This window comes from Geotrypetes seraphini, chromosome 8 (assembly GCF_902459505.1).
Source record: "Geotrypetes seraphini chromosome 8, aGeoSer1.1, whole genome shotgun sequence".
In the NCBI taxonomy this organism is placed as follows: Eukaryota; Metazoa; Chordata; class Amphibia; order Gymnophiona; family Dermophiidae; genus Geotrypetes; species Geotrypetes seraphini.
In genome coordinates, this window is record NC_047091.1 from 14,601,496 (window position 1) to 15,178,211 (window position 576,716).

General features: G+C 42.9%; 6 protein-coding genes, 1 long non-coding RNA gene and 1 other non-coding gene across 22 annotated transcripts; 5 read left to right on the top strand and 3 right to left on the bottom strand.

Moving 5' to 3' along the window:
- Positions 1–2,233: 2,233 nt before the first annotated feature.
- RPA2 (replication protein A2) lies at positions 2,234–43,028 on the bottom strand. The gene is made up of 9 exons (XM_033957067.1): positions 42,872–43,028; positions 38,141–38,241; positions 25,288–25,389; positions 22,591–22,704; positions 20,419–20,493; positions 17,087–17,203; positions 14,656–14,781; positions 10,020–10,114; positions 2,234–4,625 (listed from the first exon to the last, which is right to left on the bottom strand). Exons 1-9 carry the CDS (start codon positions 42,885–42,887, stop codon positions 4,541–4,543), a joined length of 831 nt encoding a protein of 276 aa, XP_033812958.1. The 5' UTR covers positions 42,888–43,028; the 3' UTR covers positions 2,234–4,540.
- Positions 43,029–49,355: 6,327 nt separating this feature from the next.
- Positions 49,356–82,091, top strand: SMPDL3B (sphingomyelin phosphodiesterase acid like 3B). The gene is made up of 8 exons (XM_033956619.1): positions 49,356–49,508; positions 55,398–55,611; positions 58,668–58,765; positions 60,714–60,857; positions 62,426–62,598; positions 70,288–70,468; positions 72,352–72,485; positions 80,353–82,091. Exons 1-8 carry the CDS (start codon positions 49,448–49,450, stop codon positions 80,734–80,736), a joined length of 1,389 nt encoding a protein of 462 aa, XP_033812510.1. The 5' UTR covers positions 49,356–49,447; the 3' UTR covers positions 80,737–82,091.
- LOC117365791 lies at positions 55,210–89,719 on the bottom strand. Its single transcript, XR_004540455.1, has 3 exons — positions 89,550–89,719; positions 72,412–72,473; positions 55,210–55,626 (listed from the first exon to the last, which is right to left on the bottom strand). It is a non-coding gene; the product is annotated as an uncharacterized LOC117365791 (long non-coding RNA).
- Positions 89,720–90,046: 327 nt separating this feature from the next.
- Positions 90,047–103,833, top strand: XKR8 (XK related 8). Its single transcript, XM_033957000.1, has 3 exons — positions 90,047–91,152; positions 98,461–98,657; positions 101,454–103,833. Exons 1-3 carry the CDS (start codon positions 90,290–90,292, stop codon positions 102,179–102,181), a joined length of 1,788 nt encoding a protein of 595 aa, XP_033812891.1. The 5' UTR covers positions 90,047–90,289; the 3' UTR covers positions 102,182–103,833.
- Positions 103,834–141,404: 37,571 nt separating this feature from the next.
- EYA3 (EYA transcriptional coactivator and phosphatase 3) lies at positions 141,405–384,539 on the bottom strand. Of its 15 annotated transcripts, none has more exons than XR_004540320.1 (19): positions 377,016–377,238; positions 304,526–304,628; positions 285,600–285,643; positions 267,473–267,552; positions 258,785–258,851; positions 246,375–246,517; positions 238,493–238,630; positions 235,418–235,503; positions 226,625–226,808; positions 212,094–212,236; positions 202,116–202,199; positions 198,440–198,529; positions 186,369–186,427; positions 179,061–179,221; positions 178,370–178,484; positions 167,219–167,340; positions 165,853–165,953; positions 162,892–163,147; positions 141,405–143,232 (listed from the first exon to the last, which is right to left on the bottom strand). XR_004540320.1 is itself a non-coding variant. In XM_033954461.1 (19 exons), the coding sequence occupies exons 3-19, from the start codon at positions 304,556–304,558 to the stop codon at positions 163,067–163,069; spliced, it is 1,731 nt and encodes a 576-aa protein (XP_033810352.1). In that variant the 5' UTR covers positions 304,559–304,628; positions 326,647–326,762; positions 384,435–384,452; the 3' UTR covers positions 161,905–163,066. The 15 variants fall into 15 exon arrangements, 14 of the variants coding, with proteins under 14 accessions (XP_033810352.1, XP_033810353.1, XP_033810351.1 ...); XM_033954461.1 differs by lacking the exons at positions 141,405–143,232; positions 377,016–377,238 and adding exons at positions 326,647–326,762; positions 384,435–384,452 and having other exon boundaries at positions 161,905–163,147; XM_033954462.1 differs by lacking the exon at positions 141,405–143,232 and adding an exon at positions 326,647–326,762 and having other exon boundaries at positions 161,905–163,147; positions 304,526–304,625.
- A 106-nt stretch (positions 384,540–384,645) lies between these two features.
- On the top strand, positions 384,646–428,437 carry STX12 (syntaxin 12). Its single transcript, XM_033957242.1, has 9 exons — positions 384,646–384,874; positions 388,934–389,003; positions 394,619–394,718; positions 396,893–397,030; positions 403,703–403,746; positions 411,317–411,419; positions 416,672–416,744; positions 424,609–424,691; positions 427,769–428,437. The coding sequence occupies exons 1-9, from the start codon at positions 384,775–384,777 to the stop codon at positions 427,859–427,861; spliced, it is 804 nt and encodes a 267-aa protein (XP_033813133.1). The 5' UTR covers positions 384,646–384,774; the 3' UTR covers positions 427,862–428,437.
- Positions 428,438–455,341: 26,904 nt separating this feature from the next.
- Positions 455,342–494,935, top strand: PPP1R8 (protein phosphatase 1 regulatory subunit 8). Its single transcript, XM_033953664.1, has 7 exons — positions 455,342–455,477; positions 469,376–469,436; positions 472,271–472,424; positions 473,225–473,445; positions 479,243–479,387; positions 489,545–489,609; positions 494,297–494,935. The coding sequence occupies exons 1-7, from the start codon at positions 455,428–455,430 to the stop codon at positions 494,648–494,650; spliced, it is 1,050 nt and encodes a 349-aa protein (XP_033809555.1). The 5' UTR covers positions 455,342–455,427; the 3' UTR covers positions 494,651–494,935.
- Positions 471,381–471,550, top strand: LOC117366243. Its single transcript, XR_004540520.1, has one exon.
- Positions 494,936–576,716: the final 81,781 nt, after the last annotated feature.

Here is a 576,716-nt window from a genome sequence, read left to right on the forward strand (position 1 = left end):
TTAAATCCACATAGCAATATACGATATGCTAAATGGCTCCATTAGTGACAAGTCCCTGAAACAAAGGACTTCCTCAGGTGTTAATAGACAGATGAGGACATAAAGTATACACCAATAAGTAGATTTTTAAAAATTATGCGAGACGATCAATTTTTGTAAAGTTGCGGTGTCAAGTCTTTTCAGACAATCATAGAGGAGCTTTTTGGAATTAATGATTCATAAAGGTTGCCAAGTGAAGCTCATTTTCTAAATGACAACTATATCTTAAGTTCCTTTTTCTCTTTTTTTTTTTTTTTTTTTGTAATTTGTGGTTTTTAGAGCCAGAGCTTCCTGTGTGAATTTATGTACAAAATTAACCCATCTGAAGACATTACCCCGAGATAAATTATATACACACTATTGAGAATGTTTTCTTGTCTGGATGACTCAGATGATATCAGGGCAGTAGCATCTCCAGCTGATCCTGTCCAGTCGCATAGTAATAGGGGGGCGGTCCGCCCCAGGCACCATCATGGTGGAGGCGCTGGCACCACTCCTCCTCTCCACACACCACCCCCCCCCCCGCCTCTTACCACTCCCTCCTTCCCTTCCCCCATACTTCTAGTTGTAACAACTTCAATGTGCTCCTCGTGACCGCATCAGCTCCCACTGACATCACTTCCGGGTGCCGTGCAAAGGAAGTGACATCAGACGGAGAGGACGTGGTCGCGTTGAAGTAATGTGACATTTTTTATATTATCTTGGCACAGTTGGATTACTGTAATTCCATTTATGTAGGATTAAGCAAAGGAAACCAGAAACGGCTGCAATTGATTCAAAATGCTGCAGCCAGACTGATTTTTGGAAAGAAATCACTTCACCTCTGCTGAGGGAACTACATTGGCTTCCATTTCAAATGAGAGTTCAATTTAAATGCGCCTGAATAGTCTTTAAATTTTTACATGGACTATTTGTTCCTCTGATGCCTTTATCTCTAAACACCATGAGATCTTTGGGTACAAGAACAACTCATATGAATAAGCTCTCTTTTCCATCATTAAAAGGAATCAAGTCCATTAGTAAAATTTCACTGTACTTTCCATTCTTACTAACTGCGATACGGAATGGACGACCTCCTCAGATTACGTAGATCGTGTTTATCACTACAGATCTTTTGCAAAAACCTTAAAAACTGCTTTTTAGGCAATAGCTCCAATGAATGTTAATGGACGCTTGGAATGCTCTCCCGGAGGAGGTTATGACGGAGACTACTGTTCTGGGTTTCAAACGCAAGTTGGATGCACACCTTCTTGCAAATCATATCGGGGGATATGGGAAACCCTGGTCTCCATAGGGGAACACCTAACTGGGCCTCCGCGCGTGCGGGTCGCCGGACTAGATGGACCTAGGTCTGATCCGGTGAAGGCTTTTCTTATGTTCTTATGGATCTTTCTTTGTGATCTAATCACATAAACCGAATCGAGCTCCTATATTTTTAGATGATTCGGTAGAATTAATCCAGGTACCTCTCCTCCCTTGTTAACAAAACAAAACAAAAAAAAAACCCCAAAACTGTTGTAACTTCACTGGAAATGTCCAGTTAGCTCTTTTGTAATCCGCCTTGAACTAACTGCAAGGTATAGGCGGAATAGAAGTCCCTAATGTAATGTAATATAAGACTAAGGGCTCCTTTTACTAAGGTGCGCAAGCGGTCTTAGCACGCGCTACAATGCCGCGCATGCTAAACGCTAACGCCTCCATAGAGCGTCACATTAGTTGTCATGTACCTTTTCTTTTTAGTTGATTTCCTTACGCATCCAGGATGGGAGGGAAGGGGGAAAGCATTATTATTTATTGAAATTATATAGGTGTTTCTACTTTTATTGGTGAAAGGGAGGGGGGGAGGGGGAGAAAATGATTGTTTTCAAAATGTTTGTATATTTAAAGTGCTTTTCCTGATTCGGTTATGTTTAAATTCTTTGTAATGCACTGTTAATATTTGAAAAATAATAAAGATGAAAAAAATAAAAGTATTTTTCATTTAGCGCGCGCTAAAAACGCTAGCGCACCTTAGTAAAAGGAGATTAGATTAGGCATAAATCCAACCACAGCCTTCTTCCCAATGCACTGCTTTTTAAACACATACATATGTACAATAATGCCCAAAATCCCAATCTCATCCTCGTGACCCAGCATCTGAATTTGACCAAAAGAAAAGAGACTACCGCTCCATCTCAAAAGAAAACCTGAAGTATTCATATTAAAATTAACTTTTATTACACATATCAGAATAGGCATATTTACAACTTAGGAGAAGACAGTACTACAAACAAGTTAAGAATAACTTTTTTGTTCCTTTAAACTGCTTTACCAAAAAATATTTGTTTGCACCCTTATTCCTCATCTCTTCTAGAAAAGCAAAGACCAGCACATGGAGAAGGGGGGCAAATTTCAAGTAGAGTCAAGTAGAGGCCAACTGAATTTCAGTTTTGGCGTTGAAATAAACATGAATTTCGGGCCCAATCCTTGTTTCAGTTTCATCTGAAAATGCTGGCTTTTTCCCTCCCTCAATAGTAAATACATAGGGCTAGATTCACGAACCTACCGTGCCCGATCCAGGCAGGTTCGATGAATTAGCCAAAGTCCAATATGCAGATGGGGACGATAGGAGGAACGCCCCCCATCTGCCGGCACGGATCGCTGGTCTGCGATCCCAACGCATGTGCAGACTATCTGTAGATGGTCTGTGCATGCGTCTAGACCGGTCCAGCTGCGACTTTTTTATTTTTTAACTTTCTATTTTTTTTTACAGACATTTTGCACAGACCCTTGGATAAGCATAAAGATTGTTTAATTTTCCTGTTAGACAGTAGTAGCAAGATTTCTTTTCAAGCTAGTTCTAACTTCTTGTAATGGAGGTTCCCGGCATCCCATTGGTAATAATTATTGTATATGCAAAATAAAACCTGCTCAAAACTTGCGGCCTGACATGGAAGAGCACCCTGGAAGCACGCACTTTTTTTTTACTTTTTAGCCCAGCGAGCCCGTAGTTTTAACCCACTTTAAACCCACGGGTTAAAACCACGGCATCGCACCATCTCTGATTTTTTTTTTTAAAGGGAGAAAAAAAAAATCATCAAAAGAACTATGAAACCCTCCTAAGGAGAATCCCCCTAAGGAACACCCCATAAACATTGGTTCGTTCTAATCTTTCTGGGGAAAGGTAAGGAGTGGTATGTTTATGAAGCCACATCCCTCCAAACAATCCCAAAGATTTTACACTATAACTAAACTTGGCACTTTGCATACTCTGTGAGGGTTTTTTTGTTGTTGTCATTTTAAGATCCTTTCTAAGGGAACCAGTGGTTCCTCAGTCTTCCATCTGCTAGCCGAACAGCATAAACCCACATAACAGGGCTGATCTGGAAGGACTAAGAGGATGTTAAGGTTAAACTGTGCCTCAAGACATCCCATCCGTAGACAGAACAGATACTACAGGCGATAGTCTCACCACAGATGCAGTGAGGCTGTAGTAAAGCTGTTCACGGACTCACTGCCACAGAAAACCTCGCTGAAAAAAGTGACTTAATTTCCGGCATGAACGTTCAGACTCCCAGCTAAGCCCTCCTTATCATTTGGTCTGTTCTTTGCTCAAAATATATTCTCGATTGATAACCGGATTAAATTTGCTTTGCTCTTCCACGTAGGAAGGGTTTACACCTTAAAACCTCTGGCGAACACAGCCTTTCCCTTCCATCTGGCAGTGAGAGCAACAAGGAGACCCCTACAGCCAAGTGTGTTCCTCAGGGACTCACCGATGAGCGATGTACAATAAATACCTTTCTTTGCCGTTATGGAAGAATCAGCTTTTTTTTCCCAGCTGGGGAATGGCAGTAGTTTACCGATATGATTTGCTATACTATTACTTTTAGGGTTCATAGTCGAAAATGCGCAGGACCATCGAACGCCGACAATACGGAGCAGACAATTGCACGCAGGACATCAGCGCACCGGACTGATAATTTAATTTTAAAGTGCTCCGAGTGGGGGTTTGGGGAGGGATCCCTCGCAGTTAAATTAGTACTGTTTGCGCTGCCGTTGGGTAGGGGTGTTGGGGGGGGAACCCATTATAGAAGGAAGAGGCATTTTTCCCTTTTTTTAGGGAAAAATGTCAATTTCCTCTGTAATGTGGGGGGGGGTTTCCTCTCCACCGGCAATAATACTAACTTAAGTGGGGGGTTCCCCCCCCACACACCCCCTCGAGCACTTTAAAAATAAATTTAAGTCTGGCGCACTGATGTCCCTGCACGCGATTGTCTGCTCCGTATTGTCGGCGCTCGATTGTCTCGCGCGCTTCTGTCCCGTCACCACTTTTAGAACCATGAAGGAAAAATAGTCCTCGTCGGTCAGTGCTTAAAAAAATAAATTTGCTTTCGTGAGAAAATATGTGGTTTCGGGTGCAGTTCCATCCTGGATCCGGACCCAAGGGTATTTGAAGGCAACTTTAATAGCATCGCTAATTGTGTCTTGAACAGTTCAGAGTCGCAGGGCAGCTTCCGATTTAGTCAGCATCAGTGGATTTGAAGTGGTCCTCATCCACTGTGGAGTAGATGTGTCCTTCATTGCTAAGGAACTCCACCGCTTGCCTGCGAGAGAGAAAACTCATTAGGAATGGTTTGTGCTATATTCCGGGTCCATTGTTGCAAGGATTAGGTGCCTTAGACACAGGGCTGTGGAGCCAGTACACCAAGCCTTTGACTCGGGCTCCTCTATTTTTCTACTGTCAAGGTTTCAAGGTTTCATGAAAATTTGATTTAATCGCTTATCTAATTTCTAAGCAAGTTTACAATATATATAAAAAAAAAGAGCATGAACATAATAAAAATGCCATTAACAATTACAAAAAGAAAGCAATTACAAAGAAGCATCAACTAATAATTGGCATATTAAAAAGGGATAAATGAGACAGACAGATGGGAGACAAAAGGAAATAGGGTTAGAAATACAATTTGGATAGGAACGAAAGACAAATAAGGAAAAAAAACAAAAGGAAAGGGCTCGTTGCTGCTTAATTCCTTAAGGGAATTTAAAAAGGATACTGTAAAATTTAAATCAAATGTTAAAAGCTTCTTTAAATAAATGACTCTTGGGTATGCTTTTGAAACGTTTGAGATTAGCTTTTTCTCTAAGAAGAGCTGGTAGGGTATTCCAAAGTTGAGGGGCTACGACTGAGAAAATGTCATGCCTTTTGGTTCCTATTATATGAAGGGAAGGGACAGTCAGCAATTTACGATTAGATGATCTAAGACTGCGGGGTGGGTCATATGGCATAAGATATTTATCAATAAATTACATTACATTACATTACATTACAGATTTCTATTCCGCTTGTGCCTTGCGGTTCTAAGCGGATTACAAATTAGGAGACTGTATAATTTCAGGAATATTACAGTACATAGAATCAGGAATATATCAAGTTACAATTGATTAGTCTGGAAGTATCCAGGAGAAATTAAGAGTACATAGTAGATAGATAGTAGGTTGTTGAAGTATCCAGGAGAAATTAAGAGTACATAGTAGATAGATAGTAGGTTGTTGAAGTGGGTTGTACCATGTTTAGGTATAGTTATGGTGGTGGTGTTCTTGTGTGTATTTTCTAGTGCTATGATGAGGTTAAGATGATGGAAAGTATTTTTTGAAGAGATGAGTTTTGATTTCTTTTCGGAATTCTTTTATGTCTATTGAATTGATCAGTAGATTGGAAATGGTGGTGTCAATTTTTGCTGCCTGTGTAGCTAAAAGGCTGTCGTATAGTTTCTTGCGTCGTATACCTTTGAGAGGAGGGTAAGCGAATAGTTTTTGAGTTCTCCTTAATCTGTGAGAGAGATTACGGTGTATTCTTTTGTTTAGGTAGCTGGGTGCTGTACCGTGTGTTACTTTGTATAGTATACAGTAGAATTTGAACTGGGATCTTGCTTTTATTGGTAGCCAGTGTGAGTCAAGGTAAGCATTGGTGATGTGGTCAAATTTGCTGAGGGAGTATATGAGTCTGAGGGCCGTGTTTTGAACCGTTTGTAGTTGTTTTATCATGTAGTTTGGGCATGATAGGTATAGGCTGTTGCAGTAATCTACTATGCTGAGTACTAGGGATTGTACTACTATCTTGTATTGATCTTTGATGAGGAATTTTCTTATTTTTCTTAGATTACGCATTGTGAAAAATGCTCTTTGGATGACTTTGTGGATTTGGGTCTGCATTGTGCAATTTCTGTCTAGTTGAATTCCTAGGATCTTGAGTGTGCTTTGCATTGGGTACTTGATTGTGTTTAATTCCAGTTCTGTGCATGATGGGTTTTTTTCCTTCTCTAATAGTAGGAATTTAGTTTTTTCCGAGTTCAGTTTCAGTTTATGACTTGACATCCATTTTTCTACCATTTCCATTATTATGTTCAGGTGGTTTGTGGATAGGGGGTCTTGTATGTTGAAGGGGATGAGGATTGTTATATCATCCGCATAGCTGAATGATATTGTGTTTAGGGCGTCTAGGGTATTGCCGAGTGATGCTATGAAGAGGTTGAATAATATAGGAGATAATGGTGATCCTTGTGGTACTCCGCAAGGGTTTGACCATGGGTCGGATAGATGCTCTTTTGACTTGACTCTGTATGTTCGAGTTTTGAGGAAGCCTTGGAACCAATTGTGAACGTTACCAGAGATTCCAATTGCATCTAATGTCTGGAGTAGTGTGGGGTGGTCAACTAGGTCAAATGCAGCAGAGAGATCTAGTTGAATGAGAAGTAGTTTGTTTCCTTTGCTAAGGTGTTGTCGGGCTGTGTCTAATAGTGATATCAGTAGAGTTTCTGTGCTATGGTTAGATCTGAATCCAGATTAGGGCAGTTTAGAACAAATTGTTTTAAATGTTATGAGAGAGATTTTGTAAGAAATTCTTTTATTAATTGGCAGCCAATGGGCATTTCGAAGTAGGGGGGGGTAACATAGTCGTATTTTCTAGATTTTGTTATTAATTTTATTGCGGCATTTTGAATTATTTGTAAATGTTTTAATTCTTTCTGGGGTACTCCTGTAAATAAGCTATTACAGTAATCTAATTTCGCAATGATTAATGAATGTACCAGAACGTTAATGGATTTTGGTTCTAAGAATTTAGAGATTGAGTGAATCAGTTGCAGCTTGAAAAAACATGATTTAATTACAGAACTTATATGGTTATGGAAGGTTAGTTTTTTTTATCAAATACAACCCCTAAGATTTTAAGAGAGTCAGCATGGTCCAGGGAGGAGGTATCAAGAAGAACTGGAAAGTTTAGTGCTATTCCCTTTTTCCAACTCCTACTATATATATATATATATATATATATATATATATATATATATATATATATATATATATATATATATATATATATACAGTGATACCTTGGTTTAAGAGCATAATTCGTTCCAGAAGCATGCTCTTAAACCAAAACACTCGTATATCAAAGCAACTTTTCCCATAGAAGATAATGGAAACTTGAACAATTCGTTCCACCAAACCCCTACCTCCACCCCCCCCCCCCGAGGCTACCGGCGTTGCTCCATCACCCCCTCCCCCCGCTCTAACCGGCATCGCAGCCCCCCGAACCGGCATCGCAACCACCCCCCTCCCCCCACGTGAACTACAAAGCACTCCCGTGCTGAAAGCGGCATCCGCACGTCCTTCCTCCCAAGCACGGTCCTTACCCCTTCTGCTCGTTGTAAGGGTGAATGCGAGCTCCCGCCTCTTGCCTGGGCTGGGCCTTGAGCATCTGCGCATGTTCAAGGCCTTCTGGCTCTTGTTCTCTCGGATATCTCGTTCTCGTCCGAGAGAACGAGAGCCAGAAGGCCTTGAGCATGCGCAGATGCTCAAGGCCCAGCCCAGGCAAGAGGCGGGAGCTCGCATTCACCCTTACAACGAGCAGAAGGGGTAAGGACCGTGCTTGGGAGGAAGGGCGTGCGGATGCCGCTTTCAGCACGGGGGTGCTTTGTCGTTCTCGCCGGGGGGGGGGGTTGCGATGCCGGTTCGGGGGGGTGCGATGCCGGTTAGAGCGGGGGGGGGGGGGAGGTGCTCGTACACCAGAACATGCACAGTTTGCGAGGCAAAAGTTTGCTGACTGTTTTGCTCGTCTTGCAAAACACTCGCAAACCGGGTTACTCGCAAACCGAGGTTCCACTGTATATATAGTAAATCTAAGAGATATCTGATTAATTACAGAAGCATAGAATATTTCTTTATGTACAAAATTAGGATTAAAAAAACAAACACAAAGAACCTGAATGAAAAAATGCTGTCAAATAAAAATATACCAAGTTTTTATTTTGGATCTGGTGTCAGAACATTTTTTACCGACTCCTCAGCCCTGCATAGGTAAGGCATTTCCAAACTGTTCAGTACCAGATGAGGCCATAGTAACCACCCAAAGAACAAAAGCAAAAATAAGCAAGCCGGTGGTGGCTCCAGGGCAAGTGTTGTATACTGCCCGGTGGAAGACCTGGATTTGATCATCAGGCCAGATGCTTGTTCCTGCAACGGGCGGTCCAAGTTAGGAGAGAAATATCTATGTCAGAGGGGGAATCCTCCATCCCAGATGGTTATGAATGTTGGTTCAAGACACCAATTCTGACTGAGCTAGAGCAGGAAGATTATTAAATCCAAGAATGCAGGGCAACTATGCGGATACAAGAGCAATGCCATTCTGTATTTATTTATTCAATTTTCTATACTGTTCTCCCAAGGGAGCTCAAAACAATTTACATGAATTCATTCAGGTACTCAACTATTTTTCCCTGTCTGTCCCAACGGACTCACAATCCATCTAATGTACCTGGGGCAATAGGGGGATTAAGTGACTTGCCCAGGGTCAAAAGAGCAGGGGGATTAAGTGACTTGCCCAGGGTCACAAAGAGCAGCGTGGGTTTGAACCCACAACCTGCGCCACTCTAGAAATCAAAATGTAGCAGAAGTGAGCCAAGTATAGGCCAATCAAGCCATTGTGACATCACTGATGAGGTTGGCTCTTCGGCATTGGTGGAATGAGGCATTATGATGTCACAATACCAGCTCTGGTTATCAGAGGCTGAAACTCTTCACACTATATTTATTCAGTTTCTGTACTGTTCTCCCAAGGGAGCTCAGAACAGTTTACATGAATTTATTCAGGTACTCAAGCATTTTTCCCTGTGTCCTGGTGGGCTCACAATCCATCTAATATGCCTGGGGCAATGGGGGGATTAAGTGACTTGTCCAGGGTCACAAGAGCAGGGGGATTAAGTGATTTGTCCACAAAAATACCTCCCTTCTATTCAATTTTCAAATTCTTAATTAGAAACCGTGATGAAGTTTTCTCATATCAGACTTATTTCCATTAATCACACATTTAAAGTTCTTTATAGAGGAGAGGCCTCAGATCCCCGTGCGTTGCCAGTGCAAGGGATCCAACGCACGGGGATCTGAGGCCTCTCCTCTATAAAGAACTTTAAATGTGTGATTAGTGGAGATAAGTCTGATATGAGAAAACTTCATCACGGTTTCTAATTAAGAATTTGAAAACTGAATAGAAGGGAGGTGTTTTTGTGGATTTATGATTGATCTCTCTTTGTCCTATATACATTGTTTTGGATTAAGTGATTTGCCCAGTCACAGAGAGCAGCGTGGGTTTGAACCCACAACCTCAGGGTGCTGAGGCTGTAGCTTTAACCACTGCACCACGTGCTCCCGGTGTTAAGATGTGGAATGCTTTGGCGGGTCAATTGTGACTGTGTGTTGGTCAGCTCCAAGTAGCAGCTAAAAACCCAGTAGTTTGCATTTTTGTGACTTCTTAGTCATTATTTGAACAGAAGAGATTATTTACTTATGAAGATTTTAAGTTTTTAGTTTGTTTTTAACTAATGTGAACCGTTTAGTTCTTTAAAAACAGAACAGAAAACTTTTAATCAATTAAATAAACAAACTACAAGACCAAGGGCTCTTGTCCTTTTGCAAACCCTTGCTCCCACAGCACTCACTTGATGGTGTTTAGGTTCAATCCGTGCAGCTTCTTCTTCAGCTCATCAAAACTCATGCCCTCGCTGCCACAGTAGCTTCTGATCAAATTCAATACCTACAAAAGAGCAGGAAACCTCAGAAGCTGCACTAGTATCAAAGGTCTTATTAATTAAACTCTCGGGCCTGGATTCTCTAACTGGCACCCTTGCAGGCGGCTGCCCGTCACATGTCAATCAGGCAACGGTGCCGGTTACAGAATCATGCTTCCGGCAAAGGTAGGCGCTGGAAATGTAGGCCAGGGTACAAATCTCGCCTACAATGGTATTAAATGCCTTAAAGCGCCTACAGAGGTGCAATTTCAATGCTGATTTTTTTTTTTTTTAGGTGCCTTGAAAATCGGTGAAAAACATCCTTTAAATGACATTTTTCACTGAGTTTAGGCGTCTAAAAAAAACTGGCGCCGTTTTGAGAATCCGGGCCTTAGGACCCAATATTCAGTGCTTCAGAATAGGGTAGGAGAGGCTCCAAATAGTACTTGAGTGGTCCTAGATAGGGGTCAGCCCAGAATATCAAGACACACTTCAGTCAGCAGTGGCCAGCATTAAAAGCAAGACACCGACTGCCACCAGCTGAATTTTACTCCTCTTAATCTACTAGCTGAAAAGATTGAGTTAAAACATTTGCAGGAATCTAATCTAATCTAATCTAAACCTTAAGTTGATATACCGCATCATCTCCATGAGAATGGAGCTCGACACGGTTTACAAGAACTTAAAATAGTGGGTAGAGAAGAAGAAAAAGGATGACACGAACTTATGTGTAGAAGGGGGGAGAGAAAGGGGGGAAGGATAGAGCTACAATTTGCTGAAAAGCCAGGTTTTCAGTTGTTTGCGGAATAACTGAAGGGAGCTCAGGTTCCGCAGCGGGGTGGTGAGGTCGTTCCAAAGACCTGTGATTTTGAAGAGAAGGGATTTTCCCAGTTTGCCTGAATAGTGGATGCCGCGTGGAGAGGGGAAGGCTAGTTTAAGCCTTTGGGCAGTTCTGGAGGAGTCGGGACTGGAGGAGTTGAAAGACAGTGGGAGAAGAGGAGGCAGGATTCCGTGAATGATCTTGAAAGCCAGGCAGGAACATTTGAAATGGATTCTGGAGATTATTGGGAGCCAGTGAAGTTTGGCAAGGAGTGGAAAAGCGTAAGACGACAAACATTCAGCACAGCTCAGAAGAAAACTCCCGACAATAATCCATAGTATTAACAAACACTCTTCCAAGAAAAGGAAAAAAAAAATTGTACGTTATAATGGGGGTTTTCCCCTGAAATCAGGATTTAGCATATCCCAGCATGAGATATTTCTTCTCAGCATCACCACCCAAATCCATAATGTAAGCAGCATGGCAATGAACCACTAGCCATTTCTTTCCTGCTTCATTCACGAACTTAAGAGTCATCGAGCAGTGCGGTTCCTGAGGAAGGGGGTTCACCCCCGAAACGGAGTCCGTTGGACATTTACTTCATTTACTGCTTATGGATCACCATTTCCATTACACACGGAGAAGCTAAGTTCTTACAGCCTGTGTATTTTTGAGCTTGGTTGGATTTGGACACTAACTTTCCAGTTTGGCCCCCAGCTTAGGGGTAAGAGATGAATTCCTTCTTTATTTTGATAATGTGTGTTTTTTTCATTTGAGTTTTTTCACACATTGCACATTTTGCACTAGTTAAGCACCACAAATATTATCCGGAGCAAGCCTGGGGATGTTTCGCAGTTAACACCTTCCTGGGTGTAAATCCGCGACAGCTTTTCCCTGGAGTTTCCAGAGGTTGCTGTGTGACTGAGGGCTTGTCCGGTTAATACTCTTAAATTAAATTATAGAATTATTTTCATTCTTTGCTCAGTTTGGAGTTGGACTTCATCTCTTTTCCTTAATCTTTGTAGACTTCTTGGGGTGAGGGAGGTTCTTTCATTTGTTAATGAACCACTAGCAGCATGGTCTATGGAGGTGTTCTGCTCAGAAAATTTGCATAATATAAGATATAGCACAAAGCACAAATTAGCGAGGAAAAACTGCTGTTTTTACAGAGGTTTAATCAAAATGCATAGGTGTTCCGGATGGGAACAGTGCTAGAGTGGCTGACATGTTTCACAACTGTGGCAGTAGAGCAGAGTAGATCTATTGATTCGATCTTTTAGCCCATCCTCCCAAAGGAGCTCAGAAAAGGTTAGAAATCATTTTCCCTATCTGTCCCGGCGGGCAGTGGAGGATTAAGGCTGGGATTCACTAACCTGCCCTATCGGGCCCGATCCGGGCAGGTCCGATGAATTCAGGAACGAAAAATATGCAGATGGGGGCGATTGGAGGAACGCACCCATCTGCCTGCATGGATCGCTTTATAGCGATCCCCGCACATGCGCAGACCATCTGTAGATGGTCTGCACATGCCCGTCTGAGACGCAACCTTTTTTTTTTTTTTTTTTTTAAACTTGAAAACTTTTGTTAGTTTTTAGCCCTGCAAGTCCGTGGTTTTAAACCGCTTTAAATCCGCGGGTTAAAACCACAGGCTCGTTGGGCGGGGAAGGGCAGGAGAGCTTCAGGGTAGGGCAGGAGAACGGCGATGCGGCAAGAGAGCTTCAGGGTAGGGCAGGAGAACGGCGATGCGGCAGGAGAGCTTCAGGGTAGGGCAGGAGAACGGCGATGCGGCAGGAGAGCTTTAGGGTAGGGCAGGAGAACGGCGATACAGCAAGAGAGCTTCAGGGTAGGACAGGAGAACAGCGATGCGGCAGGAGAGCTTCAGGGTAGGGCAGGAGAACAGCGATGCGGCAGGAGAGCTTCAGGGAAGGGCAGGAGAACAGCGATGCGGCAGGAGAGCTTCAGGGAAGGGCAGGAGAACAGCGATGCGGCAGGAGAGCTTCAGGGTAGGGCAGGAGAACGGCGATGCGGCAGGAGAGCTTCAGGGAAGGGCAGGAGAACAGCGATGCGGCAGGAGAGCTTCAGGGAAGGGCAGGAGAACAGCGATGCGGCAGGAGAGCTTCAGGGAAGGGCAGGAGTACGGCGATGCGGCAAGAGAGCTTCAGGGTAGGGCAGGAGTACGGCAATGCGGCAAGAGAGCTTCAGGGTAGGGCAGGAGAACAGCGATGTGGCAGGAGAGCTTCAGGGAAGGGCAGGAGAACGGCAATGCGGCAAGAGAGCTTCAGGGTAGGGCAGGAGAACAGCGATATGGCATGAGAGCTTCAGGGAAGGGCAGGAGAACGGCGATATGGCATGAGAGCTTCAGGGAAGGGCAGGAGAACGGCGATGCGGCAGGAGAGATTGCAGGGCAGAGAGCAGGGCTTCCAGTCTCTCCTTCAGGTGATCGGCCAGCCCAGTCGGATCGGAAATTTGGTGTTGTGAATCGCGTCCCAGCCTACTTTGCATGCGTTTCACCTCATTTGCATGAATGAATTTGAAGCGAATCGCAGGAGAGGTAAGTGAATCAGGATGGAAATTTGATAGTAAAAGGGTCACAAACCGATCGGTACACGATCAGTTTGCTTTGTGAATCTAGCCCTAAGTGACTTGCTCAGGGAGCAGCGTGGCATATGAACCCACAACCCCAGGGTGCTGAGACTGTAGCTCTAATCACTATAAATATATATAGCTTAACAAAAATTTGAGGGGTCAAAACAGAAAATACTATCACGAAAGACCTACTCCTGGTTCTCTAGTTTGCACACAGAACCCTGCATACCAAATTGCAGTGGTTGTCAATTATTTACAAAGAGTGATTTATCAGTCTATGGCAGGGATGTCAAAGTCCCTCCTCGAGGGCCGCAATCCAGTTGGGTTTTCAGGATTTCCCCAATGAATATGCATGAGATCTATTAGCATACGATGAAAGCAGTGCATGCAAATAGATCTCGTGCATATTCATTGGGGAAATCCTGAAAACCCGACTGGATTGCGGCCCTCGAGGAGGGACTTTGACACCCCTGGTCTATGGGAACCTCATACCAACAATCAAGGAGTTCACCTGGATATATCCACAGTTATTCTGCACCTTACAGCAGGGTTTACCCACAAACGTCAGATATCGTCACCCTTTGTTAAAATAATTTTTCAAGTTCAAAAGTGCTGTGCGCAAAAATAATATAGAGAAATCAAAAATGCTGAAATACAAAATCGCTTAAACCCGTAAATCCTTATAAGAGAAAGTTTCCACCATGATTCAAAAAAATAATAAATGTAGACAGAAACTTATCTTTATGATGTCCGCAACTGTTCAAAAGTTTCCTTAAGAGGGGGTGCCTCAGCTTGATTGCTGGTAGGAGGTTCCCATAGGCTGATAAATCTCCCTTTGTAAATAATTGACAACCACTAGAAAAAAGTGCAATTTGGCATGCAGGGTTGTGTGCAAATGAGAGAACCAGGAGTAGCTCTAATCACTATGCCACACGATCCTCCACTAGATAGCACCATATGCAACCACCAGACCCAGCAGTCACTATTGAAAAATCTGCTCAATCACGATTCCCATACGGAATTCCAAGTACACAACAAACCAAATATCATCCAGTAAAGAGTGTAGACGCCTGCAGAGCTGGGACATAAGAAAGAAATATATGTCCCAGCTCTGCAGGCATCTACACTCTTTGTTGGGCAATCATGATTCCCACACATTACCTGGCTCTGGTGTGGCGTCAGCCCATTCATCTGCATGTCACTGTTCCCAGAATAGCCACCTCCTACCTCTCCCATCCCAGAACGGGCAGGAACACTCTGAGCAAGGGGTGCACCTCCTGCTGAAAACTGAACACATACGGTTACATTCCAAAGCTGGCACTGAAAATTGCTGTAAAACATCTGAAATCCATTAACTGGACCCTTCCACTGCACAGAAGCAACGCACTATCCTACTACATACAAATACTAAAGGTTTGGTACTTTTCTGTGAGAAGCACTCTCCACCCTACGTAGCACAAAAACATCGGTAAGGTAAAGTCTGAAGGTACATATGTATTGTGGAAAGACATTATAGTTGTATACCTCAAGATGAACTTGAAATGTTTGATTAGTCAAAGCTTAGTCCCCAAAGAGGGGTGGGGTTCTTTTTGCACTATACCAAGACATTAGGATTAAAAACGCAAGATAAAAATGCTAGACATATTCAATCACAACAAAAAATGCTGTGGAGAGTTGGTGTTCCTGATATGGACTTTATTGTGAAATCAACTTGATAATCCACATAAAAACACATAGGACCCGATCCCTTGGGGACTTGGACCCAACGCGGTCCGTGTTTCAACAAAAATGTCTTCCTCAGGGGTCCCTGTTAGTCCTAAGATGAAAACTTGTGGAGTATGTAATCAGTCCTAATGAACAGGTTCCGCAGTAACTCCATGTAAGGACCCCTGAGGAAGACATTTTTGTTGAAACACGGACCGTGTTGAGTCCAAGTCCCCAAGGGATCGGGTCCTACATGTTTTTATGTGGATTATCAAGTTGATTTCACAATAAAATATCAGGAACATCAACTCTCCACAGCATTTTATGTCGTTGTTGGACTTTTATTCTGTGGAGACATTAGGGTCAATTTCTTGTTTTGTTTTGAGAACTATCCAATCATCACTCAAGGCAGGAAACTCAATCACTCATACATAAGAGACAGCCCAATATCTATAAACTTATGCTTTGCATTGTCATCACGTCATCTATGAGTTAAGGGGGCCAGTAGACTCAAAAGGGGGTCAATGGTATGGGCAGACTTGATGGGCTGTAGCCCTTATCTGCCGTCATCTTTCTATGTTTCTAATATTAACCTATAACTTGTGTGTAAATACAAAGTCATTTTTTTTTAATGGGGAAAAGATACACCACAGAGGGCTTATGCACCCTGATCATGGTAAAGTATACCACAGGACAATGTTATCATAATGTGTGGATGAAGATGACCATGAAGGACTAATACTTATGCTTGCACTGAAAAAATCCACCTTTGTTGTAAATGATCAAGCAGCAAGTTTAAACATCCGCACATATTAAAACACCCCAACAGAAGAAGAGGTAGTTAGTTCTTGATCAGATAAAATGGTGGTAGATTATAAGGGCTTCAAGCAGGGGTGCGAAACTACGGTCCTCGAGGACCAACTCCAGTTAGGTTTTCAAGATTTCCACATATGCATTAGATGCAAGGTAATGGCGGAATAGAAATCACTAATGTAATGTAATTGTATTCATATTCATTGCAGAAACCTTGAAAACCCAACCAAGCTGTGGTCCTCGAGGGCCGTGGTTGCCCACCCCTGGCTTAGTGTATTTTTTTTTTTAATTTTTAAATTTAATTCTTCTAAAACCAAAGGTTGATAAGACAATATCAAAAAGCTGCACATTATGTTTACAAGGAAAATGTGCCCATGGCCAAGGAAGTGTTGAAAACATGGGTCTGCAGGATCACGGTGGTTTTATAATGCACATTCTTCAAGTGCCTATATCCTACAAATCTAAAATGGAAAGTTTCCCTCAAAATTCTGCTGGTTGAACCAATTTCTGGCCCCAGCTCTTGGACCCTTGTCTTAGTCTGAGCAGCGAAAGGGGGGCCCTTACACCGTCACTGCATCAGATGTTTGGGAAAGAAGGGAATGAAATGAGGATGTTTGCTTTCTCTAGAAAACAGCTGTTAAGCTTTATATGACATCCTGTGACAAGTGCAAGAACCCACTATGTTCTAGGAGTGTATAGCATGACCGTCTGTAGTCTCGGTGTACATGTTGTTCCATAAAAGAACGAGCTATACAATGGAAATATGTACTATACTCCTTAATGGGTATACACGTTACACTTTATGAAAATCCATGGACTTCTGTGTATACATGTAAACCCAAAAAAGAGTGGGGAAGGGACACAGTCAACCAACTGGTTTACATTTTCACATGTGGGGTTGTGTGTTTCCTTTGTGTTGTGGGATATATTCTTTTGTGTATGCATATCATGCCCTGCAAATATTCTTCCCTATATATTTATTGAGTGCAGCACAAGACCCTGTTGCACTATGGATGCACATGTCATGCCCCAATCTGCTACCTTCTCTCAAGGCATGTGTATATTCTATACGTACCGAGCCCTGTGTCATGTTGAGGGCCATATGGCAGTGCACAACTTCCAGCATGTGAGAGATGAATTCGTTCATGTCTTCTACAGGTACCACCTTAAATGCAACCAAGCTCCTCTTATTCTTCAAGGGAAAACAAGCAGAAAACATCAGGTTCCAGGAAGCACACTATTTGAAGCAACCGTTTCTCAGAAACTAGACTCAGCTTTCAATACAGATGTGAATATCACAAAGACTGTGTAATGCGCGTTTAATAAATTCTTCTATGTAGCTTAAACGAAATGTTTGATCTAAGCAGTTCATATAAAAATCACATCCATAAGGCAACCCCCCCATAAAGCTTATTAAAAATATATACTGAACACTTAAAAGATCCTTTAAAATTATTCAGTCATCAAATCTGTCCATCCTCTGATTAGTATTCACTGAAAAAAGATGGCAATTTCCAGAGATATTATAAAGATACACAATTTTAAGGCTTAATATTTCAGTATAAATTACGAGCCCTGTGCAACTATTTCAAATTACGAGTCCTCAAACAACTATTTCAAAAAGCTTAGCAGCTGCATGTTACAGAGAAATAATGTGGACAAAGAATGATGCCTTTACTAGCATCCAGTACTTTCATCAGTACAGGCAAAAATTAAAGTACAGATCTGAAAATTTTCAGAGATCTAAGAAGTGGTCCCACATATTCAGAAACATAGTTTGTCTGCTTAGCAATCTATAACCTTTCTTAGGTCAGGTCGAGAAGCACTGCTATCTATTCTAACTAATATTACATTTACATTTCTAGACAGCAAAACCTTATGGATCAATGCGGTTCACAAAAAGATAAAAACTGGACATTTCCAGTGATCTACAAAACTTGTCATAAAATCGTATTAGTGCGTTAGAGATTTTGTAAATAATATTGATTTTAGTAGTTTTCTAAAATGTAAATAGGAACAAGACTTTGTGAATAAAGCATGCAAATATAAAATAAACTCTCTCCAATTTGTTACCCAGAGAACTGAAATAGCAACAAGATTATAACTTATTCTAGAGGGAACAGAAACACTTCTAAAATATTTTGTTTAGCAGATTTATAGTTTGAGAGGTTAGCAGCAATTCTACTTGCACAGGAGGAGTGGCGTAGAGGGGGGGGGGTGGACCGCCACGGGCGCCGGCACCTTTCCACCCCCCCATGCTACGCTCACACACTCCCTTCTCCATCTTTGTCAGTGCAACTACTCTGGCCTGGCTCCCTCTGAAATCACTTCCGGTTCGCGGGGCCAGGTAGTGATGTCAGAGGGAAATCCAACGTTAGTGCGAGCAGCAGACTAAGACTGCTTATGCTGGTGAACATTTAAAGAGATATGGGGGTGGGAAGGAAGGGCACGAGTGTGGTGTGGGGGTGCGGAAGGAGGGGAGCAGAGAGGGTTGGCACAGAAGAAACAAGAGGGGGCAGAGGAGGGCATGGGGGGCACCACCACCCCAGGTGCCTCCTACCCTCACAACGCCAATGTACAGGGAGGCGATACTTGGAATGGGCAGACTTGGTAGGCTATAGCCCTTTTCTGCCGCTTTTTTCTATGTTTCTATGTTTCTAGGAGGCTTTTCTTTCAGACTGGAACCAAATCTTAGATTGAGGTATCGCTCCTAACTTTTTGGGGCTACTTTATAATAAATACATCTTCATGAGCAGGAGTATTGCATCTTAGGCTGTACCATTTTATTGTTTATAAAAAGAGATTAGGTTCTTACCTTGTTAATATCTTTTCTAGTAAATAGGTGTGTCATTATGGACTGTAGGGTTTCCTCTCTATGCTTACAAGCTGTGCAAAAGAAATTCACTCCATCTTTCCAACTCCTCCTCCTTTACCAGAGGGCTATGCTGCCCCCTTCAGTTTGTACCAAAGCGGGCGATAACCCTATATAGAAACACTTGAGAAAGAGGGACACAAGGAGACTCCCCGAAATACAGTGATCTTGAGGAAGGGCTCTCTGCATGACGGTGTCTGCAGTTCTGAGATTCTTTTCGCTGACATAATGGCCATGAGGAAAGCCATCATGATTGTAAGATCCATCAAGGATGCTTCCTTAAGCGGCTTGTATGGAGCCTGACTGAGACAGTGCAGAATCCCCTTTAAGTGACTCTTGGGCTATGCGGCTTCCATGCTCCTATGTTTAGGTAGCCGCTGTTCTGGGGCCCTAGAGACCTAAGGGGAGGCTGAGCCAGAAGCTCCCCCCTCCCCATCACAAGCTGCGTGGCACATGGCACTAGGGCACACTTCCAGCATCCATGCAGTGCATATTTGGCATGAATTAGGGATAAAAGAGCCTGAGGACTCCAACCCTGCAAGTTTTGAGGCAAAACAAGGAATTTTAACGGTTCTGGAGAACTTTGAAAAAAATTGAGAAATCCAAGATGGCCACTGTGGAAGCATTTTGGCGCCAAACTATGGCTCAAAAAATGGCTTAACTGAAAAAAAACCCAACTTTATACAAAAGGATTTTAGAGGTGATGAACCCTAAAGGAAGGAGCAGAAACCTTTAAAAACATATTTTTCAGACCACCCCCCCTCAAGTTTTCCCATAGGCTGCAACAGTCTTACTCACTGTGCACTGTGATGTGGATGTGCTGCAGCCTGCCTCAGCTCTAAAAGTAGCTGGTTGTGGGAGAAGAAATCACTGCCTCAATGGAACTGTCCACCAAATACTGAAATCTTCGTGCTGCCAGTCGGACCAAAGTCTGACTGATCCTCAACCCCCGTGGACCCACATATGAAAAACTGAGGAGGCAAAATTCAGCTGGAACCCTGAAGAGCCCCGCTGAGCTCCTGTGAATGCCTTACAGCCTGCCCTCAAGCCCCTGCAACCTAGCAAGTGAGCAAATCTTCAATGAGACCAAATCCAGAACTCCACACAAGTTTCCGCAGGCTGGCTAACAGGTACCAACCACAGAGGGATTGGCCTGTAAGCGCCAGACCCCAGTCTGCTTCTGCTCCATGCAGGCAGAGCTTTCCCGCAATCTGGGAAGCTCTGAACACAGAAAGTCACCAAAAACTGCAAAAAAACCAAACCAAAACAAGCCACACACACACGCAAAAGAAATAAATAGAGCAGATCAGAAAGGCTCTTTCCAGCTCATATGCAGAAGGAAAAACTGATGGGGGCAGCAGAGCCTCCTGGTGAAGGGAGTTGAAAAGTTGGAGAGGACGACTCTTGCACAGCTTGTAAGCATAGGGAGAATATCTTACAGTCCAGAATGACACATCTATTGCACTGTCTTGTACTGTGCACTATAACTTTGTATCAGTACTGATGCAAATGTGCATCTATTCTAAAGCTCTTACCTGAAAAGATCGCAGGTGGCCAACCACTTTCACATAAATTCCTGGAGGGATCACAATATTCTCATTGCCTGCTTCCTGGAAAGAAATTCTCATAAGTTTCCAAGTTTATTTAAAATTTGATATACCGCCTTATCAATAGTTTCAAGATGATTATCAATAGTTTCAAGGCTTAACTTGACTTGCAGGACAGAAAATGCCAAAGGAGTAGGTCACTTAAAGCAGCATCAGCGGCTTGGAGTGGGATATGTGACCTGACTAGTTAAAAATGATACATACACCCATTCCCAGGTCTGATTTAATCTGAATATTAAAAAATAAAAAAAAATAGGGGAAAGGAAATTATACCTGTTTTCCAGAATGGGTTTTATCATAATTGGCCTTAAATCCTTAACTCGGAAAATCACACCCCAATTCTGGAGACCATATTTTCAAAAAGATATAAAATGGTTCATGATTGTTAAGTCTATCCCCATATGCTTTAGGCAAAGATCATACTAAGTATACTTTAGAAGAAAGGCAGGAGAGGGGAGATAAGATAGAGACATTTAAATACTTTCATGGAATAAATGCAAGGAGGCAAGACTCCATTGAAAGAAAGGTCTGGAACGAGAAGGGCATAGAATGAAGGTGAAAAGGAATAGGAGAAATTTATGGAAACAAAAGGCAGGCAGACATGTGGGGCAGCCTCCCAACAGAGGCGTGGGAGAGGAACAGAGGATCTCTAAGGGAAGGGTCATACAGTCAATATAGTTGGCCCTCGGTATCTGTGGATTCAGCCAACCGTGGCTCTCTCTCTCTCTCAGTCTTCCACACCTGGTGCACTTTTGCAGCCAGTCTCCAGACCAGCAGCAACAGTCATACTCAACAGCAGCCTGGAGCCTGCGCCGGTCCTTTTTCTCCGACCTAGCCCGTCCAGAAGTTGTCAAGGCAGGCCAAGTCAGAGGGAAAGGCTCGGTGCAGGCAGCCATCGAGTACTGCGGATGCTTGAAATTGTTGCCAGTATAGCGATCAGGTTTCTAACAGAATTTTAAACTACCATCTTTTTAGATAAGAGACATATGCGATAAGCTACACTTCATTGAAAACAAGACCCCCCCCCGGGGCAGGCTTTATGGCCGAAACACATGTGTAACAAACAAACCGAAACTGCAGATGTATACAACGATGTAGGCAAAATTTATTGTGACAACCAAAGTATATTTAAAAACCTTTTTACCAAACAGGGGACCCAACACGGTCCGTGTTTCGGACAACCTTCATCAGGGGTCCATGGTAGAAAAGGGAAGAAAAATATGTCACAAAAAAATTTTTCAGTAGAAAAAGCAGAACATATGTATCGCCGAGAGTCACTGAGTATACATATGTTCTGCTTTTTCTACTGTAATTTTTTCTACTAAAAAATTTTTTTGTGACATATTTTTCTTCCCTTTTCTACCATGGACCCCTGATGAAGGTTGTCCGAAACACGGACCGTGTTGGGTCCCCTGTTTGGTAAAAAAGTTTTTAAATATACTTTGGTTGTCACAATAAATTTTGCCTACATCGTTGTACACATCTGCAGTTTCGGTTTGTTTGTTCCTGGTTGGTTTTTCACTGCAGATAAGGTTGGACCTCCCTTTTCCCTTCGAAACACATGTGTGTCTTAACAGTGAATAAACAGACTGAGCACCACAGGTTGCCTCTTTGATCTTCTTTTGTTCTACCTTGAGGAGATAGAATCTCCTGTATTCGAGTATCGTTAGTGCTGAATATCGCACTTAAAAATGCAAAACAGATAGCTGGCCGCATATACCCAGATATGCAATGCTGGTGCCTGGACATGGCCCGGCGCTGACCATCTGGGAATAATGCTGGTGGTGGCTAAAAAACCCAAAACTCTCACTACTGCCGACTAAATATCTGCCCCCTGGTTTTAAACGAGTGCTTCCATTGTTTTGGCACCTCTTCCATTTTGACGGACAGCTATGAAAAGCTTTACGAGACCAAGGTGAACTTTTCTCTTGCTTCAAAATGTTTAAAGTTTAGTGTCCCATCTAAAACACGCCGCTATTTGATAAGAGACAGATCGCTGTGGGAACAACAAAAGGAAAGATTCATTTCTACTCTCTCACTTCTTACAATTCATGTATCGAGGTTAATTACCTTAAGGCCAAAACCTAAGCCTGTACTTACGTCGGTATCTACCCACTGCCTGACATCCATGGGGGCTGCTGTCATATCATCCACTTTATAGAGAATGTTTGTTGGAGCTTTTTCTGTATGTCGGATTATTCCTATCACAACCACCTGTATTTAAAAGAAAAAAAAAAAGGATTCTTTAGCTGTAACAGGAAAAAAAAAATCTGCTGCTAGAAATACCAGCCTGGAAGCAATGTTAAATCTGAGATATGTAGAAATTTGCGTAAAGACTTTTTGTTGTGCTGGGCTAAAGTTATGGAATTCGCCAGTAGGACAGTTAAGAAAATGTGCCAAAATTGTTCATTAGACAACCGAGTCTCCAACCTATTGACAACAACCCCAGACTACAAGATGTTCAGAAAGGAAATAAAAACTCTACTCTTCAAGAAATCCCTTAATAAAGCTTAACCCCCCTCTTACCATCCCCTCCCTAACCCCAGATCCTACTTTTCCCTCTCTTGGAAACCTTCTCTGATCTAACGTTGTAACCCTTCTTCCATAACTCTTTTTGCAATCCGCTTTGAACCGAAAGGTAATGGCGGAATAGAAATCTGTAATGTAATGTAATTACTGCTTTTTTTTTTTTTTAATAGGGTGTGACGCACCTGGATCGAAGATGTATTGGGAATTTAAATACTGATGTTTTGTCTGTCTCTTTGTATTGTTTTAAGCATTATGTATGTTTGATTTTATGGAAACCGCCTAGGGTTAGACGGTATAGAAATTTTAAAAATAAATAAATGAAAGCATGCAAAGCAGTATAAACTTCTCACACACCGGCTCATAACACAACAGATAAAGCACAGACAACTGCACAGCAAACTACCTTCACATAGATTCCTTACCCCTTTCCGCCATGTAGGCTTAAGCTGTGAAATATTCCATTTTCCCTGTACCCTCAGTATTTGTGCTCTCCGAGCAAACTTCCACAGATGATTCTACGAGTGATGTAGGCTCTTAACAGTTTTCAGCTGTGCATCATTTTGCTCAGCTGAAAACAACCATGCCAACACGCTCCTCCGACCACCAATTCGCAATCCAAGCCCCCCCGCGGGCGCTTGGATGAGGGAGGAGGAAGAGGGGACGCCAAACGAAAAGAGGGAGGCAAGCCATAGGGGGCGCGGAGGGAAAACCACCCCCGAAACCCCCCAGGTGCACGTGGGACCCCCAATTGTCTGCCCAAAGAAAGAAATTAAATTGGGGACAAAAAACCCCTGGGGGTCCCCAGGGACTCCCTGCCCAAGCAGGGGTCCCTGCTGAAACCTGCCCCTGTGTTTGCAATACAGGGGGAAGGTCACCTGAGGTTGCAGACAAAATGGAGGGGCCAGACAGAGAAAATGGCGAAGTTCCCGCCAAAAATGCTCCCTCCATGGCCTGTAGCTAGAGAATGACAAAGGGACAAATTTTTCTCCGTCCCCACAGGAACTCATTTTCCTGTCCCTGCCTCATTCCCGCAAGCTCCGTCCTCATCTGCACACGCTTCAAACACTTTAAAATCATAAGTGTTCAAGGCTTGTGCGGAAAAGGCAGAACTTACAGGAATAGGGCAGGGACAAAAATCGCAGGGACGGGGAAATTCGAAAAATTTGTCTCCGTGTCATTTTCTATGGGCTAGATGGACCATTGGTCTGACCCAATGGGAAATTCTTATGTTCTTAAGTATAGGACAGTCAAGCCATTGTGACATCACTGATGAAGCTGGTTCTTAGGCATTGGTGGAATGAGGCATTATGACATCACAATCTCAACTCTGGAATGTTGCTACTATATTGGGTTTCTGCCAGGTACTGTGACTTGGACTGGCCACTGCTGGAACCAGGAGAATGACATGGGGACAAATTTTTCCCAACCCCCGTGAGACCTCATTTTCCCGTCTCCACAAGTTCTTTTCCTGTCCCTAACCCCTTCCTGAAAACTCCATCCTCATCTGTACAAGCCTCAAACACTTTAAAATCATAAGTGTTTGAGGCTTGTGTGGTAAAAGCAAAGCTTATAGGAACGGGACAGGGACAGCAAGAAAACTTGCGAGGAAGGGGAATTGAGTTCCTGCAGGGACAGGGAAAATCTGTCCCCGTGTCATTCTCTAGTCTATACATAAATTGACAGTATAAAGATCAGTGCACAGTGAAACCACCGTTATGTCCACTAACATTTGTGCCCGCCAGTGCCCCTTTAACCCTTTCAGGACTAAGGGACATATTTGTCCCATAACTTTAAAATCCTATAAATTTTGATTGGGATAGTCTACAGTTCTAAATTTGATATGTACGGATTCCATATGATACTGCCTTTATGTAAACAAACTGGTTCCGACATTCATTCATTAGCGTCGTTGCCAGATTGACGAGAAGATTCACTTGCCACACTGTCCATAAGCCAGAAGTTTGATTTTTTTTAAAAAAAAATAATGATATTTCACAAAAAAAAATCCTTTTTTTGGCATCTGCAAGCCCTTTTTACCATAAAAATGTCGTCAAAACCACAAAAATTGGCCTACGATCCTTATGGTCCTGAAAGGGTTAAAGCTGTCAATAACAAACTTGGATGCCTGGCACTTCATTCAAGCTTTCATCTTGGCTGTAAGACCAGAACATAGAGCACTCAAGTAAAAACTTCGGTGTGGCACGACCCCCAACATCTGCCCCCAAATCACCTGCAAACCAAATTTGTCTGCCACAATATGGTACTCACTTGCGAAAGCTCAACTTCTCCAACGGCAAACACTTCACCGGACTGAGAGGCTGAGAGCAACTGAGAAACAGTGCAAGGAACAATCTGCTGTGACCTGGAGCGCTGTATAATCAAAAGAAAAAAAATTAAATTAAATTCTCCCTTCTTGAGATTTATATCACTGGGCTAGATAGATATCAAAACTGCATATCCAAAGAATCTATACTTAGTAAACTAAATTTTTACATGTACTACAAACATCCTTCAGAGAAGCCAAACAGGCATTACTGGCCGAGTTAGGTAATAAAATGTCTAAATGTTATGAGTTAACCAAGACAAATAACTAGATCTACAAGGATTGTTTTAGATGTATAATATAAGAGATATTTTCTCTAGGTCTGGGGTCGGCAAGCTGCAGCTCTTCTTGCATGTGGCTCTCCAGGTTCTGACTCTTTAATCTCCCTTCCAACTCCACGATCCACCCTCCCCCTGGGCCTACCGAGGTACCTGGTGGTCCAGCAGTGGATCTTTGTGGCAGAAGCACAGCCCTCTCTCACTCCTCACAGCTGCCTTCTAAAATAGCTGCCGTGACCTTGCAGCTGGTCGCGACATTTCCTGCAGTACCATGAGCTGTCACGGGGTGGGGATCATGGGGTTGGGACGGAGATTAAAGGGTCAGGGCCTGGGGAGGGAACATTGACTATGGGTTGGGGGAGGGGAGGGAGGGATGAGAGGTGCAGACTGAGACCTGCAAGGGGTAGGAAAGAAGGTACACCTTGCAGCTCTTTGTAAAACTTAGGTCAAACAGTTTGGATCAATTTGCTCTTTGCTGTAAAAAGGTTGCCGACCCCTGTCCTAGGCATAACAAAACATTACAGAAGCCAAGTAATCAAATGCCCTAGGAGCCAGTACATTCAGCATCTGTTGGGATTCTTCAGGCCTGATCATCACAGGGATAAGGAGGGAGGCGGGATGTTAAGGTGCGACCTGAAAATTTCAAGGTATAGGGTGCATTAAATTTGGATTCCTGCCAGCTAGAAGAGACGCTAGAAAGGCGAACCGAGGGACTACGAAAAATTCTCAACATATGTAAAAACTAAGAAGAATAAATCAAATTTAATTCTTAAAAAAATTTTGACTAGCTCAAAGTTTTCTAAATATTTTACGCTTCTGTTCGAGAACCCTCTGACCTTCAGGATTTTTTGGTCTTTTTCTTTCTGAAGGCCACACCTACAAGAAGTGGTTAAATATGGAGCTCAGGCCAGTCAAATTGTACGTGCTAGTTAGACTGAAATACTCCAAGGATGTACAGAGCTACAACAAAGTGCATTAATTTTCAGTCTAAAAGTTGTTTCCTGACTACTGTGCTTTGCTGGCTCAGATTCATGCAGCAACAACGGTGTTTTTGGATCTGTGGATCCCATATCAGTGTGACCCCTGATGCTTATGTTCGCCAAAACACAGCACTGTTTTGGGTCCATGTTACTGTACGTCCCAGATTGAAATAAACAAGACTTTTCTTCATACTGCTGGCTCTTACGGAGTGCTCACTGTCCATTCCCACTATCTTCTTTACTCTTTGTGGCATCTGTGGGTTTTCGTCCTGTTGGACTTTTGATTGCGCCAAAGAGTTTACATGCATCTTACATAGACAGATCTTTAGTCTTGAAATTTAAATCCTCTAAACAGCAGCAAAACCGGAAGGCCGATCTTAGGCCTTCCTTTTCTAACCCTCAGTGATCTACCATTCTTTTTGGCATTCCAGCAGGCGTGGCTTCACTGCTTATCACTTTTGTCCTCATGTGCTTTGCCCGCCCTACCTTCCTTATGTTGCTCGAGCTAAGTTAAATAATCCTCCCTCTCCACCTTTCCCTTACAATAATTTGTTATTGATTTATTCTCGTTTCTGCTCCACTTTCCTTCTGATTAAATCAACTTTCTGAATTGTGAACCACTGAGATGTTTTTATGATTATTATTTGTGGTATATCAAATAAAGATGAAATGTGAACAACTTTATTTTCTATTGAGACACACAAGATCTGATACTAACTGTGCCGCGGTCCAGTTGCTTCCTCAGCACTGAAGGGGTTAATCCAGCAGTTCACCGCCATCACGGTTCATTATGAATTTAAATTGCGGTTTGTTTCAAAACCTTATCAACCATGGACCCCTGAGGAAGGCGTGCTTATCGAAACACAGACCGTGTCGGGTCCCTTGGTTTGTAAAAAGGTGGTATTACTGACCGCGTTTAATATTTGATATAATAAACACAGCCTGCATCTTGTACATATTGTCTGCAGTTTTCCCTTGTCTTGTGTTTGTTGTTCCTGTACTGCGGTCTTCGTTGGATTTTCCTTTGGTTTTTACTAATTGTGCCTCACCACAACGCAACCAAATAAAATTTGATCTGACTTTCTCAACCCATACTGGCAAGGGTGCTCACTCACTCAAAGGTACCACTGCACACCTATGGTAAGTGCCCACTTGTTCAAAATGCTGGTTGGAGGTCAGAGAAGCAAAATAAACTGTGCCTCTTAGCCATGCTTGGTTGGGGCTTTTTTTCCTATTCTATATATTTCAATCTGTTTATTATAGAATTAGAAATCAAACCATACAACAACTCAAAGTATTTACAGACAAAACTATGAAGTAATATGGTATAACGACTCCCCCTTTCCCTCCCACCAGCAACACATAGCAATGCTTGGTTTTACACAAAGAATTAAACCATTAATTCTGTCCAGGAAGAGGCTGACATCTTCTGTTTGCAGCTGGAATCACTATTGCTTCCAAATGGACACATATATATATATCCCTGTCAGATGTTGCTGATTAGTATGCAAAGATTTGACAAATATTAGATGTACAGACTATACCCTAAAACACCTCTAAGTAACAGGCTATTGTTAAAGAGTAGTAACAATAGTAATCTTTACAACAAGACCAAGGATCTTTTTTTTTAATGTTCGTCTGTCTTTTTTAATAAAAAGGCTTTAGGGTCCTAGTACGCACCTTCAGTATGGGGTCCCCCTTTAAGTTGGGTACTTGAGCTCTCTGCCACTCAAAAACGTTTTGCCCACCATAAGTTGGCGCTAGAGTCGATTCTGGTCAGGATTGGCTGGAACTGACGTAGAACGCCGTTAAAAACAGACTAGCTTTCAATGATTTCTTCTTTGCACTTTAAGCCTTAGTTACCTCGGCGAATATATGCCGTTGTGCAGATAAAGACAGGTAATCAATGAAGCACAGTTACTTACCGTAACAGGTGTTATCCAGGGACAGCAGGCAGATATTCTTTACGCATGGGTGACGTCACCGACGGAGCCCACGGTACGGACCTTTTTACTAGAAAGTTCTAGTTGGCCGCACCGCGCGTGCGCGAGTGCCTTCCCGCCCGACGGAGGAGAGCGTGGTCCCCAGTTAGTATAAGCCAGCTAAGAAGCCAACCCGGGGAGGAGGGTGGGACGTAAGAATATCTGCCTGCTGTCCCTGGATAACACCTGTTACGGTAAGTAACTGTGCTTTATCCCAGGACAAGCAGGCAGCATATTCTTTACGCATGGGTGACCTCCAAGCTAACAAGGAGGGAGGAGGGATGGTTGGCCATTAGGAAAATAAATTCTGAAGTACAGATTGGCCGAAGTGCCCATCCCGTCTGGAGAAAACATCCAGACAGTAGTGAGTAGTGAATGTGTGAACTGAGGACCAGGTGGCCGCCTTGCAGATTTCCTCAATGGGTGTGGAACGGAGGAAAGCAACAGAAGCGGCCATAGCTCTTACCCTGTGGGCCGTGACAGCGCCGTCTAGTGACAGACCGGCCCGAGCGTAACAGAACGCGATGCAAGCTGCAAGCCAGTTGGATAGCGTCCGTTTAGAGACCGGTCGACCCAAACGATTTGGGTCGAAGGTCAGGAAGAGCTGAGGGGACAAGCGGTGAGCCCTTGTACGATCAAGATAGTAAGCCAGGGCACGCTTGCAGTCAAGGCTGTGCAATGCCTGTTCTCCGGGATGTGAATGAGGTTTCGGAAAGAAAACAGGCAACACAATGGACTGGTTGAGGAGAAAAGCTGAGACCACCTTTGGAAGGAACTTTGGATGGGTGCGCAGAACCACCTTGTCATGGTGAAAAATAGTGAACGGTGGATCGGCAACCAGTGCATGAAGCTCACTAACCCTCCTGGCGGAGGTGATGGCAATGAGGAAAAGAACCTTCCATGTCAGAAATTTGAGCGAAGTTGTGGCAAGCGGCTCAAAGGGAGGTTTCATGAGGGCAGATAAAACCACATTCAGGTCCCAGACGACCGGGGGAGGCTTCAGAGGTGGTTTGATGTTGAAGAGGCCCCTCATGAATCGGGAAACCAGAGGGTGAGCCGTGAGAGGTTTTCCTAGGACAGGCTCATGAAATGCCGTGATGGCACTGAGATGGACTCTGATTGAGGTAGACTTGAGGCCTGCGTTGGACAGGGAGAGTAAGTAGTCCAGAACAGTTTCCACCGCTAAGGAGGTGGGAATGTGATGATGACGGAGGCACCAAGAGGAGAACCTGGTCCACTTCTGATGGTAACATTGGAGGGTGGCCGGTTTCCTGGAGGCGTCCAAAATGAGACGGACAGGCTGAGACAGATTTCCTGAAGAGGTCAGCCCGAGAGAAACCAAGCTGTCAGGTGGAGCGAAGACAGATTGGGATGTAGTAGAGACTGATGTTGCTGTGTAAGTAGAGTAGGAAACACAGGTAGAGGAAAGGGCTCTCTGGAACTGAGCTGAAGTAGAAGGGAGAACCAGTGTTGACGAGGCCACCGGGGGGCTATGAGGATCATGGTGGCTCTGTCCCTGCGGAGTTTGGATAAAGTCCGCAACATCAGAGGTAGAGGAGGAAAGGCATAGAGGAACCGATCCGTCCAGTCGAGAAGGAATGCATCCGGGGCCAGACGATGAGGAGAGAAGAGTCTGGAGCAGAACTGGGGCAGCTGATGGTTGTGAGGAGCTGCGAATAGATCCACCTGCGGAGTGCCCCAGCGAGCAAAGATGGAGTGGAGTGTGGGAGGATCCAAAGCCCACTCGTGAGGTTGAAGGATGCGGCTGAGATTGTCGGCCAGGGAGTTCTGTTCGCCCTGGATGTAGACAGCCTTGAGAAAGAGACTGCGGGCCGTGGCCCAGGTCCAAATGCGAAGAGCCTCCTGACAAAGGAGGCGAGATCCGGTGCCGCCCTGTTTGTTGATGTAGTACATGGCAACTTGGTTGTCCGTGCACAGGAGCAGAACCTGAGGGCAAAGGAGGTGCTGGAAGGCCTTGAGAGCATAGAACATGGCTCGTAGTTCCAGGAAATTGATGTGATGACGACGCTCCTGCGGGGTCCAAAGACCTTGGGTGCGTAGGTCTCCCAGGTGAGCTCCCCATGCATAAGGGGAGGCATCCGTGGTGATGGTCATGGAATGCGGGGGCAGATGAAAAAGAAGGCCCCTGGAAAGATTTGAGGAGTTCAACCACCATTGTAGAGATTGCTGAAGAGACGATGTCACAGAGATGGGATGAGAAAGAAGATTCGAGGTCTGCGACCATTGGTTGGCCAGAGTCCATTGAGGTGTCCTGAGGTGGAGTCGTGCCAGGGGAAGCACATGCACTGTCGAGGCCATGTGGCCTAGGAGGACCATCATCTGTCTGGCAGAAATGGAGTGATGAAGGAGCACCTGACGACACAGGCGGAGCAGGTTCCGCTGACGGTCGGAGGGGAGAAACGCCCTCATTAGTGTGGTGTCGAGAACTGCTCCAATGAACTGAAGGCGTTGTGTGGGAAGCAGATGCGACTTGGGGTAGTTGATCTCGAACCCCAGGAGGTGGAGGAGAGAGATGGTCTGATGAGTAGCTCGTAGCACAAGCGGAGACGTAGGTGCTTTCACCAACCAATCGTCCAAGTAGGGAAATACCTGGAGGTTGTGAGACCTGAGGAAGGCCGCCGCTACAATGAGGCATTTGGTGAACACCCTGGGTGATGAAGCGAGGCCAAAAGGTAGCACTTTGTACTGATAATGGCGATGGTGCACCTGGAATCTTAGGTAGCGACGTGAAGCTGGGTTGATTGGTATGTGAGTGTAGGCCTCTTTGAGGTCCAGGGAACATAGCCAGTCGTTCTGAGAGAGATGAGGGTAAAGCGTGGCAAGGGAGAGCATTCTGAACTTCTCCTTGACAAGACATTTGTTGAGGTCCCTGAGATCGAGAATGGGACGTAGGTCTCCTGTCTTTTTTGGAACCAGAAAGTAACGGGAGTAGAATCCCCGGCCCCTTTGTTCCAGAGGTACTTCTTCGATGGCATTGAGGAGAAGGAGGGATTGGACCTCCCTCAGGAGGAGGGGGGTTTGAGTCGAAAGAGAAGCAGACTCTACGGGAGGATTGTCTGGTGGAAGAGTCTGGAAGTTGAGAGAGTAGCCGTGGCGGATGATGTTGAGGACCCACTGGTCCGATGTGATGACCTCCCAACGGCTGAGAAAAATGTGGAGCCTGCCTCCGATTGGTTGAGGGAGAGGCAAGGAAGGTGGAAGACTGGCTAAGCCCTGGAGAGAGGAGTCAAAAGGGCTGAGAAGGTTTGGCAGGAGGAAGAGGCTTGGCAGGTTGATTAGACTGTGCACGAGCCTGGTTGTGGTGTTGTTGGCGAGCCCGCCTAGGTTGCTGTGAAGGCGGGTTAAGCGGCCTAGCGGAGAACCTGCGCTGGTAAGAAGACTGTGGTTTGTAAGGCCGAGCAGGAGGGGTCTTCTTCTTCGGTTTGATGAGAGTATCCCATCTGGTCTCATGGGCGGAGAGTTTTTGTGTGGTGGTATCCAGAGACTCTCCGAACAATTCGTCTCCCATACATGGGGCGTTGGCTAGTCGGTCCTGATGGTTGACATCCAGATCAGAGACCCTGAGCCAGGCCAGGCGGCGCATGGCCACAGCGATGGCAGATGCACGAGAGGTAAGCTCAAAGGAGTCATAGATGGAGCGTACCATAAATTTTCTAAGTTGAAGCAGGCTGGAGATGTGCTGCTGGAATAGTGGGACCTTGTGCTCCGGCATGTACTTCTGCATGGCTGAGAGTTGCATTACCAGATGTTTCAGGTAGAATGAAAAGTGGAAAGAGTAATTGTTTGCCCTGTTGGCCAGCATGGCATTCTGGTAGAGCCGCTTGCCAAACTTGTCCATAGTTTTGCCCTCCCTGCCAGGAGGGGTAGAGGCATATACACTGGAGCCTTGAGTCTTTTTTAAAGTGGACTCAACCAGGAGAGATTCATGGGGCAGCTGGGGTTTATCAAATCCCGGGATTGGAATAACCCTGTAAAGGCTATCCAGTTTACGGGGTGCCCCAGGGACAGTCAATGGATTTTCCCAATTTTTATAAAAAGTTTCCCGTAGGATGTCATGCACGGGTAACTTGAGAAACTCCTTAGGTGGTTGATCGAAATCTAATGCCTCCAGGAAAGCTTGAGATTTCTTGGAATCAGATTCCAGAGGCAAAGATAAGGCCCCCGATAACTCCCTGAGGAATTTCGAAAAAGAAGATTGCTCAGGTTTAGATGTGGTATCGGGGGCCGAGGGCTCTTCGTCCGACGACGATGCATCCTCCTCGGTACCGAGGGGAGATTCCTCCCAGAGGTCCGGGTCTCTGACATCGGTGTGTGCGTGCCGAGAGACTGGAGTGGAAGGCTTGGTATGATGAGCTTTAGACCGAGACTTGCCTGAGCGTACCGAGACGGTACCGGGGGATGAAGACCTGTGTCTGTCTCGGTCCCGGGAAGAACGGTGCCGGTCAGGTTCGCGGGAAGACCGGTGTTCCGCTCGGTCCCGAGGAGGATCGGCTGTCGTCAGAGCGACGGCCTCGGCATGGGCATGGATATGCGGAGCCGAGAGAATGGGCATGGAGGGGTCCATAGGTACCGATGGTGTGGATACCGGTTGGACGGTGTGGGGCTCGGGCCGGTCTGGTACCGAAAGCAGCGGTGCCAGGATAGAGGGCAAGAGCTGTTTAAGTTGCGTTTGGAGTTGTTCCTGCAACTTATCCTGGAGGATGGCCGCAATGCGGTCATCCAGGGGTGGCACCGGAACCACTTTTTTCTGCTTTGGTTCCATGGGTGCCGCTCTACGCTCCGGCGATGAGGAGGCCGATGACGAGGCACTCACCGATATCGGAGCGGAGCGTTTTTTAGTTCGGCGTGGAGCCGAAAGAGCCGGTGTCGCCACCGAGGTGGGAGGGCGCTCAAGGGTGGAAGGCTTCTTAGCCGGCTTACCTGGCGCCGGCGGCGCCGATGTGATGTCAGGCGGTGTCGAGGTGGTCGGTGCCGACTTTGATGGTGCCGCAGTTGAAGAAGTCGAGTCCATAGTCGGGCCGGTGCCGAACAGGAGACTTTGCTGGATTTGGCGATTCTTCAAAGTGCGTTTTTTAAGAGTGGCACAGCGGGTGCACGAGTCCGCCCGATGCTCCGGTCCCAAACACTGTAAACACCAATTGTGTGGGTCAGTGAGGGAGATCGGGCGTGCACACCGCTGGCACTTCTTAAACCCGGGCTGCGGGGGCATGAATGGGAACACGGCCTCCGCAAAATCAAACCCCGAGGCCTGGATCGTGACAACAGGCCCCGCCGGGGCAAAGACAAAAAATGAAACAAAAAGAAATAATTTTTTTTTTTTTTGGAAATGAAATAAAAAAGCAACCCGAAGGTAAATAAACGAAAAAAGAACGCGAGCGGGAAGGCAAAAAGAGGTTTTCAATCGGAGTTGAAAAACGCACGTCTTCTTCGCTCCGCGGAAACGAAGAAACTGGGGACCACGCTCTCCTCCGTCGGGCGGGAAGGCACTCGCGCACGCGCGGTGCGGCCAACTAGAACTTTCTAGTAAAAAGGTCCGTACCGTGGGCTCCGTCGGTGACGTCACCCATGCGTAAAGAATATGCTGCCTGCTTGTCCTGGGATAAATAATTTAACTATTTAATAATTTAACATTTTGTACTAGAGAATATTTAACTTTTTGTATTATGAACAATGTGGACAGGGGTGGCCGTGTCGAGCCGTCGTAGTTTGTTTAAAGAGAAGTATAAAACGAAAAAAATATATTTCCTTAAAAACAATAATTTATGCATGAACAGTTAATGGGGTTTTGAATTTTAAATTTAGTTAACTGTTGTATGTTCTTTCCTTTATATTTGCAGTAGTTTTCATCCATAAGCCTTAACTTCCTGAAGAAGCCCTAATTAATGAATTTAGGGCGAAACGGAGATCCTCCGTCGGCATTACCGTCTCCGGGTGGATGTGGCTGGGCAGAGTATTGCTTTAAATAAAGATTTGCTGATAAGGAAAACTGAACTAATATAGGGCAACTAATATATTGAACATTTGTGCAATCAATAGTTTAAGGAAACTCTAAAAAAATTTTGTTAAGAACAATTTTCTCTTTGAGACTAATGGGACCGATGATAGTCTGCATGTTGGTTACTCTTCGTGATTAGCTCTAAAAGGTTAGCCGCAGACACTTGAGATCCTTGGTCTTGTTGTAAAGACTACTATGGTTACTACTCTTTAACAATAGCCTGTTACTTAGAGGTGTTTTTGTGTGTGTCACATCTATTTTTGAAGGGATTTGGAGACTGTAGCCTAAGCCCGATCAGGAAAAAGATTAAAAACATCTCTCTTCCCCAGTAGACTCAACCCATCCCAGGCCTCTTCAACCACAGACCGTCATCCCTTAAACTAACCTGGCAATATTTAACTCGCTTATCAATAACACTATACCACAAATGTAACCCCATCTTGCTGTAAGCCGCGATGATTCCCTGTTGAAAATTGCGGGATATAAGAAGTTGTATTGTTCTCTTTTACACAATGCTGTAACTGTTCACATACTACAGCAAATGATCAGGTTAGTACAATTTTATTTGTAAAAACCGCTTTTGCCTTATTTGTTAATAATAATTATTTATTTTCATATACCACCTAACCAGCAGTTCATAACGGTTTACACAATTAGGTACTCAGCAAACAACATAACAACATCATATATAATAAAATCAAAGTAACTAATACAAGCGTTAAAACTAATGAATAAGGATAACATAATATCGACTAAAATAAGTACAGATAAAAAGTACATTATAACTACATGATAATATGAAAATCAATAATGTATATTATATTGTTTAAATAAATGGGTTTTAAGATCTTTTCGAAATTGATAGTAAGTAAGAAATAGAGAAACAAGAATATTCAAACATGAATTCAACGACATGCATTTGCTGAAGGAAAATAAAACCATATAAAACACACACTTCCCACTTATCTCAAAGTACAAATACTGTTCTATATATAGGAACCGGCCTCAGTAATGGAGCCTACGCGTAGTCGTAGTCACTGACTGAGATGTTCAGCGTAGTTTGTTTTTGCTCCTTTTCCTCCAATCATTGGCCAAATTCCTATTTATTTCTTACTTATTCAATTTCAATAATTTTTAAAACAATTTTTTCTAATAACTTATTAAACTATCTCTTATCCGTTCATCTTCAAACGTTTTTTTTCCTTTATTAACTTTTTTTTAAATCTTAATATTATTTTACCACACTTTCCTTTTTAAACGTATTTGCACTCTTTCAACTCTAAAAAGACTACTATATCAAAACTTTGTCTTACGGATGGAGCGATCAAAAACGTTTGAAGATGAACGGATAAGAGATAGTTTAATAAGTTATTAGAAAAAATTGTTTTAAAAATTATTAAAATTGAATAAGTAAGAAATAAATAGGAATTTGGCCAATGATTGGAGGAAAAGGAGCAAAAACAAACTACGCTGAACATCTCAGTCAGTGACTACGACTACGCGTAGGCTCCATTACTGAGGCCGGTTCCTATATATAGAACAGTATTTGTACTTTGAGATAAGTGGGAAGTGTGTGTTTTATATAATTTTGTGAAGTTCCCACTAGGGTAATTTAATTTAGTGGGAAAATAAAACCAACCAGATCTACGGATATTTTTCTTAAAAATAAAAAAAAAAACTAAAATGAGAAACAAGGTAAGCCGGTGCTAAGCCCAATAAAACTTTAAAACAAACGCATCCAAATTTAAACAACACTCTAGCCTCCAACGGTAGCCAGTGAAGCTTTTGATAATTCTATCAAGGCTTGGGTGCTTCAACCAAGTCTTGCTCTTTGCTGTTTGTTCTTTCCAGCTAAAGAAACAGTATGAAAGAAGATACTTTTGAAACAAGAGATTTGTACCAAATACCTATTAAAAGCTCTAATAAAATTAGCATTTATCACTGATCTGTAAGAAAAACTATTCAAGAGAACATTATTCATATTTTAACCTTGCTCCTTTAACAGATCTGTCCTATCACTGTAAGAAACAAAACATTTGATTCACATTTTGGATCCATTTGAGGACTTGAGAAGATTTATGTTAAATTATCTTAATTGCTTGTTTAATTCTCCTGTGATAATTTAATCTTTCTTATCATGAATCCTCTTTCTGTACAAGTTTTATCTTGATTGTATAAATTGAAAACTTATCAAGAAAGAAAGAAAAAAAAGAAACAAAACAGGAAGGATGCGCGGGCAAGGTGTGATTTTTTTTTTTTTTTTTTCATGTACCCCACATACTTCCTGTGCTTCCCAGCATAGTACACAAGTTAGACATGGGCAAAACCATTGTGGCTGCTGATAAATCCAAATTCTGGAACCGATGCCTAAAGTTAGACGCCGATTTCGGAAACGCCCATCTAGATAGACGCCTATCTAAACCGATTAACAAGCTCAATTAAGCTTTTTAATCAGCAATAATTGAAACTTAGGCGCCCAGCAAGAAAGAGCGATTCCGCAACAAGGCGCCTCTAAACATTTAGGCGGCCTTCAAAAAATAATAGGCGCTGTAATATTTTGGAAATATCTGATAAAGAATTAGTGACCCCCCCCCAGCCACTTTACTTTTGACAGTAGCTCTCGCACCAGATAAAAACTGGTTGCTGAGACTTTTCTTTAAAAATAAACAAAAATAATTTTTAGGTTGTAAAATTCAGATGTTCCCGGATTTGGCTAAGGATACGCAGAGAAGGAGACGAGAATTCTTGTTAAGGAAACCTGGTGTTATATCCCTGGGGGCGACTTTTTACTTGCGACATCCATTGTAAATGTGTAATTAATTACCGTTCACATAAATTTGTTTTCTTTGAGCCATCTCAACTGACAACCTTTCTCTCAACTTCAAGTCTGGAGAAAGTAGAGTGCTCGGCTTAAGAAAGGGTGCTTTAATCTCATTCAACTGGTTATTGCTTTTGTAGGCAGTCAGCCGGCATCCGCACCTTTTCTCCTCGCCAGTGCCTCTCCTGCCTGGGCATCCCCCACTGGCGGCTTAGGGCCTCATCTGGAGGACCTTTGTGAAAGCGAAGATGTTGACATGCGCGCGACGTTCGCACATTTCCGGGTGCCCTCCAGCCGCGGCCTGAGGTTTACTGTGCCGCCAAGTTAAAATATTTGCGGGACACTGCCCTACGCTGTGCACCTTAGCACGCACATGGGTCAAAAAGAGGGTACACACACCTAACAACTGTGTGCACAAAATGTTTGCCGGCTTTCTTTTTGGTAAACATAGGTTACCGTACACATTGCCCTTAGTCACAAGGAGCTGCAGTGGGACTCGAACTCACAACCTCAGGGTTAATGCAACCTCAGAGCTAATACTCTGGTACCTTGTACAAACCCAAGCGCTCAAGGTTAGTGAGCATATACTTTGCAGAAAATAAAAAAAAAGAATTCACAAAAGGGGAAGAAGGGAACTGGGATTTTTGTTCATGTACGTGGCGCATTGAATAGGAGTTGTAGAAAAAAAACCAAACATTAAAAAATGACTTTAAAAAGTACATACAGATCCTCCTCCTTGAGTAGCTGCAGGGGACCCGAACCCTCCTGGAGACTGCATGTAGCCACCTCCCGTGCCAGCACCTCCATAGCCACCTTCAAAGCCACCTAGAAACACAAACGTTAGAACTCAGAGTAGAGTACAGGATTGCAGGCCAAGGAAGAGAAAATTTTTTAAAAAAAAATCTTTATTCAGTAAGTATAACACAAAATACAATCATTTTATACTTTAACATTACTTATTATATCATCAAATTATCGCTCTCATCAAATAACCCCCCTCCCTTATACCCAACAATTAATCATAATCAAACGAAATCATAAAATATTCCCACCCCCCAACTCACCCTGGACGTGTATGAACAAAAGGGAATTAATATTTATTCTATGCATTAATTTCAATCTTTACAGTATCTTGTTAATGGCTCCCAAATAACCTTGAATTTCTTAAAATTCCTTTGCTGCACGGCAATTATCCTTTCCATTTTGAAAAATGTTACACAAAGAGTTCCACCAAAAGCTATAACTCAATCTATCCCAATATTTCCAATTATTCATAATCTGTTGAATGGCAACCCCTGTCAACCAAGGAAGAGAAAACTGATGGATTGTTACAGGAAAGAACAAGCCCAGCCTTCAGGCCATTCCCCAAAAAAGGCACTGCTGAACAAAGAGTATATTAGAGGGTTTAAAAAAAAAAAAAAATTATTCAGTTTCCTGAATTCGATATGCAGATCAAAATGTTCACTACTTCATTGCTCTCAGCTATGACATAATTTTGGGGTGGGTGCGTGTTGCCTCTTGGATCACCAGAAAGGTTAAGAACATAAGATGAGTCATGCCGAGTCAATTTAAGGTTTTTGAAGCCCGTCATCCCACCTATCCCCGGATCCGGATGGAATCCATCCAAGGGTTCTGAAGGAATTAAAGGAGGAGATAGCGGAACTACATAAGCAAATTTGCAATCTATGCCTGAAAACAGGCTTGATCCCATCTTTAAAAAGGGATCAAGAAGGCTTTTCATTTATCGCCTGGAGTAGGTTGTTTATTCCTGCGGAAGGCGGGCTTGGTGGCCAAGAAAATTATCTTGACCGAGTGGGTGTCGGCTGACCCTCCTGCGTATTGGGCCTGGCGTAATCGGCTGCATGCATTGATGTTACTAGAGAGAGGTCAGGTGCGTACTTCCTTTCGTCAATCCAAGATTTTTCTGCGGGTCTGGAGACCCTATATTTATTCTCTGTCTCCTAGAATTCGGAGTTCGATTCTTAACACTTTGAGGCTTTGATCTGCTGGAGCGGTGGGCGTTGTTGCTCTGGGGTGCCCCTCCTTGGCCAAAGACCTCCTATTCCTTTATTTCTCTTTCTTATAATTTAGTTAGGGGATGGGGAGGGGAGAGGTCTGGCATTTCCTCTCAGGGCTCATAAGAGTTCAGGGCTCTGTTTGCAGGGTATCTTTGTATATATTGTCTATGCCTTTCCATAGGTCAGCGCTTGCAGTTCTCTGCTATCAGCTGTACATATTCTTGCTTCTCTGTCCCCCCCTCTTCTTTTTTTTTTTTTTTTCTCCTTCTTTTCTTCTCTTCTTCTGGAGGGGTGTTGGGTTGGGTGGAGGGGGGACTGGGGTGGGAGGGGGGCGGGAAGGGGAGAGTTTGGAGAGTTGATATCTATTTGCTGCATCGCCAGTGCCTTTCTTGTGTTTCCTTGCTCTGATTCTGCTGATGTTAGACGCATATCTGTCTTTGGCTAAGCGATGATGGACAATTTCTTGACATTTGCTCCGGCTCTCCCTGCTTTCTTTGATCTGTACATGTTTCTGATACTTCTGTATGTTTGCAAATTCAATAAACAGTTTGTACATAAAAAGGGATCAAGAGGTGACCCGGGAAACTACAGACCGGTGAGTCTGACCTCGGTTCCGGGGAAAATGGCGGAAGCACTGATAAAAGAAAACATCGATGAACATTTTGAAAGAAACGAACTTCTGATAACAAGCCAACATGGTTTCTGCAAGGGGAGATCGTGCCTAACGAACTTATTGCACTTCTTCGAAGGAATTAACAAACGGATGGACAAAGGAGACCCCATAGACATCATATATCTAGATTTCCAAGGTGCCCCATGAACGCCTACTCCGGAAACTGAAGAACCATGGGGTGGAAGGAGAAGTACATAGATGGATCAGAAACTGGTTGGCGGGTAGGAAACAGAGGGTAGGAGTGAAGGGCCACTACTCGGACTGGAGGAGGGTCACGAGTGGGGTCCCGCAGGGCTCGGTGCTCGGGCCGCTGCCATTTAATATATTCATAAATGATCTAGAAACAGGGACAAAGTGCGAAATAATAAAATTTGCAGATGACACCAAACTATTTAGTGGAGCTCAGACTAAAGAGGACTGCGAAGAATTGCAAGGGGACTTGAACAAACTAGGGGAATGGGCGATGAGATGGCAGATGAAGTACAACGTTGAGAAATGTAAAGTATTACATGTAGGAAACAGAAACCCGAGGTACAACTATACGATGGGAGGGATGTTATTAAATGAGAGTACCCAAGAAAGGGACTTGGGGGTTATGGTGGACATGACAATGAAGCCGACAGCACAGTGCGCAGCGGCCGCTAAGAAGGCAAACAGAATGCTAGGCATAATCAAGAAGGGTATTACAACCAGAACGAAAGAAGTTATCCTGCCATTGTATCGGGCGATGGTGCATCCGCATCTGGAGTACTGCGTCCAATATTGGTCGCCGTACCTTAAGAAGGACATGGCGTTACTCGAGAGGGTTCAGAGGAGAGCGACGCGTCTGATAAAAGGGATGGAAAACCTTTCATACACTGAGAGACTGGAGAAACTGGGTCTCTTTTCCCTGGAGAAAAGGAGACTTAGAGGGGATATGATAGAGACTTACAAGATCATGAAGGGCATAGAGAGAGTAGAGAGGGACAAATTCTTCAAACTTTCGAATAATAAAAGAATAGGAGGGCATTCAGACAAGTTGAAAGGGGACAGATTCAAAACGAATGCTAGGAAGTTCTTCTTTACCCAACGTGTGGTGGACACCTGAAATGCGCTTCCAGAGAGCGTAATAGGGCAGAGTACGGTACTGGGGTTCAAGAAAGGATTGGACAATTTCCTGCTAGAAAAGGGGATAGAGGGGTATAGATAGAGGATTACTGCACAGGTCCTGGATCTGTTGGGCCGCCGCGTGAGCCCTTCATTTCCTTGTATTCCCCCTTTCCCCACCAATTACAATTGTGCTGAATGATGTGGGCTCTATAACCAGTAAAAAAAACATCTCTAGGTTGACATTTCCATGTCTATTTTTGGAAATTACCAACATACACATTTATTCTATGAGTATTTTTTTAGGATTTATTGCCTTTTTGAAGAAAGGTGATATATAGCAATAAGACTCAGCACACAGGTATTAGATAATTTACAGCAGTAAAAAATATTCAAAGTATGCTACTTACAATGTTGATACAATGCAAACATTTATTTACAAAGGTTTTGATATACCACATGGGCCATTGCTGGTTTCAAGTGGCATACTAGGGGCAGGGCGGTGAGGGCAGTACATCCTAGTTGCAAAACATACCCCAGGGGAGCTCTGGTTTTGCTCTGCACCATACCTTTCCCACCTCAGCTTACAATCTTTGGGCCGCCAGAAGCATCAGTGAGCTAAGCCAAGCTTTCCATGTGCTGCAGCATCCTGCCTCTGCAGGGATAGGAAGTTGAAGCAGAGGGAAAACATCTTGGGCAACTGAAGGCAGCATGTTCAGTAGATGCTGCAAGCAGCCCCAAGATGCAGCCTGAAGGGAGGGGAAGAGAGAGATGGAGGGGTACTGAATCTGGGGGATTTGGAAGAAAAGTCCATAGTCTGCTACTGAGCCAGACACAGGAGAAACGACCGCTTGCCCTGGTTCGGTAGCATGGAATGTTGCTACTCTTTAGGATTCTGGACAGTGGTGTAGTGAGGGGCGGTGGCGCCCTCCTCTCCCCCCACCGCTTCTTCCTGCTTCCCCCCACTCCACAGTCACATTCTCCCTTCCCTCCATGTATCTCTGTAAAACTTTGCCATCACGAGTGGCTTCTGCAGCATGCCGCTCATGCCAGCATTGGTTTTTCCTCTGATGTCACTTTCTGGCCCCACGACCTGGAAGTGATTCAGAGGGGAACCAGGCCAGCGCGAGCAACAGGCAGGCAGAAGTTGCTCCTGCTGACAAAAATCTACAGAGGTACGGCATGAGAGGGGGGGGGGGGGGTAAGGATTGGCACAAGTGTTGCATGGTGTAGCGGGGCAGAGAGGTGCTGGTGCCCGGGGCTGTCCACATCCCCCCCTCCCTTTTACTACACCACTGATTCTGGAATCTTGTTTACTTTTTGAGATTCTGGAATGTTGCTACAATTTGGGATTCCATAGCCTTGCTTACTCCTTGAGTTTCTAGGATGCTGCTACTACAGTACTTGGGCTTCTGCCAGGTACTTGTGACCTGGATTGGCTACTGTTGGAATCAGGATGGACTATGGACCAGTGGTCTGACCCGTATGGCTATTCTTATGTTTTGATCCTCCCCCCAAGCTGGACGAACCACATGTTGTTAGCTTGCCAGTAACTGAATATGCTCTCCTGTTGGGAGTACGAGGTCCAGCGAACAGATATGGCAGGTGCCTCCATTCCTAAGCCCCTTCCCCTTCCTCCAGATCCACTCAGTCTGCAGCCCTCGTCCCTCTTTCTCACCGTGACTGTTCCACATGGCAGCTACAGGCTCGAGCGCCCAGGATCCCCAGAAAGAGAGAGAGAGAGCTCGCGCGCGCTTCCAACTCGCGCGAAAAGCGACCCAATCCGTAAGCTCTTCCCGCGAAAGACGGCTTCCCCTGCACCCGCCAATCGGTAGCCTCTATGCTGCCATGACGTGAGGGACGGCGCCCAATCCCGCGGCTCGATACACACACACAGCTCGGTTGTTTACATTTTTTTTGCCAGAACTCAAAAAGGCCGACCGCGGCTTCTGCGGGGCTTAGGGAGGGAGGCGGACATCTTTGTTACTGGCAGGGACAGCTGTTTCCTGCGCTCGGACCGGAACTACTCAGGGTCAAATAGTAGATCCAGTCCTTGGTTTACCCCATTGCATGCATGCACTTGTAGTAACATAAGAACATAAACGTTGCCATACGGCAGGGGTGTCCAATGTCGGTCCTCGAGGGCCGCAATCCAGTCGGGTTTTCAGGATTTCCCCAATGAATATGCATGAGATCTATTTGCATGCACTGCTTTCAATGCATATTCATTGGGGAAATCCTGAAAACCCGACTGAATTGCGGCCCTCGAGGACCGACATTGGACACTCCTGCCATACGGGGACAGACCGAAGATCCATCAACTTGATTGGCATCAAGCCTAATGTGACCATTTATTTTTTTCATCAAAAGGGGACATCTATTAACTGTCAGTCCCGCCCCAGCCCCACCCCAATCCCACCCTAGCCCAGCCCCCCCCATCTCGTTCCCAATTTCTTCCATTAATTTTTCATGTACACATATCTTATTAATTCATAATGGTAACCATAAAATTTTAAAAAACTACAAAGCACACTATATGCAGAGAAAATGTTAATTATCATTTATATTTGGGGGGGGGGGGGGTTTCAAAGATGTCAAGGCAGATGACTTTAAAATATGCAATGTCACCTCAGTAACTATAGAAAAATAGACAAATATAGTGCAAAATATAGACAGCAGATATAAATTCTCAAAACGGACACATTTTGATCACTAAATTGAAAATAAAATCATTTTTCTTACCTTTGCTGTCTTGTGATTTTGTGAGTCTCTGGTTGCATTCCCTTCTGACTGTATATCCTTTCTTTCATTTCTTTCTTTCTGCACTCAGGCCCAACAATTGTCCCTTTCTATTCCCTTTCTCCCTCCTTCCTATGTCCTTAGTGCCCCCGGTGCCTCTTTCCCATGTCCTTAGTGCCCTCAGTGCCTCCTTCCTATGTCCTTAGTGCCCCTTCCTATGTCCTTTGTGCCCCCAGTGCCTCCTTCCCATGTCCTTAGTGCCCCCAGTGCCTCTTTCCTATGTCCTTAGTGCCTCTGGTGCCTCCTTCCCATATCCTTAGTGCCCTCAATGCCTCCTTCCTATGTCCTTAGTACCCTCAGTGCCTCCTTCCTATGTCTTTAATGCCCCCAGTGCCTCCTTCCTATGTCCCTCTCACTGCCTTCCAGACTTTGTTCCACCCCCACCCCGGAAGCCAGCTTGCCTGCCTATCTACCTCCTTCTCTCCCTGCCGTGCAAAAAAAGGAAAAAAAAAAGCCTCCCTCCTTCCTTTCCCCTGGTCCGCTGCTGTCTTACCTCCCTGCTGCTGTTAATCGCCGACAAGAAGTCTTCTTTCTGATGTCAATTCTGACGTCGGAGAGGACGTTCTGGGCCAGCCAATTGCTGCCTGGCTGGCCCAGAACGTCCTCTATGAAAATTAATTCATTTTTCTTTTCTATGTATACCTAGAATGAAAAACAAGAGAACAGAAAGCAAGACTGTGGTTGCTATATTAGTCCACTTGAAGATACAAAAAATAAAGGTTATTAAATAAAACCCTACCTTGAGGAAGAAGGTGCTACCTTCTGAAAACTAGCTAATGAATGTATTAAGATAGTCCAATAGTTTTTATTTACTAAACCCTATTTTTATATAAATTAAAAAAAAAGGGAGGGAGGGAGGCATAACCTTGTGGTTAGAGCTGCTGCCCCAGTCCCAGCATGCTCCTTGTGACTCTGGGCTAATCAATTAAGGGCAAATTCTGTAAAGAAGTGCCCAAAAGTTAGACGCCTACATAGGCACTGTTCAGCGCGATTTATGTAAAATTGGGTGCTGTTTAATGAATCACGCAGAACAGAACCTATTTTGGAGATGCCCAAGACATAGGCCAACTCTAGGCACAACTAAAAGTTAGGCGCCTAGCTGAGCACTTAAGCATGCTTAAGAGCAGCGATTCTGCAACAAGGCGCCTAGCATGTAGCCACGCCCACACCTAACGTGCATAGCGCCTATTTTTTTTGAAGGCCGCCTAAATTCTTAGAGGCGCCTTGTTACAGAATCGTGCTTTCTTGATAGGCGCCTATGCTTCAATCAGTGCTGACTAAAAAGCTTAATTGAGCTTTTAATTCAATTTAGATAGGCACCTATCTAATTGGGCACCTCTGAAATAGGTGCCTAACTTTAGGCGCTGGCTACAGAATTTGGGCTTTAACTCTCCATTGCTCCAGATACTACAGTTACTGTGTGAGCCCACCAGAACAGATAGGGGAAAATACGTTTCAGTGTTTTGTAAACCAGTGGCATACCAAGGGGGGGGGAGGTCTGCCCCGGGTGCATGCCCCAAGGAGGGTGCACAGCCAGTCACCCTCCCTATTCTGCCGCTGCTGCTTTCCTTAACCAGCAGCAGCAGTAAACAGTAAACAGGGGTGTCCGGTGGTTGTTCAGCTTCTGGGCGGCTCCCCTGCTCAAAGCCATGGGCGTCAGCTCCTCGTGCAATCCGCGGCTGCATTGGAAGCGTTCCCTCTGACATCACGACATCAGAGAGAAGGCTTCCGACGCAGCCGCAGATTGCATGAGGTGTAGATGCTCATGGCTTTGAGCAGGGGAACTGGCCAGAATACTGGGCAGGGAAGAGAAATATTGCTGCACAGAGAAGGGGGGCCTAGAAATTTTGCTGCTGCACAGGGAAGGGGGGAGGGTAGAAATACTGCACAGGCAAGGGGGGGAGAAATGCTGCACAGGCAAGGGGGAGAGAAATGCTGCTGCTGTACAGGAAAGGGGGGGAGAAATGCTGCTGCTGCAACACCCAATTGGGGAGAGAGAGGGAAGGAGGGAGAAAGAAGACAAGGGAGAGGAACCAGAGATGCCAAATCCATGGGAGGGAGGGAAAGTAAAAAAGGAAAGGAGATACCAGACCATGGAGGGGGAGGAAGAGATGCCATGGCATGGGGGAGGGAAGGGAAGGAGATAGAGATACCAGACCATGGTGTGGAGTGGGAAGGAAGGAAGGAAGGAAAGGAGAAGAGAAAGAGAGAGATGCCAAAGCATAGGGGAGGGGGTGGAGACAGAAAAATGGAGAGGGGGTGAAGCTGAAATGAATCATGTGCAAAGGAGAGAAGGAACACAGGATATACAGTTTATTTAAGGGACATAGAAAGAGGAAAGATGCCATATGGAAGAGAGAGAGGGTGGACAGTAGATGGAAGGGGCAGAGAGAGTGTGGGCAGTAGATGGAAGGGGTAGAGAGAGAGGGCAGAAGCTGGGTGGAAGGGGCAAAGAGAGGGCAGATGTTGCATGGAAGGGAGAGAGGACAAACGCTGTATAGAAATAAGAGAGCAAAGAGAAGATGATTAAAGCAGAAACGACAAAAGGTAGAAAGATTTTTTTGTTACTTTACTTAGAATCAAGTAGTATTGTAACTGTATTGATAAAAGTTTATAAACAAGAAATGGAAATAGGGCAATTTTTTGGACTAAACCCCTTTCCTCAGGTCAGGACAGGATACCATAACAGCAGTATACTGTACCGTTATGAAGAAAGATTTGTCCTCTGAAAGCTAATTGAAAAATGGATTAGTCCAATAAAATGGTATTTTCTTATTTCTCATTATTTGTTTTATTTTTATTTGTTAATTTGTAAAGTGGTGATTGTTATGTATCAGTTTTTTAAAATTTACATCTACTGTCTTTATATTTTGCACTCTGTTTTTGTGGTGTTGTGGTGTTGCATTGTATGCAGAGTCTGGTTTCTTGGTGGTTCAGTTTAACTTTTGTCTACATATTTCTATTTTTACTTTGTGATTTTTCAATATTGGGCGAGGGTGTATCTCTGTTCTGTGTGTATGAAAAGGACATAGTTTTCAGTTTGCATTGACTGTGCAGGATCAATTGGCTGTGTGGGATCTGGCTTGTTTAGTTTTACAATGTATGTGTTGGTATTCTAGTGCTCACTGCAGTGTTTAAGATGCTGCCTTTTCCTAGGTACACTCTTGTGCAATATGTGGATTGTTACTAAAAATCATATTTTTCATATAGATGAGGGGGGGTGTCAAAAAATGATGGGCCCCTGGTGTCACATATACTAGGTACGCCACTGTTGTAAACCGCTTTGGGTGACTCTCTTTATGAAACGACAGTAAATGAATAACATCAACAATGGACCACAAGGCAGAGTTTAGATTTTGGACAGCAGGTGGCAACAGTATTCCACAAATAATATTGGTGCCACTCGAGTAGTATAAAATCAAATCATTGTAACTTGCTGAATGGTCAGATTTTATGCAAATAAAAGGGCTGGCATTAGAGTGGGGCAAAAGCTATGCCAGCACATACATTTGGGCAATGGCGTAATAAAGGGGAGGCAGGAGGGGCAGTGAGGACGCGGCACCCCTCTCCTCTACGCCTCCTCCCCTGCTCCTCTCCTTGCCTTCCCCCATACCTTTTTTTTACTTCCCCGGTGCGAGGTTGCTGCCCTTGTTGGCATTGGCGCTCTCTCTGATGTCACTTCCAGGACCCGCGCCTAGGAAGTGACATCAAAGGGCGAGCTGACGCTGACATGGACATGCTGCTCACGCTGGAGAAGTTAAAAAGGTATGGGGAACAGGAAGGGAGGGGATGACAATGAGGGAGGAGCGCCACTGCCCCGGGCGTCTCTCACCCTTGCTACGCCACTGCATATGGGGATTGAGATTCAAATCGATTTAGCCAGCCAGAAATGGCTCCTGTCTGGTTAAATTGCTTATTCAGGGCTATCCACTGATATCCAGTGCACTTAACAGTCTTTGTCTCCACCACTTCTACCGGGAGACTGTTCCACGCATCCTTAGTCCTAGCCACAAAGGTGTTGTGTAAGTTGCACATATAAGTGTCAGCCCTGTCCATATTCTGCCCATATAAATATCCCCTTACATAGGGTTACGGATTTCCACGGACATGTCCTCCTTTTTGAGGACATGTCTGGGGGTCCAGACGGCTTTTCAAAACCCGGCATTTTGGGTTTTGAAAAGCTTTCTGTAAACATTGTGTCAGGAGGGGGCATCAGCACATGCATGAATGCATAGATGCCGTCTGGGAGTGGGGGGCAGAACTGGGCGGGCCTGTGGGCATGGCCATAAGTTCGGATTTTCCTTCGGGAAAATCTGGTAACCCTACCCTTGCATTTACGTACTATGACAGTGGTTCCCAAATCTGGTCCTGAAGGCACCCCGAGCAGTCAGGTTTTGCTCCTTAGGATCTTGCCAGGTACTTGTAAATTAGGTTGGCCACTGTTGGAAACAGAATACTGTACTTGATGGACTTTCGGTCTGTCCCAGTCTGGCAGCTCTTATGTTCTTATGTTCTAAAGCAGTTTATCACAAACTGTGTGCCTCCTGAGATTTTAGGTGGGCCGTGACACACTGGTGACGAGAGTCGTCCACACCGGCTTACTGCCTACAGGACGTGCTTCTCGTGGCAAGAGGCGCGTCCTGCAGGAAGTCAGCCGACGCAGATGACTCTCCTCCTGGTCAGTGTCTCTACTCCTCTCCTGAACCTCCTGGATCCCTCCACCAAAGCAGTTTGTGGCCAGATGGGCTTCCGCGCAGGCGCGGATGGTGACATAATGATGTCACGCATGCACATGACATCATCGTGTCAATGTCCGCACACTTCCGGGTGCCTTCTGGCTGGAGCACTGGATTTAGTGTGCTGCTGGCCGGAAAGTTTGCAAAACACTGTTCTAAAGGATGGTACTGGAAATGGAATATATAGTGGGAAAGTGAAACTACTTGATACCAGTTCAGGCTACTAGTGACATTGAGCTGGAAAATGTTTGAAGTATCTGTATGTAAAACACTTGAGTGTGGTTGTATAACTGCAAAAAAAAAAAAAAAAAAAAAAAAAAAAAAGGCTGTATCCAAGTCCGAATCCCTTTCCCTTCTGCACCTCTGCATTTATGTAGAATTACAAATCCCATCAGGAGACTTACAAATGCAGGATCGACTCAGGGCATTCCTGCTGGGAGTTTGACATTTTTAGCATTATAAAGCACATGCTTTATTTTCCTGTCTTTAATTCACAGCCAAACTGGCATGTGCAAAGCAGAGCTTGAATCTCCCAGGGGTGGGACTCACCCTGGAAGGTAGGTCTTAACAGTAATAGCATGTCTACACAAGGGCTGGCAGCACTGGCTCAGTCAGCAAATCACTTGACAGCCCTCTGTCTTCCCCTCCCTTCCCCAGAAGTGGTGAGTGCTGCTGACTCTTGATTTCTACAGCAATTAGACAAGACCAATTTCTTCAGCATGGAGTTAGTTCTGTCTCTGCTCCTCTTACTGCTCAGCAGAACCTCGGGAGCTCTTCCAGGTAACAAGATCTTTTAAATTTGGGGACTCACTCTTCAGGCCATATGCTATAAAGGTTTCATGTCGGGTACATTCCAGACTCTTTTGCCATTCTGAAACCACTGCAGTCGTCTTGTTGGCAGCATACCTCTTCAGAGCTACATAAAAATAGTTGTGGAGAGGTGTCAGCTACAGGCTGCAGATGGGGTTTGTGACTGGGATAGTGGCAGCATTGACAACATTAAAAAAAATAGCAGGAAGGGTGAGAGAAAGAAAAGTGAGCCAAGGTGGCTGCTGAAAAACCTGAGTGTGTGAGTTTAGAGCCTAGTTGTGAGTGAGTGTGAGTTTGGAGACTAGTTGTGTGACTAGTGTGAGTTTAGACTAGTTGTGTGACTACCATATGGCTCCAGAAAAAAAAAAAAGAGGATGGATTGAGATATCAAGGTTTTACTTCCACTGAAAGCAATGGTAGTAAGGAACACAGATAGAAACATTTGGGGTTTACTTCCATTGAAAGCATAGGAAGTAAAACCCAGATGTCTCAATCTTTCCTTCTTTTTCTGGAATCTCAACTTCTTAATAAATCTTGGAGCACAACTAATAAACTTTCCTCTGATAATGCTTATGTGGCTCAACCAACACAGGATACACTTATTCAGCGCTTGCTCTCATAGCCACCTTCCTCACATAAACAATTAAAAATGCATAAATTATAGTGAAAAGTGCTCAGCCCCGGTTCATAGTCAGATGCGCGCAAGACATAAGCGCGCGGACAAATGGGCAAAGACAAGTGACCTGCGCTGAATTGTCGTTGTGCGCAGTTGTCATTGCGCTCAATTGTCATGCGCTCACTTGTCTTGGCGCATTTGTCCACGCGCATTTGACTTGCCACCCTCGGACCCACAACCTAAGTGGTATTAAGCAGAGGTTGGACAAGGGGCCATCAGAGCTGCTTATCGGCCCCTGACCGCTCCTTCTGTTCTTAATAATGGCAATGAAGTTAAAAGCAGTTTCACTTAGCTGTACACTCGAGCGGGTGTTCCTTCTATGTAGGGTTACCAGATGTCCTCCTTTTGAGGACATGTCCGGGGGTCCAGATGGCTTTTCAAAACCTGGCACTTTGTCCGGGTTTTGAAAAGCTTTCCTTCGGGGAGGAGGGCGTCTGTGCATGCGCGGATATGATGCAATGACTTCACGCACACAAACATGTGCGCATGATGTCATTGTGTCGCATCTGTACATGCGTGGATGGCCTGCCCGAGAGTAGGCAGCGGGGGGCAAGGCTGGGGTGGGCTTGGGGACATGACGGGGCAGAACCGGGGCATAATGGGGCAGGCATGGGTGGGATGGGGCGGGCATGGAGGCGGGTCTAGGGGGGGGGTCCGGATTTTCCATGACATCACTTCCTAGGCACAGGTCCCGAAAGTGACATCCGAGAGAGCGCCGATGCCAACGCGGGCAGCAACCTCATGCCAGGGGCGCGCATAGCATGGAGAGGAGCAGGGGTGGGTAGGCCAAGAGGAAGAGGGATGCCACTCCCATAGGAAGACCGTGCCTGGGGAGGACTGCATCTCCCCCTCCTTACTACACCACTGTATGAAATTGATCTGAATGCATTTCCTCCTTGGTATGTAAATCTCTCATGTGCATATTCATTATAGATATCCCGAAACCCCCAACTGGCTTGAGGTGGCTTAGAGTGGATTGAGAACCATTGCTCTAAAACTGTAAAAGAAGGAAGTAAGGCATGAACAAGTAGAAAAAGCTGAAACATTGTTATTGGTAAGGGAAATATCCAGACGAGAGCAAAGTGTAATCTGAGAGTGCCACGGGAGAGGTCTGTAAAAGAAGTTTTGCTGAACTTCATCAGTTTCTTTGAAGAAAGAGGCGTGGTAGCTTTGTTCGTCCACTTTTAAAGGTAATATATAGAAATAAAACAAACAGATTAAAGGGGGATACCTTTTTTATTGGACAAACTTGGTACATTTTTTTTTTATTAGCTTTCAGAGGTATCCCTTCTTCTTCAGATCAGAAATAAGCAATTATTCACAAATATCAGAATATATAAGAGAAACATAAATGCATAAGATCTTTCTATCGCATGTGCTGCTTTGTCACCCTCTTCATCCATCCCTCTCTTCCTGTCTCACCCACCTAGTTTCCCCTGTTTCTCAACTTACACACCCCTTTCCTTTTCCTACGAGACTGCTATTGGAATGCTTAAATGTCTCACTTCTATATTCTAACATTTGCTTTGAAACCTTTGAAAGCTAATGAAAAAAATGTACTAAGTTTGTCCAGTACAAAAGATATCATTCTTTTACCTTTATCTTTTTGTTAAGTTTTATTTCTATGTATTATCTTTGAAGAACGAAGAACGTTTAGATATTAGAAATAAAATTAATGGAGTTCACCTAAACTTTGCCCTTAATGACACATGCAGTGAGTACTTCATGCACTGGAGCAACTGGAAGCAGGAGATAAAGGTTTGCAAATACGTGGCATTGCTGAAAAGTCTGTTCCAGAAAGTACCATAATACAATAATGGCAGAGTCTTATCGGTAAGGTGAAAGTAGTGGGGCAGTCCAGTCCAGGTTTCAGTTGGTTCATAAGTTTTGAAAACATATTTGCAAATGTTTTGGAGATGGACATGTAGCATAAGGCAGTATTGCCCAAGCTGGTCCTGAAATGCCCCCTTGCCAGTCAGATTTTCAGGATATTCAAAGAGAATATGCATGAAAGAGATTTGCATACATTAGAGGCAGTGTATGTAAATCAATTAGAGAATGACACGGTGACAAAATTCATCACCGTTCCCGTCCCCGCGGATAACCGCGGGAAATAATCCCATGTCATTTTCTAGTGTCTATTTCAACCTCGGTCCTTCTACACCAGCATTCTTCAAAGCAAAGCTTGCGGGTCAGTGGTTGTGGCCGTTCATACTCTGATTCTTATGTGAGCCAAGGATAATGAAGCCATTGTGACATCACTGATGTGATTGGCTCTTAGGCACTGGTGGAATGAGGCATTATGACATCACAATATCTGGATACCAGAGACTATCATTCTGTAGTGTCTGTTTCAACCTCAGTCCTTCTACATCAGCATTCTTCAAAGCAAAGCTTGTGGGTCAGTGGTTGTGGCCATTCATACTCTGATTCTTCCCTCTCTCCTTAAAGAATGACATGAAGATGGTTTCACGCGGTTATCCGCGGGGACGGGAACGGTGATGAATTTTGTCACCACGTCATTCTCTAAAATCAATCTCACGCACATTCATTGTGATTACCCTAAAATCCTGATTGGCAAGAGGATACTTCAGGAACGACTTGGGACAGTGGCTTAGTGAGGGTGAGAGGCGCCCAGGGCAGTGGCGTCCCTCCTGTGCTCCTTCCACAATCCCAACTGCCACACGCGCGCGTCCCCCCTCCCCCCCCTGCTCTTGCTTGCTGCATGTGTCCCCCTTCCCTTGTACCTCTAGTTGAAGTTGATGCTCACAGCGGTCAACAACGTGCTCCTCGCAACCCCGTCAGCTCTTCCTCCGAAGTCACTACCTAAGCGTGTTGCCTGGAAGTGACATCAGTGGAAGAGCTGATGGGGTCACAAAAAGCACGTTGCTGACCCCGTGAAAAAACAATTTCAATTTGAGGTATGGGGGAAGGGAAGGGGGCATGCGCAAGGAGGGGAGGAATGGGAAGAGGCAGGGCGGAGAGGAGGAGGGGTGCCGGTGCCCCCACCAACATGGTACCAAGGACAGACCTCCTCTCCCCCCTTACTATGCCACTGACCTGGGAAACACCGACATAAGATTTCAATCTTTCTAGCTAAGATAGCAAATTCAGGTACACACATTCTGTTATAGTAAAAGGAGCTGGACACTCAGGGAACACGTGCAAATATGGTATAATGTGAATATAAAGGCATGGGACAAGCAGGACATACAGAAGTTTTAGACACTAAGGCTGGGATTCACTAACCTGCCCAATCGGGGTCTGACCTGGGCAGGTCCGATGAATTCAGGAATGAAAAATATGCAGATGGGGGCGATCAGAAATATGTTTTCGACTGGTCCCCAGCAGTCGCTTCTTCAGGTAATCGGCCAGCCCAGTCGGATGGGAAATTTGGTGGTGTGAATCATGTCCCAGCCTACTTTGCATGCGTTTCACCTCATTTGCATGCACGGATTCAAAGCGGATCGCAGGAGAGGTAAGTGAATCAGGCCGGATGAAAATCTGATAGTAAAGGGGTTGCAAACCGATCGGTTTGCTTCGTAAATCTAGCCCTAACTTGGAGCATTTCTGCAATTGCATCCTTGTAGTTGGAGTGAAAGGAACAATCCTCCCACTCTGCCCCCTGCTGGTCCAACTAAATACTTTTTTTTTTTGTGCTATGGTTCAGTCAGTGGTCAGCAAAACCTACCTGAATGAGGATCTGATGAAACAGAAAAACATATGCTAAACAAGTGTAATAAATTCCAAGCTGCTGTTTGCAGGAATAGGTTTGCTCCATCTTCTGCTCTCTGCGGAAAAGCACAGGGACTGCTAGAGCCCACTTTCCACAGACTCATTAGATTGCTATTTCTGAGTGTTTGCATGTCTATTTATCTCCTTTTAATAGCTTTATTATTTGCTGTCCTATTAACTCTAAGGACCCAATATTTAACTAGCTTATCCCTCATTTTTTTATTCTTATGTAGATAAAATTGAGAGTAAGGTTAAATGGTCAGTATTCACAATGGAGAGGGTAAATAATGGGGTTCCCCAGGGGTTTGTACTGGGACTGCTGGTTTGTTTGTTTTTACATATTTATCAATGATCTAAAGATTGGGATAATTAGTAAGATAATTAAATTTGCTGATAACACAAAGTTGTTAAATTGTAAGAGGATTGTGAAAAATTGCAAGAGGGGGTGAGACTGACAGACTAGGCATCAAAATGGCAGCTGATGTTTAATGTGAGCAAGTGTAAAATGAAGCATGTAGGAATGAGGAACCCAAACTATCGCTATATGATGCAGGGTTCCATGTTAGGAGTCACTGCCCAGGAAAAGGATCTAGGTGTCATTGTTGAGGATACGTTGAAGCCCTCAGCTCAGTGTGTGGCAGTGGCTAAAGCAAATAGAATGTTAGGAATGATCAAGAAAGGAATGGAAAACAAAGATGAAAATGTTCCAATGCCTTTGTATCACTGTATGTTGTGGCCGCATCTCAAAAAAGACATAGCAGAATTAGAAAAGGTACTGAGAGGGGCAGGCATCAAAAACAATAAAAGGGATGGGACAACTTCCCTAGGAGGAAAAGCTGAAGTGGCTAGGGCTCTTCAGTTTGGAGAAGAGATGGCTCAAGGGAGATATGATAGAGGTTTATACACATCTCCCTCCATATTTGCGGGTTCAGTACTCGCATCTTTGGTTGTTTGCGGTTTTCATCTGGGTGAGCCACCCCCGCCTCCCCTCTCTATTTACTCACCTCTCTATTTACTCACCTTTTGAAGCAGGGCAGGAGCGATCTTCCTATGCTCCTGCCCTGTGCAAAACTAGGAACAAAAATGGCTGCCTGAGTTCACACTCAGTAATGATACATTGATATAATGACATTTTATGCACAAAATCTTGCAGTATTTTATTAAATGATCCTTCAATATATGCACTCACTGCAGCAACAGTCCTGAGGCTAGATGCCATGCCTTTTCCAAATCCAGCCACCAGGTATCACCCTGATTGATGACCATGACTGCCCTCCACCCCCATCACATCATCCTCAGCCAACTTAGGAAGCAGATGACTGACAACCTCTGGCTCATTTGTGAAAGTCATTCACATTTCCATGACAAATTCTGCATCCCAAGTTTGAAATAAACAAGGAAGAACGTCAAAGTCAAATCCCCAAACCATTTCTCTTCTGTTTTTTCAGGTCACTTCTGGCACTTGACAGATCTTCACTTGGACCCTAATTACACAGTTTCGTCCGACCCTCTGCAAGTGTGTCCCTCTGCTGGTTCCCAACCTGTGCTAAATGCAGGGAAGTGGGGGGACTACCTCTGTGACTCTCCCTGGATCCTCATTAATTCCTCTGTGTATGCTATGAAGAATATCCTGCCAGACCCAGACTTTATCCTTTGGACTGGGTAAGAACTCTTGCTCTGCTTAAAGACAAAAAAAGAAAAATCCATAAAAACACCTCATTATTTGTATGAATTCAGAAACAAAGCATGCTCCTCTCTGCCTCTGGTTATAGCCTTCCCTGAATTAGTAAGGTGAATAGATAAGATACTACAAATATGTTATCAACAGTGCATCCATTGCTTTCAGTGGAAGTAAAACCCAGATATCTCAATCTGTCCTATTTTTTTCTGGTATAAAAAATGTTCTTGCTCTTTGAGTATTTTGTGAGTTGGATGACAACAGCGGCCCTGGGGGACCCTTGATTAAGCACCACAGTGCGAAACATGTCGGGTCATCCTCTCCCGGGTCATACTTGTTAAACTAAGTGCTTGGAAAAATATAAAGCATTATAACATATCTAAAAGAGATATTTATTGAAAATATTTATTGAAAGTGTATATAAATAATAAGATGAGTAAAAGTTATACTGTAAGAAAATTATTAAGTGGCCAATGATGAAGAGCTATATAATTCTTCCTACTATAAGATTCTAATTAGCGGTGGAGGCCATGAGATAAATTTTTAAAAAAGTTAAAAAATATAAATATATCTGGAACGTTTTTTTATAGTAGTATTAGCAGTTCTGGAACCATTTGAAATTGACATCAATATTTTGGAGCTCTTTTTTTCTGGAGCATAATGGTAACCCTAATTATGGAATATTGACTTGTAATTGAATGCATTGGGTTTTTAAAAATCTTTTATTTTTAGCTGGGTTTTGATGTATACATACGGTAGTAACAAAGAAAAAACAGGGGAAACAAAACCACAAAGTCAAAGCCACAGACCAAAAGTGGAATTGTCCCAATCATAATGGTGAACAACAAAAAAGTGTCTTTCAACTGATCTGATAAATCCAAATGCCTTTATTCATCCAAAATTCATATAATGACTCAGCGACCCGACATGCGCATGTTTCGGCCTACTTGGCCTGCCTCAGGAGTCTTATGAGTCTTCTGGTATATAAAAAGATGATGCACAAACTCACTGAATGCTGCTTGGGAAGGACATGTAGTGATGCTGAACACTGCGACCTAGGTCCTTCCCAAGCAGCATTCAGTGAGTTTGTGCATCATCTTTTTATATACCAGAAGACTCATAAGACTCCTGAGGCAGGCTGAGTAGGCCGAAACATGCGCATGTCGGGTCGCTGAGTCATTATATGAATTTTGGATGAATAAAGGCATTTGGATTTATCAGATGAGTTGAGAGACACTTTTTTGTTGTGCACCATTCTGATTGGGACAATTCTACTTTTGTTCTGTGTACATACGGTAGTAATACTTTTCATTATGTTTGTTAATGGGTGAATATATAAGAGCTGTACCAATATGATAATGTTATACGAGAATACATCTTCTGTTCTCATTGAAAAAGTTGATTAAAAACTAAAAAAGAAATGAAGAAGAAGAAAAGGACCTTAACTTTGCTAATATTATGCGTTATTAAAAACAAATGCTAATCCAAAATATGCCGAGACCAGTAAAATGGTTTTTTTGCTTTGCGGGGGTCAAATTGTGGAACTCACTTGTCTGTCAATTACGAAAATGTTATGACAAGGGAAATTTCAGAAAACTACTAAAGACAGTTATGTTGTTACTGCATTTTTCTAGAAATTGATTTTCGTGCTTGTTCTGCTGGGCTTTTTACATGATTTTCTGAGGATTATATGTTCATGTTTGTTTGATTTTATTTGTTTTATTGAATTATGTGTGTATTAGGTTTAAATGGTATACAAATTTTTAAATAAAATAAATATGTCTAAAATGTTCGAATGATTCGGGAGTGAACTGGCTTCCTACCCAGTGGGCTTTTCTTGTAGTGCCTAACACTTCCGCAATGCTGATCTGGATTACATGAGCCAATATTTGTCTTTTAATTAAGGACTGCATGTTCTTCCTCTGCAGCACTCCCTTCTTCAGTCTTGTACAAGGTTTTTACTATTTTTGGCCAAAACCCGCCAAACCCAGTTTTTATTTTTTTTTCCAATCAAAACTTGATGCCTGGTTTTGGTCAAACTCGAACCGAAAACTAAGATTTGGTTGTGTGAATGTGAACCAATGAGGTTCACTGGGGATTATCAGAGATTGTAATTGGTAGCCCTCTGGTAAACCCACAGGAGATTATTCCCAGGAACTGCAAGCACAGGCTGACACATGGGAAAACCATTTTAACAAATATTTCTCAACAAGCCTGGCATGTGTAGGTTTCCAAGTCAATGCAGATGTACTCAAAAGAGCCTGGGAATTCTTTAGAATCACCCAAATAGTATCTAAGCCAGAATATATATAATAATTTAAATAACAAAAGATCATATTTTACCTTTAAACAAAATAGCCTCTGCATACATGGTCCTCAGCTGGAACCAATATGTTTTTATGTCTGACTGTACAGCACTTTTGGAGTGACAACTAATTCTTAAGGAGTTTACAAATTTAAATTCTTGCTAAACTTTTGTATCCAAAGCATTTATTTGGAGCACTCTGTTTAGTATATAAACTACTATGCAAGATCATAACTGCATTACTTGTAATTGTGTGGCTGTCATGAACTCTTGCAGCAATTTTGCAAGATTGCCACTGGATGTCATGGCAACTATTTTGAGAGTAGAACCAGCATGGGCAGGAGCGACTGGGGATCACCCTGACTAGATCCTTTGACTACCATGGATTGTACGATAGGCCCAAAGGGACACCTACAGTTAGGCAGAGGGGAAAGGCAGCTCCTGATTGGAGGGAAACGAGAGGGAGGGAGACAAACAGGACAAAGCACACATTTTTGGCTTCCACTGAAAACACATGGTCAAGTTTGGCCGCAACCAAAACCAGGCAGAAAAAGGATTTGGGGCCAGTTTCAGCACTGTAACCAAAACCAAATCTGAAATTTGGTCGGTCTCTACTTCTTTTCACATGCACTCTCAGTAAACCAAAAAGTTCGAGCTCATTGTTCATGGATTCCTAACTAGGGACACCTTTTTTGACCAAGTCAATAATCTTCTATTTCATTTGTTCTTCTTTAGTGATGACACTCCACATGTGGCTGATGAGAAGCTTGGAGAAGATGCAGTGCTAAGTATTATAGAAAAGCTGACAACACTAATTAAGGAGGTCTTTCCAGGTAAGGATCAAACTGATAAAGGCTCTAGTGCAATATGTCTAGATGTTTAGAAATCCTAAATATAGGTGTTTATTTTCCAGCTAACTAGGAGTTCTTTATTATTTTAAAATTAAGAAAAACAAATTAAAAAAGACTAAGTTTTTGCTAGCCACCTCTACCAACTACACCTTGGACACCCTAACTCTGAGAGGAAATACCTTTCCCATCACCCCTTAGAATCCTGGGAGTTCACCTTGATAGACAGCTATCTATGACCACTCAGGTGGACCAAGTTGTATGCAAAGGCTTCATTACGCTTTGGAAACTTGCACCTTTCCGATTACTAGTCCAATCGCTAGTGTTAAGCCTCCTGGACTACTGCCACATTTCATACCTAGCAGGACAATGCAGGCATTTCCGGAAACTGAGTATCATCCAAAACACGGCAGTGAGACTAATCTTTAACCTGAAAAAATTTGACCACATAACTGTATTCTACCAAAAACTACATTGGCTTCCTGTCAAGGGAAGAGTTCTCTTCAAATCTGGATGCCTTATCTACAAAGCCCTACAAGGCCTATTACCTAACTACCTAAGTGCTCAATTCTTGTTCTCGTCGCCAAGCCGCTCCACATGTTCCCGATCATTTTTTACCTACCCTTCAGTCAAAGGCTGTATTCAGAAAAGATTCATTAACTGACTCTTATCATACCAAGCCGCTTCTAGGGATCCTGAACTGGGCCAAATGGTTAGAATATCAACATCATATATGCATTTTAGAAAGCTATTAAAAATCCATCTGTTTTCAAAATTCTTGTAATCCCTTCAAAGCAGCATGCTGATGTGAAACTATTGTTAACTCGTTGATGCCAATATTCTATCTATTGTAGCTCACTGACAATGGTCAGCCCATCTCTTTTGTAAACCACATAGAACCGAAAGGCTTTTGTGGTCTATAAATAAAAATTTATCTTATGTTATGTTAACCCCCATCTTTTGCTAGCAAACAATAACAGTAACACCACAGGAATGAGAACAGTAACATAATCTTAAAACAATATTATATAGTAATAGTTTTATTTTTAAGGTAATGTTAAAAACATCCATAAGACAAACAAATCCCCAATTCTCTACAAGAAATTTAAAAAAAAATTTTTAAGATCAGCCCAAGCATGTGCTAACACACATGGAGCAGAGTTTTCAAAAGGATGTCCAAGTCAGAACATCCCAAACGGACATGCATCTCACATGTGTTTTTGAACAAGGTACAACATTTGATAACCTGAAATGTCCAAACTTTGAACAGGAGAAAACAAGAAGACATGGATGTCTGTACAGCGGCATTCTTAGAAAACACCACACAGACATCCAAGTAGAACAGGGGTTCAGGTGAGTGGTTAGCACCACCAGGGGTCCTGGGTTAAAATCCCACTTTTAACTCTTTGTTTCTGTAATTATGAGCCCTGCAAGAACAGAAAAATACTTACTGTACCTGATCAGCCCGGAAGCCCCATTGGCACAAGTCCATGTACCATGACTGGAGGAATGTACCTTAACACCTTTCAAAGGGCACCTGCCTATCCAAGTGCTCTGCTTTTGAAAATTGCCTTCAAGTTACATATGTACAAAGTACCCATATACATTTAGACCTGCAATTTCTGTGGGCAGGCATTCAATTAGGGGAAAAACAATGGATGTCTTTTTGAAAATCAAATCTACCATGCTCTTTTTCCTCTCTTAACCAAAACAACTCCCTCCCACCATCACCTTCCTACCCTAGATGCATCTTTCAACTCCAGTTTAAAGTATGTGTTTTGTGAAAGGCTGTGCATAATTTTAGCGGCTCTGAAAGAGACAATTTTCAATCAATACCATCTACACAGAAAAATCCTTGTACATACATACCCAGGTAATTCCCTTAAAAATTACCCTCAGAATGTCATAGTGTTTACTTTTTCTTGTCATACAGATACTAAAGTTTACTCTGCTTTGGGAAACCATGACTTTCATCCCAAGAATCAGATCCCTGCAGCAAATAACAGTATCTACAGAAAAATTGCACAACTCTGGGATCCCTGGCTTAATGTGGAATCCATCGCACCGTTTGAAAGAGGTATTTTATTTCAAGTACTTGACTTCTAAGATCAGCAACATTTAGTGGGGAAGCTATCAACATGGGTTACCATGAAGACAGGCTATTTTACTCTATATTATGCTATTTTAGTATAGGTTCTTATTGCATAAAGTGGGACCTGTGCGAAAAGAATGTGACTTGTAGTAAAATAACCTGTCTTAACAGTAGTCCACATTGATAACTTCCCCCCTTAGTATTTAGAATTATATGAAATGATATGTATATGAGTGTTGTTAGCCTGTAAGACGGAGCTGTGAACGTCCTTTAAGGGGACAGCGCGGTAAAGAGGAAACTAGCACAAGAGAAAATATTTCTGTAGTTCCACTCTTATTGAAGAGATATGTGAAGCGATAAAAGAAAGCTGACACCTGCAGTGCTCTAATGAACTGTGGCGAAGAAAGGCCAGTATCCCTGGGAGGGGGATAATATGGGACAGTAGTTGGACTAAGGAAAAGAGGTTTTTTTTGTTGATTTTGTTTTGTTAAGGAAGACAGTCCAGTCCCAGAACTAAAGCCCGTGTGAGCTTCATGGACTTAAGAATAAGAAATTGCCTAACTGATATCGGGGAGATATAATTCCTCAAATTTTTTTTTTTGTTGAACTTTTCTTTTGGGGCATCAATAAACCTGGTGTAGTTTTCCTAGAAATCCGTTGTCCGGGTTTTCCTTTGACCAGCCACATAAAAGGCGCACAATAAAATCTTACCTGCGGTCCGAGCCAGGTTTCCCACTTGCTCGGGGCTGGGCACGGCCACAATATATACTGCATTCAATAAACAAGCCCAATTCTATCTTAGGTTGATGTGTACGGTTCCCTCCCCACTTTTTCTCCATTATATACTTACCATGAGGTTGTTTGTCTTGTTTTTTTGGGATTGTGAAGTGTGGGTGGGACATGGATGTGTCTTTCAACACAAACACAACTTATTGAATACTTTATGTATGCCCTTGTTGTATTTAGGTGCACTCAGTTATATCAGCTCTAAGACTGGTATAACTGCAGATGCCTAAATGTAAGGTGTGCCAATGCCAGACCATGCTAGTATTCTACAATGGAATTTGGGTTCCTAGATGCCATTATAGAGTTTGTGCTCCCTAGAAAGCATCAGGGTGCTTACACTCAGGGACCCGCTTATAGAATTTCTACTTACTTAGGTTTGCTGCCAACTCTCATACCAAATGAAACTTTAATCATTATCATATCTAGCGCTAAGAAAAGTATAATGATGTCAGCCAGTCATGCAATCAGGAAGTTCCAGGACACATCACAATGCTGAGTGCCTTATTCTGGATACATAGGAGCAGAATGGGGCCATAGCTGACCAATCTTTTGCCTAAGACAGTATGAGGGCAGAGCTGGAGATTGGCTTGTTTGATTCCTCCAACCAAAATGATGTTCTCCTGCCCTTGTCTAAGTGAACTTTCAGCCCTGTGCTCATCTCCCCCTAGGGTGACTCAACTTTCTGGGGAACTTAAAGGGTATGTGGGATCCTTTTATTTATTGCACTGTCTAGGGGCAGATATACATGTTACTGTTTGCTTCTCCAGGTGCATTCTACAGTGAGCACCTTGTGAATAAGACACAAGGGGGCCGCGTAATTGTTTTGAACACAAACCTGTACTATAAGAACAATAATCAGACCACAAACATGGAGGACCCTGGGGGCCAATTCAAATGGTTGGAAGATGAGCTGGCCTCTGCTGCCACTAAAGGAGAAAAGGTAAACAGCATGCCTTATACCTTCTCACTTATCTTGTCACCTTTTCACAAAAAAGTCTTTCCCCCCTCCTTTTGCTATTGACATTCCCAACAGTTCATCCCCATCTCTCTGGCAGATGGCTCAGGGCATTCTTGATGGCCAAACGCTGGTGAGGAACATTTACCATGGTGCACTTAGGAAGTAGCCACACATTCTTTCTCTAAATTAAAAAAGTCTATGTTTATTAAATTCCACCTTTCATCAACAAACATAAGTTAAAAAGAAAGTACAACTCTGGGGATAGACAAGAGCTCGAAGATGGTGGCGGTAAGGTGACGGCATTTCCTGTGGAGTGCAGTTGACAAATCTCATTGTTATCTGATTCCCGTTATGCCACATGCCAAACGAAAGGGGAATGTTCGTGCCGACCCCTCGGCGGCTTGGACTTCTTCTCCCATTCAGCACTCTATTAAGGAGTTCGCCGCTGCTGTGGGATCCCCTAGAATACCCGGAGAGTTGGTTGCTGCTCTGTTGGTGGAAGGAGAAACCGCAGAGCTGGACCTTGAAATCTTTTCTCCTCTGGGAGCCGTTCCACCACCGTGCCCTGCTCTCGCCGCAACTATGCGGGAGGAACCCTGCGAAGATGTTCATGCAGGGGAGACCCCGTCCCGAGGGGCAGAAGCTGCGAGATGTGTGAGAGAGCACATGTGGGAGTTGGAGGAGTTGGAGGACAGCACATGGAGTTAGAGAAGAAGTCAGCTAGAGAAACCACCAGTGATAACATTAGAGAGCATATGGGAAGCTCTCCAAAAGTTAACCAATATAGTTGCCCAAGTTTTCAAATGACACTTCTCTACTAGTACGGTTACAGTGGATGCATTAGGTAAAAGACTGGACAGCACAAAAAAAAATTTTCAGCTGACTTAAAAACATCTTAAAGAAAGTGTGGAAAGCCTTCAGGACGTAACTACAGGGATCATTAAAGATGACTCTTCTTAATAGGAAGATAGAACAGCTAGAAATGTATAACCACAGACTCAATATTCGTCTGTTGAATTTTCCTAAATCGCTGGTAGTGACTCCTCTGGACTTATTTAAAAAAATAATTGAAGTTTTGAAATTTTCCTCAGACATTATACCTCCAATTAACAAAATATATTATTTGCCTGTAAAGAAGGAAGTGGGTGTAAGTCCAGAATTGGAGCAAACTTTAAATGTAACAGATTTGCTTGAAGTGAGTTTATCGGAATCTTTTGAAAGAGCTACTCTACTGGTATCTTTAGTGTTTGTACAAGATATTAATGCAATATTCAGAATGTATTTCCGTAACTCACAAGTACTATTTTATGGAAATAGAGTTTGGATGTTCCCAGATGTGACTCATCAAACGCAAGAACGAAGGAAATTATTCCTAGCAATGAGAACTGAGTCATTGACTTTAGGTGCCTCATTTCTCTTAGCTTACCCATGCAAATGTTTGATTAAATACTTAGGAGTTAAATATGTTTGGTTTTTTTTACCTGAGCAATTGAGAACATTTTTGGATTTGAAAAAATTGGTGACTTGATTTTATTAACAGTTTTTTTTTCTGGTAGGAACTGCTGTTAAGATAAAAGGAGATCAAACCATTAGGCTTTTCTTTATTGTTTCTTGATATAAATTTAAGTTCTCCTCTTATTACTTGAACTCCTCCCTTACAGTTGTGGTCTAAGGAAGACAGTATATATTGTATTTAACTAATAATTTGCCTATTAATTGCCTCTTTCTGTATTTCTTGTACAAGAGTATTCTTGTGAATTATGATAAATTGCAATAAATATATAAAAAACCCCAAAAAACAAAGTACAACTCTAACAGCGTTGTCATCTTACTACCCCATAAAATACCTTTTTATTTAAAATCAACTACAATTACGTTTGAGTTTCTTTTTTTAAAGGCATACCATACCATTTAACTTGTCATTTAAGTTCCAAAAGCCTTCACAAACAAATAACCATTCTATAAGTCCAATCACTGAAAATGTGTGTCTCCGTTCCTCATAACAAATCTTATTCAGAGACGAAATAGGAAAAAATGTAGCAATTTCTAATCTCAATGACTTTGGTGATTCATACACATTTTAAAAAGAATCCTCAGTTCTACTGGTAACCAGTGTTAACTATTTCAATAATGGAGAACTGGACAGAAAATGTGATATGCCACAAATAAATCTTACAGCAACACTTTGTATTATCTGTAATGACTTCATAGCAGTTCCATTAATCCCAAGATATAAAGAACTACAATATTCCAAGCGACTTAAAATCATAGCCTGGATCAGCATATTTGCTGAAAAAGGTCAACTTAGGGCCTAACTAGATACCCATATTCTGTACCTGTTTTAACAATTGGAATTTGATATCCACTTAATTCTACTTTTTCTAGCAAGTTGAAGATCATATTTTTAGGCACAACCATCACTTCAGTTTTTACAATATTTAATGTTAGTCTGTTATCAGTCATCCATTAAGAGACAGTCAAAAGAGCAGATCTCAAATGCTCAATTACACCATCAAATGCTGAATTAAATGGGGAAAAAAGGAGACATTAGGTTCTTACTAGAGAGCTGCACGGGAACGGGGAAGACGGGAATCCCGCGGGACCCGCGGGCATCCCGCGGGTTCCCCCTTTGGGTCACGGGGATCCCGTGGGGACGCCCCCTAGGGTCGCGGGGATCCCGTGGGGACGCCTCCGAGGGTCGCGGGGATCCTGCGGGGCTGGATGTACTCAGTCGCGCGGCTCTTCTCCCTACCTTCTCTGCTTGCAGCACAGAGCCGAACGGAAGTCTTCCCGACGTCAGCGCTGACGTCGGAGGGGAGGGAGGGCTTAAACAAAGCCCTCCCTCCTTCCGACGTCAGCGCTGACGTCGGGAAGACTTCCGTTTGGCTCTGTGCTGCAGGCAATGCAGGTAAGGAGGAGAGTAGCCTCGCGGTTCGAGTGGCTACCAAGGGAGGGGGCGGTCCGCCCCGCCACACCCCGCCCCGGTTGCAGCACAGCCGGCCAGGTCCCCTTACTTTTGTGGCACTTCCCCGACCGACCGACAACAGCCCCGGTCCGACAATCCTCCCTGCCCTGTAGCCGCGAATCTAAATTATCTTCTTACAGCAGCTGTAATAAGGTAATTTAGATTCGCAGTTAAGGGCAGGGAGGTTTGTCGGACCGGGGCTGTTGTCAGTCGGTCGGGGAAGTGCCACAAAAGTAAGGGGACCTGGCCGGCTGTGCTGCACCCGGGGCGGTAGAGAAGGAGTGGGGAGAAGGACGCTGAAAGGCCATGGGGAAGACGGGAAGGGGGGGGGAAGGACTCTGAAAGCACTTGAAGACAGAGGAGGGAGAAGGACGCTGAAAGCACATGGGGAATACAAAGGGGTGGAGAAGGACGCTGAAAGGCCATGGGAAGGGCGGGGGGGGGAGGACTCTGAAAGCACTTGTGGAAGACAGAGGGGGGAGAAGGATGCTGAAAGCACATGGGGAAGATGGGGGGGGGTGGAGAAGGACGCTGAAAGGCCATGGGGAAGACAGAGGGGGGAGAAGGACGCTGACAGGACATGGGGAAGATGGGGGGAGAAGGACGCTGAAAGGAAATGGGGAAGAGAGAGTAGGGAGAAGACGCTGGCAGGGAAGAAGACAGATGCCAGACTATGGGGGGAGCGGAGAGAAGAAGATGGGTGCCAGACCAATTTGGAAGGGGGAAGAAAGGGAGAGGCACAGTAACAGAGCAAATGGAAGATGCAGAAGGAAGAGAGACAGTGGATGGAAGGAATTGAATGAGAACATGAGGAAAGCAGAAACCAGGCAACAAAGGTAGGAAAAGAATTATATTTCTTTTTTTTTATTTTGCTTCAGGATAAAGTAGTATATTAGTTGTGTTGATAAAAATTTATAAACATTAGAGGCTCTGGTAGAAACCCATTTGCAAAGTATGTATTCTTCCCAATTAATATTTTCAAATTAATAAAGTCTTTTTGCTTATTTGTAAATGGGTTTCTACCAGAGCCTTTAATTCAGTAGCATAATTAAATGAAATAACTATTTCTGAAGTTTATAGGGACGGGCGGGGATGGAGGAGATTCCTCGCGGGGACGGGTGGGGACGGAGGGAATCCTCACGGGGACGGGTGGGGACGGGTGGGAATCCTCACGGGGACGGGTGGGACTTTGGCGGGGACGGGTGGGGACGGGTGGGATTTCTGTCCCCGCGCAACTCTCTAGTTCTTACCTGCTAATTTTCTTTCTTTTAGTCCCTCCAGACCGGCAAAGAATGGATGGTTTATGTTCCTCTGCCAACAGGTGGAGACTGAGACACATTGACTTTTGGCAGTAGTACATGTGGGCTGTGCAGTCCCATCTGCAGACAAGCAGAAACTAACTAAAAACTTAAGAACTTATAACCAGAAAACATACCAACTCCATTCACACATGGGTTTGCTGAACATAAGCATGAAGGACCCTATAGACATCCAATTGGTGCAACTGTCTCTGCTCCAAAGACCCCTCCCAACTATGTATGACTGGAAGGACAATGGACTGGTTGACATGAAAAGGCAAAACCTCCTTCGGAAGAAAGGAGAGAACCGGACGCAGCACGACCCACTCCCTAGAGAACTCCAGGGAGGCTTACACGAAAAGGTCTGCAGTTCGGAAACGTGTCTTAATAATAGCCATCAGGAACGTGTCTTAGTAATAGCCATCAGGAACACTGCCTTAAGACTAAGGTCCTTCAATATGCAGGGGTTGAAAGGCTTAAAAGGAGGACCAGATTGAGATCCCAGGATGGAACCAAAGGATGAACTGGAGACAGGAGCAATTTTGCCACTCTCAAGAACCGAATACATCCAGAGAAGAGGCCAACCGCTGAACCTGAAACAGAGGTGCAGGTGAAAAGAAGACATAGCTACAATTTGAACCCTGAGAGAGGACCAGGCAAGGACCCACTCTAGGCCATCCTGCAAAAACTCCAAGATGTGAAGCAAAGATGAACGAAGAGGAACCACACCATGCGCAGAACACCACTCTTCTAAAAGACGCCAAATGTGCACATAAGCCTGAGAGGTGAAAAGTCCCCGAGAACCCAAGAGGGTAGAGATCACCTTATCTGAATATCCTTTCTTACTTAAGTGTTCCCTTTTGAGAGCCAAAAAGGACCTAGATCGAACATGGGAATGAGTCCCCGAGTCCGAACATTGGGTGAAAGGGGCAGAGGAAGAGGATCTGCCATAAGAAGGTGAACCAGATCTGCGTACCACAGGTGCCTGGGCCTGGAGCTACCTGGATCACGCAGCCTATGTGCTGGGCTATGCAAAGAAGAACTCTGCCCCACCAGAGGCCACAGAGGAAAGACATACTGCAGGCTGTCCGTTGGCCAAGTCAGCACCAGAGCATCCAGCCCCTCAGCCTGGAAATTCCTGCATCGACTAAAAAACCTCAGCATTTTGGCGTTGACACTCATAACCATTAGGTCCATGATCGGCCAGCCCCCTGACAATCAACTCGAAGGCTCCAGCCCGAGACATCACCTGACAACTGAGGAAGTTCGCCTGGATATTGTCCATTCCCGCTATGTGGGAAGCCAAGATGTCTAGAAGATGAGCCTCTGTCCATTCCATGAGAAGAGCTGCCTCCTGTGCTATCATATGACTCTTGGTTCTCCCCTGGCGATTGATGTAAGCTACCACCATGGCATTGTCCGAGAACCAACTTGCCCTCCAACTGGAAAGCTACCAATGCCAACTGAATGGCTCTGGTCTCCAGAATATTTATGACCAGGACGCCTCCACTGGCAACCTGCTGCCCTGAGCTGAGTGACCGAGACACTGAGCTCCCCAACTGAGGACATGGACGTAAGAAGCACTGTCCACTGGGGCTGAGCTAGACTCACCCCTGAACCAGATTGGAAGACTGTAGCCACCAGAGCCGGCTGCGATGCACTAATCCCTGAAGAATATTTATTGACCAGGATGCCTCCACTGGCAACCAGCTGCCCTGAGCTGAGTGATCAAGACATTGAGCTCCCCAACTGAGGACACTGGCGTCAGTAAAAAGCACTGTACACCGGGGCTGAACTAGACTCACCCCCCTGAACCAGATTGGAAGACTGTAGCCACCAGTGCAGGCTGTGAAGTAGTAACCCCCGAACAGGGACGAGAGAGTCCATAACATTTAAAAAATATATATTTTGGGTTTTTTTTTATATTTCTATAGCAAAAATCTGTAAAGGACAACAGAGTCTGTGCCTGAAGTATGAGAAGGCATACAGCTGAGGCTCCTCTAAAAAAAAGAAATTTGGGGAGTGGGGGAAATGGGGGGAGGGACTCGACCCTTTGAGTGTGACACCCCTGAGGTTGGATGGACCCCCAAAATGGTCCCCCAAGCTCTGTCTGGACAATAAAAAAGGGACAATAAAAAGGCCACTAATCAGATCCAACAGGCCCTAACTGTCAAAAGGAAAGACTGCACAGGCTTACCACCTCCACCTGCTGGAGACTGAGAACAGACTGATTGTAGGTGGGACTGCACAGCCCACTTGTACTACTGCCAAAAGTCAATGTGTTTCAGTCTCCACCTGCTGGCAGAGGAACCTAAACCATCCATTCTGTGCTGGTCTGGAGGGACGCTTTAATATGATCTTTAAAATAAAACACTACTCTCCCTCCTTTTCTTCCTATCCTGTCTTTCCTGAACAGATACAGCCTGGTATAACTATATCCCAGTCATACTTGATCATGTTATGTAATATTTGTTGAATTGCACATGTATTTTAAATACAACTTCTAGTAAAACAATAATGCATATGTTACTTGGCTTAGCTACAGCGACACCCAGTGCTCACAGCATTAGTACACAAAATAGATTGCTTAGCGCTAACTGGATAATCCCTTATATGTGTCATATGCAGTGATTTGATGAGATTTATGTCTGATAGCAGAGTCACACTATGCATCAGCAGAAAGCAACACTGCTCAAGCTGAAGGAAGTGTGGCTTTTAAAGTCCCTGTTTTCAATCATCTTGTCATCTCTCACAGATCTCTCACCTCAACGACTTAGCTATCCTGGTTCTTTTGATGCTGTCTGTCCCCAACTGGGAAATATACATCAAACAACTAAAACAAGGGCATCTAAACCTCATTTATGAGCTGTAAAACTTCAACAGAAGGTTTATTTATGTAATTAATTAATTTTTAATTGTCTTTGGTCATTTGAAACATACAAAACACAACTACACAACTATACAACCAGGCAAGAAAACAGACAAAATAAAGTCATCTATGTGGTTCCTTCACGGAGACTTTAAAGAAACCCAACCCCATCCCCCTCCAAAGGTTTATTTAAATAAATGTATTGCTTACGTTTTTAGCATTCTAACTACATTTTGGAAATAATTTTTGATTATGATGGTAGTACGTACTCTTCATAAATCATCCATATTTTTATGTTTCTATGATCAAGTACAAATATTTAATAACTTGTTAGTTTATAAAATATCTATGTGAAATCATGTATAGGTAGAATAACACATTTCAGCTTGTGGAGTTAACAAAATGCATTTATGAATTCAATAAGTAATGTACGCCCTCTAAACTTTAACCTGTACATTACAGTACATCTTGCCATTATATCCGGTAATGTAATACCTGTTATATGGCATTGCTTATGTATACTTCCCTTGTCTTCACAGGTGTATATTGTTGGCCACATCCCACCAGGTATGTTTGAGAAGAAACGAGGTACACCTTGGTTTCAAGAGCACTTTAATAAGAGATACCTGGACATCATACAGAAGCATCATGGTATCATAGCTGCACAGTTCTTCGGGCATCACCACACTGACACTTTCAGAATGATCTACAATACAGCAGGTATCGCCATCGTTTCAACATCTTTAATAGATTTAATTTTAGTTGTCAGAGAAGTCCTTCATTCAATTTGCCAGTGTTTCTTATTGTTCATTCAACAGATCTTGTTGGTTTCTTCAGCACTTCATTACAAAAGTTCCCATATTAGATCTTCTACTTTCTCTCTCAAAGATCCCCAGGAAGAGTTTACATTTTTGGTATGGACTAAATGTACAGGACCCGGCTTTTAAAAATGATTGGGGATGTAAAACTCAAGACAAATGACCCCCTTCCTGGTCAAAGTGAAGGAAATTGATTTCAGACCTAGTTGACCCCTGTTTCTAATCTGCCTAGGTCCCAGTCCAGGCGGTGCTACAGACTTGCCCACTGGTGGGTGCATGAGGGAGATGTCATTGGAATGGGGGCTTGGAAAGGGGGCTGCAATCTGTGTGTGTGTGTTGGGGGGGTATCCTGTAAGGAGGAAGTTTCCATTTTGGTTTCTGCTACAAAGGAGCAGCCAATTTCTGTTGCAGCTTCAGTTTTGGCAGAAACAAAAGATCCTGGTTCTAATCGAATTATCCCCGTATCCCCTCACTCTATAACTTAGCACCTATATTTAAGCCCCATTTGCACAGTTATTATAGAACACTAACACATGGGTGCACAAGTGTACAAGTATATGTTCAGTGTTATTCTATACTCTCTGAATTTTCAAACTTGCTGGACGTTCTATGAATAAACAGAAGAACAACACCTTGCCTCAGAAGTACAGAAAAAACAAAACCAAAAAAAGGCAAGGAGAGGTGTCCTTTCAGCCAAACAAGTCTTTATTCAAAATGTTCCAACAAGGATCCTGGTTTCGTAAAAACAAAAACAAAAAACCCGCTGGAAGTATTGAGTTTACAAACTCTGTGTGGTATGTGGTTTTATTCTTTATCCACACACCATGGAGTTTGTAAGCTCAATACTTCCAGTGTTTTGTTTTCCTTACCGCCGGTATACCAGCAGGGCAGGATTAATTTGTTGAGGGCCCTTAGGCACCCAAGTACACTGGGCCCCCTGCCCTGCCCCACCCCACCCCACCATGCGCCCAGGCAGAAACAGAAAGCTGCGTCAGAGGGAAGCTTTGGGCAAGCAGCACCGCTTGCACAATTACAGTTCCTGTTGCCTTTCTTACCCGCGTTGCTTGCTTGTCTTACTTTCTGTCGATGGGGGGGGGGAGGGGGCCGCGTTGCTGATCGTGGTGGGGGCCTTGTTGCCGATCGATGCTGGAAGGGCCCATCGCCGTTTGAAGAAAACAATGTTGATGCCCTCCTTCATCGGGCCCCCCTGACCATTTCGGGCCCTAAGCATGTGCCTACGTGGCCTATTGGTTAATCCTGCCCTGTATACCAATGTCTCCTGAGGAAGGCGTTGTTTCACATGCCGAAACAGGATCCTTGTTGGGATGTTTTGAATAAAGACTTGTTCGGCTGAAAGGACACCTCCCCTTGCCTTTCTTTTGTTGTTTTGGAAGTTCTACGAACCAGTTTTTGGGAGGTATTGAAAGATTGTTTAGATACTACTAGCCATAGCTTACATATCATCATCAGCACTTTAGAAAGACATTATGCACTGTTATTGCCTACAATTGACAAATTGGAACTGAAGGTTATAGATTTGGTGGTTTTGAAAGACGCATGTCAAAAGCATGAAGTACCATATATAAAAGTCTTAATTTGCATCTTGTTTGTATATATTTAAGCCTTTTCAGATCACAATTCCTTCTACTGAGGGGTTTTATATTGTGAAATCCACCTTGATCAGACTGCATCTGGAAAGACAGTATATAATTCAACTTATCATGCTCTTTCCATTAACACAGTTTAAGGGAAGACTTGAAGTATAACTTGTCTCTTTTGCTAAAGGAAGCCCTATCAGTGCCCTATTCATAGCACCAGGAGTAACACCATGGAAAACTACGTTACCTGGGGTGCAGAATGGAGCCAATAATCCAGGAATACGAGTGTTTGACTATGACAGAAATACCCTGCAAGTGAAGGTATGAAAAGAGTAGTTTATAAATCTTATAAGAAAGTTTGAGATCCATCAAAATTGCACATACAAGTGCTATCAGTTTGAGAAATGATAAGAAATGCAGTCCAATTGGTCCCCATTGAAAACTGGATCCTTTAACAAGTTTTGCTGACATTTACTAGACCCACAAGGATTATCCACAGATGTTTTTGTAAAAAGAGATTAGGTCATATTCTTTTAGTTTCAAACTGTTATGCCAATAGTGTGAGGACTGCTATCACATAGAGAATGACACGGGGAGAAAATTTGTCCCTGTTGAAAAAGCTCACTGCTAGAGCCCTTCACATGCTGACTCAAAAGAATGACATGGAAGTGCAATGTATTCCACAGGCAGACAATATTTTATTTGAACAGAATATAAAAAAATTAAAACAGCAAGAGCTTGCTAATAAAATATATTGTCTCAATGGAACTACATTGGAGAGATATCACAGAAAGGTGGGTGCCAGGCAAAAAATATCTAGCTGTGAAAAAGTATATCTCTAGCTTGTTAAGTGGTTGTGCATAAATTTTTATAACTTCTCCTCATGATTACACCTTTCCCTCCTGTGCCAATCAAGGCCCATCCTGTCATATTGCAAAGATGCTCCTATTTGCCTAGTCTTATATCCTGGTTACCATAGCTGCACTGATCCATAAATGGCCAGTCTTTACCTAATTCTCACGTTCCTTATTTGGCAAGTTGCTGACAAAATAGTCACTTGTTTTTCTGTGTGCTGTGGTATCAGGTTGAATCTTAGCTTGATGTTAATGAGCACATTCCTGTGGACTGACACCTGTATTTTGTATTCAGCCTTGTTTTTCTGTACCAATTAGTGATCCCATCTGCGGCTTTCACATATTCTTGATCACATAGTCCAAGTTCAGTATTTTTCTATCAACGTCTGAGCATCCAGAGGGACCTTGAAACTTATGCAGGCCTGTATTTTTCTATAGCAAAACCTTGGATCCAGCAGGACCCCTTAGCCTACCTTTAGTATATGAGACTTTAAGCAGGCTTAAAATCCAAGCTGAAATACAGAACAAAGCTGCATATAATGTCTTGACATCAGTAGTTCATAAGAGTTCCATTGCATGGGGGACAGCGGGCCCTTGGGGAACAGGGGGAGCCCTTCCTCATCATCTCTGCCCTGTCCCCGCGAGCTTGGTCCCTGTCCCGAGCTTGGTCCCGTCTCCGCCCCATCCCTGCAAACCATCTGATCCCATCCAAACAAGCCTCAGATAATTTTATTAAAGTATAAAAAGAAATAATATTCTGTACAATTGTCATTTTATAAATCAAAGTTCTGGCTGCCACACTAGAGGAAGAGATCTTCAGCTGTCAGGGCTTTGTTTATAAATGTTTATCAACACAACTACAATACAACTTTATCCTAAAAGAAATGAAATAGAAATTGTTGTCTGGTATCTGCTTTCCTCATCTTCTCATTATTCTATTCCTTCCTTCCATCCACAGTCTGTCTTCTGTCTGCCTCTTCCATACGGCATCTGCTCTGTTTGTATGCCTCTACCAGAAACTGTCCGCCTCTCCCTCCACCATCACTCCCAATTGGTTTGGCACAAATCTTCTTCCCTCTGCTCCCCCCATAGTCTGACATCTCTGTCTTCTTCCATTCCCTCCCCAGGTGGTTTTTTAGCATCTCTCTCCTCCTTTCCTCCCCTCAGATCTAGTATGTCTCCCCAATCCAGCATGTGCCCTTTTTTCTTTATCCCCTCCTTCAATCCAGTATGTGCTCCCCTCTCTCCTCCCCACTTCCCTTCAGCATCTGTTCCACTATCTCCCCTCCCCACTTTCCTTCAGTGTCTTCTCCCCTCTCTTTCCTACCCACTAACATGCAGTGTCTGCTCCTCCATCCCCTCCCTCTCTACTTCCTTTCAGCGTGTTCCCCTCTTTCCTCCCCATTTCCCTTCAGCATCTGCTCCTCTCTCCCCTCCCCCTCTTTTTCCATTTCCCTTCAGCACCCTTCACGTGGTTCAGCAGCCCACTCCCTCCTGATCGCCACAATCCAAGCATCTCCCTCCTTCCCCTTACCTTTGCTGGTGATTTTCATTGTTCTGTTTCCAAACGGCCTGACCCTTTTCTCAAGTCGCGTGTGGCTGTTCTGAAATTTCCTCTCTGACGCAACTTCCTGGATTAGTCCAGAGGAAACCTGGCTGCCAATTGAAACCTGGCTGCCAATTGAAGTTCAGGGTTGATACAATTGTGCATCCTGTACTATTTATCCATGGCTGAATCATATTATGACCACCGCTTACCTCTGACATCAGGGACGCACAGCCAATGAATAAATGTGTTGTGCGCAGTAGTGCTGCCCGATTCACGATTCGAATCAGTTCACCGATTCACTTCGGGTGAACCGATTCAAATCAATTTAAATTTTAAAAAAAATCCCGATTCGGACCCTCTCCCCTCGCTCCCTACAGCAGGAGCGGCAACGCTGCTCTTGCTGGCTGGCTGCTGCCGCACCTGTTTTAGAGGGCGAGAAGGGAGGGTCAGTCGGGAAGTGCTGTGTCCGGCTTCCCTCCTGGCCTCCCCGGACTGCCCCCCCGAAAGACTGCACACCCTCTCGGGAAGGCCTCCGTGTTCCCCCTGGCCTCCCCGAACTGTTTATCTTACAGCTTCAGCCTGCAGCCGAAGATCGCAGTTACAGCATCTTTGCACTGCAGTGCTTTGAGCTGTTTCCTCTGCTGCGATCCTGCCTCAGAGGAGGGGCGGGACCGCAGCAGAGGATGTGAATATATTAGTCAATATGTCAATTGCTCAATATGTGAATACATTAGTCCCTACCCCATTCCTTTGTATCATTAGGTCGACCCCCCTTCCTGGCATAATCATCATCCCATCCACCCTCTTCAGTAGGCAGAAGTCAGTGAGCAGTAGTTCTCACATGCTGTTTCCTCTTCTATCAACTTGTCCCTCAGGTAGAACCAGTGGGTCTCACAAAGCTATGTTGTCCCATATGGTTCCAGATGGCACAGGACCAATTAACATGCCCATGGCATGTATTTCTGATATTCTACAGACAGGGAAACCTTTCTCAAAAAACTTTTTAAAAGACATGGTTTTCTGCAAAACACCTATAAATAAGAGACCTAAAGATGCTAGTTAGGATTCTAGATGCTGCTGTTGGTATATCTTATGATGGAGATTTGGCTTGGCTAGCTTATTGTTTCAAAATTCTCACATGATGACATTCTTATACAATAAGAAATATGGTGCATCACCTATTAATTGATATGCTTGTGATGATAATAGTTTGTGGCAATATGCACAATGGTTGTTGTATATCATCAGTTGTTCACTCAGTTCTTGGGATACACCTAGCCAATCAACCTTAGCACATATGACAGAAATGAACTTTACTCTAAAGTAGGGTATGATAATCGCTCAAATTTATTGCTAGTGAAAATTTACTTGTATTGTGCAAAGAGAGCTTCCTTCTGAACTTGATACATAATCTACACACAGGCAACATATCTGAGGTGCACTTGGAAGTTCTTTTTAATTGTTAGTATCATCTACAGCAATTGGTGCTTGAGAATAAATTCATGTAAACCATTCTGAGCTTCCTGGGGAGAACGGTAAAAACAATTAAATAAATAAATAACTTCTGCCATTCTATCTCTTGGTACTTGATGATCTTCTGTCTGTCCATACAGTAATATAGAATAGTCATTTGCTAGCAAAGATTTTCTTGTGGGTTTTTTTTCCTCCTTCACCACATAAGCAGCTGGTATGAGAAAGCCCCATGTAACCCGAACTTCTTCATTCCTTGAAATTCACTCAGGGTCAGGAACCCTGTATCTTTTTTACACTGGAATGTTGTAGTGCTTACAATTGATAGTGGATGGAGAATGTTACCTAGCAATGAAATAGGAGATGCTCTCCAGTTTGTGCTAAAGAATTTGCATTTGTCAGTTTTCTGGGGGATGAGTTGTGTTTGACATTGATGGTGTTATTGCATGGTGATGATTATTTGTGTGCATGAAACAGTGGAAGGTTGAGGGAAACCCATCATGATTCTTCCACATTACTATGCTCACCCATTATGATAGTGGGTTGCATGAATGAAATGATAAGAGGATATGATGATATAAAACTATGTATATGTATGGTTTGTGCAAGTGAGATGACATATGCCCATTGAGAGTGATGGTTTATAGAAGTATGATGGTATGTCTAAGTCAGGGATTATCAACCCAATCCTTGGCACACATCTAGCCAATTATGGTTTCAAGATATCCACAATGAATATGATAGATGCAGTTATAAGCAATGTTGGAATTGAATGTAATCGTATACAAACCTTGGGTGCAACTAGAACAAATTGACCCTATGATCAGTCATTGTGGGTTCCACCCTGGATACTGGTAGAACCTTGGAGTAGCACAGAGCATTCAGCACACTGGCCGGTTTTGTAAAAAGGGGGAGAGGGTAAATTTGCATGTACAACCTTCATTCTATCTAAATAGCTCTCATGCGGTTTCAACTCAATGAGGAGGTGGAGCTCAACTAAGATGGCGGCTTGAAGGCTGTAGGGAGATGCCGACGCGATCTATATTGAAAAAATTTGCCTACCTATAGAGTGAAAAGGAAATCTAAAGCCCAGGTATTCCCGGATGAATCTACATCTCAGACCGGGCTGATGGACTCCTTTGTGCAGCAAGTCCCTTGAACATAAGCAGCCGGAGGAAGCCTTGGCAGGAGGGAACGTGCTGGCTGAGGCACAGGAGCCCTCCCTCGAGGGTGTGAGCTTATCTCCGGAGGAGCAGAGTCCTCCGGCTCGTCCTGCGGCGGTGGGATCAGCTGTAGTAGTAGGAGCTGCCGATGCAAGGCCTGAATCGGGACGCTCCCATGCTGACCCAGCAGGGCGGGGGATCCAGGAGGAGAGTTTTTTGCCAGCATTGTAGCTGGAGGGGAGACTGGAATGAATACAAATTCTTGAGAAAATCTTTACTGCAAGTACAGGTACTGTTTCCTCTGCAGAAGGTCTCAGCACTGGGTTTTTGCCCCTACAGAAGCCTGAAGTCTTTAATATGGAGTCAATTTGGGAGGTTATATCTAATCTTCAGATCTCTCTGGGAAACCAGATACAGCAACTTTCTCAATGTTGTACTACTGTACTTTCAGAAAATTTGGAATTAAAAAATAAAGTTTCACGTTTGGAAAATAAATCAGAGGACTTTTGACACCAGATTAAAAACTTTGGAAATACAAGCATTAACCTGGATTAAGGATAGCATAAGTCTCCATTTCAAGCAAGAAATGGTGGAAAATTCAATAAGAAGCTGCAATTTGCAGATTATCAATTTTCCAAAAGTGTTTTCTATATCTGCAATAGTTATGTTTAAATGCTATTTAAATGAAGTTATGAAAGCACCCGAGTCTTCTTATCCACCTCTTTCTAAACTATATTACCTACCTAAAAGAGTTAGGTCTCAAAATCCCAATCAGCAGAATTTATCTGCTGATAGTTTAGATTTATCTAATTTCCTGGAGGGGTCGGATACTGAGACTCAAGTTCCTGCTACTTGATTGGTACAATTTGCTATTGACTCTGATAGGGAATGGATGCTTAAGTTGTTTTTTTTAATACAAAGATGTTCCCTTTCTACCAAATAAAATAAGAATGATTCCAGACGTATCTCGTCCTACCCAGAAGAGAAGAAAGCAGTTTATTATTTTAAGTCCTCAGGCTGTGAAGTTAGGGGCAACCTTTGTCCTGAGATACTCATGTAAGTGTATTTTGGTATATAAAGAGAACAGATGTTTTCTATGAGTCGCAGCAATTATCTACATTTATTTCATCTAAGGATGATAAGTAATTAACCTTTGATTACAGTCTTTTAATTCGCTCAGAGAGGAAAAGTTTGAGGGCACTCAAGCCACATTTATAAGTTTTCCTGTTATTTCTTTAATGGTAAAATTTCAGCTAATTTTCAGCTCCGTTTCTATAGATTGAGGACTAACTATACTTTGTAATATAATATTTACCTGTGATATATGTAATGTAATGTAATTTATTTCTTATATATCGCTAAATCCGTTAAGTTCGAAGCGGTTTACAGAGAAATATACATTAAAGGATATAATACAAATAAGATAAATAAAGAATAGGTACTTGGAATTCCCTTACTGTCCCGAAGGCTCACAATCTAACTAAAGTACCTAGAAGACAGTTACTGAGCAGTAGGAGTAAAAATAAAGACAGAGATAATAAACAAGATATGAAACATCCTAACAAGAGTACACTGATCTCTATAAGGTCATAATTCTATTTAAAGCAAAGTGTACAACTCAGTAATAATTGAGTAAACTAAATAAAAATTAAATTTTTTGAATTAAAACTAAATATGGAAAAATTTAAAAGAAAATATATAGAACATAAGGACATAAGAAACGCCCTCACCGGATCAGACCGAGGTCCATCTAGTCCGGCGATCCGCACACACGGCGGCCCATTTAGGTACTCCTTTTTGGAGACCCGGATTTACCGTATCCCTCAATATGATATGCAAGAAGGTGTGCATCCAACTTGCGTTTGAATCCCAGAACAGTAGTCTCCTCCACAACCTCCTCCGGGAGTGCATTCCAAGCACCCACCACGCGCTGTGTGAAAGATAATTTCCTGACATTTGTCTTAAACCTACTGCCACTCAGTTTCAGTCTATATGTCCTCTTGTCCATGTCACATCAGAATATTTCAGTAATGCTTCTTTTTGGTCATAATAAATGTGTAAAGAATGAATAACAAGGGAATATGAGTGGAAGACAAAACCGTTGAGCAATGGAATTCTGAAGAAAATTTAAAATAAAGATATAAAACAGATAAATAAAAAACAGTAAAATACAGATATGGTAAACATGATGATATAAGAGTCAAGAGGGACTCAGAATCACTTCAGTCAGACCAACAAAATCACTGTCCCAAGCACTTCAGCCGTTATATCCGATCAGCCGCTGTTTTCATCCAATGTACACCAACCACAGGATATCTCCTCCGATGAAAAAGAAAATATCTTTCGGTTTCCAGGTCGACGACCAGTGCCCTGGACAGTTCAGCTTTCACACAGATCTTGCCGACCTCAATTCTCCGCTCCTAGGTCCGGCAGTGCTCCTCTCTGCCAGCCCTCGCAACTGCCGATACCGCCTCTCACCACACCACTCCTATGGTTGGCGAGGAATCGGACATGGTGAAATTTCAGATAAACATAATGGCTCATCGGACCTCCCATCCTCACGGTGTCACTCTGTCAGGAGAAAAACGTGAAGCTGCATCCTCGCCGACTTCAGTGTTTATGCATATATATATATATATATATATATAGCTTCATTTTTCCTTGCATTGTATTTTTTCTTGTGTTTTTTTGACTGATGGAATGTCAAAAATTATAAAATAAATAGCTCTCATGCATATTCATCACTGAAATCCCGAAAACCTGACTGGCTAGGTGTGCCTGAGGGCTAGGTTGAGAATCCCTGTGCTAAGTGGTAGGTGTATGTACTGATGGTCTGAATGTAATAATATGTGGTGGCACAATGGTATGAATACACTCTGTGTGTAAAGGAGACTGAACTGAATTTTCTTGCTCAGTTCAGTTATGTTTGTAACAGTGAATGGAAAAGCCTGTCTGGATGTTAGAACATAGTCTACTGTGCTGCTGCATGGGCACATGGGTGAGATCTTTGGTACAGCATTTCTTTTATAAAGCATTTAGATTTAAAAATGGTGTGTGCCACACTAGGAAAGCATTATCTGGTCTAGGGTTTGCTCTGTCTATTACTATACTATGATTTCAATAAACAGCCAACTCTTGTTTTTCTGCTTCAGGATATGGTCACCTACTATTTGAATCTAACCTATTCTAACAAGGATGCCCCACGATGGGAAAAGGAATATCGGCTGACAGAAGCTTTTAAGGTCCCTGATGGCTCCACCAAATCCATGCAGATGGTTCTGGATAAAATAGCTACTGACAAGTGCTACCTGCAAAAGTACTATGAGTACAACTCTGTCAGCTATGACCTGGTGGACTGTGACAAAAACTGCAGAGCTGACCATGTCTGTGCCATCAGGGAAGTTGACTTTACAACATACGAATCTTGTATCATACAAGAAAGTTCCTCTGTCAGTCTTGCTATGCAGATGCCTTTCAGGCTTTCTGTTGACATGCTTCTTTACATCTCTATAGCCTATGTTATCTTCTTTCTATAGACCTCCTGCAAACTAGAAAGATAAAGCAGATGTCCCCTGAAACTAAATACACTAGTAGCATAAGGATAAGGAAGAGGATATATAGGATGTGAGGATAATGAAGACCAGATATAGACAAGGGTAGGTGCTTTTAATGCCAAATTCTTAAGAGATGCTGGAACACTACAGATATTCCTATTTTAAAATCTGGGTCTACTGATACAACACTATCTTGTGCAGTGTGGCCAGTGGCCACCTTACAGCAGAAGCAATTCCTGAAGGAAATTCAGCCCAGGGCCTTCATGTGCTATTTAATAGGTCCTGCAGCACCCCATCCCTTGCAAGGGCTTCTATGGAGGTAAGAAGCCTATGCAGGGGGGAAGAGGGGAAGCTGATTCTGAAGTAGGGGGCAGATAGGGATTTAGCAGGGGCAATTGCAGAAGGTAATGAACTGACCACTGCTATCCCATTGTCCTCAAGGCTGTCTTGGGCCCTCTCCTTTTCTCCATATATACCCGCTCTCTCGGTGCACTGATCTCTCATGGATTTCAATATCATCTGTATGTTGATGACTCCCAGATCTACCTCTTGACACCAGATATCTCTACAGGAATCCAGGCTCAAGTCTCAGCCTGCCTGTCCAACATTGCCACCTGGATGTCTCACCGCCATCTAAAACTGAATATGACTAAGACCGAGTACCTAACCTTTCCACCTAAGCCCCCCTCCCCCTCCCCCCATTCTCTATTTCTATAGACAAACACTCTCCTCCTCCCTGTCTCGTCAGCTCACAACCTTGGGGTCATCTTTGACTTCTCTATCTCCTTCTCTGCTCAGATCCAACAAACTGCTAAAGACTGTGACTTCTTCTTCTATATTACCAAAATTTGACCTCTCCTTTCCAAACACACTACCAAAACCCTTATCCACACTCTCATCACCTCTTGCTTAGACTACTGCAACTTGCTTCTCGCAGGTCTTCCACTGAACCATCTCTCTCCAATCCATTCAAAATTTTGCTGCACGACATATATTCTACCAGAGCCGCCATACTCATATTACCCCTCTCTTCAAGTCACTTTAGTGGCTCCCGATCCATTTCCGTATACAGTTCAAACTCTTCTTACTGACTTCAAGTGCATTCACTCTGCAGCTCCCCAATATCTCTCCTCACTTATCTCCCCCCTACATACCCCCTCTGTTCATCAGGTAAGTCCCTCCTTATCCGTACCATTCTCTTCCTCCTCTGAAAACTCCAGACTCCGTCCCTTCTATCTAGATGCACCATATGTCTGGAACAGACTGCCTGAGTCAGTACGTCAAGCTCTGTCTCTAGCAGCATTCAAACCCAAGCTAAAAGCCCATTTTTTTGAGACTGCTTTCAACTCCCACTCATCATAAGATAACTATGTCCATCCTATCATTCTCTCTGCAAAAAACTCCCCAACCCCTATATGTTCTGTCTGTCAAAACTAGATTGTAAGCTCTTTTGAGCAGGGACAGTCTATCACATGTTAAATGTACAGTGCTGCGTATGCCTTTCAGCAATATAGAAATAAATAGTGGTAGTAGTGAAGGACATGCCATGCATAAATGGAGTATTTTAACTTCAGACCTATTAAAAATGAATTAATCTTTATCATATCAAGGTCATTTTCAACTGATTACATCCCAAGACCACGATCCACCTTCTTCTTCCCAAATTACAGTCTTATCAGCTCACCAGCAGGCTTAACCTCTGGGCTTAACCAATGAATAACTACTTTTCTGCATTTCCCAAAGGGAAGGCAGAAAAGCGATTTGTGGACAAATCAAGCATTTTACTTGGTTATGCATCATATCACTTTCTCAGTGGTCAGTTACAGATGTGAAAGCTGGACACTACAGAAAGAAGATTGACTCGTTTGAACTTTGGTGCTGGAGAAGGATTTTAGGCGTGCCGTGGACTGCCAGAAGAACTAACAAATCGTTTCTGGAAGAGATCAAACCAGCTATGTCACTCAAAGCCCAAATGATGAAGTTACACCTGTCTTATTTTGGTCACACCATCAGAGGAGAGAGAGATCACTGGAGGACATCATTTTTGGTAAGATCGAAGGAACGAGGGCGACCTACAATCAGATAGCTGGACATGTTGAAAACAACCATGGGGGTGACCTTGGAGGACCTTTCCAGACTAACACAAAACCGATTTCTTTTTAGATCTGCAATTCATCAGGTTGCTAGGACTCAAACACGAGTCGATGGCACCTAACAACATGCATCATATCAACATCCATGGTGCAACTCTAGTAGCAAAAAATATTTAAACTGTTACAATATTTTCTCTCACTGAGAGTAACATTGCCGTCAAACTTATTCACAATGGAAAAAAATATGATCACGTAACTCCTTTCTTGATCGATTCACATTGGCTTCCCATTAGCCATCGCATTACCTTTAAAATTTTGCTCCTAGTATTTAAAACTCTATCCACTAGTGAACCGCAATTTATAAATAGAATGCTCATTCCGTATAACACATCCCGTTCTCTTCGATCTATGGCCCAAGGGCTTCTGGCAGTCCCTTCCTTAAAAGTTATTGGCACTAGACGTCATGACATGTTTTCAATAGTGGCCCCCCAAGTCTGGAATTCCCTACCTCAATATATGAGATGAAAAAGACATTAACCGTTTTTAAAATAACTTAAAAACCTTTCTTTTTAAAGATGCTTTTAACCTCTAAATGGAATATATACAGTGCAGTAGACTCCTTACTAAAAAATGAAAAAACAAAAGAAAGAAAAATTGTTACCCCTCCTTATGTTTTTTCCCTCTATGGCTCTTTTCTTTCTCCAAAAGTATAAATTTTTTAACTTTACCCCTTACTCCCCTCGTTTTCAGTTTTGTCGGTATGTCTGTTTGTCAAACCCACTTTAACTAAATTTTTAAATTGTATGTTGATTAGTATGTTTATTTTATATTTTACTGTAATTCGCTTAGTAAATTATGAATAAGCGATTCATCAAATTTATAATAAAACTTGGAAAACTTGGTAACAACATTTGAACAGATAAAAGAATATGTTTGCCTGTCAAAATGCAAAACAAGGGATAGAGATGATAAAATTTAAAAAAAACTAACAGATGCAGCTTTTCAGAACTACTAAGACTAATTTCTTATGCAGTATATAGTGCTACATATGAAAGTGACATTCCTTACATTTTACTTTTAATACAGTATGTGAGATATGTAGGGGCTGGGCTTCCAAGATGGTATTTTTAAACATTCATGCCTGATTTAAACTACTAACCTTTGCAATTGCTCCTTAATAGCTTTATTTAAAAAAAAAAAAAATCTTTATTGATTTTCAAACTTTGACAGTGCAACAATTAATTGAACATAAACACTGCATAAAACGCACTATTAAATACACAATACATAAAACAATCATTTTCTCCCCCCTTTCCAATTATTAATACAAGAAGACATATTATGTTATTACAATATTATAATTAAGTAATTTTAATAATCAAAATACATTTCCCTACCCCCCTCCGGATGTGTAAGGAAATCTGATAAAGAGAGATACATGACAATTGTTACGATGTCACAAATGCAGTCAATGGGCTCCACACCCTATTAAAAGCATTACTAAACCCTAAACATTCCGCATTCATTCTCTCATACTTATAAGTGGTACAAACTTTTGCCCACCAAAATGTGTAATTCAGTCTGTCGTAGCTCTTCCAATTATGTGTAATCATTTGAATAGCTATTCCCGTCATGATCAAAAAGACAGCTTTTATATTTATCCAAAGAAGGCTTAACGTGTAAAAGCGTACCACAAATTATGGCTTCATAGGTTAAGGGAATTGCTGATTCAAGAATATAATTGATTTGTCCCCAAATTGACTTCCAGAAATTAAGTATCAAAGGACAATAATATAACAGATGATCCAAAGTCCCTATATCACTATGACAATGCCAGCATCTATTAGACTTAGAACTGTCCAAAAATTCCTATGTAATAAAAATAACCAAGTTTGTCTCATAGATGCTGATGCCTCCAAGTCCAAATTTGTGGCCAATGAGATACAGAAATATACTGTTTTATCTCGATGCTCAACTGTCTCTAAGACTATTTTTTGGCTTCTTATTTAAACTAAACTAAACTAAATCTTAGGTTTGTATACCGCGCCATCTCCGCAAGCGCAGAGCTCGGCACGGTTTACAGAAGTTAAGAGGAAAGGAACTACAATGAAGGGATAAAGGAGAGGGACTAAGAAGATAGAGAGGGACCGGTTGCTAGAGAACGGGAGGTAATTAGATTTTTGAGAAGAGCCAAGTTTTCAAGTGTTTGCGGAAGGATTGGAAGGAGCTTGAGTTTCTGAGCGGGGGTGTGAGGTTGTTCCAGAGTTCTGTGGTTCTAAAGAGGAGGGATGTTCCAAGTTTTCCTGCGCGGGATATACCTTTTATAGAGGGGAAAGACAGTTTCAGTTTTTGTGAGGGTCTAGTGGGGTGTGAGTTTGAGGAGTTCCAAAAGAGTGGGATAACGGGAGGGAGGACGCCATGTAGGATCTTGAAGACTAAGCAGGCACATTTATAGAGGACTCTGGAGTATACTGGGAGCCAGTGAAGCTTGGAAATTCAGAAATTAATTTATACCCCTGGGCGGCCTTATGTCCTATTAAATTTGTCTGGTAGCAAAGGATCTGTAAGCTATAATAAGTTTTTAAGTTTTTCCATTCAGGGAACTCTGAATAGCCTGCTTCAACTGCAACCACCTATAATGTTGAGACTTTAAAATACCAAATGATTGTTGCAGCTGTGAAAAATCAAGCAGTTTCCCATTAGATATAACATCATCCAATGTCCGAATACCTGCTGAATCCAATTCTTCCAGGAGATCCCAGCACCGCCTATTTGAATCTTGGAGTTTAACCATAAGGACTGAAAAGTAGATTTCATTATAGGAATATCTGTTAATTTATCAATAAATTTAATTGTTTTCCATGTGTCCAATATTATAATGTTGTCCTTAGCATATCTAGGTATTCTGATACTTAATACATGAGATAGTCGCATAGGGGACATAATTTTCCATTCTAGGTACAGCCAATCTGGGAGATGCTCCATGAGCTTGGGGAGGATCCAATATATTCCCTGGCGCATTATATAGGCCTGATGGTACCTATAAAAGTTGGGGAAATTTACCCCGCCCTCTGCAAGCGGCTTTTGTAATGATACTAAAGCAATTCTAGCATTTTTACCCAGCCAAATAAATTTAGTAAGAATACTATTCAGTTTCTTATAGAAGGACCCTTGAAAATAAACCGGTAATATACCCATTTGGTAACAAACTACAAGCAAAACCATCATTTTTACTGTCTGAACTCTCCCCCACCAAGATATATGTAATGGGTTCCAATGCTCACACATTTCTGAGACCATAAACAATAAGGATTTTTCATTTACTTGCATCATCTCTTCCAACGTCTTCTGAATCCAAATACCTAAATATTTTATACCTCCTTCCTTCCAAAGGAAAGGGAACATGTCAAATAATCCTTTGGAACAGTGAACGTTTAAAGGAAGAACCTCAGATTTACTCTAATTGATCTTATATCCTGAAAATTTTCCAAATCTATCAATCAAATCAATGTGGAATGGTTGTCTCCGGATTCCTCAAATGAAGCAAAATATCATCCGCATAAGCAGAGACTTTATATTCCCAACCTGCATAAGGAATACCCTGAATCTCCTCTGCCTTTTGAATAGCTAATAACAAGGGTTCCAGAACAATGTCAAAGGAGATAAAGGACATCCTTGCCTAACCCCCCTCTCCAGACGAAAACGCTCTGAAAAAGTATTAATATATAATCTGGCATAAGGGGAGCTATATAAGGTTTGAATCATTTGTATAAATCCAGAACCAATACCAAACCTGATACATTGCCTGATACATGAAGGTCCATTCTGCATCCAAGGATACAGAAAAGGCCGGATCATCCAAATCTTTTGATAAATTTAACATATGTAAAGACAATCTTGTGTTGTTAGAAGAATGCCTCTGAGCAATGAACCCTGTTTGGTGCATTCCAATAATATAGGGGAGAGCCTTGGCTAAACGTAAAGCCAATAACAGCCAAAAGTTTTCCATCTACATTTATCAATGAAATAGGCCTGTAATTTGAAACCAACATAGGATAAAGATTTTGCCATAGTACCTGTAATGCAACCTTTAGTTAGTTGATCCTGATACAAATTTAACAAATGAGGTAATAGGGTCTTTTGGAATGATTTGTAAAACTCCACAGTGAAACCATCACTACCTGGAGTGGATCCAACTCTAAGGAACTTCAATGCTGTTTGTAACTCATTCAATTATATAGGCACCTCAAGATTTCCTTTTATATGCTCAGGAATTTTCAGCCCCCTAATTAATTTTAGAAATTCTAAACCCTCTATTTCTTTATTTGAATAAGGCTCAGAAAAATTTAAAACTTTATAGAAATTCAAAAATTGTTTTACAATACTTCCAATTTGAGAGTGAGTTTTTTCTTTCCATCTTTAATCGCAACAATTTTTACTTTCCTTTTTTTCGCTTTAAGATAATTAGCTAATAATCTTCCCGCTTTATTCAAGTTTCCATAATATAGTGCTTGTTGAGAAAACAAATCTTTCCTAGCCATCTGCGAAGAAATCTCACTATATTTAGCTTTTAAGAGGGCCTGTAAAGTAATATGTTCCCACTTACAGCCAATTTTGCCTCTAATTCTTTAATAACTAATATTGTGCCGAATATGAAATGATCTGACCTCTAATGGTAGCTTTAAAAGCATCCAATAATATTTCTAATGGCGGATCTTTCATTTTAATGCTCGAGAATTTTCGTTTTGCTCCCATGTTCATAAATCATTCTCACGAATAGATTATATTTTTGTTTCGGATCAATTAGTACAGCACGTAACAAAAGCGGCCATAGATCCAAACATTTTATCAGATCATGGTGGTGTTTGGATTGAATTTAGGTTTGATGATATTGATTCAAGTAGACCTGTCTGGAGATTCAATAATATATTGCTTGCGGATTCAAAATTTCTTGAAGAAATTCAATTAAAGATGGAGGAATTTTTCAAATCAATGTCTCAGAGGAAATCTCCTTAATAGCTTTTTTTTATAAAAATCTATTAAAATTTTTGAAAAAACATCTTATATACAGTGGTACCTTGGATTAGGAGCATAATCCGTTCCAGGAGCATGCTCGTAATCCAAAATGCTCGTTTATCAAAGCGAGTTTCATAATGGTGATACGGCACCCACCGCCGCGATTGGGCACCCCCCGCTGCTTCTTACCGTCATCTTGATGCTTTTTTGGAGTGTGTTTCTGTTTCTCTCTATGCTTATTTTTCTCTCTATTTTGTTTACTTTAATTAATATTTTAATTCTATCTTTAAATTATTTATTCATTACTTGTTGGAATATTTCATTTCTATCTCTATCTCTACCTCTGTCTTTTTATTTTTATTTTTCATACTGTTTCTTCAGGTACTTTAGTTAGATTGTGAGCCTTTGGGACAGTTAGGGAATTTCCAAGTACCTATCTTATTTATTTGGTTTTTATTTATTGTATCTTTAATGCATCATTTTTGTAAACCGCTTAGAAACCTCACGGTTATTAGCAGTATATAAGAATTAAATTAAATTAAATTAATCTGGGCACCGGCACAGGCATGTCCTGTGCTTGGTGCCGGTGCCCGAAGATCGGCCTCCTCTTCTGATGGGCCTTGAGCATGTTGTGACATCAGAGAGGCTTCCGATGCAGGAGTGGATAGCGCAAGGAGCCGCCAACCCGCGGCTTTGAACGAACGAGCCGGCTGCTGCTCCAAAAGGAAGAGAATGATGCCTCCAGATCGCGGGCCGCAAATAAAACCTGGAGAGCCACATGCGGCGCGTGTTTGAGACCGCTGATATAGATGACAGGTCTTAAATAGCAAGATTCAACTGCATGAGTATCTATCATGTTAATTTTTATATTTAAAATTTACTTTTACACAATTGAATCTTTTAGGGCTCCTTTTATGAAGCCGCGTTAGCGGCTTTATCGCACGCACCTTTTTAGCGCGCGCTAACCCCCGCGCTAGCTGAAAAACGACCGCCTGCTCAAGAGGAGGCGGTAGCGGCTAGTGCAGCCAGAAAATTTGCGCGCGTTAAACCGCTAACACAGCTTCATAAAAGGAGCTCTTAGGGTTTCAAAAAAAAAAAATGTGAAAAGCACTATTTCATTTTTTGATGTGCACTGGAGAATGACATGGAGACAAATTTGTCCCCTGTCCCCGCGGGAACTCATTTTCCTGCCCCATTCCTGCAAGCTCTGTCCTCATCTGCACAAGCCTCAAACACTTTAAAATCATAAGGCTTGTGCGGTTAAGGTAGAGTTTACAGGAATGGAGCACGGACAGCGACAATGAAAAAACTTAGGGGGACCGGATGGGGGACTTGAGTTCCTGCGGGGACAGGGGAAAATTTTCCCATGTAGCATCCTGTAATGTGCACCCTCTGTCCACAGGCGCTGTCCAGGCAATGGTGCTGAACAGCAGTGCACCCTCCCTAAGGCCATAGGAGCCAGCATTTTTTTAAATTATTAGGGGTGCTCAAGCCTCTCCCTGGATACAATCAAGGAGTTTGTTCAAATAGGCACCCATAGAGCTGTGGCTAAACACAAAACAATACAAGTGAATGTACACAATTAATTCAGCACAAAAAAAGACCTTTCAGATCGTGTCTATCACCTGCCAGAACCCATTAAAACGCTTTAATAAACCCCGGATATTATAATAAAAATGTTGTTACTTTAAAAGTAAACGCAGGTTGGAGGGTCCAAGTTGAGGGTCGGGCAGTCCAGCGGTCTAATCCTCTTCGGGGTTGAGCCTCTTCTTTTCCGCGCAACAGGGCTCTCTATTCGCCTACCGCCGGAGACCATCTTCGGTGCCACCCATTTCCTCCGGCAGTCGCCGGTCACTGCCCCCCGGTCAATCCCCCTTCCCTTCCCTCCCTCCCTCAGCCCGCCCCGCGCTCACACAGAGCCGCGCAGACTCGCGCCAGGTGCAAAGTTTGTCTTCGTTAACAGCAGAGCGTCGCTTCCCGCCTTCGGCTCTCGCGCTGCTGAGGGCAACAGTCCGCTCTCCCGGGGGAGGATGTGATGACGGCGGCGGGCGGGTTCAGGCGAAGTTTTCTTGAAAGGCGTGGGGTCTTGTTTTCAGGGTTTGGTTAGGTTTTTTGTTGGTTTTTTTTTTGTTTGTTTGTGAGGAGTTGTTGGTCGGTTGGTTTTTTTTTTTCCGTAGCGGCGCGGAAGGAGATCCTGCCCCCTTCGGCGCCTCGTTTCTGGCGTTTGAATTCTGTAGCGTGGTGAGGTGATGGGGCGCCCCGTCATCCTGCGCGTAGGAGGAGGATTCGGGGCCTGGTACTGCCGGTAGACTTGGTGGTGGTGCTGCCGCCGCTGCTACCGGGTCCGGTGCCGTCGGAGAAGGTGCTGGGTTGGGCTCGAGCTGGTTCCAGCCTCTGGAGAAGAAGCGGCGGAGGAGGACACGAGGATGAGGTACCGCGTCCTGAACCTGGTGTTCGCGTTTCTAGGCGCTGGCGCCTTCCTGGTGGACCTGGGGACGGATCTGTGGACGGCCGCCGAGCACCTCCGGGCCGGACGCTATCAGTGGTGCGGGCAGGTGATGGGCCTGCTCGTGTTCTCTTCGGCCGCTGTGCAGATCTTTAGTTGGGCCTGGTACAAGGCAGACAGGGCGCAGCAGCAAGTGCACGGGTGGTTGCAACTGCTGCCGCCGACGCCGTTGCCGACACCGCCGCCGCCGACACCGCCGCCGCCGCCGCCGCCGCAAGAGCTGCAGTTCGGGGCGCTGCAAGTGGGGGCGCTGCAGTTGTTGCAGAGCGCCGAGTTGCACGAGTTGGAGTTGGCGTTGCCGTTGCCGTTGCCGTTGCCGGCGACGTTAGGAGTGGCTGAGTTGGCCAAGCCGCAGCAGAGGTTGTTGACTGGGCCGGCGCAGGAGAAGGCGGGGTTCGTTAGGCCGGAGGAGGCGCGGCAGCTGTTGCAGGTCTGCGAACAGGGCGCGCAAAGGCCGGGCCCGGGGCAGTGGCCGCCGCAACCCCCGCAGTGGGTCCGGCAGCCCCCGTGGCAGCCGCCGCAGCCCCCGTGGCAGCCCCCGTGGCAGCCGCCGTGGCAGCCGCCGTGGCAGCCCCCGCAGCTGTTGAGGCAGCCCCCGTGGCAGCCGTTGCCGCAGCCGTTGCCGCAGCCGGAGCCGTTGGTAGGCTTGGGAGATTTCTGGCAGGGGCTTCCGGCGACCGCGCAGCAGAACTTCACACCGGATGATTTCATTTCCTTCCCGCTGCTCTCTAGTGACCGCTGCCTGGCACTAATGCACCTCTTTCAACTGGGCTATCTTCTCAGGTAACACGTAGCCCCGGTTTTCTACACCATTCATCATCTGGCAGCGCTTGTACCTGGGCAGCTGTTGGAACTGCCTCGCCGCCCGGCCAGACACTAACTACCAGGCGGCCTGCGGGTGTGACGTCAGAATGGCCCGCAGTGACGGACGCTGACGTCACGCCGCCGGTTCCGGACTGGGGGGGGGGGGGGCGTTAGGTGCAGCTCGGGGATCCAAGGTTGACCGAGTCCGTAGCACCCCGAGGAACCTCCTGTGAGTTCGCGCCGCGGAATGGTCGCGTCATTTCTTGGGGCTCCTACAGGAAGGAAGGCATTTTTGCCCCTCGAGGTGTTAGGCTTGGGGGAACAATACACAGTGGCAGCAGAGAAATGATTGCCTAGCCAAGCCCACAGAAGGATGCTAGAAGAGAGACCTGCCTTTTCTCTTTAACCCTTTAATTGGCAGATGTTGAACAAGAGCAACAGTGCCAAGTAAGGGGCATTTGGAGATGCAGATCTCCCATAAGAGCCATAGAAAACACCTGTTGCTTCTGAGCAACAATGCCAAATAAAGGGTTAAGCAATGACAGTAAATTTGTCAACGGTTTTTAAAATTGCTTCTAAATTTAAAACACTTTGTTTTTATATTAAGGACTGTTCTGTAACTATTTGTCAGACTAGGCCTGAGAAAAGGGAAAAATACTGGTGCAAGCTTAGCACTGGCATTCCTGAAAAGAGTGTGTCTTAAGAGTTTGTTTTAGCTTATGCTTTTCATTTGCAACTCTGAGTTTGTCTTATTCAATTGTAGAGGATCCTTTTACTAAGCTGCGCTAATGGATTTTGCATGTTTTAAATGCTAAGAAGCTCATAGGTATAAAATAGGCTTCTTAGCTTTAGCACAGAAATAGTCATGGTCTCATTACTAAACTATTTACACTCTCTTTTTAGTCAAGGCACCAGTGCTATGATTTTGCAGCTGGATCTAAGCTGCACAGGCCTTTGACCTGGTCATACCATACTATTGGATAGTCTAGAATCCATTGGTATTACAGGAAATGTCTATAATTGGTTCCAGGGATTTCTAGGCAAATGATCTTATCGGGTATTCAAGGATGATAATTTATCTTACAGCTGCAACAACATCTGTGGAGTACCTCAGGGTTCCCCCTGTCTCCCACTGTTTAAAATTTATTTCACTTCATTGGGCAATCTACTACAAAGTCTAAAGCTCAACTTTTATATTTACGCAGATGACATCACTGTTGCGATTCCACTAACTTGTTTGTTGTCCGATTTTATTAATTTTTTAACTAACATCTTAAATCAAATTGAGCTTTGGATGATTGCTTTTAAATTAAAATTAAATACTGAAAAAAACAAATTTTTTCTTGCAATTCCCAATGAAAGGATAAAAGAAGATTTGATTCAAGTGAGCGGACGAGAATACAAAATTGAACAATCTATAAAAATACTAGGTGTAAATCTTGATAAACAGTTGACCCTGGAAAAACACAATGATCAATTATTTAAGAAATGTATTTCAGTTTTATGGAAGCTTCGTACCATTAAGAAATTTTTTGACAAACCTTCTTTTCGTCTATTGGTACAAACATCCATTCTGAGTATTTTGGATTATTGTAACATTATATATCTAGGGACTTAAAAAAATACTCAAAAAACTAAGACTAATTCAGAACACTGCGGTCCGTCTTATTTTTGGTCTAAAAAAATGGGAACACATTACCCCTTACTATCAAAAACTTCACTGGTTGCCAGTGGTGTCCAGAGTTCTGTTCAAGTTCTGCATTAGTTACAAAGCAGTTTTTGGGATGCTACCTGATTACCTTGCCTCCCAGTTTTCCATGAATAGTTCTAATAGGAGCACTCGTAAAATTAGTCAGAGATCGCTGTTCAGGCAGTGGGCCTGATGGGCCGCTGCGAGAGCGGACCGCTGGGCGAGATGGACCTCTGGTCTGCCTCAGCGGAGGCAACTTCTTATGTTCTTAATTAACCTTTTTTTAAATTATGTCAATACAAAAAGTTTTTTGACAGAATTTTATCATTCCAGGCCGCTAAACTAAATACATGACTTGGAAGATTAATACTTGAGGCCACTTCCTATTTTGACTTTAGAAAATCACTAAAAACATGCCTGTTTGACATGTTTTCCTCTTAGTCATGTTACTGTCAAATCTATCATGAATATTTAACAGCTTTTTACATACCAATTGAGCTATTGTCTTAACTTTTACTGATTTTACCTGATGTAATCCTTATTGATTGTTTTTTACTCTGTATTTAGATATACTGTTTATTCTGAATTTTAATTATTGGTTGTATGTATTCTTTATTGTGAACCGCTTCAAACTTTTTGTTATAACGGTATACAAGAAATAAATTATTATTATTATTATTATTAGTGTGTGCGCTAATCCTTAGTGCACCTTAGTAAAAGGACCCACAAAGGGGAAGGGGTAAAACGCGGACCTCACGGACCTGATGGACCTCGCGTATCTAAAACCGCACGTCCTTAAAAATCTGAGGTCCATGTCCGTGCCACTCGTAGTTTCTGTCTCTTACAGACCTCTATGACATTTTAGCTCTGACGGATCCATCTCAGCTTAGGGAGGGAAAAGTATTAGGATCCGTCAGCACTAAAATCTCATTGAGGTCTGTCAGAGCCAGAGACTAGTGCTGGAGTGGCAGAGCAGAAGTCTTCTTATGTATAGGTTTAAATCTGCCAGATCTTATTATTGTTTAAAGTAAGGGTACACTCTAGCCTGGATCGCAAATTGGAGGTCTCTTTTAGGAGATCCAGAAAACCCGGTGCATAACAGGGCTGTTTAACTGTTTTGCGCTCTGTTTATCCTTTAAGCCCGACATAGAATTTGGCTCTGACAGACCTCTATGACATTTTAGCGCTGACGGATCCTAATACTTTTCCCTCCATATGCTGAGACGGATCCGTCAGCGCTAAAATGTCATAGAGGTCTGTAAGAGACAGAAACTACAAGCGGCACAGAAACGGACCTCAAATTTTTAAGGACGTGCGGTTTTAGATCCGCGAGGTCTGCGTTTTACCCCTTCCTCCCACAAAGATACTTTACACTAGCTTCAACCTACCTTCTGCTTGAGGCAAAGGAGGAAGAAATGACTTGGGTACATCAATGCAATTTGGCGATTCCCTGATTATCAGCCTGCTACTCTAAGCACTTAGGTTACTTCTCCAGTGACCAGCAGAGCACATATTGTCCTTGGCCAGTTTTGTAACATGAGGCCTAGAAAAATTGTGGGCTTTTTGCTAATGTTTAAATGCACTCCGCATGGCTGCCGTCAGTTCTCACGAGTCATGTGAGAACTGATGGCAGCCATTCGGAGTGCAGTGCCGGACCAGGCAAAAAGTGCATGCCTGTGTCATAAACCACTCTGCCACTGCTGAAAAGAGCTGGTGAGTGAAGTGCTTTCATCCTCGGAAGTTCCTAGCCACCTGTATCCAGCGTTCTTCCTTCGGCAAACGGGCAAGTTACGAAGATGGGGCGCCTGGCAGCAACATGCCTCCGTCCTTGCAGGCACATGCATCGATGGCCGAGTCAGCGTGGGGAGCAACAGTGAGGCTTGGGAGCTCCGGTGGCATGAGTGTGTCGGAAGCGTGAGTCAGGTGCACCGCATTATTACGCTCAGTGAAGTGCTTCCATTCTCGGGAGTTCCCAGCCACCTATGCCCAGCGTTTTTGTTTTTTCATCGGCAGAGTTGCGGCAGCGATCTGGATCAGTAAGTACGGAAAAGCGTAGGGGCCGAGATGGGGAGGAAGGATGAGTTGGGCATAGATCTGCAACTCTGGGAATGGGATAAGGCTGAAGCTGTTGCACATGGGGGCCGCCTTTCCTTATTTCGTAGTGACTGGGTAAACGGAAGGCTGGCTTGGAGCTGGCTGGCTGGCTACCTTAGGGCTGGGGGCTGGCTGCCACTAGACGTGCCTACCATTAGACTTTCCCTGTACCCCTGTCCTGGCTTACCTCTAGATCACCAGATGGGTGTGTCTTATGGTCAGATGCATCTTATGGAGCAAAAAATACGGTAATAGTAGTTGAGCAGGTAGAAAGGGTTGGGAGAAAATAAGTTTTGTATCAGAAAATATATAACATTCTACTTTCTTGGGGTGGAAAAAGTGCATCTTATGAAGCGAAAAATATGGTATTAGGTCATTCTCATCTAATGCCTTAAGTCAGGCAGTGTGCGTTTGACTTCCCTCACACTTATCTTAAACTCTTCTGCAAAGATCCAGGCAGACATCTTGTTTTAAAAACATTTCTAGGAAAAATGTGCCTAGTAATTGGATTCCTGGTCCTTTGGGACAGTCTTTTGAAAATAAATACAAATGAAACACTGATTTTTAAAAAGGGTTCCAGGGATGGTCCAGATCGGCCACTGTGGAAGCAGGATACTGGGCTAGATGGGCCATTTCTCTGATCCAATATGGTTATTCTTATGTTTGTTTCAAATATTTTTCAGTTTTAAGCAGTTGCAAAAGATTTGTAAACAGAGATAACAATGAACATGCTTGCATATAATAAAGTACAAAATAGAAAAATATGAAATAGACAAAGTCTTAAAAATGATTATTGGGTTAAAATTGAGCCAGTGGCGGTCAGAGTTTTTATAAATGCTGAGTACAGCTAGCTAATTTAGATACCAACAGTTGGTGCCAGGCATTATCTATGTACTGGCACTGATTATCATTGTCAAGTTGTATGTATGACTAATATTAAGTGCCACACCTACAAAGATAGGATTGTGATTCAGCTGACCTAGTTAACCAGTGTACTGGCACTGAATATTGTGAGGTGTCTCGATAATTTTTGGCTCTGCCCAGACTCTATCCCTGGCCTCCCTTGACAGTGCCTGAACAGTGAAACAGCGGTCAGTGGATATTCATTGGTGTTACCCAATTAAGTGCTACTGAATATCTCTTCCTGACTCGGGGCTAGATTCTCAAAACTAAAATCTGCCTTTAACGTGCTCGCTAAACCAGTTCCAGCCAGTTTAGCATGCATGTATTTTTGCAGCTGATTATTAAAACTGCTTTATTGTGGTCTTTTTTGAGTTTTCTGGCAGTCTCCGATACTGCTATGCAAATGTAATACAATGAGGTCATTACTATTAAAATGAACAGTCCAAACAATTCTCTATAATCGCTGAGTGATTCTCTAACCTCATTGTGCCACATTTGCAACCAAAATTTACTGACAGGTCTGAGTTGTCGTTGCCTTACTTTCTGATCAGTGCCTGAGCACTGATTGGTTCAGGCATTGACAGAAAAGTAAGACTTGCCAGCTCAGACTCTGCAAATTAAAATAACCCCCCCCCAAAATTGAAGATCGGCAAGAGATGCCCATTTTCCTGCCGCTCGCACAATCACCCACACTGCTAACTTCCTCCCCCCCCACACACACACACACAGCAGCGGGAGAGATGCCCACTCCCTCCACGAAGCAACGACCCCTGACAAACCTCCCCCAGCAGCAGGAGAGATGCCCACTCCTGTCGCCAAGCAGCTCTGCCCTGACATCCACCGTGCCTCCAACGACCCTCTGTTCCCTCCCCTTTACCTTATTTACAATGGCTGGCTGGAGAGATGCCTACTCCATTTGGCCAAATCGACAAGAGAGGCACTGGAGATGTCACATCCAACCTGTGGACACTAAGCATTTATTTACAGTTTGTATGAAAGTTCCATAACAAGTAAAGTTCCAAAAACAAACAACGAGGTCCCGACTAGGATCCGAGTTTCGCCTTCTCGGGGGACATTTTCGTACTTGCAAAGCTCTGTAAACTGTGCGTGTGAACGCGTCGGCGTCTCTCCATCTAAGTTTAAAGTATGGACTTAGCTCAGTAGTGCAGCTCCAACTTTGACTCGTCGAGTCAATGTTGGAGCTGCACTATTGAGCTAAGTTCATACTTTAAACTTGAAAAATGCATAAAAAGTTAAATAAGACACAATGAGCTCTAAATAAGTACTAAAAATTGACAAATAATTTACTTTAAAAAGTTTGAAACATGTGATATGGGATACTAATTAGGATTGTAGCCGTCAGGTGTTAAGCTACACCCAAGGCAATCTGAAGATTCTTGTTCTGAACAGTAATTTTTTGCACCAGCGTAGATTAAACAGATGACATGAATTAATATGCTGTGGTGGTATTGTATATAAGAATTGAAAAATCACGTGGGAACTGTTGCAGAATGTAACTCAACACTTTAAAAGCAAGAACTATCACTTTGAAATAAATCCTTTTCATCACGGACCAATGTAAATCTAAGATAGGTGAAAGATGTTCTTGAACCAGGACAAAAAGAAAATCCAACAAATCTGCAGTAAAAATGCGGTGAATAAAGGACAAAGAAAGGTACTGCAGTCGGATGTACATAATGCAGGCAAAGTTTATTTTAAACAAAAACATTGTTGCGTACAATTAGCCCACTTTATACAAAATATACGTCTTCTTCAGGGTTCCCATAAAATAGTGGTGACAAAGGACATTCAACAAATATGCCTGATCTGTAAGATGTATTAGCATTTCTGTCTGTAAAGTAGGCTTACACATCTACAATAAACAGTTTTGGGGGAATTCAACTTATTCAAAACTACAACTTAGTTAACCCTGCCATATGATCCCTACCTCGAGAAACAAATTGGATATCATCTGCATACATACAGTATATGCAACTAGTGTCAAGAAAAAATGTTAAACAGAGACAGCAGTATCTCCCGAGGCGGCTTTGCTTGCAGTTCCTGCTCTTTACAATCACAAACATATGTCAGTTCACTGTTTTAACTAAATACAGAAAAGAAAAACAGGCAATTACTTGTCTGCAGTGCTATGTACCACTGCTTTAATCTTTGCTTTCCCACAGGCTATGTTGGGAAAAGATCAACAACTTACATGTAAGCACAACCAGAAATTTCTCCTTTTCTACTGTCATTCTAGCCTTGGAACTGTCACACACTAGCTAAGTGCAAGTTCCTTTTTCTGGTCTCTGATTGCTAACCCAGTTGCCTAGAGATAACTCCAGTTCAAATAATTAAAGAAATAAACTATGATTATATGGATGGTAAAAGTAACTTCTTCATCTTTATAATTTTACATAAAGAAATATTTATTGATGGGCACTGAATCAGAAAGAATCTTCCTCCTTTGCCTTGTGGATAGGAATGATTTTTTTGTGGGAAACCTATAATTACCAAATTCCAGATGATTTCAGTACATATCATGAAAAACCAAATGGAGTGGTTTCAGTTAACAGCTCATGTTTTTGGTTTTTTTTTCATAGGTGTGTGCATGCACTGGAAGTAGGGATCAAGGTCTGTAGAAAAAATTCACAGAGCCAAAAGTATACAGAATATGCCTTTTTTCTGTTGCAAGATATCAGCATGCTGCGGCTCTTTGAGACCTTCGTGGAGAACACCCCACAGCTTACGCTAATGCTCTATATCATTCTGTGCACCAACAAAGCAGAAGTATACCAGTGTGAGTACCATTTATTTTCTTTTGAGAGCCATCATATAGCAAAACAGTAATCGGGTTCAGATCCTTCTCTTGGAGCCTTATTTGAAGGCTTTTATCTTGCTTTGTTAACTACTTTAGATTTAAGGAGAATGATTTTTCAAAGGAATTTGCTTGGGTAACAATGCAAATACTTCAAAGAAATGCTCTAGGGTTGACAGTTGCCTTCTCTCTAGGGAGCAAAAGTACATATAGGTCCAGATTCACTAAACTTAACGATCATGTAACAATTGTCGCAAAACCGGTTTGACTGATTTTGCAATCTTTCGTGTTCCCTGACCCGATTCACAAATCTGCTGTCCGATGTGCTCATGGTGAGGGGAAATGCCATGCCAAAGAAGGCAGCAATCGATTCACAAAGCAGAAGAGATCCCGACTGAGTTTGCCAATCTGAAAAAGAGCAACTGCTTAGGACCAGTCACTCACTATCTGTGGCCGACTCTTCTGCCCTGAAACCTCCCTGAACATCATGGCAGAAGGGATGCCCACTCCCTTCTGCCACCAGGTGCACCCTTTCCCCCATGCACGAATATGGCAGGAGGGATGCTCACTACTTCCTGCCATCGCCCCCCCCCCCATGTGAACTGATATGGAAGACGGGATGCCCACTCCCCCCTGCCATCGGGCCCTCCCCCTGCCGTCGGGTCATCACGTCGCCTTCCCCCTTCCTGTACCTTTAAGTTGGGAGAAGGAGGGGTGCTCAATCCCTTCTGCTCCGCCGGCCACTGTCAGCAATGCGAGCCTTAGGCTCCTCCCCGGTGCATCATGTGATGCACAGGGAGGGGCCTAAGGCCCTGATTGTCTCAGGTACTTCAGGCTCCTCCCTTGAGAGGGGCCTGAGGCGTCTGAGCCAATCAGAGACTTCCTTACGGAGAAGCCCTTAAGAGGGCAGGGAGTAGGTCCAGGCTTGGGTGGTTCTTGCCTGAGAAACTTATAGCTGCCATATCTTCTTCCCACAGCTGTCACAACAATGGCAGCTGTTCTTGGGTTGTTGCAATGGCAACAACCTAGGCCAGATATGGCAGATCTGAATAGACCTTGGTCATGCATCTATTATACATGACTGGGCATGAAGATCTCACTTTAGGAATCTTAAAATCCAGGCTAACTGAAAAGACTTCAGATCTATATTACAATCTTGCTCAGCACCTAAGGATCTCATTGCTCTCCCACTTTTATAAGAATTAAGGCCCTGATTCTCCAAAGTGCCATCCCGATTTTAGGCAGCTGTAGGCGTCCTACAGCTGTCTAATCAGCCAATCGGGATGCACGTTTAAAAAAAAAAAAAAATGCTCCCCAGGCAGGCCTGAAGGCACCTCCGGGAGCCTAGGGAGATCCGCAAGATGCCTAAGCTCGTCTAAGGGCCTTAGGCGAACCTAGGCAGCCCTGCGCGTCTCCCTAGTAGAGGAGAAGCTTAAAATGTAGGCCAGCAAAATGCTGGTCTACATTGTAAGTAGACGCGGCCGCTATACTTATCGCGGCAAGGGATCTCTCTGCCGCTATAAGTATAGCGGGCCGCGGCCTGTCCGATCGCTGGCAGGAGGGTGCCCAATCCCTCCTGCCCGAAGACGCACCCCCCAACACTACCGACCGCCCCCCACCCTCCTGCCAACGATCGATATTGTCGGGGGGGGGGAGATCGGTAATGTCGCGGGGGGGCGGTCGGTAGTGTCGGGGGGGGCATCTTCTGGCAGGAGGGTTTGGGCACCCTCTTGCCAGCGATCGGTCATAAGATAACGCTACATGGTTTTCCAATAAACAATTTATTTGATCCCAGATTGAATTCCAAAAGGCTAAGATATGGAGACAGTAAAACAAAAGATAATCCAAAGTCCCTACATCCAGATTACAATGCCAGCATCTATTAGACACCTATGTGTCTTTATAAAATAGCATCTAAGTAGGTGTCTGCTTACCCTCCTATGCTAGACACCCTGTAATAAAATTACACTTCTCCCTCCCTATTTGCGGTTTCAGTGATCATGATTTCGACTGTTTGTGATTTTTTTGCATGCCCCCCCCCCCCCCCCCCCAAGAGAATCATTCAGAGGCAGTCTGCATCGACCTGAACCGGCCCCGGGACTTGGATCAAGGCGAGGAGGTGATCGGAGGAACAGGGGGCGATTGGAAGAGGAGGTGGCGAGCAGCTGCGCCAGGAGCACAGCCCTCAGCCGTGGACGCAGCTTTGATGGCAGCTTCATGCACAGACCTTACCTGATGGTCTTGCAGTGACACGGGGCAGGAGCGATCTTCCTACACTCCTGTCCCGTGCAGAGCCGTGTTGTGCACCTTTGCTTTGAGCTCCTGTGGTCTCACAAGACTACAATGTGAGTTCCCATTGTAGTCTCATGAGATCACAGGAACTCACAGCATGGGTGCACAGCACGGCTCTGCACAGGGCAGGAGTGTAGGAAGATCGCGCCTTCCCTGCATCACCGCTAGACCACCAGGTAAGGTCCAGGGGGTGGGTCAGAGTCGGCCCAAAAGTTATTTGCAAATTTTTCTTATTCGCGGGCTGGCTCTGCCCCTAACCCCCACAAATGCGGAGGGAGGAGTGAACTCTCTTCTTTTCAGTCACATACAAAGGCTAATAGTCTGTTGAAATAACCAGGATCTGTTTCCTTTTCAATACAGAGCAAGTGGTATCTGTTTTAATGGTCAGAGTGACAAAGTTCCAAAGATAACCAAACAAGGTCTGTGAAATGTTTTGTAGCTGTTTCTCATGATGAATTGACTGCTTTCTGTTTTGTTCCTCTCTAGATATCAGCATCTCTGTCTCCTTTCTCTCTATTGCCTGGGCTGTGCTGGATTACCATCAATCCCTACGTTTCTTTCTGAAGGACAAACAAAAGCTGAGGCTGGGTGCCTCCTTTCTGTATTTCCTGTGGAATCTGCTCCTGATCTGCCCCAGGATCTTAGCCATTGCATTCTTTGCTACTACATTCCAGTATTATATCCTGTTGCACTTCTTCCTGGTCAGTACTGGCCTCTTCATTTGGACTGAGCTTCAGAAGACAGATTTCATGAAGCATCCTTTATTCGAACATTTCTATCGGACAGTAATAGCTATTATTTTGTATTTCTGCTGGTTCAACATTTCAGAAGGCAGAACATTATACCGGAGTTTAATTTATCATACATTTATCACCACAGACAGTCTGATCCTTCTGCTGTCCTGGTGGTTTTACAGAGATCCTTTTACCACAGATACATTTGCGCTACCTACTATTCTGGCAGCAGTATTCTGTCTTATAGCTGGAATTATGATGAGAGGTTTCTACTATCTAAGGTTCCATCCAAAGGCCCAGAGAAAAGAGGAGTTTTATGATGAAGTTGACTATATGAGGAAAACAGAAGATATTGACTTCAGACATTTAGATACCGGGAAACAGCTTCATCTCCTGAACCCCAGAATGCACCAGTTATCCCAGAATATGTTTTCTGTCTCTTCCATGAACTTGAATAGCAGCTGGCAGACTTATTCCTAAAAGTGCAGACCTTCCCAGACTGGCAGCTAGCATTAATTCGGAACAAAGAATCTCAATTTGGGATATTTGTTCCTTATAATGTTTCTTGAAAATTTATCAGTATTTACTTAAATCAGTATTTTGACTTGCCAAATATTACTTATGAGGAGCTTGAACTTGTTAAGAGTATAGCACTTTCACCCTGAATATATTGGCTTTGCAGGACAAAAAATAATTTAAAAAATTAAGTTATTAGAAAAAAAATTTCTATAAATGAATGTAAAAGGTCACTTAGTGCAGCTACTGCCTTCAAGAAGGATCCTCTTTACCTGTATCATCTCTGCTAGATGTTTGTCTCATATGCGCTTAAAATTCTTCAGCGACACAAATTTCATCCCTTCCTTAGATAACTTGTTCAGCTGGTTTACAGATGTCTTCCTAATGCTTTTAACTTAAATTTCTTCTCCCTGGTGCTGTGGACTGTTACTTGTTTCATGAGCAGAGATTAGGAAACAGAAAAGGTCCCAGCACAATTCTCTGTTGTCCCTCTGGTTAAATGTAATTTTTATTCTATTTAGTGGTCGTGGTGTGGAGTGGTCTGTTTGCATTGTGTAGATAGGGCAGGCCTACTCAGTTCTGAACCTTGAGGTCCACAGGCAGACCAAGTTTTCAGGATATTCACAATGAATATGAGTATGCATGAGAGATTTGCATGCCATCCTTGGTATTTCTCTCCTACAGATTTATTGTGGATGTCCTGAAAACCTGGTCTATTTGTGACCTCAAGGACCGGAATTGAGTAACCCTGATATTGAGTTGGCTCCCTTTCCATTCTGCCTTTTCTTCTTTTTCATTCTCTCAACATCAAGAATGTCTGGCAGCCTCTTGGGCTACTAATAGGAGGATTTTTGTTAAATTTAAAACAAAATTGTTTTTCCCTTGTTTCACTTTCCAGAGGCTGATATTTAATTAGGATTACCTCATTAAAGTTACTTGAAGAAAACTGAAACAGAGAATGGTATGGCTGCTAGTTAGAATCACTGAGTATGATGGGCTTTTTTTCTTGTTCATCTTTTGAAAATGGCCATCTGTAAAACAGTAAGAATGAATAGGACAAATGGTGTTAAACTAGGGTGGTTGTTTTGGCATCTGCTCATATGAACACATTAGCACTTACGAAGCCACTTTGACATGCTTTACTGCTACCATTTGACACTTAAAATGGCTCATGGTCTTCTGTCATCTCAATTTCTTTATGTAATGCTTCACTATTATGAATATAGCACCTTAACCTTCCACTCTGTTTTATGCAGGTATGCTTGTGACTTTGTTCTTGTTTCTTCTGTTCCCATTAGTGACTGCTCCATTCTGTCTGTTATTAGTTAGAGTGGAAGGATTGAAACCAGGTCATTAGTTTCTGTTTATCAGCACAGGAACTTTCTGGGGACTGAAGACCATGCATGAATAATTTCCAAGTTGCTTGGACCAGGTTCCCCCCAGAGCCAGCTGCTAGGTAGTGGTGATGTAAAGAAATTACAAGTTTGTTGTATGAAACACTACACTGTCAAGTCATTCCTTACTACAATAGTATTTGTTATTCCAGGACAAGCAGCCAGCATATTCTCAACAGTGGGTGACGTCACCGATTGAGCCCCGCAGCGGACAGCCTCGAAAGCAGACTTGCTTGAAGATCTTTGAAAGAGCTTCCGAGTACTGCACTGCACATGCGCGAGTGCCTTCCTGCCCGAGTTAGGGTGCGTGTCTCCTATGAGGAACTCAGTTCAACGTTTTCCGTGGAGCCGAGAAGTCCTCTTCTTTTCAGCTCTGCAGCCTTCGTTGCTTTCTCTCACCGCGGCTTTTTTATTATTTTATATTTAAGTCGCTGTGCTCGCGTTTTCTATTCTTCAAAAAAAAAAAAAAAGTTTTATCCGATTTTTTTCGTTTTACATTCAGGTCAGCAGCCTTTGGGCTTGGGCCCGGCCACTCACCTCGTTCGGTACGTCGGACTTTATTTTTTTTATGTCCTGGCTTCTTACCGGGTTCAAAAGGTGTAGACAGTGCAACAAGACCATTTCCATCACTGATCCCTATAGTCGGTGTATGGTTTGTTTGGGTCCTGAACATTGCCCCGACACTTGTCTGCACTGTGCTACCCTTCAACTTCGGGCCTTTCGTCGACGTTGTGCCAATTTTCTTCAACATTTTGGCACTATGGACCAACCGCCTGAGAAGGCCTCGACAGATAAGTCTCCTGTCTCTCCTTCAGGTACCTTTTCTAAGAAGCCCCCAGAGTCTCAGGCAGCTCAGGCTGTATCTACGGTCCTGCCAGCCTCCTCGAGACCTCCAGCTAAGCGCGTCTCCAAGCATCAGGAATACTCATCCTTGAGGTCGCCCTCCTTGGAGCGCACTGCTGCACCTTCGAGACCTGATTCTTTTGTCTCGGTTCTTATGTTCGAGGACATGTTGAAAGCCATTTCGACCACTCAAATTTCCTCGGTCATGGCTCAACTCCTTCCGTCCTCAACCCTGCTTCCTTCGAGCCAGCCTGAGCAGCAGTCTGGGACTCCTGTTGAAGCACCTCGAGGCAAGCCTTGGTAGCCTCGCAGGTTCTCATCCAGTGACTCTTCACCTACTCCTCAGATAGTGTCTCCTCAGCCTCGACCGAAGCATCGCTCGAGGCATTAGAGGCATCTAGCTTCAAAGCTTCTTAAAGAGACATCTCTGCCACAGAAACCTTCGCCTTCTTTGGATACTGAGACTTCTATACCTCGTTTATCCAATGCTACCGAGACTTCTTCAAAATCTAAGCATAAGTCTCGCAAAGCTAGTACACATGCTGCTTCTCCTCGAAGTCCATCAAGGTCACCTCCAAGGGAGTCTTCTCCTCCTGCCTCGACCCACTCTGTGCCTAAAACCCCGGGGACCTCACCATCAAGGAGTTTGAAGAGCAAACACTCACCAACTCCGCCTCACGCAGGTAGTGCAGCTTCCTCAATTACTGTGCGCCTGGACTTTGAACCTTTGTCCCAATATTCTAGAAAGGCTTCTCCGTCCTACTCTGTTGTTCCTCGGTTTCACACTCCTCCGGATGTTGCCTCATCCTCGAAGTCTGCTTCTTTTGCCAGATTCGTCTTCGACATGGGACAAGCTCTTCAACTGGATCTTCATTCTGAATTCAAGTATACACCTGAATACTTGGCCGACATGGAGTTGCCTCATCCACCCAAGGAGACCTTGAGGCTCCCTATGACTCCAGTGTTGAAGCAAACTTTCTTCAGGAATATGGAAACTCCTTATTCCATTACAGCCATTCCATCCAAGTTGGAATCCAGGTATCGCACAGTACCTTGCAAAGGCTTTGAGAAGTCTCAATTATCCCACCAGTCCTTAGTTGTAGAATCTTCTCTAAAGAAAACTCATCCATCTAAGCTGTACGCTGCGGTTCCTCCAGGCAGGGAGGGCCGTACCATGGACAAGTTTGGCCGCAGGTTATATCAGAATTCCATGATGGCTAACAGAATTCTTAATTACAACTACACTTTTGCTGCTTATTTCAACTATTTCCTCAAGTTGATGCCTAAGTTCTACCCGGCTCTTGAGGAGCAGAGTCTTCCTGAATTTAAACAGATCATCAGAACTCTGTCTCAACTTTGACTCTTCATGCTGCAAGCTACATACGATGCCTTTGTGCTTACTTCTAGAGTCTCTGCCTTTGCTGTAGCCATGCGACGTCTAGCCTGGCTCCATATTGTTGATATGGATCCCAATCTGCAGGACCGTCTAGCCAACTTACCTTGCCAGGGGAATGAACTCTTTGATGATTCTATTGAAGTTGCTACAAAGCGCCTCTCTGAACATGAGCACTCCTTTGCTTCCTTGATTCAGCCGAAGCCTAAGACTCCTTCTGCTCAGCCATACAAGCAACCACCACGTCGTTATCCTCAAAAAACGACGCCAGCTTTCTCTAGGCCTCCGCCTAGAAGGCCTCCACAACAGCAGCGTCAGCAGAAAGCACAGACCCCTACTGCGACTAAACCAGCTCAGTCTTTTTTACATCCCCAGTCTGAGCATGTCAACCTCCCTGCATCCAAATTCTTTTCTGCCCATCGGAGGCCGTCTTCACCATTTTTATCACCAGTGGGATATGATCACCTCAGATCTCTGGGTTCTCAACATTCTTCGAAAGGGATACTCACTTCACTTTCTTCAGGTGCCTCCAGATCGCCCTCCAAGAGAATGTCCTTCCAATTTGTCACAACTTCCCCTTCAAGAAGCTCAAGCTCTTCTTCGCCTTCGAGCTGTCGAGGAGGTCCCTCTAAACCAACGGGACATGGGCTTTTATTCCCGTTATTTTCTAGTTCCAAAGAAGACGGGGGATTTGCGACCCATTCTGGACCTCAGACCCTCAACAAATTTCTAGTCAAAGAGAAGTTTCAGATGCTATCTTTACCAACATTATATTCCCTGATGGATCAGGGAGATTGGCTATGCTCTGGATCTCAGAGGCTTACACTCATATCCCGATTCATCTAGCCTCTCGCAGATATCTTCGATTCAAGTTGGGGAATCTTCATCTACAACACAGAGTTCTTCCTTTTGGACTTGCCTCATCCCCCAGTCTTCACGAAATATCTGGTGGTGGTGGCTGCAGCCCTCCGTGCCCAGGGTCTTCAAGTTTTTCCATACCTGGATGACTAGCTTATCAAGGCCCCCTCTCAACAAGGGGTTATTGCAGCGACCCAACAGACTATTCTGTTCCTCTAAAGTCTGGGGTTCGAAGTCAACTTTCCAAAATCCCAGCTGACCCCATCTTAGTCTCTTCAATTCATTGGGGCCACTCTAGACACTGTCCAGCTCAGAGCGTTTTTACCTCCACCACGTCGTGATACCCTCATTCGCCTTTGCCATCAAGTGTCTCATCTCACATCAATTTCAGCAAGACAAATGATGGTTCTGCTCGGTCACATGGCTTCTACAGTTTACGTGACTCCTTTTGCCAGACTTCACCTTCGCATACCTCAGTGGACCCTGGCATCTCAGTGGCAACAAGCTACTGACCCGCTTTTTCAACAAATTACAGTAACTCCTTTGTTGACGCAGTCTCTCCACTGGTGGATGCTCTCTTCTAATCTTTCCAGAGTTTACTGTTCCACAATCTCCCTCATCACAAGGTTCTCACAACAGACTCATCAACCTATGCATGGGGAGCCCATCTCGACGGACTCTGTACTCAAGGTCATTGGACTCCTGCGGACCGTCTTTGTCACATCAATCTGTTGGAATTCAGAGCGATTTTCAGTGCTCTCAAAGCTTTTCAACACCTTCTTCACGACAACGTAGTCCTTGTCCGGACGAACAACCAAGTTGCCATGTACTACGTCAACAAACAGGGAGGGATGGGATCTCACTCACTTTGTCAAGAAGCTCTGGAATTGGGCAATCCATCAGAACATCTTTCTCAGAGCAGCATATATTCAAGGTCAGCACAACTGTCTGGTGGACAAATTGAGTCGTCTTCTGCAACCACACGAATGGACACTCAATTCCTCACCTCTACGTCAGGTATTTGCTTGTTGGTGGACTCCTCAAATAGACCTCTTTGCCTCTCCCCTCAACAACAAACTGCCTCAATTCTGCTCCTGAATATATTCTTCCCAGCGTCTCGAGGCAGATGCTTTCCTTCTGAATTGGACGGGTCAATTTCTCTATGCCTTCCCTCCATTCCCTCTGATTCTCAAGACTCTTGTCAAACTCAAGACAGAACATGCCACCATGATTCTGATAGCTCCTCGGTGGCCCAGACAACCGTGGTACTCCCTTCTACTTCAATTCAGCACCAGGGAGCCTCTGCTTCTACCAGTTTTTCCCTCTCTGCTTACTCAGAGTCAAGGGTCCTTGCTACATCCCAACCTGTAGTCTCTACACTTAAAAGCTTGGAACCTTTCAACCTAACTGACTCTCTACAGTTTTCTCAATCTATATAGGACATTTTGGTAGCTTCCAGAAAGCCGTCCACTAGGCAGTGTTATGGCCAGAAATGGACTAGATTTTCTGCTTGGTGTTCCACTCACCATATGGAGCCAATGTCTACCTCCTTGGCTGCTGTTTTGGATTATTTACTTCACTTATCACAGTCTGGACTCCAGTCTACATCTATCCAAGTCCATCTTAGTGCGATTGCTGCTTTTCATCAACCTCTTGAAGGGAAACCTCTGTCTGCACACCCTGTAGTTTCCTGCTTTATGAAAGGACTTTTTAATGTTCATCCACCGCTCAAACCACCTCCAGTGGTCTGGGATCTCAATGTTATCCTGGCTCAATTGATGAAGCCTCCATTTGAACCAATTGATAAGGCTCATCTCAAATACCTTACTTGGAAAGTAGTTTTCCTGATTGCCCTCACGTCTGCTCGAAGAGTCAGTGAGTTGCAAGCTTTGGTTGCGGATCCACCTTTCACAGTTTTCCACCATGACAAAGTGGTACTCCTTACTCATCCCAAATTCTTGCCTAAAGTTGTGACAGAATTTCACATCAATCAAGCTATTGTTCTTCCAGTATTTTTTCCAAAGCCTCATTCTCATCTTGGAGAAGTAGCTCTCCATACTTTGGACTGCAAACGTGCCTTGGCTTTCTACTTGCAACACACTCAACTTCACCGAACAGCCCCTCAACTTTTCATCTCCTTCGATCCAAATAAGTTGGGGCATTCTGTCTCGAAGCGAACCATCTCCAACTGGATGGCTGCTTGCAACACTTTCTGCTATGCTCAGGCTGGTCTCCCTCTGCAGGGTCGGGTCACGGGCCACAAAAGTTTGAGCAATGGCAGCGTCTGTAGCTTTCCTCAGATCAACTCCTATTGAGGAAATCTGCAAGGCTGCCACTTTGTCCTCAGTTCATACTTTCACATCTCATTACTGTCTGGATACGTTATCCAGAAGGTATGGCCATTTTGGCCAATCTGTTTTGCAACATCTCTTTTCTTAACTTGCCAACTCTCCCTCCATCCCATATGCTTAGTTTGGAGGTCACCCACTGTTGAGAATATGCTGCCTGCTTGTCCTGGGATAAAGCACAGTTACTTACCGTAACAGTTGTTATCCAGGGACAGCAGGCAGATATTCTCACAACCCACCCTCCTCCCCTGGTTGGCTTCTTAGCTAGGTATCTGAACTGAGTTCCTCACAGGAGATGCGCGCCCTAACTCGGGCGGGAAGGCACTTGCGCATGCGCAGTGCAGCATTCGGAAGCTCTTTCAAATATCTTCAAGCAAGTCTGCTTTCGAGGCTGTCCGCTGCAGGGCTCCGTCGGTGACGTCACCCACTGTTGAGAATATCTGCCTGCTGTCCCTGGATAACAACTGTTACGGTAAGTAACTGTGCTTTTTGACAGCCAACCTTACTGAAAGCAATACCTCATACCCTCCCCCATTATGTACTTCTTTCTTGCATTTCTGCACCCAAATCCATAGTTTATTGTTGTAGTGTTGTGGTGCTACTGCTGACTAATACTTGCCAAATTCCTGACCCCTCTTCAAGATTGCTTTGATTTCTCCTCCTGTTGCAAGTAAGTTTATTTTTATCTAAAATGTATGCAGATTAAAAAACTTTTAGACATTCTACTTAGGCCTGCTAAAAGTAGGTATAAAAGCCAGCATCCACTTAAACACACCTCAGGCAAATTCTGTAAATCTGCGTGCAACTTTTTGGAACACCCCTGATCGATTTGTGGACTTTAGTGAATCAAGCCCATGGTCAGATACACACAATACAGCAAGAAGTATGTGCAAATTTTTAAGACTGCCAGTTGACATCAATAATTGGTTTTTAGCACCTAATTAGTGATTTTTTGAGCTCATTAGTCAAACGTGGGCCCTTACTGAATAGTTAGCACACGCTAACAGCCTATTGTAGAACATGTTAAAATGTTCTGTTGCATTTTGCCTACTTGTGTACACTAACCTGAACATTACCAGTTTTTTATAAATATTTTTTGGGACGGAGCTTGTCATGAAGAGAGGGTGTTTCCTCCCCCTCCCAATTACCCACATAATGCAGCATTAATGCAGGAGCATTTAGCACTTATTAAATAGATAAGTACTCCCTTGTTAATGTAAATGGGACCAGTTGCACACAGCCTGCAATGAAAACAAATGGTATAGTCCTAAAAAATGCTGCATTCGATCTGGGTGTAGCCACTGCAAGGTCCTATGTTTTACTGCATCTTAGTAAAACAACTCCTTAGCTAAGCACGTATAACTTAACATTTGTGTGGACATATCAGTTTCTATGCAATATTCAGTGTGCTACCTCAACAGTTCCATTCTCCTTGTGGTGAAATACTGACCACCACATCTCCAGGTGTGCCTTTTCTTTTTCATTATTAATGTGCTAATTTAAAGATGTGCATTAAGGGATCTGAGTCCTCACTTCAGTTATGTTATGAGAAGAAATAGGTTGAATCTGCATCTCCCCAGCACAGAGGAAGCATCTTAAAATCCTGGAAAACAATACACAGGTGTAGGATCACTGTTTTAGATAAATCAAGTTTCCAAGTTTTTCTCAATTCATTTGTATGTACTGCTTCTATTGTATGCAAATAGATCTTGTGCACATTCATCATAGAAACCTTGAAAACCTGACTGGGTTTTGGCCCATCCCTTGCTTTAGATTGTGTTTAGCCAACTCAGGTGAAATTTACAGTGTATTGCAAATGCAAGCAATGTCTTGAAACAGCATAATACTTCCTTGGCCACCAAAGGATTGCAAAGCAGGGTTCAATGCTGTCAAACAGCAATACTTCCTTTTCTAAATATTTTATAAGTATTTTTTAAACAAAATAATTCATATTCTTTTCAGTGTAGAGAAAATGTAACTATTGAGATGCTTTTTTTAATGTTATCTTGATAGAAATTATAATTTAGGAACTCACCATGTCAGAGGGTCTTTGTATTTTCTGATGTTTCCAAAAAAGACCCATTTAAGGTATAAGCAGTATTTGGCTTTACACCAGGAAACTGAGACCTTGCCAGTTTTTATATTTATATTTCCTTATAAATGTTTTAGTTTCATGTCAGAATGATGATTGTTTTCCTTGAACCCTTCCCAGTTATGTTTAAAGCCAATTTTAGGACCTTAGAATGCCTTTTCCCCCAAGCATGTAGATTATAGGGTCCTTTTTTACATGTGTTCTAATTGGAAGCAGGTGTAATTTTTTGTTTAAGTTATGAATGAGAGATTTTTTTTCTTGTTTGGTGGACTATCAAACATTTTCTTTGTCAAGTTAATACTTAATATTTATGATTAAGTGCAATAAAAAAGAAACTCACCATACTTGTCTGTCATTTTTGGAGCCTTCTGGGGTGTCACAAGGAATATATATCCAAGAATAAGAACAAAGGTGAACCCTACCACTTGAGGAAGCATGCTGGTCTAATTTCTGTATTTTTCAGGGGAGAACACTTTGAAAGAAGCAGTACTAACAGCTCACCGAGACCAGCAACAGTATTGGGAGCCACTCTCCAGCAGGACACCTGATCACAGTTACACCCCTCCCCCGATCCAGCAGGGGAGAACACTTTGAAAGAAGTGGTGCTAACGGCTCACTGAGACCAGCAGCAGTATCGGGAGCCCCTCTCCAGCAGAGCACCTGGTCACAGTTCAACCGCATGTAGATCTTCATATTAATATTGAAGAGTGTCAGCTCAGGAGTGGCGTGTGAGCACCGCTCCGCCTCTTCCACCCCAGCAAGGGAAAAAAAAAAATTGCTTTCAAGCAGCGGGCTGACATCTTTTGTCAGCCCGCTCAGGAAAGGAGGGCGATCACCACTCCGCCTCTCCCACGACCTAACAGGGAGAAAAAGATTTAATCTCCTCTCCCTGCTGGTAATGGGGAGGAGGTCGAGCTGGCTCGACCGACCTGCATGCCGGTCCGATGTAGTCCCTCCGTGGCAGCGTGGGCTGGCTCCCGCCTTCATCTGCCCTCAGCACGCCGTTGTTGCAGTTTGAATTCACCGGAGCTGGTCCTATGCTGGTTTGGGAGGGGGTGAAGCAGTACTCCCACACTCCTCTCCGCTAGTGGCTGGACATGAACACAAGGAGCCGAAAGCCAGAACTCTCCCATCCACCATGAAAAGAAACAGGACCCAATTCTTCAACTCTTAACCGCCACCATAGAACCATTCAGGCATCAGGCAATGGCTCCCTCAGCTGCCAGATCGGAGCAACTGTCAAACTGGAAATCGGTAGGTGAGCTCAAAAGAAGCAAACACCAACGAGACTGGAAGACCCAAATGAAAACAGCAGAGACAGAACAAAAAAACAACAAAAAATAAATTTAAAAGAAAAATCAACAAAGGCAAAATAAAACAAAAATAAAAGCAGGACAAGGGAGACAGCACAGAAGATGACCTAACTGGCTGCCATCTTGTTGGAATATTCATTTCTTCATTTCTATCTCTATCTCTACCTCTGTCTTTATATTTTTATCTTTACTTTTCATAAATTTTCTCTTCAGGTACTTTAGTTAGATTGTGAGCCTTTGGGATAGTTAGGGAATTTCCAAGTACCTATCTTATTTATTGTATCTTTTAATGTATAATTTTTGTAAACCGCTTAGAAACCTCACGGTTATTAGCGGTATATAAGAATTAAATTAAATTAAATATAATACCCTAAGAAAGCCTGGGATAGGCACATGGTATTTCTTATAGAGAAGAGATAATGGTTACTGCAGATGGGCAGACTGGATGGGCCATTTGGTCTTTATCTACCATCATGCTTCTATGTAAGATCATATAGGACCAAGGAAGAGGGAAAGAGATTTAAGAGAATTTCTGGAGGTCCATTAAAGGATATATTTAATAGATCCCCTGGAGAGGGGAAAGGTGAAAACTGTAGATCAATAAGCCTTCTTTTGGTGGTAGCAAAAAGTTATGGAGACACTGCTGAAGAAAAGGATAGTACTTTTTTATAGTAGTAGGTTGTAACAGGAGCCAAAACAACATGGTTTTACCAAAGGCAGATCATGCCAAATAAATCTGACTTCCTGAGTGACTGGAGAGCTAGAAAACCATTCTGAGCTCTCCTGGGAGAACGGTATAGAAAACAATAAATAAAAGGTCATACACTGGATGTGATGTACTTGGATTTCAACAAATTTCTTGATATGTTTCCTCACAAGTGGCTTGTAAACAAACTTGATTAGCCTGGGCGTGGGTCCCAAGGTAGTCAACTGGATAAAAAATTTGATTGACAGCATTCATTCAAAGACAGAAAGGTGGAGAGCTTCAAGATTAATCCAGGAGCTAATTTTGTTCAGTGCCTTTCTTAGTGATATATCTGAGGGATTAGAAGAAAAAATATTTTGCAGCTAACATGAAGATCTGCAACTTGGTGGCCACTCCAAATGGAGTAGGCAAAATGAGAAGTCATTTACAAACAGATTTGGTCTGATGCATGGCAGTTACCCTTTAATCTGAATTGCAGAGTTATCCATTTGAAATGGATAAGGGATCCTCCTTCACCGGTTCTACATGTGTACCATTGGGCAGCAAGGGGAGCTAGCCCAAGAGTAAGTGGACTCCATTTCCCAGAAGGCACTGAGCCTCTGCAGCTTAGTGCTGAGACACATTGGGAGAGTGATGCAATCCTGCTGAAGCAAAGGGGCAGGGCTTAGCCATGAAGAAGGCTAAATGCTCTAGCAGGGAGTTAATCAGAAGAGGTCCCAGGGAAGAGACATCCACAGAGAAACCTTTCCTATTTGTGGGCTGGAAGAAAATGGAAAGTGAGACTGCCAAGGTGACCCCTGACAAGGTTTTCAGAGAGAAAGTGGCAGGGTAAGAATTGAAACCTGCTATATGGATTGAAGACTTGGATGTTAAAGATGTTGGCTAACATAATTGAATATATTGTGGAACTCAGTGTTGGGATTGCGTAAAGTCCTGTGATAAAATGAAGACTGAAATGTGGAACTGAATTAATGTTCTAATAATTAAGCAATTGTTTTGCCTTCCCTGAGCCTGTGAGGAAATAACAGGCTCAGGTCTGGAGAAGAATAAAAGTTTTGTTGCACCTTTTTAAAGTGTTTGTGTGAATGGCTGGGTGTATGTGCACAGAGTTCCAGGAAATCCGGACCGGACTTTATCACAGGCATGAAACCCCAAAGGAACTTTATGTGATAAAGAGGAGAGAGGCTAATGAGCACAAATCAGGAGGGAAGCCTTGGGGTGACTGTGTCTAAGGATCTCAAGGTGGCAAAACAAGGCCAAGCAAAAGCCAGAAGGATGCTAGGCTGCATAGCAAGAGGCATAATAAATGAGGATGTCATAATGTGAGAGTGGCCTAGTGATTAGAGTAGCTGCCTCAGCACCCTGAGGTTGTGAGTTCAATTCCCACTGTAGCTCCTTGTTACTCTGCAGTTCACCCGCTCAAACTCAGGGGCGGAAAATTTCATGGCAACACCAGAAAGTATTTCTTCACAGAGAGAGTGGTTGATCATTGGAACAAGCTTCCAGTGCAGGTGATCAAGGCAGACAGCGTGCCAGACTTTAAGAATAAATGGGATACCTATGTGGGATCCCTACGAGGGTCAAGATAAGGAAATTGGGTCATTAGGGCATAGACAGGGGGTGGGTAAGCAGAGTGGGCAGACTTGATGGGCTGTAGCCCTTTTCTGCCGTCATCTTCTATGTTTCTATGTTCATTGCCCCATGTACAAAATAAGTACTTGTCTAAAATATGTAAACCACTTTGAATCTAATCTAATCTTCAGTTTATATACCAGGGTCATCTCCCAAGAGAGCTTGATTCAGTTCACAAATGATTAAGATCAGAGTGACATAGAATATGAACCTAAAAAACCCCAAACTTATTAATGCATCATTTCCAAGAAAACACTGATAGTTAAGTTTGAATTATAAAATTGAAAAAAACCCTAAAAGAATAAAATATACTATTACTGTGACACTTCAATACGTAAGCCTTTAAGGTATTGTGCGAACAGCCAAGTTTTTCAATCTTTCCAGAATTGTAGCTGACCTATCAATCTAACAGAATCGGGAAGTCTATTCCAAGTTTCTACCAGTTTAAACGGCCATATACAGACACATATCGTGCAAGTCTGCCCAGTACTGGCCTTAGTTCTTCAATATTTACTATTATTTTCTGATTCTAGATCCTCTATGTTCATCCCACGCTTTTTTGAACTCTGTCACCGTTTTCCTCGCCACCACCTCTATTGGGAGCACATTCCAGGCATCCACCACCCTAAGCTTCCCTGCAGATTTGAGTCCTCTAAAAGAGGGAAACAATAATTTATATGTCATCATAATCCTCAAGTAACAGGATCTAGTAGTATTCCAACATAAAGGAATCAAACGGTCAAATATTCCATAAAGGAACTTGAAGACGACAAATATGCACTTAAACTGTATCCTGAAACGAACTGGAAACCAGTGAAGCTTTCTCAATAAAGGGGAAACATGATCATACTTTCTCTTTCCAAAGATAAGTTTAGCTGCCATGTTTTGTATCAACTGCAGCCAATCTAGACTACCCTGTTTAATAATGCCCAAGTAACCACACATACAAAAAGTTTCATCCCCTTTACCCTTTAATGTCCCAATACAGGGCCTTGTTGAGACTTCACAGAATCTTGTGTTCTGTTTTGGAGGTCATATTGTGCTAAGAAGGACATAAAGAGAGTGGCTTTGGTACAGAGGAAAATTACCAAGATGGCAAGAGGTCTCCATCAGAAGACATATGAGAAGAAACTGGAGGTCTTAAACATATGTATCCTAAAGGAGAGAGACAGAGGAGATATAATACAGACATGAAATCTACAGGGAGGCAGAGTGAAAAGCAACATTCACATCATGAAACCGCAAAAGAGTATCACTTTTAAAAGATTTTGAACTTCTCCCTTTTTGCAGTGGAGAAGAGTTCCCTCTTAAGTTTTTCCTTCTGCAAGTGAACTCAGAAGATGTGTTTAGATCTGCTCTGCTTCTTTTTGAGTGTTTTTGCTGTCAGTCTTCAGCCTTTTTGCTGCATGGCTTCGGTGCTCAGAGGTCCCCCCCAGTGGTGTGACTATTTCCCATCTATGAATCCATCGCTGCTCCCTTCTCTTATTAACAATTCTGCAACGTTTCCACCCCGGGGCAGAGAGGGTGCCTCCAACACTGTGTACCTCAGGTCGGTGACTTCGTATAATAGAGCTTGCCAATATGCAGTGAGGGGAGCTATCAGATCACCCCTCCGAAGCTTACTCAGGTGTTCCACGATGTGGGTCTTAACACTTCTTGTGGTGTGCCCAAAGTAGAATAAATCGCAAGGGCATTTGATTAGATACACAACCCCCGCTGTGTTACAATCCATATCTGCTCAACAATAGTGAAGGTACTGTAAGTGAGGGAGGAGGAAGCAGTAATGGATTCAAAGGTGGGAAACAGTCACACCGCTGGGGTTAAACAGGGAAGTTGAGTGGTGGGTTTTCCTTAACGTTCATAAAATATTTCAACCACCTCAGTCTTTCATTGGATCCAGCAAATGGGGAGTGATGTCACGTCTGGTCTGAGACCTTTAAACACTGCCAGCATTTTATGTCAGTTGTCTGTAGTGCTGCCCGATTCAGGGAAAAAAAAGTTCGATTTGATTCATCCTAAAAGCTCAAGACCTTGCCGACTATTTTTGCAAAAAAATTAGCGATATCCAGAAAAAATTTGACCATACTTTATCCTGAGATCCTACTGATATTCTAAATGACTGCCACTTACCTCTGGCTAAATGTTCCACTTTTAACCTTCCTTCATTAGCTGATATTGAACGTCTTTTTCAAAGAGTCAGTTTAAAAGGTTCCCGATCAGAGATCCATCCTCTACCCATCTTAAAAAAATGTTTTTCCTGTTTCAGTCCTTTTATATATACTTATCCTAAAGAGCCTTATCTCTGGATCGTTACCACGGTCATGGAAAACTGCCACAATTTTTCCAATAATAAAGGATCATAAATCTAGCCTCGATGATGCCCCATTGCTAATATTCTGTTTTTAGCTAAACTAACAGAAAGAATAGTATTTGATCAATTATCAGACATTGTCAAATCAACCAATGCTTTACATCCAAACCAGACAGGGTTTAGGAAAAACCACAACACAGAGTATTCACTGATTGGTCTGACCACAAATATACTTTTGTACAATCTATAAATAAGTATCCCAAGTGGTAGTAAATTATAAATGGAAACAAACTAGCATACCACTATAACCATGAAGTGCATCACACTCTTCTACCATGGTCTCAGAACTGGAGCCTACGCATGGTATTTATATCACAAACTCGAGTGATCAGTGTAGCAATTATGCTCAAATATAGTGTAGCACAAATATACTTTACCACCCAGACCAGCATAACTCTGTCATCCTCTTCTCCTTAGATCTGTCAGCAGCATTTGACATTATCGATCATGCCTTCTTGATAGACTAAAATCCATAGGTGTCTGTGATCAAATACTAGAATGGTTCAGCTCTTTCCTTTCTAACCGATCATCCATAGTTAATTTTAATAACACTGTATCAAAGTCTTACACTCTTAATTATGGTATTCCTCAAGGATCCATCCTATCTCCATTGTTCAATATTTTTTTGTCACCCCTATTAAGTCTATGTCAATCTATAGGCTTCACTACCTTTACATATGCCAATGACATTCAACTTTCACACCCCCTAAATCCAGAAAATAAAGAGGAAATACTCGAGATTAATAAAAGACTTGAGATGATCAAAGACTGACTTAATTCCAACATGCTAGCTCTAAATATACAGAAAACAAAAGCTTTACTTTTTCCATGGAAAAAGGGAATAAGCTTGAGTGTTCCTTTCACCCTAGATAACATTCATCTGGATTTAGTAACATCTTTAAAAATACTGGGTGTCATTATTGATGATAAATTTTCTTATCATGAACACATAAGCAATACTGTCAAATTTTGCTTTTATAGGTTACGTATGATTCGCTCGATCTCTAAGTTTCGAGCCAAAATCACCAAATATATTAATTCACTCTTTAATTATTGCTTAGCTTGATTACTGTAATTCTTTATTAATAAATATCACACAAAAAGAAAAGAAGCGCTTTCAGATAATACAGAATACAGCCATTAAACTCATTCATAACGGGAAAATATATGATCATGTCATTCCTTTTCTGATTAAATCACACTGACTCCCAATTAACCACCGTATCACCTTCAAAATGTTGCTCTTAGTATTTAAAACTCCACTAATGAACCACAATTTATTAATAAATTGCTTATCCCTTATAGTACAGCGTGTTCTCTCCGGTCCACTAACCAAAAGCTCATAGTAGTCCCCTCTTTGAAAGTTATCGGAACTCGACGACATGATGTTTTCAGTGATGGCTCCGCAACTTTGGAATACTTTGCCTCAGCATATAAGAGAGGAAAATGATCTCAGCCGTTTTAAAAATAACTTAAAGAGTTTCCTTTTTAAAGATGCTTTTAATCTTTAAATTATGTTCAAATTTTATACTAATTATCCTTCAGGCTTCTACTTTCCCTCCCTAATGGATTTTTCCATCTATGGTTCTTTTCTGTACTCTAAAGCATTGAATTGTAGTTCTATCCCGCAATTCCTTGTGTATTGATTAGTCCGTAAGTCTGTCGGTCTAACCCATTTTTAAATTTTAAATGGTATGTCTAAATATATGTTTATATTTTTATTGTAACTCGCTTAGTAAATCTGAATAAGCGATTCATCAAATTAAAATAAAACTTGAAACTTCAATTCGATTCGATTTTCCTGCCCAATAGGGTGTTTTTTTAAAACATCCTGGTGGGTTTATTTCATAGCCTCTTCACCCCCTTTACCCTCTCCTACCCACACTGGCGCTATGATGTAAACAAAATAAACAAACAAAAAATATTTTTCCTCTCTCTGTTAAATCCTAGTTCACGTTTGCAGTCTAACACCAGCTCTGGCAGGATACACATTTCAAATCTGACATCTGTAATCACAAAACAGAAAATAAAATGATTTTTTCTACCTTTTGTTGTCTGGTCAATATTCAAATCTTGTTGGTTCCAGGCTTTGGTTGTCTTCTGAAAACTTACTTGCCAGGGTCTCCTTTCTTCTTTCTCCGTGCTAACCATCAATCTTCTATCTCTGTCCTTCCCTTCCGTTTCACTTCCCTCCCCTGGAGGTCTGGCATCTTTCCTTTTTTTCATCTCCATCCACAGATCCACCTTTTCTCATCTACCTTTTCATCCAGCATCTCTCCCTCCTTCCCCACCACCCCAGGGTCCACCATCTCTCCCTTTCTGTTCCTTTCATCCCTAAATCCCATTGTCCACCATCTCTCTCCCTCTCCTCTGTTTTTAGACCCATTATTTCTTCCCCCCCAAAGTCTGGCATATGCACATCTCTTTGAACCCCCCTTCCCTCCCTCCCTCCGTGTACTTCTACACCAGGGCCCCCTCCCCTGAAGGTCTGTCACCCCCCGAAGGCCTGCACCCCCCCGAAGGCCTACACCCCACCTCTGAAGGCCTGCCTGTGTCCCCCCTGAAGGACTGCCCCCCCCCCCCCCCCGGAAGGCCTGCATGTTCCCCTTGGCCTCCCGGCATCAATTTACCTAATTTCAGCAGCCTGCATAGGATCGCTGGTGCTAGCGATCTTTGCAAATTGCCATAGGTCTTCAGAGCTGTTTCCTCTGCCACGATTCTGCTTCTGACGTCAGAGGAGGGGCGGGACCATGGCAGAGAGAAGACAGCTCCGATGATCTATGGCAGCTTGCAGATTGCTAGCACCAGCGATCCTATGCAGGCTGCTGAAATTAGGTAAATTGATGCCGGGAGGCCAGCGGGGAAGCCGGACACCAGCACTTCCCGACTGACCCTCCCCACTCGCCCTCTAAAGCAGGAGCGGCAGTGGCCGGCCAGCAAGAGGCAGCGCTGCCGCTCCTGCATTAGGGGGGAGGAGGGGAGGGTCAGTCACCGAATCGGGAAGCCAATTTTTTGTTATAAATCAATTTGAATCGATTCACCCGAAGTGGATTGATGAATCAATTTGAATCGTGAATTGGGCAGCACTAGTTGTCTGCAAGTTTGGAAAGAGTTTCAGGGACAGGTACCATTCTGGAACCCCAAAAGTCTTTTTCTTCAAAGTCTTGTATTGTCATATTAGAGACAGTAACTAGTGTAACATGTTTTTCATTTATTTTACAGATCCTCTGAACGTGGACAGCCGCTTAAGCTATACGGGCTTTCTGAGGCAGCAATTTGCAAAACGCGTTAGAACCTAGAGTGCAACCACAGATAAGTGCTGTTTAACTTAGATATAATCAATATTACTGCACATCAAGCTTAACGTAATGAAAAAAGTTTGAACGTGGAGTGGTGCGTCTGAGGATCAAGTTAGCATTCTGATGACTGATTTCTAAAGAGGAACGAGTTAAAAAGAATGCTGTTTAACTTATACATATTTACCACTTGTGCAAGTTTATTTCAGCATTAAGTGCATATTTAAAATATCACTCTTTAGAAGAACAGCATTACAGTGCAATGATTAAGCGCCTGAGATTTCAGACGTGCTAACATCTGGGCTTGCCCTGAAGTCTGGTCTGAGAACAACGCCCTCTGAGCATTGTTTCACAAGTCTGGTTTACGTATTTGAAAGCATTGTCAGTCCTTTTCTCTGTTTTGAAATAAAAAGGAGAAATGTAAGCCTTTAAAAAAAAAAAAAAGGAAAACAGCAGTAATAAAACCCAAAACAAACAAAAAAAAATTATGTACCTACTGCATACTCAATGTATATTTTAATTGCCACAATGAGTGACCTAGTGGTTAGGAGCAGCTGCCTCAACATCCTGAGATTGTGAGTTCAATTCCCACTGCAGCTCCTTGTGACTTTGGGCAAGTCACTTAACACTTTATTGCCCTAGGTACAAAATAAGTAATGGTCTAAAATATGTGAACTCCTTTGATTGTAACCACACAGAAAAAGCGGTATATAAAGCACCCCCCTCCCCCGCCCTACTTTGCTAAAATATGAAGAAAAAAGACCTTAGAAACTACTGTTGCTGCTAAACAAAAGGTTTTAAGTGGTCAAGCACTCATTTATTTATTTAGGAACATTTATAAAGCACTTATCAAACCTAAGTGGTGTATCAAGGAATATTCATAATACAATATAACATCATAGTGTAATAAGGACATAATGACTCTATAACATTAGTATTTTACGTAGGTAGTCTCTATACTTGCTCAAACACCTGCTGAAACAAAAAATGTTTTCAAACCTTACTTAAATTCCTTTACATCATGTGATATTCTCAGGGTAATAAGGTAATGTATTCCAGAGCTTTGCTCTAGTCTTACAGCTCAAAAAGAAGGCACATCAAACTTAGCTTGATTCATTGATCTCAAGTCTCTCGAAGTCTGATGCAATCTTAATCTAGCAGAGATGTTATTACTCAATGCCTTAAATACCAAAAACATAATCTTAAAATCAATTCCCAGGTTAAAAAAACCCTCCATATCCAAAAGGCAAAAACATAAAACTGAACAAAATCATCAGGCTGTAACAAATCTACAAGAAGCAATGCAAAATAACATTTAAATATTGTAACAGAACCTAAGAGCTGCCATACTGGGATCCTGTATCCTCTCTTAGATGGTCTAAAAAGAATAGAATGGTTGAGTGAACATAAATTGGTTTTAAATATGTCAAAAACAGTAGCATGTTGTATTTCAGGAGATAAGCCACCGCCACAATTAAATCTCTCCTTACATAATCATAGTATTAAGTTAGTAAATAGTTTTAAATATTTGGGGATCATAATCAATTATCACTTGAAATCTCATCCGTAGTTGCCAAAAGTTTTGGGGCATTAAGACAGCTCAGAACAATTTGAGATTTTTTGGATGAGAAATCATTACATATGTTAATTCATGCTTTTGTACTAAGTTAGATTATGGCAATTTAGTATATGCAGACAACTGAAGCGCCTACAAACTACAAAATGCTGTGATTCGGCTGCTAGGCCATGTATATATTTGTGATCACGTGACACCTTTCTATCTGAAATTCCATTGGTTGCCAATGGAATTTAGGATCAAATTTAAGATCTTGATGTTAGCACATAGAGCATTATTTGAGCTACAACCATTATATCTTTCTAACTTGGTGTTATTTTATGCACTGTGTAATCTATTACAATTTTTGAATGACAATAGGGTAGCTGTTCCCCATATTTTGAAGGCCTATCTTGCCTCAACTAGAGATTGTGCATTTTTCTATTTAGTTCCATTACTATGGAACAGTTTGCCAAAGGATCTGAGGAAAGAAGAATCTTATATAAATTTTAAAAGACATTTAAAAGCACACTTTTTTCAATTGGCTTTTTTAAATTGAAGAAATGGGTTCAGGACTGCAGTCTGTACTTATTCATTTATTTATTTTTAATAAAATTTTTAGTCTGTATTAATTAGTTAATTTTTATTATTGATATTTTGATTGTTATGGAATATTATGTATTTTTTTAAATTTCTTTTCTCCTGTTCTTTCCTTTTTTATTTTGAATGGAATTCTTTTCAAAATTGTTTTGTATTACATATTGCAAACTGCTTGGATCCTTTTTGGCTACATATGCGGTATATAAATGGCCTCTTTTACAAAGCCACACTAGCGGCTGCGCTGCGCTAATGGCCCCGAAGCACATAGAGATTTAAAGGGCTTCGGAGCTGTTGCTGTGCGGCTTTGTAAAAGAGGCCGAAAGTTTTTAATAAGCATAAACATAAAACAAAGTTTATGCTGCTTATCCCAGGAATAAGCAGTGGATTTCCTCAAGCCATCTCAATAGCCTATGGACTTCTCTTTTAGGAAATTATCCAAGCCTTTTTAAAACCCTGCTAAGCTGATTTCACCACATTCTCCGGCAACGAATTCCAGAGTTTAAATACACGTAGTGTGAAGAAATATTTTCTCTTGTTTGTTTTAAATCTATTACTTAGAAGCTTCATTGCAAGCCCCCTAGTCCTAGTATTTTTGGAAAAAGTGAACAAACAATTCACATCTACCCTTTCCATTCCACCCAGTTAGGTTTTCAAGGTTTCCATGATGAATGTGCTGAAGAGCCCTAGCTACTTTAGCCTTTCCTCATAGGGAAGTTGTCCCAAACCTTTTATCATTTTTGTTGCCCTTCTCTGTATCTTTTTGAGATACAGCGACCAGAACTGCACACAGTATTCAAGTTGCAGACATACCAAAGAGCAATACAAGGGTATTATAACATTTTCATCTTTTGTTTTCCATTCAAGCTCCATGGCATAATGTCCAATTCATTTCCCCAAGACCCAACAAGGGCCACTGTTTCTCTTCATACTGTGTCAGGTGAATGGAGATTCCACAATCAAGATACCATTTCATGTTATTTCAAGCATTTCTTAACACAAAGCCACGGGAAAACACTGACATTTTCTTGTCATCAATAGTGCAAACTACTAACAATAATGCTCTCAAAATAAAAACAAATATTTAGAAAAACCCAATTTTTATAAAACCCACAAAATGATACAGGAAACAAAACAAAAATTTTGGCCAGCATACCCTTACGGAGTATGCTCTTTAGCTCCCCCCCTTCAAATAGATTCATATAAACACCAATCCAAGGTAAATTCAAATAAATAAAGATGGCCAAGCTGCGCCCACTACTGTACAGGCCCCAGTCACCCATGATTAAATTGTGGTTGTCAAGTCTCCACCAGGCCAACCATATAGGCAGCCAAACATGATGGGGAGAATACATGGTTATAACCAAGACTCCAAGTATTGCTGACAGTATTCAGCTTACCGGTCAAGATATCTTCTCCTTCCCCCAAGCTGCACAGCACCCCAACTTGCAGTAAGTAACAATACAAATATCTAACAGACTCTAGAGTTGCTGAGCTCACTTAGATACGGAGTCGGATGACAGCGGCAGCCTTGGGAGACCCTTGATAAAACACTGTCGTGTGAAACATGTCGGGTCAGACTCCCCTGGTGTTGGCTGAGATAAGTACAATTTACTTTTAAATCGTACACTATGACACTGAGAAGGTTTAGTGTTAAGGAAATATTTATTTCTTAAATTACTGAGATAAAAATAAAAAATAAGCAAAGTAGTAGTGAATAACCAAAAAGTGACAGCCAATGATGAAGCACCACAATATGCTTCCCGCTATATAGAAAACATTACATGCGGTGGAGTGGTGGGGCTGAGGTGTCCTTTTGGAATGCAATATAAATCACTTCAACCCATAGTGATCCAGACAACTTTTGAATACTTATTGATAACATCTTTTGGGCTGGACAGAATATCTATTTTACATATATTGCCAATTTCAAAGTCCATTCTCTTCAGGCATATAATTCATTTATAAATTTATTACCTGAAAAAGAAATCTCATTGTATTAAAGGAACAATTACAGAGATGATTTTATTAGCTGGATGAATGTAATAGAAATTGTGTTCTATTAATATTTTGTAAATGTTATCATTAAAATTTGTTTTTAATCATTTCACCAATTACCTAGGATTTTTGGGGTTATGAGGAATTTTAAAAAAAGTGTAAGTTTAAGTAGCTTGCTGAATGATGGAGGTGGGCTGGGAACCCAAAACTACTCGGTATCCTAACATCAAGGAGGACGCATGTGTTTCCTGGAGACAGCCTCCCAAAAGATGTCATATGTATGGCACTGAAGATAAGAAAAGTACATTTTAATTGGCTAATTGGAAGCAGGGTGGGATCACAAAGGGTCAGGAGAAGTGACTTACAGATGAGTTTGAAGAGAAGAAGAATCAAGCCGGGAGAGGGAGAGGTTGTTGTAACTTGTAATGACTGAAGGGAGAAGTCATAGCACATGGATAAACCCTAATTAAACAAGTTATTTTTCCTCCACTCCCTTGATTGTGTTCAAGGGTGACTCTGCAGCTTCACATCTATTTATAATTATGGGCGTAAATACATGCTTCTTTGTTATTAAGAGCAATATTGGAAGTAGACCATCCAGATACTGTGTTCAGAGCAGATCCTAAGCTGCTTGTCACTGTGACCATAACCCAATGAGAAATCTTCTTTTTAGTGTTAAATGCTGACACAAATTAGCAATGGCATTTCTGTAAGGCTGGAACTGCCTTTGGACAGAAGCTTCATTTATCCAGCCTGTAAAAGGAGCAGAACAAGGGTTAAGGGAAGGAGGTTTATGGCTTTGATATACCACCTTTCTTAGGTACAGCCAAAGCACTTTACATATATTCAGGCACTTTCTCTGCCCCTAGTGAGCTCACAATCTAACTTTTATACTTGCAGCAATTAACTCAGACAGGGCTACAAGAAGCCACAGTGGGAATGAAACCCATTTTCCTAGGTTCTCACCTGTAGCCAGTGGCATAACGAGGGTGGTACTTAGTTGAATCAAAGTCCATTGTAATCAATAAAGCACTGAAGGTTACGAAAATCACCAATACTCTTAAACTGTTATTATACTCCATTCCTATGTCCAACCATGGTCCAACCCAGCGAGGTTTCAGGGCTAGCGCCCCTTCATCAGGAACTGGACAGAGCAGAAAAACCTCCCAAGGGTCTGGGTATAAGCGGGCTGTCAAGGCAAAAGGGAAGGAGACGCAAGCGCCTCTTTTGTTTCAAAAGAGGCACGTCTCCTGCTCCTCCCCTTTTGCCTTGCCATGTCAGATGGTATCCCCACCAACAAAAGCTAAGTGAAAGTTGATAATGCTTTGAAGGTCAAATAAAAGGTGAAAGTTTAAAAATGAATGATGATTACATTTTCACTATTAGGAAGAATTTATTGAATTTTAATATTGAATCTGGAGTGATGAAGTGAGTGACGAAGTGACTTACAAGATCATGAAGGGCATAGAGAAAGTGGAGAGGGCCAGATTCTTCAAACTTTCAATAAATACAAGAACGAGATGGCATTCGGAAAAATTAAGAGGGGACAGATTCAGAACCAATGCTAGGAAGTTCTTCTTCACCCAAAGAATGGTGGACATCTGGAATGTGCTTCCGGAGGGTGTAATAGGACAGTGTACGGTATTGGGGTTCAAGAAGGGATTAGATAACTTCCTGAAGGAAAAGGGAATAGAAGGATATAGATAGAGGATTACTATATACAGGTCCTGGACCTGATGGGCCGCCACGTGAGCGGACTGCTGGGCACGATGGACCTCTGGTCTGACCCAGCAGAGGCACTGCTTATGTTCTTATGTTTACCCAATGGTAAAGTTATTCCTGGGCTTAACTACCGTGGTCTATAAAATCTTTATTAAAATAGATAAAAGTATTTGGTAAACATCAGACATTCTTTTGAAACACTATATTGTGTGGTTGAATATTGAGGCTGTTTAAATATTGATCCATTAAATATTAATATTGTAATGGAAAGATTTGATCGGGTAGAATGGACCTTTATGTATCAAGCAATGGATTGGTTTGGTATGGGTTCTGGATTTATTCAAATGATCAAAGCGTTGTATAGCTCCCCTTCTGCTAGATTATATATAAATAATACATTTTCAGAAGTTTTTCATCTGGAGAGGGGAGTTAGACAGGGCTGTCCTTTATCTCCTCTGCTGTTTGATATTGTACTGGAACCCTTGTTATTGGCTATTCAACAAATAGAGGAGATTCAAGGTATTCCTCATATAGGTCGGGAATACAAAGTATCTGCATATGCAGATGATATTTTACTTCATTTGAGGAATCCTGAAAATACCATTCCACATTTGCTGGTTTTGATTGAAAAATTTGGAAAATTCTCAGGATACAGAATAAATTGGAGTAAATCGGAAATTCTTCCGCTCAATGTACATTGTCAAAAAGGCCTATTTGATCCAATCCCTTTTCTATGGAAAGAAGAGGGTATAAAATATTTAGGAATTTGGACTTATAAAACATTAGAAGAGATGATGAGAGTAAATGAAAAATCATTATTACAGAAGGTTACAGAAATGTGTGAGCAATGGAACACATTACATTTGTCTTGGTGGGGGAGAATCCAAACTGTTAAAATGATGATATTGCCTGTGGTTTGTTACCAAATGGGAATGCTGCCAATTTATTTTCAAGGGTCTTTTTATAAGAAATTGAATAGTATCCTTATAAAGTTTGTTTGGATGGGCAAAACTCCTAGAATCGCCTTAGTGTCTTTTACAAAAACCGATTGTGGAGGGAGGGGTTAATTTCTCAAATTTTTATAGGTATCATCAGGCCTATATTCTGCATCAGGCTATGTATTGGATCCTACCCGAGCTCATGGAACATCTTCCGGACTGGTTGTTTTTGGAATGGAAAATTATGTCCCCAATGCGGTTGTCTCATGTATTGGATATAAAGCTTCCTAGTTATGTTAAAAAAAATACTATTATTTTGGATACTTGGAAGACTTTAAGATATATAAATAAGTTAACAGAAATTCCTATAGAACAGTCTTTATGTCAGTCCTTATGGCTGAACTCCAAGATACAAATAGGCGGATCTAAAATTGCTTGGAAAGAATGGATGCAGACGGGTATAAGAACATTAGAAGATGTAATATCAAATGGTAAATTTATTGAATTTTCAAGGTTACAACAATCTTTTGGTATTTCTAAATTTCAGTTTTAGAATTGGGTGCAATTAAGGCAGGCCATTCAGAAAGGGTTCCCTGAATGGCGAATTTTTAAAAATTATTATACCTTGCAGTTCCTTTGTTTTCAGGCAGATATGATGGGTCATCAGGCCGCCAGGTAGTATAAATTGATATCTGATGTCCAGCTCCTCGAGAGAGGCACCCATGCTTCAGTAGAATATATGCTAGCCTCAATCAATGATGAGCTCCGTCCTCACCCACTGGGCATCCTGTTACTATACCATCCACCTATCCCTTGGTCCAATTCCTCTAACCTTGTCTTCGAGACCATAACTAATGCCTTTCTCAAATTCCAAAGATTACTAATCATCGGAGACGTTAATCTCCACCTTGACGACTCCACCAACAAGGACACGATAGAATTCAATGACTTCCTCATCTCCCTAGGTTTCTCCCCCCCCACATCCGCTCCTACCCATGAAAAAGGGCACACCCTAGACCTCATCCAGTTCCTCGACCTCACCGCTTATAAAACGTCTGCCGAAGACACCCGTTGGGAACACATCCCGTGGTCAGACCATCTCCTAGGGGCCTTCTGCCTCCCCATCTTCATGTCTCATCTCAGATCCCCACCCCGATCCCCCAATTCTATTACCTTCCGAAAAAAAATTTCGAGCGATCTGTTCTGGACCAAATTCCTCAACCTCCTCCCCTCCATTCCCAAGCTTGCAGACTCTGAAAACAATTGGCACAACTGGATCGCCCTTTCCAAGTCCACCTACCACTCCCTCGCCCCCCAAACCACTAAATCCATCACCTATCCCCATAAAGCCCCTTGGTACCTTCCACTCCATAGAGACCTGAAACAAAAATGTCGAGCCTTAGAGCGAAAATGGAAAAAATCCAAATCCTCATCTGACAGACAGGCCTGGAGAATCAATATCAAACTCTACAACTCAATATTAAAAAAAGCAAGGAAGAACTTCTATGGAGACAAGATCTCCAAATCCAAAAACCAGAATGGCACATTGTTCAACATTTGGCGCTCCCTAACCACTAAAAATGACTCCACCCTTCTTCCCTCATCTCCTTCAGCCGAGGTCCTAGCAAAATTCTTCAATGATAAGATCTCTACCTTAAGGCGCTCCTTCCCGCCCGCAATCTCCTACAATTCTCTGGTGCCCCCCGAACCCAACCCCACCCTAGCTGCTCTCAATCCCATCCCTGCCGACAGATCCTGGACTGTCTTCGAGCTCATATCTGATTCTCAGACCCTTAAACTCTGCCTCAAGTTAAAATCATGCAACTGCATCCTGGACCCATTTCTCTCCTACCTATTTGAGAAAATCCCTGCACAGGTCATCACATCTCTTACCAAACTCATAAATTCTGCCCTATTATCAGGCCTATTCTCCACTGAAATGGGACACATCGCATTGATCCCTTTACTGAAAAAAGCTGACCTAGACCCCTCCATACCATCCAACTACCGTCCAATAGCAAATATCCCTCTTCTCACCAAACTGCTCGAGTCTATCATATCTACCCAGCTCTCTTCCTACTTAGAAAGATTCTCCATCCTCTTACCTTACCAATATGGCTTCAGACCCAACTTCTGCACTGAATCCCTATTGGCCTCTCTAATCTCTAATGTTCAGCAACTGCATTCTCATAACAAGTTTGCTGTCCTTCTACAATTCGACCTCTCCGCAGCTTTTGACATTGTCCACCACGACATTCTAATTTTCCAACTCTCCGAGATAGGCATTAGCTCCATAGTTCTTGTTTGGTTCTCCAAATTCTTGCGCTCCCGCTCTTACATGGTTAACATGAGCGGCACCTCATCCTCCCCCTGGACCCCGACTTGTGGTGTCCCACAAGGCTCACCCCTCTCCCCAATCCTCTTTAACATTTACATGTCCTCCCTGAAACTACTCCAACTATCCCCCCTTGAAACTCTTTACACTTACGTTGATGACATCCTCGTCCTCCTTGAGACCGACTCGAACCTCACTAACCTCTCCACGAACATATCCTCATGCATAAAGAACCTCCAATCCTGGGCATTCACAATGCATATGAAACTAAACGAGTCCAAAACAAAACTCCTTTGGCTCGGCCCAAAATTAGACCATCTACCTTCCTCCATCCCATTGTCCTCCGGCCCCCCATTACAGCTCGAGTTCTCAAGCAAAGTTCTGGGTGTCACCTTAGACTCTTCTCTATCCTTCAACGAACATCTCCAATCCCTGGTGAAGAAATGCTTCTTCAGCCTTCACATGCTAAGGAAAGTCAGACCCTATTTTCACCAAAAACACTTCGCAGTCCTAGTACAATCCATCATCCTCTCCAGATTGGATTATTGCAATTCTATCTACCTCAGCCTAACCAAGAAAAGCCTCCACAGACTTCAGCGGATTCAGAACGCCGCAGCTAAGCTTGTTTTCGCGAAAAGCAAATTTGATCACGTCTCACCACTCCTGTCTAAGCTCCATTGGCTCCCAGTAATCCCCAGGATCCACTTCAAATGTGCGTGTCTGGCCTACAAGATCCTACATGGCATCCTTCCTGCCGTTATCCCTCTATCCTGGAACTCCCCAACACCTACTTCCTCCAGATCCTCCCAAATTTTTAAACTATCCTTCCCTTCCATAAAAGGTATTTCCCATGTAGGCAAACTTGGGACATCCCTCCCCTTTAGAATCACTGAGATCTGGAATAACCTCACCTCCCCTCTCCGAACCTCAAGCTCCCTCCAACTCTTCCGCAAACACCTAAAAACCTGGCTATTCTCAAAACTGTAACACTTCCCCCCCTCTTAGGCTTCTCACCTTCCCCCTTTACACCTAACTCTTTAATCTCTCCACTGTAGTTCCTCTCTCATCTTTCTTCCTGTAAACCGTGCCGAGCTCCGCATTCGTGGAGATGGTGCGGTATATAAACCCAAGGTTTAGTTTAGTTTAGGTTGATCGGAGGAATGCCCCCTCCGACCGCACGGATCGCTAGTGTGCGATCCTGACGCATGCGCAGATCATCTGCTTTCCCTGTAGATCAGTGGTCTCAAACTTGTGGCCCGGGGGCCACATGCGGCCCACCAGGTACTATTTTGCGGCCTGCGGTCTGTACTAGTGATACCCGCTCCTTGCAGGGTCCTCCGGCTTCCCCCTGGCCTCCCGCTCTTACTTTCAGATAATTACTGCAGCCTGCAGGGAGGATTGCTGGTGCTGTAGCGATCCTTGCAGACTGCCGTCATCCTCAGCAGCATGTTCCCTCTGCTGCGATCCTACCCCTGACATCAGAGGAGGGGCGGCACCGCGACAGAGGGAACATACTGTGGAGCCGATTGCAGCCTGCTGCAGCATTGGCGATCCTCTCTGCAGGCTGCAATAATTAGCTGAAACTAAGACCGGGAGGCCAGGGGGGAAGCTGAAGGATGCTGCAAAGAAGGGTGGAACATGCAGGCCTTTTGGGGGGGGGGGGGAGATTTATAAACTATAAAGAGTTTTACCTCAAGCAAAATTGTCATTTCTTTAATAAAACATTAACTATTTTTTCTGCGGCCCTCCAAGTACCTACAAATCCAAAATGTGGCCCTGCAAAGGGTTTGAGTTTGAGAATACTGCTGTAGATGGTCTGTGCATGCGTTCGGTGTTCGTTCTTGCTGTGTTGTTGGGTTTGTTTTTGTTTACTGGTCCTGAGTCTCCTGCTCTGGAAGGGCGATCCCCGGAGTTTAAAAGCAGGCAATTTTTGACTCTCCTGCTCTCAGCCACCCTTCCCCTCAGTACAGCTCTGCTTTAAAACCACAAGCTTGCACTGCGGGGAAGGGCGGCAGAGAACAGGAGAGTTGGGGCGGCAAGAGCTGGGCTCAGCTGGAAGGGGCAGAGAGCAGAGTGGCTCCATTCTCAGCTGTGAATTACCAAAAGGCCTAGAAACACTGAAGAAGTTAGGGAGAAAGAAGCGGCAGAGAGCAGGAGAGGCAGAGAGAGTAGAAGAGTCAGGGTAGACAGTACTCTGAGTGGAGCCTCAAAGACAGAATCAGGGCAGAGAGCAGATTTTTACAGAAGCAACTGGTCCTCGCCAGTCGCTTGTTCTTGATCGGCCAGCCAGTTGGTGTGTGAGGAAAAAAAGAGTAGTGAATTGTGTCCTTCCTGCTTTGCATGCCAATTCCCTCATTCGCATGCACGGATCAGTAGCGGATTGTACACAGGTTAGTGAATTGAGTCACAAACCGATCGGTACATGATCGGTTTGCTTAGTGAATCTAGCCCGTTGCTTTCTTAGCTACTGCTGCACACTGAGCAGAGGCTTTCAACATATCATCAACAATGACCCCTAGATCCTTTTCCTGGGCGGCAACTCCCAAGGTGGAAACTTGCATCACATAGCTGTAGCTCAGTTCCTTTTTCCAACATGCATCACTTTGCACTTGTTCATATTAAATGTAATCAAGGGCTGCACAGTTTCATAAGTCCTTATGCAAGTTACTGATTTTTAAAGAAATTATAATATACTATGGGCTCCTTTTAGGAAACCATGCAATTCCCTCCATGAATGCACATCTAATATTTGCTTATTTAAAATGGGTTTCATTGTTTTTCCTAAATCAGTATAGTTTGCCCATCTGATTCAGAACCCCTTTCTGAAGGACTGAACCATTTACATAATTCACCAGTCTTGAAGACATATGCATCTAAAAACATGTGTGTACCATATTTTGAGTATGGGTGTGTATCTATACCTATATTTATGTACATAGTGTTGCAAAATTAGGATCCCCCTTTAATTTTACCCTATAACAAATAAAGGAATGGCCATACAATATTGATGCTTGGCTTACAAATAGCCCATCCAGTCTACTCATCTGCTATCTCCTCCTCTCCCATGCTTGTTTGAATTGTCTGTTTCCACCACTTCTACCAGACTACATCATGCATCTACCATCCTCTCTGTAAAAAAAGTACAGTACTTCCTTAGATTACACCCAGTGGTGTACCGCGGGGGGGTGGGGGGGGAAGGGCGGTCTGCCCCAGGTGCACAACCCAAGCGGGTGCACAGCTGGCCACAGACTGGGGAATAGACTGCCATCGGTGAAAGGCTTCCACTGCCGTCATCGGGAACAAGCCGGCCGAGATCTCCCTTCTTTTCTTCTCTGCAGGGCCGACCAACTCTCGCCGCCCGACGTCAATTCTGACGTTGGCGAGGATGTTCTGGGCCAGCCAATCGCTGCCTGGCTGGCCCAGAACATCCTCTCCGACTTTAAAATTGACGTCGGGCAGCAAAGAGTTGGTCGGCCCCGTGGGGAAGAGAAGCAGGGCGAACTCGGAGCCGGCCTGTTCCCAATGGTGGCAGTGGCAGCCTATTCCCCAGTGGCAGTGGCAGCATTTTCCCAATGGCGATGGCATAGGGGAGGGAGAAAGAAAGAAATGGGGGGGGGAACAGGGAGCCAGAAAGAAAGGGGGCAGGGTGAAAGAAAGAAAAAGAAAAAAATGGGGCATGGAGGGAGAGAGAGAGAAAGACAGACAGAGCGAAAGAAAGAGGGCATGGAGAGAGAAAGAAAGAAATGGGGCACAGAGAGAGAAAGACATACAGAAAGAAAGGGGGCATGTAGCGAGATAGAAGGGGCAGGGTGAAAGAAAAAAATGGGGCATGGAAAGAGAGAAAGACAGAAAGAAAGGGGACATGGAGAGAGAAAGAAAGAAATGGGGCACGAAGAGATAGAGAGAAAGACAGACATACAGAAAGAAAGGGGGCATGTAGAGAGAAAGAAAGAAGGGGGCATGGTGAAAGAAAGAAAAAGTTGGAGGGAATATGGTCTGGAGGAGAGGAAGCATACAAGAGGCTGAAAGAAGGGAAGAAATATTGGATGCACAGTCATAAGAACATAAGAATTGCCCTTGTCGGGTCAGACCGGAGGTCCATCGTGCCCAGCAGTCCGCTCACACGTCGGCCCCTCAGGTCCAGGACCTGATAGTGCTCATACCCTAAAACTGTCATACGCTTTTCGCTTATGTCCTGTAGAGTAACCTTCTATCTATACCCTGTAATCCCCTTCGCTTCCAGGAAGTCTTCCAGTCCCATTTTGAAACCCAGTATTGTACTCTGTCCTATTACCTCATTTGGAAGCGTGTTCCAGGTGTCCACCACCCTCTGAGTGAAGAAAAACTTCCTTGCATTCGTTTTGAATCTGCCCCCTCTCAGTTTTTCTGAATGACCTCTTGTTTTTGTTGTCCCTGCTAGTCTGAAGAATCTGCCCCTCTCCACCTTCTCTATGCCTTTCATGATTTTATACGTCTGTATCATGTCTCCTCTCATTCTCCGCTTTTCCAGGGTAAAGAGCCCCAGTTTGTCTAACCTTTCGGAATATGAAAGGTTCTCCATTCCTTTTATCATCTTAGTTGCTCTCCTCTGGACCCTCTCAAGCATCGCCATGTCTTTCTTAAGGTACGGTGACCAGTATTGGACACAGTATTCCAGATGTGGTCACACCATTGCTCGATACAATGGCTGGATAACTTCCTTCATTCTGGTAGTGATATCTTTTTTGATAATGCCCAGCATTCTGTTTGCTTTCTTTGAGTCCGCTGCACATTGCGCCGCTGGCTTCATTGTTGTATCCACCAATACCCCCAGGTTTTTTTCTAGGGTGCCTTTCCCCAGCACCCTTCCTCCCATCGTATAGCTGTACATGGGGGTTCCCTTTCCCCATGTGCAAGACCTTACATTTCTCCACATTGAAGCTCATCTGCCATCTTTTTGCCCATTCACACAGTTCAGGTTGCTCTGTAATTCTTTGCATTCCTCAACAGTTTCGACTCTGTTGGAGAGTTTTGTATCGTCCGCAAACTTGATAACTTCACACTTCGTGCCCATTTCCAGATCGTTAATGAATATATTGAACAGCAGCGGTCCCAGCACAGACCCCTGTGGGACACCACTCGTGACCCCTTTCCAGTCAGAGTGGTGACCTTTTACTACTACTCTCTGCTTCCTATCCGCCAGTCAATTTTGGATCCATCTGTGGACATCCCCTTCCACCCCGTGGTTCCACAGTTTCTTCAGCGGGTGCTCATGGGGTACCTTGTCAAAGGCTTTTTGGAAATCCAGATATACTATGTCAATGGGGTTACCTTGGTCCAAATGTTTGCTTATGCCCTCAAAGAAATGCAGTAGATTCGTTTGGCATGATCGTCCTTTACAGAAACTGTGCTGGCTTGTTCTCATCAGTTTGTTTTTTTCTATATGCTCATTGATACCTTCCCTGATCAGTGATTCGACCATCTTCCCCGGAACTGAGGTAAAGCTCACCGTTCTATAGTTCCCCGGGTCGCCTCTCGATCCTTTTTTGAAGATTGGTGTAACATTTGCTATCCTCCAGTCTTCCGGGATTATCCCTGTTCTCAAGGATAGGTGGCAAATATGCCTGAGTAACTCCGCTATTTCGTCTCTGAGCTCTTTCAGTATTCTCGGGTGGATCCCATCTGGGCCAGGAAATTTGTCAATTTTTAATCTATCTGCCTGAGAACGTCTTCGAGGCTTACCTCCATGCAAGATAATATTCCCTCTTGATTCCCCTTGAAGACTTTTTCAGGTTCCGGCACGTTGGATGTGTCTTCTTTTGTAAAAACCGATGCGAAGAACTTGTTTAGTCTATCAGCCACCTCTTTTTCCTCCTTCACCACTCCTTTCCTGTCTCCCTCATCCAGAGGTCCCACCTCCTCCCTCGCTGGCTGTTTCCCTTTTACATATTTAAAAAAATGGTTTAAAATTTCTTGCTTCCTTGGCTAGTCTCTCCTCGTATTCCTTCTTGGCTTTTCTGACCACTCGGTGACATTCATTCTGATGCTTCCTGTGCTCTTTCCAATTTCCTTCACTTCCGAAATTATGTTTTCTTGTCTCCTATCACTGTCTTTACTTCATTGTTTATCCATGCTGGGTCTTTAGTCTTGATTCTTTTTGCATCCTTTCCTAAATCTGGGTACATATAGGTTTTGTGCCTCGCTTACCGTGTCCTTAAGTAGGGACCAGGCTTGCTCCACAGACCGAGCTTTCTTGGAGCTGTTTCTGAGCTTCTTCTTCACCATTTGTCTCATGGCATCATAGTTCCCTTTCTTGAAGTTAAACGCTGTTCCCTTTGTTCTCTTCCCCTTTGGTAATCCTACTTCCACTTGGAACAGAATCATGTTGTGGTCACTGTTTCCTAGCGGTCCCATTACTTCCACTCCCTTTGCAGGTCCTTTTAGCCCGTTGAGGATCAGATCCAGGATCGCTGTCCCTCTCGTTGGAGAATAAAGTGTAACCAGAGACTGATGAAATTACCAAACAAAGGTAGGAAAAATGATTTTATTTTCAATTTAGTGATCAAAATGTGTCAGTTTTGAGAATTTATGTATGCTGTCTATATTTTGCACTATGGCCCCCTTTTACTAAACCGCAATAGCGGTTTTTATCGCAGGGAGTCTATGAGCGTAGAGAGCAGTGTGGGGCATTCAGTGCAGCTCCCTGCGCTAAAACTGCTATCACAGTTTAGTAAAAAGGGAGGGGGTATATTTGTCTACTTTTGTACAGTTGTTATTGAGGTGACATTGCATAAAGTCATCTGCCTTGACTTCTTTGAAAACCCACGGAATATAAATGATAATTAACATTTTCTCTGCGTACAGTGTGCTTTGTGTTTTTAAAATTTTATTGTTGGTAGATCATTTTGACTTGGCCACGAAGGTAAGGGGGAGGGAGAGAGGGGAGCTGCTGAAAGACATCTAGTAATCCTTGCAAGCTTGACTGTGCAGGGAATTATTTTTGTAAAATCATGTTTTGTTATGTGACTGGCATTATTTAGACTTTAATTTCTATGAATGAATAGAATGAAAATGATATAAAATGACTTGCTTGTTTTTATGTGCGTGCGCTGAAGGAAAGTGGAGAGAGAGTGGGCTGAGGATGCTGAAGGGAAATGGGGAAGAGAGAGTGGGGAGAAGACGCTGATTTATAAATTGACAATTGTACAGAATATTGTTTCTTTTTATACTTTAATATAATAAGTTCAATATAAAACAATTCAAGGCTTGTGTGGATGGAATCAGGTGGTTTGCGGGGATGGGGACCGAGCTTACGGTGATTAGTCCAATAAAATGGTATTTTCTTATTTCTCATTATTTGTTTTATTTTTATTTGTTAATTTGTAAAGTGATTGTTATGTATCAGTTTTTTAAAATTTACATCTACTGTCTTTATATTTCGCACAGTATTAGAGGACATGTATTACTGTTTTTGTGGTGTTGTGTTGCATTGTATGCAGAGTCTGGTTTCTTGGCAAAAGTCTGTCTTCATACGCCTTATGACAAACACCACCGACCATTTTAGAAGCCTTCTCTGGACAGACTCCATCCTATATATATCTTTTTAAAGGTACGGTCTCCAGAATTGTACACAGTATTCTAGATGAGGTGATAATAAGGGACAAAATCAGGAATAAGAATGTTGACCTATCTGTGCAGTTTCTGATAGGTTGGAGGTCAATCGTGTCAAATGAAATAAAGCCATCACAATCTACTAATATGCATAGTAGTACTGCCTGATTCAGGAAAAAAAATTTTCGATTCAGCCTATTGATTTTTTGATTTGATTTTCCTGTCCAATTGGGTGTTCTTTTTCAAACATCTTGGTGGGTTTATTTTATAGCCTCTTCACCAATCCTACCCCCTTTGCTCTCTCCTTCTGATAACTCATTTGCCAGGGTCTCCTGTTCATGTCATTTTCTTCTTGCTTCGTGCTATCTATCTTCCATCTCTGTCCTCCCTTTCTGTTTCCCTTACCTCCCCCGGAGCTCTGGCTTCCTTTCTTTTTTTTGTCTCTATCCCCGCAGCTGCAGCAATGGACCCTACCATCCCCAGATCCAGGATCTCTCCTTTTCAACTACCCTTTCATCCAGCATCTCTCCCTCCTTCCCCACCACCTTAGGATCCACCATCTCTCCATTTCTCTTCCCAACTACTCTCCTATCCAGTATCTCTAATCCCCCTCCACACCATCCCTTATCTCCATCTCTTCCGCTCCTGTTTTTAGACCCATTATTTCTTTCCCTCCCCCCCTTAGTCTGGCATATGCATATCTCTTTGGCCCCCCTCCCCCGAAGGTTGACATATTTTCCCCTTCTCTCTAGTGTCTTCTGGCTTCCCCCTGGCCTCACCTTCAAAGCTAATTACAGCAGCCTGCAGAGGATTGCCGGTGCGGTAGCAATCCTAGCAGGCTCCCGTCGGCCTCCACAGCACATTTCCTCTGCTGTGGTCCTGCCCCTCTTCTGACGTCGAACCAATTCAAATCGGTAGTGCATAGAGGTGTGTTAGCTCTAGTAAAGCAAATCTGCTTAAAGGAAAGGTTATTAATCAGAAAAGCATCTTATAAAGCTGGAAATACTGGTGTTTATTGTGTGACCACACCCATCAGCAAGCAGCCTCTACCTTTATCCATTGCATGAAAATTGTTTACCATGATGCCGAGACTAATGCATCCAAGGTGATAAAAGATACAAGATAAAACTTTATTACTACAACAAGTAATTATACCAGGTTATCTCAGTTACAAAATATTTTACACTGTCATAAGATCAGATTTCATAAATAATTTCATATAGACCATCTCCTATTAAAGAGTTTCCCCCTCGCTCTTGTTTCTTTCAGAGCAGTGGTTGAAGCTCCACAGTTTTTTTTCCTTCCCTCTGAGGTTGTCAAGAATCTCAGTTAGCAGTGGAAGCAGCTGGACACAGTTCTGTAATTAAATTCACTTATAAATCAGATACAGCCGTGTCACTCACAGTCACACCTACTTTCTGATTGCATTGTATGAGATTCTCAAATGTTTTGAGGTATTGAGATGATAATGCTTAAGAAAAAGAATTGTAACATATGTAAAATACAGAGGAAGAAACCCCACCCCAAAAGCCTAGACAATATATTACAGAGCGCAGGTAGTACCACTGCTCTGAGGAAACTAGAACAGAGCCCAGACTAGTGCTTAGAAATAGGGTTGTAATCCCTCATGAGCAATTATCTAAAGAAAACTTAAAATCAACATTCTTGCAGTACATATAGGGAACAGGAATGATAGCACTTGACAGCCAAAGTCTACATGATCTGATCCTGAAACAATTAAGCATTTCAAAAGTTGAAGCGTGGAGGAATAAGGCACTGTCTTCTTACATTCTGCTGTCAGGTTGGTTAAGAACAAGAAACCAGGTGTTTCACAGTGACAGTAAATCCCATTACAAATCAAGATTTATAAATTTCAAACATGGAGGGATCTTGATAAAGAGAAGGATCTTTGGAGAAACCAACAACTCATGTGAGGGATTATATCCCAGAGAAGGAATGGGTGAAAGACAAGAATCACATTTCTGCCAGCGGCCAATTGAACTTCTCCAAGGCCAGCTAATATTCAAGTTATAGCTGTTTAATATGACCACCGAATTCTATATATGGTGCCTACAGTTATGCACATACAGTAATTAAATGATAGGCTTAATTGGCACCAATAATTGGCGTTCATTTTGTTAGGCGCCTAAGTTTGTAGGCGCAGAGCACACAGTGGCACATACCTTGTCTAAAGTCTGTAGCTCAACGTGGGTGAGGTTAGGGGTGGATCGCATAACTTAGGTGCAGGCATTTAGGCCCAGAAAACCCTGGCATAAATAGGGTATGCCTAAGCTAGAATGCCTAGTGATACATAGCCAACAAAATGCACACAGATATTCCCAAGATATATATATCAAACTATCTTAAAAAAAATCCTAGGGTTATAAATTGTAGTTTCTTAAATTATTGGCTCAAATTATTTAATTGCACTTTTACAGCCCTAGTTCATCATTAGCGGCTTACTTTGGCCAAATTGTTTCTCAGCAGGATAAGGGGAAATCCTTGATAAAGCCATGGTGTGGCGTAACATGTTGGATTAATTACCCCTGGCCAATGGACAAAGCCGTTTAAGATAAGTTAACAAAGATTGCACTTTAAAGAAATAATGCTTGTAGAGCTATATTAAAATAAGAGAAGCTAATGACGAACTAGGGGTATAAATCTTCGTGCAATGAGATCATTTGAGCACTAAGTGGCAATGCTGAAGCTTGTGAAGTGTAAAAATATATTTGAGCCAATAATTTAAGAAACTGCAATTTATAACCAGGGGATTTTTTTTGAAGACAGTGATGCATAGCAGCACTTAGATGGCACTAAGCATGATTCTATACATGGTGCATAACTTAGTACCACATTAGTCGGTGCCTGGTTTTTTAGGCCTTCCCATTGAGAGTACTAATTTACATACTGCAATCTTATTACTTTTATTACATCTTATTACATTAAACTGCTTAACATATAGTGGCTATATGTGTAAGAAATTTTTTGTATGGACTTTCAGAATGCAGTTGGGCACTGAATCCTTCCAGCTGCTAAAGTCTTCATCAGTCCAACTTTTATTGAAAATATCTATAAATTAGTTTCTTCATCCTTTTAGACTTTTTAAAATATTTTTTGGTGTATAAAGATTTTAGTTGTGCGACTATTCGTATAAAAATCCATTTAAATTACTTAGCTTTAGATTTTGTTTTTTTCAAATCTCATCAAAACCACCTCTCGCGACATGCATGTTTCAAAAGTTGGACTGATGAAGACTTTAGCAGCTGGCAGGATTCAGTGCCCAACTGCATTCTGAAGGTCCATACAAAAAATTTCTTACACATGTAGCCTCTATCTGTTAAGCAATTTACATGTAGCTGTATGACAAATATAATAAGATTGCAGTATGCAAATTAGCACTCTCTATGGGAAGGTATATGATTTAGTACTAATTAAGTGGCATAGAATTACAGCATTGTTTTTTTTTTTAAGCAGCATAAATAGAATTGGGCTCCAATGACCAAATACCTCTATGTCATAGCAAACAGCCTAAACCAGACATTTACCTCACTGATTTCCCATATGAGCTAACTAGACCATGACTGGCTCAGTGAGGGCCTCTCAACACGGAGTTCTACAGCCATCCTATTTTATTCCTGGTATGGCAGTTTTCCTGTTTCATTTAGATTTTCAATTCAGTTGGGGGGAGGGGAAGAGTAGCGTTATAAGCTTTATTTGCAACTATGCATTATTGTTCCCCTATTTAGATATTCTTTACAACCTGGCCCTGCCATTGAAGTAAGTCTGAAATTAATGGCCATAAGCTGCAGCCCCTTTAGATGGGCAGCTAATGTAGACCATAAATCTGGCATGAAGTGATGCTGCTGAGTGATGGTGGATGTTCTTTGTTCCCAGAGACTGAATGCCTCTGTATAGTGTCCCTTTTCATTTGGCAATTTGTAAGAAGGATCCTAGCATAGGGCTGTTCAAAATGTATCAGACCTTAATTTTTCTTGTGTAAACAAATAAAGCTAGGGAGATGTGGTTTGGTGCACGTATGTAGGCGACCCTAATGCGCATGCTTGAATTTTTTCCCACCTACAGAAGCTGTCATTTGCCAGCAGACCGCCGATGAGTGAGGAAGTGTAAGTGAGCGTCATCCGATTTTCATTTGTCAAAATGACAGAAAAAGTTGAACAACGCTACTGCATTAAATTTTGTGTAAAGCTTGGCGATTCCCAAGTGGAAACGATCTGCAAGATTCAACAGGACGAAGCGATGGGCACCACACAGATAAAGGAGTGGTACAACCGCTTCAAAGATGGCCGCACATTAGTGGAGAGTGAAGCATGTTCTGGCAGGCCCTCAACATGAAGTGATGCTGCTGTGTGATGGTGGATGTTCTCTGTTCCCAGAGACTGAATAATGTCTCCATAGTGTCCCTTTCCATTGGGCAATTTTTAAAGAATTCCTAGCATAGGAATCAAATTCAGGTCTTTGGCACGGTAATATGCACTGATTACCGAGCCTCTGGGTCATCTCATAATGCTCTGTTTGTAAAGAAATTGCTATATATTGTAAGATACTACTTCCTCTTCTACTGCTCTCCAAAAGGTCCTAAACAATTGCAATATTCCTAAGGCAACCTCAACAGGTAAACTACAGTAGTTCTTATGTATGTTTGCTATAAATATCCCAGAAGCTACAATGGCCTGAGATATCAACCATTCTGAATGGGGCTCTTCTAGGTTCAACTGAAGAGCTTAAAAGCAGTAATCTTCAAACCTACCCTACTAACCTCATTGGTGACAAGACAGAGGCAGTTGTGATCTACGGAATGTTGTCTGACAAACAATGGATCTGACTGCAATGTAGAAATTGGGATGATCTACACAAGTCAATCCTGAATGAATATTCCATATAGGTGCCGACTAGTGCAGCACTAAGTATGAGTCTATAAAAGTTAGGTTTACAGTTTAGAATCACACTTAGTGTCATTAGGTGTCCTAACTTTAGGTGCACCATATTTATGCCAGGGTTTTCTTTGCCTAAATACTGGTGCCTAATTCAAAAAGAGGCGCTGAATTCAAAAGCACACCCACAATCCCATGCCCACTTTTAGAAAGGTGCTTTGGACTAGATGTGAATTGCATTTTTCGAGTTAGGCACCTTTCAATTAAGTCCAATCAACAGCAATTATGAGGTGTTAAGTGCCAATTATCAGCACCAATTAAGTTAGGTGCGCCAATGTAGGTGTCTAACTAGGGTTGCCAGATGTCCGTGAAATTTCTGAATGTCTTCTTTAGAAGACTTTATGGATGCCCATATGGATTTTCAAACTCTTGTAGTTTGTCCAAGTTTCCCGAGCTCAGGGCCACTTCTAGAGGGCCTCAGCATGCATAGCTTGGGAAAGGAGGTGAGGGAGCAGGGCTAGGGGCAAAATGGGGCTTGGCCACATGTCCTTTTCTTGAAGAAGAAATCTGGTAACCTTATGCCTAACATTAAGTGGACTATATAGAATTTACCAGTGACTCCAGTGCCATTCAAAAGACAAAAAACCCTCAAACAGAATTCTGGGCTCTAGTTATGCCCACTGGAAATTTGTCAGAAAAGGTTGCATCTGATCATAAAAGAAAGGGCCCCTATGTGGAAAAATGCAAACAAACATATGCCTTTCCTTCTTTGCAGAGCAGATATGTTATCCAAAAGGGTGATAATCTCCTTGCATTCTCCAAGATGTCCATTATATTGCAGATATTCAATAAAAGCCCTAGCACATTTCATAATTATTTACACTTTCAAACCCTGTGAGTGAAACATGCGATGAATAGCATTTAAATATTCACATATCACTTTCCAGTGTAAATATTGAAGAATTAAGACCAGTACTGGGCAGACTTGCACGGTCTGTGTCTGTATATGGCCGTTTGGTTGAGAATGGGCTGGGGAGGGCTTCGATGGCTGGGATGGTTTAGATGGCCTGGAGTGAGCTTTGGCAGAGACTTCAGTACATGGAACCTAAGCACCAGAGCTTTGGATTCTTGCCCAGAAATAGCTAAGAAGAAGAAAAAAAAAATTAAATTGAATCAGTAATTTAAAGAGTGGGTAAGGTTGGGCAGACTGGATGGACCATTCGGGTCTTTATCTGCTGTCATTTACTATGTTTGTTACTATATTTTAAAGATTCTCTGGAGAAGGCTGTATAACCCACTTCTGGGATTCAAACAACCACCCATTTCATCATTGGATTTTTGCCTTCACAGTGATTGTTCTGAACAGTTTCCCCCCAATTTTTTAAATTCTTGTTTCGCTTACTGTTATCAGAGTAGAGGTCTGATTGTTAACAACATTCTTCTCATTCAAAAGATGGCGCTGACCACTTCAGTGACGCTAATAAAAGAATTAGCATCACTAAAATGGACGGCACCATCTTTTGAATGAAAAATTTTCTCTCTTTTAGTCTTTCCAGACCGGCACAGAAACAGATGGGTTTACGCTCCTCTGCCAGCAGGTGGTGACTGAGATACAAACTTTTGGCTATGGTACCAGTGGGCTGTGAAGTCCCTATTACAATCAGTCTTAACGAATAGCAAACAAATCTCAGCACAGACTGTACAAGATTATCATTCCACCTGCTAGAGACTAAGAAAAGACTGATTATAATAGGGACTGCACAGCTCACTTGTACTGTAGCCAAAAGTTAGTATCTTAGTCTCCACCTGAAGGGGAGGCCATGGTTAGCCCGGATGGCATGGTTGCCGAGGAGCTGCGCACGGTCAAAATGGCACAATACCTGTCCAAAAAGAGTCAAGTTCATCAGGTATGGCATGCAGGAGGAGGATGTGAACTTCTCGGTCGAGTTGAAAATAGAGGTCTGCACGGGAACAGGGATCGCGGGAATCCCGCGGGTTCCTCCCCTGGCTCACGGGACTCCCACGGGGACGCCCCCCTGGCCCACGGAACTCCCACAGGGATGCCCCCCTGGCCCACGGGACTCCCACGGGGACGCCCCCTGGCCCAAGGGACTCCCACAGGGATGAAAACAGGCCTACCTAAATTCTTGCGATGCAGGCATGCAGCTTACAAGTTCGGCGTCGCGGCAGAAACAGCCATGCTGAGCAGTGAGCTCAGCACGTACACAGCTGAAAGCCTTGCTTGCTGATTGGTCTGGCGGCACGGAGGGGCGGGGCCGCCGGACCAATCAGCAAGCAAGGCTTTCAGCTTTGTACGTGCTGAGTTCACTGCTCAGCACAGCTATTTCCCGCCGTGACGCCGGGCTTGTATTTAAGCTGCATGCCTGCATCGCCAGAATTTAGGCCCATCCGCAGCATACGTCATCTAAAGTACAGGTATGTAAAACAAGAGGAGCGAGAACATGGTAAACAGAAGCAGGTATTTTACCTGTAAATCAGGCAAATTCTTATTGGAAATCAATAAAATCCAAAACCATGCAGAGGAGCTGTCGTTAATGTACAGCGGCGTACGGATCCAATGAGTGAACTGAACATCAAATGTCATACGTGAGCTTCATGAATAATTAAGGATCTTCACAACACCTTTCCTTTTCCCGCACTTCAGTTATCGTAAAAAAAAACAGCAATTGTTCTTGATGTTTTATTTCCCTGAAAGTGCTGAAAAGTGGAAATGACAAAAATGAATGCTCTAGAGCAGGGCTGCCCAAGTCTGGTCCCGTGCTCTATGGCTGCAAGGCTCCTTACTCTGGGGCACCAGACCTCCCTCATACAAAGGCCGGGAATGCAGAATTGATTCCATTCTCGGTAGGGGATGCCGATCTCTGCTCTTCTTCTTTTCTGCCCCCTCTGTCATCCCATCCATCATCCACCCTTCTTTCTCCCCCTTCCATCCAGCATCTGCCCATCTTTCCCCCCTTTCAGCCCAGCATCTGCTTCATTTCTCTTTCTCCCCTTCTATTCAGCGTCTGCTCCATCTTTCTCTTTCCTCCCTTCCATTTCTATCCTCCCCCTCTCCATTCAATGTCTTCCTCCCCTCTCCTTTTCTTTACATCCATCATCTGTCTTTTTCTCTCTCCCCAGGCATTCCAGCTTGTCTTATCTTTCCCCTTTCATCCAGTGTGTCTGATCCCTCCCCCTTTCTATCTACAGTCTGTCTCCTCTCACCTCCTACATCCAGTATCTACCCCCTCCCACCTGAAACCTCAGCCGCCGCCAGACTGATGCAAAGCCTTCTCTCCGATGTCAGCTCTGACTTCAGGGGAAGACTTCTGGGTCGGCTACATATGGCGTGCTGCAGGCTGCCTCCAACCCCTGTTGTTATCTGGACTCAAATGAAGTGGTGGAAGGGAGTCCATTTTTGGACACAGAAGTCATGAACTGGGGAGAGAGGAAGGGAGGGAAAGATATGCTGAGGTGGGGGAGGAAATAGAAAGGGAGAATTGGGTGTGGGTGTGTCAATGAGCGGGAAAGAGAGATGGTTGTGTACACACGGCAAATGGAAGAAAGAGGAGAATTTTTGGTCGTAGGGAGGGAGGTACAGAATATGATAGGGAAGAAAAAGATGAGAGTGAGAAATGTGGCAAGGGAACAATGGGACAGATTGAAAGGGATGCAAGAGGGAGGAATGTTAGACAGTGGTGAAGGGAATGGAGGGAGAGATGTGGCATGGTGCTGGAGAGGGGTGATAGAAGGAGAAATGTTGGGCATGGGGCTGGTGGGCAGGCACGAAAGATGAAAGAGATAAATGCTGGACCATGGTAGGGGGAACCAATGGACAGCAACAGAAGAAGGGAAAGTGGAAAAAAGAAACTGGGACCAACTTTATGGAAAAATAAGTCTCCAGACAACAAAGGTAAAAAACAGAATTTATTGACTAAAATATGTTAGTTTTGGGAAATGTATATGGCAGATGTCTTTGTTTTGTGTTCAAAAGAAAAGGAAATGCATTTCTGGTTTTATTTCTACAGTGTTGAAGTACTTGCTGACCCTTGCTGTGACTGGTGGGGATCCCCAAGCACCGCCAGCAGAGGACCTCCTCGAGATGGCCAGAACTCCCCTCCACCAAGCGCAGCAGTCGCTGGCAGCATCCATGAGCCACTGAGGTGCCAGCATCTGTGACTCAGGGACGCTACTGCTGCCTGCCAAGCTTGGCAAAAGGGACCCCCGGCCAACTGCAAAGGAAGTCCTCAGCTGACAGCTTGTGGGTTCTCATCAGCTGAGTATATTTTATATTTACATTAGAGGTTCTGGTAGAAACCCATTTACAAAGTATGTATTCTTCCCAATTAATATTTCCAAATTAATAAAGTCTCTTTGCTTATTTGTAAATGGGTCTCTACCAGAGCCTTTAATTCAGTAGCATAATTAAATACAATAACTATTTCAGAAGTTTATGGGGAAGGGTGGGGATGGAGGGGATTCCTCACGGGGTGGGGATGGAGGGGATTCCTCGCGGGGATGGGTGGGGACGGAGGGGATTCCTCACGGGGATGGGTGGGATTCCTCACGGGGACGGGTGGGGATGGGTGGAATTTTGGTGGGGACGGGTGGGATTTCTGTCCTCGCGCAACTCTAGTTGAAAAGCAGAGACACTGGATCTGGGGCTTCCGGTGTGTTGGCAAGGATCGGATGATACCTGGTGAAATTTGGCGGCCTAGCAGTGAAGTCATCTCAATCTGGACTTTAATCCGACTGTTCTGATTTTTATTTTCATTTTTTTCCAGTTTATATTTTATTGTTAATTTTATTCATTGATTTGCCCCTTGTTTTGTTTTATTTTTAACATTTAAATTTCTCCAAAATTCTATTGCTCAACAGTTCCCCCTTTCTGCAGCTATTCCTATCTCTCTTCTTTTCTACCTTTCAAAGTCCTTAGATCAATGTAGTCTTGTTAGAATGTTTATTTTCTTATTTTTTCTTCCATTTCTATTTCTTACTTTTATTACTCAAATAATTGTTATTTTTCCAGGTACTTCAGTTAGATTGTGAGCCTTCGGGACATTAAGGGAATTTCAAAGTACCTATTATTTATTTATCTTATTTTTATTGTATCATTTAATGTTTATTTCTCTGTTAACCTTTATTACTTATTATTTCAATGCACCCTATTGTCTATTTTCTGTAAACTGCTTAGAATCCTAATCGGAGTTTAGCGGTATATAAGAAATAAATTACATTACATTACATTACATAAACCTATTTGTTTCTGTGCCAGTCTGGAGGGACACTAAAGAAGAATGTTGTTAACAACTGAACCTCTACTCTAATGCAGGAAGTGAAAACTGGCCGTGTCGACAGTGGTCCAGTGAAGTAATTGAAGCAAGTGCAAATTGTTTAAATTTAAATATAATTATAATTGGACTCTTGAAAAAGCATCATATTGCAGACACGCAACCAGATTGCTGGAGCTAATCCCATCAGAGTTCTAAATAACTATGTAGATTATTTGGCAGATACGTATTAGATTTGAAAGGTTTATAAACCTTTTCTTGCATGGCACAAATGTATTGCTGTAAAAAAACAAAACAAACCTTGCACATAATTCAAAGAACTGAAGAAAAATTGCTATCTTGAAACTAAGCTGATATCTCAAAAGAGGTCAGAGTGCCCCAAGATAATATTACACATTCTCCTTTCTGTTACAATTACTGCACTATGTTTGGGTTTTACATAAATAAATATGAAAGTCAGAAGCTATTTCTAGCTGTCACCTTCTGCTCTTCTGTAGCCATCTCTTTCTTACGCTATGCTGGATAGTTAGAACCACCAAGCATACCACAAAAGTAGCTTTGCTTATAAAACCTCAATTGACAGCCAAACAATTTTTATTTCCATTTATCATCTTTATGTGCATAGTTTCGCTCCTCTTCTATAACTGTCTTCTTTCCAGTGTAGAATGCAGGTCTCTGAGCTTGCTCCAATGTTGCTCACCATTAAGCCACTATTTGACCTATCTACCTTATTCTTCCCAAGGGCAGCATTTGGCAGTATTTCCAAAAGGAAAAGGTTTGAAGACAGACGGGAACAAATTCCAGTAGAACACTAATGATTAGGCCAGAGGCTAAATTTAACCATTTTAAATCATGAACCAATATGATAGTTGGCTTACAGAGAAATATAGCAGATTATTTTAAATATTTAACTCACTGAAAATAGAAAAAAATAGAATTCAGTGCCTTAGATCTAATGATTATCTTCATCTTTAGTCAGCATTTCTCAAAGTCAATAGGTCACAGGTGTCAAACACAAGGCCCGTGGGGCGAATCTGGCCCGCCTGGCCATTTTATGTGGCCCGCGGCAGTGCTCCCAAATTATCCTTTCTCACAGCCCAGCATGTTTTCCCTGATGAGGACCAGCCAGCACGGCTTCAGCAAAGGAAGATCTTGCTTGATAAACTTGCTGCACTCTTCGAGGGAGTTAACAGGCAGATAGACAAAGGTGATCCGGTCGACATTGTATATCTGGATTTTCAGAAGGTGTTTGACAAGGTCCTGCATGAATGACTACGAAAAATTGCGAGCCATGAGATTGAGGGTGAAATACTCACGTGGATCAAAAACTGGTTGATTGGATAGAAAACAGAGAGTGGGGGGTAAATGGACAATACTTGGACTGGAAAAGCGTCACTAGTGGAGTGCTGCAGGGTTCGGTGCTTGGGCCCGTGCTCTTCAACATATTTATTAACAACCTGGAAATTGGAACGACGAACGAGGTGATTAAATTTGCAGACGATACGAAGTTATTCATAGTAGTAAAGACGCAGGAGGATTGCGATGACCTGTAACAGGACATAAACACACTCGAGAAATGGGCCGCGACATGGCAAATGAAGTTTAACGTGGATAAGTGTAAGGTGATGCATGTTGGTAACAAAAATCTTGTACATGAATACAGGATGTCTGGTGCAGTACTCGGAGAGACCCCCCAGGAAAGAGACTTGGGAGTTCTGGTCGACAATTTGATGAAGCCGTCCATGCAATGTGCGGCGGCAGCGAAAAGTACGAACAGAATGTTTGGAATGATTAAGAAGGGGATCACGAACAGATCGGAGAAGGTTATCATGCCGCTGTACTGGGCCATGGTGCGACCAGCACTGGTCGTCGTACTTGAAGAAGACATGGTACTACTTGAAAGAGTCCAGAGAAGAGCGACTAAAATGGTTAAGGGGCGGGAGGAGTTGACGTACAGCGAGAGATTAGAGATACTGGGCCTCTTCTCCCTTAAAAAGAGGAGGCTGAGGGGGGACATGATTGAAACGTTCAAGATAATGAAGGGAATAGACTTAGTAAATAAAGACAGGTTGTTCACCCTCTCCAAGGTAGGGAGAATGAGAGGGCACTCCCTAAAGTTAAAAGGGGATAGATTCCGTACAAACATAAGGAAGTTCTTTTTCACCCAGAGTGGTGGAAAACTGGAATGTTCTTCTGGAGGCTGTAATAGGGGAAAACAACCTCCAGGGATTCAAGACAGTTAGACAAGACAAGTTCCTGCTAGACCAGAACGTACGCAGGTAAGGCTAGACTCAGTTAGGACTCTGATATTTTACCTAAGGGCTGCTGTGGGAGCGGCCTGCTGGGCATGATGAACCACTGGTCTGGCCCAGCAGTGGCATTCTTATGTTTCTCCTGCGCTGGTCCCATGTCGCCATCACGCTGAAAAATCTGCCAGCCTCGGCAGCGATTCAGCAATGTTGTCTGTGGCTCCCCTTCCTGCTTTCTGTCTGCTGTGGTCAACCCAGGCGGAAACAAGAAGTTGCATCTCATTGGAGATGAGTCGTGGACAATGTTGCTGAATCACTGTTGAGGCCGGCAGATTTTTCAGCTTGACGGTGACATTGGACCGGCATGGGAGAGAACACATGCTGGGCTGGGCTGTGAGGAGAGAGGGACTGGCACAGGAGGGAAGACAGAGAGAGAGAGAGAGAAATATGAAGGGAGAAAGGTTGGACCTGGGGTGGTGTGGAGGAAGAGGGAAAGAGATACTTGAAGGGACAACTGTTGGGAAGAGAAAGGGAGAAATGGTGGATCTGGGGGAAGCAGGCAGACAGGGGGAGAGATGGGATGGGGGGCAGTTGGGAAAGAAGTTGGATCTTGGGATTGAAGGGAGGGAGAAATTGTTAGGCCTGGTGGTGGAAGGGAGAGAGAGATGCAGCATCTTTTTTTTTTCTTTTCCATCTCATTGTTCAGCATCAAGGGGGGAGGGAAGAACAACAGAAAAAAGAGAGGGAACAAAATATTGGACCAAGGTGAGAGAGAGGAGAAATGTGGTAATGGGGAGTAGACAGAAGGAAATAGGGAGGCTGGGAAAGGAGTGATATGGGAAATAGGAGAGCTAGGGACTGAGAGGAGATGGAGAATTGAGAGGTAGCTGAAAATTTAAAATGAAGGGTGAGAAAGAGGGCAAGATTTGAGTGGACAGTGGCAAAAAAGAAAAGAAAAAGTTAAAGCTGAATGAGAAAAATCAATACATTGGAGACAGGCATAAGGAGGGAATAGAACAAGAGAGAAAAGGAGAAAAAAATAGACAGCAGACACTGGAAAGAAAATTAGTAGAAGATAAGACAAAAAAAAACAGAAAGAGAAATTGGGACCAATATGATGGAAAAACAAAATGACCAGACAACAAAAGGTAGAAAAAATAATTTTATTTTCTATTTTGTGATTACAATATGTCAGATTTGAAATGTGTATCCTGTCAGAGCTGGTGTTAAGACAGCAAACGTGAACTAGGACCTAAAAGAGAGAGGAAAATGTCTTTTAAAATTTATATTGTTTATACCACAGAGCTGGCATGGGGTTGGAAAGGTTGTATCTTTGTATTTCTACTAAGACTAAGGGCCTCTTCTATCAAACTGCGCTAGCAGTTTTTAGCACAGAGAGCTGCGCTGCTCCCGATGCTCAAAGGAACTCTGAGCATCGGGAGCAGCATGGGCCATTCAGTGCGGCTCTCTGCGCTAAAAACAGTTTGATAGAAGAGGTCCTAAGTATCTTAATAAAAAATTTGGTCCGCGACTTAGCCTGTGTTTTAGATTTTGGCCCCTTATGTGATTTGAGTTTGACACCCCTGGACTAGGTGCTTCCATGAGATGAAATAATGCATGAGATGAAATAATGCTGATGCACATTAGCAAACATTAAGTTTGTTGTTGATACCCATTGGAAGATTAGGTTTATACCTTTGATAATCTTTTTTCTGTTGGTCCCTGTAGGATTCCATAAGTTAGGTGTTCAATTCGAGAGTTGCAGAAATCCAACAGTTTTCTGAGCACATGCTCCACCCCATTAGCCTGAGAGCTAGCAAACATATCCAGTTAAGTCCCAAAGCCAAGCCACAAACCTGAACAAATCCATGACAAGGGTGTACAGGGGAAGATCCCCAGCAACATAAACAAGCCCTGAACTGGTCTGCTCTGCAAAATATGAACAAGTAATAAACAGGCACAAAGGCAACTCAGAAAATACACTTAATTACATTACATTGATGTCTTCTATCCCGCCAATACCTTATTCTAGGTGGTTTACAACAAGAAATTAGCCTGTGTAGAACTAACCTGCTGTGTGCAACGAGCATGCCAAAAAAAAGGCCTTCTGTAATGCACATACTCATAGAAAACTCCCCACAGGATCTGCCAACTGGCTGGAAAGCATTCAAGCCTGAAAGGAGAATAATCAAGGCAGAAAGAAGCAGGCTATTCCAAACTACTGAGTATACACAGAGGGGGCAGATCATATGGAATCTTCCAAGGATTAAAAGAAAGAAGATTATCAAAGGTATAAACCTAATCTTCCATTCTGTTACGTCCCTTCCGGATTCCATACGTTAAGTGATGTACCAAAGCAATGATAGCATCTAGGGAGGGACAGGAGAACCTGCCCTCAATACTGAGGACCCAACAGCATTAGAATGAGCCACCACATCCACCTGGGAAAACCGGGTAAAAGTATGAAGAGAAGACCAAGTAACTGCCCTGCAAATTTCATCTGGATGAATTGCACGAAACTCCGCCCACGATGCAGCAACAGTTGAGTGAGCCTTAAGAGAACTGGCGGCTGCATGCCACAGGCGAAGTATCACAGATATGGCCATTCAAATGCATAGAGCGAGCGAAGTCTTGGATGCCGATCAACCCCGGCGAGGCGCAGCAGTCAGGACAAATAGGCGATCAGACAGCTGGAAATCAGTAGTCCTCTCCAAACAGTGGAGCAAGACTCTCCCGACATCCAACTTGTGCAAGATCTGGTCCTTCTGTTCCGTGCCTGTGGAAGGAAACGCCAACTAACTTCCTGGTTGACATAGAAGGCAGAAACCACCTGGAGCAAGAAGGAAGGTACAGTACAGAAAACTACACCCACGTCTGTAATATGGAGAGTGTTCCCTGCATGAAAAAGCTGGAAGCTCTGAAATACGCCGTGCTGAGACAATGGTGCCCAGAAAGACAGTCTTGACTGTCAGATCCAGAAGAGAAACATCCTTCAGTGGTTTGAAAGGGGTCTCTCCAAGGCCCTGCAGAACGATGTTAACGAGCGGAGATCCGCAGGGGTCGGTGCTGGGACCGCTCCTGTTCAATATATTTATTAACGAACTGGAGGCAGGAACAAAATGTGAGGTTATTAAATTTGCGGATGACACCAAACTATACAGCAGGGTTGAAAACACGAGGACTGCGAAGATCTCCAAAAGGATCTTACAGTGCTGGAGGAGTGGGCCAAAAAGTGACAAATGAGCTTCAACATAGGGAAATGCAAGGTCATGCATGTAGGGAAAAAGAACCCGATGTTCACTTACAAAATGGGGGGATCACCGCTAGGGGTGAGTAACCTTGAAAGAGACCTGGGAGTGATGGTAGACACATCATTGAAGGTGTCGGCGCAGTGCGCCACAGCCTCAAGGAAGGCGAACAAAATGTTGGGAATCATTAAGAAGGGTATCACGACCAGGACGAAGGAAGTCATCCTGCCACTGTATCGTGCAATGGTGCGCCCGCACCTGGAGTACTGTGTCCAGTACTGGTCGCCGTACCTCAAGAAGGACATGGCGGTACTTGAGAGAGTCCAGAGAAGAGTGACTAAACTAATAAAGGGTATGGAGGACCTCTCATATACTGAAAGACTGAAAAAGCTGGGGCTTTTCTCCCTGGAAAAGCGGAGACTTAGAGACATGATAGAAACCTTCAAGATCATGAAGGGCATAGAAAGAGTAGACAGGGACAGATTTTTCAAATTATAGGGAACCACAAGCACAAGGGGGCACTCAGAGAAATTGAAAGGGGGAAGGTTTAGAACAAACGCCAGGAAGTTCTTTTTCACCCAGAGGGTGGTGGATACATGGAATGCGCTACCGGAGGACGTGATAAGCAGGAGCACGCTACAAGGCTTCAAAGAAGGTTTGGATAGGTACCTGGAAGACAAAGGGATTGAGGGGTACAGATAGGAGTAAAGGTAGGTTATAGGGATAGGATTAGAGGATTAGAAGCAGTTACAAAATTAGACAGGGACACTGTTCAGGCAATTAGGCCTGATGGGCCTCCGCGGGAGCGGACCGCTGGGCAAGATGGACCTCTGGTCTGCCTCAGCGGAGGCAACTTCTTATGTTCTTATGTCAAGTTTCTATGAAGGGAAAGGAAGATGCAAGGGAGGTCCACGAATGAAGTGTCCCTCTCATAAACCCAGACCCAGCTAAATGAGAAGTAAGCAAACTAGCACCTCTGCACGCTCTAAAACATAAAGGGCCTGCAACCTGAACTTTAAGGGAGGCCACTTCTAAACCTTTTACCAGGCCCGTCTGAAGGAAAACCAGGACTACTGAAATGGGAGCCCTCTCAGGCTCCACATAATCCTGAGCACACCACTGTCGGAAAGCCTTCCAGGCTTTGGCATAAGACACCATAGTAGAGGGTTTCATCGAGCGCAAAAGAGTCGAGATAACTACATTGGAAAAAAAGCATTTCATCTGAGCTGAGCACTCAAGAGCCATGCCGCAAGACCAAAGTGCTGTGGGTTCTCCATGGGCACCGGCCCCTGACTGAGAAGATATCAATGAAAAGGAAGCCAGAGTTTCTCATCCCACTGAAGATTGATGAGATCTGCATACCATGGGTGATGAAGCCAATCTGAGGACCCGACCGACCAGAGGCCATGGAGGGAACACATACATGAGCTGGCCAGGGTCAAACCAAGGCAACCGGCCTTAGCTTCCTTACCGTTAGTCAACTGTAAAAGTGCCTGATCTTCAAGATCTCTACCGAAGCCAACAAGTCTACCTGGGGCTGACACCAGTGCTGTACGATCAGACAGAACGCCTTCTGCAAGAGGGACCATGTTTCTGGGTCCAGGATCTGTCGGCTGAGGAAGTCTGCCTGAACACTGTCGACTCTGGCCACATGGCCACCAAGAGAGACAGAAGATGTGCTTCTACCCAGCAGTACAGCATGCCACCCTCCTGGTCCAAGGGACAGATTCTTATCCCAGGACAAGCAGGCAGCATATTCTCACATGTGGGTGACGTCATCCACGGAGCCCGGATGCAAACTTGCTTGTAGAACTTCAGAAAATTTGTGACTGCCGCACCGCGCATGCGCGAGTGCCTTCCCGCCCCTAAGAACTCAAATGAGATAATAAAAGATGCCAGTACATAATCCACACCATCCAGTACCAGCGGAGGACAGGCATGCACCTCCACAGAGAATGCACTGCGAAGCCCAGAATGACAGGCACAAGCAATGAAGGAAGTGGCTGTTGCCGCTTTGATACCCAAAGATGCCACTAGAAAAAAAATATTTTCAACATAATATCCACCCTGCGATTCTAAGAGTGCTTAAACCTCACTCCCCAATCACTAGGGAAGGCTGCATGCTGGATAACCTAAGCCACAGAGGAATCTACCTCAGATTGTTCAAAAATCTGCTGAAAATCAGGATTCAGGGGATAAAGCTTAGACATAGTATTAGAAGGTCAGAAAGAACTTTCTGAGGTATCACATTATTCTGAAATCAGACCAAAGAGTTGTGGACCGGATGGAAGAAAGTACATGAGAACAGTCCATGACCGAAGGCTGAGAAGTGGACGGTGGAGAATCCAAATGGAGCTCTTTCAGAACATCAGCAATAAAAAGAACGGACAGAACCCTGCTTAAAAATCTGTGACAGAAAGGTCACCACCCAAATCTGGATGCTCCTGGCAGCCGATGTGACCAGTCCTAGCAAAGGTATCAGCAGGATCCAATATAGAAGTAGATCAATGGATGCTGGCCATCTGCATGGCAATTACTGCAATCGAGGTCTGCCACAGCCAGACGAGAGGGCTCCCAAATAGGAAGCTCTGCCACAAGCATAACAGACCAAGAAAGACCCGCCATGCCTACCGGCTGCTTCAAAAGAATAGGTTCTTTCAGAGAACCCATATAAAATCCAGTGAAAAGGACCACCCTGCAACCAAGGCAGGGCTCTGATGCACATTTGCTGTGCCAAAAGAGTTCCCAGACTTGGAACACAGGCGTTTTGCGCCAGACTCCAGGTTGGCCTCTGGGCGAGATTGTTTATGAAGACATGGACCCAGGCCAGCTTCCCAGCCCAAGAGAAGTTGGAGGAGGTGAAGTCTGAAGCTCCCGCCCCCTCCTCCAGCTTGCTATGGCACATGGAACATGGTCGCTCATCTGGCGCCAATCCAGCTAAATCAATGTCCACATTCAACAGATTAGGGGCTGGGGAGTCCATCCCAAATGATTTTTAATCAAATCGAGGGGTTTTGAGCAGAAATAAAAAACTTAGAAAAAAAGATTGTTTAAAACCCAAGATGGTTGATATCAGGAAATTCGTGCCAAAAACAAAACAAACCTGAAAATTAAAAAAATAGAGATTTTGGGTCTGGGGAGGTGGGAGACCTGGACACTATCCTTGGAAACTGTGAAAAACGAATTTTTAAACAATCCACAAGCTGAAGTTCCCATAGGAAATAATGGAGGGTACTCACAGTTCTGCAGTGCTTTGCCTGTCAGCAATTTTAAACAGCAGAGTGGAGGAAAAGGGATTTTTCTGCCTCAGAAACTTCTCTAAATGACCAGAGTGGAAGATCTTTGGACTGCCAGCCAACCAGACATCGACTATGACCTCTGCCCCTACGGATCCTCGCCACATGTTCAGGGACGGGAAAAGCAGCCTGCACCTTGAATCCTGGGTGGGTTTCACTCCATACACATAAAGCCTGTGCTTGAAACCTGTGACAAGGTCAGTGGGCCACCAAACTCCCAGGGGAATGGACCTCGATATTAGGAATAGTGGCACACAGCAGGCTGGTTTACAGATCCACCAGAGTTTCTTTGTGAAGCAGCAGTCCGGCAACATGGGACTGCGTCCTTTTCTCCAAGAGGGGACCACCAGGAATGGGCCTCAAGGCACTGAAACCGCAGAGAAAACAAACAAAGTGAAAAAATAAGAAAAAGAAGCAGAGCAACTGCAAAAACTTTTGTACGGATTGCTTGAAGAAATTGTAACTGGATATGCTTGCTAGCTCTCAGGCTAAGGAAGTGGAGCTTGTGCTCAGAAACGTGTTGGATTTCTGCAACTCCCGGATTGCAGGTTGAGATTGAACACCAAGCGTATGGAATTCGGAAGGGACATAACAGAATCATTAGAATGTTTAAGGATAGGGCTACATTAGCACATATAAAACCCATCCAAACATGCCAGGTCATCCCTATTTTGACTGTTCATTAGAAATCTTTTTCAGAAATGAATCTGTACCTTTACAAGCGTGGAAGCTGTATGAACATATGATTGCTGCCTCTAGGTTTAGGATTCTAAAAAAAAACCCCAAAACAACAAAAACCTCCAAGGAGACAATGACAGTGACTGATGGTTCAAATTTGTGAGGCATCACTATTTGTGGTCCATGGTCAAGAAACACAAGCATGGGAAGGAAGGAATTTATGTGCATGAATAATCTTAGATTCCTAAAATATAGGATGGGATAGGCCTGCTTACCTGCAAGTAGCAATGGAACAATCCTAGAGGAAGATATAATTTTCAAATAAAACACACTTCTTTATATTATGAAAGTACAGGGACAAAGCAAATTCAGCAAAAGCTGGGTATACTGCTCATTCTATTAAAAAAAAAAAAAATTAAAAAAAATCAACTAACGCTCAACTGATTGATGTCCTGTGAGGGACGGCACAGCTTCAGAATCACAACCCATTCTTCCCAGTGCAATGGAAGGAGGTTAAGTTATTCAATTAGTAACTGGAACAGATTTAAACTGGGAGCCACTAAAGCACAGGTGGCAAAGTCAGTCCTCAAGGGCTGCAATCCAGTTGGGTTTTCAGGATTTCCCCAATGAATATGCATGAGATCTATTAGCATACAATGAAAACAGTGCATGCAAATAGATGTCATGTATATTCATTGGGGAAATCCTGAAAACCCGACTAGATTGCGGCCCTCGAGGACCGACCAACACTTCTGCTAAAGCAACAGAAATCTTTCTTATTTAACCAGAATGACTTATGAGTCTTGGTTATTATCAAAATCATGGACAGCATTACTACTTCTTTGCAGATGATACCAAAATCTGCAATAGAGGAGACACCCCTGATGTGTGAACATGAGGAAGGACCTAATGAAGCTTGAAGAATGGTCTGAAATTTGGCAGCTAAGAAATGCAGGGTTATGCATTTGGGCTGCAAAAACCCAAGGGAATGGTACAGTATAGGGGGTGAGGAACTTTTGTGCACAAAGGAGGAGTGGGACTTGGGTGTGATAGCTTAAGGTGGCCAAACAGGTTGAAAAGACAACAGTGAAAGCTAGAAAGATGCTAAAGTGCAAAGGGAGAGGTATGGTCAGTAGGAAAAAGAGGTATTGATGCCCCTGTATAATACTCTGGTGAGACCTTATTTAAAATATTGTGTACAATTCATCTTCAAAAAGATATAAACAAAATGGAGTCAGTCCAGAGGAAGGCTACTAAAATGGTTGGTGGCCTTCGTCATAAGGCATATGGGGACAGACTTAAAGATATCAATATGTATACTTTGGAGGAAATGTGGGAGAGGGGAGATATGATAGAGAAGTTTAAATACCTAGTTGGCATAAATGAGTATGAGGCAAGTCTCATTTGAAAGGAAGCTCCAGAATGAGATGAAGTTAAGAGGTGATAGGCTCAGGAGTAATCTAAGGGAATAATTTTTTTTACAGTAAGGGTGGTAATTGTATGATAAGAGGTGGTGGAGACACGTGGGCTCTCTTAGGGAGAGGAGGAGATAGTGAATGGGCAGGCTTGATGGGCCATTTGGTCTTTATCTGCCATCATGTTTCTATTCAGCTAATAAAGGAAGAGTACTAGCTGAACTGTTCCAAATATTAACCTGGGTGGCTTGTCTTCTATTTAACATTTCCCCATGACCTTGTATCTTTTAAAATGATTAGGTTTACCATTCATGAAAGCCTCTTTTCCTCAAGTCTATTCAGGTGTTTCTGATTTACAGGCGCCAAAGTGATGCCTACTTTTGATTAGAGAGCTGCACGGGAACGGGGGCGACAGGAATCCCGCGGGTTCCCCCTTCGGGTCGTGGGAATCCCATGGGGACGCCACCTAGGGTCACGGGGATCCCGTGGGGACGCCCCTCGTGGTCTTGGGGATCCCGCGGGGTTGGAAGCAGCTCAAGCCAAGAGGCTCGTCTTCTTTTCCTGCACTACAGCACACACACAGCGGACCGGAAGTGTTCCCCATTATCAGAGCCGACATGCTGCACGTGATTGACACAAAGCCTTCCCTCCAATGTCTGCAGGCTCGCAGTGCTTCTCAATGGGCTGCTGTGGAATTGAAACTAAGTCAAACTCCAGGAGGCAAGAGCCCAGCTGAACTCACAGTTCCTCTCTCTAACAATCGATGCTGGCCTAGCTTCAGATCCCAAATACATTACCTTCTTAGGGTAAGTGCCTACCTTTTCCCTGGATTATTCAGAGTCCTTACAGTGCTATCGTGTTATTTCAAGACTGGGTCAAAAGAGACGCTGTTTCACTGAACTTTCACAGTCAGAGTCTTGACCTACCCAGTAAACTTTGTTTTTTCAGAGCTTTTTTTTCTTGCCCATGTCTAGCTGAAAAGCTTGAAATTTTAAACTTTAATTGCACTGCCAGTGTATTTGGTAGTTTTAAGGTTCTATGTGTGCAGTTTTTACCTTATATGTTTAGCTAACAAAACATTTTGGCTCACAGGAGAGAGAGTGACTTCCAATAAATGTGCACATTTTCTTTGGTACAGAAGCTCCTAATTTATTAATGCTGCCTCCAACCCCTGCTGTTATCTGGAGGGACGCAAACGTGGGAGGTTGTGTGTTTTTGGACAAAGAAGGCATGAACTTGGGAGAGAGGATGGATGAAGAGAGGAAGATGCTGAGGTGGGGGAGGTAATAGAATGGGAGAATTGGGTGTGAGTGTGTCAGTGAGAGGGAAAGAGAGATGGTCATGTACATGGGGAATGGAAGAAAGGAGAATTTTTGATCATAGGTGGGGAGTGAGGTACAGATGATAGGGAAGAGAAAGATGAGAGGGAGAAATGTTGTGGTGGAAAGGGAACAGTGGGACAGATTGAAAGGGATGCAAGAGGGAGGAATGTTGAATATAGTGGTGAAGGGAATGGAAGGAGAGATGCGGCTTGGTGCTGGAGAGGGGTGATAGAAAGAGAAATGTTGGGCATGGGGCTGGTGGGCAGAGGCAAAAGATGCTGCACATGGTCTGGGGGATGAGACATGAGAGAGGGATAAATGCTGGACCATGGTAGGAGGAACCAATGGACAACAGAAGAATTTACAGAAGACGGGAAAGCAGAAAAAAAAAAACAACCCCCAACTGGGACCAACCTGATGGAAAAAATAAAAGTCTCTAAACAACAAAAGTAAAAGACGGAATTTATTGACTAAAATATGTTAACTTTGGGTAATGTATATAGTAGATGTTTTTGTATCGTGTTCAAAAGAAAAGGAAGTGCATTTCTGGTTTTATTTCTCCAGTGCTGAAGTACTTGCTGACCCTATGGCTGGTGGGGATCCCCAAGCACCGCCAGAGGAGGACCTCCTCTATAGACAGCCAGAACTCCCCTCCACCAAGCGCAGTAGTCACTGGTAACATACATAAGCCACTGAGGTGCCAGCATCTGTGACTCAAGGACGCTACTGCTGCCTGCCAAGCTTGGCAAAAGGGATCCCCAGCCAACAGCAGAGGAAGTCCTCATCTGACAGCTTGGGGGTCCTCATCAGCTGAGTATTTATATTTTATATTTACATTAGAAGCTTTGGTAGAAACCCATTTACAAAATATGTATTCTTCCCAATTAATATTTCTAAATTAATAGTGTCTTTGCTTATTTGTAAATGGGTCTCTACCAGAACCTTTAATTCAGTAGCATAATTAAATGAAATAACTACTTCTGAAGTTTATGGGGACGGGAAGGGATGGATTTGGTTCCAGAGGGGACGGGTGGGGATGGGTTTGACTCCTGGCGGGGACGGGCTTGATTTCTGTCCCCGCGCAACTCTCTACTTTTGATTCCAATGATAATCAGTACAACAAAAATCCCTCATCATTTGATCTTTATCGGTGGGAATCTGTAATGGAGTGCTTTTTAGTTTGGTCTTTAATTATGACTTTTTGCACAGATGGACTCAAGTCTGGCTTTGCTTAAAGTCATTTAATAACTTATTCTCTTCCTCTTGAAGCTTAATTTTGTCTTCATTAATTTTGAGTTATGAATGTGCTTCCTATTCATTATTTCTTTTTTATAGGTATAGTACAGTACTTAACAATAATCAAGTACAAGCAAAATGATGTAACTCGATACAAAAACTTCACACAAATGTTATTTGTGATACCTGTATAATAAAAAGAAATAATGAATAAATACTGTATATCTACTTTTGGACCACCCTGTATGTATAATTTTTGTGCTTACATGCTGAACGCATCTATTTATGCAACCTCTAATACAACATGTAGCCTTATAAGATCTTTCAGAAAAGAATGTGGCCACTACTGGATTTATGTCTTACTAAATAAATCTTTGCAGTTGATAAATCTTTTTTTTGCATTGCAACCGATTTGATTGGTTCACAAGTTTTTGGAGGATAAACACCAAACACTAATGCATGTTCTTGTATTTTATGAGATTACTGTAATTCTCTTTCCAGTATTCTTAGTTTGAATTCCACTGAAAGAGTAAAGCGCATTGAAAATACTGCAGTCCAGCTGATGCTCGTAGAATGGATCATTTGACACTTAATTTGTAAATACTTGTTATCAATATTATATAATTTTAAGTTTAAGATTTTGAGGCCAGCTCATCAAGCTTGATACACAGACACTCCTAGATATCTGGCTGATTGGATCACTCCATACACATCATCTTGATTACTGTGCTCATCACAAATTGTTCTGTTGACTACTCCACCTCTATCAAGAATCCATTTTGATGCAATTCGGCAGTTCCTTTTTGCTACCTTACTTCTTCCCTTTTGGTCTTATGGTAGAAATGTCATATTCTAAGGATTTAAAATCCAGTTCTTCATTAAAACTTTTGATTTGCATAGGTGGATAAGTGGCCACAGGTTGGCCTACTCTTTTTTTCCTTTCAGTGGTTGTCTATACATTTATTGTACATTGTTATTTGTGTACTGTATGTTTGAATATTATATATGTATTGTTCTGTAAAATGATTTGATGTATTTGTTTAAAGGTTTTTAATCAAATTGCAATAAACAAAACCCACTAAGCTGTTATGTGGTTATTATTATTATTATTTTTTTAGCTTAAAGGTGTAAAAGCACTAGCTAGCTACAGAGGAAAATGTTACTCTACATTCATTTTGGTCAAATCAGTGAAATATGGAGAATTAAAAAGAAGAAACCAGCTCTTCAGGTTGGACTCCAAGTGTCATAAAAAAGGTACTAAGGTGAACACTCCCACCAAGTCAAAGATTCACTGCTTGGTTCCAGTACATAGGTAAGTCACTTCTGTCAGTTCCCTATATCTTGTTTTTAGGGCATGCTAGGACTGTTCATCTAAACAGCATTCCCAACTTTGCTGAAACCAGGAGTGAAAGCAGAAGCACTCATTGGACTGAGTTATGGCTCAGTACTTACCCCCCAACCACACAAGTAATATGGATGAAACCAGAAGCCCCTTTCCCTGCAGGAGAAAAAGAGGGGGGGGGAAGACTCCTCGTCCTTCTAATCTTGTGTTTAAATCAACTTTTATCTCTTCATTTTTAGAAATGATTACCAAAAAAACCCCACGAACATCTGTGTAAAACAATGATGAAAAGTGCCAGTAGGTACGTTCATAGGCAGAGGTATTTTAAAATTTTTATGAAAATTGACAGCCGGTTTTTGGCTTGATAGGAAGGGAGAATATTTATCTCTTCCATTAACACCAGACCCCTTTTTTTTCTCTAGAAAAATGAAGTATTTACATTTCCTTGAAAAAAAAAAAAAAAAAATCAAACCTCTGAAAGTTAAGTAAGAAAAGGCTTAGGAACATATTTACACAGACCAGTTTGCTGATTGTATTATTATAGTCCCCAGAAAGATCTGCCTAACAATAACTTCAAGTTAAATGAACTGTTCTTTCCTGATGTGTACCACAAGGTAGAACGTCATCCAGTCCCAAGAATTCCCTCATTTGGAAAAAAAAAAAAATTAAAACATTGTTTCATAGAATCCAATGATTGTTTATGTTCATAAAAATGCTTCAGTACCTTTTAAGTACTCAGTCCTTGTATAAAATGACACTAACTCCCCAAGATAGTAAGCAGATCATATTTCTTCATGGTGGAAACTGGCACTCCAAGAGCTCTGAGGAGTATGTGTATATAAGTCCTCCCTTTAAATCACACAGAGGCTTGGAGAAAACTACTAATTCTTCTCTGCTTGTCACAAAAAATCTAGTTCCAATGCTTGGTGGAGTGACACAAGGTCTCCATGATTGGTGATTCTCCAGAAGGGCATATTGTGCTGAAAGGGAAAAAAAAGTACTGAGGTGAAGCACCAATCAACCCTGCTTCATACTTCATAGCATATATGAGGGGCGTTCAATAATTTATCTACTTGAGTAGGAAAGAAAGCAGCAAGCATGTTGAAACAAGTCTGTGCATGTTGAGACATGTCTCAAGGTTACTCATGCACAGTTGTGGCTCAGTGCGAATCTAACATTCCAAGAGACAAGATGTCAGGAGTCCTCGTGCAAATCAAGTAAGATTTAGAGCACCGTTCAGTGATAAAATTTCTTATAAAAGAACGGAAAAAGCCAAAGGAGATCATGAACACAGGACTGCAATTTATGGCAAGTCTGCCCCATCATCCTATAAAGTAAAATTTTGCAGCAAGCAGTTTAAGTGGGGTAGATACTAGATAGTCCACTGACGATGACCTTCACACTGGGTGGCCTGTGGAAACAACTTCCACAGAGATGTGAAAGAAAGTTGAAGATTTAATTTTGTCAGACAGATGAATATAGCTGAAGAAATAAGCATCTTGGCAGGTACAGTTTGGGAAATAATTCATGAAAAGTTGGGCATGTCCAAAGTTAGTGCAAGATGGATTCCAAGAATGCTGATGCCATGTCAGACCGTCAGGAGAATTTGAAGATGCTCCGTGAAGACAAAGTGAATTTTTTTCATTGTTTGGTGACTAGAGATGAGTCTTAGGTCTATCATGGAGTCAATGCAGTGGAAGCACAAGTCATCCCCCCCCTTAAAAAAAAAAAAGTTCAAGATAGAAAAATCTGCAGGCAAAGTAATGGAAATATCTTCAGGGAAGATGAAGGACTTTTGCTTCTGGAGTTCATGCCACACAAGACAACTGTAACCGGGAAGAGTCATGCCAACACAATGATCGCTTTTGCAGGAGTCAATCAAGGAGAAAAGATGAGGAAAACTCACAGCAGGCATGCTGCTTCTTCACAAACATGTGCAGGTGCACATGTCAACAATTACAAGTTGCCATCCGAGAAGGTGGGTTTCAGCAGCTGAACCATCCACCCTCAGATTATTTCCTGTTCCGAGTTTTGAAGAAATGTTTCCGTGGACAGCAGTTTTCAAGTGATGAAGATGTCAAGGAAGCCATGATGTCCTGGTTTGGAGGTCAAACAGAAGAATTCTTTTAAAAGGGGATAAAAATCATTGCAGGAAAAATGGAAGTATATGGAACTATCAGGAAACTATGTTGAAAAATAAAACAAAAATTTTTTGAAAACCCATTTCTTTCCTATTGAGGTAGATAAATTACTGAACGCTTGTGCTGTTCCAAATTTTACTTTGTTGCATCTAAAAAGAATAGCTTTAAAAAATACTGTGAGGGTCAGAAATCATTAGCATCTGATAGATGGCAAATGGTATGTACACAATGAACTTGTGATCTCACTGTTATTTCTGGTAGACATGTGTCTGCATCACTATTCTGCTGGCTTAAAATTTGGAATGGTCATTATTTGGAGAATAAAAACACCAGTACAATGTACATGCCCCTCATTTAGCACTACAAGTCGCAGAAATATTGTCATCCACACACTGTTTGTTATTGCACATCCCTGCAGTAAGAGAACAAACTAAGTATGAACATGCCCTGTTATTTGGTGTTGGGGATCTTCTAGGGGAGGAAGATGTGATAACTTTATATAACCTGACTTGATGACTCCTCTTTTTTCTCAGTTCAACATACAAACCACAAAAGATGTGGAATATAATATAACATGAAAACACATTAGATCTCTGGTTTTTACATTTAGGGCACTGGTTCTCAACCGTCTTCTGGAGGCACATGTAGCTAGTCAGGTTTTCTGGATTATCACAATGAATATCTATAAGATAAATTTGCATATTTTAGAGACTCATTACATACAAATCTATCTCATGCATATCCACTGTGGTAGTCTTGAAAATCTGACTAGCTAGATGTGCTACCAGGACAGGGTTGAGAAGTGCTAATCTAGGGAGGAAAAAGATGGAAAAGCAAGCAAACCTTCATTATTTTCTAAAGAATGACGATGGGGAAATGGGTGCAATTTTGATGTTTCAATGCTCCAGCTGTTCATAGGTATCATTACTTATAAGGACAAGCTTTATTTTATTGAAATATTTCTGCTCCACTTCCATTTAAGATCTAACTTAGAGGCCAACTGAATTTCAGTTTTGTTTTTGGCTTCAAACTGGCCCAAAATTCAAATATGGTTTTCTTTTGTTTTCAACTGATGCTGAATATGGAACTGTGCTGTGGAGCCTGCAGCCCCCACTCCTCCCCCCAACCCCATACATAGGTCTCTTCCTCCAGGTCTCCAGTATTGTTGGTGGTCTAGTAGCTAATCAGGGCAGAAGCAATCCCCAGTTATTCCTATCAAATGGCTGCTGGAACCTCCCACAGCAATCCAGGTGTCAAAAGCCATTTTTTAAGTGGAGTTGGCTTGGGCAGGCGCAACTGAGGATTACTCCTGCACCAACTAGCCACTAGACAATCAATAATACAGTAGGGTAGGGGGGATTTCTTTCTGTCTAGGGAAGGGAGGAGGAAGGAGTGGGATAGAGGGTCAAGTCGATTTTGGTTTTAGCCAAAACCAAATGGTAAATTTCAGCCACAGATTTAGTTTTGGGAATCTTCTAATCTGACTTTAATATACTACTTTCTGCCAAACCTTTCTCTGGCTCCCTAATATGCATGAGGTTTACCTGTTTGGCTGCAATTTCTTCATCTTGTCCATCTCCAATCACTACATAAGTAACTTTCTTCCCAAATCTGGCTACAATCCTCTCAAAGCAGCTCTCTTTACCTGCAAAGCACGGAAGACAAAGTGAAGCACTGTAACATTTTCCTAACTTCTCAATGCAGTCACTGAAGCATTCAGATTCTGTCCTGACCACGAGTTCTCAAGTTTCAAAGATAAAAACGTAAAAACATTCTAAGTGGTATCATTTAGGTAATGGCTTTCAATAAGTACACAAGAATTTTGGGCAAAAGATGGCGCCGGCGTCCTCGGCCCGCAATTTAACTGCCACTCATCTACCTTTTAGTCCCCGCCCCCCCCCCCCCGGAGCCCATTGGTCAAACTCGGGAATAAACTCGGCACCATCTTTTGCTCATTAAACTTTTGGAGTCGGATGACGGCGGCGACCTCGGTAAGTTGTTATATTACACCGATTTTGAATGGAGTGATCTTTATGTAGGGAGGGGGCTGGCCACAATTGTATGTTACGGCTCCGTTTCCATATTTTACAGGGAGACCCTTGAGAAAGCACGATTTATGTGCGAAACATGTCGGGTCTGGCTCCCCTGGTTTGGCTGAGATAAGTATCATCTAACATTATGGACTAGTATCTATCAAGGAAATTGAATGATAAAATATTATAATTAATTAGATAAAAATTTTTTTATAAGAAGTATACAACGAACAATTTCTTAATATAACCAGAAAAGACAGCCAATGATGAAGCACCACACGATGCTTCCCGCGATTTAACGAAAAATTTGTTTGCGGTGGAGTGGTGGGGCTGAGGCGTCCTTTCTAACATTATATCTGATAATATTATAATATAATATCCAGACCGCCTACAAAGATTGGGGATTTATTGACATTCATTGGGCTGGATGAAACTTAGTATAATAAGTGGCCACTATTGTAGTTGCTTTTAAAAACAGGCATTTGTCCCCATTTATATGATTAAGATGGTGCAGTTTTATACCACTACTATGGAATTACATTCAAGTGAAAGTTTTATGCTGTTTTAATCAATGACCAAGAAATTTCATTTTAAAAGAAATCTTAGGTGAGCTATATATTTTTCAGATAGGTACTTAATCTAATCTCTACAAGTAAATAATTACATGTGTAGGCAATAATTTGGAATTTTGGCATCAACAATAAACAAGACTATCAGGATTAAAAAAAAAAAAAAAAGATGTAAAATTACATATTGATAAAAATAGTTTAAATGTACATAACTAATGCCTAGGAAATATCTACCAACAATACCAATATTCAAGCCATATCAGGCATCTGCTCCAACCAGAAAGAGTTTAAATAATGCTCCACAATACCTATTTTTGTGGCACTGTAAATATTCTCAATAGGAAACACTTCTCCTAAGCCGTAGAGCAGAACTTTAGCCAGGGCAGGTACCAGCTGTGTCGTCGTGATTAGAATATTCACACAGTTCTTCCTGCAGAGGAGAAATTAAGAGGTTCCTGAGAAAGCAGAAGTCATCACTATCACCAAAAAATATATCCTATAGAATTAGTCTACTGTGCTCTGTTTTATGCTAATGATGTTCCAGTATTGGTCGCCACACCTCAAGAAGGACATAGCAATGCTTGAGAGGGTCCAGAGAAGAGCGACAAAAATGATAAAAGGTATAGAAAACCTTTCATACGCTGACAGGTTGGAGAGGTTGGGGCTCTTCTCCCTGGAAAAGCGGAGACTCAGAGGAGACATGATAGAGACCTTCAAGATCATGAAAGGCATAGATAAGGTAGAAAGGGACAAATTCTTCAGGCTATTGGGAACCACAAGTACAAGGGGGCACTCGGAGAAACTGAAAGGAGACAGGTTTAAAACCAATGCTAGGAAGTTCTTTTTCACTCAGAGAGTGGTGGACACCTGGAATGCGCTTCCGGAGGTTGTGATAGGACAGAGTACACTATTGGGTTTCAAGGAAGGATTGGATAGATTGAGGGATACAGATAGAGGTAGAGATAAGCTATAGAAAAGGTATAGATAGATAGGGGGATTGAGGGATACAGATAGAGGTAGAGGCAGGTTATAGAAAGAGTATCGATAGAAAAAAAAAAAAAAGAGAGGGATTAAAGGGCTTAGACAAGGACAACCTTACAGGTCATGGACCTGATGGGCTGCCGCGGGTGCGGACTGCTGGGCACGATGGACCTTTGGTCTGACCTAGCGGAGGCAACTTCTTATGTTCTTAATATAGAGACTGCTTTTTAGGCTATATTCACCTTTTCCAAAGCCCTTTACTTAAAGCTCCACATCTTCTACAGGCACATGCAGTTGCACGATTATGTAAAAGCCCTTTTTGGTCTGTAAAAAGCAAAGGTACTTGCCTGTAAGCAGGTCTTCTCCATGGACAGCAGGCAATGTATCTACAGATCTCCAGGTACAGATGCTTAATAGCCTGTGTATTGCCCATGCATGCATTGATGTCTTCCCGCCGGTCTTGAGAGCACAGGACCAGCAGGACAATATACAACTTAAAGAATAGAATACAACTGCTAGGGGAGATGGGAGGTTATGTGAGATTACTGGACAAATAGGCCAAGATAATCTCATATGTGGGAATCTCTAGCTACCAGGCTCACTGAAAACAAAAACAGTTGGATGAGTTAGAAGAACAATTAACCTGAAAACATATATCACTATAAGAAGGTGCAACCTGGAACAGAAGAAAATGGGCCTAATGGGGGTGGAATTGGATTCTAGACCCCGAACAAACTTTGCAGAACTGCTTAACCAAACTGACTGTCACATTGGGTATCTTGTTCCAGACTGTAGTGAGATATGAATGTGTGGAAGAAGCCCACACGTTGCAGTTTTACATCTCTCTTCAACGGAGGCTGATTTCAAGTGGGCTTCTGACATTACACATGGCTCTAACACTATTTTATTTATTATTTAAAAACTTCTAGCCCACATAAATCCCAAGCAGTTTACAAAATCACATACACAAGATACAGATAATCATCATAAAACAATAATACAACAGTAATATGTTACTCATACATTTTTTTCAAAAGAAATACTTTACCCCTCAAAATAGCCCCCCAAAAACCCAACACTACGAGCTGTAACATGGCCCTGGAGACAGACCAGCCTGAGCATAAGAAAAAGAGATGCAATCTTCAAGTCTATTAATGTAGAAATAGTGCATTTGCCGATGGCAGACTCCATCCTGTTGGGATCAAAGAAAACAAAAGACTGAGTAGACTGTGTATGGGGCTTAGTCCACTCAATGCTTGCTTATAGTCCAGTCCAGTTTATTTGACATAACGAAATGTGTGCAGTGTGCTTTTGCCAGGATGGGTATGAGGTTTGGCAAAAAAATGTTGGTAGGACAATTGACTGATTTAGATGGAAATCCATCATTATCTTAGGAAGGAACTTAAGAGTGTGCGGAGAGCTACTCTGTTGTGATGGAACTTAGTGAAAAGTGGATTCACCACTAAGTTAGACAAGTTCCTGCGGAACTGAAATGTACGCAGGTAGGGCTGGTCTCAGTTAGGGCACTGGTCTTTGACCTAGGGGCTACCGCGGGAGCGGACTGCCGGGCATGATGGACCACTGGTCTGACCCAGCAACGGCAATTCTTATGTTCTTATGTAGTTCATTGACCCTACAAACTAAGTAACTGCCAGCAACAAGATGACTTTCCAGGTACTTCAATGCACAAAAATCCAGTAGCTCAAAAGCTCTCAGAGTGAACAACTAAAGGCTGTCCAGAGATGATGGATTTAACCTCTACACGAGAATAAGAACTAATTGCACTCAGGTGAAGCCTTACTGTATTGGCCTTCAGATCAGACTCAAGACAGATGCAGAAGGTATTCAAGCTCTGTGTAGGGCCTGAAAACAGCTATAGGGCCTTGCCCTATACCATACAGCAAACCTCCTCCATGAAAAAGAATAACACTTCTTAGTGGAATCTTTCCTGGAAGCCAGAATCTTGGAGACACCCTCTGAAAGATGCAAGGAAGTAAATTCTAGGCTCTTAACATTCAGGTTGTGAGTGTTAGAGTCTGGAGGTTGGGATGTTGAAGAGACCCCTTGTCTTGAGTGATGAGTCAAAAAACAGTCTGTAGTTCTTCAGATGAAAGTTCCAGAAGAGGAGGGAACCAGATCTATTTGGGCCAATATGGCACAATCAGAGAAACATAGAAGAATGAAGGCAGACTAAGACCATATGGCCTGGTCCTGCTTGAGTTTCAACAAAGTCTTCCTATAAGATATGTGAGCATATGCATACAGAAGATCTGTTCTCCAATCCAGGAGAAAGGCTTCTGATGCTAGTCTATGTGGCCCTGAGAATCATTCTGCTCTGGATGGCCCAGTCCCACATCCTGACAGCCTCCTGACACTGAGAATATGATCCCGTTCTCCCTTGCTTGTTGATGTAGTACATCACAACCTGGCTGTATGTCCGAATTTTCTTAATTTTGACTACTAGCCAATCTCTGAAAGCCTTTAGAGCTTTACAGATTGCCCAGAGCTCCACAAAGCTGATATGATAATCCTCCTTCGCTGACTTTGACTGTAACCTCTTCGTTGATTGTCCAGCGCTTCTTGCTGTAAACCGCCTCGAACTTCTATGGCTTTGGCGGTATATAAGAATAAAATTATTATTATTATTTCTCCTAGGATGACCAGGACCCTCAAGTGTGAAGCAAATCTAAATGAGCTCCCCACCCCAGGTTGGAAGTATACGTGAAGCTGAGGAATTTAGAACAAGAGGCCCATGGTCCTCTCGTTGTCCACCAGAGAAGGGATTTGGATGATATCTGCTAGGTTCCTGAAGGCCTGTGACCACTAGGAAGCTAGGATCCACTGGGCTTGTCTCATATGTAGCTGTGCCAATGGAATAACATGCACTGTGGAAGCCATGTGGCCCATCAACCTCAACATCTGTCGAGCTGTAACTTGTTGGCAAGAGTGAACTTAAATGGCAAGGGCGACTGTGTCTGCCCATGTCACAGGAAGAAAAGCTCACACCTGTACCATGTCTAGCAGAGCTCCTATGAATTTCAATTGTTGGACTGGGAACAGATGAGACTTGGGGTAGTTTAAAATGAACGTTAGTAGCTCTGACTCCCAAATAGGTCTCTGCACTGAGCAATTTTCTTTGATGTGCTGTCCACCATTCAATCATCCAGGTAAGGAAAAGAAAAGTTACTTACCGTAACAGGTGTTATCAGGGGACAGCAGGCAGATAGTCTCACTGATGGGTGCCGTCACCGACCGAGCCCCGGTATGGACCACTTTAAAAGTGTATCACCACTTTAAGTCTTTTAAAAAGTTTGCGATAGCCCGCACCGTGCATGCGCGAGCGCCTTTCCGTCCCAACGTAGGTATGTGGTCCCTCAGTTAAGATAAGCCAGCTAAGAAGCCAACCTGGGGAGGTAGGTAGGTTGTGAGAATATCTGCCTGCTGTCCCTGGATAACATCTGTTACGGTAAGTAACTGTGCTTTATCCCAGGACAATCAGGCAGCATATTCTCACTGATGGGTGACCTCCAAGCTAACAAGAATGGGATGGTGGGAGTGTTGGCCTTTAGGAGAATAAATTTTGAAATACAGATTGGCCGAAGTGCCCATCACATCTGGAGAAGGACTCCAGACAATAGTGAGAAGTGAATGTATGAACTGAGGACCAGATGGCAGCTTTACAGATTTCCTCAATAGGAGTAGATCTAAGGAAAGCAACAGAAGCTGCCATAGCTCTAATTTTGTGGGCTGTGACACGACTCTCCAGTGCCAGTCAAGACTGAGCATAACAGAACGAGATACAGGCAGCCAGCCAGCCTATATCTCTTAGAGTGGAATGGAGTCTACTTTTAAAGAAGTCTTCAGGGGCTAGTGCTTACACATCTGTACCCCCTGGGAGGGAGGGTAAAGCCATGGATCAGTTTGGCAAACGCCTTTATCAAAATGCCATGTTGGCCAACCGTTCTGGCAACTATAATTTTCATTTTACCTCAAGTACATGATTAAGTAGATTGCTCTTTTCCAGAAATACATTCTGGTGCGTAAACTTCCTGCTTTCAGCTGAGAAAATATATGGTACGTTCTACTTACGACACATTTGAACTTACCTCCCGTGCTGCAGCCATCTCCGTAGCCATGAGACGCTTGGTTTCGCGTCTGAACTGGATGTGAACCATCAAGACAGGTTTGCCAATGCTCCGTGTCTTGGGGATGAGCTTTTTGATGCCTCCACTGACATGGCTACATAGAAGTTGTCTACTCATAAGACCAGATGGGACACACTGATCAAACCTAAAAAGAAACCTCCACCTTCTTGTCCTTTCAGACCAGCTTCTTCTTACCAGAGACGGTTTGCTGCTAAACCTGCAGCTCCTGCTCAGTCACAACCCAGAAGGCAGAAACAGCAACCCCGTCAACAGAAACCACAGGCTGCTCCACATAGCCATTGTCAGCATCTTACAATCTTTGCCTCAGCCCATTGGAGGCCGTCTCCAACTTTTCATTGTTCGCTGGGAGCTCATAACATCAGACCTCTGGGTCTTAACCATCATTCGTCAGAGTTACACACTCCATTTTCACATTCTGCCTCCAGATCATCCTCCAAGAGAGTCTGCTTTGGACCCTGCACAGTCCTCTCTTCTTCTCCAGGAGGTTCAATCCCGTCTCCTGTTGAATGCCATCGTGGAAGTTCCTCTTTCTCAGCAGGATCAGGGATTCTACTCCCGTTACTTCTTAGTTCCAAAGAAGACAGGAGGACTGCCACCCATTCTGGATCTCAGAGCTCTCAACAAATTTCTAGTCAAGGAGAAATTTTGCATGCTCTCCCTCACCCTGCTTTATCCTCTCCTCAATCAGAACAACTGGCTATGCTCCTTGGATCTCAAGGAAGACTACACACATATTCCAATTCATCCGGCTTCCAGGAAATACCTCCATTTTCAGATAAATCAACATCACTATCAATACAAGGTCATTCCCTTCAGCCTGGCATATTCTTCCAGAGTCTTCACGAAGTGCCTGATTGTAGTGGCTGCATCTCTCCGATCACACGGCCTCCACATCTTTCCTTACCTGGACGACTGGTTGATCAAGGCTGTTTCACCTCAGGAAGTGGTCCAAGCAACATCTCAGACCATTTATTTTCTTCAGGTTCTAGGATTTGAAGTCAACTTCCCCAAATCACATCTCATTTCGACTCAACATCTTCAGTCCATTGGAGATATCCTAGACACCACTCTCATGAGAGCGTTTCTCCCTCCGGATCACCCTGTGAATGATAAAGGTCTCTGCTCCATGAGGGTTGATGGTCCTGATGCTGACATGGGAGCAGACTCCGACGATTCGGACCTGGCTCCAAATATCTTTTGTTTTTGAGCCTCTCTGGATTTCTGTGTTCTTTCCTATATAAGCAAACAAAGACGACAGTTTAAATCAGGGGTGTCCAACCTTTTGGCTTCCTTGGGCCGCACTGGCTGAAAATTTTTTTTCTGGAGCCGCACAAACACTAACAATAACCAATGAGTCAAAAAAAGGTTGAGCAGGTTCCAAATTTGCAATCACTAATATAGAAGATATATGTATCTAATAATAAACCTTCATTAAAGGGACACTGTGGAGAGGAATCCTAAAAAGCAGTAATACTTACCCTGACTGAATGATCCTCCACGTGCACCGCTGACAGTGGGAGAAGCCACAGGCTTCCACATCTCCACTCTGATGAGCAGGGATGCGCGCTCCTGGTTCTCCCATTCACTTCTATTACAACTACGGTGAGCCTCTTCAGAGGTGAGCCTCATCAGAATGGGGATGCTGAATCAGCTGTCAGGAGCACATATGGAGGTTCGTTTAATCAGGGTAAATATTACTGCTTTTTTGGGTTTCCCACTTGGAGCTTAGGCTCCCTCAAAATGAACATTTCCCCTGTTGTAGCTAGTAGGGATACCCAAGCCTCACCAACTGACAGCCTCCTCTCTTCCTCCTCCAACTTCCCAAGTTTTGCAGCTGGCAGCAATATTGCAGAGCTGCTGCCTTCCCTCCTCCATGTCCCCCCATTGGCTTTCATTCATGCATGAAAGCATGGGCAGCTTGAGGATATTGCCACTGACTGCAAAGCTTGGCGATTTTTAGTTGCCAGACTGAAGGAAGATCTCTTCAGTTGGCAGGGCTTGGGAATCCCCACTAGCTCAAGTATTTATAAATTGCACTCAGGCAGGGAGAAACTTTGGTACCCACCCACTAATTTTAGGCTCATCCCTCCCCCAAATCAACTGAATATAAAAATAATTGTGATGCACATATCCCAAAGCTAACATATTCCAGTTAATAAATTCAAATTAAAGCATTTTTTCTACCTTGTTGATTGGATGTTTTGTTTTTCCATCATCTTGGTCCCAGTTTCTCTTTCTGTTTTTTCTCTATCTTCAACTAATTCTCTCTCCAGTGTCTGCTGTCCATTTTTTTCTCCTCTTCTCTCGTTCCATTTCCTTTTTTTGCCTGTCTCCAACATATTGATTTTTCCCTTTCAGCTTTCTTAACTTTTTCTTTTCTGCCTCTGTCTACTCAAATCTTGCCTTCTTTCTCACCCTAATTTTTAAATGTTCAGCTATCTCTCAATTCTCCATCTTCTCTGTCTCTAACTCTCCCATTTTACATCTCACTCCTTTCCTAGCCTCCTATTCCCTTCTATCTACTCTTCATTACCACATTTCTACCACTGTACTCACTGCTCTCTCACTCATCTTGTCATCTCCATTTTGACCTCATCCATATGGCTCACCATTTTCAAAATCCCCTTCCCTCTCTCCATTGGTCAGACTATAACGCCGGCCCTTTCTTTCCATCACCTAGCATCATCTTACTTCCCTCCTGCCCTCTCATGGTTCCATCTCTCCTCCTCTATCTCCATGGTCCAACAATTTGCTCCCTCTCTTTTCTGTTTTTCTTCTTCCCTCCCCCCTTGATGCTGAACAATGAAATGGAGGAAATAAAGAGAGAGACGCTGCATCTCTCTGCCTTCCATCCACAGGCCTAACATTTCTTCCTCCCTCCCATCCCCAGATCCAACTTCTCTCCCTTTCTCTTCACAACTGTCCCCCATCCCATCTCTCCCCCTGCCTGCCTGCCTCCCTTCTCCAGGCCCACCATTTCTTTCTTTCTCTTCCCAACAGTTCTCCCTTCAAGTATCTCTTTCCCTCTTCCTCCGCACTACCCCAGGTCTAACTTTTCTCCCTTCAGACCATTGCCTACCATCTCTCTCTGTCCTCTGTTTCTGGTCCCATAAGCTCTCCCCCCACGCCCAATCTAGCACTTCTTTTAATACCCTCCCACCCAAAAAAAAACCCATCTCTGAACAAATCCCACTTGCTTTAATCATTTTATCCTCACTCTCTTCTTTCTAGACAGCACCTTTCCTCTCTCTATCTTCCATGCAGCATCAGCCCCTTCCATCCACTGTCTGCCCTCTCTCTCTGCTCCTTCCATTTCTCTGTCTGCTCTCTTCCCGTTCCATATATCTTCCCTCTTTCTATGCTCCTTCCATAAACTGTCTATCCTGTGCCCCTTCTTTCCTTTGTATATGATACAGTTCAGCTTCACCCCCTCTCCATTTTTCTGTCTCCACCCCTCCCCCATGCCCTGGTACCTCTTCTGTGGCACCTCTTCTCCCTCTGGTCTGGCATTTGTCTCCTTAGTTTCCCATGCCCTAGCATCTCTCATCTCCTTCCAATTCCCCCTTCCCCTCCATTATCTGGCATCCCCTCTCATTCCTTTCTCTCCTTCCTTCATTTCCCCTGGCCTGGCATCTGTCTCCTTCCCTCCCCTCCCATGCCCTGACATCTCTTCCTCCCATGGACTTGACATCTCTCATTCCTCTCCCTTTTCCTTCTCCATCCTTCCCTCTCCCCAATTGAGTGCAGCAGCAGCATTTCTTTTCCCCCTTCCCTGTGCAGAAGCAGCATTTCTCCCCCCCTCACACACCCATCAGCAACGCAGCATTCCTCCTCCCTCACACACCCATCAGCAGCGCAGCATTCACCCCCAAATTACCCCTCAGGGCCAAGTGAAACATTTGCTTAATACTGCTGATCCCTTATCCATTCTCCAGCAGGGTCATGCAGAGCACTGGGTTGTTGGCCTTGTCCATGAAGTAGCTTGTATGTTCCACCTGGCCATGTGCAGCAAGGGTTGGCACTTGTGCACGCCGGGGAAGGGCTCGATGGGTGCATGTGCCACCTGCAGCTGCCCCAGCCCGGCTCACCCTTGGCAGGGTCATCAGCTCCTCCTCAGTGGCTTCATTGATGTTCGGTCACTATGGGCTCCCCAGGATCAGGCTGAAGTTACAGGCGGCACTGAACTTGTGGCTCTTGGAGCAAAAGCTTTGCCTGCAGCGTTTGCTCAAAACCGCGGGCAGCATCTTCCATGCGCCTCCTGCGGCTGATCTGGAAGCGTTCCCTCTGATGTCGCAACATCAGTGGGAACACTTCCGGGTCAGCCGAAAGAGGCACATAGGATCCGCTGCTCGCGGCTTTAAGCAAACGCGACAGCAAGACGGAGGAGGGAGCCGGCAGAGGAAAACATTGCATCGTGAGCGGAGCCGCATAGAATTCTTCACGCGGTCTGCGGGTTGGACACCCCTGGTTTAAATGGTTGTGATCTGGCCCCAAATATTGAATATACAGTGGTACCTTGGATTACGAGCATAATCCGTTCCAGGAGCATGCTTGCAATCCAAAATGCTCGTATATCAAAGCAAGTTTCCCCATAGGAAGTAAGGAAAACTTGCTTTGATATGTTCCCACCCCAAACCTTCCCCTCCCCCACGAGAACCGGCATTGCTCCCCCCGAAGGCCCCCCCTGCGAACGGGCACCCTCCCCCCCGCGATCCGGCACCCCCCGCCGCCACCTGAGATCCCCCAACCCACCCGAACCCTCCCGTTGAACTCTCAGGCCTTGAGCATGCGCACATGTTCAAGGCCCGGCACAAGAAGAAGATTTTCGGCCACAGGACATGCTGATACCAGCGATGCTGATGCGGAGGGAAGTAAGAAGAGGTTTTGGGTGGGTTGGGGGATCTCAGGTGGCGGCGGGGGGTGCCGGATCTCAGGGGGGGGGCGCTTGTACAGCGAGGCAAGCTCGGTTTACGAGGCACCAAATTTGCGAATGTTTTGCTCGTCTTGCAAAACACTCGCAAACCGGTGCACTTTTAAACCGAGGTACCACTGTAACAGGAATGCGTGGTCAGAACCAGAAATGGTCCAACAGCATCAGGTGCTGTTGACATGGAAGGATAAACGGCTGTGGCTAAATCAAATGACTCAATGGTGAAGAAAGGGGCCCTCACCTTAAAAATGAAGAGGGGGCAGCTCCCAACCAATGCTCAAGCCTAAGAGGGCTATGAGCTGCAAAAAACAAATGAAACTTAAAACTTGGGCAAAAGTCTAAAAATGACAGGGGAAAGAGTTAAGAGTTCCCGAAAGAAAAATATGAAGAAAAAGCAGGTTGGGAGGGCACCACACAATGAAAAATACTTCAGTGAAAATCGGTGCCGAGGAGCCATGAATGATGACATATGTCTCTTACCATGGATAAAAATATATGCAAGGGGAGACTATCCCACTCCACCGCAGCTTTTGCCTAGGATGCGCAGCAGTATCAGACTAAGGTTGGATACCTCCAAGCCACCTCTTTTCTTCTTTGCATAATATTTTATTTTTTGGGATTGAGAAAGAATTTGATATTTTATTTGTTATTATAGTCTATGAGGTAATCTGTTCTTAGTTCCCTACTAAGACTGGGAGTGGGCCAGGTTATAATGGGAAATGCATTACTGTATTTTTACAGATATTTTTTCTTTTTTTTTTGGGGGGGGTGCTGTTTTGTACTGTTATACTGTTTGTATTACTAGGCCTATCAACAAGTTAAGTCTGGTCTCTCTCACATAAAGTAAGAGTTAAATTGACATTGCGCTATACAAAGTCCAAGAGCAGGTTCTTTTAAGTACCAGAGATGTGCACAATTCCATGCACTGGGCCATCCTACTCCTTGCTTGTTAAAACAAAAACAGAAAGGGAACTATTGATGTGTATTAAATAAAATAAGTACATTGTCTAAGGATAGACATATTTCCATATGGCTCATACCACTAGTCCTTGCTAGTGACGCCAGGTAACATAGATGGACAAGCTGCAAACAAGCATATTTCTTTTTATAAACCATAGTGCCTAATAAACTGTAAGCATTAAGTCCAGTTCAACAGTGCTTATGCTGGTGGGAAACTGAATCAAGACCAAAGGAACAGAAAATTAAAATGAGACAAAAAGCCTTATTAGGAACATTTTAAGGAAAAATATAAAGAACTTTGTTTAGTGGATGGATATGAGAAGATAGAACTGAAATTTTAAATACCACTTTTCTCACAAAAGGCAGTTAATCAAGTTGATTAAAAACATTAAATACGGGATTTTAAGGTGTATGCCTCTTACCTGCACTGGATAAGCAGCAAAGACTTTAATGCCGTTCCTAGCCAAGAATCTGTTAAAGCTTCAATATCAGCTCGTAAACTCTGTAGAGTTTCTCGCCTCTGGGGACTGAGTAGTCCTGAGAAGGAAAACCAGACAAGGTCAGTTACAATACATGAAGCATTCTCTCATACAGGCCATTAAAAAAAATATTTATAGTCACAGTACAAGATCGTCAAAATAGAGTACAAGTAGCTGTATTTCTTCTGGATAAAATTGGAATGTTAGTAGGTTGTGATGCCTTTTATTGGACCAATATAAAAAGATGCACAGTACTAAGTGAGCTTTAAAGACCACATACAGTAGAGGTGTCACCTCTCCCATTGACACTTCTTTCAACTATGGGTAATCCATTTTTCTCTTTGCTCCACCAGGTACCTAGATAGACTATAAGCCCTTCTTTGGGACAGAGACTTACCTGCTGTATCTGAATGTCACCAAATGCCCCCCCCCCCTAAATTCTTCAGTAGATTTCAGTCTCTCTTCTTGTTGCAGATGTGTGAGCAGGTTTGGGTAACAGTAATGTGGACTAAAGAGTGATCCAGACTTTTTCTATCCATATCAATATCACAAGTATCTCTGGATGGTTCCTCTAAGCCCAGCAGAAGCCCCTTTGCTGCCCCCATTACTGCTACCATCATCTCCAAGAACTTACCGCCTACATTGCTCTTGTATTTATCATAGATCTCTCTTACTTTCCGGTAGCGGAAAGCCAGTTTCCTCATCCAGTCCACTCCTCCCTGAACACCTGTCATGGAGCCATGACTACTATTTCCTCCGGATCCATTGAAACCATCAGTTGCAAAACTGTAGTTACTGAAAGAAAAAAAAGTTTCCCACTTATCAACCTTAAACAACCTAAGAGGTAGATAAAGGATGAGGAAAGTTAAAACTATGACATACTACACAGTACAAGTAAGAACATAACAACTTGCAGCGGAAGGACTGATCTAGTGGCTGACATGACAGTACTGCAAATATTTAGGTGGAAAACTGTATAGACTCGGAGAGATATTAGCAATAAGAATCTACCAGTCCATTTTTTAAAACTAGTGAAAATGTTACATTCCATTTGGAATGAATCCAGGTGAAAGTGCCAGTATATGCAATCAAATACACAAAAAATACTTTGTATTTGCATATACACTAGTAAAAAAATAAAAAAGTCAAAAATCGGGCAAAAAGTGCTTGTATATGGAGAACTTAGGTCTTACCTGCTAATTTGTACTTTCCTTTAGCCCTCCAGACTGGCACAGATGGGTTCTGCACACTGATAGAACAAAATTTGCAAATCTTTAAGTCCACCCCCTGGAAGGAACAGGTGGAACACTTCAGTTTTTCCATTTACATTGCAGGAGAGAAAAAAAACCAAACCACCAGCTGAATATGATTTCCCTGCTGACACCCAAATCACACAGAGGGAGAATGAAAAATTAGGTTCTTACCTTGATAATCTTCTGTTAATCCTTTCAAGAGTCTGCAGGTATCGTGATCAATCTGTTCCCACGAACTGGACTTGCAGAAGTGTGAATACCGTATTCACACTTCATAGATAGGCTGTGGCCTATACATTGATTTTGCAAACCAGCCGGTAGGTGCGGCTTGCTTAAATGGGGCGGCCTATCTTACAATTGTCATTTCCCCCCCCCCCGTACCTCTTTAAATCCCCCTTAAATATCTCCCTCCTCCAATCTCACGGTCAGTGGTGCTGGGCAGGAGCGATCATTTTGGCATCCAGCCTGGCCCTGTGCCGCTTTCTGAATGGCTGCCGTCAGTTCTTGCAACCCCCATATACATTACACAATTCTGTTCTGCTCTGTAACTTAAAAACAAGAATTAGAACGACAATGAACAGGTATTTGTATAAAACAACCTTAGAGAACCAACCTGCTGAGTGCAACTAGTATTAACAATAAGGGAACCAGAGACTGAAGAATAAACTTACATGGAGACATTAGGTCCTTACCTACTAATTTTCTTTTTTTTTAGTCCCTCCAGATGGGCACAGAAATAGATGGGTTTACACTCCTTTGCCAACAGGAGATGACTAAGACACTAACTTTTCGCTACAGTATAAGTGGGCTATGCAGTCCCTCTTACAATCAGTCTTTACAAATAGCCAAGCAGAAATCAACCAGGCTGAACAAAAACATACAACTCCACACTCACATGGAGAAGGCAAAAGAACAAACACTGTTGGATACCAACTGCCAAAGAAGCACATACTGAATAGGACGCATGTGAGCCCAAGCCTACCAGACCACTTCCAAGGAGGCTGCCGTGGACCTCAAGTCCTTCAGAAATTCTTGCACCGGCGAACATCAGCAATCCATCAGAGTGTGAATCTGCACACCCTGGCCTCTGGAAGAAGAACTCTCCCCAAGCTGTTGTCAAAAAGAACGTTGAGATACTTCAAGCGCTGAGACGGAATCAACCGGCTTTGGGACAGGACTGTAAAAACTCCACAATCCAAGCCATGACCTGGGAATTCTCCTGCAACTTCTTTGCTCAAAGCAGCCAATCGTCCTGATACGGATGTACCAGAATGCCCTTCTTATGCAATGTTACTGCCACCAGAACCAGACTTTTGGTGAAGGTGCTTGGCACCGCAGCTAGATCAAATGGAAGCATTAAAAACTGATAATGCTTTCCGAAAAACGGCAAAAAAAAAAAAAAAAAAAAAAGCAATTTGGGGTCTGGGGAGGTGGGGGACCTGAACCCTACCCACATAGACTGTGAAAAATGAAGTTTAAATTGATTTACAAGTCACCCTGAAGTTCCCTTAGGAAATAATGGAAGTACCTTTGTCAGCGTTTTTTTGTTTTTTTAAGTTATTTTTATGCAATTTTCAAATTTCAATCAAGCGAAATACATACAACTTGAATAGATCAATATAACATAATAATGAAATCATAAAATCAGGAAAAAACCCCTAATTGTTGGATATTTAGTCCACAATATTAGAGGAGATCAACAAGAAATAATTCAAATAAAGTAATACAAAATACTAAGAAGCGGCATAACTCTGTGTTACCTACTGCTGGTATAGCAAGCTAAATATTATTGGCCACAATTGCTCTTCCTTCTCTCAATTCAATAAATTCCAACAGCTGTTTGGGTTCAAAAAATAAGTAACTCTTATTTTGATAATTAATAAAACATTTCACAGGAAATTTAAGCTGAAATATTCCACCAAAAGTTAGGACTCTTGGCCTTAATGCCAAGAACTCCTTCCTCTGCTTCTGGGACTTTTGAGCCATATCAGGAAATAAACAAATTTTGGCCCCAAAAAACTGGTCATTCAAATGACGGAAATATAAATGCATAACATAATCACAATCATTTTCCAAAGCTAAAGTAACTAGGAGAGTTCTTCTCTCAGTTACCACCTCCAGTGAACTCTCTTGGAAGGTTGTCAAATCTAATTCCCCCTTTTTATCTCCTTGATTTTCAATAGGAGTAGAAGCCTCCACAGTACTTTTTAACTGCAAGTAATTAACTCTTACAATTGGAGGTAAATTATCCGGTGGGATACACAATATTTCCCTAAAATATTTCCTAACCATCTCCATGGGAAAGATGACTGGAGATTTAGGAAAATTCAAAAGTCTCAAATTATTCTTCCTCAGCTGATTTTCAAAACTCTCCCTTTGTCAGTGTTTTTAAAACTGCTCAGTGGAGAAAAAGGACTTTCTACCTCAGAAACAGCTCCAAATTCACTAGAATTGAAGATCTTTGGACTGCCAGCCGGCCAGAGATCGACTACGCCCCCACGGATCCTCTGCCACGCGGTTGGGGGCGGGAAAGGCAGCCTGCGTCTTGAAACCCGGGTGGATTTCTGTCCAGACACACTCAGCCTGTGCTAGAAACCAGTAACTGTGGGGTCACCTGCCAGCAATTCCAGGAGAGGGACCCCGGGTACTTCTAGTAGGTGGCACACAGCAGGCTGGCTTCACAGATACACCAGAGTTTCTCTGTGAAACTGCAGTTTGGCTCCGCAGGACTGCTTCCTTTTCTCTGACAGTGGACCTCCGGGGACGGGTCTCAAGGCACTGAAGCCACCAAGAAATGAAGTTTAAGCAAACTTTAAGCAAAAAAAAAAAAAAGAAACATAAGCAGAGTAACAGCAAAAGACTTCTGCTCAGACTGCTTGCAGAAATTGAAACTGATTCTACCACTAGGGGGAGTGCAGCATGTGTTCTGAAAAGATTTAGATTTTTGCAGCACCCAGACTGAGGGTTGAGATTGAACACCTAGCGTTTGGTTAGCTGTTTCAACAGAGAAGAGGCTAAGCCTGACATGGCAAGTGGTGCAAGGATGCTCTAAAAGCACTAAATCTGCGCAATCCTGGCAAGAATCCACATGAGGAGAGCCCAAGGACTCCATCCCAGCAGTTTTCCAGACAAAATTTGCAGTTTTGGTGAAGCAGTAAACTTTAGAAAAAAAAGATTGCTAAAAATCCAAGATGGCAGCCGTCAAAACATTTGTGCCAAAATCGTGATATTTTTCACACTTCCCAAACTCCAAAAATGGCAATTTTAGGATTTTTCAGGAGGGGGAACACAGGAGAACATTCAGAAACACTCAAAACCCCACTTTTCCAACCTACCCTGATTTCTCTCACAGGCTGTCAAGCCTGTGTACTCTCACTGTGACCTGACAGAAGATCTGTGTTGCAGCTTGCTTTCAGCTCCCTGACAGTAGCTGGATAAGAAAATTCACTGCCACAATGCTGGGAATGCTTCTGCAAATCTGATCTTCGGACTGCCAGTCAGACTCCTATGCCTGATTACACCTCCACCCCTGAGGAACCACGGATACACACCTGGATGGGCAGGGACACAAAGATGCAGCTGGCACCCTGTGAGACACCGCTGAATCTCCTAAGGGCGCCTAACAGCCTGCGCTCAACCCCTGATTAACAATAGGTGAGACCATGTCAGGGATTGCCCTGAGCTCTAGAGAAAACTATGCAGGCTGGCTAACAGGCTAACAGGTACCCAGTGGGATTGGCCTGTCAGCTACAGACCGAAGTCTGTGAATTCTCAAGCAGCCAGAGCTTTGAAATCGCTCCAAGCACCAAAATTCCAGAAAAAGGGACAAAATTACATCGAATAAAAATAATAAAATAGGGAGAGCAAAACAAACACTCCTGCAGGCACAAGGAAAGAACTATAGGTGGAGCTAGAGAGCCCAGTGAAGTACAGCAGAGGCAGAGTGAACAGAGTGAAAAATTCAGAGTGACTATGGGGAAATAACCCATCTGTTTAGAATGTCTCACATATTGCACTGGAAACAGTATTAGCAAATTCTGAAAAAAGCAATATCAACAGAAACTCAAAACAATTTTGAGAAAGGATCTGAGAGAACAGGAATCAGGTCTTTCCACATATTTTTCATTCCCAAAACCACTACCACCATTTGGTGGTTTTCTAACAAAAATGTCAAATGAACTTGCCCATCTCGTTTGCACCAAAGCAAAAGCAGGAAAGATAGTCTCACTGGTAGTTTTCATAAAAAAGGAGACTTTCTCATGGTCCTATGACCAGCCAACAGTGGAAAGGAAAAAATAGTCTCTAGCTCTAGCTCCATCTAAGAGCCAGATATAATAAATAATAATAACTTTATTTTTATATATCGCAATACCACAAACAGTTCAGAGTGGTTTACAGAAGAAGAGACTGTATACAGACAGCGATGTTACATAAAACTTTTGAAATTACATTAGCATGGTAAGATTAATCAAATTTGTCTGGAAGAGGAATAAAAGTACATCCAGGTAGAGATGGAGTCAGAGAAATTTATCAAAGAGGTAAGTTCTGATTGACTTCCTAAAAGTTTGATAGGAGTGCGTTTAAAAAAAAGTTAGTTAAACATTTATTCCATTTGTCTGGTTGGAATTAGAGAATGACATGGGGAAAAAAATTTATCACCATTCCCACCCGTCCCCGTGAGCTCATCCTCGTCCCTGCCCCATCCCTGTGAGCTCAGTCCATGTCCCTGCCCTTGCGAGCTCAGTCCCTGTCCTGCAAACTGTCAGATCCCACCCGCATAAGCCTCGAATAGTTATGATTTATATTGAACTTATTTTATTAAAATATAAAAAGAGACTATTCTGTACAATTGTCATTTTATAAACACAAATAATACAGAGCAAGGATCAACAAAACCCCTGTCTCCCCTCCCTTTCACAAATATCTCCTCTACTATTGTAAAAACTGAAGAAACCAAATTACTACTGAATGCTACATTAAAAAAATCAAGCTAACAGAATACTTCAGTCACACATGGCAGGAATAGTGTTACAGGAGTGCAACTAGGGCAACTGCCCCCTGGTTATAGAGAGAGACCTAAGCCAGCTGGAAGCTAAAGAAGCACAGCTTGGGCTTTGCGGTTCCCAGTTATGTCTAATATCAGCTCTAGCAGGATACATATTTCAAATCTGAAATATTCTAATCACAAAATATAAAATACATTTTTTTTTAAACCTTTTGTTGTCTGGTAATTTTATTCTTCAAATCACATTGGTCTCAGGCTTTGGTTTTGGGTTCCTTCTGTCTTCATCGTAGCATGGCTGGCTCCTGAAGGTAAAATAGGCCCAAGAGGATCTGGGGAGAAGACGCCGAGTCAGACAAGGGCACAATTTTTTTACCAGAGGAGCAAGACAGGAGATGAAAGGTCTTGTTCCCATTCCCGCGGTAGACTAGTTGCAAATATCTCCCATAACTGCGGTGACCACGGTTTACCGCAGTAAACGGTCCCCATATCATTCTCTACATGGAATGATAATGTTCTATCAAGGAATCTCTTGTAGATACAGCCCTTTAGGGATGGAAACGCGAAAAAGTAAGCGCTACATGTACAAGTTGTGCCTGGAAATTTGAAGTGATGAGACAGATAGATTGGGGATGAACCTGTTATGGTTTTGAAGCAAAGGCAGGCGAACTTGAAGATAACCCTTGCTTCTATAGGCAGCCAGTGTAGTTTTATGTAGTACAAGCTTACATGGTCCGATTTCTTGAGGTCATAAATGAGACGGACTGCAGCATTCTGAATGATTCTCAGTCGTTTGATGGTTTTCTTAAAAGATCCCAAGTATATGATATTGCAGTAGTCTAAGGTACTTAAGATCAAAGATTGGTTCCCACCTCCAATTTATGTTACTTCCTACCTATACACCCCCTTCCTTAAATCAAAGTTCAACCTAAGGCTGTTTACAAAGTAATCAAACACACAAAAAGCCACAATTACAAAAATTACATCAATAATATGAGACTTCTTAATTATGTTTGTTTTTTAAAGTTTTCATTTCTAACTTGTGTTTCTCTCTATGCCCTTCTTGGGGATCTGGGTCCCATGTACCTCAAAAGGAAGCACTGGAGAACTCAAATAATTCTGAGAATTCAATTTAAATGTAGCCACCAAAGCTGTTCTCAGATGCGTACAAATATTTAGAACATTTGGCCATAAGAGGTTCAGGACCCTATAGCCTGGAGAAGAAGAGATGAAACTACTAGAGAAAGAGGGTAGGAGCTGAAAGTATGAGAGGGTGCTAACAGGAGTGTGGAAAGTGATAAACAGGAACAAAAAGGAGTTGAAGGAGAAGGGGTGGGAACACAGTACGTGAAGGACAGTAAAGGAGAAAGTAAAAGGAAGAAAGTGTCGAGAGGGAATATGTTTATTTATTGAAATGCTTATATACCGCCCTTTGTAGGAACAACAGAGTAGTTTACATTAAATATAGGTTGAAAAGAACTACAATCATGATAGGATACCAGGAAAAAAAATATGTAGCCCGGGTTGAAGTTATTTATCACTGGACACCTGATAAGTCATATGAGAATATTTGCTTCTGGGTAATTCCACTTGTTTTGGTGTGGCTGTCAAATATGTTTATGGTTACTAAGCATTTACTTTACCACTTTATATATATCTAGATATACTTCACTGTCACAAAACATACCTCAAGTCCTGCCCATTGTCATCAGAGGCTACATCTTCTATATGAACTTGGTCACATTCCTAGTACAGAAGGGAAACAGTAGTATCCTTAATGAACAGTAGTATCCTTGCTTTTTCCAAGATACACACGTTTTATAGATTAAAAAAAAAAAATCTGCAAGTCTGCATGGGTATCTTTTTACACAATTTGCACACACAGTGCGTGTGAGCTTATGTCAAAAAAGAAAGCAAAATTTGAGGATAAACAAAGTTCTATGGCATACCATGGTGCAGATTTATTCAAGGTTCCAACTATATTTAATGTACTGCCAATCACTGCTATCTAAGTGGTTTACATAATTTAAGCATAAAATAATCAAAAAGTAAAGGCAAATACATTTAACAGCTTTAATAGAAGTGTCAGCAATTGAACATATCACTTTTCCACAATCCCCATGCAAGATGATGCATTTGTTGTACTGTTCAACTAGCTTCTGTATTCCTGCAGAGAAGAAGTTTTGGCTGCGAAGCACCACTTCCTTTGCTTCATCATGCTTTGCTTTTGCTCTCCGGGTCACAGTGATGCACCGGAAATAATTCTCTCCAAAATACTTGGATTGTCTTCATACTGTCTCAGGAACTGGGATGCGATCATTGGCATAAGAGCACAGCTGATGTTAGCATTAAACTAGATGCTTACAGTAATCTTTTAGGTGCTTTTAATTAGCCGAAAGTGTGTTGACTTGAGTCTCAAGAAACATGTTTACAGAAGGATCCATTCCCATTAATTCTGCCTAGATTAAGTGCTCTCTGTATAATGTCAAGGAACATCATCTTTATGAGATTTCCTCCCTTGGAACATAATGAGGTCATAACAGACTAGTCAATTTAATGTGGCAATGCACTCTGAAGTCAATCCTTTGCATTAATGTCTTTTTTTTAATTGAATCATCAAAAACATCTTTTATATACAATCTGAGCATTAACTGTCCAGGAGAAAACTACCACCTTGTTGTATAACCCAGTTCAGGTACACAACAATCAGTAATCAACATTCAAAATCATTTCACAATTTCTGCAGTTGAATCCTCCCAGATAAAGATTTTATTCTTATTTCTTTATTAATTTTCAATTTAAATCAAGTTAAACACTTGTACAGAAAGCAATAGTCATAATATCAAAATAATATCAGATAAAGATTTTAAAGACTCTCTAAGAGGAATCTGCTATTTAATTTTGTCTTCTTACTCCTTACATTTTCTATCAAATGCGGTTCATTCTCCCAAAAGCAAAAGTCTAATTCTACATATATAAATCTCCTATTTCTCTTCCACGCATTCACTTTCCAGTGTAACTATTTCTATGTCATCTGCTTCCCTCCCAATAACATTTATCCTTTCATTTAATCCCAATTAGTAGACTAGGCATATGAACCATTTCCCCACACAATGAAATTTACTCCACATCACTCTGAATGACAAACTGTTCGTTAAACTTCCAACCGAGATGTACCTCTTTTTCCATAATCTAGCATGTCTCAATAATTATTTACTTCATTCAGTTTTAAGTTTGTCCCTATAATCACCATTAGGCTATGTACCTTAAAGGATCGTTCACTAATAAAACAATAAGTCAGAAAAAAAACACCAAACACAGGAAGAAAAAAAGAATCTCAGAAACCTGCTCTGAAGCAAATTCAATAGCAAAATTAGAGACTGACATATTGCAGATCTCCATCATTGATCCTTAAAAAAAAAGCAAACCCTGAAGCATAGCTCTCTTTCAACTGAAAAACTGGATACTGCTGGATCCATCATTGCGACTTCTTACTGGGGGCTGATTAAGGCAAAACTGGCTATTGACAGCTCCCAATCTCTCAAGTCTACTGTTCATCTGCTCAGAAAATATATCTGCACCTTTTAGTTCCTCTTATGTGAGCTGCTGATAATGTCTGAAGATGCTGTTTGGCCGGTGACTTTCCTGTTCTGTCTTTGTTTTGGTATGTAAATCATGAAGATATGGGTGAACCATGAAGCCTTTTCTGTACAAAGCAATTGCCACCACAATTTGAGAATATCTACAGAGCTGTAACTAGTCTAGATGAAAGACCTGAAACTGATAATGCTGACAGAGGATGGTAAACTTTAAAATACCTTTGGTGTAATCCCCAAATGGGGATGTGCAAATCCACTTCCTTGGGATCAATATTAGTGAGGAAATCTCTTGCTTGCACTGGAGATAACTGAGCTACTACTACTATTTCTATAACGCTACCACACTCGGGATCTCCATCCTCAAAAGAGGAATGTGCAGAGCAAGTCCTGAATTGATCAAAAGGTACTTTCTTTGGTATAACAAAATAAAATGAATATCGGACTTGATCTCTCCTTTGCATTGGTATAGGAGCAAACACACCTAGAACCAATTCTTTGCTGGAGCTTGACCTGGAGAAACTACAAAGGCATCTACAAGGAGGTAGGAAAATTCTAATTCATACCCTTTCCCTCACAACATCATGAATCCACTAAGGAAACATAGATAGCAGTCCACCTATACACTTCATAGCTTTCAATGTTAGCCTCTAGAGCAGTGGTCTTTGATAATTTTTAAGAGGGGGCTGTAGGAGAGCTGACAAACATCTTCCTGTTTGGGGTCATGATGCCAATAAAACTTTGACATTCATTCCTACCAGAACACCTGGCTTTGGTCACAAAATGTAGAACACAGGCAAATTCTTTGCAAATACAGGACCACAAGCTAAATGCCCTAATATACATAGCTGAAACCCATGATGCCAGACTCTGCATGCATTACACCACCAGAGAAAGAGAGAGAAATGCATTTCTTCCTGAACAGTATAGACACAATACTGTCAAAATACTGTGTCAAAATATAGACACAGATGTAAATACTCAAAACTGACATATTTCAATCACTTAATTGAAAATAAAATCATTTTTCCTACTTTTGTTGCCTGGTGATTTTATTTTTCTAATCATCTTTCCCAGTCTCTGGTTACACTTCCTTCTGTCTGTTTCTAAGACCTTTTTACCCATTTGCTGTTTTTCTCCGTCAACTTTCTTCCATTCTTCTACTTCCTTCTGTCTACTTTTCCAAGTCTTCCCCTCCTCTCCGTCCACATGCACCATCTCCTCCTTCCCTTCTCCTCTTCTCTATCCATGTGCACCATCTCTCCATCCATGTGCACCATCCCCTCCCTCTCTTTGTCCTTCCCCTCCATCTATGTTCACCATCTCCCCCCTCTCTCTACTCTTCCACTCCTCTCCATCCATGTGTACCATCTCCTCCCTCTCTCTCCTTCCCTTCCCCTTTTCCTATGGTCTGGTATATTTCCCCTCCTTCCCCCTGCTGTGGTCTGGTATCTCTCTCTCCTCCTTCCTTTCCCTCCTCCCCCCTACTGTAGTCGGCACGTCTCTCCTCCTTCCCTGGCATCTCTCTCCTTCCTTCTCTCCCCCTAACTCCCTCCTTCTCTTCACCCCTTCCTGTGGGGTCTGCTCTCTCTCTCTCCTCTACTGGCAGTATGGCATATTTCTCTCTCCTCCATTCCTTCTCTGCCTATCTCTGTCCTTCCCTTCTCCCTCCTATGATCTGGATCACTGTCCTCCCCTTCCATTCTCTCTTCCCACAGAGGTCTGGCATCTTTTTACCCTTTCTTCCCCATCTCCACAGTCCAGCATCTCTTTACTACCTTCTCCCTCCCTTCCCTACCACACTGGCAGAATCCAGCACTTTTCACTTATTGTTTCCAGCGATACACTCTTTGGGACATGGGCAGTGTGAGGGAAGTAAACATACTGCCTTCTGTGATCCTGGAAGCTTTCCCTTTGCTACAGCTTCCTGTTCTAGGCCTGTCCTCTAGCAGTTTCTGAGGTCTCATCTCTTTGAGACCTTTGAGAATCTTTTTTATATATTTTTCAAAATATAACTTACCTCTAAAGAACAGTTTGCTGATATATATCTTTGAGGCTGTATCCATAGACCAATTATGCAACCACAGGAGTCTCCTGACAGAAACAGGAGACCACCACAGATGTGGCCAAGGTTCCGATACGATTCTACAAGGCACTGGCAGCATAGGCCATTCTAGATTCTGGATGGGATTTTTCCTTCAAATCTTTAACCTCTTTTGTGTCCCCTGTCCACTAAATCCAGCACAAACCTGTCCTGAGCGATCAAATCAAGGAGGGCCCTCTCTCTGTATCATGCAGCACTTTCCAGCAGCTTGTTCCAATAGTCCTCTGTAGGGATGCTTGGGAGGTAACAAGGCTGTTTGACATGATCTCCCTGATCAAAGCATCATATTAAGGACCAAGGGAATGTATTCTGCTTTTCTAAATGTACTGCATCATAATTATTGTCAAAAATAGCTCCCTAAAACAAAGGTGTTGGACCCACTATCCAAATTCATTGATCATTTTATGAAAACATTGATCACTTTGGTCTGCTCATATCCGAGACACTGCCCAGTTTTTGTGAAAAATTCTGCAGGTTTTTTTTAACAATTTCTACCATAGATATATTGGTCGCCTTAGATTTTTAGGGGTAATACGAATCAAAAATTAAAGGCAATTGTTAAATTACATGATAACCGGAACAGAGCTATTGAAATGCAATGTATGTACTCATACATTTCCTGTTGGATAGTTTGTCTACGTACAGTGCAGTGCTCGGCCTTTAGTTGTATGGTAGCAACGAGGTCAGAAACATGGATGCTCCATTGAAAGTTTGCACCAATGAAAACAATATAGTGTCTGAAGATCTAAAGGCGAAAAAACAGTGTGACAAGGCAGTGGCTGCTGCCAGAAGGATTCTGGGCTGTATAAAGAGAGGCGTAGTCAGTAGGAGGAAGAAGGTGTTGATGCCCCTGTACAGGTCATTGGTAAGGCCCCACTTGGAGTATTGTGTTCAGTTTTGGACCGTATTTGGCGAAAGACGTAAGAAGACTTGAGGCAGTCCAGAGGAGGGCGATGAAAATGATAGGAGGCTTGCGCCAGAAGACGTATGAGGCGAGACTGGAAGCCCTGAATATGTATACTCTAGAGGAAAGGAGGAGATATGATTCAGACGTTCAAATACTTGAAGGGTATTAACGTAGAACAAAATCTTTTCCAGAGAAAGGAAAATGGTAAAACCAGAGGACATAATTTGAGGTTGAGGGGTGGTAGATTCAGGGGCAATGTTAGGAAATTCTACTTTACGGAGAGGGTAGTGGATGCCTGGAATGCACTCCCGAGAGAGGTGGTGGAGAGTAAAACTGTGACTGAGTTCAAAGAAGCGTGGGATGAACACAGAAGATTTAGAATCAGAAAATAATATTAAATATTGAACTAGGCCAGTACTGGGCAGACTTGCACGGTCTGTGTATGGCCATTTGGTGGAGGATGGGCTGGGGAGGGCTTCAATGGCTGGGAGGGTGTAGATGGGCTGGAGTAAGTCTTAACAGAGATTTTGGCAGTTGGAACCCAAGCACAGTCCCGGGTAAAGCTTTGGATTCTTGCCCAGAAATAGCTAAGAAGAAAAAAATTTAAAAAAAAAAAAAAAATTTAAATTGAATCAGGTTGGGCAGACTAGATGGACCATTCGGGTCTTTATCTGCCGTCATCTACTATGTTACTATGTAGTATGCTTTCTTTGGGCAGAAGGCGTGAAGCCTGTGGAAATTCATTACCGGATATTGACTCAGTATGGACATAGCACTGTGAATCAACGAAAGGTGTACGAGTGGATAAAAAAGTTTAAAGTGAGAAGAACAGGTGCAACCAATGAAGGTTGTTGTGGTCACTCATTAACATTGCATACCCAAGAGCACACTGACAGGGCGACTACCTTGATTAGAAAAGACCGAGGGATAACGGTGTCTCCATTGGCTGCAAATTTGAATATCAGCTATGGATCTGCATTTGCCATAATGCATGATGACTTGGGATACAGGAAAGTCTGCACACGATGAGTTCACAAACAGATTACTGATCTGCACAAGCAATAGCGTATGGAGGTTGTGACCAAGTTCCTGAGATGGAAAAAAAAAACTGTATAGAAATTTTAAAAATAAATAATTAAAATAAATTGAAGATCTGAGTGTTCTGGAGCAAATTGCCACTGGCGATGAGACATAGGTGCTTCATTGCAACCTGGACAGCAAAAGGCAAAGCATAATGAAGTAAAAAAAAAGCAGTGCTCGCCTGGCATCGGGAGCAGTCGAAAAATAACTTCTCTGCAAGAATACAGAAGCTAGTTGAACAATACAACAAATGTGTCATCTTGCACAAGGACTATGTGGAAAAGTCATATGTTCAATTGCTGACACTTCAATTAAAGCCGTTAAATATATTTTGCCTTTACTTTCTGATCACTATCTGCAGCTGTGAAGATGTTTGGATAATTGACATAACCCTATTTTTATTCTTATTTGGGTTTTTTTTTTTTTGTGAGGTAGATCAGATTGGTGGTGTGAATAAATTATTTTATGTTTAATTATGTTTAGGCCTAACGAAAAAAAGTCTTCGCAGACTCCAGCTTATCCAGAACACTGCGGCTAAGCTGATTTTTGCTAAACGCAAATATCACCACGTCTCCCCTCTATTTACCAATCTTCACTGGCTCCCAGTACTTTCCAGAATTCATTTCAAATGCTCCTGCCTGGCTTTCAAGATCATTCACGGCATCCTTCCGCCCCTAATCCCTCTATCCTTCCTTGCCCCGACACCAACTACCACCAGATCTGCCCACAGACATAAACTATCCTTCCCCTCTCTACACGGCATCCTCCACGCAGGTAAACTGGGTAGATCCCTCCTCTCCAAAATCACCGGCCTCTGGAACGACCTCACTGTCCCGCTGCGGAACCTGGACTCCCTCCAACTATTCTGAAAACAACTGAAAACCTGGCTTTTCTCTAGCATATAATAATCTCTTCTCCTGATTACATCCCCTCTTTTTATGCTTTGTAAACTCTTTCTCTTCTCTCTTCCCATATTTTTTAAACTTTGTAAACCGTGTCGAGCTCCACTTCAGTGGAGAAGATGCGGTATATAAACCTAAGGCTTAGTTTAGTTTAATGGAGAATTATTTTTTCAAACCCATGGTATGTCCATGGAGATTGCCATTGCATCTAGTATAGCTAATCCTTAAGTTTCTCAGTTTAAGGGTCCTCTTTTGCATTTTTCATCTTAGTTTTCTCATATCCGGGCTGCAGCTTTGGATATACCGACAATGTTTTTATGATTTGGACATCAACTATGTTAGAACTTCATTTGTTTTTAGATTGGTTTAATTCTCGATTTAAAGTTCACTATGCCTAAAGTCAAACACAGCATACCATTTTTGGACACAGTAACAAAAAACTGTTGATACCCTGTTTATCGAAAACCTGTGAAATGTAACAATTATCTAACTTACATGAGTCACTACCCCTGATGAGTCTGTGATAGGTTACCAGTGAGTCAGCTTTTACAGATTTAGTGCATCTGCTCCACCATGGAACAGTTCAAAGAACAAAATACTCTTCTGACGACCAGATCTGCAGCCATTGGTTTTCTCAAGCCATGGATATGGCTGTCAGAGCATTGTTTGCTAACCATGATTTATTGTTACAGGACAGCTCTCAGGATAATAAGTATGCATTTGTTGGGCTCATAGTGTTTGATGTCACTGGCATGTACTACAATTGCATTCCATTTATTGACCTAGATTTTGCATTTGCATTCCAATATTAGAGATTTTATTGTGTATTCTACTACATTTCCATTTTTTTTTTTTTTAATGCAGTGTGGTCATTGCAATTTCTGTGCATTATTCTTGATATGCTTTGCATGGACTCGTAGGTGCTACAGAAGGGTCTAGGACGATTCATTGTAGCTGATTCGGCACGGCTGTTTTATCGCTGAATCGACCGTAATGAATCATCCACAGCAGCAAAGCAGTTATGTCCCCCCACCCCACATACCTCTTGAAAAGTTCACCACTGCGAGCAGCATATTCTACCTCCTGCTCGTGCCAGCTCGGCTCCCCTCTGTCGTCATGTCCTGGTCCACAACAAGGAAGTGACATCAGAAGGGAGCCAAGGCCAGCTGGACAGAAGGTGGAAAATGCTGCACAAGCTGACAAACTTTTCAAGAGGTATGAGGGAGTGGGGACAGAGAGGAGAAGAGGAAACATCCTTGCGCGAGGGGAGGCACTGATGGTTGGGGGGGAAGAAGCAGCACGAGTTGCTGCAGTAGTCGTGGAGAGGATGATTCATCACGGCTGTGATGAAATGGCTGTGATAAATTGTCCTATTCTGCTACAGAATGTGTTCCCACATTTCACGTGAGATGCGGTTTGTGTTATTTAATAATAATAATAACGGTTTATATACCGCGGTTTACAATGATTATAAAAAAATGTAACAGTTAATATCTATTGTTTAGCAGTTCTACAGATCTAGTATTGAGAGAGAGATTGTGTGAATCAGTTTCCTATGTACTTTAGGAATAGATATTTATTTGGTCCTGTGCAAGAGTTTATACGGGACGTATTACTAGAAAAATTAAGACCTGTCTCACTGAGCGTTGCAGTTGGATACTATGTTCCCTCTAAGCATAGCACTTGAGCAATCATGCATACATTCTAGGAGTGTTGCTCATAGATTTTAAATGGCCATTCACAAAAATACTTGCAAATCTAGAAAATTGTTGGTTTTCAGAACTTGTTGCTCACATGAAAAAAAAAAAAAATTGCATGCACTCAGCCAATCCTTAAAGGAAGAACTGGTCATATATACTCAAGTACTTACAATGCGCCCTCAGTATCTCACTTCAATTAGATGGACCAAAATATTACCTGTGTCAGATAGATTATCACCAAGTCTTGTCTTGTTTCACCATTTGGGGGTGAATGGTCACTAAAACTGACTATGTGTGAACAATTCTATATTTCTGAATTATAAGCATTTAGCCCCTTGTATTTATTTATTTATTAAAAAATTTATATAGCGCATTCAACTATGCGGTTTCCATATCACATACATAAAAATCTTGTTTCCCTCCGATTATCACAAATAACAGACATGCCAAAACAACATCATTAATCGTCCCTGTTATAATAGGGATAGAGCACAAATTCAATCAATTCAGAAGTACAAACTAAGCTTTAAATCATATATTGATGTTAGAAAAATTCTAAAAGGCAATCAAATGAAATATATCTTTGCATAAAAAGGCATTGGCAAATAATTGAGTTTTCAGCATTTTCTTAAAATTCATCTTCCCCATACAAAACCGCAGGATACCAGGCAAGGCATTCCATAGTTGTACGCCAGCCACAGATATCATTGATGCTCCGATCCTAGAATGCATAGTTGACATTCTACCCTCCAAACTTAGTTTCTTATGTTCATCCCATTTACATCTCTAAGCTCATATACTAAATACCATTATTTAGTAAGTGGACTCTGTCTCTGCTATTTTCAAAGTGTTGACTGTCAACATGGCTGATGTTTAGTTTTGATTTGTGGGTTCCTGCATTTATACCAAATTCTGTCTTTTTGGTAAGCCCTTCACAATACATTTTGTGGTGGTCATTTCAACGGTTAAAGGTTCCTGACGCAATTGACAAAACAGGAAGCCTCACTGGACCAATGCCAATACTGAGCTGTTTCAGCATCTATACTAAGCTGATAATTTTTTAGTGGTAACATTTCTTTCTTGAACTTATTTTGTTGTGATGTTCACTTGGCATAAACTTTTTGGATTGCACAATTTTTGTTTACACAGGACATTTCAAAGAAAAGGGGCTGGTAATATAGCCTTCGAGTCTCATATAGAGTGGAACAGTAGTGCTCTTGAGCAGTTTGCTGTGCTGTCATCTGAACTGGTTTGACCAATGGTCTTCCATTTAAATATTAATTTTAATCCAAAGAGATAGTTGATGTGAATTTATTTAGTGTGTCCCTCCGTTTTGTGATTTAGAGAGTTATTCTTGGCATTGTGTTTAGTTCTCTCCTTTTAGGAAATTTTATGTGTGACCTCATTGTTCTGCAAAAGGATCCTTTGATGCGGATACCAATGCAGCATTAACTGCATGCATTCGATAAGACGGACAATTTTGAATCTTGAGAGCCTCTACTGGTACTCAATTTAAAGGTAGAGAGTTACTTCCATGATACTAATCCATCATCAGCACCCAGGGCAACTTCAGGTCCACAGAGTTCAATACCACAGATAACGATGGACCTGGATTGGGATTCAAGTGCTTCAATATAAGCTATTAAGGCCACGAAGACTCCTAGCTGCCTTCTGCTGGCAGATGGAACAGTTAAAAGATTTGCCTAGGCCACAGACAAGACAAATATATATGTTGCAGATTGAAGTATTCAACATGTGGCTTCAAAATGTGCGCTAACGGGACAACAAGTCTTCATTCTGTGATGAAAAAGGGATAACTTTCATTGCCACTCAATGTATCATTATCTGTGAAGGCCATGACAGAAAAAATTAAGAAAATCTTTTCACTGAATTTTTGAGTTAACTATGCATGTCTAATGGAAAATATGCTGAAAGCAAGCTTCAACCCCTATAAAACACACAATTTAAACTTGTAAAAAATTACTGGACCCATGGACAACACACACGCAACCTCTATAGACTGCACAAAAATTAAAACTGGGGTGACCCGATGCAATAATATAGATGTGGGGAGTCCTGTATAAGTTTGGTAAACATCCCTAGAAAGCTCCATCAGCTCTTGGATGATGTCACCCACTTGAGAAGAGAGCACCATAGCTTTGTGTACACCATCTGAAGAAATGTAGCCTGTTCCCTGCGCATAATTCTGAATGCAGCAGTCAGACTGATTTTCAACTTGAGGAAGTTTGACCACATTACTGATTCTTATTGTCGACTGCATTGGCTTCCAGTTGAGGCGCGGGTTAAGTTTAAGCTCAGCTGCATTTGCTTTAAGGCACTAAGAGACTCAATTCCTGAGTATCTCATGGAATCTTTTATTATTACAAGTTCTAAATATCTTAGAAAATCGCATCCATTGTTTTCATTCCCCTCAGTTAACGGATGTAAATACAAGAAATTTCAGGAAGCCTCATGGGATTTAATTCATATATTTACATTTCCAATTTCATACCAACAATTTTGTCGTGCTTTAAAAATGTATCTTTTTAGGGAATCTTTTGGATCCTTATTCATTTGTATTATTAATGTTTGTGAACCGCATGGAACTTAATGGTATTTGCGGTATACAAGTGAGTTTTATGTTATACACTTAGTCTATCTGACCTTTCAGTTTCTGTATGGATGCCTTAACTCAAGGGCAGACAATTCTGGTCCTTGAGAGCCACAGGTAGGTCAGGTTTTCAGGATATTTGCAATAAATATGCATGAGATAGATTTACATCTCAAGGAGGCAGTGCATGCAAATCCATCTCATACATATTCACTGAGGATATCCTGAAAACCTGACCTGCCTGTGGCTCTTGAGGACCAGAATTGCCTAACTCATGAGTCAACACTCACTGCTTAATGCCACCAAGGTTTCATCAGAGTGGCAGCAGACTACCAGTGGAAAATGGTTCATAAGCTATGGGTTACCGACCTAGAATATAAGTGATAGCTGTGGTTTGATTTATCAACTTAAGCCAGATCTTGGTTAAGGCTGCAGCAGGAAATCAAAATGGCTGGATTTTTCCCATATTGTCACTAAGGGAAAAAACTTAGTATGCTTGACTTTTACAATGAGTACCAATACATCCAAAGGAAGATACAGGACTGGATGACAGCTTTTATGTCTCCCCAACCCAACTGCTATTTTATACTGTTCCTTCCAAACTTTTTTTATCCTGTTCCCTTTCCAAAGATCAGCCAGCGGGAAGAAGAGGACACAAAACATGATTTCACTTTGTCTAGTCCCATTCCAACTAGCAGGGAAGATAAGAAAAACATTGTACCAAAAGTACCCATGTGGCTTATGTCTTTCAGTTGCCTACTTCTGCAACAGACGCTGTTATCTACCATTTTCTTTTATGCATTCACCTTTAGCACAAAAAAAATGAAGTATAGCATGAGTGATATTTAAGCTTTGTACCTCTAAATCATTGAAAAAGAAATGTGTGTCTGCCACTTCAAAAATCATCTCTTCCATTGCCAAACCAGAGCCCACTACAACTGTTGGATCCTAAAACAAACAAACAAAAAAAATAAATACACATATTACATACACACACATCAGATCAGAGTTGTATACCAGCAGAGGATTAACAGATAAACATCTATTTTTCACAACCAATGACCTAATATATATATTTACATAAAATATTTATAATCTGCTCATTCATAGCTCTGAGCAGGGAACAATAATATATATATAACTATTCTTTAAGCCCATTACATTAACGGGTGCTAGAATATGTGTGTGTCTGTCTTTCTTTTTCTCTCCTTGGCCGCTTTCTGTCTGTCTTTCCTTGGCTGTCCACCACCACCCCTTCCCTGCTCCCTCTGTGAAGCAGGAGCCCTTCTCCCTTCTTTTTAAGTCTCCCCCTGTCCAGCAGTACCCCTTCACTGCTCCCCCTGTCCAGCAGTAGGTCTTCTCCCTTCCTTTTACCTCCCCCCTGTCTAACAGCACCTCTTCCGTGCTCCCCCTGTCCAGCAGTAGGCCTCCCTTCCTGTTACCTCCCCCCTTGTCCAGGAGCACCTCTTCCCTGCTCCCCCTGTACTGCAGCACCCTTACCTGCTCCCCCTGTCCAGTCCAGCGATCTCCAGCCATCAAGCCGGCTCCTGCAGGGAGTCTCGTTCCTGCCCTATCCCCGCCAGGCGTGCGAGCCTGCTCCGCCCCCTCCCGACCTGCCGAGAGTATTTGAATTCGATCCGACAATTCCTGTTGAGGGAGCCTCTCCTCACCGGACTCAGCGGTGGAAGGGTTGGACGGGAGAGTCAACGGGGGTTTGGGTGAGCTGGGGAGGGGTGTGCCGGGGGAGCGACAACGAACTCTGCCTTACAGTGAGTGAGGGGGGATTCGAAGCGCGCATGCACACTCCTACCTGCCACAGACATACGGATCACGGAACATGCAGATAGGAGTGCCCATGCGTGCTTAGGGTTTTATTATTATAGATTATACATTACATAAAACAATTTAAAACATATCAACATACATATTAGAATAAAGTAAGCTCTTGCCTTAAATATATGAATGCAATTACAATATGAAGGAAAGTTTTCAGATATTTCAGAAAATGATTTCTGAGCCAAATCTCAGAAGTGTGAATGTATACAGCATTACCAGCAATCCCTATCACAAAGAGCTCATTTATTAAGCCAGTATCACATGGAGCTTATTTATCTGGCTATATGTTTATCAATAGCTGTAAAGAAGAATGAACAATGGCTAACAATACTTATTTGTGTCATAATCCAAGAATAGAGACAAAGTATTAGAAACTGAGTTATTCAGCCGGCTAAGTAATCAGAAGATGCAATTCAAATGTAACAAGCCACATCTTAAGAACATATAAGAACATAAGAACATAAGCGTTGCCTCTGCCGGGTCAGACCAGGGGTCCATCGTGCCCGGCAGTCCGCTCCCGCGGCGGCCCCCCAGGTCCATGACCTGAAAGTGTTCCCTACCTAACCTGAAATATCCATACCCTATTCGCTCAATGTCCTGTACGGTAAACCTTCTATCACTTCATTTGCCAAAGATAAACTGTTTCAATTAACTAAAAAGTTTTAGTTATAAATAGAACCCAATTGACATTGCCTCGTTTCTGAAGTAAGTGTGCACCAAGACTTGGTACCTTTTCTTAGATTTCAACACATTTATATCATTTATAAAAGCTAATCTAAAAAAAAAAAACAACACACAACACATTTTTCCAAAGTGGTTCACATTAAAACATGAATTAAATAGTAATCATTAAAAAGATAATATGAAAAGCTAAGCATCACTCATCAAAGGCTAAAATTAAAGTTTCCCAATTTGGTCCTGGAACATCTCCTTGCCAGTCAGGATTTCAGAATATCCACAATGAAAATGCTTGAATTGATTTGCATACGCTCTCTTTCATGCATATTCATTGGGATATCCTGAAAAACTGACTGGCAAAGGGGTATTCCAGGACCGACTTAAACATGGGCTAAACTAAATATGTATTCCCCCTCTTAAAAAGAATTAAGGCAGTCAGTGTCCACTTGAATTAGCAATAGCAAGGAATTTCACTTTTGCAACTTTGTTTTCTTCAAGGAAAAGCAGAATAAGCAGCCCTCATAGCTACAATTTACCTTCTACCAGAGGTAGTTACACTTCCCCTTCCATATTCACAGGTTTAGGATTTACAAATTCAGTTATTCACGAGTCTCTACTACCCTGCCTCCAAGACGACCTCCCCCCCCACCCCCCCCAACAGCTTGCCTTTAAAGCCCTGGTGGATTAGCAGTGAAGCAGGACAGGAGAGATCTTCCTATGCTCCCTGCCCTGTTATCAAAAAAGGCTGCCTCCTGCGGTATTGCGAGACTGATGCAGGAACTTGAGGCAGCCATTTTTGATAACAGATCTGCACAGGGCAGGAGATAGGAAGATTGCTCCTGCCCTGCTTTACTGCTAGACCATCGGGGTTTTAAAGGTAAGCTGTGGGAGTCAGGGTGGAGACGCTAAAGTTATTTGTGATTTGTTAATATTTGCGAGGAAGCTGTGCCCCTAACCCCTGTGAATATGAAGGGAGACCTGTACTAAGCTATAGTAAAATGTGAATCACTATTCTGTGGTATCTCAGTACTACACTACTACAGCCTAGTGATGCATGTTGGAAAATTAATTTTGCATTGTCACAGCCAAGGAAAGTGAGTGTGATTTCTAGTGCTTGGAAAAACTACTCCTAAACCTTTCCCCTGATCCCCCTTCCTGGCATTAATTGCCTTCATACCTTAACCAAGCCTCCTCTGCTGGCACCACTCAGGGGTCTCCCTAGTGAGTAGGAGAAGAGGAAGCGGATAAGGAAGGGAATCAGAGGGAGTAAGGAGTGATCTTTGGATGCCTCCTATACCAACAGTTCTGGCATCAAATGGGCAGCTTCAGCCCTCTAGTAGTAGCTCTTGGTCCTAGGGAGTCAGGCCAATACAGTATTCGGAACAAAGGTTACCTTAAAAAGATGCTTTTATTCTCATTAATTTATATTTCAAAGTATATCGATTGAGGAATTCCTCTTATAAAGGCACTTAAAAAGCTCCAAAGAAATGCAACATTTCTTCACAGTGCACGGAATATTTCCTTGTGCCAACAGTAGAGATAAAAGCAATAGGCCTGATGAAGGTAGTGTTAACTCCCAAAATGAATTGAGGTAATGTTTAAAATGAAATCTTATGTTTTGATTTCTTAACCTTTATTTAAAAAGATATTAAAGAAATAATTCATATGCTCATCTATCAAAGTGATAGAAAACCAATAAGAAGATAACTTGGATAGGACAATTGGTCTTTATCTGCTATCATTTAATTTGCTACTAAGCACCTTCCCAAGTACAGCCTATGGCTAATTAGCAGTCTTCAGTATTCTAAGATCTCTTTCAGAGGCATTTAAAATCTTCCTTGTATTTATCTATAATCAATTTTATAATGCAAAACATCAAAAAGCAAATTTACTTGTGTCCGGTTTCTGACTGTGGCCAGTGTTTCATCAAAAAATGCTTCAGGAAAAATCTGGGCAAAAAAGACTTAATATGACACCCCAAACATCAGTTAATTCGCCTTTCAAATCATTGATAACTTACCTTTCCATATTTCTGGGCATATGTCCCCGTCAGCAGTGAGTGAAAGATGATAATAGTTTCATCTAAGTCCCATAAAAACACACGCTAGCAAGACAATTGAAAAAATATATGTTAGACAGCTGTGAGCAACAAAGCTGCAGTGCCACCACTGGGTCACAATAACATCTCTTAGCTATGAAGTTGAAAGATTCCATCTAAGCTCCCGTAAGAACAAACTAGAAGGGTCTTATTGTTAACTTTCCAATTCTACTTTATTGTTTTTCTAGACTTTGCCTCAAGTCAAAATTCACAGACTGGTTGACAGTATTAAAGCTAAAGACAGAACATATAACCAGGAAGCTCCCACTAACGTTATGGGGCTCATTTTCAAAGCATTTAGACTTACAAAGATCCATAATAACATATGGAGCTTTGTTAAGTCTATATGCTTTGAAAATGAGCCTCCATGTCATTAATAGGAAGAAAATCTATGAAACTGGACGCAGTACTATTTTACTTTATTGAGCAATATTTTACATTTAGAAGAGTTAGTTGACGTAAAATCTGTTTTCTTCAATTTTTAGAATCACAAAATTTTAAAATGGGACCTATGTCTATTACTTAAACTAAAGGTCATGCTTTAGCTTTTGTGGCATATATGTCTATTTATTTATTCAATTTTCTATACTGTTCTCCCAGGGGAGCTCAGAACGGTTTACATGAATTTATTCAGGTACTTGAGCATTTTTCCCTATCTGTCCTGGTGGGTGGTATGGCCTTTTGGTGGAGGATGGGCTGGGGAGGGCTTCAATGGCTGGGAGGGTGTAGATGGGCTGGAGTAGGTTTTAACGGAGATTTCAGCAGTTGGAACCCAAGCACAGTACCAGGTAGAGCTTTGGATTCTTGCCCAGAAAGAGCTAAGAAAAAAAATTAAAAAATTGAAATTGAATCAGATTGGGCAGACTGGATGAACCATTCGGGTCTTTATAATAATAATAACAATAACAACAACTTTATTTTTCTATACCGCTAACACCCAAAAAGCTCTAGGTGGTTCACAGAATAAGGAGGACTGGACATTCCAGTGATGATACAAAGCACACAGAAAAAGCAGTACAATATGTCAAAAGTGAAAAATACAATAAGAAACTATGACATAATCATCAATCAAGTAGCAAATTTTTTGAACAAATAGGTCTTAACCAATTTTCTAAAGGTGCAATAAGATGCAGATTGTTGAATCAGGCCATCTAACCATACTTGAACTTTACCTGCTTGATAAGCCAAAGATCGATCAAAATATTTTTTATAACAGCAATTTTTGGGATTAGGAAAAGTAAATAAACCAGTACGCCAAGTAGGCCTAGTTGAACAGTACCATTCAAAATGAGAGAGGAGATATAGCGGAGCTAATCCAAATAACAACTTATAGCAAATACAAGCAAATTTGAAAAGTACTCTTGCTTCCATTGGCAACCAGTGCGGCTGACAGTAGTAAGGACTGACATGTTCCTGTTTTTTTAATCCAAAAATTAAACGGACCGCTGTATTTTGGATTAGCCTTAATCTTCCTAAGACGGTTTTATAAGCTCCCAAATAGATTATATTGCAGTCATCTACTATGTTACTATGTATGGTATACCAAATAACTTAACTTACACCAATTCCAAAAGCATCAAATGTTGTTTTAAGTTGAATTTTATTGTCTAGTGGCTGGTATTCCATGGCAGGCCAAATTGTTAGAATTTGTGGCATATCAATTTTCTGATTACATATTTTCCAAAGATTGTTTACATACAACACAGCATGGTTTCTACCCACTCCACAGCACAGAAACCTTATTGTTAATTTTGGTCTCTGATATGATATATCCGAAGTGTTTGATTTGATAGATCATAATGCAATTTTGAATAGACTGTGTGCTGTGGGAGTGGGTGGTAAGGTATTGAGTTGGTTTTTTGATTTCTTGATTAAAAGAAAATATTAAATAAAAGGAGCTAATTCAAATTCTGATTTTTGGTTGACAGATTGTGGGATTCCACAGGCTCACCAATTTTGCCCTTACTTTTTAACTTGTATATGAGCTCTTTGGGGGAATGGATGACTAGTTTAGGAATATTATCTTGTGCAGGTGACATTTTTGAGTCCAGCTTTACAAAAATTTTGAGGAGGCTTTTAGATTTATTCTGAATACAACAACATTAGTGGATATTGGACATCTACTAATTTTTTAAGACTGAATAAACAGAAGACTAAGTTGGCTTGTTTTGGCAATCCACAAGGTTTTATGGGTTAAAAAAAAAAAATAGAATTGTCTACTGGCGAGATACTTATAGTTGAGGAGAAATCTAGAGTTTGGGGTATTATACTTGATCGTGGTTTGACTTTTCAGAACCAAATTAATTAATTAAGAGATGTTTTTTTCAATTACATCAAATATGTGCAATAAGTTCTGTCCTTTCTACTAACAGTTTTCAAAAAAATAGTTAGGGGAATTATTTTACCCCAGTTAGATTATTATAACTCATTGTACTGTGGTATTACACTGAAGTTGATATATAGGTTGCAAGTGCTTCAGAACACAAAGCTAAGAAATATGATCGGAAGAATCCATTTTTAAATCAATTGCATTGGTTGACGGTTGAGAAGAGAATACATTTTAAAGTAGTTACATTGATGTATAAAATGCTATATAGTATGGGACCTGAAGGTTTATTAAGATATTTATCCTTTCCCGTAAGTAAGATTGCTTCTCATTTCCAGCATTCTTTGACGCTCAGTTATTCAACAAGTAAATATAATCATATGAAGTCTTTGATGAGTAAATCTTTTAAATTTCTAAGAACCAAACTTTGGAATGATCTTCCTACTGAATTGAGGAAAATTTCTTTGTATATCTTCCCAAAAATTTTAAAAACTCATTTTAATTAATTTATTGTAAATTTGCCGAGAATGTTGATGTATTATTTTTAAATATTGCTATCCATCCTAGATGTATCTTTTTTTTAAATATTGTTATCGGGGCTGACTGAGCCTGCCGGCGATTTTCCTTCCAGTCAGGCACCCATGCAGCCACCACCCGGCACTTGCCGATTCGGAGAGGAGGTCCTCTCTCCCTGCATAAGAACTGTGTGAGCCGCGGAACGCGGACGCATGCCCGAGGCCGCGTGTCCAAAGGGGTGTGGCCAAAGGGGCAGGACATGCCCCTTTGAAGCCCCTTCGGAGCCAGGAGGAGCACCAAGGGGAATTATCATGGGAAAACGGAAAGCTAAGATTATATCTTCTTCCATGAATGTGACTGGACCAATGGATCATCATCTTTCTGTTTCAAGTGTAACACCTACAGAAGGTAGGCTTGAAATTCGATCCCACTCTGCTTCTATCTCTTCTGGCGAACCCATGCCTCCACCTCAGCCTCTTACAGTATTAAAGGAGAAGGCAGACTTCGTTTCCATATTAGGTTCGGATTCAGCTTCTCCATTACTTTTAGAACTGGATTCTAAAACTATATCTAAGGGGCAACAATCTTTTATGGTATCTCCTGTTTCAATGCCTACTGGTCCTATTTCTAGGCCTGAGATAGGCAACAAACTAATCACTTTGCAAGATGTCTGGACTGTAGTAAATAGAATTGAGAACTCATTACAGGGCACAGTAGTTCAACTTTGTCAATTTTCCTCAGAAATAACAAATAAAGTGGCTGAGCATGATTCTCAATTGGCAATTATGGGAAAGAAATTGGATAAAGTAGAAACATCTGTTGTTGCAATGCAATCATGTGTTGTATCTCATGTTAAGGATAATACTATATTACACCTTCAGTTGGAAAAAATGGAAAATGTTATGAGATCTAGGAACCTCAGGTTTTTGAATTTTCCTATATCCCATTTTCTCTCTCCTCTGGAACTACTAAAAATATATTTAAAAGATGTACTTTCTTATACTGGTTCAGAAAAGTTTATTCCAGATAATCTTTATTACTTGCCTAGCGGCATTAAAAAGATATCAGAAGAAGGGGGGGGGGGGAAGACCAACTAGTTTCACCTGATAATTTAAACATTTCCCAATTTTTTGAGTCATTAAAAGATTATATAGCCAAGAGAGCAACATTATTAGTCATTTTTATGATTGAAATAGAGAAACAAGATATACTTAAATTGTATTTCTTGAACAAAAAATGCCCTGTTTTGTGGTCAACAGATAAACATCTTCCCAGATGTCTCCAGACAAACACAATACAGGAGGAAGCAATTCCTGCAACTCAAGGCTAGAACCTTGGGTGTGGGTGCATCATTCTTTCTTAAGTTCCCCTGTAAATGCTTGGTGACTTTTCAGAATACTAAATATATATTTTTAGACCTAGTTCATTTAGAAAATTTTCTCTCAGACAAACCTAAATTGGATATATTACCTGTTACTAGTGCAGAAGCTGAGAAGGAATGAAATATGAAGATTATCATTGCCTGATGTTAGAGTTTATTAGAATACTGATGTTTAGTTCTTTACTTTTTTGGAATATAAAAATCGGCGACAAGATTGTCAACCCTCAATAATGTGGACTTGTTAATGTTTATATTTTAATTTGAATTATTTCCTTTATACTTTGTATATTTGCTTGAGTTTGTTATGATGTAACAATTAATAAAATTTATTAAAAATATATATATGTATATATTGTTATCCACTTAGAATCTGATTGGAGATTAGAGTGGGCTATAAATGTTATATACAGTAGAACAAAATAGAACTTAATCTTGCTACAAACACATACAATGAATTCAAGCTTGTACAGCATATCCCTCCTCTTTGTAACATTTTTTTTTTATTTGAGAGATTTGATGGAATAGAACTTGATCCAGTTATACTGCTTTCTGTGGGAGCTTCTATGGAGGCAACCGACAGAATAATCAGGTGGTTGCAATAAAAGCAAAAGCAGCCCAGTTGCTTTTTAAAAATGGACGAAATTGAAAAATTACAAATTATCCTTCTTACCGTAACTGCTAAGCAGGTTACAAATACAAACAAAACATACTTTGAAATATCAGTACACAAATGTTGGAAGCCTCATAAATAAGATGGGAGAGCTAGAACATGTAACAATGAAAAAGCAGATATTATAGATATCTTGGCGATCTGGTGGAATGAGGAAACCGATGGGTCACTGATACCAGAGTACAAATGCTATCACAGTGATAGGGTAGATCATATTGGTGGACCAGTGGCATTAAATATTTAAGAGGGCACAGACTTAAACAGAATTCACTGTGGAATCTTTAAGGATAGAAATTCCATGTAAGAAGGAAAAGAGAATATTGGTGGAGGTATACTATTGCCCAACTTACCAGAATGAACAGGCTGATGATGAAATGCTAACAGATTTGGCAGCATAATCATAATGGCTGATTTCAATTACCCCAATATTGACTGAGTAAATGTTACATCAAGACATGATAGGGAAGTAAAATTCCAAGATAAAATTAATGACTGCTTCATGGAGCAGTTGATTCAGGAACCAACAAAAGGGGGAGCTATTTTAGACCAACTCCTTAGTGGATTATGGTGTGAGAAGAAACGGTGTTGCAACTACTTAGAAATAGTAACCACATCATGCTCAAATTTGATTTATCTGGAAGGAAGACAATAAGAAAATCTATTACAATAGTATTTAACTTTGAAAATGTAAACTATAGAAAGATTAGGTTCTTGACTCAGTAATCTTCTTTCTTGTAAATGTGTCTAGTGATCCTGAAACAAAAGAGTTCTGTATCTCAACTTGCAAGTTGCTTGCAGAAAACTGTCAATCATATTGTCAACTCTGCCTCTTTCCCATGGAGTGGTCCTGTTCTTTCAGTTCATACCAAAGCAATCAAATAGTAATGTAATAAAATATATTGATGAAAGGAGAGAAATGGGGAAAAATCCCCAACACTACAATTCTGCTCTGCTCTGTAACAAACATAGTAATCAACATTATAACATCCAAACTTGTGCAACAGCACTAACCGTGTACAGAACTCGTAGTTACTCGCATGTCCTGCTATCAAGCAGAGACTTAAACCAGATTGTATGGTCTTGAGGATTTTCCTATGCATTATCTTTTTTTTTTCTTTATCCTCTCAGTTCTTCCGAGAGAGAATTTTTCAAATCCAAACTGATCCTAAGGCAGAAGGCAGGCGAAGTCTATTCATAGGACAGGGCTTCAAAACCACTAGACACGTCTACAAGAACCTAATCAATCTTTCCAATGTGATGTGTCTAGTGGTCCTTAAATGATAGGGATGTACCAAAGCAGTCCCCAGAATCAAGGGTGGGCCTGCTGCACCTGCCTTTAAGATGGAGGCCTCAAAAACTATGCCCCTCCTTGCTATGTCCACCCTGTAGAATCTAGTGAAGGTATGGAGGGTAGACCATGTAGCCGCTCTATAAAATCTCTTTGGGTGAGAAAGCCCTAGTCTCCGCCCATGAGGCAGCAACTCTTTTAGTGGGAGTGCACTCTCAATGCGATCGACAACTTTTTACCACAGTCAACATATGCGGAGGAAATTACTATTTTAATCCATCTGGAAATCGAGGCTTTAGACGCCGGCCTCCCTTTTTTGGCATGACTGCACAGAATAAAAAGATAGTCTGATAGGTGAAACTAATTGGTAACTTTGAGGTACTGGAGAAGCACTTATTTTTCATTCAGCAAATTAACACTTTATTCCTTTTCTTAGACCCCCATAGGACGAAAGGCGGGCAAACGGACTTCTTGGTTGACATGGAAGGTCAAGACCACTTTCAATAAGAAGGACGGAGCCGTGCGCAAGGAAAGCCCTGCTTCTGTAATTTTAAGGAATGGCTCCCGGTAGGAAAGAGCTTGTAACTCAGAAACTTATCTCACTAATGTAATCACCACTGTAAGATCCAAAAGGGAAGCTTCCCGTAAGGGCTCATACGGTGCTGCACCGAGACCCTGCAACATGACGTTAAGGTTCCAGAAAAGGGAATGCACCAGAAGACACAACAACAGAGCCCCTTTAATGAACCAGGCGACATCTGGATGAGAGGACAAGGAGCCTCTTTCCCTCAAGCTTGGAAACAGGAAGGCCTGCCATCTGCACTTTCAGTGATCTTATCGATAGCCCCCTCTGAAGATCTTCCTGCAAGAAGCCCAGGACTACTGAAATCGAAGCTCGCAAAAGCTTTACATCCTTCACTGCACACCAGCGCTGAAAGGACTTCCAGGCTTTAGCACAGGCTGCCTCCATCAATGGCTACTTAGCTCTGAGCAATGTAGTGTTGACCTCATCTGAATAATCCTTGCTCTTCAGGCTCAAGAGCCATGCTGAAAGCCCAAAGTGTTCCGGATTCTCGATAGGAACCAGTCCCTGAGTGAGAAGATCCACTTGGACTGACAGTCTGAGGACTTCATCCCTCTGGAAATGGACCAGATCCGCATACCATGGTCTACAAGGCCAATCAGGCATCACTAGGACCACCAGTCCTGGATGGTTCACAACCCTGCGAATGACTCAACTGAACATGGGGGAAACACATATAAGAGCTCTGTTTCCAGTCATGGTTGAACTAACGCATCCAAACCTCGCTTCAGAGTTTGTACTTTTGGCTGTAAGAACAAGGCTTCTTGGTGTTTACTGCTGAGGCCATCAGATCTGTAGAAAACTTCACTGCTTAATTATGGCATTGAACACCTATGGAGACAGTGACCATTTCCCTGGGTCGAGAGTCTGCCAACTGCGAAAGTCAGCCTGCAAATGAGCTTCTGCCCACCGGAAGAGGAGTTGAGCTTCTAGGTGCAACAGGGCGCTTCTGGTGCCTCCTTGCCTGTTGACATATACTAACTACCACTGTCGCATTGTCTGAGAAGACACTGACTGCCTTGCATCCCTAACCCTATATATGTCATGTCTATCTGATTGTAAGCTTGGTCTCAATGTGCTTTCTTAGAAGTTGGGAAGGAATGAGAGCCTGAGGCTTGCTGACTCCTGCCCCCATTGAACCACTGACATGGCTCTGAAAGGACCTCTGCATCACTTGGCCTCCCGCAGAAGGAATGGAATCTTTGAGAGCTTCAGAAATTGCCCCGTCCTGAACTCTAATACATCTGAGGTCTGCTGTCTGGTAAGGCTTTGGGACGACAGTCCACAAAACTGGCCATCAAGTCATCTATGCCCTCGCCAAAGAGCATCTGCCCCTGAAAAGGAACCCTGTTCAACATAGCTTTAGAAGCAGAGTCACCTGTCCAATGTCTGATCCAGAACATCCGTTGGGCAGAGACAGCATAGGCTGAGACTTTGCTCATAATTCTGATAATTCTATTTACCAGGTGTCTTCTGAACCCTGATTGGGCCTGGTCTAGCTTTGAGTTTTCTAGAAATATGATATTTGTTGGCAGATTAATCTCTGTCTATTAGTTTAAATATCCACGGTTGGCTGGAGGGATGGACTTGATGACTGAGTTTCCATTTAAGTGGAACATGTGGGTAGGTTGATTTCTATGCATGGAAAGGGGTTTAAGAGGTGGGGGGACCTAGGCTGTGACTGCATAACCCTTCAAAATTGAGTTTTAGAGACTCCCAACCCCCTCCTCAATTTTCCCCATAGGCTGTAATAACCTTACTCACTGTGCCATGCGGTGTCTGTCTGCTTCAGCATAGGCGCTCAGCTGGAACAAATGGAGAAGAACTCTGTCTCACAAATTCGCTGGATAAACCTGGTCTTCTGGCTGCCACTTAGGCCGAGGTCAGACTGAGCCTCAACCCAAGGAAAACCTTGTTGCGAAGTAGGGTTCACGCAGCCAGTCCACCATTCAACACCAAACAGCCTGCGCTCAAACTCCTGAGTAAATCAGTGTTGTGAGCAGCTACATATGGGACGGCCACTGAGCTAAAAAAATTTAAAAGTTGGCTAGTTAGCTAGGTGTCCCCAAGGACTGATCTTGCTAAGAGTAGACCTCTGCTCCGCGGGTCTGTGTCTTCACCCAGATAGAGGTCCCAACAAGTGGGAACTTCTGAGCACCGTGCCTCCAAACAAACACTGAGAAAAATACCAGAAAATAATAAAACTGTAGAGCAGATCAGAAGCACTTCTGATCAACTTGCTTGCAGGAAGTGAACTGAGGAGGTAAGAGCAGTTCCCTGGAAAGGAGGCTGTAGGGACGCAGCTCTGAAACAGGAAAGGACATCAGCTGACAGGCCTTGAATATGTGCAGAGACTCAGGTTTTGTCCATGTGTTAATCAGGCCCTTGCCTACGTGCAGAGTTGAGGAAGACACGATGTAAAAGCATGTACCTTTGTATCCACCAATGTAAAAGCATCTACCTTTGTATCCAATCATTAGACATGTAATCGAGGGAGTTACTATGATGTCATTAGCATAGAAGCATAATAAAAGGGACTCTGAGCTAGCCACTGGGAACGTCTCCTTCCCGACTCTTAGCCTGCGTGTGTGTGTTTGCTGTGTCTCATCCCTACAGGAGGTGGAGTTGAAAACATGATTGACAGTTTGCAAGTTGAAATACAGAACTCTTATCATTTCAGGACCATTAGACACATTGCACTAGAAGACAAAATGAGGAAAATCATTACACACACACACACAAAACTAAAGGCACAGCACAAAGAATAAGAAAAGGTTTCTTGATGGATGAGATAGCAAATATCTAAAACTTGGAACTAGGATCGCAGAAATAGTTAATGGACAAAAATGATTTTAGTGTGATGTCATGAGACTCAGATTTGATTTGTTAAACCAACACAAGACTCCACAACTTGTCTCATTTTACTCTGAAGAGCAAGTTCTGATTTACACTTCTTAAATTTCGTTGGGCCGCATAGCTCCCTTGCAAATGGACTTTATATTCTGGAAAAGCCAAACTGTTTAATTTCAATGTTTCTGTATAAAAAGTCCTAATGCAAAAGATACATGGCTACACCCCCACTCCAAAAACAGCTTTAGATCTAATGAATTAGGTAGCACAAGAAAGGCTCTCATACTTCCAGTTCACTATCCTCCATTGAAGAAGCATCCTGCTTCTTCCCCTTGCCTCGATTTTTTCCAGTCATGGTTTTCCGACTCTGCTCATCCAGCTCTTTGCTGGCTGCTGCTCTTGGAGGAGATGGGCTGCCAGGAGGATCACCTGGAGATTAAAAAAAAAGCAAAAAACAATTTTATTTAAAAAAAATGTGCTTTTGCGTTCAAGAAGGCTGCAAATTGTGGTAGCTTGAGCAGAAAAAGTTTAGGAAAGGTCATTTATGCAAATTCTAGCAGGCCCATCTGACAGAAAGACAGTGGACAATGTATCCTATTTATTTTAGGATGTACTTTACATCCTGGTTATCTATTTTGTGCTGATGCTACTCTGAGCAACTGCCCTTGGACTTCCTAAGTTCTACTTCTTATACACTCCAATTAATTACAATGCAATTAAATCCTGTGTACACTAGAGATATGGCCTCAGAAAATGTATTTTAAAGCTTCTGGTCTAAGTCACAGCAATTTTAACAAACTGTGTATTCTATAGCTCCAAGCATGAGTTGAAAACAAATAATCAAGCATCCTTATCAGAAAAAGTTCTTTCCCATTCAGGACTTCTAGTAAGTAATTTATACACAAAGTATATAAGGATGTCTAAAATTATGTACAGTGGAACCCTCGAATACTTCTTAAAATCTCATAGATTGCAAATAGTAGTGGTGAGATTGCAAGATCTATGGTTGTTGCTGAAAACAGCCAGAAAGGGTCTGTGTGTGAGAGCTAAAGCAGTGTTACTTACCGTAACAGTTGTTATCCATGGACAGCAGGCAGCTATTCTCACTAGTGGGTGACGTCATCCAACGGAGCCCCGATGCGGACATCTCACAAGCATACTTGCTTATAGAAACTTTTAGAAGTTTCGAGTTGCCCACACCGCGCATGCGTGAGTGCCTTCCTGCCCGATGCACCGGGTGTGTCTCCTCAGTTCAGATAGCTAGCAGAGAAGCCAACCCATGGGAGGTGGATGGGACGTGAGAATAGCTGCCTGCTGTCCCTGGATAACAACTGTTACGGTAAGTAACATTGCTTTATCCCAGGACAAGCAGGCAGGTATTCTCACTAGTGGGTGACCTCCAAGCTTACCACAATGGGATGGTGGGAGAGTTGGCAACTTAGGAGAACAAATTTTGTAACACTGTTTGGCCAAACTGTCCATCCCGTCTGGAGAAGGTATCCAGACAATAGTGTGAGGTGAAGGTATGAACCGAGGACCAAGTGGCAGCCTTACAAATCTCCTCAATCGGTGTCGATCTGAGGAAAGCGACAGAGGCTGCCATCCCTCTGACCTTATGGGCTGTGACTTTACTGTGAAAGGGTAATCCAGCCTGGGCATAGCAGAAGGAGATACAAGCCGCTATCCAGTTGGAGATTGTGCGCTTAGAGATAGGGCATCCCAACTTGTTCGGATCGAAGGAGATGAAAAGTTGAGGGGCAGTTCTGTGAGGTTTGGTGCGTTCCAGATAGAAAGCCAAAGCATGTTTACAGTCCAGAGTGTGAAGAGCTGATTCTCCAGGATGAGAATGAGGCTTTGGAAAAAACAGGAAGAACAATAGATTGATTCAGATGAAATTCCGAGACCACCTTGAGGAGGAATTTGGGATGAGTGCGAAGGACCACCTTGTCATGATGAAACACTTTCCGCAACCAATGCTTGAAGTTCACTCACTCGACGGGCAGAAGTGAGGCCAATGAGAAGCACCACTTTCCAAGTGAGGAATTTCAGAGAAGCCTTGTTAAGAGGTTCAAATGGAGGCTTCATAAGTTGAGAAAGAACAACATTGAGGTCCCAAACCACTGGAGGCGGTTTGAGAGGAGGATTGACGTGGAAAAGTCCTTTCATGAATCTGGAAACCACAGGATGTGCAGAAAGAGGTTTCCCTTGAAGAGGCTGGTGGAAAGCAGCAATTGCACTAAGATGGACTCTGATCGATGTAGACTTGAGGCCAGATTGAGACAGGTGCAAAAGATAGTCCAAAACAGAGGACAAGGAGGCATGTTGAGGCTCCTTGTGCTGAGAAAAACACCAAGTAGAGAATCTAGTCCATTTCTGGGAATAGCATTGTCTAGTAGCAGGCTTCCTTGAAGCTTCCAAAACATCCTGCACAGCTGGTGAAAACTGAAGGGAAGTTACGCTGAGAGGAACCAAGCTGTCAGGTGTAGCGACTGCAGGTTGGGATGAAGCAGAGATCCCTGATGCTCCGTAAGCAGAGATGGAAACACTGGTAGAAGGAAGGGCTCCCTGCTGATGAGTTGCAGAAGAAGGGAGTACCAAGGTTGCCTGGGCCACCGAGGAGCAATCAGAATCATGGTGGCCAGGTCGGACTTGAGCTTGACCAGAGTCTTTTGAATGAGAGGAAACGGAGGAAACGCATACAGAAAGAGATTCCCCCAGTCCAGAAGAAAAGCATCTGCCTCGAGACGATGAGGAGTGTAGATCCTGGAGCAGAACTGAGGCAGTTTGAAGTTGTGGGGAGCTGCAAAGAGGTCTATCTGAGGCGTTCCCCACAGGGAAGATTTGATGAAGGGGCGTGGAATGGAGAGTCCACTCATGAGGCTGTAGAATGCGACTCAAGTTGTCCGCCAAGGCATTGTCCGCCCCCTGAATGTAGACAGCTTTGAGGAAGGCGTTGTGGCGAATCGCCCAATCCCAAACTTTCAGAGCTTCCTGACAGAGGGAGGCCGATCCCGTGCCTCCCTGCTTGTTGACATAATACATGGCTACCTGATTGTCCGTACGAATGAGGACCACCATGTCGTAAAGTACATGCTGAAAAGCAGTGAGAGCATTGAAAATCGCCCTGAGTTCCAGGAGATTGATATGGCACAGACGATCCGCACTCGTCCAATAGCCCTGGGTGCGGAGCCCGTCCAGATGAGCCCCCCCAAGCATAGGTCGAGGAGACGGTCGTGAGGACCTTCTGATGGGTAGGCATGTGAAACAGCAAACCTCTGGAAAGATTGGAAGAGAGCATCCACCAGCGAAGCGACTGCAGCAGAGCAGGAGTGACCTGAATGTGACGAGTCAGAGGGTCGGAGATCTGCGACCATTGAGAAGCTAGGGTCCACTGAGGAATCCACAGGTGAAGTCTGGCAAAAGGAGTCATGTGAACCGTAGAGGCCATGTGGCCTAGAAGCACCATCATGTGTCTCGCTGAGATGGATGGGCGAGAAGAGACCGAGTGACAAAGATGAAGAAGAGCCGCCAGGTGCTGAGGAGGAAGGAACGCTCTGAGTTGAATAGTATCCAGAACAGCTCCGATGAAGGGGAGAGTCTGTGAAGGTTTAAGATGGGATTTGGGAAAGTTGATCTCGAATCCCAGACTCTGTAGAAACCAGATTGTCCTCTGAGTGGCCCGGACGGCCCTCTGAGACGTGGAATCCTTGATGAGCCAGTCGTCGAGGTAGGGAAACACCTGCAGACCATGGTTCCTGAGTGCTGCGGCCACCACAACCAGGCACTTGGTGAAGACTCTGGGAGACGAAGCTAGGCCGAAAGGAAGCACTCTGTACTGAAGATGAAGGTGTCCCACCCGAAATCTGAGGTATTGACAGGAGGCCGGATGGATGGGAATATGAGTGTAAGCCTCCTTGAGATCCAGGGAGCATAACCAGTCGTTCTGCTCGAGGAGGGGATAGAGAGAAGCCAGGGTCAACATGAGAAACTTCTCCCTGACCAGGAACTTGTTGAGCACCCTGAAGTCCAAAATAGGACGCAGGTCGCCCATCTTCTTTGGAACAAGGAAGTACCGGGAGTAAAAACCCGTGTTCTGTTGGTCCACAGGGACCAGCTCGACGGCACGAAGCCGGAGCAAAGCCTGAGCTTCCTGAAGAAGAAGGGCGGTCTGGGTTAAGTTGGAAGGATACTCTCTTGGAGAATGTTCTGGAGGAACATGATGGAACTGAAGAGAGTATCCCACTCTTACGATGGAAAGGACCCAGAGGTCGGTGGTAATAGTCGTCCATCGATGGCAAAAATGATGGAGACGACCTCCGATGGGCAAAAGCGGGGAGGGCAGAACGATGGAAGTTATGCTCCCTATGAGACAGTCAAAAAGGCTGGGGAGCCTTGGGGACAGCAGAAGGTTGAGGCTTTTGTTGGGGCTTCTGCTGATGCTGCCTCTTCACTGGCGGCCGAATGGCGGGGGCCGCTTCGGCGGGTAGCGCCGTTGATAAATCATAGGACGACGAGACGGTCGAGAGATGGCAGGCTTGGGCTTCTGGCAGATAGCAGAGGAAGGGTCCGGACCAGGCAAGCCATGGATCGAGGGTATCGGCTCCAAAGGTGGCATGGGCAAAGACTCTGCTCCTTGCGAGACATGTCCCGGAGCCAACCCGACACTCGCCGAGACTCTGCTCCCAGCAGCGAGAGTGTGCGCCGAGGAGGCACCGGAGGCGGCTCGACCTCACGGGAGACTTCCGTGTGCCCAGGCTGGATCTGGGAGAGAAGCGTCGGCCCAATTTTGGTAAAGAGCTCAACAAATCGCTTCTCCATCAAGGCATGAAACAACGCCGGCAAAGAGGGATCCACATCAGCAATGGGACCTTCTGCACGGACGTCTATCATTCCGCCACCAGGGGGCTTGGATTTAGAGGCCTTGGGCACCTTAAGCACAACTAGAGGGATAGGAGGCTGTGTTATCTGACCTGAAGAGACATCGGAAGGCACCGCAGCCTGCGTCGAGGTCGAAGCCGGCACGAACGAGGCAGGCTTGAGCAGACTCGAGGCCGAAGATGTAGAATCGGAAGTCGAAGGCGTGGCGCTCTGGGAAGAGGGCAGCACCGGGGACGCCTCCATGCCAAACAGCGACTCCCACAAAATACAGCAACGCTTAAAAGCACGTGCTGTGAGCGTGGAGCAAGGCCGGCACGATTTTGGAAGGTGTTGAGGCCCGAGACACTGAAGACAGCGTCGATGCGGGTCTGTCAACGAAATCGCGCGCTGGCACTTGACAAACTTTTTAAAACCGGTAACAGGCCGGGACATAGGCCGAAAAAGCTCCGCCGCAAGGTCGAAGCCGCAGGGCCGCGGCCACACAACCTGCCCGTTCGAACGATCGAACAAAATTTTTTAAAAAAATTTTATAAAACAACAAAACATAACGTGAGCCAACAGGAATGAGCACAAAAAACCCAAACCCGCAGTCACAGAAGGCACAAAAATGGAACTTCGCGCAGAGAGTTTCAAAGGCAAACTTCTCAGCTCCGCGGAAGAGAAAGAACTGAGGAGACACGCCCGGTGCATCGGGCGGGAAGGCACTCGCACATGTGCGGTGTGGGCAACTTAAAACTTCTAAAAGTTTCTACAAGCAAGTATGCTTGTGAGATGTCCGCATCGGGGCTCCGTTGGATGACGTCACCCACTAGTGAGAATACCTGCCTGCTTGTCCTGGGATAAAACAAGAATCAATATGCAAATCAGATATTGCAATAATTGTTGAGGGCAGACATGATGCAGTGGTTCTCCAGCCCTCAAGTACATTTTATCACTCTGTGGCAGAACATGCAAACCTATGTATTCATTATGGATATCAGATGTTCAGTGTTCTCCCTAGGGCCTTTTAACCGGGTGCTCCGCCCGGCTAATTTAGATGACATCCCGGCTGCCATCCATCGCGAATCCTGCAGCTGTGGCCGCTGCTCAACATTTAAAAAACAAAAACAAAAACACCTCTCACCGGCTTGGAGATTTGCTGCCTTAGCCTGTAGTGAACTCATGCGTTGGGGCTCTAAGGTGTGCGTGCTGGCTTCCCTTCTCTTCCCTCCGAAACCGGAAGTTTCGGCCCGGGGGGAGGAGAACGAAGGGAAGCCAGCACGCACACGTTCGAGCACCAGAGCAGGTGTTTGCTACAGGCAGCGACAGAGGGAAGCTAAAGGAGATGGGTCAGCGACGGAGGGAGGCTTATAATTTGCTTCGGGCCTTCCTCGCTGCCGGGTCCTGCTTACTTTCTGTTTCCGCGAAGGCAGGACCCGGCAACGAGGAAGGCCCGAAACAAGTTGTAAGCTTCCCTCCATCGCTGACCTATGGATGGAGGGATGGGACGAGAAACGCTGCTACTGCATCCAAGGGGGAGGGGGGCGGAAGATAAAAGCTGCTGCTTCTGCACCCAAGGGGGGGGGGGAGAGGGAAAGAGAAAAGCTGCTGCACCCAAGGGGGGATGGGGAAAGAGAAAAGCTGCTGCTGCTGCAACCAAGGGGGGAGTGGGAAAGAGAAGTGCTGCTGCTGCACCCAATTGGAGAGGGGATAGGGGAAGAGAAGTGCTGCTGCTGCTGCACCCAATTGGGGAGGGGAAGAGAAGTGCTGCTGCTGCACCCAATTGGGGAGGGGATAGGGGAAGAGAAGTGCTGCTGCTGCACCCAATTGGGGAGGGGATAGTGGAAGAGAAGTGCTGCTGCTGCACCCAATTGGGGAGGGGATAGGGGAAGAGAAGTGCTGCTGCACCCAATTGGGGAGGGGATAGGGGAAGAGAAGTGCTGCTGCACCCAATTGGAGAGGGGATAGGGGAAGAGAAGTGCTGCTGCTGCATCCAATTGGGAAGGGCGGAGGGGAAGAGAAGTGCTGCTGCAGCAGCACCTAATTGGAGAGAGAGAGGGGAGAAGGAAGACCAGGGAGAGGATAGGAAAGAGATGCCAAGACCATGGAAGTAAAGGAAAGGAGCTACCAAACCATGGAGGAGGGGGAGATGTCAGGGCATATGGGGGAGGGGGAGGAGGCAGATGCCAGACCAGGTGAAAGGAAGGAAGGAGAAGAGATGTCAGATAAAGGAGTGGGAGGAAGAGATGGAAGGAGAGGAGAGGAGAGAAATGCCAGGGCATGGGGGAAGGAAGGGAAACTAAAGGAGACAAAATGCCAGACCAGAGGGAAAGAAAGGAGAGGAGGTGCCAGAGAAGGGGGGAGAGATAGGAGGAAGATGCCAGGTAATGGGGGGCAAGAAGGGAAGGAGATAGAGATGCCAGACCATGGGGTGGAGTGGGAAGGAAGGAAGGAAAGGAAAAGAGAGAGATGCCAGAGCATAGGGGAGGGGGTGAAGCTGAAATGAATCATGTACAAAGGAGAGAAAGGGCACAGGATATACAATTTATTGAAGGGACATAGAAAGAGGGAAGATGCCATATGGAACAAAGAGTAGGCGGACACTGGATGGGAAGGGCAGAGAGGGTGAACATTGGTTACAAGGGGCAGAGAGAAGGTGGACAGTAGATGGAAGGGGGAGAGAGAGAGGGCAGAGGCTGGGTGGAAGGGGCAAAGAGAGAGGACAGATGTTGTATGGAAGAGAGCAAAGAGAAGATGATTAAAGCAGAAACAACAAAAGGTAGAAAAAATTTTTGTTGCTTTACATAGAATCAAGAAGTATTGTAACTGTATTGATTAAAGTTTATAAATAGGAAATGAAAACAAGGCAATATTTTTGGGACAAAACCCCTTTTCTCAGGTCAGGACAGGATACTATAACAGCAGTATACTGTACTGCAGGAGTGCCCAAATTGTCGACTGCAATAGAACAGTAGATCACAAAGGCAATGTGAGTCGATCGTGTTGCCTTTGAAATCTTTTTCTTCCTGCCTCCCCAAGCCAGGCCAGGTGGTAACAAGCGCCGTACTCACAAGACTTCACCTCTGACGTCAATTCTGATGTCGGAGAGGAATTTCTGGGCCAGCCAATCGCTGCCTAGCTGGCCTGGAACTTCCCCTCTGACGTTAGAATTGACGTCAGAGGTGAAGTCTTGTGAGTCCGGCACTTGTACATGCCTGGCCTGGCTCGGGGAAGCAGCACGGAGAAATCGGCCTGGTGGATTGGGAGGTAGGGAAAGAATCGGGGAAGTGGAGAAATCGGCACGATGGCTTTGGGGGGCAGGGGAAGAGAGAAAGAAAGGCAGGCAGGGGGAGAGAGAGAGAGAGACAGAAAGGCAGAAATAAAGAGGGGGCAGAGGAAAAGAGAAAGAAAGACAGGCAGGCAGGGGGGGAGGGGGGAGAGAGAAAGAGAGACAGAAAGAAAAGGAGAGGGGCAGAATGAAAAAAAGGTAGAAATAAATAAATATTGGATTTACAGTCAGAAGAAGGAAGTGCAACCAGAGACTCATGAAATCACCAAACAAAAAGGTAGGAAAAATGATTTTATTTTCAATTTAGTGATCAAAGTGTGTCCGTTTTGAGAATTTATATTTGCTGTCTATATTTTGCACTACAGCCCCCTTTTACTAAACCGCAATAGTGGTTTTTAGCGCAGGGAGCCTATGAGCATTGAGAGCAGCACGGGGCATTCAGCGCAGCTCCCTGCGCTAAAAACCACTATTGTGGTTTAGTAAAAGGGGAGAGGGTATATTTGTCTATTTTTGTATAGTTGTTACTGAGGTGACATTGCACATTTTAAAATCATCTGCCTTGACCTCTGAAAAAAAATCTGAAAACAAATGATAATTAACATTTTTTTCTGCGTACATTGTGCTCCGTGTTTTTTTTTAAATTTTATTGTTGGTAGATCATTTTGACTTTGTCATTTTAAAAAGTAGCTCGCAAGCCAAAAAAGTGTAGGCATCCCTGCTGTACTGTCTTGAAGAAAGATTTGGCCTCTGAAAGCTAATTGAAAAATGGATTAGTCCAATAAAATTGTATTTTCTTTTTTCTCATTATTTGTTTTATTTCTATTTGTTAATTTGTAAAGTAGCAGTTTTTTAAAAATTTACATCTACTGTCTTTATATTTTGCACAGTATTAGAGGACGTGTCATTGATTCTGTGGTGTTGCATTGTATGCAGAGTCTGGTTTCTTGGCAGTTCAGTTTAACTTTTGTCTACATGTTTGTGATTATTCCATATTGGGCGAGGGTGTATCTGTCTGTGTATGAAAAGGATATGGCTTTCTGTTAGCATCAACTGTATAGGACCAATTGACTGTGCAGGATCTGGCTTGTTTAGTTTTACATTGCGTGTGTTGGTGTTCTAGTGCTCACTGCAGTGTTTAAGATGCTGCCTTTTCCTCGGTTCTCCCTTGTTGTGTGACTTATGGATTATTACTAAAAATATATTTTTTATATTGAGGGGGTTGTTAAAAAAATGATTAGCACTGACTGTCATATATACTAGGTATGCCACTGGATTTAATGACCCTATTCTAACTTTACTGTTGATGTAGGTGTTGTACCCCCATACACACTATAAAAAATTAAATTAAAATTGTATTAACGTCAAGCAGCTTTCAAATGAGATTATAAGCAAATAAAAATAAAATATTTTTAATACATTGCTAATTATTACCTGCATCTTTACCTAAACTGTTTTGCCCTAGCTCTCACTTTGCACAACAGCAAAATAAAAAAGTAGTAGATAAAGATCAATCACACAGGTCTCTTTCAAGGCTCAGTAATACTTCTATATAAATTATGTGGAAGAGGTCTGGAAGTGGGGATTGCATCTATTTCATATCCTCAGTGAGACCTCAGGAAGGAACCTAGTGATCAAAACATTATTAGAGGTGCTGTAGAGCCATTTCTTGTATGACTGGATGAACTATATTTATCTTTTTTTTAGTTATTTAAATTCATGCAGAAATAAATGGCTAGAATGAACCTAATGACTGATTGACGTGGAAGTCTGAGATTACTTTCAGTAAGAAGGACAGAACCTTACACAAGGAGAGCCCTGCTTCTGTAAACTTAAGGAATGGTTCCCTGCATGAAAGAGTTTTATCTGGGAAACTTGTCTCACCGAAATAATCACCACCAGAAACACAATCTTGACTGTAAGATCTAGAAGGGAAGCCTCCTGTAAGGGCTCATATGGAGCTCTAGTGAGACCCCCCCCCAAAGCTTGGAAACAGGGAAAGTCTGCTATCTGCAGCTTCAGTGATCCGACCGACAGACCCTTCTGAAGTCCCTCTTGCAAAAAGTCCAGGACCATCGAAATTGGAGCTCAAAAGGGCTCTACATTAGAGAATGATGGGGACAAATTTTTCCCCCATCCCCGCGGGAACTCATTTTTCTGTCTGGTACCCGTGAGTTCTTTTCCTGTCCCTGCCCCATTCCTGCAAGCTCTGTCCTCATCTGCACATGCCTAAAAATTTTAAATCATAAGTGTTTGAGGCTTGTGTGGTTAAGGAAGAGCTTACAGGAATGGGGCAGGGGCAGCGACAAAACTCACAGGGATGGAATGAGAAAACTGAGTTCCTGCGGGGGACGGGGAAAAATCCGTCCCCGTGTTATTCTCTATTCTACATAATCTACAGCACACCAATACTGAAAGTACTTCCAGGCCTTGGCATAAGCTGCTACCGTCAATGCCTTCTTAGCTCTAAACAGAGTGGAAAAGACCATGTCTTAATAACCCTTGCTCGTCAGGCTTGCCCACTTAAGAGTCATGTTGAAAGCCCAAAGTGTTCCGGATTCTCGATAGAGTCCGGTCCCCGAGTAAGAAAATCCATTTATTTGAGAAGGAGTTTTGTTTCCGAATTAGTTCATCTATGGCCAAGAAATATGGAGAGTTTGAAAGAACCACTCATAATTTATCAAGGTGAGAGTGATGAATTATTGTTGTGTGGATTTCTCTATATAAGAAGATATATGTTACTCGTTAATGTGAAGAATTGTTATTGTTCTCTGTCCTTTGAATAAACTGTGTATGTATTACTATTAAGCTGCCTAGGTGTTAGGCGAGATAGAAATTTTAAAATAAATAAATAAATACTATGGTCTGCAGGGCCAACTGGGCACCACTAGGTCTACCAACTCAGGATGACTTGCCCTAGCTTGGGCCACAGGGCAAACATGTACAAGATCCCTTTCTCCGGCCATGGTTGGACTAACACATCCAATCCCGCACTTCTGGGTTTATATCTTAGGCTGTAAAAGCAAGCCATCTTTGTATATACAGCCAAGGCCATCAGATCCATCTGTGGATGCCTTCACCACCGAACTATGCAGATGAATGCCTGGTGGGGCAGATATTGTTCCCCCAGGTCGAAAGTCTGCCGACTGAGAAAGTCTGCCTGTAAATTTTCTACTCCCGCTAGGTGCATGATCCAGAGAGTCTGCAAATGAGCTTTTGCCTACCGAAAGAGGAGTTGAGCTTCTAGGCGTAATAGGGCGCTTCTGGTGCCTCTTTGTCTGTTGACATAGGCCACTGCTATCACACTGTCTGAAAAGACTCCGACTACCTTGCTTTCCAGAAACTTTTCCCTGAAGCACCAGTCAAATGGCTTGTATTTCTAGTTGATTTATGGACCACTTGTGCTGAGCCAGTTTCCAACGATCCTGAACTGGGTGTTTGTTGCAATGACCCACTCAAATGAAAAGGCTGGCATTGGTCGTTAGAATCTCCCAGGAGAAATTCAGAGAGGCATGCCCCTTGAGAGGGAAGCCAGCTGCAACCACCACTGCAGACTGTTCTTTGCTTCCGGTAACCAGGAAAGCGGTCCTGAAGTGAGTCTGTCTGAGGAGATCACAAGAAAGAACAGAGTCTTGGAGAAGCCTCATGTGCACTCTTGCCCAAGGGACCATCTCTATGATTGCTGCCATTGACCCCAGGACCTGCAGATAATGCCATGCCACGGGAGTTGGACTCTTTAGAAGGTGCAAAATTTGCTTCCGGAACTTCAGTCTGTATGGCTCTGGAAGAAAGACCTGGCCTAAAGCCGGCTGAACAAAACTCCCAGGTACTCTAGGCGCTGGGTCAGCTCCAGCTGACTCTTCTTGAAGATGATGATCAATCCCAAGTCCTGGAGGAGTTGGACCATTCTCACAATTGCCAGTTCGCTTTCCTCCTTGGAAGGGGCTCTGATTAGCAATCATCCAAATATGGCTGCACTAGTGCTGCCCGATTCAGGGAAAAATTTCTCAATTCGATTTGACCTATTGAATCGATTTTTCGATTTGATTTGCTTTCCCACCCAATCAGGTGATTTTTTTTTTCAAGCATCTGGCAGGTTTATTTTGTAGCCTCTTAACCCACTCCACCCCCCTTTGCCCTCTCCAATCCCATTCTGACACTGTGGTGTAAACAAAATATACTTTTCCTCTCTGTTAGGTCCTAAGTCACGCTTGCTAACACCAGATCAGGCAGGCTACACATTTCAATTCTGACATATCATAACCACAAAATAGAAATAAAATTATTTTTCTACCTTTTGTTGTCTGGTCATTATTCAAATCATGTTGGTCCTAGGCTCTGGTTTCTGTTTGGCTTCTGTTAACTCACTAGCCAGGGTATCCTGCCCATTTGAAATTTTCTTCTTTCTCTGTGCTCACCATCCATCTTCCACCTCTGTACCTTCCCTATATATCCAACATTTCTGTTTCTTTCCCAATGTATACCATCTCTTTCTCTCCCCCCCGTCTTGTGCCCTAGGTCAAACCTCTCTATTCTCCTCCATGCAGCATCACTCCCTTTCTCTCCTCCATTATCATGTACAACATTTTTGTCTCTCTTCCCATAGACCATCTCTTCCTGCCCTCTATCCTATGTCCAACATTTCTCACTCCCTTCTCCATGCATGTCTCCCTCTCACCCCATTTTACCTCTTTGTTTAATCTCTTCTTTCATGTCCTCCACCCCATGTCCAACAATTCTTCCTCTCCCCACTGTGCAGCAGCTTTCCATCCCTCCCCTCCCATTCCCCTGTGCAGCAGCCTTCCATCCCTCCCCTCCCATTCCCCTGTGCAGCACTTCCCAACCAATCCCCCCTCCACCATGGGAACTGACATACTTTTGAGTGTCCTAAAGCAGCAGCAGTGGTTGTGGAGGCTGGCTGGTAGAGTAAGTACTTCAGAGCTTCCCTTTGCCGCATCATTGCTGAGTCTGATTTTCTTGCAGAAAGAATCCTCCCCCACATACTCCAACACGGGACATGGATGCTCCCCAGCCGGCCTTCCAGCACAAATCTGGTATGATATGGGGTAGGAAAGTCTAAGGGGATAACCTCTTGTCAATTTTAAGTAAAATTGAGGGGTTTTGAGGCAGATGGGAGGCTTTAGAAAAAAAAGGTTAAAATCCAAAATGGCCTCCACCAGTAAAATTGTGCCAAAAATGGCCCATGGAGACCTCCTTGAAGTAGAAAAATTGCAAGGAAAGGGGGTTTTAGAAGTGGGGGGGACCTTGGCTCTGGCTGCAGAAACCTTTAAACTTCAGTTTTGAAGACCCTCTCCCTAATTTTGCCCATAGGCTATAATAGCCTTACTCAGTATGCAATGTGCCTGCCTGCCTACTTCAACTTAGAAATGCAGCTGGGATAAATGGAGAAGAACTCTGCCTCACAGGTCTTCCAGCAGCCAGTCGGATGGAGGTCAGACTGAGCCTCAACTTCCAGAAAAATATGCACCGCAAAGGGGGAAGGACCATGCAGCTAGCCCAATATTAATCCTAGCCAAGCTGGGAAGGAGCCAAATAGCCTTCGCTCAAACTCCTGATAGATCAGGGATGTGAGCAGCTACGTAGGAACGGCCCCTGAACTCAAAAAATACAAAAACAGGTTGGTTAGCTAGGCGTCACCGAGGGCTCATCCTGCTACCAGCAGACTTCTGAAGCGCAAGTTTGCATTTACTCCCAGGCAAAGATCCCAACACATGGGATCCTCTGGGCACCAAGCTTCCAACTGAAAGTAATAAAATTGCAGAGCAGAAACACTTCTGATCAACTTTCTTGCAGAAAAAAACCCTGAGGAAGGAGGTGTAGTTCAAAAGATGACTGACATCAATCTTCAAGCAACTTGCTAGTTCAGATGCAAAACCCTAGTGTTCAGGACCACTAGCCACATTGCACTAGAAAACAAGTTAGGGCTCTTCAATCTGGAGAAGACTGGGAAGGGAGGAGACAAGGTTTACAAAATCATGAGTGCACAAGGACTAAGAACATACCAGGTATCATATTGAAACAAATTTGAGTGCATTATTTCTGTCACAGCATAATTAAATTGTGGAATTTGTTGCTAAAAGGTGTGGTCAAAACTAATAATGTAAGTGGGATTAAATAAAGAATTTAGACAAATTTCTAGAAGACAGGTCTACCAACAACTAATGGCCAGACAGACTTAGAGATTTTCACTTTCTTGTTTCTGGAAATGAGTAACATAAATTGATCTCCATTAGGATCGGCCAGCGTGGCCACTGTTGGGAATAGGATGCTGGGATCGATGAATTATAAATTTGATCCGGCAAGGCATAACTTATTATTTTATGGAGCTGGAAGTGAAAAGGAGGCCATAGTGTCTAGATCAATAAAGGAAAATGAAATCATTAAATTGCATACTTATAACCTCAAAATCAGTTAGGTATCTGAAACCCTGAAGTTCCATTTTTGGACTCTATTTCTAGTAGCTCTTTTGGCATGCTAATGTGGCTCAAAAGTTTGCATCATACTACATCGTTGTACCTTTCCAGTTTTGAATCTTTGCATGTTTACTGAGTATTGAACAAAATTAACAAAATTTTTTAAAGACAGAATGGCGCTGAATGAAAACATGGATTCTTGATACTACCATAAGATCTGGGAAAGATTGTGATAATTACCAGATGAGAGTCTCTGTGGGGTCTGAACAGTCAAAACAGTGTTTGGTTTTCCAGTTTGGTATATAGCTGAACTCAATGTAGTACTCTCTGTGGTGCTACTGGGTGACACACTGACTCCAAAGCTGGAGCTGGGGTAGCACTGTTGGTATGGGCTTTGCCCAAGAACTGTATAAGTGGGATACTCCTAAAAAAGGAAAATACACATAGCATAACATTGTAATTCACAATATGTCAAACATTTCTTAAATAAGGTGACTGATCTATTATTATCTAACTACCAACTCTGGGTGGCCCAGTAAATTAGCAACATAGAAAACTGAAGGCAAAAAAGACCATATGGCCTATCCAGTCTGCCCATTCATGCCATATTACTATCCCTTATTCTCTCTTAAGAGATCCTAAGCACTTGTCAGAAACTTTCTTGAATTCAGATACAGTCTTCATCTCCACCACCTCCACCAGGAGGCTGTTACACAATTTCACCGCTCTTTCCATTAAGTATTTCCTTTTCACTTTCAATCTATGCCCCACATATATCAAAGCTCCTTTCAAATGAAAGACTTGCCTGCTGTGCATTTATACTATATATACTTGAATATAAACTGATCTGAATATAAACCAAGGTGACTTCCCCCCCCCACGAAAAAAAAAGGGAGATAAAAAGGTTGACAAATATAAATCGAGATTAAAATTTGGGAGATCCTGGTGAGAAATTCTACTTCAGCACTGGAGAAAAAAAATCCAGAAATTCATTTCCTTTTCTTTTGAACACAATACAAAGACATCTGAAATATACCTATAGCAAACATATTTCAGTCAATAAATTCCTTTTTTACCTTTGTTGACTGGAGATTTATTTTTTCTATCAAATTGGTCCCAGTTTCTCTATTTTCCACTTTCCTGTCTTCTGCAAATTCTTCTGTTGCTGTCCATTGGTTCCACCTTCCACAGTCTAGCATTTCTTCCTCTCTTCCCTTTCTCCCATTGTACAGCATCCTCATTCCCTTCTGTCCTGGATCAATCTCCCTTTTTTTCCCCTCCCCACTCCTACACAGCATTTTTTCCTCTCTCCTTCACCCTCATGTACAACATATGACTCCCTCTCTCTCATTAATCAGAAAGGGATTTTTCACTCTCTGGAAACTCAGATCCCTTAAAGCTTATTTTGTTACATCGGTTTTTAGAATCATAGTCCAATCCCTCGTACTAAGCCTGCTTGACTACTGTAACATCGCCTATTTGGCAATTTCCCAAAAAAATATGCGACGCCTACAACTGTTGCAGAATGCGACAGTCAGTCTAATCTTTGGACTAAAAAAATTTGACCACGTGACACCCTACTACCGGCAGCTACATTGGCTGCCGATGAAGGCACGCGTAAAGTTCAAATTCGCCTGTTTCTGCTTTAAAGCATTACACGGACTTGCCCCCAAATACATTACTGACCTTTTCTCCTTCTCAACCAACAGACACAAGAGAAGTGCACATTCCAACTTCGTTTCCCCCCCAGTGAGAGGTTGCAAACTGAAAAAACACCATGAATTCCTTCTCTCACACCAAGCAGCATCATGGGGTAAAGACCTAGAACAATTACTTTCGCCCTCTACTTATGAGGTATTTAGGAAACGTCTAAAAACACACCTGTTCCTAAAACATCTTGACAACTGATCCACTTATCTCTTTCCTCTCAATAGCGACCTACTGTCCTTTTGATCACTTTTCTCCTCAACAATGAATTTCCTGTCTAATTACTTCTCTTTCTTCTTCCCCTCTTGAAGTCAGTCAATTTGTACCTTTGCTTAATCTTTTGTAAACCGCATAGAACTTCACGGTATTGCGGTATATAAGCTGTTATTATTATTATTATTGTCCACCATCTCTTTATCTCTTATTCCTTCCCTTGCTGCAAAGGGAGTGGGAGGGGGGAGAGGAATCCAGGGAAGAGGTAGAGGTAGTGCACTAGATGTGGTGTATTTATATTTTAGCAAAGCCTTTTACAGTCCAAATTTCATGCCCCCTCCCTTCCTTCCTGCCTTTGTCCCAAGTTCATACCCCTCCCATGTCCCAATGCGCCCCCTCTCTCTCCCTTTCTTGATCCAATGAGCATGTTCTGTGGCCCAACTACTTCGGTGCCCCCCTCCTGCAAGACTGTATTGGAGCCGCCAAAGGTCAGCCAGCCGCCTTCTTCCTGTCTTCCAGCCGCACTTCGCAGGACCATGGGCTCTGCACGTGGCTGACCTGGAAAGCCTTCTCTCTTGACGTTGGAAGGGAAGGCTTCTGGGTCAGCTACGGACAACTTAATTGGAGCGCGCTTGCTGGAGGGGTGAATGTGGCAGGAGGGCAGGAAAAGGAAGTGAACAAGTATTAGAGCCTCTTGAAGTGCCTCCAACCTCACCGGCTCCCAACTTCTCTGAGATTGTCAGAGGGGGCAGGAGCCATCAGGCCTTGAGAATGCACAGATGCACAAAGCCACACATTAATCCAGGATAGACCATTGATGTTGATGGAGAGAGACTTTAGCTGAACAGCTACTGGAGATCTTTATTCAGCACAGAGCTGGTAAGGAGAAAGCTGCGATGGCAGCAGGGTAGAGTGGAGGATAGTGCAGCAGCACAGGTCATTGGAGGGCGTACAGAAAAGTAGCGTCATTCATGGGGATGGGGGGGGAGGGGGAGGAGATTGCAGGAGAGCAGCTCTGGTCACCAGGGGGCATGTAGGAGAGCAGCGTCAGTCATTGTAAAGGAAGTACAAAACGTTAGCTTTCTGGTGGACTTGAATATAAACCAAGACCACCATCTGTTTATATTCGAGTATATACGGTATCACATAGGTATTTAAATATATCTATCATATCTCCCTTCTCCCATCTTTCTTCCAAAATATACATATTGAGATTTTTAACTCTGTCCCCATATGCTTTATGACAAAGACTGCTGATCATTTTAGTAGCTGCATTCTGAGTTTCACCAGAATATTATGCAAGGGCATCATCACTTCCTTTTTCTTATTGGACATTCCTCTCCCTATGCACCCAAACACCCTTCTATCTTTTGTTGTATACTTTTCTACCTGTTTGGTCACCCTAAAATCATCACAAACGATCACACCCAACACCCTTTCCTCTTTTGTGCACAAAGGGTTTTCAATCCCTAAACTGTACTAGTCCCAAATGTGTGATGCTGAAATTTGTATTTATTTTTAGTATTTATATACCACTTATAGCCTAAGTGGTTTACATTCAGGTACTCAAGCATTTTCCCCTATCTGTCCCAGTGGGCTCATACTCTACCTAATGTACCTGGGGCAATGGGGGATTAAGTGATATGCCTAGGGTCACAAGGAGCAGTGTGGGATTGGAACCCACAACCTCAGGATGCTGAGACTGTAGACATGTTCCGAATGAGAGATTTCATATAAAATGTCATAAAAATTGTAGTTTAGTATTCTGCTGGTTATCACAGAATCCTGCCTTCTCTTCCTGGTGAGGTGCTTGCATAAGTTATAGAACAGTTTGCTTTTTTAATGTAGACTCCACAATTAAGGACTTCTATTGCAACCTGTCAAAGCCTAGGCAAGATTGGATCCTATACAAAGTACAGTAGAATCTCAGTTAATCAGTACTTGGTTAAACAGCACTCTCACCCAACTGGCAAAAAAAAAAAAAAAAAAAAAAAAGACCCCCAATGTGGCAGCAGTAGAAGTGGTGGCAGTGCTGAGCTGCAACCCCACCCTTCCCACCCACTCAGAAGCACCAGTTCGACAGCCGTCTTGAGCCGTGAATCCCCTCATTACCTCCCTTACTAGAAAGCTGCACGGGAACGGGGACGACGGGAATCCTGCGGGACCCGCGGGAATCCCGTGGGGATGCCCCCTAGGGTCGCAGGGATCCCGTGGGGACGCCCCCTAGGGTCACGGGGATCCCGCGGGGTTCAATTCAACTCGTCTGATTTTCCTACCTGCCCTGCCACGAGGCTCGTCTTCCATTTCCTGCCTGCCTTGCCGCAGCACACATAGCCAATCGGAAGTCTTCCCTGATATCAGCGCTGACGTCAGAGGGAGGGCTTATGGAAGACTTCCGGTCGGCTATGTGTGCTGCGGCAGTGCAGGCAGGAAATAGAAGACGAGCCTCGCGGCAGGGCAGGTAGGAAAATCAGATGAGCAGTGTTCTCCCTAGCACCCGGTTGTCCCCCCGCCAGCTCAGCTGGTGCAGAGCCCTCCTCTCAAGCACAGGCTCTGTACTTTCACCCTCTTCCCGGCGCCTTGGAGCCTGCATTTATCACTTCCCTCTCCCCTCTCACTTTTCCAGCCCTCTCTTTCTCCTCTCACCTCCCCTGCAGTACTCCAAACTTGCTGTGGGTCGCTGGAAACAACTGTAAACAATCCACTGTCCCTAAATGGCTCTGGGTCACTGAAAACCAGGTATGTTGGGGACATTCTGTGGCTGGAGTGAGCATTTGGCTAGTAAAGGACTGATATTCAAGACTTAACTTGCCAAAGTCAATGGGACTGTGCTTAAAACTCAATCCTTCCTTTATGCCATTCACCATAGGCTGTTAAATACTTAATATCCCACTTAACCTAGAGTTTAGCTGACTGCAAACCCATAGAGACACTGGATCTGGACAGGGGGGGGGGAGAGAGGAGAGAGAGACAGAAAAGGACCTTGAGGAGGGGCTGGAATGCAGACTTGAACCAAAAGGAAGGGGGAAGAAAGAGCAGATGCTGGACTAGAGGGGCTAGAGAGGGGAAACACACTGAACTGAGGAGAGAGAGATGCCAGGCCCTGGGGAGAAGGAGGACAAAGAGAGTGAGACAGACAGAAAGACCTGGAACAAAGGTGGGAGGACTCAATATGTTAGCTTTGGGAAATGTATATAGCAGATGTCTTTGTATTGTGTTCAAAAGAAAAGGAAATGCATTTCTGGTTTTATTTCTACAGTGTTGAAGTACTTGCTGACCTTTGCTGTGACTGGTGGGGATCCCCAAGCACCGCCAGCAGAGGACCTCCTCTAGAGACGGCCAGAACTCCCCTCCACCAAGCACAGCAGTCACTGGCAGCATCCATGAGCCACTGAGGTGCCAGCATCTGTGACTCAGGGACTCTACTGCTGCCTACCAAGCTTGGCAAAAGGGACCCCCCGGCCAACTGCAAAGGAAGTCCTCAGCTGACAGCTTGGGGGTTCTCATCAGCTGAATATTTATTTATATTGTATATTTACATTAGAGGCTCTGGTAGAAACCCGTTTACAAAGTATGTATTCTTCCCAATTAATATTTTCAAATTAATAAAGTTTCTTTGCTTATTCGTATATGGGTCTCTACCATAGCCTTTAATTCAGTAGCATAATTAAATGAAATAACTATTTCTGAAGTTTATAGAGACGGGCGGGGACGGAGGGGATTCCTCACGGCGATGATTGTCAAGGTGGATGTCGAGGTGAGCGTTAAAGATAGTGTAGACATGAACGTCCAGAGATACATTGAGACGTGTGTTGAGAATACGATGAAGAACTGTGCTCCCTGGAACAAGCAACTCTGCTTGACATAGAATATTTGTAGTATTCTTGTATCTTTCCCAAATTTAGTAGAAGAATTAGTAGCACCTTTCAATGATATCATTCCTCTACAGTCTTGAGTCACATTTAATTTAGAATATTATTTTAAGTCATACTATTTGCCCACAATTAATTTCATTCATAGCATTATTTTCAATTTTTATTTTACCTTTTTTTAACTAGTCTATTTTTTTGTCATTTATTTTTAGATTGATGTGCTTTTGATTTTTTTTTAACACTAAAGGCTCCTTTTTTTAAGCTGTGATAGCGGTTTTAGCGCACACTGAAATGCTGCGCGCGCTAGACTCCATCGCCAGCATTGAGCTGGCATTAGTTCTAACTGCGTAGCGCATGCTAAAATTCTGCGTGTGCTAAAAACGCTATTGCAGCTTAGTAAAAGGAGCCCCAAGTCTTTTATTACTAGGATTGCTCAGGAGCTTCATCTTGTTTTATATCACACAGTTATTTATGTTAAATTTATGAACATTCGCGCTTCCTTGAGGATTAAACACTATTGTGTCTTATTACATATATTCTGTGGTTTACTGCCCAGCAGTTCTGCAGCTGTCTCTCCTAATATCATCAAATGTCCATGTCAGGCCTTTTGATGATGACATCAGCAGAACAGTCAAGCTATTATGGCATCCTTGTTTCTTCATGAAGATTACAGAAACAGACAGCCATCTCCATCCTATAAGTGTAGAAGGGGAACCACACAAGTTTAACTCACACAGGTTGAAGAAACTAGAGCCAAGCTCTGTATGGAGGAAGATTTGATACCTCACCAGGCTAGAAGAGAAGAAGCCTGAGAGACAGGCAGGAAGGATTCTGGAATCCAGCTAAGGAAGTACTGGGGGGAGGGGGGGTCAAGGAGAGGGGAGATGCTGTACTGTAATTATAAAGACTAAAGAGTCAGGGAGCAGGGTTCTGGCTGGGAGAGTAAGGAAGTTCAGGGGGATATTGGGGTTTGGCTAAATAAAAAAACTTCTACCATTTTGCCAAGTACAATACACTGCGCAAAAAAATATTTTATTTTAAAGCTTTAGAGTGCAAGATGCATTCTTTCCCTTGGAGCTACAGCCCAATTGTTCTCAATCTATTCTGCTCCTTAACCAGAGCTCTCAGGAGGTACCAACCCCTGGTGGAGACAAGAGCCACAAATATGGCTACATTTGGGGGGGAAAAAAAAGTTAGCCTCTCTCAATCTATTAAAAATTAAACAAAATCTTGCTAATTAGATGAATTAACTGCAAGTAAATATAAGTGATAATCATTATCGTGATCATGATTTCACACCCATACTCCTGAGCCATTTTCTTAGAGCCTTTGAGGGGCATTTTCGATAGTATCCCAGTTCGACTTTAGACTTATCCCACAAGATGTTAGGGCAGGGAAATATCCATCTTCAAAACTGCTAGACGTCCAAAATTTATTTTTGAAAATTATCTATTTGGACATCATGGTTCCTAAGGATGTCTAACTTTTTTGGCCATTTTTTAATACAAAACCATCCATGTTCAAAATATCCAAATCCAAACCATTTGGACATGGGAGGGGGTCAGAATAGTAATGGATTGGCAACACAGACAACTCAACAGAGCAGTGGAGCATCTTAGAGGGCACTGTTGTGAACTTTATATAAAGGGTTTCAGATGTATATCTCACTAACTCCCTTATAATTTATGGTAAGCCCCTAAAACACCCCCAAAACCTACTGTACTTACCTGTGTAGCACTCCAATAATCTTTATGGCTGCAGGTAGCACCTATAGGGCAGTATAGTAGGGTTTGGGTGGGTTTTGATGGGCTCATATTTACAGTAATACCATAAATGTTGTGGTTAAGAATGCCTTATGGGGCCTGGGTCTTCCTCTCTATGGTTCACTAGCCCACCCACCAGGTACTACACACATCTGAAGCTCTATTAGACTTCCCCAAACCAGATGCTGCTGTTCTAGAGCCAGGCATGTACCTTTTTGTTCTCATTTTTGTGTGGTGGAAGGGGGTCAGTAAGCACTGGGGGAGTGTCAGGGTGTCCCACCTTGATGCATACAGAGTTCATTTGGTCAATTTGGGCACCTTTGTAGCACCTAGATGCTTCTAAAACTGGTCTACCATGTTCCCCCGAAAATAAGACAGTGTCATATTAATTTTGGGCCCAAAAAATGCACTAGGTCTTATTTTCGGGGATGTCTTATTTTTTTTCATGTACATGATCATCTCTCCCTTCCTCTCCTTCACCCCAATTCTTCCTCCTTCCTTTCTCTCCCCCACATGCGCATCTTTCCTGCCCTCTCCCCATCCCCTTGTACCTTCCCTCTGCAGCATCTTTCTATCCCTCCCATCTCTCTGTGCACCAGAATCCTTGCACAGTTTTCATCCTTCCACCTGCCCCCGCAGCTGAACCCCCGCTTATCCTCCATCTTTCCCTCCCATCCCGAACTCCACCGACCGCGAGACCGACATGCCTTCCTCCAGAGTAGCGTCGGGCTGTAACACACTAAACAGGCTACTTCATGGCCTTCTCTCATCGGGGAATTCCCTCTGCCGCATCACTGATGATGTCATCAGTAATGCAGCACATGGAATGCCCCGACGAAAGAAGGCCGCGAAGCAGCCTGTTTATTGCTGCCAGCCCAAAGCTGCACTGGAGGGAGGTATGTATGACTTGCGGTCAGCGGGGTTCGGTTGGGAGGGAAGGATGGAGGGTCAGTGGGGGAAGCGCTGCTGCCGGCAAATCCTAACACTAGGGCTTATTTTGGGGTAGGGCTTATATTAAGACCTACCCCGAAAATCATGCTAGGGCTTATTTTCTGGGTAGGTCTTATTTTCAGGGAAACATGGTAGCTCCAAAAGTCTAAGTTCCATCCAGGACATCTTGCAAAACGTTTGATTATTGCTGAAAGACGTCCAACTCTAACAAGCCCACCCATAATACGCCTCCACTACACCCATCTTGAGCTCTGGATGCACAGAGCCTGGGACACCTCGCTAAATGACCAGAAAGATGGCTTTGATTACTGGCACATGGATGTCCTGGCGATTAGGACATCCAAGTGCTAATTTAGGATGCTTTTTGGACATTTATATTTTTTGTGAGTCCCTTTGTCTTCATTAGCACATCCATTGATTATTCTCCTTTTCATGCAAGTACGTTTAACTCTATTTATGCAGTGTGTATAATTCTGATTACTTGGATAGAAATGGGAAAGGAGGTAAAGACGAATTATATAAATTACCTGCTGGGAAATGCTGGAAACTGACGAGACTGAAATATTGGCGATTGCTGTGGGGCTTGAGATTGGACTGGCACTGGTAGCTGAAGCTGTAAAATGAATTCATTTTGATGAATTAAAAAAAAAAAAGAAAAAAGAAAAAGACTATATACAATAAAACCTCCCCATAAAAAGAAAGACTAAGAACCAGTGTGGTCAAGTAGGTGGAACAGCACAGGTTTGTGGATGAGAGTTAGAATTCTGGCTCTGTCACTGACCCTGTGTGATCTTGCTAATTATTAGAGTGCCAATATTTCTTTCTTTGAAAGATGTAAAGCAAATTGAACACCAAGAGCAGGAGGATGATTTTCCACCTAGATTAACTGAATATATGTTAGATTACTGCAATATTATATACTTGGGATCCTTTAAGAAAACCATCAAACGATTGAGAGTCATTCAGAATGTTGCCGTCTGTCTCATTTATGGTCTCAAAAAATCAGATCATGTAAGCCCGTATTACAAAAAACTACACTGGCTGCCAGTGGAAGCAAGGGTCATTTTCAAGTTTGCCTGCCTCTGCTTCAAAACCAGAACAGGTTCATCCCCAGTCTACCTGTTGCACCATTTTGAATTTCCAGGCACCACTTGCACACGTAGTGCCTACCTCTTTGCTTTTCCATCCTTGAAGGGCTGTATCTACAAGAGATTCCTTGATAGATCATTATCATTCCAAGCAGGCAAATGGAATAAATGGTTAACCAACTTCATTTCAAATGCACCCTCCTACCAAACCTTCAGGAAATCAATCTCTTTGATAAATTTCTCTGACTCCTTTCCTGTCTTGTTGTATCTTGCACCATTTATTTTGGTGCCTGCCTCAATAAAGACTTAGAAAAGGCAAATTACTATTATTGTTATTTTCTAGCAAAGTTTTGGGAAATGACTGAAAGAAAGATGCACTGTGTTATATTACATATTTAACAAGAGGACAGAATCAAAGCAAACCTTTAAACAGAGCATAAAGGGGTATAACCTGCATGGAGCAGAAGGTTCAAGTCTGGCCACCTTGTTGGGTAAATTAGATGGACCATACAGGTCTGTCTGCCAGCATCTACTACACTACTATATGTTAAGGGACAGCATTTCCTAGCAACTCAATACCCTATGAAGTGAAATGATCTGCGATGCGTTTGATACAGACTCAATTGGGTGCACAGATCAGAGTGATGTAAAATCAATAAAACCAAAATGAAAAAGGATTAAAAGTTGAAACTGTTTGTTTACAAATAAAAGAAAAATAAAATTAATCTCTGAATGGCTAAGGTTGTTGCAGTTTAAATAAGAGGAAGCATTTTTTAGTATCTTCCAACAAAATGTATAAACCACACTATCATATTCATCTTTCATGTATCGTAATGAGAATCATAAGTTTACTTTTGCACCACTACTGCTTTCCATCAATAGAAGACTTGTCTAGAGATTTGATCACTTTTACCCTTAGCTTTGTATTAGAAGCGAATTTGTCAAATCAAGGTAGGTTATGGGAAAAATTTGGCATCCTCTCTGAAAGACTGTCTTCCTTCAAATATAAATCATGATAGGAAGTCATATGATGCATATACTGTTGATTCAAACTATTACATACTAGACTCTGTTTTGTATAATATTTGAACAGGGTATCCCTCTCACCTTGTCCTAGACCCCCACTGTATTATCTTTATCTTTTTGCTCACTCCCTCTATACCTCTTCCCCAGAGAGACACTCACCTTTTCCTCCATCAGTTTTGCTCACTCCCTCTATACCTCTTCCCCAGAGAGACACTCACCTTTTCCTCCATCAGTTGACTTCTAAATCTTCCCTATAGCACTCATCTTCCCTCCTAAATGCCTTCTACCCTCCAAAGAATCCTCCCTGCATTCCCACCACTTTATTGCTCCGTCCTGTCCCTTTCCCCTGTTTTGACTTCTTGCCTCTTTTACATCTCATTTTCCTTTCTAGCCTTTTATCTTTACCATCTCATTTCTTCTGCCTTTCTATTTTTTGCAGCTGTATCTAGCTACTCCCTGTCCCAGGGAATCAAGAAGGTCAAACAGTTTTATATATGTTCTCTATTAGAGACCTACTCTGTCAAAAAATGTCAAAAAAGCATGGAAACAAAAAAAAAAAAAAAAAGGAGAAAACTCTGCACCAAAAATCCAAAGAAAGAAAAGCAGAGATGACCAAAGAATCAAGTTAAACAATATGAATTCAGAAATGCAAATATTTCATAAACATCCAACATGTACATCAAACAAAAAAAAAAAGCTAGGACCCATGTATGATGTACATGTTGGACTTATTAATACTATTTGCCAACTTGATTGTTTGGTCATCTCTACTCTTTCTTTTGTGTAGGAGGAGTGGCCAAGTGGTTAGAGCAGGTGCCTCAGTACCACAAGATTGTGAGTTTGATTTCCACGGCAGTTCCTTGTGACTCTGGACAACTCACTTAACACTTCATTACCCAGGTACAAAATAAGTCCCTGTCTAAAATATGCAAAGCGCTTTGTTTGTAACCACACAGAAAAAGCGGTATATCAAGTCCCATCCCCTTCATCCCCTTAGAAAAACATGGAATCCACCACTAAATCAGATAAAAGAATAGATCTCCTCAAACAATTTTCCCCTTCCCCAAAGATTTACATATGATTAAGACATCAGTATGAAGCTCTTTGTCTGACAATTTTGCTTAACCAATTACACCAATGATGAATCAGGTTTTTTGTCTCTTCATTGTTTTCTGAAATTTTTTTTAGTTGTATTATTTTTATGCTATGCTTCACTATTGTTTGTTATTATATTATTTTATTTAACTTATTAACTCCTTAGACACTTTACATTATTTGCAGCATATCTGGTTTAATAAACCATAAACCAAGGCTAACTGAACCCTAATTTTAACTGTTAGATGTGGACAAATGCTCCCCGAGAAAAAGTCATACACAAAAAAAGTGAAATTACATAAATAAGCAGCTCAGGTATATAAAGCCTGTAATTTTATGAGACCACTGGCCTGTTATCTAAAGAAGTGTAGAATAATAAACATGCCAATTTACCTTGCACAGGATAAGAATAGATAGCTGGACTGGGATGGCTGATGGTTAGCCCTGTCGTGCAGGTAAAAATACTGGGCTGACTTGGAGATGGTGTCTGAATTAAACCACTTTCAGTTTTGATACCCGGCCACAGTGCACCTGAATCAAATAAAGTGGACTAATTACAAACAGTATTGGTGGGATAAATTAGCATGCTTATCATCTGCATTTCTAGAATCCTTTACCTCACCAGAAGTCTAACATGCACTGCAGCAGATGTAATAAAGTGTGGGAGGCTTAGTGCAGTTTAGCACATTCTCCCCCCCCCCTTTTTTTTTTACTAAACTGCGATATCTTATTAGCGCAGGGAGCCTCGCTGAATGTTCCGCACTGCTGCCGATCAGAGTTCCTATGAGCGTCTGGAGCAGCACAGAGCATTCAGCATGGCTCCCTGCGCTATAACTGTTTTCGTGGTTTATTAAAGGGGGGGGGGGGTTGTGCAGTTTCCTAAACTATTATGACTATCAGATGCTGAGTTTAGCACACATGAAAACTATGCACAAGGACTCATGTGGACATTAGTGCATGTCCACATTAGTGTGGACTGCTTGTTTAAATTTATTTATTTAATTAAATTTTCTATACCATTAAACTAAACCTTAAGTTTGTATACCGCATCAACTCCACAATCTTAGAGCTCTGCACAGTTTACAGGAACTGGTATAAAGAAGGTTTACAGGAACTTGGTATAAAGATGGATCATCACAGAGGGAAGGAAGTATTACATTTTTGAGAATAGCCAGGGGAGCTCAATGGTTTTACATGAATTTATTCAGCTAATCAACATTTTTTTCCCTGTCTGTCCAGGGAATGGGGGAATTAAGTGGCTTGCCCAGGGTCCACAAGTAGTAGTGTGGGTTTGAACCCACAACCTCAGGCTGAGGCTGTAGCTTTAATCACTGCAAAGAACAATAATATATGGGTAGTAGGAAAAAAAAACCAACCCACCATCAAACAATGGCTCCAAAAGGAGCTCATCTACTATAGTTATAAATCATTGGTAATATTTTAACAACCTTGCTACTTCATCATAGCCATTAGATAGGAGCAAAGCTAGAAGGTAGGAAAAGCCTCAGATTTATAATGGGAGTCATACAGAGAAGTTCCCCAAACTCCCTTTCTCAGTCACTGGCATAAAAACCTACCCTCAGCTGCTCCAAATTTTCACAAATAGCTTCAAAAAATCTTAAATTCCTCATCACTGCAAGCCCTGCATTCTCACATCATTCATGTAAAAAAAATCTACTTTAGGGAAAACAGAATTTGCTTTTAGGCATGAACTTGAGCATTTATAACAGCAGCAATGGGAGTAAAGCAGAAGAAAAAAAATCATGTGTCTTATTTCCCCACAGTATTTCTCATCACAGGAAAAGCTGAAGGAAGCTAATTTCTATCAGGTGTTACATCGCTTAGAAGTCTGATTAAGCGATTAATCAAGAAACCTAATAAACTTGTAAAACTTGTAAACTTAGAAGTGCCCTTTGTAGGTATAAAGGTCAGAAAACGGTTCTTAGCTTAATTCAGAAAGCTGGTAAGAGCATGGCCCCTGTTTTGTTCAGAAGTAAAGTTTAGGTTCTTACCTCGATAATCTTCTTTCTAGTAGTCTAGTCTATTAGGGCATAGTAGTCTGGACAGCAGAGTTTATATACCATACTTGTGAGACTGGAGAAGGCATCCAAAGCTTTCTTCACTCTGCCTCCTTGTTCCTGGGCATAGTCCTTCCTCCTCAGTTCGTACCAAAGCAGTTAAACTCTAAACAGGAGGAAAAACTCCCCAACCAAATCAAAGTAATTCTGCTCTGCAACTGAATAAATAACAATGAAAACACAGCAAAAAAATAACCAGATGAAAGGTAATTATCCACCTACCTGAGTGCAACCGGCACTAACATTTGTACAGCTCTCATATTCTTCCTCACAATCAAGGAGCTGCCTTACATTCTCATGCAGTCATACCACATCTATTCACTAGTCAATATCTCATTTCTTGGCTGCTCAAAGACAAACTTCTGAAGACACATAAGCATGTCTGAGAACTGAAGCAGGCGTAATATGACATGGCAGGATGTCCAGACTACTACGCCCTTCTACTAGAAAGAAAATTATCGAGGTAAGAACCTAATCTTTTTTTCTAGTGCAAAGGACATAATAGTCTTTACAGTAGGGATTTCCCAAAATCTAGGGCGGGCCAGATGCACCTGCTTCCAGGACCAAGGCCCTAAAAGTGGCATCCTTTTATGCTGCTATGTCCACTATATAAAACTTAGTAAAAGACGAGAGGACCATGTAGCTACCCCTACAGATCTCCTCCAGCAGCACCGTCCAGGACTCTGTCCATGACAAAGCCACTCCTCTTGTGGAATGTGCTTTCAAAACAACTGGAGGCTGTTTACCATAGGCAATGTATGTCGAGATAATAGCCATGCAGATCTTCCTGGATGTAGTAGCTTTAGAGGCGGAACTTCCCAGGCAGCTCGAATTTGTCAAGACAAAAATGATCAGATAAACAAAATTTATTCATCACCTCTAAATATCAGAGAAGAGCTCTCCAAACATCCAGCAACACCAAAACCTTATGTTTTTCTTTACTGGAAACTTGGAATGCTGGGAGTCAGACTTCCTAATTAACATGAAAAACTGAAACCACTTTCAGTAGAAAGGATGGAATTGTGCACAGAGAAACTTCAGCCTCCGTAAGTCTCAGAAAAGGATCTCTGCAGGACAGTGACTAAATTTCCAATATTCTTCTGGCTGAAGTTATGATTATTAGAAAAGCTGTCTTGACAGTAAGATTCATCAGAGACAGCTGTTGCCAGGGTTCATACACGGCTCTACTAAGTGCCCGTAACACCAGATTAAAATTTCACTTAGAAAACGGTTGTTTCACTGGAGGCTGCAAATACAAGCACCTTTAAAGAATCTGGCCATATTTGGATGCGATGCTAAAGAACACTTCTCCACTGGCTACCTAAAGCACGAGAGACTTGATCCTGAAGCCTTTCTGGAGACTGTACTGAACAAACACGAGGACAGCTGATAACAGAGCTCGAAGAAGCTCTGTATCTTGCTCTTCGCACCAGTTTTGAAATGTCTTCCAAGCTTTTGCATAAGCTACTACTATTGCCAGTTTCTTCAATTGTAGTAGTGTAGCTATATTATCTGAATAACCTCTCTCTTCTAGGGTTGTGCATTCAAAAGCCAAGCCCAAAGCATTCTGAATCTTCCAGGGCAATAGAACTCTGGGAGAGAAGAGTTGCATGAGGCCAAAGCTCGAGACTCATCTTGCTGTAGTCTGACAAGATCCATGTACCATGGGCAACAAAGCTAGTCCAGTACGAGGACCACCGTTCTCAGTGGTTCCCAATCCTTCGAATGATTCAGCCTATCATTAAAGACTTTATCATTGGTTGAACAGATGTCCTCCTTGCCTTTTGCAAGACTGTATACACTCTGAGGTGAGGTTTTCTTCTTTTTACCTGCCAGCCTATCATTGGCCAGGGTGGAAACACGTACAACAGCTGCTCAGTGGGCCATGGTTGTCCCAGGGCATCATTTCCAGTGCTTCCAAGCTCAAATCTCCAGCTGAAATACAGGAAGGTCTTTTTGTTGTTCGCTGATGCCATCAAATCGAAAGTCGGCCATCCCCAGTATCTTACAATGCTGTCAAATGCCCTCTGTGATAGGAGCCACTTGCCCGGATCCAGGATCTGGCGACTGAGGTAGTCCACTTACACATTCTTGACTCCTGCAACATGTGCTGCCATGAGGGCTAGCAAGTGGCTTTCTGCCCAGCAGAACAGTAACCGGGCCTTTAACTTCAAAGGGGCACTCTTCGTACCCCTCTGTCTGTTGCTATATGCCACCACTGTGGCATTGTCAGAAAAGACCCTGACAACTTAGTCTTCCAGGGTCTTCTCCAACACTTGTAATGCTAGACGAATGGCTCTCAACTCTTATCGGTTGAATGACCATTTATTTCCTCTGCAAGGGGGTCCACGTGTCCTGAATCGGGTGGCCCCCATCATGAAAAGCACCCAGGTATGAATGTGAAGAGGAATTCCCTTGGAGAGTGAGTCTCCTTGGAGCCAAAAGCACAGGCTATGATGCACTTCTGCTGTCCAAGGCAATGGCATCTGAAGTGAATCTGCTTTTGGAGTCCAGCAGGATAGCAAAGCATTCTGAAAGAGATGCAAGAGCACTTTCGCCCATGGAATCAGGTCTATGGTGGCCATCATGGACACTAAGACTTGCAGATAGTGCCAAGCCATTGAGCCCAGCATCGTTAGCATCTGTACAATCTGTCTATGTAGCTTTTGCTTCCGAGGCTTTGGGAGGAAAGTGTGGTCTTCCGCTGTTTTAAGAGAAGTCCTAAACATTCCAGGTTTTGAGTCAGAACTAACTGATTCTTCTGGAAATTGATTATCTAGTCCAGGTCCTGCAGGAGCTGTATCACTCAGACGGTGCTCTGATCAGCCAATCATCCAAGTACAGGTACACCTGAATTTCAGCTTTGTGCACTACCATCACCTTGGTAAAAGGTGCACAAGGCTTTGGCCAACTTGAAAGGGATATGCTGAGAATTGAGAATTTCTCTCCAGCACATGGAACTGTAGAAATTTCCTGTGTTGTGGAATATGTAAGTAAGTTTCCGTTAAATCCAGAAAAGTGAGACACTCTCCCGGTGCTGAGGCAATGACCGAATGTACCATTTCCATCCAGAACTTGGCCACTCACAGCTGCACTGATCCAGAATTGGTTTGCAATCGTCTGAGTCTTTCTTGGGCACAATAAAGTATATACAGTAAATGCTGGAGCCCAGTTCTTCATCTGGGACCGACTATCCAGCAGTCTTTGTACTGTCACTTGGACTTTGGCTGCTTTCTCTGGCCTTCCTGCTAGAGAGTCCACAAAGCCCTCCCGAAACAGATAACAAAATTTGAGTTTGTAACCTTCTCAAATGCTGTCTAAAATCCATTTATATGAGCTGATCCATTCCCAGACCTCCCAGTACTCCAAGAGTCTTCCTCCTATGGTGGGGAAGCTCAGATACCGGCCTGGCATCATTGAGACTTCTTGGAACTTGACAAAGAAGCACAGGATCCAGATGACTGTGTTCTCCTGGATTCTCCAAACCTATGCCTAAATCCCTGGCAGGACCTTTTGTAGCCCTGAAAGGAACTCCTGATGGACCCACCTGGGGTCTGTGTTCTGCTGTTCAGAAACATCTCAGAGCGCTGATCTGCCACAATGGCCATAAGGTTGTCTAAACCTTTACCAAAGAGCATTTGCCCCTTAAAGGGGCAGCATGCTCAAAGAAGCCTTAGAGGCTGAATCTCCTGCCCATTGTCTAATTTAAAGAATTCTCCGGGTGGAGACAGAGTAAGCTGATACTTTGCTCATGACCCTAAACATGTTATATAGAACATCTGCAACACAGTCTACCCCTGCTAGTATTACCTGGAGCACAGCATCCTCCTCTGCACAGGCAGCCTGGTGCAGCATCTTATGGCAAGCTCGTACCACATTAAGATGCAGAAGCTGCTGCAGACCCAGAGCCAAGGCATCAAACTGCCCTTTAAGGACTGGATCCACTTTCTGATACTGCGATTCCTTTAAAATCATTCCTCCTTTATTAGTTGAGCAACCAAGGAATCCACCTTGGGGATAGCTGCAAAAACTCTGGTGCCAGAGCCTCTTTTCGCAGGCCCTCCAAAGCGTCCCAATGCTCTGTGAAGTAATTTCTGGATGTGCTGGAAAAAATATGCAGACTGAGATTTGGAGATAGACAGCAGGGAACGCTGCGTAGCAGACATTTGCGGAGATTCTAAATCCAATTACTGCAGGGATATTGTAATGACCTCCAGTAAGTCTGCTGAATTAAAAAGCCTGCACACCGTGGAGTCCTCACCCTGGTCTAGGGCCTCTACAGACTAGTGGCTGGCAGCCTCCACCAGAGACCCAGAATCCTCCACCGCGGAAGATTACATGTGGGGACATCAAGGGCATAGAAACCAATACTAAATCCTCCTAGTCCTTCTCCGACTGGATGCCTGGGTCTGGCAAAAGATACACTCTGCGGGCGGGACCGACCCTTGAGGTTTGGAATCCCCTGCGGCTGACTTGGTGCTGCATAAGCTGGTTGAGAAACACTTTTGCTTTAAATAAGCTTTAAATCGCAAATTCACAAATCAGCATCAAAACCTTACATTGGATCCCCTGAAGATCTCTGCAGGTCCATATCTTGGTCCTTCATCAGATCTACAGCATCTGCGTTTTGCCGCCACCTTGTCAGTTTTTGTGGGCTCTAAGAGGGACTTGAACCCCAACTGCTGAGCCTCTTGCATCTCCAACCCTTTGGAGGGACCCAAGGAGGCTAAGCCCATGGATTCCTCCCTTCACTCTTCAGCTACCCATCCAGAGCAAATTTTGTATGATATAGTTGTCAACAGGTTGGGGAGTCCATTCTGATTTTAAGTAAAATCGAGGTGTTTTGAGGCAGTTAGAGGTTTCTAAAATAAAATTGGGAAATCCAAGATGGCCACCACAACAGGGTTGTGGCACCAAAAATGGCCCATGGAAGCAGAAATAAAAGTTGAAAAATCTTCAAAAGGTATTTTGAGACATGAGAGACCCTCAGAGAAGTCCCTAAAACTTAATAAACCCCCAAATTCAGATCCATGACTCTCCCCATAGGAATGAATGGGTCTACTCATAGTCCTGTAGAGATGCCTGCCTGCATCAGTTCACACACACAGAGCAGCTGGGCTTGGAGAAATGTTTTTTCCTCAAACAAGCCTGAGTGTCTCAGGGGCTTATTTTTAGGGGCTGCCTTTTAAACAAGCTCACAGAGCCTGACACCCCCCGATCCCACTAGCTCCTCACGCATCTTCAGGAGGGCAGATAGAACCCATGAATCCCTGGGGACCAATGTGGGGACCAGTCAGTCTGTGCTCAATCACCTGACAATCAAGGGCGAGCCACATTCCCAGGACCTTAACCCCGAGCTATCCACAATGTAAGTGCAGGCCGGCTAGGTAGGTGCCCTAAAAAGAGGGTTGTTCCCCCAGCTGCAGATCTCTGAACCAGAACCTGCACCTTCTCCCAAGCAAAGCTGCTCCAGAATACTGGGGACCCCTGGGGGACTGGAAAGCCTCGAGAAATGGAGCAAAAATACCCCACCCCCCCAAAAAAAAAAAAAATTAAAAGCAGAGCAGAACAAAAGACACGTTCTCAACTCGGTTGGTGAAAGATAAACTGAGGAGGAGGGGCTATGCCCAGGAACAAGAAGTGAAGAAAGCTTTAGATGCCTTTTCCAGACTTGCAAGTATGGGCTATAAACTCCACTGTCCAGACTACTATGCCCTTTGCACTAGAAATCCAGTTTACATGCAACACTCAAACATTTTCACTCAAAATATTCTGGGAAGATGACTTAGGACATCTGTAGGAGAATAATCAAAGTACTCCATGTTAAAAAGAAAAAAGAGAGGAGAGGAGGAATAATGCTACTACTGAAACACAGCTGGAAAACAGATACAGAAATAAAGTGATTTCCATATTGTGCAGAGCCACAACAGTAGAAAGCATTTGAACAAAAATTAAGAGGTGGCATCTTGTAGACTAACTAGTTTATAAGGCATGAGCTTTTGATGATCATATTCTGTAGCAATCTGTTCTCTGTATATATGTGTGTGTGTATATATATATATATATATATATATATATATATATATATATATATATACACACACGCAACTTAAAACATCCAAACTATCACTGTTAAATATGATGCATGGAATGAGGTATCAAAAATAATTTCACATGGATTTTGAGTCCCTGCTTACCAAAAGGAGGTAGACCATAAGGTTGTGATGCCTGAGGATACACAGTATAGGGCTGTGATTGCTGTAGTGCCTGGTACTGCGACTGGCCAGAATACGTCATCATTGTCTCTGCTACAGGTACAGAAAGGATATGCGTGTATGGCCTAAAGACAAGAACAAAATAAAAACATTTACGTTTAGCAGCATTTATTCCAAAAGATATGCAAATGACTTAGAGAGCACACACATCACAGGTATGCTAAATGGTAATGAATATTTTTTTAATTTGAAATTTAAATTTATACATATATACATAATATAAACAGGAAACATAGTATTTATCAAAAAGAAGCAATTAAGAAAAGAAAAAAAGAGTCAACTATAATACCACACGAGTTCAAGGTTGACAAATTACAAAAAGAAAAAAGTATTTAATAATTAGAAGAAAAAAAAAAAAAAGCAAGGTCTCTAAACAGACCCTATTCACCTCTATCTAGAGCATTATAATACTAAGAACTTACACTACACCTAAATAATCAGTTTTTAACTACTGTCTTATTAGCTTCCAAAAAAGCTACTGAGTTGGATCCAAGAATACAAAATTCTTTCCTTGCCAACCCCTAAGACGTGCATAGGAACCGAAGAAAAAAAGTGGCTCCCATAGCCAATGTCTGGAGTTTAAGGCTGAGAAATAAATTTCCATGTAATTGTGCGGCTCTTGCCACATTCAGAAAGATTTGAATCCTCTGACTACAAAAAGAAACATCCTTATTCTTAAAATAGACTTTTAACACCATTAATTTATGTTTTTCAGAAGAGAATCACTAGATTTAATGGCTTCAATAAATTAATTTTTGAGTAGAGGCAAATATTCAAATACAAAACAACTCAATTGATGCCACACTCTATAATGTCTTAAAGTTCATATTATCACTTGCTATTACAGAAATTTCATACTTATTTCATTTCACTCATAGCATAATCTTCTCAGACTTCTTAACTCTTTATATGGCCTCAGCGGCTACACTCGAGTGTCATAGTTCATGTAATACTCAAGCCTATAAGTAGCCAGCCTCCTCATCGGCCTTTGAGTAGTTATCTCATTGTTTAAATAAAGATAAATATATATACAACTTAGATTTAAGAAAGAACTTATCTCATCTTATGTGAATATACTGAAATGAGGCTCCAATGTGAATTCAGCCCCTCACATTAGAAGCTGTTTCAAGGAGTAATCCACATTTAAGAAATAATACCACTATCTCCGGGTTGCTCTGGTAGAGACATAATCATTGTGATTGAGACTAGCTCCTCCCATCATGTCATCCTCATTGGAATTGTCAACTCGAAATCTTTGAGAAATACACTTAATTTGGAATTGAAATTGCTTCTCTAAAATACTCATACTTATCTAACAAATAATCTATTGTTACCAATCTGGCCTGAGGAAAATTTAAAAACCTCAATTTTCTAGAACAAAGAGAATTTTCTAATTTTTTAATTCAACAATGAATTGAAGGCTATCTTTAATAGAAGCAACTGAAGAAGCCTGAAGTATTGCAATCTGAGCATCCATAACTTAAAGTTTCTTATCCATGACATGAAACTTTGTCATCAACTTCTTCTTTTATGTAGTTTCCTGAGTGAAAGTACATAACTGTTGCATCTGAGATATAACCATAGATTCCATCCGAGTCACTACAGTCCAAATATTCACCTTATGCGTTTCAGAGTTTTGCGGTGAGTGAGCTCTCTTTTTAACATGATGACGACTGTCAACCAACATATCAGAGGAGGTGTGTGGAAGCTAGAGAACAAAGTCTCAGGATAAATGTCTTCCGATTGGGTCCTAGGAGTTGCTGTCTCCTGATGTGTTAAGAAAAATAAAGAAAGTTAAATAATAATCTTGGAAGACAGAATTAAGGGTCTTGCTGGGAGTTAGAAGGAGAGAGCACTGCAGTTGGAGTGAGAAATGGAACTTTTCTGGAATGGTTTGTGAAGACTTTAACGCTGAATATGTCAAGTTCCAGTAGCTTACTGTCCAATTGACCCCGAGGCTCCTCCACACTTATCCTCGTATTTGATGAAGAAATATAATTTGAAGTATGTTCTTGTTGATCACAACAAGGCAGAAGTCCCCATGGTTTCTTTATAGTTACTATTGAAGGACCCCTTTGTTCCTTTATTACAAAGGTGGACAACACCCTAAAGACAACGTTTATTGATTATTATAGAGACTCCGACTCAAGTACATTATAATTAAGACTTGGAATCAAGTACATCATCTCTGCAGTATTGCTGTTTGGTCTTCTGAACCTCTGTTCTCCTCCACCAAAAAGGTTGCATATTTTGGCAAAGAAACACTAGAGAAGGACACTATAGTCAAGTGATCATTCTCTTGTCAGTTCCCTATGTCCCAGCGAAGTTGTAGGAAAAAGAGTAATGCTAGGCACAGGTGAAGGAATTCTCTCTGGGGAGCTAATAGTAGCTCCACTCACTAGAAGAGGGAGAATTGATGGGTTGACTAGAAGCAACAGTAAGTGGAAATATGTATATCCATAGGTCTCCTCAATGGGGTACTCACAGATGTCAAACTCTTTGCCTGAGCCTTCCTTTTCCTCCCCCTGGAAGGTATTCTGTGTTCTTCGGTGCTCCTCGGTGCTCCAAGGGCCTTCCAAAGGGATGGGTGTGCCCCTTAGGCTGTGCACCAGTGGCCACGTGTCACAGGAACTGCGGGCTTTTAAGATGTTTTGGGTCCATCGAGGATATCACCAAGGTGCACCTCCTCTCTCTAGGGCCGTCAAAGCAAACAACCGCCTCCAGAAGACAGTCTCCCTCTCTCAGTCCAGCAGCTCACCAAGATGTCAACATGACTCCAAATGTGCCACAGGAACTTTAGGCTTTTAAGATGTTCTGGGTCCATCAGGGATGACGTCACCAAGGCACGCATCCTCCCTCTAGGGCCGCTGAAGCAAACCATTGCCTCCAGAAGACAGGGTCTCACTCTCTCAGTCCAGTGGCTTGCCAAGCTGTCATCCTGGCTCCAAAATGGTAATGAAGATTAACTAGTTTTATAGTTTTTTTAAAAAAAAGAATCCTTTACATTAACATATTCTTGGTATCATAGATTAGCGTGTGATCCCCCTGGGACAGATAGGGAAAAATGCTTAAACACTAAATAAAAATGAACATAAATACTAAATAAATAAATAAAAATGAATGGTAGGACTCATACATTTCAGCCTCTAAGAAATAATACTCATTTTATAGCATTACTATAGTACACTGCACTGTACATTGGTGATCAGTACTTGGGTATACTATGTCCTGTTCAAACGGCTTACTATCTATGTGGATACCTTTGGCAATAGGAAAAAGAGTGACTTGCTCAAAAAGTCATAAGCAATGAGTATTACAGGATGTGAACCCTTGTCTCCCTGGTTCTCAGTCCATTTCTCTAGCTAGTATAAAAGTGCTTTGAAAAGTGCTGGATTGCAAAAGGAAGCAAACCCATTTTTTCTAAACTCTCTACAACAGTGCAAGTTAATAATCATAGAAAGAAGTACAGTAAAACCTTGGTTTGTGAGCATAATTCATTCTGGAAGCTTGATTATAATCCAAAGCACTCGTATATCAAAGCAAATTTCCCCATAGGAAATAATGGAAACTCAGACGACTCATTCCACAACCGAAAAACTAATACAAAATACTGTACTGTATAAAATGTATTTTATTTATTTAAGCATTTATATACCACTTATAGTCTAAGTGGTTTACATTCAGGTACTCAAGCATTTTACCCTATCTGTCCTGGCAGGCTCACACTCTATCTAATGTACCTGGAGCATAACATAACACAACATAACATAGTGCTTATTAACTGCGTAATCGTAAGTTCAATGCGGTTTACAAAAGATTATTAACAGTAAACATGATCCAGGGAATACAATAAGTTAGTCAAATACTTGGAGAAAATATAAGTCTTCAGCTGTGTTTAAAAGAGTAAACTGTAAGCAACAGTGTTCGAAATTCTGTATCATGAGAAGCTGCTTGAAACGCTAAAGTGAGATTAAGGCATTTCTTACTTTTGCAACACTGTACGGAAGGGAAGTTAAACAGGGCATGGGTTTTTCTATGTTTGTATGAAGCAATGGAAAGTCTATTATCCAAAATAGAGGGGGGCTGTACCATATAAAGCCTTATAACAGAAACAACCTAGCTTAAAAATACCCGAGCTGCCATAGGCAGCCAGAGCAGCTCACAATAAAACGATGTGACATGATCATACTTCTTCAAACCGTAGATCAGTCCAACCGCTGTGTTTTGTATCAATAATAATCTCGCCAGTTCTTTCTTGGTGATTGTCAGATAGACAATATTACAATTTATTTTTTCTGTTACGGCCCCTCAAATTTGGAATTCTCTTCCTATTTATTTGAGGGAAGAGTGCAATCTGGAGAAATTTAAGAGCAATCTAAAAACTTTTCTTTTTAAAGATGCCTTTGATAACTAATTAGCCAGTTCTCTGGCTAATTCTATTTCTGTTGTATAATACTATGGAAATTTTCTGTTTTCCCTGCCTTATGTATTTTCCTTGATTGTTCTGCTTTCCTTTAAATATTTTGTAGTTCACTTCCCTTTCCTTCCTTGTGTTTATGGGTTTGTTAAGTCTGTTAATAGTCCTGTATGGACTTAATTATTGTTAAATATTGTATTGTTCCCCAAATATTGTAATTTTTATTATGTTCATCGCTCAGAAATATGATTAAGCAATCAATCAAAAACCTTATTAAACTTGAAACTTGAATAATCAAGAAGACTCTTTTTTTTTTTTTAAATGTGTGCCCTTTTTTCATTTTCTTTTGCTCCTAGACTTAAGACAAACACAAATCTTTTACTAAAGATTAACACAAGTTATCTGCTGCAGGACCCATTTTATTCCTATGGGACCTGCTACAGATAACATATGCTAATCTATGATAGAATTTTCTTGAATGAAATAAAATGTTGGGGGAATGAATTAGAGATTGGTGAAATGATAAAAAATGCATTAATGGAATGTTAGGAAATAAATATGGTTATGTGACTAAAGGTTAAATAATAGATAGAGGAATTAATTACTTTAAAATGGAAAAAAAAAAAAAGGTTTTATGATTAGAAGAGAGATATAATTAGATATATTGTGGAGAGGTAATGAGTTTGTCTCAATAAAGGATAAAGGGGTTATTAATAAATATTGGTTGCCTGGGGGGGAGGGGGGAAGTTGGGATTACTGTCCAATGTGTGTCCTTAAGCAGTCATTATATTGGGGGGGGGGGGAAGAAGGTGGGTATTAAAGATATTACTAGAATGATTAAGGAAAAGATTAATAAGGGATTGGGTAATTTGGAGGTAAGAATGTGTGCCATGGGGAGAAGTTTTTTAGATCTTAGTTATGAAAGAAGGGAAGAGGAAGATTATGATAAGGAGTATAAAATATATTATGTCTTTTAAGATATTTTCTATTAATGTCAATGGCCTGAATCATGTAATCAAAAGAAAAAAGGTATTATCATTTTTAAAGAAGCAAAACGCAGATGTTTATTGTCTGCAGGAGACCCATCTTAATATAAAGGAATCACAGAAACTAACGGGTGGGTGGGTGAAAGAATGTTTTTTTGCTCCAGCAGAGGGTAAAAAAGCAGGAGTAGCAGTTCTTATAAATAAAAAGTGTATGGCCAATTTTAAGATAGTAAATTCGGACCCACATGGAAGATGGCTACATGTTGATATAAGTATGGGAAATAATGCCCTGACGTTGTTCAATATATATGCCCCTAATTCGAATCAATCAGAATTCTTTAAAAAATTGCAGAGTATGTTGTTACCACTGGCTGCTTCTAATTTAGTGGTGGCTGGAGATTTTAATGCTGTAATGGATCCATTAATGGATAAAAAACCAGGTAAAAGTATAAAATCTTTAGGTTTAGATAATTTGGTTCAATCATGTGATTTGAAGGATATATGGCGTATTCTTCATTTTAATGATCAGGAATTTTCATTTTGTTCACAGGTTCATAAATCATTTTCAAGAATAGATTATATTTTTATTTCATCACATAAGGTGCAGCAAGTGATTAAGGCTTCCATTGATCCCATTATCATTTCGGATCATGCGGGAGTATGGATAGATTTATAATTAGATCAATTAGAAAATAGAAGACCTCTTTGGAGATTTGATAATGCATTGCTTGTGGATGAAAAATTTTTGGAAAATTTTAAAACACAAATTAGTGATTTCTTTCAAATTAATTTAGTGGAAGATACATCTATTGAAAATGTATGGGACGCTTTTAAAGCGACTATGAGAGGTCATATTATATCATATTCGGCTTTTGTTAGGAAACAGATTAAAAAACAGTATATAGAGTTAGAAAAAGAAATTAAAATACTAGAAACTAAATTGGTAAGCAAATGGGAACATGATGTATTACAAGCTCTTTTGAAAGCAAAAGGTAAATATAACGAATTAGCTTCAAAAATGATAAGAAGAGACTTGTTTTCCAAACAGACAATGTATTATGGAAATTCTAATAAGGCGGGAAGATTATTGGCAAATTATCTTAAAGCAAAAAAAAGAAGAACTAACATTAATGGGATAAAAGATGATAATGGTATAATAACCAATCAAACGGATATAATTTTAAAGCAATTTCTAAAATTTTATAAGGACCTGTATTCTTCCGAGCCTTATTTGGAGAGGCAAAAAGATGGTAAAAATTTTTTAGATTTAATTATTGGACCTAAGGTTCCTGATCATATAAAACGGAGTTTAGATGAACCTATATCATTAAAAGAATTAGAAACAGCGTTGAGATCTCTTAGAGTTGGATCCGCTCCAGGTGGTGATGGTTATACAGTAGAATTTTATAAAACATTTCAAAATGTCCTTTCCCCATATTTACTAAATTTATATCAGACACAACTTATAAAAGGTGATATTAAAGGTACTATGGCTGAATCAATAGTAATTGTTTTGCCTAAGCCAAATAAAAGATCCTACTTTGGTTTCAAACTACAGGCCTATATCTTTAATAAATGTGGATAATAAACTTTTGGCGAAAATTTTGGTTTTGAGATTAGCCAAAGCTCTCCCACATATAATAGACACGCATCAGACGGGTTTCGTTGCTAAAAGACATTCCTCTAATAACTCTAGATCATTGTTTCATATGTTAAATTTATTTAAAAAAATGGATGAACCGACTTTTACAGTTTCCTTGGATGCAGAAAAAGCGTTTGATAGGGTAGAATGGAATTTTATGTATCAGGCTTTAGAATGGTTTGGTATAGGTTCTGGATTTATACAAATGGTAAAAACATTGTATAGCTTCCCGATTGCAAGATTAAATATTAATAATATGATATCTGATGGTTTTCAATTGCAGAGGGGAGTTAGACAAGGTTGTCCTTTATCTCCTTTGTTATTTGATGTTGTATTAGAACCCTTATTGTTAGCAATACAGCAAGAAAGGGGGATACAGGGTATTCCATATTCTGATATGGAATATAAAATTTCGGCTTATGCGGATGATATTTTACTTTATTTGAGGAATCCAGAGTCTACCTTATCTTGTCTATTGGAATTAATTGATATGTTTGGCAAATTTTCAGGTTATAAAATTAATTGGAGTAAGTCTGAACTTATACCTTTAAATGTTCATTGGGTAAAAGGATTATTTGACGCTTTTCCGTTCATATGGAGAGAAGAAGGATTTAAATATCTTGGCATTCAAGTTAAAAATACAATTGAAGATACAGTAAAAGAAAATGAAACATTTGTATTGAAAAGAGTTACAGAGTTATGTGAGCAATGGAATCCGTTACATCTTTCTTGGTGGGGGGAGAGTTCAAACTATTAAAATGATGATCTTGCCTGTAGTTTGCTACCAAATGAGTATGATACCTATTTATTTTCAGGGGTCTTTTTATAAAAAGCTTAATAGCATTTTAACGAAATTTCTTTGGCTTGGTAAAACGCATAGAATAGCTTTGGTATCTTTGCAAAAATCAATTAAGGAGGGAGGGGTAAATTTTCCAAATTTTTATAGGTACCATCAAGCCTATATTTTACATCAGGGTATGTATTGGATCCTCCCAGAATTGATAGATAATGCACCGGATTGGTTATATTTGGAATGGCGCCTTATGTTTCCCCTAAATTTAGTTCATCTTCCAAGTATCAACATGCCTAGAAGATACAGAGAAAATAAGATATTAATGGATACTTGGAAAACGTTGAGGTTTATTAGTAAATTAACACCTGTCCCAATAAACAAGTCAACTAATCAGTCTTTATGGATAAACTCCAAGATTAAAATTGGCGGAGCTCAAATCCTTTGGAAGGACTGGATTATTGCAGGCATTAGATCTCTGAATGATGTTATTTCGGAAGGTAAACTGCTAGAATTTTCACAATTGCAACATAGATTTGGTCTTAGTAAAAAACAAAGTTTTAAATGGTTGCAATTGAAGCAGGCCATTCAGGTTGGGTTCCCTGAATGGAAAACATTGAATAATCAATATAGTTTATAGTTCTTATGCTTCCAAGCAGACTTCCTAGGGCATCAAGCCGCATTGTGGTATAAATTAATATCTGGATATTTGAATAAAAAACCAAAAAATGGTCTAAGAGACATTTGGAGCATTGAGATTAAGCATCAAATTACTGCATCTCAATGGCCACTAATTTGGTCTTGGAGTATGAGATGTACAGTGTCAGCATCTATGAGACAAACTTGGTTCTTTTTATTACATAGAGCTTTTTGGACCCCTACACGTTTGCAAAAATTAGATAGTTCTAAGTCCAATAAATGCTGGCACTGTAATCTGAAACCTGGGACTTTGGATCATTTACTGTATCATTGTCCCTACATTAAAAGTTTTTGGAATGCAATTTGGCCACAAATTAATAAATTGATGGAAAATCATGTAGCAATATCATATGATACAGTGTTATTTGGAATGATGATGAGAAAAAAAAGTCAAATTTCACCAGAAAATAACAAGCTTTTACTAGTCATGACAGGGGTTGCCATTCAGCATATAACCAATAACTGGAAGAATCATAGTAACCTTAATTATACATTTTGGTGGAATACAATTTGTCATATATTCAAAATGGAAAGAGTAATAGCAATACAAAGAGGGACATATCCTAAATTTATAAAAATATGGGGGCCATTGACAAAGTATTGTACTGAATGAATAGTAGGATTTATCTTCTTATTTTCTTCTTTTTCTTGTCTTATTTATGGCACACATGGAGGGGGGGTAGTGAAAATAATTTTACATAACATGTTATAATATGGTATACAATATGTATAAGGTGATTGAAAAGTACTTGAAGGGTGGGGGGTGGGAGAAGGGATAAAAAAATTTGTTCAGAATATTATGTAATAGATATAAAAGTGATATTGTGTATTATTAGTTGTAACTCAATATTTTGTACACTTCATGTAAAATATGAAAATGAATAAAGAATTATAAAAAAAAAAAAAAGAAAAAGTAGACAGGGACAGATTTTTCAATTTAAGGGGCACCACAAGTACGAAGGGGCACTTGGAGAAATTAAAAGGGGACAGGTTTAGAACAAACGCTAGGAAGTTCTTTTTCACTCAGAGGGTGGTGGATACATGGAACGCGCTTCCAGAGGCTGTTGTAGACAAGAAAACATTAAATGGTTTCAAAGAAGGTTTGGATAGATTCCTAGAAGAAAAAGGGATTGAAGGGTATAGATAGGTATAGACCACTACTCAGGCAATGGGCCTGATGGGCCGCCGCGGGAGCGGACCGCTGGGCAGGATGGACCTATGGTCTGCCTCAGCGGAGGCAACTTCTTTTGTTCAGTGTTTATCATTCTCTCACATGGGAATGGTTCAAATAGGTTAATTTGCACATGCCTTTCTGATGCGGCTCGAATCCTCTTCTTTCCCTTGCAGGCAGGCCTCCCCTCCGTTACCTTTTTTTTTTCCCATTCTGTCGCCCTCCCTCGCTAGACACAGCTGCCTGCCTGGTCCCAGCAAGCAGTGATGGCTGACGCGACTCAACTCCTCTTCTTTTCCCTTGCAGCGGCGCGACACACAGGAATGCCTGTCTGATCTCGCACCACTTCCCGCGAGACTGTTCGTGGGAAGTGGTGCGGGACCAGGCAGGCAGCAACTGTGCGCTGCTTCACTGCAAGGGAAAAAAAGAGGACTCCAGCTGCAAGCCACGACAGCCATCACTGCTTGCCGGGACCAGACAGGCAGCCGCGTCTAGTGAGGGAGAGCAACAGAATGAAAAAAGAAAAAAAAAAAAAAGGTAATGGTGGGGCCTGCCTGCCTGCTGAATTACACATAGGAAGCAGGGAGAAGCTGGGCCTGCGGGGAGGCCTGGAGGGAGGAGGCCTGCTTGCTTGCTTGGGTTGGGGGGGGGCTGCCAGGGAGGGAGAGGCCTGCTTGCTTGCCTGGGGGGCAGGCCTGCTTGCTTAGGGGGGGGAGGCCTGGGAGGAGGGGAGGCCTGCTTGCTTAGGGGGGGGAGGCCTGGGAGGAGGAGACCTGCCTGCATGTCCTGTCCCTACCTGCCAGCCACTAGGCCTGCCTGCCCTGTGCCCTGTCTAGGCCTACCACTAGACCACCAGAGAGGGTACAGGGTAATAATAATAACAGTTTATATACCGCAATACCGTTAAGTTCTATGTGGTTTACAATAGATTTTGAAAATGACCAATTTTTTTTTTTTGTAATTTCTTGTTGTAATACATCTTGGATAATTCTTTTGTAATTCGCCTTGAACTGCAAGGTAATGGCGGAATAGAAATCCCTAATGTAATGTAATGTAATTAAGCGAGGTACAAATTGATTTAAGAGGGGGGAAGAGGAGAGTTAATAGGACCGGAAATGCGTACAGGGTCAGAGCCTGGAAGGGAGGGGGGACAGGTGCAGATCTTGGCAAGGAGTGTGGGGTTGGATGCAGCCCTTGGCAGGGAGAATTTGGTTCAGAATATATTTTTTTCTTGTTTTCTTCCTCTAAATCTGGGGTATCTCTTATGGAGCGAAAAATATGGTACATAGACAACAAAAATCAAATCAAAGGGAAAAAACCTCGGCGTTCCACAAAAGCAGAAAAGTCCAGAACAACAACAACAAAAAAGTTGTGGAGCCAATGATCTGGATGAAGCAAGATTAAAAACAAAATCAAAAGGTCAAAACAGTGACCAGTCACAACAGTAGCAAAACTACTAGTTTATATGAGCAACATAGTCCACTGTAACAGGAAGACCCAATATGGTCTGTGTTTAGTCTATTTAAAGCCTTTCTCAGGGGTCCTCTATGTTGTATTGCCTAAAACAATTGACCACATGGAGATATATATTTATTTTGATTTCTACCCCGTTCTTACAGAAACTCAGAACAGGCTACAAGTAGATATTCACAATCGTTTGAAAACAGACTAGTCATGACAACAAATAGGTTACAGTAGACAATAACAGAGCTTATTCTAGAGACCAGACTGGTCATAGCGAAGAGTACTAGGAGAAGTATATTGAGGAGGCAGTTTTTAATGGCCCGATTGGCGGAAGAGGAAGGTGTATATATAGTGTTTGTAGCAAAATAACTGTTTCCTCCAGAAAAGGCTCAAAAAAGGTTTTTTTGGAGTGGGACGGTAGTCATCTTAAACAAAAAGAAACTATATACAGTAAAACCTTGGATTGCAAGTAACTTGGTATGCAAGTGTTTTGCAAGACAAGCAAAACATTTTATTAAATTTTAACTTGATATACAAGCAAGGTCTTGCAATACAAGTACATACAGTATACACGCATCACAACTGAGCCGATGGTTCTCTCTCCGACGCTGTGGGAGTGTAGTGACTTCTAAACGAGCAAGGTCTTGCAATACGAGTACATACAGTATTTTGTATTAAGGTTTTTGTGGAACAAATCATCTGAGTTTCCATTATTTTTTATGGGGAAATTTGCTTTGATATACGAGTGTTTTGGATTACAAGCATGTTTATGGAACAAATTATGCTCGCAAACAAAGGTTTTACTGTATTAGATTCATTTATTAAAGCTATTATGTTGCTTCTTCATTTACAAATCACCATGCTTGTTGGTAAGCAGCAGCACTAAAAGATAAACTTGAATATTCAATTTGATTCTGTGTACATTGTGGAGCACTTGAGTTGACATAGAAGCAAGGTTATTGCTGCAAAAGTGGTAATGAAAATGCCGTCTTTCATAAAAAGACTTCTTTAGAGCATATTTATTGATAGAGCCTGAATATCACCCAGGGAGATGAATTTCCAAGCAGATGAAAACATGGAAATGTTCTAAAACATGTACTCCTACAAACTCTCCCCTCTCAAACAATACACCATATGATTCTCAGTGATCAGAGTTCACTTACTTTGAAGGATACATTTGTGAGGTATAGTCACCAGTTGATCTGGACCCATAATCATTGCAAGTCAGAACTAAAAAGGAAGGAAAATGATATTTTATACAGAATTATAAGAAAATTCCAATTCAGACACAACCTCTTGCATCTCAGGCCTTTGTTTTGATTTGCAAGCCAGGCAGCTAGATACTTTCAACAATTTTATTAGTATACCACAAGGAGACTGCTCCAAAACCAGGGGACATTTGAAGCAGCAGTGGCAGGAAATTGAAGCACAAGGATAAGAGATACCTTCAGAATCAGTCACATAGCTTTTGCATTCTGTACAGCCTCCTATAATCTTGCTTGCAGCGACAAATGCCATCTACTAATAATTGTAACAAAAGTTATTAAAATTGTTGCCTATCTTCTCAAGACTTCTACAATTCAGTCAAGTCAAGACTGTTATAACTCATCTGCCTTTTATTCCTCCTCTTACCCTCTCAGTTTCTTCTTCATGGGGAAATAATGTTAATGTTAGGGTAACCTCTAGGACTTTATAACTTCTTAGATAGCTCTAGTAAAGTTCCTATATGGATATGTTAAAAGTTGTAGAATATTTAGTAGACTGTATATGGAGTGGAGTGGCCTAGAGGTTTGGGTTGCAGCCTCGATACCCTAAGGTTGGTAGTTCAAAATCAGCACTGCTCCCTGCGACTCTGGGCAAATCACTCCATTGCCCCGGGACAGATAGGGATAAATACCTAAATGTAAACCACTTAAGCTAAAAGTGGTCTATAAATATTAAAAAATAAATAAATGTTTATATACACTTCTATAAACGGCATCCCGATTGTAGGTGGCAGTAGGTATCCTACCAAGTCTAGCCAGCTAATCGGGACACACATTTAAAAAAGAAACATAAAAACAACACCCCGAGGTAGGCAGCCTACATGCAAAGCATAAATAAAGAAAGCTAAGAAAGAATATGAAAAGAAACTTGCCAAAGAGGCAAAAACTTAACTATTTTTTCAAGTACATGAAAAGCAGAAAACCAGTGAGAGAATCTGTGGGACTGCTGCATGATCAAGGAGCAAAAGGGGCGCTCAGGGAGGATAAGGCCATAGTGGAGAGACTGAATTAATTTTTTACTTCAGTCTTTACAAAAGAATATGTAAGATCTAACTGAACCGGAAATGGTTTTCAAGGGTGATGATGCAGAGAAACTGAAAGAAATCTCAGTTAATCTGGAAGATGCACTAAGCCAAATCAACAAATTAAAGAGTGATAAATCACCTGGACCGGTTGGTATACATCCCAGGGTACTAAAAGAACTCAAACATGAAATTACTGATCTGCTGTTAGTGATCTGTAACCTGTCACTAAAATCACCTGAAGATTGGAGGGTGGCCAATGATATGCTGATTTTTAAAAAGGGTTCTAGGGGAGATCTTACAGATCAGTAAGCCTGACTTCAGTGCCGGGCAAAATGGTAAACAATTATAAAAAATAAAATTGTGGAACACAGACTAACATGATTTAATGAGACAGAGTCAGCATGGGTTCAGCCGAGGGAGATCTTGCCTTCTTGACTTCTTTGAAGGTATGAATAAACATGTGGATAAAGGTGAGCCAGTTGATGTAGTATATCTAGATTTTCAGAAAGATTTTGACAAAGTTCCTCATGAGAGGCTCATGAGAAAATTAAAGAGTCATGGGATAGGTGGCAAAGTTCAGTTATGGATTAGGAAATGGTTATCGGATAGAAAACAGAGGGTAGGGTTAAATGGTCATTTTTCTCAATGGAGGAGAGTAAACAGTGGAGTGCTGCAGGGATCTGTACTAGGACCAGTGTTATTTAACTTATTTGCAAATGATATGGAAATTGGAACGATGAGTGATGTGATTAAATTTGCAGATGACGCTAAACTGTTCAAAGCTGTCAAAACGCATGCAGATTGTGAAAAATTGCAGGCAGACCTTAGGAAATTGGAAGACTGGATGTCCAAGAGGTAGATGAAATTTAATGTGGACAAATGCAAAGTGATGCACATTGAGGAGAATAACCTGAATCAGTTACCAGATGCTAGGGTCCACCTTGGGGGTTAGCGCCCGAGAAAAGGATCTGGGTATCACTGTAGATATTTCGATGAAACCTTCTGCCCAGCGGCCAAAAAAGCAAACAAGATGGTTAACAAGACTAAGAATGTAATAATGCCTCTCTGTATGTAAGAATGTTATAATGCCTCTGTATTGCTCTATGGTGCGACCTCACCTGGGGTATTGTGTTTAATTCTGGTCTTATTCCAAAAAAGATACAGCAGCACTAGAAAAAGTTCAAAGAAAAGCAACTAAGATGATAAAGGGGATGGAATGCCTCTCACATGAGGAAAGACTAAAAAAGTTAGGGCTCTTCAGCTTGGAAAAGAGACGGCTGAGGGGAGATATGATTGAAGTCTACAAAATCCTGAGTAGAGTAGAACAGGTACAAGTGGATTGATTTTTCACTCTGTCAAAAATTACAAAGACTAGGGGACACTCGAAGTTACAGGGAAATACTGTTAAAATCAATAGGAGGACATATTTTTTCACTCACAGAGAATAGTTAAGCTCTGGAACCATTGCCAGAGGTTGTGATAAGAGCAAATAGCGTAGCTGGTTTTAAGAAAGGTTTGCCAATGCTTGCCCTAGATCGAGCAGGTGAAGTCGGCCAGCAGGAGGGATGCCCAGTCATTCAAGCCAGAACCCCCGTGTCCCTCAAATGTCCGCGGCCCCACTCCCTCCTGCCGGAACCCCCCTGAAAACCTGACCCCCAACCCGACACTGAGAGAAACCCGAGAGAGAGAGAGAGAAAAAACCCGAGAGAGAGAGAGAAACCCGAGAGAGAGAGAGAAACCAGGATGATAAATGGATAGAAGTAGTGGGTCAGCTGATGCTGATTTAAGAATGGGCTTAACTACCACAGATTTTAGTGAATTGATAGTTAATGGCTATCTCAAATTTACCATCCTTCAAAATTAGTTTTCATTCAACTACAAACACATAAGAACATAAGAATTGCCATCTCCGGATCAGACCCTGGGTCCATCAAGTCTGGTGATCTGCACACACAGATAGTGACATAGTTTTAGTCCCCATATCACTGTATGCTTCTCAAGGGAGATGTGCATCTAATTTACCCTTACCCGTAATCACTCTATGCCACTCTTAAGGAGATGTGCATCTAGTTTACCCTTAAATCCTAGAACGGTGGATTCTGCAATTACTTCCTCTGGGAGAGCATTCCAGGTGTCCACCACTTGCTGCGTGAAACAGAATTTCCTGATATTCGTCCTGGACCTGTCCCCTCTCAGCTTCAATCTATGTCCTCTTGTCCATGTCACATTGGACATTGTAAATAACTGCTTTCCCTGCTCTATTTTGTCGAATCCTTTCAGTATTTTGAAAGTCTTGATCAGATCCCCTCGCAGTCTCCTCTTCTCAAGGAAGCAAGACTGGTTCTTCACCCACATTGAAAGATTAGGTTTCTTCCCTCTGCTAATCTTCCTTTTTGTATAGCTTCTTGGGATGCTGAAGCTAATAGAGATACAAGATCCATCCGTTCAGCATCCCGAGGCTTGTACAAGAACAGTTGTTGTTTAGGATAGGTTATAGCACGAAGATTATGTTGACCTCACTCCTTAGTGAAATGTATAAGAAACTCGATGAAGGCTACATTGCACTTGTCAACTCATTAGAATTGTCAGATGACACTGATGCTGCTGATCATGATTACATAATCGGCTTGCTGCGACTAGGCTCAAGGGCTCAGTTCTTAAACAGTTCATGGCAATCCTTCAAAACCATTCATTTAAGGTCTCTATATCCAATATTCTATCTGGCTCTTTATTCAGTGTCTTGTGGAGTCCCACAAGACTCCATTCTCTCACCAACCCTTTTCAACATCCTACTGAGCCCTTTAACAGCCTTGATACAATCCCTAGAGATGAATACCTATTTCTACACTGATGACATTTGTATTCATACTACTACAAACAGTAATCTTAACTTGGACCCTCTACAAGATTGTTTAGATAAAGTGTCACATTGGTTTACAGGAGCATCAACTAATCTTGAATCCACAAAATAAAACCACAGCATGCCTGTATCCTTGGAAGATTAAGGTTAATTCAAAATACAGCAGTTCGCTTAATCTTTGAGTTGAAAAAACAAGAACATGTCAGCCCTTATTACCGGCAACTGCACTGGCTACCAGTTGAAGCTAGAATAATATTCAAATTTGCTTGTATTTGTTATAAACTGTTATCTGGATTATCACCATTTTACCTTTTTTCACACTTTGAATTGTATAGATCAGTCAAGCTTACTCATCGTTCTTGTCCATTTACCTTTCCTAATCCTAAAAATTGCCGTTACAAGAAGTTTTTTGACAGAACCTAGGCCTTTCAAGCAGGCAAAGTCCAATCTTGGTTAGACAATATGATCCGTCAAGCTGTATCATATTGTTCCTTTAGGAAACTAGTAAAGACCTACTTTTAAAAAAAATATTTTACTTGATTGATGACTAAGTAACTGTATTTATGCTTTTTACATATCTGTATCTTATCGCTGATTGTCCAGTTCTCTTATTTGTAAACCGCCTTGAACTCTTTGGGTGTTGGCGGTATAGAAAAATAAAGTTATTATTATCCCTTCATGCGTACCCTGTTCAACCAGTGAATCAAGTCAGAGGTAATCCTAGATTCAAAACTAAGTTTTTCCACCCAAAATCTCATTGGTACTGAGGGCTGAATTTGTTGATTACTGAAAGCTTCTATACCGCTACAAAAGACTGGAGAGTCAATTCAGAGCGGTTTACATGAGTCTTTGTAATGGTGTTACAATACTGCTCTTCGTAGGATCAGATCTGCTCAATGCTTTTCAGACTTTAATTCTTTGCATACACCACACCATGCATTCATGGGTTCAAGGTTAGACTACTGTAATGTTGTTTACCAGGTCTCCTGAAATTTGAACTCAAGGGTCTTCAAATTTACAGAATACCGCTGCTTGAGTCTCATGTAATGCAAGAGTGATCACATTACTCTGCTTTTCAAAAAATTACATTGGTTTCCAATTTGTTATAGAATTTAGTTCAAAATACCTGTATATACTTGAATATAAACCCATCTGAATGACAAAAACTAGGGTTACCAGACATCCAGGAAAACCCGGACATGTCCTTTTTTTAGAAGACATGTCTGGGTGCCTGGCAGTTTGTCTGGGTTTTGAAAGTCTCTGAGCTTGAGGTCACATTTGGAGGCCCTCTACTCACATATGGACGTCAACACAATGATGTCATATGCATGTGCATATGAATGTGATATCATCGCCTCGACACCTGCACATGCGCAGAGGCCCCCCCCCAGATGCGGCACCGAGCTCCAGGAAGGAGACTGGAGGTTTATGTGGGGACAGAGCTGGGGGATGAATGGGGTGGAGCTGGAGAAAGAACAGGACGGGGGCCAGGCACCCTCTTTTTTGTTTTATTAGGAGGAAAGTGCCAATCCCTTCTACAAGCTTTCAAAAATCTAGCATTTTGTCTGAACATACTGCCAGATCCAAATCACCTCTTCCTGCAAACTGCTCCTTCTGGATTTCCCACTGAAGGATTTCTTCCTCTTGCAGTCTGTTCAGATGTCAGCAGCATGAGATATTTCTTCAGCACCAATATGATCACGCAACACCTCTTTGTGAATCATTACACCGACTCTCCATTTCATGCTTTTCCCTTGTCTACAAATGAATTCACTCTGAATTGCAGTGTTATCTTTCCCTCTCATATACCCTTAAATTCCTTCTTTCTCAACTTTCTTCTGATAGGAAGCCAGTATTACCCTTCTCCCTTGCTACTAAACCTTGACTCTGTGCCTTCCAGCTTGCTATAGCAAAAATATGAAATACTCTTCCTGCATACATATGCTGTGATGCCTCATCTCTTTTTGAAGTGTTTAAGGTTTTATCAAAAATTATTTTTATAACTATTAAACTTTTCAACACATGGAGGGGCATAATCAAAAATGTGCCTAAGTCTGAGGTTGGGTGTTTTGTGCAAGATGTCCACAAATCCAGCAGGAAAAATGTCCATTTTCAAAAGCTGCCATACATCTCCACCCCTCCAGCACTCCTGGCCCCCCCCCCCTCCTATACCATCAGAAGAGCAAACGAAGGAGGGAAGCTCACTCCCTCCTGCCTACAGGGCCCGTGTGCTGCAAATGATGGGACTTCCCCCTCCCAATGCATCTTGGGATGCAGTGAGATGGGAAAGTCCCGTCATATGCAGCATGCGGGCCCTGTAGGCAGGAGGGAGTGAGCTTCCCTCCTGCGCTTGATCATCTGATGGTAGGGGGAAGGAGGCCCAGGAATGTGTGTGTGGGGGGGGGGGGCGGAGATGTCAAGAGAGGTCCAGGATGTCATGGAGAGGGGTGTAGAGCTCAACAACGCAGCTGATCCTGGCAGGTGGAATCTCTATCAGCTGAGCCGCCAAGAATCCCCAAAAGCAGTTCAGCTGATGGGGATTCCTTCTACCACGATTAGCTGATAGGAAGCTTATGTTTTTTTTTTTTTATTTTGCTGTTTGGGTAGTGGGAGGGGGTTGTGAACACTGAGGGGAGTAAAGGGAGAACATGCCTTAAATCCTCCAGTGGTCTTCTTGTCAGTTTGGGCACCATTGTGGAACTTAAGATGCAACTCAAACAGGTCTAACTGCCGCGTCTCAGTTCAGTTCTAGAAAAGCTTTGATTATGGCTGGGATGCATCCAGGATGAAGCCTGCCCGATTCCCGCCCATAACATACCTCCCAACACACCTCTTTGCTCTCTGGACGCACAGCAGTTTAGAAGTGCTGTTACAGGTCCAGAAAGTTGGTTTTGATTATCGGCACTTGGACATCCCTGCTATTAGGACGTCCAAGTGCCAACTTAGGCTTGTTTTTGGACATTTTAAAGTTTTGATTATGAGCCCCATACAATCTTAACAAATAGCAACATTACTGAAGTTTAAATTGAACCACAATCCACCTGTCAATCATTCTTCTAATGCTGCTTTTAAATGTTAAACCTACTCTTACCACACAGACTTGTTTCCTTGCCCACAGTCTACTCTAGCCCCTAAGATTCTCATTAGGTCTAGCTGCTTGCAATTGGCCTACTGCTTTAACTTGTTTGTTGTCTGTTTGTCTGTCTTATGAGACTGAGAGAAGCAGGAACTGTCTACCATGTTTTTGTAAAGTGCTCTATACACCAGGCAATGCTATATAAATTATATTAGTAACTATTATTATTAACATTACTACTACAATGAAAAAAATGTTTCTGGATTAAAACTGTTTTAGTGACGTAGTTACAAAAACCCTGTTTTAGTGACGTAATTACAAGAAGCTCACCTTATAACTTGGACATGAGTTTTTATTAATGGCATTACAATAATATTTCAATGAAAAAAATATATTCAAGAGCATTACACAATGCATTTTCCCCATAAGTTTAAGTTTCAAGTTTTATTGAATTTGATAAAGCTAATAAAGGGCATGGAGGACCTCTCATATACTGACAGACTGAAAAGGCTAGGGCTTTTCTCCCTAGAAAAGCGGAGACTTAGAGGAGACATGATAGAAACCTTCAAGATCATGAAGGGCATAGAAAAAATAGACAGGGACAGATTTTTCAAATTAAGGGGATCAACAAGTACAAGGGGGCACTCAGAGAAATTGAAAGGGGAGAGGTTTAGAACAAACGCCAGGAAGTTCTTTTTCACACAGAGGGTGGTGATTACATGGAACGCGCTACCGGAGGATGTGATAAACAGGAGCACACTACAGGGGTTCAAAGAAGCTTTGGATAGGTACTTGGAAGACAAAGGGATTGAGGGGTACAGATAAGAGTAGAGGTAGATTATAGGGATGGGATTAGAGGTAAGTTATAAAATTAATCAGGGGTCACTGTTCAGGCACTAGGCCTGATGGGCCGCCGCGGGAGCGGACCGCTGAGCAAGATGGACCTCTGGTCTGACTCAGCAGGGGCAACTTCTTATGTTCTTATGCTTATTGCATACTAAGCGAGTAACATTTAAAAATATATTGTATACAACATTAAAAGGGGGGGAAAGAAAACACTAACTGACAATACAGACGAACTTAGATACATAAGGAAAGGGCAAAGGTGGGCAAAAAGTTACAAAATTGCTGTTTTTCTGGAGAAAAAAGAGAGCAAAAGCCGAGTAGGGGAAAAAACATTAGGATTGGGATAAAATGGATAAAAAGAGTTATTTTAAAGATTAAAAGAAGCTTTGAAAAGAAAAGTTTTTAAATTGGTTTTAAATAAATTAAGATCTTTAACTTCTCTTATGTATAAGGGGAGAGTATTCCAGGTAAGAGGGGACATAACTGAAAATATGTCATGACGTCTGGTTCCAATGATTTTCAAGGAAGGAACCATTAGCAGTCCTTGTGTTGTAGACCACAGGGAACGAGTCGAGTTATATGGAACTAGAAACCGGTCTATAAATTGTGGTTCACTAGTGGATAATGTTTTAAATGTTAAGAGTAGAATTTTGTATGTTATTCGTTGATTAATGGGAAGCCAGTGTGAGTCTATTAAAAAAGGAATGTTAACAGATGTTAAAAAAGGTTCTTTCTCTATGTATTATTAGTTTTCTGAGCGTACTCTTTTTCACACTTACTTTCACTGGTCATACTATGATTTACACCAAGTCCTGAAGATTCTGACTTCTGGTTGTTGGCTTCACTGTGGCCCACCTGACTGGGGAAAAAACACAAACAAGGTAGAGGACAGAGATGCAAGAACAGTGATGGTACAGAATGTAAAGACCACACTTAGAGATATACAACTATATCAGTTTTGTGGCTTTTAGTATGAAGACAAACAGTTTACTTTGAAAATCTTATTTACTGCAAGGAATATCTCTATTCAAAAGCACAAAGAAAATATATTAACACAAACATTGTTTCACTATACAAAACTCTTGTATACTCAAAACCTTAACACCATATTCTTCATAAAAATGAAATAGTGAAAGGTAAGAAATAGAAGAAAAAAAATGGGAAATCCTACATCAAAACTATTTCCTATTACCTACATATACAGTATAAGAAAGAGCACAAGGGTGTATACTCCATATGGTCAATAGATAATGGGCCTGATATTCAAAGGATTTATGCTCCTACCTTTAGGGCCCTTTTACTAAGATGCAATAGGCACTAATGCTCACCTAACAGCTTAAAATGGCATACTGCAGGACTTGGATGTCCTTTGGTAGCTGCCAAATGTGAGTGGTGTACTAAAAAAATATATATTTTTTTAAAGGGAGCAGCATGTGGGTGAACAGTTAGAACACACTAATGTAAATGCACTAACTGGTTAGCGCAGAAATACTGTGAATGGGTAGAGGAAATTTTATTTATTTTGGTATTTATATCCCGCCTATCAAGCTTATCTAAGCTGTTTACAATCAGGTACTCAAGCATTTTCCACATCTGTCCCAGTGGGCTCACAATCTATCTAATGTACCTGGGGCAGTGGAGGACTAAGTGATTTGCCCAGGGTCACGAGGAGAAGTTTGGGGTTTGAACCTACAACCTCAGGGTGCTAAGGCTGTAGGTCTAACCACTAGGCCACTCTTTCCACCAAGTGTTCACATGGTTATATTTTTTTTTTAATGGCTGTATGCTAATGGTAACATTAGCACTAGTATAAATACTGAATTCAAATACAATGGAAACAAGTCTACTTCATCGTTAGATTAACTCTATCAAAAGACTTGTAACTATAATACTATTACCAGATTTGTTACTGTGCTCTCAGATGCCTGCTCTGGTGAATCATCTAATTTAAATCATAAGATCAGCGCCATTTTGTCTCTTCAACAGGACATAGCTGCACATAAATGATACAGACCCCTGATGAAGCCATAAAAAGGTGAAACGGGTCCCCGTTGGGCAGTACAAGTTCCTTTATGCTACAACGAACTCAGGACAACACGGGTTTTGTGTTGCCATAACAGTAATACCGGCACTCAAAGTTCAGCAAGATAAGTGCCGACTTCTGTTATTTTGATGTTATCTTATGATTTAAAAATTAGAGCACTTTAAGAAGAATGATTTTGCACAAAATTTTACTGAGCTCGATGAAAGATACCATTCTCCCTGCAATATCTGGGTAGATATCTTTGATGATTCACCAGAGTAGGCATCTGAGAGCACAGTAGCAAATCTAGTAATAGTATTATAGTTACAAGTCTTTTGATAGAGTTAACATTAGCACTAGGCCATTAATACAAAAAATAGAAAACTGGCCTTTTACAGCTATGATAAAAATGGTTAATACATGAGAAAACCCCACGTAAGGGCATACTAAGGTCACTTTTTACCACAGCTTAGTAAGATCCTTTTGAGACAGGCTCCTAAATTGGCCTCTGAAAATTTATTAGGGCTAAGTGCCTACGGTCATATTCAAATTTACACCTAAATTTAGGAACATAAAAAGTGGGTGGCAAAAGGGGTAGATTTAGGGAGGGGGGAAAAAGCTAAGCATTTAGCATCGATTTTCATAAACCTACACAAATGAATTTCAGGCCTTTTAAGCTCCTAAATTAAGCTCCTTTTAACTTTTAATGTCCTAAGTTAAGATTAATTTTCAGCTGAAAATTGATGCTCCTTAGTTTGGCTGAAAAAAGGGCACAATGGTTTCTTTTTGAATGTGAGGTCCAATACAGGACTTCTTTTACAAAGTCACGCTAGCTATTGCCGCACAGCAAATGCGATAAAGCCCATTGGAACTGAATGTAAAAGGAGCCCAAAGAGTAAAACACAAGTTCACTATGAATCAATATAATTCAAAACCATGCACATACATAACAAAACCATCCTCAATATAACATCCAAATTTAAGATTAATATTGTCTTTTCATGGATCAAGAGCATGTTTCAGTGCAAGCCTGCATCAGAGGACTAATTTTACATATAGCTAATGCAGTGGTATAGTAAGTGGGGTGGACCGCCCTGGGTGCCATCTTGGTCGGAGCGCCGGCAACTCTCTGTCCCCCCATGCAGGTGCCCTTCCGCTTCCCTGCTCCCCATATCTCTCACATCTTCAAAAGCAACTACTCTAGCCTGTTGCTCATGCTAGCTTAGCTCCCTCTGAAATTACTTCTGACTCAAGGGACCAGGAAGTAACATCAGAGGAAAAGCCAGCATGAGCAGCAGGCTGAAGAAGCTGCTCATGATGGCGAAGATTTAAAGAGGTACGGGGTGGGAAGGGAGGGCGCAAGTGTGGCATGGAAGGAGTGGGGGGGGAGGGTGGCCACCATCCTGGGCGCCTCCTACTCACTATGTCACTGAGCTAATGCTTAATTAGAACAGCTCCCAAAGTGAGGCAGCCTATGGGAAGGAACAAGGGAAAGTAAAGAGCAAAAATACTGTATGTTAAATCTGTTAAAAATCACACACAAAAGGGAACCTACAATAAATTGCCTCTTACTCTCAAAAGGGGAGGCATTTCCTCAGTTTACATAGCAAAATGCTCACCAATCAAAAAGACACATATTTTCAATTGTTAAAAATTATATGCAAAACAAGTATCTACCATGACATAAGAATTACGGTATATTGGACTTGGGTACACAAGCAAAACAATATAGACCTATAAGAGCTATATAGGAACAACACCATAATCCTCCATACCATTTACCTTCCATTAGCTGCTAGCTTAAGCTGGGGCAAAAGCTCGTCCTCTGCTAGAGCGAGCCCAGACATCTAGTACTTAGATGAAAGCGCGCAGGACAATTGCGCGAGGACAAAGGAGCTCAGACAAATACACGCAGAACGTCAGCGCACCGGATTAAAAGTTAATTTAAAGCGCTCCGAGGGGGGTGGGGGGAACCCCCCAAAGTTTACTTAGAAGTGTTGGTGCTGCTGTTGGGGGGCTCAGGGGGGTACCCCCATTACAGAGGAAAGTGTCATTTTTCTCTATTTAGGGAAAAATTACGGTTTCCTCTCTAAATGTGTGTGTTTGGGGGGTGTCTCCCCCAAACGGCAGCACCAACACTTCTAAGTAAAGTGGGGGGGAAGGTTCCCCCACTCCCCCTCGGAGCGCTTTAAATCTAACTTTTAATCCAGCGTGCTGACATCCTGCGCGCATTTGTCTGAGCTCCTTTGTCCGCGTGCGATTGGCATGCTTTAGTCCTTTGGTATGACAAGCTGCTGCAGCTGCTTTGATCCCCAAGGTCCAAAGCTTCAAATTGCCTCAGTAGGACCACATCCACTCTACGATCCTGCATATCCTTCAATACTATGCCTCCCTCACTTTGGTGACCTGAGCAGCCAAGGAATCCACCTTAGGTTCAGCGAACATCTGTTGGCACTCCTGTGCAAAGGCTACAGCATAGACATTGTTTTGGCTACCTTTAAAGAGCCCTCAGGAGCATCTCAAAATGCCAGGGAAAAGATGTGGCCTGTACTTTCACTCCACTAAGGATAGAACACTGAATGCCTGCACAGTTTTTAAAATCTTACATGGTATCTTTGATCACAGGTCCCCCTAGCTTTAAATTCCTCAAGATCTTCAAGATGCAGAACTATCCATGCATTTAAACTTTCTTTTCCCACTGTAAAAGTTACCAGATCAATAAAATTGTTCATTCCTTCCCATGTTTACTAACAGCAATTGGAAACGACCTACCTTAAGAGCCTATCTATCCCATCAACTTTTTCAAAATATTTTGAAAACTACTCTGTTTCAGCATTTTCTAGCAGATAAGTTTCTATGAGGTTAATTCTTTCTTTTAAATACAACTACTGTTAACCGACTCGAGCCTTATTTCTCAGGAATGACTTGGTATATAAGCCCAAGATTTAGTTTAGTTTAGGAAGAGGCCTACTGGGAGTCTAACACCTGCAGGGAGTCAGTAATGAGCTCTAATAGCGTTGAAGGCTTGAACAGCCGGCGTACTGTGGGATCCTCCTCTTGGTCAAGGGCCACCACTGCTTCCTGTGTACTTACTCCTGTTTGTGATCCTATATCTCCCAGCAGGGAAGACTTGCTCTGTGACAGCAAGGGCATACAGAATGATCCCTCACCCTCCGAATCCCTGTCAGAAAGGTCAACAGGATCCTGGTCAGCTAATGACTGATGCGCCCTGGGATCCGACTCTCTGCCAGATGTCATATGAGGATTCTGGATATTCAAATAAGCTCTCAACATCAAATTAATAAATTCAGGAGAAAATGCCTTACTACAAGGCATCACTGGGTCCCCTTTAGGTAACTCCACCTTATGTCTCTTGGGCTTTGTGGTTTCCACACACTCACACTTAAGTATGCCACTATTCTGGAGCTTTGAGAGAGAGATTCTCACAGTAGATAGGCCCCTGCCCAGAGGTTCCTAGAGAACAAAGGAGAGGCTAAGTCCGATGCCCCTTCACATGCTGCTTAGCACATGGTGCAAGGGCACTCTTTCGGCATCTAACCAGCACAAAACTGGCATGAATTAGGGGTAAAAGAGACTGAGGGCATCATCTCTGCCAGTTTTGAGGCCAAACGAGGTGATTTGAAGGATCTGGAGAACTTTGAAGAAAAAAAAAAAAATTGGGAAATCCAAGATGGCCGTTGTGGCAGCATTTTAGAGCCAAAAACAGCTCAAACACACCTTCACTAAAGTACAAAAAACCCCCCAAACAACTCAGAAATAGGATTTTAGTGGTGGAGGACCCTAGAGGATGTGGCAGAAATTTTTTTAAAAAAGGTTTTCAGATCCCTCCAATTTTGCCAATAGGGTGTAATATTCTTACTCACTGTGACGTGCTATGGAGACTGCCTGAACTTTGAGAAATGGCCATGTCTGGGAGAAGAATCCTTTTCTCAATCGGCCAGTCCTCCAAACGTTGAAATCTTTGGGTTGCCAGTCAGATCGAAGTCAGACTGATTCCCAACCCCTGCTGAACTGCACATGCGATTAGGGGAAGGCGAAAATCACAGCCAGGACCCTGAAGAGTCTCACTGAGCCTATTTGCCTGCACGCAATTCCTTAGGCGAGCTAAGCTACTAGTGATATGAACCCCGAGTTCCACAACAGTTTCTGCAGGCTGTCCCCTGCAGACCCATGTCTACTTCTTCTCCAAGCAGCCAGAGTTGTCCCATCACTGGGGAGCTCTGGTGCACGGATAGCCACAAAAAAAACACCACAAAACATACTGAAAATGATAAATAAATATACAAAGCAGATCAGAAAAACATCTTCTGGTTCAAGTGCAAAAGGAAAAACTGAAGGGGACAGCAGAGCCCTCTGGAGGAGGTGCTGAAAAGCTGGAATGGATTCCTTCTGCATGGATTGTGAGCATGGGGAGAAGACCCTACTGTCCAGAATGACATATCTATTGCACTAGAATAGTCATTAGGCTTGATGAGTCTCAGCAAGCTCTCCATAAATTCTTAAATTTTGGCACCAGGCAGACAGAAGGGAATCATCAATCACTGCCTTTTGCTTCCTAATGGTCATGGATCCAGCAACTTTGGGGATTTCAAGCTTTGGTTCTCTCTCTCCCTGGGATAATCATCTCCTCCACTTCCAGGACTGCATACTGATTCTTCAGTTCAAGGGTAGGTGGCGTCACAGTATCCCGTCTGGGTTTTTTGTGTTTTTAAAAAAAATCTTACACCCATCGTTTTTTTAACTTTGTTAACCGCCTTGATTTGACTACAATTGTTAAGAAATGTGGTATATCAAATAAACTAACTATAATTAACTATAACTATCTATCCTGAAGATTCATGTAACCTGAGTCCAGTTGTCCTCCATTAGTACAGCCTCTTCTTCCCCACTGCTGAAAATCTTTGATGCCTCATGAAGTATTTTATCAATGTATCTCTCATTCTCGCAGATGCTTCTCAGCCTTTCCACCTCCTCACTTAGTTCCTTCATGTCCTTCAGGAAGGATTCAAGCTGAAGAAAGCTTGCACATGGAACCACCACCTCTGTTTGAGTAACATTTACTGTCGGCACAGAGAACAGAAGCCCATATTCACTAAAGTCAGAAATCGTCGCTAAACCTGTTTTCATAGGTTTAGCAACGATCGCTGCTAACCGATCCGATTCACAAACAACCCACCAAATGTTTTTCCTCCCGATCCGGCCATGCAAATTAGTAAAATCCCATGCAAAATAGCCAAGCAATTGATTCACTTACATTTGCTTGGCTATTTTTTCATCGGGTTTTATGGTCCTAAAATCCGACTGCTATAGATCTGTTGGAGATCTGTATCAGAAGTAAATTCAGTACTTATATCTTCAACCTCCAGCTGGAGTTGGAGGCGTATGCTGATTGAACAATTTAAGTAACTAAAACTGGAAAACAATAAGGATTAAGAAGAGAGAACCTCAGAACTGATTAAGCATTTCTTATTGGATCATAAGAACATAAGAATTGTCGCTGCTGGGTCAGACCAGTGGTCCATTGTGCCCAGCAGTCCGCTCCTGCGGCGGCTCCCAGGTCAAAGATTAGAGCCCTAACTGAGACCAAACCTACCTGCGTACGTTCCAGTTCAGCAGGAACTTGTCCAACCTTGTCTTGAATCCCTGGAGGGTGTTTTCCCCTATAACAACCTCTGGAAGAGCGTTCCAGTTTTCCAGCACTCTCTGGGTGAAGAAGAACTTCCTTACATTTGTATGGAATCTATCCCCTTTTAACTTTAGAGAGTGCCCTCTCGTTCGTTCTTCCTACCTTGGAGAGGGTGAACAACCTGTCTTTATCTACTAAGTCTATTCCCTTCAGTATCTTGAATGTTTCTATCATGTCCCCTCTCAGTCTCCTCTTTTCGAGGGAGAAGAGGCCCAGTTTCTCTAATCTCTTGCTGTACGGCAACTCCTTCAGCCCCTTAACCATTTTAGTTGTTCTTCTCTGGACCCTTTTGAGTAGTACTGTGTCCTTCTTCATGCACGGTGACCAGTGCTGGACGCAGTATTCCAGGTGAAGGCCCGGTACAGAGGCATGATAACCTTCTCCGATCTGTTCGTGATCCTCTTCTTAAACATTCCTAGCATTCTGTTCGCCCTCTTCGCCGCTGCTGCGCATTGCGCGGATGGCTTCATCGACTTGTCGACCAGTACTCCCAAATCTCTTTCCTGGGACGTTTCTCCAAGTACCGCACTGGAAATCCTGTATTCATGTATAAGATTTTTGTTACGAACATGCATCACCTTACACTTATCCACGTTAAACCTCATTTGCCATGTCGCAGCCCATTTCTCAAACGTGTTTATGTCCTGTTGCAGGTCTTCCCAATCCTTCTTCGTCTTCACCACTCTGAATAGCTTTGTATCATCTGCAAATATAATGACCTCGCTCATCGTACCAATTTCCAGATCGTTTTATAAATATGATGAAGGGCACGGGTCCAAGCACCAAACCCTGCAGCACTCAACTGGTGACGCTTTTCCAGTCCGAGTATTGTCCATTTACCCCCAACTCTGTTTCCTAGATGCCAACCAGTTTTTTAGTATGTCACCCTTGATTCCATAGCTCGCAATTTTTCGTAGTAGTCGTTCATGCGGGACCTTGTCAAACGCCTTCTGAAAATCCAGATATACAATGTCGACTGGCTTGCCCTTGTCTATCTGCCTGTTTACTCCCTTGAAGAAGTGCAACAAGTTCGTCAAGCAAGATCTCCTCTTGCTGAAGCCATGCTGGCTGGTCCTCATCAGATTGTGTCTGTCAAGGTGATCAATGATGCGGTCCTTTATCAGCGCCTCTACCATCATTCCCAGATCTCCTCTCGAACCTTTCTTGAAGATCGGCATAACATTCGCCACTTTCTAGTCTTTTGGAATCCTTCCCGATTTGATCGACATATTGGCTATCAGTTGAAGCAGTTCAGCCATAGTCCCTTTCAGTTCCTTGATTATCCTCGGATGGATGCCATCCAGTCCTGGGGATTTATCATTTTTAAGCCTATCAGTATGCCTGCATACCTCTTCTAGACTGACCGTCAACCCTGTCAGTTTCCCATCTTCATTTCCCGCCTATAGCCTGTCAGCTTCCGGTATGTTGTGTATATCCTCTTCGGTAAATACAGACACAAAAAATGTGTTCAGTTTGTCGGCGATGGCTTTGTCCTCCTTTAGCATTCCTTTTATTCCATTGTCATCCAATGGCCCCACCGCTTCCTTCGCGGGTCGTTTCCTCTTAATAAAGCAAAAGAACGGCTTAAAGTTTTTCGCTTCTTTGGCTATTTTTTCCTTAGTCTCTTTTGGCCCCCCTCTTACCGCCTTATGGCACCTTCTTTTATGCTGTTTGTGCTTTTTCCAGTTTTCATCTGTTTTTGACCTTTTCCATTCCTTAAACAAAGTTTTCTTGTCTCTGATCGCTTCCTTCACCGTTACAGTGAGCCACACCGGTTCCTTGTTCTTTTTCCTCGTGGATCCCTTGTTGATATGTGGTATATATAGATTTTGTGCCTCGGTGACTGTGTCCTTAAAAAGGGATCATGCTTGCTCTAGTGTCTTTACAGTGCTTATCCTCTTCTTAATCTTCTTCCCCACCATGAGTTTCATCCCTTCGTAATCACCTTTTCGGAAATTCAGTGCCGTGGCCGTCGTTCTGGATCGATGTTTCGCCCCTGTGTCCAGGTCATATTGTGATCTCTAATTCCCAGCGTCCCCTCTACTTCTACATCTTGTGCCAGTCCTCGCAGTCCATTTAGAATTAAGTCCAGAATTGCATTTCCTCTAGTATTTTCCTTGACAAGTTGTTCCAGAAAGCAATCGCCCACAGCATCCAGGAACTTGGTCTCCCTACTGGAGGTGCCTAGGTTCCATTCTATCCCCGGATAATTGAAGTCACCCATGATAACTGCGTTGCCTCCCTTGCAGTTGCATTTATTCTCATCCGTCATCTCTCCAATTTCTTCGGACTGCCCTGGTGGTTGGTAGTAGATGCCGATCTTTGTTTCCGTTTCATTTGTTCCTGGAATTTTTACCCATAGAGACTCTAACTTATTCTTTGTTTCCGGTGTGTTCTCTCCAGTAGACTCAATTCCCTCTTTGACGTATAGGGCAATGCCCCCACATTTTTGACCCACTCTGTCTCTGCGGTATAGCTTGTATCCCGGCAGCACAGTGTCCCAGACGTTTTCCTCATTCCACCATGTTTCTGTGATGCCGATGATGTCAAGGTTATCTTTTTGTACCATAGCTTCTAGTTCACCCATCTTATTCCTTAGGCTCCTTGCGTTCATGTACATACACTTGAGTTTGCGGCCTGTTACTTTCTTGCATTTCTTTCCCTCTTGTGTCCCTTTCGATCTGTCAGGATTTCTGTCTTGCCTATGATCCGGTGAGTCTTCCCTGCTATCTTCCTATTCGGTATCCTCTGGGTATACCGGTTCCCAAACCATCGACTCTGTCGACTGTCGGCTTTCCCCTTCTTCCTAATTTAAAAACTTCTCAATTTCTCTCTTGATGTTGCTTACAAGTAGCCTTGTTCCGTCTCCGCTGAGGTAGAGTCCATCCTTCCTGAATAACTTGGTTAAGTCCCTGGATTACAATTCATGGAGATATTGGGACTTTAATTGACTCATCATCAAGTTAAGTGAGCTTTATTGGGTCTGAATGGATTCAATACTTATCATTAAGAGCCTTGAAGATTGATTGATGGACTCTATTTAAAAAGCTTTAGATAGTATCTGTAGTTTTCCCAGCCTATGATTTTGTCATTAGTAGCACTCTACACTTTGTATTACTTGTTATTGTAGATTTTAAATGTAGATGAAATAAATTTTGTTAGTTTTTAGGATATGAATTGAATTAAAGAAATTAATAAATTAAACTTTTAATTAATTTTATGTTTTGGTATTTTTGGTATAGCATTTTAATGAATTCAATATCAGTAACCGATTATATTTACCCTACTTTGTATAATTGGGTAACTGTGTTACCGACAGGTCTACCTGTTTTTGTTTTGTTTTTTTTTTTTGCAATGGCACAGATATTTTGCATATATTACACATGCAAAATATCTGCCCAATAAAAATGTTTAAAAAAAACCCCAAAAATTCCCGACAGTGCTCCCTCCATCCTCGATCCAAAAAAAAAAAAAAAAAATGGCAGGAGGGATGCCCACTCCCTCCTGCCACCAGATGCTCCCCCTGTGCCTAACTTTTAAATATATCAGGAGAGATGCTCACTCCTTCTTGCCATTGCCCCCCCCCGCGATGAACTTAGATATGGCAGGAGGATGCCCACTCCCTCCTGTCGTCAGGCCCCCTCCGCCGTACCTTTAAGTCAGGAGCAGGAGGGGTGCTCAGTAAGACCCTCCTGCTCATCTGGCCACTGTCTGCGCTATGTGGGCCATAGGCCCCTCCCCAGTGCATCATCTGATGCACAGGAGAGGCCATAGTCCCTGATTGGCTCAGATGCCTCAAGCCCCTCCCCTTGGTATTAGGCATATGAGCCAATCAGGGACTCCCTTAGGCTCCCTCTATATCCCAGATACAAGGGGGAGGAGCTTTAGACTCACTGAGCAATTGGGTCAGTGGGTTTGCATGCAAACTTAAAAGTGAATCAATCGCTGTTGGAAATTTGGCCAGAGAATCGGCCAACAGCGATTGAATCGCTAATTGTTATTGAATCTAGCCCAATGATGAAAGAAAAAAAAGAGAAAGCAGAAAAAAACTCCTAACTAAAAATCATAACAAAGCTGTATCCTCTTCCTTATTGGCTGAAGAGCCTAAAAAACAAAAAATCAGCCTAGGGAGTCAATGGGAGCTGGGTGTCGGTGGGAGGGAATTAAACGCCAAACAGACTTTCCACAACTGCAATTTAAAATATTAACCTAGACCAGTGTCTCTCAAACTTTCTCGAGCCAGGGAACACTAAGGTAGTGGCCAAGGCTTCAGGCACCCAGAAGTGGGCAGATGTCATCATGATGACATCACGCATATGTGTGCCATCAACATGTTGATGTCCACGCATGAACAGAGGCCATCCACATGGGCCCTGGGACGCCAGTAGGGGGCGCCAGCAGGGAAGAGGGCCAGAGAGAAGGAGAGGCACTGGCGCCAGCTGATTGCATACAGCAGTGTTTCTCAACTACTTCAAGCTAAGTACCCCCCTAAGTCTAACAAGTACCCCAAACAGACCTCCCTAGGCCCACCCAAGCAATGCCCCAGATCCCATCCCCTTTACTAATTGTAATGCAATTTTTTCCATTCATTTTTCAGATACATACAATATACACCGCAGATATAAATTCTCAGAACTGACACATTTCAATCACTATATTGAAAATAAAATCATTTTGCCTACTGGCAATCCTCTGCAGGCTGCTGTAATTAGCTTTAAAGGTGAGACCGGGAGGCCAGGGGTGAGCCAGAGGACGCTAGAGAGAAGGGGGAAACATGTAGGCCTTCGGCAAATTGGGCAGCGCTGGCACTGCACCGAGTAAAGAAGTCAGCTGGCAGGCACCTCTCTTCCTCTTCAGTGTGCTGTGGCACACTTTGAATCTAAGGAGGCACACTAGTGTGCCTCGGCACACAGTTTGAGATACACTGACCTAGACTACAACATTTTTATATAAATTCCCAACAGAGCCTCTAAAGCCTACACTATTATTTAAACTGACTGATGAAAAATAGAATAGTCAACTAAAAAAAGTTAAAAAGGGTCCTTCCTGTCCTTTAAAAAGCGGTGCTTGTATAGGGAGAAAAGCATTCCCTCTAAGCCAGTGGTTCCTCTTGGGTAGGAAGTGTCACAGAAAATTGCTGTAGACAGCAAGACTGTTTTCTTTATAACCATCAGTGCCTGCAAGATGGGAAGACCAGCAATCTTGAGAATCAGGCTCTTTAAATCCCTGGAACTGGTCCCTATTTCTGCTTTCACCATAAACCAATCCCCTCCCCCCAAAAAAAATTTGCTGCCTTCAGCCCCAACCAAAAATACTTCAGGGATAGACTGGAGTCTTGGAAGCTCAAAATGCGCTAGGAAGACAGAATTCCTGGAGGCTATACAAGATTGTTTCATGGAGCAGCTTGTTAGAGAACCAACGAGAGGAAATGCCACTCTGGATCTAATCCTAAATGGGTTAAGGGGACCTACAAAGGAAGTAGAGGTAGTGGGACCGTTGGGAAACAGCGATCATATCATGATCAAGTTCAAGGTTGAGGTAGGAATACCCAAAGGAAAGAGAACCATAGCAACAACTTTCAACTTCAGGAAAGGAAACTACGAAGCAATGAGGGAAATGGTAAGGAAGAAACTTAGGAACACTTCCAAAAAATGGCAAATGGTAGAACATGCCTGGTCTTTTCTCAAGAACACGGTGAGCGAGGCGCAAAATCTGTATATCCCCAGATTCAGAAAGGGGTGGAAAAAGAGTCGAACAAAAGGCCCGGTGTGGATAACTAAAATAGTGAAGAAAGCGATAGGCAATAAAAAAATTCATTCAGGAAATGGAAAAAGGACAAAACTGAGGGGAATTGGAAAGAGCACAGGAAGTATCAAAAAGAATGTCACCGAGTGGTTCGAAAAGCCAAGAGAGAGTATGAAGAGAGGCTAGCCAGGGAAGCACGAAATTTCAAACCAATCTTTAGATATGTTAAAGGGAAGCAACTGGCTAGGGAGGAGGTGGGACCGCTGGACGACGGAGACAGGAAGGGAGTGGTGAAGGAGGAGAAAGAAATGGCAGAAAGACTTAACATGTTCTTTTCATCTGTATTTACAAACGAAGACACATCCAACATACCGGAACCTGAGCAATTCTTCAATGGAAATCAAGCAAAAAAATTAACATCCATGGAAGTGAGCCTTGATGTACGCAGGCAGATAGAAAAACTAAAAACTGACAAATCCCCGGGTCCGGATGGAATCCATCCAAGGGTTCTGAAGGAATTAAAGGAGGAGATAGCGGAACTACTGCAGCAAATTTGTAATCTATCCCTGAAAACAGGCATGCTCCCGGAGGACTGGAAGATAGCCAACGTTACGCCCATCTTTAAAAAGGGATCAAGAGGTGACCCAGGAAACTACAGACCAGTGAGTCTGACCTCGGTTCCGGGGAAAATGGCGGAAGTACTGATAAAAGAAAACATTGATGAACATTTTGAAAGAAACAAACTTCTGATAACCAGCCAATATGGCTTCTGCAAGGGGAGATCGTGCCTATCGAACTTATTGCACTTTTTCGAGGGAATTAACAAACGGATGGACAAAGGAGACCCCATAGACATCAAATATCTAGATTTCCAAAAAGCCTTTGACAAGGTGCCCCATGAACGCCTACTCCGGAAACTGAAGAACCATGGGGTGGAAAGAGATGTACATAGATGGATCAGAAATTGGTTGGCGGGTAGGAAACAGAGGGTAGGAGTGAAGGGCCACTACTCGGACTGGAGGAGGGTCACGAGTGGGGTCCCGCAGGGCTTGGTGCTCAGGCCGCTGCTATTTAATATATTCATAAATGATCTAGAAACAGGGACAAAGTGCAAGATAATAAAATTTGCAGACGACACCAAACTATTTAGTGGAGCATGGACTAAAGAGGACTGCGAAGAATTGCAAAGGGACTTGAACAAACTAGGGGATTGGGCGACGAGATGGCAGATGAAGTTCAATGTTGAGAAATGTAAAGTATTACATGTGGGAAACAGAAACCCGAGGTACATACGATGGGAGGGATGTTATTAAATGAGTACCCAAGAAAGGGACTTGGGGGTAATGGTGGACATGACAATGAAGCCGACGGCACAGTGCGCAGCAGCCGCTAAGAAGGCAAACAGAATGCTAGGTATAATCAAGAAGGGTATTACAACCAGAACGGAAGAAGTTATCCTGCCATTGTATCGGGCGATGGTGCGTCCGCATCTGGAGTACTGCGTCCAATATTGGTCGCCATACCTTAAGAAGGACATGGCGTTATTTGAGAGGGTTCAGAGGAGAGCGATGCGTCTGATAAAGGGGATGGAAAACCTTCCATACGCTGAGAGATTGGAGAAACTGGGTCTCTTTTCCCTGGAGAAGAGGAGACTTACAAGATCATGAAGGGCATAGAGAGAGTAGAGAGGGACAGATTCTTCAAACTTTCAAATAATAAAAGAACAAGAGGGCATTCAGAAAAGTTAAAAGGGGACAGATTCAAAACAAATGCTAAGAGGTTCTTCTTTACCCAATGTGTGGTGGACACCTGGAATGCGCTTCCAGAGGGCGTAATAGGGCAGAGTACGGTAATGGGGTTCAAGAAAGGATTGGACAATTTCCTGCTGGAAAAGGGGATAGAGGGGCATAGATAGAGGATTACTGCAGAGGTCCTGTTGGGCCGCCGCATGAGCGGACTGCTGGGCACGATGGACCTCAGGTCTGACCCAGCAGAGGCATTGCTTATGTTCTGCTATCCAAAGATTCTGTTTGCTATATAGTTTGAGTAATATATTTGCAGGTTTTTGTGTTTCCATTACTGAGGTGACATGTATGTATGTATGTATGTATGTATGTATGTATGTGTATCTATCTATATAAGAACATAAGAACATAAGCAGTGCCTCCGCCGGGTCAGACCATAGGTCCATCCTGCCCGGCAGTCCGCTCCCGCGGCGGCCCGAACAGGTCACGGCCTGTCTGAGTCACCAGAAGGGGCCCCCTTGCCACCTTGGTTTCCCATTGAGTTCTATCTTCCCATCGAAGTCCTAACCCTCCGGTCTTGCACATGCACGACCAGAGCAGGCCGCGACCCCTGGTTAGCTTTCTATACCTGTGTTACATCTCAGCACCTCTCTCAGTATCCCACGATCCCCCTATCCCTCAGGAATCCGTCCAATCCCTGTTTGAATCCTTGTACCGTACTCTGCCTGATCACTTCCTCCGGTAGCGCATTCCAAGTGTCCACGACCCTTTGGGTGAAAAAAAACTTCCTTGCATTTGTTCTGAACCTATCTCCCTTCAGTTTCTCCGAATGCCCCCTCGTGCCTGTTGACCCCTTCAGCCTGAAGAATCTGTCCCTATCCACCCTCTCTATGCCCCTCATGATCTTGAAGGTCTCTATCATATCTCCCCTGAGCCTCCTTTTTTCCAGAGAGAAGAGCCCCAGCCTATCCAACCTCTCGGCGTACGGGCAGTGTTCCAGCCCTCTTACCAGCTTCGTTGCTCTCCTTTGGACTCTCTCAAGTACCGCCATGTCCTTCTTGAGGTACGGCGACCAATATTGAACACAGTATTCCAGATGTGGACGCACCATCGCTCGATACAATGGCATGATGACTTCCCGCGTCCTGGTTGTTATGCCCCTCTTTATGATGCCCAGCATTCTGTTGGCTTTTTTCGAGGCTGCTGCGCACTGTGCAGATGGCTTCAGTGATGCATCCACCAGCACACCCAAGTCTCTCTCAAGACTGCTGTCTCCCAACATTGCCCCCCCCAATTTGTAGTTGAACAATGGGTTCTTTTTCCCTATATGCATGACCTTGCATTTTTCCACGTTAAAGCTCATTTGCCATTTGTTTGCCCAGTCTTCCAGCTTGTCCAGGTCCCTTTGCAGGTCCTCACACTCCTCCCTGGACCTAACTCTGCCGCACAGTTTGGTATCGTCTGCAAATTTTATAACCTCGCACTTTGCCTCCTTTTCCAGGTCATTGATAAATATGTTGAAGAGTAACGGCCCCAGCACCGATCCCTGTGGCACACCGCTCGTGACTCCCCGCCAGTCAGAGTATTGTCCCTTTACTCCGACCCTCTGCAGTCTACCCGACAACCAGTGCTCGATCCATCTGTGCACATCCCCTCCCACCCCGTGGTTCCACAGCTTCCTAAGCAGCCTTTCATGTGGCACCTTGTCGAAAGCCTTTTGAAAATCAAGGTAAATGATGTCTATAGGTTCATTGATATGGGATAGGCAAATTCATAGTAAAATCTTACAGTTAAACAATGACATACACTTAGACACGCTTTGTTCAACTGTGAATTTTAGTGTTTGGTGCATCACATTCATGAACGTTATTTATCAGGTGTGTCACAACAGAAGAAAGGTTGAGAACTACGCTCTAAGCTGTGCTAAACATCCAGTATCCGAGTAAAACTCGAAGAAGCTATAAACATATAATTAAACTGCAGGCCAACAATTAGGGAAAGCATGCGGAGCAAGGTTCATGGAATTCTTTCTAAACTCCTTGCATATGTGCATGTCTGTGTTTGTATCTGTAAGAAGTGCTCACAGGGTAATGTAACGGAAAGGTTTTGCTCACATTAACGCAGTCTTTATAGAGAACATTTGGACTGAAGCACTTGATGCCGATGAATCCCGAGGACCAATGTTTCCAATGCCGAAGTCAATGGACTCGACTTATGTATATCAAAAAGTGTGCTACACTGTTTTTCTCTGAGCCACATATCCCCCCCATGTCATCTGTTAATAAGAGTTTACAATGACGGTGATTTGAGCTTTAGACACTGCATGCTCTTGGAGAAAGTGCATGCCATTTCATTAAAACGTCGCAGAGAAAAATGAAAGGCCATATTAGATGTAAAGTTTAAATAATAGTATAAAGCCATGGATCTTAACCTATTACTTTTTTTTTTTCAGCAGATACAGGCAGTCCCCAGATTACAAACATCCAACTTATATTGGACTTGTACTTATGAACGGGGGTCCTGCTTCTCTCCCTTCCATATCTCAACACACCCCTCTTCCTCTTTCCCTTTTCCTCCTTCTCTCCCTTCCATTCTGTGTCCCAAGTTCGTGTCCCCCTCCCGCAGGTGTGTACCTGTGTTCTGGCTGGCTCCCTTCTACTCCTTTCCAGACGCACTTGTTTCTCTTTACAAAGCTGTGGGAAGCAGCTTTTATACACTGCTCGTGGCTGACCCGGAAGCCTTCCCTCTGACATCAGCTGTGGGAGGGAGGCATGAACTTAGGACACAGAAAGGAAGGAGGGAGAGGGGCATGTTGGGACATGAGATGGAGAAAGCATGTTGGGATAAAGAAAGGAAGGAGGGAAGGAGAGTGCATGAACTTGGGATACAGAATGGAGGGAGGAGAGCATGAACTTTAGGACATAGGATGAAGAATGGAGGGCATGAGGGAAAGAGATGTTGAGGTTGGGAGGGAATAGAAAGGGAGAATTGTTGGGCATGGGGGTGTGTGAGAGAGGGAAAGAGATGGTGTACCTAGAGAAATGAAGAGAATTGATGGGCTTAGGGAGAGAGAGAATTATTTGTGGTGTGAGAGGTGTGAGGTAGAGATGCATGGAGAAGAGAGAGATGAGAAAAAGAAATGTTGGATGTGGTGGTGGAGAAGGATGCAAGGGGGGTCTCAATGAGGTGGATACTAGGATGGGGAAGAATACTAGGATCAGACTTTGGGAGGGAAAAAGAAAGTTTTCCACTACTCTATGCTAGTCCAGAGAGATTTGTACTCTCCTCCCCTATCAAAATTGACATTCCTACCCACTGCTCTTTCCAATTAACTAGACCAAATATACTAAGATTCACACGTAATCCGAGTTGCATACAAAATTTGACTTAAGGACAATTTTAAAAAGAGAACTCATTCTTAACCCAAGGACTACTTGTATTACAAAATCTTAACATATTTTGAGAATTTAAAGACTTTTTTGCTGCTAAAAATTATGATTAGAAAACGCAGCCTTGCTTGACAATAAATCTGTGTGCAGCAAAATTTTGGACAGTAACCCAGTATCTTTCAGGGGAATAAAAGTAGCAATATAGAAGGGTAGAGGACGGTTCTGGATTTCTCTATTATCTAGTACTATTTGGTAAAAGGAAGACATATGTTAACAAACCAAAAAAGTTGCACCAACCTTAAATTCTGCTCTGCTGATCCCTGCATCTTGGCTTTTTTCACCTGCAAATGTAAAAGAAAACACCAGAGGCACAAAAATATTTTAAAATAAATTTTCTGCTCAAATTATAAATTAAACTACTATATTATTTAACTGTGTTTCTATGCTTAATAGTGTAGTGTTCAGGCTTTGTGCTTTCTTTCACATTTCTAGGCAGAATCAGAATGAATAGAGCAGTCACGTGCGGAGAGGTAGAAGGGAGTTCTGTAGCACTGGTCTTCAAGGATTTATTTTCTCTGGACTTTTAAAAGGATCTAGTATGTTTCTGCTCCCCACACCAAAAAATAAAAAATAAAAATTATAATGGTAGTTAACACGTTTTTATTCAATGTCTTCTATGCAATCTTCCCACATAACCATGACACTGTATCACTGCTGTATAAATACGATGTAAAGTATAAAAGCAACTCTAGACATGTTCCCTACATCTTACTGGCTTAAACTGTAAGGCCTTTTCTACATCAGTGCAAACACAAGAACTAAAGCAATCAACACTTGCTATTGCTATGTCCTACATAGAAATGATTTTATTTTTAAAAAGTACAGGGAACACTCTAAAGAACTGTCCATAAGAGCCTCTACTTACTCTGAATCCTGGGGTAAGAGATTATATAACAGCATAAATATATGGTTAAAATACTAAAATAATCAAAAGTATTCCTTTGTTTTCTGCTGTGACATTCCAACAGTCATCCTTATTGATATCTGAATGAAGGAGGAAACTTTGTGGTCTCAAAAGCTCATACTCTAGATCGGTGGTCCTCATTGCAAGGCCTGCAAGCCAATGGCGGCCCACAGAGACCTTTTTGGTGGCTCATCCTGCAGTCTGGGATTGCACCCCACATGCTCTTTCTCTCTCTCTTCGGGTCACCAGCAGCTTAAGTGAGGTAAACATGCTGCCTTCGTCAATCTGGAAGTTTTCCTTCTGCTACAACTTCCTGTCCCCACATTGGCGTGAAGCAGCAACAGAGGCAAGCTTCCGGGCCAGCAAAGACAGCGTGTTTACTTCACTCATGCTGCTTTGGCCCAAAGAGCAGCTGCCACCGGATCCCATAGAGGGGAGGTCAGTGGGTGAAAAAAGAAAGATGCCAGAACTTTGGGGGAGGGAAGGGAAAGAGAAGGAGAGGACAGAGATGCCACACCATTGTAGGGGGCGGAGGCGGAGAGGAGAGAGAGAGAGAGACACACACACAAGAGTACTGGAGGGAAGGAGTGAGAGATGCTAGAACAGGGAAGGGAAGGAAGAGAGAGATTTCTGACTAAAGTAGGGAGGAAAGGAAGGAGAGGATAGAGATACCAGATCACAAGAAGGGGGAAAAGGAAGGAGAGAGTGACTAGAGAGGGAGGGAAGGAGAGAGAAATGCCAGACCAGGGAAGGAGGGGGGAGAGAGAGGTAGGGGAGAGGGGGAATGGAAGAAAAGGAGGGGAGACTGATGCCAGACTGTGGGAAGGAGGGGGAGAAAGATGTCAGATCATCAAACGGGGAAAGAGAAGGAGGAGATGCTGCTCAGAATGGAGAGGAAAGGGAGAGAGAGGGAGGAAAAGGTGTATAAGGATGTGAGGGGTGGGGAAGGGAAGAGATGGATAAGGAGAAATTAGGTTCTTACCTGCTAATTTTCTTTTTGTTAGCTTATAGACCAGTATAGTTCCTTTATGGATGGGTACTATGCCTCACTGCTACCAGCAGGTGGAGACTGAGATCAAAACTTGTATATCCGTAGAGCATCCCCTCTTGCTACACCAGTTTGCTGAATAGCCAAGCAGAATCAAGGAAATTTAATTACTGAAAAACAGTAAATGATACTCCAAACAGGAGTGTAAGAAAATAACAAACATCTTTAAACAACTGTTGGAACATGTATAGAACCTGATCCTGGACAGAAAACATCCCCACAGCTCACCAGCTAAGCTAGCTGAGCCATCGTTGCTGTTCTTAATTCTCCCCGGCCCTAGAAAAATACTAGAACCCGCAGAAAAATTAAAATTCTGCACGCGAGCAAAAAACCCCGCAAACACTGCTCAAAGACAGACAGGGTGGGGAACTATACCGGTCTACAAGCTAACAAAGAAAATTAACAGGTAAAAACCTAATTTTTCCTTCTGTATTGCTTGATAGACCAGTATAGTTCCTTTACGGATAGGACGTACCAAAGCAGTACCTATCAAGAGTGGGACCCCCGAAGGGCCAACACCAGAACATGTTCACCGAATACCACATCCCGATGTGCGTGAACATCCACAGGTAGTGTCTGACAAAGGAATGCAGAGAAGACCAAACTGCAGCCTTGCAAATATCCACTGGAGGCACTAGAGAAGACTCAGACCAAGAAGCTGCCTGACCCCCAGGGGAATGAGCCTTGAGAAAGTCTGGAACAGGCTTCTTCTTCTTCTTCAGAAGATAAGAGGAAGCAATAGTCTCCTTGATCCAGCGCGCAATAGTAACCTTAGAAGCGCCAACACCGTTACGAGGACCCGCTAGAAGGACAAAGAAATGATCTGATTTCCTGATCTCCTGGATCCTCTGCACATAAGAGTGAAGGACTCAACTGACATCCAACTTGCGCCACTGTCTCTGCTCAGAAGAGCCCTCCCGACAACCCAACACTGGGAGGACTACAGATTGATTGACATGAAAAGGAGAAACTACTTTTGGCAGAAAAGAAGGAACAGGCTGCAAGACAACCCACTCCCTAGAAAACTTCAAGAAGGGAGCCCTATAAGAGAAAGCCTGCAGCTTAGAAACACGTCTAGCTGAAGTAAAGGCCACCAAGAAGACCACCTTAAGAGTAAGGTCCTTCAAAGAGCAGTCGCCCACCGGTTCAAAAGGAGGGCGCACCAGAACGGACAGAACCAGATTCCGATCCCAAGATGGAACAGAGGGTCGTACAGGAGGCCTGATCAACTTGGCCGCCCGCAAGAAACGAATCACATCAGGAATGGCAGACACATGCTGACCTTTCAAGAACCCCCGAAAAGGTTGACAAGGCCGCAAGCTGAACCCAGAGAGAAGACCAAGCCAGTCCCCTATCCAGGCCATCCTGCAAGAACTCTAAGATAATAGGCAGGGAAGCGGGGAAAGAGACCAACCCACGCACATCACACCATTCCTCAAATAGATGCCAAACCCTCACATAAGCTCGAGAGGTGGAAAGCCTCCGAGACCCCAAGAGCGTTGAGATCACTTTATCTGAATACCCCTTCTTACCTAGGCAACCCCTTTCAAGAGCCAAGCCGTAAGACAAAAGGGACCCGGATTGAACATTGGAATGGGACTGAGTTAGAAGGTCATCCAAGAGAGGCAGAGGAAGAGGATCCACCACCAGATCCACGTACCACGGTCATTAAGGCCAATCTGGAGCCACCAGAACCACAAGGTCCGGATGGTGAATTATGTGGAGAACTCTGCCCACTAATGGCCACGGAGGGAACACATACAACAGCCCCTCCGTTGGCCATGGATGAACCCTGAGTGAGAAGATCCACTTGGACTGGAAGTCTAAGATCTTCATCCCTCTGGAGGCAAACTAGGTCCGCAAACCATGGTCTGTGGAGCCAATTGGGTGCCACTAGGACTACTAAGCCCGGATGATTGGCAATCCTGCAAATGACTCGCTCTAGCATGGACCATGAGGGACACACATACAAGAGCCCTTCTGGGCTCGGATCTTCAGCTATCAAAGTGATTCAACTTTGTGTTTACAGCTGAGGCTGTCAGATCCATCTGTGGACACCCCACTGCCGAACTATGGAGGTGTACGTCTGGGGACAGAGACCATTCACCTGGGTCAAGAGTCTGCAGAATGAGAAAGTTGGCCTGCACATTTTCCACTCCTACTACATGTGTGGCTGAGGTTGCCTACAAATGAGCTTCTGCACACCGAAAGATGAGTTCAGCTTCTAAGCATAACGGGGAACTTCTAATGACTTCTTGCCTGTTGACATAGGCCACCACTCTTGCATTGTTCGAGAAGACGACGGCCTTACCTTCCAGAGACTTCTACAGTGACTAAAGTTCTAGTTGAATGGTTCAGAGTTCTAGTCGATTTATGGACCACATTTTGCTGAGCCAGTGTCCAACAACCCTGAACAGGTTGTTCGCTGCAATTACCCCCCCCCCCCCCGAACTGTAAAGGCTCGCACTGGTCATTAGAATCTCCCAAGAGGAAATATGGAGAGGCATGCCCCTAGAGACAGCAGCCATCTGCAGCCAGCAACGCAGACTGCCCTTCGCTTCCAAGTAACCAGGGAAGTGGTTGCTGAAGTGAGCACATCTGAGATGACCATCAAGTGAGAAGAGAGTCTTGGATAAACCTTATGTGCGCTCTTGCCCAAGGGACCACCTCTATGGCTGCCATCATTGACCCCAGGACCTGCAGATAATGCCATGCCACAGGAGTCAGACTCTGTAGCAGGTCCAAAATATGTTTCTGGAGCTTCAGTCTGTGTGGCTATGGAAGAAAGACCTGGCCCAAGGACATATTGAACAAAACTCCCAGGTACTCCAGGAGTTGGGCCAGCTCCAGCTGGATCTTCTTGAAGTTAATGATCCATCCCAAGTCCTGGAGTTGGACCACTCCTGAAACTGCCAATTTTCTTTTCTCCTTGGATGGGACTCTAATTAGCCAATCGTCCAAATATGGGTGCACCTGGATCCCTGACTTGCAGAGGTGCACTGCCACCACCATCATCACCTTAGTAAAAGTGCAAGGTGCTGTTGCGATGCTGAAGTGGAGTGCAGGCAGCTGGAAATGCTACTCCAGCATATGAAACTGCAAGTACCTCCTGTTGGCCAGAAAAATGGAAATGTGGAGATAGGCCTCTGTCAAATTGAGGGAAGCAAGAAACTCCTCTGGCACCACTGCTGCTATAACCGACTGAGCAGTCTCCATGCAGAAATGGGAACTAGTGGCAGTTATTCAGATAGCAGCTCTGCAAGGGGCAGGAGTTTAGGAAGATCGCTCCTGCCCTGATTCACCGCTGGACCACCAGGGATTTTAAAGGTACGCTTTTTACTAATCAGGGAGGCAGGAGGGAGGTGAGAGTTGTTTGAGTCAGCCAGGACAGGAGGAGTGAGAGATACCTTCCTGTCCTGGCTCACTGCTAGACCACCAGGTCTTATGACAGGCCTGGGAGGGGAGTTGGTGGGCGCTGACCCAAATATAAGCCGAGACCTGCCCCCCTTAGGTCATTCTTTTGGCCCAAAAATCTTAGCCCACCACTGGACCATCAGGGATTGTAAAGGTATGCTTTTTACTAATCAGGGAGGTGAGAGTTGTTAGAATTGGACAGGACAGGAGGTTGGAGGGAACCTTTCTGTCCCTGCCCACTCCTGGACCACCAGTGTTTACAGCAGGCCCAGTGGAGGCCTTCAAGGCTTTGGGAGAGAGGGGGGATAGGATGCAGAGCCTGGCGGAGCAGGGAGGGAGGGGGGACAGGGTGAAGAGCCTAGCAGGGCACTTCAATATAACCCCCCTCCCAGGTTTATATTTGAGTCAACCTTTTTTCCTCCTTTTTGGGGGAAAAATATTACCTCTGTTTATATTCAAGTATATATGGTACCCTATAATTACGTTAATTAGCTCTTAGGCGCTAATGCCACTTGTTTCAGCATAAATCACTCTGAAATTCTTAGATACCCTAGGAAGGGGAGAAAAAAAGCAAACTGTACCTTCGTCAACAGTATAAGAGAGTTAGAACTTTAGAGCCTTTGCTCTTAATCAAATTTGATATATGCTTTGTAAAGCAAGAAAATGTGAACTTTTTTCTTACTGAATTAAATTAATTTTCCATGAAACATAGATTACCTGTAGGGATGGGATAAGTTATACATGTGTAAAAGGTGAGTAAACAGAGTAGGATAAAAAGGGAGCATTGAAATGTTATCTGTGAAAATATCATTATCCTCTGTGTGTTAAATTATATCCTTAGCATATAAATGTGGCAAGATATAAAGAAAGAACAATTAAGTAACTGTTAAGAATAACCCACAGAAGCAAGAGCTAATTAGCTTAATCAGGAACTGAACAATAACTACCTATGGAAGAGAGAATGAGGTAAGTAATCTCAGCATCTCGACATGTCTCACTGCTAGTTCTACCTAAGAGCTTAAGACATCATACTTTGGAAAACTGATCCAGCTAGATCACCAACTCTCCCTCAATTAAGAAGTCTATTTGGATGTCCTAGGATTAAAAGTCACAAACACCATATGTTCTTACAAAATAATACACTTTATGCCTCTCTTTTAAAACAGATTCTGTAACCTTACTTTAATAAATTGTACAGTATAAACCATTTGGTACAGTGATGCTCATTATGATATTTTCTGTAAAAGGATATTTAAAAACAACTAAAATTTGTGCATTTCTTGTCTGGTTCAATGCTAGCTTTACTCAGTGCTTACTCTTCTGTCACAAGCTATTTTACTTCCTATATTATAGGGTTTTGTTAATTAAATATGGCTTCATTCAATAGGCAGTTGAGTAATGTGATAAGATCATTTTTTTATAAAAACATCGCCACAAGTTCTGGGCATGTGAATTTTGCTGAACCATTCAAGATGCATCTCTCAGCATACCGATAATTAGAGCTCAATCCTGCTTATCCTTGCTACTTGGTTAACTGGACTCATACAGCACCAATGCTCCTAAGATTACCAAACTGGAACATTTTAAAAAGGGAAAATGCTTGAGTACCTGATTGTAAAACCGCTTAGATAACCTTAAAAAATTCTAATAATTAAAAAGTTTTCCTGAAAAATTTCCCCATCCCACTCGCCAAATTGCCTAAATAGAAACAAAATGAAATAAAACATTTTCAATTAGTACTATCAAGGAATTTGCCATGACCCCTTGTGCTCCTATAAGCTTCTCATAGGCTTCCAACTTTTGTTAACTGGAAATTTATTGGACTGTATGTAAACAATGGGAAACTGTAACATGTTCCCATTGTGAAATGTGCGAAATCCTGCTTGCCCCTCTAATCCAACAGAAGAATTAAAGTGGTTTCAGAATGTGGCACTCTAATCTTCAGGGGTGAAATGGTTATATAAAAAATGGTTGTAGTCCATATAGCTCAAGTATGGATACAATCTATGCGGCAAGATATAAAACATGTAGTAGCAGACTTAAAAACAAGAAATGATAGAGCTCACTTGTCGCCAGGATGAAGTGGAACGACTGCATGGAGGGACTAATGGAGGACTTGATAGATGCACAGCAGTAGTTGGGGGTGTTGCGTAAAAGAGAAGCTGAGTTATGGGAGAAACTGAAAGACACTGAAAATCGCACCCAATAGTGCAATTTAAATATCTGAGGAGTACCGGAAGATGATGCCTTCAAAGATGTGAAACAAATATCCAGTGATATTTGTGGCAACATTTTGAGGCAGGCACGTGGCACAGAAGAGTCTTTGTCTGAAATCTGCAAGGAAAGGGCACATCAGGCCCTGGGGCATCCAGCAAATAACTTTCCATGTGACACTGTGATCTTAACTAGCTTCCAAGTTAAAGAAGAAATCTTTCACACAGCAAGGAAAATGAGTGAATATAGATGGAATGCAATATGAATAGACATATATCAAGACTTGGCAGTGGCCACATTGAGAAAAAGAAGGGACATGCAAGCAGTGACACAAGATTTCAGTTAGGAGGGCCATAGATATTGATAGCTTTACCCCTTTGCTTCGACGATGACAATAGGGAGAGTTAGCAAGAAAGTCAGGATGCCAACAGAGGCATGGACTGTATGCAGAAACTCATTTTCCCGTCCCATCCCCACAAGTTCTTTCCTGTCCCTGCCCCATTCCTGCAAGCCTCATCCTCATCTGCACAAGCCTCAAACACTTTAAAATCATAAGTGTTCGAGGCTTGTGAGTTTACAGGAATGGGGCAAGGGCAGGTACAGGGGACGGGGAAATTGAGTTCCTGCGGAGACGGGGAAAAATTTGTCCCCGTATCATTTTCTATTCTCCATAGACAGCAGGGGAATACAGCCACACTTGATGGTGAAGTCCTCTGACTGAGCCTGCAAGCTGGTGCTCTCCCCAGATTCAGTAGAATTTTTTTTTACTACTGAGCATGCGCAGGATGACTTGCCTCTGGGAGCCCACCCCTTAACTGTCAGTTATGTCACTAATTTAGAAAAGCATCTGTGGGAATGGCGATGGGCACTGTTGGGAAATGTTTTGATGGTATATTCCTTGCTACGACCAAACAATGGAAGATTGTCAAAAAGACTGGGAATCATCTGGAGGATATACTAAAAGCTTTCGCATGGCTGTGGAATCTTCCAAGATCTGGAGACCGTAGCCTTCACTTTCACACCAGACAGACAAACCCCCAAAGATGAGGTATCTGTCAATCTGTCATGAAGATCCAGTGTAAGGTGCAATGATCCAGAACCCATGTGCTAGGCATCATAATTTGTTTGTATGAAAAATAAGAGATTTGGGAGATCTGCAGAAGATTGAATGCTTAAGCGCTGCAAAATAGAATGTTGAAAAAGGAGAATTTGCAATTGGTGGGCTTTGAATTTCAATGTGAACACGGATCCCTGATAGACTTTGCGTCCGATGGAAGTCAGAAAATAAAATCTTTGTCTGGTAATTTTGACTTGTGAGTAGCTAACCCAGAAACCTTGGAGTTATGCAGCAGCTGTTGTAAAACACGTGTAGGCGCCTATCCTAGACATCTAGAAGCAGGAGAAAACTGATTAAGGCTGTTGCTAGTGAGCCAGCTGTAAAGCTTGGAAGATCTGATGCACTTAAGTGAAAGAAATACCAGTAAAGTTTGGTGAGATTTTGAGGATTGAATGAAAAACCTTCTTTTGTGTGCCGGAACAGCAGTCTGGAGTGAGACGAGAAGCATGGAAATCATCTAGCGAAATATAGAAAAGAATATCATTCAGGTTGATCTGGTGGTAGCGAGCCCTACACCCAAGATATCCTGAGAAGGACGCTGAACGTCTACAGATGTGGGATAAAAAAAGAGAGGATTAATGCAGAGTGCAGCAATATCCCGACAATTATATAACAGTGAGAAATAAAAATCAAGCATAGCATGCATAGAAGTTTGTGGCTATAGTAACTGAGTGTTTAGCCATTTGAAAAGATAAAAAGGTTACCTGCAGCATTTTATGTGTGGGCAGGGGAGGCTGCGAGGCAATAGCAGAGCTTGCAGGAGGCCTCCTTGTCTTGTCTGGATTTGGTTTTTTAAAGTACTGGTGGGCTGTGACTATATGGAAACCTGTAGGGAAGGTGTGTTGTATGCCTCCCCAACTGGCTACTCCTTATAGTACTGGCTGTGGATGCTATTGTTAGACTAACAGCTGCAGCAGTGAAGCACTTCCCTCGCGGTACTTGTCTTGTGCCTTGAGGGGAGGGCAGCGCAACAAACAAAGAGAAAAAAAAAAAAAATTGCTGCAGTAAACTTTTCTCTCCCCTAGCGGTACCTGTCTTGGGCCCTGAGGAGGAGGGTGATAAGTCAAGAAAAAACAGCTTTAGTTAACACGCTTCTCTCCCCCAGCGATACCTATCCTGAGGGGGAGGAGCGGCGACAAATAAAAGAGCCGTAATGAAACACTTCTCTCTCCTGGCGGTACCTATCTTAGGCCCTGAGGGGGAGGAGTGGCAACGAAGAAATCACCAGAAATGTTAAAAAAAAACCCAAAACAACAACACTTCTCTCCCCCAGCGGCACCTGTCTTGGGCCCTGAGGGGGAGGAGTGGCATTAAAAAATGCCCGACAATAAGAACTCTTCCCTCCCTGGTGGAACCTGTGTTGGGCCCTGAGGAGGAGGAGCGGCAACGAAGAATACAGCTATGGATATGTTCCTGCGCTATCAGTGGGAAGTGCCGTCATGGAGGAGTCGCTGTTCCTGAGGAAAACAGCTTTTGCAGTCCTAGAGACAACAAGATTAATAGTTGCGGAAAAAGTTTGTTGATGAGGGGGGTAAAAAAATACCAATTTGTTTGTCCTGTCATTTTGGTTCTGTTTTGTTTTTTAAAGAACTAACAAAAAAGTGTTTCTATCGCTATGAAAAATTAGCTTACTTTTTTTTTTTTTGAAATGGCAAGGAGAGGGGAGAGCTTTGACCCTGTGAGGAACCCGGTCAAAGAAAAAAACTGACAGTAAGGAGCAGGGAAAAAAAAAATTTCTACTGAATCTGGGGAGAGCACCGGCTTGTAGGCTCAGTCAAAGGACTTCACCAGCAAGGGTGGCTGCATTTCCCCTGCTTGCCTCTGGAGAATCTTTTTTCTGTTAATCTTCTCAGGAGTCCGTACGTTAGATATTCAATGCATTCCCATGAACAGTGTTTTGAGAAGAGTGCCACTCACAACTTTCAGCACACTTCTGTAAAACCTGGTTCAAGGGAATGGACTGAATACCTAACATACGGACTCCTGCACAGATGTAACAGAACAAGTGTTATGCACCATATCATATTTATTCACATCTCCATGCAAGAAGGATCAGACTCTGCAGCATCTAAGAAATAGCCTCCTCCTTTGGCTGTTGCGGAAGACTTAGCAGTGGATAATTAAGGTGATAGGTGGGGAACCTGATGTTACTGATCTGCTTACCATAAGAGGCAAACTTAACTTGAAATAGCCACCATTCTTATCGCATAAAGTTCTTCAGAATGCCACACGATTTTAGCGTATGGTAGCTGTCCTCATAAGAACCTTTGTGTTATGCGTTTTTTTTATTCAATATATTATTTTATAGTTTTCTTTATAAGTTATAAAGTGCTTGTGCTTAATACTATAATGATAGCAAAAGTAGCTTTTACTTATCTTTTTCTTAATAAACTGCATATGACTGCATATGACTGTGAATTTGTGAACAAATGGTGTGCGATCTTGAACAAATGCAGCATGGATCTCATGTTACTGATCATAGAGCACACAACCAAATTAGAAACTGAGCTTAAAGAGAACATTAATCAGATGTTAATGAACATCAGAAGTTCTGGCATCTCTGAAACAGAGTTCATAAAACAAGAAGAGGATCAACGGATTTCCCATGAAACATATAAAAATAAAATTAAACAAACCAAGATAAAAAAATATAAGCGTGACGAAAGAGACTATTCAACCAATAAAGTCTACCTATGGATGTTTAAATCAACTAATGGATCTCGACCTCAACAGCCTTTTCCTGACGACCAGGGATCTTCCTCCTCCATCTCGGGAAGTGATAGCTCTGGATCTAATTCGGGTCCAAAAAACTATTACCCACAAGGAAATCGGGGCCGTCAAAAATATCGCGGCAATCGAGGAAAAAGGGTAATATTTCATCCTCAGGGATACCAGGGTCCTCAGACCAGGTCCTAGAAGAACTTTCAACCGTAATTAATATAACCGGGACTACAATTACTCCTGATTCCCTGTCATTATTAGAACTGGGTCTAGGTTTTGTTCCAGTTAAACGGTATGACCCTTTTGAGACCCGTTTGGCTCTTTATAAATTCCTGCGTAAACTCCACACTCAGCATTATTTTTTGGACAAAGAACTTACTACTGATTCTTCCTTGATAGCACGCAAATCTGGATGGCACCCACCCCTTCCTCTCCACCCAAACTTAACAACCTGGATGGATTTAGTGCTCCATGATGTTGAGGTATTAGAAGAAAATTCCATTTCTCCTTCAGACAACCTCACTAAATGGCAACGGCTTGCTTTGAGAGATTTACGTAGTAATCAGGACATTGTAATCTCCCGTGCCGATAAGGGCGGCGCCATCGTACTACAATCTTGTACGGACTACCTAGCAGAGGTATCCAAACATGTAGATGATAAACAGTTCTACAAAAAATTATTGAATGACCCTGTGGTTGAATTAAAAATTTATATATCTGGTATTGTCTCTCATGCTTTAAAGAAAAAGATGATTACAACTAAAGAAGCTGCTTTTCTTTGTCCTCCATTTCACAACACTCCACGAATAAGGTTTCTACTGAAAATTCATAAATCCATTTCTCAACCTCCTGGGCGTCCCATCGTCTCGATGACTCACTCTGTGCTTGAACCCCTTTCCAAATTTTTGGATTTATTTTTACAAAAAGAGATTTTGAATATTAGGTCTCATGTCAAGGATAGCACTCACATGATTAATATTCTGAATTCCATTCCGCAATCTCAAATTGACGGGCTCTTGATAACGCTAGACATCAAAGCTTTATATACTATGATCCCTATTTCAGGTGCATTAAATTTGCTCCAACAAATATTTGTTAACCAAACTTTTTGTCAGCGAATCTCTTCAGCTTTCTTGATGGAATTAGCAACATTGGTGCTTACCAAGAATTATTTTTGGTGCAATGGGGAGTTCTATCTACAAATCCATGGGATAGCCATGGGGGCATCCATGGCTCCCTCTGTTGCAACATTGTATATGGCCCAATTGGAGGAACAATACATCTACACCTCCTCTTGGTTTCAGAATATTACAGTTTGGAGACGCTATCTAGATGACATTTTTTGCATCTGGAAATCTGATGTTCATACTTTCAATTCCTTTCTTGAATGGTTAAATCATTTAGATCCTAATATTCAATTCTCCGCTACCATCAACCATCAGGAGATACCATTTTTAGACATGGTTATCTTTAAATCTCAGGGGGCATTACTAACAACAATTTTTCGCAAACCCACTGACCGCAATAGTCTGCTCCGCTACCACAGCTTTCACCCTCATCAACTCAAGAACAGTCTGCCTCACAGTCAATTCTTACGGTTGAGGAGGCTGTGCCATTCCACTACTGAATATAAGATCCAAGCCCGGGTATTGAAGAAACGGTTTCAACAACGTGGATACCCTAAGCATGTAATACGACGAGCTTATACGCGTGCTAAATATGCGCATAGACATCTACTCTTGCAATATAAACAAAATCCTGACGATGATAACCTGTTGGTATGTGTTCAACAATTCTCCCACCTGGCTTATGACATCAAGAATATTGTTCTTAAACATTGGCACATCATTAGATTGATCATGGGGAAGGATTATGGCCCGCCCACTTTTGCGTTCAAAAGAGCAAAAAATTTGGGGGAATCTTATTGGTCATTATAAACATAAACGAAGTGTACCTTTTACAATTAATGGTCACTACAGATGTGAACAATGTCAATGGTGCGAGTATGCATTGACAGGGGAAACTTGGTCTCATCCCCATACTGGCCAGGTTTATACTGCTAAAACGAGAACTAACTGTAAAACTGATCATGTGATCTACATGATCGTTTGCCCTTGTCCAAAAATTTATATAGGTCGTACCAGCCGGCCCATGCATATTCGACTTAATGAACACAAGTCACGTGTCAATACCGGAGTTGAGACTGCTCCTTTGGTCCGTCATTGGTCTCTAATGAAACATAAAATCACGGATTTAAAATGGTGCATTATTGATGCGGTTCATGTTGGGTGGGAGGGAGGAAACTATGAACACAATTTGAACATCAAGGAATTGCGATGGATGTTTAAGCTCAACACCATGTATCCCCATGGCTTAAACTTAACTAGTGATTGGCTCACAGCGAGCATATGACTTTACCATTAAATGTCTGTGGTATACGAGTTAAAGGGCTGCGGGGGTGGTGAGCATTGGTCAGTTTTGAGTCACATGACCCATGAGTTTTGTTTATTAGCTTCCATTTTGCCGGTGTGTTTTTACTTCCGGCTCATAAACCATGGATTTAGCATTCAGCTAAGATAGTATACTGCTCTGGTAAGCATTGTGGCGATTTTAAAATTTCAATATTGCTGGGTTCTTAAACTTTAAACCTTAAAATTTCAAACTAACATAATGTTTGCTCTTTACAGCGTTCTCCTTCCCCGACCCTGATGAAATAATGAAACGCGTCGGTGGGGATTGAGCCAGACCCAGTTTATTAAGAAAAAGATAAGTAAAAGCTACTTTTGCTATCATTATAGTATTAAGCACAAGCACTTTATAACTTATAAAGAAAACTATAAAATAATATATTGAATAAAAAAAACGCATAACACAAAGGTTCTTATGAGGACAGCTACCATACGCTAAAATCGTGTGGCATTCTGAAGAACTTTATGCGATAAGAATGGTGGCTATTTCAAGTTAAGTTTGTTCATTGATACGAGATTTTGTGCACTTTTTTTGTTTTGATTTACCATAAGAGGCAACATGCAGTTTGAACCAGGGAAGGAGATCAGAATTTTTCAGGAATGGAAAGAGGCAGGTATAATATGCTTAGAATATATACTAGATGAAGAGAGTGATTTACTTGAGGTGGTGTATAAAATCCTAATAAACACTCAAGACAACAACAGGAATCTGGTAGGGGGATAGATGGGGAATAGGTTCGCTTACTGTCAGGCTAAACATTATGTGACCGCCCTAGACAGAGTACAACTTTGCAGACATATGGGTGCAAAGCTTAGAGAACTTTTTTTTTTTTTACACAAAAGAAGGAGAAGAGTTCTTAACTGTTTCTAGTTTGCACAAAGCATTAAACAAATTGTTACCACGTACAGAGTTGAATAAGAGTCATCAGGACTGGGAGGTAGATTTGAATATTAACCTGGAGAACTGGGATATATCTGCCAACATCAGCACTCTAACACCTGACACAGAGTGCCTGTCTGAGTGAAAGCTACTACTAGATTTTGTTACGAGGCTATTTCACCCAGAAACAATTGTTTTATAGTGGTGGTATTCAAACCCCTATATGCATTAAAAGATGACAAAGGGACAATACATTTGGTCATGCTTTTTGAAACTGTCCTAAAATTCAGAGATTCTTGAGGCGTATAGTGGACATGTCAGCTCTTCTGGGCTCACCAATTCAGGGTACAGCAGCTCAATTAGTGCTTGATATTAGTTATAAAGTTTAATTTGAATGATGGGATAAGGCAGTGGACTGGATCCTAATGACAAAGAAAAGCAGAAAGTGTGCATCTTCAGCTCTACAAAAATTCTAGAATAGAAAGGAAACAAGAATAAACCAAGCAAGTACTCAGGAGAACCATCAAAAAGTCTGAATATTATGCATGTTAATTTAAAGAAAATTCAAGCATTTAGACTTAGAAGCTGTTTTCTGAAGATTTGGAGCTTAAGAGTAATTTAGAGTGGTCTCCTCTGGCAATATTGAAGACCTGCTGAGAAGGATGCAGGGCACCATGGGAATGTCGGCGTTGCCACTGCCTGAGACGCTTCCGGGAGACGGAATGGAGGCATCATTTCGGGCGCATGAGATCTTGTTGAGCCCCAACGTGAGAGCTCCTCCTCCCAATCCCCGTGTCGCTAGCTCCCCGGGGGTGGAGAGGCAGTCGGAAGTCGGCATGTGGTTTCCCCCCCAGGTTCCTGGGGACAGCGAGATAAACAACGACTCAGGATCTTCGATTGTGCAGCAAACCCTGAATGCCCACGAGGATGTTACAACATTGGACTCAGTACCGACCCATGAGGAACGTGGAGGAGAGAAACCTTTGGTTGGTGAGCCTAACCCTTTATTACCAGATTTGCAGACTTTTAATATTGAAAAAAGCCCCAAGAAGTGACTTTGGAAGCTCTGTGGGATCTGACTGCCAATTTGGTCAGAACAGTGAACGCTAATTATTTTCAAACTGAGGCGAAAATAAAATCTCAGGACAAAGAAGTTCTCCAGATAAAACAAGACCTAGGTGAATCAAAATTAGATATTAAGAATATTAAAGATCAACTTAAGTCTTTCAAATTACTTCAAGAGACTCTAATTAAGGATAATGTTAATTTAAGAAGGAAGATAGAGACATTTGAAAATTTCTCTAGGAATAATAACCTTAGATTGATTAACTTTCCCCGAATCTTAAGTTACTCCAAGAGAAATGTTAAAACGCTATTTGTTGGAGATATTAGAAGTTCCGAAAGATTCAATGCCTCCTTTCACCCAGGTCTATTACTTGCAGAATAAAAATCAAGTTCATCAGGAAAGGAACCAAGATCCAATTGATGTGTCTGCTTTACTTGAATTGTCAGATAAAGAAAGCGCAACACCTGCAACACTGATTGTGACCTTAGCTATTACATTGGATAAAAATTGGCTTCTGAGATTATTCTTCAAAAATAAAGAGAAAAAGTTTTTTGATCTCAAGATACAAATGTTCCCGGATTTGGCAAAAGACACACAGAGGCGTAGAAGAGAGTTCTTATTATTAAAACCTGGAGTCTTAGCTCTTGGAGGCACTTTTTATCTTCGCCATCCCTGCAAACGTATAGTACAATATAATTCTCAGAAATATGTTTTCTTTGAGCAATACCAGCTAACGGCTTTTCTATCTATGTCCCCCCTGGAGAGGGAAAAGAAATGAGGGCTTAAATATATTAGACGCCTGATCACCAGTTAACTGTGTTCCACGTATCTTAAGTTTATATTTTCTTATTATTCCGTTTGTGTTACATCATGGATCTTATTGTGGACTTGAGTGATTAAGTAATATTTTATTCTTCATAAAATTGGATTATGTATTATTTTTTCTTTTGCTGTAATCACTTTCTGTACAAGTGAATTTTGATTTGTTATTTGAAATTATAAAAAAATAAAAAAATATATATATAATAAATTGGATTGGAAGAGAAGAGAGATAAAACTAGGAATAAGACAAAAGGGAAATGAGTAAAAATATGATCAAATGGGTATTCTAAAAAATATAGCTTTAAAATACTGTTGCACTGCACTCTGACAATATAGTAAATATTACTATATTAACTTTTATTTATATTTTTGACTTGTATTGCATTCATGAATTGTATTTTTATAAACTTTATTGTTAGCAACTTTGGACAAATTTTAGAATTGATAAATCAGAATAAAAATGCTAACAAAAATAGAAATACAAAGTTTTATTTATAGTTCTGTTCAGATATTTTGTATTTGGACTGCTTCTTGTATTTTTCATAATACTCAATAAAAAATATTGAACTAAAAAAAAAAAAAAGCTCTTCTTTACATTTTAATTAGGAAATTAAGACATGAGGAATTTTATCTAGTGTTTCTTACATTCAAGAAGATAACTACATTCCTAATTTAGCTAAATCCAGTTCAAATGATCCTCAAGGGCATACTGCTTAGAGAATTATGAAAATGTGTCTTAAGTCATCGGTGTTCATCAGTTCTTGTTACAAGACCGATGAAAAAAAAAAGCCTTCCTAGTTTTGATGTTATTGAAAATACTTAACAGTATAATCCCCAAAAAGGCAGGTACAGCAAGTTATGTATTCAAATTATTCCTAATTACACTTCAGCCACTATACGCCTACATTATCGACCTCTTTTATAAAGCCGCGCTAACAGCCCTGAAGCCCATAGAGATTTAAAGAGCTTCGGGACTGTTGCCGCGCAGCAGACGCTAGCGCGGCTTTGTAAGAGGCTGTATGCGTTTCTTTCTACAGCAGCAAAAGTATAGAAAAGTGATACAGTTATGTGGAATGTGTGCATAGTCCCAAGGCATGAGGACTTTGTAATTATTCATCCGATATCTGTACTAGTGAACCATGTGCAAACTAATGCAATTTTACCTACGCAAAAACAAATTTTCTCCCTACTGACCATACATTTCTTTGAATAAAAGACCTGGGTTTTAATTCCTACCTTGGGATCTGGCACCTAAGGTTGACCAATTATAGATTCTGAACTCTTATTCGTAGAGATATCACCTAGTGGCCAAATCAAGAGAGACACTGCAACTGTTTATCATATGAGCTACACTGGTACACTTATAGCCACATTTATTTGGCTTAGTTATAGAAGATAGTGCAGCTCATGTACAATAAATCTGTGAAGAGTATCAGTCAGAAAGGATTGATCTGCAGAAAGACCTGTCCCTCCTATGGTTCAAGGCCTACTATTTTTCACAAGCGTTTCCTCCGGAACTAACTTGACATATTAGTTTGCCCCTCACCACCCACTCAACATGTTATTTCAAGAAATTTGCCCTACTCTCCCCATTGCATCCAACTCCTCCTTCACAGTGTTGTTATTCTTTTCACTGCCTTTTTTCCTACTGTACATACCTTAATTTACTCTATTAATTACTTATATATTACATTGTTCTATACATTTTATAGTTATATATAATGCATTATTGTAAATTAGATATCCCTGGGTTTCTTCTTCCATTTCCTTTCCTTTATTATTTTAATTGCGCACTACTAAGAGAATTATTTTATTTGCGGTTTAGTAAATGAATTGTAAAGATTACCCATAACAGCTTCCTGAAGAGAGCTGGGTAGCAGTACTGAAATGAGGAGTGATGAATCCCAGATTAAAGCTGAATAAAAGGTATAATAAGAGACTGTACATTGTATGATTACATGGAAAGGAATATATTTCTAAAACAATCTCTAAACCATGCTATCAAATCTTTAATATATTGATATTGCATCTTCTGGAGCCAGTGGTTTATTTAATTTAATTTTTTTTTACAGTTTTAACTTACCTTGATGTCAAATTCTTTATTCTATAGTACTGAATGTGGAACACTATAGTATTCGTTACAATTTGCTCTTTAAAAAAATAAAAAACACCCATCTACAATACAGATTAATCCCTTTAGAATAAAAGACTGCAACTATCCTTACCTATTAGCTCCTACTTTATTTGGTATAAATATATTAGGTCTTCCGTGTAATCCTTCTCTTATATATTAAAGGTACTTTGTAAATTTGTTTATTATGTATCCACCAGATTATAGGCGTTATCTATTACACTAAACTTCTTCACTGGTAGCACAATTCTAATGGATGGAAAATAACCTAGAGATGTTAATTCACTTTTTTCTGCAATAAAGATTTAAGTATATATCATATACTGGAATAATTAATTGGCTCACTACTTATTTAATTTTAAGGAAAAAATGACTTACCGGCTGCTCAGGTACATCTTGTGTGTCTTCCATGGCTGTTAATAGGCTATCTTGATGCTTCGATGAAAAATAGTATGCCCCTTGCTGCAGTCTTCAAAGCCTGCTAGTGATTAGAAAAAAAAACAACTGTTAGCTTTGTGGTTTTTTTGTTGGTTTTTTTTTTTTAAGAGATCAGATAGAAAAAATCTCCCTGCTCAAAGTTGAAGCTAGTGTCTCAAATGATCAGGAAAGATGCTAATATGGTCTGGTTTGTAAAGCAGCAGAAAGACCTCTGAGAAGCAGTGTTCTATTATTTTTTTTATTTTATTACAGTAAAATGGCAAAAGGCACAGGTAAAACACCTGCTTTAGTATCATGCCACAGAATTTCAGCAAATGTCTGATTTTCTATGATCATTTTCTTTTAGCTTAGATTAATTGAAAATGGTAGCCGCTCCTCCGTCAATCAGGACTGGGCTACCAAACCTTAAGCACAATGATAAAAATCTAAAACCTACTCTAGCTTGCAGTATTTACCAAATTATAAGCAAATTAAAGTAGAAGGTAAAACATCAGCACAATACTTGGTAAAACCACAGTGCCAGTTTATAACTCCTGATTTCAAGGGATGACCCTCCTTTCTCACTTTAATTACCCTGTATCGCCAACCACCAAGGTACACAGCTTAACTCTCAATGTATGAGAATAAAATGCATTTAAAACTAGATTACATGGAACCTGCTACAAAATCTTTTAGTCTAAGCATATTGGGCCTGGAATGCAAAGCATGGCTTCCAAGAGAAACATTTTATTAATATCTTAAAATTACAAAAGGGACTCTCTACAAAGTACTGTAAAGTCACACAAATGTATCATGCCACAGTTGTCCTGGCTGGTTCATAGACAAAACCGCGGAAGACGGAGGCACGCACCAAAGAAAATGACAGTTTTTAGGGGCTCCGACGGGGGGTTTTGTTGGGGAGCCCCCCCCCCCACTTCACTTAATACAGATCGCGGAGACGTTGTGGGGGGTTTGGGGGGTTGTAACCCCCCTCATTATACTGTAAACTTAACTTTTCCCCTGTTTTAAGGGAAACAGTGAAGTTTTCAGTAAAATGGGGGGGTTACAACCCCCCAAACCCCCCACAACGCGGCGCAATCTGTATAAAGTAAAGTGGGAGGGTTCCCCCTCCCACACACCCTCATCGGAGCCCCTAAAAACAGTTATTTTCTTTGGCGCGCGTCTCCGCGCTGCGCTCAGTTGTCAGTGCGCGGTTTTGACCTGACACCATCCTGGCTTCCTATAGTATGGGGAAGAATTAGAAATTTCTCATTTGTCTGTTGCTATCAAATCCATTATACCTTTTTAAATGGCAGACAGACACCAAATTATTTTATTTCTGAATACACAGCACGAAGTTAGCCTGGTCTCACTATAAAACAATGAATAAAGGCACTTTCCAGGACATGAATGCAAGAGTATGAGACTTAAGAAAAATCTTATAATGTTGAAAATATAAAAGCATGATATGCTGATATTAATATAGAGTAATACACTCAATAATGCCAAAATTATGTCATCATTAATAGAAAGATGCTCAACACATACCACTCAAAGAAACAGGAGATACCACCTTCCCAAAACTTGGAAAGCAAAAACAGCAGCGAAGGTGACCTTTGGTGCTCAGTTGCTTTATTGTATAATAAGACTCGATATGATCGTGTTTCAGCCAAATTGGCCTGCCTCAGGAGTTTAAAATAACAAAACATGAACAACATGTAAATGATGTATGCAACATCATAATTGAATGGTGTAAAACATTAATATAAAAACTGAATTATGAATATTGGACATTGTTAGTTAAATAAATAAATGAATAATAAATGCAACATTATCATCACTGACATTTCTCAAAGACATATAAATTGTATTTCAGACCAAATCTTAAGCAAATATTCGTACTAAAAATCATATTTATACAAAAATTATGCATGCAACAAAAAAGTTCAAAACTATATATTAATGGAACCTTGGTTTGCGAGCATAATTCGTTCCAGAAGCATGCTCGTAAACCAAAGTGCTAGTATCAAAACGAGTTTCCACAAAGAAAGTAAGGGAAACTCGCTTGATTTGTTCCACATCCCAAAAGACCCCCCCCCCTCCCCGAGGCCACTAGCACGCTTCCACCCCACCTCCGCTAACTGGCATAGCCCCCCCCCCACGAACCAGCATGCCTCCCCCCCGCGAACCGGCATCGCCATCCTGCCCAAACCCTTACCGCGATGGGGCACCGGCACGCAGCACCAACCCACAGGACGTGCCGGTGCCCAAAGAGCCTGCCGCTGCTTCTGCTGGGCCTTGAGCATCTGCGCATGCTCAAGGCCTTCTGGCTCCTGCTCTCTCCGAGATTCTAATGAGATTCTCGGTGTGTCTGAGAATCTCATTATAATCTCAGAGAGAGCGGGAGCCAGAAGGCCTTGAGCATGTGCAGATGCTCAAGGCCTAGCAGAAGCAGCGACAGGTTTTTTGGACACCGGCACATCCTGTGGGTTGGTGTTGCGTGCCGGTGCTGCATTGTGGTAAGGGTTTGGGGGCCATGCCAATTTGCAGGAGGGGGTGATGCCGATTCGCGGTGGTGGGGGCTCGCAAATCGAGTCAACGCTCGGTTTGATATAATGCGTAAAGCCATAAAATCACAAAAGATATCACCTTTATTAAATCACATCTATAAAAGCTTTGGTCATAAAAGACTATATGATAAAAAGTACAGAATTAAAAATAAAAAAACTATATACAGTACTCCCCCGATATTCATGGGGGTTCCGTTCCAGGAACCCCTGCAAATGTTGAAAAGCCGCAAATACAGTTTTTAGCAGGGGAGACAGAAGAGGGCAGCTGGAGCGCCGGCAAGTGAAGGAAATCACTCGCGATATGCTCCGACTGCCTCTTCCTGCACTAAAGTCGAGCCTCGCCAATCAGGAGCTGCGTGTCAAAGCAGCTCCTGATTGGCGAGGCCCAACTTTAGTGCAGGAAGAGGCGGTCGGAACATACCGTGAGTGATTTCCTTCACTCGCCGGTGCTCCGGCTGCTCTCTCCTGCCCGGTCATTCACGGTCGGAAAATATCGCGAATGACCGGGGGAGCACTTTAATAGAAAGTAAAAGGGTTAATAATAAGCAGATATAGAAGTGCAATATATATCTTTAAAATCAATTAAAAGGCATTATTTAATCAATAATCCTATGACATACGTTGTAAATGTGGTCAATAAAAAATATTTAATGCTAATCAATTGACCAATCAATATTCAGGTATGAATATTCAGATTAGTTCAATATTACCATTACACAAGAAGCAGGATTATTTGCAACACAAATAATATAAAACGTTTTGTAGATACAATGATAAAGCGGATGTCTTATTAAAAAGCCGGTTAATCAATAAAGTTTCAAAATGTAAATATCGGTCAATTGATTAGCATTAAATATTTCTTTTACTAACTACATTTACAATGTATGTCACAGGGTTATTGATTAAAAATACCTTCTCTTTTAATTGATTTTAAATATATATTGCAGTTCCATATCTGCTTATTTTTAAACCTTTTACTTTCTATTATATAGTTTTGTTTGTTTTTAATCCTGTATTTTTTATCATATAGTTTTTATAGACGGGATTTAATAAAGGTGGTATCTTTTGTGATTTTATGGCTTTAGGCATTACATTGAATAATTTTTGTTGTAACTATGGGGTCCTTTTATTAAGGTGCACTAAATGCTAAGGCGTCCATAGAGTATAATGGATGCCTTAGTATTTAGAATGAGCTAATCTTTAGCATGCGCTAAATCGGTTAGCACACCTTAATCAAAGGACCCCAATGTTTTATATATATTTATATATTTTTGCACAAATATATGCTTTTTGGTACAAATATTTGCTTAAGGTTTGGTCCGAAATACAATTTATATGTCTTTGAGAAATGTCAGTGGTGTCTACATATGTATAATGTTGCATTTATTATTCATTTATTTAACTAACAATGTCCATCTTTAATATTCAAAATAATTCAGTTTTTATTTTAATGTTTTATACCGTTCAATAATGATGTTGCATACACCATTTACATGTCATTCATGTTTTGTTGTCTTAAACTCCAAACTCCTTAGGCAGGCCAATTTGGCCGAAACACGACCGAGTCGACTCTTATTATACAATAAAGCAACTGAGCACCAAAGGTCACCTTTGCTGTTGCTAAATATACACGAATCAGACATGTGTCTTTGATATTAAATTGTATCAGCACACTTTGCTGTCCAGGAAGGACATAGGAAAAACCTGATGGCAAACTAGAATTTGGTAATTATTATAATTCATTTTCTATTCTGTTCTCCCCAAAGAGCTCAGAACGGGTTACAGGTTCACGTACATAATATACAGTTTACAAGTTACAATTTGTCATAGTTCCAGTGAAGGTTTTTCAATACAAGTTTTTTCCTTACTTGACATACTCATGCACAGGTGGTATATCTAACATAATAATATCAAACATAATAAATACAATGCAATCCAATACCAATATACATAAAATGCAGTTTACAGGATAAATTTAACAGTTACAGTGCAAGACTTAACAACATAAGTTTTTATCCTAATGTGAAACATCGATATACATAAATATTTCTTTGTAAACTATTGGCCATGGGCTGGGGAGTTAGGTGAAGATGAATGTCTTTATTGCTTTTCTAAAGTTGGAGTCCTTTAACGGATCGGATTCCAATGGCTCGGTATAAAGTGGGAGTAGGAATATTTAGCGGTTTGCAGTTGAAGGGCATGATATGCTAAAATTGTTAAAATTTATTAGGGCCAGTATGTTTAATCCTCAAACCTGGCCCACAATAACCTTTTTCAAACATCATACATTGGCTTTATAAAAGCATAAATATGCAAGCAGGGGTCCACACTGATTAATCTAAAGAGCCAAAAGTCTTTTGATCTTGCATATAAAGGCTAAAGGAAGGGCAAAAATGTTTTTCAAATGAGCAAAACACAGCTTCTGACTGTAGTAAAGTTATCCTTTATCATCTCATACTACAATTCACATTAAAGTCTCCATTACTGAACACACACTACTCTTATAAAACAGGCTAGATGTAAAATATACAAGGTAAGGTAGACTGCAACATTCTTGAAACCAAGAGGGCCTCGCTCAATTGGCTGTTTCTCTGCAGGTGCATAAATTAATTAAGCAAGCAACTCAGATACAGCAGTTTATCAGATCAGTCACAATGTAACATAACACTATTGTCTACTGCACAAGAAGCTGAGATTAAACAGACGGTAGATCAAATCCACCCATCAACCCTGAAATATTATATTGTTCCCCCTTCAGAAGACATTGTGTCATGCACACGTGCCGTGAAATAGCCATGTAATCATCCACCCCAGACGAGGCTGCACATGTATATACGTGCAAAAGGCTTGTTGACCTATTTTATTTTTAATAAATCATTTTGAAATTTATATCCCAAATCACATTCAAGAAAATAAAGGCATCACTAATATACAGAAAGTAAACATTAACAATAAGACAAACATTCATAGTCTACATCTAAGGGATACATTAGTTACAAATTAATTCCCTAAAAGGATATTCTTACAAAGACATACCCTCCCTCAAAATCAGACTCATATTCTTCTAAAGAACCCATCAACCCCTCCAGACACCAACTCAAGATTTCACAACATTGTGGTCTAGGATAAACTTCTCCAGTTTATCCTAGAACAGTGTTTCTTCAAGTCGGTCCCGGAATACCCCCTTGCCAGTCAAGTTTGCAGAATATCCATAGTGAATATGCATGAAATAGATTTGCATGCACTGCCTCCACTGTATGCAAATCATAAAATTAATAAAAATTGGGGGGGGGGTGGGCTCTAGCGAGTCAAACAGATAATAATAACTTTATTCTTCTATACCGCCACAATCTTGCGACTTCTAGGCGGTTTACAATCAAGAGAGCTGGACGTTCAGCGAGTTACAATATGCAAATAGTCAGAGGAAAATACAGAGTGCAGAAACTTTAAAAAAGCAAAAATATAGATATACAGTTTGCTGAGCGAGGATATAAGATATACAGTTTGCTAAGAAATTTCCAAGAGGATCTGTTAGGAAAAGGTCATGCAGATCTAATGCTTTAAAAATTTTTCATAAAATATGGGAGCCACTGGATTCTTACAGCCATGCACCTGTTTAATCATAATGTTCTTTTTTGCTGTATTTGCAATAGCATTAATGGTATTATTAATTTGATGTTTTGTTCTTACTTTTTATAAATTTGTGACTTATGATGTTATGTATTATATTGTTTTGAGAACTGCATATGTATGATCTCTTTAAAATACTAATAAAAATTACTGAAATTCATAAAAATGGACAGTGACCTTAGACACAGAAATCAAAATGACATGAAGGATAGAGAATTATTTGAAAATACATTTGTGTTACTCCATCAGTCCAAGACCAATACATAACAAATGTTCAGAAATGTTAATACAACATGATCTACTTCCCAATTCCAACAACGTACAATCACAAGAGTTTTCTCCTCCCTCACTGATACATCCCCAACCAGCCCCAATCTCCCCTTCCCCCACTCCGCTTTCCCCAAATCTACCCGTTAGAGAAGTATTATGAAATGAATGTCAAGTATACAGTATAACTGCAGCATAGAACAAAACATCAGAAGCATAGAGAAGAATGGCAACCCCTCCCCTCCCTCCACATCCCACCATTCTACAAACCACCCCTCAACTATCAAAGATAGTTTCCCTACAATTTTAAGCAAAGTGAGGGGCAAAACTTCCAAATATAGAACAATGCCCCAGTATCAAAATATCCCCAAAACTGCTAAATCTTAATTTCTTTCATTCTTAATCTTAATTTCTTCATTCTTATGTCATTGAAAACCCATGAAAAAGATAGCTATCACCAAATTTTTAGGATAAAATTAAGCAGATGCAACCCATCAGACCTACGCATTTACGGCTCCTTTTACTAAGCTGCGTTAGGGCATTAAAACACGGAATAGCGTGCGCTACAATGCCGCACACGCTAGATGCTAACGCTAGCATTAGCATTGAGCTGGCGTTAGTTCTAGCGCGTAGTGTGGGATTAGCGCGCACTAATCTGCTGCATGCGCTAAAAATGCTAGTGCACCTTAGTAAAAGAAGCCCTTAATGTATAAGACATACAAGCAACATATTAACTAAGCAAAGCCAACCTGAACATTTAAATAATTTGAAACTTAGTGCACAGCTATCTCCTGTGAAAATGTGATGATGCTAGAAGAACTTTTTGAATGCACTGATAAGGAACAAAAATGAGTTAGTTACAGAACTGAAAATCTTTTACGATATAAAAAAATTAAATTAAATGTTTAAAAAAAGCACGAGAAAAAAAGTTCTATTTAAATACAAACTGAAGGAAAATATGGATTCTCAGACGCTACAACATTTCTAATAAGGAATGGAGGTGGTAAAGAAAAAAAAAGGAAAAATCTCAATCTTGAGAGCAGGATGAAGAAAAAAAGAGGTCTGTTAAAATATGTAGATCATCAAATTTATCTAATCAGAGATTTGTTTTACTATTTAAATCCTTCCTAGAATAAATCTTTGCCCTCGAATTTGAATGACTGCCCTAAACCCCTCAAGCTTTCGTATAGTAAGTTATAACAAGCCGATATCCAGGGAAATTCACTGGAGTATCATATCAAATCCTCCAGGACCTTTTAAACCCAGCATATTCACTCCTTCCCTGTCCCAGAGTTGACCAGACATCATCTTCAGTCCCTACCACCAGATTTTTTTGCTATCATGGCCTTGCCCACAGCAGATTATGCATTCCAGCAAAACATCACTTTCCTCTAAGCACATTATAGATCTAGATGTTATCTACATTTTATCTCCCACAACCTGGCAAACAGAGTTTCTCACCTCTAGACCTGTTAAAATTAGTTTCCCATTCTCTGTTTTAAAATTCAGAGTTGCATTAATGATCTAGCAGAAGCTTCGAATCTACCTCCTATAAGAATAAATGACTGGATGGCAGAGAAACATGAAGTTCACCACTTTTGAGAAGGACTATATAGACCAGTAAACTGGTTTTGCAGGCTGACATTTCTAGGACTAGATGACTCAGTTATGACACCAGGGTACAGTGTTTCATGATTTAGAAACCAAAAGCAGGAAGCAAGTCTTTTACCTATGGCCATTGTCAATAGCAGCAAACTTATCATCACATCACTTTGTGGCCTATCTGTGGTGTAGGAGAAATAAGTTGTCCATCTCAGTTTAGTGTCCAGGTGATACATTTCCTCACCACTAAAATCTACACTCTCATAAGATAATAGCTGGTACTCTTAAGCATTTTCAGAAAGTTTATGTGCCCCAATGCCTTTGATGGGCATGTTACCATGGTTCCTACTTTATGTATTTTATTATGTATTTTTAAAATGTATTAGTTATTTATATATAACCTATCAAGGTTATCCAATGGTTTACAATCAGATACTTAAGCATTTTCCCTATCTGTCCTGGTGGGCTCACAATTTACTTAATATACTGGGGCAATGGAGAATTGATTGATTTGCCTAGGGTCACAAGGAGCAGCAGGAGATTTGAACCCACAACCTCAAGGTGCTGAGATTGTAGCTCTAACCACTAGGCCACTCCTTCTGTTAACAGTATTGGTGAATGGGAACACTAATGCATTTAAGGAATTCTAAGCTAGGGAGTGCGACCTGCCTCCCATATCTGATTGTATCTAACTTTGAACTAGGACGGGGGGAAAAAATTAATTAAATCTAAATCCAAAGGAAACCAACAATAGACAATCATGGATCATTGCATTTGTATAAATCATCCCTTAGCTACACAGTTTAACAATGATTACAGAAATAGGGGGGGGGGGGGAGCAGTGAAGGGGCAATGGAGGTAATTTAATGTTTTTCATTTCATACTTGTTCTCTATTGAAATTCAAAACTTCAGTATCTAGAACTGTCAGTCTGATACCTGTCATAATTTACAAATTTAAAGACTTCCAGACTGGATGCCAAATCCTCTAACTACCTGGAACCATAGGACAGCATACATGATTGTGCTCTTGGGTGACATCTGCTAGCCAAAATTATACATTACAAGTTCAATATAGACCAGTGCTTGTCAATCTTTTTGTGGCTGTGACCCCATGATCAGAGCCAAATTGTATGAGATGCAGAATAATGATGCATCTCTGGATAGGCCACCCGGATCACCACCCTGAAGGCAGGTTTTGTTTTTTTTCATGTATTTTGTATTGGCCTCTCTTACAATATGGAGCAAATCACAATAAAAACAAACAGCACATTACAGATCAATCCTTTACTGCAAATTTATTTATTTATTCAATTTTCTATACCATTCTCCCAGGGGAGCTCAGAACGGTTTACATGAATTTATTCAGGTACTCAACCATTTTTCCCTGTCTATCCCAGCGGGCTCACAATCTATCTAATGTACCTGGGGCAATGGGGGAATTAAGTGACTTGCCCAGGGTCACAAGGAGCAGCATGGGTTTGAACCCACAACCCCAGGGTGCCGAGGCTGTAGCTTTAACCACTGCGTCACACAGCTACTTTAAACATTTCTTGAATCTATTAAGATTAGTTAGCTTTTTTCTTATATAACAAGACTAATTTTCCTTATCTTTCTAAAATTATCAAATTAAATTACTCATGCCTCAACTAAGCAGAAAGATAAGTAAAAATGGTTATTCCTGTGTAATATTCATTTACTTTCCAGCACTGTTTTAGGAGAAAACTATCTAAGCAGTTTAAGGGAACCGAAAGCCTAAGGTGCCGTCTCATTTTCTAAAATTATCAAATTAAATTACTCATGCCTCAACTAAGCAGAAAGATAAGTAAAAATGGTTATTCCTGTGTATTATTCATTTACTTTCCAACACTGTTTTAGGAGAAAACTATCTAAGCAGCTTAAGGGAACCGAAAGCCTAAGGTGCCGTCTCATTTTCCACATTTTGTATTGGATTTCCTAGAACTATAACCATTAGCTATAAAAAAAATAAAAATAAATAACAAATTTCATGCAGAATCCAGTAAAGTCTACGGACACCAATTCATCTCTTGCAAAAGTCTAAGAGTGAGAAGGATAGTCTCACTCACTGTGAAATTACGGACACAGGTAAATCATAAACAAGCTAAATTTTCCTGCTAAAGGGAAAATAGCTTCTTTCAATGAATAAGGTTCCTCCTGAATTACTGTCATCCTCTTTCCTCCTGTACCTATGATGATTCTAAAATCGGTTTCTTAATTCTAATTTTCCTGATCCATTCAGATAATTTCTTATTCAGTCACAGCTTTTCATAATTATAAAATGAGGAAAGTAGAAAATCAGTTTTATTCATTTGTTTTGTGCATTTCTAGTTTCTCCGAGGAGTAAGCTATTCTAACTGATTTGCAGTACAAATGCGCTCCCTCCCTCCCTCCATATATATAAAAATAAACACAATTTACTAAAGCACACATTTGTTTGCTTTCAGGATTAAAGCAACCTCTGATGGAACATTCTGAGTTTTCTGCTTGCGTTGTTGTCGTCCTCCCTAGAAACAATGCTAAAAATTCTCCAGGCATACAAAATCAGATTGCTGGCACCATAAAACAAAATATGGTTAAAAGTTTGCAAAATTCATTTTAAGACGTAGTAACATTTAAATTAAAATATAATTTTTTAAAAAAAATAAATTACCTGATGTTAAGATGAAAAGTGAACCATTTAAAATGTCCTGTGAAAATCAATACAATATTGTGCTCTCAGCCTGCAAACTTGAATTAAGGTCAGTGAATACCAAGGTCTCCAAACAGTCTGTATGACTGGTTGACAGAACAGATTATTAAATGGATAGTAGATTAAATATAAATACACCAGGAAGGAAAAATGGAGAAAAAAAAAAAAGAATATAAAATTATTTGCTGTATATGCTCTCCCAGTATGTCTTAAAGAGTCAAATCCTAGCAAAACATAGAAATCTAAACAAATTTTGCACACTTATATTTACATAAAAAGGTACCTATATCATTTCTCCTGATATCAGGGGCTGAGGTAACTGTTTCTCATATGCCAGCATGGGTAATGACTGATACACATGCAAATAAGCTCTGGTCAGATCCTGTCTGCTGAATGTGCTGAAAATCTAACAGACTTGCAAGAGTTGGGGGGCAAAATCCTCTTTCCTCAATTTTGGCTTCAGTATACTCATATTACAATTTTTCAGTTTCAAGTAAGGTTATTATCTACTCCTCTGTATTGTAACAGTATAAGACTCACTATCTGCTTCCTTTCCTTGGCTCTTGTTTCTGGTCTTCATCCCACATCTACCCACAATTATGCAAATATCTTCTGTGCATGTTTATTGTAGCTAATCTTTAAAACCTGCCCTAGTAGGAATGTACAAGAAGTGTAACAAAGAAAGCAAAACAAAAGAAGAAACCTTCATCCTGGGTGGAGGGCAGAACAATGAATCAGAAAAACCAAAAGTAGAAGTAAAATGATACTCCTAATTTATAAATACAGTATGCTTAACAGAATATGGTATCCCTCTGTCTGCTTGTGTTCTTCCACTGCTGGCCTCCAGGGGACACTGTGTAGGTTCCACAAAGGGGCATGATAAGCACCAATTCTATAACAGTGATAGACAGCATCTTACCCATTACAGAAGCGCACAGTTGCTCTAGCACACCAAACCTTAGATACAGCCACTTATACCAGGTCAACACCTGATTTAAGTTGATGCGCCATGCAGCATGCGCAACTGATAGCATTCTATAAGTTGTACGTATAACATAGTGACATGCCCATAACACACCCATGGTTACAGCCCACTTTCAAGTATATGCTATGCAAGCTGTGCACCAAGTTTTTAAGGATAATGTCAAGCTCTTATATGTTTAAGTGCCTATTAATGGCACCAATCTGCACATTAAGTGCCTTCTTTTCTGTAAATTCTGGAGCAGAATTAGCACCTTACTTTAAGCACATCTTATAGAATTACTTTTATTGTTTACAAAGCAACAGGGTCACAGCATTGGAAGGAGGACAGAATGGACAGCATGGAGGAGCAAAAATGCCAGTACCAGTGGAAGCATAAGTTAGGCAGAGGTGGCTGGAGTTTCAGGGACATGAGAGGAAACTGCTTCGAATCCTTTGGGAGATTTTTATAAAATCAGTCTGAGAGCTTTTTGAACAGACCTCATATGTGAAACTAACATCTCTGCAATTGCTAATGCAAGATGAATTATCTGTATGTTAAAAATCCTCGTTCTGCTTTTGCTAATTTAGGATGAACAACTGTATTAGAAGATTTATCACTATAGCCCGTACCGCCTTAATTATCTGTATATCGTTTTTGTTCAGTTATTATGTATGTTACCTTGTAACCTGTTCTGAGCTCACTGGGGAGGACGGGATATTAAAATAAAATAAATAATGTATTATTTATTGAAAGCTTCTATACAGCTGCTAATGACTGGGGGGGGGGGAGTCAATTCAAAGCGGTTTATATGAGCTTCTGTAAAGGAGTTACAATACAGAGTTTGTATTTCCTGGCATTTATTTTTATTTTATCCATCTTCCTGCTTATACATACCTACTTGTAGACCTATATAAAATATATTGTATTTACTCACCTTCTTATATACACATATACATCCATATTTAATATCATGTATTGTGTTCATAATACTCCTATTTCAATGAGTGTTTAGTGTCTGTGTCGTCATCTGTGTTCAACTTGGAAGTACTAACTTCCTGATAAATTTAGCGGTATATGACACCACATTAAATTAAATTAAAAGGGGCAAAAATCTTACCCTAAGACCCAAAAGTTGCAGGACACATCTCAGTTTCACAGTGTTACTTTGAGGACGAGATATTTTAGGAGAGATTTGGGGTAGAGAAAAGGGAACAAATCCATTGAGTCAGATGAAAAGAGTGCCAGGATCACAAAAGGCAGGGGGTGGTGGGGAGAAGAGAGAAGGAACCTACAAATAATCTTCAATAGGTAATAGTATCTTCTGAACAAGAACAGGATGAGCAGGAATTAATACATATTTTGTGCCATGTATATTTATATATTTAAAAACATTTGCACACCACATTGCCCCCAGTCCTATGTGGGTTACAAAAAAACATTCAAAATAAAAAGGGAAAGGGATTGTGCCTTATATACCACCTTTTTGTTTGCCATCTTCAAATACTTTCTCATGGCACTCTCAAAGAGGTAAAGCATTTCCCCTATCTGTCCTGGTGGGTTCACAATCTATAATGTACCTGGGGCAGTGAAGGATTAAGTGACTTGTCCAGGGTCACAGGGAGCAATGCGGGGTTTGAACTCACAATCTCAGGGTGCCGAGGCTGTCATTATAACCACTGTGCCACAATTGTAGAGCAGGCTTGTACAAACTTTTGCCATCAGGGGCCACATTTGATATTTTCTAACATTTGAAGGGTCATAACATACATGCCCACATGCTCTTATGCTCTCATTTTGAGATCATACACTCATGCAATCTCTGAGAACACACAGAAATAAAGTGATACCTTATTACATTTTTAATTAGTTTTTAGATGTCAATATCTTCTTCCTTAAATCAAGACAAGCATTTATAACCCTATACTGTCTAGACCTGAAGGAGGAGGTTTAGGCCTCCGAAAGCTAGACAAAAAAATATATTTAGTACAATAAAAAGGTATCATTGTTTTCCATTTTTCTTTTATTTATACTTTTTAACTTTTAAAGTGGATTAACACAGCTACCACATTACTTCATCCTAAATTAAAAATAAATTTATTTTTCCCTACTGTTCCTCTTTGTCCATTTTATTTTTTCTAAATTGTGTTAGCCCTGCCTGTCCCTCTTTCTCTCTATCCCTGGCATACAACATTGCTCATGTCTTTCTTTCCCTCGTCTCCAACTGCACCATTCACCATTATGCAGTCTCTTTCTCTCTCTCCCATTACATCCAGCATTGCTCATATCACTCTCCCCTCCATGCAGTAGTACCTGCCTCTCTCCCCATCGTCTCTCTCCCCATCCATCATTTCCTCTGCCCTCATCATCCAAAATTTCCTATGTCTGTCCCCGCCCCCTGCATCATTCAGCAATCCCCTTGCCTCTCTTTTCCCCCATCCAGCACTGCCTCTCATATCTCCCTCCTCCTATGCAGTATTTCCCCCTCTCTTCTGTATCTCCAGCCCAGTAGCGTAGCCACACCTCAATTTTTTGGTGGGCCTGGGGATGGACGTGATCTGCTCATTTCTTCACTGCCTGCTACCTCCCTCCCCAAGCAGTAAAAATTAATACTTTAGTTGATGGGGATCCCTGGGCTCCACCAGCCAAGGAGTACTTTCTGGAGTCCTCCTGACAAGCAGTCTCATTCCTGCAGCGATCAACAGTATGTTTTCAGCCATTAATACTGGGGCTACACCCCCCACACACACACACGTGCTCAGTTCAACCCCTATGCACACATTTGCAGGGTGCTAATTGGACTGAGTGTGTGTGTGTGGGGGGGGGGAGAATGCCAGCATCAGAAGCTGGAACCCCCCCCCCCCTCTGCTGACTGCTGCAGGGATGAGACTACTTGGGGACTCCAAAGAGGACTTTTCAGCTTCAGCTGGCAGGGCCCAAGGTTCTCTGCTAACTACACTAAATGTGTGCCACCCATGGCTATGCCACCGTACCAGCCTATTCAGCATTGCCTGTCTCTTCCTCCCCTCCTCTCTCTCTCTTCCTTGCCCCAATCTCGCATGCATGCATATGGAAGAAATACAGCTTCAGTACCCTATTTTCATCAAGACTAGCCATAAGCAAAAAGAAGAAAATCTCACATTTGTGCCCCCTATACCTTGTCTCCTACTCTTCACCTGGCTTCAGCTTCTTTCATGAGATCCCTGCTTCCCCGATGTAAAAAGTCCTTTATCATGATCCCTGCTTTCCTGCTGCAAAAGCTCTGTGAAGTCTAATGAAAGACCCTGCTTTGCTGCTGTGACTGGTCTTAAGCATGAGGCTGAGCTGTGCCAGGTTGGTTTCATGGTATCGAGTCTCGCAAGACTTGAAATCACATGAACAGCCTCAACTTCCGGAACCACATGGCTCAAATACACAGTTAGGCCAGTTGTGGTGCAGAAGCAGGGGACTTCAGAGCTTCTGGAGGGCCAAAAAAATGAAGTTGGCGGGCCACAGGTTGGAGAAGCATGTTGTAGAATAATCATCTCATAATACAGACTGCTAGATATCACACAGATTGGTGAATCTGATATCATAATTGAAATTCAGAAAACAGTCAATCTCAGAACTATCATATTCCAGCAGAATTCATACTTGACCAAGGCATCACACTGAATCAGACAGCTTTTTTTTTGTGGTTTGATTTATATACTGTTTAACATAGCCAAGATTCTAAAGCAATTTACTATATAATATACCAGAATACAATATAACAATACAAATATTTTAAAAAGTCAGTACAACAGCATAGTTCAACAACACAAAGATCACAGCTTTTAATCAATAAGCCATAGTAACTGGGAAAAATGAGTTTTGCACATCCTAGTCCGGTACTCACCAGTTTTTCTGTGGCTGTAACCCCAATTTATATAACAGCATAAAGATTACAACCCCAACGGCAACATAGGACAATGATATCCTAGGAAGCACCCACCTAGGTCACACCCCAAATGTAGATTTCACGAACCTGTTTGGGTAAGTGACTCAAGGAACTTTGGCTGATGTACATACAGCTTACTAGAAAAATCAAGCTGGACATCTGTATTGATCACAGAAAATATCCAGAAGAAGGACTGTTAGTAATACCTACACATTCCATACCATTTCCCCTGTGAATTCCAAAACACCTTAATAATCTTGTGAGGGAACTTCTTGATGCTTTAGGGCAGTAGCCTAAAAATAAGCAGAAAGCATAATAAGCCTATCCTTTAGCACGGCAGCTGTCAACAGTGGAAGGCTAGTGAATTACTTTTTTTTTATTCTGTGTTGTATTTTATGGTGATATTTTTGTGGATTCTGTATGTTGACTTAATTATCTATTTAGAAGTTTGGATTATGTGAAATATATTTTTTTTAAATAAATAAAATATGCCCTAGGCACTCTAAATGACTTCAAGAGGAGCGACAAAGCCCAGGCTCAGAAATCAGCAAATACACAATCAATGCATTGGCTTTTGTCATCATAAATCTGGCTACAGGTATCTTATATTTCTTGCTCTACACCTTTACATCTCTGGGAAGATAATGCACAGATCTGCAGTTATCTAAAATTATCCTTTTGTTTTGATAACCAGAGAAAACTTCAAAATCCAAATACAATACTCCTTTTTCTATTCCTCCACTTCTGTGTGCCCAAATTGTAAAAATGTCTGTCTTTGTCAAAGACATGGATTCCAAGACTTAGCCTGGAACTTACTTGTACCATACTGCACACAAGCAACTAAAATCCTACCCGTTTCCTTTATTTCATACTGTCAAAGACAAACAAGAAGATCATCTTTTTTGCTCATTTAAAATTATTAATTCATGAACTTTTCAGTATTTCAGCAGAAACTTTCTAGCTTAATCATGGGCTAGATTTTAAAACCATATTCAACTAATTTCAGATTGAAGTCACTGAATTCCTGCTTCCCTTCTTCCTTTTTGTCATATTGTTACCCATTCTGCCCGTTTGTGTGCCGAGTCTAGTGAGATTGGTACTATGCTATTCAGAAATTGTAGTTCCTTTCCTGTTTGTATCAGTAGATACAACACCGCCTTGCTTTGCTACTGTAGTTAAGTGATAAAGTAAATCCAAATTAAATAAATAAAAAATAAACAAACTGGACAGACAAAAGCTAGCATAGAAAACTCACTTTACTGTTCTTACCCTCAAGCTCTCAATGCCAAAATTGTTGTCCTTGCAAAAAGCTGAACATACTTGTGGCTCCTACCTTTCAATCTTCTCTCTTCTACTGAATTCCAACAAACTCCCTGACCTCAGAAAGGATGGACTCTTAGAAACCCTCAACCACTAGGTTCAACCATCCAGAACAGAAACCTCTCCCAACTAGCGCCCTCTTCTGGTAGAACCAGCTTCTTACAGTTATACAGACTGATCTACTATACCAATTCAGATAGCTTTTAAAACCGATTTCTTGCAAATCCAGTTCAACCTATTTATCCTCCCATATTTACCTTGCTTGTAGTCACTGCCATGCCATTAACCTAAGTGGAATAGTGTGGAACTAAACAGATATACGCAAGTAGAATAAATTTGATTCTATTTTTCACACACAAACCTATCAAACAGGTCTCACAAAGTCAAGTGCAAAGAAAATACGCACTTGAGTTGGGAAGTAATCAGTGGCACAGATGCTGTTTGAAGTATAAATACACTTGGGATTAGAAGGTTTGATTATGAAAGTCCTCGCTCCAAATTAAAAGACTAAAAAGCCTTAACAGACAAAGTATTTTTCCATCAACTTAAAAAATAAAATACAAAAAAATATTCAGGTTTCAGGGATGATTGTTTACAGACAATTTATTCTGCTATTAATAGCAATTTAATGTGCATAAAGCTGTAAAAATAAAAATATATTATATAAAACTTAAGATTCAAATATCACATTTCATCTAGAAAGAATTGCATGCAGTTCATGCTCATTCTGCTTATTAACTGCCTGCCCTCAAGCAAAAGTCTTCAGAGGAGTGTTAACATATACAGAACATATACAGAAAATGTGTTTTATGACTGCAGGCTACAAATACAGAACCCCTTCAAAAAATATTTGAAGAAAAGTGCTCCTCTCTTTTTAGAAAGAACCATCATATAAGCTGAGAGATACAGTAACTCCATTTGGTTATACAAATACAGTTTCTAATTGAACCCAGACACATTTCTAAGCAGGTAGAAATAGGATAAAGAATCTACTAGAAGAGAATAAAAAAAGGACTTTCTCTGGCACAATATTCTCAGAGCTATTAAAACAGAACTACAATGTATTCTTCAAAGCACTACAAGGCAATGAGTGAGAAAAGCAAGAACTTCATCCTTCAAGACAGAGGTATCTGCAGCTTTTTGTTTTCCAAGGCCAAGGGTATACTTAAGACGCTATAGTGCATCTAAAATCTCACGCTAAAAATAAGGCCATGAAATTATGTAGCAATGCCATTTGTTTAATAAACATGAAAACCCCCTTAGGTTTCAGATCCTGCTTCAATTTCAACCTTCTCCTGTAGCCAAGCAGCCCAGGTAGTTAGCAAACACACACACATTAGAGCAAATCCATATTTTATTTTTAATATGCGTTTCAGTTCCAGGCCTACCACTGCTCTTCAGCTACAAAGCCCAGGATTAAACAATTAATACAATCAAATCGACAGCAACAAGTCACTGACTCTTATGACACCTTGGCAAAAAGGCGTGTTTATAAAGGAAACTGAACACCAAACTGTGAAAAAACCCCTGAGATTTTTAAAAACAATGTACTGCACAGATTCTGTGCCACTTGCGTAATCGCTCACTGTAACTCTGATTATGTATATCAAATCTATTTTATAATGATTGCCATTCACTATGACCTTTATGATATATGCAAACCAGTATCCTTAGAACTACTTATTTTTCAATTACCATTTAAACATTTTTTTAAAATGTCATAAGCATCTATTTTTTATTTATTTATTTTTTTACACAATTCCCCCTTCCCTCCAAGACAAAATTGGTATATATTTTAACATACAACATACCTGGCATATCATTAATTCATAGCTGATAAAATAAATATCTGCTATATATATTAAGTTTTGTCCTAGGTTCAGATTTCAAAAATCAAGTTCTCAGGATTGTAAGGGGGAGAAGGAGGCGGGGTCACATGCAAATATTTAGTAGTCCCCCTCATTCCCTATTTTAACTCTGCAATTCAAGAACCACATATGACTGAAGGTCTGCTCTATGGTTCAGAAGCTGTATAGGGCAACCAAGTTTCACAGTATTATGCCCAGACCAAGGGAGCTCTCTATACATCCTTTTGGTTATGGCGGTATAAAAGAATAAAGTTATTATCATCATCATCATAAATGTTGATAAGAGCATCAAACTTTGGCATCAGCAATTAAAAACTAATGGTTAGAAAAAGAAAATTTGATGGAGGCTGTTTCGAACTGTGCTCTTTCATGTGACTCACTGAAGGACAAAGGCTGTGACCCTGTGGCATAGGTCAACTAACATATGGGAAAAGGGATGGAATTTGAAATATAGCCTGTGGTTATAGTCAGAATGGTTTATATATTATATACAGGTACTTATTTTGTACCTGGGACAATAAAGGGTTAAGTCACTTGTCCAGAGTCACAAGGAGCTGCAGTAAGAATCAAACCCAGCTCCCCTGGTTCTCAGGCCACAGCACTAACCGTTACATTACTCCTCTATTCCATATGCTGAAATTTACACTCCTGGATGTTAAACTAGCACTGCAACAACAAACCCATAAACTGGTTGTGTAAACCCACTGCTGGGTAGGATGCACTGCTTCATATTAATCCTTCACTGCAGCAAATACCTTCTTTATGGCATAATTTTGAACTTGCAGCAGATCTTGCTTTCTTCTCCAGTGGTTCTGCTGTTTCCACTGCTAAGCAGTTTGAAAAACATTGCTGCAGAGTGCTGTCTATATATATAACAAAATGCAACTTTGCTGTCAATGTACTGCTTGAAAGTGTTCCTACTACTTCATTACCTGTTAAGACACAATGCAAAGCAAAATAGGGGGAAAATAAGACACATTACCAGCATATAATCAAATATTTCTGGTGAAACCCACAGTAAAGGCCATCTGTCAATAGAGGGTACTGAGCTACCAAGAACTGCTACTATATATTATACACAAGCATACACACACACACACATACATACATTGTGCATGACAGATTTGATAGAGAACCATGTACAAATTCTGAAATATGCTTGTGCCCTTCCATCTCTACCTCAAGATTCCATACCCCAAATTAAAGGAAAAATAAATCTTCAACACTGATATAGGCACACTTTTTTGCTCAAAATCCGATGTGTAGAGATGTATAAGAAATACAGTCTTGGAGGGAGTTTAACTGCACTACAGTTAGAACAAAATGTAAAAATACTGCTACGGTAGTGTTATTGTTCTGATTGTCATCATTACACCACACGAGAACTACCCAGGTATATCCAGAGTAGGAAATAGCCAGGGTAGCATGAAAATGCCCTCAAGCAAAAGACACAGCACTCACAAAAGAGTTTTAGGGAATATGACTAATATTAAAAAATGCATCCCTCCCCAAAGCACAAACCATAATAAGTTACAGATAAAGGAGCCCTTGGAATCAGACCTCCAAAGGGAAGGGCAAACTTCTGGAAATGAGGAAATTAAAACAAGGAGACATAGCTTTCTGAACTGCGTAAATGACAGTAAAAATACAAAATTAAAACAGAACAAATTCTATTTTTACCTTCAAAAACAGCTTACACATGAAGGCAGAAGTTTTATCAATAAATACAGTATTTAACTTTACAGAAAATGCATGTAAAAAAGAATAAAGAATAAAGGTAAAGAATAAAACCTTGAATGCCTGAAAACCTTTCTAATTTAGGCAGAGCCAGATTCAAAATGTGAAACTGATATACAGTACATTTATTTTATTACATTTTTTTTCATTCTCTGAAAAAAATAATCTATTCAAACTGAATCCACTAGGGGGCATTTACAGAACAAAAAACACCAGCAGAAACCCCTGGGTAGGATTTATTAAGACCTTCCTCCTATTCTGAAACAACTGTGATATCAAGAGAACAGAAAGTGCCACCTGTCACTGCTCCAAAGTCTGTGATATCGGATGCTCATGAGAACAAGCTCACATTAGTGCTTTAGATGCTTATGTTTTATGCAAACCACATAACTTGCAGAATACACATGAAAAGGCTAGCTAGCATGGATATCTAAGTCAAAGCTGCCTGAATCTGTCCTGTAAGGCCTCACTCCTGCCAGTGAGGTTTTCAGGATATACAATGAATATGCATGTAAATCTGCATATACCAGTTCTCAAATATGCAGCAAAACAGATTTTGGGAAGCCTGATTTAAAGTACTATACATGACTGCCCAAAACACAAATTCTGTTTTTTATGCCATGGCCAGGACCAGCACAATTAGCCTTGGCACAAGAAATCAGAAGTAAACACACATTGTACCCCCTCTTCTGAGTTTCAACACCATGATAATAAATAAGCAGCCTGCAAACAGTTCAGTGTTCCTTCCTGCCAGTGAGTTGTCTCCTCTCCAGCCCATATTTTCTCTATTAGATTATGAGCTCTATGGTGAAGAAACTCTCTTATGCATCTGTTCAGTGCTTCATACATCCAGTAGTGCCACTGAAATGTTCTAGACTAGACCCTACCTTTACCATATAATGCATCACTTTTATTACACAACAAATAGGAGATCCAAACACAGGTTACCTGGATCAGATGACAGCATACAAAGCTAACATCAAGCCTCATAACTACCCTAAAATATATATATATATATTTTTATTTCTTTCAGCTATAATCAACTTTTGTAACTGCTACCAAGTTTAGGGAGATTAAACCAATCTGCTAGTTACATGTTAAAACTTAAGATTTATTTCCACATAGCATCAGAACATACCCTACTAAATCCAGACATTTTCAGGTAAGACAAATTTTTACAACTAATTCCAAGGAAATAGGAAAAGGTATGAAAAATATAGCAACAAACACTGCATCCTATTAGTAAGTTTTGCAAATCTTATAGATATGTATGAATAAATACATCTAACAAGCATATTTTGGTTAGATATGGATTGATGGTGCCAAATAGAAATTACATTTTTAAAAATCCATTAGAGCATGGTCAAATTTCAGCATTCCACAACCTTCCAACCACAAACAAATGCACATGCAAAACATGGGTTTAAATACATTTCATATACACATCTACACTGTCAGAAATTATATTTTACATTACGCATCCCCTCAGATTCCACTCACCCATAGCTTGAGGTTAGTGGGTCTTATTTGTATCTCTTCCCTCATTCACAAATACAGTATGTCTATCTTGACTGTAGATAATTTTGATTCAGAAGATGGCACCTGACAAATTCATACTGAAAGAAGCACAAAAATGCTGTGTAAGGATTTATTATCATAGCCCACCATGCTCATGAAAATGACAACTTCAATGTCAAAAAACTATTTTGCTTACTACATACCATGACTATGCTCCCAGATTTAGGTCTGTCTGAAAAGATCTCTCAACCTAATGCCCAGACCATCGTTGACTACTTCCTCAATAAAATAAAAACAGTATAACAAGAAGTTGAGAATGCTACCATCACAAAAGATCCAATTCGCTCATCACCACAAATTACTTCTGACCCCTGTGCTGCTGACCAAATCTGGAGCAAATTTATGCCACTAGAAAATTCTGACACAGAAAAACTCTTAAAGAAGCTCTCCTCCAGCAGCAGCATCCAAGTGCCCCAGCTGGTTATTAGCCAATGCCCCAAATCACATCATTGTTTGGTTGACCCACTTTCTGAACAATTTACTACACCATGGCCAACTTCCACCCCAAATGCACTCACCCCTATTTCCAAGGCCCCAAACGAGGATCTAACAAATCCTACAAACTACAGGCCTATAGCTGGCATTCCAATACTCACCCAAATTTTAGAAATATATGTAAGTAAAAGCTCTCAACCTATATAGGCCGTTCTGAGGTCGGGATAAAAATCTAAATAAATAAATATTGAAAAGCACTCCTGCTTTCACCACACATAGTTCGGATTTCGCCCACAACACAGCACGGAACTGCTTTTACTAACCTTAACTACCAAAGTCAAACAAACTCTAAGCAAAGGATATCAAGCCATCCTCCTTCCATTTGACATTTCAGCAGCATTCAACTCCATCAACCACCAACTCCTAACTCCTAACCATACTCAATGAAATAGGCATAGTGGGCACAGTATAGAACTGGTTCATAGAATTCTTACAGAACAGGAATTACCTTGTCTGAAAAGATGAGGAATTCTCACATCACTAGCAGACGTTCTACAGTTTTCACCAAGGACTTCCCCTCTCCTCTACAATCTATTCATGAGTTCTCTAGGAAATATTACCTTCCATAACAATGAGAGCCTATTACCATATGCAGATAATATACTCCTTCTCGGACTGGAAGAACGTCACCAGTGGGGTGCCGCAGGGCTCGGTGCTTGGACCCGTGCTCTTCAACATCTTTATAAACGATCTGGACATAGGTACGACGAGCAAGGTGATTAAATTTGCGGATGATACAAAGCTATTCAGAGTAGTGAAGACGCAGGGGGATTGCGAAGATCTGCAACGTGACATAATCAGGCTTGAGGAATGGGCATAGACATGGCAGATGAGGTTCAACGTGGACAAGTGTAAAGTGATGCATGTCGGTAACAAGAATCTCATGCACGAATATAGAATGTCCGGGGCGGTACTTGGAGAGACTTCCCAGGAAAGGAACTTGGGAGTTCTGATCGACAAGTCGATGAAGCCGTCCACACAATGTGTGGTGGCGGCGAAAAAGGCAAACAGAATGCTAGGAATGATACATAAGGGAATCACAAATAGATCGGAAAAGGTTATCATGCTGCTGTACCAGGCCATGGTGCGCCCTCACCTGGAGTACTGCGTCCAGCACTAGTCGCTGTACATGAAGAAGGACACGGTACTACTCAAAAGGGTCCAGAGAAGAGTGACTAAGATGGTTAAGGGGTTGGAGGAGCTGCTGTACAGCGAAAGATTAGAGAAACTGGGTCTCTTCTCCCTCAAACGGAGGAGATTGAGAGGGGACATGATCGAAACATTCAAGGTACTGAAGGGGATAGACTTAGTAGATAAGGACAGGTTGTTCACCCTCTCCAAGGTAGAGAAAACGAGAAGGCATTCTCTAAAGTTGAAAGGGGATAGATTCCGTACGAACATAAGGAAGTTCTTCTTCACCCAGAGAGTGGTAGAAAACTGGAACGCTCTTCCGGAATCTGTCATAGGGGAAAACACCCTCCAGGGATTCAAGACAAAGTTATACAAGTTCCAGCTGAACAAAAACATTCGCTGGTAGGGCTAGTCTCAGTTAGGGCGTTGGTCTTTGATCAGAGGGCCGCCGTGTGAGCGGATTTCTGGGCATGATGGACCACTGGTCTGACCCAGCAGCGGCAATTCTTATGTACTTATATTCTTTAATAGAACACGACTCCAATAACACAGAACTGCATAGACAAGATACAATCATGGGCCACGCTCAAAAAGCTCAAGCTTAACACAGCAAAAAAACCAAAGTACTGTGGTTTCACAATTCCCTACAAACAGTCTCCACAACTATCACCCTGCCCTCAGGAACCAAAGTAGATATCAACAAAACTTCCAAAATACTTGGGGTCATATTGGACTCAACCCTCTCCTACAAACCCCAGATCTCCAACTTATGAAGGAAAACCTTCTATAGCATGAGACAACTGACTGATCAGACCCTTCTTCCATAGTCATCACTTCATAGTACTGACACAAATGTTAATTCTATCTTAATTGGACTACTGCAACTCCCTCTATACAGGTATAAACACTACCCTCATCCGCAAACTTCAATTCAAAACACAGCAAATTTAAAAATTGGACTCCATATCACCCTATTTCAACAGACTTCAATGGCTGCCAATCTCTGCACACATTAAATTCAAAATATCATGCATAATGTATCACACATTATAAGCTAGCTCAGGTTTTTTCATCAATTCTTGGTCCACCAAGAAACATCAAGAAATGTCTTCTGATCCTCCCATCTCCTAAAGGAACTAAATACAAGCGCATATTTAATACACATCACCTACATCGGGGCAAAGACCTGGAACAACCTCCCAATAACCATCAAAACAGAACTCTTACCTCAGATTTTGAAATAAATTAAAGACTCTTCTCTTTGAGACAATTTTCTCCATTGACAATCAGTAACTTGTTAAAATTCAAAGATCTCTCCCTCATCCAATGTAAACTGTACTTTTGTCTACTCATCTCTTCCCTGTAGAAGACTCTTCACCCTTCCCTCTCCTGTTTACCATCTCCTCACTCCTTAATTCTTCTTTCAATTTCACCTGCTACTTGAATTGTACGTCCCCTTGAACCTGTGTAGGCATAGAGCGACTCACAAATTGTAGATAAGATTAGAAAAGCATCTTTTAGCATTAGTTAGATCTTTTAGCATTAGTTAGTTATCTGGAGGCTGACGTCAGAGCGAAGTCTTCTGGGTCAGCATGTTTGAACCACTGTCTGTGGCTTTGTGAAGAAACACATGCAGCTGCCTGAAAGGAAGGAGGAGACCACCACCAGGAGACAGGTACAGACCGTGGGAGAGGGCACAAAGTTGGGGCACAGAAGGGAGGGAGGGGGCATGAACTTGAGATATAGGATGGAAGGACAGAAGAAGGGAGGGAAAGATGCTGAGGAAAAGGGAGAAAACAGAAAGGGAGAATTGTTGAACACGGGTGTCTGAATGAGAGGAAAAGAGATGGTGCTTATGGGGAAAAGAAGAGAAGAAATCGTTGGGCGTAGGGAGGAAGAGAGAATAATTGGATATGGTGTTTGGAGAGGAGTGAGCTCTTATAGAGATGCATAGGGAAGAAAGATGAGTGGGAGTTATGTTGGATGTGGTGGTGGAGGGGGAACATTGGGACAGATGTAAGAGGGAGGAATGTTGGACATGGTGCTGTAGAAGAGTGATAGAAGAAGAAATGTTGGCATGGGACTGGTGGGCAGGGGCGAAAGATGCTGTACAGCACATATGTCAAACACAAGGCCCGCGGGCCAAATCCGGCCTGCCTGGCCTTTTTATGTGGCCCGCTGCAACGTTCCCAATCTTCCCGTTCTGAGCCCAGCGTGTCCTCCTATCCGTGCCGGTCTGCTGCGCCGGAAAGTCCGCTAGCCTCGGCAGCGACTCGGCAGTGCTGTTTATGGCTCCCCCTCCTGCCCTCCGTCTGCTGCGGTCCACCCGGGCAGAAACAGGAAGTTCCGCGTCATTGGAGACAGACCGCGGCAGGCAAAAAGTAGTAGGAGGAGCCACGCACAGCACTCCCGAATCGCCAAGGCCGGCAGATTCCCCGGCCCGACAGCGACATCGGACTGGCGCTGGAGGGAAAGACATGGCAGGCTGTGAAGAGAGCGAGATGAAGGGAGAATGGTTGGACATGGGGTAGTGTGGAGAAAGAGGGAAAAAGATACTTTAAGGGAGAACTGTTGGGAAGAGAAGGGAGGCAGGCAGACAGGGGGTGAGTTGGGATGGGAGCAGCTGGGAAGAGAAAGGGAGAGAAGTTGAATCTGGAGATGGAAGGGGATGGAAAAATGTTAGGCCTGGGGGTGGAAGGGAGAGAGAGAGATGCAGCATCTTTTTTTTTCTTCCATATTATTATTCAGCATCAAGGAGGAATGGAAGAACAACAGAAAAGAGAGGGAGCAAAATGTTGGACCAAGAGGAGGAGAGATAGAAGGAAATAGGAGGCTGGGAAAAGAGTGAGATGGGAAATGGGAGAGCTACAGAATAAGAGAAAGGTAATTGAAAGGTAGCTGAAAATTTAAAAAGGAGCAGGATGAGAAAGAGGGCAAGATTTGAGTGGACAGAGGCAGAAAAGAAAAAAGGAGAAAAGTTGAAAGGGAGAAATCAATATGTTGGAGACAGGGACTGGAACACGAGAGAAGAGGAGGAAAAAGAATAGACAGCAGACACTGGAAAGAGAATTAGAAGATAGATAAAATCAGAAAGAGAAACTGGGATCAAAAGCAAAATGACCAGACAACAAAAAGTAGAAAAAAATAATTTTATTTTCTATTTTGTGATTACAATATGTCAGATTTGAAATATGTATCCTGCCAGAGCTGGTGTTAAGACAGCAAGCATGAACTAGAACTTAAGAGAGGAAAAGTCTTTTTTATTTATTTTGTAGCCGGCATGGGGTTGGAGAGGTTGCATCCCTATACTTCAACTAAAATTAACCCTCTCCTTTGCTGGCGCGCAGTGTGGGTTTTGGCGCCAGCAACTGATCCGACGCTCACAGAAGTACTGTGAGCATTGGAGCCGCCACCGGTACTGGGGCCCACACTGCGCATCAGTAAAGGAGGGGGAAAATATCTTAATAAAAAATCTGGCCCACGACTTAACCTAGGTTTTAGATTTCAGCCCCTTATGTGATTTGAGTTTGACACCCCTGCTGTACAGGATCAGAGGGATGAGAGAGGAAGAATGGTGGGCAGGGATGAAAGATGCTGCACAGGGTTTGGCAGATGAGAGGGAGAAATGTTGGATGTGAAACAACTCTGTGCAGAAATACAGTGTCAAAAGTCTCATTAAATCGTTTTTCTTTATTTTCTGTAAGTTTTTGAAGTTTTGTTTTTATGCTAAACACATATAAACCCATATTGCATTACAAAATCCTCTCAAACCCCCTTCTCTATCTATTACAGCTCTTTGGAAATTTTGGATCAAACATTTACAATAAAATGGCTCTTTGATTTAAAAAGCTTGCAGATCTCTGTCCTAGGTAAATTGTTGTTATATAAATAAATAGAAATTGTATACATTATGATATTTTTTGTATAGATAAATACAAATGTTCAATTATGCATTTTTACATAATTGTTTCTGGAAGCAGTTGCACTGGGCTATTTATAATTGTTGCTCTTAATTATCAAAATCTCAGAGGAGGGGGCCTAATGCCCTTAAAGTTAACAGGATGGGGAGGAGGATACCAAGCTGAAGGTTCGCCTACAGCACCTTATAACCTTGTATGAGCTCTGCACCACATCCAAGTCCACTCATAAAAGCAAACATAAAACTTTTTCCAAAACAAAATACATTCATTTGCGAGCCCCCACCTGACCCCGGGAACTGGCTTTGTTGCTCCCCCGAGGCCACCGGCGCTGCTCCCTCCCTTCACGATTGCCTTCTCCCCCCACTGACCGGCCCAGTCCTTACCCGTGCGTTGCCGGTGTTGGAAGTGCCTGCCACTGGTTTTCTGTTGGGCTGCTGCTGGGCCTTGAGCATTTGCGCATGCTCAAGGCCTTCTGGCTCTCACCCACTCCGAGATTCTCATGAGAATCTCTGAGAGGGTGAGAGCCAGAAGCAGCTCAGCAGAAAACCGGCGGCAGGCATTTTCCAACACCGGCGGTACACGGGTAAGGAGGCGATCGTAAAGGGAGAAAGCAGCGCCGGTAGTCTCGGGGGAGCAACAAAGATGGTTCCCGGGATCGGGTGTCGGCTTGGGAGTTGGATCTCAGGTGGAACGACTCATCCGAGTTGCCATTATGGCCTATGGGGAAAGTTGCTTTGATATATGAGCACTTAGAATTGCAAGCATGCTTCTGGAAAGAATTATGCTCACAAACCAAGGTACCACTGTACTTAAGTAATGACAAACCATAAAGCGAAAATGTTGCAAATGTTATAGTGTAAAAGGCATAATCATCAACTGTCAGTGGGACCTATCACCCACAGTCAAACAGTACAAGAGACAAAGTTCTTCAACAGTGAAACATCACAGCTCTGTGGATTTTTAGCTATGCAGTGCAGTGGATGACCTTTTGTCCCATAGAACAGACATCCAGTGCCAGACTTATCATATCTATTATATGGCTCAGTGGCTCAAGGATTCATACAACATGAGAGAAACATGATCTTAATGAAGTGCTAGACAAAGGGATTGCTATTGAGAGGGTGCCAATGCTGTTCCGGAAGGTAAAACAGAGATCAAAGATAGAGAATGACACGGGGAAAAAAATCTGTCCCCATCACTGCCCCACCGTCCCCTTCACTGCCCCGCCCCCAAACCCGCTGTCCCCTTCACCGCCCCATCCCCGAACCCGCTGTCCCCTATCCCGCAGTCCCCTTCACCGTCCCGAACCCGCCGTTCCCTTCACTGCCCCGTCCCCAAAGCATCCACCCTTCCCTCTCACCACCTCACCGCCCTTCAGCGGCCCGAGAATCTCCCTCCCCCTTACCTTCGCAGCGTAAGGAAACATAAGGGAGGAAAGGCGCGCAGTCACCGATCGCACACGCGGCCCCTACCTTCCTTCCGTCCCTACCTCTGGCCAAATCTATCTCCCTCCCTCCCCCTTACCTTCATGGCGCTTTAGAAAAGAAACCAATGACGGGGAAGCCTGCCTGTGCCGCCCTGCAGTTGCGTGTGTGGGGGTGGAAGCTTCTCCTCTGACAATTGTCATTTTATAAACACAATTAAAACAGAGCAAGGTTCAACATAAAACATCTCTCCTCTCTTTCACAAATATCCCCTTCACTATTGTGAAAACTGAACAAACCAAATTACTACAGAATGCTACACAGAAAAAAATCAAGCTAACAGAATACTTTAGTCACACATGGCAAGAATAATGTTAGGGGAGTGTAACTGCCCCCTGGTCAGAGATAGCCCTAAGCCAGCTGGAAGCTAAAGAAGCACAGCCTGGACTTTGCGGTCCCCAGTTATGTCTAATACCAGCTCTAGCAGCATACATATTTCAAATCTGAAATATTCTAATCACAAAATATAAAATAAACTTATTTTTTTTCTTCTTTTTGTTGTCTGGTAATTTTATTCTTCAAATCACATTGGTCTCAGGCTTTGGTTTTAGGTTCCTTCTGTCTTCATCATGGCATGGCTGGCTCTTGACGGTAAAATAGGCGCAAGAGGAACTATGGAGAAGATGCAGAGTCTGACATGGGCACAATTTTTTTTACCACAGGAGTAAGACTTTTCACCGCTCCCATGGGGCGGTAAAAGATCTTGTCCCCATTCCCGCAGGGCGGTGAAAGGTCTTGTCCCCATTCCCACGGTAAACCAGTTGCAAATGTCTACATTCCTGCAGATTTACTGCGGTGACCCGCGGTAAACGGTCCCCGTGTCATTCTCTAATCAAAGATTATTTGTATCCATCTGTCCATGCAGCAATGCTACCAAATACTTTTCTGCAACACATTTATCACACTGCTCATGGACTTCTGGAACATCTTTAAGAGGCAGCTCTGATAACACAGCTCTTTGCACACCTTGAGGTCTCTATAGACTCTGCTCTCCATGTGCTGTTGTCCCATTATTACTACATAGTAAATGAGGAGAGTATAATGGTCTGTCCTTTCATGAACATACCCAGGTGTGCTTGGATTTTGCTGCAGGGACTTGGAATCTCGGATGACAGGAATTATTGACTCTAGCTCAATACTGCTATCATCTTCAGACAAAACAAGGAAAATATGGGCCTTGTGATATCATTTCAGAAACATGAGGCTCCCACTTCCTCTAATCCTCATGGAAGCTCTATCTGACCTGTACCTACAATCTCCTGGCTTTTGTCTGGAGTTGTGCGTGTGTGTTATACAGCAGTAGAATTCAAAGTGAGAAGCAGAAGATAAGTACGAGGGCTGTTCAAAAAGTATCAGTATAAGTGCTGTAGCATATTCATGTCAGATCCCTACCACCTCCATCCCATTTCTGTTATGATGTTAACTGCTTCAGGTGCTATTTCTTACCAGCCTAGCACAGGTCAACCTGCCTCTTCAGGTCAAGGATGTTATATGAGCTCAGGATCCCCACATATCTTGAGTTCATATCTGATACCTCTACATGACTCCTATCATCTTGGATGCCAGAAGATTACTGCCCAGTAGTGCTGCCCGATTCGCATCGATTTGCTTCGGTTTGTTATTGCAGAAAATAGGACTTACCGATTAGTTGGCCCCCTTGCTACCACCGCTTTTGCCTGGCCAGGGAGGAGAGGAGAGAGCCTTGCTGTCCCGATCTGTACGCAGAGACCCATTTGGGATTTCCTTCTGCCACCAGAGTCCTTGCTTCGATGTAACTTCCGGTTTTGCAAAAACTTTATTGTTTGAACCAAGCCTCAACACAAGCAAAGCCTTTAATCAAGAAGTGTTGGCCAAACTGTTCCTAGCACTAACTGCTGTAATAGACTATGCTAAGAGCTAAGGCAACATGAAATAACTAGGCCCAAACTTGCGAGTCACTCCCTTGCTTGCTTACTTTTGACCTGCTTATCAATGGAAAAGCAATGCTACTCATTTGTAACAGACATGTTTGTAGACAACAAGAATTTTCACAGCACAAAGATTTAGACTCCTCTGAACACCATATATACTTGAATAAAAACTTAAATTTTGGAGCCAAAAAAATTACCCAAAAATGGGGGTCTCAGTTTATATTTGAGTCTCTTTTTTGATGATGGTGCTTTCTTCCTCCTTTCCCCACCCGATGACCAACACTGCTATTTTCTATCCTTCCCAATGTCCGGCACTACTATCCCTCCACCCCCCTCCAATGACCGGCACTGCTATCTCCCCCACCCTCCGATGACCAGCACTGCTACCCCCCCCCCCCCCCGATGACTGACATTGCTCTCTCTCCCATTCTACTCCCCTCCCCCCACCACACGATAACTAGCACTCCTATTTCTCCACTACCTCTTTGTCCCAGACCAACGTTGTACTTACAGTCCCAATGCTCTGGAAGCCCACGATGGCACTCTGCTGGCTCTCACCCTCTCTGGGATTATCAAAGTGAGTCCAGCAAGCCTTGAGCATATGCAGACACTTAAGGCTCAGCACAGTGTCAGCTTCCAGAACATCGGGTCTGTAAATTAGATGTTGGGTCTGGGGCGGGAGGGAGCTGGTAGTGGAGGATAGGAGTGCCTAAGCCACTGTTCTTCGATTCTCCAGCGCTGCCTGTGGCCTCCTCTGTACTTTTCTTTTGCCGCGGTCCACCCACCTCTGAAGCAACTCCACTTGGGTGGACCGCAGCAAAGGAACGATGCAGAGGTGGCCTCCAGCAGTACAAGAGAATCACTCCCACGCCAGCGACCTCTCTGCAATTTTCTTGGTGAGGGAGGGTTTTGGAACCAGGTGGAGAGAACATATGGTGGTAGGTAAAGGGGTGGGAAGGGAGGAAGAAAGGAAGGAGAGATTCTGAATGGGTGGGGCAGAGTGAAGAGGAATGGGGGCACACAGATGGAGGGGAGAGGAAGGAGACGGTGGCACATGGATAGAAGGAAAGGGAAGAGATAAGGCACATGGATGGAGGGAAGAGACGCATGGCCGGTGATGGAAGAAAGCAGAAGAGAATGTGCACATGGACAGAGGGAAGGGGAACAGTTGGAAAGATAGATCTGAGACGGAAGCAGAAAAATGGAAGAGAACTGAATATGAAAATCAGTGCCAAAGATGGATGTATTGTAGTGCAAGAGGTGAAGGAAAGAAACAGTAAATGTATAAGGAGGCTTCAGATGGAACCAAATGATTAGAAAAATAAAATTGCCAGATAAAAGTAGAAAAAATATTTTTAATTTTCAATTTAGTGATTGAAATATATGTCAATTTTGAAAATTTAGATCTGTTTTTATATTTTGAACAGCTCATGAAAAAAAAATTATTTCCATTTATCTTGTGGTGTACTGTGTGCAAAGTCTGGCATATTAGGGCTTTATTTGTGTATAATAGTACTTTTAATTTGTGGGTTTGTATTTGAAAAGGGATTTTTCTGCATGTGTGACTGAGGCCAGGTGTTCTGGTGGGGATAAAAATCCAGAAACTTTGGTTGGTGTTGTGGCCCTAAGTAGGAAAATATCTGTCAGCTCTTCTTCAGCTTTTTGGACTCAAAACAGCCCCAACTAAAAATTAGTAATTACTTATGGCAGGATCCCTGGCAAACAACACTCACATAACTCAAATTTCTAACCTCGGTTTATATTCAAGTCAACCTTTTTTTTTTTGGGGGGGGGGGGAGGTTATCTCTGTTTATATTTGAGCATATACGGTATTTGTGTTCTAATCTCAGTTCTCTCATAATTACCTAACATTTTTCTCATAAATTCATTAATCTACTTTTTTTCTAATCATTCACTGTTATTTCATTTTTAAGTCTGACAATTTGTACCAATTTGTATAATGCAAGCAGGAGTTTTATACAGATTTGAGGACGATTATCTATATACTTTACACCAATTACCAAAGGGAAATTATCTGAATATTTTGCCTTTGAAAATTATTTCACAACTACCTGAATGGAAGATTAGATTCTTACCTGGATAATCTTGTTTCTGTTAATATACACAGTCTGTACAATAAGTGATCAATCCATGCTCATGAACCACATGCAGAAGAGTGTCAATCATATTTTTCAGCTCCTCATAAGAATATAAGAATAGTTTTACTGGGTCAGACCAATGGTCCATCAAACCAGTAGCCTGTTCTCAGGCTGGCCAATCCAGGTCACTAGTACCTGGTAAAAACCCAAGGAGTAGCAATCCAGGGCAAGCAGTAACTTCTCCCATGTCTCTCTCAATAACAGACTATAAACTTTTCCTCCAGAAACTTGTCCAAACCTTTATTAAAACCAGCTATGCTATCTACTCCTCCTCCTTCACTAGTGGAGTACAGCTCCCTCTTCAGTGTGTATCAAAGCAATCAAGCTCCACTGTTAACAGGAGAAAAAAAGAAGGAGGGGCACGGGAAACTTCCCCGGAAATACAGTAACATACATTTCTGTTAATAGCATGAACTTGCAAGAGAGGTGTTTCAATGAACCAACCTGCTGTGCGCAAGTAGTACTAACACAGGGTTGTCCAACGTCAGTGCACAAAGGTCACAATTCAGTTAGATTTCAGATCTCCTCATGAGACTAATTTGCATGCGCTGATTCTACTGCATGCACAGATCACGTGCATATTCATTTGGGAAATCCTGAAAACCCGACCTGGCGAGGGCAGAGGTTGGACGCCTCTGCACTAACACATAAGAAACATAGAAACAAGATGGCAAATAAAGACCAAATAGCCTATCTAGTCTGCCAATCCGCAGCAACCATTATCTCTTCCTCTCTCTGAGATCCCACATGCCTATCCCACACCTTCTTGAATTCAGACACAGTCTCTATCTCCACCACCTCTTCCAGGAGACCATTCCATGCAGCCACCACCCTTTCGATAAAAAAATATATTTCCTTAGATTACTCCTGAGCCTATCACTTCTTAACTTCATCCTATGCCCTCTCATTCCAGAGCTTCCTTTCAAATGAAAGACTCGACTCATGAGCATTTAGCCATGTAGGTATTTAAACGTCTCCATCATATCTCCCATCTCCTGCCTTTCCTCTAAAGTAAATATATTGAGATCTTTAAGTCTGTCCCCATATGCCTTAAAATGAAGACCATGCACCATTTTAGTAGCCTGACTCCATCCTTTTTATATCTTTTTGAAGGTGCTGTCTCCAGAATTGTACACAATATTCTAAATGAGGTCTCACCAGAGTCTTATACAGGAGCATAAATACCTCCTTTTTCCTACGGGCCATACCTCTTCCTATGCACCCTAGCATCCTTCTAGCTTTTGTCGTTACCTTTTCAACCTGTTTGGCCATCTTAAGATCATCATACACTAACACATCCAAGTCGCGCTCTTCTATCATGCACATAAGTTCTTCACCCCCTAAACTGTATTGTTCCTTCGGAATTTTGCAGCAGCCCAAATGCATGACCTTGCATTTCTTAACATTAAATTTTCACTGCAAAATTTCAGACCATTCTTCAAGCTGTGCTAGGTCTTTCTTCATGTTATTCACACCATCTGGGGTGTCCACTCTATTGCAGATTTTAGCATCATTCGCAAAGAAGCAAATCTTACCCGAAAGCCCTTCAGCCATATCGCTTATAAAAATGTTAAAAAGAACAGGCCCAAGAACAGAACCTTGAGGCACACCACTGGTTAACATCCCTTTCCTCAAAGCAATCTCCATTAACCACTACCCTCTGTCGTCTTCCACTCAACCACTTTTTGACCCAGCCTGTCACTTTAGGGCCCATACCAAGGGCACTCAGTTTATTTCTTAGACATTTGTGTGGAACACTGTCAAAGGCATTGCTAAAATCTATACACACCTCATCTAGCACACTCCCTCTACCCAATTCTCTGGTTACCCAGCCAAAGAAATTGATCAGATTTGTCTAACAAGACTTCACTTGTGAACCCATGTTGCCTCTGGCCCTGTAATCCACCAGATTCCAGAAACTTCACTATTCTCTGTTTTAAAAGCGTTTCCATTAATTTGCTTATCACAGAAGTCAGACTTACTGATCTGTAATTCCATACTTCTTCCTTACTTCTACTTTTGTGAAGAGGGACCACATCCACCCTTCTCCAGTCCTCCGGTACCACGCCCAACTCTAAGAGAAGCATTGAAAAGGTCAGTCAGCGGAGCCGCCAGAACTTCCCTAAGTTCCTTCAGCACCCTCAGATGTACACCATCCGGCCCCCATTGCTTTGTCTACCTTTTAATTTAGTTAGCACCTCACAAACACAACCCTCTGAAAATCTATCAGGGTCTACCACTCTTCCATCCCTATTCACATTTGGCTGCAGTCGTGAACAGAGAACAGAAATATTTGTTAAGCAATTCAGCCTTTTCTTTATCAGCTTCTACATATTCCTCCCCTTCACTTTTGAGTCTTACAATGCCACTTTTGCACTTCTTCCTATCACTGATATATCTTTAAAAAAAAAAAAAAAATGTCTTGTCTTCGTTTTACCATATCAGCTATTTTTTTCTTCCATTTGTATCTTTGCTTTCCTGATTACTCAACCTCTCTAACTTTTCCAGATATTTTTACCTGTCTTCCTCTTTCTGCAATCTTTTGTAGTTTATGAAAGCTAACCTTATTCCTTACCTTCTCAGCTACTACTTTTGAGAACCAAAGCAGCCTTCTTTTCCTCTCACTTTCACTTACTGCCTCACAAAAAGGTTTGTCACCCTCACAATATCTCCTTTCAGTTTGGTCCACTGCATTTCTGCCCCTTCCAGATGTTCCTATAGACAATTCCTTGACGTAATCCACATCCAAACATAGTTAGTTTTTAAAGCTTAGAACCTATACTTTTGAATGAGCCCTCTCTATACCAGTCTTAATATTAAACTATACCATGCAGTGATCATGGGATGCCAGATGATCACCCACTGTAACATCAGAAACACTTTCCTCATTTGTAAACATCAAGTCCAGTATGACCCCCCATCCCATTTGGGTTCCATTACCAACTAGGATCTCCCTACTTATAGAAGACCCCGCAATAGATATACCCCAAAAAACATCCGGCATGTTAAAAATCACCTATTAGTAAAACTTCCCATTTTTTAGATATATTCTGAATGTCTACTATTAAATCTGTCTGTGAAGGAGGCCTGTATATCATACCGATGTAAATATATTTACCATTCCTTCTTTCCAAATTGCCCTGCAGACCCTGCGATTGTATGGCTTTAATATGATCTTTAACAAATAATGCTACTCCCCCTCCTTTTCTTCCTACCCTGTCTTTCCTGAACACCTGAACAGATTATAGCCCAGCATAACTACATTCCAGTCAAGGTTCTCCGTGAACCACGTCTCTGTGATCGCCACTATATCTAACTCATCTTCTTCTATCACAGCTTCTAGATTCAGAATCTTTGTTTCCCATACTTTGAGCATTAGTATATAGCGCTTTCCAGACATTGCTCCTTTTTCCCATCCGTATAGAGGTATTCAGTGATTTACTTACCTGAGGGCTTATATTCACCCTTCCCTATCACTTCTAGTTTAAAGCCCTCTTCAGTAGATTAGCCAGCTTGCTGCTGAAGACACTTCTTCCCTTCTTTGATAGATGCATACCATCCCTGCTGAGCAGCCCTTGGAAAACCAACTCATGGTCAAGGAAGCCAAAACACTCTCAAATGACACCATCCACGTAGCCACACATTCATCTCCAGGATAAGAACATAAGAACATAAGAAATGCCTTCACCGGAGCAGACCGTGGTCCATCTTGTCCAGACATCCGCGCACGCGGTGGCCCATTTAGGTACTCTTTTTTGGAGACCCGGATTTCCCGTATCCCTCAATATGCTTTGCAAGAAGGTGTGCATCCAACTTGCGCTTGAAACTCGGAACAGTAGTCTCCGCCACAACCTCCTCCGGGAGAGCATTCCAAGCGCCAACCACTCGCTGTGTGAAACAGAACTTCCTAACATTTGTCCTAAACCTGCTGCCACTCAGTTTCAGGCTATGACCCCTTGTCCGTGTCACCTCCGAAAATGTTAGTAATGCTGTTTCCTGGTCTATTTTATCAAATCCCTTTAATATTTTAAAAGTCTCTATCAGATCCCCTCGCAATCTTCTCTTCTCGAGGGTGAATAGTCCCAGTTTTCTGAGGCGTTCTTCGTAGCTCAAATTTTCCATACCTTTGACTAGTTTTGTGGCTCGCCTCTGCACCCTCTCCAACAGAGTTATATCCTTCTTTAGGTATGGAGACCAGTGTTGGACACAGTATTCCAAGTGAGGTCTGACCATTGCTCTGTAAAGTGGCATTATGACCTCTTCCGATCTGCTCATGATCCCCTTCTTAATCATGCCCAACATCTTGCTTGCTTTGTTCGCCGCCGACGCACATTGAGCCGAAGGCTTTAGGGTTCTGTCTATCAGTACGCCCAAATCCCTTTCTTGTTCGCATTTGGCTAATGTCACCCCCAACATCTTATACTCATGTTCTTTGTTTTTCTTTCCTAGATGCATCACTTTGCATTTATCTATGTTAAAATTCATCTGCCACTTTTTCGCCCAAGTTTCCAGCTGGTTTAGATCCTTCTGGAGATCCTCGCAGTCCCCTAGAGAGCCAACCACCCGACATATTTTTGTATCATCTGCAAACTTTGTTACATTGCATGTTGTTTCTTCTTCAAGGTCGTTTATAAAAATATTAAACAAGATAGGCCCAAGAACCGAACCCTGGGGCACGCCGCTGGTCACTCTCTCCCAGTCCGAGAATTGCCCATTAATGCTAACCCTCTGCCTTCTGTTCTCAAGCCATTTGCCAATCCACCTGTGCACTTCTCCTCCTATTCCATGGCTCAGTAGTTTTCTCATAAGCCTGGCATGCGGAACCTTGTCAAACGCTTTCTGGAAATCCATGTAAACTATATCCACTGGGTTTCCATTATCCAATTGTTTGTTCACCTTCTCAAAGAATTGAAGTAAATTTGTCAGACATGACTTCCCTTTCCTAAAGCCGTGTTGACTAGCCCTTATTAATTTGTAATCTTCCAAGTGTTGTACAATGTTGTCTTTAATTAGTGCTTCGATTATCTTCCCAGGAACTGATGGGAGACTCACAGGTCTGTAGTTCCTGGTTCACCTCTTGATCCTTTTTTAAAAATTGGGATGACATTTGCTATCCTCCAGTCCTCTGGTATTTGCCCGGTTTTAATTGACATGTTGGCTAGGGATTGCAATAGTTCGCCAATTTCAACCTTAAGTTCCTTTAATACTCTCGGGTGAATTCCATCTGGTCCAGAGGATTTGTCACTTTTTAGTTTGTCAATTTGAAAGTATATCATGTCCAACTCCACATCAACTGTTTCGAGGCTTTCCTCTATGCCTCCGGTGAATATCTTCCCCATGTCTGGCATTGTTGTAGTGTCCTCATTTGTGAAGACAAAGGCAAAGAATGCATTTAACTTATCGGCTACTTGTTTGTCTTCTTTGATTGACCCTTTCCTTCCTTGGTCGTCGAGAGGGCCCACCGCCTCTCTTGCTGGTTTCTTTCCCTTTATATATCTAAAAAAAGGCTTGAAGTTTTTGGCTTCTTGTGCTATCTTTTCTTCATAGACTTTTTTGGCATCTCTTACCACTTTATGACACTTTTTCTGATCGATTTTGTGACAGTTCCAGGCCTCCACTGTTTTTTCCCGTTTCCATTTTTTAAACGAGTTCCTCTTTTCCCTTACTGCATCCTTAACCTCTTTGGATAACCAAGCTGGTTCTCCTTTATTCTTTTTTCGCCTTCCTTTGGATATCTTTGATATGTGTATATTCTGTGCTTCTGTGATGGTGTTTTTCAGTAGAGACCATGCTTGCTCAACTGTTTGGATTTCTGCTTTGCCCTTCTTGAGCCGTTTTCTAACCATGGTTCTCATGCTGTCGTAATTCCCTTTTTTGAAGTTAAAGGTCTTGGCTTTAGTCTTGATTGGTTTCCCCCTTCCGATGCCAATGGTATAATTCAGTGTTCTTCAACCTTTTTACACCTATGGACCGGCGGAAATAAAATAATTATTTCGTGGACCGGCAAACTACTAAGACTGAAATTTTTTTTAAAAAACCATCGCCGCCCCGTCCCCGCAAGCTCGGTCCCACAAACCATCTGATCCCATCCGCACAAGCCTCAAATAGTTATAATTTTATATTGAACATATTTTATTAAAGTATAAAAAGAAACAATATTCTATACAATTGTCATTTTATAAATACAAATAATACAGGGCAAAATCAACAAAACCCCTGTCTCCCCTCCCCTTCACATATATCCCCTCTACTATCAAGAAAACTGAATAAGCCAAATTATTACAGAATGCTACACAAATATCAAGTAACAGAATACCACAGTCACACATGACAGGAATGGTGTTAGGGGAGTGGAACTAGGGCAACTGCCCCCTGGTCAGAGAGAGCCCTAAGCCAGCTGGAAGCTAAAGAAGCACTGCCTGAGCTTTGCACTCCCCAATTATGTCTAGCAAGATACATATTTCAAATCTGATATATTTGAATCACAAGATAGAAATAAAATTATTTTTTTCTACCTTTTGTCGTCTCTGATTTCTGCTTTCATTGCCTTTTCACTCTCTTCCAGCCAGTGTCTGCCCTAAGAACATAAGAATTGCCACTGCTGGGTCAGACCAGAGGTCCATCATGACAAGCAGTCCGCTCACGCGGCAGCCGCAGCCCTCTGGTCTAAGACCAGCACCCTAATGGAGACTAGCCCTACCAGCGCACGTTCTTGTTCAGCAGGAACTTGTCTAACTTTGTCTTGAATCCTTGGAGGGTGTTTTCCCCTATAACAGCCTCTGGAAGAGCGTTCCAGCTTTCTACCACAGAACTTCCTTACGTTTGTATGGAATCTATCCCCTTTCAACTTTAGAGAGTGCCCTCTCGTTCTCCCTGCCTTAGCTACTAAGTCTATTCCCTTCAGTACCTTGAATGTTTCTATCATGTCCCCTCTCAATCTCCTCTGCTCAAGGGAGAAGAGGACCAGTTTCTCTAATCTTTCGCTGTACGGCAACTCCTCCAGCCCCTTGACCATTTTAGTCGCTCTTCTCTGGATCCTTTCGAGTAGTACCGTGTCCTTCTTCAAGTACCAGTGCTGGACGCAGTACTCCAGGTGAGGGCGTACCATGGCCCGGTACAGCAGCATGATAACCTTCTCTGTCTCTTCAGTCCAGCATCTGCCCCTTCCATTCACTGTCTGTCTTTCCCTGCCATCTCTCCTCCTGCCCCCCTCACCCCCCAATTTGGTCTAGCATCCATCATCTTCCTTCTGTTCCCCTCATGGTCTGGCATCTCTATCCTTCCCTCCCCCCTGTGGTTTTTAGCATATCTCTCTTCTCATTTCCTCCACTCAGATCTGATCATTCTCTGCTCTCTCTTCCCTTTTCTTCTCTGGTCTTCCTTCTCTATTTTCTGCCTCCATCTAAATTAAATTCTTTATTACTATTTAGTCCCGTTTCCCTCTTTTCACTGTGTCTACGCACAGCTTGTCACCCCTTTCCCTCACCCCTCCATTATCTTACTATTTTCTTCCCCCTTTATTTATCTCCTCCTTCCATCCAGTATGTGTTCTTTCCCCACTTCCATTCAGCATCTGCTCTCCCCTCTCAACTGACATCCATCTGCCTTCTGCTCTCTCTCCCTTCTTCTCACTTCCATCATCTGTCCCCTTCTCTCTCTCTCTCATCTCCTCCATTCCATCATCTGCCCCTTCTCTCTCTCTCTCCCCCCCAACTTCCATCATCTGCCCCCCTTCCCCTCACTTTCTTTCCCCTGAGGGTGGCTCATATCACAGGGGAAGCTTTGGCCGAGCAGAACCGCTTGATTGACAGTGGAACTTACTTGATTGATGTCGATGCTGGGGCCCGTTGCCGTTTGAAGGAAAAAAAAAAGGTGGAAAAAAGGGACCTGCAAAGGCGAGAGGAAGGGAAACCTCCAGGACAGCTGCTTTTTGCCCTCCTTCAGCGGCCCAAGAGTTCAGACCAGCAGCGGCAGCTCTGTATGCTTTTAACTTCGGCACAGAGCTGCCCCTAATCAATAGTTTAGCGCGGTTTCATGAAGCAGCCTCGGGGCCTTTGATAGCTGGCCCGCTTCGATGATGCGATGTGGGCCGGCCTAGCAAAGGCCCCGAGGCTGCCTTATGAAACCGCGCTAAACTATTGATTAGGGGCAGCTATGTGCCGAAGTTAAAAGCATACAGAGCTGCCGCTGCTGGTCTGGAGGTGCGAAGACAAGGCAGGAGGCAAACGCGGTGGAAGGCAGGAGTCCCGGCACAGCGACTGCAACAGGAAGTTGCAAGTCAGCTGACACCGGCCTTTCGTTGCGGCGGGGACCGAATCCTTTACGGACCGGCAAGATTTTGTTTGCGGACCGGCACCGGTCCGCGGACCGGCGGTTGAAGAACTGTGGTATAATTGATCATATTGTGATCACTTGTCCCCAGCGGGGCCGTAACTTCTACATCTGCTGTCTTCCCAGTAATGCCATTTATGACCAAGTCAAGGATTGCGTTTCCTCTTGTCGGTTCTCTTACCATTTGTTCAAGGAAGCAATCTCCTATCACTTCTAGGAATTTTATCTCTCTACTGCAGCTTGACGTTCCCAAATTCCAGTTTATCCCCGGAAAGTTGAAGTCTCCCATGTTCGTTACATTTCCTGATCTACATCTACGACTAATTTCTTCCACCATTTCTTTGTCTGTTTCCTCATTCTGTCCCGGGGGTCGATAATAGAGGCCAATTCGTGTGTCTGCTTCTTTTTGTCCAGGAATCTTCATCCAGAGGGACTCTAGTTTAACTTTAGCTTCTGTTTCTCCATCCCTAACAGACTCTATTTCCTCATGGACGTACAGGGCAATACCTCCCCCTTTTTGCCCAATCCTATCTTTTCTGTATAGTTTATATCCTTGCAATGCCGTGTCCCATTCATTTTCTTCGTTCCTCCATGTTTCTGTTATTCCTATGATATCCAGTTGTTTTCTTTTTGCTAATTCTTCCAGTTCTCCCATTTTGTTTCCTAAGCTTCTCGCATTCGTGTACATACATTTAAGTACTGTTCTTGCTAATTTCTTGGATTTAGTGGACTTCACATCCTTTTTCGTATCCATTTGATCTGTTTCATTGCCACGTGCTTCTCTGACCTGGCCCTTACACTCGATAGGGAAGATGGATGAGAATAGCACCTATGCACATGACTGCTTCATTTTATCTCCCAGAGCCACAAAGTCACTTTTGATACGTTCGCAGGGGTACCTGGCAGTATATTTTGTGCCAATGTGGATGAGCAGCATCGGATAATAGTCATCAGGCTTGATGAGTATTGTCAATCTTTCCATAACATCTCAGATTTTGGCACCAGGAAGACAGCATACATCCTGGGACATCATGTTTGGTCTGCAAATGGACATTTCTGTACCCCTAGAGTTGTGAGGCAGAATGCACAGGGTGGGCTGTATAGATTCTTGTGTATATTAACAGAAACAAGATTATCCAGGTAAGAACCTAAACTTTCATTCTGTTACATATACACACGCCTTATCCACTCTATAGAACTTTGTATAGATATGGAAAGTAGACTAAGCAGCTGTTCTACAGATCTTTTTGGATGGACTACTGCAACATACTATATCTCCCTTGCCCAACAACCATGATGAAGCAACTACAAACAGTACAAAACACAGCCCTAAGACTTATCTACACTAAACGAAATTAAACGTCTTCAAATTATCCAGAATGTATCCATTAAACTCATCACTAAGTCTAGAAAATATGACCATGTTACACCCCTTTTGATAAATGCACACTGGCTCCCAGTTATCCATCGGATAACATATAAACTCTGTTTACTTGTTTTTAAGTCTCTTCTCTACAAGACTCCTGCATTCATATTTAAACATTTAATACCATATCATCCAAGCAGAACTTTGAGGTCTAATGAGCAAAATTTATTGACCATTCCATCACTTAAGGTTATTAATACTAGATGTCAGTTTATTTTTTCTGTAACTGCTCCTCAAACTTGGAACGCTCTCCCCATTTATTTACGGAATGAGCAGGATCTGGGAAAATTTAAAAGTAATCTAAAAACATTTCTTTTTAAAGATGCTTTTAATATTTAATTAAACAGTTCTTAAACCAGCGATTTTATTTTACTGTATTATGCTCTGTGGTTATTTATTTCCCTATTGTATTTTTCCTTTGTTTTGCTTTTCTTTATTAATTGTATTTCAAACCCTTATCTTACCTTATGTAATGAGTATAATGTATAATGTATTAGTTATCTACCCAATGTTATTATTTAAAGTCTGTAATGTTTTGTCTCTATTTGACTATATTTTAATATGTTCATCGCTTAGAATTTGATTAAGCGATCAATCAAGAAAAATATTAAACGTGAAACTTGATACGCACTGAAGAAATACGACCACATTACAGAGGCATACCACAACTCACACTGGCTCCCAATACAAGCGAGAGTATTCTTCAAATTCTACTGCCTACTATTTAAAGCCATAAACGGAGACAGCTCAGCCTACTGGAGCAACCGACTAAATCAATCCACCTCAACCAGACACAGGAGAATCCACACACCATTCACGTATCCTCCAACCAAAAACGTGAAATGAAAAAAGCTGTACGACAACCTCCTAGCCACTCGAGCAGCAAAGCTGGACAACCAACTATCCAATCTACTTATTTCAACCACAGACTACAAAACCTTCAAAAAAGAAACAAAAATCCAACTATTCAAAAAATACATAAAACCAAACTAACACACCTAGATCTACCTCAAACATCACCTGCAATACTCTCCATTCCTTAGCAAATTAGAAAATATCCAGACCACTCCTTATGTACTTCTAAATGTCCTGACAATTCATATGTAATCCGCCTTGATCCCCAAGGTAATGACAATTCATATGTAATCCGCCTTGAACAGCAAGGTAATGGCGGAATAGAAATCACTAATGTAATGTAACTGCCCAGGACTCCACCTATGGAGATGCCACACTTCTGGTCAAATGAGCTTCGACAGAAAAAGGCAGCTGTTTGCAACAGCCAATGTACGCCGACGAAATTGCCATGCAAATTCATCTGGCGGTAGAAGCCTTGGAAGCTGGTCCGCCTAATCTGAACTGACCAGTTAGCACAAAAAGATGGTCGGCTGGTTGGAAAGGTGAGATTCATTTCCCTTTTCCAGTTAATGGAGTAGAACTCTTCACACATCTTTATTTAATTTGTTTTCTATCCTGTTTTCCCCAAGGAGCTCAGAACGGGTTAAACAAAACAGGTTAAACATACATAAAATACAATTAACAGGTTACATATGACAGTACAATTTTATGATACAATGTATCCTAATTCAATACATACTAGGGGTGTAATACTAGGTTGTATCCTAATTCAATGTATAATAGGGGTCTAATACCAATAAACAGAGTTTACAGGTTACAATTTGCCATAATTATCCTCAACAGCGGAAGTTTTTCAATACAAGTTTTTATCCTAACTAGATACATATTAGGGATCTACTACCAATATACAAAATATACAGTTATAAGTTAAATTTGCCATAGTTACAGTGGAAGATGTTTCAATACCAGTTTTTTTCTAACATGATATATACTGAGATCTAGTATCAAAATACAGTAAAACCTTAGATTGCAAGTAACTTGGTTTGCAAGACAAGCAAAACATTTTATTAAATTTTAACTTGATATACAAGCAATGTCTTGCAATACAAGTACATACAGTATACACGCGTCGTATCACAACTGAGCCGATGGTTCTTCTCTCTGCGACGCTGCAGGAGTGTAGTGACTGTTCTAAAGAAGCAAAGTCTTGCAATACGAGTACATACAGTATACACGCGTCGTATCACAACTGAGCCGATGGTTCTTCAATCTGCGACGCTGCGGGAGTGTAGTGACTGTTCTAAAGAAGCAAAGTCTTGCAATACGAGTACATACAGTATATACGCGTCGTATCACAACTGAGCCGATGGTTCTTCTCTCTGCGACGCTGCAGGAGTGTAGTGACTGTTCTAAAGAAGCAAAGTCTTGCAATACGAGTACATACAGTATATACACGTCGTATCACAACTGAGCCGATGGTTCTTCTCTCTGCGACGCTGTGGGAGTGTAGTGACTGTTCTAAATGAGCGAGGTCTTGCAATACAAGTACGTATAGTATTTTATATTAAAGTTTTTGGATTGTGGAATGAATCATCTGAGTTTACATTATTTCCAATGGGGAAATTTGCTTTGATATACAAGTGCTTTGGATTACAAGCATGCTTCTGGAACGAATTAGGCTCACAAACCAAGGTTTTATTGTACATTTCTTTGTAATCCATCAGTCATGGGCAGGGGAGTTAGGTGAAGAGGTATATTTTTATTGCTTTTCTAAATCTGAGGGATCTGCAGGGGCAGTCAATTCCAGTGGCTCGGTATGAAGTGAGTGTAGGAACGACATTTGGCAGTTTGCAATTAAATGGCATGACCAGGAGGTGTTTTGAGGTATATTTCATCCTGGGAGCGGAGGGATCTGTTCAGCATGTACAGAGGAAGCTTTGCCATAATGTGCAAGGATTTGAACGTTAGCATCAAGCTCTTGAAGACACAACATTTGGCCATGGGCAGCCAGTGAGTCGATGATGGAGACAGGGTCAAGGGCACAGAGGTTTTTAAAAGTGATTGGGAGATTCCCTGTCTTGATCAGCTGAAGTGATTTTTTCTTCTTTTTTGAAAATGGGCACAGCTGTTGTGCGTGTTTTACAAATGCACAACAGCTGCACCCATTAAAAACATTTTTTTTTTTTAATTGCCTGATGCCGCCCCCCCTTTCGATGTCAGGACTCCACCACACCTCTCCCCCAATATCCTCAAACTTAAAAAAAGAAAAATCAGCAAGGATGCCCATTTCCCTCCTGCCACAGGGTCAAGCCCCCCCCCTCCCATGTCAGGATCCCTTGACAAACTCCTGACCTCCCCTATCTACCTTACAGCTGAAGTTCGGAAGAAGGGATGCCCACTCCCTCCTGTTGGCAGACTCGCCCCTTCATAATGAGAGGCCTTTCCCAGTACATCCTGGGATATACTGGGAGGGGCTTTAAGTCCTGATTGGCTCAGGCCCTCAATTTTGAAGAGGCATCCCTCCTGCTGAACTTCAATTATAAGGTATGGGAGAGGGGTATAGGGGTTGTCAAGGAGTCCCACCATGGGGGGGTCTTGACTCAGTGGCAGGACAGAATGGGCATCCCTCCTGCTGATTTTTTTTTTTAATGTCTGAGCACGTCATGGTGGAGTGGTTTGGTGGGATCCCGGCTTCTGAGGGGTCACGGGAGAGGGTACAGCGGTGCTATGGACAGCTGTGGAGAATCAGAAGGATGGAGGGATCAAGGACCTTTTTATACAGTATTTTTTATTTTAATTGGGGGGAGGGGCCTGAGCTGTCAAATCTTATTTTCCTGTCAATGCTCGAGTCAATTAATACTCAAGCTCTGACAGGAAAGTAAGGCTACAACAGCTCAGACCCTGCCATTAAAGTTTGGTCGCTAAACAACTGTTTTTTAAAATTTTTTTGCTGTGCATTACACAGTGCTCATAATACTAATGAGCTCCTTGTAATGCATTAGCATAGGATTCTGAGTGGGTGCTACAACAAATCAATAGCAGCCACGAAGAACCCTTTTCAGCATCGGCAGGAGAGTTTCCTTGCAAGTAAGACTGGTTAGAACTACCGGGTTCCATGTTAGACGTCACTCACATGCGAGATTATGCCTGCTTGTTCTCAGAGAAGGCCTGTTATAAAATTAGGTCACTCGACATATGCACAGGACAAGCTGGCATATATTTTGGAACAGGCATGCTCGGGTATAGCATATGGTAATATTTATGCCTGCTCTTGAGTAGGGATAACATCCGCACCTTTTTAAAACCTGTAGGCACCTCGATATAACATTACACTTTTTGTCCTTGGCAAGAAAAGGAAGTATTAAAACCACCATTTTTCCAAAAAATATAGCCATTAAGTGGTGGCCCTCACTAACTGCACTCCATTAAGTGATATGCTTGGGTTATACATTAAATCAGCAAAATAAGGACCTTGTAGAAATGTGTTTCTTTTTATTGCTGACCTCAATCTAAAATTTCATAAGGGATGAATAAAATGCACAGTTGCCAGGCAGGCACCACTTGTTTACAGTAGTAGGCTAACAACATTCACTCTGCAAAGCTAAATCCCAGCTTTGCTTTCACATCCCTTCCCAAAAAAAAACAAAACCCCCAAAACACAACCCTTCTACACTAAGCACTGAAGCTTCCCACTTACAGAAAATGATGTAGCTATGGTGAAGTTGTTGATTTGTTTTCTCCTCATTATTGTTTGGCCTCAGCAGCGATTAGTACTTTTATCAGAGAAGAATCAGCACAAAGGATATTTATAACAAGTTGTGTCTTAGCAACACTCTTGAGTTGTCAAAGTAACCAGCTCAAAGATTAAAAAAAATAAAAAAGCATCCCTTTTGCACTTACCTTTTAAATAATCATGGGGTGAAAATTTTCAATGTTAAACCATCACATCTGGTAACAGTTGCACTAGTGGTTCATCAATAAAATTTGCCTTCTCCAATGCCAACATTAAAACATGCAAAATAGCTTTAAATACAATTTTGATTAAATTGGCAAAAGATCTGGTTGAGTATGGCATCTCATGTTCCTTTATGGCACTAATCTGCATGGTTTAATTTAAGAGCTAAAAACTAATGGCCTGTTTTACAAAGTTGCACTAGCGGCTGCCGCACGGCAACAGCCCCGAAGCCTTTTAAATCTCTAAGGGCTTCGGGGCCGCTAGCACAGCTTTGTAAAAGAGGCCAAAAAAAGTACTGGATTTCAAGCATACAGACCAGTAAGATGGAGAAATAACTTAAAGGAGAAGCTGGCAGAGAGAAATAAAGGAAATGAGGTCAACTAAAAGGGCTAAAAAAATGGCACTAGATCTTTACATAAGGAAATCTAAAAGGAATAGGAAACCTATACAGCTCTCCAAAGAAATAGCTGCAAAAATAAAGGGAAAAAATCATAAAATATAGAAGTTCACAATAAGAGGAAAGCATAAAAATTAAGGAAAAATTATGTTCTTACCTGTTAATTTTCTTTCCCTTAGACGCAGCAGATGAATCCAGAGACCAATGGGATAGCCTACATCTACCAGCAGGCGGAGATAGAAAAACTGATTAACAGGTGGTCCTATTGGCTGGCACTCCTCCTGTTTATCCAGTTTAGCTCCTTGCCCAAGCATCCGTAACCATCAATAGGCATAGCATGTAAAAAACTTCTTTCCCATAACAAATCTCAAAATGCAATAATACAGAAAACAACCTGCCATAATAACAAACTGCGAAAGTTGCAAAAGAAAAAAACGAGAGACAATATCCAGAAAGGGTGGGGCTCTGGATTCATCTGCTGCATCTAAGGGAAAGAAAATTAACAGGTAAGAACATAATTTTTCCTTCCCTAGCAACAGCAGCAGATGAATCCAGAGACCAATGGGATGTAGCAAAGCAATCTGGGTGGGAAGCAAACGCCGCCTCCGCAACAACCGAAGCACAAAACGCCCCTACCGCATGCGCCCCCACATCCAAGCAGAAATGCGGAGAGAAAGCACTCTCGGAAGACCAATTAGCCGCGAGACAAATCTCCTCCAAAGAAAAAACCTCTGGGCCGAGCCCAAGTAGCAGCCATCGCTCCAGCGGAATGGTTATGAAGTTCTTTCGCCAACCGCTTCCCTGCCAGCAAGCAAGCATAAAGAATGTCCTCCTGGACCCATCGAGCGATGGAGGCTTCGGACGCCGCCATACGTTTGAGGCGTCCCTTGAAGAATACAAAAAGGAGATATAAACAACTAAAAGTCGTTAGAAACCGAGCTCACGGAGAACGCTACGGACGTATCAAAAAATGCAGTGAATAAAAGCACTGCTCCCAATTTCTCCTCCCAGGAAGAAGGAAGGAAAAGCGAGCATGACATAAAAGAAAGGATGTCACAATCACAGCTATGGGACCTGTATATATCACAAGTTTCTCTTAGCAAATAAAGGACGCCTCAGCCCCACCACTCCACCGCTATGTTAATTTCTTATTTGCGGGAAGAATTATGTGGCACTTCATCATTGGCTGTACCTTTATATTTTTATCATTTTCATGCTATATATTTTTATATTATTTTTTTCTTAATAAATAAGTGCTCTACAAAATTTTTTGTGTACTTAGCTCTTCTTTCAGCCAACGCCTGGGAGTCTGACCCGACATGACATGTTTCGCACCCGAAGTGCTGTATCAAGGGTCTCCCTGTGAAATAGTGGAAAGAGTATGTTAGGTGACTTTCACAACAACCTCCCCCACGACTTAAAACTGGTTTTATCCCATTCATTCATAAAAGCTAATAACTCACCGAGAGCGTGACATCTTTTGCCTCTCATAGTTACTGTAGAGTCGGATGACACGCACGCTCTCGGTGAGTTATTAGCTTTTATGAATGAATGGGATAAAACCAGTTTTAAGTCGTGGGGGAGGTTGTTGTGAAAGTCACCTAACATACTCTTTCCACTATTTCACAGGGAGACCCTTGATACAGCACTTCGGGTGCGAAACATGTCATGTCGGGTCAGACTCCCAGGCGTTGGCTGAAAGAAGAGCTAAGTACACAAAAAATTTTGTAGAGCACTTATTTATTAAGAAAAAAATAATATAAAAATATATAGCATGAAAATGATAAAAATATAAAGGTACAGCCAATGATGAAGTGCCACATAATTCTTCCCGCAAATAAGAAATTAACATAGCGGTGGAGTGGTGGGGCTGAGGCGTCCTTTATTTGCTAAGAGAAACTTGTGATATATACAGGTCCCATAGCTGTGATTGTGACATATATTCGAAGGGACTTGAGAGAGTTATTGCAGATAGTGCCATACGAATATAGGGGATAAAAGAAAGGATGACACCCCCCTAGAAAGAAATAGTGGTACCATCCGAACTGATACCCCATATTTCGGAAATCAGAAATAGGAATCCCCGTTGAACAAGGCCTGCAACATAGAAAACTGCAGAGCTGAAGCCATGGCCACAAGAAACCCCATGTTCAATGGCACAGCCCTTTAGAGTCCCAAAAGACAAGGATGAAATGAAGCCTTCGGTAAACTGAGAAGAAGTACATGAAGATTTTACTCCAAACCGGGCTTTCTAAGAGGCGCATGAATATACCGCACTCTGTTTAGGAACTGAACTACATGAAGCTGAGAAGTAAGCGAAGAGCAATATACCTAGCCCTTGTAACAAGCCAAGAATGTCACTAGAAGCTGAAGGGAATTGAACGCTAAGCCCTCGGCAATATACCTGTGCCAAAAAGGAACTCTGGAGTGGATCAAATGTTAAGAAGCACCCAAGAATGGAAAAACCTCCAAAAGGAAGCAGAAGCCACAGGAGAAGACGTCCGTAGCACCTGGATAAGAGAAGAAACAACCTGCTTCGCATAACCCTTACACGTCAGCCAAGATTTTTCAAAAAACTAGGTCGTAATACTAAACTAGTACAAATATCCATGTTGATCGGACCCTAGGCGAGCAAAGCCGGAGATACCAGGAAACTTCTTAGTCCGGCTGTCGAAAGACTCATCAAATCTGCAAAGTAAGGATGGTGCTGCCAATCCAGAGATTCTACAAATACTGTGCCCGGAAAGCGAGCTCGAGATGGCAAATCCAAGCCATCATCAGCCAGCGGAAAACACTGAAAAAGAGAAGGCAGAAGCGAGAAAGGAGCCATGCAGCTACCCCCTCTAACTCCCACTCCCTGGGCCCGCCGAAGAAGCTAGGAAGCTTAGAATTGAAGAGACGAGGCCATGAGGTCTAGGTTAAGGAGATCTCACGTCCATAAAAAGAGCTAGAACGCCTGAGCCACAAATCTCAATATCCAGGATGCAGAAGATTACACTATTACTAACATGCACACTTTCCAGAGCGTACACTGTAACATACAAGAAATGGACCATGCTCAGATTCCGCGGAGAGAAAGTCTATCCAAACTCTTATCCTGATCCATAAAAGGATCTGCCAACAGAAGACGAAGATGAGAGTCCACTCATTGAAGCAGAACAACTTCACCTGCCAATGAGTACAACACCTACTGCCCAAGCTGTAGAGAAATACCCCCATCCTAATACTGACCAAAAGGACCCTCAGCAGCAATCCGGAAGAATGATCTGAAGCTCCAGAAAGGTAGCCTGACCCTGCTCAAGAGTAGAAGAATGAACAAGTACTGAGTCGCCTCTGAAGACCAGACTCCTGGAGCTGAGGATGGAAGCCACCGAGCCCCCCAACCCGACAGCCCGGGATGGTCGGTGGTCATGAGATAGTCCAGAAAAGACCGAGGCATGCCTTGAAAAGAGAAATTGTGCTGAGCCACCAAATCATACAGAGCGATGCAGGAGGAGCATACCAAATAATTGGTGCCTTGAGATACCGGGAACCACCGGAACAAAAGCGACTGCTGTAGTGTAAGAAGGGGAAAGCAAGCCGAAGTCCCCAGTGGAGTCAGCAATATGGATCCCAGAAACTGTACAGAATCCCATACTCTTGGTCATGGTACGCGAAGAAGAATACCAATCTGAGACCGAGACCCCACGCCCAAGTCTCTGGAAAGAAACACATGTCTCTCCTATATGAATAAAAACATCACCCCGATATACCTATAAATAGTACAGGAGAAAAGAGCGCTGTGCAAATTCGAAGATGCACGTGTAAAGAACTGAGGAAAAGATATCACCCTTTTCGTGTCAGTCAAATGGCCCGACTGGAAGTCATCCGAATCAAGCAGGCAGTCAAGAAGAAATTAGATGAATCGCCTGGTAGTGCCAAAAAGCACAGTTACTTACCGTAACAGGTGTTATCCAGGGACAGCAGGCATATATTCTCACATGTGGGTGACGTCATCTACGAAGCCCCAGCGCGGACAGCTTTTCAAGCAAACTTCATTGAAGTTTCAAGTCTGCTACACTGCACCACGCATGTGCATACCTTCTTGCCCACTAGAGGGCGCATCCCCACCTCGTGGTCCTCAGTTCCATAACCAGCAAAGAAGCCATCCCCGGGGAGGAGGGCGGGTTGTGAGAATATATGCCTGCTGTCCCTGGATAACACCTGTTACGGTAAGTAACTGTGCTTTATCCCAGGACAAGCAGGCATGATATTCTCACATGTGGGTGACCTCCAAGCCAACCAAAAAAGGGCAGGTGGGAGGATGGCAATTTAGGAAAATAGGTTACGTAACACCGACTGGCCAAACCGGCCGTCGCTTCTGGACAAAGTGTCCAGACAGTAGTGGGAGGTGAACGTATGAACCGAAGACCAAGTGGCAGCTTTACATATGTCCTCCACAGGAGTAGACCGGAGGAAAGCAACAGAAGCTGCCATAGCCCTGACCTTATGCCCCGTGACTCGACCATGGAGCGTGAGACCAGCCTGAGCGTAGCAAAAAGAAATACAAGCAGCTAGCCAATTGGACAAGGTGCGCTTGGAAATAGGATGTCCCAGCCTATTAGGATCAAAGGACAAAAATAATTGAGGAACCTTCCGATAAGACTTGGTACGTTGGAGATAAAAAGCCAACGCCCTCTTACAGTCCAGCGTGTGAAGTGCCGCCTCACCAGGATGGGAGTGGGGCTTCGGGAAGAACACCGGAAGGACAATAGACTGATTGAGGTGGAAATCAGACACAACCTTAGGTAGAAATTTGGGATGGGTGCGAAGAACCACCTTGTCATGATGGAACACAGTAAAGGGCGGGTCCGCAACCAAAGCCTGAAGCTCACTAATTCAACGAGCAGACGTGAGCGCAAGTAAAAAGATCACTTTCCAAGTGAGAAACTTAGGAAGAGACTTGTCCATTGGCTCAAAGGGAGGTTTCATCAACTGAGCCAAGACCACATTCAGATCCCAAACTACGGGAGGAGGTTTTATAGGAGGATTAACATTAACTAAACCCTTCATGAAACGAACCACCAGAGGATGAAGAGAGAGAGAACGACCCTCTAGATGCCGATGGAAAGCAGCAATAGCACTAAGATGCACCCGGATGGAAGTTGTCTTCAGCCCAGACTTGGACAAATGCAGCAAATATTCCAGAACCGAGGACACCGGAACCAAACTCGGGTCCAGATGGTGCGAGGCACACCAGGATGAAAATCTGGTCCACTTCTGGGAATAACAAAGCCGAGTCGAGGCCTTGCGCGAGGCTTCCAACACCTCCCTGACCGCCGAAGTCAGGGGAAAAGGAACCAAGCCGTCAGATGTAATGACTGAAGATTGGGATGTAACAGCGAACCCTGACTCTGAGACAGCAGAGAGGGAACAACTGGCAGAAGTAGAGGCTGCCTGGCACTGAGTTGAAGGAGCAGGGAAAACCAGTGCTGACGAGGCCAACGTGGCGCTATGAGAATCATAGTGGCTCTGGAGGACTTGAGATGAACCAATGTCCTCATTATCAGAGGAAAAGGAGGAAACCCATAAAGGAATCTCTCTCCCCAGTCGAGAAGGAAGGCATCTGCCTCGAGACGGTCCTGGGCGTACATCCGGGAACAATAGAGGGGCAGTTTGCGAGTCTCCGGGGAAGCAAAGAGATCCACCTGAGGGGTCCCCCAGCGGTCGAAGGCCTCGCGTAGGACTCGGGAGTTTAGTGACCACTCCGAAGCCTGCTGCAGTTGCTCGATGGCTCCGGACAGCTCCGAGGTAATCAACGCTCGGAGCAAGTCTTGAAAGGCCGGGATCCCCATCATGGCCGGTAGGTCCGAGGCCGGGGGGTGCTCCCTAGAGGGCGACCTCAGTCTCGAGTATTCCCTCGGGGCACTAGATTTGCCAACCTTGGGCTGAGCCGAGGCCGACCCACCCGCTGTCGAAGAGCCCGAGGATGGCTTCTTCGCCGAACCCGGAGCTGAGGAGGGAAGCGGGGACTTACCCGAGGAAGGCTTAGTCGGAGCAGCAGGCTTCGATGAAGTCGAGGGACGCGGCGAGGATCCCGAGGCCGAGGTCGAGGCCGAAGCCAAGGCCTTCCCTGCCGCGGGGTCTGCAGAGAAGAGCTCCGCCATCCGGGCACGGCGTCGGCGGAGCGCTCTGGACTGAAAAGTGGAGCACCTCTCACAGGAGTCAGTAGGGTGCTCCGGACCCAAGCAAATCAAGCACCACCGGTGCGGATCGGTAATTGACAGCAACCGATCACACCGGGTGCATTTCTTAAAGCCCGTCAAGGGACGGGACATGAAAAAGAAAAGGGGCCGGGAACGAACGACGTCCCGCGGCCGCGACTCCCGGGAGCCCCCGAAGCCGAACGGAAGAAATAAAACTTTTTTTTTTTTTGACGATAAACGACATGACTAAGAAGGAAAACAACAAATAAAGCACAGCGACCGAGCAAAACAACCCAGACGCGGTGTCAGAAGGCAGAAAAACAGGAGCTCAATTTCCACAGGGCTTCTGGCTCCGCGGAAAAAAACTGAACTGAGGACCACGAGGTGGGGATGCGCCCTCTAGTGGGCAAGAAGGCATGCACATGCGTGGTGCAGTGTAGCAGACTTGAAACTTCAATCAAGTTTGCTTGAAAAGCTGTCCGCGCTGGGGCTCCGTAGATGACGTCACCCACATGTGAGAATATCATGCCTGCTTGTCCTGGGATAACGGTACCACCACCCACATCACCTAAAACGTTCGTGAAGCCTTGGGTAGGCGAAATGGCATGTGCCAAAACCGAAAGCGCCGCTCCAAGAGAGGCAGGCAAACCAAGTGCCAGTTCGGAGTCCATAGAGAAAATGTAAATATACTCCCAGGTTGTCTGCAGAAATGTGTAACCCCGAGAAACTAATTCAGCAGAATGGGATCCAGCCTGCCCAATGCCCCCGTCTTGGGCACCATGCAGTAAGTGGAACAACGTCCCTTAGTTCCCGAAGAACTACAAGAACTGTCCTGAGGACCAGTAACACTGAAAAGGGAAACACAAAACATAGAAACTCCAAGAACGAACTGGAAACCTGAGGAGGATGCAAAGATGCAAGCATCCTGAAAAATCTTCACAGCCCCCTGACCTGACATTATAGCGTCTTCTCCCTCATGAGAAAGCCTGAAGAGTCATTGGAAGAAGTCAAGATCCCCTCAGAATGAAGTGCAGAAGGTCAGGGAATGGCAGGATGAGACTGTAGGATCTGCAAGAAGATTCTCCTAGGAAAAATCAAGTTTCACAATGTAAAGAGGAATATACTGGAACCATGAAAACAGTACTAACCCCATGCAACATGAGCGAAATACGTATGTCCTTTAAAGTGAATACGTACTAGACTCAATCAAGATGTTGCATCTACTGCCCTGTGGAAAACAACAGCATCCTTACAGGTATCAGACAAAGCTCACATCGCTAATGAAAGCTTCAGGGATGAGGCTAACAGCCACATAGCGCGTGATCCTCCGCGGGTTTGATAGAATAGGTAACTAGCTCCTGGTTAAAAGGAGCTGTACAGCCCTTCCTGTCTGGTCAGGGGGCCCGTCTAGCATGTGCCATGAGAAAATGGTGACAGGAGAAACCAGCGTGATAAGCATGGAAATCTGAAGTCCAGGCCCCCTCAGAAATAGAGAAAGAGAGTCCTGGCCGCAGGAAGATGCGCAGTGTCATTATGTCTATAGAGACAGCCCGAACTTGGAAACTGTTTGTACTACCTTTAGGCAGATATATCCTGTGCCACTACTAGACACATGCCCAAATAAGGACAGTTACCAACAGACAAAGGCTCAATCTGCAGGGACCCCAAGAGAGACAATGAGATACCTGTGTGAAATACAGGGCACTATCTTACTGCTGACCTCACCGTGCTGTGAGTTGCCTTATGTCGCCCCAGTCCGGAGACAAACCGAGACGGGGTGACCTAGCCCAGGTCAGAGTCTCTCTGGTAAACCCCTTGAGTGCTAACCCCAGAGTCCGATTAAACAAGCAGCTTCCTTCAAGGGAGTACAGCAGGAATACAGACATAGACATATAAATCTGCCCAAGCTTGTCCCAAAGCTGGTGAAACACATACAACTTGTCTGAACTGGAAAGGAGAGAAGCCCCGGCATACCCTGACCAAAGTCAGCTGGAAACAAACTACCGGAACGCTGCAGCTCTCCCGCCATCGCCGGAGACCCAAGCGCACGCCTGATTCTCGCTGACACGTGGTCGCTGCATCAATGCTCCTAGAAACAGTCGGATTCGAGCCCCGCAAAATTTACCCTGACGCGGCTTGCATAGAAAGAAAATCAGACTCGGGGAATAACCAGAAGAACGGCCCACAGCGCCGGAAAAAACATGTCCCATCTCATGTGCGCTGCAATAAACCGGCACCTGCACAATCAGCTGCACATGGCCGTGACAAACACCGATGAAAGAGAGCCTCAGAATAAACAGGACTACTGCTACACTGAAACCCAACAATGAGAACAAGTACGAGCATGAAATCGCATCGCTACTGCCGCGCTGTAACCAACAAGGAAACCAAGCGCGTGCATGCAAAGGGCAGGAAGTCCCGGCTCCCTCCACGGATTTCTAGTCATAAAACTTAGCCTCAATAAAATATCCATACCTTAAATGTACGATGACCGAACCCACAGTACTAAGACTCCCAAACAGAACCTGAAGTTCAAACAACCGTAAAAGCCAGACATACTCACAAGCTTGTTGTTAGGGCCGGTTGAAGCCAGTTTGCAGCAAAAGCATGGCAGAATGTAGCAACTGTGGTCTGTTTTTTTTTTGTTTTTTTTTACAGAGAAGGGAAAGAAGAAATAAATTGAGACCCAGTCAGACCCTCTAGCAATGGAGGGAGGGTGAGGCAGGGACCTGGGGGGGGCCCAGGTGTAACCCCTAAAGCCGGCACCGTTCAGCCGGACACCCCTGTCTCACTGAAGAGAAAATCTCAACAGGAGAAATAGCATTGCCAGCTCACTGAAGAGAAACCTCAACAGGAGAAAATAAAGTTCCAGTCACAGCCAGAATTCAGGAGCTAGTTGAATAGCGACCTTTTCCTGCTGGGAGATAGAGAATACTGGATAAACAGGAGGAGTGCCAGCCAATAGGACCACCTATTAATCAGCTTCTCTATCTCCGCCTGCTGGTAGATGTGAGCTATGCCATTGGTCTCTGGATTCATTTGCTGCTGTTGCTAGGGAAATGTGGAATAACTAATCAATCCGAAAGAACAACTCTTCATGGAAATTAGCAGAGAACGCGCTGGATATACCAAAAGCAATAAGTCTCCATGAAGGAACCACGCAGATGACTTTATATTGACTGTATTGTCTGTTTTAGCCCTGATTTGGTTGTATGGTTGTGTATTGTTTTGGAAAATTCAATAAAATAAATATATTTTTTTTAAAAAGAGATTTTTCATATAGCTGAGAAAAAGTCACTTGTGGATTCCAAAAATCACACTTGGAGTTTAAACATGGCAAGATCCACTTAATGTTTTATAACATCTCTTAACAGCTGCAAGAACTACTTTATATACAAACTTTACTGCAGGCATGTACAATTAAACCATGTAGAAAATGTTCGCTTGCATATGCAACTGCCATGAAAGAAAACTTTCAAAGTTATGGAGGATTTTCTACAAAAAACTGGCTTTGACCAGTCAATGAATAGGTTGTGCAGCAATTCAGCCAGCAGATTGTTTGCTACCCTAAATATGAAGATGCCCTCTAACTCCCTAATATAGATCTCCTGAACAGAACCTGTGGTCTGAACTCTGGAAATGTAGCTTCAGTTCCACTTGTAGTATGGATGCTCTCAGATACCAATGGTTGGTACAAATCATCACTATTAGCAGAAAGAGTCCATTGCACAAGAGACCAAGTTTCATGATATAGGAGACTGGCATGAAGCGAAAAGCACAAAACACAACCACACACATATGCCCGGCACCCAAGTAGAGAGTCAATGGCAGAATATAATCTAGGCGAGTGTGTGTGGTAGAACAGTTAAAGCTAAAGCATCAGTCTTTGGATTCTTGACCAGAAATAGCTAAAAAGAAAAAAAAAAAAAAAAAATTAAATTGAATCAGGTGGGGCAGACTGGATGGACCATTCGGCTCTTTATCTGCCGTCATCTACTATGTTATGTTATGTTACTCTGAGGCCGACAGTTCAAATCTCACACTGTTCCTTGTGACCCTGGGCAAGTCACTTAATCCCCCATTGCCCCAGGTACATTAGCTAGATAGTGAGCCCACCGGGACAGACAGAGAAAAATGCTTGAGAACCTGAATGTAAAAAACTACTTAGGCTATAAGTGGTATATAAAATAAATAAATAATCTTAGCAATAATGGGACATTCTGCCAATGAAAGGCAGGGTTCAAACTCCAAAAGGTACACTGTTGACCACAGGAACCCACAACCTGAATACAATCACTAAAGACCTCTTTTACTAAGACGCAGTAGTGATGCTGCCGTGGTAAATGCATCGAAACACATAGGAACTGAATGGGCTTCAGTGTAATTACTGCAGCAGCATTGCTACCACAGCTTTGTAAAGAGGCCCTAAAAGATATAGAACCAACACCATATTTTTAAAAGCATAATATGAAAGTGATTTTCATACTAGTCAAAGTTAGTTTTTATTTAATTAAATTAGTCTCTCTCTCTCTCTACTTTAACCAATTTAACAAAATGCAGTGCCATAGGTCCATGCTGCCAAATGAATATTTTAATAAGTTTTTAAATGGACATCTTTCAGTCCACTAAACTGTTTTAACATCTAAAAAAACAAACATATGTGAAACAGATATCACAACCTAAACTAACCCCCCTTTTATCAAGCTGTGCTAGAGTTTTTTTAGCACAGGTTGGTGAGTTGAATGTTCCGACACACTTAGGAATTCTATTTACCGCACCAGCTCACAGTAAAAACCTCTAGTGCAGCTTGATAAAAGGGGCCCTAAGAGAATATATTCACAAATCATTCACCTAAAAGATTCTATACATCAAACTAAAATTAACTACAGTAGTAACAATGGCTTTGAGACTGCAGTGTTTACAAATATGTAACACAATAAACATTGACATCTTAACAGTTCCAATGCACCGCATCATGTACTCAAGAATAGAGGGGAAAAGGGAAGGTCAAAAAAGGCAAACCACAACAAAAAATTTAATTTTTTTCCTTGGCTCCTGCTCACAAAATAATTATTTTATTCTTTTGAATTTCTGTCACCTAACAAGCAGCTCTACTTTGCTGTCAGTTTTAATGTCACTAAAGAGCATTTTTCTCATACATCTGAAAGTACCAGCAGTTCGGATTGTTCTTTTGATAAGAAAAGCCAGTTCAGAAACTTTTAGGAAACTTCTGAATGCATGTGTGTCAAATCATGGAACAGAGATGGCGTCAAACATGAAGCTACCATTAATAGACTAAAGCTCTGACAAAGTTCTCCAAATATCTCAGAATCTTTATCAATGCTCTATCATGAAGAAATATTTCTCTCTCACTAATTTAATTACTAGCTTCATCAGGAGGCACACTATTTTGTAGGTGGCAATATTGTGTACTACAATGCAGATGACCTCAGATTGGATTCCCAAGCTGGGCAGGGCCATTGTGGAAGCAGAGGGAGGGGGTTTCCACCACCACTGAATGGAAACACTTAGGGGTCCTTTTATCAAGCTGCGGTAGGGGTTTAATGCGTGTTAAACCGCCTGCTGCGCTAGCCGCTAATGCCTGCATTGAGCAGGCGTTAGTTTTTTAGCCAGCCGCAGGGGTTAGCGCATGAAATGTCCGACGCGCTAACCCCACTAGCGCGGCTTGATAAAAGGATCCCTTTGGCCCCCTTTTACTAAGGTGTGCTAGCTGTCTTAGCACACGCTAAACGTTAACACATCCATAGACTTATAATGGACGCATTAGCGTTTAGCGCATGCTAAAACGGCTAGCACACCTTAGTAAAAAAAAACCCTTAATCACCATATTCAGATTTCGGAGTCCACTTTAGCTGTGCTCCAAATGGCATCACTGATACCTCTAACCAAGGGTTATCCCAAAGAGCTGCAAATGAAGGATCTTGGCACCAAAGATGCAGGAGGAACCTGACAAGACCAAAAAAGTGTTTAAATTCATAATTCTATTTCTTGAGTTCACAGATCCTACCAAAAAGGGGAAGAAGCAGATAGTGTACAAACAAATAAACTGGAAGAATAGAAAAAACATCTACACATTGAAGGTATCTAATATAATAAAACGGTAAGCCGCGCATGCGCACTTCCTATGCGTGCGCCAGTTTTCCGTGAGCTGTAGCGACCCATTGGAAGTGCGCATGTGCGGCGTACGGTTCTATTTTTCGGTCTGGCCTGCTCCCTGCCGTATTGCATTTTTTAGTTGAAAGACGCAGCGGTGCTCCTCTCACGATCCCCGCCTGCGTCAGACTTCCGACGCAGGTGGGGATCATGAGAGGCAGGATCGCGGCAGAGGAAACAGCTTTGGAAGCCGATGGCAACCTGCAAGGATCGCTAAAGTACTGGTGATCCTCTCTGCAGACTGCTCCGCTGCTGGAATTAGGTAAATAGACACCAGCGGAAGGCCAGCAGGAAAGCCGGACACCAGCACTTCCCGACTGACTCTCCCCCTCACCCTCTAAAGCAGGAGCGGCCGGCCAGCAAGAGGCAGCGCTGCCGCTCCTGCTTTAAGGGGCGAGGGTCAGTCACCGAATCGGGAGGCCAATTTTTTTTGTTTTTAAATTGATTTGAATCATGAATCTGGCAGCACTACTCTATAGACCATTCTGGCAACATTTTATTTGGGGTGCTGCAATGAGACTGAATGAGAAGTAGTTATTCTATAAGTGGGTTGTGAAGTGGGGGCACGAGGTATGCATGTTACGGACTGTGTATGTGTTTTTGGATAGAGAAGTAATAGGGAAGGAGGTTTTTTTTCTTTACAACAGAGAGGACGGCGGGGTTCTCTTTGGGTTTTCTGTGAATATAAGAAAGAAGAAAAATGTTATATTTTTCTTCTATTGTAACTTGCCCCCAGTTGGATTTATATGTAGACAGAGGCAAATATGTTAGAAATCTGTTTGCCTTATAAAGATATATAAAAAATTCATTTTTGGACTTAGGAGTTTGAAGTTTCTTGGGTATTTTATAGTACTATTTCCCTGTAAATATGGAGTTAAAATCAAAAGGGAAAATACTGGTACACATTGTCACAAGCTAAGAATAAATTATTTTCCTGGATGCAGGATTTATTGATTCCACAACCAGGCCATGCACTCTTATGCAGGATTACAGTTCTATATCCACTCAAAGTTTCTATGTCACAATGGTGGAACCAGTTTTCTTGCTTCAGTTTCCAGAGTAGATTTTAATGTGGGGAGGGGAGATATGACCATGTTGTTCACATATCAAATTTGTAATATTGTATATACTTGAATATAAACCCATCTAAATAAAAACCAAGGTAGCCATTCCCCCCCCAAAAAATGTTGACTCAAAATATAAACCAAAACTTTCAGAAGTCTCACAAGGTTACTATGGGAACTTTCATCAGTCATTCTGAATGGCTTATGGTAGGCTCAGGGAGAGGCCTACAATGGGTCCGAGAGGGAGAGACTCAAATATAAACCAAGACCCCCCATTTCTCGATTTTAAGAAAAGATGGGATGAACATGTGGGTTCACTTCGAGGAAGTGCTTAAGGGGGAGGGTTCTTGAGTGGGCAGACTTGTTGGGCCGACGGCCCTTTTCTGCCGTCATATTCTATGTTTCTATATTTTATTGGGCTAAAAATCTAGGTTTATATTCAAGTATATATAGCAATTTGTTTGTGCACTCATTTTGCACTCAAATGTATAGTCCTGAAATTCTGTGAACTGCATTAAAACAGTGCTACTAATAGTTATGTCATCTCCTTCATGTTCTGGCACAGTGTATACTAGATTTGAATTTGTATGACTACTTAATTGGAGGTGGACATGCTACACAGAAGCAGCAGTGTGTGAAATAACTATACAACCAAGAAGCATTAATCCCTCTGCAAGCATATAGATTCTGACATCTTGACAGGTAAGTTGAATACTGTGAACAATACTTGGAGCCAATATGTGGTTATAACCAAGACTACATCATGTTTGGCTGCCTATATGGTTGGCATGGTGGAGATTTGACAACCAGTGTATGAGCATGGGTGACTAGGGCCCAGAGTGGCGGGAGAAGCTCTGGCTACCTTGTTGGGCAAACTAGATAGACCGTATGGGCCTTATCTGCTGTCATTTACTGTGTTATACCCTCTGCAATCAAAATAAGATTCTGACAACTGATAATACAAACAAAAGGGATTTTACATGTACCAAATTAAATATTTCAAGTTTTAGACCACTGTTACAATATTAACAAAATTGCTTTCCTTTACCTGGTGCAGGCTGTTGAGTTTCTCCCATTCGGTGCCAATGAACAGGGGTAAATCTTACTAAAAGATGAGGTGAACTGTTGGTTCCTAGTGGTCTGAATGCAACTACCCTGGTTACACAGACCAATACTTAAATTATAATTCCTGCAATTCCTTCCTCCAAGAGATAAAGAAAGGCCAATGAACTAAAATGCCCACATTTTTTTTATTTCTAGATATATACAAGGCCGTGACTGACATTTGCTCAGGGGAAAAAAAAAAAAAACGGAGATGATTTGAAAGCTTTACTCCTGATACAAGATTAGTGAGACAGAACATTTGTGCTATTGCTTATGTCCTATTTTTAACATTTTCCCCCTATGCCAGGGAGAGATATAAGTCAACATAAAATGTAGCTCATTTTAGCTATTGCAAATTCAATTAATTTGAACTACTTAAAGAGAAAGGTAATCACTTATCTGCAGCTCTTAGTACTATTGTAGTCTTAGGACTACAGGATGTGGAGCACAGCTGCAAGGGATGCATTTTTCAGTGCCAAAGTATAAGAGAAAAGCTTTGTAAAGCATAGAGGTAGTAACGTATAGTAAAATAAAGAAATAGCTTCTTTTTAACTTGACTATACATACAATACAAAAATGAAGACTCTTCAGACTCAGTTGCAACACTCATTCATTCCCTCGCCCCAAGAGTCTATGCAAGCATAATATAGCGTTTCACTGAGAAATCTTCATACAAATAGTCTTTCCCTTCTTCATGTTAAAAGCTTGTGTTAGCTCAGAGTTTATGAAGCTATTAAGCTAATAGTGAACTTTTCTACAGCGGATTGAGCAGCATTTAACAAAGCATTTTCTTACCACTTTCCTTTAAAAAGGTGGTACAGCAAAAATAAGGCAAAATCATAACCCTTAAGCAGTATGCAAATTAACCCTCCACTAGAGGACTACTTTCAACCCAAAATCAAAATACTGTTATCAAACATTAAAATGCACACAGTATGGCTTTCCTCTAATCCCAGAAAACAGCAGCAAAAGCTTGAAAAAAAAAATATGTACCAGTGATAAATGTACTATGTCCATTTAAAAAAACAAAAGGAGGACCCCCCCCCCCAAGTTAGTTATTCCCATAGCTGATACACTAGGGCAGGCTGCAGTTCAACATAGCTGACCCAAAATTTGGATGTGATAATTGATTAGGTTTTCTGAATCTAGGTGAGGTTCTTTCTTTCCCAGATAGTTATTTTTAGAAGGTACTAAAAACATTACATGAGCTTTAACTTCTAGTTAATTCAATTTAAGAATACTTAATTCAAAAGTTATCTTCTAAAATTTAGATTCTCACTCAAGTCTCATCACCTAGTGGCAGCAAAAAGGGCGAACAGAATGCTTGGAATGATTAAGAAGGGGATCACGAAAAGATCGGAGAAGGTTATCATGCCGCTGTAACGGGCCATGGTGCGACCCCCCACCTGGAATGCTGCGTCTAGCACTGGTCGCTGTACTTGAAGGACACGGTACTACTCGAAGGGATCCAGAGAAGAGCGACTAAAATGGTTAAGGGGCTGGAGGAGTTGTCGTACAGCGAGAGATTAGAGAAACTGGGCCTCTTCTCCCTTGAAAAGAGGAGACTGAGAAGGGACATGATTTAAACATTAAACATTCAAGGTAATGAAGGGAATAGACTTAGTAGATAAAGACAGGTTGTTCACCCTCTCCAAGGTAGGGAGAACAAGAGGGCACTCTCTAAAGTTAAAAGGGATAGATTCCGTACAAACGTAAGGAAGTTCTTTTTCACCCAAAGTGGTGGAAAACTGGAACGCTCTTCCAGAGGCTGTTGTAGGGAAAACACCCTCCAGGGATTCAAGACAAAGTTAGACAAGTTCCTGCTAGACCAGAACATACACAGGTAAGGCTAGACTCAAGTTAGGGCTCAGGTCCTTGACTTAGGGGCCGCAGCAGGAGCAGACTGCTGAGCACAATGGACCACTGGTCTGACCTAGCAGTGGAATTCTTATGTTCTTATCCTGCCACAGTAGTTGCCAAGACTATCCCCCTCCCTGCCTGGGCCCTACCAACATCACCTCTCATTATCTTCCTTTCTCACTCAGGGCCTTCCAGCCATCCCAGTTTAAACAGTATGAACCACAAAGGAGGCGGCAGAACCAGCAGAAAGCAGAGTGCATTCTCAGGACAGGGAGCTTGGAAGATGGCATTGTGAACACAATAAGGTTAGTTTCCAGGATAGGGGTGAAAAATAATGGAAAAACATTTCTTTCCATGGTGTTCTATTGATGTTTTCCCATTATAACCAAAAATCAGAAGCCTTAAATGTAAATGTACTAATTTGTTCTTATTTTGGGTCCCTGGTGAAAATGCTTTGTACACTTGGCCCAAAAATGGGAACATAGAGCTAGCTATACCCAGTCTCTCGATATAAAAAGAAGAATGAAAAAGTTGTTTCATTTGCATTTACAAGACAGCAGGCACAACTATTTTTGAAGGACCCTGAAGACTTGGTTCATCTCAAAGTACTATTCACATAATCCCCACAAATAACCCTAGAAAGGTGAGTAGCACTCATCTCAAAGTACGGCAAACAATTTTTCTATCACTGACAGATTCAGAGTGTTCTACAACAGCAGTAGCAATCCCTGCCTAAGTTAATTTATCTACTAAAACAAGCTTGATAGCATGCATACACAAACACACAGTGTTAACTGTTCATCCACATATTTGTTGTCAAGAACTTCCCAAGCTAGACTATTAAGTGAAGACCAAGTGGGAGGGTAGAGAGAAGATTGGGTGTTTTAGAGTTGTAAAGTTTTGGATTCCCCCCACCTACATTGAGATACTAGACCACCGGTAATACATTAGCAATTAATACTGCCTCTCAGAAAGGTAGCCTTGACAGCCAGTGTGCAGGAATATCCTATCATCAGCTGTCAGTGCCACCCATATACCATCTCTGTTCATGACTTGCCTGGATCCTGCAACTATCTGTGCTAAACAATTAGCTGCTGGTTTTAGCATGTGGCGGTCATTTGTGTGGGTTCATACTAATGGTTACTGTGCATTAACACCCCCACACTAACTGCTTAATGTATTTGAGTAAATGGGTCCCAAAGTCCTTTGCTTTCCCGCTGTGCCTGCAATATCATTCTTTCCAAATGTAATATATAACCTAAGAGCATGACTGATTTTCTTTCTCCCATTTTTTTTTCTGGTGGGGCAGGGGTTCATTCAAGAAAAGAAAAAGGGAAGGCATAGGGTAATGTCTGTATTGCAGAATTTCAATTCTATTACACTGGTCAACAAGCATTTTGCTACTGGAGTTCTGTCACCTGTACCTTAACAAGGGCCACATGCCGACTCTAAACCTGAAAACAGTTTTCGGCTATCATATCCTGTTTTTAAGTTATGAATCAGTTTGTGTTTATATCATTTTTGTCAATAACACTGAAGACCGTGAAGCGTCTATATTTTACTGTTTCTGTTAACACAATATTGCATTTTAGGACAGCTACTAGTATTTGAATGTTTATACTAAAAAGTGATTATGCTGCTTTTTCCACCTGTGAATTTTTATATTTTGTTTATTTTTGTGTAAGATATTATAATTATTATGAACAGATGAGGCTGGGTTAACCATCTTGATAATTTCTGTTATGTCTGCAGACAATTTACTGCACAAGATCAGCGAAAGAATCTGTCCAGCAGACACCAAAGTGAATAAAAGCATTATTTTGGCTGTAAAGTTGGTGACCAAGATAAAGCGTGTTTGCTATTCTGGATTAACACAATGGCTGAATGGGAAATGGAAGAAGATGCCTTTCGCTGTACCCATGATGTGGCATGAACCAACAAATCACTCAGACTGTTATTTTTGCATGACAAAAATTGCTGGATTCACAAAGAGGAATACATCAAAAATTGTATATCCTGATTGCCTGTCAGCAATTAAACCCGTTCCTCAAGACTCAGAGAATCCAGTTCCAATTCCTCCTTACACATCTGCAGCACAATGTGCTGGAAGTTCAGATGAAGAATGTGCCTCTGCAGCCGTGGAGGAGTTGTATGAGCTTGAAGTGGATGAAAAACAAACAACCTCACTTGCTAACTCTAGAAGATCTTAATGATCTGGTTAGAGACTTGTCACTATCGAGAAAGCAGAATTGTTGGGCTTAAGGCTGAAGCAATGGAATCTTAAGGCAGGACATCAAAATACCTTTTTTTCTGTGATCGTCACACCATTCTGGTTTCCTTTTATCAAATGGAAGGAAACATTTGTTTCTGTACTGATATTAATGGTCTCATGTGTGAACTGGGATATGAACATGTTTCTGACAAATGTAGACTATTCATTGATTCAAGCAAAGCAAGCCTTAAAGCGGTACTTTTACACAATGGAAACCAGAAGCCATCTGTTCCTGTTACTCATGCGGTTGGATTGAAGGAAACGTACGAGTCTATGGAGACACTTTTAAAACTCACACGCTATGCAGATCACCAGTGGAACCTCTGTGGTGATCTCAAAGTTGTGTCACTCCTTCTGGGTCTGCAACTGGGGTATACCAAATATTTGTGCTTCTTATGTCTTTGAAACAGTCGGGATGATGCCAACCACTACAGGCAGAAACAATGGCCAAACCAAAATGAGTCCGTACCTGGCAGATATAATGTGAAGCACCTGCCGTTAGTACATCATGAGAAAATCTATCTTCCAGCACTTTACATAAAACTAGGCCTTCTGAAAAATTTTGTCAAGGTGATGGACAGAATGGCGATGCATTTCAGCACCTAAGAAGTACATTTGGTTTCGAGAAAAGTGAAACCAAAATCAAAGGTGTTTTTGTTGGACCCAAAATCTGTGAACTGATCCTTGATGATGCATTCAAACAGAAGCTGAACACAGCTGAATCAGCAGCAAGGGAAGCATTCATGCTGGTTGTTCAGAATTTTATTGGTAATCAAAAATCTGAGAATTATGCTGAGCTTGTTGAGAACATCAGCTAATGGGTACCAGAATGTCATTTAAAATGCACTTCTTACATTCTCACCTTGACTTCTTCCCACCCAATCTTGGTGATGTCAGCAATGAGCATGGAGAAAGATATCCTCTAGCACCTAGGATGTCTCTTCACAGACTTCTGCACCAGAGAGAAGGGTTAGGAAAGCCATTGTAGTTGGAGATTTGATCACTAGGCATGTAGATAGCTGGGTGGTATACAGGACCCAAGAGACAGGCAGAGCTCCGAAGTTTCAATGTGTGGATGAGGCGTTGGTACAGGGAGGAGGCTTTTAGATGTGTAAGGAATTGGGCAACATTCTAAGAAAGGGAGGGCCTATTCCAGAAAGATGGACTCTACCTTAACCAGGGTGGAATCACGCTGCTGGCTGGATTTAACATGTCATCAGGGATGTGCCAGAGTAAATCAGGGCAGTAGAAGGACCCGAAGCAGCGTGTGAAGACTGCTGCACACCTGCTGGAATCGCAGGGTAGGTAGTCGGTCCGCGGGAAGGGGGGCGGCAAGGACTCTGGGGAGAACGGCAGACACCGGCCCTGTACTAACTCCAGGAAGGGAGGCTTATTGCTGGACAGGGGGAGCAGGAAGAGGTGCTGATGGACCGGGGGGGGGGGGGGGAAATGAAGGGAGGCCCACTGCTGGACAGAGGGAGCAGGAAGAGGTGCTGATGGACAGGGGGGGAGGTAAAATAAAGGGAAAAGGGCTGCTGCTGGATAAGGGGAGCAGTGAAGGGGTGGTGGTGGATACAGGAGAGGTAAAAAGAAGGGAGAATGGCAGGAAAAAGCAGCTAAGGAGACAGAGAGAGAAAGAAATAAAGACAGACACACACATATATTCTAGCACCCGTTATTGTAACGGGCTATAAAGCTAGTTTATTTATAAATGTGAGTATGTATATATGTATGTATGTGTATATATATATATATATATATATATACACACACACACACATATATATATATATATATATATATATATATATACACATACATACACACACACATTTATAAATATACACACACACATTTATAAAGGTGACAAAATTAGGCCCCTTTTATCAAGCTGCGTTAGGGATTTTTTTAAATCACGCCACTACGGTAAAAGCTCCGACGCTCATAGAATTCCTATGAGATTGGAGCTATTACTGAAGCGACCTGCGATAAAAAAACTTAACACAGCTTGATAAAAGGGGGCCACAATTACCACCACCCACCTCTTATGAAGCCACACTAGTATTATTATTATTTTTTTTATTGGTGGTTGTGGCAATAAAGGTTTTGACACTAAAAGGAATTGCTTAACAAATATTTCTGTTCTGTGTTCACGGCTGAAGATCCAGAAGCGGGACCGCAAAAGACAAATGCGAATAGGGATGGTGGAGTGGTAGACTTCAATCGATTTTCAGAGGGTTTTGTTGGTAAGGAACTAGCTAAGTTAAAAGATAGGCAAAGCAATGGGGCCAAATGGTGTACCGTATTTTTCGCTCCATAAGATACACTTTTTCTCCACCCAAAAGTGGGTGGAAATCTCGGTGCATCTTATAAAGCGAAGGTACAAATTTTGTTACCCCCGTACCATTGTAAAACCCACCCCCGTCCTCCCTCATCGTTGCCCCCCCCCCCCTTTTTAACCTGGTGGTCCAGCGTGTATCCTTCTTCCCTCTTATTTCCCAGGGGTAGTGGTCAATGGAGATCGCTCTGAGGAAAGGGATGCTACCAGTGAGGTGGCTCAAGATTCTGTTCTTGGGCCTGTTCTTTTTAACATTTTTATAAGCGATATTGCTGAAGGGCTATCAGGTAAGATTTGCCTCTTTGCAGATGATACCAAAATCTGCAATAGAGTAGACACCCCTGGATGGTATGAATAACATGAAGAAACACCTAGCGAAGCTTGAAGAATGGTCTGAAATTTGACAGCTAAAATTTAGTACTAATAAATGCAAGGTCATTTGGGCTGCAAAAACCCAACGGAACAGTTTTGGAGGTGAAGAACTTATGTGCACGACAGAAGAGCAGGACTTCAGTGTGATTGTGTGTGATGATCTTAAAGTGACCAAACAGGTTCAAAAGGAAAAAGGAGGTATTGATGCCCCTGTATAAGACTCTGGTGAGACCTCATTTAGAGACCATATCTTCAAAAAGATATACAAAGGATGGAGACAGCTCAGAGGAAGACTACTAAAATGGTGCGTAGTCTTCGTCATAAGGCGTATGGGGACAGACCTAAAAGATCTCAATAAGTATACTTTAGAGGAGATATGATAGAGGCGTTTAAATACCTACGTGGCATAAATGCACATGAGTTGTCTCTTTCAACTGAAAGGAAACTCTGGAAAGAGAGGGCATATGATGAAGTGAAGCGGTGATAGGCTCCAGAGTAATTTTAAGGAAATACTTATTTTTACAGAAAGGGTGGCAGATGCGTGGAAGTGTCTCCCGGAAGAGGTGGTGGAGACAGAGACTGTGTTTGAATTCAAGGAGTGGGATAGGCACGTGGGATCTCAGAGAGAGAAAGAGATAATGGTTACTGCAAATGGGCAAACTAGATGGGCCATTTGGCCTTTATCTGCCATCATCAGAGCTTTTACCGACACGGATGGTAATAAAAAAACGCTAACGGGGGGTAGTAGTAATTTAGATGAACTTGTTTGCAAAATCATATAGCTGATAAGCCTGAAAACAGAAAATTAAAAATATTACCTAAATTTATTATGTATGAAGCCATTTTATAAACTACAGATGAAATAATTCCACCTCTCAAACATTTAAATAAATTTGATAAAAAGCCACATAAAAATCTGAACTTTTGTGAGGCTCCTGCAAATTGTATTTTTTTTTTAATCTTATAGGTAAACTTAGCATTGTGTGCCAAGAGGTGGAACCAAGAGGCAAAGTGCAAGGTGGGGCTGGGGGTGTATCCTAAAATCTCCCTCTCAAAAATATGAGCTCCTTGATAGCTCTAACACATTGACCAAAAAGTCTGAAAAAGGAAACAAAGGGCTCCTTTTAAAAAGGTACGCTAGCGTTTTTAGTGCACGCACCGGATTAGCGCACGTGCTACCAGAAAAACTACCGCCTTCTCAAGAGGAGGCGGTAGCGGCTAGCGCACACACTATTCCGCACGTTAAGGACCTAACGCACCTTTGTAAAATGAGCCCAAAGTCCCACTGTGTACAATATATATGTACCCTATCTTTTGTATTCGGCTGACATCATATACGATTTCTGGAAAGTACTATTAAATGTTTATTCTGTTAATCTATTACTATGTTTCAATTTGCCATCTCTTAAGTTTACCTCATTGATTGTACTGATGCTTATATTTGGTCATTTTTACTATTGTTCTCCTATTAAGAAAATTATAAGTTTTATGTAAAGCTGTACATCTTGGGTGAATCACATCATAGAAACAGTTAATTAATGTATGTTTTTATTCTGTCCTTGCAATCTAATTACAGAATACTGTAGAAAGTTATTATAACCCCTGTATTATAAGAGGGGGTGCTGAAAAGTTCTCAGCCCAACCAACTTCCTAAATTGTGAGCATTATTTTGCCATTGTATAAGTACCAAGTTTCAGAAACAAAATTCTCTGTTTTGACTTTGTTTCAGATCATTGAACCACATCCATGTCATTCTCTTCTTGGTTGAGCTGAGACCTTTTCAACACCCCCTTGTACTACTTTTTCTGAGACATGATACAACAAGCAGTTTAAATATCTTGAAAGAAAACAGAAAGTTACACTTCACTTTCTTTTAACCTTAAAATTTTCTTAACATAATATCTGCATTTTTGTTCAATCTTGTTCAGCATTTATACTGTTAGGCAATGCTTGGGGACACTGACCAACTAACGAGTCCATCATCAGTTAGCAGTGCCAGACTCAATCACCCAGGGCAGCTAGCATAATGGTTCAAAGACTAACTTGCATATAAAAACTTATCTATTCTCCTCAGTAAATGTCTTAGATATTTACGATAATCAATGAATGAGATAGCATGGAATCATTACTAGGCTTTCTCAATACAAAAATAAATAATCTTGGATATGGCTTTAATAATATGTTTCACAGTCGTCTGATCACTTCTCCAGCTGCCATTATAGCTTTAATCTTATATTTTATCATAAAATAATCATTCCCCTTTGCTTGCATTTTGACATGATTAAGAGGAGACTAAACAAATAGTGGAAGGGACCAAGGAAAACTTAGAAATATTGAACTGTTTGGCTTTTACTGAAGAATGATTCAGAGAAAGGTCAGCAAATACTGGCAAGGATAAGTGTAATTGGGGGGGGGGGTGCCAAAACCATTTGTGGAAGAGACTACTTGAGTGGAACCAAAAGCTGAAAAAGTGGGTAGGTACACTTCGGTATGTTTGGGCAGATCAGATAGAGAGAGCATTCCACTTTTATTCAGCTAACGCAGTGCTTCTCAATATTTTTGTCGCTGTGACCTCCATGATAGCAGCCAAGTAAAAAGTGTGCGATTCGCCTCCCCCCTCAAGAGCCCACCCAAGTTGGGAAGCTCTTGAGTGAATGCTTTTTTTTTTTTTTTTTTCCCCTGGGGTCGCTCAGGGCTAGTCACATTCAGGCATTTTCTAGGTAGGAAAAAAAAAAACCCAGTAAGGGCAAATTCGTTTTAAAGGCTATTTAGTTATAGACTGAGGCAGTGCAGCAAGGAAGGATAACGAGCAAGTCAGGTGGAGCTGGGGAGTTTAACTGCCAGGCCCCGGGCACTCACTGTTGCGGGGGGTGATTCGCCACACGTTTGCCGCTACAGGTCTGGTCGAAGCTGTTAAAATCCCGCGGCGGTGAGGAGCGGAAATCCTCCAGCAGCCCAGTCGACGCAGCGGTTGAACCCAGAAGCGCACGCGCCCTTAGCAGCCGGGGCCCGGAAGGTGGCCGCCCCCGGTGTCTGCCGCTTAGCCCCCTACCCCTTAACTAAAAAAAAAAAAGACACCGTGACCCTGCAACCTCCACGCATGCGCCTCACGCCGCCCGAGACGAGGAAACCGAGACTACTGACCTGTGACGTCACGGAGTGATACGCCGGCGCGCCCTTTTCCCCCCTGCAGGAACTTCCGGTCGGACGCCACATTGCGGATGGCAAGAAAGGGGTGACTTGGCGGGAGGCCGAGTTGGTGAGAGTAGTTTCAGGTCAATCTTTTTATTTTCTACCACCGCTTCCTCCGGTTGTATTCTGGTACCTGCAAATACTTTGATGTGATTAGCGGTGGACGGAAAAAAGTCAGCAGAATAGAGTGGGACGGGGGGGGGGGGGGCGGGCATGCTTCCTCTTAAAAAAAAAAAAAACACAAAAATCTGACAACCCTATTTCTGTGGTACAAAGTGGTTTACATTTATTATATGCATGTATTTTCTCTGTACCTGGTGAGCTTGCACTCCAAGTTTTTGTACTTGGGGCAATAGAGAATAGGTGATTGCCCAGATTCACAAGGAGCTGAAATAGGACTTGAAACCATTAGGCTGCTCCTACTATGCAGATCTCTTAAGGTATACAATTCTAGGACGAAGATTTTAGACCAGTCCTGCATTTCTGACAACCTCATCCTGATGCATTATGCAACCAGCAGCACTGATTTCAGTGAACAGAATCGGGTACAACAAATATTACCCTGCTTTAGGATGTAAGTTTAAAACCAGGACTGGCCAAAAATTCTTGCTAATTCTAATTATGCAGAGGTTTTACAAATAAGAAAATCTCTAATTTTTAAATCTGCTTTTCACAGAAGTAGTGCTGCACAATTCATGAAAAAAATTTCAATTCAATTTGGCCTATTGCATTGAGTTTTCGATTTGATTCACTTTTCTTGCCCAATCGGGCGTTTTTTTCAAATGGGCTGGCGGATTTATTTTTGTAGCTACTCCAACCCCACGCTGGTGCTGTGGTGTAAACAAAACAAAAAATACTTTTCCTCTCTCTCCCCATCTTTTATGAATGCATAATGTAGGTTTTAGCCAGGGCTGTTGAGTCGGTAGATAAATCCTTTAACTCCTCAGTTTCTGGTACCCACGACTCCGACTCCAGGTACCCAAAATTGTCTCTGACTCCTCGACTCCACTCCTGGTTTTAGCGCCAGCAGCGGCGTTAACTGCTCCAATGCTTATAGAATTCCTAGGAGCGTCAGAGCAGTTCCTGCTGCTGCCGGCGCTAAAACCCACACTACGTTTGTAAAGAGGGGGGTCTGTTAGGTCCTAGCTCACACTCGCTGTCTAACACCAGCTCTGGCAGGATACACATTTCAAATCTAACATGTTGTAATCACAAAGCAGTAAATAAATTTCTTTTTCTACCTTTTGTTGTCTGGTCATTTTATTATTCAAATCATGTTGGTTTCAGGCTCTAGTTTTTGTTTGTCTTCTGTTGACTCACTCACCAGGGTCTCCTGCCCATTTGACGTTTTCTTTTTTTCTCTGTGCTCACCTTTTATCTTTCATCTTTGTACCTTCCCTTCCACTGCCATATCCAACATTTCTGTTTCTTTCCCACTATCCCCCTGTACAGCAGCTTTCCATCCCTCTCTCCCTGCCTTGTGCACTGGGTCTAGAGAATGACACAGGGACAAATTTGTCCTCGTCCCGTCCCCATGAGTTTTGTCGCTGTCCCTGTCCTGTAAGCCCTGCCTTAACCGCACAAGCCTTGAACACTTATGATTTTAAAGTGTTTGAGACTTGTGCAGATGAGGATGGAGCTTGCAGGAATGGGGCAGGGACAGGAAAAGAACTTGTGGGGACGGGACAGGAAAATTAGTTCCTGCTGGATGGGGAAAAATTTGTCCTTGTGTCATTCTCTACCTGGGTCAAACCTCTCTATTCTCCTCCATGCGGCATCTCTCCCTTCCTCCCCTCCATTATCATGTGTAACATTTCTTTCCCTCTCCCCAAGCACCATCTCTCCCTGTCCCTTCACCCTATGTCCACAATTTCTCTCTCTCTTCTCTATGCATGTCTCCCTCCCCCCCACACTATATGCAAGATTTATCCCGTTCACTCCTTTTTTACCTTTTTGTTGCATCTCTCCCTTCATCTCCTCCACCCCATGTCCAACAATTCTTCCTTTCTCCTCTCTCCCCCCATCTACAACAGCTTTCCATCTCTCCTATCCCCCTGTACAGCAGCTTTCCATCCCTCCCTCCCTCCCATCCCCCTGAGTAGCAGCTTTCCCTGTTCAGAGTGCTGCCTCTTCCTGTTGGAAACTGCCATTGCTGCTGCCACTTTAGGAGGCCCGGAGATATTGTCAGGACTCACTGAATCAGTGAGTTTGATATTTCCAACAAACAAATCAATTCAAATCGATTCACCGATTCAGATACATGTGCTAGACGCCCAAAGTTGGCAGTGGAAAAATGTCCATTCTTGAAAATACATCTAGAAATGTTTTTTTTTTCCCCCCCATAATCGTCCATCTGGACATCTAGGCCATTGATCGTCCAGACTGCCAGCACATCTATCTTTATACCACATTTCCATCCAAAAATTCATCTAAGTCCCAAACATCCAGAACAAGACTAGTTGGACTTGGGAAGGACCAGCATTGTGATGGACTGGCCACTCAGACATGGCAACAGAGCAGTGGGGCACCTTACAGGACACTGTTGTGAACTTCACAAAAAGGGTGCCACATAAACATCTAACCAGAACTCCCTTATAGGATATGGTGAGCCCCCCCCCAAAAAAAACACTCCCAAAACCCAGTATACCACCTGTCTATAACCCCAATAGCCCTTTTGGCTTCAGGTGCCACCTATATAGCAGTACAGTAGGGTTTGGGGGGTGTTTTTGGTGGGCTCACATTTTCCACCATGAATGTAGTGGTTAGAGTGGTTTATGGGCCTGGATCCTCCTCTCTATGGCCCACTAGCACACCCCCCAGGCTACTTAAAACAGCTGTATGCAGCTCTTCTAGGCTTTCCTATAGCAGGTGCTGTTGTTCCGGAGTCAGTATGTACGTTTTTATTCTGATATTTCTGACAGTGTGAGGGGGTCAGTGATCACTGGAAGAGTGTATGGGGGTCTTTACATTGTCTCTGAAGTGGTTATCTGGTCACTAAGGATACCTTTTTGGCATTTATACCTGCTTTTACATCATCTAACTCTTAACACATGTTTCATCCAGAAAGTCTCATGAAACATTTGATTATCCCTGCAGGACAACTAAGTCAAGGTTGGCCCACATCCCGTCCAAATACCACCCTAACCACTCCTCCAGATACGCCTCTTTTAGCTCTGGGCGCACAGTGGCATTCAGAGGCCTAAAAAGTCCCTGGATATGCACAGAAAGTTGGTTTGATTATCGGCACTTGGACGACCTGTCTTTTAGGTTGTTCAAGTGCCGACTTGGGCTGGTTTTTAGATGTGTTTAAGTTTCAATTATGAGCCCCTTAGTGTTGTATCATAATGGGTAGAAATGGGAGCCAATATTTAGGTAACTAGAGAAAATACAGCATTTATTTTGTTGTACAGCGCTGTGTATGCCTTTCAGTGCTATAGAAATGATAAATAGTAGTAGCCCTTGGTTGAAGTGGATTGTAATCAGAGATGTGAAATTTTCTGTTTATTTATTTATTTGAATTTATATCCCGTCCTCCCAGAAGAGCTCAGAATGGGTTACGAGTTTACATACATAATAAAGTAGAACAGGGTATAATAATGTAGAGCATGACAGTACATTTTAGGTCATAACATGATAGCACAATACATAGGGGAGCATGATAGTAGTCAAAAAGCATGGCAATACTTAACACGATATGACAGGACAAGACCTCATACAACATTGGGTGGTGATGTTATGAGTTTGGAATGACATTGCGGTAACTAATAGAGCTTGACAGTACATTATAATATGGTTTGTTCTTTATTATATCCTTTAGAACCTAACGGATGTAGCGGTATATAAGAAATAAATTACATTACATTACATTACATTTAGGAGCTGAGGGCTGATATATTAGCAAATTTAAATTATTTATTTAAGCGTGAGCAAACATGTTTATCTTGTTGCTGATGTCAAATGTTCCATATGTGTTTCTGCAACCTTTCTCAGATTCAGTAATGCTAAATGAGTGGACTTTCCCCATTCATATACTGGAGAATGGGGGCTGACTTGTCACCTATATCCACTAGTAAAGGGGGATCTCTTTCTCCAAGATACCTTGTGGCTTCTTGGCTGCATTTTCTAATGTGGAATTCAGTTTTTATTCATCCGAGGTGGCAAATAAGATTTTACTGGAAATGTTTCTGTTGCAGGTAAATCAAGACCAATGTGATTAGTTTTCATGATTATTATGGTTTGATATACCGCTTTAATGCCAAAGCGGTTTACAATATAAAACAATTTTTAAAACAAACAAAAATTGTCACAACATGGCACAAGAGGAAGAAAGGGAGGGTTTACAATTTATAAAATAAAAATGGAGAAGGGGAAGACTTGGGTGATCCATTTATCTAAGTCTCAAAAGCATCCTTAAAAGATTTAAGGCTAGTTTTAAAAATGATTAGAGTTAGTTTCCAGTTTTAACACTAACCCCCTCTTCTATGAAACCACGCTAGTGGTTTTTAGCGCAGAGAGCCGCGCTGAATGGCCCGTGCTGCTCCCGACGCTCATTGAGTTCCTGTGAGCGTCGGGAGCAGTGTGGCTCTCTGCGCTAAAAACCGCTAGTGCGGTTTTATAGAAGAGGGAGTAAGGGGAGGACATTCCATAGAATAGAAATGACTACAGAATAAATAGTTTTGTGAGTTGTGTCATAAAATAACTGACAAACAGATGGAACAGAAAGAAGATGTTGCTGAGATGATTGTAAAGTAAGCAAGGTTTCATATGGGATCAGAAGTCTGTCGATAAATGAAGGAGAGTGATTGGCCTGAATGTTGAATGCAAGAAAGAGAATTTTAAATGTGATTCTGTGGGAGCTGGGCAACCGGTGGGCCTTTTTGACATGGTCAAACTTCTTTGCAGTATTTTTAATAATTTGTAATCTAATCTCTTCTGGATTCCTTCAAGAGTATTAAACTTCATGAAATCATCAAGAAGAGGTTTAATTCATGAGAAGTATCATTGTGTTAACAGTAATATGAATATTTGTTGTGTCCTGTTACCGTATTACTCCTGATGCTATCAGCAAGGCAAGTGCTCTTTCTTAGTGTTTCACATACAGTGGTGCTTTTGTGCCTCTCAGATCATGTATATTTTATAGTAAAATACAGGCATACTAACACATCTTGCATTTGAATACTTGCTTTTCCAAATTAAGATGAAGCCAAGGTATATAACAGATATTTCCATTTCCCAGATGGTTTATAAGCTAAATTTATACCCGAGATAATGCAGGGTTAAAGTGACTTGCTCAAGGTTACAAGGAGAGTCAGTGGGAAAACTGGGATTTGAATAATAGCTTCCAAGGTTTTGAAAAATTTCTGACAGAAGATAAGGAGGCAATACTATTGTGCCCTAAAATTGGCCCTGAAGCAGTGGACAAACTAGCGGTCCACGAAATGCCAGCCGCGTCGGCTCCAGTTCCAGCTCCGAGAGTAGGGAACAGCTCCGATCCTGGTTCAGGTAGTTTATGGTGGCACACAGTAAATGAAATCTATGATTGAAAACTGAACTACAAACACTAAACATAAGTAAACCTCTGGCTAGTTTTTCAAACTGTGAAGTGGTCTGTATTCAGAGTTGAATATATTAATCACAAGTTACAATTAAGAAAAAAAGATAAAATAAGTTAAAAATAGTAAAAGAGTTATAAGTTAAAGACTAATAGTAAAAATGCACTAAGCAGGTTTTTGGCCAGTGATTGTAGCATGGAGTATATATTTGGACTATATCTACGCTGACAGTGAATGTCGATGAGACTATAAGCGTAGTACTCCTTAACTCTGAGGCCTTTTCCTGCATAAACAGTGTGCTTTAAAAAAATGCTTACAAAATATTCAACACATGATTAATCAACTGGTTTAAGAAGAATATAAGAATGAGTAACAGAATATAGATCGTTTCATACGAGTGGAGTATTGATTTTTATTGTAAACTGACTACCAATACCACTCAGTTATAATCTCTTGAAGCTTTGTTTCCAAGGTTCTTGGCCTGTTTTCCTCAAACCACTAGATTAGATTAATGCAATTAAAAAGGAAATCAGTTGAGATCTTAGCTTGGCAGAAACACTGTTACAAAAGGCTCTACATGCAGATATAGGTAGAGGCTGCATCTCTCATTTATATAAGGCCTTATTGGTGAGAGAGGCCAATGGGAACAGCTGCTTGGGAAAATGTAGCAATCTAAGCAGTGGGAAGTTATATATAGGTGTCTATTTAGAGGTACCTTTTTTTCAAACTTGATTGAAAATGGTTGCAAACTTTATTATATGTGGTATTATACCCCCTCTAGACTTTAATGCTTTTATGGGTCTGGATCAGGATTTTGCTGACGGCATGTGGCTTTCAGGGAGATTTTTGCCATATATGGTGGACCTGTCCAGTGATACGAGTCTACTGGCAAAAGGTGGGACAACTGGTGGTTCGGCTAACGAGTCACTATTTTCCTATATTGATGGAATGCTGTCTATTGAATGCACCAGTTCTGGGATTTCCAGTAGCGGAGTCCAAATTTACAGCCTTTGTATTCACAGCAGCGCATTTGGCTATAGAAGACGGTCCAGATGCCTAATTTATTGTTGTGTGGAAAAGTTGTAGTGGGCACAAAATGGTAGGGATTACTAGTCCAATGTTCTTGGGGGAATTCTGCACCAAAAAATGTAAACTTCTGCCATCTTTGAGTAGGAACTTTTATTGGTATTCTAAATTAAGTGAAGACGGATACACTGTACTTTGTTGAGAAAATCACTGGCAATTCATTTTCCCTACGAAAATATCTATTTTTAGTGAGTTGTAGCCCTCTTGTGGCTGAAATCATTTATTATGGCAGTGCAGATAATCTTTTGATCCCACTTTGCCGCACGATTCTTGTGCAAAGTGGGAATCGAAACCAACACAATTCCTTTTTTTTTTTTATGTCCTGGCAGTTTTCTTCCTCTCCTTTTGAGCCACCAACTCAACTGGAACCAGGACCTAGATAATACTTCCACGAGACTTCATTTCCAAACAACTTAAGGACCCCTCCCCCCCCCGGTACTCAACTTACCCATTTGGCCCCGTGGTCACGGCGCACCTGAGTCGGAACCATGCACGGGGCTCTTTCTGAAACGCAAATCCAGCTTACTAGTCGTTACCCTCCTGCTGCCCGCGCACTTTTGCCATCCGCAATATGGCGCCCGAGCGGAAGCTCCTGGGAAGGGAAGGGCGTTCACTCTGTGACCTCACAGTTCGCTAGTCACGATTTCCTCTGCGTGTGGCGCATGCGCGGCTGCCGGCCAGTTGTTCCTGGACGCCGAGAGAGGCGGGGAGGACCTGGCGGAGCTCTTCCCTTCCGGGCGCTTCCCCTGAGTCTCCCGAGACGCACTGTCGCCTGACTAACCGCCGGCATGTACGGGCCGCTGGAGGATTTCCGCTCGCCGCCGCCGCGGGATTTCAACGGCATCGTCCAGATCTGCAGCGGCAACGTCCAGAGAATCACCCACAACAGTGAGTGCCCGGGGGCCCGGCCTCCCCAGCCGTGTACACCCCCCCACCCCCTTCCCCTCTGCCGGTTCTACTTCACACCGGCGCCCGGTACACCCAGCCCCGTCAAATTGTCCCTAGGGCTGTCAGTATTGGTAAGCATTATCCTGCCCACCAAGGGCCACTGCGTTTCCTCCTTCCCCCCCTCCCCCATAGCCCATCCTATTCCGCAACCTGTCAACACAGCTCCACAAACGCCCAGCCTAACAAAAATTCTCGATCTGTCCTACATACAGACCTCAATCCCTCCTAACCGAGTCCCACAGCCTATCCTTCCCAATCTTACATAGTAACATAGTAGATGACGGCAGACAAAGATCCGAATGGTCCATCCAGTCTGCCCAACCTGATTCAATTTAAATTTTTTTTTTCTTCTTAGCTATTTCTGGGCAAGAATCCAAAGCTCTACCCGGTACTGTGCTTGGGTTCCCACTGCCAAAATCTCTGTTAAAACCTACTCCATCCCATCTAAATTAGAGAATAACCGGATAACCGCGGGAAATAATCCCATGTCATTTTCTAGTGCCTATGTCAACCTCAGTTCTTCTACACCAGCATTCTTCAAAGCAAAGCTTGCGGGTCAGTGGTTGTGGCCATTCATACTCTGATTCTTCCCTCTCTCCTTAAAGAATGACATGAAGATGGTTTCCCGCGGTTATCCGCAGGGATAGGAAAGATGATGAATTTTGTCACCGTGTCATTCTCTAATCTAAATCCTCTTTAGATGGGATGGAGTAGGTTGAAGCCCTCTCTAGCCCATCCTCCCCCAAACGGCCATATACAGACACAGACCATGCGAGTCTGCCCAGTACTGGCCTTAGTTCAATATTTAATATTATTTTCTGATTCTAGATCCTCTGTGTTCATCCCACGCTTCCTTGAACTCAGTCACCGTTTTTCTCTCCACCATCTCTCTCGGGAGCGCATTCCAGGCATCCACCACCCTCTCCATAAAGTAGAATTTCCTAACATTGCTCTTGAATCTACCACCCCTCAACCTCAAATTATGTCCTTTGGTTTTACCATTTTCCTTTCTCTGGAAAAGATTTTGTTCTACGTTAATACCCTTCAAGTATTTGAACGTCTGAATCATATCTACCCTGTCCCTCCTTTCCTCTAAGGTATACATATTTGAACGTCTGAATCATATCTCCCCATCCCTCCTTTCCTCTAGGGTATACATATTCAGGGCTTCCAGTCTCTCATACGTCTTCTGGCGCAAGCCTCCTATCATTTTCGTCGCCCTCCTCTGGACTGCTTCAAGTCTTCTTACGTCCTTCACCAGATACGGTCTCCAAAACTGAACACAATACTCCAAATGGGGCCTTACCAATGACCTGTACAGGGGCATCAACACCTTCTTCCTTCTACTGGCTACACCTCTCTTTATACAGCCCAGCATCCTTCTGGCAGCAGCCACTGCCTTGTCACACTGTTTTTTCATCTTTAAATCTTCGGACACTATCACCCCCAAGGTCCCTCTCCCCATCCGTGCATATCAGCTTCTCACCTCCCAGCATATATGGTTCCTTCCGATTATTAATCCCCAAATGCATTACCTCTACACTGTTTTATTATTGCTTCCCATCTTGACATCTCAGCCTGTCCCTAGAATCCTCTGACTTATTACTTGTATCCCACCATCTGTGCTGCCCCATTTCCGTCTTTACCCTCCTCCTTCTCTTCTATATCTTCATTATAATACTTAATTCATCCAGCCTCCATATTTACATTGTGATGTGTTCTACATATCTAAAGCTCCACCCTAACCTTTGCTTTCTAAACTCATACCAAATCCCTATCATCTATATCCTATACTAACTCGACCTATTCCTCCAAAACAAGCCTTATTGCCTCAAATTAACCCTCCCCAAGCAATCTCCAGATTGTAATTTCTTCTTCTGTGCTAGCCCTTCTTATGGTCTTTTCAATTTGTCCCCATAGCACCAACCTCCCTTATAATAGGACCTAACATGTACTCCCCCCCTCCCCCGTCCTGTTTTGGATCTAAACTAATGTTACAACAATGATATTGGGTAATAGACAGAGACAACTCTGTCTTTTCCACTCTTTCTGTGCTCCTCTTTCCTGATTCTAAAGGGTTCTTTTACTAAGGCATGCTAATGATTGCTGCAGCTAAATGTCAAGAAGCCTATGAGGCTCATAATCAAAAAACATAGATGTCTAAAAAGCATGAGGGGCCTTAGGCATCTGAGCCAATCAGAGCCTTAGGCCCCGCCCCTGTGCATCCCAGAATGCACCAGGAAGGCCCGCCATTTTTGAGTGGCAAGTTTACTGGTAGGAGGGTGTATGCATCCCTCTGGCCAGACTTTCATCTTAAAAGATACTGTTGTGTGTGGGAGGGCTGGGGGGGGTCTACAGGTAGGGGGGTCTGGAGGGGGGTGTTGCTGGGTGGGGGGGGGGTGATGGCAGGAGGGAGTGGGCATCCCTCCTGCTGGGGGATTTATCAGGGGGTTCGGGGATGGCTGTGGGAGGGAGTGGGCATCTCTCTTGCCAGCTGACTTTGCAGCGCGGTGGAGGCGGGGCCGTGGCTGCTCAGCTGTTTGCAGCAGGAAGATTTCCTTGCCGTGATCAGTTCAGCGGCTGCATCCTGATTGGCTGGTTAGACAGCGGTAAGACACCATTTATAGAATTTGCTCCATTGTGAATATCTCGACAGGTACAAAGGGCCTGCTTTAGAAACATGTCCCTTGTACATTGCCAGAAAACCCATAATCTTTACTAGAATGCTTGCAGAAAATATCTGCTCTGTGTATGTCTCATGGGTTGAATCTTCAAAGTCTGTTTAATATGTAGGTTCAGTTGTGATTATGTAACGTTTAGCTGACCGATTATGGGGAGCAGAATCTATGTTATTTGTGGAAACAGGCAGTCGGGATCACATGCTCTATCATGGGAATGTGAACTTATTTTAAAGGCAAATATTTTTTTTAACACAAATCTCCTTTTTCTGAGTCTGGTTTTTGGGAACAATTTAAAAGCCATACTTAGTACTAGAACGAGCACATGTGATCTCATGAATAGAGCTACAGATAACTGGATTTGAAATAGTTTCCTTATTTCTTTCAAGATTTATTTGAAGAGTAAAAGTGGAATCTGTTGATGATAGGCATGGTCAGTGAACCTTCATCACAGGAATATGAGGGTTTGGGGGCACTGCCATCCTTCACCATCATTTCCAGATCAAAGGCAAGCTTGACCTAGGTTGGATTCTTGGTTTAGTTGGGGTTTTTTTTCTCTTTGGGTTCATTGGGAATGTTGCAGAGGCAGTGATTACAATGTCTTTGCGGAGGGAAGGGGGTGTCGCAGAAGAGGGGAAGAAATCACTGCATATTGGTGTCATCTAGTAGCTGAATCCAAAGCCTATGATTGCAGGATTCTAAAAACCATGTCTCCCCCCCCCCACCTAGCTGACAACTGTTGCTGCAATGAGCAGACTGAAGTAAGAGACAGAAAAAAAATAGCACTAATAAGACCATAAAGAAGAATTTATTGACAAACCAAGAGTCTTGTGGGGTATGTTTCATCTCTTTTTGGACCTTGGTTCTCTGCCCTGAATCTCTCCCAGTTTGCAAATGGTTCTTTTTTTTTGTTTGTTTTTATACTTTTACCATTTCACTAACAATAATAAATGGATGTGTTAGCTGTTTCTGAATTGTGTATATCTATACCTCCCATTTAGGCCTCCTTTTACGAAACTGCGATAGCAGTTTCTAGCGCGGGGAGCCGCGCTGAATGGCCCGCGCTGCTCCCGACGCTTATTGAGGAGCATCGTACTGATTTGCTGCTGCTGTCTTTAACTGCTACAGCACTTTATTCTGGGTTAATAATGCGTTTTTGTGCATGAGTAGGACAAAGAGTTCCTTCAAGATACCTGGAATGTGGTTTTCTGTTGCTCTTGTAGTTGCTGGGTAGTGATGAAGATAACGTCCATAACTCAAAAATAAAGCTTTATTTCTTTTGTCAGCAGCATATATTAAGTATCTTTTTTTAAACTTTCAGCTGCTCAGATAAAGAGCCTGTTGAGTCAACTGGGAACTAAGCAGGATACCAGCAAGCTGCAGGAAAATTTGTAAGTGTCAAATATGCTCTATCTTTTGTGTGCTTGCAGACTATGCTGATTTTCATTTCTGAGACTGGGAAAAGTCACTGCATTGCAACCTTGATTCAGCAATGGAAACTGGAGCCAAAGACAGTATCAAAATTTAGGAAACCCTGGGGATCTCTGAGGGAGAGGAAGGGATTGAAAAGCTGAGTTAGTGTGGCTGGGCAGATTGGATGCACCGTATGGTCTTTATCTGCCATCGTGGTGTATTTGTTCCTATGTTGGGACATCTTACAAGATGCAATAGCTTATTGAAGGAATAATCCAGAGGGAACTGCTTTTGTTGCAGGTAGAAATATGCTGAAAAAGTACATGAGAATTGCCGCTGCTGGGTCAGACCAGTGGTGGAGAAACAACTTATACATAAATCAAGAGCAGTGGCGTACTAAGAGGGGTGGGGGACAGCCCGCCCCAGGCGCCGTCTTGATGAGGATGCAGGCACCCATTCTCCTCTCTGCTTCTTGGTCCTTTATCCCCCCCCCCCCCCCCGCAGCACGTGCACCCCACTTCCCTTCCCCCGTACCTCTGTAACATTCTTTGTGCAAGCAGCATCCCCCAGCCTGTTGTTGCGCCACCATTGGCTCTTCCTCTGACGTTGCTTCCTGGATCCGCACCTAGGAAGCAACGTCTGAGGAAGAGCCAACGCTGGCGCAACAGCAGCTCGGGGGTTGCTGCCCATGCCAGGAACGTTACAGCGGTACAGGGGAAGGCGGGTGGGATGGGAAAGGAGCGTGTGGGGGGAGCGGCGCCACCGCCCCAGGCGTCTCTCACTCTTGCTTCGCCACTGATCAAAAGCTCTTGGTATAGGACCAGATGTGACTGACTGAGTTAAAAACTGATTGAGCGGGAGTTGACAGTGGTAAATGGCATTCAGTCAGAGGAGAAGGGTGTTATCACTAGTGTTCTTAGGGATTGGTCCTTGGGCTGGGGGGTTCCCCCCCTCCATCATTTTGAAAGCAGTATTGCAGAAGGGCTGCTGGGTAAGATTAACATCTTTGCAGATTCTACCAAAATCTGTCATGGGTTAGACTAAGCTGAATGGTGTAGATAGCATGAGGAAGTCTCTAGGGAAACTTGAGGAATGTTACAGAATTGGGCAACTGAGAATTAATGCTAAAAAAAAAATGCAGGGCCTTGCGTTTGGGCTGAAAAAAAAAAAGTGGTACCATATAGGGGGTGAAGTACTAATCGCATGAAAGAAGAGTGAGACCTGAGAGTGATTGATAGGTGGCCAAATAGGTAGAAAAGTAATGGCAAAAGCCAGAAGAATGCTTGGGTTTAGAGGAGGAGGAATGGCCAGCAGCAAACAGGAGGTGCTAATGCCACTGTGTAAGTCTGTGGTTAGACCTCACTTGGAATACTAATAACAATTCTAGAGTCTGTACCTTCAAAAAGATATAAATGAGACGGAGTCTGTTCGTAAGGTGGTTACTAAAATATTCAGTGGTCTTTGTCATATGGGGACTGGCAAACTTTAATTATGTTTACTTTGGAATATTTAGATTATTAGAGGGTTTGTAAATTGTAACTTGCTCTGTATGGATTTTGGCTGAAAGTGGCATGCCATAAGACCTCGTATATTTATTTATTTAAGTATTTATATACCACTTATAGCCTATGTAGTTTACATTCAGGTACTCAAGCATTTTCCCTATCTGTCCTGGTGGGTTCTATCTAATGTACCTGGGGCAATGGGATTGAGTGACTTGCCCAGGGTCCCAAGGAGCAGTGTGAGGTTGGACCCCCAAACCTCAGGAGGCTGAGGCTGTAGTTCTAACCACTGCGCCACACACTCACCCATTAACTCCATGAAAGGGGAACTATGATGGGGACATTTAAATACCTCTGTGGCATAAATGCACAGGAGACAAGTTTCTTTCAATTGAATGGAAGCCCTGGAGCAAGGGGGCATAACAAAAAAGTGAAAGGGGGTAGATTTAGGAGTAATCTAAGGAAATATTTCTTTACAGAAAGGGTGGTGGATATGCGAAATGTCCTACCAACAGAGATGGAGACTACGACTGAATTTGAATTCAGGAAAACATGGCGCAAGCATAGAAGATCGCTAAGGGAGAGGAAAGGCTAGGAAACCTTAAAAGGTGTAGATGGGCAAACTGGATAAGCCATATCATTTTATCCCAGGACAAGCAGGCATGATATTCTCACATGTGGGTGACGTCATCTACGGAGCCCCGCGCGGACAGCTTTTCAAGCAAACTTGATTGGAAGTTTCAAGTTTGCACACTGCACCACGCATGTGCTAGCCTTCCTGCCCACTAGAGGGCGCATCCCCACCTCGTGGTCCTCAGTTCAATTTCATCCGCGGAGCCAGAAGCCCTGTGGAAAATTGTGCTCTGCATTTGCCTTCTGTCGCCGCGGCTGTGTCCTAATTTCGACGCGGTCGCTGCGTTTTGTTGTTTTCTTTTAATTGTTCGTTCTTCTAAAACTGGATAAGCCATATCATTTTATCTGCCATTGTATTCTCTGTTTCCATATTTAAACATACCTGTAGGCATAACACCTCTCAGTGTGGCAAGAGGTTTGCATTGTGGAAAAGCAGGCAGACTTGAGAGGAACAACTTCAGACAGTTGAATAGTTGATCCAGGTTTCCAAGTTTATTTAAAAGTCTGATATACTACTGCCCATTGGAAGGTCTGCTGAGTAGTTTACAAAGCTAAAAATTCTATAGTAGTGAAAAGAACTGCATTTTTGTCCAAAAAGGATAGAAAGAAGAAAAGAAATAGAAAACGAATTTACCAATTTTTCTTTTTATTATCAGCCATAAGATAGTCCTATCCTAAATAATGGGGTCCTTTTATCAAGCTGCGGTAGGGGTTTAACGCGTGTAATACCACGCGTTAAACCGCCTGCCGCGCTAGCCGCTAACGCCTGCATTGAGCAGGCGTTAGTTTTTTAGCCGCCGCAGGGGTTAGCGCGTGATGAAATGTCCAACGTGCTAACCCCGCTAGTGCAGTTTGATGAAAGGACCCCAAAATCATAATAACCAAAGATTAATTCATATTTGGTGGCATCCACCCCGGTGTCCAGATCACATCTAACGAACGCAGATTCACCTAAAAAAAAAAATAAAAAAATTTATGTTCCAAAGGCATCATGAAATATAAATGCTTTTAACCGAGTCTTAAAAGTTACTAGAGATGATTCCAGATATAAGTATTGATGCACTTCATTCCAAAGAGAAGGCCCTGTAACTCTAAATATTGTTACTCTAATATCAGGGCAAATCAAAAATTAAAGGCAATGGTTAAATTATGCGATAACTGTAACAGAGCTGGTGAAATGCAACATATGTATTCGTACATTGCCTGTTGGATAGTTCGTCTCTATGCACAGTGCAGTGCTCGGCCTTGAGTCATATGGCAACCACGAGGTCAGAAACATGGACACTCCATTGCAAGATTACACCATCGAAATGCAACATGCAGTAGAGCACTTTGGACAGAGAGAGTGAAACCTGTGGAAATTCATCATTGGATATTGACTCAGTATGGACATAGCACCATGAATCAAGTAAAAAGGTTTAAAGCGAGAAGAACAAATGTAATTGATGAAGGTCGCTCTTCCGGTCGCCCATCAACATCGCGCACACAAGAGCACAGTGGCAGGACATATGCCTTGATTAGAGAGACCAACAGGTAACGGTGCCTCAATTGGCTGCAAATTTGAATATCAAGTATGGATCTGCGTTTGCCATGATGACTCGGGATACAGGAAAGTCTGTGCATGATGGATTCCAAACAGCTTACTGATCTGTACAAGCAACAGTGTGTGGAGGTTGCAACACAGTTCCTGAGACGTTATGAAGATCTGAGTGTTCTGGAGAGAATTGTCACTGGCGATGAGACATGGGCGCATTACTGCAACCCAGGAGAGCAAAAAACAAAACACAATGAAGGAAAGGAAGCAGTGCTTTTCTGTCTTCAAGAGCTGCCAAAAAAACTTCTCGGCAGAAATGCAGAATCTAGTTGAACAATACAACAAATGCATTATCTTGCATAGGCACATTGTAGAAAAGTGATATTTTCAATTGCTCACAGTTACTTTTATTAAAGCCATTAAATGTATTTTGCCTTTACATTTTGATTTATCCTCATAGTACTGTAACGCCTTATTCAAGGGTATTACTCAAAAAGAGATCAGGCATTTACACCTAATTCAAAATGCTTCTGTTAAAATGATCATGAATGCAAAAAAATTTGACCATGTTTCACCGCTTCTTAAAAAATCGCATTGGCTCCCAGTATTGCATAGAATAATTTACAAAATATGTCTGTTATCACTTCAGACTCAACTCTATAAGTCCCCAGCTTTCATCGACAGGATTCTAATTCCCTACGTCTCCACTAGAATACTTCGGTCTAATGACCAATGTTTGCTAACCGTTCCATCACTTAAAACTATTAATACTCGAAGACAATACATTTTTTCTGTTGGGGCCCCTCAATTGTGGAATTCCTTGCTAATCTATTTAAGGGAAGAAAGAAACATTGACAGATTTAAGAGTTGGCTAAAATGCTTTCTTTTTAAAGATGCATTTAACTGCTAGACATTATAAAAACAACAAAACAAAGCCAAAAATCCTTCCTTTTGTATTAAAAAACAAAACCAAAAACCCCTCCTTTTGCAATTTCCCTTGATTGTCTCATTTGCCTTTAATTATTGTATTTCTATCCCACGTATCCTTTTGGTCCCGTCTGTTTTGAAAGACATGTATTTGCTATATGAACTTTTTGTTCCCCTGTATATTGGTGTAAACTGTTTTTTAGAATTGTGCATCACCCTGAATTTATGATTGGGAGATCAATCAAATTTTAAATAAACTTGAAATTTGACCATTAATTGATTTTGTGCTGCTGATCTGAGTGATCTTATAGGAGGATAAGGTATTAGCAATCTATTTTTTTTTTTTTTTTGTATTAGCAATCTAAATAAGGCAAAATGCCCAGATGATGTATTTTGTGGACTAAAAATATAATCAATGATATCCTATGTTGAATTGGAAGGGAGTGTTCCTCTCAAAGTAACAGTGTAACATGATCAAATTTTTTGAAATTTAGTAAGCAATTTAACTGCTACACATTAAATTATCTGAAGTCTTCTGATATCCAATAAGTGAATACAGTTAAAGAGGGAATTGCAGTAATTCAGTTGGCTAATTATGACAAAAGAATGCATCAGCACATGAGGGGCCGAAACAGAAGAGATGCCTAACCAAATAAATCATTCCTAACTTATAAAAACTAGAAATCTGTATCTGAAAAGTCAAAGTATGATCTAGTATTACTCCAAGAATTTTTACAGTAGACTTAAAAATAGTTTTACTATTCCCTATCATCAGAGGAGCTTGTAATTGAGGTGTTCCAGCTCACTTGAGTAACTTGCACAAATCGCTTTGAAAATATTGTTACAGCAAAAAAGAAAAAAAAAAAAGACTTGTTATTGTAGTAATCTTATAATTGACTGAACTACCGTAAGTTAAACCACGATCTAGTTAAAATGTAGATAGAAACCCCAGGTCATTCATGTTTGTTTCATATGGTTTTTTTCTCTTTTTGTTAAGACAACAGATACAACATTCCACAAATCAGATTGCCAAGGAAACAAACCAATGTTTGAAAGAGCTGGGGACCCTGCCTCTGCCGCTGTCTCTCTCGGAGCAGGTTAGTGCTTCAACAGGATGTATCTGCTAAGACTGATGGGTGAGAGAGAAGCTGTAGTGTGATACTCAGAGGAAACATAGAGGAAAACATGTTCATTTGTGTACAGGCCGTTCTCTTGGCTTTTCCTTCCTTTGAATCGCTGATCAGAATCCTCATTATTACCGATTCATATGTGACACTTCAGATCCTCCAGTGTATTTCTCTTGCACCATAGGGAGTAATTTTTTATTATATAAAGGGAACACACTTCCAACTATTAATTAGATAAAGCAACTAGTGTGTATTTTATTATTTTCCTTTCCTGTTGAGGGTGTGACACATTCTTACAATAATATAAGGAAACGGCCTCAAAGACTCAACAAGCATAGAGAGCAGAAAAACTGCCCAAATAAACTACACTCCCCCTCAGTATTTGTGGGGTTTAGAGGCAGAGCCGTCCCGTGAATATTGAAAATTCACGAATAACTTTTGGGCTGACTCTGACCCTCCCCCGCCTCCCTCCCTCTCATGACTACGATGGGAACTCATGGTATGCACAGTGCAGGAGCATAGGAAGATCGCTCCTGCCCCGAAAGATTGCTAGACCACCAGGTAAGGTCTGGGAGGTGGGGGTGATTCTGGTTTTAGGAAATCGAAAATAATCAAAATCGCAAGTCCTAAAACTGCGAATCGGGAGGGGGAAGTGTACGCATTTTTTGAGCACAGAAAACTGTCTTCATTGGCAGCTGTTGCCAGAAAAAAAGAACACAACTAAAAACCCACTTCTTTGTAGGAAAAAATGAAGTGCTACAAAAAAATACCAACTGGCATCACTATTAAGTTGACTATCAAAACAGTCACACCCCAAACAGGAAAGCAAAATTATATACACTAGAACGCCGATTATCTGAATGCTGATTATCCGGATTGCTTTGGGGGTCTCAGTTTATATTTGAGCTCCCCCCCAAAAGTACCTTTCCTATCATTCTCCCTCCCAGCCCCCCTCCCCAAACCAGGAGACTTTTCCCCATTGTCAGCACGCCCCCTACAAGAGAAGACAGCATTCTCCCTCCCTCCCTGAACAGACACTATCAACCCCTCTCCCAGAGCCAGAGGAAGGACACCAGGCCTACCTTGTTTCCTTGGTGGTCTAGCAGCGTTCTGAGGTAGAAGCAATGCCCACTCGCTCCTGCCCATGCTTTTTCAGTGATGAAAATAGCTGCCTAGACTTTCAGTGGTAATCTCAGCAGCTCTTTTTGTCACTGAAAAAGCATAGGCAAGAGTGCGTAGGAATCGCTCTTGTCTTAGTGTGTCTTTCCTCTGGGTCCGGGAGGGGGTTGGTAGTGTCCTTGGGGAGGGAGGGGGAATGTTGCTTTTTCTTGTTGGGGGGGGGGAACTGACAGCATTTTTTAACAGTTATTAAAACAAAACAAAAAATGTCCAATCATTGGATTTTCTATCTTCTGAAGTTATCGGCGTTCTACTGTATAAGAAAAGGTTCTCAAAACTGAAAAACGCAATAGCATCACAAAACAATGCAAAGGAGACTTATCTTTATAGAAAAAAACAAAACTGAACACTTAAACAAATTGTGCCACACCATGAGCACCTGTGTGCCTTTTAAAATAGGCTTCCTCTTCCAGCTTCAGTAGCATGCTCAATGCCCAAGCACAAATTTATACCTGCTCTGAATAAGATGTACCATACAGACTCGAATATAAACCAAGAATTTTAGGCCCAAAAATGAAGGTCTCGGCTTATATTTGGGTCATCGCCCGGCCGTCCCGCCCCCCTCCCGGACTTGTTGCAGGCCTCCGCTGGGCCTGCCATATGGCCTGGTGGGGTTGCTGAGACAGGAGGGATCCCTCCTGTCTACTGTCCCGGCCAACTCTGCCAATTTTTTTACCTTCTTCCCGCCTCCCCCCGTGTACCTTTTTGAATCCCTAGTGGTCCAGCAGTGTACTGGGCAGGAGTGCTGAGCCAGTCCCTGAATGGCTGCCTTGAGTTCTCGTGGCCCAGCGGTGTACTGGGTAGGAGCAACCCTTTCTTTGCTCCTGCCTGGCGCTGAGCCACTTGCTGAATGGCTGTCGCTAGTTCTCGAGTGCAAGCCTTTACCATGACTAATCACCTACTTTTTATTATGTGTTCAAGAGCTTTAATGTGAAATTGATTGGTGATATTGTTCAATCCCTCAGCGGCAGCAGAAGCTACAGAAGGAACGCTTAATGAATGACTTTTCGGCTGCTTTAAACAGCTTCCAGACTGTTCAGAGGAAAGTATCGGAGAAGGAAAAAGAAACAGTGGCCCGTGCGAGAGCTGGTTCTCGCCTTTCAGTAAGTACTGCTGGATTAAGGGAGAGCTGGTTGGAAGAGGGTACAGCCTAGAAATGGAAAAGCTGCTGCTCTTCAGCCAAGCATAGTACAGCAGTTTTAACATTTTGCTCTGTAAAAACCTGAAAAATGTATTTAACTTTTCCGCAAGATGTGGTCTGGAAAGCAAATGTATTAGTTTTGTTTCTTTCTATTATTAGAAATGTGGATTTGCTTTATCCTTTTCCTTTGTTTGGACATTACGAAAAAAAAGGAAATTAGAAACACCTAAAAACCTGGCTATTCTCAAAACTGTAACACTTCCCCCCTCTTAGGCCTCTCACCTTCCCCCTTTACACCTAACTCTTTAATCTCTCCACTGTAGTTCCTCTCTCATCTTTCTTCCTGTAAACCGTGCCGAGCTCCGCATTCGTGGAGATGGTGTGGTATATAAACCCAAGGTTTAGTTTAGTTTAGATGCCTTCAGATAGTGCAGAATACATCTATCAAGATTATCTATGGCGCTAAGAAATATGATCACATTTCACCACTCCTGTTCAGCGCGCATTGGTTACCCGTTGAACATAGAATTAGTTATAAAATCTTACTTTTAACTTTTACAACATGTTTAAATAATCAACCAGAGTTTATTGATAGACTTTTAATTCCCTACAGTCCTTCAGAATCGCTTCGCTAAATGTCACAGAACCTTCTTGTCATACCATCACTAAAATCAATCAACATGCTGCGATCCAACAACTTTGCTGTCACTACCCCTTCTCTTTGGAACTCGCTACGCAATGAATCCGTAATAAATCAAATCAAAATTAAAAATATTCTTGTTCCAGGATGCTTTTGGACAATAATTGTCCTTTTAAGGACTAAAACAAGCTTTGTTGCTTTTTACTCTAACCTATTGTTTTTTCCCTTTTATTGTGCTCTTTTTCTCACCCTTCCTCCCTACTGTTTGAAGTTAGTCCATACATCTCATTATGCGTTTTACTAATCTATGTTGGTATCATTTAGTATCCCTGACTTTTAAATTGTTTATGTAATTTTTATATTGTTCACCGCTTAGAAACCTGATTAAGCGGTTTAAAATTTTTTTAAAAAAATTTGAAACTCGATAAAATAATTGAAATAACTTTTCTTATATTTTACAAAAGTGGAAGACCATTCAAACCAGTTTAGAGCAATAACATGCAATATCAAAATTCTCCGCATCTCATCCAAGTCCCTAATCAAACCTTAAACACAAAAACATGCCTACAAATATTAAATACATAAGAGCAAATAAGATATACAAAAAAATGCCCAAATAAAATGAAATAAGACTCACTAATTACTCATGAATTGCTTGTTTATTATGTGGTTATTCAAGAATAATGAATGTATTTATCCATTAATTCACCCATATCCACAACCTTTTTTTATTATTATTTATTTATATTTTTAAAAATAATTTTCAAGCATACAACACTTGTACAGAAAGATAGATTGAGCAGGTATCTTCAATTTGTATATCAGATTGAACAAAAGGAACAAAACAATATGCTAATCTATCTCAAGTCCTAAGATCGAAGATTACTTCAGAGTGATTAAAAAAGAAAACAAAAAATTATCAATCCTATCAGGAAATTACAGTTTAATAAGTAAGGGAATCTTACACGTTCAGATATCATGATGTTATATTCCTTTCTCAAGATTTTTGAGAGATATAAAACTGGTCAGCTGTGAAGGTTCTAGGAAAACATATTTTAAGGACTGGTATCTAATCACACACTTGCAGGGAAACCTGAAATAGAAAACACCTTCTATCTCTGTTACTGCTGGTCTCAAAATCAAAAACTGACGTCTCCTTTTTTGTGTCTCTCTCGAGACATCTGGAAATATTTGGATTTTATACATATCCACAACCTAATTTGGCTTATTTCAGCTTAACCTGGGTAGGTGGGGCAATCTAATTATCTAATAATGACACTCTTTACAGTGGAAAAAGGCTGGATCAGCTACTTCAATGCTGTCAACAGGCATGTCTTCACCTCTGTTCTAGAGGTGTGCATGGGGTCAAAATCTGGTCCCATCCCTACTTGTCCCCAGTCAATTCTTTTCCATCTCCACCATATTGCTACTATCCTCTTAACCATCCCGTCAATTCTTTCTATCCGTGTACCATCCCCATAGCTTGCTTTCTCATGTCCTTACCCAATCTGCATTTAAAATATTTTGTAAATTCAAACAAAACATAAAATGTATCCTATAACTTATTAAAATTTAACACAAAAACAGGCATATAACTTTGTTAATTGTGCAAGAAAAACATACTATCTATTAACATGTACTGTGAGAAAACAATCATTTGAAAAGTATGTAAACATAATAAACCATATGGTTAGTTATTAGATAACATGCACATCCAGGGAGGGGGTGGGGAGGGAGGTATACAAGGGCTTTAATTAATTATTCTTATGGATGGAAATAGGGGGGAAGGATGATAAATTTTGTGGTTTGATGAATAAGTGTGAATATATATATATATATATATATATATATATATATATATTCCTGTTTAAAATATGTAAAATATAGGACTAAAATGATGGGAAAATTTTATAATTACTTAACGGAGGGAGGGAAATTAATATGTATGAATCTTGAAAAATTTAAGTGATGTTTAATGTGTAAAATGATTAATATATTCTATATTTCACTTATTGAATATATTTTAAAAATGATATTTGAAAAAAAAATATTCTGATGACGTACTGGTGGCAGGAGTTCCAAACAAGGAGCAGGCAACACGTCTCTGTTTCGACCACACTCTGTTGCCAGTAGGTAGTGAGTAAGAGACTAGTAAAATTCCATGTCCAAGCTTGATATGTATGTATCAACTTTGTCGTTCACTGAAGCCATTTCCTGGCTCTTGACTCCTCAAAAAATCTGTCTCTGATTCTTCTTGTCTTGCATGTTTTGTGGGCGGCTCAGCAACCTTGAGTGAAGCTTGATCTGTTGTCAGTGTTCAGTCTGTTTATGGCACTGTTCCACCCTTCAGTTGTCATTAGATCCAAACAACTCTTCAACCTTGGATCCAGCCAGTAAGGGGAGGGGAGCTGTCCGCCCTGGGCTCCAGCACCCCTTCCCTTCTCCTGTACTTTTAAACTTAGGCGCGAGCGGCGTCACTTCCGGGACCCGTGCTTAGCAAGTGACGTCGGAGCGAGCGCCGAAGCCGACGCGGGCAGTAAGTTGGAAGGGGCAATCGGGGGAGGGGCGCCACCGTTCCAGGCGCCGCTCACCCTCGCTATGGCACTGGATCCAGCAACCTTGCCGCCAGGTGTGTTTCTGTAACTGTAAAATAGCGATCCAGATTCTTTAAGGATGCTAATCGCATGGCTGAACTGAGCTTGCAATTGTCAGGTGCTGTTTCTGCTGCTATTGTTAGATGTAGTGAAGGCTTGGTATCTGTCTGCAGTTCTTTCGTAGTCCTGTCAAATGGTTCCGACACCATAACAACTTCTGCCAGCGAAGAGTCATCAATTGCGCACCCAATTTGGTCAGGATCTGCTTGTTCGCACCTAGTTCAATGGCAATTACATACAACTCCTAAATGTTCTTTGCCACAGGTTTCAATATCAGTGGAACGCTGTTCCACCCGAGTTGACACACACTGCTTGAACAGTTTAGAAACATAGAAAGTGACGGCAGATAAGGGCCACGGCCCATCCAGTCTGCCCACACCAATGACCCTCCCTTACCTCTCTCTGTGAAGAGATCCCACGTATTGATCCCATTTAGTCTTAAAATCAGGCACGCTGCTGGCCTCAATTACCTGTAGTGGAAGACTATTCCATCGATCCACCACCCTCTCGGTGAAGAAGTACTTCCTGGTGTCGCTATGCAATTTCCTGCCCCTGATTTTCCACGGATGCCCTCGTGTTGTCGTGGGACCTTTGAAAAAGAAGATATCCTCCTCCACCTCGATATGGCGCGTGAGGTATTTGAACGTCTCGATCATGTCTCCCCTCTCCCTGCGTTCCTCTAGTGTGTAGAGCTGCAATTTATTCAGCCGTTCCTCATTCTGCTGCTAACAGAGTCCTGAGACCATCCGGGTGGCCATTCGCTGGACCGACTCAAGTCTCATCACATCTTTGCGGTAATGTGGCCTCCAGAATTGTACACAGATGGGGGTCTCACCATGGACCTATATAATGACATTATGACTTCGGTTCTTCAGTGAACAGCTGAATTTTGTTCACTTAGTGTAATCACAGTGTTATAAGCTCACTTACCTCGAGTCGCTAGGAAGATCATTCAGATCAACTTCAATTTTTGATGGCTGGCGCCCATGAGAGAACACAAGATCAAAATTATGACTTGTGCAACCTATTCAGTTGCTGCTTTCATATTGGCTTCATTATCGGTCTTGTAGACGAGACTGGCTCGATGGAAATTATACTCTGCCAAAATGCTTGAAACAAATTGATGATGTTCTCAACTGATTTATTGGTGGGCTCCCTTGTTGACAAAATTGCCGAACACATGTGCCAGATTCATCAAGGTGAACTCCTCTTTCATTTTTCTTTTCTTAAACTGAGGTGGTGTCAATATAATCTGAGGTGGTAGGGGCATAATCTGGTCACCCCTGTACTTCATCAGGAAGAGGACAGCTGGTCAGGTAGTGGCTCAAATATAAACTGAGTCACCCATTTCTGGGCCCCAAAAATCTTGATTTTTATTCGAGTATATATGGCAAATGCTCTCAAGTTGTCTGTGTTGTACTATGCAGTGCTTTTACAGATAACACATTACGTGTGGATCATGTGACTCCTTTGTTAGCTGAGCAGCACTAGCTCCCTGTTAGCAGCAGAATTTAAATGCAAAATCCTCAAGCTTGTCCATCATGCTTTGTACCCTAGTTTTCCTGTTTATCTGCATTCCTGTCCAATTCCTCACTCTCTGAGTCATACTTTGAGATCTCGGGTAAATTTTCTAGTTATTCCCTCGCCATCTACTGATAAGAACGGATACTGCACTTAATCTTAGCCAAAAGGCTGTGAAGTGATTTCCCTGCCATCTAAACTCTGTTTTGAGCCTACTTGTTTTGCCTTTCACTGGAACACTTTGCTCTGTGAAACTCTTATAGAGACAAGAAGTGTAAATCTCTAAAGACATGGCTCTGGCCTCAGATAGGCTTACTACTTTTTTCCCCTTTCTCATTTGGTGGATAATATCATATTCTGTTCCCTCCTTTTGTGTTCCATGTATTCAGAGATCTTTGTCTTGTTTTACAGTACAAGTTCAGGTTCCACTAGATCTATAAACTGCCTTGATGGCATACCTTGTTTGAATGGCAGTATGTCAAATAATTTTTTTTATTAACCCTCCCCCTCTCAAACAACATACAGTCCTTGATTCTTGAAATTTACAATTTAATAAAGACAAAGAAAACAGGCAAAACGTACTGGGAGATGGGGAAAAGTGAGGCTTCTTGAAGGGAAAGGGGGAAAAGGGATAGGGCTTGATATACCACCTTTCTGTGATTAGGACCAAAGCAGTTTACATATTAAAGGTACTTTTTTTATACCTGGGACAAGGGAGGGTTAAGTGACTTACCAGAGCGACCAAGATGATAAAGGGGATGGAACTCCTCGCGTATGAGGAAAGACTAAAATGGTTAGGGCTCTTCAGCTTGGAAAAGAGACGGCTGAGGGGAGATATGATTGAAGTCTACAAAATCCTGAGTGGTGTAAAATTGGGTACAGGTGGATTGATTTTTTTACTGCATCAAGATTTACAAAGACTAGGGGACTCTCAGTGAAGTTACAGGAAAATACTTTTAAAACCAATAGGAGGAAAATTTTTTTCACTCAGAGAATAGTTAAGCTCTGGAACGCGTTGCCAGAGGATGTGGTAAGAGCGGATAGCCTAGCTAGGTTTAAGAAAGATTTGGACAAGTTCCTGGAGGAAAAGTCCATAGTCTGTTATTGAGAAAAACTTGGGGGCAGCCACTGCTTGCCCTGGATCGGTAGCATGGAATGATGTTACTACTTCAGATTCCGGAATCTTGTGTTATTCTTTGGGATTTTGGAATTTTGCTGTTCTTTAGGAATCTGAATGGAATGTTGCTACTCCTTTGGTTTTGGCCAGGTACTAGTGACCTGGATTGGCCACCGTGAGAACGGGCCACTGGGCTTGATGGACCATTGGGTCTGACCCAGTAAGGCTATTCTTATGTTCTTAATGTGCTGCAGTAGAAATTGAACGCAGTTTCCAAGTTTTTCAGGCCACTGCACTAACCACTAGGCTGCTACTCCACTCCACTTGAGAATTTATATGGGTGAATGATGATCTATAGATAGAAGCAAAGACTTAAGAATAAAGCAAAACTCTAAGAAATACATTAGTACTTGTTTTGAAAATTTACATTAATGGTGTCTTCAAGCTGCATGCACTGGTAGGTTTATCACATCCCATACCCACTTGAAAGTGTAGTTAGCTCTGCAAGACAGGCTGCTCTTTATTCATCAGCTCAATAAGGATGTTATTGTTGATTTCAGCTGCATCTGGTTCAACTATTTTGGGGTTTTTTTAAATCATCTTATGGAGAACACATTGTGCTTCCTCCTAGCTCACCTTCATAAATTACAGGTTATAGCAAGCAAAATGCAGCAATTAAAGACAAACCTTTCTGTCTTTCAGGGTGAAGAAAGGCACAAGGATGAGCAGCTGGTTTCCTTTGACAGGTAAAGAACTGTGGATTACATAGGCCAATATCTAATTCATGCTACTCTGATAATGAAGTTTACAGCCTTAGATGCTGTGTAGTATCAGATTCATAAATACAATTTTGCTTCTTCCCTCACAAGAATAGCAGGTTAGTTATTTGCTTTTGAGTTTTTCATTAATGATCCAGCCCTTAGGATAGAGAAAGTTTATGACTGAGGTCACATAGAGGTGCATACTTCCAGGGGGTTGGCTGCTTTGCAGTGTGCCCACCAGGACAGCCTGAATTCACTGATCAGAGCTCAGGGACCATTCACTTGGGAGCATGGCTCACCCAAGGTTCGTCCGCTAGTGGGTTGGTGTCCAGGATCAGGGCCAACTGCGTTCCTCTATTCCTTCGTATATACGGCATTTCCTAGTGAGGGTGGAGGTCTCCGGCCGAAGCATTGGGTCCAAGAGGCAGTCAGAAGACTGGCAGACAAGGTTGCTTGAGGCAGAAGATCTCCCTGTAAGCTGTTTCAGCTTCCATCTTGCAGCTCCCAGCACATAGTATGGCACAATGAGTAACAGGCTGATAGCCTGTGAGATGATTTTGGTATTTCCCTGTCCCCAGAAGACTCATAACTTTAAGTGTACCTATGGCAGGAAAGGGTGAAGTGAGTTGTTAGAAGAGTAGAAAGTTCCAGCAGCCACACGCAGCTCCGGCTGCTTGTAGGAAAAAAAATTCTGAATCGCTTGAAGGTAAGGGGAAGGGAGGGAGATGCCCGGATGGACGGCTGGGGCTGAGGCGATGCCGACAACGACGTCCAAGAGACATTAGCAGCACTCACGTCCTTGATAAAGAAGCAGACTTTGGAGAAGAGAGGCAGGAGGAAGGGAAAGTAGGAGATTATGTTTGGGGTAATATACTGGTCATACTGAAAATCTTTGCTTAAAGAAAATGTCTCCCAAAAGGAAGCACAAGTCCCTGAAGTAATAGCCATTCTTTCCTTTCTCTTTTGTTCAATAAAAGGGTCTATTTACTAAGGCACAATGAGATTTTTCACCTAATGCAGTTTTAGAAAAGTTCTCTGGATAAATTTGTCTTCCACTGACTTAAGTAAGCATGCCAGACAAATAATGGAAGAAGGAGAACTATAGCATTATTAGTCCTGCATGAAGGGCTCTTAGCCACATCGTGAGGTCACCTCTGATGTTCTATTAGCTTGGCATTCAGTCAGTGTTTGCAAACACACATGCAGAACAGAAATAAACAGTAAGATTGGAGAGAGGGGGGGATGGAGAGGAACAGATGCTGAAGGGAAGTGGGGAAGACAGAGAGTGGGGAGAAGACGCGAAAGGGAAATGGGGAAGAGAGAGAGTGGGGACAAGACGCTAAAGGGAAATGGGGAAGAGAGAGAGAGTGGGGACAAGACGCTAAAGGAAAATGGGGAAGAGAGAGAGTGGGGAGAAGACGCTAAAGGGAAATGGGGAAGAGAGAGAGTGGGGAGAAGACGCTAAAGGGAAATGGGGAAGAGAGAGATTGGGGAGAAGACGCTAAAAGGAAATGGGGAAGAGAGAGTGGGGAGAAGACGCTGAAGGGAAATGGGGAAGAGAGAGTGGGGAGAAGACGCTGAAGGGAAATGGGGAAGAGAGAGAGTGGGGAGAAGATGATAAAGGGAAATGGGGAAGAGAGAGAGTGGGGAGAAGACGCTAAAGGGAAATGGGGAAGAGAGAGAGTGGGGAGAAGTCGCTGAAGGGAAATGGGGAAGAGAAAGATGCCAGACTACGGAGGGAGCAGAGGGAAGAAGATGGGTGCCAGACCAATGGTGGCGGGGAGGGGGGAGAGAGAGAAGAGAAAGAGGCAGCAGAGGATGGAAGGAATTGAATGAGGAGAAGATGAGGAAAGCAGAAACCAAACAACAAAGGTAGAAAAAAAAAGTCTCTTTATTTTATTTTATTTTTTTTGCTTTAGGACAGGGGTAGGGAACTCCGGTCCTCGAGAGCCATATTCCAGTTGGGTTTCCAGGATTTCCCCAATGAATATGCATTGAAAGCAGTGCATGCAAATAGATCTCATGCATATTCATTGCGGAAATCCTGAAAACCCGACTGGAATACGGCTCTCGAGGACCGGAGTTCCCTACCCCTGCTTTAGGATAAAGTAGTATATTAGTTGTGTTGATAAACATTTATAAACAAAACCCTACCAGCTGAACATCTCTTTCTCTAGTTCAGCAGCCAGAACTTTGATTTATAAAATGACAGTTCTTGTACAGTCCCTCTGGAGGATGAACTAGCATGTAGTGTATCTATTCCAGCCTTGGCTGCAGAATTTTAAAATAAAACCAACCCCCCTCTGTGAGGTCACCTGTGCGGCCACTCCCCTTGAAGTTCAGTTTGTTTCTGCAGCCTTGCTGAGAACTTCTAGTTTTCTTCTTGTGATGTTATTTCTCAATTCCTAGTATTTTACTTTCTTCAGTACCGCGGGATTGCCCACTTGCTGCGGATCAACTCTGTGCGAGTGATCCTTTGGCGGGAGATCGCAGACATTTTCAAGTTTGTCTGCTTCTGGAGGGTGCTCTTTAAGCCTGAAACTGCAGTAAGCTCTCTGGACAGCCTGCAGATTAGATCGGGTCTCCAGGATCAGGAGCCATCTCGTCCCTGGTTCGTCCACAAAGGGGTAGAGCGCAGGCTGCTGCGGTTCCGAGGAGGTACGCCGGGATCAGAACCGTGCCGTGTGTCTTCCCTGATTTCCCTAAGGGGTCCTGGTGGTCGTGATCTCAGGTGACCGGGAAGGTGAGGCAGTCAGAAGCCCTTTAAAAAATCCAGTTTAATCAGCTCCTGAGGTACTGATATCCCTATGCTTGCATTGTGTATTGCTGGTTGCCATTGAAATGCATTGCAGCACATGTCTCTGTAATGTCTGTGAGTCACAAAGTTGGCCGATTTTGAGGGGTGCTCAAATCGAGGTTTTGGGGGTTTCCCTGCATGCCCTGGTCCCCCCCACCTGTAAAATCCAAAAAATAGACTTTTTTTTGTTTGTTTGTTTTTATTATTTATTTATTGAAATTTTACATAATTCACAAGAATATTCCTCTTGTACAAGTAAAACAGAAAAGAAACAAATTAAACAAACTCGCATTTACTGCTGTCAGGAAAATTCATTCTTTCTTAGACCACTAACTCAGGAGAGGGAGGAGATGAATATATTGAAGAGATAACAAGCATAAGCAATAACTATAATCTTGAAAGGCTTAACAGTCTTTAACCCCCTCTTTTCTTCCTACTCTTAAACATTCCGGGTAGCAAGATTCTTTAAATCTAAAAAGGTACGTAGTTGTTCTGGTGCATAGTAGACATATTTAACAAGTCGTTTTTTAGGCAAAATTGGCATCCGCAGCGGCCATCTTGGATTTTCTTCAAAGTTTTTAAAAGTACATTTTTTAGACTTAGAAGCTTCGTTTTTGCTCCAAACTTCACAGATGGCCACCTCAGGACAGGTTGGCATGGATTCATGCTTTAGATGCGGCAGATGGCGGCCTGATTCGTGGCCATGTATCCCGTGTGCCGGGGGGGGTGAGATGTGTGCGGATCCCATGCTCCCCTCCTCCTGAGAGGCCTTAATACCCTTTAATTCCACCGGAGTCACGATTGCTGCGTCCAGGGCACCTAAACTGGGCACGGATGGCGTTTTTTCAAAACGCAAGCACAGTTCCGGGAAAAAGTCTCCTCAGTCTGCTAATCCTGTGAGATCTGAGACGCAAAGAGTGTTTCCAGCTGCCGGTGACTGTATTTCCCCAGATTTTGGGGCTCTGAGGTATCTGAGTGTAAAAACAAACAAACAAACAAACCAGGAGTAAAAGGGGCTTTGCCTGTTTCTCCCACTCAGACTCCAGTACAATAGTCTATTTCACCTTCGGATGCCAGCATGACGATTTGTTCCTTTATTGGGGTACCAGAAAGCAGGCGGCTCATCCCTGCCCTTGCTTCTGCTTCAGTGTCTGTGCCGCTGCTGTCGCCTGTTTCTTTGGCGGAATCAGCAGAGGTGGCTAACTTAGCGGATCTGGGTGATATAGCCAGACCAGTGGGTTCCAAGACCTTGTGGATTTCCAGGCGGTGTGCCAGCTCTTCAAGACTAGCCGCCTGCCCGTTTTTATTTTTGGGCCACTGTGAACACGGAACCTGGTTTCAGACCATGCGGTTCCGACAGAATGTACAGTTTTATTTTATTTTTCTTTCCAGCTTATGATTTATCTTTAATCTTATCTATTGTTTTGCCTTTTGTCTTTGTTTTGTTCTATTTCTATCATTTAAATTTCTCCAGAATTCTACTGTTCAACGGCTCCCCCTTCTGCTTCTATTCCTTTCTCTCCTCTCTTCTACCTTCCAAAGTATTTAGATCAATGCTGTCTTGTTAAAATGTTTATTTTATTTTTATTTTTCCTCTAACTCTACTTTTCACTTCTCTATTACCCTCCAGGTACTTTAGTTAGATTGTGAGCCTTCGGGACAGTAAGGGAATTTTTCAAGTACCTTTCTTATTTCTAATCTTAATGTATATTTTCTGTAAACCGCTTAGAACCTAACGGATGTAGCGGTATATAAGAAATAAATTACATTACATTACATTCAGAGTTCTGAACCTCTGCTGTCCACCTCCTTGCTGCAGTGCAGTTTTGGTGGAAGTGCTGTTAGAGGTCTGGGATAGAGGTCTGCACGGGAACGGAGATCGTGGGAATCCCGCGGGGATCCCGTGGTGATCCCCCGAAAGTCAACGGGACTCCCACGGGGACCCCTCCCAGGCCGACGGGACTCCCACGGGAATAGATCCGGAGTTCCCATTCCCGAGGCCTACCTAATGTCGATCCTTGAAATTTTCAAGTTGAGTCTGGTCCGGGTCCAGCGCTGCAGCAAGAACAGCTGTATTGAGCAGTGAGCTCAGCACGTAGGTGCTCAGTGTGCCTACGTACTGAGCTCACTGCATTGAAGCTGATTGGTCGGGTGGTGTCATGTGCAAGACTAAAGCAGGAAGTCAGCTGTATTTTTTGAGCCGCCTGAGTCCCCCAAAGGCCCCGATACTGGCGACTGAGAGGTGAAGGAGGAGATCCGATTCAGAAGCAGCGACGCGACCAACACGTTGAATGGAATGCTGTTTAATCAGGTTAAATCCCTTTTTATTTTGCCCTAATGTCTTGTTTTACTCTCTGCTCTGGTTCATACTTCACTTTCCGTTTGCTACCGGCATTTCTCTATTTTGGTCGTATTCTTTGCTTCAGTTGTTTTGGTTTGTCCCAGTGTCTAGTTTTTTTTTTGGGGGGGAGGGGGGTTGTTCTGGCATCATCGTCTATTCGTGGTTTCATTGCCTTTTCTTCTGTTTAGCGCATATTTCAAACTTTCAATTTGATTATGTTGGCCTGTGGCTTTACCTTGGTTTCTCATTACATTTTAGTCTGGCTTATATACAATTGCACATGTTTTTGTCTTCTCAATTGGCTTTTCTATGCTTCTTCATTATTTTGTCTGGCTTATTTAATTTTACATTATTATTTTATATACATGATTTTATCTGTTCTTTATGCCTTTTTGTCTCTATGCTATCATTGCTAGATTCTCTCATTTATCATGTGGCCAGATTTTAGAAATGCTTTTGGCTTTTCTGTGTTTAATTGAGTTTGATCCTCATTTTGGTTTGTTACACTATTTATGCATATATTTAGTATTTTTTATTCATTGTGATTCATTTATATATTACTTCATGCAGTTGGATTTCCATGTGTCCATACTATGTAATGTGTTTTATTTTTGGGGACAGGTAACTTTTATGGGGGACGAGGACGGGTGGGGACAGAGGGGATTCCTCGCGGGGGACAGGTGGGGACGGAGGGGATTTAGGCGGGGACGGGTGGGGATGGGTAAGATTTTGGCGGGGATGGGTGGGATTTCTGTCCCCACGCAACTCTCTAGTCTGGGAGTCCATGGAGGGTTCCCTTATCCTTGGACTTGGCAAAGTTGTATCCCATGGCATTGGATTTCAACTAGAGACGGGTCCCGCTGACGGTGGTTTCAGCTGTGGCTCAGGTCGCCAAGCATACCTCTTTTTCCTCAGACAGAGGGATTGTCCTGCAGGATGTTCAGGACTGACTATTGCATTTTGATCTCCAGCGTCTTTCTGTTTCCGCTACGGCGGGAGGGTGAGCTGCGGCTGCTGCTTCCTTGTGGCTTGGGCATGTCTGAATTTTTTGCCCTACGCACTCTGTAGCATCTTGAACTAAGCTGGGAGTTTCTTCAGACTCCACTCGGCAAATGACTTGGATTCACCAGTGGTTGGGTGCTACTTCAGCTAAAGGCTCCGTTGAGCAGGTTCCCTTTTAAGGGTTCGCTCCTGTTTGACCAGGGTTTGGATGACCTTATGGCCAGTGTTCAGGTCTGTAGCCTGAAGTGCTCCCTGGCTCTAGACCTCGTCCGACCAGGGATGTGGGACAACCGGATTTTCTTCCCTGCTGGCGCACTTCTCAGTTTGCCAGACCCCTGGCAGAGGGACAGTATTTTGGAGCTCCCTCCAGTCCTCGCTTTGGAGGTGCAGCGCACCAACAATTTTCCTATTCCTGACCTTCTGCCCCTCCCTTGAGAAAAATATGATGCCAGGTCTCTGGTGGCCCCCCCCCCCCTAGTTCAGGGGGCGGCTATCAGCCTTCCTTCCGGAATGGCACATGGTAATCTCGGCCCAATCCTCGTGCTCAGGGAAGGCCTTTGACTACAGTTTTTCCGGCCTCTACCGGAATTCTTCCTGTCCCCTCCTGTGGGAATTCCAGCCAGGTGCGAGCCACGGTGAGCAGGTTGCTGGATCAGGTGGCTATAGAGCCTGTCCCAAAGGGAGACTGGGGCACTGTGAGATACGCGATTTACTTCATCATGCCAATGAAGGACTCCGAATATTGAAGACCAATTCTGGACCTGAAGGCAGTGAATTCCTTCCTGTGAGTTCTGCGTTTCCAGCTGGAAACGGTGCATTCAGTCGTGGCAGCAGTGACGCTTGGGGAGTTTTTGGCTTCTCGAAAGTGTACCGCCACATCTCGATTTTTTTGTTTGTTTGTTTTTTCTAGATCATCAGAGGTTCCTGAGATTTCATGTTCTCGGGAGGCACTTCCAGTTATAAACAAAGCCCTGCCAGCTGAACATCTCTTTCTCTAGTTCAGCAGCCAGAACTTTGATTTATAAAATGACAATTGTCCAGAATATTGGTTCTTTTTATATTTTAATAAAATAAGTTCAGTATAAAACTATTTGAGGCTTGTGTGGATGGGATCAGATGATTTGCGGGGGTGGGACGCGGACCGAGCTCACGGGGACGCAGACCGAGCTCGCGGGGACAGGAATCGAGCTTGCGGGGACGGGACGATGTTGGAGACCGAGCTTGCGGGTATGGGACAAGCTTGTGGGGACGGGGCGGAGAAAGAGAGATTTTTTTCCCCGTGTCATTCTCGACTCTATATCTCTTGAGTAGTTGTGAAATGTTGGCCCATCTTAGATAATAATCTAAGTTGGATTTTCTTACATTTGATCTTTGTGAGGAATAGAATAAAACAGTGCATCTCTAATTCTTTTCAGCAATGAAGAATGGAATCAAATGCAGTCACAAGAGGAAGATGTTATAACGGAGCAGGACCTAGAACTCATTAAAGAGAGGGAATCTGCAATCCAGCAGCTTGAGGTGAGGTCTGATAGAGCATATCAAAATTCTGCAGTTTTCCAGTTGTTGCTAGAGATAAATCATTACATTGAGGGGACTATGTGAGATCATATTGTTCACATGTGAAGGGTATAAAGACTGAGGGAGAAGAGATTTATTGTAAGAGATTAGCACAGCACTATCTGTGTTGGGGAAATGTTCTGGTTTCTCCGCTGCAGTCTAGCCTTTGGACCTGTCAGTCAGAGAACGGATTACCAAATGCAGACATCTTTAGCACTTTCATAGCAGGCCAGGACAGCCTCAATACTTTATCTTTATATATATATATCTTTATCTCTATTGAATTTTAAAACTACAATTGTGCAACAAGTAATTCATATACATATAATATTACAAGAAAAGCACAATAAACTTTTCATACATTAATGTACAATTATATTTATCCCCCACCCTCCCACCTAATATCCAAATAAAATAAAAACCTTCAAGAAACTATCCATAAATTCCCTTAATCAAATTCCTCCTATCTAAATAACCGCTTAAACCAAATCTCCACCTCAAGACACAGAAGAACCTCGAACCCTTTCGCCTTCCCCCCACTCAAAGGCACACAACGCAAGAAAATGTTTGACAACCTTCTGGCAACACAAGCAGCAAAAATCAACCATTCCATCTCCAATCTTATGACAATATCAGACAACTTCAAAACATTCAGAAAAGAAATCAAAACCCTGCTTTTCAAAAAATTCATCCAAATATTTTAACCCCTCCTCTTTTACCTCCAGAAGATTCACCTACCTTCAGATAACCTTCCCCCAAATGACCCACCTTAACACCTTCCAATTAAACAAATACCATAAATAGATTGTAACCTACCCTCTCTAACTGCATTCATATGTATTTTTCATACAGTTCTTCACTGTCACTTTAATTTCCATCCTATAAGTTCACATAGAATTTTTCTTTTTTCAACCATCTTTATTTTCTCTTCTTTATTAATTTCCAGGTACTTTAGTTAGATTGTGAGCCTTCGGGACAGTAAGGGAATTTTTTAAGTACCTTCTTACTTCTCATTTATAATCTTAATGTATATTTTCTTCAAACCGCTTAGAACCTAACGGATGTAGCGGTATATAAGAAATAAATTACATTACATTACATTACATTCCAGTACAACTCCTTTTCCCCTCCTTCCCACCCACCCTGGATGTGTATGTTTACAGGTCAATGAAATGAAATCAGTTATCATTCCTTACAAAATTTAGCCAATGGCTCCCAAACATCCATAAAATTCCTGTAACGTCCCTGCTGTATGGCCATGAAACGTTCCATTTTAAAAATATAACAAAGGGATTCCCACCAGAATGTGTAATTTAACCTATCTCAGTTCTTCCAATTCTTCAAAATAAGTTGCATGGCAACCCCTGTCATTATAAGGAGAAGTTTATTATTCCGAGCAGATATTTGACTTTTAGCTCTCATGAACGTACCAAATAAGATAGTACCGTACATCAATGTCGCCGGATTTTCCAATAAATTGTTCACTTGTTCCCAGATGGATCTCCAAAATTTAAGTATCAAGGGACAATAAGCCTCACTACATTTTACACATTAGGCATTAGAAATACTAGGCAATGCCAGCGACTTTTGGCAATGGTGCTTACTGTTGTGTAGATGGATCTGAGTTCAATTCCTGGCTGAGATGATCTGCGGAAACTGTGTTCGCAGCCTCTGAGGGATATGAGGTCAGTCCTTTCAAAGTGGTATTACCTTGGGATTTCAGGGTTCCGGAGTAGTAAACGAGTAGCCTAATGGTTAGTTAGATAAATATATTTTATTAAGATTTTCAAAAAGAACACAAAACGGCAACGTAGTATACAAAAGAAATGAATGAGTGAGTACAATAGTTCAGCCCATTTCCACTGCCGTCCCTGTTTACCCCCCCCCCCACCCTCAACAACAGGAAATCACAAAATACAATAGAATTATTCCAGTCCAGCGTGTCTTATACCAGTGGAGATCATACATTCAGTAAATGACTACGGGCTCTGGGTGTCAAAGTATTCCAGAATGGCTCCCAACGAGTACAATACGCTCGCCCCAGCACTGTGTCCAGGGACGAAAGGTATCTAATGGTTAGCTATTGAAAACCAAAATATAATACAAAACAGACAATCAATTAAAAAAAAAAAAAAAAAAACCAACACCTCACACTGTCCATGTCACAGGGAGAAAAGAAGGAAGAAAAAAGAGATCAAAGTTCATATTCAAAACCTTAGCTTAGGGCTCCTTTTACTAAGCTGCGATAGCGGTTTTAGCGCGTGCTGAATTGCCGCGTGCGCTAGACCTTAACGCCAGCGTTGAGCTAAAATCGCTATCACAGCTTAGTAAAAGGAGCCCTTAGTGCGCGGCGGCAGCTAAGAAAGCAAATAGAATGCTAGGAATTATTCCGAAAGGAATGGAATACTGTGCGCAATTATGGTCACTGCACCTTAAAAAAGATCAAGCCGAATTAGAAAAGGTTCAGAGAAGAGCGCTAAAAATGATAGGCTAACTTCCCTAAGGGGAAAGGTTAAAGAGGCTAGAGATGGCTCAGGGGAGATATGATAGAGGTCTATAAAATACTGAATGAAGTGGAATGAGTCGATGTGAATTAATTGTTTACTTTTTCCAAAAATATGAGGACTAGTAGTAGTAAATTTAAAACAAGCCAGAAAAAATATTTCTTCATTCAAGATGTAATTAAACTCTGGGATTTGTTGCTGGAGAATGTGGTGGTACATAAAAAGGTTTGGATAATTTCCTAAAACAAAGGTCCATAAACCGTTAAGATAAACTTGGGGAAATCCACTGCTTATTCCTAAAATAAGCAGCATATAATCTGTTTTACTCTTTGGGATCTTGCCAGGTACTTGTGGCCACTGTTGGAAACAATATGTCAACTCTTACATTCTTAACCCTTTCAGGACCATAAGGATTGTAGGCCAATTTTTGTGGTTTTGACGACATTTTTATGGTAAAAAGGGCTTGCAGATGCCAAAAAATTGATTTTTTTTTGTGAAATATCATTATTTTTATTTAAAAAAATCACACTTCTGGCTTATGGACAGTGTGGCAAGTGAATCTTCTCGTCAATCTGGCAACGACGCTAATGAATGAATGTCGGAACCAGTTTGTTTACATAAAGGCAGTATCATATGGAATCCGTACATATCAAATTTAGAACTGTAGACTATCCCAATCAAAATTTATAGGATTTTAAAGTTATGGGACAAATATGTCCCTTGGTCCTGAAAGGGTTAAAGAAAAATTATACTCCCTAATCTTGCAGTATATCTTCATCAAAGGACTCCTTAACGCTGCTCTCTTATTCCATCATGAGGAAGATGCTTATCAGCTAGAAATTGTTCTAATCAATTGGATGAAATAAACAGATTTCACACCCTAAGTAATTGGGCATCAGCAAGGGAACCTTAGAAAAAAGGTACCCTTAATAGGCAATCTTTAGGAGGAAAATACTTTATGCCATGTCTTGAGTAGCATGAGAAACATTAGGAAATATCGATATCTTTTGATCACAAAAAGGCAGTTCCTTAGGTTAGAAATATATTGGGTGATTTTTAAAATCTGGTTCTAAACATGTCTATTCCTCGAATCCATGGGAGCTGCTCTATAAGTTTCAGGAATAATTAAGGATGAATATTACAGTATTTGTGTGTACAAGTTAAAATAAGGCACAGCAGGTAGGGGGGAGCTGTTAACTTTGAAATAGTCCCGCTATAATTTGTTGGGGGAGAGCATGTGTCGTTCTTAACCAAATATAATTACCCTCTCTTTTTGGAATATTGTGGTGGTTTTATTTTGATTGCTGCACTCAAAATGGTCCCTCAAGAATGTGAATTAAGAGAGAAATCCATGTCAAAAATGCATTTGTCATTTCGTGTTTGCTATAGAGTCTGCAGGGTCAAATATGCACTCTTAGAGAAATGGGGACATTCAGAATTTGGCAGAGAAAGAGAACACATTCTGATTGTGTCTATAGTTGGAGCAGGAAAACTATGCCTATGGAAGCCATTTTCCTCCCAGTTATTTTTGATGGGTACTTCACTAGTATGTCTCATAAAACAATGTGTATTTGTATTTATTTATTTATACCCCGCCTTTCCCAAGGCGGGTCACAATAGAGTACATACAGTACGATGAATAAAACATAACAGTGATAATGTAAATCCTCCTAAAATTACAAAGAGGCTACCAGCGCCTCAAAAAACTATAGATCAAGCCCCATATTTCATCTTACAGAAGAGGTGTTTCTTCAACATTTTCTTAAAACTACTCAAACTTGTTTGCTGTCTTAAATATCCCAGAAGCTTATTCCACTCCCGAGGACCCACCCACGAAAATATGCTGGCTCTAGACACAGCTAACCGCAGCTGTTTCACTGTCAGAATACATAGGTCATCGTGAGTCGCCGAGCGCATCATGCGCTGTGGTTCGTATGGCAGAATGCAATCCATCAAATGTTTCGGTGCCTTATTGTGTATACAAAGATGCCAGAAAACAGCGAACAGACTGCAGACAATGTGCAAGATGCAGGCGTTGTTTATTAGTAAATGCAGTAACATATACAACCTTATAGCCAACCAATATATAAGGTTGTATATGTTACTGTATTTACTAATAAACAACGCCTGCATCTTGTACATTGTCTGCAGTCTGTTCGTTGTTTTCTGGTTGCTGTTGTTTACTGCAGACTGCGTTGGATTTTCTTTCTCCCTGTATACAAAGATGCACCATGACCAGTAATTTATAAAGGATTTGATGTTCTAATTTTAACCAGTACAAAGATATAAAGCATTCTGTCACATGATCCCTCTTTCTTAATCAAAACAGAGTTCAAACAATCGTGTTCTGGGCCACCTGCAGCGCACTCAGTGCAGATGCAGGTATACCCAGAAGCACCAAATTGCAGTAGTCTAAGCATGATAATGACACACTCTGCAAGACAGTCCTAAACATAGAGGCTGACAAATATGGGCGCAAACTGTTCAACCAGTGCAATTTTAAAAATATCTTTTTTTACCACTGCCCATACATGCCCCCTGAACGTCAGACAAGAATCTAGTAAAACCCCTAAATATTTTACCTCCGTGGATATTGCAACAGTAGTGCCCAATAGGTCGATTTTATCAGGAAGAGCATATCCCAATGAACAAACGAAACATATAACCTTCATTTTCTGAACACTCAAATTCAATCTTCTCTTTCTCTAGGCAGACATTCTTGATGTCAATCAAATATTTAAAGATTTAGCTGTGATGATCCATGATCAAGGAGAGATGATTGGTAAGTGCATGTGAGGCTCTGAGAGCCAATGTTATATGTCAGCCAGGTAGCTGCAACCTCTGCTTTGTGTTCCATAAATACAACCAGGGCTGTGGAGTTGAGTCAGTAAAAATGCACTGACCCCCGCTTCAAAATTGTATTTCCCCCCACTCTCCTCTTATTTTTATATATGTTACGTCTTGTCATTAACAAGTATGTTACTTGTTCCCCATTTTAATTGTTAAAACGCTTAGAATTTATGATTAGCGTTTCTCATCAAATTTCAATCAACTTGAAACTTGATAAACCTTAGTTTGCGAGTATAATTTGTTCCGGAAGCATGCTTGTAATCCAAAGCACTCGTATATCAAAGCGAATTTCCCCATCGGAAATGATGGAAACTCACAAAACCCCAAATACTTTGCTGTATAAAATACATTGCGAAAGATATGCGCATTTGTACAGCGTGCTTGAACTGTGGGTGTGATGCTTTTATTTCGTTCAGCCGCGGGCAGCATGAGATGTGCATTAGTTGTACGCGCTTGAACTCGATCTTGGGAGGGGAACCTCCTTGCGTGCGCGTTACCATATTCGGTCAACAGTCACAAAGTGTATGAGATTGTCAAAAGGAATTGGCCTACATTACAAGCAGGGCTGTGGAGTCGGTAGATCAATGTTCCGACTCGACTCCTCAGTTTTTTGTACTTCAGACTCCGACTCCGACTCCAGGTACCTGAAATTTCCTCCGACTCCACAGCACTGGTTAATTTTCAGATCGTTAAAATGGAATGTCAAGTTGAGAGAAATGAGCATTTTCGACACCACCTTCTTTTTGCTTTTAATCAAGATTCTAAGGCCGCAGAAGCTGCTCGCAACATATGTGCTGTGTATATAGTGGGTGCTATAGCTGAAAGAATCGCTCGTGATTGGTATGCCAAGTTCAAAAATGGAGTCGGTAGATCAATGTTCCGACTCCGACTCCTCAGTTTTTTGTACTTCTGACTCTGACTCCAGGTACCCGAAATTTCCTCCGACTCCGACTCCACAGCACTGGTTAATTTTCAGATCGTTACAATGGAATGTCAAGTTGAGAGAAATGAGCATTTTCGACCCCACCTTCTTTTTGCTTTTAATCAAGGTTCTAAGGCCGCAGAAGCTGCTCGCAACATTTGTGCTGTGTATATAGTGGGTGCTATAGCTGAAAGAATCGCTCGTGATTGGTATGCCAAGTTCAAAAATGGAGGCGGTAGATAAATGTTCCGACTCCGACTCCTCGGTTTTTTGTACTTCTGACTCCGACTCCAGGTACCCGAAATTTCCTCCGACTCCGACTCCACAGCCCTGATTACAAGTGCATCCCAATTTAAGAGGTTTACCCAAGTTTGCGTTCAGCTGCGCTCAGCGATGCATTGTGACCCACATATATTGTGTGCACGTGATGTGCATATACGTGCTCGTGCTACAAGTCAACACTCGTTTATCGAGTTAAAATTTAATGAAATGTTTTGCTTGTATTGCAAAACACACACCACGTTACTCGCTATCCAAGGTTTGACTGTATTGTAATTTTTTTTTTTTTTAGTGTCACATATATACATATCTTTGGCCTGGTTCTAAAGTTATATTTACTAGTACTTCAGATCCAGCATAACAAAATACCAATATTTATTTATTTATTTTTAGTATTTATACACAACTTGTAGCCTAAACAGAGTTACATTCAGGTATTCTAGTATTTTCCCCATCTGTCCCAGTGGGCTCACTATCTGATTAACATTCTTGGGGCAATGGAGTGTCAAGTGACTTGCCCAGGGTCACAAGGAGTAGTGCTGGGCTTCAACCTGGAACGGTTCTTGAAGATAGGAAGTGAGGTAAAATGAACAACTCAAACAGTGTGCAATCCTCACTCAGCAGGATAAACCATTCAAAACAGAACAGACCAACTTGTGACGTTCTTCAATTTTCTTTATTCAAAAACTTTTCTTTTTTCTTATCATTCTTGCTCAAATGCCCGACGGGACCCGTTTCGCCAAACTGGCTTTATCAAGGGTTCCAGCAAGGAGCATTTAATTTGGCTTCCTCTTGCAGAACGTCACAAGTTGGTCTGTTCTGTTTTGAATGGTTTATCCTGCTGAGGCTTCAACCTGGAACCTCAGGGTGCTGAGGCTGCAGCCCTAACCACTAGGCCACTCCTTCACTTGTGGGCATTTGTGTGTTATTATATATGTTATTTCTTCTGTACACCACTTAGGTTTTAAGTGGAATGTTAGGTGCCATCAACTCGGGTTGGAGTCCTAGCGACTTGATGAGTTAAAGATCCAAAAAGAATTTAGTCAAGTGCTAGTCCAACGAGGTCCTCCAGCGTCATCCCCATAGTAGTTGTCAACATATCCAGCAATCTAGTTGTGGGTCTCCCTCTTCGCCTAGTTCCTTCAATTATCCCAAATATAAGGTCCTTCTCCAGTGATCTCTCTCTTCTAACAGTGTAACCAGAATAAGATAGTTGTTCACGTTGTCATATGGGCTTTGAGTAACATATCTGGTCCGATTTCTTCCAAAATCAATTTGTTAGTTCTCCTGGCAGTCCATGGCATGCATAGAATCTTTCGCCAGCACCAGAGTTCAAGGTATAGATCAGTAGGGAAGGTGTGGCTCATTGGTAGACCTGCTGCCTCTGCACCCAGAGGTTGTGAGATCAAATCCCAGTGCTCTGCTCCTTGTGACCCTGGAAAAGTCACTTAATCCTCCAGTGCCTACCACTTTGAATGCCAAAGCCACAAAAAGACTGTACACTTCTCCCTCCATATTCGCGGGGTTAGGTGCAGAGCAGGTTGGCTCTTTGGCTGCTGCCCCCTGGTGATCTAGCGGTGACACGGGGTAGGAGCGATCGTCCTATGCTCCTGCCCCATGCAAAACTGTCATCAAAATGGGTGCAGTGAGTTCCCGTTGTAGTCTCGAGACTACAATGGGAACTTCTGCAGCCATTTTGATGACAGCTTTGCACGGGGCAGGAGCAAAGGAAGATCGCTCCTGCCCCGCGTCACCTCTAGACCACCAGGTAAGGTCTGAGGAGGTTCGGGCAGCCTGCAAAAAAGAAGAAAAAAAAAAATCATGAATAAGCGAAACCACAAGTAGGGAAACCGCAAATCTGGAGGGAGAGCTGTATACAAATTCCCTTTCCCTTCCCCCTTGTTTCCGTAATGTTCAGCTTTTGCATTCGTAATTGACCACTGAGAAAATGAGTGCATGGACCAGTCTGATCTTCGTTTTTTTGTAAATTTCTTTTATTGGCAAGCAAATGCTACAAATAACATCCCATGAAGAACAAAGGTACCGAAATATGAAAGCACCAGGCAGCACAAGAAATAAAACATAGCATCAAAGATCAAAAGCTGCAACAACTTTGTTTTAACTTTTATTTCCTTGCCTTTATTATAGAGTGACCAATTGCTATTATGCGGAGTATTTCTTCACTGCTACTTGCTTTCCTGTTTACCAAAGAGCCCAAAAGATTAAGGGCTCCTTTTACGAAGGCGCATTAGGGCCTTAACGCACAAAATAGCGCGCACTAGCCGCTATCGCCTCCTCTTGAGCAGGCGATAGTTTTTCGGCTAGCGCATGCTAATCCAGTGCGTGCGCTAAAAATGCTAGCGCACTTCGTAAAAGGAGCCCTAAAATTCTTTATAAGTTCTATTCTGTCGCCTTCAAGTTCAAAATCTTCATCATTTTCCATATTCGTAATTTTTGTTTTGTTTATATTCAGTTCTGATCCCATGTTAGAAGACTTTTGGCTTTAACTTTTCTCAGCAGATACAACATAACATAACATAACTTTATTCTTCTATACCGCCATAACCAAAAAGATTTCTAGGCGGTTTAAACCAAAGAAAGCTGGACAATCAACGAATTACAGAAATGATATGGAAATACAAAGTGTTTCATAAAAGGATACAAAATACAAACATTTAATTAAAATACAATTTTTAGTAATGATGACTTGTGCTAGGAGATGAATTTATCAAACTGGCAATGAGAGTTGTAGGTTGTTTATATTTCGACCACCTACTTTAACACCAACGCTCTCTTGTAGTAATATTCTGAACCAGGGCAAGGTCCACACACAGGTAAGGTCAGCACATTGATTTGAGGCCCTGTGTAAGGATCTGAGGCCCTGTGAAAGAAGATTCCCTTCTCATTCCCTTTCCCCTCCTGCCACGTAGACATTCTAAACAATGCTAGCACCTTGTGACAGAATGCTGAGGCATTCCCAGATCCCTGTCACATATTAACCCTTATCTTATTTGGAAAGGACAACAGCTGACAGGCCTTGAGGACGTGCAAAGACTCAGGTTCTGTCCATGTGATAATCAGGCCCTTGTCTAAGTGCTGAGTTGGAGGATGATCACGAAGTAAAAGCATTTACCTTTCTTTATATCCACGCTGTAAAAGCATGAACTTTGTATCCTCCAATCATTAGATATGTAATCAAGGGAGTTACTTTGATGTAATTAGCATAAGAAACTCAATAAAAGGGACTCGGAGCTAGCCCCTGGCAGCGCCTCCATCCCGACTCTAAGACTGCATGTGTGTGTTTCCTGTATGACATCCCTACACTCTCTTCTTCCAAATTTGCTTTTCTGAAAATAGCTTCCCTATAAATACAAGATGCATCCTTGCCTTATGCCATGTTTTATTGGGAACCAATCAGTGTTGCCATTCTCATTGTAACTTCTTGATTTTCATTGAGGCTCTTTATCAACTGAATTACATGTTTTGGTATTCCCATTCGCACTAGAGTTCTCCATAGTTTATTGTGATCCACAGTGTCAAAAGCTTTGCTATAATCAGTGAAGCAAAAGTATACAGGCTTTTGATATTCTTTACTCTTCTCCAATATCCATCTAACATTGGCAATAATGTCTCTAGTCCCTCAACCGTTTCTGAACCAGCCTCAACTTGTAGTTCTTGCTCAATGTGTGATTGCTACTTTAACATCTTCTTTTAAAATATCTGGTTCTTCTTCAGCATTGGTGTCCAATTCAATTTCCCCAATGTTTTCCACATTGCTTTCCTTTTATACATTTTCCGTATATTCTTTCCAGTGCTTTCTAGATCATTCAGTATCATTTCATTAGCATTTTAAGCATTCCAAAGTAAGGTTGGAATCTCTGCCTCAATCTTTTAACATCCTGAGAAGATAATCTGGTTTTACCATACACATGCTGTGATTCAATTTTCAGACACATATCCTTAAAATATCATTCCTTATCTTGCCAAATTTGAAGTTGAAACACTCGATTCATTCATGATACTTTTTCCATATCACCGGAAAGTTTTGCTTATCTTCTTTGTTCTGCTGCTTTCCTAGTTTCTTCTGCTATCCAAGATGATTTCTTGGCCTTCTTCCTCTTTGGGAGTGTTGTAGGAAGATTTATGGTGTAATAAAATAATTAGAGAAGATAAACATCTCATGCCTAAGAATTACACCACTATTTGCTAGGTTACACCTTATGCCTTCTTACACGAGTAAAACAGAAACCCAAAATATCTGAAATAGATTTTATTATAAAGATAGAAAAATATTTTCACATATAGCCAGCAGTAAATAATAAACTAATAATTATTCACAATATCTCTGAATATATATATATATATATAAAGCATAATTAGTACAACAGTAGTCACTAAGTAATTAGTAAATATATGACTAATTCTCACACAAAATATAATTCCTTACAATAGTGATTCCTGAATTAGCAGCAATTTATAAGAGCTTATCACCAAGGGGACCTAACGTTCCCATCCTTACAAACCAAGATACTATCTAACCCAGCAAAACTGGAAGATAATTCCTGCATCATCATTGGATGTAGCCTCATCAGCGAATCCTGATGATGGAATTCTCTTTATTCAGGCTTCTAGTGTACAGCAAACCTGGAGTCTTGAGGTTGTAGATATCTTCTTGTCAGACAAGGTCGTTTATCACAGGTTCAGCTAAAACATATATTGCCAGTCCTTCTTGTGATGCAAACAAGAGCAAGTTCAGTTATGTCCACAAACTGTTCTGTTTCTTACTCTCCTCCGAGAGCCAGGTCATAAGAGGAATCCTTTTTATCAGTTCTTGTTGTAAAAACAGTGCAATGTAAAGAGAGTACACAATTATAGATCCAAGCTTCCTCAAATCCAAAATTGTCTTAACTTGGAAAAGCACCTTGATCCTTAGCTTGTGTCAGATGACCCTCCAGGACCAATCAAAACGCCGAACAGCAGGAATGCATAGTGTTCTTCTTGTACAATGGCCTGGCAGCCACAGATGATAAGAGCACCAAGCACAGTTCCTAACGAGATGCGAAAGTAACACTCTTCCACGTTAGACATGCTGGGATGGAAAAGTGTCCTTGACTGTACACATACACACAGTTCTAGTAAATACATCCAGAATGCTTCAGGGCAGCAAAGATGGTACCTGACCTGCTTGACATAAGTATGAGGCCTTACCATTAGGTGAAGCAGGAATCACCCCTACAGAGTTTTTCTAGCTTCCCCACCAATTACGGTTTTGATGACATTCCATAACTCTTCGGGCTCTCTCTTTCCTGTATCTAATAATCTTGTAGAATATTTTCAGTATTGAATTTTGGAAGACTTTTAGTGATTTTCTTCTTACAGAGTTTTACCTTGATTTTACAAGTCAAAAGCTCGTGGTCACTTCCACTATCAGCTCCTGTCTTAATAATAATAATAACTTTATTTTTCTATACCGCCATAGTCAAACTGACTTCTAGGCGGTTCACATAAAAAGAAGGCTGGACAATCAGCGAAATACACAATGTAATAAGAAGGAAGTTACATAATAATTAGGGAAGCATAGGGAAGGAATACATGAGAGAAAGAAATTACATAATACATTGGGGTTATAAGGGGAAAGAATATCTGAGAGAGGTCATCTGACTAGGCAAGGAATTTGTCTTAGTCCTTGTTGTCAAACTGCAGATTTCCATTTCTGTCCTATGCAGCTGTAATCAATTTGATTGTAATACATTCCGTTTGGAGAGGACCATGTATGTGTACTGGCAACATTTATGATGTTGAAAATGTACATTCATAATAGTTGATTGGTCATAGACAATAGAAAAACACACACCCCATTCACGCCCCCCCCATCAAAGAAGTAAAACGGAAAAAACTATACGATTGCCTCCTAGCCACTCAAGCAGCAAAAATAGATAACCAAATCTCCAATCTACTGATAACAACCCCAGACTACAAGATGTTCAGAAAAGAAATAAAAACTATACTCTTCAAGAAATCCCTGAAAAAGGCTTAATACTCCGAGAACCTTCCTTCTTCCCATCTTCCCCATACCTCACCGATGCTACTAGATCTACTCTTTACCTTCACAAGAAATGACTTGTGATCTTACTTTGTAATCCTCATTCTATAACTCTTTTGTAATCCGCCTTGAACCGCAAGGTAATGGCGGAATAGAAATCTCTAATGTAATGTAATGTCTTACAAAACTATACTAAATTATTTCTGGCTTCATTTCTTTCTCCTACACCGTGCTTTCCACCACTGCTTCTTCAGGGGTACTTCCTACTTTTGCATTAAAATCCCCCCTAATGACAAGTAGATCTTGTTTCAGCATGTGATCTATTACATTTTGAAGTTGTTCATGCAAAAGGTGGAATAGAAATTTAAAAATAAATCAATAGGAGTCAGTAGAAAAATAGAGGCATCAGAGTTGAAGGTTTGGTGTACCAACTCCACAGCCCTGCAAACAACTTCATAGGCATTACTGAATGAACCTCTGTTGTCAGTGGCAGGAGGATTAGATTGAGTTTTGTATGTAAGAATGTGACTTGTCATGTTCTCTGCTTTTTAGACAGCATAGAAGCAAACGTAGAGAATGCAGAAGTTCACGTAGAACAAGCCAGTGATCAGCTCCAGCGAGCAGCCTACTATCAGGTATGAGCAGAGGGCTCCATGCTTCTTGGGATAATGCTGCCAGATGTGGCTGCCTTCCCAGTGATATTGTGCTGTTACCAGATAAATGAAATGTCCGCCTTGTTATACTGGATTACATGATCATCCTTTGGGGCAGGGGTTATCAACTCGGTCCTCAGAATACCCCTAGCCAGTCAGGTTTTCAGGATAGCCACAATGAATATGCAAGACAGAGATTTGCCTACAGTAGAAGTAGTGCATGTAAATTTATCTCATGCATATTCATTTAGGATATCCTGAAAATGTGGCTGGGTGTGTCCCAAAGACTGGGTTGAGAACCTAGCTTTGGTGGGGTGATAAAGAACGCTTACAGTAGTTATGATCCACTGCTGTACCTTTATATAATAGAATCTCAGTTAATTGGCTCTCTGTTAACCAGCACTCTCACCCAACCGGCAAAAAAATTGCCAGTGGGAAAAAAAAATCCCTCAAAGCACCAGTGGCAGCAGTCCTGAACCGCAAACCTCCCTCCCTCAAGCCCCAAAAAACTAGACGTGGCGGCAATCCTGAGCTGCAAACCCCACCTTCCTTCCACCCTGAAGCAGCAGCGCGTAAATCCCGTAAATCCTCCTTCCCTCCCTCAATCCCAAGCCCCAAAGTGGCTGAGAGACGAACCCCCTTCCTGCCCCATAGCACCAGCGCAGCAGTGGTCCTGAGTCGCAAAGCCCTCCCTCCCTTGCATCGATGCATCAGAGGAAAGGCCTTGCTGGGGCTGGCCACAAGCAGCCTGTTTTGAGGCTGCCTCCTGCTGACCGGCTGTGCTTTGGAGGAGGGAGCGAGTGAGGGGGTTCGCAGCTCAAGACTGCCACCTACTTCTGCTACTTCGAGGCTTGAGGGAAGGAGGGAGGAGGGCTTTGCAGCTCAGGACCTCTGCTGTGCTAGTGCTTTGAGCGGGAGGGAGGGAGGATTGAGATCTGTTCTAACACAGCACTCTTAACCGGGAAGACGGTTATCCGGCATCCACCAATCCCCGTGGGTGCTGGATAACTGAGATTCTACTGTATTCTTCTCTGTATGATTCCAACTCTGCTCAGTTTCTCGAAAATAATGTAGCATATATTTTATCTATTTATTGTTAAACGCACAGCCCTAGAGTTACTATAACATGTTATCAATTAATGTGTGCTGACAGGATTGTTTTATGCAATGGGTTTCAGTTACTACTAATACTATTACTCTAGACCAGGGATCTCAAAGTCCTTCCTTGAGGGCCGCAATCCAGTTGGGTTTTCAGGATTTCCCCAATGAATATGCATTGAAAGCAGTGCATGCACATAGATCTCATGCATATTCATTGGGGAAATCCTGAAAACCCGACTGGATTGCGGCCTTCAAGGAGGGACTTTGAGATCCCTGCTCTAGATACTACTGAATTAGGACAAAAAAAAAAAAAGACCAACTGGGTCCATCCAGTTTTCCTGATTATTCCTGGCCATGTTTCTAAGGAAATACCTGGTCACCAACAATAGACTGACTGCTTCTAAGGTATCGCTCTATATCCAAGACAAGTTTTGTCATCAGCTTCCTTCATAAACCCTTCTTGAGAAACGATGTTCCCACATAGGAACAGTTTGTCATCATGTATTAAGAAGATTGCATTTCTGACTGATTTTCACGCACCTACATTTTTTATTTCATGAAAGATACAAATAAAAATATTAAACATGGAAACAGTCCCAAGTTTTTTCACCAACAAATCTTGAAAGGCTGAGACTGATCCAAGAGCAACTACCACATTCTGTAGCGATTTTAAAGGATTAAACTTATTAGAAACAAAACAAAAAATAAATCTTATTTTGTGGGCCAGAATTGGTCTACACATGGCAGCTTTGTGAATCCAAGCTCCGGACAATTGCCATTAAAAAAAAAATGTATTCTCTGTACAGATAATGATCAGTGCAGCATAGAATGTGTTATTTCTTGAGCTGTCAGACACTCTGACTCAATGATCTTACTTTTTGAATAATATTGGGATAGTATCTATCATTAGTTCAGGGCTGAACATATCTCAAGCTTCAGCTTCTCTTTTTCTTTGTACAGGAACTGAAGAAGAAAACTGATGCTTTCATAAGACTTGTGATATGATGATCATTGATGACTTAAAATTTCAGTTATGTAAATAAAACTACAACTCTCTAGAGACCTGCTGTATGAGAGTGGCAGGCTGGGGTGGTAGAGTATCATCCACAATCCATGGGGACTTAGAGCGGTTGTTGCCTGAACATTCATACTTGCACTGATAGCTATTTACTTTGAAACAATTTTTATTGACCAAGCCAGAAAAAAAACAGATAATGAACACAGCAAAAAAAAAATAAGTCGTTCAGAAACTATACATCATGTATCCCCTGATCCTAATATCCTAGCCCCACCCTCTCCCAACATCCCACCTCCCTATACCCCACCCATCATAACAAGATAAACCAGAATATAGAAATGAAGAGGGAACTGTCAGAAGAACCAAGCACAAGAGATGACAGAAGAAAAATGCTGCAGATATGAGGAAAGAGGCCTGAACAAGACCAAAGCGAAAGCTGGACACTTGGGGCCCTGGACTCTGATGAGCCCCAAGAGACAATGCTTAGGGCCTCCTCCCCAGAGTCTCCACCCCCCCCCACCCCAAGAGAGAAAAAATAAAAACCCAGCAAACAAAGTCACAACCAAAAACAAACCAAAAAAAAGGAAGGACAGATCAAGCCGGGGAAAGGTCACCCCAAGGCCGCCAACCTCTCACCATTCAAGGCAAATTAAACAGGCAAGGTATTAAGGATCATACTATAGGTTCTATGAAACTGATAGCTATTTAAAGTAGTAGAAAGCTTTGTCATTAGCTATGGGAGAATGGTGCTAATGTTAAATTGTAAACTCTTATAATTGTGTTCAGGTTCATCTTATGTATCTTTTAAACCATGTGCTCCCGATCACCTCTTTTGTGCCCCTGTAAGGCACATGCAATCATGACTGAGCTTTTAGGCCATCGGAAGCCCAGTGAAGCCAGTCTCCTTCCTCCGTTCATGTTGTCATCTCTTCATTCGTAGAAAAAGTCGCGGAAAAAGATCTGCATCTTGATCCTTGTTCTTGTTGTGGTTGCTGTCCTATTGGGATTCATCATCTGGTTGACAGCAAAGTGAAGAGCCTTCAGAGGAGCCAAAGGTCTGCACATCTGCTTTCCGAGGACGGATGCTCCACCTGCTTCCTTGGAAATGAGCCAATCTCCTTTGGAGCTCATGCTTTGGAACTTCTGATAATATACCTAGAAACTTAATAGAAGAAAAATGTAGTTACTGAACTTTAGTTGACTATGGAGATCATATTTATCAGTTTATGTACAAATTGTACTGCTTTATGTAATTAAGAACTATTAACTTATAACTAACTTGGTGAGCTTTTCTGAGTCCTGCATTGTGTTGTTTGACTGCCAGTTGCTGGGGTGTAGTTCTGTACTGCGTGACTGCTGCCTCCAACAGAACCCCTGCAGTCAGGACGCCATCTTGTGCTGTGTGACAGCTACCTATCTTAACAGTCCCTGTGGAACAGAGATCATCTTGTGCTTTTGAGGTTTTTGATGAGGTGAAACTTCAGATCATAATGTTACGAATATTAATGGAAGCTTTTTAAATAGCAAATAGCACTATTGTTAATTTTTGTCAGTAATATGAACCCGCACTATATTCATATATTAAAATGAATCTAAATCGGACCTTGAACCTTTTGAAGCCCGGACTTGTTTTACCGGTTTAGGACTACTAGATAATAAATGTGAAATGGAAGTAGTTTTTAAACATTTTTTTGTGCTCTGTGGGGATGTCTGGGCTTTAAATTTATAGTGGTTGCATGGCTCAGATGGTAACGAGAAATTTAACAAAGTGTCATTTCCCCTTTAGTGTTCACTTTCTCTGCTTTCTGAGTTTTTACTTTTAGGATGCACAGATTTTGCGGTTTTCTGGTGCTCTTCTGATAATCAAAAATGTTTGGAGTAGGTTCTGTAGACCAGTAGTTTTCAAATCTGTCCTGGGAAAATATCCAAAATGATAAACAACAAAAATGTGGGGCGAAATAACTATTGCCAAAGATCATAAATAAATAATTCATTAATCAATACTGAAAAGAGTGGTAAGGCTGAGCTTTCATTCAAAATATAAAACTCATTTGTGGCTTGGTATGCTTAGAGTTTTGGAGTTTGGTTGGGGGGGGGGGGAATGTGGAGTTCTGGTTGTGGGTGGACATCGGGGACATAATTGCATTGCTGGTTTCATTTCTTGTGATTTTTTGATCTGTTGCCTGGTTCTTAATGTTTTTCCTATTTTGTATTTATGCTGTCACTGATATTCACATTTATGTTTTATATTTCAAACTTTTCAATAAACATTTAATAATAATTTTTTAAAAACTCATTTGTGGCGAGACCTCAGAAATTCATTCCCCAGCTCACTATAGGGCAGCCTAAGCTGATCCATTCGGGGGATTAATTTATCAGTCACCACTCACCAACCTTAATGCAAAATCTTATTGTGTTAAAACAATAAATATTATAAATGTCATAAATATTCTGTAAACGTTATAAGTGTTTAACTTAGCTTCAAACAGCAATGAAACTTCACAATCGTGATCAACGGGGCCCGTGGCTTCGTCAGGAGATCAAGAGAAATGACTATAACTGAACATGTTCCAACCACATTTAACATCCAGTGACCAATTGGCAGAAAGCTTGATGTGACTCATGTCACTATGCAATCATCCTCACTAGGACTTGTGCTCCATAACTTCTTCCCTGCAATGGCGTGGCACTTTAGTTTTGCCACGGCGTTTTTTCAGGCTGATGCCATTGCAGGGCAGAAGTTATGGAGCACAAGTCCTAGTGAGGATGATTGCATAGTGACATGAGTCACATCAAGCTTTCTGCCAATTGGTCACTGGATGTTAAATGTGGTTGGAACATGTTAAGTTATAGTCATTTCTCTTGATCTCCTGACGAAGCCACAGGCAAAATGGGCCCCGTTGATCACGACTGTGAAGTTTCATTACTGTTTTAAGCCAAGTTCCACACTTATAATGTTTACAGAATATTTATGTAGTATTATAATCACAGCTATGATCTTTTATTAATAATAATAATGATATTACTTTCTTTAATTTATTTTAAATATTGTTGTGAAGTGCTCAGACCAAGTAACCCAAGATATAGTGAAGTCACTACAATGAGGTTAACAAGGGGACCATCATCGCCTTCACCTGTCCCCTGCCCTCCCTAGATGTTCAAAAAACTTTATCAGATCAACTTAAAGTACTTATCTGAGTGGGGAGGTAGTTGATTTCGTTAATTCTCATTGATGACTGTTTGCTAATAAAGTTCATGTGCTCCAATAAAATCCTAAAAGTGTTCATTCATTCTTCTAATCCCGTCCCCCCGACTCGAGTTTCACCTCTTCATCAGGGAGGGACACTAAGGAAAAATCAAACCAAGTACAAATATCAAACTTCTTGAAACAAAGTCAAATTGAGTTAATTTGTAACTATAAGATCTGAGTACTGTTAGGTAGATACCAGTGTAGTAACTTAATCATGATCTTAAAATATTCTTAAATTCGTATATTACCTGGTAAAGGCTCATTGAGATCAGGTTCATTCAAAGTGAACGGGCCAACTGAATCTGTCTGCTCGGCATGTGAGTTTTAAAGGGGACTGGCCGGAAATTCCTGTCGAGCCGACAACCGGAAGTAAACAGTAAATTCATTTGAATTCACTGAAAAAAAGGGGGCAATTTTTCTAAACTGCTAGCCAATCTATATCTAAATTTAAACCCTTTGGTGCCAGGGTCTGCCAATTATATATGAAGCGTTGCTCTTTTTGTATTAAGGCTTTAGATACATCCCCTTCATTATTATGTGTTTGGATCAATACCGTATATTTTAGATCTAATGAGTGTGACTGCTCCAGCCAATGGGAAACCAGGGGGGCGGAGAATCGATTTGTCCTGATGTTACTTAAATGTTCTATGATCCGAGTTTTGATCTTTCGGATCGTTTGCCCAATGTATATTTATTTTACATGGGCACTGTATATAGTAAATCACCCCCCTGGATTCGCAGTTGGTCCCTGTATTCAAAAAGAAATGACGTCCCCCTGAAAACGGTATTTCCACAAAAGTGGCTTCCAATATATAACGGCAGACCCTGCACTTACCGCAGGGTTTGTGAGAAGGCTTTGACACTGACCTCTGGTTATACAAATTATGTTTTAACTGTTCCCCCAGGTTCGATGTTCGTGAAAAAGCAAATTTGGGCAAATTTTGTAGTGATGGATAATACTGTAGTATTGCCCCCACATTGGCATGCTTATATATGACTCAGTATGAGGAAACACATGTTTACAATTCACCTCATTTTCAATCTGTGTCCTGTTGGAAGCGATTCATCGATGACATATTTTTTGTGTGGAGTGGTGGGGAAGATGCTTTAAAAAGTTTTTTGGAGGAGCTTAATCAAAAGGATGCCAATATAGCATTCACGTACAAATCAGACAAGGACCAAATATCTTTTTTAGATATAAAGATCTTCAAACAAAATCAACATATCTCCACCACTCTCCACAAAAAAATGTCAGACTGTAATACTTTATTACAATATCAGAGCTTCCATCCACGAGCACTGAGAAACAGCATTCCTACCGGACAATTTCTCCGTATACGGAGAATTTGCTCGGAGGAATCTGATTTCGATAAAGAAGCTAATGAAATGTATACTAAATTTACACAAAGAGGATATCCTGGGAAGATCGTTAGAAGGGCATGGAAAAGAGCCAAAAATTGCCACCGTCCCTGGTTAATGTTAAAAGATCAAAACAAACAAAAAGATCAGGATATTGTTTGCGTTATGCCGTACACCAACAACAGTAACGCCATAAAACATTATTTTAAAACATTGGGCAATACTACAGTATTATCCATCACTACAAAATTTGCCCAAATTTGCTTTTTCACGAGCATCGAACCTGGGGGAATAGTTAAAACATAATTTGTATAACCAGAGGTCAGTGTCAAAGCCTTCTCACAAACCCTGCGGTAAGTGCAGGGTCTGCCGTTATATATTGGAAGCCACTTTTGTGGAAATACCGTTTTCAGGGGGACGTCATTTCTTTTTGAATACAGGGACCAACTGCGAATCCAGGGGGGTGATTTACTATATACAGTGCCCATGTAAAAAAATATACATTGGGCAAACGATCCGAAAGATCAAAACTCGGATCATAGAACATTTAAGTAACATCAGGACAAATCGATTCTCCGCCCCCCTGGTTTCCCATTGGCTGGAGCAGTCACACTCATTAGAAGATCTAAAATATACGGTATTGATCCAAACACATAATAATGAAGGGGATGTATCTAAAACCTTAATACAAAAAGAGCAACGCTTCATATATAATTGGCAGACCCTGGCACCAAAGGGTTTAAATTTAGATATAGATTGGCTAGCAGTTTAGAAAAATTGCCCTTTTTTCAGTGAATTCAATTGAATTTACTGTTTACTTCCGGTTGTCGGCTCGACAGGAATTTCCGGCCAGTCCCCTTTAAAACTCACATGCCGAGCAGACAGATTCAGTTGGCCCGTTCACTTTGAGTGAACCTGATCTCAATGAGCCATTACCAGGTAATATACGAATTTAAGAATATTTTAAGATCATGATTAAGTTACTACACTGGTATCTACCTAACAGTACTCAGATCTTATAGTTACAAATTAACTCAATTTGACTTTGTTTCAAGAAGTTTGATATTTGTACTTGGTTTGATTTTTCCTTAGTGTCCCTCCCTGATGAAGAGGTGAAACTCGAGTCGGGGGGACGGGATTAGAAGAATGAATGAACACTTTTAGGATTTTATTGGAGCACATGAACTTTATTAGCAAACAGTCATCAATGAGAATTAACGAAATCAACTACCTCCCCATTCAGATAAGTACTTTAAGTTGATCTGATAAAGTTTTTTTGAACATCTAGGGAGGGCAGGGGACAGGTGAAGGTGATGATGGTCCCCTTGTTAACCTTATTGTAGTGACTTCACTATATCTTGGGTTACTTGGTCTGAGCACTTCACAACAATATTTAAAATAAATTAAAGAAAGTAATATCATTATTATTATTAATAAAAGATCATAGCTGTGATTATAATACTACATAGTAATTTTTGCCACAGAATACAAAGTTGTTATCTCTCTATTAAGTAAGAAATACAGAATATTTATGACATTTATAATATTTATTGTTTTAACACAATAAGATTTTGCATTAAGGTTGGTGAGTGGTGACTGATAAATTAATCCCCCGAATGGATCAGCTTAGGCTGCCCTATAGTGAGTTGGGGAATGAATTTCTGAGGTCTCGCCACAAATGAGTTTTATATTTTGAATGAAAGCTCAGCCTTACCACTCTTTTCAGTATTGGTTAATTTTATGATCTTTGGCAATAGTTATTTCGCCCCACATTTTTGTTGTTTATCATTTTGGATTTTTCAGTGCCGTTTTTTTTTTGTCTTTTTTGATTCCGGGAAAAAATCAGTCAGTTGGGTTTTCAGGATATCCCTAACGAATACGCATGTGACAGATTTGTATGACTGTCACTTCCATTATAGGCAAATCTCTCTTTTCACATTTTCATTAGGGATATCCTGAAAATCTGACTGGCTGGTGGTTCCCCCCCCCCCCCCCCAAAGACAGATTTGAGATCCTCTGCTATAGCACAGCCTGCATAATGAACATCATTTGGAAATCCAAGAAAATGACTTAAAAATGGCTGGTTTGTCAGTGAGCCTGATGATACAAAGTACTAGTGCTTCCAATGTGTGATGGAACTAAATTAAAAGATGCAAGCAGGCTGGGGGACTGTTTTATTTGTTGTTGTTTTTTTTGGTCTTGGTGGTGTATACTCACATGGCTGCTTGTAACCATGAGCAGCTATACAACTAGGAAGAACTAATTACTATTAGAATAAACAATCCTGAGGTGAAGGGATTTTTTTTTTTTTTTACATTTCCTATTCCCCATCACTTGTTCTAAGTACTGTAAAGTGTGTTATGTAACTTATGTTCCAGCTTGATACACATAGAGTAAATAAACTCTGTGCTGTGGCAAACTCTAACTACAGTTTTTGCTGGTTAAATTTGACATAGAATTATGTGGGTAAGAAATCATCAAACTAAAATTATCCACAGAAAGCTGCATTGTATTCAATTATTTTTGGAAAAATAATGTATGTACTTTTTTCCCTGAACTTAATTGTGCCCTGGGAATGTGTCTTCAGCTTTATTGGTAAAAGTACATGTGCTGTGGAAAAAGAGATTATGTTCTTATCTTAATAATATCTTTTCCAGTAGATAGGAATGGTATGCTGAACCGTAGGGTTGTCCATACCTGATTGCAAACAATCTGCTGATGTCAATCATGACTTTTCAGCTCCTCCTCCTTCTCTGCTGCCCTCTTCAGTCTGTACCAAAGCCAGTGACAGCCCTATAGGAAGAGATAAGAGAAGGAGGGGTACAAGGATCTCCCAAAAACCAAATGTCTGATCTGCTCAGATAAATGTAAAACAATCACTGAATAAACAGTAATGCAAGTAAAACAATAAGCCTCTGAGATGAAACATGTTAAATAAGAACATAACAGCCTGAACATTTATGGAGCTCAAACATTCCTCCCTTTTAGGTATATTCAAAGATTGGAAAGGCCCCGGGTCCCGGTGGGTATGGAACAAAGTTCTATAGGTTGATGGGCGAAGGAATTTTTCCCATTCTTACAGAGCTATTTAAATAATTTAATCACATTATTGCCCAATACGTTGCCTGACTCATTGAGAATAGCACAGATCATAGTACTGCTGAAACTGAGTAAGGATCTTACTGTTCCAGAATCCTATCGGGCAATCTCATTGCTTTGCTATGAAGCAAAACTCTTGGCCTCAGTTTTGGCTGAACAGTTAGTATGGGTTTTACCAATAATATTGGCTGCTCCTCAGGTGGGATTTGTGAGGGGTCATAAGGTGTCAAGAATATTAGAACCATCCTGGCTTCCCTGGAGCAAGCTTACTCTAATGCTGTGCCTCTTTACTCATCAGTTTTGATGCTGAAAAGGTGTTTGAAAGGGTGTGCTGGAATTTTCTGTTTGCTGTTTTGGAGACTTATGGAATCACTGGTAGATTTTGGGAGGCCGTTAGAGTTATGATAGACTCTGGGCTCAGTTATGGGTGAATAGTCAGCTTATGGACCCTTTTGACATTCAGAGAGGTACTAGGCAGGGATGCCCACTTTCCTCTCTATTATATGTCCTATCTTGGATCCCTTAATTAGAGAGATCGGAGATCTTGGAGATTTTGTTAGGAACCACAGAGTTCAAAATTTCAGCATTTTGCTGAAGATTTGTTAGTCCACATAACTGACCCATGCGGGAATATGGGGAAAATTCAAGCTTTAAATTGAATGCTCACAAGTCTGTAGTATTGGCATCTCTGAAACTTACTAGGGTGTCTTGACTGGGCCAGTTCCCACTACAGTGGGCGACAGGAGAATTTCCATATCTGGGAATGCAATTGCCATCGGGTCCTAAACGTTTATATCATTGTAATATCAAGGAACTGTTGAAATTTCAATTCAACAATTTGAGATTTGGCATACGTTACCACTCCCTTTAAGTGGGAGAATTGGCTTCTACAGTATGGTGCTATTCCCAAGATGGTTGAATGTTCTTCAACAGCTCCTCCTATGGCTTACGCAGAAAGATCTTAAACCACTCCTGTCGGCCCTGCAGAAGTTTTTCTGGAGAAGGAAAAAACCTAAACTTCATGTTGAGTACCTAATGGGTAATTGGAATCAGGGGGAGGATGGGAATGCCTAATTTCAGACTTTATAATCTGGCATGAGGCAAATATGGGACTAGATCCTGGGCTTTAGTGAGTTTATTCCCTGGGAGATAGAGTGGTACTGTTTCCTCCACTCCACCCCATTGTCTTCTCCAAGCATCCTCCTCTAAATTACCTAGCAAGTTTCAAGTTTTATTTGAAATTGATGAATCGCTTATTTAATTTTACTAAGCGATAAAAATATAAACATATATTTAGACATACAATATAAACATATATTTAGACATACAATTTAAAATAATGGGTTAGACAGTTAGACTTACAGACCAACTAATACAAAAGGTAAGAGGGAACAGAACTACAATTCAGTATTTTTAAAGTACAGAGGAGAACCATATATGGGAAAAAAACAATAGGAAGGGAAAAATGCAATCAAAGAAAGAAACAAATATAAAGATTAAACATAATTTAAAGGTTAAAAGCGTCTTTAAAAAGAAAACTTTAAATTACCTTTAAAACGACTCAAATCTTTTTCCATTCTTAAATGCTGTGGCATGGTGTTCCAAAGCTGCGGTGCCATCACTGAAAACATATTGTGTCGTCGTGTCCCAATAACTTACAAAGAGGAGACTACTATAAGCTTTTGATTAGTAGACCGGAGAGAATGTGAAATGCTATAAGGGATGAGTAATTTATCAATAAATTGAGGTTCATTAGTAGAGAGGGTTTTGAATACTAAAAGTAAAATTTTGAAGGTGATACAATGGTTAATTGGAAGCCAATAAAATTTAGTCAGAAAAGGTGTTATATGATCATATTTTTTACCATTGTGGATGAGTTTAACGGCAGGATTCTGAATTATCTGAAGGTGCTTTTTTTCTTTTTGTGTGATATTTATTAATAAAGAATTACAATAGTCGAGTTTTGCAATGATTAAAGAATGGATTAATATATTTAATGTTTTTGGCTCCAGAAACTTGGAAATTGAGCGAATCATTCACAGCCTATAGAAATCAGGATTTAACAATACTACTTATGTGATCGTGGTAGGAAAGTTTATCGTTGATGATGACTTCAAGTATTTTTAATGAAGTTACAAGATCCAAGTGAATATTATCCAGAGCACTTAAAAACACCATGGGATTCTAAGGTATATGTGGTCAGTGTGGCAAGCTTTGATTAGGGTGTAACAGGTGCAGATACCTCAAACAGATGTCCTCCCTATAGTAGGTAAACTAGACTTTCAACCAGGCTTGGATAATAAAGCCCTTAAATGATGGGTGAGCTCTGGTTTGGAACATATCTTTTCCTTTGTACAGCTGAGGGGTGGAATTCAACCCTTTGTAAATTTGTTGACGGAGCAGGGATTACTTCATACAGATTCCTTTGCAAATTTACAATTGTCTCATTATGTTCAGGCTCTCTTTAAGGAGGATTTAACTTTGTGTGTCGGAGAAAAGTTGGGTACTTTGTTTAGGGAGCAGGAAGATTATATTGCTTTGATTTGTTTTTTTATAAAGCCTTTATTACTTTGCTTCCTGTGTAAAACTATATACAGATTGCCTCCCGGTGGATGTAAGATATGGGTCCTCTATAACCACTGTGATAAACAGAGAAACATTTTGGCAGATAAAGGCCATCATGTTTATAATTTCTATTAAAGAGAAAGTTTTCTTGTGGTCCCTAGGGCTTATACCTTCCAAACTCAAGCTTGTCATATAGGTTTGGTTACTAATACAGTATGTCTGAAATGCCATAATGGGGATAACACCTTAGCCCATGCCTTTTGGACATGCTCTGCAGTACAGAAGTTTTAGAGCGAAATATTTTCCTATGTAGGGGTCTTGTTGAATATAGTTCTTATCCCAGGACAAGCAGGCAGGTATTCTCACTAGTGGGTGATGTCATCAGACAGAGCCCCGGTACGGACGTCTCACAAGCACGTGTTGCTTGTAGAAACTTAAAGTTTCTAGATGCCCGCACCGCGCATGCGCCGGTGCCTTCCTACCCGGAGATCCGGGCGTGTCTCCTCAGTTCTTTCTTTTCCGCGGAGCTGAGAAGTTCAACTTCTTCATGCGCTAGCTGAATTCAGTTAAATTTGCCTTCCTTGTCCGCGTTTTCGTTTTCTTTTAATTACAGTTAACAGTTCTTTTCTTTTTCAAAAAAAAAAAAAAAAAAAGAAGATTATTTCCTCCGGCGGGTCGAACGGGCCGGCCACGTGGCTCAGGCCCACTGGCTTCGACCTCGCGGCGGAGATTTTCCGGCCTATGTCCCGGCCAATCACCGGGTTTAAGAAGTGCAGCAAGTGCCAACGCGCGATTTCACTCACGGACCCTCACTGGCGCTGTTTGCAGTGTTTGGGCCCTGACCACATCCCGAAATCGTGCGGGCCTTGCTCTACCCCTTACGGCACGCTCATTCAAGCGGCGTTGCCTATTGTGGGAATCGATGTTCAAGATGGACGCAGCTAAGGATCCCACAGCCTCCACTTCATCTGATACCTCCCCGGTTCGGGCGAAACCGGCATCGACCACCCCCTGCATCGAGTGTGGTGAAACCGGCATCGCTCACCCCGACACCATCCACGAGCTCGACGTCGGTGCCTGCCCCGGTCCTCCTCGGTTCAGGTACCTCTTCCTTCCACAGTGCCACCAATGGTCATCAAAGTGCCGAAAGCTACTAAGCAGAAGCACTCGACCTCGAAGGAGCGCGATGTCCGTGCAGGAGGACCCCCTTTCGGTGCGGATCCCTCCCTATCGGCTTCGCTACGGTCCGTGCTGGAAGCTCAATTCGTTGAGCTCATGCAGACCATCGGACCCGGGCTCATCGCTGCCATACAGGGTGACCTCCCGGTACCGATCCAAAGGGGCGGTCCGCCCCCTCCCCCTCCCCCACACCGTTCGACCTCGACAACCGACGAAGACGAACGGGGGGAGGGCGGCGATGCCCACGCGGCAAGCCTCGCTTACCGATATGCCGCCATTAGAACCCATTACGCCTCCGCGCCAACATGGGACCAGACCTCCGCTCGATACTCGATAGCCCTGGGCATAGTCAGGAAGAGTTCTTCCGTACTCCTTACCAGACTTGGGTAGCATCGCAAGAACCCGCATCGCAAACCCAGTTGCGATCCACCGCTTCCAGCCCTATCCACTTGGGGGCCTCGGGAGGCCATGCGATGCACAGACGATCCCGATCCCCGTCCCGCCACCGAGACGGGCCACCGATCGAGACACTCATTCCTGGCACTCCTCACGCCATTCGGAGGTGTCACCGCAGAAAAAACTGCAACGTAGGGGATACTCCTCAATCAGAGGTGTCCCCTCCGAGGGGCCCGGAGTACGAGGAGACACCGGTAACCCGATTCTCCATTGTCACTCCCCGATGTCCACGGACCTGGAGGCCTCATCCTCCTCCAGCCCGTCCCACAGACCGACGCTGGCGGAACAATTGTCCTTCTCATCATTCCTCCGACAAATGGCGGATGATCTGGATATGACCCTTGACACGGGCTCCAGATACTCCAAAGAGTATCTGGACACCATGCACTTACCTAACCCTCCAACGGAGTCGCTTCGGCTCCCCTTGCATAAATTACTGGACCAGACCTTCATGCAGTGCTTCGAAACGCCGTATTCCATACCGGCGATCCCAGCAAAACTCGATGCTCGATACCGCATCGTGCACCATAAAGGTTCGAGGGCCCCCAACTCTCCCACCAATCCTACTGGTCGAGTCCTCCCTTAAACGCTCTCATCCCTCCCAGGTCTACGCCTCTGTACCGCCGGGCCGAGAGGGAAGAACGATGGACAAATTTGGTAGAAAATTCTACCAAAACTCCATGATGGCGTCACGGGTGCTAAACTACAACTTCTTTTTCTCTTCCTATCTGGAGTTCTTCTTGCCGGTACTCCGCAAGTTCACTCCGTTCATAGACAACCAAGCTCGATTCGAGTTCGAGGAAGTGGTAGCCTCCCTCTCCCAATTACGACTCCAGCTGATGCAATCCTCCTTCGATGCATTCGAACTCTCGGCATGCGCCGCCGCAAGCGCGGTAGCTATGCGTCGCCTGGCATGGCTCCGTACTATCGATATGGATCCCAACCTACAGGACAGACTCGCCAACGTACCATGTGCTGGAGCTGACCTGTTCGATGAGTCTATCGAAACTGTTACCAAGAAGCTGTCGGATCATGAAAAATCCTTTCAATCCATCCTACGGCCCAAACCCAAACCTCAACAGTCTCGACCTTCCAGGCCACCCCTGATTTACCAGCGGCGTTACATGCCCAGACAAACGCCCGCTGCGAGACAGCCTGCGAAGAGACAACCCCCCCAGAAGTCTCAGCAAAAACTCCAGCCACCGGCTGTACCTAAGGCTCCCCAGCCCTTTTGACGCCCCTCCCGGGAGCATAACCTCGGCCGCTCCCATAGGGGGCCGCCTCCATCTTTTTTACCACCGATGGGAGGCCATAACCACGGACCTATGGGTCCTCTCCATCATAAGAGAAGGATACTCTCTTCAATTCCACCGGGCCCCCCCGGACCATCCTCCAAGAGAGTATCCTTCAAGCTCGACGCAGACCGCCCTTCTTCTTCAGGAAGTCCAAACCTTACTTCAGCTTCGGGCTGTCGAGACGGTCCCGTCAGACCAATTGAACCGAGGGTTTTACTCCCGGTACTTCCTCGTCCCGAAGAAAACGGGCGACCTGCGACCCATTTTAGACCTTCGGGCCCTCAACAAGTTCCTGGTCAAAGAGAAGTTTCGCATGTTGACTTTGGCTTCTCTATACCCCCTCCTCGAGCAGAACGACTGGTTATGCTCCCTGGATCTCAAGGAGGCCTACACTCACATCCCCATTCACCCGGCCTCCCGAAAGTTCCTCAGATTTCGGGTGGGAAATCTGCACCTACAGTATCGAGTGCTACCATTCGGCCTATCTTCGTCCCCCAGAGTCTTCACAAAGTGCCTGGTGGTAGTGGCCGCAGCACTCCGGGACAGGGGGCCTACAGGTCTTTCCATACCTCGACGACTGGCTCATCAAGGCCCGTCAGCCCCAGAGGTCACTTCGGCGGCCTTGGCTACAACCTACTTCCTCCAGAATTTGGGCTTCGAGATCAACTTCTCCAAGTCCCATCTACAACCCACCCAGTCCCTCCCCTTCATCGGAGCGGTCCTGGACACCACCCGACTCCGAGCATTCCTGCCCCGGCAACGCATGGAGTCTCTTCTTCATCTCTGCCAGTCGGTGGTCACTCACCAAACCATACCGGCGAGACAACTGATGGTGCTCCTGGGCCATATGGCCTCCACAGTACACGTGACACCCTTTGCCAGACTCCACCTCAGGATCCCCCAGTGGACCCCTGGCATCACAGTGGAATCAGACATCCGATCCACTGTCCAAACGCATCGTAGTCACACCTGCTCTCGGCAGTCTCTACTTTGGTGGATGACCTCTTCGAATCTATCCAGAGGTTTGCTGATGCACTCTCCCCCCCATCAGAAAGTTCTCACAACCGATTCGTCGAATTACGCATGGGGGGGCCCACCTGGAGGGTCTCCGCACCCAAGGATTCTGGACCAGTGCGGAAAGACTACACCAAATCAATCTACTGGAATTCAGAGCCATCTTCAATGCGCTCCAAGCTTTCCAACATCTACTTCACGACATGGTAATCCTCATTCGCACAGACAATCAGGCTGCCATGTATTACATCAACAAGCAAGGGGGCACGGGCTCGTCCCTCCTTTGCCAGGAAGCTCTACGAGTCTGGGACTGGGCGGTGCGCCACAACGCCCTACTCAGAGCAGTATACATCCAGGGGGAGAACAACGTCCTAGCAGACAAACTAAGCCGTCTGCTACAACCGCACGAATGGACTCTCCATTCCAACCCCCTTCACCAAATCTTCACGCAATGGGGGACGCCTCAGATAGACCTCTTTGCGGCTCCCCACAACGCCAAACTGCCTCAGTTTTGCTCCAGGATCTACACTCCTCATCGCCTCGAGGCAGATGCTTTTCTACTGAACTGGGGGAAACGATTTCTATATGCGTTCCCACCATTCCCGCTGATCCAGAAGACTCTGGTCAAGCTGAAACTCGAACGGGCCACCATGATTCTAATAGCCCCTCGGTGGCCCAGACAACCTTGGTTTCTCCCTCCTACTTCAACTCAGCAGCAGGGAACCAGTACCACTTCCAGTGTTTCCTTCACTACTTACTCAACATCAAGGATCACTACTTCATCCCAACCTGCAGTCTCTCCACCTGACAGCTTGGTTCCTCTCAACGTAACCCCTCACCAATTCTCACAAGAAGTGAGGGAGGTCTTGGAAGCTTCCAGGAAGCCCGCCACTCGACAATGCTACTCCCAGAAATGGACCAGATTCTCCTCATGGTGCGTTTCTAAGTCAAAGGAACCTCAGCGAGCTTCCTTATCCTCCGTGCTGGACTATCTCCTGCACCTATCTCAATCTGGGCTCAAGTCCACATCCATACGAGTCCACCTGAGCGCTATTGCGGCGTTCCACCAGCCTCTACAAGGGAAACCCCTCTCGGCCCATCCGGTGGTCGCCAGATTTATGAAAGGACTCTTCCATGTTAACCCTCCTCTCAAACCACCCCCAGTGGTTTGGGACCTCAATGTAGTCCTTTCCCACCTCATGAAGCCCCCGTTTGAACCACTCAACAGGGCCCCTCTGAAGTATCTCACCTGGAAAGTGCTTTTCCTTGTAGCCCTTACGTCCGCTCGCAGAGTCAGCGAACTCCAGGCATTGATGGCGGACCCACCATTCACAGTATTCCACCATGACAAGGTGGTCCTCCGCACTCACCCGAAATTCCTGCCTAAGGTGGTCTCCGAATTTCATCTCAACCAATCCATTGTACTTCCAGTATTCTTCCCTAAGCCTCATTCTCACCACGGAGAATCGGCCCTTCACACTCTAGACTGTAAACGTGCCTTGGCTTTCTACCTGGATCGCACCAAGCCACACAGAACCACTCCTCAACTTTTTGTCTCCTTCGATCCTAACAAGTTGGGAAGACCCGTATCAAAGCGCACCATCTCTAACTGGATGGCGGCTTGTATCTCTTTCTGCTATGCCCAGGCTGGATTATCACTTCCTTGTAAGGTCACAGCCCATAAGGTCAGAGCAATGGCAGCCTCAGTAGCATTCCTCAGATCAACACCAATCGAGGAAATTTGCAAGGCTGCCACCTGGTCCTCGGTTCACACATTCACCTCACATTATTGTCTGGATACCCTCTCCAGACGGGATGGACAGTTTGGCCAAACAGTATTGAAAAATTTATTCTCTTAAGTCGCCCACTCCCCCTCCATCCCACTGAGGTTAGCTTGGAGGTCACCCACTAGTGAGAATACCTGCCTGCTTGTCCTGGGATAAAGCAATGTTACTTACCGTAACAGTTGTTATCCAGGGACAGCAGGCAGCTATTCTCACGTCCCACCCACCACCCCTGGGTTGGCTTCTCAGGCTAGCTACCTGAACTGAGGAGACACGCCCGGATCTCCGGGTAGGAAGGCACCAGCGCATGCGCGGTGCGGGCATCTAGAAACTTTAAGTTTCTACAAGCAACACGTGCTTGTGAGACGTCCGTACCGGGGCTCTGTCTGATGACATCACCCACTAGTGAGAATAGCTGCCTGCTGTCCCTGGATAACAACTGTTACGGTAAGTAACATTGCTTTCCTCCTACACCCCAAGCAATACTTTTCATTCAGTGGGAGGGGACTCTTTGTAAGGGGGTTGTCAATTGTTGGGTAAGGCAGTTATATTTTAATTTAAAAAATACAATGTTTTAGCCTGTCCTCCCCAAGGAACTCAGAATGGGTTACAAATTAGGTACTCAAGCATTTTAGTGGGGCAGAAATGTGTGCTGCAGGCCTGGTTTTCAGATCATCTTCCATCCTTTTGGCATTGGTATTTGAGGCAAGAGCCACTTATAAAAAGAAACACTCTGTTTGGACAATATGGCCATGTAGCTTTATGTTAAATATGTAGACTTTTGAAGATATTTCTTCTTTTTTCTCAGACTAGCCATTGGGGGTGGGGGGTGGGGATAAGGTTTATGGGATAAGGCTCCAGGATTTCCAGGGGGGGCATTTATAAGAATTCCAGACCTCCCTTACTGCTTGGGAGGTTTCTGCATCTGGATGCCTATGAGGGATGGGGGGGAGGGGTGATTGAGGATAAGATTAGAGGAGTTGTGGGGTTATAACTGTTGTTTGTGTCTTAACCTGACAATCAAAGATAATAGGATATGTTCTTGATTGCTTAGACCTCTATGACATTGACATATAGTACCTTCTGTGCAGCTTTTGAGATGTTACTGTTATAGGACATAACATACAGTTAACAGGTTACAATTTGTCATAATTACAGTACAAGTTTTTCTGATACAAGTTTTTATCCTAATTTGAAACACTAGGGACCTAATACCAATATACATAGAGGGGCATAATAAAAAAAAACTGTCTAAGTCCCTTTTTGGCCTAAGGTTGGGCCCATGTGCTTAAGGCCCCGCCCACAGGAGGGAGCCTAGGCTCCCGGGCCTATTCTGATTGGCCCAGTCGCCTCAGGTCCCACCTGTGGGCGGGGTTTCAGCCGCCTGGGCCAATCTGGCCCCATTCTGGAGCCGGCTGGCCTGCCGGACGGGCGGGCTTGGCACCCGTCTGTCCGGCCAACAATTTGAGGTAAGGGGGGTGGGGGGGTCGTGGGGTCAGCGGGGGGGTCACAGGTCAGCGGGGGTGGCGATCGGGGGTTCAGGGGGGCGGATGTTGGGGGGGGGGGGGTTCTGTCGAGGGCAGGAGGGCCTGGGATCCCTTCTGCCCTTAATGTAGTGGGGGATAGGGGGGTCCGCCTGGGCAGGAGGGGTTGGACTCCCTCCTGCCCGATCGTGTAGGGGGGGGGTGAGAAGTCAGGAGGACTTGGGCTCCCTCCTGCCCCGATGTTGTCGCGGGGTGCCGCGGGTGCCCGGGGCAGGAGGGCTTGGGCTCCCTCCTGCCCCGATGTCGTCTAGGAGGTCGGGGGTGCCGCGGGGCAAGAGGGCTTGGGCTCCCTCTTGCCCCAATATTGTCGGGGGGGGGGGGAAATATTCTGGCAGGAGAGATTGGCCATCTTCCCTGCCGCGATGCAATCACTCCTCTACCCGAACTGCCACAACTCACGGCAGGAGAGATTGGGCTTGAAGTTTTTTGCCTCCTTGGCTATTTTTTCCTCGTCTCTTTTGGCCCCTTTTACCGCCTTATGGCACCTGCATTGATACATTAGTAACATAGTAGATGACGGCAGATAAAGACCCGAATGGTCCCATCCAGTCTGCCCAACCTGATTCAATTTAAATTTTTTTTATTTTTATTTTATTTTTTTTTAATTTTAATTTTTTCTTCTTAGCTATTTCTGGGCTAAGAATCCAAAGCTTTACCCGGTACTGTGCTTGGGTTCCAACTGCCAAAATCTCTGTTAGACTTACTCCAGCCCATCTACACCCTCCCAGCCATTGAAGCCCTCCCCTGCCCATCCTCCACCAAACGGCCATACACAGACACAGACCGTGCAAGTCTGATGTTTGTGCTTATTCCAGTTTTCATCCGTTTTTGACCTTTTCCATTCCTTAAACGAAGTTTTCTTGTCTCTGATCGCTTCCTTCATCTCTACAGTGAGCCATTCCGGTTCTTTGTTCTTTTTCCTCTTGGATCCTTTGTTGATACGCAGTATATATAGATTTTGTGCCTTGGTGACTGTGTCCTTAAAAAGAGACCAAGCTTGCTCTAGTGTTTTTACGGTGCTTATCCTTTTCTTAATCTTCTTCCCCACCATGAGTCTCATCCCTTCGTAAGTCCCTTTTCGGAAGTTCAGCACCGTGGCCGTCATTTTGGACCGATATTTTTCACCTGCATCCAGGTCGAAGCGGATCATATTGTGATCACTGCTTCCAGCATCCCTTCTAATTCTACATGTTGTGCCGGTCCTCGCAGTCCATTTAGAATTAGTCCAGAATTGCATTTCCTCTCATATTTGCCTTGACGAGTTGTTCCAGGAAGCAATCGCCTACAGTATCCAGGAACTTGGTTCTCCCTAGTGCAGCCGGAGGTACCTAGGTTTTAATTCTCTTGTCTGAGGTCATGGGGGGGATGATGTCTATAGTGCGGTGGAGTCAAGGTGACACCATACGTATTTTATCTACTTTGTCAGCGAAGTAGTCTGAGAGAGTTTCAGTGTCGAATTGGTGTTAAAGCATTGGTTGTCTCCTTGTGATGTTGTATCTTTTTGTTAGTTTAAAAAAAAGCTTTTTTTCTATTCTTCATGCAGTTCCTTCCATTTGGATCTGTCACTGTTAAGCCTGGATTTGTACTATTTCCTTTCCGCTTTCCTTAGTCTTTAAGTCATCAGTAAATCATGGAGGAATATTTGTGGGGATAGTATTTGATCTCTCTGACTGGGGTTAGCCCTTTGTATAGGGTTTTTACTTGTGTGCCAATCCATGACAGCCTCATCAACAGATTCAGAGTTGGGTTTTTTAATGTTCCCACTATAGAAAGGCTTATGGAGAGATCTGCTGAGTCAGCAGTTTCCAAACTGTGAGCCACAGCTCCCTTGGGAGCTGCATATTATTCTTATATTAGACATTTTTTACAACCTTAAGAAATTAAAAGTATATAGAAATAAAAATATTCATTAGTTACTGTCTTGATGTTTATGGCCGGTAAAACAGTTTGTTTTATTTGCTAACATGTGAATGTAACAAGAGACTATGCGTATGACTAATGCGCATGCCTAGTGACCTCTATTTGAATGTAAGTAATCAGTGAATTGTTGGCGTAAATTCAGCTGTTATTACTCATATTTATCCAACTTTACTGGTAAAATAATAATACTAACGTAAGTATTTTATTCATATATTATTGTTGAGTAAGCATCCTTTTGTGTCAAGTTACTGATCAACATAATTTTAAAATTAGTTGTTCAGAATCCTAAAATTGGGACAATTTTTTTTATGAATTTTAATAAGCATACGACAGCACAAAATGAAGAGCATGCACCACAAATGAGTAATAGTTAGTGTAAAGGCGCTGGCACTGTGCTTCATAGGAGGGTTACTAGATGTCCAGGAAAACCCAAACCTGTCCTCTTTTTAGAGGACCATCTGGGTGCCTGGAGAGATTTCCAAAACCTGGCAGTTTGTCCAGGTTTTGGAAGGCCCTGAACTCACATGTGAGTGATGTATCTCATCAATGTCTGTGCATCTGCACAGACCCTCCAGATGCAACTTCAAGCTCAGGGAAGGAGACATGAGGAGGCAGGGCCAGGTGTCCCTCTGGTAATCCTATTGAAGGATGCACCTGCCAGCTGCAGAGTACGCTCCTCTCCAAGCAGGCACAACAGGAGTCACATAAATCCTGCGAACAGCTGAAAAAGACCAAAGAAATAAAGGGAGCATATTAGAACGCCACTTTCATGCTTGCCTGCAGAAGGAAGAACTGAGAAGGCAAACAGCGAGTGGAGCAAGAGGAGGAGAAGCTGAAAAGCTGTGCCTTGACATCTGCAGAATGCTTGCGAGTAGGTCATTCCTATTTTACTGGAACAGTGTGTTTGCTTTTAACTGCCTATGAAGTGGACAGTAATTCAAAAGCCCAATTTGATGACCTGAACACCTAATGTCTAATGCTGTACAGTGAAAGTTGCACTATTTCTAAAAACACCCTCCTCTCTTCAAACATAAAGAATCCTATCTTTAGAAACATTGTACGGTGATAATGGGAAGCCTATGCACAAGCATCTGTTTTCTAGGTGAAATTGTTAAGCTAATTAAGTAGACAGTGCTGTAATTGGTTCAGCAGGTGCATTTAATGGAAATGTATCATGCATTTGCATTTCTAATGTGTGAATTCTGAGCTAACTTGTTGCCCTTCTAGATAAGGTCAGTTTCTGGATTTTGGAGTGGCTTTACCTCCCCGTGAGGGCTACATAAGCCCAGACGGTCTTGGAAGTACTTGGGGGCTCCTTTTACCAAGCTGTGGTAACTGCTAGCATTTAACCTTAGCATCAGTGCCAGGAAAGAACTCCCATCTCTATCTTTCCACTAAACCCAACCCAACTCAACCTCTGTACCACATTCCAGAATCACGAATGGTTTCTGAATTTTACTTGTGGATGGTATTCAGTTTAGCCTTTGCTTCTTAAAGAAATATGGTGATATTAAACTTAGAAACTAATTTTCAAATGGCTGAAAGCAGCAGCAGTAAGAGAGAGAGAAATGATGTATGAAAGTAATTGTTCCCCAGGAAAGTATGTGTAAGTAGTAATTTGTCTCACGAGCCTTGCTCCCCCCCCCCCCCCGGCATGGAGTATGTACTATATAAATAAACACATGCTAGTGAACAGCTCACTAGTATTGTACTAAAATGCCCTTGCGTCTTATTTACAAAGCTATGATTTAATCTAGAAGTGACTTTTTTCCTTTCTATCAGGGAGCAGTGGCAGTTATAATGTGCAGCGCTTAACTTTTAATTTTTTTTTATTGATATTAGAAATTATAACCAAGTATATACTTGTTTAGGAAATACAAAAAAGGATCAAACAAGAATTTAACTAAAAGAAAAATAAAAATACAATCTTAGACCTCAATTAAACCAAGAGTCATAAAATCCAAGTGAAACTAAAGAGGAGATTATTACATCAAGAAAACAGATGGAAACGGCCTCTTAACAGTTATCCCACATCAATTATGACTGTTCAATAAGACAAAAACATTTCCAGTAACCAATAAATGCCCTTAGTTGTTCTGGGGGGGGGGGTGGGACGACACACACACTATATATTTTACCCCCAAGTATCTTATCATGTCATTTACAGGATAAGAAAGCAGAAATGAGGCACCCAAAGAAATAACTTCCTGTGTTCTTGAGTTTGTCTGGTAATGTCTGGAAAATATCCAGACTTTTTTTTCCCATTAAAATAGTAGCTGGGATTTCTAAAGAAACACTCTGGAAAACAAGAGTTAACATCCTGTTCAAACACGAATGACACTGGTAACGTCGCTCTTTCTGTGTTTTCAGTGATAGTAGTTTCCAATAGGTCCGTTACATTAAAGGATTAACAGGATTGTTTGCAAGCTCCCTGGTTCAGGTCCCATTTTCTTTTTTAACAGGCAAATAATAGATACGTTTACCAGCAGAATATTTTCAAAAGGAAAACCTAGTCCTAGACCATCAATCAAGTATTTTTCAAACTTGAGGAGTTAACGTCCAGGATGGTAAATTGAATGAATTATTCTTAATAGGAAGATTGAAATTTTAAATTGTAGACTAAATCTAAGGAATTTTGAATTTTTCCTAAAGCCCTGGTGATGACTCCCATTGATTTATTGAAAAAACATTTTAATTTTAATTAAATTATGTTATTGTGAGTTATAGTCTATTAATCTCAATCAGTTTATTCTAGGTGGCTTCTTATAGAGAAGCTGATAAATTCGTAATATAAACAGAACATGGAAGTATTGGCTACATACAAAATCTGGAGGTATGGGTATACATTAACATGTATACCATTTGCTAGATATAGTTTGGTGTTTACATAATAATAAAAGATTGAAGAGAAAGGTCCAAATAATTAGCCCTAGGTCTTTGTTCCTATATGGGTAAGGATATAGCTGCGTTGTGAATCACAAGATGCTGGGAAGAAAGAGAGAAGTAAAGCTCCCCAGGTATGTTAGCCCAAACAAAAACTCAACTGTTGTGATCAAAGATTATGACCAGTTTGCAAGGTTTTTCCTCGTCTAGGACTCTCTCTTTTATTTTAATATTTCACCACGATAGGTTTGAAGAGCATACACGATCACTTATATAGTTCCCTCTAGATTCCATCCCTTTTCATGAATGTAAAATGCTATAAGATCTGACTGATAGAACAAGAACCAGCCTTCTAAAATCTTGCCTTAGCCCTCCAGGGCAGACTTGGTATGTTAACTATGTTGGTCTATGTTGTTAACCTTAGTAATCTTATGTAAGTCATAATGATTCCCAGTTGACATTTGCGGAGTATAATATGGTATGGTTAGCATTAAAGTTATTTTCTACAGGGTATGTGTGCATGAGTTAATCAGATTCGGAATAGATCCCCCATCAGGGTGAAAGGAATTTGTGTTCACAAGGAATACTACAAGTTATATTTTGTCTCTCTCAGGTGTTCAATCGATTGACTCCAGTCTACATGAAGAGAGTTGATAGGTAAACATGGAGAAGAAAGATGACTTGGAGAATGACACATGGACAAAGAGTGGTTTGTCACATACGAGTTATAAACAAGTAATATCTAAACTACTATGCAGAATAATTTCTTATCCCCTCTTAGACTGTTCCGAATGGTTAAATCTGAGAATGACTGATGTTGGGGAAAAATGTAGTGAGATGAATTAATGTTACCCACATTTGTTAGCCATCCAGATTTGGGGGGGTAATGTGTGGGGGAGGGGAGGGAAGGGTAAAACGCAGACCCTCATGGATCTAAAAACCGCATGTCCCTTAAAAATATTCGCTGTTTATTAACAGGTCCGCCTTTTAGCTTATTCGCACCGCTTTCCCACTCGCACGCTCAGCTCTGGCCCCCGGCTCTGCCTTCCCTAATGGCTAAGGAGGGAGGAGGCGCACTTGTGGCTTTTTGCTAACTAGTCCGATCATCCCTTCCTCTAGATCTCTTCCTCCGTGACGATTCCGAGAGCCCCTGCGATATGACACTGGATGGCAAATACCGTAGCTGGTTTTTTTTTTTTTTTAATGTGTTTACAGGTCTGCAGTGCATCTGACCTCACAGATGTCACGGATCTAACTGCACATCCTTAAAAAATCTGAGGTCCATGCCAATTTTTAGTCTCAGCATAGGTTATGGCTCCCACAGACCTCTCTGACACTTTAGTGCTGACTGATTCTAGTGGCTTTTCTCTCTATGCTGCTGAAACTAAAAGTGGCACAGACCATCAGGGCAAAAGTTTTGCCACTTTTAGTCTCAGCATAGGGAGGGTAAAGCATTAGGATCCGTCAGAGGCTAAATTGTCATAGAGAGGTCTGTCAGAGCCATAACCTATGCGAGACTAAAAGTGGCACAGACCTCAGGCAAAAGTTTTGCCACTTTTAGGTCTCAGCATAGGGAGGGTAAAGCATTAGGATCCGTCAGAGCTAAATTGTCATAGAGGTCTGTCAGAACCATAACCTATGCTGAGACTAAAAGTGGCACAGACCTCAGGGCAAAAGTTTTGCCACTTTTAGTCTCAGCATAGGGAGGGTAAAGCATTAGGATCCGTCAGAGCTAAATTGTCATAGAGGTCTGTCAGAGCCATAACCTATGCTGAGACTAAAAGTGGCACAGACCTCAGGGCAAAAGTTTTGCCACTTTTAGTCTCAGCATAGGGAGGGTAAAGCATTAGGATCCGTCAGAGCTAAATTGTCATAGAGGTCTGTCAGAACCATAACCTATGCTGAGACTAAAAGTGGCACAGACCTCAGGGGCAAAAGTTTTGCCACTTTTAGTCTCAGCATAGGAGGGTTAAAGCATTAGGATCCGTCAGAGCTAAATTGTCATAGAGGTCTGTCAGAGCATAACCTATGCTGAGACTAAAAGTGGCACAGACCTCAGGGCAAAAGTTTTGCCACTTTTAGTCTCAGCATAGGGAGGGGTAAAGCATTAGGATCCGTCAGAGCTAAATTGTCATAGAGGTCTGTCAGAACCATAACCTATGCTGAGACTAAAAGTGGCACAGACCTCAGGGCAAAAGTTTTGCCACTTTTAGTCTCAGCAATAGGGAGGGTAAAGCATTAGGATCCGTCCAGAGCTAAATTGTCCATAGAGGTCTGTCAGAACCATAACCTATGCTGAGACTAAAAGTGGCACAGACCTCAGGGCAAAAGTTTTGCCACTTTTAGTCTCAGCATAGGGAGGGTAAAGCTTTAGGAATCCGTCAGAGCTAAATTGTCATAGAGGTCGTCAGAGCCATAACCTATGCTGACGACTAAAAGTGGCACAGACCTCAGGGCAAAAGTTGTGCCACTGTTAGTCTCAGCATAGGGAGGGTAAAGCAGTAGGATCCGTCAGAGCTAAATTGTCATAGAGGTCCTGTCAGAGCCATAACCTATGCTGAGACTAAAAGTGGCACAGACCTCAGGGCAAAAGTTTTGCCACTTTAGTCTCAGCATAGGGAGGGTAAAGCATTAGGATCCGTCAGAGCTAAATTGTCATAGAGGTCTGTCAGAGCCATAACCTATGCTGAGACTAAAAGTGGCACAGACCTCAGGGCAAAAGTTTTTGCCACTTTTAGTCTCAGCATAGGGAGGGTAAAGCATTAGGATCCGTCAGAGCTAAACTGTCATAGAGGTCTGTCAGAGACCATAACCTATGCTGAGACTAAAAGTGGCACAGACCTCAGGGCAAAAGTTTTGCCACTTTTAGTCTCAGCATAGGGAGGGTAAAGCATTAGGATCCGTCAGAGCTAACTGTCATAGAGGTCTGTCAGAGCCATAACCTATGCTGAGACTAAAAGTGGCACAGACCTCAGGGCAAAAGTTTTGCCACTTTTTAGTCTCAGCATAGGGAGGGTAAAGCATTAGGATCCGTCAGAGCTAAATTGTCATAGAGGTCTGTCAGAACCATAACCTATGCTGAGACTAAAAGTGGCACAGACCTCAGGGCAAAAGTTTTGCCACTTTTAGTCTCAGCATAGGAAGGGTAAAGCATTAGGATCCGTCAGAGCTAAAATTGTCATAGAGGTCTGTCAGAGCCATAACCTATGCTGAGTACTAAAAGTGGCAACAGACTGCAGGGCAAAAAGTTCTGCCACTTTTAGTCTCAGCATAGGGAGGGTAAAGCATTAGGATCCGTCAGAGCTAAATTGTCATAGAGGTCTGATCAGAACCATAACCTATGCTGAGACTAAAAGTGGCACAGTACCTCAGGGCAAAAGTTTTGCCACTTTAGTCTCAGCATAGGGAGGGTAAAGCATTAGGATCCGTCAGAGCTAAATTGGTCATAGAGGTCTGTCAGAGCCATAACCTATGCTGAGACTAAAAGTGGCACAGACCTCAGGGCAAAAGTTTTGCCACTTTTAGTCTCCAGCATAGGGAGGGTAAAGCATTAGGATCCGTCAGAGCTAAATTGTCATAGAGGTCTGTCAGAGCCATAACCTATGCTGAGACTAAAAAGTGGCACAGACCTCAGGGCAAAAGTTTTGCCACTTTTAGTCTCAGCATAGGGAGGGTAAAGCATTAGGATCCGTCAGAGCTAAATTGTCATAGAGGTCTGTCAGAGCCATAACCTATGCTGAGACTAAAAGTGGCACAGACCTCAGGGCAAAAGTTTTGCCACTTTTAGTCTCAGCATAGGAGAGGGTAAAGCATTAGGATCCGTCAGAGCTAAATTGTCATAGAGGTCTGTCAGAACCATAACCTATGCTGAGACTAAAAGTGGCACAGACCTCAGGGCAAAAAGTTTTGCCACTTTTAGTCTCAGCATAGGGAGGGTAAAGCATTAGGATCCGTCAGAGCTAAATTGTCATAGAGGTCTGTCAGAGCCATAACCTATGCTGAGACTAAAAGTGGCACAGACCTCAGGGCAAAAGTTTTGCCACTTTTAGTCTCGCATAGGGGGGTAAAGCATTAGGATCCGTCAGAGCTAAACTGTCATAGAGGTCTGTCAGAGCCATAACCTATGCTGAGACTAAAAGTGGCACAGACCCTCAGGGCAAAAGTTTTGCCACTTTTAGTCTCAGCATAGGGAGGGTAAAGCATTAGGATCCGTCAGAGCTAAATTGTCATAGAGGTCTGTCAGAGCCATAACCTATGCTGAGACTAAAAGTGGCACAGACCTCAGGGCAAAAGTTTTGCCACTTTTAGTCTCAGCATAGGGAGGGTAAAGCATTAGGATCCGTCAGAGCTAAATTGTCATAGAGGTCTGTCAGAGCCATAACCTATGCTGAGACTAAAAGTGGCACAGACCTCAGGGCAAAAGTTTTGCCACTTTTAGTCTCAGCATAGGGAGGGTAAAGCATTAGGATCCGTCAGAGCTAAATTGTCATAGAGGTCTGTCAGAGCCATAACCTATGCTGAGACTAAAAGTGGCACAGACCTCAGGGCAAAAGTTTTGCCACTTTTAGTCTCAGCATAGGGAGGGTAAAGCATTAGGATCCGTCAGAGCTAAATTGTCATAGAGGTCTGTCAGAACCATAACCTATGCTGAGACTAAAAGTGGCACAGACCTCAGGGCAAAAGTTTTGCCACTTTTTAGTCTCAGCATAGGGAGGGTAAAGCATTAGGATCCGTCAGAGCTAAATTGTCATAGAGGTCTGTCAGAACCATAACCTATGCTGAGACTAAAAGTGGCACAGACCTCAGGGCAAAAGTTTTGCCACTTTTAGTCTCAGCATAGGGAGGGTAAAGCATTAGGATCCGTCAGAGCTAAATTGTCATAGAGGTCTGTCAGAACCATAACCTATGCTGAGACTAAAAGGTGGCACAGACCTCAGGGCAAAAAGTTTTGCCACTTTTAGTCTCAGCATAGGGAGGGTAAAGCATTAGGATCCGTCAGAGCTAAATTGTCATAGAGGTCTGTCAGAGCCATAACCTATGCTGAGACTAAAAGTGGCACAGACCTCAGGGCAAAAGTTTTGCCACTTTAGTCTCAGCATAGGGAGGGAAAAGCAGTAGGATCCGTCAGAGCTAAATTGTCATAGAGGTCTGTCAGAGCCATAACCTATGCTGAGACTAAAAGTGGCACAGACCTCAGGGCAAAAGTTTTGCCACTTTTAGTCTCAGCATAGGGAGGGTAATAGCATTAGGATCCGTCAGAGCTAAATTGTCATAGAGGTCTGTCAGAGCCATAACCTATGCTGAGACTAAAGTGGCACAGACCTCAGGGCAAAAGTTTTGCCACTTTTAGTCTCAGCATAGGGAGGGTAAAGCATTAGGATCCGTCAGAGCTAAATTGTCATAGAGGTCTGTCAGAGCCATAACCTATGCTGAGACTAAAAAGTGGCACAGACCTCAGGCAAAAGTTTTTGCCACTTTTAGTTCTCAGCATTAGGGAGGGTAAAGCATTAGGATCCGTCAGAGCTAAAATTGTCATAGAGGTCTGTCAGAGCCATAACCTATGCTGAGACTAAAAGTGGCACAGACCTCAGGGCAAAAGTTTTGCCACTTTTAGTCTCAGCATAGGGAGGGTAAAGCATTAGGATCCGTCAGAGCTAAATTGTCATAGAGGTCTGTCAGAGCATAACCTATGCTGAGACTAAAAGTGGCACGGATCTCAGATTTTTAAAGACTTGCGGTTTTCGATCCGCAAAGTCCCTGTTTTTACCCCTTCGCTGTGGGGGATAACATAACGGACTGGATCAGCGTGCATCTTGCTAGGAGCCACCCTTAGCATGAAGATCCCTCGGTGGTAATTTTCTGCCGGATCCCTAACTCGGAACCTTTTAGAACAGACTTCCCTTTCCCCCTCGTTTTAAAAACGAAACTTGCCCCAGATTTTCCTTACAGGGTCCAGGACCTTAACGCTGAATTGGTCCTCCTCCCCTCTGCTATTATGACTCCCTTGCCCCCCCCCCCCCTGCCACTATGACCCCATCAACCTCTGCCTCCCCCCTTTAAAAAAAGGAGTAAGCAAGTAACTACTCGCACAGCCCACTCTGACCGAGAGGGCGTGGACGTGCTCGGTCTCCGCCCCTCCTTCCCAGCTTCCGGAACCCGGAGGCGGGGGCGGAGCGCGCAAGCGCAGTGCGGGTGAGTCCCCCCTCTGTCCCAGCATGCTCTGAGCGGTCGGTGAATGGCCGAGCAGTGAGATGGCGGGGAAGGAGGCTCAGACTAGGCCGCTCTTCGACTGCCCGTCCTGGTGAGGGGGAGCGAGGGGCTGGGTCCGGTTGCAGTCAGTGGCTAGGTGTGTGTTCAGAGGGCTGGCGGTGTTGAGGGGGCTTCAGACTCGTGCCCTTGTGGTCCCTTGTGGTGGGGAGGAGCGCTGTAAAACGAGCGAGCGTTATAAACGCGCGCTCTGCATGTTCTTGTTAGGTCCTCGTTTTAATATAGAGTCCAGTCCGTTTTGTATTTGTATGACTACAGGGTTTTTTTTTGTTAGTTTTGTGATTTGTTTGGTTTTCTTTTCTTTTTTTTTGTAGTGGTCAGGTGTTGGCTCTGATTTTATAATTTGGGGGTGCTGGGGGGGATTGAACCCTTGATATCTGTTTTCTGTTAGGAGGGCTAATGTTGATTTATCTTAAAGAGAATTTGATTCTACTTTAGGTATGTTTTGCGATGTGCTTGAAATGGTGTTTTTGGAAACCTAAATAGAGAGAAAAACTTGTGGATTATTATTGTTTTTGATTGATTTTTATGTTTTTGTGTTTATGTTATTTTTATGATTTTTATGTTTTTGCTGCATCTATTTTGCCATTTTTATTTTTTTCCTCCTTATACATTGGCCCTCCTGCTTTGGAAAATTATTTGCTGTAGTTGTCTTTGGATTTGATGCAGATCTGCTCTTTACCAATATCTTGTGGTGGTGTTTTTTTCCCCTAGCTGTCTGTGCTGTTAATTAAATTATTTGTATAGGATTATGTTTCCTTCCTGCACAGCATTAGCCCAATTTACATTAATGGGTTGTAGGATTTTGATAAAAGGAATATTTTCAAAATGTTAAATGGTTTCTGTTTAAATAAAATGTTTAATATTAATTTCTTGGATTATATGAGAAAATGTGTACTGTGTATACAGAATAACAACTGTAGTATTCTGTTCTCTTAGAGGCCCTTTTACTAAAGTGCAGTAAAGTTTTGCACTTGCCACCTGTTGGGTGTGTTTCAGTAGCTGCTTGGGTAGTTACCACAAAGGAAAACATACTGTGCAGTAAAGCAGAGGTTCTCAACCCTGTCCTGGGGGACCACCAGGCCAGTCGGGTTTTCAGGAGAGCCCTAATGAATATGCATGAGAGCAATCTGCATATAATGGAGGTGCCATGCATGCAAATCTGCTCCATGCATATTCATTAGGGCTATCCTGAAAACCCGATTGGCCTGGTGGTCCCCCAGGACAGGATTGGAAACCACTGCAGTAAAGTGCACTGATGGTATCAATGTACTAATTGCTTCTTATGTAGGAAGCAGTAAGTTGTGGGGGAATTGGAGGTATGCATTTGACCAGGGAGCTCAAAGTCCCTCCTTGAGGGCCGCAATCCAGTTGGGTTTTCAGGATTTCCCCAATGAATATGGATTGAAAGCAGTGCATGCACATAGATCTCATGCATATTCATTGGGGAAATCCTGAAAACCCGACTGGATTGCGGCCCTCAAGAAGGGACTTTGAGATCCCTGCATTAGACATTTTTCAGAGTTAAAAACCCGTTCTGAGCTCTTTGGAAAGGATGGGATAGAAAACAAAATACGGTAATAAAAATCTCTGACACATTGTCAATACTTTTAGCTTTTGGACCATAATACAAAAATTAGTAACATCCTGATAAAGCTAGACATAAGAACATAAAAGTTGCCATACTGGGACAGACCGAATGTCCATCAAGCTCCGTGTTCAAACAGTGGCCAACCTGGGTCACAAGTGTCTGGCAAGATCCCAAAGAGTAACACAGATTTTATGCTGCTTATTCTAGGATTTCTCCAAGTCCATCTTAATAATGGCTTATGAACTTTTCTTTTACAATATTATCCAAACATTTTTAAAACCCTGCTAAGCTAACTTTTCACCACATTCTCTGGCAACAAATTCCAGTTGAATTACACATTGAGGGAATAAAATATTTTCTCTGGTTTGTTTTAAATCTACTACTTGTCCTGGGCACGTATGAGAGGGCTCCCTCTCTCTCTCTCTCTCTGAACATTTGAATCCTAGGTATGTGCTTAGTTTGTCAGTGCCTTAATGTGGCCCTGCCCATGGCAATGGATGTTATTTGGCAGTTTACATAGTAACCAATAAGAGAGCTGTAATATTAACCAACAGGCTTCACAGTAGGAATAACTTACAATGAAGTGCAAATTACTAAATAGAATTATTTGTAATCCCTGTGTGTGCATATCTAGGGGCAGTTTCCAGGGTAGGAAGTTATTTTTTAGGCTTAGGGAATTCCTCCTTTCAGATTTCTCCTCTCTATTTTCCCAATTCAAGTTATCTTGCATGCAAGTTTCCATGTTTCAAAGCTGGGACATAGAAATGCATTGGACTTCTTTTTTGGACGGTGGGGAGGAGTATAGGCCAACTGAATGTTCAGTTTTGGATTCGATACTGAAACCAGCCTGAAATCCAGATAAGGGTTTTTGGCTAAAAATGCAAGCACATTTTCTGTTGAAATCGAATCTCCCCACCCTTGCTGCTGCTAAAAGCCTGGTCAGCCTCCCCTTCCTCAACAAAAAAAAATCTGTCATCTTAGTGGGCCATTCACCACCTCTGCCTTTTATGCTGTTATGGGTTTTTTTAAAAAAAATGTAATCTTGGGAACCGCTGAGACTCCAGGTGGTATATACATTTTTAAAATAAATACTGTGGGAAATCACAGCTGCTGTTTTCACTATGCAGTGGGTGAAAACGGAGCAACTCAGCTCAGAATCGCTCCCACTCTAAAGAGACCATTAAGCCATCAGAACTTGTAGAATGTAGGCACAGGGAGGCCGGAGTTAGTGGGAGAACAGGGCTACAGTTTAGGTTTGTTCCTTATAGGAGGGGGTTTGTTTCTCTGATATTCCCAATCTGATTTGGCTCATTTTTTAACCATGTCTCTCCTACATTGCTTGCTTGCTGCATACATCTCAAATTCTCATTGCACGTATCTTCTGCAAATCGCTCTGAACTTATGTATCTTGCTGTAAACCGCTCTAAACTTATGTATCTTGCTCTAAACATATGCTTCTTGTTGTAATCACCGCATACTCTCATTGCATGATTCTTGTTGTAAACCGCTTTGAACTTATGGTAATAGTGGTATATAAGAAATAAAATTATTATTATTATTATATATTACATGCCAAGTTTTACCTCATTCTGTTAAATTGTCAGTTATTTTGCCTCCAGACAAACATTCTCGATCTTTTTTTTGTATAATTCTTCCTAACTTCCATTGGATTTGGAAGATTTAAAACTCTCTACTTCATAGAAACAGAAAAGGCGTATTCATTTAAGGAGATTGGCTCCACTAATGTAAACAATAAGAATATAACTTGCCATATGGCTTGTTCACAAACACCTCTGGGAGAAAACATTCAGAAGCTGTCTGTTGTATTAATATTTTTGAGTTTAAATTATTTATTTTAAAATTAATTTTATTTAAAGATTTAGCTTAGTGAAGTAAAAAAGGGTTTAATTAAAAAAAAATATCTCCAAAGAAAAATATCAAACATTTTCAAAAAAGGGCGGTAAGCTTTTCATATGTACTAGCCCCAAATATTACATGTTCTTTCCATGTTTACTTGGCAGTGAAAGAGAGTAAGGGCTCCTTTTATGAAGCCGCTGTAGCGGTTTAACGTGTGTAATAGCGTGCGCTAAACTGCTGGATGCGCTAGCCGCTATCGCCTCCTCTTGAGCAGGCGGTAGTTTTTGGCCAGCGCGGGGGTTAGCGCGTGATGAAAAGTTGCGCACTTAACCCCCATTACCATGGGCTTTGTAAAAGGAGCCCTAAGTATTACTGAGACAACTGGCGGACATATTTATTAAAATTTAATGCGTGCTAATGAATGTTAGCATGCACTAAGTACTGCACCATCCATGCACGCTGTCTATTAGCACACACAAAGCATTAGTAAATCAGGCTCTTGGATTTTCCAATAACATTGATAATTCATCAGTAAATACCAGTAGCCTTCAATGACACTTTTTAAAATTAGTAGTAAATTTCAGGGAGAAATAGAAGAATGTCACAAAAGCATTATTTGGTTTTTCTTGCATGCTTTATTTTATGTAATATATATATATATATATATATATATATATATATATATATATATATATATACACTTGACTATAAGTTGAGAAATTTAGGCAGACTCTCCCCCCACACACACACAACCCCCTTCACCCCCCCCCCCCCCGTAATACCATATACACCACTGTTTTGTGTTTTAAATTAACCGCCCCCTTGCTGACGGGTTATCTGTGTTCTGTATAGCACCGGCACCAAAGCATACATCACCCGAGTTCGGCTCCAGAGTGCATCCTCTGATCTGTCCCATCCTACTGAAACAGGAAGTTGAGTCAGAGGGCCATCTCTGGAGCTAAAATCAGTGTACACTGCAGTGCTGGTGCTATATAGAAAGACTGAGCACTAAATTTACACAGTGACAGAAAGGGGCGGGGGACGCCTACAAGCAGCCAAAAAAAAGCAGGGGCCATGCTGGGTCTGTGGGGTGGGGCAGCAGAGAGGGCATGCTGGATTTGGTAGGTGAGGTATGAATGAGGTAGGTAGAAGTGTCAGAAAGACCTGTTGGCTGGGGTGTGGGAGGGGGTTCCAAAATTGACTCTTGTCAGTTAACCAAATGATTACTGCATACGCTTGACTTATATATTGGTCACACCAATTTTGCCCATTTTAGTCTCAAAACTGCCCTATTTTGCCCATTTTAGTCTCAAAACTACCCTTGACTTATACATGGGATCAACTTATAGTCAAATATATATGGTATGTACTTTCAAGGTGAGTTAATTTCAGATACAGTAAGGTATTTCCCTGTCCTTGGAGGGCTCATCTAAGTTTTTACCTGAGGTAGTGGAGGATTACGTGATCTGCCCAAGATCACAAATAGCTGTAGTAGGATTATGATATTCCTTGCCTTCAGCTTCAGTTGATGACCCTTTGTGTGAGCTTTTCAATCTATGGTAAATGCTACTTATTCCCTCAAAATTTGTAGTTGGACAACTTTTAATACAATCTAATTGGATTTACTTTTAGCATTGTTTTATAATGACATAGTTATTAACTAGGGAATGGTGCCCATCTTTAACATTTTAAATGCCTTCCTTAACAATAAATAATTATTCTAGATGCGACAGACTTTATTCCTGGACCTGTGGGTAGTTGACCCCTTCTCACAAGAATTCATTGTACAGAGCCCCATTATCATTCTTTTGCTTTGCCTCCCATACCTTTGGGCTGTCTTTCAAAATTCTCAGTTGTTTCTCTACAAGCGAGATGGTAGGAACATGTTTTTCTGCTCATGTGTATTTATCAGTTAAATCCAGGGTTTTCTTGCTAACCATTTGCGAGACTATCGGTGCTGCAGAGGATCCCAATCTTGGAATATCTCTGGCTGTGGAAGAGGGCTCTTCATATTCTTCTTAGCTGTCTTTATCAATACTTTGCATCTATCTTGGCAGTGCTTGTGTTCTTATTTTCTTCATTCAGATCATGCACTAAAAGTTCGGGGTCTCAATGACTGATTTCTTAGGAGCAAAGGCTTGCTCCAGTTTGACTACAGTGGGCTTGAGCACAGGCTGATTGGCTCCATGGCAGTTTTTCTCCGGGATTGGGTTGATTGCTTTCCTCCCCATTTTGGCGTGCGCAATGTCTAGTAGGAAGAGTGGGTCCAAAAAGTGGCAAATGAGCTTCAACATAGGGAAATGCAAGGTCATGCATATTGGGAAAAAGAACCCGATGTTCACTTACAAGATGGGGGGGATCACCGCTAGGGGTGAGCAACCTTGAAAGAGACCTGGGAGTGATGATGGACACAACATTGAAGGCGTCAGTGCAGTGCGCCACAGCCTTAAGGAAAGCGAACAAAATGTTGGGTATCATTAAGAAAGGTAATCAGCAACCAGGACGAAGGAAGTCATCCTGCCACTGTATTCGTGCAATGGTGCGCCCGCACCTGGAGTACTGTGTCCAGTACTGGTCGCCGTACCTCAAGAAAGACATGGCGGTACTTGAGAGAGTCCAGAGAGAGCAACTAAGCTAATAAAGGGTATGGGGGACCTCTCATATACTGACAGACTGAAAAAGGCTGGGACTTTTCTCTCCATGGAAAAGCGACGACTCAGGGGAGACATGATAGAAACCTTCAAGATCATGAAGGGCATAGAAAAAGTGGACAGGGACAGATTTTTCAAACTAAGGGGAACCACAAGTACAAGGGGCACTCGGAGATATTGAAAGGGAAAGGTTTAGAACAAACGCCAGGGGGAAAATATTCTTTTCACCCAGAGGGTGGTGGATACATGGAACGTCGCTGCCGGAGGATGTGATAGGGCAGAAGTACACTACAAGGGCTTCAAAGAAGGTCTGGATAGGTACCTAGAGGACAAAGGGGATTGAGGGGTACAGATGGAGTAGAGGTAAGGTTATAGGGACAGGATTAAGAGGTAAATTATAAAATTAGTCAGAGACCACTGTTCAGGGCAGTGGGCCTGAGGGGCCGCCGCGGGAGGCGGACCGCTGGGCAGGATGGACCTCTGGTCTGCCCCAGCGGAGGCAACTTCTTATGTTCTTATGAGGCAGTCCAAAGATGCAAGCAATCTGGGGATTCCAGGGCTTCTTGAGGAAGACATTCTCCCTGTAAACTGTTTGCAGGCGCCCACACACAGCATAGGGCACAGTGAATAACAGGCTGACAGCCTGGGAAGTAAAAATCAGGGGGAGAGGGTTAAATTTTTTTTTTTTATGGCTCCTGGGGTTAGAATCAGGTTTGCCCACCTCTAAAATCCCCAAATTGCTAGTTTTTAAGACACCAGTGATGAAGCTCCCCTGGTCATTTTTTGGTGCTAAAAATTGCTGCCGTGGCGAACATCTTGGATTTCCTGATTTCAAAATAAAAGCTCTATCTGCCTCAAAACACCTTGATTTTGCTTAAAAAACAGGTGTGATGGATTCCTCATGCCAGGATACCTTGATTCATGCTAGATTGCAATCGACAGGCCATCTGAGGATCGTCCAGGTCCCACATTTTATGCAGCTTATGGGTGGAAGCTGCGCTGGCTAGCCTCCTCTAGTCCCTTGGGGGGAGGTGGGTAGTACCCACATGGTGCTAGGCCAAGCAAAAAGTCCAGGTTGATTGGGAGAGCAGTGCAGGTGTGTCCTTGTCAAAGTGCAGACATGTGCTGCCACAAAACCAAAGAAAAGAGCTTGGGAGGCATCCACAGGGGCTATCTGGACGTCCTATACAGGGTTCCTCCCCCCCCCCCAGTTTATCAATGATGTTTGAAGCTTACATTATTTAATAACAGCCATGTGGAACCCTCGGGGACTGTGGCCATGCTAGTGCCAGGGGTTTCCCCAGAACCCCCAAGAGCACAATTATCCAGGAACAGTTCCATGCGCAAGACGGGGAGGTCCAGTCAGAAAGAGGGCTCTATTTCAATGCCTTTATTTGCCTAATCAGGGTCCTCTGTAGCAGGAGATGCTGCTTCCTCTTTAGGGGGGCCGTATTATGAGGAGGCCCCTGATCTTGGAGAGGACTCGACTGTGTGCAGGCTGTTTAAGCCTTCAGTGCTTTTGGAGGTGATCGTGGAATCTCTCTTAGGGAATTCAGGAGTTATCTTGCGCAGTCCCCTCTTTCTTACTGAAAATGGTTTCAAGCTTCCATATTAAAACCAAGAAGTAAGCTTGCCTGTCTTCACTCACTCTGTATCATGGAAGAGCGATAAGATGTTGAAATAGTTGGATGTGTGCAGACTCTTACTGCGGTATCTGGGGGTTACAAATTAATTTTGTCTGTCGGATCATCTTTTCATATTGGCAGGGGCTGCCCATAAAGGCCAATCATCCTCAAAACAGACCATTTCTTCAGTCTATATCAGAAGCAGAGAGCATCTGCCTATATTTAAGGTGCACTCCACTAGAGTCATGGCTTCCTCATAAGAGGAATCTTCAGCGGTGCCCCCTGAAGACATCTGTAGAGCGACCACATTTTCCTCTCTTCATACGTTTACCAAATTTTTACAGGGTGGCCAAAATGGACTCCACATTCAGATCATCCATTCTATCAGCTGGCACATCTGTCCTGCCCTTAACTCAGGGTGGAGGTGGGATGGGACTGCTTTGATACATCCCATAGGTTCAAGAATAAAGTGTCTGTCGCACCAGAGGAAAAGATTAGGTTCTTACTTTGGTAAGTAAGAAAGTGTGGTGCAGTGGTTAAAGTTACCCTGAGGTTGAGGAGTCAAACCCACTCTGCTCCTTGTGACTCTAGGTAAGTCACTTAATTCTCTCTCACTATCCCCCGTCTCCAATTGCCCCAGGTCCATTAGATTGTGAGCTCACTGGGACAGACAGGGAAAAAAGCTTGAGTACCTGAATAAATTCATGTAAACCATTCTGACCTCCCTTAGGAGAACAGTATAGAAAAATAAATGAATGAATAGATAAAATCTTATTTTTAGCAGAAAGACACTTTATTCCTGAAGTCCGACCTGTCGGATGTTGATTTGCATTCTTACTGCCTCAAATGTGCTAGGGAATGTAGGCATCTTGTTTGTTTCTCTTATTCAGGTTTAATGAGGCTAGAGGATGTGACTGCCGCATTGAAGAATTTAGGGGGTATCTGTGGTTGTTGCCTTTTATTTTCACCTTGTTCTGTATTGCAAATGACTAAGTTTTGTTTTATCTGTTATATCGTAATGATATGAGCAGAATAGACATGTTTCTTGGGGAGTATCCCCAAACCACTTCCTATTCTATTTCCCCTATAGCACTGTTCTTCAACCGCCGGTCCGCAGAAAATTCCTGCCAGTCAGTGCGGGCCGGCGAGATCAAAGTGGTTACATTTCCTGTCGGGCATCTCTTCCCCTTTCCCTTCCAGGGCCGGTGTTAGGATCAGTTGCGGTACTGCTACAACGGACGGCAAAAAGAAAGACAGAAGCCGCGGGACTTTTCCTCTTGCCTGCATCACTATAGGCTCTGCCGATCTTGATCCTGCCCCCTCTGTAGTGACTTCCTGTTTTTGAGGGGCAGGATTGAGACCGGCAGAGCTTATAGTGAATAGTGAATAGCAATGCAGGCAAGAGGAAAGGTCCCGCGGCTTCTGTCTTCTTTCTAGCCATCTGATTTAGTGGGACCACAATTGAAGGCAGGGCTGATAGCAATCGAGTGCTGGAAGTTTGGGAGAGACATCCCTAAGCCCCATGGAATGGATGGCTCCCCCGCCACTGCAGTTCAGCGCTTGTCTGAGGCATCTTTGCATGAATCAAGTCCCAGCGAGCAAGGGAGGCAGGCAGCAGCATTATTAGGCTTAACTCTGAATGAAGAACAAGCCTTTCAAGTTGCTTCCAGAGTTCTGGGCAAGGGAACTGTAAGTAAACTGATGCGAGTTGAGAACTAGGCTGCTTCCAATTTAGTGTCAGTTATGATGAGACCAGCCATTGTGACACTGGAGTCACTCTGGGGCCAGCAGCCAAGGGAGGGAATAAGAGATGCTGGATTATGAGGAGAGGGAAAAATGTGATATACATGTTGTGGGAAGGGGATGGTAGACCCGGGGCGGGGGGATTGGTGTGACAGAAGGGAGATGGATTCCCTTGGGGGAGGATAGTTATTGGAACTAGGTGGGAGTTGGAAGAATAGGGACACAAAGACAGATGCTGGACCTTGCAGGGGGCAGAGAGACATGGGAAATGCTAAACACGAGGGTGGAGTATGAAGACAGAAGTAAGATGTTGGACATGGGTAGAGGGAGTATGTAGACAGAGGGGATATGCTGGACATAGTGAAAAAGGAATAGGGAGACAAGGAGAAGATGCTGAATAAGGAATGGAGGGAGTAGGGTGATGGAAGGTATCTGCTGGATTAAGATGGGGAAAAGGGGAGGTACTGGATTTGGATGGGGGAAGATGGTGGGCTGGCTGGCTCAGCAATGGGATGAAAAAAAAGAACACAGGAAGATGCTGGACATGGAGGTTGTAGAGTGAAGGATAAAAGCAGACTGAGTAGGAAGACAGGTGGGAGATGCTGGACATGGGGTGGATGCAGTAAGAAGAAAAAGGAGGTTCTGGATATTGGAGTAATAGATAGAAGACAGGAAGGGACAGAAGTGGCAGATAGACTGAAGACCTTGGAAAGAAAATTATGAAAAGACAGAAGAAAGCAAACAAAATGGGCAGACAATAAAGGTAGAAAAAAATAATTTTATTTCTATTTTGTCATTAGAATATTATCATATTTGAACTATATATTCTGCTAGAGACATAACTGAGGACTGAAAAGCCCAGGCAGTGCTTCTTTAGCTTCCAGCTGGCTTAGGGCTGGCTCTCTCTGACAATGGGGCACTCCCCTAACACTATTCCTGTGACTACAGTATTCTGTTAGCATGATATTTCTGGGTAGCATTCTGTAATAATTTGGCTTGTTCAGTTTTCTCGATAGTAGAAGGGATATATAAAAAGGGAAGGGGAGACAGGGGTTTTATTGGTCCTTGCTCTGTATATTTGTATTTATGTTTAAAATCATTTTTATTAAACAGCACAAGTAATAAGAAACAGGAGTTCCAGAAACAATTTTACAGGCATAAACCACAGCCAATCTCCCCATCCCCAACCACCCACCCCCCACCCTCCCCGGGCAGCAGCAGCGGCAACCAAAGGAAGAACAATTTGTTAATAAACACAAACCAAAAGGAACAAATTAGGAATCCCAAATCTTCTTCTGAACATAAGGAGTGAAGGTAAGACTAAATAACTGCCAACATTGACAGAACAAGCGTCCCGCTTTAGAGGACAAGTCCACAATGTCTCTGCGTTCCAGCAACATTTGATGCAACATTAAAACTCTCCATTGAGAAATGGTAGGAGGCTGAGAGGAGAGCCACTGTAACAAGATACATTTGCGGCCCAGCAGTATGGTTTTCCGAAGAAAAGCTGCACAGCCCGGTCTAGGCGGATGAAAACGAATTTGTAGAGTAAAAAGAAAACTTGGATGTAGTCTCCAGGAGCACTGCCATAACTGCGCCACAGAGGACACCAACTGAATCCAAAAAGAAGACACAAGCGGACAAGTCCAGAACATATGTCCAAAGGAAGCCATTGGGTGCGCGCATTTACCACAGCAATGTCCCAGACTGATTCCCATCACATGGGCTCTCTTAGGCGTATAAAAGGCTCGCAACAGGAATTTGTAATTTTGCTCCCTCTCAACAGAGGACAGAGTGGCAGTTGTCCCCAAACGGATACCTTTACGCAGCATGTCCTCGGATATGGGTAACTGAAGGTCATCCAACCACTTCCGAGCCAGCACCACAAAGTCCAGCGCACCAGCACGTTCTTGTAAAAACTTGTGGTAATATTTCAAAGGGACAGGTTCTTGTGCCGTGAGGGACAAGGCCTCCTGCAACTGGTCTTGTATGTCCCCCGATATCACCACTGGGGTCAGGGCCCGCAAGTAATGTTGCAATTGACTATAGGCCAACCAGTCCGTAGGTAAGAGGTGAAACGTCCGTTGAAGTTCAGCAAAAGAGACAGGAAGACCAGCGCGCGTCACCACCTGGGACACATACTGGAGACCGGCACCCGACCAGCGCCGGAACGATGAAGAATCTAGCCCAGGTAGGAAGTCGCCATTACCCACAATGGGGAGGTAAGGTGTAGTAAAGGAGGAGACCTTCAATATTCTGCACAGTTTTCTCCAGGCCGTGCGCATAGCAGGCAAGAAGGGATGACACTGTAACAAAGGTAACTCAGGCAAACGAGGAGAGTGAAGGAGATAACTAAAATGGTACGGCTGCAAATGAAAACATTCAACAACAGGCAAGGAAAAACAGGTTGTATTACAAAACCAGTCATGGATATGTCGTAATTGACAAGCCAAATTAAACCTAGATACACACAATAAACCTAACCCCCCCCTTGAGTGGTTGGAAGCTGTAACTTAGCTAGCGATATTCTAGCCCTTTTACCCTGCCACAAATAAGCGGAAAGATGGGACCTATGTTGAGATAAGTGTTTGTGTGGTCAACATAATGGGGAGCATTTGTAAGATGTAGAGCCATTGTGGGAGTATCATGTTGTAAAGAGCTATACGTCCAGAAAGTGAAAGGGGAAATGATCGCCAGTTACGTAACGTGGACGCCGTACGACGGAGTAGGGGCAAAACGTTAGCATCATAAAAGTCCCTTCAAGTCCTGTGGAATAACCACCCCTAAGTAAACCAAAGAAGAGGGAGCCCAAGTCAAAGGAAACCCGCCTCCCCAAGTGTGTTGTACCTCAGTGAGTGTAGGAAGTGCTAGAGACTTTTGCTTATTAAGGACCAAACCCGAATAAAGATAAAATTCATCTAAGAGTTCCAAAGCCCGAGACAACGAGCGGTGGGGGTCACCCAAAGTAAGCAAAAGATCGTCAGCAAAGGCCAATACCCGCAGCTGAGAAGAGCCCTCAGGCAATCCAGTAATCTCATCATCCTTCTGCAGCGTGCGCAGCAAAGGATCCAAATATAAAAGAAAAAGAAGAGGGGACAACGGGCATCCTTGCCGCGTCCCCTTACCTATGAAAAAAGAGGGAGAGCGCACACCATTAACCAACACGGAGGCGGTAGGTCCGAAAACTGAATTGAGGACCACGAGGTGGGGATGCGCCCTCTAGTGGGCAAGAAGGCATGCACATGCGTGGTGCAGTGTAGCAAACTTGAAACTTCAATCAAGTTTGCTTGAAAAGCTGTCCGCGCTGGGGCTCCGTAGATGACGTCACCCACATGTGAGAATATATGCCTGCTGTCCCTGGATAACACCTGTTACGGTAAGTAACTGTGCTTTACCACCATTCTCACGGGTCTATTACCTGCCTGATAAAGGACATAATCAGCAACAAAAAGAAAAATCCTCAGATCAAAAACCCTTAAATATTTCAGAAATTTTAGAGACATCTGAGAAGGACTTGGCATCGTCAGCCACTATGATTATTACTGTAGCCTTACCAATTGATAAAACATGGTTGTTAAAGCTTTACTTTAAAAATAGAAAAAAATTTTCCTTGGTCACAAAATACACGTTTCCAGATTTAGCATGGGAGGTGCAAAGGCGCCGCCGTGAATTTCTTCTTTTGAGACCTGGGGTTATATCTTGGGGGGCTACTTTTTATTTGAGACATCTATGTAAGTGTATTGTGTGTTACCGTACTGTTAAGTATGTGTTCTTTGAACCATCTCAATTGACAACTTTCGTGGCAATGTCTCGTCTGGATGGAAGAAATCTTTGAGCCCTATAAATTGATTAAATAGAAGACCTCTTTTCAGTGCTATAGCTTTCAGCTTCTTGTTAAATACTTGGGGCTCCTTTTACAAAGCCGCGCTAGCGGTTTTAACGCGCATAATAGCTCTTGAGCAGGTGGTAGTTTTTCGGCCAGCCGCGGGAGTTAGCGCGTGATGAAAAGTTGCGCACGTTAAACCCGCTAGCGCGGCTTTGTAAAAGGAGCCGTTAGTATTTTCTTTTATGTTTCGCTGTTTTTGAAGTCTTGGATCCCAAGTTGAGGACTTGAGCATAAATAGTTAAATTTTGTTAACTTTATTAGTTATAGTTTCAATGTATTTAATGTACCTTACTATTATTGGTTCTGTACAAGTGTAATACTTGAATTTTAAAGTGAAAATCAATAAAGATTTAATGAGAAAAAATTTGAGAAACAGGTCATACTCCAGATTACCCTAACTTAATTCATTACTGTCACAGTATGTGCAAAAATAGTCCATTTCAAGAAATTGCCCCAGAGAATTGGAAAGTTTTCATTGTATTCTTGAATGCCAAAGTAAATAGCAAACCATATTTTCTGATATCCACATAAGTAACATTCTTGTGTTAAAAATTTATACTTTTTTTTTTCTCTATTCAGGGCAGGAAAACCTCCACCTGGCTTACATCTTGATGTAGTCAAAGGCGACAAACTTATAGAGGTATGGAAAAACACGTTTTGTGTTAGCGTATTAAAGGAGCACACCATGTTGATTTCAGCAGTGAGCTAGCTTAAATGCAGTATTCACTTTCTTACTGGATTATAAAGTTCATATGGCTTTACCTGTAGGATACAGGAAGATAGGGACATAATCACTTAGCAGCCCCTAGCTACCTAATGGTTCTTGGCACTGGCCTGGTTCTCCATTGTTGTCAGCTTTGAATTTACATTATCCTTGCTGTGACTTCTACCAGCACCATGAGAATAGCGCAAGTGCTGAAATCTATAGGCATGGAGATGGTAGGGAAAAGGAGGAAGAGGAGGGAGAATAGAACCGGGAGGAGAAGGAAGAGTGAGTGGGAGACAAAATATATGCATAAAAGATGGAAAGTTAGACAAAGCTTTTAGCTTGGCAATGCAGTATGAAAAGTTTTGAACAGGTGATCCTTACTTTTCAAGGATTTGCCTACTGTTCTGAAGCATTGTTTCACTTATTACTTTAGCATATATAGCACTGATACCAAAACAGTGCCTTCTAGTACTAAGCAATGGTCCTCCGAGTATAAAAAATGTATAAAGTTCCTTGCTATGTTAAAACACAGCCAGTATTGTACTTGAGGAAAAGCAAAGGGGGGATTGGAGAATGGGGACTGTACATTAGATAGATAGTGAGCCCGCTGGGAGAATGGGATAGAAAAATAATGTGCTAGGTAAGGATTTTGGAGGGACATACCTCAAACGTGCGATTTAGGTACCAGGAGCTGCTGGCTTATCCTAGAAAGTATTTTTACTGGTCTTCTGTGTTACTAGATTTTGTGAAGAAGGGTAATAATTTTAGTAGTAAGTACATTTGCAGTTGTCATCTATCAGTTCTTAGACTTTGTATAATTTATAGCATTCCCTTGAATGCTAATTGATGCCTCTCTAAGCTGAAGCAAATTGTCATTTTTTTTGTAGTAGGTGAAAATTTGTGAGAAACCAAGTTATACTGTTTCTTACTTCCAGTCGAGACCATTAATCAGTGTAGTATCCCGTGTCTGACAATACATTACTATTTATTATTTCTAAAGCGCTAAAAGGCGTATGCAGCGCTGTACATTAATAGATGTTCCCTGCTCAGAAGAGCTTACAGTCTAATTTAGACAGGACATTTTGGGGTTGGGGAGATTATGGTAGAGGAAATGATACAGTAGGTATAGGTATCTGACAGCAGTGAGTGGGAGTTATGAGTTGAAAACATTCAAAAAAGTGGGCTTTTAGCTTGGATTTGAACGCTGCTAGAGAAGGGAGCACGACGTATTAATTCAGGCAGCCTGTTCCAAGAGAAAACCACTTCATATTTGGACCTTCCGTTGAGCCATTAATGAGATACCCCTCCTTCCAAGAAGAACAGACGTGCTCAGGAGCCCCAGATTAACTAAAGGAGTCTCGGTCTTTACAGCTGCTGCTGCACCCACCTACCCACCCAAGTGGGCTGTGTGGTGAAGTAGCCGCTGTAGGGAGCCAGGAGCCAAGGGTTCATCGTTTCCCTGTGCTGATTGCCTGCTGCTGTTTTTCACAGAAACATAGAAACATGCTGGCAGATAAACGCCAAATGGCCCATCTAGTCTATTAATGATTTGAAAGTATTATTGTATGTTTTTTTTTTTTTAATACATTGAAATCAGGGGGGAGGGGGTGAAAATGATTCTCATGTATTTTATTGATAGATGCAAGTGCTGTTTTTTCAAATAACTTGTATGAATTCTTGTATGCACTGTTTTTTGATTGAAAATGAATAAACATTAAATTAAAAAAAACAACTATTCCTATTTCTTTGTATGTCAGTGTCTTAAGTGTTCATAGGTGACTGTCGGTAAAAGCTGATTTTGTTACTCAAAATAACAGTTTCTAGGAAAGGTTTGAAGTAGTTTAGTATGATTTTTATCATGGTATCATCAAATAGATGCACTTGATACTAACCTAGGTATCTGTACCTCTGTTTTTTTTTTTTTTTCTGAACACCTGAGGTATGCTGTGATACTTGGGACTAAGGAGTGCGATATAAAATCAAGCCCTGAGATTTAAGCTCAGTGTGCAGAGAGACACCCTGGGTTATAACTCAAAGGCACACCTTTTCATATTGTTGAATCCTGTAAGCTGGGACACAAAAGGTCGGATTCTCTATCTGGTGCCGATATCAGCATCTGTCGATCACGCCACAGTGACGCCTAGGAAATCGTGCCTCCGGGAAAGATAGGCGCTGGAAATGTAAGCCAGGGTTTTCTAGGCCTACATTTCCGACACCTATCTTTCTTGTGAATCGCACAATTCTGGCCCTGATATATATATATATATATTTTTTATTTTTAGGCACTGGTGGGTACTTTGAAACTTGATTAAAACATTGTTAAACGTCGTCTTTTACTGAGTTTGGGTGCCTGCCAGTGCCTAAAAAAATAGGCGGATTTTTTTTTCCTATCTGAATAGATATGAGTACCAGGATAATTATCTTCAATTTTGGAAGCTAGGGAGAGAAGTGTCAAAATACTTTTTCTTGACTTTCAAAGAGTTGCAGCTAGTAAATATGATTTTCCATACGAGGGGCCAGCCTTGGCATCTGATTCATCCTAATTTAGGGCTTGGGGTAAAACTGCTGTACTGATTCATGCTGTTATTTCAGGCCAGTACCTTACAGATTCTATGATATTTTTCACATGTGTATTGTTAAATTCCTGTTTTCTGTGGTTTTCTCTGCAGCAGTGTGCTTGGAAGTCTTCATTTGTTTGATGATTAACTTTTTGATTTTGATAAATAAGTGATGATTCTCTTCCTTTAATTGGTTTCTGGTTGTAGAAGCTGATCATTGATGAGAAGAAGTATTATCTCTTTGGGAGGAATCCTGATTTGTGCGATTTTACAATTGATCATCAGTCCTGTTCACGGGTCCACTCAGCTTTGGTCTACCACAAACATCTGAAGAGAGTTTTCCTCATAGATCTCAACAGCAGTAAGTGAGAGGATTATAGGGTGGGCTCAAGAAACACTCAAAGATGGTGGTTTGGAGCCCAGATGGAGCAAGAATGGTGCCATCTGGTGTAAGCGGGGAGGCTCCTTCTATTTCTAGTTGGAAGGGTAGGGGCAAGGTGGGCAACCCTTCCAAATGTTGACTGCATTGAGAGAGTGAAAAAATTATAGTTCCCTTCCTCCAACCTTGCAGTAATCTTTCTCTATTAACAGGACCAAGTTCAAAACCTAGGGTTCTTCTTCCTCATATCCTTATAAGGATGATTGTATTTTAAAAATTAGAACTATTTGCAATGAAGAAGGTAGTTTTGGTTTTTTGGATATGCTGAAGCATGAGCCAGCAATATAATATGGCATTGGATAATGGAATTGGTTTAGAAGCTTGTGGAGATGGGGAATAACTTTCTAGAGTAAATAGTTACTGGAATCTTTGTATTTATGTATGAAAGTGTCTGAAGCCACTACAAGAAAACTTTATTGATCTTTTGGGATTTTGGCACCAGTTCAGAAAAGTGCATTCCATAGTATACAAACTGGAAAAAGTAGGTCTGACTACTGGATGAATTTTGCCCCATGGTTCAGTCCTTTGAGAAACAAGCTTCTCTTTGCAAGCAGGAGCAGAAGGAATCCACATTTACATGTGCAGTGCTAGCTTTCTTTTTTGCAGTAAAACCTTCCCCCTAAATTTAAGTATAAAAAAATTTTTAGCCTGGTATCGTAGCTTTGGTTGTGACCACCTGAAGCATTTTCTGAGAGTTGAGCATATTCTTTCTTTCCACTCAGCACATGGCACCTTTTTGGGTCATATTCGCCTGGAACCTCACAAGCCCCAACAAATTCCCATTGACTCAACGGTTTCTTTTGGTGCCTCTACTCGTGCTTATACCCTTCGAGAAAAACCACAGACACTACCTTCAGCTGTGAAGGGAGAAGAGAAGATGGGAGGGGAAGATGATGAGCTGAAGGGGCTGCTGGGCCTTCCCGAGGAGGAGACAGAGCTTGATGTGAGTATTACTAGCCACATTGCTCAGAGCTTGTGATTCTTCTTAGAGCATGTTGTGAATTTTAAATTGTCAGTTATTGTAATGGCATGGAGTGGGGCTTCATTGATGACATACACATGCAAGTCTCATAATAGAATTCATGATCATTTCAATTACTGTATATACTCAAATATAATCCAGGATTTTAATGGGAGTCCTGATTTATATTCGGACCATGCTCCCCCCCCCCCCCCCGGGCCCCACTCCTTCCCTCCAAGACTTATTGCAGGCCTCTGCCAAGCTGCCAGACTCTGCACCCTGTCCCCCCTCCCTGTCCTGGCCACCGTACCTCCTTTGCCGCTGGAATCCTTGGTGGTCCAGAGTAGAGGTCTGCATGGTAATGGGGATCCCCCTAGGTCAACTGAACTCCCACGGGGATTGATCTGGGGTTCCTATCCCGAGGCCTACCTAATTTCCGGTCCGGCGCCGAGCTGAGCTCCCGAGTCCCGACCAATCAGCAGCAACAGTCTCTGTCACATAGGCAGTGAGCTCAGCACATAGGCATCATCTGTCTTTTTCTCTCTCCCCAGGCATTCCAGCTTATCTGTTATCTTTCCCCTTTCATCCAGTGTGTCTGATCTCTCCCCCTTTCTATCTACAGTCTGTCTCCTCTCACCTCCTACATCCAGTATCTACCCTCTCCCACCTGACACCTCAGCTGCCGCCAGACTGACACGAAGCCTTCCCTCCGATGACAGCTCTGACTTCGGGGGAAGACTTCCGGGTTGGCTACATATGGTGTGCTGCAGGCAGGAAAATGAGACGAGCCTCTCTGCTCGAGCTGCCTCCAACCCCTGCTGTTATCTGTACTCGAATGAAGGGGTGGGAGGGAGTGCGTTTTTGGACACAGAAGGCATGAACTTGGGAGAGAGGATGGAGGAAAGGAGAGAAGTAGATGCTGAAGTGGGGGAGGGAATGCATTTTTGGACAAAGAAGGTATAAATTTGGGAGAGAGGAAGGGAGGGAAAGAGATGCTGAGGTGAGGGAGGGAATAGAAAGGGAGAAGTGGGTGTGTCAGTGAGCAGGAAAGAGATGGTTGTGTACGCACAGGGAATGGAAGAAAGAGGATAATTTTTGGTCATAGGGAGGGAGTGAGGTACAGATGATAAGGAAGAGAAAGATGAGGGAGAAATGTAGTGGAAAGGGAACAGTGGGACACATTGAAAGGGATGCAAGAGGGAGGAATGTTGGACATAGTAGTGAAGGGAATGGAGGGAGAGATGTGGCATGTGCTGGAGAGGGGTGATAGAACAGAAGGAGAAATATGGGGCTGGTGGGCAGGGGCGAAAGATGAGAAAGGGATGAATGCTGGACCATGGTAGGAAATACCAATGGACAGCAACAGAAGAATTTACAGAAGATGGGAAAGTTTTACCTCATGCAAAATTGTCATTTCTTTAATAAGACATTAACTATTTTTTCTGAGGCCCTTCAAGTACCTACAAATCCAAAATGTGGCCCTGCAAAGGGTTTGGTGGAGTTGAAGGGAAGGGAGAGAGGTGCCTGACCCATAGGAGAAGGGGAAATGGAGGGACAGGAGAGAGGTACTACCCAGGAGGCTGAATCCAAATGCTTCAAATTACTATGATATCTTCTTGTAAGTGAGCATTTTTCTTATCAGGCTGCTTCTCACGACAAAGATTTCCATCCATTATTGATCAGATCTATATCTTATAAGCACTATAGAAAACTTTTGAAGACTTTTCTTTTTTTCTAAATTTCTGACTAGCTAAATTTCATCGCATTTCACTAATATTGTATTTTCCCATAGCATAGTCTTTTGTTAACAGCATTGAACTAATGGCTAAGTGGTCTAGAAATCTGCTATTATGTTCTTAGATTATCTTGAAGTTGTCTGTATACACTCCAGACATAGTTTGCTTTATTCAAAATCACCACAGCTCTACCTTTAACAGCCTTCTTGATCATGATGGTAATATATTCCCTTAAATTCTTCAATGCCTCCCTTTCACTGTTGTTCAAACTTCCCCCCTCAATAGTCGCAGGTTCAGCAGCACTCGCAACTTCGATTTGCGGGTTTTTTCCCTCCCGGACTTACTTTTTAAAAACTCTACAACTTACTTAGGCCACGAGACTACAGCGGGAACTCACGGCAACCATTTTTGTTTGTGGATCTGCACAGGGTAGGAGCAAACGAAGATTGCTCTTTCCCTGTTTCATCGTTAGACCACCAGGCTTTAAAAAGTAAGTTGTGGAAAGGTCTGAGAGGCGGGAGGAAGACGGGGGTGGGTCAGCCTTGGCCCTAAGTAGGTTGTGGAGGGGTCTGTGAGGTGGAAGGGAGCCAGAGGTGGGTCAGAGTTGGACCTATAGTTATTCGCGGGCTGGCTTTGGCTTAACCCCCGTGAATATTGAGGGGAAGTATATTTTTTGTTAATGTAACTTTGATCCCAAGTCTTTACTTCCTTCAGGACAAATTAACGAAAAACATTGATAACGAGATTCGGGCTCTGGGTGGAATCAGTTAGATTTTGGAGCCAAGGTGGTGAACTCTTCATTGTGGACATTATCCTGAAAAAATAACTTGATTTGTAATGATAAAAAAATTACTTCAAAGTCTATTTGAAACTGAAAAAAATCAAATCTTGTTGAAGGAACAAATGATAACCCTTTGGATAGCAATTTGGTTTCCACTTCGAGTTTCCTTGTAGATAAATTTATAACCACTACCTTCTCTTGTTTTTCTGCGAAAGTGTTTGTTTGCAGGTACAGTCTCGGCATTGTTTGGCATCTTTAATGTCCTTTTCCTCTGTCAGTGGTCTCAAACTCAAACCCTTTGCAGGGCCACATTTTGGATTTGTAGGTACTTGAAGGGCCTCAGAAAAAATAGTTAATGTCTTATTAAAGAAACTAGTATTTTAGCCCATTACATTAACGGGTGCTAGAATATATGTCTGTCTGTCTTTATTTCTGTTTCTCTCTTTCCCTCCTGCTGTCTTTCTTTCTTTCTGTCTGTCTCTCTCCCTGGCCCCCCTTTGTCTGTCTGTCTTTCTGTGTCTCTGCCTGCCCCTGTGTCTTTCTTCTTTTCTTTCTGTCTCCCTTCCTCCCGCTGTCTGTCTTTCTATCTATCTGCCTCTCTCCCTGCCTCCTATGCAGTAGCATTTCTCTCCCTTCACTTCCCTGTGCAGCAGCCACAGCAGTATTCCCTCCCCCTCCATTTCCCTCCCCCCATACCACTTCCCTGTGCAGCAGCAGCGTTTCCCCTACCTCCCCTTTCTCTTCCCGCGATCCCGACAAACCTGCCGATTCCAGCAGCATGTGCAGCACTCTACACACGCTGCTTCGGGGCCTTCTACTGCCCTGATTTACAGGGCACAGCAGCCACCCCTAGCATGGCTTACTTTAGGTTTCTTCCCCCTCCCCCGTTGCCGAGTCGCTGTTAATATTCAGATGCCATTTCTCTGTCTCGCAGCGGGCTTGCCGGCTCTGGCCAGACAAAGTTCATTTTTTAGTTCAAAGCCGACGCTGCGTCTCCTCTCTCGATCCCCGCCAGAGTTGGAAGTCTTCACCGACTCTGGTGAGGTTCGATAGAGGAGCTGCAGCGGGGGCTTTGAACTAAAAAATGAACATTGCCTGGCCGGAGCCGGCAAGCCCGCTGTGAGACAGAGAGATGCGTGGTAAGTGCGCATGCGCACTCTGCCGGCCACGGAACTACAGATCAGGCAACACGGCGTTAAGAGTGCGCATGCGCGCTTAGCGTTTTATTATTATAGATGACAATTTTACATGAGGTAAAACTCTTTATAGTTTATAAATCTTTCCTTTTGGCTAAGTCTTCATAATAATATTGTCATTTATAGCTAAAGAGACATATGATCAAGAAATTGTTTTATTTTACTTTTGTGATTATGATAAACATACTGAGGGCCTCAAAATGGTACCTGGGAGGCCACTGCTTCATGTCATCCTAAAAAATAATCAAATCCTTCACTGCCACTTTAACTAGAATTACTCAGTGAAGATTCCATAAAACCAGCTTTCTTAGCCATGGACTGTCTTTAAAAATTCAAGGATAAACATGATTATCAGCATAATCCTTTTCATATCTTGCAAATTACTTTAATTATCTCTGAACTTCTTAAGTGTATCTTTCAATTTGTTGTATTGTTGACAGTTGATTGCAAAATTTACCAATCAATAACTGTGGCCTGTGAACTTATGGCCATATATTTAATGCAAGTGGCTACTGAGGTTGTTTCCTCCTATATTAATTCTTAATGTTTCAGCAAAACTTTTATTTCATTCATTGAATCTTTTGTCTATTTCAGAGGTTTCAGTTTTTTGATCCAACATGCATATTTCCTTATTAGTATTATTTATATTATGCCAAAGACAGTGTGCAAAATTAATGCAGAAATTGTTAGAAATTGGTTTTAGTAATTAGTTTTAATCATGACTAATCTCATTTTTTTTTAAATTTGTTTTTCTTTGCACAATATACAAAGAAAATCAAGAAATAAAATAGTCCATATTAATGAAGATACAAAATAGAGAGAGGAAAACAGGATAATTATATCCATAATACAAATCAGATAATAAGGCAAGCAGCGTGCCAGATTTTAAGAAAAGATGGGATTGGCATGTGGGATCTCTTCATGGAGGTAGTTAGGGGGTGGGCCATTAGTGTGGGCAGACTAGATGGGCCGTGGCCCTTTTCTGCCGTCATGTTCTATGTTCTGTGTTTCTAAAAAAACCTGAATATCACATTTCTCTTTTTCTATATCCAATAGATCGGTGGTTTCAAACTCAAACCCTTTGCAGGGCCACATTTTGGATTTGTAGGTACTTGAAGGGCCTCAGAAAAAATAGTTAATGTCTTATTAAAGAAATGACAATTTTACATGAGGTAAAACTCTTTATATTTTATAAATCTTTCCTTTTGGCTAAGTCTTAATAATAATATTATAATTTATAGCTAAAGAGACATATGATCAAGAAACTGTTTTATTTTACTTTTGTGATTATGATAAACATACTGAGGGCCTCAAAATAGTACCTGGCGGGCCGCGAGTTTGAGACCACTGCACTAGATCTAATTTTAACATTTTTATTTTTGTATTATGTATCCCTTTTTTATTGTGTGTGTGGTGGTTTATGTATTAATGTTTTAATTTTAAATTTCGCATGCGTTTACAAAAAAGGCAAATTTATAAGTCAAATGAATTGAAAATGAGTATGTGGAAAGTGAGAGCAGCTCTCCTTCAGCCTATATGCAGTATAGTCTTTTAAGTCATAGAGAACACTTCATGAACTGAGATTCTCAGGTAGAGAAGTAAGGTTGTATCCTGCCATATAGTTTCAAGTTTATTAAAAGTTTGTTGTACACGCAATGTCAAGTATTTCAATGCGTATAACAGTTTAAAATTAGGAGACACAAATAAAACAATTTTATACACATAAACGTACAATGTATATGTACAAATAATTATCGATACAAAAGGAAAGAAGGGTGAACTACAGTTTTTTTAAGAAGATAAAGATACATTTAGGGAAAAAACATCCGGAGGGTAATGAAGAATAATTTTGAAAACATGGCTAAGCCTAGAGCAGGGGTCTCAAAGTCCCTCCTTGAGGGCCGCATTTAGTCGGGTTTTCAGGATTTCAATGCATATTCATTGGGAAAATCCTGAAAACCCGATTGGATTGCGGCCCTCAAGGGAGGGACTTTGAGATCCCTGGCCTATAGAATATCTTCTGCCCTGACTGATGGATGACTTTTTGGTTTCTGAACACTCTCTAGAACTTGACAGAGTTTAATACTGCCCACAACAAGAGAATTTCCACTCTCACAATAGAAGAGGGCAACCTTGACATCCAGAGGCCAAAGAGGAAACGGAGAAACTCGCGTGTCTCCTTCAGTGAAGATGATGAAATCATTAATCCAGGTATGCAGCACTAACATGACATAAAGCTCAGCTTCAATGGGCAAGTCTACAGATGAACAAAGGACTCCAAAACCATGCGTACACCTCTTGCATCTCCTCCACGGTTTGTTCTTAATGTGGGATTTCACTCCCAGCAATGGCTGCAGTTGAGCTTTATCGTGCTGGTGCTTGTCTTACTTCATAGTCCTCAGAGAGATTTCTCCTTTTATGCTGGTGTTCATTCCCAAAACCGATTTGATTTTGGTGGAGAACCTTCTAGGAAGCAGCGGTATCAATATATTTATATAGTTTAGTTGTAAATAATGTGAATATGAAAGGGAATCCTCATGATTTTATACTGTTTTGAAGGAGATATTCACTTTTTTATGATTCTGTAAAAGGCATCAGTTCCCAAATTGAGAGCCAGGAGTCCCTCAGTGCATGGTCACAGGAACACGGCCACTCGCCCTTCCTTTGACCTGCGCTCAGTAGTGGCAGTCAGTATGTGACCTGTAAGGGCAAGTTTCCTGTTAGACTGGAAACCCCTACAGGATTATTTATTTGGTTTTTCCTCCCCAAAGAGCTCAGAATAGGTTACAGCTTACAATCATAGTTTTACAATATATAGTTACATTCATAGTGTTACAACATAACATTACATAAGTTATTCCCTAGATACTGCATAATTTTAGAGGAATCTTGGATAGGGTCATTTCAGAGTTGAGAAGGCGAGGACACAAGGTACAGCCTAGTCGCATAATTTCAGCAAATAAAATATCATCTAGCATGATTTGGGCATCATAAAGATCAATGCACAGGTATAGATGATAATACAGAATTACTAAGGTGTGTGAGTTAACACTTGTTCAAGGCTGTAACCTGACTGCTGCCACTGTTATCCCATCGCTATTGCTGCTACTGCAGCCTTCCTGCTTTGAGTTGAGAGGGGGAGCAAGTGGACGAGGGAGGAGTTGGAAACCTCCTATTTTGTTTTCATCATCTGGGAGTTGCATGACCTTTCAGTTGTTAAAATGAGGCCATATTAGATAAAAGTTTTTATCCTAGAACAAGCAGGCAGTATATTATCACATGTGGGTGACATCATCCACAGAGCCCAGTACAGACAGTGCTAAAGTTTACTGTCAATTTAAAAATTTTGAAAGTCTCAAGACTGCTTGTACCATGCATACACCAGTGCCTTACTGCCTGATGTTGGCTTGCGGGACCATCGATTCTCAGGTTTTTTTTGCGGAGTTGATAGCTTATTTTTTTCTTCTGCATGTCAAACTACTTTTGTAGTGCCTTCCTGTTCGAATTTTACTATAGTTGCTATATTTTCTTTTGTTTTTTTTCCTTGATAAAATGTTGCGAATTTTTACAGATTTTTTTTTTTTTTTTTTTTTTGAGTCTTTGGGCTCACCTCAACCTGTTTTCAGGCCAGGAGCATCGAGCTTTTTTCAGTATTATATCTACTCGACCTTCGATTTTGCATCGATGGTGGTCCTCTTGATGTCCAAGTCTTCAGTGGCTTCAAGCGGTGTACTTGGTTAACAGGACTATTTTGGTTAATGATCCACACATCTGGTATGTCCAGTGCCTGGGTTCTCACCACCGACCTGATTCTTGCTCATGCGGTTCTAAATTTGCAGAAGAGGTAACTTTTTGGAGAGACTTCGGGAGCATCAAGAATGTCAGTGGACTGATACCCACAGACCATCTGCAGCATCGGTATTGGTGCAGGCATCGACACCGTGATCAACATCAGTGTTGTCAGTATTGCCTCCATAGAGGGAATCGGCTAAGAAGCATAAACACTCTTTCCCATCCAAACATACATTAGTGTCATCTTAAGCATCTACACCATCGGCACATCCAAAGTGTTGACGCACCAAGATGAGATCAACTCTTCAAGTGGTGTCCCCTTTGAGATGTGCCTTGTTACTGAGCTCACCAATGCTTCGGCACCCAATGCTCCCAGTGCCATCTGTACCAAGCACTGTCCCCAGCTCCCATTGTGCCTATTTTACCTTCAGGAGCTTTAGCCACATGAGAAAAAGAATCTTCAGAAGCCTGCACCAAGGCCTTCATTTTGCTGAGTTTCTCCTTGATGTAACTTCCTCCCCATTTTCTCTCATGAAATTGGAATTTTGCAGGACCACCCCTATTCTGCTCCTGAACAAATACAGTATCTGCCCCAAAAAATCTTCCAAACCAACAAAACAGAAAAATAAATTATTTCAGTTGCTCTAAAACCCCCCCAAAAAAAACCCAACGTGAGACATAGCTACTTGCAATTACAACTTCAGAGAGCAAAGATAAGCCTGGAAAGATAAAAAGTAGCTAGCTGGGCAGCCACTTACCTTAATATTTAGCGTCCGTTTCCCTCATCAGGGAAACATTTCTCAGCAGGTCAAAAGGCAAAGACTCAATGGAGTCCAGGTAGTCCTCCACATAGTTCACAGTGTGAATGTGCTCCCAATTTGCAGGACTTATCAGCTTTTTATCAGCTGCCAGGGGTTTCCTCTCTATGCCTGTTGAATTGTGAAATCCAGAAAGTTTACATCGATCTTCCTCCTTGTGAAGCAGAGAAGAAAAGAGCCAGAGACTGGTACCTCTCTTGGCAGTAAGTCAAGCAAGCTTCACCAATGTAATTCCTTGAGCAGAGGGGTTACGTGATCAAATTTACTCTTACCGAAGATAAGTTTAGCTGCAGTGTTCTGTATTAATTGAAGTGTCTGCAGAACATTATCCTAGAATAGTCTCTCTCAAACTGTGTGCCAAGGCACAGTGGTGTGCACAGAAGTGATTCCAGAATTTTACTCTATTTTTAAACATTCCCTTCATAAGTATACACTAGACTAGGTGACATGTACATCACCTATGCAAGAGTCTGTCAGTGTTATGAGCATCTGTGTGTGTAAGGATAGGACCTTCCAGACAAGCATCATTCTTTGATGTGATTGGTCCTTGAAAACTAATGTCACATAATTATATATTTTTTTAAGTTCAAATATGCGTTAGTTATCCTAACATGAGCAAAAAGCAATCAAGGCTTTGTTACCGTTTGGATCTTATCTTTGCACAGTTGAATTTTCTGCTCTGACAGAAATTAAATTGAAAAAAAGAGAACACTGAAGATGGTAGATGATGAAATGTTTGCTTGTTGACTATCACGTTTTGAGTTAATTTGCACTCAAAACCAAGCACATCCATCACGTTGATTAGCAATTCTATTCTATCTGCTTTAGTTTCACCATTATTACAATTATCCATTCATAGCTTAAAGAACTTTAATCCCCTCCTTTACAAAGTTAGCACCGGCTGTTGTGGTAACAGCTCCGATGCTCAGAGAATTCCTATGAGTGTCCAAGCTGTTACTGCCTTGGCTGGCGCTAAAAACGCTAGCACGGCTTTGTAAAGGAGGAGGTAATTAAATAACTCTCAAACTTAATTTTTTGTGTTGGTTTTGCAATTTTATAATTTCAACTATAACGTGCCATGAAAACCATTTGCTCTGTTTAATGTGCCGTTTAATGTTCTCAAACTAAAAAAGTTTGAGAGACAATGTCCTAGAAGATACAAGTAACCTTTGACCTTCGTCAGTCCCTTCAGTGTTGGCTCTTATTGACCAATCTCTCCAGAGGCCTTCTGTTCCATACTGCACCACATCAAAAGATATTAATTACGGATGCTCCTATCCTCGGCTGGGGAACTCGCCTAAACGGCAGCTGGGGTTCTCACGAGAAAACTTTCCATATCTATCTACTTGAACTCCGAACTTTATGAAATGCTCTATGCACATTCCAGAATTGCCTCCTCAATCAAGTGATACTCATTCAAACAATCAATCATGTAGCCTTATACTAAGTCAACAAACAAGGCAGCATGAGGTCTCACCCAAGAAGTGATCCAAATCTGGTCCTGGGCAATGCCTTGAAACATACGAGGGCAAATCAAAAATTAAAGGTAATTGTTAAATTACGCAATAACCAGAACAGAACTAGTGAAATTCAATATATGTAATTGTACGTTGCCTGTTGGATAGTTCATCCACATACAGTGCAGCGCTCAGCCTTTAAATGTGTGGCAGCCATGAGGTCAGGAACATGGACGCTCCATTACAAGATTGCATCATTGAAGAATAACATGCAGTAGTGCACTTTCTTTGCGCAGAGGGAATGAAACCTGTGGAAATTCACTGACGGATATTGACTCAGTATGGACATAGCACCATGAATCAATGAAAGGTTTATGTGTGGGTAAAAAGGTTTAAAGCAGGAAGAACAGGTGTAACTGACAAAGATTGTTCTGGTCACCCATCAACATCGTACACATTGATAGGGTGGATATCTTGATTAGAGAAGACCGACAAATAACTGTCTCAGTTGGCTTTAAATTTGGATATCAGCTATGGATCTGCATTTGCCATAATGCATGATGACTTGGGATACAGGAAATTCTGCACACAATGGGCTCCCAAACAGCTTATTGATCTGCACAAGCAACAGCATGTGGAGGTTGTGGACCAGTTCTTAAGACAGTATGAAGAAGATTCAAGTATTCTGGAGAAAATTATCACTGGTGACAAGACATGGGTGCATCACTGTGACTAGGAGAACAAAAGACAAAGTATGATGAATTGATCAAATCATCTACAACAATCACTTTGCAATTCTGGTTCAAATACTAGTCCTAACACAACTAGATTACTGCAATTCATTCTACGCAGGTATAACCTCATCTCGAACATACAAGGGCCAAATGATTCAGAACACTGCAATGAGACTGATCTTTGGCTTATAAAAATATGACCCCCACCTTTGCTTACTACTGCATACTTTGCTGGCTACTCATAAATGCTCAAATCTTGTTTAAACTTTCCTGCAACTCACCAGAACAGATAATCTACTTGTTTCAGCTCAGTAACTCTGTCCACTCTCCAAATCTGGAATTGACAACTTTCTTTGCCTCTTTCCTATTTGCATACTCCTTGTCCAGTGGTGAACCCATAATTGTCTTCTCCCTGCAACTGTATATAATTCTCCTTTATGATATTATATCTCCTCGTCCCTTGGCCTGTCTGGCCCTGATAATAGTAAATCTGTCCTGCACTCTCTGGACAGTCTCTTTAGACCATGTAACCTTAACTCTATAATGTGATGTAACTATTTCCCCAAGACACTGCATGGGCCTTTTACCTTGTAAATTGCCTTGGCCCTGTACTGGATAAGTGTGATTCAGAAATTCTAATTAGATTAAAGGAAGTGTTGCTAACCTGGCTTCGGGAGCAGCCAAAAAAACTCTGCAGGAATGCAGGTTCTAGTTGAACAATACAAACAAATGCATCGTCTTACATGGGGACTATGCGGAAAAGTAATATGTTCAATTGCTCAGTTACTTCTGTTAACGCTGTTAAAAGTATTTTGACTTTACTTTTTGATTTACCCTCATATTTCTCAAAGTGGTTTATTTCACAGGAAAACAGAACGTATTAGCAGACAAGTTGAGCAGACTCTTGCAACCTCACGAGTGGTCACTCAGTTCAATAGTTTACATCAGATATTCGAGGATTGGGGACCCTCCACAAGTGGATCTCTTTTTGTCGTCCCACGATCATAAGCTTCCAAGCTTTTGTTCTCCTCAAAATTCCTTTATGCTTTCCCTCCAGTCCCTCTTCTTTGGAAAACTCTATTCAGACTTCACTAAGAACAGGCTACTATGATACTTTTAGCATCTCGGTGGCTGCAACAACCATGACTCCCTCTCCTCCTGCAATACAGTGTCAGGGAACCCATCACACTTCAACTCTTTCCAACTTTGCTGACACAGAAAGAACTCTACCCCATCCCAATCTATGTTCGTTAGCCTTCACAGCATGGTATCTATCTCCCAATCAGTAGATACTTCCACACACTGCACCAGTATCAGCTATCATTGAAACTTCTAGAAAACCACCTATACAACGCTGTCATCGCTTTAAACGGATTGTTTCAGTCTGGTGTAATCTCAACTCATTAGATCCAATCACTTGTAACCTCAACTCGTTAGATCCAATCACTTATCCTCTCCCATTGGTTCTGGACTATCTTCTTCACCTTTCCAACTTAGGTCTCAAAACTACTTCAGTCAGAGTTCATCTCTGTGCTATTACAGCTTTTAATTCACTTCTAGATAAAAAGCTATTATCTGTACATCCCTTAGTGTCCAGATTCATGAAAGGCTTTTTTCATACAAAGCCACCAATCATGCCTCCTCCAGTTGCTTGGGATCTTAATGTTATCCTTTCCTTTCTGATGAAACCACCGTTTGAACCACGTTCAACATCTCTCAAGTTTCTAACTTGAAAAGTGGTATTTCTCCTCTATCACATTGGCATGCTGAGTCATTGAGCTTCAAGCACTTGTGTTAGATCCACCTTATACAACATTCTGACAGGGTGGTTTTTTGCACACTAAACTAAACTAAACCTTAAGTTTATGTACCGCATCATCTCCACGGATGTTGTGGAGCTTGGCACGGTTTACACATCCCAAGTTCCTCTAAAAGTTGTCTTGGAATTTCATCTGAATCAATCTATAGTTCTTCCTGTCTTCTTTCTAAGACCATATTCTCTCCCTGGTGAAGCATACATTGGACTGTAAATATGCTCTTGCATATTATTTGGATCACTCCAAACTTCATAGAACATGTACTCAACTATTCCTTTCATTTGATCCAAACAGACTGGGAGCTCCTTTCACCAAGAGAATCATCTTACTTTGGCTGTCAGACTGTTTCCTTTTGCTATGCCTAGGCTAGGCTGACACTGGATGGTCATGTTACTGTGCATAAAGTTTGAGCATTGGCTTCTTCAGTAGCTCACCTACATGGTCCTCAATTTATGCATTCACATCCTGCTACTGTTTAGAGAATCTTTCCAGACGGGATAGTCTGTTTGGCCAAGCAGTTCTATGGAACTTATTCTCCATTTAAATGTCAACTTCCCATATGTGAGACTATACTGCCTGCTTGTCCTAGGATAAAGCACAGTTACTTATCTGTAACAGGTGCTATCTGAGGACAGCAGGCAGATATTCTTAAAACCCTCCTTCCTTCCCTAGTTGGCTTCTTAGCTTTTTATACTGAATTTACGGTCCTGCAGGAAGGCAACGGTGTATGTGCGGTACAGGCAGTCTTGAGACTTTAAAAAATTTTTAGAGTGACAGTACACTTTATTGAGCTCTGTGGATGATGTCACCCACACGTGAGCATATCTGCCAGCTGTCCTCGGTTAACACCTGTTGCAAGTAAGTAACTGTGTTTTATACCCTACAAAAATGCTTCTTAAAGCATGATCCAGTAATCGTCATCCTTTGAGCTTTCCTTGGAGCACGTTTTTGATAACTCAAGTGACATTTCCACCTCATTACTTGATATACCATCTTTCCCAGGACACATCATGGTGATTTACAATCAATTTCAACCTCTTTCCTCCCCTCCATCCCATTAATTTACATTTTCTGAAGCTTTAGGCATAGATGTAGTTTCTGCTATGCCTAAAAACTCCAGAAAATATAAATGAAAGCGATAGGGGGAAGGAAGGGGTTGAAATTGATAGTAAATCACCATGATATGTTCTGGGAAAGATGGTATATAATGAAATGAAAATACCACTAGTTATCTAAATTGTATTGCCACTTAAAAAGAAAGACAACCCAGTGGTTGATTGAGGGTATGTTCCGAAGTGGAGCAGATTCAAGCTCCTGCCCCTTACTTGTGCTGCTAACCCCCAGTCCTGTTTACACCAGATGCACACGAGAAATAGACCCCACAGAGTCTTGGCCCAAATGTGAAGGGGACTCTGCAAGTTCTACAGTGTCTTTATAATCAAGCAAAGAGTGATGTTTGAGCTCTTGGAGGGTGGGGTATAGAGTGCTAAGAAGATTACGTTTTGACTATAGAGCTGATTTTGGGAATAGCCTGGAGCTTGCTCCTTTACTCAGCACTAAAATCACAACAGTCCATTTTAAATTCTTACATTACATTAAAACAGGGGTGCTCAAAAGGTCAATCGTGATCGACCAGTAGATCGCAAAGGCAACACGAGTCGATCACGGAGCCCTTCCCGACGCCATAAAGAGGACGCAGAAGCGCCAGGCCAACCAGCCTTCCCCACCCAACGTCAATTCTGACGTTGGAGAGGAAGTTCCGGGCCAGCCAATCGCTGCCTGGCTGGCCCGGAACTTCCTCTATGATGTTAGAATTGACCTAGGGAGAGGAAGGCTGGTAGGCCCGGCGCTTCTGCGTCCTCTTTACGGCGTCAGGAAGCAGGGAAAGCTCAGAAATTGGCAGCGGTGGTGATGGCTTTGGGGAGGGCAGGAAGATACAAAGAAAGGGGGCAGGCAGGGAGACAGAAAGAATGGAAACAGAAAGAAAGGGGGCAGGCAGGGAGACACATAGAAAGGGCATAGAGAGAGAAAGACAGAAGGAAAGGGGGCATGGAGAGAGAAAGACAAAGGGGGCATGGAAAGAAAAAGACAGACAGAAAGAAAGGGGGCATGGAGAGAGAAAGACAGACAGAAAGAAAGGGGGCATGGAGAGAGAAAGAGAGACAGAAAGAAAGGGGAATGGAGAGAGAGAGAGACAGAAAGAAAGAAAGGGGGCATGGAGAGAAAGAAAGAAAGGGGGCATGGAGAGAAAGAAAGGAGGCATGGAGAGAAAGACAGAAAGAAAAGTGGCATGGAGAGAGAAAGAAAAAAGAAAGGCATGGAGCGATAAAGACAGATAGAAAGAAAGGGAAGGGGGCAGGGAGAGAGGAAAAAAAAGGAAGGTGGCAGGGAGAGAGGAAGAAAAAGTTGGAGGAGGGAATGAGGTCTGGAGGAGAGGAAGCATACAGGAGGCTGAAAGAAGGGAAGAAATTTTTGATGCTCAGTCAGAAGAAGAAAGTGCAACCAAAGACTCATGAAATCACCAGACGACAAAGGTAGGAAAAATGATTTTATTTTCAGTTTAGTGATCAAAATGTGTCCGTTTTGAGAATTTATATCTGCTGTCTATATTTTACACTAAGGCTCCCTTTTACTTAACTGCAATAGCGGTTTTTAGCACAGGGAGCCTATGAGCATCGAGAGCAGCTTCCTGAGCTAAAAACCGCTATCGCGGTTTAGTAAAAAGGGAGGGGGTTTATTTGTCTATTTTTGTATAGTTGTTACTGAGGTGACATTTCATAAAGTCAGCCTTGACCTCTTTGAAAAAAACCCGGAATATAAATGATAATTAACATTTTCTCTGTGTACAGTGTGCTTTGTGTTTTTAAAAATTTTATTGTTGGTAGATTATTTTGACTTGGTCATTTTAAAAGTAGCTCGCAAGCTCAAAAAGTGTGGACATCCCTGCATTACATTATTATTTGTATATCGCATAACCATATTTTAGTTCTATGCGGTTCACAACTTAAGAGTCTGAGACAATCTCAGGAATTACAACAGAATGAAAGATTGTTAAATCCTAGTCTTGTATTACAAAAATTTATCAAATAGATAAGTTTTCAGGAGTTTTCTGAAATGTTTCTATGATACAGCATTGGATATTGACTGGCTAAATTCCTTCTCTCTGACTGCTGCCTGAAACAAAAGTAACTTATCAAAATATTTTTATATCGACATTCCTTGAGAGAAGGGAAAGTGAAATATGTTATGAGGTGTTGAGATTGTTTAGATAAAGCCAGTTCAGAGTGATCCTTTAGATAATTTGCAGTAAGGCCAAACAACACCTTATAACATAATAATCCAAATTTGAAAACGACCCTTGCTTACTTACTAGATGTTTGCTGCAGTATTACCATGGATTGAAGGGGTGTTTTCTTTTCCACCACTAATGACTATGCTGCTTGTTGGAGTCATTGACCACTTAATTGACACTTAACCATGCATCCTGTTCTTTTCTGCTCATGGTTTTGATATTTGGGGTCTTTAATGGAAGGAGCTCCTGAGTAGGTGCAGGAGATGCCTGTCCATGGAGCTGGGGGATATGAGTACTGAAAGGAGAAGAGGTTATCAATTAGGGAAAACTAGATATGTAAAAAGTAGTAGTGGCTTCCTCCTTGAGTTTTAACTCCTTGTGTCATATATGGTGATGCCTGTTAGCATTTATTGCACATTTCTTCATATTCAAAGTATACCTTTGCTGCCTTTTTGCAGAGGATGTGGACCCATCTGTTGGCCGGTTCAGAAATATGATTCAGACAGCTTTGGTGCCAGTAAAGGTAGGAAAAATGATGTTTATGCTGTAATATAATTAAAATTTGTTTACTCATCTGGTGGAGTGAGTGAGGCTAAGTTGACTCCTATGGCAGCTTTCTTTTTGAACAAATTGATCTGTGGCTACTCCCCTGTAGTTGAAGGTCTAATCCTGGTAGTGGTAGCAGTAATAGCCAGGTACCTGCAGCCAGAGTCTAAAAAGGCCCCAGAGTAGCCTCGCCATTCCCTGGCTTCCATACAGGAGGCAAGGCCTGGATGCAGAAAAGGTGCTAACTGAGTCTCCAGCCATAGGATCTTTATACCTAGTTACTTGATACATCATCACTGGGATCAGGCCCTTAACAACCCTGTTTTAAGAGAGGATCTTTGGGACCAGTGGTCAGCAGAAGCACTATCCTTTAGATAGGGCTGCCAACTGGACCTTTAAATTAGCCAATCTGTGGCATTAGAGCTGATATCAGGGCAAACCTACAGGTAATGTAGAATCACAAATTTTTGCAATCGAATTGTGACCCTCTCAGAGTCTTATATTATTTAGTTTGGGGTTTGTTTGTTTTTGCTTTGATGGTAAGATGGTGGTAGCTTGAAGCACTGTGTTATGAATGCCAAGTAGACTGTGCCATTTCTAAAAGAATGGCACAAACTTCAAAAAGTATTTTATATTTTGACTTTGGAAATTTTTTTAGGTTGCTTTTTATACACTCGGCTCTTTTAGGAACTGGTGTTGGGATCTGTTGCATGAACCTCCCTTATTTAAACATCCCACTTCCCTGCACCTCATCCAGAGAAGGTGAATTCTAAGTTCGTCCTTAACACATCGCTATTGAACAGTGTCTGAAACTCTTGTCCTCTTCCCTTGCCTCCTTGATCAGTATCTCAAGGGCCAGGCAGGAGAAGCACAAGACTTTTTAAATGAATAACCTATCGTACGGGTATCCTTTCTGTACACCCTATCCAGAGCCCTGCAATCTGCCTATGATGTTTGTTTTGACCATTCCCTCTCTTTTCTAGGCTCATGTAGAATCCACTTGTTAAAGCACCTCTTTCTTTACTGCTCCAACCTTCTGAAATATACTTCCTGTTAGTCTTCATACAGAGTCCTACAAGAAAGACCCACTTTTTTGCACAGGCCTTTGTGCTAGATACTATGAACACACAAGGATTTCTTATCTGACTTTTTGAACTATGACATTTCTTTTCTTTCTCTTTGTCTGGTTCATTCATTCTCTCTCTCTCTCTCATCAGTAAATTGGCATTCCTTTTCCCCTTTGGAACCAAAGCAGTTGATCTCCACTGTAACAGAAGAAAGCAGAAGGAGGGGCACAGGGAACTTCTCCGAAAAAACCCTCAGTATATTTCTGTTCTGCTCTGTAACTCATAAGAATAATAATTAGTATGAACTAACATAGGTGTACCAACGAACCAGCAGAACAAAAATATACTGAGGGTTTTTTCAGGGAAGTTCCCTTTGCCCCTTCTTCTGCTTTCTTTTGTTAGAGTGGAGATAAATTGCTCTGATACAAACTGAAGAAGGCACTATACTCCACTGGTGAAGGAGAAGGAGCTGAAAGATTATCCAGGTTAGAACCTACCATATTTTTTTGCTCCTCCTGACCATAAGACGCACCCTAGATTTAGAGGAGGAAAACAAGAAAAAAAACATCCTGACCCAAATTCTCCCTGCCAAGCTCTGCACCCTGCCCCCTCCTCTGGTGGTCTAATGGTAGGCCAACACAGGGCACAGAGCAGGCAGGCCTAGTGGCCTAGTGACGGGCAGGCAGGCCTAATGGCAGGCAGGCAGGCCCCATATCTATCACGTACCCCCCCAGTACCTTAAATCATACCCCATACCCCCACATGCCCCCAGTACCTTAAATCATCCCATGTCCTTAAACCATCCCCCATGTGCCCCCAGTACCTTAAATCATCCCCCATTTGCCCCCCTGTACCTTAAATTATCCCCCCATACAACACGTGCCCCCCTCAGTACCTTAAATCATCCTTCCACGTACCACCCTAGTACCTTTTTTAATCATCCCCCCACCCCTCGTACCTTTAATTGTATCTCTTCGATACCTATTTTAAATTCCTCCCTCCTTAGAAGGCTCTAATTTTTCCCAGCCAGCAGACACACAGGCCAGAAGCGCAGAGATCAGGAGCAAGCCCTTTGCGCTCCTGCCTGTGCCCGCGCCGATCTCTGAATGGCTGCAGTCAGTTCTTGCAAGTCTCGCAAGAGCTGACTGCAGCCATTCGGAGATCGGCACGGGCCCTGACGGGAGTGCAGAGGGCTTGCTCCTGATCCCTGTGCTTCTGGCCTGTGCGCTGCTGGCTGAGAAATACACTGGACCACCAGGTATGATGGCAGCGAGCGGGCGGGTGGGTTTTAAAGATGCAGCAGTGGCGGGTTTTGTTGGGTTTTTTTTTAATGCGGCAGCGGCAGGGAGTGTTTAAAAGATGTGGCGGCTGCAGGGGGGTTAAAAGTTGCAGCAGCAGCGGGCTTAATTTGTATCTTTGCTTCATAAAAGACACATTTACATTGGGGGTGGAAAATATGCATCTTAAGGAGCGAAAAATTACAGTAATCTTCCATTAAAGAATTGTGTCTTGCAGGATCACTCATATTTTCCACAAATGGTACACATTTACAAATTCTGCCAGAGGTTTGTACACATGATCACAACTATATATTCGCTGTGATTGAGAGAGTAAAATAAAGCCAAAAAAACTTGAGAAATAATGATCTGACATTTTCTCAAAGACCTTGCTGTAAACAATGATTCTCCTCATCAATAATAATAAAATGCTAGAGGCGCATGCGCTCTTTTTTTTTTTTTTCCATTATTTTTTATTTTCAAATTTTACATAAAGTGTACAAAATATTAAAATACAATTGATAAATACATAGTATCACTTTTATATCTAATACATTATATATCTAAATTTAATTTTCCCCCTCACCCTCCCCCCACCCTTTTATTACTTTAATATAATATTTTTAATTTTCAAATTTTACAGAAAGTGTACAACATGTTAGAATACAATTGATGAATATTCAATAACATTTTTATATCTAATACATTATGTTCTAAATAAATTTTATCCCCTCTCCCTCCCCCCACCCTTCTATTATTTTTCAATCATACATTACATATTGTATAATATATTATAACATATTATGTAGAAATTATTTTCCTTACTCCCCCTCTATGTGTGTCATAAAAAAAGATCCTTAAAAGAAGAAAAGAAGAAAAATCCTACTATTTATTCATTACAGTATTTTGTCAATGGCCGAGGCGCATGCGCTCTTGAAAATTTGTGAGTGGTGGCGCCGTGAGGTGTGCTTCTGTGCCAGTCCTCACGGTGCCTGCGCGTGACTGTGCAGAAGACACCAGCGACTCCTCCCTCCCGCTCCTCTTCAAAGCGGCCTACTGAGGTTCGCCAGCCACTGTAGCGAACCTCGCAAGCCGCTCTCCACCTCCGTGCAGAAGGAGTCGCCGTGTCACCTCCCGCCCTCACTTGCCGCTGCCGCCGCTGATCCTCCTCTTCAGAGTAGCCTGCGATCGTGGCTGGCTTTAAAGAACCTCGCAGGCCGCTCTCCAGCTTAAGTAGCACGCTCCCTCTGACGCACGGGATCGCGTCAGAGGGAACGTGCTACCGAGTTGGAGAGCAGCCTGCGAGGTTCGCTAAAGCCGGCCACCACGATTGCAGGCTGCTTTGGTGAAGAGGAGCAGGCCAGAAGACGCCTGTATGTTGGGAGGGTAAGAAGGGAATCAATACCGGGAGCCAGGGGGAAAGGGAAAGGGGGCTGCTTTGGGGGGAGGGGTGTGCTGGGGGAGACAGAAGGGGCCATGGATAGGGAGAGGGAAAGGGGGCTGCTTTGGGGGGAGGTGTGCTGGGGACAGACAGCTTTGCTCGGGGGGGGGGGAAGACAGAAGAGGGCCATGGAGAGACAGTTAGGGAGAGGGAAAGGGGCCTGCTTTGGGGGGGAGGTGTGTCCTGAGGGCAGACAGCTTTGCTCAGGGAGGGAGGGGGGAGACAGAAGGATACAGACAGCGGCAAAGGAGAGAGAGAGATAAAGAAACACAGACAGACACATCTATTCTAGCACCCATTAATGTAACGACTAGTACTGTATTAAGGATATAATGTAAAGTGTCTTGCGTTTGATATACCACTCTTTTTCTGTGATACAACCAAAGCAGTTTACATTTTTTATATATAGGCACTTTTTGTTCCTAATTGGCTTGCAATCTAAGTTAATGTTGTATGTATGTATTTTTTTTATTTAAAATATTAACCACCTAATACCAAGGTGGCTTACAATAATATCCAATGTACCACTCCACTATCCTGCCAAGCTGTCACTCTCTGCCGAAAAAAAAATCATTGGTGAGCATATACAGGCTCTACTTCCACCGGCAGAGAGTGACAGCTTGGCAGGATAGTGGAGTGGTACATTGGATATTGTTTTGTGTTGTTTTTCCTCCATTCTTCTTTTTTCCATTTTGTTTGCAATAAATACATCCACAATCAAATAAAACAATATACAAAACAAACATTTAAAATAATCATCAGAAACAACAGAAAAAAAGAATCACCAGCTGGTTATGTCCGCTGTTGACGTGATGTTCAGGTAAGTGTTGTTGTTTTTTTTAAGACTGTCTAACACTCTTGCTTTTGCTCCTTGTGCAGAAAAAACGAATGGAAAGCTCTGGTTCCCTCGGCCTGGATGACTCAGTAGGAAGACGTATGCAGAACTTTCCTATGAGTGGTGGACTGTATGGTGGCCTACCTCCTACCCATAACGAATCAAGTAACCAAGTGCACAGTACACATGGGACTGCGCTTATTGGTGGGCTACCCATGCCTTTCCCGAACCTTGCCCCAGATGTTGACTTAACGCCCGTTGTGCCGCTGCCGGTCAGCATGACCCCTGCTCCAAACCCCAGTGGATTCAATGCTGAGGCTGTTAATGAGCCCAAGAAAAAGAAGTATGCCAAGGAGGCCTGGCCCGGCAAGAAACCGACCCCATCGCTGCTCATCTGAGATCCCTACAGAGACTGGAAGTCGTGCCACATCTGTTGGGGTTGGAACCAAATGTCCTAGCAAAAGATTGCTATTTTTTTTCTAAATGTCCATCAAAATATGTCTTCAAAATGTGTGTACAGGTCTGTGTCTGAAAAGAAAAGAGAAAATATACCTGTGCTCCTGTCTGTGCTTTTCAGCCAGATGTCTGATGCCCTCTTCTCTCAGTTTTTGGGACCTTTTGATTCAGTTTGTAGGACAGTGTGGAATGGTTCTTCCTCTTCTAACATAGACTGCAATTCATGACCTAAGACTTCACTCTCTTTAAGGATATGGGGGAGAGTTAGCAGCAGACTGCAGGCTCATTCTAGCTGAGGTACTCTGGTTTATTTTTGAAGGCTGAGGTAAAATACAAGCCCTTCTGCTGTGGGCAGATGCTCCTGTCTAGTGAAGTCACTTTATCTCTCACACCTCAGGTGTGACCTTGGGCAAGCCACTTAAGCACACATTGCCTCATTCTACATAAGTGGACCTGATTGATAACAGCAGTAGCTTCTTTGCACCCCCCATGTCAGAAATATACTGATAGGTCATCCCTTGAGGAAAAGTTGCATTAGGTTGGATTGTGTCCAGTGAAGGAAGTATAGAAATACAATATACCATAAACTATGTTTTGTATAAGTACTAGGATCAAATTTGAACAAAAAGGCGCTTTTATAGCTTCCACTTTGTATTTAATCTGTCTTCTAGTACAATAGATGCTTGCAAACCATGCAGAATGAATCCACTCCAGCTTTTGAATCCCGCCTCATTCAGTTTTTCCTTTTGAATGCGAGTCGGGAGTTTTTCTGATCTGCGTTGTTTTGTTTAATTTTTTTTTTTTTTTTTTAACTTTTTCATGGTGTTTTGAATGATTTTGGTGCTAAGAGCTCCACTAGTTCAAGGGTCCAGCTCTGCTTGTGTGGAGAAGAAGCAGACAGGCTAGTCCCTCTGTGGTACCTGTTGGCCAGCCTGGAGAAACCTTTTGGAGCTCGGGGTCTATTCCCCTTGTAGCATTACTCGCCTGCTGCATGACAGGGTCTTGAGCGCAGGCTGTCGGGCATCCATAGGGGTCTCACAAGATGCTGGCTGCGTTTCACCTTCTCACTGTTGGGTCTCCTGGGGTGTGAGGCTCAGTCAGACATCGGACAGACTGGCAATCTGAAGATTCAGTGCTGGATGAGTGCTCCGTTTTGAGGCAATAAATTCTTCTCCCAGATCCAGCTGCCTTTGGACCTGCGGCAGGATGCAGGGGGGTTTCTGCCTCTTCCCTTACGTTTTCCCAATTTTTGGTTAGTGTTTTTGAGCTGTTTTTTGTGCCAAAATGCTGCTGCGGCAACCATCTTGGATTTTTCAGGTTTTTTAAAAGTTCTTCAGAAGCTTCAAATCACCTTGTTTTGCCTCAAAACTGGCAAGGATGGAGTCCTTAGGCCCTTTTACCCCTAATTCGTGCCAGGTTTGTGCTGGATGGGCAACCAAAGAGTGTCCTTGTGGCATGGGCCGCATAGTACGTGAAGGAGAGGGCAGGAGCGGTCGGCTTAGCCTCCCCTTTGCTCTCTAGGGCTAAGCAACAGTCGGGGGTGGGGAGGGATCGTTGGTTGGGAATAAATCCCTTCCAGAGCCTTGGAATGGTGGTCATCTAAATGCAGAGGCTGGAATCATCTAAAGGAGACTGAGCTGCTTAACATGACATTTTTCCAAAATTTGTCAGTTTAATATGTGGGAGCCTTTTTGGATGGCCAAAATCCCCAAGGGGCATCTGGCAGTGCACTAGGAGGTGCACAAGGAGGCTGGGGATCCCAGGGCGCATCTACCTCAGTTTCAGAGGTTGGCCAGGATCTGGCGATCCTTTCCGAGGGAGACTCAGAAGATGAAGGGTGTGTTTCTATGCCCTTACTGTCACAGAGTGAGCCCTACCTCCCTGTTGGGAGATGAAGGGATGGCACCAGTGTCTGCCGGCTGTTCAGACACTTGGTTCCTGTTAGAACTTATCACTGACTCTCTGCAGGAGTTAAATTAGCCAAGACAATGGCTTGGCTGTATCCGATGGCACAGGAGTGTCAGCAGCTTTTCACTCAGTCCAAAGTAGATTCTTTGGTAGCACAGGTAGCCAAGCGCACTTCCCTGCCAAGTGAGGGGAGGTGTGGTCACAGAGTGGGTGTGAAAATTTTTTTTTTTTTAAAGACAGTTTGAAGTGCTGGCCTTGGGAATCAAAGCAGCTACAGCAGCTTCCTGTGTGATGTGCCTGTCATACCACATTGCTTAGTCTTGAGCTGGTGGAAGGTGAGCCTTTACTCCAGCTCCTATTAGCTGGTGTGGATTATGTAGCCGAAGCTCTCTATGACATCAGAGTCATGAGCAAAGTTTTGGCTTATTCGATCTCAGCCCACAGAATGTTCTGGATCAGGCAGTAGGTGGAAGATTCTGCATCTAAGGCTACCCTCAGCAAACTTCCTTTCAAGGGGCTGGACAATTTCACGATCAGCGTGGTAGAATGTCTGCTGACATCTCTACCTGACAGCAGCAGACCTTGAACCTCTAGAGGCTATAGGCAGTCTAATTTTCATGGCTCCAGGTGCTTTCATCAGTTCTCAGTAGGAGCTTCCTCTCTGAGATCATTCTAGGGATCCAGACAGAGATTCTCAGGACCCAGACTGAACCAGGCCTCCATTTTTATTCCACTACAACCTCCAAGAAAGCACATTTTATGTCAGGTCCGGAGCAGTTACCCTGAAGGTAGGGGGCAGCTCTCAGATTATGCAGAGGCCTGGGTGCAGATCTCTTCATGACCATTGGATACTGGAGATCATTCAGAGCGATTGCAAGCTTGAATTCACCCAGCTCTTGACGGACTGGTTTTTGGTCTTCCCTGTGGAACAACCAAAGAAAGCAAGCAAGGTCATGGCTACAGTTTAGAGCAGGGGTGGGCAACTCTGGCCTCTAAACCAGGGTGGGCAACTCCGGTCCTCGAGGGCCAGAATCCAGTCGGGTTTTCAGGATTTCTCCAATGAATATGCATTGAAAGCAGTGCATGCAAATATATCTCATGCATATTCATTGGGGAAATCCTGAAAACCCGACTGGATTCTGGCTCTCGAGGACCAGAGTTGCCCACCCTGGTTTAGAGGCTGTTGGATATTCAGGCCGAAGATTCGGGCTCAGGCAGATACTCCATATACTTTGTCGTGCCCAAGAAAGGCTCAGATGATTTGAGACCCATTCTGGATCGATGCAGCACTGAAAATTTTGCACTTTCGCATATAGACTGTACGATCAGTCATAGTAGCTATAGCGCCAGGGGAATCTCTGGCCTCTCTGGATTTGACAGATGGCTACCTGCACATTCCCATATTTCCAGACCCACAGACATTTCTTGAGATTTTAGTTCATGGAAAACCATTACCATTTCTCGGCCCTTCCCTTTGGGCTAGTGACAACACCTCACATGTTCACCGAAGTGATTGTGGTGACAGCTGCTCATCTGCGCAAGATGGGCTTGCAGGTTCATCTGTACCTGGATGACTGACTGATCAGAGCTCCGTCATTCCCAGAAGGAGAACAAGCAGTGGCTCACATGGTCCGGGTTTTGCAGAGCCTGTATTGGATAGTGAATTTCTGAAAAAGCCAACTAGTTCCGTTCCAATCCCTGGAATACCTGGGGGTCCTCTTCATCACAGCAGAAGGTCATGTTTATTTACCAGAGGCACGCAGACAGAAATTTTGCTCTCAGATAATGAGATTGGTGGCCAAACCAGCTCCATCCGTTTGGCATTACCTTCAAGTGCTAGCCTCCATTGCAGCCACAATAGATGTGGTCCCCTGGGCGAAGGCTCACATGTGTCCTCTCCAGAACCCATTGCTATCACAATGGTCTTCTCAGTCAGACTCCCTGCAGATGTTTCTGCCATGGACGCCGGAAGCCCGGGGCAATATGGCCTAGTGGCTTTGCACACAGCTGTTGTCAAGGGGTGTGCCCCTGGAATAGTCTCGTGGGTAATTTTGACAACGGATGCCAGCCTATTCAGCTGAGGGATTGAGTGCAATGGACACCTGATCCAGGGGTGTTGATCAACCTCCCAAAGGAAGCAATTGGTCAACAGATTAGAAATTCAAGCCATTCGACTGGCATTGCAGAGACTGCAGAAGTCTGGAAGCTGTTTGAGTCTTCTCGGACAATGCTACATTGGCGGCGTATGTCAGTCATCAGAGAGGCATCAGGCTTAAAAGCTGAGTCTGGAATAATGAATGATACGGGGACAAATTTATTCCCTGTCCCCACAGGAACAGTCTCCATCCCTGTCCTGTCCCTGTGAGTTCTGTCCCTGCCCCATTCCTGCAAGCTCTGTCCTCATCTGCACAAGCTTCAAACATTTATGATTTTAAAGTGTTTGTGGCTTGTGCAGATGAGGACAGAGCTTACAAGGATGGGGAAAGAACAGGATGGGGCTGGGACAAATTCATCCTCATGTCATTCTCTGATCTAGAAGCTCACTTTACTGTTCAGGTGGGCAGAGCTTCATCTTCAGGCCTTCTCAGAGGCACATATAGCAGGAGTGGACAATGTCCAAGCTGATTTCCTCAGAGATGCTTGATCTGGCAAGTGGATGCTGTCTGCAGCAACCTTCCAAACCATTGTTCGTCACTGGAGTTGCCCAACTTTCGATCTGATGGTGATAGCAAGAAACAGGAAGGTAGGTTTTTCAGTCAAAGATCTGAGCCTGGAAGCACAGGTCTGGATACTCTGGTCCAGCCATGACCCAAGTGTACAAGTGTGAGCTCTTGTACATGTTTCCTCCATGACCCAATGATAGGCTAGATTCGCCATAGGATTGCAAACCATCAGAGAATAGTCATTCTCATGGGTCCAGATTGGCTGCGCAGACCATGGTATGCAGACCCAATGCATCTTCAGACAGATGCAAGTCTCATACTGCGAGTACAGCCAGACCTTTTTTCTCAGGGACCAATGGTCATAGAAGATCTGGATTGCTTTGTTCTTATGGCATGGCTCTTGAGCGTTAGCGCACAAGGAAATCTCATAGGTAGTCTTGCTACCAAAAAGCCCACAATGGTCTCTGCTTATGCTAAGGCATGGGAAACTTTCCAGTGCTGGTGCATTAAGGAACAGGAGGAACCTCTGATTTCTGTGGTGTTAGCCTTCCTCCAGTCTGACCTTGACAAGGGGTTTACAGTGGAATCCCTCAGAGTCCAAGTGGTGAGACTGTTTTGTTTCAGGGCTTGAGATCAAAAGGCTTTGTTGGTGTCTTATCCGGACATATCCAGATTCCTAAAGGGAGCACTGCATCTCGGGCCCCCGGTAAAACACCTTTTCCCTTCATGGAACTTTAACATGGTTTTATGAGGCCTCAGCCATGCTCCATACAAGCCGCTGAAGGAAGAGTCCTTGATGGATCTGACACTCAAGACTGTCTTGTGGCCATTTTCTTAGTGAGAAGAGTCTCGGAGCTAAATGCTCTTTCTTGCAGAGAGCTTTTCCTCAAATTCAGAGACTGGAGTTTCTTTGCACACTGTTCCATCCTTTTTGCCAAAGGTTGTTTCAGCTTTCCATGTCAATCAAGAAGTCAGATTGCTGGCGTTCCACTCCACAGGTTCTAAGAAGGACCAGATTATGAAAAAGTTGGATGTGAGAAGAGTGCTTCTCTGATATCTTGAGGTCACCAGTGAGTTCAGACTAACTGACCATCTTTTTGTGCTTATCAGTCTGGCTGGATGCAGCGCACCAGCCTCCAAGGCCACAATTTCTGGATGGATCCGGAGGTCTCTCTTGTCAGAAGAGAGTCACCAGTTTCTGTAAAGGCACATTCAACTAGAAGTGTGACTTCTTCATGGGCGGAAGCTCGGGTGGTCTCCCCCGATAATATTTGTAGGGCAGAAACTTGGTCCACTCTACATACATTTTCCAAGTTTTTACAGAGTAGATTTCTGGGACTACTTTTCTGTGTTCCATCCATCCAGAATGACATGCCTATTGCTCTAGAAAAGAGATTAAGTTCTTACCATGCTAATATATTTTCTAGTAGATAGGTGTGTTATTCTAGAGCCCCACCCTGTCAGTTATCTCCTGCGCCTGCCTATTGTCTTAATCAGAAAGTTCATGTCCAAACTGAAATTTGGATGTCAGAGCTTAAAGGAATAAAGAATAATCTATTGCTGTATCGCATTGGGGTAATATTTGAGCTCCATAAATGTTTCTGTTTGGCATGATTGTTCTCTGAAAATATAATAACCATGTTAAACATTACCATTAAATGGGTGAAACATCAAAACAGAATTGTAGTTCGTGGAATTTCCCCATACACCTCCTTCTATATGGGGCTATTACCTGCTTTGGTACAAACTGAAGAGGGTAGCAGAGCCCTCTTCTGAAGGAGGAGGGATTCAAAAGCTGGAGTGGATCCCTTCTGCATGGCTCACAAACACTGGGATATTTAACCATCCATCCAGAATGGCACACCTATTTGCTAGAAAAGATATTAGCAAGGTAAGAACCTAATCTTTTTAGGCTGCCTGTATACCTTGGTATACTTCATCCTTCTGCTCATAGCTGGTAAGAAATTTCTAGAGGTCCAATAATTCACAAGATCATTTCTGACATTTTGGGGAATCGCATCTGTAGAGATTTAAAAATTCCTCAGTGTGGCTGAGATAAATCTAAATAAATACATTTTTTCCATGGGTTACTGCAATAGTACTCAAAACACTATATCCTTCTATTTTAAGGAGAACAGGTTCCTAAGAGGATATTTGTCAAAAGTAGTATTTGATTTCTCAGACCAGCATTAAGGATTTCTACCACAGATACAGGGATTTACTTTTATTTTCTTAGCTAGAAACTCTGTTAAAATGGGCAAAAGGGTAGGAGGCATCGTTCTGTGTTCCTGTTATCTGAGCTGGTTTGCTCTAATTTTATGGAACACCTAAGTTCCTGAATGGATCACATTCTGTAGACTTGACTGTAACCTCAGCATCGGAATAGGGGACACTGGCATATTGTCATAGCTTTAATGGTGATCTGTAAGTTAATGTCTTTGTAGCAGCCCTGGCAGATTATTCAGAGCTCACTCTCCCCTTCTGAACTTTGCGTGGTTGGTTCATTGCGTCAGGTGTCTGATTTGGCCATTGCTGCACATGCTGTGTTGCACAGGAGACATGAGTTTGTGCCTTTGTTCAATTCCCTCCGCACCAGCTTTGAGCCTGAATATGGCCGCAGCGTTGCCATGCTGCTCATCAGTCTCCAGCTCGCCTGAAGGACTAAGATGGCGGAAGGGAGATGCTACAGATCGGTGCAGGGAAAGGTTTTCAGGCCTTGTTGGTCTGAACACCAACACAGAATGGAAAATCACATTGACGGGTCAATTTTTGTGCAGGTAGACAGCTAAATTGCTGACAGTTTCCTCCTTCACCCTAAGCTCTTTATGGCCTGGGTATTTTTATCTATGGCAGAATGGGATATGGTTAGGTGATAAAGAGAAGGGGATTACATGCTGAGCTTTCATTTTGAAAGCCTTTGCTTTCTGCAGCTACATTTGCACCTGCTTCAAAGCAATAATATTCAAGTAATAAGTACCTTCTATGTGCTGCCTACCTTCTTTGTAAAGAGAAACCTTATTTTGGGGGGGGGGCATTTTGCCTTTGAAAATTAGCTTGCAGGCCTGCAATGCCCACCATCGGTCTCCAATCTGTTCCATAAAAGTAAAGAAAGACTGAACCAAGCAGAAGAGAAGGCAGGTGTTTGCTTGGGCTCTTCTTGGTACAGATGTGACTTGGCGTGAAAAACTGTGTTGTTGCTTTTTTTTTCTTATAAAGGGGTTGATGCTGAAAGTTACCGCAGGCTCGTGTTCCATTAACGAGTGTTCTACGTGCATGGTACTGGATGCATGATGCAGAATGGGGTTCACTGAGGCAGTTGACTCGCAAGGTGCATGTTGGGGTACACTATATTAAAATAAATTGTACTGGGGCCATTAGATATTCTTCAGCAATGTATAGAAATAAACAGGATTTTAATACATGCAGAATGCAAGAAGGTCACCAAGTCTATGGCAGTGTAGAAGGATTAGGAGGATTTAATAATTATTTTTTAAGGTTATGCAGTCAATTTTTTTTCTTTTTTTTTTCTATGACCATATACCTGTAATTTTAAAATGACAGAATGGAAGTAACAACTGTATGCATGTCCAAAGAAAATTTTTTTTTAAAAATCCCAAACAACCCAGCACCCATCTTTTTTTTTTTTTTTTTTTCATAAATATTAGACTTTCAACAGTTTTCTTTGCAAGAAATTTTTGTGAGGCTAATATTTAAGCACAGAACAACATTCCAGTTCATGCACGAATGTGCATGGACACTTTGTGTTTTCTTCGGACATGTGCGCAGTGAAGCTGCAGATCCTTTGTGTACATTTTAGGCAGGCTTTTACTGATTAGCTGCAAGTTCTGCACACTTTGAATTTGCTTCTTGGGTTACTGCATTGCCTGGAAATATTTGTTTCCACTAATCTTATCCCAGGACAAGCAGGCATGATATTCTCACATGTGGGTGACGTCATCTACGGAGCCCCGGCGCGGACAGCTTTTCAAGCAAACTTGCTAGAAGTTTCAAGTTTGCACACTGCACCACGCATGTGCGTGCCTTCTGCCCACTAGAGGGCGCATCCCACCTCGTGGTCCCCAGTTCAAATTTTTCCGCGGAGCAAGAAAGCCCTGTGGATCTGAGCTCCAGTGTTTTTGCCTTCTAGCTGCCGCGTTTAGTTTGTTTATTGATCGGATTAATCGCGGTGCTGCTTTATTTTTCGTCCGTCTTACAAAAAAAAAAAAAAAAAAAAATAATAATTGTTTTTCGTTGGGCTCCGGGGGCTCCCGGAAGCCTGAGCCGGGGAACGTCGGTCGTTCCCGGCCTTCTTCTTTTTCTCGTCGATGTCCCGTCCTGTTACGGGATTCAAGAAATGCAGCCGGTGTGAGAGACTACTCTCCATCACCGACCCTCACCGGTGGTGCATTGTCTGTCTTGGGCCCGAACATCCAACAGCCTCGTGTGATCGCTGTGCTACCTTCCAGAACAGGGCCCTCCGTCGCCGTAAGGCCAGAATGGCGGAATTGTTCGCCGTCGACGCGCCGCCCAAGGCCTCGACGTCGGCCCCGGCTTCGGCCCCGGCCTTGACCTCGGCCTCGGCGTCCTCGGGGGCCTCGGCGTCGCCTCGGCCCTCATCTTCGAAGCCGTCGTCATCGAAGCCAGCTTCGGGTAAGTCCTCTGTTCCATCCCCTTCAGCAAAGAAGCCATCCTCGAGTCAGGCCAAAGCGGGTGGGTCGACCCCGGCCCCGCATCGGACCTCGACTCCGCACACCCCGAGGGAATACTCGAGACCGAGGTCGCCCTCCAGGGAGTGTGCCCCGGACTCGGAACTCCCCACCTTCGTGGGGATTCCGGCCTTCCAGGATCTCCTTCGAGCCTTGATCTCATCGGAGCTGTCGGGAGCCCTGGAAGTGCTGCAGCGTGCTGCGGGCCCGGCGACGTCGACCTCGGCCGGGGCGCCCTCGGCCTCGGAGGCCCCGGTCTCGGCTCCCTCGACCTCGGGAGCCCCGGCCTCGGCGACCTCGGTCTCGGGTATTGCGGCCCCGTCCACCTCGGTCTCGGCCCCGCCCCGGACCTCGACCTCGGGGGAGCCTCCTGAGCGCAGTGTCCGCCCAAAAGAAAAGTTCCGCAGAGTGCGCCGACTTTCCTCCTCGGCTTCGGGATCTTCCCCGGACGCCTCGCCCTCGAGGCGACCTCGGACGAGGCGCCGATCGAGGAAGCCTAAGCGACCCCGGGGCTCGCCTCGGCGCGATCGTTCCTCGTCGTTCGGGGGCGAGGCGCTGCAGGTGTCGGAGTTGCGCCTCGATAATCCGAGGCTCCTCCGCTCACCTCGGGGAAAGTCTTCCCGCGCCGCCTCGCCGAGGAAACGGGAGAGGACCCCACGGACCCCGGGATCCTCCCCCAGGGACTCCCCTAGGAGGATGATTTCACCCTCCCCCTCGAGGGCCGTGGAGAGAGGATCCTGGGATTCAGGATCGGTTAGGAATCCTCAGTATTCCCATGAGGCCTCCCCCCGCTCCTCGGTGGGACGGTCGAGAACCCCGTCCCCCCAGGCTAGGCCGTCCTCCTTCTCATCTTTTGTCCAGGACATGGCCCAAGCCCTGGGGATTGACCTGATGGTAGGTTCCAAATATTCCAAAGAATTTCTAGAGGAACAGGACCTTCCCACTCCCCCTAGAGAGGTACCTAGACTCCCTCTCAACAGTGTCCTCCTGCAGACCTGGCTGAAGAACTTGTCGAGCCCTCTTACAGGCACGTCTGTCCCGTCAAAAATGGAATCAAAGTATAGGACGATTCCCCCGAAAGGGTTTGATAAGGCGCAGCTCTCCCACCAGTCCCTCCTGGTGGAATCTGCCCTTAAAAAATCACAGCCCTCACGGGTTTCTGCGGCGGTTCCACCCGGCAGGGAGGGGCGGACCCTGGACAAGTTTGGCCGTCGCCTCTATTCAAACACTCTGATGGCCACCAGAGTTCTAAATTACTCCTTCACCTTTTCCTCCTACTTGCGTGGGATGGTGAAGGACCTTCCTCAATATCGGAACTCGTTACCGGACTCCAAAAGAGCAGGATTCGATAAGTTTATGTCCAACCTGTCTCAATTGCGGTTGTACCTTTTCCATTCAGTGTACGACACCTTTGAGCTGGTTTCGAGGGTGTCGGCCCTCGCAGTGGCCATGCGCCGCTTGGCCTGGCTTCGCACCCTCGACATGGACCCAAACCTGCAGGAACGTCTTGCAGACCTGCCCTGTGTGGGGTCCGAGTTATTTGACGAGTCTTTGGAGGCGGCGACCAAACGGTTGTCGGAACAGGAACGCTCTTTAGCATCCCTGGTCCGCCCCAAACCTAGGCCCCCGCCACAGAAACCTTTCCGGCCTCCGCCGCGCCGGTACCCCCCAGAAGTCGACCCCGTCCTTCTCAAGACCGCCTCCGAGACGTTCGTCTCAACGAGGCAGAGGGGGACAAACCCAAGCCCCGGCGCAGGGCCCTTCTAAGCCCGCGCCTTCCTTTTGACGGGCTGAGCGGACGGGGCGGGTTCCCCTCCGCACCTTCACCAGAACCCCTTCCTATCGGGGGGCGTCTTCGGTCCTTCCGGAAGGCATGGACCGCGATTACCTCAGACGCTTGGGTGCTCCGGATCGTCTCCGAAGGCTACTCGCTCAATTTTGTGTCCTCACCACCGGACAGTCCCCCAAGTTTAGCCTGGTGCAACCGGTCGCAACTACCGACCCTTCTGACCGAAGCCAAAGCTCTCCTGAAGCTTCGGGCGGTCGAGCCGGTCCCCAAGGACCAGTGGGGGACGGGATTTTACTCCCGTTACTTTTTGGTCCCAAAAAAGACCGGGGACATGCGCCCCATACTCGACCTCAGGAAGCTCAACAAATGCCTGGCCAGGGAGAAATTTCGAATGCTATCTCTCCCGGTCTTGTATCCTCTCTTGGAGGAAGGGGACTGGATGTGCTCCCTCGACTTGAAGGAAGCATATACCCATGTCCCGGTGCACCCCACCTGCCGAAAATTCTTACGATTCCAGGTGGGAGACCTACACCTCCAGTACAGAGTCCTGCCCTTCGGCCTGGCCGCGTCCCCACGAGTATTCACGAAGTGCATGGTAGTAGTGGCGGCAGCCCTGAGGTCTCGCGGGCTCCACGTGTTCCCTTACCTGGACGACTGGCTCATCAAAGCCCCGACCAGGGAGGAGGTTATCTCAGCGACCCGACAGTCTATTGCCTTCCTGCAAACCCTCGGATTCGAGATAAACTTTCCAAAGTCTCAGTTGAGGCCGGCTCAGTCTCTTCAATTCATAGGTGCGGTGCTGGACACGGTGCGCCTGCGCTCCTACCTTCCGACCCAACGGTTGGAAGTCTTGGTACGGATGAGCCGCCAGGTCTCTCAACTACCAAGGGTGTCGGCCAAGCGCATGATGATGCTGCTCGGCCATATGGCCTCGACGGTACACGTCACGCCATTTGCGAGGCTGCATCTGAGGATCCCTCAGTATACACTCGCATCACAATGGCGCCAGGAGTGCGATCCGGAGTCGCGCCTCATTTCGGTGACTCCGCTTTTGCGGAAATCGCTAAGTTGGTGGACAGACTCTTCAAATCTGTCCACGGGACTAATGTTTCGCACTCCCCCATTTCGCAAGGTTCTGACCACGGACTCCTCGGACTACGCGTGGGGAGCCCACCTCGACGGTCTTCGCACACAGGGCCTGTGGTCGGCGGAGGACCGTCGCTGTCACATCAACGTGCTAGAGCTTCGGGCCATCTTCCTAGCACTTCGAGCCTTCGTTCACGTAGTACAGGACCAGGTGGTCCTCGTCCGCACGGACAACCAAGTAGCAATGTACTATGTGAACAAACAGGGGGGAACGGGGTCGTGGCCCCTCTGCTCCGAGGCCCTTCGCCTCTGGGAGTGGGCGGCCTCCCGGAACATCTTCCTCCGGGCGGTCTACATCCAGGGGGAACTGAATTGTCTGGCGGACAAACTCAGTCGACTCCTGCAACCCCACGAGTGGACTCTACACTCAGCAGTTCTGCACGAGGTCTTCGCTCGCTGGGGAACGCCACAGGTAGATCTGTTCGCCTCTCCGGAGGCACACAAACTACCACTATATTGTTCTCGGATGTACTCGCGGGATCGTCTGGAGGCGGATGCCTTCCTTCTCGATTGGGACGGGAAGTTCCTCTATGCATTCCCTCCTTTCCCTCTGATCATGCGAACGTTGGTACACCTCAGATCGTCCACGGCCACGATGATTCTCATAGCTCCTCGGTGGCCGCGTCAGAACTGGTTCTCCCTACTGCTCCAACTCAGCGCCAGGGAACCCCTTCTTCTGCCTGTCGGTCCTTCTCTGCTATCTCAGAATCAAGGATCCATGTTACATCCCAATCTGCAGTCATTGCACCTGACAGCTTGGTTTCTTGTTCCCTGACCCCTCCGGACCTGTCTCAATCAGTGAGGGAAGTGCTGGAAGCCTCCCGCAAGATCTCGACGAGGCTTTGCTATTCGCAGAAATGGACCAGGTTTTCCACCTGGTGCTCTTCTTTCCTCCTGGACCCGGTATCGGCCCCGGTACCCTCGGTTCTGGACTACTTATTCCATTTGTCGCGCTCTGGCCTGAAAACCACTTCGGTGCGTGTCCATCTTAGTGCGATTTCCGCCTTCCACCAACACCTGGATGGACGCCCTCTGTCTCTCCATCCCTTGGTGACACGCTTCATGAAAGGATTACTCAGGGTTTGTCCCCCGCTCAAACCTCCCCCAGTCGTATGGAATTTGAATGTGGTTTTAGCTCAACTGATGAAACCACCCTTTGAGCCACTCAACAAGTCCCTCTTGAAATTTCTGACTTGGAAGGTGGTGTTTCTGATTGCCCTCACCTCCGCTAGGCGGATTGGGGAACTACAAGCCTTGGTTGCGGACCCACCCTTCACCGTATTCCATCATGACAAGGTGGTCCTCCGCACCCATCCTAAGTTTGTCCCGAAGGTTGTTTCTGATTTCCACCTCAATCAGTCCATTGTCCTTCCTGTGTTCTTCCCTAAGCCCCACTCCCATCCTGGCGAGACGGCGCTTCACACGCTTGACTGTAAGAGGGCGTTGGCATTTTACCTTCAACGCACCAAGTCCCATCGGAAGGTCCCGCAATTATTCTTGTCCTTCGATCCCAATCGATTAGGGCACCCAGTTTCCAAGCGCACTCTGTCTAACTGGTTGGCGGCGTGCATCTCCCTTTGCTATACTCAGGCTGGCCTTCCTCCCCCGGGTCGAGTCACGGGGCACAAGGTCCGAGCAATGGCAGCTTCGATAGCCTTCCTCCGTTCCACCCCGATGGAAGACATATGTAAGGCTGCCACTTGGTCTTCGGTTCATACATTCACCTCTCACTACTGTCTGGACACTCTGTCCAGGAGTGACGGCCGGTTTGGCCAGTCAGTTTTACAAAATCTGTTTTCTTAAAATTGCCATCCTCCCACCTGCCCTTTTTGGTTTGGCTTGGAGGTCACCCACATGTGAGAATATCATGCCTGCTTGTCCTGGGATAAAGCACAGTTACTTACCGTAACAGGTGTTATCCAGGGACAGCAGGCATATATTCTCACAACCCGCCCACCTCCCCGGGGATGGCTTCTAAGCTAGTTATGGAACTGAGGACCACGAGGTGGGATGCGCCCTCTAGTGGGCAGAAGGCACGCACATGCGTGGTGCAGTGTGCAAACTTGAAACTTCTAGCAAGTTTGCTTGAAAAGCTGTCCGCGCCGGGGCTCCGTAGATGACGTCACCCACATGTGAGAATATATGCCTGCTGTCCCTGGATAACACCTGTTACGGTAAGTAACTGTGCTTTTTGGTAGAAGCTGCATGCTCAGCTATCAATGCATGGCTCTACCATGTGACTTTCTGCATCGACCTTGAAACAAGTTGGGGGAATAGCTCACTAAGCTGCAGCTCCTGTGCTTGTGTAGTATACTGGTATTTTCTCCAGTAGACTGGGCCCGAACGAAAAGCCTTAGGTCTAGAAATTTCAGCAAAATAAATTTATCTGATAGCAGATCCTAAGCCTTTATTTTTAAAATGATTTTTCTGACTGTTTTTATTAACCCCCCCCCCTTCTTTCAAACAGTACTGGAGCCCTCTTGAACTTCCCATCTTCAGAGACTGAGGTTTTTTTTAAAAAAATTTAAAACTAGTAAGGCCCACATGCTGCATTATTTTGGATATGTTTTGCAGCTTTCTCTTAGCAGCTGGTAATTCCTTGAACCCTCAAGTGAGTGATCTCTGGTACCATTTCTCTCTGAATATTTTTTAGTCAGAGTTCAAAACCCTTTCCCTTTCTAGAGAACCATGTAAATGACATTTTACCTGCTGTCATCTTAAGTTTGCAGACTGTGGGCAGTGATATCCTCCTATCTGTTACTTGGCAATGTGGCATCCCACATACTCTCTGATCTTTTCAATGCGCAGAATGGGCAGTGCTGCCCTCATTCCTTCCACAGTACATGCTGGGAGTGTGAGAGCTATGTTGTACAATCCCGCTGTACTCCGGGACAAGTGGGTTATGCATCATCCCATGTTGCAAAACTCCTCGTAGGAAGCCTCATCTACATATTTTTTTAGACCCTCCCCTTTTACCTTCAGGATCCAGTTGCTCTCCTACAAGCGAGATGGTAGGAGCTAGTCTTTTCTGCTTGTGTTTATGCGCGAACTATATTATGGCACTTGCTGAAGGGTTCTTATTTGCTGGTGTCCCACCCATTGCATTGTACCTGTTGTCTTTTGCAGCAGAGAAATGGCTAAGTCGTTAACATTACCATTCATTTCGGAGCTGAAGGTGGGATTTATATTTTTACATTTCTGAAAAACTCAACTATTTCAAAGTTATTTGTGTTCATTTTTAGTATTGCCTTTTTTCCTCCAAAACTGAATGGCAGTGTGTATTTGGCTATTTGGGGCCTTTAATAGATGGGATGTCTAGCATTGCCTGTTTTAGGCTACTTCAGATCCTAGATTTGAAGGAGTTGGCCATTTTCTGATGTATGTCAGGAAGTGTACCAAGAATCAGAAAAAAATGTTTTAAAACAATGGTCATTAAAGCAATTATGGGTCCATTTTCCATTACAGGGATACTGGATTTATTATTATTATTTTACAGGTTGTGACACCTTGTATATTGGCCCACTTATGAATTATGGCAGTAATGTAAGCATTTTTCCAGGTCACATTGGGCTTTTACCAGATGTCACAAGGAATGCCTGCATTGTTTTAGAAGGAAATGTAAAACTCAGTAGCCAGCCAGAGAAGTAGGCATGCAGGTGTGTTGCAAGAAGTACTGGCAAAATGTCATCCTCATTTGTGTATCTGGAACTATCTCCTTTCTCTAAAGGGAAAAGTGGATTATGTTAAGGATAACATTCTTGAATGTGACCTATGCATCTGTTGTTGCACTGTACCCCCTCCCTCCACCCAAAAAAGAAGCAAGAACATTTTTCACATATATGCATATGAAAAGAATTGAGAGATGTCCCATACAATGCACAAAATGTAAATACGAGAGTGTAGAATTCCAGATAGTAGAGCCAACCTCAGTGGGATCAATTATTTATCCTACAATGCACTGTATCTGAATAATCTGTTTTTGTGATTCATATAAAAGAAGGGTGTCAGTGCTTGATGATCGGAAACGCAAATGACTAGAAAAGTCACAGATTTAATATAACTGCAATGTCAAAGAATCCCAACATCAGACTGGTATTTGTTACTAGTATGATTCTGAAAAGCTTCACAGGACTAAACAAAATATTAGCATACACTCTCTTTTTTATCTTCAAGTCCATCAGTTTTTAATCCTCTTAACTTTTTATTTCCGAGGTGTATCTCCTTCTGCACTGGGTCCACAAACAATTCAACATGGCCTGTGACCGCATCAAAGATGTTTTCTTCTCCTGAAGGTTTTGCACTATCGCTACCACTATCATTAGCCCCTAGTGCAGTGTCTCTCGAACCTTTTTAGCTCCAGCACACTAAACGGAGCAAATGTTTTTCACGGCACATGATGATTGAAATGATAAAATTGCAAAACCAACAAAAAATTGAATTTGAGAGTTATTTATTTAAAGTATGTATGGGTAACTGTAACAACGGTGAAACTAAATTAGATAGAATTGCTAATCAATGCAATGGATGTGCTTGTTTTTGCGTGCAAATTAACTCAAAACAGCTCAGTAGTTGACAAGCAAACATGCATTTTATCATCCATCATCTGCAGTTGTTCTCTTTTTTTCGATTTAATTTGTCAGAGCTGAAAATCCAAGTTTGCAAAGATAAGACGATTCAAATGGTAACAAAGCCCTCGATTGCTTTGTTGCTCAAGTTAGGATAACTACTGCATAAAACAAAAATGTAAAATTACTTACCGTTAGTTTTTAAGGACCAGTCAGGTCCAAGAATGATGCTTGTCTGGACGGTTGTATCCTTACGCTTGCAGAAGCTCATAACATTGAGAGACTCTTGTGTACGCAACGTACATGTCATCTATTCTGGTGTATACTTATGAAGGAAATTTTTAAAAGTAAAATTCTGGTACACCCGGAATCTCTTCGGGGCACACCACTGTGCCATGGCACACAGTTTGAGAGACACTGCCCTAGTTTGTAAGCCAGAGGTGGGCACCTTTTTATCCTGTGCAACCTGAGCCCAGAATGCATTCTGCATTTTCCTTCCTACTTTAATTAGCTGTGTCGCCTTACTGAGATTTGGTATAGATGTTATACAACAGGGTCACCTTGTGAAGGTACTTGGCAAATATACTATGTGGGGCATTCCTTATTCTTTCCATATACACTGTACGTAATATATGATATATCCAACATAAAATTGGGCCCCTTCCTGTTACACATGCATATTTGAATCATTTCCTAGATTTGCTTGCTAAATAGCTTTTTATATATCATTTGGGGGCAAAGTGGGCAGCTTTACATATTAGGAACAAGGCAGTTAACAGATAAGGATCTCATCAGCTTTACTACCATGCAGGAAAACATTTTGTACAGTTGCTCTGATTTTGTTCTCCTTTGGTTGCCACTTTTGTGCCCCTTAGATGTCTTGATACATTAGCATTCGTGGCTTAAATTTCTTACCTTGTAAATAATGTGCCTCTCCACCTTGGCAGCAGAAATCTAATTGGGCAGTAATATTCTCCAACTTTGTAAGAGAAGTAGCAGGTGAGTGTCAGTGTGTCCTGTGAGTGGGTAAAGTGACACTCGATGTGTTACAGAGTTCTTCCATGTGCTTATTTATTTTCTAAGAATGGCTGAAGTGCAGCTGTCATGCCAGTCTGAGCTTTGAGTGACAGGTTTGCTTATTTTGGTAAGCATGCAGCTGTGGTATGTGTGGGCCAGTGGCTTTCCACCAGTATGTTCATTTTTTTTACACACTCTTCACTTCCATTTTTCGCCTTCAGACCTGATTTGAAATCCATTTCCTAAAGACCTTTGTACCACACTGTATCGCATACCTAAAATTGGATATTTCTCTCCATATAGTTCTGGTCCTTTGCTTCTGTTCTGCTTGTACCCTGAGGGGCTTCACTAATTGGGGGCAATAGAGAATTTGTTTTTATTTGGCATTTGGTTTCAGAAAGGGAATAGGATGAAGTACTTTCTGCCATGGACAACTCAGGTTCTCCATATTCAGTGCATCGGAGCGGAGGCCAGGACTTGCCTTCCTAAGAGTTTTGTACAGAGATTTGTACAGTTGTGTAATAGGCCTTTCACTGTTTGTTTTAGATTTTTACTGTAACTTTTACTACGCTGTAAATTAAATACAGTTTTTGCCATTTTATTGACTTGACTTCATGTTCCTCACCTGAGGCTCAAAAGCTGCGTGTGACTCTTTCAGGACACCGTCATTATGCCTTATGATGTGACGGGGTCCTTTAATGTTGGTATGAAGTAGAGAATGACACGGTGACAAAATTCATCACCGTCCCCGTCCCCGTGGATAACCGCGGGAAACCATCTTCATGTCATTCTTTAAGGAGAGAGGGAAGAATCAGAGTATGAATGGCCACAACCACTGACCCGCAAGCTTTGCTTTGAAGAATGCTGGTGTAGAAGGACTGAGGTTGAAACAGACACTACAGAATGACAGTCTCTCGTATCCAGAGCAGATATTGTGATGTCATAATGCCTCATTCCACCAGTGCCCAAGAGCCAATCGCATCAGTGATGTCACAATGGCTTCATTATCCTTGGCTCACATAAGAATCAGAGTATGAATGGCCACAACCACTGACCCGCAAGCTTTGCTTTGAAAAATGCTGGTGTAGAAGGACTGAGGTTGAAATAGACACTAGAAAATGACATGGGATTATTTCCCGCGGGTATCCGCGGGGACGGAAACGGTGATGAATTTTGTCACCGTGTCATTCTCTAGTATGAAGCTTGAGCTCACACGTTGCATTTCAAAGACTTGAGTGGGTATATTAAGCCACACAATAGTTGCAGCACAGCAAACTTGGGATATAACATTGTAATGATTAATATTTGAGGATGGACCTTAGAGACTTAATTTCTTGGTAAATAATGCTTCAGTCCCAATACTCCAATCAACTCAGTAACAAATAGATATTACAGATTGCAACATTCCCTTTTATTAGGCTGAAATAAGAGTTAACTCAGGATTTGGAGCGCAAGCTTTCAAGATCTTGCTTCCTTCTTTGGATATCCTCTGCATATTATGCCTAGGTAGCTTCTGTTATTGAAAACAAATCTACATAAAATACATCAGCTGGGGGGGGGGGGAGGACAACAGTTTACTTGCTGCTTCCTCGTCCTACTAAACTGACTCGCAGTAACCCTCGTACCAGCACAGAACAAACCAAAACAATTGAGAATTACTTCACAAATGCTAATTTAAAGAACATTTTTGTTGGTTTCCAAGCAGATTGAGGAGCAGCCACACTGAAGGTGGTAGGTTTGGTAGTTTCACAGTATTTGTTACAAGAAGGGCCCATAAGAAGATACTTTGAGAATGAGCGGAGAGCTCATAAGTAGACTGGCCAAAAAAAAGAGAAGACTGCGCCAAGATCAGTATCTGAGATCCTAAATGCCATTGTGAATGAAATTTTTGTAGCACCGGTGAGAAGCCTAATGGTGGTGTATTGTTAAGGATGCTATCTGAAGAAACAGATTTGGTCTCAGGTCTTGTGTAACATCCTTTTCAAATATTTCATCGTAACATGGGATATGCAAAAAAAAAAAAAAAGATTTTCTTCAAGATTAGTGTGGGAAAGTGAAATCTTTATAAAAAGGGATATTGTAGTGCAATAGACACTCAGTTCCTGAACTTGTGAGCAGTCAATTCCTTCTCACAAGAATTCTTGTAGGGAGCTTCATTAGCATTCTTTTGCTCTGCCACTCATCCTTCTGGGCTATCTTCCAATTCTTCAGTTGTCTCTTTACAAGGGAGATGGTAGGAGCCTGTCTCTTCTGCTTGTGATTCCTTTCAATTAAATTTGATCTTTTTTTTTTTTTGTTAACCGTTTGCGAAGCTTTTTGGAGCTGCAGAGGATCCCACCCTTAGGACAGCTCTGGCTGCAGGAGAGCACAAGCTCTGAGGTCAAGGGTCTACTTCCAAGGGGCAGACTGCTTTGCAGTTCGCCCACTTGGACAGCCTGCACTAACAGTTTGGGGGCTTAGGGACTGTTCCCTTGGGAGCAAGTCTCACCCCAGGTTTGTTCCAGTGGGCTTGAGCTTAGGCTGAGTGGCTCCGTGGCAGTTTTTCCAGGTTTGGGACTGACTGCTTTCCTTCTCCCATTTGCATGCTTGTGATCCAGTGGGGGTCGAGGTCTCCAGCCAGTTCATTAGGCCCAAGAGGCAGTCAGAAGACACAAGCAGTCTGGATTCTAGGCTTGTTGAGGCAGAGGCTCCCTGTTTGCAGCTTCAGCACTTGCAGCTCTCAGCACACACCATAGCATAGTGAGTAACAGATTGACAGCCGGGGAGGTAGGAGGGGTTAAAATTGTTTTTTATGGGTTTCTGGGGTTCGAGTTAGGTTCCCTCACCTATAAAATCCTAAAATTCCTAATTTTTAGTCCCCAGTGTAGCTCCCTTGAGCTATTTTTGGTGCTAAAATTGCCACTGCTGTGGCCACATTGGATTTCCGAATTTTAAAATAAGAGCCTCTATCTGCCTCAAAACACCTTGATTTTGCTTTAAAACAAGTGTTATGGACTCCTCAAGCCATACCTGGGATTCTTGCCAGGTTTCCTGTAGATGATCATCTATGGATTGTCTCTGTTCCACTTGCCGCATGGCATGTGAGGGAGGAGCGGGAACTACTGGTTTTGTCCATGGGCCAGGAAAAAAATCCAGATTTGAACTGGGGAGTAGCGCAAGTGTATCCCTGGCAAAGCATAGCTGTAATGTGGCTGCAAAAACCCCGAAAGGAGCCTGTGAGTGGCCGCAGGGGCTGTCTGGATGTCCTGGTCAGGGGGTTTCCCCTGAATTAATCAATTTGATTGAAGCCTACTTGATTAACAAGGGCTGCATAGAACCCTTGGGGATCGCGGCCATGCTGCAACTGGGATTTCTTCCAACCCCCCCCCCCCCTCCCCCAAGAGCACAATTCCCCAGCAATAGTGCCATGCATAATAGGAAAAGTTCAGTCTGAGGAAGACTGGGACAAAATGGGCTCTATTTCAGTGCCTTTACTCATCCAGTCAGGGTCCTCTGTTGCAGGAGATGCTGCTTCATTTGTCGAGGGGCCGGATCTTGTGGAGGCCCTGACTATGTGCAGGCTGGTTAAACTTTCAGTGCTTTTGGAGTCAATCACAGAATCCCTACAGAAATTAAAGATAGACTCCTCAGTTACACAGTGCTGTTGCTTATGAGTAGCACAAAGTGAAAGACCTCCTGTTTTCCCTCTCATCAAGACATTACCAAAATGTTCACGGACCATTGGGAAGTCCTGGAGAGGCCCCTTCAGGAGGCCAAAGCCATGGCAAAGCCATCTGATGGATACAGATTGCAGAATTTAACCAGTTTGTTTCTCTGAAAATGGATTCACTGCTGCAGGTTACAAAACGTACTTCCCTTCCCAATGAGGGTGGCATAGCATTAAAGGATGCCCAAGACCGCAGGCTGGATTTTGTTCATAAGAAGCTTTTTGAGGCCGCAGCCTCAGGTTTGAAAGTAGCTGCAGCAGCATTTTTTGCAACAAGCTTTCCACATCAAGTTGCACCATGATCCAGAGACTTATTGTTAGGCGGGATCTCCAGTTTTTAATATCTGGAGTGGATTATTTAGCTGATGCTCTGGAGACTGAGCAAAAGAATGCTAATGTCCCCTGGTCTTTGTAAATTTTGATGGAGTAAAAAATGGATTCACTTGTACCTATTCTAGACTTTAATTATACCCCTCATCTGTCTCTTTCATGTTGAAAAGCCCTAACCTTTTTAGTCTTTCCTAATACGAAAGGCGTTCCATCCCCTTTATCATCTTGGAGCAGTGAACAGATGGTATAGATAGCCATTGTTCAACTGCAGAACAAAGGGGTTGTGAGAGAGTATGAGTAATCAGAGAAGACAGGTAAGGGGATCTCTGGGGGAGGGCTTTGTGGGACACTGTCAGATGCTTATGTTGGATCCGGAATGTTATAGGAAGTTGATGCTGGTGGGTCAGAAGAGGGGTAATGCGGTCATTGTTGGGCAGGAGCGAAAAGGTGAACTGACATGATTTATCATACCATATCACACTTTGCTTGTATTTCACATTCCACAGAGGATTCAAGCAGATCATGATAAGGTATTTCAATAATTATGAATTACAGAACAGGCATACTGCAACATTCAGAAATTATTCCATGCCATATTTATGCTGCTTTTGTTTTTATTTATATCCTGCCTTTCCCAAGGCAGGTTACAAAATAATACATACAAAATCAAAACAAGTACATAACAATCACAAAATCTACAGCATATACTCAATCATAAAGGCAAACATGAAATCTTTGACTAGGCCTCCAGTACCTACATGAAAATAAAAAATGGTTCGGCTCCTATATTTCATCATACAAAAAAAAGATGTCTTAAAAAAAAAATTATATTCTGCATATCCTACAATTTTATGCAGATTACAAGTCTTTTGAAACTGCCTAAACTTATCTGTCAACGTATATATTGAAGACTATTCCACTCTTGGGGACCTATGCAAGAAAAATGGTAGCTCTAGACACTTTCAACCTCAGTTGTTTCACTGTCGGGATACATAAATCAGCATGTTGCACTGAACACAATGTACGTTGTGGTTCATATGGCAAAATGCGATCCACTAAATATTTTGGTGTCTGACTGTGTATACAAAGATACACCATCACTAAAAGTTTATAGTGGATCTGATATTCCAATCTCAATCAATACAGTGAGATGTAGTATTCTGTCACATGATCCTACTTTCTCAATTTAAATACAGTCTGAACAATTGAGTTCTGTGCCACCTGTAACGCAAAGCTGCGATAGATGTTTCTATTATGGGTGCGGTAAATGCTCCGACACTCATAGAATTTCTATGAGCATTGGAGCATTTACCTTGCTGGCCTGTGGTAGAAACCTCTACCGTGGCTTTGTAAAAGTGTGAACAAAAATGGTTTTTTTTGTTTTTTTTTAGTTCAAAAAATTGTATTGATTTTATAAAAGATGAAATACAAAGCCAACAATATGCGTGCTCCAACAAGGAGCACATTATAACAATGTCATTAACAAATGTGAAGTGCATCCACAGTGGAATAATAGTCATAAATGATTGAATGCATCAGAAATAAAATAGAAGTTGAGAAGACATTAGTTCAGGAAAAGGAAATAAGACATAATAGGTGCAAGTTCTAACAATGTACCAGAGTAATCAGTTTAAATGATCCAAGCATAAAATAAAGAAATTGACATAAACAATATTAAAAATGTTTTTAAATGTTTATGAATAAGAGAACATTTCCTAAGAGGGCGAAACAAGTTGTTCCACATTTTACACTTTGATAATGGAAAGATTGCTACAGATACTTCCTTGAAGCCAAAATCAAATTACTTGCACTATAGAAATCAATATGCTTATTTAAAAGATTATGAAGAATTGAGCTGTTGGCATTAAGTCCAGGTAATGATTTAAAAGTCGAATAAGCACTTTTAAATTCTATCTTTGTATTCACTGACCACCAGTAAAGTTCTTTCAAATAAGGAGAAATTCTCTCATACTTGTGCATCCTACAAATCAATCTGGCGACTGTTCTGATGCAACCAGTTTTTTTGTCTTTTTCAAGATTTCTCTACAAGTCCACCGTATAGTACATTTCCATAGTCAACCTAAGAAAATTACTTGAGCAATAATCTGTCGTAGCAATTCCCCCATGGCAAATGCTGCTGAAACCCATTCAATTCCTATAGGCTCTTGTATTTGCCATGGGAGAATTGCTACTGTGGCTTTGTAAAAGGAGCCTTGCTGTAGCCTGAACTGTCTAGTGTTTTTCCCCCTGTGGTCAGTGTGTGAGGGTATAATTCCACCAGGCTGGGTTAAAATGTAGTTTAAGTGATGGGGATGCATTAGATTAGAACACTATGTTGAACACTAATTATCCTGGAGTAACCTATGTGCAACAGTGGTAACCCTAAAAGTAATTACGTTGCAATATCAGACTTGGCTAATTCACAAGGAGAAACTTAACTAAAATCCAAACTGCAGTGAACCGGAGCAGGCTGAATGATTTGCTAGTTTTGATGGCTATGGACTTGGGGGTAATGGTGGACATGACAATGAAGCTGTCGGCACAGTGTGCAGCGGCCGCTAAGAGAGCGAATAGAATGCTTGGTATAATCAAAAAGGGTATTACAGCCAGAACGAAAGAAGTTATCCTGCCGTTGTATCGGGCGATGGTGCGCCCACATTTGGAGTACTGCGTCCAATATTGGTCGCCGTACCTTAAGAAGGATATGGCGTTAGTCGAGAGGGTTCAGAGGAGAGCGACACGTCTGATAAAAGGTATGGAAAACCTGTCATATTCTGAGAGATTGGAGAAGCTGGGTCTCTTTTCCCTGGAGAAGAGGAGACAGAGGAGATATGATAGAGACTTATAGGATCATGAAGGGCATAGAGAGAGTAAAGAGGGACAGATTCTTCAAACTTTTTAATAATAAAAGAACAAGAGGGCATTTGGAAAAGTTGATAGGAGACAGATTCAAAACAAATGCTAGGAAGTTCTTCTTTACCCAACGTGTGGTGGACACCTGGAATGCGCTTCCAGAGGACGTAATAGGGCAGAGTACGGTACTGGGGTTCAAGAAAGGATTGGACAAATTCCTACTGGAAAAGGGGTTAGAGGGGTATAGATAGAAGATTACTGCACAGGTCCTGGACCTGTTGGGCCACCGTGTGAGCGGACTGCTGGGCACGATGGACCTCGGGTCTGACCCAGCAGAGGCATTTCTTATGTTCTTATAAGACATGAAAGAGGGTCTGGCTGTTGAATCCAGTATGGCACTAAGAATGGAAAACAAAGGTAATGTTTGGAATAGCCTACCACCACTAGGTGGTGGAAGCAAATACTTTTCGGAGAGTGGACAGATGAAAGCAGGGTAGTAAGAGTTAAGTAATCCTAGTATGACAGGAAATCACAGTATATCCAGGCTTGTAGTAGTGGGCTACAAGCTTCCAAAACCCAACCAGATTGGTGCAGGCAGGACGGTAATTGGATACTGTCCTGCAAGCCTAGAGGAACATGGGCAGCGGCAGGATGGGGCAGCAGATGCCCTGTTTTTAATTACTTCGTTGATTGGAACGGGATTTGGCTTTTGTCTGAGAACCTATATCCTCATTTGTTCAGGATGATGGAGAGCAAAATCTTAATATGGTTAAGGAGCAACTGCTAGTACTCTTTCCAGGTTAAATTAGAATAACTAGGCAAATTAAACCACCACCCCCTCCCCCGTCTTTTACTAAACCCACCGTGAGAGAGTTCTACTGTGCCCCAGAGTGCTTAATGCTCAAATGTTTATAGAATGCCTATGATCTAGCACTCTGGGCCGTGGCAGAAAGGAGAATGGGAGATAAGTGAGTTAGTTTCTTTCTGTCAACTACTATGTTAATATTACTTTTTTTAAAAAAAAATTTCTTTATTCATTTTAAAGCCATAAGTAAGTGCAAAATAAAATACAATCAAAAAATTCTATAAAAGCTCTTAAATACAATTATAATCTATGACAAAATGATTATCACCTCCCCCCCCCCCATAATTATATGTAAGAACTACACTCAAATTGAGAATTGAAAAATAACCCGCTCTCCCACCCACTTGGACGTGTATGACTAAAGGGCATAATCAGCAATCACTCTTTGCAAAATTTTGTCAATGGCTCCCAAATCTTCAGAAACTTCTTATAATATCCCTGATGTATGGCTATATTATGTTCCTTTTTAAAAACATGACAAAGAGACTAATTATAATGTCCTATGGAGGATACCCTGGTAAACTGTAATCTCTAGTTCCTGGGTATCAGTTATCAGTCTGACCACCATCTCAGGGTGGGCTGCTATAGGAAGGCTTTTTTGATGCTCAAGGCCCAGCACAAAGAAGGCGGAAGATCTTAGGGCACCGGCACCCGCATGTCCTGTGCGTTGGTGCCGGCGCCAAATGGGGGTAAGGAATGTGATCGGGTGGGTGGGTGCCTGGGAGATGCTGGATTGCGGTGGGGGGGGGGTGCGACACGAGCAGGGTGAGCGCTCGTAAATAGAGGCATGCTCAGTTTCCAAGGTGCTGATTTTGCGAATGTTTTTCTCGTCTTGCAAAACACTCGCAAACCGGTGCACTCGTAAACCGAGGTACCACTGTACATGAAAACTTAAACATAACTCTAGATTCCACTGGCAGCCAGTGCAATTTTTGATAGAAAGGAGTAATATGCTCCCATTTTTTTAAGCCATAAATGAGGCGAATAGCAGTATTCTGGACTACTCTTAATTTTGTTTACACCACAGTGCTGGCATGACAAAGGGAGGTAGGGTGAGTGAAGAGACTACAAAATAAACCCACCAGGATGTTTAAAAAAAAAAATGCCCGATTGGGCGGGAAAAGTGAATTGAAAAATCGATTCAATAGGCCAAATCGAATCAAATAAAAAAAAAAAATTTCTCTGAATCGGGCAGCACTATTCTATAGCCATGTCTGAAAGACAATCCCAATCATCTTCCTAGATAATGTAAAAACACAGGCAACCGAATCTTGGAGACTTGAGTCAATCAACATCAATGACTTGGGCTCCACAATCCCCATTTTCAGAAAGTGTCGCATCTGTGGAAGGGCCCCCCCCCTTCCCCCACCCGCAAAAGAATGAAAATGGATGTTAGCAGTATCCTGAGAGACTTTTATGGAACAATGCCTCTTTTGAGGCTATTGTTAATGAATATAGTTATGCTTAAAAGTGGCAAAACTTGCACACTTGCAATTCTGCTACCAGCTTGTCTTCTGAGAGGACGATTTCTATTGCGGGAAAAACTGGAACACAGGAGAGCTAGTCTGAATCCTGTGATTGATGACTTAATCCACAAATTTTTTTAAAAATCATAACACTCTTTCATAAGGCACATTTCTCCCCCACTAGGGCATATAGAATGGGTTGTTATTTTGTCTCCCTGGTCATTTTAACAAGGTGAATTAGGGTTCCTTAGGGTAGTAGAAGTCGAGTAGTATTGAGGTTGGAAGGGGGAGGGAGCGTTTCAGTTGCTTGTTGTCGTTGTTTTTCTATTTGTGATTTATAAACAGTTGTACGAAATATTGTTCCTTTTTTTATATACTTTTAATAAAAAGATTAAATATAAAATCTTAAATATTTGAGGCTTACGCAGATGGGAGCAGAGCCTGTGGGGGAAAGGGACACCTTTTGTCCCTGTGCCACTCTCTAGGCAGCACACTGATTCCACATCCACTTTCAGACCCAGAGAAACAGTGGTCCTGCGGGCAACCTGTGTCTTTGCTGGAGCTCCTCTGCCCGTTGTGGGCTCTCTTTCTGTGCACAGTGAGGAAAGAGCTCCCCTCTCCTCAACTTCTCTGCTTGGGCTGGCACTTGGATCCCCTCAGCTTCTGTTTTCTGTGGTTATAGCATTTGAGGTCTTGTAGCATCTGGGGTCTAGTCTGAGAGGGTGAGTGCAGTGTGTATGATCTGTGGAGTTAAGAGGGAGATATTTCAGAATTACGTTGAGCAGCTGAGTGTGGCGCTTCTTTTGGACGAAGAGACGCCGACACGTTTACAACTGTCCTCTGAGGAAGGCGATGGTATCGCCGAAACTCGGATCCTAGTCGGGACTTTGTCTTTTGGAACTTTGCAGTTTGTATCAAAGTTTAAAACAAGCAAATAAAGGATTTCTGACCATTTGGTTGGATTTGACATCTCCAGTTCCTCTTTTTGTTGGATTTGCTTTGCTTCGAGGCTTGGTACCTTCTTTCCCCTTCCCTATATATGTTTTATTCTATGGCAGTGTCTCTTAAACTGTGTGCTATGAGAGATTCCAGAATTTTAGTTTATTTTTTAAAAATTCCCTTTATAAGTATACACTAGAATAGATGACACGTATGTCACGTACGCAAGAGTCTATCAATGTTATGAGTGTCTTTGTGCGTAGGGATACAGCCGCCCAGACAAGTAGTTATCCTAACTTGAGCAACAAAGCAATCAAGGCTTTGCTACCGCTTGGATCTTCTTATCTTTGCGAACTTGGATTTTCAGTTCTGCCAGTAATTAAATTTTCAAAAAGAGAACGACTGCAGATGGTGGATGATGAAATGCGTGTTTGCTTGTCGACTATCGAGCCGCGTTTTGAGTTAATTTGCCCTCAAAAACAAGCACACCCATCGCATTGATGAGCAATTCTATCCACTCTAGTTTCATCATTGTTACAATTATTCATACATAATTTAAAGAACTTTAAATAAATAACTCTCATAACAACATAATTTAATTTAATTTTAATTTTTTTTTTGTTGGTGTCGCAATTTTATCATTTCAGTTATAATGGGCCATGAAAAACATTTGGTCCATTTAATGTGCCAGAGCTTAAAAAAAAAAGTTTGAGATACTCTGTTCTGTGGGTTAGGGATATTATGGATCTGATCTAAAGAGCTAAGGGCTCCTTTTACAAAGGTGCGTTAGGGCCTTAATGCGCAGAATAGACCTTAACACCAGCATTGAGCTGGTGTTAGTTTTAGAAGCGTAGCGTGGGTTTAGCGCGTGCTAAAATCCTGTGTGCGCTAAACAAGCTAGCGCACCATAGTAAAAGGAGCCTTAAGTATCAGTGAATTATTTGTCATATTTTCTTAAAAAATAACTTACATATTAATTGCAATTAACATTTTTTAAACTTCCTGTAGCCCTGCTTTTTATATTTTTCTTTTCAGATACCTGTGCAAAGTTTTGTCAGATGGGAGAGAGCCTCTGAACTAGAGCGGAGGGTCAGGTGAGTATTTCTGAGATGAAAGAAAAGCTGATGGCAGAAGGGGGGGAGGGGAGAAGGGGGGAGGAAGGGAGAGGGAGAAGGGGGGTGGGGGAGGGGAAGAAAGGGGGAGTGGGGAGGAAGGGGAGGGGGTAAAAAGGGGAGGGGGAAGAAGGGAGGGAGGGTAGGGAAGGGGGGAGAGTGGGGAAGGGTGAAAGGGAGGAGGGCTGCAAGAGGATTTTGTCAAAATATTTTCATAGTGAACATGAGAGAATACTACAACAAAAACACAAAAATAACAACGTGATGACGCACGCACGCACGCACGCATTATGTTGCCATCTAGTGGGTTGCGTGAACAGTTGGACTTGTGATGAACTGGATAATGTACCATTGTCTGTTTATTGTAGACTTGGAAATGTATTTTAGACTTGGAAACAGTACAAAACACAGCTCTGAGACTTATCTATTCACCGAGGAAACATGACCACATCACAGCGGCATACCTCAAATCACACTGGCTCCCAATACAATCAAGAATACTATTCAAATTCTACTGTCTACTATATGAAACCATTAATGGAGACAGTCCAGCCTACTTGAACAACCGCCTAATCCAAACTACTACTACCAGACATAGGAGAACCCACACCCCCCCCAATCAGAGACGTCAAATGAAAAAAAACTGTACAATGGCCTTCTAGCCACACAAAAAACAAAAGGAATTGACCCCAAAATATCCACAAAGAAAATCCAGAGAAAACAAAAAAAATCTCTGTGAAGTGACGATGTTCCTAAATGGATTTTATTTGAAAGTGTCAAAGTTCCAAAGGTACACTGAACTCATCCACATAAAATAATTTCATCCACATAAAAATAAATCATCCACATAAAAGCCTTAAAGGACCTAGTCCGCTAGGGATACAGGACCCAACACGGTCCGTGTTTCGACAAAAAGTCTTCTTCAGGGGTCCCTGGGGGTCCTATAAAAGTGAATACGTGGGAAACAATTGTGTGGTGAGCCGGAAGCGAGACACTGCAAGCACCACACAATTGTTTCCCATGTATTCACCTTTATAGGACCCCCAGGGACCCCTGAAGAAGACTTTTTGTTGAAACGTGGACCGTGTTGGGTCCTGTATCCCTAGCGGACTAGGTCCTTTAAGGCTCTTATGTGGATGATTTCAATGTACTTTTGGAACTTTGACACTTTCAAATAAAGTCCATTTAGGAACATCATCACTCCACAGAGTTTTTTTGTTTTTTTCTTCTAGCCACATAAGCTGCAAAACTAGACTACCAACTCTCCAATTTACTGATCATGACCCCAGACTACAAAACTTTCAGAAAAGAAATAAAAACCAGGCTATTCAAGAACTCCTTAAAGACAAACTAACACCGCAAGAATCATCTCAATCCTCTGTAGCAACCCACTCCACTCTGTAATAACTCTAGAAATGTCTAGATAACTTATTATGTAATCTGCCTTGAACCGCAAGGTAATGGTGGAATAGAAATCACTAATGTAATGTATCACCAAAAGTTCAGAGCTCATTGTTGGACTACAGTCTTACCTTCCAAGTTTATTTTGTATTTGATATATAATACGATCCATCAACACAGCCATCTGAATGGTTCACATTCTCATCAGATACTCTTAAGTATTTCCCCTATCTGTCCTTGGGGTCTCGCGATCTAGCTATGGTACATAAGAACATAAGAACATAAACTGGGTCAGACCAGTGGTCCGCTCCCGCGGCGGCCCATCAGGTCCATGACCTGTGAAGTAGTTCCTGACCATTTTTATAACCTGCCTCTACTTCTATCTGTACCACTCAATCCCCTTAACCTTTAGGAACCTATCCAAACCTTCCTTGAACCCCTGTACTGTGTTCTGGCCTATCACAGCCTCCGGAAGCGCGTTCCATGTGTCCACCACCCTCTGGGTAAAAAACAACTTCCTCGCATTTGTTTTAAACTTGTCCCCTTTCAGTTTCTCTGAGTGACCCCTAGTACCTGTGGTTCCCCACAGTCTGAAGAATCTGTCCCTATCTACCTTCTCTATGCCCTTCAGGATCTTGAAGGTTTCTATCATGTCTCCTCTAAGTCTCCGCTTTTCCAGGGAGAACAACCCCCAGCATTTTCAGTCTGTCAGCGTATGAAAAGTTTTCCATACCTTTTATCAGTTTAGTCGCACCTGGGGCAATGGAGGATCAGGTGACTTGCCTAAGGTTACAGGGAGCAGCACTGGGATCAAACACACAACCTCAGTGTGCCGAGGCAGCTGGTTCTAACTACTTGCCCACTCCAGTTGGCTGCATTTGTTCTTGCTGTATTCTCTCACGTTTACTATGAATACAAAGAATTGGCAAATGGATTTTGAATGAAATGGCGCCTATTTTACAAAAGGTTTGCTTCCCCCAAGTCAAAACGTGGATGCCTTCTGGCTGACACTAGTCTCAAGGGACAGGGGGCCGGAGCCTATGAGCTAACGGCAGATCCTTAGGAAAGAATGCTTTTGGCAAAACATTGAACACAGGGGCTGAACGTGGCAGGAGAGGCTTCAGCAGCTGAGAATGACCATCTTAAGAAGCAGGATATGTGTTTAGGTCCCCCTAGCACTAGCCTTGTTCCTCTTCTGTGCAGTCTCCTTGGAAACAGAGCTTATTGCTAGTTGGTGTCCTGTGGGGTTTCATGCAGTAGAGGGCGCTGGTGACTTACACCGTGCATCTCTCCTGCTGCCCAACCACACGTGTATCAGTGTTCCAACCAGCCTCCTTTCTTCTACGTTTACATTTCAGGATATATCAGCTATGTCTGTCTGTCTCTGATTTTTGATTTTCATGTAGAGTTTGCCATCTTTGTCCTCCTTGCCTTATCTTCAGTGGGTTGAGATTAATCACGCATGAATTACTGTACTGATCCAAATATAAGATGGGGGAGCAGCATCAGTGTTTTCGAAAACTACCTCTTATACTCACAACCTAGCCAGACTAGAGAATGACGCAGGGACAAATTTTTCCCTGTCCACGCAGGAACTCAATTTCCCTGTCCCCGTGAGTTTTGTCCCTGTCCCGGCCCCATTCCTGTAAGCTCTGCTTTAACTGCACAAGCTTCGAACACTTATGATTTTAAAGTGCTTGAGGCCAAAATATTCCTTTCTGGTGGGCAAATTTGTGCTCCGGCTATAAATATGAAAAAATGAACGCCGATAGTTTGGGGCACAGTAATTTATTTAAGCTGGTTTGGGGGCCGTTGACATCATATATTACTTCACTATAGTAGGTCTTTGATTATGAGTCAGTTTTGGTTTATTTTTGTATACATCCAGGAAAGGGTGGGGGCTATTTCTATCCTAATTTGACTTTTCAGTATGTCCACCTGGGGTGGGAGGAGGGTGGGAGGATAATTTTAATCTGAATAGGGTACGGTTATTGGGATAGTCTATGGTTCTGTGTTTTATTAAATAATCATTGGGGGGGGGGGGGAGAAAATGGTTGGTTATGCATATTTGTAAGTTGAATGTGCTTTTATTAACTTACTAGCTTTATAGCCCGTTACATTAACGGGTGCTAGAATATATGTGTGTTTGTCTTTATTTCTTTCTCTCTCTGTCTCCTTAGCCGCTTTTTCCTGTCCTTTCTCCCTTCTTTTACCTCCCCCCTGTCCATCAGCACCTCTTCCTGCTCCCCATGTCCAGCAGTAGGCCTCCCTTCATTCTCCCCCCGTCCATCAGCACCTCTTCCTGCTCCCCCTGTCCAGCAGTAGGCCTTCCTTCATTCCCCCCCCTGTCCATCAGCACCTCTTCTGCTCCCTCTGTCCAGCAATAGGCCTCCCTTCATTTCCCCCACCCCTGTCCATCAGCACCCCTTCCTGCTCCCCCTGTCCACGGGAGTTAGTACAGGGCCGGTGTCTGCCATTCTCCCCAGAGTCCTTGTGCCCCCCCCCTTCCCTTCCCTTTCCACGGACCTGACTACCTACCCGGCGAGTCAAGCAGCGTATGCACCAGTCTTCACACGCTGCTTCGGGTCCTTCTACTGCCCTGATTTACTCTGGCACGCCCCTGATGACATCATCAGAGACGTGGCAGAGCAAATCAGGGAAGTAGAAGGGCCCGAAGCAGCGTGGGAAGACTGGTGCACACGCTGCTTGAATCGCCAAGGTATTCGGGTCCGCGGGAAGGGGGATGAGTGGAAAAGGACATGGACTCCTGTGGTCTGTAGCGGAGGGCGGGCCGGCTCCATTTCAGCCGCAGGGAAGGCTCACTGCCCCAGCTCCTTACCCGTCCGCAACCCGGGCCAGGCCTCCTGCGCTTTCTCAGCGGCCCAGCTCGCTCGGTTGTTGTTTTTTTTTACTCCACTTCCTGCATTCGCTGCTCTCAGTGACGTAATAAGCGCGCATGCGCACTTGTCTTGCCACATCCCGACAGAAAAGGGATCAGGGAACACGCGAGACAATTGCGCATGTGCGGCTAGCATTTTATTATTTAAGATTATATGATATGTATTTGTGTATTGCACTTCTGAAGTTTAGAAAATCAATAAAGAATTTAAAAAAATAAAAATAAAGTGAGGCTTGTGCAGATGAGGACGGAGCTTAGGCACTGGTGGAATGAGGCATTATGACATCACAGTCTGAGCTCTAGAATGTCGCTACTTATGATTTTAAAGTGTTTGAGGCTTTTGCAGATGAGGAAGGAGCTTAGACATTGGTGGAATGAGGCATTATGACATCACAATCTGAGCTCTAGAATGTTGCTACTTATGATGTTAAAGTGTTTGAGGCTAGTGCAGATGAGGACAGAGCTTAGGCATTGGTGGAATGAGGCATTATGACATCACAATCTGAGCTCTAGAATGTTGCTACTTATGATGTTAAAGTGTTTGAGGCTAGTGCAGATGAGGACAGAGCTTAGGCATTGGTGGAATGAGGCATTATGACATCACAGTCTGAACTCTAGAATGTTGCTGCTTATGATTTCAAAGTGTTTGAGGCTTGTGCATTTGAGGACGGAGCTTAGGCATTGGTGGAATGAGGCATTATGACATCACAATCTGAGCTCTAGAATGTTACTACTTATGATTTTAAAGTGTTTGAGGCTTTTGCAGATGAGGACAGAGCTTGCAGGAAAGGGTCAGGGACAGGAAAAGAACCTGCTGGGATGGGAAAATGAGTTCCTGCGGGGACGGTGAAATATTTGTCCCCGTGTCATTCTCTAAGCCAGACTAAGAACTTTAGCAGCAGCCAGGTTGTGCTGGGCTCCACGCAAGAGGAGGGGGTGCAATAACTTTGTGACCTGAAAACCAAATGTATTTCAGCTAATATCACCCCATGGTCCAAAGGAGCAAGTAGACATTGACAGGCTAAAAAAAGTTACAGAGTCATCACACTCTATATTCAGTCACATGGTAACTGGATGTTTCCCTGCCACATACATAGAAATAGATGTGGTTTAAAGGGGAAAGTCTACATACATCTGTTGAAAGAACCCCCTCCTTCACATGAAGACCTCAGATTCAAAAAAGCGTGGGATGGATCTCGAATCAGAAAATAATAGTAAATATATAGAGAGATATATTTTTTTTTTAGTTCAAAATTTTTTATTGAGTTTAGTATAGAAAGAACTAAGGCCAGTACTGGGCAGACTTGCACGGTCTGGGTCTGTATATCGCCGTTTGGTTGAGGATGGGCTGGGGAGGGCTTCGATGGATAGGATGGGTTAGACGGGCTGGAGTGAGCTTTGACAGAGACTTCAGTAGATGGAACCTAAGCACAGTACCGGGCAGAGCTTTGGGTTCTGGCCCAGATATAGCTAAGAAGAAGGAAATGTTAAATTAAATCAGTAATTTTAAAGAGCGGGTAAGGTTGGGCAGGCTGGATGGACCATTTGGGTCTTTATCTGCCATCATCTACTATGTTACTATGACTTGTGAAATTTTGACCAGCTGTACATAAAGCATAATTGGAAGTTTGAATTTCTGGGTCCTAAGCTTTTCCCTGAAAACCCTGATTTGAAAGCTTGACACTCCACTTTGTAATTTGCTGTGGGATTATGGAATGATAATCTCCAACAATGTTTGAGCTGAGACTTATTAGTAGCATATGTCTCTCAGGTCAAGAACTGAACTGTTTCACCTGTATTTGTCAGTGTTGTCATTTTAACATTTCCTAAAGATTTCCATACATCAGGTTCTGTCTCTGGCAGCAGTGGTGTACGGTAGTAAGAGGGATGGTCCGCCCTGGGTGCTGTCATGGTGGAGGGCACAAGCTCCCATCTTCCTCTGTGCTGCTCCTTCCTGCTCCTCCCACTGCCTTGCACATGCCTTCAAACCCCCACCCCTGTACCTCTAGCTCTTCACTGGCACAAGCAGCAATTCCAACATCTGCTAACACCAGCGTCGGCGCTAAACTAAACTAAAACTTACGTTTGTAGACCAGATCATCTCCATGATGTAATTTCCTGGTCCTGCCCCTAGGAAGTGACATCATAGGGAGAGCTGATGCCAACACGGACAGCAAGTTGGTGATGCTGCTCACACTGGGTGAGAAGGGGTGGGGAAAAGAGGAGGGAGGAGGCAGGAAAGGGATAGGCAGAGACACCACACTGTGTACTAAGGAGAAGGGACAAAAGGGAACAGCGAGACACTCTGTGTTGCAGCTTATGCCCAGTTTAGTGTCCATGCCTCTCTGCCTGAAAATACTGTGCTATGGCCCCGTTGCAACCAGAACTGAACACAATACTTGAGGTGAGGTCACACCATGGAACGATATAGAAGCATTAGAATATTCTTGGTCTTATTTTCAATTCCTTTCCTAATAATTCTTAGCATCCTCTTTGCATTTTTTTTTTTTTTTTTGCCACTGCTGCACACTGGGCAGAAGATTTTGACGTGGAGGGGCATAATCGAAAGGGACGTCTAAGTCCGTTTTCGTCTAAGTCGCAAGTCGTCCAAAGTATAAAACAGCCTAGGACACACTTTTGAAAAATACATCCAAATTTTTTTTCGTTTTGAAAATCGTCTAAGTATACGTCCTGTCGATCTGATCGTCCAAGTCGCTAAATCATCCAACTTTTCGTCCAAGTCAAAAACGCCTAGAACAAGCCCTGTTGGGTGTGGGAGGGGTCTGCAAAGTGTTGGACTGAACAGCCAGACATGGCACCTAAATAGTGGGGTACCTTACAGGGCACTGTTGTGAACTTCACAAAAAGGGTGCCATGTCTTCTCACTACAGCTCCCTTATAGGTCATGGTGAGCCCCCCCAAACCACCTCCAGAATCCCCTAGATCCACTTATCTACCACCCTAATAGCCCTTATGGCTGCAGGAGCCACTTATATGCCAGTAAAAAAGAGTTTTGAGGGTGTATAGGGGAGTGCACATGTTTAAGTATCAATGCAGTGATTACAGGGGCTTATAGGCATGAGTCCTCCTCTGCATGAGACCCTAACCCACCCCCAAGATGGCTTAAGCTGCCTCTGTGCTGGACGACTAGGCTTTCCTACGCCAGGCTGCCAGGTGATGATGGTCTGGAGGCTGAATTTTAAAGGTGTGATTAATATTTTTATGGGGGTGGGGGGGGGGGCGTTCGGTGATCACTGGGGTAGTGTGTTGGGATCTGTGTTATGTGTTTTCAGTGCTTATCTGGTGAGTTTAGGTTGGGATTTTGTGACTTAGACCATGTTTTACATGGTCTAAGTCACAACGTCCAAGTTCCGTCGATTGTGGGCTGTATAATAGAGAATGACACGGTGACAAAATTCATCACCGTTCCCGTCCCTGCGGATAACCGCGGGAAACCATCTTCATGTCAGTCTTTAAGGAAAGAGGGAAGAATCAGAGTATGAATGGCCACAACCACTGACCCACAAGCTTTGCTTTGAAGAACGCTGGTGTAGAAGGACTGAGGTTGAAACAGACACTACAGAATGACAGTCTCTGGTATCCAGAGCAGATATTGTGATGTCATAATGCCTCATTCCACCAGTGCCTAAGAGCCAATCACATCAGTGATGTCACAATGGCTTCATTATCCTTGGCTCACATAAGAATCAGAGTATGAATGGCCACAACCACTGACCCTCAAGCTTTGCTTTGAAGAATGCTGGTGTAGAAGGACCGAGGTTGAAATAGACACTAGAAAATGACATGGGTTTATTTCCCGCGGTTATCCACGGGGACGGGAATGGTGATGAATTTTGTCACCGTGTCATTCTCTACTGTATAACTTTCGGTTATACATGCTGTCAGGGCAGGATTAACCAATAGGTCAAGTAGGTACGTGCCTAGGGCCTGAAATGGTCAGGGGGGCCCGATGAAGGAGGGCATCAACATTGTTTTTTCCAAACAGCGATGGGCCCCTCCAGCATCGAACGGCAACGCAGGCTCCACCCCTATTGGCAACGCAGCCCCCCCCCCCCCCCCCCCATCGATGGAAAGTAAGACAAGCAAGCAACGGGAACTGTAATTGTGCAAGTGGTGCTGCTTGCCCGAAGCTTCCCTCTGATGAAGCTTCCTGTTTCCGCCTGGATGCATGGTGGGGTGGGGCGGAGTGGGGCAGGGGGCCCAGTGTACTTGTGTGCTTAGGGGCCCTCGATGAATTAATCCTGCCCTGCATGCTGTACGACTAAGTCTATGCCGGCCCACATCCCACCCAACTCCCGCCCTCGACACTCCTTCCGAAACACCCCGTTTAGCTTTGGTCATTCAGCGGCACTATGTAGGCCTGGGTCGTTTAGAAATACGTCCAAAACCTGTTTTTATTATCGGCACTTGAACGTATTTGGGAAATATTCGTCCAAGTGCCGACTTAGGCCGTTTTTTGGACGTTTTTCTCTTTCGATTATGAGCCCCTTAGTGTCTACAAGGACACTTGGATCTTTTTCTTGGGTACTGACTCCTAAGATAGATCCTAGCATAAGTTAACTATAATTTGGATTCTCTCTGATGTGCATCACTTTGCATTTGTCCACATGACTAGGTTTGTGTCATCTGCAAATCTCGAACCTCGCTTCTTGTTCCGATGTACAGATCATTTATAAATACGTTCAATAGCGTCGGTCCCAGTACAGAACTCGGTAGAACTCTGAAATGCAGTCCACCAATGGTGAAATCAGAGACACGGTTCAATCAGAAATCAAGCCTGGGTTCAGCAAGTCTGAGATAGTACCACAAGAAATCAAGCTTTTTATTTTGTTGGTCCCCAATTGTGGAATCATTAGATTGGAGGTAACCATGCAGGCATTTAAGACAAAGCTAAGAACCTTTTTATTTCTGTGAAGTATTTTGGAATGATGTATCCATATCTGGGATCATTCATATTGATTGAGAGAATTTGACTCTGCAATTTGACTCCAAAGATTATAATGATTAGGGTACATTCAGATTTAATTTCAGATTTACTTGTTTTTCGGGTTACCAGATTTTCCATCTGGAAAATCTGGATCTCCTAGACCTGCCCCCCCCAGGCCCGCCCAGTCCCACCCATCCTCGCCTCATCATGCCGGGCTTAGAAAAGCCGTCCGGGGAAATCCAGACGTCTGGTAGCTCTTACTTGGTTTTGTTTTATTTTAAGGAAGGTGGTGTCTTTTTGTAAGACAAATGTGATGTGTTTTTTTTTTGGTTTTTAATTGTCTTTGAGGCCTTTCCTAGTATTATTGGAGTTCTTTTATATTGAATTTTTCTTTTTGATTGTAAACCACTTAGACCTGTTGTATGCTTAAGCTATATAAAACATAACGGCAATAGCTGGTGAACCACTGCTCTCGTCTTGCACAGGTGGGCTCCCCTTACAACTGGAGCTTTTTGTCAGCGGTCAAGTGTCGCTGTCCTTGGGCACAATGTACCCCTGAGAGATTGTCTATAAACAGGTGTGGGCACTGGCAGGCTACAAAGCTTGCTGGAAGAGCAGGTTGAAGAAATGATCTTGAGGCGGAACATTTTCAGCACAGCAGAAACCCCCCCCCCAAAAAAAAACATCCAGAAAACTATACATCATTATCAAGAGCTACGCTACATTGGCAATCATGTTCTTCATCTGAAAGAGGAATCCATTCTGCAGGAAAGGCCTATTAGAAGCAGTTGATTGCACTCCTTTCATTCAGGCACATGAACCCGTTCCACCCTCAGTCACTGACAAAAGCTGATACAACATTAAACATGAGAAATCTGATAAATAAAAGTAAGCTTACTGAGCTGTAAACTATAACTGGCCACAGGGACAGCTATTTGGAGAAGCAAAAAATAGGGATATTTTTGACTTTGGGTCAAGGGCTACGTGTACCACATGGCTCCAGGGACCTCAATACACAGAATACTCTGACAAAGATGGCGTGTTGACTAGTATCAGGAACCGACAACTCGGCATATGAGAAAGGGAGCCCTGGGCCCAGAGTAGGGCTACCATATGGCTCCAGAAAAAGGAGGACGGATTGAGGCAACCGGGTTTTACTTCCGGTGAAAGCAATGGAAGTAAAACCTGGACGTCTCTCGATCCATCCTCCTTTTTCTGGAGCCATATGGTAGCCCTACTCTGGCCCCAGGGCTCCCTTTCTCATATGCCGAGTTGTCGGTTCCTGATACTAGTCAACACGCCATTTTTATCAGAGCATTCTGTGGCATTGAGGTCCCTGGATGTACGAGTATAACGCTTTGGACAACGGGGCTGTGTGGATCGTAAAATGTTATTTCACATTTTAATCCAAGTTTCCAAAGAAATTAGAGTATTGCATCTGTTGAGCCTGGGGAGAGAAATTGTATGCCTGAAACAAACTGCCTGACTCGATGCGTCAAGCTCCGTCTCTGGCAGGATTCAAATCCAGACTCGAAGCCCACTTCTTTGAAGATGCTTTGAATTCCAAACGCCAACCAATCTTCTAAGCACCGATACCTGTCTTATCGATTCCCTCTGTAAAGCCCCCACCTGAGCACTGTGTATCGATGCACTTTCTTGTCCAGTTTGTCTGTCTTGCCTACATTGTAAGCTCTTCTCGGCAGGGACCATCTTTTCTGTGTTTTGATGTACAGCGCTTCGTATGTGTAGTAGCGCTGTATAAATTAATAGTAGATCTCAGTGTCCCCGTCCTCAGATTTTCTCAAGGTTGATGCCTTGCCCTCCGAGGTTCCCCTGTGAAACTTTGTGCTTCTAAGAGGGTCCTGTCCCCTTAAATCCCCAGCTTGTCCCTGAAAATGCACTAATATCATTAAGATCTTTTTCCCAGCGTCTCAATAATAGACTAAGGCGGGGCTGCTGTGATTAATGGAGCCTTGATGGATGAAACCTTCCTGTCACTGTTTAATACCTGTAACAATAGATTCATTAACTGGGATTAGTTTCAGACATAAGCTTCCCATACCCAGGGCTATTACTCACTGTCTTCATTAAGGGAACAGCATTAGGTCGAGTACCTTACTGCCGGCGCCAGCCTGCATACCAATTCAAGCCAGGGAGGGAAGACGGCTGAAATGAGCCCAACAAGGTTCAGAGCTTTCTAATGCTAGCCTATCTCAAAGCAAGGGCAACCTTCCATCAGTGTGTCCTGTCATTGCACCAGAAACTAGATTCCACCAGCTTGCAACTTTTGAGGTTCTTCCGTGCCTTCTTTTCTGCTTTTTGTTCATATATTATTTCTTTGACTTAAAGCAGGGGTCTCAAAGTCCCTCCTTGAGGGCCACAATCCAGTCGGGTTTTCAGGATTTCCCCAATGAATATGCGTGAGATCTGTGTGCAGGCAGTGCTTTCAATGCATATTCATTGGGGAAATCCTGAAAACCCGACTGGGTTGTGGCCCTCAAGGAGGGACTTTGACGTTTCTGCCAATTCTCTATACCAGTGGTTCCCAACCCTGTCCTGGAGGACCAGAGGGCCAATTGGGTTTTCAGGCTGCAATCCAGTCAGGTTTTCAGGATTTCCCCAATGAATATGCATGAGATCTATGTGCAGGCACTGCTTTCAATGCATATTCTTTGGGGAAATCCTGAAAACCCGACTGGATTGCGGCCCTCAAGGAGGGACTTTGAGATCCCTGGATTAGAGTATCTATGTCAGGGATGGGCAACTCCGGTCCTCGAAGGCCGGAATCCAGTCGGGTTTTCAGGATTTCCCCAATGAATATGCATGAGATCTATGTGCAGGCACTGCTTTCAATGCATATTCATTGGGGAAATCCTGAAAACCCGACTGGGTTGCGGCCCTCAAGGAGGGACTTTGAGATCCCTGACTTAAAGGTATACACGTTTCTGCCAATTCTCTATACCAGTGGTTCCCAACCCTGTCCTGGAGGACCAGAAGGCCAATCGGGTTTTCAGGCTAGTCCTAATGAATATGCATGAGAGAGATTTGCGTATAATGGAAGTGAAAGGCAAGCAAATCTGCTCCATGCATATTTATTAGGGCTATCCTGAAAACCCGATTGGCCTGGTGTTCCTCCAGGACAGGGTTGGGAACCACTGTTCTCCCAAGGGAGCTCAGAACGGTACTCAAGCATTTTTCCATGAGGGCTCACAATCTATCTAATGTACCTGGGTCAATGGGGGGATTAAGTGACTTGCCCAGGGTCACAAGGAGAAGCATGGGTTTGAACCCACAACCTCAGGGTGCTGAGGCTGTAGCTTTAACCACTGTGCCACACTCTATACCTATTGCATTCCATATTTTAGAAATATCCTGCAGAATGCAGCCTTGGAACTGGAGTACTGTGCTTGGTTTTGGAGGCCATATCTCGCTAAGGACATTAAACTGTGCAGAATGTTGTTGCATAAATGATATTCTATTTGAGCATGGATTGTTTCTTACATATTTAATGTACAGCGCTATAGAAATGATTAGTAGTAGCAGTTATTCAGGCTGTCCAAATGGTTGAATATTTCCCGAATTTTGGAAGAACTCTATTGGTTTGCCGGTCGTGTGGAAAGCTCAAGTTAAAGTTTTACGTTTAATTCTTAAAGCCCCAATCAATGAAGTCCCTGCTCGTTTCGCTTGCAATTAGAAAACGTATTGTTTTATTTTACTTTTGCGATGATGATAAACATACCGAGGGCCTCAAAATAGGACCTGGCGGGCCGCATGTGGCCCCCGGGCCGCGTATTTGAGAACACTGCACTAGTTCTACTGTTTCCCTGTCTGCAAAACATATTTGTTTATATATTAAGACCATTCAAGTATTTAAATATCTGTTATCATATCTCCCTTGATCCTCTCCTCTAGAGCAGTGTTTCCCAAGTCAGTCCTGGTCAAAACTATATTAAAGGCTAGCAGAATGGTAAAGGTTTTGGCGATGACAAAACTACTGCTGCACGCGATCTCTTTTAAAATTGAGATTGTGCACTTCTCACTCCTCTATTTTCTCTGTTCAAGGCGCGATAGTATGGAACACTCTTACCTGTGGAATTAAGAAAATTAATTCAGTGACTCGGTTTTAGGAAACAGTTGAAAGCTTTCCCGTTCGTTAAAATTTCAAGACATCGCCAAAACCTTTACCATTCTGCTAGCCTTTAATATAGTTTTGACCAGGACTGACTTGGGAAACACTGCCCTAGAGGAGAGGATCAAGGGAGATATGATAACAGATATTTAAATACTTGAATGGTCTTACTATATAAACAAATATGTTTTGCAGACAGGGAAACAGTAGAACTAGTGCAGTGGTCTCAAACACGCGGCCCGGGGGCCACATGCGGCCCGCCAGGTCCTATTTTGAGGCCCTCAGTATGTTTATCATAATCGCAAAAGTAAAATAAAACAGTTTCTTGATCAAATGTCTCTTTAGCTATAAATGACAATATTATTATTGGAGACTTGGCCAAAAGGAAAGATTTATAAAATATGAAGAGTTTTACCTCATGCAAAATTGTCATTTCTTTAATAAGACATTAACTATTTTTTCTGCAGTACCTACAAATCCAAAATGTGGCCCTGCAAAGGGTTTGAGTTTGAGACCACTGAACTAGTGGATATGAATTGAGGTTGCAGGTGGTAGACATTTATTTTTAGTATTTATATACCACTTACAGCCTAAATCAGGGGTGTCCAACCTGCGGCCCACGGGCCGCATGTGACCCCGTGAAGTATTTTGTGCGGCCCCGGTCAAGGGTGATGCAGTGTTTTCCTCTGCTGCCACGGGTGTTTACTGTCTTGCCGGTTCCCTCCTCTGATTTGCTGCAGTGTTTGCGCAGCCCCAGAAACACATTTTTTTCGGCCAATGCGGCCCAGGGAAGCCAAAAGGTTGGACACCCCTGGCCTAAATGGTTTACATTCAGGTACACAAGGATTTTTCCCTGTCTGTCCTGGTGGGCTCACACTATCTAATGTACCTGGGGCAATGGGGGGGGGGGGATTAAGTGACCTGCCCAGGGTCACAAGGAGCAATGTGGGTTTGAACCCACAACCTCATGGTGCAGAGGCTGTAGTTTTAACCACTGCACCACTCTAGAAATTGAAGTGTATTAAAGGTGAGCCAAGTATAGAACAATCAAGCTATTGTGACATCACTGATGAGGTTGGCTCTTAGGCATTGGTGGAATGAGGCATTATGATGTCACAATACCAGCTCTAGTTATCAGAGGCTGAAACTCTTCACGCTATTTATTTGTTCAATTTTCTATACCATTCTCCTAGGGGAGCTCAGAACAGTTTACATGAATTTATGCAGGTATTCAAGCATTTTTCCCTGTCTGTCCTGGTGGGTTCACAATCTATCTAATGTACCTGGGGCAATTGGGGGGGGGGGGGGAGGGATTAAGTGATTTGCCCAGAATCACAAGGAGCAGCATGGGATTTGAACCCACAGCCTCAGAGTGCTGAGGCTGTAACTCTAACCACTGTGCCACATACTCCCCACAATAGAAGTAACATCAGGAAATACTTATTCAGGGAGTGTGTGGTGGATGCCTGGAATACCCTCTGGAGAGGACAAAAACAGAGATAATTCAAAAATGCTGAGATAAACTCAGAGGATCCATAAATCAAATCTTAATACACAACTAGAATTATAGCTTCCAAAATAAAGCTGTGAGCCTTGGAAAACAGGTAATTTATAGGTAATCTTAGAATACCGGAGGCAAAGCCTCTGAACCCTGTACGGGCGATAGTGAGCACATTTAGTGCCAGTGAAAACGGAATAGAAACGGGTATTTTTATAGGCTCATTCCTCTCGAAGTCCCTGAGGCAGCCACGAGGCGAAACCATCGTCAGCGGGGGTTAGGAGTCTGTGTCGAATCACCCGAAGATAAGTTGTTCATTTTCCCTTGCAAGCATGCAACATGTTAAGATTTAAGTAATATCTCTTGAGCAATGGTTTTGCCCACATGCTTTCCAGGAGGTTTTTATGCCAATGAAGTAAGCTACCCTCTCTAGTTAGAGGAGGACATCTTCCTGACGGGGTTCAGAGACTTTTCCTCCTGTATTCTAAGATAACCTCGGTGACCTACATATTCCGACAGTGAAACGGCTGCAGCTAGCCGTGTCTAGAGCTAGCATATGGGTCCTCGCGAGTGGAATATACTTCCGGGATATTTATGACAGCAATCTAGTTTGAGTAGTTTTAAGAAAATATTGAAGAAACATCTCTTCAGTAAGATGAAATATGGGACTTGATCTATAGTTTTTTTGATTTGAGGCGCTGGTAGCCTCTGCAATTTTAGGAGGCTTTACATTATCATTATTATGTTTTATTGATGTTCTATTTGTTATAATGTATGCGATTCTGTTTGTGTATGTACTCTATTGTGACCCACCTTGGGAAAGACAGGGTATAAAGAAATAAATACAAATTACCTATAATTACCTGTTTTCCAAAGGGTCACAGCTTTGTTTTGGAAAAGATAAACTCAGAGGATCCCTATATAGAAAGAGTATGGAATCAAAGCAAAACTCAAATGACCGTCACACTTTAAACAAGACCCAGAGAGGTGCAACCTGTGTGGAGCGGCTGGTACAGCTCTGGACACCTTGTTGAGCAGACTGGATAGATCATTTCCAGCGGCGTAGAGAGGAAGGCTGGCGCCTGGGGTGGTGGCACCTGTCATCACTGTGCTGGAATTCATTGATGGAGAATGTGGTGAAATCAGTTAGCTTAGTGGGGTTTAAAAAAGGTTTGGATAATTTCCTAAAAGAGAAGTCCATTATTGAGAAGGCTTGGAGAAATCCACTGCTTATTCCTAAAATAAGCAGCATAAAATCTGTTTTACTTCTTGGGATCCAGCTAGGTACTTGGGACCTGGGTTGGCCACTGTTGGAAACAGGATCCTGGGCTTGATGGATCTTCAGTCTGTTCCAGTGTGGCAGCTCTTATGTTCTTAGATGAGCAAAGTGTAGGCTAATCAAGCCATTGTGACATCACTGATGAGGTTGGCTCTTAGGCATTGGTGGAATGAGGCATTATGACATCACAATGTCAGCTCTGGAATGTTGCTACTCTTTTGAGTTTCTGCCAGGTACTTGGGATCTGGGTTGGCCACTGTTGGAAACAGGAGACTGGGCTTGATGGACCTTTGGTCTGTCCCAGTATGGCAATTCTTTTTTTAAATTCTTTATTTGATAATTTTAATACAATAATCTCAATATAACACACAGTTGACATTAATTATAATTCACAAGCTTAATAAATAATAAAGATAATGCATCTTATTTATACTACAATTAGAACAATCCCATTCCCTCCCTCCCTCCCTCCCCCACCCCCTCCCTGGAGACCTGACTTCCAAAACCATAAGGGAAGGATATTATACATCTCAATTCTTTCATAGAGCTTCTTTTTCCAATTCAATATAACTCTCCCATATATCATTAAACTTTGCCCATTGATTTGTTAAAAGGGCTGAAAGTCTATATTTTTCACACACTATTCATAAACGTTCCCTCATATCTCTTAATGTAGGTACATTTAACATACGCCATTGCTGAGCTAGTATCAATCTAGCAGCTCTACACTCTCGAAGAGCGTAGGGAAAGGGGAGACATGATTGAGACATTTAAGTACATCACGGGACGTGTTGAGGTGGAAGATGATATCTTTCCTCTCAACGGACCCTCGATCACAAGGGGACATCTGCTCAAACTCAGGGGAGGGAAGTTTCGTGGAGACGCCAGGAAGTACTTCTTTACGGAAAGAGTGATTGAGCATTGGAACAAGCTTCCAGTGCAGGTGATTGAGGCCAGCAGCATTCCAGAGTTTAAGAATAAATGGGATACCTATGTGGGTTCCCTACAAGGGTCAAGTCAAGGAATAGGGTCGCTAGGGTATAGACTTGAAGGAGTGGGTCAGTAGAGTGGCTGTATGATTAAGGGGGTCAGTAGACTTAAAGGGGTGGGTCAATAGAGTGGGCAGACTTGATGGGCTATAGCCCTTATCTGCCGTCATCTTTCTATGTTTCTATGAATGCCAAGTCCAAAAATTTAGATTGAGAGAATGTTAAACCTTCTATTCTTACTCTCAACAATGCTCTTTCAGCATTCAGCTTAAGTGGAGTCTGAATTAATCTGCTTACATACTCAAATACTTGCTCCCAACACTTCTGGACCCTTTGACATTCCCACCACATATGATAGAATGTACCTCTTTCACCACATCGAGTAATTCTTATGTTCTTATCAGGAGAGTTTAAATGATCAAAACCCTCTTCAGGATTAACCTGTCTCAAACCTCTAGGAAAATAATAGGAATTTTTAATTTCCAGAGATTTCCAGCGATAACTGCAGTACAATAATTTCAATAATTCACTGGATGCAAGGTAATGGGCGACAGGAAAATTTAACAAACATAAGTATTCTCTAAGGCCCCAATTCTGTAACCAGCGCCTAAAGTTAGGCACTTATTTCAGAGGCGCCCAACTAGATAGGCGCCTCTCTAAATTGAAGAACAAGCTCAATTAAGCTTTTTAATCAGCAAGGATTGAAACGTAGGCGCCTATCGAGAAAGCGTGATTCTGTAACAAGGCGCCTCTAAAAATTAGGCGGCCTTCAAAAAAATAGACGCTATGCACATTGGGCGTGGCTACATGTGAGGCGCCTTGTTGCAGAATCGCTGCTCTTAAGCGTGCTTATGCGTTCAGCTTGGCGCCTAACTTTTAGTTGTGCCTAGAGCTGGCCTAGTTCTTGGGCGCCTCCAAAATAGGTGCCGCTCAGTGTGATTCACTAAATAGCACCCAATTTTCCTTTAATCGCGCTGAACCAGGGCCTAGTTAGGCGCCTAACTTTTGGGCGCTTCGTATAGAATTTGCCCTTAAGTTTCCCAATTGAAGGTGGATTAATAATCTATCTTTAGTAGCGGTAACCACTGCTAATTGAGAAACTAGGACACCACCTTTGTTACATCTTTACTTACAGAAACGATCTTTGAATCGTGTTCTTTAAACGTAGCTACTGTGTCCTCTGTGAATTTACTAAATACAGAAAATTATCCTTCAAATTTTTGTCCAAGTGAGCAATTGCTTCATAGACATCCTTTAAAGAAATATCAAACTTAGCCAGTGGAGTCAAAGATTTATATTCGAAGGAAACTGAAGAGATTACTTTGTCATCCAAAGTTAATTCTTGCCCCTTGGTTGCAGAAATGGAAGCCTTGTCTCCCATAGGGGCCTGATCCTCAAATAAACCGGTTCCTGAACCAGTGAGAGTATCCACAGAATTCCTTTCTACAACAGGTTGGGGGTGGGGTAGGGCCTCCTGATGACAAGGAAGTGTCTAACGAGGAAGATAAATTCCCATTGAAAGGTAAAGTAGCTGTATTCAAAGATGGAAAATGAAGATCCAATGGTCCCCTAACGACAGTAACTTCAGAGGGCTTCTTCCTAACACCTTTGCACTTCCCCATTAAAGCTCCTCAGTTGCTCTGAACGGGTTTGGACCTGCCCCTTAGGTCACGTCCCTTTGGGTATGTGCCCATGGGCGCATTCTGTGGAAAGGGCTGCCTTTTGATGGAAAAGAGGGCTTACTCTAGCAATGCAGTTAGTTCACAGGTGTCCAAATCACTGTCCTCACAAAGCCACACAGGCTCCCAGCTAATCCTCAGCGATTCCGCAGAGAGGGCTGCCTTTGATGAAAAAGAGGGCCAAATCACTGCCTGCATGAAGCCACACAGGTTCCCAGCTGATTCTCTAAGCAAGTCTCTTTTAATTGAAAGGAAACTCTGGAATGAGGAGGTTAGGATGAAGGTGAACCTCAGAAAATAAATATTTCACAGAAAGGGTGGTGAATGTTTGGAACAATCTCGTAGCGGAAGTGGTACAGATGAAGACTATCTGAATTCAAGAAAGCTTGGGACAAATACATTACATTACATTAGGGACTTCTATTCCGCCTATACCTTGCAGTTCAAGGCGGATTACAAAAGAGCTAACTGGACATTTCCAGTGAAGTTACAACAGTTTTGGGTTTTTTTGGGGATTTTTTTTTTTGGTTACAAGGGAGGAGAGGTACCTGGATTAATTCTGGAAGAACTTGCAAATTGGATATTAAATTGACTGTACGTTACTGTGTAATATAACAAATAGATTACAGTTAGAGTACAAATAAGATTACGTAACATTTCAGGGATCTGAATACTTGGTTGGTGTTTTGGGGAGGAAGAGGTTTTGGGGGAGAATTTATCTAGGAGGAGGGGGAAGGGTTGGGTTAAGATATCTGGATAAATTTTTTGAAAAGTAGGGTTTTGATTTCTTTTCGAAAAGTTTTGAAGTCGCCCGTTGCCGTCAACAGGTTGGAGATGGAGTGGTTAAGTTTTGCTGCTTGCGTCGCCAGAAGGTTATCAACCATCTTTTTGCGCTGAGTGCCCTTGAGTGGAGGGAAGGCAAAAGGGGTTATGTTGGTAGATAGCATAGCTATGCAGATTATTTGGGTATTTGCCAGGTACTTGTCACTGAAACAGGATACTGAGCTAGATGGACCACTGGTCTGATCTGTATGGCTATTCTTATATTATCTAATCTAATCTAATCCTTAGGTTTGTATACCGCATCATCTCCACGTTCGTAGAGCTCGACGCGGTTTACAGTAGGAGAAATAGGAAGGAACTACAACAGAGGGTTAGAGGTAGAAGTGTGAAGAAAATTTACAGGACTTGGGATGCCAAGATATAAGAGTTTCCTTGATTCCTAAGTTGGAGGGAGACTTACATTTTTTGAGAAAAGCCAGGTTTTCAGATGTTTGCGGAAAACTTGGAGAGAGCTCAAGTTCCGAAGAGGGGAGGTAAGGTTGTTCCAGAGCTCAGTGATTTTGAAGTGGAGGGAGGTCCCTAGCTTTCCTGTGTGGGAAATGCCTTTTAGCGAGGGGAAGGATAGTTTTAATTTGTGGGAGGATCTGGTGGTATTAGGGTTTGAGGAATTATCTGCCTTAATTTTTCTATGTTTCAACCATCCCAATCCATCAAAACTCTTCCATTATAAGTAATAGTTTTCTTGATCAAAGATCATATTTTTAGCTTCATAATAAGCAATGAAATGGCAATAAACGGCTGCCCCCATATGGCTGCTTGCAAATTTCCCATTAGAATCTTATACCTTGCAATATTCATACTTCTGGAAATGTTTCAGTACAATAAAAGTCTTTTTTTCCCCCCAGTTCAACAAGTTTTATTATTTTAATAGTAAGATACAGAAAACCAAGTGCACAACAGAAGGCATAGACACAAAGAAAACCACCACATCAAATAGTATATTACATACATAGGACAAGACTGATATGAGCTGCACGCACAGTATTTGAAAAGTATAATAATAAAGGAATACCCGACATGATTGTTCAAGAGATACAATCTACATAATGCTATTAACACCAAAGATCAATTTCAATATGTTGTATTACAATATGAAAATAAAGGCTCCCAAGTATTATAATAGGAGCTGAAAGTATTAGATTTTTCTGCATTAGCCCTTCCATATTTAGCTGTCAGACAAAGTGTATTCCACCATGTGTTGTAATCTGTCTCAGAAAGATTTTTCCAGTTATGTAATACATTTCGTAAGGCAAGGGTAACCATAATTCAAAATAGTTTAGATCCACAAAATGATAAAGGCAGAGACTCATCTAGACAACCAAAAATGATTTGGGAATGAGGACCGTATTTTTCGCTCCATATGACGCACTTTTTTTCCATCCAAAAATGGGTGGCAATCTCGGTGCGTCTTAAGGAGCGAAGGTACAATTTTGACCCCCCCCCCCACCGCCACTGCACCGTTTTAAAGCACCCTGACGCCATACTTTTTAAAACACCCACCCAACTACCTGCCCGCCGTCGTCACTGCAGCTGCACCTTTTAAAACAGCTACCCGCCCTCTGCTGCCTCCTCCGTCGTAGTCGTCATCGCAGTCCCTGGTGATCCAGCATGTACCCCTCCCTCACTAGCGGCACACAGGTCAGGAGCTCGGACATCAGCAGCAAGCTTTCCGCGCTGTTTTCTAAGTGGTTTTGTCAGTTCTCATGGGACTCACGAGAACTGACGAAGCTCCTGACCTGTGTGCCGCTAGCTAGAGAGGGATACCCGCTGGACCACCAGGTACGGGGGGATGATTTAAAAATACAGGGGGATGATTTAAAAATACTGGGGGGGATTATCTTAAAGTACTGGGGGGGATAATCTACTGGGGGAAAGATCTAAAAGTACTGGGTGGGATGATCTATTGGGGGAAGATCTAGAAGTACTGGGGGGATGATTTAAAAGTACAAGGGGATGATTTAAAAAGGTACGGGGGAGGCTTTTTGGCTGGCTGGCTTGGGGCGGGCTAGCTGTCACTACACATGTCTACCATTTGATGTGCCCACCTCTAGACGTGCCCTGTACCCTATCCCAGCCTACCACTAGACCACCAGAGGGGGGACAGAGTACAGAGCACACCATTTGGTTCAAAAATTTTTTTTCTTGGTTCTTCCTCCTCTACAGGTGGGTGCGTCTTATGGTGAGGTGCATCTTATGGAGTGAAAAATACGATAATATTTGTTGGAAGAGAGAGCACATCTGTTATAGTGTTACATACTCATTCCCAATAATTTTGAAGAAGAGGACACTGTAAGACCATATGTTTCAGAGAACCTTGTTGCAATTTGCATGACCAGCATAGAGAAGGAGTGATGACATCAATTTTGTTGGAGAGAATTGGCGTCCAAGTTACTCTGTGAAGTAGGAAATACATGAACTGAAGCTGTGAAGCAGATTTAATGGATTTAAAGAGATGTGTCCATATGTGAGATCATGTTATGGAGTCTGTGGGAACAGTAAGAGCATCAAACTATTTTGAAGTGTTAGTAGACGTTTCAGTATAGATCTTTGCTTGAAGGAGTTTGTACCATGAAGATGCAATACTTTTAGCTGTAGAGAATTTATCTGTATACGATAGTATATCAGGAGTTGAGGATAAAGCAACCTCATTTGAATATGCCTTCCTTAAACAATGTGTGAGCTGTAACCAGTGGAACTGTTGACTAATAGGCATATGATATAGTGATGACACTTCAGTAAACGTCATCCATCGTTGGTGAATGGTCAAGTGTTTTAAAGACCATATTCCGCATTGTTGCCATTGATGCCATGATATGGTGTGATGTTGGATTTTGATCCGAGGATTGTTCCATACAGGATCTTTAATCGAGTCGGACCAAGGAGTATCCATTAGTTTATTCACAAAGGAGAAAGCTGTTTTGGTGGAGACTAACAGAAGATATGATTTTAATGACGGCGGCAAATCCATACCAGCCAAAGTTTTCAAAAAGTGCTTGCCATATAGATCCTATTCCACTAGCAGCCAACAGGGAGGATCATCCAGCACATCGGGGTAGAGCCACAACGAGATTTGCTGTGTCAAGAACAAAACATGGTATTGGAAAAAACAGGGAAATTTAACTCCACCCACATGTTTATGTGCCTTGAGTTTATGAATACAAATGCGCGGTTGTTTATTGTTCCATAAAAACTTAGTAAGAAGCGTATCAAGAGTAGAATAAAATGACTTCTGAAAAAGTAAGGATAGCATATTGAGCACATAATTAATTTTTGGAGATATCATCATCTCTATGGTTTCTAAGGACCCCACCAGGTGAGATTAAGAGGTGACCATCTGGTAGAACCATATTTAAAATATAATCAGCGTTGTATGATCTAGATTCTTCTATGGTGGGGCCAAAAAACACACCCAGGTATTTAAGCTTGTTATCTGACCATTGAAAACCATAATCAGTGGTTTCCATGTTAACTTCAGGGCAATTGATGGCTATTACCTGTTTTCATAGTGTTCAATTTATAACCCAATGAGCCAGAATAACCTGATAAGGCAGAGAGGGGATGGAATCCGGAGTGAGGTATAGTAAGATATTATCTGCATAAGCTGACAATTTTGTTTCGATATCACCTCGAATAGCCAGTAACAGAGGTTCAAGAGCCAGGTCAAATAATAGAGGTGATAATAGGCACCCTTGTCTGGTTCCTCTGGAAGGATGAAAAGTATTGGACATTATACCGTTGATATTAATTATAGCATCCCTCGACTACAAGACTTTTAGAAAAGAAATAAAGACATACTCTTCAAGAAAACTCTGAAAAAAGAAATAATACCGCAAATCTCAAACTCCACCTCTCACTAAAGCCAACTACCCCAAACAAATAACTTTACCCATTTCTTATTCTTTTTGAAAATGACCAATTTTTTTCTTTTTTTGTAAGATCTTGCGGTAATATGTAATGTAATGTAATGTAATTTATTTCTTATATACCGCTACATCCGTTAGGTTCTAAGCGGTTTGAAGAAAATATACATTAAGATTATAAATGAGAAGTAAGAAGGTACTTAAAAAATTCCCTTACTGTCCCGAAGGCTCACAATCTAACTAAAGTACCTGGAAATTAATAAAGAAGAGAAAATAAAGATGGTTGAAAATAGAAAAATTCTATGTGAACTTATAGGATGGAAATTAAACTGACAGTGAAGAACTGTATGAAAAATACATATGGAATGCAGTTAGAGAGGGTAGGTTACAATCTATTGATGGTATTTGTTTAATTGGAAGGTGTTAAGGTGGGTCATTTGGGGGAAGGTTATCTGAAGGTAATCCGCCTTGAACTGCAAGGTAATGGCAGAATAGAAATCCCTAATGTAATATCCTGACCATCTTTGTGAAATTATCCGTGAACCCGAACCAGGCTAGGATGTAGAACAGAAAAGGCCATTCGACACGGTTGAAGGCCTTTTCAGAATCTAGTCCTATAGCCACAATTTTCTGATCAGATATTTGGGAGTGTTGTATTATATTTGACAATAAGCGTGTATTACTACACGAATATCTGCTATTAATGAATCCAGACTGTTCCGATGCAATGTCTTAATGACTGTTTGAAGCCGTGTCGCAATAAGTTTAGCATATATTTTCACATCTGTATTAATAAGGGACAGAGGTTAATAGTTCTGAATAAATTGGGGATCCTTGCCCGGCTTGGGCAATACAACGATTGTGGCTTCATCATTGTAAAAGTCATTTTTAAGATGATGAGGGTGTAAATAAATTTTCCACACATAATTCTGTTCTTATGATGATCCAAAGAAACCAGTTTGTCTCAAACTAATGCTAAATAGCTTCTCTTGTTTTAAGATTATCTATCCGTACAGGTGTATTTAGATGTCCCTGCACACACAAATTTATGATCTATATCAGTGGTTCCCAAACCTGTCCTGGGGGACCCCCAGCCAGTCAGGTTTTCAAGATATCCCTAATGAATATGCATGAGAGAGATTTGCATATAATGGAAGTGACAGGTATGCAAATCTCTCTCATGCATATTCATTAGGGATATCTTGAAAACCTGACTGGCTGGGGGGGGGGGGGTCCCCCAGGACAGGTTTGGGAACCACTGATCTCTATCTATCTATCTTGGTAGTTGATGGAAGGAAGGCTCCGGAAAGGTCTTGCTGAAGCAGCAGCCACGGAGACCGACGTTTTCCTCTTTAACTGGAGAGCAGTGACTCGAGCTGTACAGCCCCGTGATTCAACCTCTGCTTGGTGCTCACTTCTCTCAAGTGCTTTTCATTATTGCCCTAATCTTATCTATTAACATAGTGCAAGGAGACACTGGTTTCTCCTCATCTGTGCCCTGCGTCCTCAGGCTTTTATGGATAGTGCTGCTGACGAGTCAACAGAGCACTTTGCTCATCAAAGGAGGCCGCGAGCAGCAAAGATCTTACTATGATACCCATGGACGTGTGAGAACCTCCTAGGGCACACTTGACAGGGCACTCTAAAACAGGCATATTTATTTATTCAGTTTTCTATACCGTTCTCCCAAGGGAGCTACTCAAGCATTATTCCCTGTCTGTCTCGGTGGACTCACAATCTATCTAATGTGCCTGGGGCAATGGGGGGATTAAGTGACTTGCCCAGGGTCACAAGGAGCAGCATGGGTTTGAACCCACAACCTCAGGGTGTTGAGGCTGTAGCTTTAACCACTGCGCCACTCTAGAAATCAGAATGTAGCAGATGTGAGCCAAGTATAGGACAATAAAGCCATTGTGACATCACTGATGAGGTTGGCTCTTAGGCATTGGTGGAATGAGGCATTATGATGTCACAATACCAGCTCTGGTTATCTGAGGTTGAAATTCTTCACATAATTTATTTATTTTTCTAAACTGTCCCGGTGGGCTCTTAATTTCTCTAATGTACCTGGGGCAATGGGGGGGGGGGGGGAATTAAGTGACTTGCCCAGGGTCACAAGGAGCAGCGTGGGTTTGAACCCACAACCTCAGGGTGCTGAGGCTGTAGCTTTAACCACTGCGCCACACTCTTCCCCCCGCACTGCGCCACACTGGGTGTACTCTGAAGCGGTGGCATAGCAAGAGTGACAGGTGCCCGTCCCTCACCCTCTTCTCTGCCCCCCCGCCTCCTTCCCTGCACTCCCCCGCTGCGTGTCCCCCTTCACTTCCCCCACACCTCTTTAACTTTCCCGGCGTGAGCAGCATCACCAACTTGCCACCCACATTGGCTCTCCCTCTGACATCACTTTCTGGGCTTGGGACCCAAAAGTGACATCAGAGGGAGAGCTGCTGCTGGTGCGAGCAACAGGCTAGAGTTGCTGCTCGCACCAGCGAAGAGCTAGAGGTACGGCAGCGGGGACGTCAATGCGTGTGCACAGCGGGGGAGGGGGAGGGCGGAGTGGGGAGGTGGAGGGCGGCGCCCCCATCAAACGATACCCGGGGCAGACCCCCCCTTTACTACAGCACTGCTCCGAAGACTGGGTTGAGAAGCATTGCCCTAAGAGACTCTGAACCATTAACAGGAATTGAAGAATAGGAACGGACTGATGACTACTACTACTATTACTGTGTTTCCCCGAAACTACGCCCTATCCCCAAAATAAGCCCTAGTCCCGGGATTCGCCGGCAGTTCCTCTTCATTCCCTCCCATCTCTTGTGCAGGAGAACCCTTGAGTGAGCACCGCCCTTGCCGTGCAGCCGAATCCCCATCCCTCCCTCCCTCCCATCTGAATCCCACCGACTGCAAGCGAGTCCTAGTACATGCCTCCCTATGTAGCGTTGCGCCGGCAGCACTCTAAACAGGCTGCTTCGGCCTTGTCTGTCCGTGAATTCACTCTGCCGCATAACTGATGAAGTCATTAGTAACGCGGCAGAGTGAATTCATGGGCGGACAAGGCCGAAGCAGCCTGTTTAGAGAGCTGCTGGCCCGACGCTGCTTAGGGAGGTATGTAGGGCTCGCGGTGGGGTTCCGATGGGAGGGAGGGAAGGATGGGGATTCGGCTGTGTGGCGGGTGTGAGTAATCAGGGGAGGTTTGCTCGCTCAAGGATTCTGTTGCACAAGGGATGGGAGGGAGGGAAGGGAATCTGGGCAAGGGCCCTGCTTCACGAGGGATGGAAGGGAGGGGAGGAAAGATGCTGCACATGTGGGGGAGAAAAAGAAAAGAGGAAGAATTGGGGTGAAGGAGAGGAAGGGATAGATGATCATGTACATACCCCGAAAATAAGATCTAGTATGGTTTTTGGGCCTCCAGTTCATATGACACTCTTATTTTAGCAGAAACACGGTATTTATAATTTCTATAGTGCTAAAAGGCATACACAGCGCAGTACATTTAATATTCAATAGATGGTCCCTGCTCAGAAGAGCTTACAATGTAATTTGGACAGACAGACAGGACATCTCGGGGTTGGAGTGTTTCTAGCAGAAGGAATGATACGAAGGGTAAAGGTCACTGACGGTGAGCGAGTTGAGAGTCGAAAGCAGTTTCAAAGAAATGGGCTTTTAGCTTGGATTTGAATACCGCTAGAGATCGGAGCATGACCTATTGACTTTGGCAGCTTGTTGCAGGCATATTGCACAGCAAGAAAGAAGGGATGGAGTCTGGAGTTGGCAGTGGAGAAGAAGGGTACAGATAAGATGGACTTACCCAATGAATGGAGTTCCTGGGGGGGAGGACATAGGGGGAGATAAGTGAGGAGAGGTATTGAGGGGCTACAGAGTGAATGCACTTCTTGTTTTCCTCCTCTAAATCTAGGGTGCGTCTTATGGTCAGGTGCGTCTTATAGAGCAAAAAATATGGTATTTTTTTTAAACTTATGAGCAGATTGGATGGATTGTTCAGGTTTTTATTTGCCGTCATATACTATGTAAGTCAGTAAGAGGAGTTTGAGCTGTATATGGAAGAAGGGTGCATTTCCTTTCCTCATGGGTAAAACTCCTCCTTCCCCTTGCTGGTTGTCACTGATAAAGAAGAGATGGAGTATGAACTCCCTCAATCTGTCTTCTGGTTGATGCTGCCTGCAGACCGAGAGGATGGAAGGAAATACAGGAGCGTCAAAATCTCTGTTTCCATTATACCAAGTCACAGTGGTTCTCAATCCAGTCCTCCAGACACACCCAAACCAGGCTCCTTTTCAGGATACCCACAATGAATATACATGAGTTAGATTTGCAAAGCCTGGAGGTGGCGGCATGTAGATTGATTCATGCATATTCATTGTGGCTATCCTGAAAACCTGGCTGGCTGGTTGTGTCCCAAGGACTGGGATAAGGATCCCTGCCCTGGGGCAAGACACGCTTTAGTTCAGGGTTGTTTTCAGGATACCCATAATGAATATGCATGAGATAAATTTGCATGCACTGCCTCAATTGTATCCAGATCTAATTCATGCATATTAATTTTGGATCTCTCGAAAACCAGCCTGGCTTTGTGTGTCAGAACTGGTTTGAGAACCCCTGTTTTAGTTTCATCCTGGATCCCATAACAGCCCTTACATCTGTCTGCCACTCCTTTTCCTGGAGGAAAATTTACAGAAAGATCTTTATTTGTGCAATTCATGTATTAGACAAGGCGTGTCCTAATTCAGGGATATTCTAGTGAATGTGCATGAGAGAGATCTCCATGCCCATTGCCTCCACTCTGCAAATCTGTCATGCATATTTGTTAGGGATATTTTGAAACCTTTGCGGCCTTCAAAGATTGAACTTGGACAAGCCTTTCCTTTCTGCGCTACTTCAAATGAACAAGTTGTGCAGGTTCATTGAGTAAAGGTTACAGGACAGAAGCTACCCTGATTTGATTTTTTACTTTATAAGAGTATACGTAGCGCAATAAAGTATTAAAGCAGTTTACAATAAAAAATTGAATTACAAATGTAACCAAATAAGCAGTGGCGTACCTAGGGTATGTGGCACCCGGGGCCCATCATTTTTTGACACCCCCCCCCCCCTCATGTAAAAATTTTTTTTTTTTTTTTTGCAATAACCATGAAATGGAATAAATGGTCAGAATAGAAACAGGCAGTGAAAATTTTCTTTTTTTTTTTTCAAAGTATTTTTATTGAGAATGGCAAAAGGTCCAGACAAGCAACCATGGTCTGTACAGAAACTTATACATTATCAAAAAGAACACAGAATGAGAGTAACAGCAACAACAAGCATGAACAAGCCTCTCCCAAGAGAAAATTGCCAATGAGAGGCATAGCAATACACAACAAAAGGCCAAAACTTGGGGCAAGCAAACAAATCCCACCCCAGAACCCACAAGAATAATAAGCCGGACTAGACCCTCAGCCATATTTTATAATGAAAAAAACCCCCACAAGCAACAACACCCAGACCGCTCACCAGACACACCAATCCGCACAACAAGCACCCAAGAAACACCCAGCCACCACCCAGACAAAACTACCAGACACACCTACCCCACCAAGCCCAGACCCAACCCCCCCTCCCCAGAGAGTGCAAGCGCAAAGTGGACCGTGAAAAGGGCAGCTGCAGAAGTGGAAAGCCCCAGATAAGTAGGTTAGCTAAAGAAAGCCCACAGATAGAAGAAATCAGGATAACAGAAGTTCCAACAAATGCTCCCACAGAAAATTTTCTTTTATTGAACCTCATTTATGTAACCATTATTCCAAACATAACATAACATAAATTATGTCTGAATTGTCATGACATCAGAAGTACATATGGAGTAGTTGCAGGTGATGCTTGGGACAGTTCTGATTATGTTAGTTTGGTTTTATGTGTTTTTTTAATAGAAGGGTTTTTATTTCTTTTTTTAAGGTTTTGTAGTTTGTGGTCGAGGTCAATAGGTTGTAGAGTTGGGGGTCAAGTGTTGCAGCTCGAATGGCTAGGAGGTTGTCGAACAGTTTTTTTCTTTTGACGTTTTTGGTTGGAGGGTGTGTGAATGGTGCGTGAGTTCTCCTATGTCTGTTTGAAGTGGATTGAATTATTTAGCTGAAGAAATTAGTTACCCCCCCCCATTCCACACACATTAATTCTCTTCCATTTTTGTTCCCATTATAAAAAAACACTGATAAGTTCCCAGGAAAAAAATACATTAAAATAAGAAGTGAAAACAAAGGCCCCTACAGATGAGAACATAACATAAGAATAGCCTAACTGGGTCACACCAATGGTCCATCATGCCCAGTAGCCCATTCTCATGGTAGCCAATAGTGCTGCCCGATTCAGAGAAAAATATTTCATTCGATCCGATTCACCCTGTTGAATCGATTTTTCGATTAGATTCACTGTTAATGACACCGCTTTTTAAGTTTAAACAAAGTATAACAATAAATTTCACAACAACAATAAATTTCACAAAGTACTTTAAAAAAAAAAAATCACATTTTTCCATTAAAGCAGTTCTGGAGACATTTGCTTGAACAGTCTTTTTTCCCAGTCCATAAGCAAGCAATATGAAAAAGATTTCCTTAATTATCTACTCAAACATTTTTGCTATTTACTTTCATTGTACCTAGACTATTATTCAGTAGAAAAAATTTAGTTTGTTCAATCAAGCAGAACATTCACTCATAGAAGTCCAATGTCCACACAGGATTTGATTGAACAAACAAATTTTTTCTACTGAATAATAGTTTAGGTATACTGAATAGCAAAAATGTTAAAGCCACACAGAAAAGCAGTAAAAGTCAATAGGTTCTCCAAGTGGGAACAACTGAGTGCACCAATCCAGGGCAAGCAGACGCTTCCCCCATGTCTTAATAACAGACAATGGACTTTTCCTCCAGGAATTTGTCCAAACCTTTCTTAAAACCAGCTACGCTATCTACTTTTAACATAACTTCTGGCCACTTCATTTTTAAGCTTAGATCTTTCCTTCCAAACAGAGACCTTGCTAGATGTCAAATACAGCACAAGGTAACTTCACATGGACTTAACTGTGCAGGAAATGAATCTCCTCATACACCCACCATATAGTGCAAAAATGTGCAAAGGTCTGTTTTTTTCTTTCGATCACTACATAGCCTAATGCCACACAAGCAGCGCTGTTACAAACATATTCTGAAGGTCAATGCTAAGGTTGACAAAGTTTCCTTCCTTGGACCAGAAGGAGATACTGACAAACCACTGGAAGAGATTCTAAAACAACTACCCAGAAATAACACCCAAAGACCCACTCAGTGTGTGAACCAGTTGAGTGGAGTGGACTAACTGGGGGTGGAAATGGGCCCAGAGTTTGCTCAGCAGAATTTCCCAGACTACCTCTTCCTCTCAACACACTGACATGCTACCACCACCACCAACACTAGGAACACCTCACCGAGTATGCCAGCAATGCTTATAAACTTTATAAAACACATTATTATATTTTCTTATAAAGCATATATTTTAACTGAACTCAGCCTTGCCATTCACAAAAATAGAAAAGTTCCCATTTCAAGCTGTCTCATGTACACTTTTCAAATCTAACATATTGTAATCACAAAACAGAAAATAAAATTATTTTTTCTACCTTTTGTTCTCTGATCAATATTCAAATCTTGTTGGTCCCAGGCTCTTGTTGTCTTGCTTGCCAGGGTCTCCTTTCTCCGTGCTAACCATCCGTCTGCCATCTCTGTTCTCCCCTTCCGTTTCCCTTCCCTCTCCCGGAGATCTGGCATCTTTCCTTTTTTTTTGTCTCCATCCACAGATTCACCTTTTCTCAACTCCCCACCACCCCAGGATCCACCATCTCTCCCTTTCTGTTCCCAACTATCCTCCTATCCAGTATCTCTATCCCCCCTCCACACCATCCCCTGTTTCCAAGTTCTCTCCCTTTCTGTTCCTTCCCTCCCTAAATCCCATTATGCACCATCTCTCTCCCACTCCTCTGTTTTTAGACCCATTATTTCTAACCCCCAAAGTCTGGCATATGCACGTATCTTTGAACCCCCCCTTCCCTCTCTCCCTCTGTGTACTTTTACACCAGGACCCCCCTCCCCCGAAGGTCTGTCCCCCCTCCGAAGGGCTACACCCCACCCCTGAAGACCTGCACCCCCCGAAGGACTTTACCTCCCACCCGAAGGTCTGTCCCCCTCTGAAGGCCTAAACCCCACCCCTGAAGGCCTGCACCCTCCCCGAAGGATTGTACCCCCCACCCGAAGGTCTGTCCCTCCCTGAAGGCCTGCACCCATCCCGAAGGCCTGCACCCACCCCGAATGCCTGCACCCACCCCGAAGGCCTGCACCCCCGAAGGCCTGTCCCCCCCCTTGAAGGCCTATCCCCCCTTAAAGGTCTGCCTGTCCCACCCCCTTGTAGGCCTGTCCCCCCTTAAAGGTCTGCCTGTCCCACCCCCTTGTAGGCCTGTCCCCCCCTTGAAGGCCTGACCCCCCCTTGAAGGCCTGCCTGCTTGTCCCCCCTTGAAGGCCTGTCCCCCCCTTGAAGGTTGGCACCCCCCCAAAGGCCTGCACCCCCTTGTAGGCCTGTCCCCCCCTTGAAGGCCTGCCTGCTTGTCCCCCCTTGAAGGCCTGTCCCCCCCCTTGAAGGCCTGCACCCCCCCCTTGAAGGTTGGCACCCCCCCAAAGGCCTGCACCCCCTTGAAGGCCTGCACCCCCTTGAAGGTCGGCACCCCCCCTGAAGGCATGCACCCCCCCCTGAAGGCCTGTCCCCCCTTGAAGGCCTGTCCCCCCCCTTGTAGGCCTGCACCCCCTTGTAGGCCTGTCCCCCCCCCTTGTAGGCCTGTCCCCCCCTTGAAGGCCTGCCTGCCTGTCCCCCCCTTGAAGGCCTGCACCCCCTTGAAGGTCTGCACCCCCCCCCCGAAGACCTGCACCCCCCCTTGAAGGCCTGCCTGCCTGCCTGTCACCCCCCCTCCCCCTTGAAAGTCTGCCTGCCCGCCCGCCCGCCCCACCCTGAAGGCCTGATGCCCCGACCCACCCCGAAGGACCATTCGCCCCCCTGGCCTCCCCGCACTACCTATGAAGCAGCCGCAGCAGGATCGCGACGTCAGCTATATTTGCGCTACTTAGGAGCTGCTTCCTGCGTCGCGGTCCCGCCCCCTCCTCTGACGTCAGAGGAGGGACGGGACCGCGGCGCAGGAAGCAGCGCCCAAGCAGCTGAGGGATTGCTGACGTCGCGATCCTGCTGCGGGCTGCTTCATAGGTGTGCTGGAAGGTCAGTGGGGCGAGCGGTCCTTCGGGCGTGGGGGGGGACTGAGCGGCAAGGCCGGGAACACCCCCTCAGGGCTGGTACCCGGGGCGGCCCGCCCCCCCCCGCACCCCCCCTAGGTACGCCACTGCACCGAACCAAACTGATAGAAGGAGAATGAGCTTCTTCAGGGATCTGACCCAGTTCTAATACCTCTCCGTCTCCGTGCCGACCGACCCCCTCAAGGACCGACCCTTGGAAACATGTTTTCAGGCTTGGAATCCAGTTAAAAGGCAATAGACGCTCTGTCTATACCTGGGACCAAACTGAAAGAAATTTGTCCAGCCCTGGCAAGTTCAAACCCAACTCAAACCAAATTCTGCACTCCTGGGGAAGGGGGAGGTTTTGCTTCTGAGAAAGTGCTCCTTAGTACATCAGAATCTCTGTCTGCTTCTTGGCACCAGCACTGGAGAAATAATGAGACGCCCTACTTTCTTTCTGCATGTGAAGCCATCTGGAGGGGGGGGGGGTGTGTGTTTGTGAGTACCAGAAGGCACTGCGAGGAAGGAACGGGGTATATTAGTAGATCTGTGTGTGATGGAGGGCACTAGGGCCAGCAGGAGTGAGGTACATAGTTAGAGCTGTAGAGGGGGGGGGGGGGGGAGAAGGAGGGTGTCCCTATTGCAAGGGAGGAGTGAGGTTTTCCCTCGCCTTTTCTTCAGTCCTAAAGTTCACATTTTCTGGCTTTGGCTGCCTTCAGCAGTCATGCGACCGGGTAACAAAGCCCCCTGACCCTGCACGCTGTCTGATTCGGCTGCTGTTGAACAGTTTGCGTGCCGGAACCCTTCTCAGGCTGAGTGGAATTTGGGTTATGAGCTGCAGGGAGTGGTTGTGAATTTCTCCGTGAGAACCTTGTGCATCCTCCTCCAGCTTGAGTTCCGATCCTCCCCGAGGCTGACGTATTTCCTGTTGCCTCAGCTTTCAACAGCAATCTGACCTGGAGGACAAGGCCTGGGAATGCATTTATCTGAGTTTGGGGTTTAGGTTTCTGCCACTTGGTGCTGAATGTAAGACGCGCGCACGAGGACGCGCACGCGTAGACGTCCGCACGTAGACGCCCGCACTAGACGTCCCCACGTAGACGTCCGCACTAGACGTCCCCACGTAGACGTCCGCACTAGACGTCCGCACTAGACGTCCCCACGTAGACGTCCGCACTAGACGTCCCCACGTAGACGTCCGCACTAGACGTCTAGTGCGGGCGTCTAGTGCGGACGTCTACGTGGGGACGTCTATTGCGGACGTCTATTGCGGACGTCTAGTGGGGACGTCTATTGCGGACGTCTAGTGGGGACGTCTATTGCGGACGTCTATTGCGGACGTCTAGTGGGGACGTCTATTGCGGGCGTCTAGTGGGGACGTCTATTGCGGACGTCTAGTGGGGACGTCTAGTGCGGGCGTCTAGTGGGGACGTCTAGTGCGGACGTCTATTGCGGACGTCTATTGCGGACGTCTAGTGGGGACGTCTATTGCGGACGTCTATTGCGGACGTCTAGTGGGGACGTCTATTGCGGGCGTCTAGTGGGGACGTCTATTGCGGACGTCTAGTGGGGACGTCTAGTGCGGGCGTCTAGTGGGGACGTCTAGTGCGGACGTCTAGTGCGGACGTCTATTGCGGACGTCTAGTGCGGACGTCTATTGCGGACGTCTAGTGCGGGCGTCTAGTGGGGACGTCTATTGCGGACGTCTAGTGGGGACGTCTATTGCGGACGTCTACGTGGGGACGTCTAGTGCGGACTCAAGCTGGAGGAGGATGCACAAGGTTCTCACGGAGAAATTCACAACCACTCCCTGCAGCTCATAACCCAAATTCCACTCAGCCTGAGAAGGGTTCCGGCACGCAAACTGTTCAACAGCAGCCGAATCAGACAGCGTGCAGGGTCAGGGGGGCTTTGTTACCCGGTCGCATGACTGCTGAAGGCAGCCAAAGCCAGAAAATGTGAACTTTAGGACTGAAGAAAAGGCGAGGGAAAACCTCACTCCTCCCTTGCAATAGGGACACCCTCCTTCCCCCCCCCCCCCCTCTACAGCTCTAACTATGTACCTCACTCCTGCTGGCCCTAGTGCCCTCCATCACACACAGATCTACTAATATACCCCGTTCCTTCCTCGCAGTGCCTTCTGGTACTCACAAACACCCCCCCCCCCTCCAGATGGCTTCACATGCAGAAAGAAAGTAGGGCGTCTCATTATTTCTCCAGTGCTGGTGCCAAGAAGCAGACAGAGATTCTGATGTACTAAGGAGCACTTTCTCAGAAGCAAAACCTCCCCCTTCCCCAGGAGTGCAGAATTTGGTTTGAGTTGGGTTTGAACTTGCCAGGGCTGGACAAATTTCTTTCAGTTTGGTCCCAGGTATAGACAGAGCGTCTATTGCCTTTTAACTGGATTCCAAGCCTGAAAACATGTTTCCAAGGGTCGGTCCTTGAGGGGGTCGGTCGGCACGGAGACGGAGAGGTATTAGAACTGGGTCAGATCCCCGACCCACCCCGAAGGACCATTCGCCCCCCTGGCCTCCCCGCACTACCTATGAAGCAGCCGCAGCAGGATCGCGACGTCAGCTATATTTGCGCTACTTAGGAGCTGCTTCCTGCGTCGCGGTCCCGCCCCCTCCTCTGACGTCAGAGGAGGGACTGGACCGCGGCGCAGGAAGCAGCGCCCAAGCAGCTGAGGGATTGCTGACGTCGCGATCCTGCTGCGGGCTGCTTCATAGGTGTGCTGGAAGGTCAGTGGGGCGAGCGGTCCTTCGGGCGTGGGGGGGGACTGAGCGGCAAGGCCGGGAACACCCCCTCAGGGCTGGTACCCGGGGCGGCCCGCCCCCCCCCCGCCCCCCCCCTAGGTACGCCACTGCAAATAAGTCAAATAAAATAAATCCTTTTAGAATAAAGATCGGACATTGCTGGGGCAATTTTCAAGATTGTCTTTGTGGAACCCCCCCCCTTGACTATTTTGAGCCTATTTTAGAAAGGCAACATAGGTTTCTAGTGGGGCAGATTGCTCTACTGGGGGATCAGCCAGGAAACTGGGTAAAACGTGGACCCCACAGATCTTAACCGCACACCCTTAAAAATCTGCTCACCTGGATCCTGCTGGAGGGGAGTAAGATGAGGATACTTGGGGTGAACAGGATCCACGATGGTCCATGGGAGTTAAAACGAGGGTCCATAGAGTGAATGGGATCCGTGAGGTCCACAGGAGTTAAAAATTGAGGATCCCTGTGGACCGCACGCCACAGCCGCTTTCTTTTTAAGGCCATGCGCTTTTAGTTCTGTGGGGGGTCCCTAAAATCCTCTTTTTAACTTCTACCTTTGCTGGCTTCTTTTCTGTTGGTGGTTGGGATTACTGGTACTGAATAATGGAGTCTCTTCCTAGTTCTCCCTTTTGTTGTGCCCAGTTTTTCTGCATCCCCGTGTCCCAAATGCCTTCTACCAGGAGGCCCCACGGATCCCGTGGAGCTAAAGCGCATGGCCTTAAAAAGAAAGTAGTCGTGACATGGGGTCCGCAGAGATCCTTGTCTTAACTCCCACGGACCTCACAGATCCCGCTCACCCCTGATCTTTATGATTATGTTTTTGTTAACCGGTTCAAGTCCCTTCGGGGAATGATCCGGTTTGTACGCTCAAGGTTTAGATTTAGAGTGTTGCCTAATGTTAATCAATCATCCTACGTATATACGGGGAGATATGATTGAAACATACAAGTACATCACGGGACGCATCGAGTCAGAAGAGGATATCTTCTGGCTCATGGGACCCTCGACCACCAGAGGGCATCCGCTGAAGATCAGGGGAGGGAAGTTTCATGGCGACTCCAGGAAGTACTTCTTCACTGAAAGAGTAGTGGATCATTGGAACAGACTCCCACTCCAGGTGATAAAGGCCAGCAGCGTGACGGATTTTAAGAGAAAATGGGATACTCACGTGGGATCTTTAAGGGAGTAAATTCAGGGGAGGGGATACTTGGAATGGGCAGACTTGGTGGGCTATAGCCCTTTTCTGCTGCTTTTTTCTATGTTTCTATACATAGAAAAATGATGGCAGAAAAGGGCCATAGCCCATCTAGTCTGCCTACACTAAAGATCCCCCTTCCCCTTGCCTATTCTGATGACTCTCCCCCCACTATTACCCTCTGGGATCTCTAAGAGGGTAATAATGGGGGAGAGTCATCGGAATAGGCAAGGTGAAGGGGGATCTTTAGTGTGGGCAGACTAGATGGGCTATGGCCCTTTTCTGCCATCATTTTTCTATGTATATACGTAGGATGATTGATTAACATTAGGCAACACTCTAAATCTAAACCTTGAGCGTACAAACCGGATCATTCCCCGAAGGGACTTGAACCGGTTAACAAAAACATAATCATAAAGATCAACGATGAACAATAGCAAGGAAAGAATCGATAGATATCAAAATATAGGGCTTCTTTTACTAGGGTTTTAACGCGCGGAATAGCGTGCGCTGAATTGCCACACGCGCTAGACCTTAATGCCAGCATTGATCTGGCATTAGTTCTAGAAGTGTAGCGCATGATGTAGCGCGCGGTAATTTCCTGAGTGCGCTATAAATGCTAGCGCATCTCAGGGCCGCCATCAGGGCAGTACTACCAGTCCTGGATTCAGGGGCCCGGAGCTGACAGGGGGCCCGGGCTCCCCCAGGGTCCTAGGCAGTGTTCTAAGGCAGGGGCGCCAGTAGCTCGCCAAGGCAAAGTGAGTCGATCACCCAGGACTCACTTTGTCTTGGCGATCTAATCTATCGGGCCGATCAGTCTTCCTCTCCCCGACGTCAATTCTGCAGTCGGAGAGGAAGTTCGGGCCAGCCAATCGCTGTCTGGCTGGGCGGAACTTCCTTTCCGAAGGCAGAATTGACGTCGGGGAGAGGAAGACTGATTGGCCCGAAGCAGGGAGAGCATGCGTCGGTGTCGGCGTCGGCGTCGGCTTTGGGGCCTGTTATCCATTGGTGGGTCCTGTTCCCCGATGGCAGCGGCAGTGGCAGTGGCTTGGGGAACGGCAGGGAGAAAGAAAGAAAGGGGGCAGGCAGGGAAACAGAAGGAAAGAAGAGAAACAGAAAAAAAGAAAGAAAGGTCAGGGAGAGAGGAAGAAAAAGTTGGGTGAGGGAATGAGGTGTGGAGGAGAGAAAGCATACAGGCTGATAGAAGGGAAGAAAGATTGGATGCACAGTCAGAAGAAGAAAGTGCAACCAGAGACTCATGAAATCACCAGACAAGGTAGGAAAAATGATTTTATTTTAAATTTAGCAAAGTGGAGGCAGTATTACCACAGTTTTCAAAGGAATTTGCCCAAATAACTTAATAGTTAACTGGGTAAATTCCCAGAGATGAAAACTTCCCTTCACTTACTATGCACAGTTCTGAATTTATATCTGCTGCCTATATTTTACAATATGGTCCCCTTTTACTAAACCGCAATAGTGGTTTTTAGCGCAGGGAGCCTATGAGCGTCAAGAGCAGCGCTGGGCATTCAGCGCAGCTCCCTGCGCTAAAAACTGCTATTGTGGTTTAATAAAAAGGATGGAGGGTATATTTGTCTATTTTTGTATGGTTATTACTGAGGTGACAATGCATAGAGTCATCTGCCTTGACCTCTTTGGAAAAAATCCAGAATAGGAATGATAATGAACATTTTCTCAGCGTATAGTGTGCTTTGTGTTTTTTAATTTTATTGTTGGTAGATCATTTTGACTTGGTCATTTTAAAGTAGCTCACAAGCTCAAAAAGTTCGGGCACCTCTGAGCTAGAGCGTTGAAACTGTGTATTTCTATTTTATCCCCCCTTTTACAAAACTGTGGAGCGTTTTTTAGCGCCAGCCGTGGTGGTAGCAGCTCTGATGCTCAGAATTCTATGAGCGTCAGGGCTGTTACCACTGTGGCTAAAATCCACACTACAGTTTTGTAAAAGAGTGAGGGGTTAGTTTGTGATGACATATTCCATACTAGGCGAAGGTGTTTTCTGTGTTCTGTGTGTTCGAAAGACATGGTTTTCTGTTAGGATTTACGGTGTAGGATTGATTGGTCTGGCTTGTTTAGTTTTACAATGGGTGTATTGATGTACTGCTCACTGCAATATGTAAGATGCTGCCTTTTCCTAGGTACTCATGTGTGACGTGTGGTTTGTTACTAAAAATCATGTTTTTCTTACAGATGGGGTGGGGGGGCAAAAAATGATGGGCCCCGGGTGTTACATATGCTACGTACGCCACTGTATGTAAAGATACCAGAAAGCTGGCGTAGCAAAAACTTTAAGTAAATTGTTATTCTTCTAAGTTTTGAGTATTTAACCCTCCCATAATCTCACGGGCACTCGTTTCAAGTTTATTGAGATTTTGATTTAAACGCAATATCAAATATTTTCAATGCGTATCACAAAAATAAATTTGGGGAAATAAATAAAACCATTTGAACAATAAACATACAAACATATCCATAGATGATTAAAATTACATAAGGAGTACAAGGATAAACTACATTTGTTTAAAAATGCGTTCTCCACGCCTGCTCATAAATGTGTTGACTGGAAGGATCCAGCAATGTGGCCAGATGCCATTCAGGACAAAGACAGAGAAAGAATTGTGCAATTTGGATTAATGATGGAAGATGATTTAAAGCAAATGGCACAGTCTATGAGTAAAGATCTTGACGGACGTTCTTTTTATGAATATCTCCTCTATGCCAAATCACCCAATGGACGTGAGAAGATTTTATGGGACTGGCTTAGGAGCATTAGCAGAAAAGTATGTGTGTATTCGGCCCATGGAAGAAGGGGGGGGTGTCGGGGGGGGGGGAAGGGTGCATGGGGGGCCTAATAGGATTGCTCAGTAAGGGGCCCAGAAATTTCTGATGGCGGCTCTGGCGCACCTTAGTATAAGGAACCCATAGTGATCAGATATGCATTTTTTCAGTTATTTGTAAGGTATTTCTTAAACAAGTATGTTTTCAAGGTTTTTCTAAAACAAGTCAACGAGGCAAGAATTCTAATATCTGGAGGAAGATCATTCCAGATCTTCACCATTGTAAAAGCTAAAGAATGTGAAAATCTACCTCATGTTAGACCTGTTTCTGGGTATATTTGACCTTCTGATTTAAAAAAAAAAATAAATAAAAAAATGGATGTTTGATTATGGTATAAATGTGTCTGTATTGAAAATCAACCCAGAAAATGCTAACTCTGTATTGTAACATCTTTACATAGCTCATGTAAACCGCTCTGAATTGACTTCCCAGTCCAGGGGTCTCCAAAGTCCCTCCTCGAGGGCCGAATCCAGTCAGGTTTTTGGGATTTCCCCAATGAATATGCATTGAAAGCAGTATATGCACATAGATCTCATGCATATTCATTGGGGAAATCCCAAAAACCTGACTGGATTCGGCCCTCGAGGAGGGACTTCGGAGACCCCTGCCCCAGTCATTAGTAGTGGTATAGAAACTTTAAATAAACTATTAAGGATGAAACAATAAACGTCGGCTCCGGGTTTTGTCTCTTTGATTTTACACCTGCAGAGAAAGCTGAATCTACACAAACTTGCTTCATATTTGCCCTAAAGCAGTGGTTCCCAAACCTGTCCTGGGGGACCCCCAGCCAGTCAGGTTTTCAAGATATCCCTAATGAATATGCACGAGAGAGATTTGCATACCTGTCACTTCCATTATATGCAAAACTCTCTCATGCATATTCATTAGGGATATCTTGAAAACCTGACTGGCTGGGGGGTTTGGGAACCACTGCCCAGCCTAAAGTCTCAAGTAATCTTCAAACATTTTCATTCAGTATAGTGCAGTATAGTCCAGTCCTCAGAGCAGGTCCGGTTTTCAGGATATCCACAATAAATATGCATGAGATAGATTTGCATCTCAAGTAGGGAGTGCATGAAAATCCATCTCATAAATATTCATTGTGGATATCCTGAAAACTTATCCTGGCTCCAGCTCTGAGGACCGGAATTGCCTACCTCTGCACTATACTGAATGAAAATGTTTGCTAAATTAAATGTCAAGCGGAGCTGCATTATATTTTTGAATATTGTACCCTTACTTCCTGGAGGTGACAAGTGTTACCGAAGTTCTGACATCTCTGCAATGAAACGTGGCGCTGAGCCAGTGTAACTTGGAGACAGGATAGAGATTGTAACCTGCTTATAGTTTCCAGCCGATTGGGCGAACCCATGCACTTCTGCAGAAAGGACAGTAGGTGGCGCTGTGAATCTTCCCACACTGCAGCAGGAGGTGCCGTGGAGTTGGTTAATGAGCCATTTCCAGGGAAATGCAAGCCAAAACGTGAAACAATGTGTGATAGAAATATTCTGGCAAGGAGTTCTGTAATCCTGCAGAGTGAGTGTTTTGAGACAGCCTCTGAGAGAGTCTCTTATTCTGTACCTTTTAGGACACCCTGAACTGAACTGTTAACCTATTAGTCTCTCTGAAAGGCCCTGCATTTCATACAGAACAGTTGCATTTGGAGTGTTTTTTTTTTTTTTTTTTTAAATAGATTTTGTTGATTATGAAATCAACATATTTGCCAGCATCTTAAAATAACGTGAGGGTTTGTGATCAGTGGAGATGATGCCTTGGATATACAGCAGATTGGTAATCTGTGACCCGATGACAGCTCTTCTGGGAGTCAGTCTTTTATAGCAGAGGTCTTGGCAGGATTTGCCATAATCCACCTACTGCCTTCAACAGTTCTTATCCAGCAGGCGTAACAAATGGTTTCTTCACAGACAATTCTTGTCATAATTCTTTTCCTTATTTCCAACAAAATAAATATGATGGCAGAGAAGGACCTCCAGGCCTGTTCAGTCTGCTCAATTTGCTGATTGCTGGCTTTTTCCAGTGTTGCAATTAAGCATTTAATTTAAATGCACTCCTCATATTCTCTCTTAAATTCTGTGCTCAAAGGTTGTTATTCTGGCAGGGAAAAGCTTGAATTAGCTGTGAAGACGTTTCCAAAGTCAGAATTGTAAGGAAGACAACAGCAGGGAGACGTCAGGTTTTTGAGTGTATGCCTGTCTGTCCCCTGTCTTCCACCTCCCCCCCCCCCAATACTCACAAAGCCAGAAATAAAACCAGATATGTTCCTTGAGTCGCAAAGATACTATGAAGCAATGCGACACCAAAATATGCCTAGTCATGCGAGGGAGCATCACACGAGAGCCCATATTTCAGGGCTACATTCTCTAATATTGGCGGTAAGATCTGACGGGCCGCTATTGCGACCGTAAACGTAACGATTTCAAAAAGATGAGTTATTCTCGAAAAACTGCGGAGGTTTGCGGGAGGTCACCAAATTTACATGAGATGAGTCGCTGGTGATAGCGATTGGTACATGCGCAGAATAGACCACGGTAAGAGGTGTACATGTGTTGGGAAAACCTACAAGAGAAACCAAAGAAACACCCTGGAGAGACGAAGTTCCTGAAATGGACTTTATTGTTAAAAAATATATAAATATTTAAAAAATCAACATAGCAATCCACATAAAAACTTTATTGATTTTGTCTTTGCATCGCGTTTATGCGGAGCTTCCACACATCGGTACTTTTGGATTGTTTAACTTTTCCATGTATTTTCCACCCTAGGACTAGCAGGGACCCCTGAGGAAGACTCTCTTGTCGAAACATGGACTGTGTTGGATCCAACACTCCCAGTGAACTGGGTCCTAATGCTGATTTTTTAATATTTATATATTTTTTTAACAATAAAGTCCATTTCAGGAACATCGCCTCTCCACAGTTTCCAAGTTTCCAAGTTTATTAATTTTTTAATATCCCGACCATCAAATGAATATCTGGCCGGTTTACAAAATATAGTAAAAGTAAATAATAATTAAATACAATGAAGTGAACGAAAATGACATTAACTAGACTAACTGGAAAGTGAGGATAGGAGGGGAAGGAAGGGAGAAGTTACATATATTAGTTAAGATAAGAAAGGGTGGGGGAAGGGTTGAACAAGTAGGGTATGGTAGCATTGTTGGAGCGATTACTTACTCGCATTAAAAAAACGAAGTAACAAAGAGAGAAAGGGATCTAGGGACGGTCATAAGCGTCTTGGAATAAGAAAGTCTTTAAGCCAGTCTTGAAATTAATTAGATTTTGTTCGTCCCGAAGGTATTGTGGAAGAGAGTTCCATAGTGTAGGAGCGGTTACTGCAAAATTAGTTTTTCGGGTGTAGTAGAAATCTTTGAGAGAAGGAATGAAAAGGAGTTTTTGGTCAGTAGATCTAAGTGTGCGAGGGGAACATTGTGGAATCAGTAATTTATCGAGGAATAGTGGTTGATGGGAATGTTTAATTTTAAATGAGAGTAGAATGATTTTGTAGGTTATGCGGTGAGTGATAGGGAGCCAGTGGGCCTCTTTGAGTAGAGGAGTAACATGTTCAAATTTTCCTTTTTTGTATATTAGTTTTATAGCAGAATTTTGTATTAATTGAAGACGTCGGAGCTCTTTTTGAGGAAGTCCATTTAGAAGAGAATTGCAGTAGTCTAGGTGGGAAATGACTAGGGAATGTATCAGTATGTTAATTGAGTCAGTGTCTAGTAAAGGGCATAATGATCTAATGGTACGGAGTTTAAAAAAACAAGTTTTTACGACCGAACTTATGTGGTCATGGAAAGTAAGTTCACTATCAAGTATAACACCAAGGAGTTTTATTTTGTTTTCCATTTGGAGAGGTCGAGATTTGATTGATATTGTTCCTAAAAGTGATTCAGTGTTTCTTTGGTTAATTGGTTTCTCTTGGACTTTTTTTCTTTCTGTGGATCATCCAGGGTCAATTTTTTTTTTTTGCTTTTGCTTCTGGAAAAACCTACGCCTTAGGCATGCATATCATGTGCATGCCTTATTGGAGCATAATATATGCACATGTCATAGGCGCATGTCACAGAGATATGGGTGGATAGGAGGGCGGAGAACTACCAGAAAACACTACATCATTGCGACAATCATAGGCATGCCAGCGCTATTGGATGAAGAAGAAGGGAGGGGAGGTTCATGCATAGGCTTTCAACACCTTTAATACACGAGCTCAAGAAGTGTGCTTTTGAGATTCCCCCCCCCCCCAACTACTATAATTTATGTGGTGTGTTTTTAAAAAAAAAAAAAAATTGATGATGAGCCTCGGCCAGAAACACATGTCTGAGACATGCTTTTTACAGTACCGGCAATCCCAGACCAGCTGGCAATTTTGGTTGTCAAAAGCCAGCGCCGTGCTTGGGGAATCACCCGGAGATGATAGAGAATCACCCAGAGTGCTCCTTTATACAGGGTGCCCACAAAAACACTCCTTGATTTTAAATGGTTACAAAACCAAAATGTATTGGAATATTCTTTCACCTTTGAGGCTACAATTTCATCAACTCATAAGGTTTCATATGGTATCTGTTGATTACAAAAAGATACCAACAATAGCAAGTAGAATATAATAAATCACCACAAAAAGTATTCCAGAAAAAATACCCACTACTTCAGAGGCGTGAAACAAGAGATTAATATATACTTATAAATGGAGAAAAGACCTCAGTTTCTTCCAGGGAAAAGAAATTCACCTGGAGGACCTCTATGCCGGCCGTATTCAACTTCAAGCTGCATAGGAAAAAACATCCCTGGTCAAAAACTCCATTATAAAGCAATATTCAGAAAATCTTATAATATAAAGTCCAAAATGCAAAAACACTTATCTCTCAAGTTCACTGTCCTCCAGGTGGGATCCGAATCCAAAAAGTCCACACAGTTTTCACCACGCTGATCTTCTTTCAAGCGTGGGAAAGAAAAATTTTTATTTAAGACTGGCATTTTATTTAAGATATGGCTGGCATAGAGGTCCTCCAGGTGAATTTCTTTTCCCTGGAAGACACTGAGGTCTTTTCTCCATTTATAAGTATATATCAATCTCTTGTTTCACGCCTCTGAAGTAGTGGATATTTTTTCTGAAATACTTTTTGTGGTGATCTGTTGATTACATACACTCGATGTGCGCCCCACCTGCTACCCGGCAAACATCGATGCGATGATCGAGCTCGGACCAGACTCTCCCAAGCATATCCAGCGTGATCGCATTTATAGCTTCAGTGGTGCGTTCCTGCAGATCATCCATAGATGCAGGTAGTGGAGGGACATACACTCTGTCTTTCACGTACCCCCAAAGGAAAAAGTCGCAAACGGTAATGTCCGGTGATCTCGGGGGCCACTTGAGGAGCACCTGGTCATTTTGTCGTGTTGCATTGGCGTAAGGTTGTAACCTCTGCACCAATTGCAGCTGATAAGGGTGAAAATGCCAAGCGATTGCCAAAGATCTTGCTAACCGTGCTTTTTGGGACTTGAATTTGCGGTCGTCTTATTTATAAACATATTCCAATAAGTTTTGATTTTGTAACCATTTAAAATCAAGGAGTGTTTTTGTGGGCACCCTGTATATTGATGAGCCCATCTTACTGCCACTTTTAATATTTATGACCTCGTTGTAATACATTTGCATGGCAGAGTTGGAGCCTACCAGGAAGCTCGGAAAAGACCCCGGTGAGGCGCTCTGATAAATCGGCCGGTAAAATACTGCCGTTCTAAACCGGTTTAGTGATCATCGTTAAAGGCACGGTACGCTTTGAGAATCCTCCTCTCAGAAATCACAAGATGCAAGGAATATACAATATTCCAGGACTCAGACAATGCAGTAGCATTGCAGGACCCAACCCGCCCCCCCGAATCTTCCCAGAATCACAAAAACAGGAGACCCAAGAAAACCCCTCAATGTGCCAGCAATTGATGGAGGCAGCTGAACACAGGGAACATTTTCCAGGAATCACAGGGGGGGGGGGGGGGCAGCGAAGTCAGCGCAGTAGGAGCCGCAAGACGAAATGAAAAAAAAAGAGTATTCTCAGAATTACAGGACACGGAAAAAGAGATTCCTGGAATCAAAGCAGATACAGTTTTTGAAAAAAGTATAGTGGTGTGGTAGTCACGTTGATTCACTTTTACAGGTAAAATATAGAAATCAAACAAAACATACAGTAAATAAGCTGATACCGCTTTATTGGATTAACTTAATGAAAAGTATAGGAAGCAACAAAATTGATTATGTCTGTCTGAGCTGGAGAGAAAAAGCCCAGTTGCATCTCCTCATTTGGGGCTGTGTGTTCGACATCTTTTCCTCACGACTGCTATTCTTTGGCTATGTCTGTCTGAGATCAGAGGTCAGAGAAATAGAACTGGATATTAGAGAATGAACCAATACTCTAGACGAGGTCACACCATGGAGCAATACAGGGGCATTATAACATTCTTAGTAAAGGGTCAACATAGAATAACATTCAAATTCTTGTGGTAGAGAGTCTGATGACATCTAACGAAGGAAACTGGAGATGAACGGAGTACTCGCTGCTGATAAATGTATTCATGTTATAAATTTGTTTAAATTTTGACTGATTATCTTTATCTATGCTGGTGTATTGTCTTGCTATGTGTTTTGATGTATTCTCGCTGCATATTACGCCGTTTATTCTTGCTGTAAACGGCTTTGAACTATAAGGTATAGCGGAATATAAATAAAGCTATTATTATTATTATCTTCAGTTTACTACATAGAAAGATAAACTGAAAGTCCCAAATGAAAAGATTTGTAAACTAAATATAAAGGGCCTGATTCTGGAAATGACACCTGCCGCGGTGGGTGCCTGCAAAACAGACGTCTGGCGTGTGTCAGTCCCTGGTGGATGCCGTTCCCAGGATCACGCCTAATTTCTTCTACAGACGTCTACATTTAAGGCGTCTGACTTGCGCCTACAAGAATCACCTAGGCACGCCTACGGGTGCCTAAGGCTGCTTCCAGAGTAAGCCACACCTACGCCGGCCTTAGGCATCCATAGGCGTGCCTAGACATCTCTGTACGTGCGCGAGCAATGCCTACATTGTAGGCGTCCTTCGCCCCATCGATTAAAAAACAATCAAACGTACATCCCGATTGGTCTGTTAGAAGGTGGTAGGACACCTACAGTCACTCGGGATGCCCTTTTTAGAATCAGGCCCCAAATCTTGAAAGTAATATGTGTGGCCACCAGAAGCAAATGTAATTTGTGAAGAATAGGCATAATATTTTTACACCTACACTGTATTTGGGTGGGGGGTTTGTTTCTCGGAATACCACATATGGGTGACGAGTGTTATACTTCTCCCTTCCTATTTGCGGGGGTTAGGGGCAGAGCCGGCCCACGAATAGGGAAAATTTGCGAATAACTTTTGGGCCAGCTCTGACCCACCCCTGGACCTTACCTGGTGGTCTAGCGGCGATGCGGGGCAGAAGCGATCTTCCTATACTCCTGCCCCGTGCAGAGCCGTGCTGTGAGTTCCCGTGGTCTCATGAGACTACAATAGGAACTTCCTGTTGTAATCTAATGAGACCACGGAAACTCGCTGCATGGCTCTGCGTGGGGCAGGTGTGTAGGAAGATCACTCCTGTCCGGCGTCGCCACTAGACCACCAGGTAAGGTCCATGCTCCTGGGGCGGCTGCTCACCTCCTCTGCCTCTGATCACCCCCTTCCGCCTCCGATTGCCTCCTTCTCCTCTGACCGCCCCCTCCTCCTCCTCCTACTGCCTCCCTCCTCGCCCCCCTCCTCCTCCTCCCGCCTCCCTCCTCGCCCCCTCCTCCTCCTCCTCGCCCCTCCTCCTCTTTCTATCGTCTCCCTCATTGCCCCTCCTCCTCCTCCTACCACCTCCCTTCTCGCCCCTCCTCCTACCACCTCCCTCCTCGCACCCTCCTCCTCTTTCTATCGTCTCCCTCCTTGCCCCCTCCTCCTCCTCCCGCCTCCCTCCTTGCCCCCTCTTCCTCTTTCTATCATCTCCCTCATTGCCCCCTCCTCCTCCTCCTACCACCTCCCTTCTCGCCCTCTCCTCCTCCCTCCTTGCCCCCTCCTCCTCTTTCTATCGTCTCCCTCCTCGCCATGATCCAAAGTCCTGGGGCCATTTTTTTTAAATGCGGGCTGCCAACGAGTGATTCTCAGGGGGGGGGGCCTGGGGAAAAAAAAGCGAATAATCAAAACCGCGAATGTTGAAACCGTGAATAGGGAGGGGGAATTGTATATTGTTCTTTCATTCTCACTGTACTTTGTAATCATCAATAAAAACCTAATTTGCTTTCTATCCCGTTCTCCCCAAGAGCTCAGAACGGGTTACAGGTTGACATCCTATATAATAAAACCCTAAGCGCGCATGCGCATTTAGGGTTTCGTGTTCCCTGAAGCCGTGTTTTCTGATCCGTGGCCGGATTCTATTTTAGAACGCGGCGGTAGGGAACACTCTGGCCACTCCCCTCACTCCTGCCCTCACTCACCAACCACCGGAGAAGCACAGGCAAGCTCTCTCCCTGCATGCGTCCTGGCCGCTCCGATTGCCCTCCGTGGCTGTATTCGGCGGCGGCGAAGGCGGCTCTCAGTCCTTCCTGCCAGGCGTTGCCGGAGGAGCATCTCTAATCTTCCCGCAGCGGACCCGGTGGGGGGGGGCTGACGTTGCGCCTTAGAGCCCGGGCACGAGCTGGCCATGGCTCTCGGCACGGGCCCGAAGGCGGGTCGCTGAACGCAAGAAAGCGCCCCGTGGCTGGAAGCCTTCGTCAGCCCGCTGAACGCAGGCAGGGTGCGCGGTCCCCTTTGCTTCTCGCCTCGCTGTGAGGAGAGGGGAAGCCGCGGGCCTTTAAATGCTCTGGGTTTGGAGCTGGGGGCTGAAAATTTGGGGACATGTGAGGGAAGGAGGCTTTACTAGCTCCCGTTAATGTAACGGGCTTAAATACTAGTACATAATATACAGTTTACAGGTTACAATTTGCCAGTTATAGTGGAAGGTTTTTCAATACAAGTTTTATCCTAACTTGACACCTACTAATATAATCCAACATTTTGACAAGATGGGTAGAACAAAGCCATTGAGGTTATTAGATGAGTTGCTAAAAAGTGAAAATAGATTATATGTACTATTGAATAAGATATACAGGGTGTGCAACAAGTTAGACTGATGTGGAGTCAGTTACCACAGCCCTGATTCTCTATAGCGTGTCTTAACACGCCTACAATGTAGGCGTGCAGGCGCACGTTTGTCAATCAACCATAGTAGAATCGCGCCTAGAGTTTAATACAGGCGCGTACAACGTAGGCCAGCGTTGTGCAGGCTTACATTCCAGACGCCTACCTCCCACGTTCAGAGGCGCATAGCGACGCGTAAGCACGCGTAGAGCAACTTCTGGTGCAAACCACGCACCACCTGCCTTGACACATGCTTAGGCGTCGCTGTGCACCTTTGTACGCCCGAGGTAGGCGCATTAGTACAGCAAGCCTAATTTTTTTTTTTTAACGTGCTCCACCATTGGATAGTTAGGTGGCGGTACCGCGGCTTACGCTATAGGGCAGGGGTGTCCAACCTGCGACCTGAGGGCCGCATGCGGCCCCGTGAAGTATTTTGTGCGGCCCCGGTCGATGCAGTGTTTTCCTCTGCTGCTCCCGAGTGTTTACCGTCTTGCCGGCTCCCTCCTCTGTCTTGCTGCAGCGTTTGCACGGCCCCAGAAAATTTTTTTCGGCCAATGCGGCCCAGGGTAGCCAAAAGGTTGGACACCCCTGCTATAGAGAATCAGGTCCCATATGTATTAAAGGCTTGAGATATGAGCCGGATTTTTACCCGTTTCTGGAAGTAGAGGTGGGCAAGTTAGGCGTCGCCGTTCAGAGTGAATTCCAGGGTGTCAGGTCAAAAGCGCACTGGGACAAAGGCGCGCCCAGACAATTGAGTGCAGCGCGGAGGCGCGCACCGCACAAAATTATTGTTTTTTAGGGCTCCGAAGGGGGAGCGTGGGGGGAACCCCCCCACTTTACTTAATAGACATTGCGCCGCGTTGTGGGGGCGTTGTGGGGGGTGTGGGGGGTTGTAACCCCCCACATTTTACTGAAAACTTCACTTTTTCCCTGTTTTTAGGGACAAAGTTAAGTTTACAGTAAAATGTGGAGGGTTACAACCCCCCAAGCCCCCCATAACGCCGGCGCGATGTCTATTAAGTAAACTGGGGGGGCTCCCCAACAACCCCCCCGTCGGAGCCCCTAAAAACTGTAATTTTCTTCGGCGCGCGCCTCTGTCTTGCGCTCAGTTGTCGGTGCGCGCCTTTGTCTTTCGCGGCGTTGTCTATGAACCGAATTCCAGATTATAGGGGCTACTCCTGAGAAGGCTCGCTGGTGGGTATCATATCAAACAACTTCTTTTGGTGAGAATACAGACAGTGATGCTCTTTGAGAAGACCTTAGAGGCCTCAAGAGCGTACAGAGGACTAACTTGCTCTTTAGATATTGTAGCCTATGTTCCCTCGAAGCAGAGCATGTGGTCGTTGCATGGTCGCTCACAAAAATGCTGACCCAACCGGATGTTCAAATAAAATTAAACTATAAAAATTTAATTGAAGTAAACTCATCAATTACCATATGTGTGATGGTTTTTTGTGCTTTATACAGTAATGCATTACTAATTCTAGAATCAAAAATTGTTGGTTTTTAGAACTTGTTGCTCACACACACACGCACACACTAATTTGCATGCACCCAGCCACTCCGTAGAGAGAGCATTGACTCTGGCTCATTTTGTTTGAGGACACTGAAACTCAAAGAGAGTCTTAAAATTTTCCCCAGTATGGCAGTGGCGCAGCAAGGGTAGGAGGTGCCCCCCCTCCACCCCGCACCTCTCCCCCCCCCCCACTCCCGCCCTTCCTCCTCCATGGTACCTCTTTAAAATCCTCACCAGCATGAGCAGCTTTTCCGGCCTGCTGCTACTCACACCGGCGTTGGCTTTCCCTCTTGTATCACTTCCTGGCCCCGCAACCAGGAAGTGATTTCAGAGAAGATCCAGGCCGGTGTGAGCAGCGGGCCGGAGAAATTGCTCGCGCTGGTGTAGAATTAAAGAGGTGCTGGGGGAAAGGAGGGGAGTGGAGAGATGCCAGCACCCCCACCAAGACGGTGCCCGGGGCGATCCGCCACCCCCCTCCCTTACTATGCCACTGCAGTAAGGTACCGGTAGCCATTGTGTCTTTTGTAAGAAGGGTGTGATGTGATCACACTGCTTGCAGCCCTCTATCAGTCATACTGCAGCATTCTGAATTAGTTGGAGCTTGTGCAAACTCTTTTTGGTTTGACCAGTGTACAGGGGCACTACAGTAGCCCAGTTGTGATATTATCTTGGCACGGACCATTGTGGTAAGGCTTGTCTTTTCAATATATGGAGTGGGAATTTGTGGTTGCTATAGGTCAGTGTATTGCAAGCTGTGTGCCGGGACACACCAGTGTGCCGCCTGAGATTTCAGGTGTGCCATGGTACGCTGGGGAAGAGGAGAGATGCCAGCGCCAACTTGACTGTCTACAGGACGTGCCTCTCGCGAAGAGAGGCACGTCCTGTAAGCAATCTCCCGACGCCGGCACCTATTCTCTCTGCCGGTTGTTCTCTCGGCGCAAGGCCCGTTTGAAGGGACTTTGCGCATTTACTGATGTCGGCGTGCTGACATCACACATGCGTGTAACACCATCACTCTGACGCCAGCTCACTTCCAGGTGTCTTGAGATTTAGTGTGCCCCGGCTCGAAAAAATTTGCGAGACACTGCCATAGGTGATAGAAAGTTTATAGAGGTTGTTGGAACTTATGTGATCAAGTAAGTAATTAGTCTAGCAGCACCCAGTGGTATAGTAAGGGCGGGGGAGGCAGCGCCCTCATGCCACGTTCACACCCTCTACCCGTACCTCTTTAAATCTTCTCCAGTATGAGCCACTTCTCTGGCCTGCTGCTTGCGCCGGCCTGCCTCCTCTCTGAAATCACTTCCAGGTCGCGGGGCCAGGAAATGACCACGGGAAAGCCAGTGCTGGCGTGAGCAGCAGGTCAAAGAAGCTACTCATCCTGGTGAAGATTTAAGAGGTACCTGGGGGGGGGGGTAGGTCTCGTACGAAGCGGTGGGGCAGAGAGACGGGAACGGGGTGGGGGGCACCGCCACCCAGAGCGCCTTCTCCCCTTGCTACGCCACTGGCAGTACCCTAAGATTCCTGACCTGTGATTTTAAGAGTTCGGGCAGAGTTTTTGTAGGGTTTTATTTTACCGTTCCTATTAGACAGGCAGTCGGTTTACTCATAGCTGTGGATGGATCTGGTTCAAAGGGTGCGAGTTGCATATCATCAGCATAGATATTGAATTTCGTGTCCATCGAAGACCATCCCCCAAACAGTTCTCTCCTGTGTCTCGCACAGTGGAGAGAACAAAGGACACCCCCCAATGATTTCATCACTTTTATCTCACCGCAGTCGATTTTCATGTTTCACAGAATAAAGATGGTTTGGTGGTTTTGTGTTTTATTTTTTAACCTTTTCTGCTCACTATCACACAGAGCAGAGAATACAGAACATCACCAGGGGCTTTGATTTTCTCCGTCACCCTAGTTTTCTTGACTTATGGGACCCCATCTTCTCAATTTTTTTTTTTTTTTTTCAAGATGCCGTTTTTTGTTTGAGATGGTATTTTCCTCTGCCCCTGGCTTATTTCACCCACCTGGGAAATGTAGAAGTTTCTCACAACACTCATGTTCATATGGAGATGTATTTTATGTATTCATTTTTATATGTTTAAATCCTTTTTTATTAATGTTTATTCAGAAACATGCTAAACGAATGTTCTGTATATAGACCAGTGGTCTCAAACTCAAACCCTTTGCGGGGCCACATTTTGGATTTGTAGGTACTTGGAGGGCCTCAGAAAAAATAATGTCTTATTAAAGAAATGACAATTTTGCATGGGGTAAAACTCTTTATAGTTTATAAATCTTTCCTTTTGGCTAAGTCTTAATAATAATATTGTCATTTATAGCTAAAGAAACATATGATCAAGAAACTGTTTTATTTTACTTTTGTGATTATGAGAAACGTACCCAGGGCCTCAAAATAGTACCTGGCGGGCCGCATGTGGCCCCCCGGGCCGCATGTTTGAGACCACTGATCTAGACAGTACTCAGCCGCCCCCTCCCTGTATGCAATAGAATTGCAAAGTACCCTGGCTACTAAAAGAGCTCAATTTGAAATTCTTCTACCGGCTGTAGGAGTCAGGGTATTAGAAAAAGGT

Coding starts and splice junctions, on each gene's coding strand:
- PPP1R8 (XM_033953664.1), top strand. CDS start 455,428: ATGGCGGGGAAGGAGGCTCAGACTAGGCCGCTCTTCGACTGCCCGTCC. Junction 455,478..469,375: donor CTCTTCGACTGCCCGTCCTG/GTGAGGGGGAGC, acceptor TTCTCTATTCAG/GGCAGGAAAACCTCCACCTG. Junction 473,446..479,242: donor AGGAGGAGACAGAGCTTGAT/GTGAGTATTACT, acceptor AACACTCTCTAG/AACTTGACAGAGTTTAATAC.
- XKR8 (XM_033957000.1), top strand. CDS start 90,290: ATGAGGTACCGCGTCCTGAACCTGGTGTTCGCGTTTCTAGGCGCTGGC. Junction 91,153..98,460: donor CAACTGGGCTATCTTCTCAG/GTAACACGTAGC, acceptor TTTTTTTCATAG/GTGTGTGCATGCACTGGAAG. Junction 98,658..101,453: donor CAAAGCAGAAGTATACCAGT/GTGAGTACCATT, acceptor GTTCCTCTCTAG/ATATCAGCATCTCTGTCTCC.
- SMPDL3B (XM_033956619.1), top strand. CDS start 49,448: ATGGAGTTAGTTCTGTCTCTGCTCCTCTTACTGCTCAGCAGAACCTCG. Junction 62,599..70,287: donor CTGCCACTAAAGGAGAAAAG/GTAAACAGCATG, acceptor TTGTCTTCACAG/GTGTATATTGTTGGCCACAT. Junction 72,486..80,352: donor GAAATACCCTGCAAGTGAAG/GTATGAAAAGAG, acceptor TTTCTGCTTCAG/GATATGGTCACCTACTATTT.
- STX12 (XM_033957242.1), top strand. CDS start 384,775: ATGTACGGGCCGCTGGAGGATTTCCGCTCGCCGCCGCCGCGGGATTTC. Junction 384,875..388,933: donor CCAGAGAATCACCCACAACA/GTGAGTGCCCGG, acceptor TTAAACTTTCAG/CTGCTCAGATAAAGAGCCTG. Junction 416,745..424,608: donor TGATCAAGGAGAGATGATTG/GTAAGTGCATGT, acceptor TCTGCTTTTTAG/ACAGCATAGAAGCAAACGTA.
- EYA3 (XM_033954464.1), bottom strand. CDS start 304,558: ATGGAAGACACACAAGATGTACCTGAGCAGCCG. Junction 246,518..258,784: donor TCACAAATGTATCCTTCAAA/GTAAGTGAACTC, acceptor TCTTGTCTTTAG/GCCATACACGCATATCCTTT. Junction 235,504..238,492: donor CTATTCTTATCCTGTGCAAG/GTAAATTGGCAT, acceptor TTCATTTTACAG/CTTCAGCTACCAGTGCCAGT.
- RPA2 (XM_033957067.1), bottom strand. Junction 25,390..38,140: donor CTACTCAAGGAGGAGGATCT/GTATGTACTTTT, acceptor TTGATTATACAG/CGCTCCAGGTCACAGCAGAT. Junction 17,204..20,418: donor GCCACCTGCGATCTTTTCAG/GTAAGAGCTTTA, acceptor TTTCCCTTGAAG/AATAAGAGGAGCTTGGTTGC.